We start from the raw sequence: 561,171 nt of genomic DNA, 5'->3' as shown, positions 1-561,171 counted from the left end.
CTGTCTATGACCAGTAAATTTCCGGAATGTTCTTCCAAGTGCCATGTGCCCCCTTTGTTCAATCCAGTGGAGCAGAAACCTCTCTCAGGCCTCCTTTCCTGGTAATGTCCTTAGCTGAGGCACAGCCTGGGGCTCCTCGGAAGGCAGCAGAAGTGCCTCTTGCCAGCCTCCAGGGGTGGCTGTGCCAGGCCCCTTCCCCACTCCCTGCATGAAAGACTAGGGCCTGCCGGGTCCCTGGGTCCATGAAGCTCCCATAGGTTTCTGTAAGTACAGGACTCCCATCCCAGCTCCAAAGTCTTGCTCTCCCCCACCAGCCTCAGAGTTCAGTCTCCTGGCCAGGGGTCTGAGGAGGGTGAGTCTGACTGGAGGTGTGGTGGGACAGTAGGTCCAGAGCATCTTGGTGGTAACCCAGCATGTGGCATGTATTCTGGGGCTGGGAGCTGTTGAAAGTCTGACCGTTGATGTTGGGCTCTCGATGGAAAGTATTTTAAAATGGGGGTCAAGAGCCAGTTATTGGCCTTGGGGAAGGGAGTCCAGGATTGGTTCCGTGGTGAGAGAGTCTTGGGCCTGGTCACAGGACGGAGGTCCTCTGCTCTTGGACAATATCTGCCTGCGTTTCTGACCAGGAGGTGTTTTCAGGGCCTGAGGCCTGGGCTTCTGCCTGGGATGTGCAAATGGCTGAGAAGGTAGAGAGCCTTCATCTCTCTCCACCTGGGGGACTTGGCCCTAACAAGAAGCCCTGGAGAGATAGGCGTCAGCTGCCTAGTGGCCAGAGTACTCTCTCCTTAAAGGCACCACATGGAAGAGCTTCAGCCCATTCCCTTTGCCTGCGGGCCCTCAGCTTGTTCTGGCCCCTGCAGCCTATGGGAGGCATACTTCCTGATGAATCACCTGGGAATCTGGGCCTCATACAAGTGCCCCCCCTCCCACCCCCACCCCATGTAGGGCTTAGTGGTCTCTTATAGGCTCTGCAGTACTTCCTGGAGCAGGGGCTGGTGAGCCAGTGGCTGGCGAGGGGAAGCTGTTGAGGGGCAGGGGGCAGGTGGAGAGCTGGCCACTGCAGTAAAGCATAGCCCCGTTTATCCAGATCTCAGAGCTGGAGGCTTTTCAGTGGAGTCCTCAGTTAAAACCTTTAAAATGCCACCCCGGTGGCAAGGAAAGAGGGTGAGGTTAGGGTCACTGGTCACCCCAAGTAAGGGGTACTTTAGCCGTTCCCTCGGAATGACCAGGTTTCCATAGAAGCCCCAGGAAGCTCACAGCCACAGAGAAGCATGAGGACTGATAGTGGGCAGTGAGTCCCCAGAGCCTGGGAGAGCTGCATGCTGGCGGTGCAGTTGCTGGGGAAAGACGTTTTCCTTGGGGAGGTCGGCTGGAGAGTCTCTCTCCTCAGTTGCTGCAAATGCCTTCCCTCAAACAGTGCCAGCACGGAGGCATCACCCTTCCTACTCGGCTGAGCCCCTCGCCTCAGAGGGGGTCCCTAGGTGAGCTTTTGAACTGGTCAGCCAGACACATCAGCTGGCTTGTATTTTTAGGAAAACTGAACCAATCCAAAAAGGGCACTTTGATTCCTCAAATATGAATGTTTGGGATGTGGCCCTCTGGTGGCCAGCAGCGATCATTAGCGTTAGAAAGCACAAAAGGCCCAAGAAGGATTTCAAGACTTCTTTGAAAACTAAATTCTGAAAGGAAAGAGCTCAGCAACAGTGGGGGTGAGGGAGGAAAAGGAGATGAATAGTGGGGGACCAGCCCAAGACTGAAGGGTCTCCAAGCACAGAGCCCTGAATGGAACAAGCCCACCAGGCTTCGGGGCCTGGCATTTTCAAGAGACACCACATGCCTCGTAGCTGGCCTGAAAGTTGGGCTAAAATCCTTCTTTCACCATCTGGTAATCATGTGACTGAGGGCAAGTCATTTGACTGCTACAAACTAGATTGCTCAGGTGTAAAGCAGGGATAGCAATTGTATTCCATCAGGCTAATGAGAAGATGAAGTTAATTTATAGAAATCACCTACCTATTGCCTGACAGTGTGGGCACTCAATAAAGGTTAATTTGGGCCACCCTGCTCCCAGCCTTGTTTAGGTGGGTCTCTAGGGCCATAGGTATGTCCTCTACCATTTTTCTTCTGCCCTTCACAACAGGTTTTTCTCATGGGTGCAGGGTGGAATCAATTACCCCCCACTCCAGGGATGGCTTTTTTTTTTTCAAGAGACAAAATCAGGTTAAAATTAGTAAGCCAAAAATTTGCTACTAGGGCATAGACCTTGGCATGTCAAGTTCAACTTGTGATTCCTGTTGATTCAGCGACCACTAAATGATGAATGCAGTTCAAGAAATGTTTGAGCATCTATCCTGTACCAGGTATTGTTCTAGGTGCTGGGGACACGGTGAAATGCATAGACATCCCTGCCCTCAAGGAGCTTACCTTTTACTGAGGTGAGACCAACAGCAAAAGGCCTCTTCCCATAAATATGGATCTCTTCCTCCCAGGCTAACTTGAGAGCTTTACTCAGCCATTCAGCACCTACCAGAGGCCTGGGGTGATTTTTGAGAGTTTCAGTCCCTGCTTTCGTGGTTGGGGGAAAAGAGAGAAGCAGGTGTGTGTGCACACAGACACCATACTAAAATAGGAAGCCTTAGAAAATGCCACAAGAAAGGGTCGCATAAAGAAGATCAGAGGCAGGATTTCCTGTGGCTGGGGGGATGCAGGAGCCACATGACCAGGATCCAGAACCACAGATATGGGGGATGGCGGCAGGGTGGGGGGGGGGGGGGTTGGCCATCCTGCCAGCCCAGAACGATACAATGAACTCCACTCCAGCTCCCGGCGGCCCCCACCGTCTCATGCAGCTGTTAATCTCTCCTATGACCTTGAAGCTGGGGAAACGGCAGGACTCAGGTGAGTTGAGGGGCCCTGGAGCCAGGATGGAGACCTGCCAGAGGTCTCAGACCTCACGTGCAACCCTTCTTGGCTGAGTAGAAACCTGATTGTAGGGCATCCACCTTGTCCACGAGGTGAGTACCTGGGGTTTGCACCTGGGGTATGCGGGCCATCGGGCAGACTGATGAGGGGTGGTCTGATCTGGGGGCACACATCTGTACAAGTCAGTAGCTGTAAAGCTGTCTGTTGGCCTTAGGCAGTGAATCCACTCAGAGGGCTGATGGCCTGCTTATGTATTCATGAGTCTACTCAGGAGAAAAAAGCTCTTTGAAATCTTTTTACAACATGAAAGATTATTTTTAAGAAACCCTAAATCAGCATTACCTTTATCAAGAAAAGCCATATTTTGTGCTGTGCACAGCCATAGCCAACACATCTTTCTCTAGCTTACAGCCCCAGCTCTGCCAGTCTCAGCCCTGGATACCTGGGGAGCTCTGACAAATACTGACTTCCAAGCCCTGAGTTTATGACTTAATTGGTCTGGGGAGGGACCTAGGCACTGACTGTTTTTTAAAGCTCGCCACGTGATTTTCATGTCCTGGGTTAAGAACAGAGTCAAGACCCTTGTTCTGACTGGAAGCAGGGCGTGAAGTTGGCCTCTGGGCCCCTCTGAATGTGGACTCCCCTTCCCCCAGTCCTCAACACAGGCTTTCAATAAATCATAGAGTGTCAGAGATGCACTAAGTAGGAAGATGAAAATTCTAACTGGTTAGGAAAAATATGTATCATACCTAAGGGCCTGTTGGGTCAGCTCGCCCATTGTGTACCCACCAAGGTCAAAGTCAATCATCTAGGATAGTTTTTGATGTTGATGGTTAATCAGTAAAAATGGCACCAGTGGAAGTGTATTATTGTATGGGTGGTGGGAGGGGACAGCAGTGTCCCATTTCCCGGGAAGTCACAAGTGAATGACCATCTGACAACTCTGGCTGAATCCCTGGGCCCTCACCAAGGGTGTTCTTTCCTAGTGTCCACCTGCCCCCAGCCTTCCCTTGTCTGCTCTTGGCAGGCACAGGCCTTGCTGGGCTTGTCCTGAGCCTCTCTAGGGCTCAGTGCTGCTGCTAACGAAGCTCACTGGGAGTGAGGACCCAGCTCCCACTCCACCTGCAGCCCCTCAGACTTCCTGCTGTGGGGCTCCATACTCTGGGGACCCAGCCCGAGGATCCCCATCTTCCATCCAGCCCCTCCCCACTTTAGCACAAATGCAGCCCAGATGGCAAGTGACATCTTGCAACTGAACCCTGGATGACCACTGGCAGAAGATCTTTTGGGATATATATTAAGGAGGTCAGTAGCTTGTTTCAACTATCTGGTAAAGGGGCAACCAAATGATGGGGGAGAGCCTCTCTCTGGGCTTCTGGGATCCTCTGAATGTTCGCTCTGTCAAAGCCTGAGTTGTGATGAATGCAAACTACCAAAGCCAACTCTCTTTGGGTTTCTGCCTTCTGATCCTGAGCAACTCTTCCCCCCAACTCCTCCTAATGCCCTAACTTGTTTGCTTGTTTGTTAATAACTTTTAGCACCTGCCCTTACCAAAAAGCAAAAAAGCATTGCCTTAAATAGTCAAGGATCAGTTGGTCCACCCACCTTCCCCCTCCCCCCACCCCCACCGCCACCTTTCTTTTCTGATAGCTAAAGAGCTGCGGGAGAGGTGGGGGTAGTGTGTACATAATTATTTTATATTTTATATATATATATTTGCAGGGCATTATTAATGTCCTCTGAAATGCTTCTTTCACAAGTTCCCTCTCTTGATCATCAAAACACTCATTGACTGAGAAGAATTATCCATTTGACAGATGATGAAACTAAGGCACACAGGCCTGAGGTCATGAGGTAGGTGGTGCAGAGCCAGGTCCAGGCCTCCTTTGACTCCTGTCCTTCCCACTCCCTCCCTGTATCCAGGGCTGGACCCAATTTGGGGGATGTGGCAGGGGGAGCAGTTCCATGATTCTAGGCCCCCTGGTCCCAGCTCTAGTATAAGGTCAGAGGCTCCTGAGCTCCGAAAGACACCATTAAAGAGCATTCTGATTAGAAATGCACCCGTGGAATTCGAAATCGAGCAGAATGACCATGTTTCTCCTCTATTGCTTTTAAGAAAGACAAAAACGTTTACAGGAAAGTTAGAAAAACTAAAGATATATGTAAAAGTGAAAGGCTAGGGGTAGGAGAAGCAATGGGTTTGGCTCCTTGGTCTCTTGGAGAGCACACAGATAGAGCCAGCAGGGTGAAGAGCCCATGACTACAGGACCAAATTTCTATTAGAATCACTGCTTCAGTTTGTGTTGATGCAGCAGGAATAAGCTCAGGCTGCTCTTGGGTTTTTTTGTTTTTGTTTTTGTTTTCTTTTTTATTCCTTATACAATTATTTTTATTTTCAGTGAATTTGGAGGCTGTGATTATTATTGGGTTGAAAATTTCTGAAATCATATTTTAAGTGGTCACTCTCTTATGAAATATGAAACTGACTGAAGTTTGCAGTCTGTAGGTGTTTTATAGAAAAGCTCAATTGGATTCCCTCTTGGAGTGTTGGTTTTGGTTTTTCGTTTTTTTTAATCTATTTTAGGTTTGTTTTGTTAATGCAGCCACTTATTTTTTTTAATTGGGGTATAGTTGCTTTACAACGTTGTGTTAATTTCTGTTGTACACTGAAGTGAATCAGCTATATGTATACATATATGCCCTCTTTTTTTTTGTATTTCCTTCCCATTTAGGTCACCACAGAGCATTAAGTAGAATTCCCTATGCTATACAGCAAGTTCTCATTAGTTATCTGTTTTATACACATTAGTGTATATATGTCAATGTCAATCTCCCAGTTCATCCCACCACCCCCAACCCCCCTTGGTGTCCATATGTTTGTTCTCTACCTCTGTGTCTCTATTTCTGCCTTGCAAACAGGTTCATCTGTACCATTTCTCTAGATTCCATATATATATGTTAATATACAAAATTTGTTTTTCTCTTTCTGACTTCACTCTGTGTGACAGTCTCTAGGTCCATCCATATCTCTACAAATGACCTAATTTTGTTCCTTTTTATGGCTGAGTAATATTCCATTGTATATATGTACCATATCTTCTTTATCCGTTCATCTGTCAATGGGCATTTAGGTTGCTTCCATGACCTGGCTATTGTAAATAGTGCTGCAACGAACATTGGGGTGCCTACGTCTTTCTGAATTATGGTTTTCTCAGGGTATATGCCCAATAGTGGGATTGCTGAATCATATGGTAATTCTATTTTTAGTTTTTTAAGGAACCTCCATACTGTTCTCCATACTGGCTGTATCAGTTTACATTCCCACCAACCGTACAAGGGGGTTTCCTTTTCTCCACACCCTTTCCAGTGTTTATTGTTCGTAGACTTTTTGATGATGGCCATTCTGACTGGTGTGAAGTGATACCTCATTGCAGTTTTGATTTGCATTTCTCTAATAATTATTGATGTTGAGCATCTTTTCCTGTGCCTCTTGGTCATCTGTATGTCTTCTTTGAAGAAATGTCTGTTTAGATCTTTTGCCCATTTTTTGATTGGATTGTTTGTTTTCTCGATATTGAGCTGCATGAACTGTTTGTATATTTTGGAGATTAATCCTTTGTCCATTGCTTTGTCTGCAAATATTTTCTCCCATTCTGAGGGTTGTCTTTTCGTCTTATTTATGGTTTCCTTTGCTGTACAAAAGCTTTTAAGTTTCATTAGGTCCCATTTGTTGTTTTGTTTTGTTTTGTTTTTCCCAACAAAAGTTCTCACATATTTACTACTAAGCCAAAGCACTAGTTGAGCAACACTGACAGCAGGAGAAGAAGCAATTTCATCTCTCTCAGAAAACACCTGTGGCTGTTCAGACAGCAGTCGTGTGGTCAAAATCTAAGTGATATGGTGAGGTGCAAGGCCTTGACACAGCATAAATGTGTGCCACTTCATATGTGAGGCTTCTTATAGACCCAGCTTGGTTCTTCTCCAATGTCTTCTCTTGAATTATACCTAATTTTATTACCAGTTTTCATTCAAATCCATTGGGGAATGGGATGATTCTGCTTTGGTTTCTTGGCCAGGAATCATTTGATCCTGAAAGTCTTGTAAGAAGACATGGCAGGAGCAAATTCAACTGCACATAGGATGGTGGACAAGAGAAAAGAGCTAGGTCCCATTTGTTTATTTTTGTTTTTATTTTCATCACTCTAGGAGGTAGGTTCAAGAAAGATCTTACCATTATTTATGTCAAAGAGTGTTCTTCCTATGTTTTCCTCTGAGAGTTTTATAGTGTCCGGTATTACATTTAGGTCTGTAATCCATTTTGAGTTTATTTTTGTGTATGGTGTTAGGGAGTGTTCTAATTTCATTCTTTTACATATAGCTGTCCAGTTTTCCCAGCACCTATTATTGAAGAGACTGTCTTTTCTCCATTGTGTATTCTTGCTTACTTTGTCATAGATTAGGTAACCATAGGTGTGTGGGTTTATATCTGGGCTTTCTATCCTATTCCATTGATCTATATTTCTGTTATTGTGCCATACCATACTGTCTTGATTACTGTAGCTCTGTAGTATAGTCTGAAGTCAGGGAGCCAGATTCCTCCAGCTCTGTTTTTCTTTCTCGAGATTGCTTTAGGTCACCCTTGTTTTGAAAACTTTTCCAAGCCTAGGTCGATGGTGATTTATTTTCTTTATGAGAAGAGGAAGTGGGGGGTGGAGAGGATGAAATCTCCCTCTTTTTATCAGATAGTAACTACTGATTATAATTCTACTTTTTGCCTTGGCTGCCAGGAAGCTCCAAGCTAACATATGACACTCTCATGCCTTAAATGATTGTTTATCTCTTTTGGCCTTTATTCTAACTGTGCTACTTCATATATCCCACTCCATCATTACCCCAGCCAGAGGAAGTCATCCCTTCTCTGAACCCATGTAGCATTTTATCCAGAGATTTATGCTTTTGTACCTTGGATTGTGGCTGTTGTGGCTGTTACCTCCTCTGATGAATTATATGCTACTTGAGGACAATGATCATGCCCTGTCCTCTGTGTATCCTCCAAAATAGCCAGACTGTGTCTAATACATTATTAATACCTACAATTACTAGTGGAATAAATGTTGGCTAAAAAGGCTTTTTTAAAAAAGTAAGTCTAACCATGAAGAAAAAGGAACCAGGAGTTGTTCCTTTAATAATGAAAATATCTTAATCATCAAGCATGTTTCCCTTTTGCTTTAGCTGCCAGTAGCTTCAAAATACTTCAGTGTTCAACTGCAATAATACTGTCCAGATAGAAGGACCAAGATTGCAATAGACACACTTATGTGGTTTTCAAGGCTCAAAAAAAATCCCAATTTTCTTGGTCCTGGTTGCTTAGAGGGGTCACAGTCAGCCTCTGGCTCCCCACACGTTTCCAGTGCCTGACACCTCAATTGCTGCTGTGCCCCCTTAACTGTGTACAGGGTTTTGTGTCTGCTCCCTATGTCCTCGCTACCATCAAGTCTGTGCGCCCCCCCATGGGCAGGGACCCAGCCTCCATCATTCACAGTCCTAGGCCTCTGCATGGTGCTGGCCCAGGACAGTCATCGGTCAGCAGGGGAGAATGTTTGCACAGGCTCATCATCACTGCCTCGAAGCCTCAGAGCCACATCCAGAGGAGGAAGCTCGCCAAGTTCTGGTATCGTTGCTGCAGCTGGTGTTGTGAATCAGGCCGACGAGCAGCGCATCCTCTTACCCGGCTATTTCACGACACCAGGGTTGCATCATACCCATCCTCTCCAGGCGAGCCTCGTGGGACCCGGGCAGATGTGGACGTGGGGATGGGGTGGGGATTGGTGGGGGGAGCAGTCTGTGTGTGGGAAATTTTTCTCTTTATCCTATTGAGTCTCAGTCTGACTGCTGCTCAGGATCACCTGGGACCTTTCTAAGAATACTAATGCCGGCCCCTCACCACCTTTCGGCCCCGGGCCCATAGGATCCCCAGTAGGGGCCACAGAGTCAGTATTTGTCAGAGACTCCAGTGAGATGGTCGAGTGTGTGTGCATTCAGAGGCTCAGAGCTGGGCAGTTGTCTATTTTTGCCCGACTGTCGCCATAGCCCCTCCCGGCCCTCCTTGGCCCTGCCCTTTATCCCTGGCACTGCCCACCACCCCACTGTGCCACCCACCATCTTTCCAGAAGCAGATGAGATCTGATTCCCCAGGACAAAGCCCAGCCTCCTACCCTGGCATTCAAGGCCCTTCTTGCCAGGTTTCCCTACTCAGCAATGACACCACATTTCCCCCATAGAGTCCTCCCTGTTCCCCTCTTCTCTCCAATCCCCGTCCTACACAAATCCATGTGCTGGTTCTATCAGCTCTGCTTTCAGAATAAATCTCGACTCACAACGCTTCTCATGACCCTGCCATCCACAGCTACTCCCCAGCCCGGCCGCCACCTTCATACACCCTTGGCGGCCCCGCTAGTCTTAGTTGGTCCTTGCCTCCCTTCCTCCAGTCTCCACACAATGGCCAAGATGACCTTTGAAAAATATAAATCTGACCATCACATAATAGAATATGTGACTTCTAACCCCAGCTTGTAAAGCCTGATGTCCCCCCTTCCACGTCTCAGACCCATCTCCTCAGTCCCTCAGGTCTATCCCGGCCTCTTCACCATCTTGAAACCCCAACCACTCTTCTACCCCAGGGCTTTTGCACATGCTCTTCTCTCTGTCTGGAACCCCTGTGCTCACACCTGCTCACTTATGGCTCCTTCTTATTGTTGGAGCTCAGCTCAAATTTTTCACTCTCAAAGAGGTCTAAATGCCCCTCCTTAAAAAAACAAACAAACAAAAAAACACAGCTGTTTTCTTCATAGCACTTATCACTAATGTTCTATAAAGATTGCTTGTTTTCTGCTTGTCTGTCTCTCCCACTAGAATGTGAGCTCCAGGAGGGCAGGGCCTTTTGTTTTCTTCCCTGTGGTACCTCCCTTGCCTAGCAGACGGTGTGGTATGCAGTAGGCACTCAATAAACATGTGTGACTGAAGAAACCATCGGACCCCTTTCAGCCTCATCTCCCACCATTTCTTCCCTCTTTCGCCCCCCACAGCACTGTGAGTTCCTGTCCCACCACCTGGTCCTTCCCACTGACCTCCCCCTTCCCGAGCCCCATGCCCAGAATCCCCTCCATCCTTGCCTATGTCTCCTCTCCCAGCTCCCCCTCCTCCAAGGCAGCCTCCCCCCTCTGCTAGCCAGTTGCCATGATCTCCTTGCTGGTTTGTCTGCCAAGCTAGACTGCGAGTTCCAGCCCTGGTGCATTAAGGCTTAAGTGCCTCTGTCCTCACCATTTCTGCACCCTGTGCCTGGGGTTTTCATTTCCAGGGATTTTCCTGACTCTGAGTCTTTCTGTTCCTTTATTGCCCCTATTTTCCCTCCTCTGAGAAACAGGAGAGGCCAGGGGCCCTAAGTCACCCAGCCAGGGGCTCTCGAGGGAGTGAGACCAGCACTGGTGTGGGTGTTTTTTCCATCTGGGGGGCCGAGGGGGGTGAGGGGGCTAAGGGAGCTGAGGCTCAGTGAGGTCAGGTGACTTGCTTAGAGCCCCGGAGAAACTGACAACTGAGGCAGGACCCTGACAGCCCTCGGAGACCAAATCCCAGGGCTTTGCTCAGTGTTCCTGCAACAGCCACTCCTGGGTCTCAGACCCGAAGGGCTCTGGGCAACCTGGCAGCCAAAGCCCTGGAAGGCAGGAGTCATGTGTGACCCACATGGTGCCCCCATCAAGACAGGTGCCTCTATGAGCATTTCTCAAAGGGGTGGACGTCCATTCAAGGGCAGGAAGCCTCTTTCTTGGGGGTCTGTGTTTTGGGACAAGGAGTTCAACAATCCCTTCAACTATCCTATTGATAAGACTTTTGAGGGGTCCTGCTTAAATCCCACCCCACCGCAGAGAGATGCAGGTGTAGGGGGTGCAGGAAAGCCTTCTGGAAGCAGCAAATTCTCCCCTCCAGGGCTGTGAGGGACCTTGGAGCTGACCCAGGCCTGGAAATTACAGAGGGGGGAGGAAGTGGCTTGTTCAAGGTCATCCAGCAAAGCTGTGGCCCCTCACTCTGCCGGGGCCCCAATGCTTCTGGAAACCAGCCCTGGCCCCTCCAGCCACTTCCTCTCCTGAGATCTTAATCAGGAATTTTCCACAGCTGCTCTGGGGACAGGGTGTGTAGGGACAGCGTAAGGGGGTGTTGGGCAGCTGTGATTTTCGCCAGTCAAGTGGCAGTTAAAGATCACGAGGGTGATAAGATCTGTCAGGTTTGCCCTGGGGCCCATGGGAGGGAGGGAGTAATTGGCAGATGGGGTGGGGGCTGACCACAGCTGGGGCCCTGGCCCTGGGGTCCTCACCTTGGAGCCTTCACCCCCCTGGCAGCGGGCGTGGGGGTTGGGAACACACTCCCACAGAAACCCCTCTGAGGAGGGGCAGGACATCCTGGGGAAGGAGTAGGCAAGTCAGGAGGTCATTACAAGGAGCCCCAAGAAGAGTCTTTTTTAAAAAATGAACACATAGTAAACATATAAACTTTGCAAAACAGTGCACAGCGATCATAAACTTTTGGGTTTGTCGTAGAGGACCTGTCGTCCTCAGCTCACCTCCGAGCTCGGCTGAGCTGGGAGGACCCCGAGGACCTACCCTTTGTCCTCACCCCCTGGAGTAGTTCTGTCCACGAAGAGTTTCTATGGCAGCCTCTCTTTGCCTCTTTGGTTCTGGGTTCCCTTTGTAATTCATTCAACAAGCTTTTAATGAGGACCTGCTCTGTGCTGTTCTGATTGCTTAGGAATATCTGTGAACAAGATGGGCCCAGGTCCCTGCCCTTGTGGGCTGATCTTCCAGCAAGTTGGATGAAATGTATGCCCCAGAAAAATGCACTTAGGTATGAAAACTTGTCTACAATTTGGTGGGGCTCCTGGACCCCCATTTAAGCACCCCCATCTTAGAGAGTGATTCCCTAACGCAGCTTGCTACCCTAACACATTCTGTTTCCTCCTATCCTGGGCCCCTCTGGACTGGGAGTGAGGGGGCAGCATAAGCCAGCCACACCCCCTGCAAGTTCTCAGTCCACCAGTGCTGACTCGCTGATGGAGTCCTGGAGCCCCAGGGGCTCTGAGCATCTCAGATCTGGTCTCTGGGGACCCATGTGAGCTCTGAGAGCCTGGCCCAGGACTGAGAGGCAGGGCAGGGAGGGAGAGAACGTGTGTCCCTCCGTGTCCCTCATGAGGAGGGCTGGAGCCTGAGCGTTAGCCAAGTTCAGAAGCCTGGGGCTGGTGGCGGCCCTGAGGCCTCTGTCCATCCCCTGCCTCCAGGGGAGCAGCTTGTCCTCCAAGACTCTGGTTGGGGGTCTGTCCCCTTCCTGGTTGTCCCCACCCTTCCAGGGGCATCTCTCCCATCGCCGCCCTCATCACACAGTGGGGCTGATCTCTTTCCAGGTCTGTTTCCCCCACTGGCTCTGCAGCCTTGTGAGCGTAGGCCCGTGCCCACCGTCTGTGTTTCTGTCTCCTGTCTCCACTCATGGCATGGTCGATGGACAATAAGGTTTGTTAGGTGAATGGCCGAAAGATCCAAAAACCCAGCAGGGATGACAAAGGGACAAGTGGTTTTCCTGTGAGCACTAGGCCACCCACCCCAGGAAGTATACTCTTGAGACAGAGGTGAGCCTGCACAGCACTCACCAGTAGAGCTCTTGGGGTCAGTAACTCTGGGGAGAAGAAAAGGAAGCAGGACAGAACAGATGGAGGAGTGGGCTGCTGTGTGGACAAAACCTCAGCTGACCCTGGGGACTTCTGGAGCTGGGGTGGCCCTTCAGAGCCAGGGGCAGGGCACCAGGCCTTTGCATCCCACACCTATCATTGGATGAGGGCTCCCTGGGGGAACTTGGCCATAGGCAAGCCCATTTCTATAGGGGCTGCCGCTGAGATCCCTCCAGCAGCTGGGGGATGTCCTTCTTTTCTGATGGCACATCATGTGTCCACCTCACTAACTCATCTCTCCAAACCCTGACCCACTTTCACCTCCTCCAACTGAAATTTCAGCCCCCACCCCTGCCATGGTTTGGTGCCTCTGCTGACTAGAGTGATGCTCTCACAGCCACTGTGTGTTCAAGGGGTGTCCTCAGGGCTGCTGGCAAACCTGGAGCCCGACCTGGCCCAATGCTGGGATGGGGCCTGGCCCCTTGCCTGCCGTGGGAGCTGGGTGCTCTGTCTGGGCTGCCCCAGGGTGGCGGGTTGGGGTGGGGGTCTGGTTCCTTGGGCTTCACACCCCTGTGGCCCTGTAAGCAGAGAAGCAGAGTGTGTGGGGTGAGTGTCCACTTGCCCTGTAGACCACTGGGCAGCCACAAGCCCCAGGGGCTCAATGGTCCCCTGGTGGCTGCAGATCACAATTGGTACCTGCTGAACTCTGGCTGGGGCTGCTGGTACATAAGGGCTTATACACACTGAGATATCCCTGGAGGACACACAAGACTGGAGTCAGAGGTCTGAGTGAGAGAGACTAACCTTATATATATATATATATATATATATATATATATATATATAACTAACCATATATATATATATGTGTGTGTGTGTGTATCTTTTTAAATGTCATACCATTCATCTAGTCAAACATAATAAATAAAAAATAAAACTAAATACTGTATACTGAAACTAGAGGGTTTTGAAGCTGCGTAGAGTGGGTCCTCAGGTCATCAGGCTGTCTCTGGGGTCCCTTGTAGAGTCCTTAAGGATCCTCTTGGTGAGTATGCCTTCCTAGGGTCCGGCTGCTGATACTCGCTGCCCCCAGACTCAGAAGAGTCTCTCTAGGACCCAGGGGCTGGGCGTGCCCCCTTCCCTGCCGAGCCAGCAACTGGCTCCCAGTCCAAGGCCAGGCTGCTATCTCTGCGATCAGATGGTGGGCAGGACAGCGGCAGGCACATGCTCTGCCTCCCACCCTGTCCAGGGACCTTGCTTACCAGCCATGGGCGGTTTGGGCCAACCTCCCCTCCTCCTCCCTGCTGTGGGCCCAGCCTATAAAGCCACCCCGCGTGTCCCCGCCGACCCTGGCCCCCTCCCCTGACACCCAGAGCCACAATGGCAGAGCTGCCAGTGCCGGAGACGCCCAGGGACCCTGCTCTGTGCAGTGGGCGCTTCACCATCAGCACGTTGCTGGGGGGCGATGAACCCCCCCCATCAACCGCCTATGACAGCAGCCACCCCAGCCACCTGACCCATGGCAGCACCTTCTACATGCGCACCTTTGGCTACAACACTATTGATGTGGTGCCCGCCTATGAGCACTATGCCAACAGCACCCTGCCCGGCGAGCCCCGAAAGGTCCGGCCCACGCTGGCTGACCTGCACTCCTTCCTCAAGGTAAACACCATCCCAGAGGAGTGGCCCTTCCTGCTGTGTGACCTTGACCAGTTACCTAACCTCTCTGAGCCCCGGCTTTGTCATCTGTGTCATGGAGACAAACAGGTGTCTTCTTTGTGGGTTGAGAGGCCCACATGAAATGCAGACATGGGAGCTGCATAGCTCTGGGCACATGTTGTCATGTTTATTGCCCAGTCATTGGCAACCCAGTCAGGCAATCTAGGGTTGCCCAGAGAGGTAATGAGCTCCTAGTTAGTGGAAGTATACAAACAGAGGTTGCACGCACCTAAAGGAGATGGGGAGAGGCGGGTAAGGAAGGTCTGCAGCAGAGAGAGGGCTTGCTTGGTTTGTCACCTGGGAGGCTGGACAGTGGAGGGTGAGGGGGTGGGGGAGCTGGATTGTCATGACCCCTGCCTGCCTGACCCTCGGTCTCTGGGCTCCCAGCAGGAAGGCAGCCACCTGCATGCCCTGGCCTTTGATAGCCGGCCCAGCCATGAGATGACGGATGGGCTGGTGGAGGACGAGGCAGGTACCAATGGTGAGAAGAACCCTGAGGAGCCCGTGCGCTTCGGCTGGGTCAAGGGGGTGATGGTGAGTGGGGCTTGAATAGGATGGTGAGGGATGGGGGTGGGGAGGCAGAGCTCCATTCAGGCTCAGCTCTGACTCTTGGGCTGTAGTGGTCAAGGCAGATCCAAGACCCAGCCTGGGTCTCAGTTTCCTCATCTGCATAATGACCTCAAATTTTCTCTGCTTTTTTTGCTTCCTGACCTCCATTTACCCTCCAGATTGAGATCTGGCCCTGGAGCAGATCTCCGTTTGGCTGCTCACTCATCATGTGACCTTGGACAAGTTACTTAACTTGTCTCTGCCTCACTTTCCTCATCTGTGAAATGATGAGCATTAAATGAATTAATAGATGTAAAGTGCTTGGCTGAATGCCTGCCTTGAAGTTATTGGGAGAAACTGTTTCCCCAAAGAACCACCAGAGGGCAGCACTAAACACAAATCCACAGCTCTTTTTTTTTTTTTTTCTCATTCTCTGTGATGGGAAGGGGAAGATTTGCTGTTTTAAGTCCAGAGATAGAAAACACTCTAATGAACTTGCCTTTGGAAGACATTATGGGACTTTACAGAGGAGGTCACATGAGATCTAGGAGAAAGCTTTAGTCCTGCTCTGGGAAGCAAGAGGCCTGGGTTCTGACCTTAACTCTGCCAACTGCCTGTTGGCTGTGTCTCTTTCTCCATCTAAATGGTCCACCCCCTCTAGCTCCAGAGGCCCGTCATCCAGAGTCTGGGTTTCCTCCCTCACTGTGGTGCCCAGAGCCTGGTGTGGGCGCCACGCCATTCAGTACCTCAGAGCACGTGAAGGGCCTTAGACATCTCCTGGGCCTAAAATTTTGAATCACTATGTTGTGCACCTGGAACTAATATAATATTGTAAATCAACTATACCTCAATTTTTTTAATTAAAAAAATTTAAAGACAAAAAGAAAAAAAGAGAAAAAGTAAAGAAACCAGAATCCCCTGGGCTTGTAAATGCCATGTCTCCTCCCCAAGACGTGGCCGGGGCCAAAGACAATACCAACCCCTTCCACGTGGGAATTCCAGCCTCAGCTGTGGTCTCTGGCTTTGCTTTAAATTTGGAAGCTGAAGTCACAGCAACCTGAGCCCTGATTTCTGCTTGTATGTGGGCATTGTCTCAGTTGGCATTTGCTGAGTTCTCCCTAAATGCCAGGCTCTGGGCCAACAGCTGGCCACTGGGCCGTGACTGGGGCTGGCCGACACAGGAGCCAGGGTTTGGAGTGGGGTGAGGAGGGATAAAGCTTGCTACCCACCCTCAGGCCTCAATGAAAGGAGGGCAGGAGAGGTCAGAGGGACAGGTGGGTCTCTGGGTACCCCTCCCCTGCCTGCCCTACAGAGCCAGAGGGGCATTGAAGTGGGCACCCACTGAAGTGGGTGAAGCAAAGAAAGAGCCCAGGTGTCCTGTAGGTGCCGATGCCATGCCATGACTGGGGACAGGGACTTATGTGCTTGGCCTTGGGGTACCCAGCCCAGGTGGCCTCTGACCCCCCTCTCCCCCCAGATCCGTTGTATGCTCAATATCTGGGGTGTGATCCTCTATCTGCGGCTCCCCTGGATTACCGGCCAGGCGGGCATTGGTGAGTGCTGCCTCTGGGGGGAGGGGGAAGGTGCGCCCGGGTCCTGGTCCTCCACGGGAGCAGTCTTGAACTTGGGTTACAGGGCCCCTGCAGTGACAGAGGTCAGGGCAGTGTGGCTGAGGAGCACTAGACGTGGAGTCGGCAGACCTGGGGGCCCTCCCTGGCTCAGTTTGCCCTCAGTAACTCACTAAACCTCTTGGAGCCCAATTTCTCCTGCAGAGCATCTTCGTTAGGAACTCGCACTGCGGACAGACCAGCTGCTAGCTCTATATCATGCTGTGTGACCTTGGACAGTTTTTAACCTCTGTGAACCTTGGTTTTCTCATCAGTAAAATGGGGACAATGACTCTCCCCACCTCACAGATCTATTGTGGGATTCCTCTGATGCACGTAAAACAGCACAGGGTTTCGCACCCAGAGGTGCTCATCAAGCGGTAACTATAACTTTATTTTTTATTATTAAAGGAGGATACCGCCCCTTCCATATGTCATGATCCTTTACATGCTGGCTTATCAGCTCCCTGACTATTCAGAATATACCAGGAGGTAGACAGAGGCCCATTTTTCAGATGAGAAAACTGAGGCCCAGGGAAGGAAAGTGACTTAAGTAAGATGGTGAATCAGTTGGCTGACTCAGGTTCCTCACGTGGCTCCCTCTGGGAGCTGCCCTGATGGAGCTTTGGGGCAGTCATCTCCCCACCTGCCCCACAGTCCTGACCTGGATCATCATCCTGCTGTCAGTCACGGTGACCTCCATCACGGGCCTCTCCATCTCCGCCATCTCCACCAACGGCAAGGTCAAGTCAGGTGGGCCCCACCCCACCCCCAACGTCCTCCTCGTGTGGGTCCCCGGGTCTTCGCCCCAGGAACGGGTCTCCGAACCACTCCCTACCCTCCACCCCACCCACACGGGGACACCCCAGGCTACTCCTTCTGGTTCCAGATGTAGGCTTTGGGCAGTCTCTCCACACCCACGGGATGGGCTTGGTTGTCTCCTGCACCATGGACCCCCTGGGTCCCATGCTCACCCCCTCCCAGCCTCAGCTTCTGTCTGCCCCAAGTCCACCCCAGCCAGCTGACTCCTCTGGTTTCATGGCTCCTGGCTCTGTCCCCAATAGGTGGCACCTACTTCCTCATCTCCCGGAGTCTTGGCCCAGAGCTAGGGGGCTCCATCGGCCTCATTTTTGCCTTTGCCAACGCTGTGGGTGTGGCCATGCACACCGTGGGCTTCGCAGAGACCGTGCGGGACTTGCTCCAGGTGAGGTGGGGGTTGGACCCCGGGCAGAGGGAGCCTGGGCAGCCTGTCGCATTCTCCTCCACACCATCTGGGCCGGGCCTTCCTACCCCTCTGCCCAGTTCTGCCATTAGGGACCAAGCCAGTCTGATTACTGTGGGTGACTATGATAATCTCTTCAAATAAAGACCATTCCCAGAAATCACCTTTAGGGCCAGATTGTCCAAGCCCATGCAGTAGCTGCTTTGGAGGACACGCTGGCAGGGAAGGGGCTTGAATTTGTGTTTTCCTATGAGAAGGCACCCATAAATGAGGTGAATCAAGGTGGAGGAGCCTGGAGGGGTGGGGTGTTCAGAGGGAGCACTCAGCCTGGCCTGTCCCCTCCCCCAGGAGTACAACGCGCCCATCGTGGACCCCACCAATGACATCCGCATCATCGGTGTGGTCACCGTCACCGTGCTGCTGGCCATCTCCCTGGCTGGCATGGAGTGGGAGTCCAAGGTGAGGACAGGATGTTGGGTGTGGTCAAGCGCAGAAGCAGGAGTCTCAGGACCTGGTCCCGGTCCTGGTTCTGCCTCTTGCGTGTGTCAGATGGGCTTTAAGTTCTGCTGCTCTGACAGAGACCCTAAGGAAGGGGGCCTTAAGCCAGAATCTTTCATTTCTCTCTCATGTAACAGTCCAGATGTGTGGCCTCTGGGGACCAGGTACCCAGGCTCCTTCCATCCTGTGGCCTCTCCATCCCTGGGGTGTGGCTCCCAGCCACCTGGCACACGATGGCCCCCACCTCCATGTCCACAGCCCAGTCAGCAGGAAGGAGAAAGAGGGTGGAAAAGAGAGAATCCCCTTTCCCGTTCCTTTTCCAGCCCAGCCTGGACGTTGCACATTCCTTCTGCTCACATCCCGTTGGCTGGAACGTGGTCCATGGCCACACCTCACTGCAAGGGGGGTGGGGAGATGTGGTCTTCATCTGAACCTGTCCCCAGCCCCAGATCAGAAGTTCAGCATGAAATAAGGGAAGAGATGTTGGACCACAGCTGGCAGGCTTGGCCAGCACAGCCCTGGCCCCTGCCACCTCTCTTCCCCTCGCTCTGACTTCTAGCTCCGCCATCTCCCACTGTTCCTTGAATGCACCAAGCTTATGCCCCATCATTTGGCTGCTCCCTTATCCTCCTCCTTTAGGACCCTTGAAGACACCTTCCCAGGCCACCTGCTACCATAGCCCCAACCCAGTTCCCATGACACCCCCTGTTCTTACTCTAGATTCATCTTCCTTATTTATCAGCAAGACAGGAGCCTTGCTATATCACCACCTCCTAGAATGGGTGTGGAATGAATGAATGAATGAATGAATGAGAGAGTAAGGCACCTGGGGCTCCCTGAACAGGTGGGACCAGACCATCTGACCTCCAGCCTCCTTTCCTCCCAGGCCCAGGTGCTCTTCTTCCTCGTCATCATGGTCTCTTTTGCCAACTACCTGGTAGGGACATTGATCCCCCCATCTGAGGACAAAGCCTCCAAAGGCTTCTTCAGCTACCGGGGTATGTGCAGGTTGGGGCCCCTGCCTTTGGCTCTGGGGATAGGGACGGTCTGCCCACCCATCTTGCCCATTATGTAGGCACTGGCGTTATCAAACCAAACTTGGGTCCGCTTGCCCATGCATGGTAAAGCCAATCTACTGACACCAGGCTGTGGTGAAGGAAAGTGCTGCGTTTACTGCAGGGCCAAGCAAGGAGTCCAGGGCAGCTAGTGCTTAAAAGACTGAACTCCCCAAAGGCTTTCAGAGAAAGGTTTATAAAGAGTGAGGGAGAGGGTTGCCGTGTATGTGATCAGCGTGTCGACATTCTTCTGATGGGTGGGTGGTGAGGTAATCGAGAGTCAACATCATCAACCTTCTGGTTCCAGCTGGTCTGGGGTCTACGTGCTTGTGGGCAGCAGGCAGTCAACGTCTCCCACCTGGTGGGGGTTTCAGTAGCTGCAAAAACAGCTGAAAGCATTTGGCCCAGAATATTACCTATAGCCCTTGAGGAGGAACTAAAAGTCTTTGACTTTGTTTAATGGCTAAAGTATTATTATTTTTGTCTTGCTTGACTGTTCTCCTTTCTTTCTGCATTGTCTCACTTCTCTGATTAAATTTATTCTTTGACTAAAGTTTATCTACAGACATAAGGCAGGCAGAAGACCTGGGCAGGGGTCAATTCTGGGAAGGCCTTATAGGGTCCTGCTCGGTTACACGGGAAGGCTGGCACCCCCAACTCCCACAGCCAGGAGCTGCCATGGGAGCCTGCCCAGCTGGACCCAGCGAAGGGGGCCAGGCCTTCCAGGAGGCTCTGACTCAGGCCTTGTTTTTGCAGCGGACATTTTTGTCCAGAACTTGGTACCTGACTGGCGGGGCATAGACGGCAGCTTCTTTGGGATGTTTTCCATCTTCTTCCCCTCGGCCACGGGCATCCTGGCAGGAGCCAACATCTCCGGGGACCTCAAGGTGAGCAGGACGCCCGTCCCTCCCGCTTCTTGGCTCTGTGCTACCAGGATGTCCCACTGGGCACTGAGCTGGGCCCTGAGACGCCAGGGCCAGAGCTTCTGAACTTCAGTCTAACTCAATTCAATCCGTGCCAGCCCAAATCCATCCCTTTCATCCCACTCCACTCTGAGGTTGTGATTGGCACCACTGCACTCTAGGCCTTGAGGGCCAGCCCAAAATGGGCTAGTCTCTCCCCTCGATCCTGGGACTCCCAGCCTAAGGAGAAGACTGACGCAGCTTGACCTTCCAAAACCAGACGGGGATCAAGCACATCCCCCGGGGCTCTCTGCCATCTTGGTGCGGGCCGGCTCCTTGGCTCGGCGTTGGAGGCCCCAGCCCCACGGGAACTGTTGCTGTTCCCGTGACCCCTGCCCCAGCCCCGTGGACCCACTGCTCTGCCCCTGTTGCCCTGTCCCTCCTCCACGCCTTTGCCTCTGCTGTGCTGTCTACCTGGAACTTGCTGTCCTCGTTTCTTTCCCTCACAGAGTTCTGTTCCTCCTGCAAATTCATGCCTCCATCCTTACGACCCTCCCAGCCCTTTTGTCAGAGTCTTGGTTCCCCTAGTATGGTGATGTCAGGTCACTTATGTCTCTGACCCCGCGCGTTTGGAGAACTGGGGCCTGCCTCTATGTTCCTATTCCCAGTTAAGTGTCTGACGCATCCTAGGTGCTTGGTGCCTGTTTGTTGAATAGATAGTGGTGGGATGTGGCAAATGGGAAGTGTTAGAGCAGAAGCACAAAGCGAATAAAGTGGGGGAGAAGTGCAGACTGAGGTGACAGGGGCTCCAGCCAAACTTCTGGCTGGAGGTGGGGCTGGAGCTGGGCCCTGAAAGACGAGAAAGCCAGTGGAGTCTTTGCCAGAGGGCAGTTATCAAAGGAGCTGGTACACAAGTGGGGATGGACAGTGGAGTATGGCTCTGCATTGGGAACCCTCACTGTCCACTTCCAGTCCTGCTCGAAAGGTGCTCCTTGATGCATTTTCTTAAATGAATTAAGAACTGTGCACTGGAGGCAATCTGGAATCTCAGTGTGGCTCTAGCGGGGCCTGGAAATCAGAGGGAGGCCGTGTTGGCCGGGTTCCTCTCCCTTCTCTGGGGAGCAGCCAGCAGGGGCCTGGTCTGCCTGTCCCGAGGTCTCTGCAGAGGTCAGGCTTGTGCTCAGATGGCCTGGTTCCCCTCCCAGCCCCATTATAGATCATCATAGCCGGAGATTTATCTAGATGCTTTATCAAGCTTCTTAGGTTACTGACTGGCCCAGTGTGCAGGTGTCAGGGCCAGGCAACTGTCTCGGGGCTGGGAGTGGGGTGGGGGTGCACCTTCTTCTGTCTTAAATGCCCTCAAGCCCTAAAGGGGCCCCTTTCTCCTGGATCTGGCCCCTTGCCCATCCCGGGGGGACAGTATGTCCTCAGTGAAGAGCAGCCTCCCATTCATGGGGACTTTATGCAAGTCCCTTAAAACCTCTCTGGGCCTCAGCTTCCCCAACTGTAAAATGGGACTCAAGCAGCCCCGGCTTCCCAGGGCAGGGAGTAAGGATTCAGCGTGCTAATTTACATAAAGTGCTTAGAACAGTGCCCAGCCCAGAGGAAGTGCTAAAGGCTGATTGTCAAGGTCGATGTCATTTTTACCATGTGGCCGGCATGGTGCCTCCTTCTTTAAAAATAGTATCTGGGGGGTAGCCGTAAACTTCTACGATCATCGCCCGCATGTTACAGAAGAGCAAACCAAGCTCAGAGAGGGTCAGGGCTTGCCCAGGGCCCCACACACAGGTGGCGGAGGAGCTGGAATGCAAGTTTCTAGAACAAAGAGGCCTCACTTCATCATTCAAACAATAGTTTTCGAGTGCCTGCTTTGATGCCAGTGTCTTGTGGATGTAGCAGTAAACAAAAGAGACACAAATCCCTGCCCTCATGGAGCTGACCTGCTAGTTAGAGAGACTATCAACAGATACATACGTAAAATGTGTAGTTTGCCTGATGGTGGTTGAGTGATGGGGAGAAAAATCAAGCAGAGAAGTGGGGAAGCGATCCCTGGGTCATGTGTGGAGGAGCACAGTGTGAATTTACACAAGGTGGCTGAGACTTCTGAGCAGGCGACGTGAGCAGAGACCTAAAGGGGTGATGACAAAGTTGTCGTTGTTACCATTAATCCTTCACTTTCCCCCAGCCCTTTCGTGCTTACAGAGCGGTCTCGTGACCACGATCTCATGTTGGTTTAATCTTCACAGCCACCCTGTGCTAAGGCCAAGAGAAGCATTATTAACTCAGTTTGCTGATAAGGGGATGGGCACTCAGAGACAAGGGACTTCCTAGTGCCTCCCTGGGGTCTGTGCCAGGCTGGTGTTGTCGCAGGGTGTGTCACGGCACAGTCCTCACCCCTAACCGCTCACATTTATGGCTGCTTGCTACGTGCCGGGCTACTTTCTCATTTCACAGATGGCTGGGGAGAGACACGGAGGCTCAGAGAGGTTAAGGGGTTTGTTCCAAGGCACACAGCCAGGAAGAAATAGGCACGATGTGGACCCAGGTGTGTCTGATTTGTGAGCTGAGCTCTGAGATTTCAGGCCAAGACGTGAGGGTGGGGTGGAAGCCTGGCGTATTCATTTCCCGTGGCTGCTGTAACCCGTTACCACAAACTTGGTGGCTAAAGGCAACGGAAATCTATTCTCACATAGTTCTAGAGACCGAAGGTCCTAACAAAGGTGCCGGTAGAGCCACGCTGTCTCTGAGGGCTCTAGGGAAGAATCCTTCCGTGCCTCTTCCAGCTTCAGTGGCTTCCAACAATCCTGGACGTTCCTTGCCTCTTCCAGCTTCAGTGGCTTCCAACAATCCTGGACGTTCCTTGCCTTATAGCTGTATCCCTACAGTCTCTGCCTCTGTCTTCCCTCGGCCTTCTTTCTTCTGTGTGTCTCTGTGTGTCCTCTTCTCTCCTATAAGGACACCAGTCATTGGATTTAGGGCCCATCTAATCCAGTATGACCTCGTCTTAACTAATTACCTTTGCGAAGATGCTATTTCCAAATAAGGTCATATTCTGAGGTTCTGTACAAACGTTGAGGGCTTCCTAGGTGGTGCAGTGGTTAAGAGTCCGCCTGCCAATGCAGAGGTCACGGGTTCAATCCTAGCTCCAGGAAGATCCCACATGCCGTGGAGAAACTAAGCCCGTGTGCCAAAAATTTAAAAAAAAAAAAAAAAAAAAAAAAAAGTATGTATAAACGTTGATTTTTGGAGGTGCTGTTCAACCACTAGTGGGTTGGGAGGTTGACCTGGTCTGTTGGCTTTGGGACCAGGGACTCTGTGTGCTTGACCTAGTCAGGCCATCCTGGTTCTCAGGGCAGGGCTGGCCTGGACCATGGCTGCAGGGTCCCCAGAACAGAGACCTAGGCAGCCCGGGGTGCTTCAGACCCTCCAGCCTCCCTCCAGCTCTGCACCCCTGCTCCCGCTTCTCTGTGACCTGCCCCGCCTTCCTGCCACCCCAGTGCCTTCAGAGCCGCCTCAATCAACCCCTCCACTGTGAAGCCTGCCGGGGTTCCTGGCAGTGTCTCCCCTGCCTTGTTCCCCAGTGCGCTGTGGTCCTCCCTATGGCAGGCACCGTGTGCCCTGTGTTGCCAGGATCCCCCCTGTACCTCCTCCATTTGGGCTGGGGCTCCTTAAGGGCAGGTTCAGGGCCTGGTCATCACAGAGTAACCATGGGTTCCAGCTCAGGCCTCCGAGTGTTTGAGGCAGAGAGCTGGACTATGGCCAGCTTTATTTTGACTTGCCCATGAAGCTGAAGAGTGTCATGGTCCCTCCAAGCTCTGTCACCTGTGATTCTTCCTGCCAGCTGAGCAGTGAGCAGAATGGCCCAGGGGAGGCTGGCAGGTTTATGAATTCCTGTGGCTGACGTGACCTTCCCCTCCAGGCTGGGGCCTGTGCCTGGACAGGAAACTTGATGTGAAAATCCCAGCCTGTGTTACTCCACCCAGGATCAGCACCCCCAACAGGGAGACCTGAGGCTGTGGACCTTGGCATGGTCAGGACTGAGCCGCCTGAGGCTCAGTGAGCTGGGCCCTCCTCACAGCTCCCTGGCCTCGGTTTCCCCACCAGCCACTTCTCAGGAAGCTATGTTTGAGGAAGTGTCTGAAAGAATGAAACACGTGATGTGGGCATGAAGGTCTGCTCTTACTGCCAGGAAAGCACGAGCAGAGTTCTTTCTCAAAAAGGAAGGAGAGAGTTGGGGGCTTGTCTATGTATTTATTGCTGTGGAACCAGACAAATCAATTGGTGCGCAGCAGTGATTACACACAGTGAGCCCAGCTGATGAGCCGGGCCCTGGTTTAGGAGCTCAACAAGGATTGGTTGTTTCACCGGCATCCCTGTGAGGCTGGAGGGGCCGAGGCGTGGGAGGACATGCATGCTGCCCAGTGAGCACCTGGAATTGGCCCCAGGAAGGCTGAGTCAGGAGCCCTCTGCCTTACCCTACCCTTCCCAGCCCCCAAAGCAAGCGTTGGCCAGGTGTCCTCGAGGACCAGGCCCAGGGCTGCTTGGGGTTCCTCTCTCTGCCTTGGGCTTCCAGGGCCCTGGATGTGGTCCTCAGCCGTCACCTTGGTTCTGTCCCGTTCTCCTCCGTGGGTCCTCAGTCTCGAGGTTCCTTCCTCTCAGCACCCCCTGGGAAGGGGGCTCTGAGGGGCCAAGGTCAGGGGTTGCTGCCCCACCCTCAGCCTGACAGGGGCAGGGTCTGGGAGGAGGCCCAGGGTTGCTGATGCCCTCTCTCCCTCCCTCCTCCAGGACCCTGCTGTAGCCATCCCCAAGGGAACGCTCATGGCCATTTTCTGGACCACCATCTCCTACCTGGCCATCTCAGCCACCATCGGTAAACCACCGGCCCAGACCACTGGAGGGGTCACAGGGTGCGGTTCAGCTCTCTGACAGGGAGGGCCGGGCCGGGAGGACATGGAAACCCTAGGAAGGGGAGCCTCGAACTTTATTTTGGGGGCATCTCGGTGGCAACCAGAACGTCTTTATAGTGGAGGGTAGTTTGTGGTGGCGAAGGGGGATCACCCCAGGCTCCTCTGGTCCCTTCAAACCTCAGGTTACAGATTCCAGGGTGTGAAAATCCTAAAGGAAAAATCATGCCCCAACTCTAGGAGTAATGATTAAAAACAATGATGAGGAGGAGGAGGAGAAAGGTGATTCTAGCAACTGACTTATTACCACGTGCTCGGCCCTTTACATTGCCTTATTACATTTAATCCAGGCACTATCATTTCTGCCATCTGACGGAGGAGAAAACAAGAGCTCAGAGAGGTTAAGTGACCTGCCCAAGGTCACACAGCCTGAGTGGTAGAAGTGGGCTTTGGACCCAGGCCTGGGCTGTTGCTGCTTGCCTCTCACTGAGATTCTCACACACGCTCTTGCTCCCAGTAGCCACCATGTGAGGTGAGCTCCTCACGGCTGACCAAGGGACATGGCCCAGGTCACAGCCACCCTCAGGGCCTGAGATCCAGGTCTCCACGTTAAGGAGGACACTGTGACCTTAGGTCACTTAAGCTCCCTGTGCCTCTGTAGAATGGCAATGACATTAAAAGTGATAGTAATACCTGCTTCCCAGGGGGGTGTTTAAGGTACTTGACACAGGGCCTGGCAGGCTGAACGTGCTCCTGCGTGATAGCGAAAATCGCCACCATCATCATCATTACAGAGTGACGGGGGAGCTGGCCCGTCGGCAGCATTTCACCCTCTGCGGAAGTGGCCGGCATTTTCAGGGTGGGAGCGGAGGCGAGCGGAGGGGACGGAGGCGCCCCACACCCTCCTTCCTCCTCAGGCTCCTGTGTGGTTCGAGATGCCTCTGGGGTCCTGAATGACACGGTGACCCCCGGCTCAGGCGCCTGCGACGGGCTGGCCTGTGGCTACGGCTGGAACTTTACGGAGTGCTCCCTGCAGCACAGCTGCCGCTACGGCCTCATCAACCACTATCAGGTACACGCGGCCCCGCCAGATGCAGAGAGGGCCAGGTGGAGGCTGGAACGGGCGGGGGTAGACCAGGTTTATGGGGCTGGCCCCAGGCTTGAGGAAAAGGGCTTCAGGTAGGGGCTCCAGGCCCAGTTCCTGCCCTGGTGGGCACTGGGTCCCCAGGGAGGGTTGAGACTCAGGTAGAAGCTTCCAGACCCAGCCCCTGCCTGCAGTGGGGACTGGGGGGCCCCAGGTGGGGGCTCTGGGCCCAGCCCTTCACCATGGGGGCCCAAAACCTGTGTCCCTGCAGACCATGAGCATGGTGTCGGGCTTCGCGCCCCTGATCACAGCCGGCATCTTCGGGGCCACCCTCTCCTCAGCCCTGGCCTGTCTTGTCTCTGCAGCCAAAGTCTTCCAGGTGAGGCTGCAGAAGGGGACGGAAGTGTCTAGGGGGCCAGGTGCAGGGGTCCCCAGGTGACTACCACAAAGGCCTGGAGGAGTCATGTGACCCAGTGTCTAGACTGAAGGAAAAGGAGTTGGTAAAGCAAACGCTTGTGGGAAGCAGCTTTGAAGAGCACCTGCCTTTCCCACCCCACACCCTCCCTGTGCACCCTGGCACCCTGTCTGCAGCCCACCCTCCCAGTCTCCCTCCGATGTGGTCAGCCCCTTTTGTGTTGCCTTTTCAGTCTTCTTGGGCAAGTGGGGAGGACAAGAGATCACTCCCCTTTCACAGAGACAGAAACCGTGACCCAGTTCAAGAAGTGCCCTGCTGAGGTTACAGAGAGAGCAAGTGGGGGATGGGGTCCAGGTGACCACAGGGGAGGGGATGGGGCAGGTCCTGACGGGGGGGTGAGCGCGTCGTCCTGTGCCCGCAGTGCCTGTGCCTGGACCAGCTGTACCCGCTCATCGGCTTCTTCGGCAAAGGCTATGGCAAGAACAATGAGCCGGTGCGTGGCTACCTGCTGGCCTACGCCATCGCTGTGGCCTTCATCATCATCGGTGAGTGGCCGCAGGGCACATAGGGCTGCCACCTCCCCTGGCCAGCCATGACGGCCACGGGGACAGCAGGCCCTACCTGCTTTCCCTGGCTCTGCTTTCCTGTGTCCTGGCAGGTGGGACCTCCTTCCCCAGGTCTGAACTAGCCCCCAGGACACACTGGGAGCACAGGACAAGCTGACTGATTCCTCCTCAGGAGCTGGTACAAACAGTTGGATCACTATCTCTGTAGGCGTAGAAACTAGACCAATCTCATTTCTCAGACCTTGAGCTGCTAGATCCCTTGGGCTCCAAGGTAGGGGATAGGAGAAAGATTTCAGTTAGTTAGTTAGATTGACTTTCTATCCTGGCTTTGCCATGTGCCAGTTGTGTGACCTTGGAAAAAAATCACTTTGCCGCCTAGAGCCTCAGTTTCCTCATCTGCAAAGTGGGAGGAATGATGCCTAGAGGGTGTATCACAAATGGGCAGGAAGAGACCATGTGTATACACACACACACACACACACACACACGCATTCATATACGCACACACTCGTGTTTGCACACTCCCCAGCACTTCTTGATTTACTTAGCCAATGAGGTGGAAATTTCTAGGAGAGAGGAGGCCCTACCAAGCAAGGGCAGTGCTCATGCCTTGGCATGATGACCCCTGGTCCCTGCTCCCTATGCAGGAATGGGGCCAGGGTCAGCTGCTGGTGAACCTCTCCAGGCTGGGAGGCACCTTCCAGCCGTAGCTGAATCCCTGTTACTTAAGCTGGCATCACCTACCCATGAGACATTCCCTCATGGTCTAGCCACTTCCATTCAAGGGAACATTTCCGGACAGTGGATACTCCTGGATCCTGCACCAGGTGAAGAGGCAGCAGGGCCACATCCAGGGGATGGAAACTCCTAATCAGGCCTGGCGTTCCCGGATGTTTCCTGCGCACCCTGCTGTGCCCCCCGGCCTCAGATCTGATGTCCTTCTATGTGGGTGGTTCTGACTGGGCCTCAGATGGGGGATCATGATCTCAGATGCTCTGGGACAGGGTTCTTGTGCTGATTCAATGGACTCGTGTACGGAAGGCCTGGCACGTAAGAGAGGCTTGTCTTGTTTTGGGATCTGCAGAAGCAGGCCCTGAGATAAGGATTCAAGTGCAAGAGTGTGTCTGGGGTGCCTCTTGTGAGACAGGGAAGGGCAGGAGCCAGTTCTTAGATGGGTTTCCATTGTGGGTGGAACAGTGATACAGTCTCAAGGTTCCAGATAATAGATGACATGTGTCTTGGGTTGCATTGTAAAATGTATTTCTTACTGTAATTTGTGGTCACAAAAAGAAGTGTGACAGCCACTGTCCTTGGTCACCCTGTGGCCTGACAGGATCTACCCTCACACTGCTCTCCATCCTCTTTAGAGCCGGCAGTTTACAGTTTACAGCACCAGACTTTGAGATTCACAAAATGATGGACCCATTTGACAGATGAGAAAGTTGAGACTCACAGAGCCTCAGTGGCCCAGCTGGACTCCCCTTACCCTGAGAGGGAGGGTGCCAGGGGCTCTGTGGTGGAGTTTCCCAGCAGTCTATCTCCTCTCTCCGTTGGGTCCCTGAAGCTGAGCTCAACACCATTGCCCCCATCATCTCCAACTTCTTCCTGTGCTCCTACGCCCTCATCAACTTCAGCTGCTTCCACGCTTCCATCACCAACTCGCCTGGTAAGCAAGGCCCTCACCCCTCATGGGAGGATGCACCTGGGGCTGGGGTATGGCGCGGGGAGTGGAAGGCACGGATACAGATGGGCAGACCAAGGTCACCTCTCAAATTGAAATCAATGAAAGGGACCATACGTATAATAATAATAATAACAACAATAACAGCTATCCTTTATCAAGCACTTACAACGTACACTATACGTGGATTCATACACTGTTTACAGTGTGCAGAGACTTTTCTAGTGCCTTCCTACGCCAGTTTTAAGGGAGTCAGGAGTCTGACTCCCCAGAGAGCAAACAGAATCACCAGTCAAGACAGGGTGGCTGCAGGTTGCACGTTGCCCAACTCCAGGGGGTGCCACTCAAATCTAGATGTCATAGATTTGTATGTTTATTATGAAAGTTTTCTGGCAGATGGCAGTCAAGAGTCTCAAAGAAGACTTTTTTAAATTAGCCCCAAATTGCCGATGGGCTGGTCCCCAGGCTGCCTTTTCCCTAGACCGTGGACCACAGCGCCTTGAAGCTGTGCCATGGAATGGCTGTCACTAGTGGCAGCCCTGGTATGGCCCGCAGGTGTGGGCCAGGCAGAATCACGTCCTTCCCCTCTATCTCAGCCCCTAGGCTCTGTGTGAGCCCCAGAAACCAGCACTGCCGTGACGTTGGCTGTCCTGTGGCCGTGTTTGGCTGGAGCTGGACACCTCCTCCTTGGTGTAGCCTGTTCACATGGTGGAATGCCAGCCCAGGCGGGTGTGTGGCCCCCTACCAGAGCCTCCAAGCCCAGCCCCAGGAGGCAGGGTGGGTGGGCAGGCACAGGCTGGGACCCTGGCCCTGGGCGCTGCGGGCATTGCCACCCAGGCCCTGCCCAGCTGTGCTGGCCCAGGAGGAGGCTTCAGAGGGCTGAGCGTACCCCTGCCCTGTGCCCCCTGCCCAGGGTGGAGACCCTCGTTCCGATACTACAGCAAGTGGGCGGCGCTCTTTGGGGCGATCATCTCCGTGGTCATCATGTTCCTTCTCACCTGGTGGGCGGCCCTCATTGCCATTGGCGTGGTCCTCTTCCTCCTGCTCTATGTGATCTACAAGAAGCCAGGTGTGCCACCCCAGGCTGCCCAGGGCATCAGGCGTCCCCTTCTCACCCTGAGGCCGCCACGCCATCCTGCCTGTCCGCTCAGCCAGCAGGCCTGCCTCAGGCTGTGTGCCCTCGAGGGGCCCCTCTGGCTCTGCAGCCTCGTCCCTCCCCACGGGTCGAGGAGCCCCCGGGAGTGTGCCCACTCAGAGCCCACACCTCTCCTTCTGGACCACCTCCCCTCCCCGGCTACCCTGACCCCCAGGACCTGGAATTGCCTGCCCAGGTCATCCTCCTGAGAGTGGCCAGCCTGCTGGTGTGCACACCAGACTGAGGCTGCCCAGCTGAAGGGCAGGCAGTTAAAGCTTGGCCGCATGGACTGGGGAGTCTACACACGCACAGGCAAGGATCCCAGGGCGACAGCAATCTGGGGGTGGGATACGGAACGCCAGGAAAGCTTAGAATTCTAAGCTTGAACCTGGCCTTCCAGGTCATTGTGAAAGTCTTTTGTCAAGGCAGGAGAATATTTGGAAGAGTCAACAGCTCAATGTATAACTGTTAAATGTGTAGCCATATTGTAAGTGCGAAGGTTAGGAACAGATCTACAGGCTGTCTACCTGCTCCCAGGGGTGCTTGGTTCTTCAAGAAGGTCAACATATGTATGTCTGGTTTCTCCTATGACTTCTAACCTTGCACACACCCCCCAGAGGTGAACTGGGGCTCCTCGGTACAGGCCGGCTCCTACAACCTGGCCCTGAGCTACTTGGTGGGTCTCAACGAGGTGGAGGACCACATCAAGAACTACCGGTGAGCACAGCCTCGGGCATGACCCTGCTCCAGGCCGAGACCTGTCACCTGACCAGCAGACCCGCGGTGGGCATGGCCCCTCTCAGAGAAGGAACAGGGTGGAGGCGCACCACCCAGCAGTCAGGAGGCCGGGGTTGACACTGCCCAGTGGGGACCAAGCAAGTCTAGTGACTTCTCTGTACCTAAGTTTCCGCAGCGGAATATGCTCTGGGCAATACAGTAGTCCCTCCCTGGTCCGTGACGGATTGGTTCCAGCCCCACCTCTCCCACCCCCACCCCCCAGACACCAATATCCTCAGATGCTGAAGTCCCTTATGTAAAAATCCTGGTACAGTTGGCCCTTGGTATCTGTGGTTCCACATCCACAGATTCAACAGCCACACTTTGATGAATCTGTGGATGCAGAACCCATGGATACAGAGGGCCACCTGCATTCATAAGGGTGCTCTGGTGTTGTGATTTATAAGACTGACTGTGATAAGCCTCTCCCGAGTACTCTTCGAAGCGGAGTCCCTTCCTTAGGAAAATTGTGCACCCAGGCCCGCCTTCCCCCCAGATCACAATATTAATAATCGGACTTATCTATGTTGCATTACTGTGCAAAGTGCCTTGCACAGCATCACGACAACTGTGAGGTATGTGAAGTTACAACCCCATTCACAGATGAGAACACTGAGGCCCAGAGAGGTTAAGGAACTGACCCCAGGTCACACAGCTGGTGAGTGGCCAACTTTGTCTGGCTCCAACTGAGTCTGCAGTGGCCCTTGACCATGGCCCTTGGCTGCCTCTCAACTCAGAGGCTGACTCACCCACCCAGTGACACAGTGATCTCATAAGTGATGGGTCTCCCCACTCCCAGTCTTTATTCTTTTCACACGATGCTGGGCAGGGCAGGAGCACCAGGTGGAGCAGCACGAGGGAGGTTTGCCCACGTGGAGCATCTGGTAGCCTGAGCAGGGAGTACAAGGGACACCCAGTATGGCGGCTACTGAGAAAAAGTTGCCCTGGGATCACAGATGGGAAGACCACAGGGTGGCTCCCCTGTCTAGGAGGGGAGTCCTGGGAGGTGGTGGGACTCCTGGGGTGCCCGTGTGTGGGCATCCAGACCCCTGGCTCTGTCCTGGTGGCTCACGCCCTCTCCGCTTCCCCTCCTCAGCCCCCAGTGCCTGGTGCTCACGGGGCCCCCCAGCTTCCGCCCGGCCCTGGTGGACTTTGTGGGCACCTTCACGCGGAGCCTCAGCCTGATGATCTGTGGCCATGTGCTCATCGTGAGTGCCCTGTGCAGGGGCCGTGGGGCTATACTCCTGGAGGAGCCTCTGGGCACCAGGTCCACCCTTGGGGCAGGGGTGGAGTGCGGGCCAGAGGCGGGGCTGTGGAACCCGGGGCAAGCTCTCTCCCCTTCACTGTCCCTCTCACTGGCTTCCCCTCCACCGCCCGGCCTCCCACCTGCTCCCTCCATCTTCCTTCCACCCCTCCCCCTCCCTCCTCCTTCTTTCCCTCCCCTAATGCCTTGAAGGAAAACCAGCAATGAGCCCAGGGATCAGCCTCCAGGGCAGGAGAGGGGTGGCGTCTCAGGCCACAGGGTGAAGGCGGCCCCTGATGTCACCTGCCCCCACCCCCCACAGGGACCCCGCAAACAGAGGATGCCTGAGCTCCGGCTCATCACCAGTGGGCACACCAAGTGGCTGAACAAGAGGAAGGTCAAGGCCTTCTACGCCGACGTCATTGCCGAGGACCTCCGCAGTGGCGTCCAGGTTCTCATGCAGGTGCGCGGGCCTGGGGCTCCTCCACGACTTATTATTTGGTGCGACAACGTGGAAGGCAGGACACCGCGAGGGACTAGTGGAGGCCCCCCCCCTTTTTTTTTTTTTTTTTTGGCACACGGGCTTAGTTGCTCCGTGGCATGTGGGATCTTCCTGGAGCAGGGATCGAACCTGTGTCCCCTGCATTAGCAGGCGGATTCTCAACCACTGTGCCACCTAGGAAGCCCTGGAAGCCCCTTTTGCTGCAACAGGAGCCCCACCTTTCTTGCCTCTGCAGATGTGCTGATTCAAGGCACTTTCTTGAAGTGCCCAAGACCCGGGGAAATTGACTTTGAGGCCTGTGGGAGCTGAGTGACACATTTTGTGTTCGGGTTTTTTTTTAAGATATAATTTACAGACAGCAAAGTGAAATAGTGTGTAGTTTGATAAATGCTTACATATGCAGACACTGCTCAGTGCTGTGAAACCACCACTCAGATCAAGTTCTAGAACATTCCACCAGGCAATTCATTTTACTGCTCTGTTTTCTCATTTCTAAAATGGGATGCATGAATAATGTGTGTTAATTCTGAGTCAACGTAGGGGAATACTTTTCATTCTTTCTCAAAATTTGAAAAAAAAGCTTATGAGGTCGCTTTTGAGATTATAAAGATATTTGGGGAATAGATAGAAGTGAGGGTTACACGATATTTTAAATGTACTAAATGCCACTGAACTATATACTTTTAAATGGTTGCTTTTATCTTATGTAAATTTCACCACAAATTTTTTTCTAATTTATTTATTTATCTATTTTTGGCTGTGTTGGGTCTTCGTTGCTGCTTGTGGGCTTTCTCTAGTTGCGGTAAGATGAGCAGGGGCTACTCATTGCGGTGGCTTCTCTTGTTGCGGAGCACTGGCTCTAGGCATGGGCTCAATAGTTGTGGTTCGAGGGCTCTAGAGCACAGGCTCTGTAGTTGTGGCGCACGGGCTCAGCTGCTCCATGGCATGTGGGATCTTCCCAGCCCTGGGATTGAACCTGTGTGCCCTGCATTGGCAGACGCATTCTTAACCACTGCGCCACCAGGGAAGTCCCTCAAAATTTTTTTTAAAAATTTTAAACGTAAAGAGAAAAGAAATATAAAAGATATATGGGTTAGGTGACCCAGGAATACTCCAAGCTTGACATCCAAATTCAAGTCCCTTGTTAAAAGAAATGATTTGCTAGAGAAGCAGGAGCTGGGATGATCCAGAACTAATGGGACAGTACAGCCATTGGCCCCAGCTTGGAGAGACCACAAGGGATAATTTGGCTATAGCTTCCTCTTTTTTGTGGGTGTGTCCAGGCGGACAGGACTCTGAACTGGGGGATGTATCTCCTGAGCCCCCACCACATGGTGGAGCGGGCAGCTGGGGCTGAGACAGAGCCCGACTCTAGTCACAGCACAGAGCCCTGTGGGGCCTGCAGCCTGATTCCTCACCTCATCTCCTCCCTGCTGGCAGGCTACAGGTCTCGGGAGGATGAAGCCCAACATTCTGGTGGTCGGGTTCAAGAAGAACTGGCAGTCAGCTCACCCGGCCACAGTGGAAGACTACATCGGCATCCTGCAGTGAGTGAGGGCATGGGGGAGACAGGGCTTGGGGTCTCTTGATTTGGGCCTTTGGAGTTTCCTGGGCCTTGGGAAGTAGAACGGAAACAATGGGTACTGTGAGAAGCTGAGTCTACTGGTTCAAAGCTGAGGAAGAAAAAGACAGACTGACCTATGAGTCACAGACACCGATACCGGCAGAAATAGGCAGGTAACACAGTGAAGTGGGTCAGGAATAGGCATTAGGGAGCAGTGGAGATTGTGGCAAACTAGAGAGAACAGCTGCTACTTGGCTGCAGCCAATTGTACCCAGGCAGAAATGTGGGCCCAGTGTTACTAGATCATCTAGTTTTTCAGAGAAGTTGAAAATGTGGGGTTTTAGGTGAAAATCTTGTGTCCACCTGGGAACTGCAGAAGACCTGCAGACGGCCAACTCTCAAGCTGTGAGGTGGTACCACTGAAACCAGGCCTCTCAGAAGGTGACAAACTTGGGAAATGGGACCAGGAGGACAAACTCCCTAGGCATTTCAGGGTTAACTACAAACCCTTTCTCCTTCAGCTCTTGTGCAAGGTCCAGAAAATTCCTGCCTGGGTTGCTTTTCTGCATTGATGTGGTACAGAGAGGCAGTGTGCAGGAGCATTTAAAGAACAGGAGGCTCAGTGTTAGGGACCTGGGCCCTGCTTCCAGGTCTGCTGGGAACCAGCTGTATGACTGAGCAGTGCATCTCACTGCCTCTAACAAAATTACAACAGGAGGCAGTGTATACCTGCTTGCCAGGAACCCCCAGCTTCAGCATGGCGAAACTCCAAATTGCTGGGGCCTAAAAGGCCCCTGTCCCAGGGATGTGTAATTAAAGGAGTCCAGAGAGGGCAATGCTAACCTATTAGATCAAGCCCTAGTGGTGGGCGCTTGGGCACTGTGTCAACCAGGCAGTAAATATGATTGTGGGGTAGGAGTCTTCTAGGCATTCATATAGACAACCTATTGCTGTCTTCATGAGTGAGGCCATTCCCATGTGTATGCCCATTCTCAGGGTTTCCAGCCTCAGCTAGTTAATTCTGATCCCAGCTGGCCACCTCCTTAGTGTGTGTCCTGGGGAAGTTACTCCCTAAAACTCAGGTTTTGCATCTGTCAGATGGGGATAGTAATTCCCATCCCCACCTCTGTTGGCAGCATTGAAGGGATAAGCCACATGTATCAGGAGGGCAGGGCCTGGCCCTAAGACTGACCTGACTTGGTTTTCCCCAGGTACAGGGTCTGTAGGATCCTTAGTGCCACAGATGGTAGAGCTAGAGGGGTCCTGGGGGCCTCTCCAGTCCTGCCTGCATGTTATACAGATGAGGAGACTAAGGCCCAGAGAGCCGTAAGGGTACGGGGGAGGCAGGGCCAGCTCTAGACACCTGGCCTCCTGGGGGCTGGGGGCGGGGGCCAAAGGGAGGCTGACCCCACCTCCTCTCTTTCCAGCGATGCTTTTGATTTCAACTATGGTGTGTGTGTCATGAGGATGCGCGAGGGGCTCAACATCTCAAAGGTGATGCAGACGCACAGTGAGTACACACCCCAACTTCTTGACACCCCTGTCAAAAACAGAACAGATTCCAGGAAGTTCATTTTTTTAAAGTGGTACAGGGAAAACGGGGGAAATTAGTAAGGAACAAAAGGTCGTGGACTCCTAGAAAGTCAGCTTTTGATGGAGAGCATCCGGTTTCTAAGTGGAGAAACTGAGGTCCAGAAAGGGGATGTGACCGCTTCACGGTCTTGCTTCCAGCTGGGGGCAGAACCGGGACTGGACCTCAGAGCTCCCCAAATCACAATGAGAGCTTTTGTAACCAAGGGGGATAAAGAGTCTCTAATTGCAAGAAAAAGGAAAATAGGGGCAAGAGAGGACCATGTAAAGACACCAGAGTATGAAAACACCCACAAGAAAGGCCATGAACTCTAGGCGTTTTGGTCTCCAGGACCACAGCTGGGGCTCTCAGTAGGGCCGTGTGTTCTGCTCACAGTCACACGTAAACAGGCAGATCTAAATTCGTCATTTTTAGAGGTGTGAAAGAAATAATGACGACAGACGGGGGTGGGGGAGGCAGTGCTGAGGGAACGGAGAGGTGTGGGGGCCGCAGGCAAGCCTGGGTCCTGTTCACCTGGGTCACCGAGGGCCGCGGGCATGCCTGGCCCCCAGCAGTGGTTCACTGAATATTTATGCAACCAGAATTTACAGAGCAGCAGCCACTCTCCTGACTGAGGCTGCCCTAGGAGTGCAGCAGGGCACAAAACAAAGTCTGCCCTTGGAGAGCCGACGTCCGAGGGGAAACGGGTGGACCCAGCACTCATTTCAGGCAGTGACAGGGTCCTGAGGTGTCCTGAGGAGCCCAACACGGGGCATGCAGGCAGAAGGAGCTCTCTGAGGAAGGGGCTTGTGCCTAGAAGGGATGGGCTGGGAAAAGAGGGCTCCCAGCTCAGGGACCATCCACCACCGCTGAGGCCTGATAGGAAGGAGCGTGGCCTGTCTGAGCAGCAGAAGGAAGCTGGGTGGGACCAGAGTGTGAAAGGCGGCAGAGGCCAGATCAGTGGGAGCTGAGGAGTCAGGACCTTCCCCCCAAGGAAGGGGGAGCCTGAAAGTACCCCAGGCAGGAGAGCCTGGGAACGAAGCTCCCCCTTTCTTTGCAGTTAACCCTGTGTTTGACCCAGCGGAGGACAGCAAGGAAGCCAGCGCCGGTGGAGCCAGGCTGTCTGTCTCCGGCACATGTCAGTCCCACCCAACTCAGAGGCTCAGGGTGCTCTCAGCCTGGGGGCAGCTAGTGATGGGCCACCAGGGAACTTGGTCAAAGGCAGGAGGTTTTTGCTTGTGATGGTGGCGCCTGAGACCCCTGGGATTGGGTAACAGGGAGTCGGCGGGGAGCGGGAACGGGGGCAGGATGAAGACGGCCAGCCGTGCTGCAGAATTCAGTGTCCAGGCATCGTGGCACGCCACCCAGGGGGCTCTGGGGCCCAAGTCCCCCCCCCACCACCCGAAGCCCCTCTGGCCATACTCTGACCAAGAGGGGCAGCGATGCTCTGAAAAATAGAGGAACCTGAAGTGCAGGAGCTGGGGATGTCCTGTGGGCATTTGTGAAGGGCCCAGAGGAGTTTTTAAGAGAATGGCCCCACGAAGTGCCAACCAGAATCCCAGGAGAGAGAAGCTGGGAGCAGGGGAGGGGCGCATCCCAGCCCTGCACATCTGGGGTCCCTGCTCCCGGAGTCCAGGCATCAGGAGGGCCTGTTGGCAGTGCACTGGGCCCGTTCCCCAGTGCACGCCCACAGCAGGGGCTTCCGGACACTGTGTGCACAGCCCGGGTGACAGCAAGTCCACCTCCCAGGGCAGCTTGTTCTGTTTTCATACAGACTCAGGTAGTTGCATGTGCTCTGCTCCCATGTGACCTGCCCCTCTGCCCCTGCAGTGGACCCTGAGGCCCTGGTGCGGGAGGAGCAGGCCAGTACCATCTTCCAGTCCGAGCAGGGCAAGAAGACCATCGACATCTACTGGCTATTCGACGATGGAGGTCAGTGCCCTCAGGACACCCGCTCTCCCCCGGCTGTCTCACCTCCATGACTTACTCTCTCTGCCTGCCCTTCCTGGCTGCTCTCAACAGGGCTTCTGGTGGCTTCTTCTTGGAGCCCAGCAAAGGAGAATAGGGGTCCCTTGGCCCACCACTGGGCTCGCAGGAGCCGGGCTGGGCCCCTTTCTTGGCTCTCTGCTTTTCAACTATAAAATGGGGAACTTATGGGAGCAGCTGAGGTCACCACAAGGTGGAACTTTCAGACGGGACAGGCCCTCGGGGTCACAGGCACATGACATAAATGGGAGAGGTGACCTGGTGCACAGGAAAGCTGTAGGAATATTCTTCACTTCCCAAAGAAAAAAACTCTCTCCCATTTTTCTTAAAACATATGATTCTCAGCTTTATTGTTCCCACCCTCTATTGAGTCCTAGATACAGAGAAAATGTTCTGTTCCAGTAAGATATACCCTATTATATATAGGATATGATAGATAGTATAGAATGAGCATGTACTATATGCTTGACACTAAGTGTTTGTCTGGGTTAACCCCAGGTAGGAATGATTATTAACTCCCTTTACAAATAGGGAAACTGAGGCACAGAGTGGTGAAGTCATTTGTGGATGACACAGTGATACATGACAGCGATCTCGCTTTCTGTGTGAAATCTCCTAATTATTAAATGCCAGCTCACTTATTTAAAAGCATCGTGCAGGCCAAATAAACCCCACAGAGCCCAGTGTTTCACCCTTGGTTTAGTCTGGAACACTCATTATAGAGGAGGGTACACTGAGGTCCAGGGAGGGGAAGGGATTTGCTGGTGGCAGAGTGGGGCGGGAACCCAAAGAGGGCTGTATCCCGAGAGTATTTTCCTCCTGACTCATGGGACCCTCTTTCCAGGCCTCACCCTCCTCATCCCCTATCTCCTTGGCCGCAAGAAGAGATGGAGTAAATGCAGGATCCGCGTGTTCGTAGGGGGCCAGATCAACAGGATGGACCAGGAGAGGAAGGCGTAAGTGGGGTGTCCCGTGTAGGCGGCATAGGACCAGCGTCATCCCAGCTCTACCCCAGCCTGTCCCCACCGCCCCTACGCCCTCCTCCACTGGCTCTGGGGCTTGCCTCTCTCAGGTCACAGTGGTGGTGAGGGAGCTCTGGGCAGGAGCAGGTTTCTTTCCATTTCAGAAGTGGTTTTGGTGTCCTGCCCCCTTTTAATAAGATGCACATACCCTAGTCCCAGCCATGATAGGGAGAGCTGTTAAATTTTAAACCCACAAATCTCAAGGAGATTTGTGTGGAGTGAAGGATGGAGAAGGCCCCTCCTCCTCAGAAATGAGGTGGAGCTTAGAATCTTTCAAGGCAATGTCCTCCCAACCTTGGGGTGCCACCTGTGGTGAGACCAGAGATGAGACTTCAGTGGCTGGGATAAAGGGCAGCAAATCCCACAGAATCTCTTGGTGAGAAGAAATTCTCACCTGCTCCAGCTTCTACTATGGAAGACGCTAGGAACAGTAGAAAAGAAGGATTTACTTCTCCAATCCTGTGGCTGAGTCTCTGTCTAAACGAGAGAGAGCAGGCCTGGCTGGAGCACTCAGCAGGCAATGGCATCGGCCAGAATTCAGTGACATTGGTTTACTGGTTTTACTCGTCACGTCTTTCTGGCAAGAGAGGCTGGTTTTCTGTTTAAATTGTGGTTTCACTTCCTTTCAAGATGTATCCAAGTAAGGATGTGAGTTGACTTAAGCTGAGAAGGAAGTAAATAGTAAGGCAGGTACACGGGTGTGGAGGCGGCAGGAGTCGGGCAGGTGGCACATGTGTGCCTTGATTTGGGCACTGCTTCTTTAGAGCAAGGTCAAGTGAGGTCGAAGGTCATAGGATGGAGGCCTGCTGGAGGGTGCAGACAGTCTGGGAAGGATGGGGTGGGTGGCTTGCCTCAAACTGTGCAGTTAATTAGCGAGAGAGAACACCCTGCCCAGGCTTTAGTGCCCGCCGTGATGTCCCAGGGTCAGGACCCCATGGCCTGTGCCACCTTAGTCCTATGCTAGGACCACATCCCCGTGACCCTTTCCGAGTCACACCCTGTGTGGGTTAAGGGCAACCGGCAATCCCATTTCATTGTCCTCACTCCCCCTTCCCTCCCCCCACCCGCACGCCCCTGTGTTGAGGGCCTTTCTCAGTGATGCAGAGGAGAGAGGAGAGCGTTGCCTGGGAAACGCAGCATCTGCTTCTCTGTGCTCTCCAAAAGGTAAACATACTGTGAAGACTGCTTTGCCCTCTCAGCCTCCTGTTCCAGCTCCAACTGAAAGCTGTGCTCAGAGGGTTTAGTTTAGTTCAAGGCCGCAGCACTGTGGGGTCACGGGATGTCTCGCAAGCAAAGGTTGTGAAATCTCCTCTGCTTCCCAGCTGACTCTTGACCGGGACACATCCTCTGCCTTCCTCGTGACCCCGGGTCAGGCCTGCGCTGCCTCCTGCCCAGACCCTGCCGAGGCCTGCCACCCCTGTGCTGCTCAGCAAGATGTTTGCCCACTCTCAAGTTCAGGGAGCAGCAGTGGCTTGACAGCTGCGCCCCAGCCTGGTCCTTCCAGCTTATCTGTTTCTTGTCCCCTGGCATGCTCCACACCATCCCAGGCAGCCCCTCACAGCTCCAGTCCATCCCCTGCACCCCCATATCTTTGCTTGTTTGAACCCCACCTCCTGGGGTGCTTGCTGCCTACCAACTCGTCCTGGGTCATCACCAACGCGGTGTCCTGCCCAGGGACTGTGATGCGATGGGAGGCTAAGAACAAGGCACATGTACTGTTTAGTAGACTCCTTGGGTGATTCCAATGCGGACACCCTCGTCCACCCTCTTTGGCCTATAACAGTCTTACCCACCCTTCACCATCCAGCCAGATCACCACCTCCTCTGTGAAGCCTTCCCTGACTGCTGCAAACCACAGTTGGTGTCTCCTTCCTGTGGATCCAAAGTCAGGGCCACCTGGCTTTCCACTCCTGGTTCTCTACTTAGCTCATGTGTGTTATCTGCTTCCTCAGCCACCCTGAGGAATTTCCTGCAGTTCACCTCCCATCCCTTAGACCCTTGCTTCTCAAAGCGTGGCCAGTGAACCAGCAGCCTCACATCACCTGGGAGCTTCTTAGAAATGCAGAATCCCAGGTCCCAACCCAGACGAGCTGGATCAGAATCTGCATTGGAACACAATCGCCAGCAAGTGCTCAGACGTTAAAATGTGAGGCACCCTAGTCCAGAGATGGCCCCCAGATACTTAGGGCAATTCCTTTCCCATGTCACTCATCATCTGACCAGCTTTATCAATATTCATTGTTTGTCCGCTGCCTTCCCAGGTTAGAAGGTCAACTCCCTGAGGGCAGGGTTTGTTTTGCTCACTGCTATATCCTCCGCAGGCGTTCAATAAAAACTCACTGAATGAATGAGTACATTAAAAAACTTTTTTTTCCATCTACCAGGATCATTTCTTTGCTGAGCAAGTTCCGACTGGGATTCCACGAAGTCCACGTCCTTCCCGACATCAACCAGAAGCCGAGGGCTGAGCAGTGAGTTTTCTGCATTGGGGGTTCCAGGCAGAAAGGTCGGCCCTTTCTGGTGAGCCAAGGGAAAGAGCATGGTCCTTCCTGCCCCCGCCAAGACTGGGCTCATAGAAAGAAAGAGGAAGGGTCAAGTTTGCAGCCATTAATTTTTTGTTTGTGTTTCTTCCCTCTTTCTGCTGGTCCTTTTCATATCAGAGCTTTGGTCTTTGCCAGAAACACACATGGCTGGAGGCTGATGAATGTCCGCATTCATGCTTTTCACAGATCAAGTGGTTTGTTACGGGTCAGATAATGGCTGTTCTCGAGCAGAGGCCAGTGTTTCACCTGCCAGGCACCCCCCACCCACCTCCCAGACCTGGGGGCGGAGGGAGTCTCTGGCTTCACACTTCACAAGCCCAGGCTGCTTGCTACTCATGAAAGGCTGATTTTACCTGCACTGGTTTTCCGGAAAGCAGTGGTTCTCAAACATCAGCATCACCTGGAGGGCTTGTGAAAACACAGCTTGGGGGGGTCCCACTCCCAAGATTCTGAGTCAGTAGGTCTGGGGTAAGGCCTGAGAATGTGCATTTATAACAAGCTCTCCAGTGCTGGTACAGGCGCCTCACTTTGAAAACTACTGTCGTAGACAATTCATGTAACATGCCGAACACAGTGCCCAGCCCAGAGTCGGTGTCAACAAGCGCTGAATTTGTGGCTTCTGCCTGCTTGTAGCTTCCGAGCCCTTTCTGCCTCTTGACCTTTCCCTGCAGTTCCAGCTCCGCTATAAACTGCCTCCTTCCTTCTCTAGGCATTGCTTAATTTAAGTGCCCAAAAAAGGGACTGTGACTGGCCCAGCTCATCCCTTCCTGCCAAGCTAAGGTAAAGGTCACTGGAAGGCCTGTTACCTTTGGTCCAGTTGGGCATGGCCAGGAGTGGCAGAATCATATGCCCTGAAATACACATCTGGAGGGCAGCTCCTTCAGCAGGGGCCACGGCAGAGACGTGTCCCCTCCGTGGGGCTGAGGGGTGCTGGAGCAAACAGAACGGAAGCTGCAAAGACCCTGAGGCAGAAGCATGGCAGCTGCAGCCCCTGATACTGTGTTAACACACTGGCACTTGGAGGGGAAAGATGTTGAAGGGTCTGGGCAACTGCTCCCCTGCCTGCCCATGCAGTGGCAAGTGGGTGGACTTTAAGGAAACTCCTGTGCGAATTTGTAGCAGGGCTCAATTGTGGAGCCAGAAGACATGATTTACTTCTCTAATTATTCAATTTTATATTCTTAAAAGAAGACATTTACAATAAGATTGCTTTATGTAAATCTGTCTACGTGAGGTTTTCTTCTCAATAAAGTAAGATCTGTCCTGACCTCTTTAGCGCTTGTTTACCTGGAGAGGGAAGGAAGTCAAGAAGAGAAGAAAGGAACTATTTAATAGTGATGGATATATTGACTCTCCCATTCTCTCAGGGCTGTGCTTAAGCTGCAGGGGCAGAGATGAGTCAATTGCAGCCCTGCCCTGCAGGGTTTACCCTGGCTTAGGTGCAGGGAGGATGTCAAGAGCCATCAGAATGCTGCAGAGAGGGGCCAGAAAACAAAGGAGAATAGGGTCGTCTGCTGGTGGAGGAGCAAAGCCTTGAGAAAGGCAGTGAGCAGAGAGGGGGAAGACCTTCCCCAGTGGAGAGGACAGCGTGAGCCACCATCCAGACCCCTCCAGCACATCTTATCTTTAAACCCCCTCTTTGCCCCTGCATCTGCCTCCACCTCCTGGACCATTTCTCTCCTCCCTTGCACAGCCAACCTTCTCCAAACTGATGCTACACTCTTAGTGGCCACTTCCTCCCCATCCCTCATTCTCCAGCTCACTCCAGTCTGGCTGCCCTCCCACTGCTCCACTGAAATCACTCTCACCAGCCTCGGCCATGACCTCCACACCACCAGATCTGCAGAGCCCACTGCTGTCCTCATCTTTCTCTGCCACTCAACTGCATCTGACACAGTGATCCTTCTTGAAACAATCCTTCTTTTGTCTTCCAAGACACCACCCTCTCCTGGTTCCCACCTACCTTTGTGGTCCTTCTTTTAGTTTCCTTTGCTGACTCTTCCTCCTTTACCTGACTTACACTTGTTGGCATCTCATTCTCCCCTGCACTCGCCTTGCTCCATCCACATGGGCTCCTTTGCTGCTCCTTAAAGAGCCCAAGCACGCTTCTGCCTCAGGGCCTTTGCACCTTCAGTTCTGTTTGTGCCAGCACCCCCTGCCCTGTGCATAGCTGGCTTCTTTGGAAGGACAGGCATCTGTGGGTCCAGGGAGGCCTTCCAGCCCAATTATTCCCCATCCTGGTACTCAGTTTGTGACTTCATAATACTTCCAATCTGTATTTATTCGCTTACCTGGCGCCCAGCAGACCATGAGCTTTGTGAGGATGGGGGATGTTGTCTGGATTGTTCACTGTTGTGTAACGCAGAGCCTGGCACAGAATAGTGCTCAGTAAATAGCTGGGGGATGGACAGGTGGGTGGAGGTGGCTCCCAGGTCGGTCTTCTCCTTGGATGACTTGTGGAAGTTCTGTTCAAAGTCGGACCCGACCGTCAATGCTGAATTCAACACGGAGGCTGCTTTGATGTAAACTGCAGCATCAGAATGGGTTTCAGCCTGAAATATGTGTCTCCGTGGCATCCACTCCATCTCCCTCGGAGGACCTGGTTTCCCTGGAAACGGGCATCTCACCCAGTCTCACTTGCTCTCTTTGTCCCCAGCACCAAGCGATTTGAGGACATGATTGCACCTTTCCGCCTGAATGATGGCTTCAAGGACGAGGCCACAGTCACCGAGATGAGGCGGGACTGCCCCTGGAAGATCTCGGATGAGGAGATTAACAAGAACAGAGTCAAGGTGCAGGAGAAAGAAGGGTCTGGCTGGGGTGGGGTGGGGGGCCAGTGCTCCCCTGTGCCTCGTCTGTCCTGGGCTTCCTTAACCTCCTCCCCTGACCCTCGATTCTACTCCCTCCGCCCCGCGCCTCTGAGGTGTCCTCAAGCCATACATGCCTGGGCTGACAGGTGACCCAGCAGTTAATCTCAGAGTCATCCTTGGTGTGGGAGCCTGGGCCCCTGCCCATTTTGAGTCACCCCCCCCCCCGCCCCCCCACCCCTCGGCCGTGGCAATGGACGACCCGGAGTGCTTCTCCCTCTCCGCCTCTGTTCCTCCATGCCTGCAGGAGGGGATTCATAAGGCAGGCGATGAAGGTCAAGGCAGAATTTGTCCTGTGTGCCAACAAATCTGGCCGACCTTCTCCCCTTAGCTGTAAACCCCGCCCACTTCCCAGGCAGCATCTTCAGGACTCTGATAAGGCCTAAAGGAGAGTGGTGGCTGCTGTGGTCGTTTTAAGGTGGGGTGGGCCGTTGGGGGCCTGGGGACCACAGTTCTGCTCCCTGTGTGCTCTCGGTCAGTGGTTCCCAGGGGTCGTGTAGCCCCTCAGAGGACATTTGATGACTTCTGGAGACATTTTTGGCTGTCACCACCAGGTGGGTGGGGCGGGATTGCTACTGTCACTTAAGCAGTAGAGGCCTGGAATGCTGCTAAACATCCTCCAACCCACAGGACAGGTCCCACAATGAAGAATGACCCCACCCAAAATGCAGAGTGTGTGAGATCTAGGTGAACTCGCGTCCCCTCAGCTTCCATTCTCTCAAATGGGGTGTCCGTCCACAATCAGACCCTGAGTGTCAATTGTTTCTCAACAATTTGGAGACAGGGCTTGGAGTGGGAGGGAGTTCCCCCCTCACAACCCGGCCCCACCCAGCTTTGGGGAATTCCCTGACCCAGCAGCCCTGAGGCCTCAGAGCCTCCCACAGCCGCCAGCTTCTTGGAAAATGCTGAGCAAAGCATCGTGTCCACAGAAGGCTCTTGCCTACTCTGTTACAGGGGAGGTGGAGTGACCCACCCCTGCTCCAAGTCTGCCTTATCAAGTGCGGGCCCTCGGCTTGGAGCTTTTGCATAGATTATCTCACTCAGGCCTCCCCAGATTCCCCGGGGGAGGGCACTAATATACCCATTTCACAGATGAAGACAGTGAAGCTCAGGGAGGTGAGGTGCCTACTCAGGCTTTCTGCCAGGAACTCTCAGGGCTGAGATTTGAACCCAGCTCTCCCTACCCCACGTGAGGTGCTCTCTCCCACCACGACTCCACTGGTCATGGTAATAAGGTCAGGAAGGAAACACCCAGGGGGACTTCTCCAGGAGGTGAGCTTGGTACTTAGTTACCTTCTTGGAGGCGGGAGAGTCTATGATAATTTAGGGGGAACAGTTCACACACCCAGTTTGAGATGTTCGAAGAGGCCCCTGGGCTTGGCCGGGACCGCTCATCGGATACGGGAAGTGACCACGTGGCTTTCCCTCGCCCAGTCCCTTCGGCAGGTGAGGCTGAATGAGATTCTGCTGGATTACTCCCGAGATGCCGCCCTGGTTGTCATGTAAGTAGCGCTATGCGGGAGGAGAAGCCTGTCACCAAGGCCAAGGGTGTCAGCTCTGAAGGGGTGGCCACTGGCTGAGGACCCAAGCTTTCCCCTGTGAGGATGCAGGGTCCCAAGCTCCCGAAAACACAGCCCAGATGGCTTCTCAGCACATGGCCGGGCCTGCGTCTGCCCTGTGTCCCCAGCCTGAGCGCCAGCTGGCAGTGGTCTTGGGTCCCCTGTGTCCCAGGTCTCACCAACTCCCCTCACCACCTCTTTCTCCTTATCTGTTGTTTTTTCTTGCCAAACTCAACAAAGGGGACCCAGCTCGTTCCAGAAGAAAATTGATTTCAAGTTGTTTGGGAATCACCCAGGCCTCTTTGGCCACCGGCCACCCCCAATGGGTGTTGGTGCCAGGTCTGGGCGGCAGAAGCAGAGCCCCGCCCCAGCCGCGGCTGTGCCGGGCGCCAGGCCTGTCAGACCCTTGGGCGTCCGTTGCTGCGGTTTGTGTCTGGTGAGGAGCTGCCTCACTCGGGTGGGGATTGGCTGAGGCCGAGTGAAAGATAAGGGGAAGGTGACAGTGGCATGGGGAGTCTCCAGGTGGCCTTGCTCTCTCTGAGGCCAGGAGGCAGAACAGGTCTGGGAGAGGCCCAGCCCAAGAGGGAATGCAGGTATTTGCCGAGAGGAGTCCCTGACATTTCCTGGGGCGAGCCTCCTGCAGGACAGCCAGGAATCCGGTGGAACCTGTTTGTTCAAACCATGGAGCACACAGTTTGCAGGCCCTGTGCACAATAGACATATGGGGCGCCTTGTTCAAAAGTGATTGAGAACATCAAGATGGTGACAGCAGAGCATGAAACCCAGCCTGGGACCCTTCTCAGCCGGGGGCTTTGTGGATGCACAGGTGGCTGCACGCGAGGATGGCTCTGTCTGAAGCCATGCTTCCTGGGCCTGTTAGGGAGATAAGTTTTTGTACAAATGAAGTGTTTCATGTTTCCTTTGATGTGGGGACTGTGGTATAAGGCAAGCAGGTTTATCTGTAAGCCTCTGGCTAGCATCTTGCAGGGAATGGTTCTAGAGCCAGGTTAGCCAGGCCGTGGACGGGGTCAGAGGGCCAGATGGCGGCACTGGCTTCATCCTGGGATGGCTCCCTGACCTTTCCTGGGTGTGGTACCTGGGGTGTGCCATCTGCGGGGCATGGGTGTGCCAAACCACCTCTTCCTGAGTGCCACCTCCAAGCAGGTTTGCATTTTGTCTCTGCCATTAGCCCACTGTGTGGCCTTGGGCGAGTAACCCTCCTTCTCTGAACCTCAGTTTCCCTGATTATAGAGAAGCGTTAAACTAAATTATTTCCAAGATTCTCTTTCACTCTAACATGCTACGATTCTAAGTTTATTTGCCACTAAGATGAGTCAGTCCCTCAAGCTATAAGATGAGGAATTTCATCCAAGGAGGTAACCACCTGGATGGGTGGTTACCCCTCCCACTGCCCCACCCCTGGACCTCATAGGGAAAACCAACCCCTCACCCACCAGCCTTTGTGGGACTGGCTGATACAAATAATCAGGAGCGCAGCCACCTTAGAAGAGAGGCCTGCACACAGCGTCCTGCCCCACAGCGGCAGCCACAGCTGTGGTCCGAAGGGGCCCCAGGGCTGGCAAGCCAGCTCCACTAGGAGGGCACAGCAGCTGCACTGCTCATCTCCAGCCCGGAGACATGCCCATAAAAAGTTCAGTCTGAGGGTCACCTTCATCAGAACCACCAGGGGACTATGGAAAATGGCAAATTCCTCAATTCCTTCCAGATCAGGGTCTGGGGTGGGGTCCAGGAGCCTGCATTTCCCAGAAATTCTAAGGATGGAAAAATCCTCCCAAGCCTCCGTGAAATGACAAAAATCGCATTTTCCAGCACATCAGAGAGCACACTTGGACTGTTTTCTAGAGCAGCTTTGCGAGAGAATTGGCCTGTTTGCTGTCTACTAATTAGTGGTTTATCCGATTAATGGCCCATGTTTGAGCTCAGTTTAACCTGCACAGCTGATAAACCAGCATTGTAACCGGCCAAACAAGTTTTGACCACCTTAACAACCTATTTCATAACCTTTGGGTCTAGATCCCTCTTTACTCTATAAAGACTACCTCCTCCAAGTCAAAGTAATAGTAATTAACATTGCATTTTATTGATTGAGCCTCTGTGACACTCAAGGCATTGGGCCTTATTAATTTTATTTTTTTATTTTTAAAAAATTATTTTGACGTATAGTTGATTTACAATGTTGTGTTAATTTCTGCTGTATAGCCAAGTGATTCAGTTATACATATATATACATTCTTTTTCATTTTCTTTTCCATTATGGTTTATCGCAGGATATTTTTTTTACAATTTTTTTTTTTTTTATGTGGACCATTTTTAAAGTCTTTATTGAATTTGTTACAATATGACTTCTGTTTTATGTTTTGGTTTTTTGGGTGTGAGGCATGTGGGATCTTAGCTCCCCGACCAGGGATTGAACCCGCACCCTCGGCACTGGAAGGTGAAGTCTTAACTGCAGACTGCCAGAGAAGTCCCTATCACGGGATATTGAATATAGTTCCCTGTGCTATACAGTAGGACCTTGTTGTTTATTCATTCTGTATATAAGTTTGCATCTGCTAATCCCAAACTCCCAACCCACATAGAATTTTCAAAACTCTATGAAGTGGTTTTGTTTTACCCCATCCCCACCTCGACACACACACACACTTAGGAGATGAGAAAACTGAGTCTCAGAGAAATTCAGCACCTGCCAGGATCTCACAGCTGCCATGTGGTGACTGGGTTTTGAAGCCCGAGACACTGGTTCTGAAGCACGGTTATCTTTCCACATCTAGGTTTGATCCAAGACTGCCTTTCTTTGTGGCTAAGAGATGCATTTCTAAACAAAGAGCTTCTTTGTTCTGGAGCAGCTTTATTTCTAAAGATTAGTAGCTTACAGTGCACACATCCTTTAAGCAGAAATGGAGCGTGTCATTGGCTGGCACTGGAGGAGAATGCCAAGGGGAGTCTCTCCCTCAGACGGGTGGACAGAAGGACAGGCTGTGCTCGGGGAGGGAACTTCACGCTGGGGCTTGAAAGGCCACAGCAGGAGCGATGGGGTTCCCCTACTCTGGATAACACAGCCACCAGTCTCCTCTTCGTCTTTGAAGTTTCTGAATTCAGTCCCTGAATATGATGTAGTAGTTCCTGGAGGGCATTTCCAGCCTTTAGCGTAACAGTTAAATCAGGAAAGTTTGGTTTCTATATTTCCACTTCCCTTTTCCCTGGAAAGGCACCAAACACAAACACAGTCCGCTAACTAAGGTGACACTGGCTTAATGGAATGCCCTTGTTTCCATCAGGTTCTCCAATCCTGGGGACCTTGCTTTTTAAGGGAGGATAGTGTTTGTCTCAAATGAAGCTTTGAGGATGGAATTTTAAATAAGGGACAGCTGTTTAGGGACCTCAGTTCACCTTCTCAGTGGAGGTGGGGGTTGTGGTGAGCAGGGGCCGCTGGGATGGAAAGATCCCAGGACCTCGGGTCAAGTCCCCGCTCTGCAGCTCACTGGCCGGGTCATCTCGAGCTAGGAAATAGTAGTAAGTGGTGACAATACTGCTGATGCTAGGAAGTGCTTACTCTGCGAGTGTTTGTGTGCAGCACCCTTCCTGGGCTGGGTTTTCACTAGTGCGCACAAGTGTCCAAGAAGGAGGCGTGTGTGTTCTCACTTTGGGGAAGAGAAAACTGAGGCCCAGGGCCAGTGAGCCATTTGTCAAAGCCACATGGCTGAGGAAGTGGCAAAGCCACGACTCCTACAGCTTCTCTGACCCCAGAGCCAGGCTCTGAGCCCAGCGTGGCACAGCATCCTCCTTTCTGCCTAGTTCTCTCAGCTTTTCTCCAGGGTGGCTTTGAGGTTCAGATGAAATAGCACCTGTGGATGTACTTTGGGAAAACAAAGTGCAGTCCCATGTAAAGTGCTGGTGCCCCAGCTTCATGTAATGCCAGCTGGGTCCATGTGATGCGTGAACATATCACTTTGTTGTGGCCACAGGTAGGTGTGTGGCTGGAGAGGCGAGGCTGGCATGATCCGAGTGGCCGGATGAGTGGGATAGAGCCTCACTATGTCAGACTGTGTTCTAGGCACAGGCAAAAAAGACAGACCCAGCCTGCCCGTGAGTGAACATACATTCTAGAGGAGGGGAGACAGACAACAAACAAATAAATAAAAATAGGATTTGAGAGTGTGAAGTGCTGTGAAGATAGTAAAACAGGGTGACATGATAAAGAGAGATGGGAAGATGGGATTAAAGAGGGTGATCAGAGAAGGACCTGCACTTGAGCCTGAGGGAATTGAAGGAGCCAACCAGGTGAAGACCAGGGGACACTGTCTTCTGGGTGGAAAGAACATCACATGCCAAGGCCCTGGGGCAGGAGCAAGCTTGCCTTTTTTTTCAGAAGTGGAAAGGAACCCTCAGTGGCTATAGGGTGTGAGTGAGGCTGCAGGTGGTGGCAGGTGAGGTTGTGGAGGCTGGTGAAGACCAGATCATGGGGGCCTTACAGGCTATGGCTTTATTTAGAAATGCTTTGTGGGAATTCCCTGGTAGCCCAGTGGTTAGGCCTCGGCACTTTCACTGCCAGGGCTCAGGTTTGATCCCTTGTCAGGGAACTAAGATTATGCAAGCCTCCTGACATGGCCAAAAAAAAAAGAAAAGAAATGCTTTGTGGCTGAAGGTACATTTCAGGTCATGCTTTCAAGGAGAGCAGCAGGTCATTGTTAGGGTGGCTGGGAAGAAAGAGGTCTGAAGGGGCCAATGAATAGAGATACGGTTCAGAAAGCAAACCAGGAACTGGGCCACGTGGGGAAGGCCCCTTGGTAATGTCCCATCTGCTGCTTCTTCCTGCCCCACAGCACCTTGCCCATAGGGAGGAAGGGGAAGTGCCCGAGCTCGCTCTACATGGCCTGGCTGGAGACGCTGTCCCAGGACCTCAGACCTCCGGTCATCCTGATCCGAGGAAACCAGGAAAATGTGCTCACCTTTTACTGCCAGTAACTCCGGGCTTGGCTGCGCCTGCCCAAAGCCAGGGTGCAGGGGAGGCCCACCTGTCCATGGGGGCGGGACGCACTCCTGTCACACTTTAAGTGGTAGCATTTGATGATCCGACGGAAGAAACTGATAGATTTCCAAACTTCGACTGGATCCCACTCCCATCGGACGCGTCCTCTGGGCTTTGTTTTTATGGGCTGGAGAGGTAGCAGACGGAGTTGTCCGGAAAACTCTCTGGTGGATCCATATTCCTTTTAAGTTTTCTTTTGCTCTTGATCACAACAAATGAAGATTTCAGTCTTTGATTTGTGTGCAAATTTGAGTCAGAGTGCTGAGTGTGAATCTTGGCAGTTTCTACAGAGCTTTCCTGGGAGCACCCCCTAAACACACCTCCCCCCTCCAATGTCAGGAGCGTGGGGACCCCACCTGCAGCCCTTACAGGGGGAGTGCAAGGCTCGTTGAGCCTCCGTAACAATGAAAATTTATTTAACCACCTCTCCCTTCCTTCACTTTCAATAATGTCTTCAGTGTTTTGGTTGGTTCTTTGGTAAACTGGGACTTTCAAACTTTTTCGGACTGCAACCCACAGTAAGAAATCTATTTTACGTTGAGACTAGGAACAAACACAGTGAAACTAAAGCGTCACAAAACAATCCTTATTCTCACTTCAGGTGATGCACTCTGGTGTTTTCTATTCTGATCCCTTTTCTCCTTTTAATGTTGGTTGCAATCCACTAAAATGAGTTTGGGACCCACTAATGGGTGCAGACTCATGATTTGAAGACCACAACTTAGACTTTCCTCTGTGCCCTGTGCTTTTCTACACAACAGGGAGCTCATCTAGTTTGGAGAAAGGCCATGGTGGGCATCACTGCCATTTCCCCAGCTCATCCCACAGGGAAGGAAAGAGAACCAACAAAACACCAGGAGGAAGGGTATGGAGGGTGGGCATGTCAGGAAAGAGCTTCAAAGGAGGGGCGCGGTTTAGGGAGTCTCATGGAAGAGTGTTGTATTTCAGGTTTGGCTGGGGATGGAGAATGGAGGTTTGGTTAGGGATGCAGGTTTGGTGGGTCAAGAAGCAGAGAGGTGGGTGTACAGATGGCAAGATTGGGCAAAGAATCAGAAACATCCAAACCTGGCCCGAGGCTGGGTGAAAGGACAGTGGGGAGGAACCACCAATAAGAGACGGAAACTGAGCAAGTAGCAGAGGGGGCTGTGGTGGGGGGAATGTAAGATGGGGGTCAGAGATGAGGGAGAACCTGCGGGAGACGAACCTTGCTCAGGTAAGGGTATTCAGGTTACTATGGATGGAACCCTCCCCCAACCCAGAGTGTTTGCACCACCACTTGGGATGCAGGAGCAGAATGTACATTAAGAGATGTCCAAGGTGGGTGGGTAAGGCTCTCTGAAAGGGCATTTCAGCTCAGACATACCCAAGCAGTATAAAGGCAAGTTGTTGGGGGATTCCACTGGCTGAGCCTTCTTCCAATAGCACTGGGGTGGCCAAGGAATGAGGCACCTTTGGGTCTGGTTGGCCCCCTCCAAGCACACTGGAGCACCCACTCAGTCACGAAGGCAAAAGTGTCTTTCTTGGGATTGGGACTCAAAGGACTTCAGTGTTTGTCCCACTGCAGAGACCAAGGTTCTGGGCTCTTGGTCAAGAGCCCAGACCAAGCCCCACTGTCCTATTACTGCATCAGGCTTTTGCTGAGAGAGACAGAACACCTGGCTGAGCTCCTGAAGGACAGAGCAGGGCTGCTTCTGAGCCGTTCAGTGGACCTGGACCAACTCCAACTCCAGATAAGGCAAAGCCTCCACCAGGAGTTAATGCATGCCTTTCTAGAGCCACATGGAAAACCATTTCCTGGCAAACAAGTGCTCCCTCTTCTGACCTCAGGGTGACCCTGATCTAAGAACAGAGAATGCTTTGCCTTCGGAAAAAAGAATTCACCACGTTGGAAACAAAATTTTGAACAATGATAATAGCTTTGTTTAAAAAAAAAAAAAATCCTTGTGTTAACAGTAAGGTGAAAAACAATGAAATGAATTAAAAAACACATTTACTCAGTCAACAGAATTTATTTGGTTTGGAACACACTGTTTTTCAACTCAGCTGAGTGTTTTGAAAAACTAACTGTATTGTGTTTTCAACCCTGGATTGAACTTTTCTCTGCGCTTCCCCTGGTCCTGTAGCTCGTATTGCCAGATGTCCACATGGACATTTACAAGAGCCACTTATTTTTCCCTTTGCTTCTCTTACATGTGCTTGCAGACACACCTGTTTTCTAAAAAGTCTCCCAGGATTTTGAATCTTACCTTAAAGTGAGAGGTGGAGAGACTGAGTGGAAGGAGCCACAGCATGGCCACCAAGGAACCTGGATTTGAGTTTCTGTCTTTCCCCAAAACTGGCTTGTGACCTCAGATATGCCCCCTTAACCTCTCTGAGCCTCAGTCTGTGAAATGAGAGAATTGGATCAAAGCAGGTGTCACCAGCCAGCTGGCCTGCTGCTGACTGTGGTTTGGCCCACGCGTGGTGGATCAAAGTTGTGGAAGTGTGGGGAGGTGTGGAGGAAAGAACACATTCTTCAGTCCCCCCTGCCTTTGGCCCACCACTTCCTGCTGCCCTACTGTGTGCTCAGGGGCTCTGAAGGCCCTCCAAGTCATTGTTGGGCATATTGTGCCCTGAGAGAGTATGAGATTTTGGTCCACAGTGTGTGTGTCTTTCTCTGCTTTTGGATGATAAGATGCTCCACATCAGTGAGTAGTCCACCCTTGCACTGTGCATGGAAAACCACAGACAGCTGGGTCATCAGAGCTGGGGCCCAGCCCCTGCCAGCAGCCACACTGGCCACAGCAGAAGGGACGCCTCACCTATCTCCTGCAGGATTCACTGCCCAAATAGCTCCTGATTTTCCCCTCGGCATTTCAGCCTCCAGATTTCACATCCTCTTTCAGTTCCTGCCCGGACTTGCCATGGCTTTGACGTAAGTCCAGCAGCACCCATTTTCCACCAGATAGGCTCTCTGAGCTCCACCTCCCAGGCAGAGAGCTGCGGGTCTCATTAGAGCATGGAGAGCCCCATTTGGGCTGAATTCCCTTTAACACACCTGCCTGGCCTCTCATGTGGCTGGGAGGGAGAGGTGGGTTTCACAGGGAGGAGAATAACTGGAATGTCCCAGAAGAACCACCTGGCTGGGAGGCCCCTAAGCACATGCAAAACAGCCAGGTTTCACTAGTAGCTGTGTATAGCTCAGGATATCAGAAAATAAATACTGCCTACTTCAAAAGCGTTCACAGAAACAGGGCCCAGGAAAGCCCAGCCACCGGCTTCATTGGTAACTGCCCACTTGAAGTGAGGGTCAACCTTATGACTGAAAGCACAAGCATGACATGAGTGCCCCTTCCTGAAAGGGAGCCACAACAAACTCAGCTTCTAAAAATACCACGTGGTAGAGCGTTAAGAAGAACCACTTGGCTGGGAGGCCGAAGAGCAGAATGTCAAACAGACAAAAGACAGTGGCAAGAAAGGACAAGTGGTTTTCACTCCAGCTCATAGGAGAGTTACAAAATAAAACACCCCAAGGATGCAAAAGAGGGAGCAAACACTAAGGTCAAGGGAATTCAGAAACTCTCTCTAGAGAAAATGGTATTTAAAATAGGTTTGACCAGTTGGTAGGATTCTACGGATAGAAATGGGGGCTGGGGTTGGGAGAAGGTAACCCAGGTGGCAGGATGGCTTTAGCGAGGACCAGAGTAAGGACAGCTTAGTAGGTGTGTTTGGAGAACAAGAAATAAACCAGTCTTCTGGTATATGAGAGGTGCATACCCAGGGAAAATAAAATTGAGAAGGTTGTAATGTGCAAGGCCCCCAGTGGAAGGCTGAGGAGCTCAGAACTGACTCAGAGGCACTGGGGAGCTACTGAAGGTAAAGGAGTGATCTGAGCCTGAGGAAGCTTGGCCAGACAGGAGATGGAAAAGGCTGGAGGAGAAAAGGCACCCAGAGAGGAGAATTGCAAAGGCAAGTCAGGAAGTCTCAACACTCTAAAAGTGGCGAGAAGCAGGGAAAAGAGGAGGAAGAAATAGTATCTTCCAGAACTGGAAATTGCCTGGATGTATGTGTGGGTGGAACAGGGCCCCATGAGTTGAGCCTGGGCAGCTGTAAGAATGAACAAACCATGTAACATGGAGGGCGAGGTAACAGGCTTTCTGCTGGAGGAAATGAGCAAGTAGGTGGGTTTAGTTGTGGACACTTTAAGTATGAAGACACCCCAGTTGTCAGAATTGTGGTCCCAGAGCTCAGGAAGAGCTCAGGGTGTCCGCTGTTAGCCTGACATTCTGAGAACAGAGACCATCAGTAGATTTGGGAGTCATACTCATGGACAGAAAATCAAAATCACAGCTTGGGTGAGATCACCAAGAAAGAAAGTACAGAGAATGGAGAGGGCCGCAAGCTGGACCTTGGGAAGGGCTACACTTGGGGGCAGGAAGAAGAAGAGGCAGCCAGCAAAGCAGCCAAGAAAACATCGGTGGGGGGGCAGGAGGAAAACCCAGATAACCACGGGCCTCAGAAGGCAGCAGAGAAGACATGGAAGAAGCACAGAATCGTCGACCCGCATGGCAGCCCATTGCAGAGGTGAAGCCGCTACTGACTTGCCATTCTGGGCATCACTGGGAGCCTTACCGAGAATAATCTGGTAAGGTGGTGGGTCAGGGACCAGAGATTGAGGAATAATTAGTGGAGGGGAAAGGAAAGCAGCAGACATGCATACAGACCTGTGCTTGAGAAACCCAGCAATGGACAGAAAAATAAGGAAAATAAGGGGAGAAAAAATAAGGCAGAAACTTGGAGGAGAAGCGGACTCCAAGGAAAGCATTTTGATTGTTCTCTCAGGGGGTGTATCAGTCAGGATAATGCTAGGCTCTGCTGCAGTAATAAATTACCCTCTAAATGTTAGTGGCTTACATGACAAAGTGATTTTTCTCTAACAGATATTCCTATGCTGGGTAAGCCCTCTTCTCCACCTCAAGACTCCGTGATCAAAACTATTCGCATCTTGGGAGGCTGCCACCTCAGCTAGTAGCTTCCAACTCACTGAGGAAGGGAAAAGAAAGCAGGAGGGTCACGCACTGGCTTCCAAATGCTTCAGCTCAGAAGTGACCTATTACTTCCACTCAAAGTCCATTAGTCAAATAAGGCACATGGCACCAGCTCCCTGCAAGAGTGCTGGGAAACTGGGGTGGGGGGGGGGGCGGGAGGGAGCACACATATGAGTATTCATCAAGTGGTCAGTGTCTCTCAATCAGTGTCTTTGTTACAGGTGGGAGTGAGAAAGGGAGATCTGTGTGTATTTATAGGTCTGAAGGGAAAGATTTAAGATGCAAGGATGAGAATAATTGATGAAGAGGTAGTAATGGATCAATAAAATGTGGGGGAAATTTTGGCAAGCAGCAGGAAAGACATAGCTGATGTCTGCTAGTCCAAGGGTGCAAAATTCTCAGGACACCTGCCCTTGTGCCTTTCTCTGCCAGGGCTCCTGAGCACCAGGTCAGAAAGCAAATGTGCAGAATGCAGAGGACATATTCACCAGTGATGGCACTGGCCAAGCAAGAAGGATGGAAGGCCAAGGCACGAGGAACTCGAGGAGAATGACCAAACATGAAAATGGCTGATCATGAGCTGCAAGGTGGTTGGAGACACTGGAATTGAGCTGTAAGTGTTGAGAAGATCTGAGGGGCTGGTAGCGGGAGGACAAAAAGGATGCTCAATGGAAGTGGGAGAGAGGGAGACAAAGAAGAATACAGGGTAGTTTGTAGTCAGTATGTGTGCATTTCAAAGTTTGAGATTCTGCAGGAGGTAAACATTTTTTTAGCAAAATCTAGGGTGTCTATCATTTGACTGTGAGCTCTATGAAGGTGGCAACTGGGATGAACCTTTTAGTTACCGGACGGCAGGCAGACCTGGAAGTCTCAGGGACAGGGAAGCTGGAGGGTATTCATGGCATGTTTACCAGCTGCATGGGGATATTTCCATATCTTAACTGCTTAACTGCTGAGATGGCTGAGTGAGTGCATATTGGCCCTGATGGTGACCTCGTCTGACTCATCCTTGCCACCCCCCTGCCCCCCACCAGTACCCAGCATGGGGCTTAGCACAGAGTAGGCACTCAGTAAATGTTTGTCAAATGAATGAATGAATGGTGAAGGAATGGGCAGTGGGAGCAGAGCAGAGATAAATGTAAGTAGAACTGAATTGGGACTGTGATCTGGAAGCTGGAATTATTAAGATGGGGAAGGGACAGGAAGGAAGCTTGTGACCTTGGAAGGGAGCCCTAGAGGTCAAGAGATTGTCCCTGCAGTCAGGTACACCTTCCGGTAAGAAGAGGCTGCGAAGGTGCACACCGTGGGGAGGGGGAGGGGGGGGAGACAGGGCTGCCTTCAGTGGGAGATGTTCAAGGGTTCTGTCTTGGAGAAAGGCAAGGTTGGTTAACATGAGGAGGTTTGGGGGATGAGGGCAAGGTATAGGGGGAGGGGGCCAGAGCCTGTTTACAAAGAACCAGACCCACAGGTGAAATCTTGCTGACCTGAGTGATCGATGTAGGCCTGGGGCGGGAAAAGCTGACCCGACCAGGGCAGAGATAAGAGGTTAGAGGAATAAGGGGAAATGTTCGTTCTGGGCTGGGAAAGCAAAAGCCCAGAGTTGAATGGCGGGGCTGAGTAAGGAAATTCATGGAGGAGAGTAACAAGTCCCACCATTTTAGCAAGAATATTGCTATATTGCTATAGCTATCTCTGTAGTCTTACGCATCTTTGCCCAAGTGATAGATGTAGTCTGAAACCAGTTTGGGGAAGCTGGGGCTTTTGCTAGAGAAAAAAGAAGCTAACACACAGTCAAAATTCTACTTAGAGTACAGAAAAGATTCTATATTTATGAAAAGGTACTATATAAAACTTAAGATGAATAATATGGGTTTTTTTCTTTTCTTTTTAAAGTAAAATACTGGACTACAATCAGAATATTTAGAAGAGGGCTGGACTGGTGGCTGTGATGGGAAACTGTGGGCTTCTGAGGTTTCCTGTGCCTCCGAGTTCAGCCGTGATCCTGACCGGGATGCAGGCCTTGGGCGGCAGGGTGGGGGGGTGGGGGTGGGGGGGCAGGGTGCAGGGCCCACCTGAGCGGTGTTTGCCCTGGAGCCAAACCTGAGCCGCCAGGAGAGCCATAAGCCTGGAGCTGGCTGCACCTGAGTCTAGAGAAGAGCCAAGCATGTGCTCTTTGGGGGAGATCATTGAATCAGGCAGACACCGCCCATTCAGATACCCCATCCTTTTTGGGGTAATCGGAAAGATTTTTGTCATCTGGTGGAGGTTATTTTACTTGGGCTCCTCCCTGCATTGGAGGAAGGGCTGTGAAATAGCATTCAACAGAACAGAGGGAACCAAGTAGGATTTTTTATTTTTTTCGATTGTATAATATAAAATTCACCTCCTAGTATCACTAGCACTATTTACAATAGCCAAGAGATGGAAGCAACCTAAATGTCCGTCAACAGAGGAATGGATAAAGAAGATGTGGTACATATATACAATGGAATGTTACTCAGCCATAAAAAAGAATGAAATAGTGCCATTTGTAGCAACATGGGTGGACCTAGAGATTATCATACTAAGTGACATAGGTCAGAAAGAGAAAGACAAATATCATGTGATATCACTTATACGTGGAATCAAAAAAGTGATAAAAATGAACTTATTTGCAAAACAGAAATAGACTCACAGACATTGAAAACAAGCTTACGGTTACCAAGTGAGAAAGAGTAGGGGATGGACAAATTAGGAATTTGGAATTAACAGATACATACTGTTGTATATAAAATAGATAAACAACAAGGGCCTACTGTATAGCATAGAGAACTATATTCAATACCTTATAATAACCTATAATGGAAAAGAATCTGAAAAAGAATATATATATATATGTATGTAGGTATAACTGAATCACTTTGCTCTATACCTGAAGCATTGTAAATCAACTATACTTCAATTAAAAAAATGAAATAAAATGAATTAATATCTACTCCAAATATATAAATATAACTCACCATGTTAACTATTTTAAAGTGTGTCATTCAGTGACCATCACCACTATCTAGCTCCAAAAAATTTCCATCATCCCTAAAGGAAATCATGGACCCATTAAGCAATCACACTGCATTAACCCCTGGCAACCACTAATCTGCTATATGTCTCTATGGATTTGCCTATTCTGGTTATTTCATATAAATAAAAACCATATAATATGTGGCCTTTTGTGTCTGCCTTCTTCCACCTAGTACAATGTTTCCAAGATTCATCCATGTTGTAGCAAGTATCAGTGCTTCATTCCTTTCCATGGCTGAATAATGTTCCATTGCATGGATAGACCACATTTTGTTTATCCATTTACCAGTTGATGGACATTTGAGTTATTTCTACCTTTTGGCTATTCTGTGGTGCCACTATGAATATTCATAGACAAGTTTTTGTTTAAATTCCTGATTTCAATTCCTTTGGATATAACTCTAGGAGTGGAGTTGCTGAGTTGTATGATAATTCCATTTAGCTTATCAAGTAAATGAACCCCAGGTACATTTTTGTTTTATTTTTTATTTTTTAAATTTTTATTTATTTTTATTTTTAAAATTTTTCCTTTGATGTGGACCATTTCCAAAGTCTCCATTGAATTTGCTACAGTGTTGCTTCCATTCTATGCCTTGGCCTTTTGGCCATGAGGCATGTGAGATCCTAGCTCTCCCACCAGGGATCAAAACCTGTACCCCCCCCGAATTGGAAGGCAAAGTCTCAACCAGGGAAGTCCTCGGGTACATTTTTCAACCTTGTAAGGGCTGGGTTTAGAAGTGCACAATGCAGTTAACTACCAGGCCCATTGTTTTCCCCAGTGGTTAGTCTTGACTAGCCACACCCCTCAGTGTCTTCTATTCAAGAGATATTTGGAATTCTCAAAGCTAAATCAGTTTTTATTCTCTTTGATTATAAAAATATATGAAGCATGCACTTTTAAGAGACAGGTGTCTGAAAGTAACAGGGAAGTGGGTGTCACACTTGAAGGCTGGGCATCCCAGTCCGATATACCTCCTTCCTCTATGGAACAAAAACACTTCCCAATCACTGGCCACATTGTTTGGGAGGATTTACTGTGGGGGCTACTTCTGGTGAGGAAAGAAAGCTGCTTCCAGCTTAGTGTGGGCATGGGTCGCCATGGATGCATTTCATGAGTACAGAACAGGATGTCCATTTCCTGGCCTAAAGAAGATGGCTCGTGTGTGTGGCCAAATTAGGATTTCAAAAATGACCATAAAAGGCAAGTTTTCTGGTTGGAGTTTGAATTATTTGGGGGAATCTCTAGAATCCAAGTAAAAACAAGGGATTCAAGAACAAAGTATAGAAGTTCAGCAGGGCCTAAGAAATAAAGCACTGTCAGTGACCTTTTGCCCACTCAGGTTCTGCAAAGACTTCTAGACCCTCACAGCCTGAGTACTAAATAAGACAGGTCTCAGCTCCTTCTTCCCTCTCCCCCCTCAGCTCCTTCTTCCCTCTCCCCTCTCAGCTCCTTCTTCCCTCTCCCCTCTCAGAATTTAAAGATGAATTAGTTCACAGCACAGACATAGCACCACAGAGATGCTTCTAACCATCACAGTCTTTTTTTTTTAATTTATTTTTATTTATTTATTGGCTGCATTGGGTCTTTGTTGCTGCATGGGCTTTCTCTAGTTGCAGTGAGTCCACTTTGTTGCGGTGCACATGCTTCTCATGGCAGTGGCTTCTCTTGTTGCAGAGCACAGGCTTCTAGGCGCTCAGGCTTCAGCAGTTGTGCCACATGGGCTCAGTAGTTGCAGCTTGTGGGCTCTAGAGCACAGGCTCAGTAGTTGTGGTGCACAGGCTTAGTTGCTCCGAGGCAAGTGGGATCCTCCTGGACCAGGGCTCGAACCTGTGTCCCCTGCATTGGCAGGAGGATTCTTAACCACTGTGCCACCAGGGAAATCCCTCCACAGTCTTTCATTTCCACATTTCCAAAAGTCTCACTTAAGGATATGGATTTTTGGAGACTTCCCTGACTGTCCAGGGGTTAGGACTCGGTGCTTTCACTGACAGGGACTCAGGTTTGATCCGTGGTCCAGGAACTAAAGATCCCACATGCCTAGTGGTGTGGCCAAAAAAAGGAAAAAAAAAAAAAAAAAAAAAAAGGAGTATGGATTTTCCTTGAGTTCACTATCTCTCTTTCCCTGATCCACTTGACATTCTGTTTTTGAGAGGCACAAAGGAATATTGTATGATTTCATTTACATGAACTTCTAGAGCAGGCACGACCAAACTGGAGTGACAGAAAGCAGACCAGTAATGTCTAGGACCCTAGGACCGGGGGCGGGGGTGGAGTGGGGGAGCAGGTGGACTGGAAAGGGGCACTAGGGAACTCTCTGAAATGATAGGAATGTATCTGGAATGATAGGAATTCACACAGGTGAATACACCTACCAAAACTCTTTGAACTGTACACTTAAGATCCATGTATTTTACTATGTGTAAATTATACCTTAGTACCAGTTAATTAAAAAATAAAAATTTCAGAGTTACTAGCTCTGTAGCCAAGTTACTTGAACTCCCCATGCCTCAGTTTCCCCAGCTGTGAGACAGCAATAGTAAAAGCATTCTACTTCATAAGGTTGCTATCAGGATTAAATGCAAGGTTCTTGAAGCTGTGTGTCTTGCACGTGGTAAGCACTCCCCCGTGTTAGCTATTAGCTCTATTCATCAACCCATCTTTGTTCCCAAGCCTCTTTCCCTCTGCTTTATTTCTGTGATGTCTTTTTTTTCTTTTTTTTAATGTTTCCTGTTTTGCTTTATCCTAGCACTGATCTATGCTGTCACTTGAATGAACCACTCAGGTCTCCTGACCCCAGTCCCTCCCCTTCAAACCCAGCCTTTTGTTTTGTTTTTTTGTTTGTTTGTTTTGTTTTGTTTTTGGCTGCATTGGGTCTTCATTGCAGTGCACAGGCTCTTATCATTGCAGTGGCTTCTCTTGTAGCAGAGCATGGGCTCTAGTCACATGGGCTTCAGTAGTTGCAGCATGTGGGCTCAGTAGTTGTGGCTCACAGGCTTAGTCGCTCCGAGGCCTGTGGGATCTTCCCAGACCAGGGCTTGAACACGTGTCCTCTGCATTGGCAGGCAGATTCTCAACCACTGCACCACCAGGGATGTCCAAACCCAGCTGTCTTGTGATGTGGATCCATACCAATTCTGATCATGGCCCTTCTACTACTCAAAAACCTTATTGCCCACAAAACAAAGCCAGCTCTCAAGGGTGAGCATGCAAAGTCTTCCCTGAACTGGTCCCAAGAATTCTTTCCAGTCTTACCTCTCACTGACATAATCTTTTTTTTGTTTTTAATTTTACTTTAATTAATTTATTTTTTTGGCTGCTCTGCACAGCATGCAGGATCTTAGTTCCCTGACCAGGGGTTGAACCCACATCCCCTGCACTGGGAGTGCGCAATCTTAACCACTGGACTGCTAGGGAAGTGCAGACATCATCATCATTATTATTTTAAAATAAACTCTGTCCTTACAGCCACAGTTGACCAGTGGTTTCCAAACCTGGCCCTTGAATCAGTACCAACTTAAATGTGTCAGGTCCTATTTGGTAGGCCTGACATGGGATCAGACACCCATCCTACTGTTTTTACAACAGTGAGTCAAACATTATCCATACTCTGGCTGTAGAATTTATTTTAATTAACTTTTAGAAAAGACAAATACATCACTTTCCAACATAATCTCCTTGCTTTTCAATACACTTTGTCCATCAGCAAGCTTTCATATTCCCTCATTAAAAAATGTTTTAGGCTGAGCTGTGAGCCATGAATGCACCACCATCTTCACTTCTTCATCAGAAGTGAATCTTCATCCTCATAGGGCTGCTTTCAGGGGACCAAACAAGTGAAAGTCTGATGGAGCAAGATCAGGACTATAGGGAGGATGCTTTAGCACCTCAGAACGAAGTAATCCACAACAGACTTAGGTTTGGAAAAGTTTGTGTGAGATGGGTACCAAAACAACTCACAGAAGAGCATAAACAGAAGCATTTGGATATCTGCAAACAAAGTTTCTTAAGGAGAATCATTACTGGTGATGAGACATGGATTCATCACTATGAGCCTGAGAGTAAACAGCAGAGTGTGGAATGGAAACATCCTCAATCGCCGAACAAGAAAAAGTTCAAAAGTCAACCATCAGCTGGAAAATTGATGCTTACAGTTTTCTGGGCTTCTCAAGGGCCAGTATTGGAACATTATCAGGAAAAACGTTCAACAATCAACAGTGCTTGTTACAGTGAGATGCTCACTGAGGAGCTGAAGCCTAAACTTGGGATTAAATGCAGAGGACTGCTATCCAAGGGCGTTGTGATCTTGCACGACAGTGCACGTCTGCACACTTCTGCCCACACTGTTGACACTCTGCAAAAACTTCAGCACAGCCCCTTCCACGTCAGTCTCTGCCACCCCATCCCCAGGCAATGACACATCTGTTCTCTGCCACCATAGATGCATTTTGCTTATTCCAGAGTTTTATATGAATGAAAGCATGTAATATGTATTCCTTTTGTGTGGTTCTTTCACTCAGCACGGTTTTGAGATTCATCCATGTTGCGACATGCAGTTCATTTCTTTTTATTACTGAGTAGTATTCCATTGTGTGGATGTACAGTAGTGTTTATCCAGTCTCCTGGTGATGGACACCTTAACTATTCCCAGTGTTTGATGCTATGAATAAAGCTGCCATCAACATTCTTGTGCAAGTCTTTAATTTCTTTTCAGTAAACCCCTATGAGTGTAATAGCTGGGTTGTAGGTTAGGTGTGTGTTTAATTTTGTGAAAACTGCCAGGGCTTATACAATTCTATACTCCTACCAGCCACGTATAAGTTCTGACTGCTCCATATATTTTTCAATACTTGGTATTGTAAGACTCTTCACTTTAAAAACAAGAGTTCCTCAGGTGATTCTGCTTCACAACCAGGCTCAGGAACCTGTAGACTGAACTTGTTTGCAGTTCCCTAAATATTAATGGCTAATATTAATTGAGCACTTGCTAAGTGTCTGGATCTTCCCCAAGGCCTTTAACAATGTTATATCATTTAAATATCACAACAACCCCATGAAATAGACACTATTATTCTTCTTATCTTACAGATGAGGACAATTAGGTACAGAGAGGTTGAGTAACTTGCCTAAAGTCACACAACCCATAAGTGACACAAGTTGGGTTCGAAACAGGCACTCTGGCTCTGGGCCCATCAGTTGAACCACTGAACAATACTTGCCCATACAAACTGTGTATACAGGTTCCCTATTGGGCTTACTCAGTAATTGCTGCCATTATTATTTTCATTCAAATCCCACTCATCCTTCAAAATTCAGCTCAAATTCCACCTCTTTCATCCAGTTTTCTCTCTCTCCCCCTCTCCTCCTGCCTCTGTGTAATCCCTCAATGTAATCATAAGTCCTTCAGGAATGTAAGAGACCTTTGGGTTATCTTTTTATTTCTATTTTTGCACTGTCTTATCATGCTCGTTATATTTGTAAGGTCACTGAGAACAGGGTCACTTCATGTTTATCTTTCTATTCCTGCATATTGACCTGAATTTAATGTTTTTATAAATATGGTTGGCCCTCTGTATCCACAGGTTCCACATCCACAGATTCAACCAACCACGGATGGAAAATTTTTTGAAGGAAAAAATTCCAGAAAGCTATAAAAAGGAAAACTTAAATTTGCCCCATTCTGGAAACTATTTACATAATATTTACATTGTATTTATAATTATTTACATAGCATTTACATTGTATTTAGTATTATAAGTAATCTAGAGATGATTTAAAGTAGATGGGAGAATGGGACTTCCCTGGCAGTCCAGTGGTTAAGACTCCATGCTTCTACTGCAAGGGATGCAGGTTCAATCCCTGGTCAGGGAACTAAGTTTCCATTGCATGCAGCGTGGCCAAAACACTAAAAAAAAGGAAAAAAAGTACATGGAGGGTGTTACATTGGTTATATGCAAATACTACACCATTTTATAGAAGGGATTTGAGCATTCAAGGATTTTTCTATTGGAAGAGGCGGGGGGAGTCCTGGATCCAATCCCCCACGCATACAAGGAAAAATTCTGTACTGTAGGCATAATCATAAAAGTCCGTTACAAGGAGCTGTCTCGTTGAGGGATAACTCAAGAGGGAATCACAGAAACTGGATTGCCTTTTCCCTTAACTTTCTTACTACTGAGTGAAAATGGATGTGCAGTTTTAAGGAGGCCTGATGCTTGTCTCTGCAGGCTATAGGAAACCATGTTATGTGGCATCCTTAATTACCCAATGAAGCTGTTATCTCCTTGCTGGCTGCCTTCTCTAAGGCCTGTGCTTGTTTTTTCTGGCCTGGCCCCCCTGCTCAGCTTCTAGCTAATTGGAAGACTACCAGATCTTAATCAGTCATCTTTTCCATCCTGATGTATGAAAAAGAGGACCAGGTATACAATCTGTGAGACCCAGTGAAAAATGAAAATGCAGGTCTTCTTGTTCAAAATTTATTAAGAATTTTCAGAAGAGCATTAAACCAAGAGTAGGGCCCCACAGATGCCACAGCCATGAAGCCAGCCTGGAAGAAAAGGGACTGAGCCCTTCTCAGCTGACAAAAACCAATCACAGAAAGCTAAGCATGGGGACAGTTATCTCCAAAGCCCTCCACCTCCCTTCTTAGTACAAAGACTGCTGAAAAGGAAACCATCCCTGTTCTGTGTTATATTAAGGCTGATTGTTATGGATTGAACTGTGTCCTCCAAAAAGATGAAGTCCTAAACCCCCAGTACCTGCCTATGTGACTGTATTTGGAAATGGGTCTTTGCAGATGATCAAGTTAAGATGAGGTCATTACAGGTAAAACCCTAATTCAATATGACTGATGTCCTTATAAAAGAAAAGGGGAAATTGGGACGCAGAGACAGACATGCATAGAGAAAATGATGTGAAGGCATGCACATAGGGGGATCACACTGTGACCACGAAGGCAGAGATGGGGCTGATGCAGCTACATACCAAGGAATGCCAAAGACTGCCAGCATGGAACAGCTTCTCCCTCATAGCCCTCAGAAGGAACCAAGCCTGCCTGACACCTTGATCTGGAAACTGAGCTGGCCCCTGTGGGGTTCCCAGGCATGGAGGCCTTTTTGTCCCCCATTTCTTACAGGCAAGACTCTAGCCTCCATGACCTTCCCTGAGTTGCAAAGGGGAGATCTGAACCGTTGCTAATCAAGAGAGGAGCAGCCACGAAACCACCTGAGGCAAGATTATAGGGACCAGAGAAGCTCATCAAGATTAGGAGACCAGGCCACTAGAGACCCTGCACACACCCTAATCTTGTCAGTAACCTACCCTTTTGAAACTTTGCAGAAGAAAGAAGAATGCAAGACTGTTACTGCCTTGATCCTTATTGAACACCTCTGACCACAAGCCCCGACTGTAAGACCTCTCCCTATTCCCTATGGCGGGGGGCACAGTTCTTGAGGTGCTAGCCTGCTGTGTTCCCTCTTTGCCTGGCAGAGAATAAAGCCTGCCTTTCTTTCTTCTCCAAAACTCTATCTCCGTATCTCATTTCGGCATTGGTGTACAGGGAGCCATTATTTTGGCATCAATCTCAGACTTGCAGCCTCTAGAGCTGTGAGACAATACATTTCTGTCCTTTAAGCCACCCAGTTTGTGGTACTACATGCACCAACCAGCCAGGCTCCTCCTATCATCCCCCTGCCCTTGCCAAGCTCCTGCCACCCCTGGCAAAACAGATGTCCCAACAGGATTGGAACAAAGATGGGGACAGCACAATGTCAGTTTTGGTTTTCAAGACTTTTTTTCCTACAGAGGGAAGGAATGCCTACATCAGTGAGGCCTTTGTGGTCACATTTTAGGAAAACTGAGAACCCTGCCTTCCGTGTCTCAGCCCCAATTTCAAGGAAGCACGTGTTAGTAGACTATAAAGTGAGGCCTTTTCCAAGCATCTCCCAGCTTACGCTGGACTGTGGCTTGCTTGCCACTCATTAGGATGATATCCTACACTTGGGGGTATAACGTTCAAGTCTGAGGTCACGGATGAAGAGGCAACATTGGCTCAGATTCCTGCATCCTCAACCCCAGGGAAGAATCTCCCTTCTTCCTAGCCCTTCTAATGTGCATCGGGGTGCCGTTCCAGGTGGGCTGGCAAAGGGAGTTCGCCTAGCGGTCCTTTGAGCTGAGGCCCGGATGGGGGTGGGGAGACTTCCCCTTGGGGGGGGGGGGGCGGGGGGGGGCCTGACGTCCCGGACCACCGGGGGAAGGGAAAGGCGAAGTAGGGCTGGGGTCAGAAGGGCGGGGGTGCTGCTTTGTGAGGAAACAATTTGCAGTGTCTGCCAAAGCCGGAGTCGGCCGGGTCGGCCCTCCCTAAAGCGCCTTGAGCCTTCAGCAATCCCCAAGTCAGGGAGCAAGCCAGTGTCCTCAGGACCCAGGCGCCCCGCGCGGGCTGCACGCACCCGAGGAAGGCCGCCGAAACCGCGCTGCCGGGCCGCAGCTGCGACTCTGGGTGACGCCAAGGCGGCGGGTTGCATCAGCAGGCGCTCCGATGCTCGGCCCGCCCTTCCGCCCACGGAGTCGGGCGCCGATTGGGCCACGTTGGGGCAGTGGGCTCCGCCTTAGCCAATGGGCGGCAGCCACAGAGGGTTCTGGCCGCAGAGTCAGGGCGCGGGCTGCCTATAAAAGGTGCCCGAGGCGGGGGCGCGCGCCCCAGGGACGGGAACGATTGTTGAGGAGAGTTACTGGCTGCTGGGGCGCTTCCTGCCTGGCATCTGGGCGCGCAGCCGAGCCCGCAGCGCCGCCGACATGGAGCCCGAGCCCGAACCCGAGCCTGTCACGCTCCTGGTGAAGAGCCCCAACCAGCGCCACCGCGACTTGGAGCTGAGCGGGGACCGCAGCTGGAGCGTGAGCCGCCTCAAGGCCCATCTGAGCCGCGTCTACCCCGAGCGCCCGGTGAGAGAGGCCCCCGACTCCCGCTGCCGGCGCCCCCTAAGCCCGGCTGTCATCCTTGCAGTCCTCCTCGCGTGCCCCGAGGGGTGCCACGTCCGCCTCCCCTTTCCCTGTGTCCTCTCCCTTCGCCGGCCTTCCACCGATGGCTGGTGCTCCCCGGCTGCCCTCTTCCAGGCCTGCGGGCTCCCCCTTCCTTCCCTACCGCCGTGGGCGCCCCTTGACGTGGCCCAGTGGCTGTCACTTCCTCGTTCTAGGCCGCCATCGCCCCGCCTCCCCGACGGGCCGCCTTCCCCCTGTCACTTTGCGTCCGAGGTCCCCAAACCCTTACGGCCCTCACACTCCTGCCACACCTCTTCAGACCCCTTTCCCGTCCCCTAGATCTGGCTTCCAGCCTTAGCCAAGCCGCTGAAAAAGCAGTTTGACCTTTAGTGAGTCGTTTCACCCTCCAAGCCTCAATTTCCCCAAAACGTCAGAGTGACTGGGTGTTCCTCGTTAGGATTGCATCCAGTGGATTGGAATAAGGACACATAAGTGCTGCGAAAGGAGTTTTCTGAATGTTGCCTCTCATTGCAGAGAGGAGGGGGCAGGGGCCAAGCCCCGGCCAGAAACGTGGTGAGCGCCCAGGCAGTGTGTACGGAAGGCCCCACACCCAGGAGGAAGACGTGGCTCTTCTCCTCCCGGTCCACCTTCTGCCCCGGGCCCCTCCCTGTGAGCTGGACTCCACAGCCTTTGCTTAGTCCCAGGGAGGAGCCTGGTGCGCTTTCTGGTAAAACGTGATTTAGAAGGAATATAGGTGGAAGGAATCTCCTGGAGTCTGGGTTTTAAGGCTTTGGTCCCTCAGTTACAGACTTCCTCGCTTTGTTTTGGTTGACATAGCTGTCGACATCACCCTTAGCGCCGCCCTCCCTCCCCACCACGTGATGGAGGCTCTGAGCTGGACCTTCCTGTATTTACTTTCTACGCTAATATTATGTAAGTGTCAGCAGTGTTCTTTACTGCCCACAACTGTAATTCTCCATCAAACAAGAAAGGGCATCAGGGCAGGACAAGATTGTGAAATTGTTCCTTCTTATCTGAAGCGTTGCTACGTGTGGTATAGCTCGTGGGTCGGGTTGTTTTTGTTCCATATTGTAAAGAACATGGAAGTGATTTTCCCTTCTGAGTCGTTCTTTTGAAATGTGCTTGTTTAATAAGCTTCCATTCCTTTAGCATTCGCCTTGGTGCTATTTGCAGTTTCACCATAGCAGCTTCCGAGAAACAGGTGGCAGTGCTGCTGTGAGAATGGGTATTAGGTATGCAAATTGACAAAGCAGGTGTAGCCTCTAGTTGCGTCATTTGGTAAAAGGCAGTGTTTTGGAGGAGAGCTTTCCATTAGGGCTTCCTTGAGTGAGGAACATCACTCCTATTAAGTCTGAGGACCCAAGTGGTAAATAAAAGGTCTCTCAGATCTGTAAATGTGTGTTTAAAAATTAAGGCTGGAGCACATTCGTCATTTGCTTTCTAATGAGAGAAGCCTTACTTTATAATAGTTGTTTGCTTAATATATATTTTTTCAAATCAGCCTTCTGGGTAAAGATGCAGAGTGTCAATCCAGGCCTTTAACAGGCCTCAAATCACAGGCACTTGTGGATTTCAAACCTTTTCTAGTGTGGAACTCTTCAACATAATGCAGGACCCCACCTATACAATAACATTTATAAATCCAGGTAGATAGCATTTACTATGAGCTTCAGTCCGTGAGAACGGTGGTGAACACAGCACCCAATATATTTCTTTAGTTTGTTATAGTTGTCCAGTGTCAAAAAAAAAAAAAAATCCGAATTTATGCAGATAGATACTGTTATTGTTTTGTTTGTTTAATCAGCTTGCTTTATAATCTTGGGCTACTTGGTAGGAGAAGCTTTATTCCAAATTTTTCATAATTGGTTATTCTGGCAAGAGTAGATTGAGAAGTTGGTGGTGAGCTCTGGTATACTGACTTTGGTATATATCATTTGAAGCTATTATTGAAGTCCAGTTTTTAAGGGAATTAAAAGTAGATTTTAAAAGCGAGATTTATATGAAAGTGTGTGGCACCACTGTGGTTTTAAAATCACCGGAATGGAGTAGAGGCTTTGGAATCTTTGCTTTTTAGCAGCAAGTGACCTTGGATGAGTGAATTTTAGACTTTCCCCCTTAAAATAGGCTTACTAAATATCTCACAGGGTTGTTGTGTAAAATGTTACCACACACTGTCTCCTCTATAGCTGCTTTTGTATGTTGGGAAAAGTCTCTTTGAGGCTTAATTTAGAATTGCTTCATGTTATCTTGGGCCAATGCTAGGTGGTTTTAGTGAAGGCTGACTTTGAAACTTTGAATTTTCTGAGACCAAACTAGGTTTTGAAGTTTGCTGCTGTAAGGCACCCCAAATTTGTGCTTTTTGCGGCAGAAAGCAATTTCCCTCGGAGTTAAGAAGTCAGGTAGCTTGCTGTAGGTTTAGTGGACTGCAGGTAGTTTGCCACACTAAATTTGTTTACATGTTAGAGATCAGTTTATTTATTTTTAAAAAATTTTTTGGCTGTGTTGGGTCTTCGTTGCTGCAAGTGGGGCTGCTATTGTGTTGAGCAGGGGCTACTCTTTGTTGCGGTACGCAGGCTTCTCATTGCGGTGGCTTCTCTTGTTGCAGAGCACGGGCTCTAGGCCCGCGGGCTCAGTAGTTGTGGCATGCGGGCCCTAGAGTGCTTGGGCTTCAGGAGTTGTGGTGCTCGAGCTCAGTAGTTGTGGCTCGCGGGCTCTAGAGCGCAGGCTCAGTAGCTGTGGTGCACGGGCTTAGGGGCTCTGGGGCATGTGGCATCTTCCGGACCAGGGATCAAACCTGTGTCCCCTGCATTGTCAGGCAGTTTCTTAACCACTGCGCCACCAGGGAAGTCCCATAGAGATCAGTTTAAAGTTAAGTACTTTATAAATAAAAGTTTTGTATATGGGGCCTTTGGATAAATGTTTTCCTGTGATATTGGGGGAAAAACCACACATTTAAATTATTCGTGTAAAATAGTTTCTTCTGTGTTTGGGAACTTGCAAGGGCTAAATGCTGACCTGTGCTGCTCTTTCTTTCCATAAGCGTCCAGAGGACCAGAGGTTAATTTATTCTGGAAAGCTGTTGTTGGATCACCAGTGTCTCAGGGACTTGCTTCCAAAGGTATCACTTAATATATTAACTTTTGAATGTTTTTAAGCACTAACCAGGTTGAATTCAGGTGCTAATGTACCTCCTTATTACTTTCAGCAGGAAAAACGGCATGTTATGCATCTGGTGTGCAGTGTGAAGAGTCCTTCAAAAATGCCAGAAGCCAATGCAAAGGTATATCAGCTTTTTCATGAGTATAGCAATTTGTGTCATTCAGACTCTCAAGGTCGAAATAAAGGAAGTTGGATAAGACTCTTAACCAAGCCTTTTTATCACATAATACTTTGTCTCTTTCCCCAGTGAGAATCAGGAATAAGAAACTTAACAGTACAAGTGAGAGTTCACTATAATAGTAGTAGACTATTCCATTAGTGCTGTAGTGGAGAGGTGGAGTTCTGCAGTCCGCTCTTTCCTGGGCCTATAGTGATTGTATATGCACATCACCAAACTAGCAAAGCAGTCATGAATTTAGCACATAATAAATTTCTTCTAAGGAGCCATTAACTTTTATAAAGAGTGAAAAAGTGACTATATTTCCTTTGAAAATTTTCATTGTGATTATTTGTTTGGATAGGAAAAGGCCACAGTCTTTATCAAGTGATCTCTAAAGACTTGCTTGTGTTAGATGATCAAAATCCTTCATTTTTCATTTCACAGTTAGTTCAAATATACACTATTAAGATTCTTATGTGATACACTCTAAATTTGCATTGCAACTATACATCCTGAAATATCTGAATATAGTGTAAGAAATGCTATATGTTGCTGGCTGGGTTGTATTTATAAATCTTATTGGTCAAATTTAATTTCTTGATTTAGTAAATTTAATACTGTAAGATGTATGGAGCATTAACAGGAAGCTTTCTCACCAATGATAACTTCATTGGAAGATTTTAGTGAAACTACAGCATAGCTACTCTAGGAAGAATTAAGAATCTTTTTTTAAGTACTCTGTCGATATTGTGTTAAATACATTTCAGATTGTTCTTTAACACTGCATCTGTTTGATTTTGTCAAGTTCAGAGGTCAGGGTGGGGAACACAAGCTATTCACAGCAAACGAATCCTTGAAGCTTGATTTCAGACAGTTGCATCAGGCCTTTTGTTCTCCTGTTCATGTCACACTTATTTAGGTTGCTGAATCCACAGAGCAGCCCGCTGGTCTTAATCAGGGACAGTCTCCTGGGGATTCCTCAAGCGACGGTTTAAGGCAAAGGGAGGTTGTTCGGAACCCTTCTCCCTCTGGATGGGAGAACATCCCAAGGTGGGTGTTGTAGTAAAGAAACAAAAGGACAAAAGCTTGCTTTATAAGGGCTTTACTTTAAAGACCTCTTCTGTATTTAACTTTTCTTAATACATAGCCTTTTAGGAACATCTAAGAAGTGGAAATGCACGTCATGAAAATCTGGGCGTTTCTCCTCCTACTTGGGTGTGTTTCACATTGCGCTGACTTCATGATAGGGAATTAGTGCTGCTGCAGAAAAACAGCTGTTGTAAGCACTGTGCAGCTGCTTTGCTGGGTGGCTTTGTGCTTTGCCTGTCGTAACCGGGGGTGACAAAAGGTGAAGGGGTTGTTTGAGAAATGCTGTGCCAAGGACTGTGGTGCTGGTGCTAGGAGAAAAAGAGCACTTAGAGTTTTTCTTTAGCTCAAAAGTCAGAAGCGACCAAATGCTGTGATGTTTGGATTTCACTGCTTTTGAAACACCTTATTATGAAAGATCCTATGGGAAAAAAACAGTTTACTAACTACAAGTTGAAACTCTGTTACTCCCCAAGTCCCCTGTCCACCGTTTCCTAGTAGTTTTTAACATCTAATTGTTGATAAAGTCACGTGTTTGAGGAATGAAGTGTTGTTTTTCTTAATGGGAATTTCAAATATACACGGAAGTAGAGGGAACTGTCTAACGAGTCTCCATATAACGATGGAGCTTTTGCCATACTTGCCTTATCTATTCCTGCTTCCCTTTTTTACCCAAAGTATTTAAAAGTAGTTCCCAGACATTGTCAGTTCACCCCTACATACTTCAGGGTATAACTCCTTAGTTACCTTGTGCATCTGCAGTGTCATCATCAGAGCTGACAAAAGCACTTTTTTATTTTCTCAGTACCATACACTGTATCTTTTTTAAATGATCAAAAACAGTACTGTACCAAGACTTATTTGTATTAGAACACAATTTTAGAAATACTGTGGGTATGGAATTTGGTTAAAATACTGTGAGCATATGAACTGGGTAATTGAATTCATTATTGGATAGAAACACTTAAAACTGCTTCCCTTTTTCTGGCTTTGATAATTGAGGCTCATGTCTGACTATGTGAATTTCATCATAATAAAACTTGTTCATTTCATCCAATAAGTATTTATTGAACAGCCAGTGCATATAACTGTTTAAGCATACGAGCTGACCAGCAGAAATGACCACAAAACAACTCCTGGTCTTCCTGCAGTCTATTAGTTTGAATTTTGTGAAGTGATGCCAAAGGAGTTCACTGTAGGGCTCACAGAGCCAAAGATGACTCCCACACGCGCCCTGCCCCAGGCTGTGTTGCATGATAGAAGCATGAGTTTGGTGTCAAATAAACAAGTCTCAAATCCAGCCCTGCTGCTTACAAGTTCAGGGACCTTGCGCGGATCCTTTCTTTCCTGAGCTGCACTAGGGCTCCCCTCTGCAAAATGGCGGGGGTGGAGAGCTCCCTCCCCACAAGGTAGTTGGGGATCCAGTGAGATAACAGCCCAGAGGCCTTACAGGGCACTCGTGATCCGTAAGCACGCGTGGGTGATGCCACACGTAGCTCTGCCCCCTCTCTAGTTCAGATCTAGGGGGGAGGGAGAAATGGGTATTGGGAGGAGGGGAGAATTTCCTGCAGAAAAGGCTTTGGGAGTGATGTGACTTTTTCAAGCTGCTGCCTAAAGGATGAATAGGGAGACTCAGCAAGTCTAAAGTAAGGGTGGGGATCCACTTAGACTGAAGAGGTCCAGCTGCTTTGTGCATCGTGGTGATGACATCAGGAGACCCCAGTGCTGGGCCAGGGCTCTTGTTCTCCCATGGGTTCAGACCAGGTGGGAGGGCTTTGTCTGTCCGTACTTTCTGTGATAGTATTACACAGGTGCATCACCTAGAAATCTACGTGCACTGTTATAAAGCTCAATGTTCTGTCTCTTTGTTTTGAACTCCTGATTGTAATTTAAACTTAGTTTTCATTTATTCCTACTAAACCAACTCAGAGCATTTTTTAAAAATCTTTCATAGGCCTGAAGCTGCCCAGCCGGCGTTCCAAGGCCTGGGTCCTGGTTTCTCAGGCTACACAACCTATGGGTGGCTGCAGCTGTCCTGGTTCCAGCAGATATACGCACGGCAGTACTACATGCAGTAGTAAGTCTTTCCCCACCATGCTGAGTGTGGCCAGAGCTCTCAGAAGTTGAGGGAACTCCCATCCCTGTTACCTGTAGAGTTAGGAATGGAGGGATGAGTATATTTTCATCAATTATCTGCAGAGTCCTGTTCTGTCTGGTTCTGTGGGTGGAATAAAGTATAAACGATAACTACTAATTTGTGCATTGATGCAGAAGTGCTTGTGTCTGACGCATAGTTTGATGACTTTATTTAGAATGTGTTATTTCCTTTTTTCCTTTTCAGTTTGTGGTATCTTTAACGTTTTATGAAAATTTTAATTTGCTACTGCACCCTACTTTTATGGTGGCCTTGATGTTTAATTCCAGATGAAATTTACCAAGTGGCTTCTCTTAGGAGTAGAAAAGGCATTTATGGATCTGACTGTTAGTAAAGAAGTTCTTCACTAAGTTAAAGAAAAATCATGTTTGTATCTGCCTACTTAATAGTAGAAGATCCCTGCATAAATGAGGTTGTGAGAACCAGCCTTCACAGTGCCTTGCTCTCAACAGTATTTGCCTCTGCCATTTTTATTTTAGCTTAGCGGCCACTGCTGCATCAGGGGCTTTTGTCCCCCCGCCAAGTGCACAAGAGATACCTGTGGTCTCTGCGCCTGCTGCAGCCCCTATCCACAACCAGTTTCCAGCTGAAAACCAGCCGGTCAATCAGAACGCTGCTCCTCAAGTGGTGGTCAATCCTGGGGCCAATCAGAATTTGAGGATGAACGCACAAGGGGGCCCTATTGTGGAAGAAGATGATGAGATAAACCGAGATTGGTTGGACTGGACCTATTCAGCAGCTACATTTTCCGTTTTTCTCAGCATCCTCTACTTCTACTCTTCCCTGAGCAGATTCCTCATGGTCATGGGAGCCACCGTTGTTATGTACCTGTAAGCAGATGATTTCGCATTCCTTTTTTCCTCTTTACTACAGATTACACTATATGGTGACTCAAGCCAAGTACAGATTTTCCTCTTTTTTGAGCAGCCTCAAGTCAATATGTAAGGAGGATGTATTTAAATAGTATGTCATTCTAACATTTTCGATGCAAACAATTGATGGCTTGGTTGTGTATTGCCAAAAACACAATTCCCGTGTTGATACGGAAACAACATTCTCTTCTTTTCCTCTAGTTAAGTTACCTTCCAGGCTCAGGAACCACAATAAAACAGCCATACTGAGACATGGAAAGGAAAATTGTATTTGTGTTAAACAAGAACATCTTTATCTTTTATCAGCTCATAGCTGCCCTCTAGGATAAAGGTCAGGCAGTGGCTGTAGCATAGCCCTGAAGGGCCAAGGAACCATCCCAGACCTGGCCTTTGGCTTCATCCATGGCTTAGAGCAGTGGTTCTCAACCTGGATAGTTTTGCATCTCCCTCTACCCCCGCCCCCAAGATGTTTGGCGGTGTTTGAAGATGTTTCTGATTGTCGCAGCGAGAGGGGGTGGTCCTACTGGCATCTAGTTTATAGCTGCTAAACATCCTACGGTGCACAGGACAGCCCCACAGTAAATAGCCAGCCCAGTATGTCAGCAGTACCAAAGTTCAGGAACCCTGGCCTAGAGTGATGTGTCCTTTTTTGTGGTGAAAACGGACAGAAGAAATTCTTCCTCTATCGAAAAATTGGATTTTTGTTTTAGTTTTTAAAAATCTTAAAAAAGAAATATTTAGAATAATGCATTAAATACTCATATCCAGTATTAATCATTGTTAATATTTTGCCATATTTGTTTCAAGACTTGGATTTAATTGAATTGTCCAGATACAACTTTTAGTTAATTCTTTAAATTCTGTAGTCTCTAGGATCATATATGTAGGTGACCAAATCCGGGTCTTATTAGTATATTATTACATGTGTTGTAGTCACGGAGGTATGGGTGTGTATTTCCCCTTTGCCCCTCTGTTTGGGTTTTCATGTATAAGGCTTAGTTCAGGTGGGGAAGTATTTATTGAGCACATACTGTGTGTCAGGTGCTGTGTAGGTTGCTGGGCACGTAATAGTGAGTACACCATCGTTTCCACGGTGACCGTCAGGAACCTGACAGGCCAGTGAGAAAGTCTAGGAGCTGGCGTGTGGAATGTCTCTGCAGATGGACCTGACTGCCAGCTTCTAAGCGGGGGCTGCTCTGATGAGAGGAGAGGAGCAAGGGGGACCTCTTTTCATCGAGAGGACCCTTAAATCCTTGAGTACACCTCACTCTGATGTTTGCTAAGATGGACTTTATGTGCTTCTTTTGAAGGCATCATGTCGGGTGGTTTCCGTTTCGACAGAGGCCGGTTCAGAACTTCCCGAACGATGGTCGTCCTCAGGAAGCTGCGAATCAAGACCCCAACAATAACTTCCAGGTACGGAGCTTGCACTGGAGCCGGCGGGCTTGGTGTGAAGCACCGGGCTCTTGAGTCCTTCATCTTTAGATATCTCGTGGTTTACCATTTTATTAGGCTAAATACTTCAAGATTTTTTCAGATTTATTCTTAGAATGGTAACTATTTTAAAAACATTCTGTCATAAAATCCATCAGGTATTTTTGTCATGTGGCAATTTGCATTTTGGCGTGTATAAATAGGGGATTTTTTACTTACTGTTTTCAGTGGTCATGCTCACTAACGGTGTGTTACACCATGGAAACTGTTCATGGAGGTTATTCTAATTACGGATTAGGAATATAAGCCTGTTTCACTTACAGAAGAGATTTTGTGGAAAATAACATACAATATAGAATTTTTAGGGACTTCCCTCGTGGTCCAGTGGCGACGACTCCGCACTCCCAATGCAGAGGGCCCTGGTTTGACCCCTGGTCAGGGAACTAGATCCTGCATGCATGCCGCAACTAAAGATCCTGCATGCCACAACTAAGACACGGCACAGCCAAATAAATAAATACTTAAAAAAAAAAGAGAGAAGAAGAAGAAGAAATAGAATTTTTACAAGGCAGTTTAATGCATAATCTTTAAGGATAGTCTTTTTAATATAAAGTGTCACCCTAGGGTCTGTTTTTAGAATCTTGTGTTTCCATTTTTGTTTTTTTTTTAACTCAGAACACTGCCAAAATAAAAATATCCACATTTAATGAAGTGGCTAACTTAATTACTAGTTTAATAATAGTTGAAGATCTAGTCACTTCATTTGTTCTGATACTTGCTGCCAGGAATATTGAAAACTGTGAGAAAGTTCCAGCACAGTTGTGCTGTGGAGGCCAGAGACGGAGCTCCGTCCAGCCTGGGACTCATACCCGGGGTCCTGCCTGCCTGGCTTGGCTTATGGGGCAAGAGGCCAGGGATTCACTCTGCCCTTTCCTGACATTATTGGGTGCTTGTCATGGTCCTAATTTTCTCATCGTGTTTTACTACCTACAGGAAGGCCTTGATCCTGAAGTTGAAGACCCCAGCCACCTCCCTCCAGACAGAGACGCGCTGGGCGATGAGCAGGCCAGCCCTTCGTTTGTGAGCACAGCCTGGCTCGTCTTCAAGACTTTCTTTGCCTCTCTTCTTCCGGAAGGCCCCCCAGCCATAGCAAACTGACAGGGTTTGCTCTCTGGCTGCTAGAGGCTTTGACAGGCGTGGACTGGATCATCTGACCCCAGCTAGATTCCCTCACCTGGACGTGGCAATGGCACAGGCTTAGTAAAAGAATCAACAAAGAGGATGATATGCTTATGTGATTAAGCAAAAGCAGAAAGTAAGACATGAAGCCCTGATACAACTTGATGAACAAAAAATGCCTAAGGCTTCTCATGTCTTTATTCTGAAGAGCTTTAATGTATATTGTTGTAGTTTAATATGCATTGTAAGTAGAAAGCATTAGTGTCGCATGTTTATGCCTGAGGAACTTTTCCAGATGTGTGTGTCTGCATGTGTGTTTGTACATAGATGTCATAGATGCAGAAACGGTTCTGCTGGTACGATTTGATTCCTGTTGGAATGTTTAAATTACACTAAGTGTACTACTTTATGTAATCAATGAAATTGCTAGACATGTTTTAGCAGGACTTTTCTAGGAAAGACTTATGTATAATTGCTTTTTTAAAATGCAGTGCTTTACTTTAAACCAAGAGGAGCTTTGCAGAGGTGAAAACCTTTGCTGGGTTTTCTGTTCAATAAAGTTTTACTATGAATGACCCTGGCAGAGCCTCCTGTCATCTTAGCAGTTTACTCCGTGTCCATCCTCGCTGGATGGCCAACAGTTGAGTTGCTGATTTTGGAGTAACCTGAATATTTTGCTTCTTTTTATAAAAGGACTGTTTGTTCTGGTGAAGAAGATACGGTAAGGCCACGAAAGTTTTAATTTACTAAGAGTATGTGTGTATTTGCCCCCATTTCCTGATTTAAACAGTACTGGCTTATGTTGTAACCCATCAGAGTTAAATTCCCCCGATTTAAAGTTAGTGGCATTAAGTGCGTTTCACCTGCTCACATGTCATGCTGAGCTTTCTTTTGGATACTTCCTTTAAGTATTATTTTTGAGACTAACCTGAAAAGCAAAGTGCTATATATTTTTCACGTGAGCGATGCTATAAGTAGAATGCTAAAGGCCTGGGAGCATTGTTTTGGGCAAAGTGTAATAAATCAACTTCTTGTGTCATGGTCGTGACCATTTAAATGAATCATCGTGACTGGAAACATCGTTAATATCAAATAAACATTCACTGAACAATTCATAGCCAGGTGCTGGGTAGGTCCAAAGCTGTTCTATGTATGGTTGTGCTTTAAAGAGCCACCTAAGATAATTCTGCAAGGAGTAAAATAGCATAGACTTTCAGATAACACCAGACCTCCAAAACAGAGGAATGCTCAGGAGGCCGTGATTATTGATGAGTTATGAAGGCAATATTTGCTTGAAGCAAGAAGTGACTTGGGACTGGAGGTCTTATGGTTTTACCAGTGAGGAAGTAGGTGATGGGAAGAGCCTGAGAAGTTGGAGAGAAGGGTCACAGCAGAAGCAAGAGGGCAGAGGTAAGACTCCCCTCCTGCCATGAAGGTGGATTCGCGATGTGCTTGGCCGTTCATGAAAGTGGCCAATAAGAGTTGATATGAAAGGCTTTTTTAAAGTCTTAGATGGAAAAGCCTAACGTTTTCCAGAGCAGGGGGCATCATTGTTTGGAAGAGGGGCCTGGAGCCCCAGGCGGCTGGTGGTGCCCAGCTCCTGCTTCTGAAGGAGTGGGGCCTCTCTCGCTGTGGTGTCCAGTTGCCACAATTAAACTCCAGATTCCGCGGGCCTAAAATAGTTCCAGGAAGGTGCTCCTGAGGACAGCTGACAAGTGTTCGTGTTGTCCCAAGCCCGACCAGGACGAGTGGGAACCTTCAGACAAGGGAGAAGCCTAAAGAGGGATGACAGATGGGAGACATGGCAGAAATAACAGTTTCCACATCAGTTACTAAACATAGCATAAGGATGTACTACATAGCACTGTTTTGTTTTTTTTTAGTTAATGTATTTATTATTTTGTCTGTGTTGGGTCTTTGTTGCTGCGCGTGGGCTTTCTGTAAGTTGTGGAGAGAGGGGTTACTCTTCATTGTGGTGCACAGGCTTCTCATTGTGGTGGCTTCTCTTGCTGCAGAGCACAGGCTCTAGGTGCACAGGCTTCAGTAATTGTGGCACATGGGCTCAACAGTTGTGGCTCGCGGGCTCTAGAGCTCAGGCTCACTAGTTGTGGTGCACAGGCTTAGTTGCTTTGCAGCATGTGGGATCTTCCCAGACCAGGGATTAAACCCAAGTCCCCTGCATTGGCAGGCGTATTCTTAACCACTGCGCCACCTGGGAAGTCCCCATACCACTGTCAATACTTAGGAAATTGTTGGTTTGGGTCTCTATTGTTAAGTAGCAATTAAAAAGCTAAAGACATAAACCAAAAAATTCCCAAATATTAGCTCAGGCCATAGTTGCTTTTTAAGTTTGCATTTCCCAAGGTGTGTTTTCCTGAATCGTAGTTCTATAGAAGAAACATTCCAGAAAATGAGCTCACGGGCAAGTAAATTTGGAAACCTCAGGTTGATTCCAGTTGGTGGGTTTCTCCCCTGCAGAATTCCTGGGGCCTTTAATGTGCTGATATGCTTTTGAAGGAGGGTGTGTGTGTGGTCTGCGGCCAGCTGCTCTGTTCTGTGAAACTGCCCATGACTGAACAGGGTGCCACGGTTGGGGAAATGCAGTTAAGTTACTATTCATCAACACCTTGTTTTGCATTCTAAGCCGCAAACAGGTGCTTGGTGAGAAGTGATGTTATACATCCGTCATGAACAGTGGAGAGAAATATTCTATATGGCCAGGGAGAGGTCAGAAGCCATGCGGATCTGCAGTCTGACTGGTAGGGAGAGGCGGCAGGTCATCTTTGTCAGAAGTGGTTCTTTTACCCATTTCTAAGCAAGTTAACCCTTTGTCTGAAGAAACTGTAGTGGCTTCCCCTGAGGTAGTTACCTTGAGAGACACTGCTGATTCTTCCTGGGACCTACACTCACCCCACCTCTCTTTGCTTCTAGGCCTGTAGCCAGACTCAGGTTCCAGCAGGCCTCAAGGAGTGAACAGCTTTTTGCTACAATACTGAAAGAACTGCATGATTTTTCCAATTTATACAGACAGATCTGGGGGCGGGGGGGTGGTGTGAATGGATATTAATAGGTGTGGGCTAGTGGGGGAAGCGACACCGAGTTGGATCCGGCAGAATTTATTAACATGGACACACTAAGCAGAGATTCTGCATTTATTGCTTCAGCTTGAAGAGTGAGGAAGGGCTCTGGTATGTTTCAGCTGAAACATAGGCTAAAAGGTGGCCTGCACTCAATGAAGTTGAAGTGCCAGAACTGCTTTAGAGAACTAAGGTGGAAGGTATTCAGAATCTTAGGGAGATTGGAATGTTAGAGTGGGTTTTTAAAAAAATATTTGTTTTGGCTGCGCTGGGTCTTAGTTGTGGCACGCGGGATCTTCGTTGCGGCATGTGGGATCCTTTAGCTGCAGCATGCGGACTTAGTCGTGGCATGCATGTGGGATCTAGTTCCCCAACAAGGGATCGAACCTGGGCCCCCAGCACTGGGAGCCCAGAGTCTTACCCACTGGATTTATCATGTGAGACTGGCTCACCCACCCTGGGAGGGTCCAGAGGACACACCTTTCACCACAACTGTGAGAAGTCAATTTGTGAGGAGAGCCCAGTGTCATTGCAGAGCTCTGTGGTCACTCTTCTCTGTAGGTCTGAAATTATAGTAGGAACCACAGTTACTGAACTAGGATCCTTAAATGCAATATGGATAATAGAATTCCAGAGTGGCAGGGGCCAAGGGGTAGAACTTAAATCACCAGAGACAAGGTGAAGTGGATACCGTTATGGTACTAGCAGAGTCTCAACAGAAATCAGAATTGTTGGACTTGCAGAAATCAGAACCTAGGGTGTTGGCCAGTTGATCATGGTATCCCTTGGAAAGAAATGGGCAGGCTAACTGAATTCTTACTTGATCTGTGTAAGCAGAAGTGGACAGAAGTCTCACTTGAATCACCCAAACAGAATTATAGCTGCTCCATCAGTTCCCAGACTTGAGACAATTTCCAGACCCAGAACCCCTTGAATAAAGGGGGGCAAGTCTCCTTGATGAAGGAAACTGCAACACTGAAAAAATTTATGCTGTTAATGTTTCTCCCAGCCTTCCCCTAAAGGAACCTGTAGCTTTTTATCAAGGTGTCTGTGCATCGGGGAAAAGGAAATAATCAGACTTTGGAGAGATGGCTGGACACAGGCTCTAAACTAATTCTAGGAGATCCAAAACATGACTGTGGTCCTCCAGTCAAGAGTAGAAACTTATGGAGGTCACGTCCATCTCACGGTGGGTCCAGTGGGTCCCTGAACCCACCCTGTGGTTATGTCCCCAGTTCTAGAATGTATAGTTGGAATAGATGTACAGGCACATCTTGTTTCACTGTGCTTCACTTTATTGTGCTTCACAGACACTGTGTGTTTTTCTTAAAATGGAAGGTTTGAGGCAACCCTGCATGAAGCAAGTCTATCGGGACATTTTTCCAGCAGCATTTGCTCACTTTGTGCCTCTGTCTCAGATTTTGGCGATTCTCTCAATATTTCAGATCCTCCACCAGCAAAAAGATGGTGATGCACTGAAGGCTCAGATGATGTTTAGCTTTCTCTAGAAATACAGTATTTCTAAATTAAGGTATGTACATTGTTTTATTAGACATCGTGTTATCCCACACTTAATAGACTATAGTATCGTGTAAACATAACCTTTACGGGCACTGGGAAACCAAAAACAGTTCCTATGACTCACTTTATTGCGATAGTCCCCGGATTGCCGTGGCCTGGAACCAAACCCGCAGCATCTCCGAGGTGTGCCTGTACTTGGCAATGGACAGAATCTCCATGCTGGTTCCCTCACCTGTGGAGTGAGGCCTATTATGGTGGGAAAATCCAATGGAAGTCACAAAAACTGCCTCTACCTAGGAAAATGGTAAATGAAAAGCAACACCACACCCCTGGAGGGACTGCAGAGATCCGCGCCACCGTCAAGGACTTGTGAGATGCAGGGTGGCGACCCCCACATCTCCATTCAACTCCTGTCTGGGCAGAAGCCAGATGGATCGTAGAGGACGACAGTGGATGATCACAGACTGCTCACTGGAGGTGGCGACTCTAACTGCAGCTGCTCTTCCAGATGTGGTTTCGTTACTCGAGCAAATTAACACATCCCCTGGTTCCTGGTTTGCAGCTACTGCTCTGGCAGGTGGTTTTTTCTCAATACCTGTGAGTAAAGACCATGAGAAGCAGTGTGCTTTCAGCTGGCCAGACCGACAATACACCTTCACTGTCCTGCCTTGGGTATCGACGCTCCAGCCCGATGTCGTTATGATTTGTTCTGCAGGGACCTTGACCACCTTTTCCTTCCACAAAATATCCCACGGGTTGAACACGGATAATATATGCGAATTCCATCTAGCAAGCAAGAAGTGGTAACTATAGGTATCTTGGTAAGACATTTGCATTGTCGATGGTGGGGAACAAATTTCACAAAAAGTCGGGCCTTCCACCTCAGTGAAATTTCTAGCGATGCACTGGTTGGGTGTGTGTCAAGATATCTGTCTTTTCAATGAAGGATAAGTTATTGCATCTGGCCCCTCCTACAGCCAAAAACCCAGGCACAACACCTAGTTGGCCTCTCTGGATTTTGGAGGCAACGTATTCCTCATCTAGGTGTGTCACTCTGGCCCATTTACCAAGTGACCTGAAAAGCTGCCTGTTTTGAGTGGGACCCAGAACAAGAGAAAGATTTGCACCAGATCCAGGCTGCTGTGTGGGCTGCTCCGCCACTAAGGCCATAAGATCCAGCAGATCTCTTGGTGCTTGAAGCGGCAGGGACAGGCAGGGGTGCTGTCCAGAGCTTGTGGCAGGTCCCTGCAGGTGAAACACGGTGGAGGCCCTTAGGATTTGGGGGCAAAGTCCTGCCATCCTCTGCAGATAATCCCTTTCCTTTTGAGTAACTACTGAGCCATTGGATTTACTTCTGCAAAGACTCAATTTCCAAATAATGTCACATCCCAAGATTCTGGATGGACATGAGCTTGGCAGGGACACAATTCAACCCACAACAGGGAGAAGTGCTTCCAGGAGACAACATTGAACTGGAAGCTCAGACAGCTACCCGGCCACTTTGGGCCCCTCATGCCTCTGAATCATCAGGCAAAGAAGGGAGTTATCCTACTGACTGGTGTGATCGATCCTGCCGTTCAAGAGGAAATCGGGCTGCTACTATACAGTGAAGATAAGGAAGATGTGTGGAATAAAGGAGACCCGGAGGCTGCCCTGCTTTGTCATTAAAGTCGGTGGAAAATTCAATTAAGGCAGGACTACTAATGGCCCTGACTCTTCAGGAATGAAGGTTTGGATCACCCCAGCAATCATGACCAGCTGAGGTGCTTGCTGAAGGCGTGGAATGGGTAGTGGAAGAAATAGTTATTAATACTAACTACATCTATGTGACTAGTTGCAGAAACGAGGCCTGTAGTTATCATGAACTATCATGTAATTATCATGTAATTCCTTATTTTGTTGGGCTGTGTTTGTATCTTCATACACAAACTTGTATATTATGTATAGATATGAAGTGCTTATAAAGTAAATATTTTTGTCTTCTTATCTCCTTATCATGTAGCATAAGATGAATCAATAATAGTTAACTTTACATCACAGAATTTTTCTTTTTTTTTCTTTTTTCTTTTTGGCCACGTGGCATGCAGGATCTTAGTTTCCTGACCAGGGATGGAACCAGTGCCCCCTGCATTGGAAGCACAAAGTCTTAACCACTGGACCACCAGGGAAGTCCCTACATCACATGATTTAAGTTACAGGATTTCATAGAGAGGAGTGACCATCGCCCAAGGACTTGCATCCTCTCCTGGGGAAAGGATCAGTGTGTTTTGGGTTATAGGCAGGATAGTTGCATCACATTCGATGGAAGCAAGCCTTTGTTATTGTCGTTTTTGGAGATTAAGTGTGGTTTAAGGACGTGTGCATGTTACCAAGTTGATAAAAGGTGAACGGGGCTACGCTTAGTCATTCAATGGAACACTAATCCTAGGTGTTGCTGAAAGGCTATTTTGCAGATGTGATTAACATCTACAATCGTTGACGTTAAGGAAAGGAGATTATCCTCTGCATCTGAGTTGGCCTCCTCCAACCAGCTGAAAAATCTGAAGAGACAAATTGAGGTTTCTGGAGGATGAAGCCGTTAAGCCCACAGGCTACAGCATGAGCTTCTTCTCAAGAGTTTCCAGGCTGCCCGCCTGCCCTGCAATTTCAGACTCGCCTAGCCAGCCTCTGCAATCATGTAAGCCCACTCCTTGAAAGACAGAAACAAGCAAATAATCTGTGGGTTGTGTTTCTCTGCTAGAACCCTGATAAATGGTCCCAGTTCTGGAGGTTGGGGGTCCTGCTCCTCAGCCTTGTGCACCATACTGACCAGTGGGGGTTCCTGCCAGGCAGACTGTGTCCTTTGTTCAGAATCGGGTGCCCCCTTGGCTCTGCTTGAGGCCAAATGCATACGGGGGTGGCTCCAGGGAAGGTATAAGGCTTTGCTCTGTGCCTTACAAAGAAGGTTTCTGGTTCTAGAAGTGGGCTGGGCAGGCTTGCGGGAAGAGGCGGCCTCAACTGGAAGCAAGTGATTAGGGAGGAAAGAGTGGGATGTAAATGGTGTGGGGAGCTGGGAGTGGGGTGAGGGTAGCTGCCTCTGACTTGGCACATCCCAGAGTGGCTTTGTCCACAGTGGCCTGGCAGCAGCCGAGTCAGACTCTCTGATCCCCGTTGTATTTACGCAGGAGCTTGCATTCCCTGCCACACGCTGGCTGAAGAGCACGCAGGCAGCCGCATGTCACAGGGTCAACACTCACAATTATGCACTCAGGACCTACCTGGTGCCAGGTGTTCCTGCCCTCCTGGAGCTTACATCCTGGCGGGATGACAGAGGCTAAAGAAGGCTAAAGTAGACATAAAACGACAAGTACTGGGGGGAAAAGACATAGAAAAGAGAATAATGGAATGGGGAACATTTTAGAGAGTGGTGGGTTTGGGGGAGGGCAGGTGGTTAGACTGTGGTTACGGAAGGCCTCTGAGGAGGTGACACCTGAATGATGAGCTGGAGCAAACCAAGCAAAGATCTGGGGAAGAGTCTTCCAAGTAGAAAGAGAGGCAAGTGCAAAGGTCCTGAGGTAGGAACAAGATCGGCATAGCCAGTGTCTTAGAAGGTGGCAGGTGGCTGAAGCTGAGTGAAGGGGGTGGAGGGTGAAGGGATCCAGAAGTGGGGGAACAGATCATACAGGGCCTTCTAGGCCATCATAAGGAATGTGGGATCTAGTCGAAGTGATATGGGATCCACTGGAGGAGTCATGAGGGAGGGAACAGTACGGTCTGACGGCTTATAGTTCTAGGAGCTGGAGTTTCACAGGAAGAGAAGGAGAAATGATTGACATACAAGGGGTAAAGGAGGGAGGACCACTCCACTGAGAGCCTGCGGGGAAAGCCACAAATCCAGGATCAGAGCAAGGTTATCAGAGCAAGGAGACGAGGGCATAGAGGAGAGTGTCAATGACAATAGAAGGCAGGTGGGAGGATTTGGGGTCAGGGAGGACTAGGGGATGGGTTGGCTGAGGGCTGCAGGGAGCCGTGGAGACTAAAAGTCCCCGTGTGAGCTGACTGGGAGATCCCGCCTACATCTAGGTGGTGCTGGAGGCAAACAGGGAGGTGTTTGCAGGGATGAGGCCAGAGAGGTCATCCCCAGGGAAGGGCAGAGGGTGCAAGGGCAGGAGAGCTGATTTGAGTCCTAGGGCCTCTCCACGCTGAGCCCCTGCTTCCTCATCCAACACATAGACCCCTGGGACGTGTAAAACTGCTCTGCCCACCACACAGGGGCCATGGGGCTCAAGATAACGCAGTGCTCTCCAAAGGTGGCAAACATGCCCTGGGATGGGTGTGCAGAACCAACCTAGAGGGTCTGTCCCTTATTTTAATAACGTGTTATTTTTCAATGTATTTTCCCACTTAAAGTGGGGATACGAAGTTCCCTTTTAAAATATATTTAAGTAAAAAAGCGAGTCAGTTTAAAAGGTTAAGAATAGTCTAAAGCATGTGCAGAGAAGGCAGAAATCATGGCAGTAGTTTTTGAATGATGGAGGTCAGGAAACACTAAAAGCTTTGTGAACATATAGCCCATGAAAATGTTTTTTAAAAAAAAGACACGCATCCCAGCGCGCGCGTTTGTCTGTATTTGGGTGGCTCCCGTGGGCGCAGGTGCACGTGTGGGCGCGTGCGTCTCACAGCAGTTGTAGCTGGGGCTGGTGTTATCAGCCTGCGTGTAGGGGGCTCGCATGCGTACGTGGGGTGTGCACGTGCGTGCACACATGCACACCAGGTTGTCTGCATGTGCACGTGGATGGCCTTATCTGGCCAGGTGTGTGGGTACAGGTGCAGCAGGTGAGCGCGCATCTAGAGTTACAGTCGCCTGCCCCTCCCCAGCCCTCAGCACTCCCCAGTGGCACTGGGTGGGGCTGGAAGCCTGGGGCCAGCAGGTCACCAGCCACCAGGGGGCAGCAGATGGCCACGTAGGGCCTTCTTCAGGCCGGATCCCCTCTGAGCTTGGCGTGCGAGGCCCTCTGAAGCCTCTGCCCTGTTCTCACTTCCCCTGATCGCCCCAGGCCTCTGCCAGATCAGCCAGTGTTCCCTGGCCGTGGCTTTCTGGAAGACCTGGGACTCAGAAAGTAGACCTGTGGTTGTAGGTGGCTTGGGACTCATGAGGTCCTGGGGGAAGCTACCCGGCTGGCCTGGGTCCCTGAGGTGCTGGCATCTGGAATTCTAGGGACAAAGCTGACGGGCCATTTCTGACTCTTGTGCAGCCTGGGCTCTTGGTCTCTCTCAGGGGTGCTCTGTAGCTGCCTGTCTCCCCTACTCTCAGCCCCAGGCCTGTTCAGAACACCACTAAACACTTGGGCTTGCCCCTCCAAGGCTCCCTGGTTGGCATCACAAGGGCAACTGGATTCTGGAGCCCTTTGGCTCTGTCCCTGCATCCAAGGCCACCACCAGCACCCCTAGGTCGGCCCAGAGGCAGCAGTGACTAACCAAAATGCTGGTTCCTCCTCACAGTCTTTCTGTCCACAAATACGTAGTGAGGTCCTACTGTGTGCTGGGCACTGCTGCAGAAACTCACCTTCTAGTGATGGGTGACTTCTTCCCTGCCAGCCTGAGGACCGAGGGCTCACTGGAGCAGAGTATATTAACACCCAGCAGCTTTCCTCCCAGCCTGGAGAAGGGGAGGGTGAGCCATGATGATAAGACAGGCCCCCCAGCAGCTGGCTGCACTAAAGGCCGGCGCGCCTCCCTCTCTGCTGTAGGCACAGCTGCGACTGCCAGTACCCTGGCCGGGGCACCTCGGTCCCTGCCCTCCACAGCTCCAGGAGTGGAACATGCACAGCAGGCAGGAGGACAACAGCCCATTCCTGGGAAATGGAGCCCGTTAGGGAGGCTCCCCTAGCCCCAGCCCGTGGATGGGGGTGTTGGGGCATCCTGGGCGGAACCCCTGCCCGCCATCCCCCACCCTGGTGAGGCCGGTGGGCACATGCCTGCTCATCACACCCTCGTGATGACTGTGGGTGTGTACTCCCAGGGGCTGTGTGCCCAGGGGAAATAGGACCACCACCAGCCCCCCACCCCACCCCCCGGGCTGGGCCCTGGGAGTCAGTGAGGCTCACCCTGCCCTGTGAGTGGGTGTATCACGTGGGACTGGGGAGGGACCTGCCCGAGAGCGCGGGCTGGGCAAGCCCTCCCTTTGGGGACAACATTCTGTCACTTCCTTGCAGCCCTGGCCCCCTGCCTGAGGACTCTGAGGAGGAGTCAGCTGTTTGGTCTCAGCTGCTACGGGGAATTCTTGGCTCCAGGTGCGAGTAAAACCCTCTATGTTATAGGTTTTTTAGAAATAACACATTCATGTGACCCAAAATTCAAAAGGCGTGGAATTCCCCCACCCCTTTCTCCCAGACACCCAGTTCCTCCCAGAGGCAGCCCATGTTTTCAGCATCTTGTAAACCTACCCAGGGGTACTTGGTGCCTATCAAACAAAAACCTATAAATGGGACTCTTTTTTTTTTTATTGGGGTATAATTGCTTTACAATGTCGTGTTAGTTTCTGCTGTACAATGAAGTGAATCAGCTATACGTGTATATATTGGATCCACTGCCATTATCTCCTTGGATGCAAAGGCAAATGGTCAACTTTTCCCCATTTTAAAAGTGAGGAAACAGGTTCAGAGAGAGCCAGTGACCAATCCACAGTGATACCGTGAGTAAGTTGGGCCAACTACACCCCATCCCTGACTCCCAGTGCATGCTCCTACCCCCTCCGCTTGGGGCTCAGGGACTTGTGAAAGCCCTGTGTACAGAACACGGGCCCTGAAGGTCCTGCCTCTAATATCCCTCAGCTGCATCATCTTGAGTAAGTTATTGCACCTCTCTAAGCTCAGACCCCTCGCCTACAAAGTGGAGATAATAGTTGATAATTCCTAATTAGTTTATCATGAGAACCAAATAAGATAAAGCATGTAAAGAGCTCAGCACAGCACCTGGCTTTTCTACTCCATTCAACACGCTTTTATTGTGGGCCTACTATGTGCCGAGCACCTACTATGTGAGGATCCGATGCAGCCATGATCCTGGCTCAGGGAGCTCACGGCCTGACAGGCCCATGATAAGAGCTCAGTGAACAGTGGACATTATTATTCAGCACATAGTCACCTCGCCTCCTGGTTCTGGGAAGTGGAGGCGAGACCACCATACCTGAGTCTCCACCTGAGTCTGTATCTCCCACTAGAATGCGGGACTGTGAGAGGAGGGGCCCGCATCTTGTTACCCACCCTCTGTGTCCCTGAATGGGGTCACATTTGTTGAGTAGGTGCTCAGTAAATATTTGTGGAATGAATGTACAGAGGGAAAAAGATTTGGTGGAGGAAAGCCCCTCACCCTCAACACACACATGCAAAGATTGCTCTAGGATGGGAGGACTATACCCATTTTATATTTTAAAAATTAATATGATTAGTATTTAAAAATTAGACTTCCCTGATGGCACAGTGGTTAATAATTTGCCTGCCAATGCAGGGGACACAGGTTTGAGCCCTGGTCCAGGAAGGTCCCACATGCTGCAGAACAGCTAAGCCTGTGCGCCCCAGAGCCCATGTGCCACAACTACTGAGCCTGCATGCTGCAACTACTGAAGTCTATGTGCTTAGTGCTCTACAACAAGAGATGCCACCACAATGAAAAGTCCGAGCACCGCAATGAAGAGAAGCTCCTGCTTGCTGCAATTAGAGAAAGCCAGTGCAAAGCAATGAAGACCCAAAGCAGCCAAAAATAAATAAAAATTGAAAATATATATATATTTAAAGATTGAATAGCACAAGAGCTCATCCCTGGTGAATGATGCTTTGTGTCCAGTGACTAGTACAAAGGAGAATTCAGAATGGGAGGGGATGCAAGGATGAGGCGCTCCAGGAAGTTGTCCCATAGAGGGTGGCCACGGAGACTGAGACCTTGGCACTTGGAGCCACGATCATTGTCAGCCTGGCTTCTGTTACCATCTTGGGACGTGGGGGTAAGTTCAGTGGGGCAGAACGCCATTCTCTCGGTGTGTCCCCAGGCCTCCTGCCCCGCCAGACCTAGTCATCCCAGACCTGCAGAGCTGCAACTGTGAGGCGTCAGGTGACTGCCAGCACCTCCCTCCATGTGTTCACCTGTCTGTAGAGCTCCTGGCAGTGGGGGAGGGGGGCACTGTGACTGGGTGTGCTGCCCGGGCCTGGGTATGGCAGGCATTCACTCAGAGTTGTTCCCTTCCTATCTCTCATTCCTCTGGAAGCCAAGGACGTGGGAACCCAGCTGGGAGGAGTGGTCCAGACACCCAGAGAACTCTGATTCCAGGCTACTGTAATAGCAAAGAGAACTTGAAGGGTGCCAGTATGGGGATGTGGGATGCACTCCAGGATACCCCCTGCCCCAGAGACAGGCTGTCAGTGATGGAGGGGGTTTGGGAGGCTCCAAAGAGGGCAGGTTAGTGGGGGTATAGAAAGAGCTCAGGGTGGGAAGGCCCTCTCGCTGACTGTTGTGTGGCTTCAAGCAGCTCACCTCCTGTCTCTGGCCTTGCACAGTTCAATAAGGGAGGCTGAATGCAGTGGTTTCTAAAACAGGACACCAAAATGTGAGACACGTACCTCTGGGCAGGGAAGGGGGGGATGCAAGATGATGCTGCGTGCTACACACATGCAGCATTAAGTACCCTGGTATTCCAAATTCAGTGGGGGAAAGGGGCAGTGCTAGGGTACTTGAAAACCCCTGAATCCATCTCCCCTTTTGAACTGTTTTAATTTACATGCAACAGGAAACCTCAAACTTAGGGTCATTGTCAAGCAAGAGTATCTAGCAAGAATTGAACGTCTTTATTGTCATTATATGTTGGCCTCTTTCTATTTATGGCAAGTGAGAGATAAAGGTTATTTTTACACACACTTAAGCAAAAAGAAAAAAAAGAATAAATTTTTTTTTAAAAAAGCATTAAGCGAGGGGCTTCCTAGGTGGCGCAGTGGTTAAGAATCCGCCTGCCAATGCAGAGGTCACGGGTTCGATCCCAGCTCCAGGAAGATTCCACATGCCACGGAGCAACTAAGCCCGTGTGCCAAAAAATAAAAATAAAATAAAATAAAAAAAAAAGCATTAAGCGATTATCCAGATACAGAGGAGATGGCAAACACAGTGCAGATGGTCGAGGGGGGACCAGCGGGAAGTGGGGATCCTGGTTCAATGCTCGGCTCTGCACTTGAGAGGAGGCAGGAAGGGCTGCCGCAGTCAGGCAACACCCTCTGCCCCGGAAGCGCCTCATGTCCCATGGGAGCTGTGCGGACATGAACTCCAGATGGGCCCACCCTTCGCTGCCCGAGAACCACGCTCGCTGCCACTCTCCTGCCCCAGCCTTGCTGGGCAGCGCCCGTGCCTGCCCCAAAGGCAATTTGTACCAGGCAGGCATCTTGTGCCAAGTTACCAAGCCTGCCCTTCTGGGGTGTAAGTACCACCGCCACTGCTCTGTGCATGCATCTGTCTGTCCACACATTTGTCTGTCCATCCAGGGCCCCTTTGGGGGGCATCCACTGAAGAGACTCCCTGGACACAAGCCAGCTGGGATGCAGGGGCTGCCACACTTTAGCCCAGAGAGAGGACAGCCCCGGGCTGAGCGGAGCAGTCCTCACTCTCTCCTGACCTCACTTCATGTCAAGTTCTTTGGTGAGAAGGTCCTGAGAGGCCGCAAACAGCCCGATGTGGGAGTTTGTGTTTGCCTGGGACCCAGGGTCGCTCTGCGGTTCGAGTTAAGGTTAGAGCAGAGCCACGTTGAGGGTGAAGGTTAGGAGGTCAGTGTGTATTTGGTGGTGGAGATCCTTCTATGACTGGAGTCAGGGATTAGCATGAGCCCAGGCTGGGGAGACTGTCACTCACTCACTGCTGTGTGACCTTGGTCAGCTCCCCTACCCTCTCTGGGCCCCAGCCTCTTGCTCAATACAATAAAGGCATAGGGAAGCTAAATGCAATGATCTCTAAAATGGAAATCTCAAAGTCTGAATCTCAGGACTACAGACTCAGTTTGTATTTGGGGTAGCGAGTGTCCCAGCACAGTCTGGGTGAGGCTGTGCTTGGTATGTGGCTGGGCTCAGGGGCTGCCTTTTGACTAGGGTCGTGGGGTTCCTGTGTGTTGGGATCCAGAGGCTAGGGTTTGACTGGATCTCTGCCCGAGGCCAGGGGTCAGATCTTTCTCTGTGTGCTCTGAGGGTAGCCATCTAACTTATGCCCCAGTGGGGCCCAGTCCAACCCCTCATCCCAAAGAGGCTGAGCCACAGCCAAGGCTGGGGGAGGGGGTGGGACCCTGGGCCTAGGCCTGCAGCCCCTCACCACTGCCCCCTCCTCTCGTGAGCCAGGGGACCACCAAGGGAATCCAGACAGCCCTCCAGTGAGCCAGCTGCCCAGATGTCAAGGGCAAAGGGCCATGATGATCCTTGGCCAAGACAAGTAAGGTCTGCACAAGTGAGTCAGGCCTGGGTTGTGAACAGTTAGGGATTGGTGAGGAGTAGCCTGAGACTTACCCCCAGCCCCCAGAGAGGAAGGGCAGCCAGGAGAACTCTGGCCTCGCCACCCGACTTGTTGCCAGGGGTAGAAGACTGGTACTGCACCACCCTGCCCCCACCATCCTTCTTCAACATACTCACCCCCTCCCCCAGGTGCCCCTGTGGGCATTTATTGGAATGTATCAATCGCTCCAACAGCCCCAGTAAGGTTTAGGCCTTAGCAGGGTGCTTTCTCTTCCCTACAGATGGGATCTTTTTGGGTAGAGGGAGGCAGGGTAGTGAGATCTCTTGGCAAAGTGAGTCTCCTGACTTTACTTGGGCTGACGGTGCCCTATGGACCAGGCACCTTTACAAACAATACCTCGTTTTACCTTCAGCACATCCCCCTTGCTGGCCCCTGCTCACTGACCAAGGAAACAGGAGCTCAGAGAGGCTAAGCAGCCTGGAGGTCACACAGCAAGGCTGGTGGCAGCAGGCTCAGTTCCAACCCAGGTCTGTCTGAGCACTAGGCTTGGCCCCTGGAGACAGCACATCTATCTACCTTCTGGGCCCCTCAGGCTGCATGGGAGCCTGGGTCCATGTCTATGAGTCTATCTGAGACCCCCAGGGGTGGGGAAGACACGGTTCAGGGGACTTGGCTTTGTCTTAAAACTAACCTCATCTTTCCCAACAGCCCCCAACCCGGCCCCCTCAAAACAAGCTCTATAAAGCAGGGCCTCTGATTTGCACAGGTAACCTGGTACTGGAGTCAGTGTAAACATTTTACTGCCACTAGGGGGGCTGGCAATGCTGAATGCCACTGTTACCTTTTATGAGGAAAACACCTGCCACCAGCAGCTGGAGTGGGGGTGTCCCAGGTCTGGGGAGGTTGTCCAACAGGGCTGGCCCTGCCCCTCACTCTCTGTGCAACCTTAGGCTTCAGTTTCCCTTCTGTAAAATGAGGGTAAAGCCATCCTAGACCTACATCAGAAGAGGTCAGGGATGGCAAAGTTTCCTGGAGAAGTTAAAAGAGATATTGCCCTGAATAAATCATCAACAAGTCAATAAGACCAGACCTCCATAAACTTCATTAATGTATAACTTATCCACAATAAACATGGGTGAAGCAGAGATTAAATGTGATTGACCATGATTGATATTAGGTGAAGCTAGACTCAGCTCCAGGAGGACAGGACAGGGCTTTGCCCACTGCATCCCGAGGCAGCACAGGATGACAAAAACATCCACTTGCCTCTTCCCAGGCCCCACAATGCCCTTCCTTATTTCACTTTACTCTCCCAGTGTCCAGGTCAGCCATCTGTCCATTGCCAGCAGCCAGGTAGAGTTGGTAGAGTTGGTGGAAAAATCCACCGATGTCTCCATTCAGAATGCGTCTGTGATCTCCAAGGGGACCCTGGGGCGCCTGGAGGTAAGCATTCCCACTCAGCTGACACGCCACTCCCTGGCACTCTCTGGGTTGAGGGCAGAATGAGGGTCCTGTGTCATGGCTTCCTGGCAGGTTGACGGTTGATCAGTCTGTCGACTTTGAAATTGACTCCTCTATTGACCCGCAGATCAGCTCCCAGCTGAATATGTGTCCTACTCCCTCTGGGGAGGCAGGGAGGCTGGACTTCAGGGATCGACCTTAGCAGAGAAGGAAGGCTATGCAGAGAGAGGATTCTGAGGCTGCCAACGATGGTTGAGCATGGGAAGTTTGCGGGCTGAGGGAGCCCAGAGCTGGCCTAGCTCCTGGCTGACTTGGGCAGCACGTGGGTACTGCCCGGTGGCCCAGGCTGCCTCCATGTGGTGTTGGGGGACACTGCAGCCTGTGATTGTGGCAGTGTGTGGACCGATGCCCCTGACTGCTACCTGTCTTTCCACAGGCTGCCCCTGCATCTCCAAGGGGTGTGTGCGTAAGTACGCTACCTCTGTGGCCCCTTTTCTACTTGTGCCCCATCCTGTCAGCATGAGCCCCAGGACTGTGGAAGGGTGGTGTGTCCACTGCCCCCCACAGGGTCAACCGCAGACAGAGCATGCCGTGTGCAGCCAAACCTGGGGATCAGTCTTTTCAGTGGGGTCATTACTTACCACTCTCCATCAATGCCCCCTTAAAGGCTGGGAAAAAGTAATCATTAACAGTTAATGAGAACTTGCTATGAGCTAAGCACTCTTCCAAGCCCTTTGCATGAATTATTAATTACATTCTCTTAACCCAACCCTGGAAGGTAGATTCTGTTATTATCCCCATTCTTATGTATGGGCAAACTAAGGCACAGAGAGCTTAGGAAGGAAAGAAAAACTCATCTCTGCTGGCATCCCAGGCATCGCACTAGTTCACAAGCTACAGTTGCTAGCCAAGCTAAGGAAGTCGCTGAGAACACACAGCTCTCCACTAGTGGGTAGGGGCAGGATTTGAATCCAGCAGCCTCCCTGACTCTGGAACCTGAATCCTGAGTACTCTACTCAGATCTTTGTCTTGGCCAACCCTCTGTCAGATTGCTGGGAGCAGCCCCGATTCAGGCGTCTCTCTGCCCGTGGAGCAGGTGGACACGTGTGTGAATCTGGGTTCAGGAATATCCATGTGTGTGAGTGTAACAGGTGTGAGCGTCACGGGCACTGGGGCCTCTTGAGGGACTCTGGGCTGGTTAACACTCAAGTCTGAGGCTCCTTCTGAGACTCAGTGTTCTCAGTTGTGAAATGGGGTTATGGATGGGTTATAGGAGGATCCTGAGGCTGGCAGAGCCCTGAGCAGTGCCTGGCACACAGTAGGTGCTCAATGGATACACAGTCAGCTCACTGCAGCACTTGCTCCCTTCAGGCCCAGGTGGACCAAGCAGCTGTTCATAGACTTCATCTCCTTCACCCTGAAGCTGGTCCTGCAGGGACAGGGGAGTGGGGCTTGCCTACCCCACCCACCTGACCACTCACCGTGGGGAGCAGTCCAGGCTTGTGTCCCAAGGTTGGGTCCACCTCCCCCTATCACCCTTCGCTGAGAAAGTGTCTCCCACTTCCCAATGTGGTCAGTCCCCTGTGCCTGCTCCCAGCACCGCCACCCCCACACAGCACTGCCCTTCCTCTCCTTTCCAGCCTGATGAGCCACCTGCCCTGTCCGCCCTAGATCTGCAAAGAGATGTGCATCATCTCAGCATCATAGCTGGCTTTGTCCAGACAAGGGCTGGTGAGCGCGCTTTGGTCTGCACACCTTGGAAGGCAGTGATGGGAGCCTGGAGGCCACCTTTGGTCACTGAGCAACCTTGGGTCAGTCATTGCCTCTGTCTGGGTTCGCTATGGTCAGGCTACAGCAAGTGGCTTCCCCTCGGGGCCGCAGCCCGACAGGCTGTGACCATGGGTAAGTCACGTAACCTCTGTGAACCTCAATTTTCTCATCTGTAGGATAGGGGTGATAATAGCCACTACCCCATACAGTGGTTGTGAGACTTGAGTGGGAAAAAATGTATGTCAAATGCTTAAGTCCGTGCTGCTACTTCATCGTAACTGCTCCCACATGGAGCCACTGTGGTTGGCTGGCAGAGGGGGCGGTGGCCAGGCTGAGGGATGTGCCTGGTTCTTTGGACCCTAGCACGTAGTAGGTACTCAGTGAACAGAGGCAATAAAGGACAGCGAAACCTCACTGGGTGGACGCACGGGGCCCCTGTGGGGGCCTTAGGTGGGGAGATCCCTGGTGGCACCAGGTCTGGGGTAGTGTGGAGGGCGGTGCAGGGGCTGGTGTGGGATGGAGTGAGCAGGAGTCTGTCTTCCTGAGTGCTAGATCCTCCCTCCCCCACTCCCATCACTGCCCAGACCTGGAATGGGAAGCTTGCCTGTCTCTCTGGGAACACCATGCCAGGGGCTGTGCCATCAGAGTTCATGTAGGCAAAGCTAATGCAAGGGTGAGGCTGGCGTCCCTGGACAGGCCCAAGCAACCACCAGAACTCAGACGGGGCTGGGGGCCTCACCAAGGACATGGCTCTTTTTCCTTTTTTTTAATAAATAAATAAATAAATTTTATTTATTTATTTATTTGCTGTGTTGGGTCTTCGTTGCTATACACGGGCTTTCTCTAATTGTGGCGAGCAGGGGCTACTCTTCCTTGTGCGCAGGCTTCTCATTACTGTGGCTTCTCTTGTTGCGGAGCTCGGGCTCTATGCACGTGGGCTTCGATAGTTACGACACATGGGCTCAATGGTTGTGGCTCACAGGCTCTAGAGTGCAGCCTCAATAGTTGTGGCGCACGGGCTTAATTGCTCCATGGCACATGGGATCTTCCTGGAGCAGGGATTGAATCCGTGTCCCCTGCATTGGCAGGTGATTCTTCACCACTGCGCCACCTAGGAAGTCCAAGGACATGGCTCTTGATGCAGTACCACCACACTCCCCTCACCACACTCCATCCCTCATGTTGGTTCTGCATCAGGAGTTGGAAACTACCTCGCGTGGACCAAGTTCGTCCTGCTGTCTGCTTTTGCAGATGAAGTTTTATTGGCATATGGCTACACCCACTCATGTAGGTACTCTTGCCTGGGACTGTTTTTGCCCTGCAGTAGCCAAGTGGAGTCGTTGCACAGAGACTGCATGGCTTGCAAAGGCTAAATTATTTACTTTGCTGCTCTTTGCTGATAAAGTTTGCTGATTCTTGGTCTGGACTATTGAACTCCATGATGTAGAAAGGAGCTGAGGGTGGGAGGTGGTTTCCAGGTTTCTCCTGGGAAAAGATTATGAGGAAAATTAGAGTAGCTCATGTTAGTGGGCGCTTACCCACTTTTACCAGATTGTTGCATTAAATATTCAAATAGCTCTGTGGTTGATGTTCTTGTTGGAGAGGAGGACACCGAGGATGCTGGGGGTGAGGCTTGGTCCCTGCCCATGGTCACCCAGCAGTAGAGGGCTGGGATTCCAGCCCACATCTCCAACTCAAAGTCCCACACTCTGAACCACTCTTGTAGAAGGGCTCCTGCATGGCAGGCCACCCAGACAGACAGAAGTTGAGACAAGGGAGAATGACAAAGTGCAGCCTGTGCACCCCAGGACCCGTTTCACAGACGGGAGCCCTGAAGCAGGAGTCTGGGGGCACCTGTGAGTATTGGGGAGGGGCGGGAGGAGCAGGTGAATCAGGGCAGGGCCCCCATCCTGAGGCTCCACCCAGTCTCTCCCGCCCGGCAGCCGACATCCCCTTGGATGGAGATATCGGGTGGACATTTCCCTGACCTAGGGTCAAACCACCCACCTAGGACCCCATCACGAGGTGGGAGTGGTGGGAGGGCAGCCTCCACATCCTCTCCAGCATTTATTTGTAGACTTTTTAAATGATGGCCATCCTGACTGTTGTGAGGTGGTACCTCGTAGTTTTGATTTGCATTTCTCTAATAATTAGTGATGTTGAGCAGATTTTCATGTGCCTATTGGCCATCTGTGTGTCTTCTTTGGAGAACTGTCTGTTTAGGTCTTTTCAGCTCAGAATCTTAAGCTTGCCCTTGACCTGCTTTTCTCCCTCATCACCACTATTGAGTCCTGTCCATTTTCTGTCCTCAGTATTTCTAGAGCCTGTCCACTTTTCTCTCTCTCCATCTCCACCTGGGCCAGGATACCATTATCACTTGTGGGGACCCATCTACAGCTTTCTGCATCCTGACGTCTCCTGAATCTGTTTCCCACAGTAGGCTCTAGAAACAAAGCAGATTGTTTACTTGTCTGTTTAAAACTCATCAAGAATAAGAGTCTTAGGATAAAAGAAAAATTCTCTGACATGGGCTCCAGGGTCATGCACTTCCTCGCCCCTGTTTACCTCTCAATCTAGTTGTTTTGGACTCAGCATAATCATTCAGTTTAAGGGATGGTGTCTTTCATCAGCTCTGGAAATTTCTCAGCCACTCTCTCTCCAATTATCATCTCTCCCTATTTTTTCTATTTTAACGTCTTGAATTTCCATTGGACATATGTTGGGCCTTCGCATCCCATTCTGTATCTTTTAGTTGCTCTGTCATAGTTTCCCTCTCTATCTCTATGCTAAATTCTGGATCATGTCTTCAATTATTTCTTTCAATTCACTCATTTTTTTATATAAATTTATTTATTTTATTGGCTGTGTTGGGTCTTTTTTGCTGTGCGTGGGCTTCCTTTTAGCTGCAGTGAGTGGGGGCTACTCTTTGTTGTGGTGCACGGGCTCCTCATTGCCGTGGCTTCTCGTTGAAGAGCACAGGCTCTAAGCACTTGGGCTTCAGTAGCTGCAGCACGTGGGCTCAATAGCTGTGGCTCATGGGCTCTAAAGCGCAGGCTCAATAGTTGTGGCACATGGGCTTAGTTGCTCTGAGGCATGTGAGACCTTCCCAGACCAGGGATAGAACCCATGTCCCCTGCATTGGCAGGCAGATTCTTAACCACTGCGCAACCTCGGAAGCCCCTCACTCATTCTTTTTATAGCTGTGTCTGATCTGTTTACTCAGTCACTGAGTTTTTCATTTCATTTTATTTTATTTATTTATTTATTTATTTATTTTGAGTTTTCATTCTTTTATTTTCTTACTTCCATTTGTTTGTTTTTAATGACACGTAATACATGAACATGTTTTTTTTAGTGTCTTTAAAAATGCAAACTAAGCAGAAATAAATAGAACAGAAATTTGAAGTGTCTTTTTATGTGCTTATCCTGTCACCTTGCCAGAAGTTCTTGATGCTGCCAATTTATTCCAGACTTATTCTATCCATATACAAATGAGTATTCATTTTAATATTAATAATTTTCATTTCTAGAAATTCTACTAAGTTTATTTTTAAAAATTGAAGTATAATTGACCTTCAACACTATGTTACCTCCAGGTGCACAACATGGCAATTCATTATTTCTATGAGTTACAAAATGACCACCACGATAAGTCTAATTACTGTCTATCACCAGAGTTATTACAATATTATTGGCTATATCCCCCATACTGTACATTTCATTCCTGTGACTCACTTATTTTGTAACAGGAAGTCTGTACCTCTTAGTCTTCCCCATCTGTTTTATTCATCCCCCCAGCCCCCTGCCCTCTGGCAACCACCTGTTTGTTTTCTGTATCTACAAGTCTATTTCTATTTTATGTTTGTTTTTTAGATTCCACAAATAAGTGAAATCATACAATATTTGTCCTTCTCTGTCTTACTTATTTCACTTAGCATAATACCCTCTAGGTCCATCCATGTTGACAAATGGTAAGATTTCATTATTTTTTATGGCTGAGTAATATTCCTTTGTGTATATATCATACCACATCTTCTTTATCCATTCAACTACTGATGGACACAGGTTGCCTCCATGTCTTGGCTATTGCATATAATGCTGCAGTGAACATGAAGGTACGTATCTTTTTGAATTAGTGTTTTCATTTTTGTTGGAAAAATACCCAGAGGTTGAATTAATGGATCATATGGTAGTTCTATTTTTAATTTTTGAGGAACTCCATACTGTTTTCAGTAGTGACAGCATCAATTTAAAATTCCCACCAGCAGTGCACGAGGGTTCCCTTTTCTCTGCATCCTCTTGAGTTTCTTTTCAAGTTTTCATTTTCAAATCTATGTGGTTTTTTTCCCCTGAGAATCCTATGATTTTATTATGGCTCAATTTCTTTAATCATTGAAAAATTAGTTCCTTTGTAGTTTCTTCTGTGTTCTATTATGTCAAAGCCGTGGGGTACTTATCCCCTTATTCGCTGTGTTTGCTAGCTCTCTCTTGGTTTCCTTCTGTAGCTTATAATATTTATTTTCTTAGAAGCTCACTTTTAGTGGAATTTGGTTTTTCTGTGGACAGACTCTGCTTCCTGAATCACTCACATTTCCTTAGAGAATAATTTTGCACTTATTCCTGCCAGGGACACCAAAGGTTATATTATTCATTCATTCCTGTCTTTGTAGGTCCATTCCTCAGTTCAAGAAGTCCTGCACCATGCTGGCAGTATAAGTACGTACATACTTCAGAGCTGCATGTGCATGGGCTCAGACACACCCTGGTGCTTCTTGTGGCTTCCTTCGGTGGGTAAAGTCATTTGGTCTCCTTTTCACTGAGAGGAGGTATTTCCATTCCCCACCCTGCCCCTCCATCTCTCTTCTCTCCCTCTGACGGTGTTAAAACCCTGTGCTAGCGTGGTCTGAACCCACATCCTGATGCCTCTCTCTCTGGGCCACCTTACTTACAGTTTTAGTTCTCATTTCCCTCTTCATCTTAGTATCTGGGATTGTCCCTTTCTTTTGTTTGAGCTCCACTGTGTTTTAAATTAAACCTTTTGTTGCAAGGTGCCTATTGGTTCAGTTTTTTGATGGGGACATGTCTCCCTGAGCCCAGCCCAACAGTCTGCAAATTGGAGGTCCTGCCCACCTGCCCGGAGCACCTCAGGCCACACTTCCCAGCCTCAGGCCACCTGCCCATTCCATGCATTGGCCATGTTCCGAGCACCACCCTCCACCCCCCCCCCACCTCCACAGGGCTTTTGCACATGCTGCGCACCCTGCCAGAAGGCACCCCCTCTTCCTTGCCTCATCAGATTACTCCTCCTCCTAAGGGAAGGCTTCCCTGCTCCCTAAATAGCTAGATAAGATTTGCTCTCCAGGGCTCTCGAACCACAGCCCGGTGCATCCCTCCTTTCAGATACTCCTCAGGTGCCATGTTACAGTTAGTTCTGGGATTACCTGATAAACGTAGCTCTGCGCTGTCCCGCCCCCACCTCCTTACCAGGGCTGAGGCATAGTCAGCATTTCACGAATCTTGTTACACAAAAGTAACGGCAGCATCTTTTGGAGGGTGACCATGTGCAGGTCCTTCTTCCAGCTCTTTATGTGGATTCTCCCATTGAATCTTTGCAACAGCCCTCGGAGGTACATACTATTATTATCCCCATTTAACAGATGAAGAAGGTGAGGCACATAAGGCCTTTCCATACCCTGAGAGGTCAGCAGGGCAAGGGATTACTTCACTATCACGCGGGTGAGAAAACCAAGAGCCAGAGAGGGCAAGAGTGATGCCCAGGTCACTGGCAAATTGTGATTGGGTGGCCTAGGCCCCAGCCATTGCCCCACCTGCTTCCTTTTTTTCTCAGCCGTGGGAACCCCAAGTCAGCTTCGTCCCTTCTGTCTCCAGAGTCAGTGGCCACAGCTGTTCCAGTGGGCCCCCATCCTAGCCATGGGACCCCTTCTGTGTCTCCCACTGCTTTCCCATAACTCCCGCGCCAGCCAGGCCCAGGTGACTATCTACGGCCTCAAGATGTCCAAGCTCTTCTGTCAGAACAAGGGTATCATGGTTCTTCCGTGATGGTGTAATTCCCCTCCCTACGCCCAGGCAGACAACTTGCCCAGGCAGGCAACATTTTGTGGCTTACACATCTTTTTTTTTTGGCTGCGCCAGCAGCATGTAAGATCTTAGTTTCCCAACCAGGGATCGAACCCTGGCCCCCTGCATCGGAAGAACAGAGTCTTAACCACTGGACCACCTGGGAAGTCCCAGGCTTGCACTTGAAGAGGTGAGGTGGGTACAGACAGAGGGAGGCAGGGAAGCAGGGAGGCCGGTAATTGGCAACCCCACCCACAGATGGACCCCTGAAACCTCCAAGTTCTTCTCACTGCTTCTGCTGCAACTGGTTGTTTCCAAAACATGGCTGCTGGAAACGGAGACACCAAGCTCTCTCTTCTCACAGCTTTTGAGGACTGGTTTTGATATGCATGCAAGAGGAGCTAGCCACTCCTCCCCACTCCAGGGGAGGTTGAAGATGAAGGTGAGATGTGCCAAACTTAAAACACAAAGCATTCTCCTGGAACATGGGTTTGCAATGATGAACAGGACAAGAAGTCACTGAGCACCTTTCCCTTGTATACACCAAGAGCAGACGCCTGCTCTGCATAAATAGTTTTGACCAAATAAAGAGCTAAATATCTGTGAGAATGCATATATTATGGCCATTTATTTTCTAGGTACCACAGTGTCATTTAATAAATAAATGTTGCCAAGAAAACAAAATTAAAAAATAAAACATGGCTGTCCTCCTGATCATCAAAATCATATGATACAAGTTATGAATGGGGTACACATGGGGGTTTTGACGGTTTTAATAATATCTTATTTCCTAAGCTGGGTGGTGGGACATGGGTGTTGGTAACACAGGTCCCCAAACCACTGTCCATCTCCGTTAGGGCCACATGACTTTCCAAATCCAGAATTGTGTGGATTTGAGGAGGTAGTACAGGTACGCACACCCTGGATATCTCACAGGACACCCCCAAGGGATCTGGGGTGGCACTCCACAATCAAGTCCATTGGTATTTCTCTGCATATAAATATTCACATGAAGCAAGATAGATACTATCAACAGCCTTCCAACCAAATGGCCAGGTTTGCTGACAAACTTAAGAAAAAAACTTGCTGTCTTCACAGCTTGTTTGATTTTATCATTGTAGGTAAGGAACTGATGATCAGTGCTACACCTAATGCCCCCTGCATATCTTCAGTATTTCTTCATACATGAAAACGACAGACAAAAGCAATGTAGGCACAGAGTGGAAGATAGAGAAAAGTATAAAGAAAAAAACCCACCACGATCATTCACATCCATGGCATATTTGTCATAACTAAGAGATTCATGTTGGTACATTGCTATTAATCAGGCTCCAGACTTTGTTTGAACTTCACCAGTTTTTCCACTGATGTGCTTTTTTTCTGTCCCAGGATCCAATGCAGGTTAGCACGTTGCATTTAGGTTTCGGGTTTTTTTTTAACCTTTTAAATTTTTGTATTATTTACTTTTATTTTTTTAATGTTGGAATCTAAAAAGTTCAGTCACAATCAGCTGTAGATTCCCCACCCCTGACCTTTCTCGGAGTCCCCTCTTGTTTCTGGCTCCTGAAGACTTCCCTTCTTGTCTTTGAGTCTGACTGTTATAGGAATCTGTTGACCAAGACTTCTGCATGCTGGAGTGCTTCCAGAAGGCAGTGTGACCTGGCTCTTAAGGGGCAGGGAGAGAGCTGAGGGAAGGTGTCCTGGCCGGGGGAGAGCAGTGAGAGGACCAGAGTCGGGGAGGAATCCCAGCGTGGCTGAGGGAGGGGTTGTTTGGGGGTAAAGGAGTTGCAGTTCAGGCCAGGAGTTAGGTTGAGATCATGTCAAGGAGACTTAAAGGCCAGAAGGAAGCAGTAGAAGCCACAGAAGGCTTTGCAGTGGGGTGTGGGAGGAGGTGACTTGGTCGGCACTGGTGAGGGATGGCTGGATTGGGGAGGCGTCAAACTGAGCTTCTGCTAAAATGGTAGAGAGTGGTGTGGCCCTCAAGGGTCAGCTGGACCCTCCCCTTCACTGTACTCCAGAAGCTGAGAACTAGGAGGACACTTGTTCAAGGTCACATGTCACATTCATATCAGAGTCAATAGTTTCTGTGCCCGCAGCATGTTTATGTACAATATCTGTTGAGTTCTTACTCTAGACCAGGCCCACATGGTTCCTGACTTTGTGAAGCTTATAGTCTAGTGGGCATGGGCAGAGATAGATAACTAACTAGCCAAACAAAAGACTACATAACCACTAATTGTGCCCAGAGCTATGAAGAAAAAAGAAATGAGTGGTTGGGTGCTTATACAACTCATAAACCCAAATCAAGAGGTTTGAAAGTTACCTAGGGCTGTGGGTCTCAAACTTTGGCCTGTATCAGAATCACCTGCAGGGGTTGTTAAAACACAGATTCCTGGGCTCATCCTCAGAGTTTCTGGTTGTTAAGCCTGTGGTGGAGCCTGCATTTCTAACAAGTTCTTTCCCGGATGGTGAAGCTAATGTTTCTGGTTGAGGGTCCACACTTGGTCCCTGGAGTGAAAAATGCAGCTAAATCCAACTGCTTCAGATGAAGTGTCACCTTGCTTTGTGGATGGTTTCATTTTGGAGGTGGAGGAAGTGAGCCATGTGAGAGAGTCCTGGTACGTGTTCAAACCAGGAAGAATCTGTTAGGAATGTGGATGCGTGAGACTGCAGGACAGGAAGTGCCACGTGATCCCCAAGCTGCAGGTCCTGGGGAACTCCCTTCCGTTTTTAGAAGATGGCTGCTTGGCTGAAGCCAAGAGTCCCCGGGGGCCACTGCTCTCCAAACCTCTCCCATTGCTCAGCATAGAGAGTCGAGGGTCCTGGGCTTGGGGGTTGCTCTCTGCTCTGAGGAGGGCTCCTGCTCGCAGTGAACCTGGTTTCTCTCCCCAGGATACCATCTGTTGGGCTGCAGCCTGCAGGCCTGCGAGCCTTGTAGTTGTCCAGCTTCAAGACCGAAGAAAAAACCGGGAGACAGCAACAGAGCCATCAGTGGCTTATTGGCCAGGGGATCTTAAGCAAAAGGAGCCACACCCCACCTGTTATAGCAGACAGGACATGGCAGTGGGGGAGAAGGAAGCTACCATTCATAGGGTAATTGACATCAGGTGGGCTCACCAGTTACCAGGGAAACCAGCAGCGGGGGCGTGTCCCCCATAGCCCCTCAGGTCAACAATCATCACGAGGCCAGGTGTTTCCCTTTAATAAACTAGCAGGTGGAGCCTTTCTGGCCTAAGGATTAGAACAAGCGCTAGCTGGCCTGGGGCAAACACGTTGGAGTGGGATGTTGGTGAAGTGGGGACTAGTCGAGCGTGGGATGCACAGAGAGCAAGAGAACTTCTTGAGTGGCCTGACCATACGCCATCACTACCATCCAGGCCTCCTACTCCAGGAAGGAGACCTTTTCAAGCCTCTTGGATTCCCAGTACGTCTGCAGAGAGTGGGTGAGTGGTTGACTCAGCAAATCCCTCCTTGGTCCTTCTGATGTCAGGCACAGGATATTGGCGGGGGTATATGGCTCCTTCCCTCCCGGACTTACGACCTGACTTCTGGCGGGGGAGAAGTCTTCTACCTAGAGTCTTTTTTTTTAATTAATTAATTAATTAACGGCTGCATTGGTTCTTTGTTGCTGCGCGCAGGCTTTCTCTAGTTGCAGAGAGCGGGGGCTACTCTTCATTGTGGTGCGTGGGCTTCTCATTGCAGTGGCTTCTCTTGTGGAGCACAGGCTCTAGGTGGGCAGGCTCAGTAGTTGTGGCACACAGGCTTAGTTGCTTTGCGGAATGTGGGATCTCCCTGGACCAGGGCTCAAACCCATGTCCCCTGCATTGGCAGGCGGGTTCTTAATGACTGTGCCACTGGGGAAGTCCCCTACCTAGAGTCTTAATTCAGAGGAAGAGGCACCATGAAGGATGGAGGGAGGGCATAGCCAGAGGAAGGGCCCGCCCTAGCAAAGGCCTGGTGGCTGGAATGGCAAATCTTATGAGAGCTCAAACGGGCTCTCTATGCAGGGCCCTAAGTATAGACAGAAGCACTTGGAGTAATTCCCAGTTTCTTTTCTGGGGGATGGGAGCACAATAGATGCCCAATTCTCATCTCTTTTTTATTTTTTTTAAGAATGTTTATTGAGATATAATTGACATACAATAAACTGTATATATTTAAAGTGTACAATTTGATATTTTTTTTCTTATCAGTAATGCATATATGGCAATCCTAATCTCCCAATTCATCCCACCTCAACCTCCCCTGCTTTTCCCACTTGGCGTCCATATGTTTGTTCTCTACATCTGTCTCTATTTCTGCCTTGCAAACCGGTTGATCTGTACCATTTTACTAGATTCTGCATATATGCGTTAATATACGATATTTGTTTTTCTCTTTCTGATTTGCTTCACTCTGTATGACAGTCTCTAGGTCCATCCATGTCTCTACAAATGTCCCAATTTTGTTCCTTTTTATGGCTGAGTAATACTCTATTGTATATATGTGCCACATCTTCTTTACCCATTCATCTGTTGATGGGCATTCAGGTGGCTTCCATGTCCTGGCTATTGTAAATAGTGCTGCAGTGAACAAAGCACATGTGTCTTTTCGAATGATGGTTTTTTCTGGGTATATGCCCATTAGTGGGATTGCTGGGTCATATTGTAATTCTATTTTTAGTTTTTTAAGGAACCTCCATACTGTTCTCCACAGTGGCTGTATCAATTTACATTCCCACCAACAATGCAAGAGGGTTCCCTTTTCTCCACACCCTCTCCAGCATTTACTGTTTGTAGATTTTCTAATGATGCCCATTCTAATCGTGAGGTGATACCTCACTGTAGTTTTGATTTGCATTTCTCTAATAATGAGTGATGTTGAGCAGCTTTTCTCATCTCTTTTTGGCTTCAGGATTAAACTGACTTTTTCCACACTGACCAGGGTAGGTGGTCCTGGGTAGACCTGGAGAAATAAGCCCCATAGTGGGACTTCCCAGGTGGTCCAGTGGTTGACTCCACGCTTCCATTGCAGGGGGGTTGAGTTCAATCCCTGGTGGGAGAACTAAGATCCAGCATGCCTTGCAGTGCGGCCAAAAAAAAAAAAAAAAAAAGCCCCATAGTACCTCATGTCTTAAAGCAGACAGAGGGCCCTAAAGGAAGTCAGGCAGCAGGACCTGATGATCCTTCCCTTACTCATGACCTCTCTGTCTGTGTGTCTGCTGGGGAGATGCTGACATTGCAGAAATGGGATCCTAGCGGTGTGGATCAAGGGGGTGGGGAGGGCAGAAAAGCCCTGGTCAGCTGGCCGCTCCCTGGGCCTTGGTTCCCTTCTGTGGATGCCCTCCCCAGGGCCTGGGAGGGACCACTCAGGAGAGGTACCATTTGGGGGGTTGGGGACAGGAAGAGAGGGTAGGTTGCGATGCAGTTTTCCATGGGCATGCGGATGAATGCCCTGCAGGCTGTGGGGCCGTCTGCCCCGAGGGTCACCTCTGTCCCCCAGGGAGCGCTCACAGTGGGCCTGTGACCTGAGGAGCCTCCCAGAACCTCCTGTGCACGTGATCGCCACACTGGGCGCCCCTGAGGTCATGTCTGGAGGAGGGTTTGGGGACACATGCCTGACAGGGAGGCTCTCATTCACCTTCTAGGCTCTTCTCAGGCAGAGCTTAAGTGCCCCGGACTCTCCAATCATCGAAGCTTAGGGGTCCTGGGTCCCCTTCCCTCAAGGCACCTCTCCCCGCAGGGGGCAATGCACACCCATGACTCAGCCAGAGCCTGGATCCCTGTTCCTGGTTCACTGGAGAATATTGTCGCTGCCACCCCACGGATGGCTCAACCCACCTTGAGGGCACAGTCTCCTAATGGCACCTGATGTGGCAGGAAGAGCTCTGGGCTGGTCCATGCCCAGACCCGAGCCTCAGTTTCCCCTCCTGTAAAATGAAAGTGCTCCCCAGATTCCCTTTCCATGCTGACCTTGTAGGATATTTGTTCACCTTGAGGTGACTCTAATGGTGGAATCTCAGGCACCACTGGGTGCGCAGGGGCTATTTTGTTTTTGTTTTTATTTTTTTTATTTTTGGCTGTGTTGGGTTTTTTTGCGTGCAGGCTTTCTCTAGTTGCGGGGAGCAGGGCCTACTCTGTTGCGGTGCAGGGGCTTTGCATTGCAGTAGCTTCTCCTCTTGCGCAGCACGGGCTCCAGGCACGCAGGCATCAGTAGTTGCAGCACTCAGGCTCAGTAGTTGTGGCTCGTGAGCTCTAGAGCACAGCCTCAGTAGTTGTGGCGCATGGGCTTAGTTGCTCCATGGCATGGGATCTTCCTGGACCAGGGCTCGAACCTGTGTCCCCTGCATTGCAGGCAGATTCTTAACCACTGTGCCACCAGGGAAGCCTGCAGGGGCTATTTTGGAGCATGCCCTGCCCAGAGCGTTCTGCTGCCTTCCCCACAGCATACATTGAGCGGGCCCACATCATGAAGGTACAGAGGGGGCCTGGCCCTTATTTTGACAGCCAGGAGAGATGGCCAGGAGGCAAGATCTGGGGTGGAGCTTGGCAGAGGGATGCCTCTTCAAGTTTGGGAAGATTTGAGGGGAAGGTACCATCTTCTGAGCCAGGTTCCTTCCTCCTCTGTCCCCTCTAAATCCTCTCTTGGGCTTATTTCTCTTCTTCCCTCGGTGTCCAAAGCAAGGGTCTGACCCACTAAGCTGACCAGGGGCACTCGCGGGGGCTGGCAGGCAGGGCCCCTGGCAGAAAAAGTCAAAGTGGTTGCACTAGTCCCTGAGTCCTGAGTCCAATGTGGAAATTCCAGGCCTTGGGATGTAAGCCTTCGGGGTAGTGACACCAGTTGGCAGACTCACTCTACCTGAGAGAACACCCCCAAGGGGATTGGGAAGCCCAGGCCCTCCAACTTGATGCCCCAAAGACAGTATCAGGATAACCTGGCAGCTCCGGGCAGCCCCTTCCCCCAAATGGAAACTTTTACCATCACAAGGGGCAGACAGAGAGCTTGCTTGGAGTCTTGACCCTTGTGGACCCAGCCCAGCTGGGACCCCAGAAGGCCCTAGGGCTCATTTCTGCTCCAGAAAGGTACAGCCCCTCAGCTTCCAGGGAGAGCATCTTCCCAGGTCTGCACAGGAGGCCACTTACACATCAGTGTGCTTAGCAGGAGACATGGAGTCCCAGAGCTTGCCAGAACAGCACCGACCTGCTGGACCCCTCTCCCAAGTCCTGGCCCTTCCATCCAAGTCCAGACACTCAGACCTAGGCCGACGTCAAAAGACTGGGAAAGTCCCCCAGGATGGGTGGGGGCATTTGCTGCTTCCTCTAGGGAAGAAACAAGGGCTGCCCAAAGCCAGGGCCTGTGGAAGCACATCCTGCCACCTGGGCTGCTGACCCAGGACACGGTAGGGCCCTGGTGTTCGGGACCAGCCATGGGCAATGGGGAATGCAGAGGGAAGGCTTGGCCTTCATACGGGTCCAAATCCCAGTATCCTATAATACTAATTTTGGGTCCCTCTGTGCCTCAGTTTCCTCATCTGTTAAATGGGATGATAATAATAGCTTCCACATAGGGTTCTGGTAAGGACTGGGTTAGCCTAGAGGGAGTATCACATGGAGGCCAAGAGCAGAGGCGCTGCATCTGCCCTGCCTGGGTCCAAATCCCAGCTCCTTCACTGCTAGCTGTGTAATCTCAACATGTTACCCTCTCTGTCTCTGCTTCCTCACCTGTAAAAATGGAGATAAAAGGACTGCCATGAGGATTAAGGGAGCAAACACAAGTACCTAGAGTATGTTCTAAGTGCCGATAAATGCCAACTGTTGGTTATACTCCATGGAGGTGGTACTTGGCACACAGAGGTGCCCAGGAAATGTGGGCTCCATCCTCTGGTCCCCCTGACTCTCACATCTTATGTTTCCTATCCAAAAATCCAAACACCCAAGATTCCCTTTGATCTCCCTCTAATAAAATATTATTGGCTTGTTCATACTTAAGTGTAAATGACTGATGGCCATTTAATTTATACCAGAGGAGCACGCACACCTTCAGCCAAAGGAATGATGTGCTGATGGTGGACTCTCAGGCCACAGGCCAGTCTGAGGGTAGGGGCCATTTGGGAAGGTAGCTCTCCCAGAGCCCTTCAGTGATAACCTTATCAGCAGGCCAGGTCCCTCCAAGGTAGAAAGGGTATTGGGTTCAAGACCCAGCTCTACTCCTGATTGCTGTGTGACTTGCAGCAACTCACTTGACCTATCTGAATCTCAGCTTCCTCATCTGCCTAATGGGATAACTTTCCTTCTGCCTTCCTCAGGGGGCTGTTTAAAATTAAATGCATCTGAAAATGCTCTGTATTTGTCTGTCTGGATTGTGGTTATTTGTGCACATGTCCGTCTGCTCTCCCCAGCCTGGACAGGAAGCAGGTGTCCAGTGAACATGGGCTGAAGTGCACATCCTGATCTGGGGACTTAATCCCGCCCACGCAGCCACAGCCCACATTCACATTCTCATCCATTCCCCACCATACCCCGCTGTGGCCTGGGGAAGCTGGGAATACCCCATTTAGCAGATGAGGAAACTGAGGCCTGGGGAAGTCAAGGCATCTGCCTGAGGCCGCACAGCTAGAAGCAGTGGAGCTGGGAATCACCCACAAGCACTTGACTGCAAAATCCATGCTGTTATGTGATTTCTGGATATCAGGGTTGGTGCTTCAAGGGGAGCCGTTTCCTTTCTCACGGGGATGTGGGACCAGCAGAAGGAGACAAAAATACAAGGGCACCATTGGCTTCAGGCACAGGCGGCAGCAGCCTGAACTTTGTCATTAGATTCTCATGCCCTCTCTGCGTGGAGAGATTATTATCATCCCACAGATGGCAAACTTCAGGCTCAGAGAAGTAAAGGCATTTGGCTGGTAAGTTGAAGAGCAGGGCTTGAACCCAGGGGTGTCTGACACTGATGGCTGTGCTTGTGACCATTACCTTGCAGTGCCCTCACCCCTACACCCACACACACCTGGGTTGGGAGGCAGGGGGACAGAAGATCCGGGAGTGAAAGCTGCTTCGCTGCAGGGATGTCATGGGGATGGTGGGCAGGGGAGTGCGGCAGGAATGATCTTCCTAGCAGGCAGACCTGTCCAAGGGATGGATGTAGCCTCTGCAGGGGGACAGGAGCTCCTGTCCTTGGAGGGAAGCAAAAAGCCAGGGAGGTAGCGGTAAACTTTGAAAGGGTAGTGGACTAGTGGCCATTCAGGACTGCTGCTGACCCCTTCCTGGGGGGAGGCTTCTCACCCAGTCCCCTTTGTCTCATCTCTTCCTCATCTCTGTCTATGTCCCTTGTGTGACTTGGGCAACTTCCTTCACGTCTTTCCTGAATTCGTAGATAGCGTTTAGCACCGTCCAAAGGGCCAAGGGCTGAGTAAGACCACCTATGGTTGTTATTCTTCTCTCCCTTCATCCTGGAGAGCACTGAAGAAAAGGAGGCTGGACCCCTGGATTCTGTCTCCTCCTTCCGCACAGCGAGCCTCTCCTTCCCATCCTGTTTCTCATCCCTCCTTAGTCTCCAGGGAGGCAGGGAGAGCTGAACTCAGCCCGAGGTCTACTGGCACGACTCGGGTGCGCCAACCCTCACCCCTCCGCCTCGGTTTCGCATCCACGAATGCGGCGAGCGCTCCCTTGGTGCCGTCTCTGGGTCCCTTCGGCACAGGCAGCTGGGCTCCGGGATGCGCGGGGCGTGCGCTCTGCCGCAGGGCGTGCGCTGCCTCCGCCCGTCCTGCGCCCGCGCTGGGGCACCAAGAACCCACGTGATTTCCCGGCAGCGGCAGCTGGCTGCCAGCACCGGCCGCCCGGCTGCTCTCCGCGCCTACTTTCAGTTTCTTGCGAAGCCCCGCGGAGCCGGGAGCGCAGCAGCAGGTGAGTGCCCTGCCCTTTGCAGGGCAGCGGGACCCGGTTGGGGCGAGCGGCGCAGGGAGGTTCAGGGTGCGGGTGCCGCGCGGAGCCGGGAGGAGGGGATGCCAGAACTCTGGAGTTGGACGTACCCGTGGTCGGGTGACTGGCCGGGCCGATGGTCGGCTAGCTGACCGGATGGATGGTCGGGCCGACGGACAGCTGGACTGGTGAAAGGGTGGGCAGGTTGGACGCGGGTGGCCGGGGCAGGACTCAGCCTGCCACCCGGCGGAGTTTGGGGGATGAGTTGCGAGCCGCAGAGGAAATCAAGTCAGGGTCACCCGGGTTGGGTTTCGCGACGCGGCTGCGTTCCCACCGCCTCCTGCTTCTCCTCACCTTCGCAGCGCTCCTGTCACCTCCTGGAGCTGCAACTTTTAATTGTCGTTTAAAGAATTCAGAAGCTCCGCGGCTCACTGCGCACAATTCAGACTTTTAAGAGTAAAGCTTTTTATGATGGACAGTTCCAAACATGTGCAAAAGCAGAAGGAATAGAATTAGGTTGAGCTGTACAAATATTTCAGTTTTGATGTAACTGAGCCCCATGCAACCGCCACTTAAACTTCAAGTCATCACCCCAGACCAGCCCAGTTTCGTCTATACCACACGTCAATTTGAAACAAATGACAAACAGACATAACAGCATCTCAACCGAAAATTTTCACAGTGTACTGAGAGATAAGGAGTTTTTAAAGAGACATAACCACAATACCATCAGTATAACTTTAAACATGTTATAACAGTAATTAATGTCAAATCTCCACAGGCTATTCCTGATGGACGTTTTAACCTCGTAAGTAATAGGTGAATACATGGATGCCATTTTGTTTACATGTTGTTTTGTTACTTGCTTTTTGTGTTTCCAAGTCGTTTTCAGCCATTTTCTCACCCAGGCGGCCAGGACCTGGAGTTTGCTGGGATGTCCATCTGGGGAGGTGCAGGGAGGTCCCCCCACCTTCAGCACCGTTTGCATCTATTTTATAAGTTGGGGTTCTTATGTTTCCTTTTTAAGAGGTTGGGGTTCTGCAGACTTAAAAAGCACTTTGAAAACCAGCACTTCCCAGCCTCCCAAAACTGGGGACGGCAGGAGGAAGGGTGCACCTGGGGCCAGTACCTGCAGCCTCATCCCTCCAACTTGCTTTTCTTTCTAAGAAGCAATAAGCTCAGAAAAGCACTAGGCTTGGTCTCCTACCCAAGAACAGAGGGGAGGTAAAGCTGGTGATTTCACGGTGCATGCAGCCTCCCCACCCAGCGTGCTTTCCTCAGAACATACTGATAGCACCTACTGGTCATCGATTATGCCCACCTGCCTCGCCTCCAAAGCACAGCACCAGCTTGACTGGCATCTAGCATGGGAGGCAGACAGACCAGGGCTCTCAGTACCTTGAATTTGCATGGTGACCACGGACTGTTTTCTCTCTCAGAACCTCAGGTTTTCATCTGTAAAATGTAGATGATAATATGTCCTTCAAACTGTGTTTCACGGGTTGGATGAGATGAGGTATGACACGTGCAGGGTCAACCTTAAGGTTACTGCACCAGCATGAGGAGTGATGGATCCTGGATAAGGCAGACAAGCAGAAGAGAAAGTTCTTCAGAAGAGTTTCACGCTATGCTTAGCTTTATTCCTCCACCAGATACAGAGGTGACTGGATGTTTGTAGGACCAAGTCAGCCTCCCTGCACCCCTGCATATACCCACCTCCCCTCTGAGAAAAATTCAGCCAAATTACTTAGTATGTCTTCCCCCATCGGTTATGGATCGAATTGTGTCCCTGAAAAAGATAGGTTGAAGTCCTAACCCCTCTACTTCAGAATGTGACTATATTTCGGAAAAAAAGGTCGTAGCAGATGTAATTAATTAAGATGAGGTCATAGTAGAATAAGTGGGCCCTTAATTCAGTATGACTGGTGTCCTTATAAGAGAGAAGGCCGGCACAGGAAAATAGAGACACATAGGGAGAAGACAGCCATGTGACACAGAGGCAAAAATTGGAAGGAGGCATCTACAAATTAAGGAAGTCCAAGAACTACCCGAAACCACTAGAAGCCAAAAGAGGCAACACAGGGACCACACTTAGAGGCTTCAGAGGGAGCGTGACCCTGCCCACACCTTGATCTCGGGCTTCTGGCCTCCAGAACTGGAAGAGTATAAGTTTCTGTCATTTTAACCTACCCAGATTTTGTGGTTCTTTGTAGCAAAGCTAGGAAACTAATTTGCTATCCCAGAATCTCTCCTCTGCTTTCCACACAGGGTCCAACTAAGGATTCAGAAAATTAAATGCAGGTGCAAATACTTTGTAAAAACCTTTTGAAGGCTTTCTAAGGATGTAAACTACTGGTTTTCTTTACTGGATCTATTTTTTGAGTGTTGGCTGGGAGCCCAAAGTCTGTCTTGGCTGAAACTCAGTCTGCAAGACAAACACAGATGATTTGAGAAGATGAAAAAAAGAAAGTCTGAAAAATTCATCAGTCTGACAGTGTAGGCTGTCTGGAGAAGGGAAGGCTTTTGATCCCTCAGGCCACCCTAAAGAGCATGTCTCTGCCATCCACTGCCCTTAAAACGAGGCGGAAGTGGTGAGGCAGGTAAGCACTTGGTTATGTGTGGGACTTTTTATTCATAAAGTAAGCATGATTGTGTTTCCTAGATCCTTGAGAGATGGGTGAAATTGTCATAAACCTCCATTACGCTCCTTTGGGAGGCCCTAAGTATTCTCAAGCTCTCTGTGGGTCTGGAAGGTGGAGATGAATGTTAGCTTAGTTCTTCAGGCCACCTCTGACCCCAGACTCTTCTTCTGCTCTGCAGTCATCCTCTGTCCCTAGTAGCCCAGGGCATGAAACCAGTAGGTTTCCTGGGGTGAAAAGACAGGCAGCCTGGGGAAACCTGAGTTCACTCGTTTACACTGCCTGTTCAATCCTGATTGTCTGTGATGGGACTCCTGCTGCACCCTGTGAATCACTCCAAAGTCTTCTGATGAATTCCTAGACACAGGAGTCTTTCCCGGAAAGGTTTTTAGCAGCACTTCTGGCTGGGATGCCTCTGACATTTGGCAAAATAGAACCTCAACAAATTTGAGGGAACACTGAGTTCACACTCAGATGACCTCTATTCTCAGTTTGGTTTTCTTCCTTCCAGTCTTTCCTATGTGTGTATATTCCTATTTTTTTTTTAATGGACTTATACATAAAAACCAAAATGGAGTTACACTTTTTAAACCAAATAACATGGAATTATATAGTAAAGGAAAACTAAATGCTATGATATCCTTTTTTAATTGTTTAGTTTTTAGTAGCTAGTACATTCACGTAGTTATATAAAACATATAAAAAGGTATGTAATGAAAGGGAACTCTCCCTCCCTCCCCAGTCTCCTGACCACCTGATAACCCTTCCTGAAAACAACCAATGTTATCAGGTTCTTGTGTCTCCTTCCAAAGATAGTCCAGGTGGACACATGGATGTATATATCTACATATATCCCCTTCTCACAAATGGTAGTTTACTGTATATAGTGGTTTCTATCTTGTTTTTTTTAATTTAATGTAATTTGGAAATCTTTCCATATCAAAACAAAACAAATCTACCTTTTTTCTTTTTCTTTTTAACAGCTACGTAGTATTTCAGTACATGAAATAACTATTGTTGGGCATTTAGGTTGTTTCCTATCTTCTGTTATTTCAATCAGTGATGTAATATACATCCTTGTTCAAGCATTGTTTTTCCCTACGTGAGAATAAGTCTTTAGGGAAAACATCCAGGAGTGTATTTGCAAGGTCAAGGGGAAAGTATGCAATTTGAACTTTCATAAATCTGGCAAATTACCCTTCTTAAGTGTTGTACTAATTTTCATTCCCACCAGCATGTGTGAGAAGGCCAGCTTCCCACCCCTCCCTAACCCATGTGTTATCAAACTTTCCATATTTGCAGATCTGGTAGATAAATAACATTTTCTTTTCTTTTTTTTCCATTTCTCTTATTATGAATGATTTTGGGCATCTTTTCAAATATTTAAGGGTTGATTGTAATTCCTTTTCCATAAACTGTTCCTATCCCTTGCCAACTTTTCCATTGGGTTGTTGGTCTTTTTCCTATTGAGCTGTAAAAGCACTTTACATATTAAGGAAATTGGCTCTTTGTAGTATGAGTATGCTGTCATCTTATGTGGCTACATAGTTGTCCAAAGAATGGTTAAACCGTAATCTTTGTTAAACATTTAGACTGGATCTTGTTTTCTCCTACTACATATGGACTGTTTTCTCTGTTTTATGTTAAAAAAAAAAAACGAGATGACATTTTCTTTCCATAGACCTTCCCAGAATTCCTCTTGGGGAAGGAAGTATTTCTGAAGAAATACCTTGATAGGATTGGGGTGAGTGGGGCCTGTGTGCAGAGAGGTCAGCAGGGACCAGAACGTGGGTGGGCGGGGGTGGGAGGGTGGGGGTGGGGCAGACTGGTTGCATAGAGCATGTGCGTGGGCTGGGAGTGCAATACTTGCTCCTGAAAAGAAGGAAGGAGGAGAGAGGAGAGAAGCAAGGATGAGGAGAAGGTGGAGAGAAGCTAGGCCACACAGGAAGAAGACCCCCAGAAACTTCTTGAGGGTAGGATGGCCAAAGGGCCTTTTCTCTTGGGAGATACTCCTACTTCATGCAAGGTGGGTACTGATAACACAGACTCTGGCGCGGGCTCCACTCTGCAATCGTAAACCCGCTCAGGGCACATCTGCTGAGTCTTTACATGCCAGGCCCTGCGCTAGGTACTGGGCTACCGCTGGCAACAGGACAGAGTCCCCACCCCAGGGAGCTGATGTGCCGATAGAAATAGCAGACAGTACACAAGTAGACAAAGACGTGCCGTAGATGTCAGGTAGTGGTGACTGCAGTGAGGGAAGACAAGGCAAGCGAAGGGACAGGCATGCTGCGGGCAGAGGGAGGGTTGTGTTTGGAACAGAGAGGCCAGGCATGACCTTTCCATAAGGGGCTCTTGGGACAGTTGAGGGGAGTGAGGCAGGGAACCATGAACCATGATGGTGCCTGGAGGATGAGGGAACCGGGCAGAGGGAAAAGGGAGGAGAGGGACCGAGGGAATGGAGGGAGGGAGGGGAGGCAGAAGGGGAGGAGGAGTTGTTTAAGCTCACAGTACTTCTCGTGAGTGAGTTTTTTGCCTGTAATTTAACGCCGGGCTGGACCTGGAGCAGGAGACCTGTGTCCGAGGAGCTCTGCCTGTGGGAGGCTGTAAGCTTCCCCAGGCCCGGGTATCTCAGGTGGCTGGGTGTCTGAGCCAGTTCATCTGTGTCAGGAAAGGTGAGGCTGCCCCCGCTGACATCCAGCCTTGTGCTGAACGTCCTGGGGACCAGAGCTCTGCTCATCAGCTGTGTTCCCAATGTGGCCTTCTAAAGGGATATATGGACTTTATTTTTATTTTTAAGTTTTTATTGTGTTAAAATACACAAAATGTACCATTTTAAAGTGTACCATTGAGTGCTTTTAAAGACATTCACATTGCTATGAATCTATCACCACCATCCATCCCCATAACTCTTTACATCTTTATAAAACTGAAATTCTATGCCCATTACCCAATCACTGCCCATTCTTCCCTCCCCCCAGCCCCTGGCAACCATCATGCTACTGTCTGTCTCTATGGATTTGACTACTCTAAGTGTCTCCTATAGGTGGAATCATACATTATTTGTTTTTTGGGAACTGGCTGATTTCACTTAGCTTAGACGTCCTCAAGGTTTATCTATATTGTAGCAGGTTGCCGAATTTCCTTCCTTTAAAGGCTGAATAATATTGCATTGTGTGTATCATCACATTTTGCCTACTCACTCACCCATTGATGGACACTTGGATTGCTTCCGTGTTTTACCTATGCTGCTATGTACACAAGTGTACAAATATCTCTTCAAGACCCTGCTTTTAATTCTCTTCAGTATATATCCAGGATCCAGAGTCACGGGGTAGTTCTATTTTTAATTTTTTGAAGCACCGCCAAACTGTTCTTGCCACAGCAGCTGTACCATTTTACATTCTACCAACAGTGCACAGGGGTTCCAATTTCTCCACATCCTCACCAGCGCTTTCTATTTTCTGTTGATGTTGCCATCCTAAATGGGTGTGAGGTGGTATCTCATTGTAGTTTTGATTAGTGATGTTGAACATCTCTTCATGTGCTTATTGGCCATTTGTATATTATTTTTGGAGGAAATGTCTGTTCAAGTCCTTTGCGTAGTTTTGAATTAGCTTGTTTTGTTGTGTTGAGTTTTAGGAGTTCTCTCTATATTCTAGATATTAATCCTTATTGGATATATGTTTTGCAAATATTTTTTTCCCATTCTGTGGGTTGCCTTTTTTACTCTGTGGGTAGGGTCTTTAAAAAAAATATTTATTATTTATTTGGCTGCGTTGGGTCTTAGTTGCGGCATGCAGGGTCTTTTGTTGCAGCATGAGGGCTTCTCTCTAGTTGTGGTGCATGGGCTCCAGAGTGCACAGGCTCCGTAGTTGGAACACGCAGGCTTCTCTCTAGCCTCAACTCGTGGACTTAGTTGCCCTGTGGCATGTGGGATTTTAGTTCCCTGACCAGGGATCAAACCTGCATCCCCTGCATTGGAAGGTGGATTCTTAACCACTGGACGACCAGGGGAGTCCCTGTGGGTAGGGTCTTTTGATGTATGATTTTTAAAATTTTCATGAAGTCTGATTTTTCTATTTTTTCTTTTGGTGTCTGTGCCTTTGGTGTCATCTCCAAGAAATCATTGCCAAACCCAGTGTCACAGCTTTCATCCTATGTTTGCTTCTAAGAGTTCTATAATTTTAGGTCTTACGTTTAGGGTCTTGATCCATTTTGAGTTAGTTTTTTTTTTTTAAGCTGTTTATTGGAATATAATTGCTTTACACTGTTGTACCAGTTTTTGCTGTACACCAAAGTGAATCAGCTGTATTTATAACATATATCCCCATATCCCCTCCCTCGCGTGACTCCATCCCACCCTCCCTATCCCAGCTCTCTAAGTCATCACCCATCATCAAGTTGATCTCCCTATGTTATGCAGCAGCTTCCCGCTAGCCATCTATTTTACATTTGGTAGTGTATATATGTCAGTGCTACTCTCTCACTTCGTCCCAGCTTCCCCTTCGCCCCCCGCCCCCACCCCCGTCCCCATGTCCTCAAGTCCATTCTCTACATCTGCATCTTTATTCTTGTCCTGTCACTGGGTTCATCAGTACCATATTTTTAGATTCCATATATATGAGTTAGCATACCGTGTTTGTTTTTCTCTTTCTGGCTTACTTTGCTCTGTATGACAGTCTCTAGGTCCATCCACCTCGTTACAAATAACTCAATTTCATTCCTTTTATGGCTGAGTAATATTCCATTGTATATACGTGCCACATCTTCTTTATCCATTCATCTGTTGATGGGCATTTAGGTTGCTTCCATGTCCTGGCTATTGTAAATAGTGCTTCAATGAACATTGGGGCACATGTTTCTTTTTGGATTATGGTTTTCTCTGGGTATGTGTCCAGTAGTGGGATTTGCTGGATCATATGGTAGTTCCGTTTTTAGTTTTTTAAGGAAACTCCATACTGTTTTCCATAGTGGCTGTACCAATTTACATTCCCACAAACAGTGCAGGAGGGTTCCCTTTTCTCCGCACCCTCTCCAGCTTTTATTGTTTCTAGATTTTTTGATGATGGCCATTCTGACCAGTGTGAGGTGATACCTCATTGTGGCTTTGACTTGCATTTCTCTAATGATTAGTGATGTTGAGCATCTTTTCATGCGTTTTTTAGCCATCAGCATGTCTTCTTTGGAGAAATGTCTATTTAGGTCTTCTGCCCATTTTTGGATTGGATTATTTGTTTTTTGTTTTTGTTTTTGGTATTAATGAGTTAGTTTTTATATATGGTGTTAGGGAAGGGTCCAACTTCATTCCTTTGAATGTTATACCCAGTTTTCCCAGCACCATTTGTTGAAAAGACTGCCCTTTCCCCATTGAATGGTCTTGGCACTGTTGTCAAAAATCATTTGACCATATATCTGACAGTTTATTTCTGGACTCTGTTCTGTTCCATTGGTCTGTATGTCTGCCTTTATGCCAATACCACACTTTTTTGATTACTGTAGCAAGTTTTGAAATCAGGAAATGTGAGTCCTCCACTTTTTTGGTTTTGGGGTTTTTTTAGGGTTGTTTAGACTATTTGGAGTCCCTTGAGATTCCATATGAATTTTAGGATTTTTTTTTTTTATCTCTGCAAAAAAGAGGTCATTGGGATTTTGATAAGGATTGCATTGAAGCTGTAGATCACTTTGGGTAATATTGACATTTTAACAACAGTAAGTCTTCCAATCCATGCACATGGGATGTGTTTCCATTTATGTATGTCTTTAATTTCTTTCAGCAGCATTTTATAGTTACATTGTACAAATCTTTCATCTCCTTGGTTGAGTTAACTTCTAGGTATTTTACTCTTTTTGATGCTATTATAAATGGAATTGTTTTGGTAATTTCCTTTTCAGATTGCTCGCCATTCATATTTAGAAACACAACTGATTTGTTTGTATTGACTTTGTATCCTGCTGCCTTGCTGAATTCATTTATTAGTTCCAACAGGTTTTTTTGTGGAGTCTTTAGGGTTTTCCAGATATAAGATCCTGTCATCTGCAAACAGATAATTTACTTCTTCCTTTCCAATTTGGATGCCTTTTATTTTGTTTGCTTGCCTTATTTATCTGGCTAGAGCTGCCAGTTCTGTGTTGAACAGAAATGGTGAAAGCAGGCATCCTTGCCTTGTTCCTCATCTTAGAGGAAAAGCTTTCAGTCTTTCACCATTGAGTATGATGTTTGCTGTGGGTTTTTCCTATATGACTTTTATTATGTGGAAGTAGTTTCCTTCTATTCCTAGTTTGTTGTATGTTTTTATCATAAAAGGATGTTTAACTTTGTCAAATGTTTTTCTGCGTCAAATGAAGTTATTGGGTGTTTTTTTCTCCTTCATTTTGTTGACGTGGCATTTTACACTGATCAATTTTCATATGTTGAACCATCCTTGCATTCCAGGAGTAAATCTCACTTGGTCATGGTGTATAATCTTTTTAATTTGATTTGCTGAATTTGGCTTGCTAGTATTTTGTTGGGGATATTTGTATCATTGTTCATAAGGGATATTAGTCTCTAGTTTTTCTTTCCTTGTAGTTTCTATGTCTGGCTTTGGTGTCAGGGTAGTGCTGGCCTCCTAGAGTGAGTTAGGAAGTGTTCCCCCTCTTCAATTTTTGGGAAAAGTTTGAGAAGGATTGGTATTAGTTCTTTTTTAAATTTTTGGTAGAATTCACCAGTGAAGCCATCAGGTCTGGGACTATTCTTTGTTGGGAGATATCCCCTTACTAGTTATAGGTTGATTCAGATTTTCTACTTTGTGATTTAATGTTGGAAGGTTTTCTGTTCCTAGCAATTTGTCCATTTCATCTAGGTTATCCAATTTGTTGATATACAGTTGTTCATAGTATTCTCTTATAATTCTTTTTATTTCTGTAGAATTGGTAGTGATGTCCCCACTTTCTGATTTTAGTAATTTGAGTCTTCTTTTTTTCTTAGTCCAAAAAGCTTGTCAATTTTGTTGATGTTTTTGAAGAAGCAACTTTTGTGTTTCATTGATTTTCTCTATTATTTTTCTATTCTCCTTTTCCTTTATCTATCTTTAACTGTTATTATTTCCTTTCTTCTGCTAGCTTTGGGTTTAATTTGCCTTGCTTTTCTAGTTCCTTAAGTTGCAAATTTAGGTTGTTGATTTGAGATCTTTCTTGGTTTTTATTTTTATTTTTATTTTTTTCCAGCTCTTTATTGGAGTATAATTGCTTTACACTGTTGTGCCAGTTTCTGCTGTACAACAAAGTGAATCAGCTGTATTTATACATATATCCCCATATCCCCTCCCTCTTGAGCCTCCTTCCCACCCTCCCCTCTAGGTCATCACCAATCAAGTTGATCTCCCAGTATTATGCAGCAGCTTCCCACTAGCTATCTATTTTCCATTTGGTAGTGTATATATGTTAATGCTACTCTCTCACTTTGTCCTAGCTTTCTCTCCCCTCCCACCCCCATGTCCTCAAGTCCATTCTCTAGTCTGCATCTTTATTCTTGCCCAGCCATCTTGTTTTTTAATGTAAACATTTATAGGTGTAAAATTTCACCTTAGCACTGCTTTTGCTGTGTCCCATGAATTTTGGTATGTTGTGTTTTTGTTTTCATTCATCTCTAAGCATTTTCTAATTTCTGTTATGATTTCTTCTTTGATCCATTAGTTCTTAAATCCATTAGTGGGCTGTTTTATTTCCACGCTTTTGTGAATTTTCCAATTTTCTTTATGCTATTGATTTCTAACACCACTGTGGTCAGAGACTATACTTTTTATGATATCTATCTTTTAAAATCTATTGAGACTTAGTTTGTGTCCTTACATATGATCTCTCCTGGGAAATATCCCATGTGCAATTGAGAATGTGTATTCTGTTGTTAGGTGGAGTATTCTGTATGTATCTGTCAGATCTTATTGATTTATTGTATTGTTTAAGTACTCTATTTCCTCACTTCTAATTGATTATTCTATCCATTATTGTGAGTGGGTATTAAAGTCTGCAACTCTTATTGTAAACTGCCTATTTCTCCCTTCAATTCTATCAGTTTTTGCCTTGTATATTTTGGTGATCTGTCATTAGGTATGTGAATGTTTATAACTGGTATATCTTCTTGCTGTATTTAACCTTTCATTAACATATAAAATCCTTTTTTGTCTCTTGTAACTTTTTTTTTTATTTAAAGTCTACTTTATCTTATATTAGTACAACCACTCTTGCTCTCCTTTGGTTACTATTTTCATGGAATATCTTTTTCCATCCCTTTACTTTCAATCTGTTTTTGTCCTTGAATCTCAAGTGAATCTCTCGTAGATAGCATATAGTTAGATCATGTGTTTTAATCCATTCAGCCAGTCTCTGTCTTTTGATTAGAGAATTTAACCCACTTACATTTAGGTTGTTACTGATTAGGAAGGACTTATTTCTGTCATTTTGCTACTTGTTTTTTATATGCCCTGTAGCTTTTTGGTCCCTAATTTTTTGCATTCCTCTCTTCTTTTGTGTTTAGTTAACTTTTTGTAATGAAATATCTAAATTTTCTTAATTTTCTTTTGTGTATATTCTATAGCTATTTTCTTTGTGGTTAACATGGGGATTACATTTAGCATCCTAAAGTTATGACACTAATTTGAATATAGCATCTTAATTTCAATAACATATAAAAACTCTGCTACATTACAGCTCCATCACCACTGCTTTCTGTTGATGTCACAAAATTACATGTTTATACCTTATGTGCCCCCAGATATAAAATAATAATTTTTAAGAAATGCATTAGTCTCCCAGTTTGTGTAGAAAACAAGATTTGGAATTACAAACCAAAATTATAGTAATATATATTAGCCTTTACACTAATAATTGTTTTTCTTTACATGTAATAGTCCCTTAAATCCTGTAGAAAACAAAAAGCACAGTTACAAACTATTGTTACAATAATACTAGCTTTTATAATTGTCCATGTACTTACCTTGATTGATATCTTTATTTTTCCATATGTCTTTGAGGTACTGTCTAGTGTCCTTTCATTTCACCCTGCAGGGCTCCCTTGAGCGTTTCTTGCTGGGCACATCTAGTGGTCATGAACTCCCTCGGCTTTTGTTTATCTGGGGATGTCTTGATTTCTCCCTTACTTTTGAAGGATAGTTTTGCCAGATATAAGATTCTTGGTTGACAGGTTTTTTCTTTTAGCCCTTTGAATGTATGGGCCTACTGTCCTTACACATCTAAAGTTTCTAAGGAGAAATTTGTAGATAATCTTATTGAGGAACCCTTGTATTTGGTGATTCACTTCTCTCTTCCTGCTTTCAAAACTCATGCTTTGTCTTTGCTTTTTGAAAATCTGCTTATAATGTATCTTGGTGTGGGTCTCTTTCAGTTAATTTTACTTGGAATTTATTGAGCTGCTTCTTCTTTTTTTAAGGAGTTCTGGGAGAGATGGATATCCACCCACACTGGAATTAAGTTGAACTCTTTTTTATTTTTATTTACTATATATATAATTTATTTATTTCTTTATTTATTTATTTTAGCTGCATCAGGTCTTCATTGCTGCACATGGGCTTTCTCTAGTTGTGGTGAGTGGAGGCTACTCTTCATTGCAGTGCGCGGGCTTCTCAGTGCGGTGGCTTCTCTTGTTGCAGAGCATGGGCTCTAGGTCCGTGGGCTTCAGTAATTGCAGCTCATGGACTTAGTTGTTCCTCAGCACGTGGGATCATCCCAGATCAGGGATTGAACCTGTGTCCCCTGCTTTGGCAGGCAGATTCTTAACCACTGTGCCACCAGGGAAGTCCCTCATTGAGCTTCTGGAATGTTTATATTCAGCTCTTTCATCAAATTGGTAAGTTTTCAGCCATTATTTCTTCAGTTTTTCTCTCTGTCCCTTTCTCTCTCTTCTTCTGCGGCTCCCATAATGCATATGGTGGTCCACTTAATCACGTCTCACACATCCATTAAGTTCTACTCACTTTTCTTCAGTCTTTTTCTGTTTCTCAGCCTCAGTAATTTCCTTTGTCCCATCTTGAAGCTCCCTGATTCTTTATTCTGCCTCCTCAAATCTGCCTTTGAATCTCTTTATGAATTTTTCATTTTAGGTATTGCATTTTTTTCAACTCCAGAATCTCTTTTTGGTTTCTTTTTTAGGTTTTGTGTGTCTTTATTGATGTTTCTGTTTTGTTCACACATCATTTTTTGGACTTTCTTAGGTTCTCTGGGCATCTTTAAGGCAGTTGTTTTAAAGTCTTTGTCTAATATATCTGTCCTTAAATTTTTTTCAGAGACAGTCTTTTTTTTTGTTTTTTTTAAATTGGGGTATAAAGTTGTTTTACAATATTGTGTTAGTTTCTACTGTATAGCAAGGTGAAGTAGAGTTCCCTGGTGCTTCCTACTCTGCCATCTTCCCTGAATCCTCACTTGAACCATTATTTTCAAAATGTTTGAGACCATGTTGCTAAATTTCTCTTCTAGAAGACTGTGTGGATATAGAGGCTTCAGGCAGCTAGAAAATTGCCTGATCCCCCAACATCCATCTCCTGTGGGGAGGGATGGAGCTTGTACCATCACTAAACCCCAAACCCCCATCAACCCTTGCCTGGGTGGTTCCTTCTGCCCCTCGTGCTAGATGGAGGGAGGACTCAAACCACAGGGAGCTGGTACTCTGAGGCACTCAGATCTTGTCACAGCATCTTGTTTGAAGAGAGAAATAGCTTGCTCTTTTATGTGTCCCATAGTAGTCTTTTCCCTAAGTTCTTGAAGGTGTCTTGTGCATTTCCCAGCCTAATGAATTCTCTTCTTGAAATGGACAGGTCAAGGTTTGCCTCAGTAGAGACTTACGCAGTAGAGTCAGCAAGATGATGTTAGGAGGTGCATGGACAAAGCGTTCGTTGAATTATAAAGTGAGAGCAGCTGTCCTCTTTTCACTTCTCTTTAATCTTTCCTGTTTAGTCAAGGAGAAAGTCTCACTAGGCTGTTGATGTCTGTAATGCCTCTCACGCTCCTGATCACCATTTCTACAATGGGAGGCCAGGCCTCAGGCCAGAGCCTGGGAGGCAGCAACGCCCAGTCCCAGTTCAGTGGGCATCATTTTGGTTTTGTTTCCCTTGGGTTTCTTTTGGGGGTTACCTTCCATGCAAGGAAATGATACTTTAGAAAGTCAAGTTCAAAGCGAAATGGTTTCTAGAAAATTTTTAAAGAAGCAATACTCTGATTCTCAGATAAGGCAAAAATGTCCTGCAACATGGGTAAAAAATTTTGGAAATTGTACTCCTATCCCTCAAAGGGTAAGACTGTGGGAAAGTTCACGTTATATATTTTATTTATTTATTTATTTATTTATTTATTTATTTATTTATTTATTTGGCTGCATCAGGTCTTAGTTGCCACATGCGGGATCTTTGTTGCGGCATTCAGGATCCTTCATTGTGGCACGGGCTCTTCACTGTAGCATGTGGGCTTCTCTCTAGTTGTGATGCATGGGCTCCAGAGCACATGGGCTCTGTTGTTTGCAGCATGTAGGCTCTCTAACTGAGGCACCTGGGCTCAGTAGTTGTGACTTAGTTGCCCTGTGGCTTGTGGGATCCTAGCTTCCTGGCCAGGGATTTAACCCATGTCCCACGTGTTGCAGGACGGATTCTTTACCACTGAACCACCAGGGAAGTCCCACGTTATGTATTTCTGCAATGTTTAGAACTTTTCACATGAGTGCAGATTATATTTTATAGCAGAAAAATAATCAAGAGCTATGGAAATGATCATTTCGTTTGGAAAGAAGATCATGGGTTGAAGGCAGTATGGTGCTTCAGTTAGGAAAGCACCAATGGGTTCAGCAGAGATTTTTTTTTTTTTTTTAGAACTTTTACTGAGATACAGTTAACAGACAATAAACAGAGTATATTTAGAGTGTACAATTTGGTATCCCAATCTCCCAATTCCTTGCCCCCCAACCCTCCCCGCTTTCCCCACTTGGTGTCCATATGTTCGTTTTCTATATCTGTGTCTCTATTTCTGCCTTGCATTTCCCCTTTCATAGTTGTTAGCATTTGCCTTAGGTATTGAGGTGCTCCTATATTGGGTGCATGTATATTTATAATTGTTATCCCTTCTTCTTGGATTGATCCCTTGATCTTTCTGTACTGTCCTTTCTTGTCTCTTGTAACATTTTTTATTTTAAAGTCTATTTTATCTGAGTATTGCTACTCCAGATTTCTTTTGATTTTCATTTGCATGGAATATCTTTTCCATCCCCTTACTTTCAGTCTGTATGTGTCCCTAGGTCTGAAGTGGGTATCTTGTAGACCGCACATATATGGGTCTTGTTCCTGTATCCATTCAGCCAGTCTGTGTCTTTTGGTTGGTGCATTTAGTCCATTTACATTCAAGGTAATTATCGATATGTATGTTCCTATTACCATTTTCTTAATTGCTTTGTTTATGTTTTTGTAGGTCCTTTTCTTCTCTTATGTTTCCCACTTAGAGACGTTCCTTTAGCATTTGTTGTAGGGCTGGTTTGGTGGTGCTGAATTCTCTTAGCTGTTGGTTGTCTGTAAAGCTTTTGATTTCTCTGTCGAATCTGAATGAGATCCTTGCTGGGTAGAGTATTCTTGGTTGTAGGTTCTTCCCTTTCATCACTTGAAATATATATCATGCCACTCCCTTCTGGCTTGCAGAGTTTCTGTTGAGAAATCAGCTGTTAACCTGATGGGAGTTCCCTTGTATGTTACTTGTGGTTTTTCCCTTGTTGCTTTTAATAACTTTTCTCTGTCTTTAATTTTTGTCAGTTTGACTACTATATGTCTTGGTGTGTTTCTCCTTGGGTTTATCCTGCCTGGGACTCTCTGCGCTTCCTGGACTTGGGTAGCTATTTCCTTTCCCATGTTAGGGATGTTTTCAACTATAATCTCTTCCAATATTTTCTCAGGTCCTTTCTCTCTCTCTTCTCCTTCTGGGACCCCTATAATGTGAATATTGGTGCATTTCACATTGTCCCAGAGGTCTCTTAGGCTGTCTTCAGTTCTTTTCATTCTTTTTTCTTTATTCTTTTCTGCATCAGTGATGATCACCATTCTGTCTTCCAGGTCACTTATTCGCCCTTCTGCTTCAGTTAATCTGCTATTGGTTCCTTCTAGTGTATTTTTCATTTCAGTTATTGTGTTGCATATCTCTGTTTGTTTGCTCTTTAATTCTTCTAGGTCTTTGGTAAACTTTTCAATATTTGCATCCAGTCTTTTTTCAAAGTCCTGGATCACCTTCACCATCATTATTCTGAATTCTTTTTCTGTAAGGGTGCCTATCTCCTCTTCATTTAGTTGTTTTTCTGGGGCTTTATCCTGTCCCTTCATCTGGTACAAAGTCCTCTGCTTTTTCATTTTCTCTCTCTTTCTGTGGCTGTGGTTTTCAGTTTCACAAGATGAAATACTGCTGATACAGCTTGATACTGCTGTCTGCCCTCTTGCGGAGGAAGCTGTCTAGGAGGCTCATGCGTGCTTCCTGATGGGAGGGACTGATGGTGGGTAGGGCTGGGTGGGCAGAGCTCAGTAAGACTTTAATCTGATTTGGTGGGTTGAGCTCAGTAAAACTTTAATGTGCTTGTCTGCCAATGGGTGGGGCTGTGTTCACACCTTGTTGGTTGTTTGGCCTGAGCAAACAACTGGAGCCTACAGGCTCTTTGGTGGGGCTAATGGCAGACTCTGGGAGGGCTCACGCCAATGAGCACTTCCCAGAACCCCTGCCGCCAGTGCTCCTGTCTCCTCGGTGAGCCACAGCTGCCCCCCACCTCTGCAGGCACCCTCCAACACAAGCAGGCAGGTCTGGTTCAGTCTCCTATGGGGTCACTGCTCCTTCCCCCTGGATCCTGGTGAGCACACTGTTTTGTGTGCCCTCCAAGAGTGGAGTCTCTGTTTCCCTCAGTCCTGTGGAGGTCCTGCAATCAAATCCCGCTGGCTTTCAGAGTCTGATTCTCTGGGGATTCCTCCTCCCGCTGCTGGACTCCCAGGTTGGGAAGCCTGACATGGGGCTCAGAACCCTCACTTTAGTGGGTGGACTTCTGCAGTGTAACTGTTCTCCAGTTTGTGAGTCACCCACCCAGCATTTATGGGATTTGATTTTAACGCGATTGTGCCCCTCCTACCATCTCATTGCAGCTTCTCCTTTGTCTCTGGATGTGGGGTGTCTTTTTTGGTGAGTTCTAGTGCCTTTCTGTCGATGATTGTTCAGCAGTTAGTTGTAATTCCCTCAGCAGAGATCTTAAATCCACTCTTTGCTTCTTGACTTCCCAGAGTCCATTTCTTCATCTGTAAAATGAAGGCAGTATCTGCCTTGAAAGGTAGGATTGAGGAGCCACTGAGGAAATGCAGGTGGAACGCTATAGCATGATGCCCAACCTGTGCTGAGAACCCAGTATATGAGGTTAGCATCAACCTGGATCAGCTGCCGGTGGGCATGTCCCCTCATTGTGCTGTAATCTTTATGTGAACTATTGTCTCCCATCCTCAGAATGACCCTGTGAAGTAGATAAAAAATCATCACCTCACTTGCAGATGAGGAACTTGTGGTACAGAGAGGACAGGAAACTTGCCCTAGGTTGCGCAGCACAGCATTTGAAATCAGGATTCACACCCAAGACTCCTGACCCCAAACGTTCTTCTGTCAGCTCCACAGATCCCTCTGAGATGGGCTGGTATGAACCCTGCTTGACATACAAGTGAGCCATGACCCAGAGAGGGCAGGGACTTGTCTGGTGTCACCCGGCAAGTCGGTTTGGGGCAAAGGGGCTCAGAACCGAGGCTCCAACCAACCAATCGCCTAACCCCCAGCCCCAGCCCCAAACCTCTCTTCTGCCCATGTTTTGTGTGCCTGGGCACTGTCGGCTGGCATGGGAGGACGTGGGTCAGCTGATCCATCCCAGAAGCAGAATTGCTCTTCTAACTTCAAAGAGTCCAGCTTTCTGGTCACTGATCTTCTGTCTTCTTTCACTTTCAAAAAACTGTATTCAGTTTAAACCATACAGGTAATACATGACTAGATTCGCTTTGCAAAATCTGAACACCTTCTACATCAAGTTGAAATCTCCATTACTCACTGCTTCCTGCCCCAGGTCTGTCCTCTCCCAGCTTGAGTTAACCAGTTTAGTATGTTGCCTTCTAGAACTTTATCTAAGCCTCCTCATTAAAAAAACAAACAAGGGAGCTCCCTTGTGGTCCCGTGGTTAGGACTCTGCACTCTCAGTGACATCAGGGAACTAAGATCCCACAAGCCACACTGCACGGCCAAAAAAAAGAAACGCAAACAAAACAAAACGAATCAAAAACATAAAAAACCAGTAACAAAAAATCCCCAAAACACTTATAGTGGGCTCACTAACTGCAAAGTCCTGTTTTAAGCGCTTTACATCTATTAACTCATTCACAGCCCTGTGAGGTAGGTACTGTTATTATCCTTGTTTTATACACGAGACCATGGAGGCCCAGAGAGGCTCTACAACTTGCCTGACGCCACACAGCCTGGCTCCAAAATCCATGTTCTTCACCTCTGAGTTATAAAAACATGTTATTATAGACCTGAAGGAAGACATATAATATTGGTGTTTTGTTTTATATGTATTCTTCAGACAAATGCTGTCATACTGTGCATATCATTACACGTGTGTCTTGTTTATTCAATAATACATGTGGAGGATCCAGCCGTGTCAGAGGCCTTCATGCCCATATCCCAGAGATGTGGTCACACCAGGCTTTATGGAGATATGAGTTGTTTCAGCACAGCTGTGGGATTTCCTTATCCAACATGCTCTGCATGTTCCGGGCCGTGTGGCTCTGCCTGTGGCTTTCTGCAGTTTGATTATGGAGTCAAAGGGTGGACACACTTTAAGGTTTAGAAATCACTGCCAATTTGCCTTTGAAAGTGGGCAGACCAGGCTATGAATTTGAACCTCAGACTCTAACTTCTCTCCTGCACATCCTGAGCCTTCTTTGTCCCCCCTAAACTCCCAAACCAACGCAGGATTCCTCCGGGATCCTCACTGGCCGCGTGGTTGGAGAAGAAGGGGGATTTCCAGATCTCAGCTTCATTTTCACTTTGGTGCGGGCGTGAGAGGAGTTGGCAGAGCCACAACGCTGGGGCCCAAGGCACCAAGGAACAGGCTAGAGGAGCGTTCGTTGTCGGCAGACACCCTCGCGGGCTCATCTAAATATGGCCGCCTCGGTGGCCTTCCTGCCCCCAGCCTCCCAGGAGGCAGGAATCACTCTGCTCTGGTTTGCTGGGGAAGTGAGGCGCCGGGTACACAGGAACAAGGAGCCACTCTCCCCAATGGGCATGGAGAGCTGGGTGGCAGCGTGGTCTGCAACAGTAGTTCCCAAGTTCACCTGGGCTGCTTCCACAAGCGCGGATGTCTGTGTTCTGCCCTCAGAGATTGTGCTGTGATGGATTAGGGGTGTGGCCCATCGGAATTTTTCAAACCCCGGAGGATTCCAACCTGCAGACAAGTTTGGGGCCCGCTGGCCTGGCAGATCCAGGGAGAGGCCTCTGGAGGCCCAGGACTGTGGTGGGCAGGAACCTTCTCACGGAGGCCTCACTGGCCACTTCCTGCGGGTGCTGGGCCCCAACTGCCAGGGCAGAGTGAGGGAGGCAAGGCCACTACCTGGCCACCTGCTGTGCGAGCCAGGCCAGGGCTGACTGTGGACACCCTGGTTTCAGAGTGGGGTGCATCCAGAAACCCTAGGGGGTCTTTTGGTGGAGACTCTGAGCCTTTTGAGCAGAAAGGTGGCTGGGATGAAGGAGGTGGTTTCGGTTCTAGAGATGGGGGCTGGGACCCAGATTCCTGGTTTCCAGTAATTAGAAGAGAGAGATCTTGTTGGATTTGGAACAGGGACCTCCCAGGCCCAGGCCTGAGGCTGAGAGTGCAAGCTTGTGCCACTCCAACAAGGGCTTTGAGGCAAGAAGACATTTGTTCAACTCCTAGCTCTGTGGTCCCCTCACTGCTGGCAGCCTCAGTTTCTGCTTTGGTACAGCGACCACGCATTTTAAGTCCTGCAGGACCCTGTCATCGTGAGGGACAATAAAGATGATGGTTTTCAAAGGAACAGTCATCCCCCGTCATCACCCCCCCATGGAAATGTGCTGTGTCAAGGACCCCTCTTGCCTGCTATGCCAGCTTTTGTGGGTGAGGGAGGAAGTGGCTGCTGACCTCTCCCTGAAGATACCCCCATGGGGCCCCATGAAAAGAGGGTGATTCCTGGGGTGGGGCTGCATCGGCCTCCCAGAAAGAGCCCACTAGGTCAGTCTGGTCCTACGTATGCTTCTTATCTGCTGTGAGTGTCAGCAAGGCCTTCCCCTCTCTGGACCTCTGCTTCCCCATCTATAAAATTGGCCTGGCATGGACCCCACCACCAGGATTCTTCCAGCTCTGTTCCCCTTTGTATCTGGGCTCAGGCATCCTCTGAAGCCTGGAACTGTGATAGGCCACCCTTGGGGGAAGGAGAGGCCCTGAGTTCCTGGTCATCAGCCCTGTAGGGCTTGGTGTAGAGGATTCGGGAGGGCTTGAGGGCCTCTGTGGACTCTGGTCCCCCCTGGGGTCCCCAAGCCCGACCTGTCCACTCGGTCCTGAGAAACCAACTTCAGCAGCACTTTCCTTTCTCGCTTTTGGAGATGTTTTGGTCCAACTGTCTCGAGTGGCTGTCATGGCTGGGGGTGCTGACCCCACCGACCGTATCCTTTCTGATCCTGAGCTTAGCATTCTCAGCCTGGTTATTTCTGTCCCTCTCTTCCTGCTGCCTGGCCTCAGTCGCCCGCTTCTGTCCTGTTTTCTCCCAGCCGGGCCCAGGAGCTGGGGCAGAACCCCAGGATCTGCTAATGCCTTGAGGGGACGGGGCTTCGGCCCCCCACAGACCCTGGTCCTTGGCCTGACCCCCCCCCCCCACAACCCAGGCAGCCCCGGGAACAGGGACAGCAGGTGGTGTCCCCCTTGTAGAGATGAGGAAACAGATCGTGACAAGTTGACGGAGGGTGGGTGCTGCCAGCACCTGTTACTCCTGAGCCCCAGCCCCAAGGGGTTCCCTCTGCATCCGAGCAGGAAGAGGGGAAGAAGAAGCAAAAGAACAGTAGCCAGACGTGTGTGACTCAAACCATATCCTCTCCTCCCTCCCTGCCTTCCTTCCTTCTACCCTGTGCTGCGGGCTGGGGCGACAGAGGAAACAACAACAACAACGCTGGTAATAATAGCTAATGTGCCAGATGCCACGTCAGGGGTTCTGCCTACCTCGTCTCCCAATGACCTTGCCAGGTAGCTGTTATCACCCCCAAGGCTGACCCTGCTGGTGCTCCCTCTCACCCATCTACTGGACCCCGCCCTCACAGGCCAGCCCCCCACCCCCCGTCCCCATCCACGGTGGGTGTAGGCCCGCTAGCACCGGTACCCTGCCCTGAAGGATCGCCCTTAACTGATAGCCGTGCCCCTCCTCCACCCCGTGGGCATGGCCCATAGCCAGTGATGGCGGATGTGACAGATGTGGGCAGGGGAACAGCCCAGCCCGCTTGCCTCTTGGCAGGACAAGCTCTGGAGTGTGGTTCACATCCCGGAGCTCTCCCGTGGTTAGGCTAAAGCTGGACTGTTTCTGAAACCGCATCTTTGCTTAACTTCTTTCCCCACCCCGTCCTGGTTTCCTTTCCACCTTAAGAAATAACTTCGACAGATGCCCCTGTCTTGAGCTCCGGCCTGATCTAGAACATCCCCATTTTACCTATGAGGACACTAGGAACCAAGCCGTGGAGTAACCAGACCAAAGCCACACAGCTGGTAACTAGTAGAGACTCAAATCCAGGGCCCCGGTGCTAAAGCCTTTGCCCTTATCCGGAATCAGGCATCTCCACCCGCCCCGCCCTGGAGGTGTTCCCAGCTGCTGAAGGAAGGGCGGGCCAAGAGGAAATGACGGTGCAGAGTGAGAAGACCTGCTGTGGAGGAGAAAGGACAGATTGCTAAGGAGGGAAGCCCAGTGGTGGGGGCACGACTCGGTCCGGTAAGGCAGCCAGGAAGACTTCCCTGAGAAGGGAGCAAGAGTCGATGGGAGACTTCCCTGGTGGTGCAGTGGTTAAGAATCTGCCTGCCTATGCAGGGGACATGGGTTCGATCCCTGGCCCAGAAAGATCCCACATGCCTTGTGAGCAGCTAAGCCCATGCGCCACAGCTACTAAAGCCTGCTTGCTTAGAGCATGGGCTCTGCAATAAGAGAAGCCACCACAATGAGAAGCCTGTGCACCACAATGAAGAGCAGCCCCCGCTCTCTGCAACTAGAGAAAGCCCGTGTGCAGCAACGAAGACCCAACACAGCCAATAAATAAATAAATTTATTAAAAAAAGAAAAAAAAGTCGACGGGAGCTGGGTCCAGAAGGAGAAGGAGGAGTTTGCAAGATGGGAAAAAAGGGAAGGGCGTTGGAGGCAGTGCAGGGCATGTGTGCAAGGCAGGGAGCTGTGGAAAAGGATGGTGGAGCAGGTATGGGAGGACCACTTCCGTGGGAGCGTGGTCACATGGAGGGCAGCAGGGGTGGTGTGAGAGGGCCTGGAGGTGGCCAGGACCCAGACGGTGAAGAACCATTTGTTTAGTCATCCTTTGAGCCTCTCTCGGGCACCTGATGGGGACCTGCTCTGTGGAAGTCATACTGACGTGGTGCCACTTCGTCCTGCAGTGGTGGGAAACCATAAGAGGTTTAGACAGAAATGAGGCCAGACCAGAGCTGCGTTTTAGAGACAGCTCTGGCCAGAGGAGTGTGTGCTGGCGTGTATGCTCGTGTGCATGCGTGTGGACGTGTGCGTGCATGTGGACTGGAGGTGGGGGGGTCTCCAGGAGCAGGGAGTGGCAAGGGCAAAGGCCCTGGGACTGGGGCAAAGGAACTGGCTGTGTTTCCTCCCCTCCCTCCCCTAACCCCCACAGGAGTGGCCCTCCCCGGAGAGCAGGAGAGATTCCCCAAGAGCACAGAGAGGAGGACTGCGGAAGGGGCTGTCTGTATAAAACTGAAGCCAGGCTGGAGTGATCCTCCCATGCCCACCCCTCAGTGAGACCAGCACCCCGATGAGGCCCCCCTGCCCTTTCCCCTCTTGCTGTCCGGACCTGGAGAGGCAGGAGCACCCGACCGCAAACGCAGATGCCTGCATTCCCTTGGGGGGCCGACTGTTTCTGACTGTGTGATGCTGTGCGTTTCACTGCGTCTCGCTGAGCCCCATGTTTGATCACCCTGTCACAAGAATGTACTGGTGATTTTTAGAGGTAACACTTTTTTTAGTCAGAAATCCCTGTGCTAAAATGCAAACACGAAGGCTTGAGAGTTTCTTGAGGTTTATTTTCTTTGTTTTACTAGCAGCACTCTGCTATCCTGCTTTCTGTAGAACAGTAATAAAATGTTATCCATTTGGGTAACATGAACCCATAAATTTAACATCATTTAAAAATTTTTATTTACATTTAAGAACTGCTAACCGTGCCTGGAGAAATTGATAGAAGCACGATGACTAAGAATGTCTCTCTCACTCTTTGATAGCTACCCCAAACCACATAAATATGAACATAGGAGATTTGAATGACAACCAGTATAGGTGAGGTAAAAGACATATTCGATTTTTTAAAAATCTTGTTTAGATAATACGTGCATATAACATAAAATTCTAAAAGTTCCCCTCCCTGGGGACAATTACTATTGTGAGTTTCTTCCAGAAATATTCTTGTATTTAGAAGCATACACATTTATTTTTGTCCTTTATACAAATGCAGCACAGGTACCCTATTCTGCCCTTGACCTTTATTTAAAATGTGATATGTCATCTTCCATATCATTCCACATAGTTCTGCCTCTTTCTTTTTAATGGCTGCATACGATTTCATTGCATGGATGTGCCATAATTTTTTTTTTTTTTTTTTTTTGGCTGTGTGGCTTGCGGGATCTTAGTTCCCGGACCAGGGATTGAACCTGTGCCTTTGGCAGTGAAAGCGTGGAGTCCTAACCACTGGACCGCCAGGGAAGTCCCAGGACCTTGTTGTTTATCTGTTCTTCTAGTACTTCATGGCTTAACTTTTTACATTTAAATTTTGACTCCAGCTAGACTTTATTTTGGTATAATTTGTGAGACAGAAATGTATCTTTATTGAAAAAAAGTATCTTTTAAATGTTCAAGGAATATTTTTAAATTTCTCATATACCAAGCCAAAAAGGGAAATTGCTACATATTCCCCAAAGCAGAAATTATATAGGATCTATTCTTTGTACAGTACAGTAAAGTAAAAAATTAATGAAAAAGATTTTTAAAAGAACTCACCCCTCTATTAAATGACTCAGTGCCAAATTATAATCTACTAGTAATCCAATATAAGTTTGCTATAAACAATATCAATTTATGGAAATTGGCCTGAAGTGTTCTCTTTTATTATCCTTTAAAAGGGAAAAACTCAAAATGGCCTAAGCCATACAGCTCAGACGTTTAAAGTATAACAAACAGTCTCAGTAAATCAGCAGAAAGAAATAAGAATCTAAAAACAAAAATTATAAAACTAGAGAAGGGAAAATTCTACAGAATTGATGAAAGAAAACAAAAGTTTGTTTTTAAACATGAGAGATACCGAGATACCAACGGGTGGCAAATTCAATAAGGAGAAAAAGATAAAGTAAAAGAAACTAAATTAAGGGCAGAAATGTGACATTTAAAAGTACAAAAGGGAATTCCCTGGCAATCCAGGGGTTAGGACTCAGCGCTCTCACTGCCCGAGGGCTGGGTTCAGTCCCTGGTTGGGGAACTAAAATCCTGCAAACTGCGCAGTGCAGCCAAAAAAAAAAAGGTACAAGAAAAATATTATATACAACTGTGTGCTGCCTACTAAGTTTGAACATTCTGGATGAACTAAGCACATTTCTCAAAAAAGCCCATAAATTGACAAAAGTTAATCTAAGAATAAGTGGAAAACAACCACATGATGAGGGAAATGTTAAAGTTATCACATCTGATTTTTTTTTTAAACTGTTCAAACCACTTGATAATGTTAAGAACTTTGGCTTTTCCTCAGGGTGAGATAGGAAGGGGCAAAGGTATGTGGGCCGCGTTTTAACTTGACCATCTAACTCTCTGTGGAGGATGTTGTGGGGGAGCCTCCTGGCGCAGGATTCCAGGTGAGAGATGGTGGTGCCAGGTCTAGGTAGCAGTGGAGGCAGTAAGATTCTGTAATACGCTTGGAAAAATTAAGCCATCTTTGGCCTGAGCTTGAGGAAGCTTGAGGCCACCCTTATCTGAAATGGGGAAGGTGGGAGGGGATGGGAGGGGGCTGTTTGGGAGGGGAGATGAGGAGCTCAGTCTTGGATCTGGAATTTTTTTTTTTTTTTTGGCATGCGACATCTTAGTTCCCCAACCAAGGATCGAACTTGTGCCCCCTGCAGTGGAAGCCCAGAGTCATAACCACTGGACCACCAGGGAAGTCCCTAGAAGTTTTTAAATGTAGAGGAGGCGTCCAAGAGGAGTAGCTGTGAGAATTCAAATAGATAAAGCCTATAGGCACTTGCCTGGCATTTAGCACATATTCATTACATTATCTGTTCAACTTTTTCAACCACCTTCCCCGTGAAATTGTAGTTTTGTCTCTGTAACACACACAAAAATGTTAAACGAAAAGTAGAATAAAGTATTTCCTCGATATGTATGAATTACTTTTTAAGTTGAGTTTTCAGTCTCTGTCATACTTAATACAGGTATTTATCCTCACTTATGCCTTCCTAATTCTGTTTTCATTTTAGCATTTCACATTATGCAGGGAACTTCCATTCATGTGGGCATCACTGATAGTTTCTTGTGCTTACACATCATCGTGAATTTCTCTTCTTCACACACTGGGGAAATGTCTATTCTAGTTTTTAATGTGAACGTTTTATGACTTTGAAAAAAACTGAAATGCACCTGTTGAGAAGTTTAAATGGTACAAAGTGGTCCAAAAGAGTATGGTCGTCCCTCTGTATCCCTATCCTCAGATGCCCTAGTCCCTTAGATATAAAATGGCGCAGTACAGTCGGCCCTCCGCACCCTCAGGTTCCACATTTGCAGATTCAAATCTGCAGATGCAGAACCCGCAGATACAGAGAGCGAACTGTACAGTGTAAAGGGCTCTCCTTTGCCTGCGTCCCCCAGGTCCCCTCCCCAGACACAATCCTGTCACCAGTTTCTTGTGTAACCCTAGAATTTGTCTCTATGTATGCAAACACACACAGCACATTTAAAACATACAGCTGCCATAGCTTTTAAAAGTTGAATTCACTTCCTAGTATACTTTGGAGCTTTTTTCCGCTTAGCAAACTTTTGCTGTTCATCCATGTTGCAGTGTATATTGTTACTTTGTTCCTTTTTATTGCTAAATAACATTCTATTGTATAGATATACCATATTTTGCTTATTCATTTGTGACTTTTTGAACATTTGGACTGTTTTCACTTTTTGGCTATTAGGGATGATAAACATTTGTGTACATGTATATTTTCATTTCTCTTGGGTATAAACCTAGGAGTAGAAAATTGCTGGGTTAAAACTCTGTTCAACATTTTAAGAAATCGGCAAACTTTTTCAAAGTGGCCGCACCATTTTGCATTCCCACCAGCAGTGGATAAGGGTTCCTGTTTTTCCGTATCCTCATTGGCACTTGCATTGTCTTCTCTTTCATTATAGACAGTCGATAGGGGTGTGCAGTGGTATCAGGTTGTGGTTTTAGTTTGCCCATACAGAAAATTTTAATTTAGTTACTTAGTTAAAAAATAATTCTTAAAAACAAAAGGAAATTCCCTGGTGGTCCAGTGGTTAGGACTCCTCGCTGTCACTGCCGAGGGCCTAGGTTCAATCCCTGGTCAGGGGAACTGAGATCCCACAAGCCGCATGGCACGGCACAGCTAATAATAATAATAATAATTCTTTCCATTTAAAACACTTGTATTACTTTGTTTTAATACTATGTATTTTTCCATATTTTTTCCCTCAATACCATTGATTAAATAGTGAGTTTTAAGTGAGTGTGAAGCTAATTTGAACTCTATTTCATTCCTTAGGTCAGTTTGTTTTGTTTTTAATCTGGTACTATCAACTTTTAATGACCGTTAACTTTATAAAATGCTGTTGTTTGGAAGCCTCTCCATTATTGCCTGCCTCTCCCAATAGATAGTCTTTGATATAATTGCCTTCATTTTTTTCTTTTTATCTAATTCTAATTCTAAGTGTTTATTATGAATAGTTAAGACATACAAACCCTTGTCATATCTACCATTTTTTTTTTGTCTAAATGACTGTTATTATAATTTGACCAATTTCTTGGAAATGTCCTACTGTAATGTATTTAAGGCATTGCCTTAAATATGCCTATTAACTTAGAGGGCTTTTCTCTTTCACTTTCTGTAATCACAAGCAGGCTTGTCTTAGTCTGTTATAGCAGTTCTGGCTGTTATAAAAGAGTACCATAGACTGGGTGGCTTACACAACACACATTTATTTCTCACAGTTCTGGAGGCTCGTAAGTCCAAGGTCAAGGTACCAACAGATTCGGTGTCCAGTGGGGACCCTCTTCCTGATTTGCAGGTGGCTGCCGCCTCCTTTTATCCTCCTCACATGGCAGTGAGAGAGAGAGAGAGGAGGCTCATCTCTCCTGCCTTTCCTTGTAAGGGCACTAAACCCATCATGACGGCTCCATCCTCATGACCTAATTACCTCCCAAATGTTGCATCTCCAAATACCATTACACTGCAGATTTAAGCTTCATCACATAAACCTGGGGGGAACACAACATTCAGTCCCTAGTAAGGCTTTATCTCCATATCTTCATGCTTCTCTCCATTTCTTCTGTTAGAATTTGACAGTTTTCTTTAAAAAACAAACAAAGAAACAAACAAACAAAAACATATTATTACTCTAGTACCTCTTCAACAGGCCATGTATTTTTTTTTCCTTATTTCTAACTATAGTACTTATCTTGGTTATATTAGAATGTGCTCTAAGTACAGTTGATGTACAATGTTGGGTTAATTTCTGCTATACAGCAAAGTGATTCAAATATATATTTATCTATGTATATATCTTTTTCATGTTCTTTTCCATTGTGGTTTATTATAGGATATTGAATATAGTTCCCTGTGCTATACGGTAGGACCTTGTTTGTTTATCCGCTCTATACATAATAGCCTGCATCTGATAATCCCAAACTCCCCCACCGCCTTCCCCACCCTTGGCAACCACAAGTCTGTTCTCTGTGAGTCTGTTTCATAGAAAAGTTCATTTGTGTCATATTTTAGATTCCACATATAAGTGATATCACATGGTGTTTGTCTTTTTCTTTCTGACCTACTTTTCTTAGTATGATAATCTCTAATTCTATTCACACTGCTGGAAATGGCACCATTTCATTCTTTTTTATGGCTGAGTAGTATTCCATATGGTTGTATGAGCTGTTTGTATATTTTAGAAATTTAGCGGTTTGTATATTTTTTGTGTGTGTATATATGTATATATATATATATACACACACGCACACCACATCTTCTTCATTCATCTGTCGTGGACATTTAGGTTGTTTCCGTGTCTTGGCTATTGCAAATAGTACTGCAATGAACATAGGGGTGCATGTATCTTTTCAAATTATAATTTTGTCTGGGTATATGCCAGGGAGTGGGGTTGCTGGATCATATGGCAACTCTATTTTTAGTTTTTTGAGGAACCTCCATACTGTTTTCCATAGTGGCTGTACCAGTTTACAACAGTGTAGAAGGATTCCCTTTTCTCCACACCCTCTCCAGCATTTATTTGTAGACTTTTTCATGATGGCCATGCTGACCAATGTGAGGTGGTACCTCATTGTAGTTTTGATTTGCATTTCTCTAATAATTAGTGATGTTGAGCATCTTTTCATGTGCCTATTGGCCATCTGTGTGTCTTCTTTGGAGAAATGTCTATTTAGGTCTTCTGCCCATTTTTTGATTGGCTTGTTTGTTTTTTGTTGTTGTTGGGTTGTATGAGCTGTTTGTATGTTTTGGAAATTAAGCCTTTGTGCATTGCATTATTTGCAAATATTTTCTCCTAGTCCGTAGGTTGTCTTTTTGTTTTGTTTATGGTTTCTTTTGCTGTGCAAAAGCTTGTAAGTTTGATTAGGTCTCATTTGCTTATTTTTGCTTTTATTTCCATTGCCTTGGGAGACTGACCTAAGAAAATATTGGTACGATATATGTCAGAGAATATTTTGCCTATGTTCTCTTCTAGGAGTTTTATGGTGTCATGTCTTTTTTTTAAAGTTTTTTTTTTTTTTAATGTGGACCATTTTTAAAGTCTTTATTGAATTTGTTACAATATTGCTTCTGTGTTGTTTCTTTTTCAATGTTTTGGTTTTTTGGCAGCGAGATATGTGGGATCTTATCTCCTCTACCAGAGATTGAACCCGCACCCCCTGTGTTGCAAGGTGAAATTTTAACCACAGGACCGCCATAGAAGTCCCATATGGTGTCATGTCTTATTTTTAAGTCTTTAAGCCATTTTGACTTTATTGTGTGTATGGGGTGAGGGTGTGTTTTAACTTCATTGATTCACATGCAGCTGTCCAACTTTTCCAGCACCACTTGCTGAAGAGGCTTTTTTTTCCCCATTGTATATTCTTGCCTCCTTTGTCAAAGATTAATTGACCCTAGGTGTGTAAGTTTATTTCTGGGCTCTCCATAGAACGTGCCTTCTTGATGTGGATTAATCTGAAGTCTGGAACTTTGTTGTTACATTCCTCATACTTTGTAGATAATCAGTGCACACTCTGATCTTTTGTCTTTCTTCCGTTCTTCCTCCAGTGTACTTTTTAGCCATCTTTTCTCTTGTCTGTTCCATATTGTTAGACAAGATCTCTAAAGCTGTGTTACGTAGGCATTTGTGCCAGAGTGTCATGTTATTTTATTTTTTATTGAGATGTAGTTGATATTATATGTTACAGATGTACAGCATAGTGAGTCACAATTTTTAAAGGTTATACTCCATTTATAGTTATTATAAAATATCAGAGCATCATTTTATTGTCCTCTTGGTGAGACAGTGATCAATGCCTCTGGGTTTTCTCATTAAGAAAGATGTTTTCTCTCTATTATTTAAAAACTTCTTTATGGTGTGTTAAGAGAGACGCCTGCACATTCTAACCTCTTTGGAGTTTTATTAGGAAAGGAAGCTGACTTCTGTGGTAAGGATTATTGCATTTTCAGCCAATGAATTAGCTGTAATAATTCTGCTGAGTTTGAGGGGCATGCGGTGACGTCACAAGTCACTGTAGGGGGAATATTCAAGTTGGAGGAGGAAGGGGGCATCCTTTGGGCCAGATGTGGCAAGAGGTGACACAGGGGAGGGTTGGGCTGTGCACAGTCCAGGGACAAAAACAGTCTTGGTTGGGGAAAAACGAGATCTGCACATGGAGATGAGGAGACTTTCTGGGTCGATGTCCTTAGCGGTGTCAGGGGTAAGGGTCAGCTCCTTCTTTACAGAATTCCTCTTGGAACTAGGAATAATGATGGAAAGAGCACCCTGTCTTCTCTCTCTTAGGGGCCTTCCTATGGAAAGAACTTGAAAATCCATCTCAGGGACTTGGCTCAGAAACCCATGAGACCCTCTCTGTGGACATCCTAGAACATCTGCAATGAACCAGGGAGCCAGGTAAGTGATCATTCCCCTTCACCTCCTCTCTTTCCCTCCCATCCACTCCTTCGTCCCCTGCCTTACTACTGCCTAGACTGCTCCCTTCCCAGATTGACTTTCCTGGACTGTCCCCAATATAGCAGTTACCCTTAGTCACCCTTCAGCATGAGAGTGAAAATCATTAGACACAGAATATCAGCAAGAGCCTGTGACAGCTTCTACCCATTTCATGGATGGTGTGACCAAGGCCCAGATAGGGAAGAGATTTGCACATATTAAGAGTGTATCAATTAATGGGCTTCCCTGGTGGTGCAGTGGTTAAGAATCCGCCTGCTAACGCAGGGGACGTGGGTTCGAGCCCTGGTCCGGGAAGATCCCACATGCTGCGGAGCAACTAAGCCCGTGCACTAAGTTGTGGCCTGTGCTCTAGAGCACACAAGCCACAACTACTGAGCCCACAAGCTGCAACTACTGAACTTAGAGCTGCAACATGCACTTAGAGGCCGTGCTCCACAACGAGAGAAGCTACCACAGTAAGAAGCCTGAGCACTGCAGTGAAGAGTAGCCCCTGCTCTCTGTAACTACAGAAGACCCATGCACAGCAACGAAGACCCAATGTAGCCAATAAATTAGGTAAACAAACAAACAAACAAATAAATAAAAGAGAGTGTATCAGTTAAGATAGGCTAGTGTATGCTACAGTAACAACCAACCTCCAAAGTCCCTGTGGCTTATGACAACAAACGTTATTTCCTGCTCCCAGTTCTTGTCTAATATGAATTGACTGGGACCTCTAGTCCACGTTATCCTCTTTCCTGGACCCAGGCTAAAGGAGCAGCCAAGATCTGGAATACGTCTGGCCTCTGTGGTAGAAGAGAAGAGAGAACAAGGTGAATCACACATTGGCTCTTAAAACTTCTGCACAGGGACTCCCTTAGTGGTCCAGTGGTTAAGAATCCGCCTTCCAATGCAGGGGATGTGGTTTCAATTCCTGGTCGGGAAACTAAGATCCCACATACCATGGGACAACTAAGCCCCTGTGCCACAACTACTGAGCCCACCCACCGCAACTAGAGAGAAGCCCGAGTACCACAGTGAAGATCCCGCATACCACAACTAAGACCCGATGCAGCTAATTAATTAATCAATTAATTAAAAAAAGAAAACTTCTGCACATACATGACACGGGTCATTCTTTAGCCTATTTCATTGGCCAAAGCAAGTTTCGTGGCCATGCCCAGTTTCAAAGAGGCAGGGAGATGCAATCCCACCAAAGGCCTAGAAAGAGGAGAAAGTGAGTATCTGTGAACAGCCCTACTGCCTGTCACAGAGAATTCAGTACAGAGCTGGGACAGGGACGCCAGTCTCCTAACTCCGGGGCTCAAGATCTTTTTACTATAATCCTCTGTCTCCAAGGCTATTTCCCACAGACTTTCATAATGGCCAATAATGATATAATGTGCTTTTGCTTCCAGGGATGGTAATTTTTAAAGAGCGTAATGTCTCACCCCAAGGGAATAGAGCACGAATGGTGGAAACAAAGGCATCACGTTAGACTGGCTAGAGGAGAAATTTGGGTTTGAAGGACTTCCCCAGGAATTATACCGTCTGGGCACTCCTCGCTTCCGCCTGGCACCTTGCTTCCCTGGATGATTTCTTTATGGGCCGCATGGACTTTGGACACTATAGCCCAGAAAAGAAGCTGTGCCCTAGGCCATGCTCACATCCTTGTGCCAAGATCACACAAAGGCCAGGCATTAGCCTTTGTCTGGTGCCACCTAGGGCTCCCAAGCCTTGGAGATTTACTGGCCTGAGAGGTAAGAAATCTCAGTTCTGAGCCTGGCTCTGCCATGGACTTGTATGATGACCTTGGGCTTAGGTCTTTCCATCTGTTCAGTGGGGGTGGTGACCCCTGCCCTCGCTGCAGATGTGAGCCTGTTTCATGAATTCTAAAGCTCTGTGCCTGAGCAAGGAGTTGTTGATATTAGTTCAGTTGGGGAAGGGGCACAAGAGGGAGCTGAGGACATGTGCCCAGTAGGCCTCTGCTGGGCGTCAAGGGAGGAGCTGGAGTCTGAAACCCAGGACACATGGTCTGCGCCCCAGCCTCTGGGAGTGGGTAAGGCTGGCCCCTGAGTGGGCCTCCTGCCTTTTCCAGAGTTAGAAGTGGAGTCTCTGGAGTTGTGAGGATTAGATGAGACTCATAAAGCCTGTAAAACAGTGCCTAACACACCGTAAGTGCTTTCTGAGTATTTGCCACTATTATTAAGGAAGTAGTGCCAAAAAGTACTCTTGGACATATTATAGCATATTCCACTCTATGATGGATAACTAATTAGTTAATCTCCAACTGTTGCATATTTAGGTTGCTTCCAATTTTTAACTATTAAAAATAATCTTGCAGTGCACAGCTTTGTAGCTAAAAATTCTGTATACATCTGTGATGGTTTCCTAAGGCTAGCGTGTTAGAAATGGAATTGCTGATTCAAAGGGCCTACAGACTTTTTAGGCTTTCACTATCTAAGTGCCCCTTGCCTTGTATTAGTACTCCTACCAGCAGATTGTTTGAGAGTCCCCTTCTAAAAAAGGAAAAAATTGCTTAGAGAGAAGAGAGGGTCTTTATTAGCTGGGATTGTATTTCATTGTGAATAGCAGAAAGGCCTAAGCAACAGTGGCTTAAACAGAATAGAAATGTATTTCCTTGTCATGTAATAGAAATTCAAAGTCAGAGAATCCAAGGCAGGAAAGCTTTACCCTCCATCTTCCTCAGTACTGGCTTCTACCTCATAATCCAGTATGGCTGCCCCAGTTTCAGTCATCACATCAGCATTCCAGGCAACAGGAAGAAGCAAAGAATGATATGCAACATTTCCACCTACATCTCACTGGCCAAAATTTAATAACATGGATATATCTAACTGCAAGGGAGGCTGAGAAATACAGTCTATTCCAGATGACCAGGGACTATTTCAGGGGCTCTAGTACCAAGGAAGAAGAACAGATTTGGGGCAACAACTAGTTGTCTTTGCCATGAGCTTTGCTCAGACAGAGAGCAGCACAAATGAGTCCATGGAAACCGGAGTGAATAAAGTATCGTCCGGGCACTACCCACAGCAGATGAACTAGACCATTCCAGAGCCAGGACATAGGCACAGATTATTTTTGCAAAGGATGCAGAAGAAGGAGGTTAATTTCTGGGACCAAGCTCTGGGCAATGGCATTGAGACTCCACGGAGAGGCCACTTCTCTATCTTCTGTGTCTGTCTCCTCTTTCCCTCAGATGTGGGGGGTGGTTTTTGACTGCCCTTCTTGGCTTCCCCCCAGCTGACTTGTCCCCCTGCTCACCTGTCCCCGCGCTCACCTGCCTACGTGATCCCCACAGGGCTGGCTCCTCATGGACCCCGTTAGCTTAGAGCTGGGCACCGAGAACTTGTGCAGATGGCTCGTGAGCCTGCTCAGCAAAGAACCAGAATGGCTGAGCGCCAAGGTCAAGTTCTTCCTCCCCAACACGGAGCTGGGCTCTGGGAACCAGGCCCCAGACACCACACAGAGGATCCTCTTGCAACTCAGCAAACTGCACACCCAGGGTCAGGCCACCTGGCAGGCGTTCATCCACTGTGTGTGCATGGAGCTGGACGTGCCGCTGCACCTGGAAGTGCTGCTGCTGAGCACTTGGGGCCATGGAGACGGTAAGAGTGGCCGTGAGAGGTACAGTGCCACCAGCCAGCCCTGGGGCATGGGGACCCAGAGAGGCCCAGGCGAGGCCAGGACCTGTCCGGCTCAGAGGTCGCGTAGCCAAGCCAGGAACAAAATTCCATGTTTCTGCGTACCTCCCAGAGCAAACGCCCTAATGCCACCAAATCTTCCGGGGACCTGGGGGACTCCTCCTTCCACCTTGCACCACCCCAGTTGCCCAGAAAGGCAGGATGCACAGAGAGAAAGGACCAGGTGACTTCTTCCTGCCAGGAAATTCCAAATAACCCATAATGATCAAGAGGTTTCTTTTTGCAATGCAGTCAGAAACAGTCAGAGGGAGAGCCCTCTGATTGCCACTTCTGGGCAGGCTGCTTGAACTCTGTTCTGTCCAGTGAACATTTCTTGGGCTCTTTCTGTTTACACAGCACTGTGGGGAAGAACAGAACACTGAGGGGTGGTGGTGTTCTTGGAGAGAAAGTGAGAACTCACTCAAGAACTCTGCAAGGCAGGCGGGAGTTGCTCAGCGTACACACACATGGTACACACGTGTGTGCATGTACACAAGTGTGCAGAAACACATGGGCCTGCACACGCATGACTGTATGTGCACAAACCTTTAGATATACACACATTTCTGCTCCCAACTGCCTTCAAGTCTCACCACCAGCTGTGCCCTCCACGGATCACTGATTTCTCCCTTGCTGGGAACCCACCCTGAGGGATGAGCCCTGAGCCAGACATGCGGCCAGAGCTGGTCCCAGGGCATCCTGGCACATCCCCATAGCATATTATCTCCTTCCCTCTCCCAGACTTCCCCAGTCGGCTGGAAGTTGGCGAGGAAAGCCCACCAGGCTCTCAGCTCCACCCTGGTAAGGCCTGGGATTGGGGAGTGGGGGTGGGGGGTGGAGGGTGAGGGTGGGAGGGAGCATGCGAAGTCCTCACCTCAAACCCAGAGCTGGCTGATGGGGGCTGGTCACAGCCGCTCCCTGTAGACCAGCCTCCTCATCCTTGGACCCATTTGTAGACTTCCTATGCCCCTCATCATGGCTCCCAGCCTCACCTGGCCTGTCATGATACGTATGTGTTCCCAGGGGTCTAACCTGGAGCCTCCTGGGAGAGTCAGAAGTTATCGGCCCTTGACCACTGCCAGAATCCCCTGTCTGGTTTCACTAGGGGAAGCCCGTTCTCACTTCCCTGTCCCCAAGCCTCAGAGCCTCATGCTTCAGCCCCACAGACTCAGGACCCTCACCATTCAGACACCTGCAGGGCTGACATTGACCTACAGACTGCCCTCCACACCCAGGGAGCCTCTGCCTGATTTTCTGATGGAGTGCAGAGAGGTCAGCGATCAAATGATCCACCTCCCTGATTCATGGCCCACACTCTATTCAGAACCAACCTACCTTCCTTCCTCCCTCCCTCCCTTCCCTTTTCTTTCTTTCTTCCTTCCTTTCTTTCTTCCTTCCTTCCTTCCTTTCTTTCTTTCTTTCTTTCTTTCTTCCTTCCTTCCTTCCTTCCTTCCTTTCTTTCTTCTTTTTCTCTTCCTTTCTTTCCCTCTCTTTTTCTTTCTCTTCCTCCCTCCCTCCTTTCTTTCTCTTTCTTTCCTTTCCTTTCTTTTTCTTTCTTTCTTTCTTTCTTTCTCTTTCTTTTTCTTTCTTTCTTTCTTTCTTTTTCTTTCTTTCTTTCTTTCTTTCTTTCTTTCTCTCTCTCTCTCTCTCTCTCTCTCTCTCTCTCTCTTTCTCTTTCTTTCTTTCCCTCTCTCTCTCTCTCTCTTTCTTTCTTTCTTTCTACCTGTGGTAAATTACATAGCATCAGATTTACCATCTTAACCATTTTTAAGTGTACAGTTCAGTGTATTAAATACACTTACATTGTTGTGCAACCGTCACCACCATCTGTCTCCATAATTCCTTTCATCTTGTAAAACTGAAACCCTACCTGTTAAACAATAACTCCCCAATCATCCCTCCCTCAGCCCCTGGTAACCGTCATTTACTTTCTGTCTCTATGACTAACTACTCTAAGTACGTTGTGTAAGGGGAAATCAACCAATATTTGTCCTTTTTGACTGGCTTATTTCACTTAACATAATGTCCTCAAGGTTCATCCATGTTGTAGCATGTGTCAAAATTTCTTCCTTTTTAAGGCTAATATTCCAGTGTATGTATAAATCACATTTTCCTTATCCATTCCTTATGTGGACTCTTGGGTTGTTTCCCATTTTAGCTGCTCTGAGTAATGCTGCTGTGAACATGTGTAAACAAATATCTCTTCAAGGCCCTGCTTCAATTCTTTTGAGTATGTATCCAGGACCCAGGGTCATATGGCAACTCTAGTTTTAATTTTTTGAGATAACTCCACAGTGTTTTCCACAGAAGCTGCACCATTTTACATTCCTACCAATAGTGCACAAGGACTCCAATTTCTCCACATCCTCACCCAAAATAGTTCCCATCCTAATGGGTGTAAGATGGTATCGTACTGTAGTTTGTTTTTTAAAATTGATTTTATTAATTAAATTAATTAATTAATTAATTTAATTGGCTGCATTGGGTCTTCATTGCCGCGCATGGGCTTTCTCTAATTATGGTGAGCAGGGGGTGGGGGCTTCTCTTGTTGAGGAGCACAGGCTCTAGGTTCACAGGCTCAATAGTGTGGCTCACGGGCTCTAGAGCACAGGCTCAGTAGTTGTGGCACCTGGGCTTAGCTGCTCCACAGCATGTGGGATCTTCCCAGACCAGGGATCGAACCCATGTCCCCTGCATTGGCAGGCAGACTCTTAACACTGCACCACCAGGGAAGTCCCTCTATTTATTCTTTTGATGTCTGTGCCTTTGGTGTCATCTCCAAGAAATCATTGCCAAAACCAGTGTCACAGCTTTCATCTTATGTTTGCTTCTGAGAGTTTTATTGTTTTAGGTCTTACATGTAGGTCATTGATCCATTTTGAGTTAGTTTTTGTATATGGTGTTAGGTAAGTGTCCAACTTTATTCTTTTGCGTGTGGATATCCAGTTTTCCCAGCACCATTTGTTCAAAAGACTGTTCTTTCCCTCGTTGAATGGTCTTGGCACCCTTGTCAAAAATCACTTGACCATATATGTGAGGGTTTATTTCTGGGCTGTCTGTTCTATTCCGTTGCTCTTTATGTCTGTCTCTATGCCAATACCACACTGTTTCTGATTACTGTAGTTTTGTAAGTTTTGAAATCAGGAAGTGTGAATCCTCCAGTTTTGTTCTTTTTCAGAATTGTTTTGACGATTTGGGGTCCCTGGAGATTCCACATGAATTTTAGAATGGGCTTTTCTATTTCTGCAAAAAAAAAAAAAAAAAAGGCATTGGGATTGCAGTGGGGGTTGCGTTGAATCTATAGATCACTTTGGATAATATTGAAATTTTCAGCATTAGTACGTCTTTCAATCCATGAACGTGTGTTTCATTTATTTATATCTTCTTTCATTTCTTTCAGCAACATTCTGTAGTTTTTATTGTGCAGATCTTTCACCTCCTTGGTTAAAATTAATTCCTAAGTATTTTATTCTTTTTGAAACTATTGTAAATGGAATTGTTTTGGTAATTTTCTTTTCAGATTATTCATTGTTCATGTATAGAAATGTAACCGACTTTTGTGTGTTGACTTTATATCCAGCTCCTTTGCTGAATTCATTTATTCTAACAGCTTTTTTTGTGGTTGTCTTCAGGGTTTTCTACATATAAAATCCTATCATCTGCAAACAGAGATCATTTTACTTCTCTTTTCCACTTTAGATGCCTTTTATTTCTTTTTCTGGCCTAATTGATCTGGCTAGAACTGCCAGTTCTGTGTTGAATAGAAATGGTGAATGCAGGCATCCTTGCCTTGTTCCTGATCTTAGAGAAAAAGCTTTTAGTCTTTCAACATTGAGTATGATGTTTGCTGTGGTTCCAGAAACTTTATTTCTATAGAAGTATTGGCTTTTTACTTATAGCTGTGCACGGCAATAACATCAACAGACTGTAACAGAAAACATCCATCCTGTAATCCTAGCTTCCCAACACATCAAAACCATTTGATACATGGTCCTTCTGTCCCTTATTACTGAGATGACATAATTGTCACCTGGCTGTGACCAGGTCTGGTTGATGTTTAGCTAGTGAGTTCCTTATTAGTAGAAGACTTGTTAAAATATTGAAATACAAGGGAATTCCCTAACGTTTCAGCAGTTAGGACTCCGTGCTCTCACTGCTAAGGGCCCAGGTTCAATCCCTGGCTGGGGAACGAAGATCCTGCACACCACACGGTGCAGCCAAAAAAAAAAAAAAAAATATATATATATATATATATATATATATATATATGTATATACACACACACACATACACATATATACATATATATGAGTTATTTAGAACTATATATTTAGAGCTATATATTTAACTCTCTGTATGTAGAGTATATAGAGTATATATATATATGTATATATATATATACTCATACACTGATTCCAGCCCCTCTCCGGGACCCCTGGGTTTCCCTGCAAACCAGCAACTAAAAATTTAACACCTGGCAGGGCAAGGGGTCTGCTCCAGGGGCCATTCTGATTGATCACTAGTGCCTGGCTGTAGGAGTGTCCTGCTTTACATCTTAAAATTCTTCCGTAGTCCTCTTTCTTTCTTCCTCCTCTCCTTTCTGTCTCCCCTTCCTTCTTGTTCTCATTCTTCCTTTCCCAACCTCTTCAGAAAGGTATTAAAGCGACTCTTGAAAATCCATGCAACCAGATAAGACCTCATGAAACTAGTAAGAGAAGTGAGGAAATGTGGAAGATGTGAAATAAGGCAGATAAAACACACCGACACAGGTGGGAGGGCACAGGTTTGACCAAACCTGGTGGAAGCTCTACTTTTCCAACCAGTAGTGCCCATGACAGAGCTGGGTCCTTTCCAGGCCATTTAGTGCTTAAGGCTGTTGGCTGTGGGCCCTGTGCCTTGTGTTCTGGGCTGGGAGATCCCCAGGCCCAGAGCCTCCAGCCCACTCACTTGGGCCTGGGACCACTCTGCAAACAGAAGCTGATATCGATGCAGCCTTTGCCTGCATATCCTGAGTGTGGATGTACTTGTCTGGCTACTGCCTGTCTGTGGAATGGAGCTCCCTGAAGGTGCTGGATACCTCCTCATCCCAGACCCCCAATCCTCACCCCTTACTCCTTCCTTCATTCTTTCCAGGCCTCAAGCGGCCTCATCAGAGCTGTGGGTCCTCACCTCGCCCAAAGCAGTGCAGGAAGCAGCAGCAAGGTGGGTACCAAGGTGGGGAGGGACCCAAACATTGGGTTGGATTGCCTTGGGGCAAGGACACAGATCCTGGACTCTGTCCCCTGATGACAGGCTTCCGTCGGAGGCCCCCTGACTCTTGTCTTCCAAGCTCCCAGGAGGGAAGGAGAGGAGGTCCTGGGTGGGCAGAGGAGAGGGCAGCATCTGGCAAGGAAGCACCTCACCCAGTGGGCCACAGCAGGGCTTCTCCAGAGATGGCTCAGCCGAAGGAGCTCAAAGCATCCCAGCAGGTCGTAGCTTCATCATACAGGCTTTTCCAGGGATACTCCCACGTCCTCAGGGTTGAGGGAGCTCCAGAGATGTGACCAGCATGACTCAGAACTGGGCTCTCATTGGCCAGTTTAAGGCTGAGCTGGTTACCAAGGCAGTAGCCTTGGGGGCCCCTGGGGAGATATGGGGGCTGCTGAGGACCAGTCAGGCCAGGATAGAAACGTCTCTCATTCTCCACCAGTTGCCCCACCACCTGGGAAACCCAACCCCACTGGGCATAACCAGAGAATTCACAGCTGGTTGGAGGATTCACATCTGTATAAAATAGGACACTATGTCAGCTGCCTCACCCCCAGCGGGGGTCTCCACTGTCCCCAGCAGTGGCCCTGGGCCCTCCCCTGGGCCCCCCAAGATCTCCCAAATGACCCAGCAATTAAAGTCAACACCCAGCACTGCAGGTATTGACTATTGACCGGCTTTCACAGCTCTGATTGGTCAGTGCCTGGGCCCACAGGATGTTAGTGCTCATTCCGGGCATCACAGAACTGGAATGTTGAGGAGGGGTGGGGGGCCTCAGGCAGGTTACTCCGTTATCACAGAAAAGGTTGTTCCAATAAGATACTGCAGAGGACGTGCCCCCTTTCCTCTCCCCCATCTTATTGAAAACTTTATACCACTTACGTTGTTGCGAAACAAATAGAACTGTGGTCCACGCATTCTCATTCATACTTTCCTATGCGAATGGCTGCCAGATCCTGTGCTTCTGTAGAACCAATTAATTCTAGGAATTTGGGTGGCACAAGAGTACACAGGTGCCCTCGTGCCACCCCCCGCCCCCATACACACATAGCCGAGGGTACAGGCTCCAAACAACCTGATACTGGGATGAGGGGAGCCGGGGGCAGGGAGGCCTCCCGCCCTCATGCAGTCTCCCTGTCCCCTGCAGAGTTGGCCAGCAGGTACCTGCAGCTGCTGAGGACTTCCGCCCAGCAGCGCTATGTGGACAGGACTCCTGGGCCGGGGCAGCCACTCGCCTTCCACCAAGCCTACGTCCCTCCAATCTTGCAGTGGAGCCGGGCCTCGGCGCCCTTCGACAGTCAGGAGGGGGTCATTACAGGGGACCCCAAGGCAGAAGATGGTGCCGATGTGAACATTCGGGACCTCTTCAATACCAAGGCCAACAAGGGCCCAAGAGTGACGGTGCTTCTGGGGAAGGCGGGCATGGGCAAGACCACGCTGGCCCACCGGCTCTGCCAGAAGTGGGCTGATGGTCAGCTGGACCACTTCCAGGCCCTGTTCTTTTTCGAATTCCGCCAACTCAACCTGATCACGAGTTTCTTGACGCTGCCCCAGCTCCTTTTTGATCTGTACCTGAGGCCCGAGGCCAGCCCGGAGGCTGTCTTCCAGTACCTGGAGGAGAATGCTAATGGAATCCTGCTGATCTTTGATGGGCTGGACGAGGTCCTGTACCCCTGCTCCAGCAAGGAGACTGAAAGTCCTGAGGACCCAGCATCAGCCCTCACCCTCTTCTCCCGCCTCTGCCATGGGACCCTTCTGCCTGGCTGCTGGGTAATGACCACCTCCCGTCCAGGGAAGCTGCCCGCCTGCTTGCCCACCGAGGCGGCCACGGTCCACATGTGGGGCTTTGATGGACCACGGGTGGAGGAGTATGTGAACCGCTTCTTCAGCGACCAACCGTCCCAGCAGGCGGCCCTAGCAGAGTTGCGGGCAGACAGACATCTCTGGAGCATGTGCGCGGTGCCCGCTCTGTGCCGAGTCGCCTGCCTCTGCCTCCACCGTCTGCTCCCAGGCAGCTCTCCGGGCCAGTCTGCGGCCCTCCTGCCCACCATGACTCAGAACTACATGCAAATGGTGCTTACCCTCAGCCCCCGAGGGTTCCGGCCCGCCGAGTCTCTGCTGGGTCTCGGGGAGGTGGCCCTGAGGGGCCTGGAGACAGGGAAGGTCATCTTCTCTTCAGGAGACATCCCTCCACCCACGATGGCCTTCGGGGCAGCCCTCGGCCTGCTGACCTCCTTCTGTGTGTGCACGGGACCTGGGCACCAGGAGACAGGCTATGCCTTCACCCATCTCAGCCTGCAGGAGTTTTTGGCTGCTCTGCACCTGATGGCCAGCCCCCAGGTGGACAAAGATGCACTCACCCAACGTGTCACCCTCACTTCGCGCTGGGTGCAGCGGACCAAAGCTAGACTGGGCCTCTCAGACCACCTTCCCACCTTTCTGGCCGGCCTGGCATCCCGTGCCTGCCGCCCCTCCCTCTGCCTCCTGGCCCAGCGGGATGAGGCGTGGGTGGGTGCCAAGCAGGCAGCAGTTGTGCAGGCACTGAGGAAGCTGGCCACCCGCAGGCTCACGGGACCAAAGGTCGTGGAGCTGTGTCACTGTGTGTGTGAGACGCAGGAGCCTGAGCTGGCCGGCTTCACGGCCCACAGCCTCCCCCATCAACTGCCCTTCCACAACTTCCTGCTGACCTACGCCGACCTGGCTGCCCTGACCAACGTCCTAGGGCACAGGGATGCCCCCATCCACCTGGATTTTGAGGGCTGCCCCCTGGAGCCCCGCTGCCCTGAGGCCCTGGCAGGCTGTGGGCAGGTCGAGAATCTCAGGTGGGAATAAAGACAGGGGAGCCCTGGGGAGGACCTGGGGACATCCCTGGGAGAGAACTGGACTTTTCGGAGAGTGGAGGCCAGCCAGTCTGGCAGACCCCTGCTGAGGGAGATTGAGGAGGAATCTTGAATATCAGAACAGATGGGCCCCTCCTTACTGCCCCCTAGCCTGTGACACAGTGGGGAAGCTCCGTGCCTCGCCAGGAACTCTGGGGTCCAGTTAGAGCTCCTCTAGTCATGGTTTCTGGAATCAGCCTTTCCCTCTCTTTCTCTCACGCCCGGGCTGGAATATCTGATCCAGGCTGTGCTGCTAGAGCTTCTTTGCTTTGGACAGGTTATTTAACCTCTCAGTCTGAGTTTCTTTATCCCTAAAATGAATCAGTAATAATACCTAGTTCACAGGGTTGTTGTGAGAATGGGATGAAATAATGCATGAAAAACACGTCTTAGCGCAGTTCCTGGCACATAGTAAAGGCTCAGTGTGTGCAGTAGCTAGAGAAAAGTTTAGGCTGCAATAACAAAGACTCCCTCCCCCGCAAATACAGAGGATTAAATAACTTAGTGTGTGTGTGTGTGTGTGTGTGTGTGTGTGTGTGTGTATGTGTGTGTGTGTGTTTGTTTCACTCTCATGGAAGACTCAGAGGGAAGTGGTCCAGGTCAGTGGGATGGCTCCAGTCCACATGGTCATGCAGGGACCCAGGGCCCTTCCGTGGTTGCCCCATCATCTCCTTGGGCATCATGATCTGCATGGTCAAAGCTGGGTCACAGACACATCTGTGCTCTGGCTTGGGGGAAAGTAAAGAGAGAACATGGGTTAGACATGCCCAATGTGTTAAAGCTCAGGCCTGGAAATAGGGCACATCCTCTCCACTCACATTCCAGTGGTGACAACATAGTCGGAGTCGTGTGGTCACACTGAGCTGCAGAGGAGGCTTAGAAACACCACCTCCGGCTGGGAAACCATGTGTCCCAGTTATAGATACAGTGGAGAATGGGTTTTGGTGGACAATTAGCAGCATCTGCCATGGTATGTATTTATTGCTACTATAACAATTACAACGACGACGACTACTAGATTGCCATTTCTGGATTCAATTCCATTTCTCAGAGGAGGGGGTGGATGATGACCTCTAAGCCTTGCCCACCGTTAATCTTCTGCCACTTTGCCTCTTCCTGTGGCAGCTTTAAGAGCAGGAAGTGTGGGGATGCCTTTGCTGAAGCTCTCTCCAGGAGCTTGCCAACAATGGGGAGCCTGAAGAAGCTGGGGTGAGTCAGGGCTTGAAACCAAGATGGATCCTCAGCCGGGGATGCTTGGAACTCTCCTCCCTCCCCTTGACCCTACGCAGGGCAGATTCCTGGCTCACCCCCTTTCTCCTCCCACCATCTTTGCTTACCCTGTAGGTTAGCAGGAAGTAAGATCACTGCTCGAGGCATCACCCACCTGGTGCAGGCTTTGCCCCTCTGTCCACAGCTGGAAGAGGTCAGGTGAGTGATCTCCAGGAGGGCTCGCTGGCTGAGGGGAGGATTCACTGCCAAGGTCCCAGGGCCCCTCTTGGGCCTGGACTGGGTCCTGTATATTCCATAAGGGTCTGGCCACTACTTTTTCTGTGAGACCCAGAGAGGGGAGGCATCAGTCCAAGAACTGGGTGGGACTGGATCCAAAAACAAGGCTAGAGAAATGCTAATATTTTGGGACATCTTGAAGGAGCTTGAGTTTTGAGGGTCCCTCCCCTCTTTCTGTGACCCTGAGAGAAGGGATGGCATTGTGTAGGCAGGTTCCACACACATACCTTCATATTCATGCACATCTGTGCACACACACTTGTACTTGCCTGCTCACTTAAGTATATGCCCCACGTACATACGCATGTGCAGCCCACACATGCCTGCACACTTAGATCCACATACACGTCTCAGCACATACGAATATACTCCTGCCCTAGGTCTGTGATGAGTGGCCTGAGAAGGGTGGGGCCAAGGACCCTCCTCAGCAGCTCCCTGGCAGGACCACTACCTAATATGGCACCTTTATGAGATTTAGAAAAGACACTCTTCCATCCAGGCAGATGCAGCCCGGCACTAGGGTGCACAGCTCTTTGAGTGGAGCATGAGCTGGGCCAGAGCTCTGCTCTGTCCCCTGTGCTGGGTGTCTTTGTTCATGATCCCTCTGGGTGATGGGGGAAAAGATTAAGGTCACTCTCAATAATTAAGAAAGAAAAGCAAGCGTCAACAAGTTCACTATTTCTGATCCTTTGTCCTGACCGAGTGATTACACACAGAGGCATCCTTATACACTTCAGCGCTTTTGTCCCTTTAGCCAGGAACCCAGGCAGGGCTGTTTGTGGACCCCCTTTGACAGGTGGGGAATGTGAGGTCAGAAAGGAAAGTGCTTGTCTTAGGGCTCTGGGTGAATCAGGGCCAGAGATGAGGCTGGAAGCAGCTCCTCCTGCATCCCGGTCTGCTCATCACCTGTGAGCCAAGAGGCCCTGCTGAACTCAGGCTTCAGGCACGTCCCAGACAGAAGCCAGAGAGCAGGGTACTGGATCCCCTCATCCCACCTCATGAGGCCTTCACAGTCCACACCTGGATCCCTTGGGCCACCAGGCAGAAACTCACGCAGAGGGACTGAACAGGGACAGAAGTGAGGCCATCAGAGGGCCTTTCCTCCTAGCTGGGCCTGCTGGATACCATGAACTTCTTGTGTCTTCTGCATGAGGATGGCCATGCCTGCCACCTGCCAACTGGAGGTCCCAAGTCTCCCAACCCCAGGGCTGAGGGACTGGGCCTCGTTCTCCCTGCAGCTTTCAGGACAACCATCTCAAGGACTGGGAGGCGCTGAACATTGTGGAGGTACTCCCTCACCTGCCACAGCTCAAGAAACTTGAGTAAGCAGTCTTTCCACCACCCCTGCCTGTGTCACCTCCCCATCTCCCTTGGAGAGCAGAGAGTCTGGGATTGATGGGATGGGGGATTCACTCCTGACATCTTTGCCACAATTATGCAGCCTGAGCCTCAGCAGTGTCTCCGTGTCAACCCTACTCTCCTTGACAAAGGTGGCTGTCACGTGCCCTACCGTCAGGATGCTGAAAGTCAGGTGAGCAGAAGGCGTGGGATCCTGGCCTTCAGGGTCTTGAGAGAAGGGGGGAGAAAGTGGGGATGGGAAAAGGAGGAGGCCGCTGGTCTAAAAGACCTACGTGTGCATGCATAAGTCTGTTTTACTCACATCGGTATCTCCAGAGCCTAGCTCAGGCCTGGCACCTCATAGTCAACAAATGGTTAATGAATGGAAAGGTAAATGGATAGATGGATGGATGGGTGGGTGGGTGGGTGGGTGGATGGATGGATGGGTGGTTGAATGGATGAGAGAATGAATCAACAAATTTAGGAACAATAGAGTGGAAGGAATCCTGAGGTGTGTGTCGCTCTCCATGGTGCTGAACTAGCCAGTTTGGACCACGGGGTAGATGATGTGTCATGCCGCTTAATCCTAAAACACTGTGGCTCCTATTAAAAAAAAAAAAAAAAAAAACTCTGAGCATCCCTAATTTTCATTATTTCTCTATCAAAAAAATGTTTTTTTCTGACTTTTTAAAACACTCAGGATTCTTCTAGCAACGACGTAGTTACAATTTTACATGTCTGAGTTTGAGCGCTTTTGCCAGTTCTGTTATTTCTGTGTTAATTACAAAATCAGTTTTTTCTGGATGTTTGGGGCAGCACGGGATACACAGGTAAGGGGTGGTGTACTGGTTTCACGGCTCATTGTCTGACCCTGCAGGGAGGCGGACCTCATCTTCCTTCTCTCTCCACACACAGAGATGGCTGCAGAGCTACAAAGGTAAGAAGCTAGGGATGGGGTGGGTTTGGGCTTCTTCTGAGAAGCAGTCTGGGCATAGGTAGTTGTGGGGGAAAGTGGCAAAAAGAGCTTAGGAAGGGATGGAATGCAGGGTTTTTTCTTGCTACTGCTCCCCTGAGAAATGACTTACTTGTCAGAGTTGGCCAAGGACTTAGCTTCCTCTAGCGTCTCTGGACCACATCCAGCTCCTGTGATGATCGGGCACCCTCAGAGGTCTCAGAGTGAATCAGACCCTTAGGGCATGAAGATGCTGTGACACTGGTATTACTATGCAGGGAAAACTCTTCCGGTTAAAAAAGGAGGAAGGCAATTATGGTACGAACATCTTAGACTTGTTCTGAGAATTAAGGGAATTAACACATTTAAAGTGCTTAGAATATAACCATTATTTTATAATAATTTTAAATGGAGTATGATCTATAAAAATACTGAACTGCAGTGTGTATACCTGCAACTAATATTATATTGTAAGTCAACTACTCTTCAATAAAAAATGATGCTCAAAAAAAAAAATAAAGTGTTTAGAACACTGCTGGCATCCAGTTACCATTCAGATGCTGGCTGTTGCAGCCAAGCATGGATTCCAGCTTGGCCAGTCCTGGTTGGGCAGAAATAGGGAAGTTGCCTTCCCATTAAAGAACTTTCTGTGTTTCCCTCATACTGCTCTCTGTGAGACTCAGAGACAGATGAAGTTGTATGTCCTCATGCAAATCCTTTTCCTGCTGTGAGCCTCAATTTCCTCACCTGTACAAAGATCTGGGAGGACAAGTGTCTTTTTATTTTTTTTTTATTGTTTTAATTTTTTTTGGCCGCACTGCTTGCCATGCGGGATCTTAGTTCCCTGACCAGAGATTGAAGCCATGTCCCCTGCAGTGGAAGCATGGAGTCTTAACCACTGGACTGCCAGGGAAGTCCTTGGACCAATGTATTTTTACCCTCTGACTGTGTGGAGCTATGATGTCCAATATGGTAGCTACTAGCCCGTTTGGCTATTTAATTTCATGTTAATTAAAATTAAGTAAAATGAACATTTCAGTTCATCAGCCACTTTAGCCACATTTCAAGTGCTCAATGGCCATGGGTGGCTAGTGGTTCCCATGGTGGATGGCACAGGTAGACACCCTGTCCATCATCGCAGAAAGTCCTTTTGGACAGCGCTGATCTAGAAGTCTATGAAAACCCATGATGTTCCAGCTTCCCTGCAGACTCCAGGCCTCCCCTGGCCCAGTTGGAGAGAACACCTGGAGGTGCTGTGGTTTCCCACAGCCTGCACCCACATACAGTCCATGATCCCGGGCTTCCGAACCACAGATGGTACATCTACAAATGGAGACTGTGGCATCTTAGACAGTAGCAGCTTCTTTTTACTAAGCTTGAATTTTGTGCCTACTCTGGGCACGTGACCATGCGTCATCTCATTTAATCTTTTAATCACTCTACTTGTTGGATGTTGTCATCCCATTTTAGGAAAGAGAAAATAGGGGCTCAGATGCATGAAGTGACTTGCTATACATGGCAGAGCCAGAAGTTGAATAAAGGTCCCAATTGACCTCAAACCTTTGTTCCTGCTGCTTTGCTCCATAGCATCTTTAGTACCTGCAAGCAATCATCTTTGTTACTTGTTCACTGTGGGTCATGCTATAGGGTCTTCAGTTCCTAGAAACCAAGGGAAGAGGTTTGGTCCATCAGGCCCTGGACTCCTGAGCCCAGGCCAATGTTGGATTTGTTCTTGCCAGAGACTCAGACCTACAGGGAAATGCCAACCAGAGCAAAGAGACTCAGAGGAGAAGCCTGGCACTCAGGTACCTCAGTGGGATCCATTACCTTGAAGGGAGGGATATGATATGAGGGGAGGCATGGCAGGGGCAGGGAGGATAAAGGGAAGAGCAGATGTGGGGCAGGGAGAGGACGTGAGTAACCCACCCTGGCTTGAACAAGGAGCATTTGTCATAACAGCATCAACAATAGCTGTAATTTAACAGGCCCTTGCTTTGTGCTTGGCACTGTAGTATTTTATATCCATTACCTCATTATAATTCTTTTGAAAACCCTGCAAAGTACACATTATTAGTCCCATTTGATAGAGGAGAAAACTGAGTCTCAGGTTAGGTGTCTTGTCCAAGGTCACCCAGCTACTGAAAAACAGGGCCAAGATTAGACCTAGGTCTGCTGGCCTCCTGGCTCCGCCAGCTCCTGGCAGTCTCACTCAGAGCTACAGGAGGCATAGTGTAGCTTCTGACCTTGAGCCTCTCTGCACCTCCCTCCACCACAGCCTCCAGAAGTGTCAGCTCAGGGCCCATGATGTGGAGGTGCTCATAGCCCAGCTCCGGGATGGTCCGTACCTGGATGAAGTGGAGTGAGTATCATGGGAAGCGCCGGGACAGGAGATGGAAGGGGAGGGCAGGGCAGCGTAGGAAAGTCCTCAGCTTTAGGTGGATGGTGTGGGGAAGGGCATGCCGCTTCGTTAAGAATTGAGGGGCATCAGATCATCGTAACAGCTCCCATTATTTAGCACCTGTCCTGTACCAGGTGCTTTTACTTACATCCTCTCATTTAATCTTTATAGCTCTATGATGTAAGTACTGTTCCTGTGTGTATTTTATAGTGGAGGAAATTAAGCCACAGAAAGGTCAATTAGCTCAGGCTCACAAAGCTAGGAAGAGTCTAGGCCAGGGTTCAGGCTCAGACAGTCTGGTTCCTGGCCTCTTCCTCATCCTCATCGAGATCTGCAAAGCAGAAACCTCATCACATGTAGGTCTTACCTCCCAAATCACAGCCCTCAGGGTCCCCTCACCCTGTTTCCCTCCCAGGGTAGCATGAGATGACCTTCTCTTTTTGGGTGGAGAAATTCCCATGATGTCCAGCTCCTGAGCCTTTGAGAGTGGGGCTTGGGGATTAGTGGAGGTCCTGTCATATCACCAGGAAGAGACCTCTGCCAGGATCATCCCAGCAAATCAAATGGGCCTGAAGGTGGGGTAATGGGATGCCATCATGTATTTTGAGTGGCCCTACCCTACGGTGAGATGGACAGGGTGAGGGCTGCCTTGATGACCAAAGCTTGATCCTTGACCTTGTTCAGTTGGGAGAACCAAGACAGGATTAAAGGTGGTTTTTACCAAACTCACATACTTCCATGCACCTTGCCACCACCAAGCCTGTCCCTCCCCCAGTGTTCTCACCTGTAGATGGGCCCCATCACCCTCCTGGTTACACAGACCAGACACCTCTCAGCTCCCTTGCCCTCCTGCTATAGCCAATCCATCCTGAGTCAACCAACCCCCTATATAGTTCTCCGAACTGTTCTCTTGCAGACTTCCCTGGCAGTCCAGTGGTTAAGATTTTGCAGTTCCACTGGAGGGGGCACAGGTTCGATCCCTGGTCAGGGAACTAACACCCCACATGGTCTGGGACTAAGATCCTACATGCTGTGTGGCACTGCCAGCAAAAAAAAAAAAAAAAGTTATCTTTTCTCCATCCTCTTCATCCACCTCCTTAGGCCAGACCACTCTCGTCTTTCACTTGGAAACCTCCTGACTGGGTTCCCTGCTTCCATCCTGGCCACCTCTACCTGGCAGTGAGCTGCCTTTTACTGCGGCCTGCCCCCTTTCCCACTGCTCAGGATAAGTCCAAATCCTACAATCCTGTGTGATCCAGAACCCTGCCGCCAACCCCACAAACCCCATCTGACCCCACCCTCCCACTTAATCTTTAATCGAGACACACTGGCTCTTTGTCAGGTCCTCTAATGTGCTATGCCACAGGGTCCCTGACTGTGCTGTTCCTACTGCCAAGGAATACCCTTCCCCATCTCTCTCGCCCCCCTTACCTATGGAACTCCTCGTTTTTACAGAAAGTAGCTCAAACATCAGGGAAGCCTTTTCCTGGTCCCCAGACTGGATCAGATTTCCCTATAAGCATGACATTCATCACAGGAAGTAATTACATAGGTGGCAGCATAAAGACACAGTTGAGGATGGGGCCTTGAAGTCAGGCTGCCTGAGTTCAGATCCCAGGTCCAACTTTGAGCACATGTTTTAACCACTCTGTACTTCAGTTTACTCATCAGTAAAATGAGGATAACAATAATGCCTCCTTCATAGGGTTGTTATGAGAATTGAATATCCAGTAATTGTAAAAGCATCTAGGACAGTGCCAGGCATATAGTATTCGGTCTTTCAATGTTCATTATAACTGAGTCTCGTTCGTTGGAGTGATGCTTTGACTGTGTGAATGCTGAGGGTTGAGGGGCAGCACAGGACATCAGACCCCTCTGTCTCAGCCTCTCAGGGAACCAGCTGGAAGATGAAGGCTGTCAACTGATGGCCGAGGCTGCTCCCCAGCTGCACATCACCAGGAAGCTGGAGTGAGTTGCCCACGCCACTGTTGGGTGCCAGGGGGGCCCAGGAGAGCCCCAGCTGATCCCTGCCACGCCTGGTCCCCATGCCCACAGTCACCAGAAATAGTGCTGCTCCAACAACCAGCCCTGCTTTCTCCCAGCTCCAGCGTGGTTGGAGTGGTGTCACCCTGCCTTGCCTCTGCCTCTGACATGAGCCACTTCACTCTAGTTATTAAAACCCCGTGTACATGTAGAACGTGTTCACTGTACATCAGTAGCTTGTACTCCAATTTGTCCTGACAGCAGCCCTGGGATGGGCAGCATTGCACTGGGGCAGCTTCAGGGTATTGGGTGGATGGGTGCTGGGGTGTTGGGTTGGGATGTTGGAGTGGGAAGTGGTATGGTAGGGTGGGGATATGGTTTTGGGGTGAAGGGGTGGGTTGTTGGGGGTGGTGGGATGGAAAGAAAGGGCAGTAGGCAGTTGGGTGTGCTGTGGTGCTGCATGGGATGGGGTAGGGGTGCTGTTTGGGCGGGATATGTTGGGGGTCTTAGCATCGAGTGTGAGTTGGGGTGGGGGAGTGTTGAGGTTAACAGTGGTTTGGATTCTTGGCTTTGGATTTAGATCCTGGCTCTGTCACTCAGTAGCTTTGTGACCCTGGGAAAGTAACTTAATATCTCTTGGCCTCAGTTTCCCCATTGGTAAAATGGGATTTAAGTGGTAGTTATTTTTCAGGCCAGAAAACTGAGGATCAGAGAAGCAAAAACAGCGCGTCAGCTCTTACTGCTCCAGCTGGAGAGCTTTATTCTCTGTGTGGGGCAGGAGGTCATATGCCTCACGGCTCAGCCTTTGAGACCCCCCTGGTTAAGGACCCAGGACGTTCCAAGAGTGACAGCCAGCCAGCTGCTGAGCCAGGAGGAGGGGGCCGGAGCTGTCTGGGGCTGGGGACTCCAGCCGCCTGCTGATGGCTGTCTCCCTCCTCCTCTCCGCAGCCTCAGTGACAACGGGCTTTCTGTGTCTGGGGTGTACTCTGTGCTGAGAGCAGTGAGCACGTGCCGGACCCTGGCAGAGCTACACATCAGGTAGGAACTCCCAGTGGACCACCATCACCCACTCCCACTCCAGCGTGGAGCTCTTGGGCTCTCTGGGCATTCGCTCTAAGTCCTTGGAATTCTTTCCAGCCCCAGGCCTTTGGGACCTGTAAGTACCCCCCGCTCCAGGCCCCTTTACAGCCAGACACCTGTTCCCAGCTGCTCGGGTGTTGGCCGCTCACAGCTTATACCTCCTCTGGAGAAATGCCATGGGCTGATAAGAGCTAGTGATGCCTGGGAGAGATCACCCCACCTCATCCTCCCAAACAGAAGTGGCCAGTGACAGAGGTAGAGGTATAGCTCTCCAGCCCCCTTGCCTCAGGTGGGACAAACTTTTAGTGCTATTCATGTTGCTGAGTCCAAAGGAGACGAGGTATTGAGGCAAGGTATTTCCGACTTTATTTGGAGAGCCAGCAGATGGAGAAGATGGCAGACTAATATCTCAAAATAACCATCTCATTGGGGTTTGGATGCCAGTTTCTTTTATAGAACAGAGAGGGGGAAGAGATGAAGAAGTAAAGTACAAAGGCCATAAGTTTTGCAAATGTCCCCTGGAATGGCCAGCCTTGAGGAGGGGATGTGTTAGTTTCTTCTTTCTTGCAGCCCTCCACAGGAGGACAGGGTCAGGATGCTTCCCTGAACAAAGGCACTTTGGTTTAACATTCAGATAGAGGGGCAGGGTTCCCCGAGGTAGGCCATTATATATAGACAGTATCCTTTTAGTGAACAAAAGCAGCAGAAAGCAAAGGTTAAAGTAAAAAAAAAAAAAACAGATCCAACCTGTAGTCGGCTTTGGCTCTCCCCTGTTTCATTCACGCTCCCTGTGGGATCAGGCCGAGGACCTGCCCTGTTCTGCTTTCCTCCCTCCCTTACTGGTTTCTCCTGAGATGATGCCCTCAGTACATCATGTACACAGTGACCAAGAGACTCCGCTTCTGAGGGAACCTGATCTAAGACAGGGCCCAACCTTATTTCTGTAAGTCTCCGTATTCAGTCTGGGTAACTGAGAACAGATACTAATTAATGTCAACACAGTCCCCACCCATAGGGGCTCTCAGCTGAGTCGGATGGTCCCTGCTTTAAATACCCCTCAAAGGAGGAACAAGGGACCAGATCCACCCACAAGGTGGTATCAGGGGCCTTAGTTCGCTGTATATAATGATTCGGTAAAGGCCCCTAGAGTGTTCCAAGTGACACTCTGTTTACTTCTAGGAATTTATAATGAAGAAATCACCGTGATTGTGCAAACACTTTGACCTGCGTGGATATTCACCTCAGTATTGGTTCTAATAGGAAAAAAAATGAAAATAACTTGAATTTTTAACAATAGGATATTAGTGATATTAGTTAAATAAACTGAGTTGCCTCCAGAGAGAAGAACTGATGAAACTATGATACAGCTGCAGCTTTAGCCTGGAGGGGTGACTCTGACATATGAAGTAAACAAAAAAATTTTAACTCATCAGGGGGAATTCCCTGGCAGTCCAGGGCTGACGACTCGGTGCTTTCACTGCCGTGACCTGGGTTCAATTCCTGGTCGGGAAGCTAAGATCCCACGAGCCACGTGGTCTAGCCAAAAAGAAAAAAAAATTAATTCATTGTTTTTGTAATGAAGCGTTTCAGTCAAACTGAAAGGTAGGGAGAATGGTGTAATGAACACCCCAGCACCCACCAATAATTCTCAACATCATGTAACCCTTGCAGCATCTGTCCTTTGAAATATTAATTTTTAAAAGGGAATCTGTAAATTTAATCCCATTTGGTAAGAAAGAAAAAGAAAGAATATTAACTGCATTAAGAAAACAAAGGACTTGACCCACCTACTCCACATGTTATCATCAGTGGTCATTGATATGTGAAGAGACTGGGGCTGATTTTTCTTTATTTTCTTCTTCTTTCACTGTATTTTCTACCTTCTCCAGAGAGTAGTGTAACTTGCGTAATGGGAAATATATGAGTAACATTCAGTTGGAAAGGCGTGGTTAGGCATGCTCAGGACTCAGTGCCCTTCCCGACCTGGCAGTGGCCTCCCCACGCAGGGGTGGGTACCCCCAGGCGAGGGTGCTCCTGGCACCGGAGCAACAGGAAGGAGGGGGAGGGGTTTCACCCTGCGGCAAACAGAGAGAATGCAGAAGTGAAGTTTCCTTTCAAAGACATACCAGGAAATGAGGGCTGATACCTTTGTGAAATGTCTGCAGTAGAAACACTTCAGGCCCCCAGGAAGCTCAGAAAACATCAGGGCAAAGTCAGGGGAGGTGCTTCAGCTAGAGGGAGGGGGATGGCACCTTTGACAGCCCTGGAGGCCGGGCTAGACATATGACACAGCAGCGCCTGGGACCCCCACAAGCCTCCTGCCTCCTCCCTCCCCTCTTCTCTCTGCAGCCTGCTGCACAAAACTGTGGTCCTCACGTTTGCCCCAGAGCCGGAGGAACAGGAGGGCATCCAGAAAAGGTAGGGCCCTGACACCATCCTGGCTCAGTGCTCGGCCACGACCATCCCCTCCTTGACCTCCACAGCTGGACAGTGTAACTCAACGGCTGGGGGACCTTGACAGATTCACGAAGGTGCAGGAAACCAGCAGGCTTGGCTGGGGATGTAGCCGTAAAGGAGAGGCTCAAAGGACAAACTGCCTCCCCATTTCCCAAATGGTACCTGAAGAGAGCCCTGGGATACCAGATGCAGACGGCGGACGGGGGCAGGGATGGAGTAGCCAGAGAGCTACACGTGGGAGAATGAGGCCCTTCAGCCTAAACCCAGAGGACCGCCTGGCCTGTAGCTCTGATTTTGGTCAGAACTTCTGGCTCCCTTTGGCACAAGGACCCTTTAGAGGGTGTTTGCCTCCTGCAGCGTTCCTTCCTGGATTGCCCCAGCCCAGCACGTGGGCAGAGACTCAGCATTTTGGTCCTCAGTGCTCACCTACAATCTGTTCTGTAGGGTCTGAGCTTTTGAAGGCTTGCTTGCAGCGGAGGCTGACAGCTTTGAAGGCACGGATGGTGATGAAATTAACGACACTAAGGAGCCAAGGTTAATTGAGTACTTACTATGCACCAAGCAGCAAACTGAGGCAATTCACTTATGTTCTCCCAGTACCAGGCCAAGTGATTTGTCCCAGGTCACACAGCCAGGAAGCCGAGAAGCCCAACTGGAACCAAGACCTGACTGTGCGCAGGCCTCATATAGGGATTGAATGGTGGGGAGTGAGGCTGAGGATGGAGTGTGAGACAGTGGATGAGGTGTTTGCTCAGCGTGGCCTTGGTGTGTGTCCCTCCAGGGCTGCGTTTCCCGACAGCCTTACGTTCCAGATGCCCTCTGAGCCGCCTCTGCTCCCCCCAAGGATCAGGTACTGTGATGGCCTGTGGGCCCCGAGCGTGGTTCCAGCCCCTCCCTTCCTGGGCACAGAGCCTGTCCCCAGGTCCCCAGCACCAAGTGCTCCCCAGAGGACACGACCTGTTGTCATGGCCTGGTTTTCCTGCCTCCCACCTCCCCTGCCCAGCCTACGCCAGATGGGGCTCACCAGGCAGCCCCTCAGTCACCTTCCCTGCCCAGGGTCCCCACCCCCCTCAGCTCCCCCGACCTCCAGTAGCTGAGGGGTTGTGGGAACTCTGGCCAGAGAGAATGGGGAGCACGCAGCCCCTTCTTTTCTGATCCTGGGGCCTAGGCTCAGCCCCTGCAAGGCTCCCATCACCATTCTTCCAGCCTTCTCTCTGATTCTGTGTCCATCTTAATCCCTCTCCCTGTCTGTCCTCCTCTGCACTCACTCTCTCTCAATCTCTGTCACTGTCTCCTTCCCTCCCTCTCTTATCTCTGTCTCTCTCCATCCTGGTCTGCCTCTCTCTGGGTCTGTGACGCTCTCTGGCTCTTCTCTGCCTGTGTGACATCTTATGTGTGCTGCGTCATTCCCTCTTTGTCTGCCTGGGCGCCCGATACATCCTAGTCCCCTTTCTGCAAGCCTCTCTGCCTGTGTGTCTGGGGGTGGTGGCGGGCTGCTCTTGCCTCTGTTGAGCGGGGCAGGCGCTGCAGGGCTGTGATTCTACCCTCCTCAGGCTGATGCACTGTGCTCTGCAAGCCCAGCACCTAGAGCAGCTCTGCAAAGCCCTGGAAGGAAGTTGCTGCCTCGGTCATCTTGAGTGAGTGGCTGCTGGAAGGAAGGCGGGTGGGTGGCACCCATCAGTTCGTGGTTACTGTGTTGCGTTTCATTTTGTTTTTTAAGATTTAGATCATCTGTTCTTTCCCTGCTGCAATTAGGATCCTTTTAGAGAAGCTGGTGAAAGTTGTGACTCTTCCCCCGACAATACAGGTTCCCCCATATTTGACACTCTCTGAAGCCCAACCCTGATCCCTCAGGGATCACAAACCTGAGGATAAGAACCCTGGGGGAGGGACCTCCCTGGCGGTCCAGTGGTTAAGACTCCACGCTTCCAGTGCAGGGGGCGTGGGTTCAATCCCTGGTGGGGAAACTAAGATCCCACATCCACATGCTGCGCAGCCAAAAACTTGTAAGAAAAGGAAAGTAAGAAAGAACCCTGGGGGAGACCCCAGCTGACCCAGTGCCACGTGCTGAGACCCAGCCTGGCAGCCCAGGACCCTACCCCAGTTTCAGGAGAATCTGAGGGGCTGAGGGATTGGAGTGGAGAGGCGAGCTCCTGCCGTCTCCACCCCCACCCTCCACTGACCTGTCCTCTCCCCTTGCTCCTCTCAGCTTATCAGGCAATGCCCTGGGGGACAAAGGTGTGGCCCTGCTGGCTCAGCTGCTCCCAGGGCTGGGCACTCTGCGGTCCTTGAAGTGAGTAGCCCTCTGGGCAAAGCCTCTGAGGTGTGATCTCTTCTGGATGAGGGGATGTGTGTGGGAAGGGGGGATGGTAATGAAGGGGTGGGGGGGTGGGTATTCTGTGTCCCATCTCAGTCCCCCCGGGGTTATCGGAAAGATTACATTAGACGATGCACGTCAACCACCCGGTCCAGCCCCTGACACGTGGCAACTGCTCAGGACGGGGTAGTTTCTGCTGTGATTCTCACTAAAATAGACACTGGGCTCTGTGTGGCTCAGCGATCCAGCTTCTGAGTTAAGGTTTCATTTCCACACCTGTCTCCTTGTCTGTGCACAGGCTCTCTGGGAGGCCCGTGCAGGCATGGCTGGGAAGTATTACCTGATTAACATAACAGCTGGCAGCCATTCTGGCTCTGGGGGGCAGGGAGGAGCTGTTTGACGGGGGCCCTGGCCAGGTAGGACAGGAGGGTTTGGACTAGAGAAGATACCCATGCAGGGTTGCTGGGGAGACTTGAGAGCCCTGAGCACCCGGCAGAGAGTGGGGAGATGTTCACTATGGGAGTGACGCCTGCAAGGAGGCCAGGAACTCCCCAGACTTTGCCAGCAGCCAACCAGAGTTTCTAGGCCCTTAAAGTTCCCTGTGTTCCTGCTCACATGCCCCCTCCTCCTCCCTGGCTCTTCTGGGCCCAAGGGAGAGACTCCCTGGCCGTAAGAACTTGGTCCCAGGCCCTAGGTTCCAAGCGTCCCTGGACAAGTTACAAGACCTTCTCTGAGCCTCTGGTTTGCAGCCAGTTAGCACACAAACTCTGGAGGGGGTGGCTCTGGTTTGTCTGCAAGCAGGGCTGTGACCTGTGGGCACTGCCTGCTCAGGCTGCCTTTCACTGGGAAGCTAGGACCAGAGGCTCTGTTCCCCTTCAGAGCCTGCAGGAGGTGGGGAGGAAGGCCTCACGGTTGCAGGCAAATTTATGCAAATTTTATGCAAATCGGAGCTTTCTAGCAAATCCCCCTGTGACCTGCTCCAATAGTGAGTGCCTGGTAGCATCCCCTCTTGTAAGGGTCTGCGCTCAGCTGCCAGTGTCCAGAGCCTGAGGAGTGTGATGTTAAGTGGCAAATAAAAACCACCAAGACAGACTGACAGACCACGAAAGAGAAAGCTCTGTGCCAGCTCCTTGAAGAAGAGGCCCCACATTTTCACGTTGCGCTGGGCACTGCCCCTCCTCCAGCAGGTGGAGAAACTGAGGCACAAGTCTGGCTCAAAAGCACACCCGAGATTCATCAGGGACGGAGGGAAACACTGAGTGCTAATCTCAGCTCTATCACCAACGTGTCTCATCATCTCGGGCAAGACCTTGCTGCACTCTGGGCCTCTGTTTCCCCCTCTGCACAGTGGGGAGTTGGCGGAGGCGCTCTGACCATCCAGGGTTCAGTGTGTTCCATCGTCTGGAACAGGGAGGGACAGCCCCCCCCGCCCTGCGTTCTGACCACAAAGAGGGTGTTTTTGAGTCCTGAGTGACCTCCAGTCAGCGCCATTCCTCTGATTCTCCAGCCTCAGTGAGAACGGTTTGTCCCCGGATGCTGTGTTCAGTTTGACCCCGTGCTTCTCTACTGTACAGTGGCTTCTGCACTTGGACTTCAGGTGAGCGTGCCCCTGGGGCCCCACCCTGCCCCTCATCTGTCTCATTCATGATATAGCACCCTCAGGGCCCTGATGTGATACCAGGTCCAGTGAACATGTGATGCATGTCTGTGTAATGAATGGAGAGACAAATGAGTGAACTATAGCTCCAAGGATGCTCAAATTTCTCCACATTCACCGTGGGACACAACCCATTGACTCTCCCGTACTTACACTCTGGATTGTCCTGGGAGACTTTTAAGGACACTGGAGGCTCCCTGGTGGGAGCTTGAGTTCTCAGAGACCCGCCTGAATTGTGGGGTCTCTGGAGCTGATGAGAGTGTAGAAGGGAAGGCAGCCCTGGGCCAGGCAAAGCAGATCTTCCATGGTTTCAGGTGAAGTCCGCGCATTCCTCCCCGCCCCCTTCCAAGAGTGAGTGGCACGGTAGCAGACAGACCATGTTCAAATCCAGGCTCACCAACTTACCTGCTGTGGGGCTTTGAGCAGGTCCCTGTGTCTCTTGATACCTCAGTTGCCTCATCTGTGCAGTGGGGGGTGTCCTATGTGCTGAGAAAACAGGCCACCATCTAGGTCTTCCTTGACCCAGCCTGTCTGGTCTCTTGCCGCTGCCTGGGAAGGGGGCCCTTGGCCCTTTCTCAGGCTGCCACCTCCTCTCTGCCTGCAGCTCTGAGAGTCAACGCATCATCCTGAGAGGTGACAGAAGAGACAGGTAAGGAAGGAAAGCGCTGAGGGTTGAGGGGGCACCCCCCCCCCGGTGCCCATTTCCTATAGGTGCCACCCCACCCCCAGACCCATGCCCATCACTGTTAGCTGTAAAGTAACTCACCCATGCCGGGCAGGCTGGAATTAATCACTTCTGTAAACCCCTCCCTGTATAAATTTGCAGTAATCAGCTGCCTTAAATCTTTTGTAAGAAGGTGTGCACATGGGAGCAAGAGAGGGGACGCTACAGCAGAGCAGGTGTTAGGAGATCGCTGCTGTGGGGGAGAGTAGAGGGGAGCAGCTGTTTCTGCCTCCAGAGACCTTTGCACAACTTAGCAGACTCCCCACTTCATATGAATCACTGCCCTTTCACACGCTGAGTATCACATTTGAGAAGCCAAGAACCGTTGGTACTGAGAAAGTTTCCACATCTTTGCGGTAAACAAGTTCATTTTCCGCAGATGTTCCTGGCTGCCCCCTAGTGGAGCCTGGCACCCTGGTCTCACCTTGGCAAAAACACAAGCGCGCTTCAAGTGGGGCCCTTTAATGGGCAGAGCGCATTTCCAGCTCATGTGTAAGAGAAAAACATTGCCATCGCAGGTGGGCTGCCTGAAGCCAGGGTGGTCTTGCTTGCCAAGCTAGGGTCTCCATTTCCAAGGACCCTCTAGGTTCTTGAAGCTCAAAGAATCGAGGCACAGAGAAGCGAAAGTCATGTGAATGCTACCGACAGCAGTGCTCAGAGTGGGGAGGGCTCTGTCCTAGCTCCCCCCCCCCGACCTGGTCAGGTGCCGCCCACCTGGACAGGTGTAAGCTGCTGGTGTCCTCACTCTGGCTTTCCTTCCCTGGGCCTCAGTTGCTCCCATCCGTACAGGAAGAGGCTTGACTGTCCCGAGGGCCCCTTCCGGCCCTGACTAGTGAGACTCGTCTTCCGGGGTGGATGCTTTGATCCTTCCTCTCAAGATGATTTCCCCACTTCCAGGGATCTTTTGGCTGCTGGATCTTTGCCAGAGTTCCAAGCTGGAGCCCAGTTCTTGGGGTTCGGCCGGCGCCACACCTCCAGGAGCTTCTGGTACTGTGTTACCCACTTCTTGTTTGGGGGTAACCATCGTGGGGTGAGGAAGTGGAGAGCCTGGGGGTGAGGGCTGGGGGCTGGGAGAGGGGGAAAGAGAGCTTGAGAGAAGGGGGAAGGAGGAGGGGCGAGTATGAGGGCTGGCCACAGGGTTGCTGGCCCCAGCATTCCCCGTAGAGAGGATTCCACATCGTTTTCTCTGAAAACTTCCCACCTCTGGCGTGAGGCCGTGAGACCCTGGGCTCCTCCCCTCTCTGGGGCTTGATTTCCTCACCTGACAAGAGAGACACCTCAGCTGGGACCTGAAGAGGGTTATGGGGGGGCGGGGGCAGTATCGCAGGCAGGTGGGACAGCTGGTCCAGAGGCCTGGGGGAGTGAAGGCTTGGCTCTTGGAAAGCATTTCCATGTGGCTGGAGCTTATACAGGGAGACTGGAGGTGAGTGAAGACATGGGAAAGGCGTTTCGCTTTTAGCCTAAGGATAATGGGGAGCCACGGAGGGTTTCAGCATAGGAGATGCTGGTCAGATTTGTATTTGTTAAAGATAAGATGCTGGAAGGGTGGAGGGTTGCAGGGAAGCAAGTGGGGGAGCCCAGGTGGTGTTCAGGTGGCCCAAGCGAATGACAGTGGTGGCCTGTAGGCGGGGTCAGTGGGGAGGACTTGGGGTTGGACCAGCACAGCTGGGCACTCAGGGGGCCTTGACTGTCACTGTCAGAGTGGGGGGACTGGGGGCTGTAAGGGGTGGGGAGTGTGCCCTGTACAGGGAGGAGCTGGCAGCCTGCAGGTTGGCGAGGCGTGTCGTTGGGAGAAGGGGAGAGCCCTTGGGGCTGGACAGGGGCCCTGATACCTCCCTGACCCCCTCGCCCTGCCTGCTGCCCCTTTTCAGCCTCAAGGAATGTCACCTGGAGCCCCTGAGCCTCTCCCGCCTGTGTGACACTCTGGAGAAGTGCCCGGGGCCTCTGGAAGTCAAGTGAGTATGGAGGACACAGCCCCAGAGGCACAATGTGGGCCCCTGCCCAGTGACCTGGGGTGGGGGTGTCCTAGTTAGAGGCCAGGTGAGTCCTTCCTGGTCCCTTCCTGCCGGACCCCATAGCCCTACCCCATGGGAGTTCACTGACCCATTGGTGGAAGGCTCGTTTCCTCCCAGTGGCCTCAGCTCCAGGCACCTCACCCCTCCTGCTGAGAGAGGCTGTGCCAGGCCCGAGGCTTCATCTCCCCATCAGCTCAACTCAGGGCACCTGGGAGCCCCAGTCCCCTCCGCCCCGGGAGCCCCACCCTGGCCCCCACCCAGGCCTGCCTGCACGGCTGGAGCCTGTCACGCTGAAGGCCCTTCCTCAGGGCATCCCCCACCCCAGGTTACCAGCTCACCCCAGAACACCTGGGTCTGTGACCAGAGACAGACCGGGCTTAGAATCAGGAGTCCTGGTTCAGCCACTAACAAGCTGGGTGACTTCGGGCAAATGGCTTTAACCCCGTGGGCCTCGGCTTTGTGATCTGCAAAGTGGTGGGGCAGACTTTTCCTTCCGTCATCATTGTTGTAATTTTATTGCAATAATTACCTTAAAATAAAGAAACCCAAGACAAGCCTGCCCCACCTAAATAACCCCTTCCCTCATCAACTCATTTGTCCTGGTGGCCTTCTCCATTTGCATGTACAGTTTTTTCCTGTTCAAAGTCACAGGCCAGCTGCATTTTGCAGTTTCACTTTGCATCGCCCCATGTGTTTTTCCATTTTGCTACAGTGTTTTGTTTTTTTTTTTTTTCTTGCTTTCTGGCTTCTGTCTTGAATGCCTTTCTGGCCCTTGCAACAAGCTCATTATCCATGTTGACACCTGGGGTGTGTCCATCCACGCCTTTCTCCATGTTCAAACACATATGGACACAGAGGAAGGGGGTTTTGATGTTGTTAACAGATACAGGATCTCAACAAGCTCTGCAATGAGCTTTTGTCTCATAACAGAACATTGTGGTTTTCCTGGAATATAAAGGTGTGTGAAACCAATGAATTTTCAAATAAACCATTTATTTTAGAATAGTTGAAGGCTTGCTTTTCAGAAAAGTTGCAAAGAGAGTTCCCTTACACTTGCCCTTGGGTGTTAATATCACCCATCACCACCTTACATGATGTGTACATTTCAGCATTCCATGTGGGATGTTGTAATGGGTAAAAGTTCTGTTTCTATAAAACAAACAAACAAAAAACAGTGTGTAAACCCCACATTGACCCAACCAGGGGCCATAGCATTGTGTGTATTTGGGGTCCAGTGGAAAGCCACTGTGTGTGTGGTCAGACCACCCACAGGGAGGTGTTTGTGGACAGACCACCCCTCAATGAAGGGCCCTGTCCTGCCTGTGCTCAGAGCCCCAGGCCCAGTCCCAGGACAAGGGGTAGGGCTGAGCCTGCAGCCTGGCCCGACAGAGGCTCCTCGCTTCCAGCTCCAGAACCACAGGCAGCCCCTCCCACTGTTCCCCCCAGGTGAAACTGGGTCCCCCTCCCGCCAGACAGTAATGCCGTGGAGGTGGGCCGGACTCCTGGCAGCCCCAGTGAGGGGAAAGGGCAGCCTGCAGGGGACAAAGGAACAGGGGGAGAGAGAGGAAGGGGCAGCAAAGGGGGAGAAAGCAGAAGGAAAATACAGTCCAAACGCCTCTAGGGGTCAGGAAGTGGCTCCAGACTCTCAGGGAGGGCTGCGTGTAAACCCCAGGGCACTTAGAGACTCTGGTTGACCCAACCGTCCAGCCAGAGCAGAGACCAAAGGGTGGGCATCAGGAGCTTCTCCTAAGCGGGCTGGCTTCTGATGGATTTTCTAGACCAGTGATCGCTGGTTGGTCTGGTTTTGATGGGCAGTCAGGGACCCGAGCTACCCTGCACTTCTCCCTTGCTGACCTGTTACGTGCCTGAATCGCTACTATTATGTTCACTACTTTGGGTTAAGGCAGCGTTCTCTTCTTAACAGGTGTGTTCTGCAGGGTACCAGTCTTCATGGCCCTCAAAATGCTAAGCCTGCTAGTCCATGTCTTTTGGGGGAGAAATGTCTACGACAGCCCCTTAGAAATTCAGTGCTTAAAGGCTCTCAGAAGTCCTGCAGCAGAGAAGACTAATGTCTTAACCCAGCATTTTCCAAGCATATATGGCCTTCCTTTTCCTCTAGCCTCGATGATAACTAAAGGACCCAGAGTTCAGAGGAGGTGTTTTGGACAATCCTGGCTTAGGACCCATCTAGCTTTTCCCAAGATTTCCCCACCTCATTCAGATGCTTTGTTTCACAGGTTGTCCTGCGAGGTCCTGAGTGACCAGAGCCTGGAGACCCTATTGCACCATCTACCCCGGCTCCCACAGCTAAGGCTGCTGCAGTAAGACTGGTTTCCCCGTTTCCCTGTGCAAGGCTGAGGCTCTTGCATTGCAAAGCCATCCCCTTCTGCCCCCTCCCTCCTTCTCTTGGGCTGTTGCATCATTTTACCTGGCATAACTGGGAGCTCAAGTCTGCTTCCAGCTCTTCCCTGATACCTTATCAACCTTGGGGGGAGTTACTTGATCCCCTCTAAGCCTCAGTTTCCTTATCTGACAAATTGGACTAATATTCTTCAACCCTTCCCCCAGGGTTGAGATTCAAACAATACAGTTGCTCTAAAAGCACCTTGCAGAATAGAAGGCCTGTGACAAATGGGCCATCATACCTCTTCCTACCCACAGAAAGGTCACCTACTCGTATAAAAAGACTTTACAGTTGTAGGTCATGTATATATCACACACCAGTTTTTAAAGGTCACCATCTAATTCTGAAACAGGGGAATTTAAGCAGCATCCCCCAAAGTATTTAAAACTCTTATTTCTAATTTCAGCTCAGACTGGTTAGAATTTAAAAAGGATTTACTTTAAATATTTTTCTAGCAGGGGCAAAAGCAGCTATGGCTGAGATGGAAAAATACAACAGAAAATTACATCATACCATTAAGAACAGCAACATAGGTACTCCTGCCAAGGATCTCCGGGACGCCTGAGATGGCTCACGTTACATCCAGGATCTCACTTATCCCTGAGTCCTATCTGGGAGGGAGGGAGGAGGCTTGTGACTTTCCAGAGGTGGGCAAGTGTGGTGGAGCCCATGTCAAACTACAGAACCCACTATGGTCCCACTGTACCAGGAAAGGGTGGATGAGGAAGTGTTCCTTTGGACACAGAAATTGCGGGTTAAAATGAACAGGTAGGAAACCTCAGACCAGAGAGGGACTTCTCTATGCCCAAGTCACACAGCATCAGCCCCTGACTCCTCATCTGTCTTTGGAATGAGGTGGCCAGCCTGACCCTCACCAGTGCTTAAGCTTTGTATTATTCAGTCCATACTGTTTGTGCACTGCTGTGGCCCAGGCACTGCTTGGGGTGCTGGAGACAGAGCCGAGGGGGAAAAAGAAGACCAGGTCTTTGTCTTCTTGGAGCTTACACTGTAGTAGAGGGAGCTGGCCAATAAGGAAAATGAAAGCAAATAAGATGAATTCAGACAGTGATAAAGTATTTTTCTAGGGAATGTGGTAAAGAGTGATTGTGGAGGTGATTTAGACAATGGTGAGTGTGATCAAGGAACCCCTCTGAGGAGGGACACTGGGTGCGACCTGAAGGAGGGGAGGGAGCCAGCCTTGTGAAAAGCAGGGAGCAACCTTCCAAGGAGATGGAACAGCATGTGTGAGACCCTGAGGCAGGATTGAACTTGGTGGGCTCAAGGAACAGGCAGAAGGCCAATGTGGCCGGAGCACAGTGGCCGGCAGAGTTGTAGGAGAGAAGATAGAGAAGTGAACCTGGGCCAGGTCACACAGGGTCTGGTAGCTGTGGGGAAGAGTTTGGGATTTTGCCTAAGAAACTTGAAGGGCAGAGGAACGATTTGTGTTTTTAAAAGCTTAGTCTGGCTGCTGGGTAGAGAAGGGGTCTAGCGACAAGCGTGGAAGTAAGAGCGGGGAGGAGGTTGTATAGCCAGGGTAAGAGATAATGGGGGCTGGGAATTGGTGGGGGGAGGGGGAAGTAGGTGGATTCAGGGTGGATCTCGGGGGTATAACTAACAAGACAAGCTGATGGAGGCTTTATGGAGCGAAGGAAATGGAGAGAACAAGGATGCCTCCAAGAGCAGGAAGGAAGCATCTCAGTTTCTCTGTGGCAGTGCTTCACAGCTGGAGGGTGATTTTGCCCCTTGGGACATTCAGCAATGGAGGTATTTTTGTTGTGATGATGGCAGACGGGGCGAGAGGTCGTGCTACTACTGGCATCTAGTGAGTAGAGGTCTGGGATGCTGCTAATCTTCCTATAGGACAGCCCCCAATACCAAAGAATTATCTCTGTAATGCTGAGCTCAAGAAACTCTAAGGACCTAAAGCTTCCCACTCCTTGTCAGCAAGGACTCACCTGTTAGTGCTTGGGATAGAAACAATGTAATAATAGCAACAAGCATGGGTATGGTGCTAGGGAGTGCACAAGCTCCATATGATTCAGTTCTCAGGAAGGTATACCATAAGTAGTCCTGTTTTTCAGATAAGGCAGCTGAGGCTCAGAGAGGTTAAGTGACTTGTCCAAGGACACACAGCCAATAAGCAGGACTAGGGCTCAAACCTAAGTCTGCTTGACCCCGAGCTCCTATTTTTCCTTCTTGAGTCCCTGCCTCCTTTCTTTCTTTCTTTTTTTTAAAATTTAATTTAGAATGTAATAAACTCCTACAGTATTTCTTTTTTTTGGCCATGCCACACAGCTTGCAGGATCTTAGTTCCCCAACCAGGGATCGAACCCAAGCCCTTGGCAGTGGAAGCGTGGAGTCCTAAGCACTGGACCGCCAGGGAAGTCCTTGCTTCCTTCCTTATTGCCTGGCTGACCCACCAGCCCCCCATCCTTTTCCTTTGCCTCCAGCCTGTCAAGGTCCAGGTTTTTTGCCCACTGATCTTGCTTGACTCCAACTTGCTCACATAGGGCCCCACCCCTTTCCTTCTCAGGCTGAGCCAAACAGGACTGTCCCCGAGGAGCCCCTTCCTGCTGGCCGATGTCTTCAGCCTGTGCCCTCGGGTTCAGAAAGTGGATCTCAGGTGGGCAGTGCCCTGGGACAACCGGAACTAGTCTGAGAGGGTGGTACCTGGAGTCTGTTGCATGTGAGGGGCTAGGATGGAGGCAGTGGGACCCAAGTCAGAGACTCAGCTGTTGGAGGAGGGAGGCCTGCCCCCTGGGGGCATCCTGAGGCCTTGCCAAGGGCGACTGACCCAGGTTCTGTCTGCTCCAGGTCCCTGCATCATGCGACCCTGCACTTCATGTCTAGTGAGGAGCAGGAAGGCAGGTGCTGTGGGTAAGTCCCCTGGAACGGTGCCCCCGCAGCCAGCGGAGATTGGGGATGAGCAGACTTGCCTCCTGAATGACCAGAGCAGAGGACAGACTGAGAGGGCCAGGATCTGTCAACGTGCAAACACCTGGGACTAGCCAGGGCCAAGAGGGTCTTCCACAGCAGACTGGATTGGAACTCAGGGGCCTGGTCCAAGGCAAAGGACTCCACAACCTGCCCCCCAGGCTTTAAATCTGAACCCTACAAGGGCCTGGCACCTTGGGCACATTCCTTAACCTCTCCCATCCTCAGCTTCCACAGCTGGAGAAGGGAGATGCCCATATTGCAGGCCATTGGCAAAGATGAAACAAGGCAAAATGTAAAGCACAAGAGGCACTCCCAGATACAAGTGTCCCCCAGCTCCCCACTGCTGACTCTTGGACCAGTGCTCTGTGGTTGCATTGGTGAGAGGGGAGCAGGCATGGCACAGGATAATGGGGCCAGGGGACAATCTCTGAATACAGAGATGACATTTCTGGTAGCTATTTGATGCCACTGGCTCCCTGAGCAACCCTGGACCAGATCCTTCTCCTCTCTGCACCTCAGCCTCCTCAGCTGTGAAATAACACTAAATAAAGAGCTGATATTTGTTGAGCATCTGCAGGGCACCATTCTAAGAGCTTCGCGCAGATTACATCCTATCAGCCTCACAGCTATGGTCATGCAGCCGGAAGGGGTGCAGCTGGGACTTGAATTCAGGCAGTCCTATGGCGCTCCTGGCTCAGGGGCGGGCAAACTTTTTCTGTAAAGGGTTAGATTGTAAATATTTTGGATTTCCCAGGCCATAGGGTCTCTGTAACAGCTATTCAACCCTGCCATTTTAGCTTGAAAGCAGCACAGACAATATGTAAATGAAGGCGTGTGTCTGTGTGCTGGTAAAACTGGGGTTATGGGCACTGAGACTTGAATTTCATGTAATGTTTACATGTCATGAAATGTTACTCTTCTTTTGATTTCTTTTCTGTTTGAAAATGGAAAGACCATTCTTAGCATGCAGGTCCCATAAAACAGGCAGCCTTGGGCTGTCGTTTTTCCAGTTCCTGTCCTAACCCAATACTATCGTGACTTCTAGAATACCTTCATAGTTTCCAAGTCTGTGATTTCCAAAATGTAGGACATAGACCAGGATGGGTTGATTTTTAGGAGCTTGGGCTGATGGTAGAGTACTTCAGCGTCAATTCTCTGTCTGATTAAGGCCGAGAGGAAGCCTCAGTTGGGTGTTAGCGTGTCTGTAACACCTCTTAACATTTTTAAGCTCCCTTTTAAATAAAGGGAGAGCTCTCAGTAGGTGCCAGTATCTGGCTTGAATTTAATGATGATATTTGGTTCTCATTTCCTGTATCCTTATGCTTATGGTCTGTTTGGGGCAGGCAACGCCAGTTTTCCACTGGAGTGAGTGATACAGGGTTTCCTGTTCCGATACATGCATTAACTAAGAAGGATGAGCTGATTTTTAAAAAAGAAGTAAACAATAGTGTAATAGGGAATTTAGGACTATGGAAAAAAAATCATAAAGGAGAGTAACTGATAAAAATTTGAGATATCGGTTTTAGGTACTTTCTCATTTTAAGATTTTGTTTTTAAGTTGTTGGCTGGCCATAAGCTGTTCATTTACCTTGTTGTGTAATCTCAGCGTAGACCTCTCAAAGACAGACTTGCTATGACTTTTGATTCCAGCATCAATAACCCTCTAGAGGAGCAGACATCACCCTTAGCCTCCTCCCCTCCACCCCCATGTCTGTTATTAAAGTGACCCCAAGGGCAGGAGTTCACCTTGAATCAAAGTCAACCTGGAGAGCCTTGTTCCTAGAGCTTTTAATTCATCAGGTCTGGGTCACGTTCCCAGAATGTGCCTCTCACCAAGCTCCCAAGGGATGCTGGTGGGACTGGTCGGGGACCACACTTTGAGAACCACCTCCCCAGAGGGAGACTGTAAGTGGGATCCACTGTGGGTGGAGGTGGGAATGGTGGGAGCTGGATGTTTCCAGAGAATCCAAGCTAGAGTGAGGCCCCACTGAAACTCAGAGACCACCCCCAGGACTAGCCAGGGCAGAGAGGGTCTGAGTGGCCCCACCCCCAGTTTGTGCCCCTTCCTGCAGCAGGTTCACAGGCTGCCGCCTTAGCCAGGAGCACGTGGAGCCGCTGTGCTGGTTGCTGAGCAAGTGTAAAGACCTCAGCCAGCTGGAGTAAGTCGGGGAGGAGGAGGAGGGAGAGGAGCCCGGGAACATGTGCCTGGGTGGCACCCAGGAGGGTGTACGTGTGTGCATGTGTGCGCTCAGCACCTCTCAGGACCAGCTAACAGGGCATGGGATGCCTGGGACTCAGTCACATCCACACAGTTTCTCTGTCCCCATTTTATCCCTCCCACCCCTCATTGCTACCGCGGTGGAGCTCGTTCAGGGTGTGCCCTTGATCTAATTTGGGGATCCCTTCGCAAAAGGCCACAGGAGCCCCTTGGCCTCATGTTGATCAAGGCATTGGCGCTCTGCTGGCTGGTGGGACCTGAATGGAAGGATCTGTTGGTTTGCCTGGCAGGTGCTTAAGAGCAACGAATGCCTCAGCCTGCGGAGGACCCTGGAGCCAGCTAGGATGGGGATTTGTGGGCTCACGTATTGATGAGAAGTGGTATCTGTGTGGCCAGTCTTGGGTGCACAAACAGTGCAGGCCCACGTGGGTAGGGGAAAAAAAGCTAATACCTATTGAGCACTTTCTCCACTGCCTTAAGTGCTTTACATATTCTTTTAATCCTTCCAGCAACACTAAGTACCATTGTCCCCATTTTATAGATGAGAGAACTGAGATGCAGAGCGTTTAAGAACCTGCCCTAAGTTACACAACTAGTACAATGCAGAGTCTGTGGTCAAAACTGTTAGGAGTCCAGCTTAGGACAAGCAGGATATGAAGAGAGCTGTCTACCCAAAAAACAGAATTTAAATCCCTGTTGTGATGTGGCCAAGGAGAGAAATGTGACTGATGAAAATCATGTATTTTAAAGAAAGATGAATAAGCAGGATGTCTTTAAGTCTTTCTGGTTTTTTCATTATAGAGGGAGCTTTTTCTTATTTTAAAGATTACTTTATTAAGTGGCTTCCTGAGACAAACTAGTTTTTCATTTGTAAAGTTTCTCAGGAGAAGATGAAATAAACAAGCCTTAGAAGTGTTATAATCAGGGGCAAAATGAGTTCACAGATGCAAAACAAAAACCAGATATTCCCAGGCACGTTGATTATATTGTTCCTGAAACTGTAGCTAAAACCATAGGATGCTACAATGGAGGGAAATAAGAAAGTCTTCAAGTGCAATTTCCAATATCGCATTCCCAAATTAAAAGAAGAAATGTGCTGGGTAAATGCATCCTCCAAATATCTTTCTTTTTCCTGAATTTACTCTTGTTCAAAAATTATGACTCCCAAAAAAAAAAAAACATTATGACTCCCAACAGAGGCAGGCCAAGTGCATAGTAAAGCTAATCGAATGTTCTCTAACTCCTGAAAGCCTGCTGGAGGCACATGGGTCCTGCGAGTGGTCCCCAGACGTGGAAGGGGAAGATGAGGACCGGTTAACTGTGGTGCTGGTGAGGGGGATGGTGGTGATAATTCTAGTGGTGATGGAGACGGTGATGCTGAGTAGTAGTGATGGCATGGTGCTGGTGACGATAGCGGTGCTGTTGGAACAGAAGCAGTGCGGAGCGATGGAGGTGATGGTGGAGGTGATAATGACAGTGCTGGGTGGGTAGAGCAACAGTGATGGTAACTGAAGAGAAGGCATTTCTGAGCACCAACAACGTCTTCATGCCTCTTGCAGCCTCTCAGCAAACCTGCTGTGTGATGCCGGGCTCAGGTGCCTCCTGGAGTGTCTCCCTCAGGTGCCCATCTCTGGTTCACTTGAGTAAGTGACGAGCAGCCTCAAGGACAGCAAGGAGGAAGACTCCCCAGGGCCAAGAACATTAGTGGGCTTCTTTTGAGGCATCCCTAGAAAACTGCAGAGGACAAGAGCTGGGGAGGGGAACGGAGTGATTCTTACCTTGACCTCTGCCTACCTTGGGTCCTTTCTTCCTTCCCTCATTGCCCACTATGGGCAGAGCTCCGTCAGACACCCAGGAGAGCTTGTGACTAAAGCTTAGTGACCCAGGGAGCAACAGTTCATCCCTAATGAGCTGCAGGATCTCAGTTGTCCTGGCTCTTGGTCCAGCCTATCCCTGAAGTTCCTCTGACCAAATCTATAGGACGTGGATTTGGAGAAGTTGCCACAGCAGGGAGGGTCCCTAGGAAGTCATACTCACTCAGTCTCCCCAGCGACCTGGGAGACTGGTGGCCAGAGCCAGGATACAACCTGTTGCTAGGCAACTGAGCTTTGTGCTGTGGGCATCCCTGACCCCCATGGAGCTGGAGCTGCCAGCCTGACCTCATCATCACCCGGTCTCAGACCACAGGGGCAGCAGGCGCAGTGGGGGCAGCTCTCAAAGACTTGGAGCCTGGTGCCTAACCTGCCGTGCAGGGATAGTCCCCCTCTGGTCTCTCTCTGGACCTCAGTGTCTCCACCTGGAGAATGGACACTTGGATAGTGAGGACACTACTCCAGGAGGTGACAGCTGGGAGGGAGGAGACGAGGTGGGGCTGGGCTGGTGCTGCCCCCCACCCCCCATCCTGAACCTCTCTTCTCTTCTAGTCTAAGTCACAACAGTATCTCTCAGGAGGGTGTCCTGTGCCTGGTGGAGACTCTCCCCTCCTGCCCACGTGTCCGGGAGGCCTCAGTGAAGTAAGGAGACGCTGGTGCCACTTGCTGGTGGTGGGGAAGCAGGACTTGCATGCTCAGTGGCCATCCATCTGTGTGACCTGGGACATCCTCTGCCCCTCTCTGAGTCTCGGGGTTCACTGAACATGGGATCACTGTTTCCACCCTCTGAGGCCCATGTGCCACAGGGCCCAGGGAAGCCGCAGGGTGGGAAACACCAGGTTTAGCATCCTCGAAGAATGAGATGGGGGTCTCCTCTGGTTGGCAAGGGTCTCTCCCGTGACTTCCACCCTCCCTTGCCCCTGGGGGCCCAGCCCCCTTGCCTCCCATGCCCCCTGGCATCTGGGTCCTGAGGATGCTGGCGAAGCTGGGCCTTTGGCTCTCACACACCCCTCTCTCGGCAGCCTGGGCTCCAAGCAGACCTTCTGGATTCACTTCTCCCGACAGGAGGAGGCTAGGAAGACACTAAGGTAATTCCAGGTCTGGGCCGACCCTGTGGCGGTTTCTGTGCCTCCTTCCTCTCTGAGTCCTCTCCTCCTTCACACACGCTGCTTCAAGCTACTGCCTGGATTTGCCTCCCCCATGTCTGCCCCCAATCTCCCTACACCACCATCCCCGGGGCTGGGCCCCTTAGCCAAGTCCTAACTATACGTCTGGAGGCTTCTGAGTTAAGAGGTCAGACTCCAGAGCCACTTGGGATAAAATCTTAGCTCTACCACCTCCAAGTGGTGTGACCTTGGACAAGGGACTTAACCTCTCTGTGTTTCAGTTCCTCGTCTATAAAATGGGAGTAACAGTGAGACCCACCCTCTAGGGTTATCGTGAGGATGAAATGAGTAAATATGTATAAAGTGCCTGGAAAGCACCTGGCCATTTCAGTGACTCCACTGCTCTAAGCCCTTCAGTGGCTCCCAGCTGCCCTCGGGATAAAGTTCAAGTTCCTTAGCCTGGTCTCCTCCCTCAGAGTCTGATCTGGCTGTCACCGCCTATCGTGTTCTTCCTCACTCCCCCACCCCACCCACACCCCACCCTCACACCAAACAGACACACACCGCATCTCACACACCACACACACACACACACACACACACACACACACACACACACACACACACACACACACACACACACACACACCAACCCCCACACACCACACACACAGCACATGTGAGCACAGATTCAGCCACAAGGGATCTGGGTTCCCCAGCATCCACTACCTGATGAATCTTTCCTGCTTCTGGGCACTCGGCCTGACGTTCTCTTCCGCACCTTTTCTGAGATCAAATTCTCCTTATCCTTTAAGACCCAGCTCAAATGTCAGCCCCTCCTGGGCGCCTCCCATGGCCCCTGTCCTGTGATGGGGAGCGGCCCCGAGGTACTGTGCTGGGCCCTCTTCTCAGCCTGCCTGTGAGACCGCGTCCCGGGGCCTGTCTGCCGGCCACACGGGGCCGGGCCCTGGGAGGGCAGGGCCACAGGGAGAATCCCAGTCCCTCCTGCCCCCCAGGGAGCCTGGACTAGGGTGATACTGGAGGCTAGGGAAGTGGTTACGGCTTTGGGGTCTGGAGTCAGGCTGACTTGGATTGAAACCTGAATCTGTCCCTACTTCTTACCAGCTGTGTGTCCTTGGTTGGTCAGTTTCTCCGCCTGTAGGTGATGCTGTTGGGGTTGAGTGAGAAATGGCACGTGAGGCAGGCGCACCTGCTTGCTCACAGGGTGCAGGCAGAGGCTGGCACAGGGCCTGCCTTACGTCAGGGCTCAGTAAGTGATGGACCTCTAGCACTTTCCTGGGAGGTGGTCTCTCCGAAGAGAAGAGAAGCTCCCAGAGCAGGGTTTGCATCTTTGGCCTTTTCTCAGGCCCTGGTCCAGGCCTTTGTGCTCCGTGGGGGCTCTCCCATGGGTCCCGGGGGAGGCTGGCAGGCAGCAGGATAGCAGTCCCGACAGACCTTGACCAAGCTCTGCCCCTCGCCCTCTGCCCTCAGGCTAAGCGAGTGCAGCTTCGGGCCAGAGCACGTGCCCAGACTGGCCACCGGCCTGAGCCAGGCCCTGCAGCTGACGGAGCTCACGTGAGTGACCAGGCCTAGCCCGGGGCGGCAGCTGAGGGGTGGAGGCTCCCTGCCAGAGCCTCCCTGGTAACTGACCTCTGTCCGCAGGCTGACCCAGTGCTTCCTGGGCCCGGAGCAGCTGACGCTCCTCTTGGGTTTGCTAAAGTGGCCGACGGGGCTTTTCACACTCAGGTACCGCCTGCCTGTGATCCGGGGAGGGGGCTGTGGCGGGAATGGGGGCAGAAGTGGGCTCTGAAGTATGGGTCTCCCCAAGGTCATGGTCTTAGCAATTTCCTGCATCCAGAACCCTGCCACCTGGATGCAGAACCACCCTACCCATTAGTCCCAGAAACCCCCTCAGGCGCAGAGAAGCTGCCTTTCCCAAGGTGGGGCCTATATTTGGGGATTTCAGAAAAAGAGGAAACCTCAAAGGACACCCAGCTGAGGTCAAAAATAACATGTAACAAATATCATGTGTGTATTTTCACTGTGATCATTTTAAAACTGTCAGAAAAACAGAGAAGATTCCAAAAAGTAGAAAAACAATTTTGAAACCATTTTGACACTTGTTCATGTTTTTCCATGTTTGCTTCATATTTTTATTTTTTAGCTGATGTGTCTTAAAGTAAGTTATAGATCTCGGAAAATATCACTCCGAAATATTTCACAAGTCTTTAAAAAATAAGGACATTTTCTACATAATCACAGTTGAATTAGGACACCTACAAAAATCGGTAGCAATTCCTTAATGTCAGGTATTACCCAGTCCAATCTAAAAGTTCCCACTGTCCCCAGATGGGACAGCTGGCTCTTTGGATCCAGGATCCGGTCAACGTCCACGTTTGCATGGAGTGGTGACAGCTTTTCAGACTCTTTAAGTGACCTGTGGACAAAACAAGTCCCCTGTGCTATATAGGCCATCCCACTTCCTGGCTTTGTCTGGTGCTTCCTTGTGATGTCATTGAGTTTGTTCCTCTAACCCCTGAGTTTCCGGGAACTGGAAAGGCTCCATGAGATTCGGTTACATATTTTTGTGTCTAAAAATACCTACTTCATGGCCAGTGCTGTGCACGTCTCAACTCAGCCCGTGATGAGGCACATAAAGTCTGGTTGTTCCCCAGGGTGACATTTTTTTAAATTGGGGTAGAACACACATAATATAAAATTTACCATCTTAACCATCTTTAAGTGTACCGTTCAGTAGTGTTAAGTACATGCACATTGTTGTGTAACTGAAACTTTTCACGCAAAACTGAAACTCAGTACCCATGAACCAGCCCCCTCTCCCATTTCCCCTTTCCCCCAGCCCCTGGCACCCACCTCTCTCCTCTCCGTTTCTGCGGATCGGACTCCTCTAGGTACCTCATACAAGTGGAATCCTGCAGTATTTGTCTTTTTGTGACAGGCTTATTTCACTTGGCATAATATCCTCAGGGTCCATCCTTGTTGTACCACATTATAGAATTTCCTTCCTACTTAAGGCTGCGTATTCCACTGTGTATATACACGTTTTCTTTAGCCATTCATCCGTCAGTGGACATTTGGGTTGCTTCCACCTGTAGGCTGTTGTGAATAGTGCTGCCCTGAACATAGGTGTACACATACATCTCTTTGTATCTCTGCTTTCAGTTCTTTGGGGTATATACCCCAAATCACTGGATCACCCCCAAATAACATTTTAAAATAAAACTTGTCTTACTCTAAACATAGTATGTATTCCTTGTAGAAATCTGTGGAAAACCCAGAAGAAAACAGTACTTTGGAAAAAAAATAACTTTAGAAGCAGCACTGTTTTAGGTCCTGTCATACAGAGTGAAGTGAGTCAGAAAAACAAATATTGTATATTAACACATATATGCGGAATATAGAAAAATGGTACAAATCAACCAGTTTGCAAGGTAGAAATAGAGACACAGATGTAGAGAACAAACACATGGACAGCACGTGGGGAAAGCGGGGGAGGGGCGGGGGGGTGTTGGGGTGGGATGAATTGGGAGGTTGGGATTGCTATATATACATTACTAATAAGAAAAAAAAATACCAAGTTGTACACTCTTAAATATATGCAGTTTATTGTATGTTAACTGTATCTCAGTAAAAGTTCTTTAAAAAAAAAGCAGCACTGTTTTAAAAAACTCTTTTTTCTACTTCTAAATTAAAGCATACAGGGACTTCCCTGGTGATCCAGTGGTTTAGTCTTTGCCTTCCAATGCAGGGGGTGCAGATTCGATCCCTGGTCTGGGAGCTAAGATCCCACATGCCTCGGGGCCAAAAAAACCAAAACATAAAACCGAAGCAATATTGTAATAAATTCAATAAAGACTTTAAAAATAGCCCACATCAAAAAAAAATCTTTAAATTAATGCATCCACATTATAGAAATTTCAGAAAATATTGAAAACTAAAGAAGAAATAAAATAAAAACCATTCAGGAGAATTCTACAATTGAAACAATCACCATTAACATTTAATATATTTTTCTCCTAGCTCTGTCTCCCTCTTCCTCACCATGTGTGTTTTTCCCTTTCCATATATACTTTTCCTTTTTGTAAATACAAAGTTGGGATCATGTTTTATATACAGTTATATTTCCTTATCTTTGCAATGTGACATTATGTAGACCTTTTCTTAAACCTAAAAATATTGTTTAAAAAAATAACATTTTCTCTTTGGATGGTTGCAATAACTGTTGGAACAAGGATAATGTTAATTTTCTGCTTTATGCTGATGCCTAATTTTAAATTTTATTGTTTTAAAATCAGCAAACACCAAAAAGCTTCTGGGCCCCCTTGGCACTTTCCTCCCCACCCCCACTAACCCTGGGGGGCCTTTGTCTGTGTCCACGTCTGTGACAGGGTGGAGGAGCCATGGGTAGCCAAAGCCGGGGTGCTCACGCTGCTAGAGGTCTGTGCCCAAGCTTCAGGCAACGTCACTGAGATAAGGTAAGTCAAGTTCTTCATCTTTTCATGACCATTGGGACCATCCCTCATCTAGACATTGGGCTCTTACCCTTTGGGGTAATAGCTGCATCCCTAGTGATTCCTTCAGTCCCCAAGATGGCAGGAGCTCCTAGGGCATATGTGAGGGGCTACACGTACTTGTTGGGACTTGTCCAGTGGTTAAGCTGCAGTACCAGAGAGAGAAAGGCAGCCCCAGATTCAAGATAAAGGGCTGTTAGATCCCAGACAGACACTGCTGGGAGACTGGAAGTGGCCCTTGTGACAGTAACACACACCATGTTTCCATGACCAAAGGTGCCAGAATCCCATGGACTAACTAAGAGGAGAGGCGCTGGTGTCCCCCTGACCTATGCCCAGATCCCCACTGGGTCTGGGAGTGCAGTCAGCTGAGCAGCCCCAGTCCCAGCACAGCTTATGTGAGAAAGCTGCCGTGGGCCTCATGCGGGCTACCCCTTCCCTCCTCAGCATCTCCGAGACCCAGCAGCAGCTCTGTATCCAACTGGAATTTCCCCATCAGGAGAACCCAGAAGCCGTGGCCCTCAGGTGGGACCCAGTACCTGGGGCCCCAAGAAGGAGGCTGGTGATGGAGGGAGGGGGAGAGGGGGGCACTGCTGCTTCTGACCCATAATTCTCATGCCCCTGCTCAGAGTCCTTTGTTGCCCAAAGTCTCTACATGGCCTTTGAGATCTGGCCCAACCTGCCTCTTCATGCTGTCCATCCCCACCCCAAACCCCAGTCTTAGCTCTACCTAAGCTGTCAGTACCTTGCTCCCTTTCCTTTGCACAGGCTGTGCCCTGCCCAGAATATTCTCTCCTCCCTTTCCTTCTTCATCCTTCTTCACCAGGCTAACTTGACCCCATGCTTCAGGATGCCACCATTTCAGGGAGGCCCCTCTAAACCCCCAGACTTAGTCAAGTCCTCCTGTCATCCATTCTTACAGATGCCTTGGATTCACAGCTCCTCCAATCCACATAGCATATTTTTGGAAATTAAAATCTGACCTCTTTTGGGTGAATGCAGCCCTGCAAGTATACATTGTGAGGAATAGACCATACCTGGATCTCAGCCCCAATTTACCTCCTTGTCTGGGTCTCCTTGTGCAGTGAACGACCTGCACAGCCATGCCAGGTGCCCCATCTGGACCTTTCCTTCATAGTGCTTCCCATGATTGATTGTGGGACTTTATTTAATTAGTATTTATTTACCACCATAAGATACGCTCCTTGCAGGCAGGGACTGAGTCCCCAAAACTGACCCAAGTGTTTAGAAACTGCTGCCTCCCTCTCCACCTCCAGGCTGGCTCACTGTGACCTTGGGACCCACCACAGCCTTCTTGCCAGACAGCTGATGGAGACATGTGAGCGGCTGCGGCAGCTCAGGTCAGCACCCCCAAACACTGTCTGGAGCCCTGAGCTCTCTGGTTGACCCCAGTGCCCGCTCCAGGCCATAGGGGAGAGACTGGCCAGCGCAGGACGGAGATGAGCAGTGCCTGGGGCTGTGCTAGCCGCCGCATTCTTGCTTCCCTCTTCAGGAGAGAATCACACCTGGCCAGCTGCGGAGAGCCCCAGGGTGGCAGAGGGTCGCCCTGCCCCACTGGGAGCTCTTGGGTGGGCCTTCCCCCTCTTGGCCTCCCCTTCTCTATGTGATGTTTGATCCCTGAGGTGTGTCCAGCCTGAAATCCTCTGGAATATGCTTGGGCCTTTTCAGCTTGTCCCAGGTGAACCTCTGCGAAGCCAGCGCTCTGCTGCTGCAAAGCCTCCTGGTGTCCCTCTCCGAGCTGAAGAACTTCCGGTATGCAGACAAGAGTTTCACTCAGGACCACCCCACCCCCCACCCTGTACAGCTCGGCCCTGCCCCCACACTTCCTGTTCTCCCCAACCCTGGACTCACATGAGCTCTGTGTCCACATCCCGTGGGCTGGGACCACATGTGGCCCTGGAGATGATGCCAGGGTGCATGGTCCTCGACACAGCCACGTAGTGAGAAAGTGATTCCCTTTTCAATGCTCTTTCTTTTTCTTTCTTATTTGGAAATAATTGCAAACTAATAGAAGAGTTGCAAGAAAACTGAGAAGAAACTCCATATGCCATTTTCCCAAATTCACCCTTTGTCATTATTTTTTCACATTTGCTCTTTTCTTCCCTCCCTCCTTCCTCACCCCTCCCCTCCCTTCTCCCTGCCCCTTTCTTTTTCTGAACCATTTGAAAGTGAGTTGCATAATCACACCCCTTTACCCCTTAATATTTCAGCAAATTTCCTCAGAACAAGAACATTCCTCTAACCCAGTAAAAGTGTGAAATTCAGGCAATTTAACACTGATACCCTACTATTATCTAAACTATAGTTTATATTCAGTTTTGCCAACTGTCCCAATAATCTTTATTGCAACTTTTTTTTCCAGTCCTGGATTCCATCTAGGATCACACACTGTGTTTAGTTGTCATCTCTCTTTAGTCTCCTTCAATTTGGAATGTCTTCAGCCCTCCTTAGTGGTTCATGATATTGTCATGACACTTACACGCCAGTTGTTTTGTAGAATGCCCTTCTGCTTGGGTCTGTCTGCTGTTTCCTCATGCTTAGATTAAGGTTCGGCACTTGGTGCAAGAATATCACAGAGGTGCTACTGTGTTCTTCTCAGTGTGTCACATCCGGAGGCACATGATGCCTATTTGCCCCCTTATTGGTGATGTTACCTGTGATCACCTGCTTAAGGTGGTGTCTGCCAGGTTTCTTCACTTGCAAAGCTACTATTTTTTGCTTTGTAATTAACTGGTTAACTCTTAGGAAGATACTTCAAGAGGATGTAAATATCCTGTTCTTAAACTTTCACCCTCAAATTTTAGCATCCGTTGATAATGCTTGCCTGAATCAAAAACCAAGTATGATGGTTGCAAAATGGAGCTTTTCTAACTTTCGGTTCTCTTTTTAATTCAATTGATTGCATCAGGGAGGAGGTCTCCTTTTGGTGCCACTATATCTTTAACACCCTCTCCAATACTTACTACATTTTTTGTTTAAATAAAGATGCAGAGCTCCTAAATGACAGTAATTAGCTAGACTTTACAGTGATGCCTGGTTATGGCAGACATTGTGAAGTTGCTGCCTGAATGATTGTGGTTTAAAGAAATGTTCAGCTAGTCTGTGTTCCTGCCTCTAAGCTATGTCTTGACTTAAAGATTCCCTGATGGGAGAGATTTATGAAGGGAAGGAAGGTCCTCTCCCACTGCCCTCAGGAACCACCCCCCACCCCACCTCCTAGCCCTCTGCCACCAGCATTCAGAGCTCCCAAGACCCAGAGCTCCTACCTAACCTGCTGCCCTTTGACTCCCACCAGGCTGACCTCCAGCTGTGTGAGCTCCAATGGGCTAGCCCACCTGACATCTGGTCTGAGCCATTGTCACCACCTGGAGGAGCTGGAGTAAGCCGCAGGTGGAAGGGTTCGGGAAGGGTTGGCCCAGCTGAAGGCAAGGGGTGGAGAGGACGGTTGGGCCTTTGGTTAAGTGGGTGGCGGGACTTCAGAATATCGCTTTTCTCCCTGATGAAGCCCAGCAACTCTGGGTATGGCTTGCGGATGGCTGAGCGCTGGGTTCTTGGTCCCGACTTTATCACCCACTCAGAGTGACCTTGGGTGAATAACTGTGCCTCTCTAGACGTGGGCAGCCCCATTGTAAAATGGGGCTCATCGTCCTCCTCTGCCTAGAATGGCTCTGGGTGTTGGGTACAGAGAGAGCTGAGGGACAGAAGGGATCATTGCACGTGTATGTGTGTGTGTGTGTACGTATCCCTTTCCCTGACTCCCTCTGACGCAGCCCTCATCCCCGGCATCCTTTCTCAGCTGGGTCAGCTGTGACTGCGATGCCCTTCTCTTCAGGGACCCCAGAGCCTGACCGTTGGGGCCAGGAATGTCCCTGTGGAGCCCAGATAGGAACTGAGGTCTCAGATCTGCAGACCCAGAGCCAGCCTCCTGGGGGGACTGAGGGGGTGAGGGGGACAGCCGAGACAGCTCGGCTCCAGGGGCTGGGCAGGCTTGTCTAACCCTCACCTCACGCTTGGTCCCCTCCAGCTTGTCTAACAATCAGCTTGGCGAGGAGGGCACCAAGGTGTTGATGGGGGTCCTTGAGGGCAAGTGCTGGCTGAAGAGGCTTGAGTAAGTGTCGGTGGTTCATGGGGGTGGGAGCGGGGGAGTTGGGAGCCCGCCTGAGAACCTTTGCATCTCTTGTGAACACAACTGGCAATCTCCCGGTTGGACCCAGGTGAGCTGAATGCCCTCCCTTTTACTTCCTTACCTGGCTCTGAGTGTTATCAAAATGCTTGATCATAAGAAAGAGAATACTCAGTCAAAGCAACCCAACCCAGAAATGTATTAACTCAGTGTCACAGAAAATGACAAGATAACTGACTTCAGGCTTGATTGGATCCAGATTCTATATTTGTTCCCCCTCCTCCCTCCCTGTCTCCCTCTCCACCTTCCCCCCCCCCCCCCACCCAACCCCGATCTCTTGACTTCATCCTCAGGCAGGCTGTTCCTGTGGCTGCAGGCTCACTTTCCACCAGTTAAGTGGAAAAGGAGCACCTTTTTCCCTGTACCTACAACACAAGTCCCTAGAATGAGTCTCACTGGACTAACCCAGGTCACACGCCCACCCCTAAACCAATCACTGTGGCTCTAAGCATATGGTAATCTGGCCAGACCTGGGTCATATGCCCACGGAATTATCTGGACTGAGCCAGGGGTGGTATTTCAGAGGACTATTAACACAAGCAAGGGAAACAAACTCTGGGCAGAAAAAAACAAAACAAAACAAAAAAACACAGATGACCACTGCCATTTGCCTACAATCATTTTCTTAGTAACTGGCAACATTTACTCTCACTTATAATTTGGGGTCACCAAATTCTTAGAAACCCTGGAAACAGCCCCAGTCTAAAGGACAGGTCCCCATCCTGCACAGACGTGACAGTATCAAGACGGTACACTTGACCAGGCATGTTCTGCATTTAATCTCGAAGTTTTTCTGATGACCAAAAATACACACTGGTTACAAAAAGTTCCATCATCGTAGAAATATGTAACAAAGAACATGAAATCCCCTGGCAAAGCCACCCCCTCCGAAAATTTCTACAAATGAGCAGTTTGTGAGTTTTCCTCCAGATTTTTTTGACACATTCTTGAATGGTTTGAAAGCAGCCCTCTGACTTTTTGCCCCTTAACCATGAGTGAAATTCTCCCACTTTGTCCCTTCTTGCTCATCCTGGCAGGGGTCAGGGGTGGCATTAGGAAGATCTTTGACCAGAGGGCCCACCTGTCTTCCTGCTGAGATGTTTCCTTGGCCTCCCCCCATGTGCTGCTCAGCCTCTCTTTCTTCTGGAAGCTTTTATTGGGGGGGGGGGGCGGTGTTGGAGGCCCAGTGAGGTCATTCATTGGCTCATTTATGCATTTAACATATATGTGTGTTCACCTGGGCCAGAGCCAGGAGCTGGGGTACTTCAGAGAACGGGGCACGCGGGATCTCAGTTCCCCGACCAGGGATCGAACCCGTGCCCCCTGCATTGGGAGCACAGTCTTAACACTGGACCACCAGGGAAGTTGCAATGATTCCTTTCTGTCTGAAGGAAAGGGATGGATCTTTACCCCCCAGAGGTCTCTTCCAGTTTCAGATCCGTCGTTTCTGAGTGCCTCCTCTCCAACAAGCAGCTCCCCTCACATCCAGCCAGCTTCTCACACCTGGCCCTCTGGGTGAAATGGTTAGGGGCGTGGGCGTTGGTTAGCAGGCACACCGCTTGGTTTCGACTCCTGGCAGGGTGACCAACTGTCCCAGTTTACCTGGAACAAAAGTCCCGCATCCTGGAAAACCCCTCGGTTCTAGGCAAGCCAGGGCAGTTGTCACCTCTTGGTACCACCTCTTAGTCTGTGAGCTTAGGCAAGGTACTTAACCTCTCTGTGCTTTTTTCCTCATCTTAACTCTGGGGATGATAGCTGGACCTACTTCTCAGCGGTCATGAGGATTAAATGAGATCACGTGCGTGAAGCACTTAGAACAGAGCCTAGCACAGAGTTCGCCCTCGACAAGTATTGGCTGCTGTTATTGTTATCATTAATAGTATTGTTCTCTCCTGCCCAGGGTGGGGGCCTTAAGGACCATGATCCATGGATAACACATGGTTGGGCCCGGGAACGGGAACCCTATAGCCTTGGGTTCTGTTCCTGATGCTGCCATTTTCTGTGTGTGGCCTCTGGGCCTCAGTGTTCCTCATCTGTAAAATGGGGGTGATTGTGTATCATATCATCTCAAAATGGCCCTTAGTATGTGCTTGATATGTGGTCGCTATGATTCCTGATCAGTTGTCTGAGTCCAGTGTGATTGATTCAGAACACAGAACTGCTGCCTGAATGACCGAAATAATTTGTACAGACAAATGGCATTTGGATTTCCCAGTGCAGTTTTGTTTGTACAGTTTTGGGGTTTTGTTTTTACACTGTGTGGATATACGTGGCTGTCTTGGAGATCGCTGGGCAGTGCTGAGCACTCGAGGTCTGCATCAGGGATCCAAGCCCAGCAATGCCAAGTCCTCCTGTGGCCTTCTCTCCTCCAGCCTCAGCCACCTCCCGCTGGGTGGCTCCACCCTGGCCGCACTCACTCAAGGACTAAGCCACATGACCCTCCTGCAGAGCCTCCAGTGAGTAACCAAGTGGCCCCATGGGAATGAGTGGGAGGACCTACTTCCCAGCTCTGCTGGGACCACCCGTTCAGGGAAACCCTGGGGCACCTCCTTGAGGACCCTCTGTGGCTCCTGTCCTTGGGACAGTCCTGTACCCTGCCAAGTTGGTGTCACAGCTCTTGCCTTTCATTGCCACCAGCTTCCTCCAAGCTATAAAAGTGACCTGAAGGGACTGAGCCCAAGTCCTAAGATGACCCTTCATGTGCACAAATTCATCCTCTGTACTTGTTCATGTTTCTGATTCACGGTTGTGGGCTGCCTCGATTCTGTATTTCAGGCTCTCAGGTCATGGCGGTTCTGGGGGCTGCAGACCACGCTGAGTAGCGATGGTCTAGCCTCAGAGCTGATGACCTTGATATTCTGCCCTTGTGCCCCTGGCCACTTTGATAAACAAATAGCACATGTTCTTTTCATGTGATTTTTCAAAATATGAAATATTGTGATTCTAAACAAATCCAAGAAACGACACAGAGGATTATTTTGTTTTTATCCAAGTCCCCACCCCACCCCCACCCCCAGCAGGGTAGAGCGTGTAGGAAATGAGCTTAGAGAGCTTGGGGGACTAGGTCATTTCACCCCAAATTAATTTACCTAAAGGCAGCTCCCTAAAAATTAATTTGCAAAACAAAAGACAACAAAACATACAACCCTCAGACTAATACCTGTGTATCAACTGTTTTGTTTCTTTTGGTTCCATGCCCCGCCCCCCAGCTCACAGAGGCAGGGTGTGGTCAAGTTCAGAAAAGACCATAAATAGACTGGGTTTAAGGAAAAGCCCACTATTTGTATAGATTAGAACAGGATAAGTTGTGAGAGACGTGAAATTGACATTCAGCCAGGCTGGCCTGAAGATCCCTGACACAGGGGCTGAGGCAAACCCTGGCCAAACTAAAAAAATGTGGCCACTGCTCCAGGCCAGTGGCTCTGGGCTTTCATCTCCACCTTGCCTGTAAGTCCCTGGGAGTCTTTGGCCCATCACGGCTCCGCCCTGGGCCTCTGATTTCTCACCTGGACATTGGGTACAGTCTGCCCACCTTGCCCACCCCCGCTCCCCTGAAAGTTTTGTGACCAACCTATGAGTTCCTGGATGTGTAAAGACTTTTGCAAACTGTAGAGTTCTTAGCACAGCACTTGCAAATGCCTTTACTCCTGACTAAGGCTTCTTGGCCCCGCTTCTCCAGCCTAAGCAGGAGCAATATCGGTGACATCGGCTGCTGCCACCTTTCGAAGGTTCTCAGAGCTGCCACCAGCTTGGAGGAGCTAAGGTGAGTTTCCTGTCCCTCCCCTAGACCCAAGACAACTTTGGCAGGGGAAGATGACAGAAGCAAGAGGCTCCTTGAGGACACTCTTCACTTCTTAGTCTTGTCACCTTCCCCTACTTCTAGGCTGTATAACCCCAGACCCAGAACCTTGGGAAACCCAAAGATAGGATGTGAGAGTGTTGATTGCCGCAAGAGGGATTTAGGTCAGACACCAGGGAGAACATCCTAAACAGAAGACGAGAGATTGGAGTCCTCACCCAACGTAGGGGGAGGGGACCTTATCACGGTGGCTGAGGCCTTTCTCTAGACTTCAGCCTCCTCTTCTGGGATGAGGGCACGGACAAGATGAGCTGGGTGGCCGGCTGACGGTTCTGGTTCTCCTGCTGTTCTCCTCCCAAGCTTGAGCCACAACCATATTGGAGACACCGGTGCCCAGAACTTAGCGGCTGTCCTGCCGGCGCTGCCTGAGCTCAAGAAGATAGAGTGAGTGGCCAGCCCTCCCAACAGGGCCCCTTCAGCAGCCACGCCATGGTCTGGGGAGACTCTGGCTTCCCCCGCCCCAACCTCAGTATCCAGGCAGTGGGGCTGGTTACCTCCTGGCACTGCTGATTTGGGGACCTTGAGCCAGCCCAGCCCCTGCTCCTCTCTGGGCCTCTCTGCCCCATCAGGCTGGGACGCTGTGTGGCAGGGATGTCTCTTAGGGCCCCAGAAGATGGGGTGGGGGGATGGGGGTGGGACGGGAGGGTCAAGAGTCTGACATCTGCCCCTCCTCAGCCTCTCAGCAAATGGCATCGGCCCGACAGGGGGAGCGCGGTTGGCAGAGTCTCTCACGCTTTGCAGTCACCTAGAGGAGCTGATGTGAGTGTCTGTCCGGGTGGGCTGCCCCCTGCCCTCTGTGTCCCCGCAGCCCACCTGCGCCTTGGGCCCCCCCAGTGGGCACAAGGCAGGGGTCTGGAGCAGGCCAACCTGGTGCTCAGTTTCACCCCCTCTCCTCTTCCAGGCTTGGCTGCAACGCCCTGGGAGACCCCACAGCCCTGGGGCTTGCCAAGGGGCTGCCCCGGCACCTGAGGGTCCTGCAGTGAGTGGCCCCCTGCCCGTGGTGTGCCGGGTTAGCAGGAGGGGTTCCCCCGGGAGCACTAGGGGATCAAGGCCCCCCTCGGCTGAGCAGCCCCGCCTTAGGGGAAACCGTGGCGTGTTCTGGGGCTCGCGGGTCCCCCCCACACCCCCACTCCTCCCCTGCCTCTGGAGTCTGGGGCAGGGAAATCAGGAGACCCAGCCTCGTCCTGGATCTGCCACCAGCCCCTTGTGGGCCCTTGGCCAAGCCCCTGCCCCTTCCGAGTCTCAGTTTCCCCATCTTTAAAAGAAGTACAACAATCCCAGCTCGGCGCACCCTGTGAGCCACTCTCCAAGGGGCTGAATGGGGAAGTGTCGGCAAAGGGCTATGCAGGAGAAAAGCTCCCTCAGCACTGCCGCAGCACTTTACAGTTTATGTCCACGGTCTCATCTGAGCCCCGTGCGGCTGGGATTTCTACTTGCTCCATTTTCCAGGCAAGGGAACTAAAGCCAGGAGACGTGTGGAAAGCTTACCCTATTAATACATGAAGGAGCCAGGACTTGAACTTGGGATCTCAGACCCCAAAGCCAGGGCCCTTGATACCCACTCAGGGCCTGTGTGGGTGGGGACGGGGGTCGGGATGGCAGTTACCCAGAGACTGTCTAAGGCCTGGCTGTGCAGCCTGAGACAAGGATGAGGGTGGGGGGATCTAGCCCCCCAATCCCCATATCTGGTCCCCCAGGCTTCCCTCACCCCCTCCCTTTCCCCAGCCTGCCATCCAGCCATCTGGGCCCAGAGGGGGCGCTGAGCCTGGGCCAGGCCCTGGATGGATGCCCACACATGGAAGAGATCAGGTGAGTGGGGGCCATGGAGCCTGGGCAGGGGGCCAGGCTGGGGAGGGTCTGGGGCTTCCTCTCATGGGTGTCCCCCCTGCCCTGCAGCTTGGCAGAGAACAGCCTGGCCGGAGGGGTCCCACATTTCCGTCAGGAGCTCCTACTGCTCCGGCAGATTGAGTAAGTAGCCTCCTCTGACTACCCGGGGAGCTGGGTGCAATAGGGGGCAGCCCTTCTCTGCCTGAGCCTGACACCTGGGAAGGCTTTTGAAGTGACAGAGGCCTCAGGTATGGGGGTCAGGTAGGACAAAAAAAGGTGGGAGCACTTTCCTAAGACTCCTAGCCTGCCTCAGACGCTGGCCACTCTGCTCCCTCCTGCTCTGATTGCAGGGAGGGGAGAGGGGAAGACTAGGCTGAGGGTGCCCCCAACTCAGACACCTCCATCCCATTCCCCTTCTCCGTCTCCAGCCTGGTGTCGTGTGAGATTGACAACCAGACAGCCAAGCCCCTCGCCGCCAGCTTCGTGCTCTGCCCGGCCCTGGAAAAAATCATGTGAGCACTTGGGAGAGCCCTGAACTGGGAAAAGCGGGCACCTGGGGGCCTGGTTCCTTCCTCCCTGGGGAGGGGGTCTTTCCATCTTATACGGGAAAGGTCATTCTTGCTCACACCTCCTCTTGAGGAAGTTTTAACTCTTGAGCTGCAAGTATTGTTGGTCCAAGCCTCTCCTGCCTGTTTCCCCACCTGTGGGGAGAGCAGAGGGGAGGTGGACCAGACGGAGACCGACTTGATGGTCAGGACTGTTGCCCCAGCTGTCCCTTTGGGAGGTGTCTGGATAGAGCACCTCACACGGTTTATGGAGCCTTGATTTTACCAACCACCTGTTGGTAAGTGAAGAATGGCTGAAACCAGCAGTCCTCCCAACCTGCCCACTGGCCACACCCACCTCTCTCTTGGCAATCAGAGGTGCCCAGACACTGGGGCCTGGCAGACAATGGGGATTTCCTTAAGTACAAGACCCAAGTGAGCATAAGATTTTAGGTTTGCATCCTAAAGATTTTCGTTCTCATTAGCTTACGCCAGAGGGAAAGTCTCAGGTCTGTGCTAACTCACCTAACACTGGTGATTCTCCCTTTCAGCCAGCAGGGGGCAGACCACAGGATCAGCACCTTAGGGAGGACACAGGTTCCAGCTAGAAGTTAATACCATTGCTGGCACTGTGTTTATCCTTGTAACTACCTTCTATTTAGGGTCTTTAACACAAGTTTCTCGTTGATAGTAGTAATAAGTGTTTCCTAAGATTAGTTTCTTAAAGTGAAAAAAAAAAGAGGAGATGGAGGACTGATTTAAAGAAATATGTGAAACAAATAATAATATAGCCGGTGCGTGGATGTGGCAAAGTCAGGATGGAGACATGTGCACGGTGGAAGTTTGGATCATGACATTGTTTCCACAGACCACATGTGCTGAGCTCTCAGGACAGACAGCTCCTAAGCTGCCTGGGTTCTGAGGGATGACCAGCTCAGGAATGGCACTGAGGGGTAGGAGGGAGCCTCTGGTGCCTTGTAAAGTCTTCAGGGAGGGCACGCAGGACCCCATGGCATCCCCCATCCCCGGGGCCCCCAGCCCTCCCCACCTGCCACCTTGTCTCTACCCTCACTGCTCTCTTGACACTGACCTCGGGACCCCTACCCTGCAGGCTGTCCTGGAATCTGCTTGGGGACGAGGCAGCTGCTGAGCTGGCCCGGGTCCTGCCGCGGATGGGCCGGCTGAAGAGAGTGGAGTATGAGGGGCACATCTGGGGAAGCCAGAAGGGGTCAGGGAGGGCCAAAGGGGGACCTGTGTCCTGGGGACAGCCAAGAGGCCACTGGGTCAGGCCCCTGCCTCCCAGGAAGCCCTCCTGGACTTGCTCACTCCTGTCCACTCCAATCCCCTGTCAAGCGTAGCTCTCCCTGGGTCCCAGTCTTCAGTGGTCCCGCTGCGCTGTTGCATGTTGAGTTCTCTAAGCAGATGTGTGGGGAGCCTGTGTCCCCCCGCCTTGGCCTGGGGGAGGGACAAAGGGGAAGGCTCCCCCCTTCCCGCGCCCCGGCTGCCTCTTCCCCATCTCATGTCAGTCTCTTTCCCCTTCCTCTGCCGTCCATCGGGAAGCCTGGAGAAGAATCGGATCACAGCTTATGGAGCCTGGCTCCTGGCTGAAGGGCTGGCACAGGGGTCTGGCATCCAAGTCATTCGGTAACAGGGCTTGCAGGGGCAGGGGTGGTGTGGGGTGGGGTGAGCACACCAACCTCTGCAATGCAGAGGCACTTCCTGTAGGAGGAGGCAGGACCTGGACTGGAGATCATCAGAGGAGACTTGGACCACACCATCAGGAATTTGGCAGCAAGCAGACCTGGATCAAATCCCAGCTCTGCCAGTTGCCAATTGTGTAACTTTGCATCAGTAACTCAACCTCTCTGAACCTCAATTTCCTCATTTGTAAAATGGAGATAGTGATAGTATCTACCTCAAAGAGGAGCTCTGCAGAGTAAATGATTATATAAAGCACTGAGTGCAATAGCAGGCACATAGCAAGCACTTAAAAATGATAGCTATAATCAGGGCCACCACATACAGTTGTATAGGCTGTGCACTGCACCTGGGCATTGCATCTAAGGGACACCATTCACATACTAGATGTGTTAGGTTTCTAGTAGTAGTGAAGTGTCTTGCTCTATAAAACTCAATGTATTATGACAATTTCAGATGATGGAAGTAAAGTGTATTAAAGAAGGGGAGCTTTTTCCTTATTTGTACAATGTGTTATATGAGCATGGCCCTGGGGAAGAAGCTAGCTCCTGGGGAAGAACACTGAGTGGAGGGGAATTCCCTGGCAGTCCAGTGGTTAAGACTGTGCACTTCCACTGCAGGGGGCACAGATTCGATCCCTGGTCAGGGAACTAAGATCTCACATGCCACATGGCACAGCCAAAAAAAAAAAAAAAGATTGAGTAGAAGTAGTCAGGGTGGGTGTGGAGGATACCGTGTCCCTAAAGTAGACATGCTGGCCTGATACCTGCTCCTGCCTGCCAGGTAACACTGGAAACAGCTCTTCTCCTTTGGGGCTTTGGTTTCCCCATCTGTAGTTAGGACAGAGGGCAGAGATGAGACGATGTGTGAGCAGCTCCCGATGCTGAGTGTCTATCTCTGTGCCCCGCAGCCTCTGGAATAACCCCATCCCCCCGGACATGGCCCAGCGTCTGCAGAGCCAGGAGCCCAGGCTGGACTTTGCTTTCTTTGACAACCAGCCACATGTCCCTCGGGGTACTTGACAGCTTCCTCAAGACCCTTCGAATCCAGCCGAGTGATGCCAACTTCCACCCACAAGGACAGAAGACTCAGGAAAAGAGCCTCAGCTGGCTGATGCCCCACAAGGGAGAGAGACACGTTTTTCCTGCAACAGTGTTCAGGGAGGACTTTTGGTGATGAAGAGCCTAGCATGGCCAATAGACTACCTTACATCCTATGGGACATGCATGATTAGTCGGGGACACGCAGCACAGTGAGCATGTCATGGTGTGATGCGTGGCACGGAAGGGCACATGTGACAGCATTCCATGTGACATGGCATGAAGCCTGCAGTGTGGCCTGTGGGTTAATGTCATGGGTCCTAGCACTACATGTGATTGGTGATCCATACAGAAGACATGACAGATGTCCGTGTCATGCCATGTGGCTGACCAGATGCCCTCAGCCTGGTCTAATATCTAATTTATTACTTTTTTAAACCAAATATGTATTTATAAATTACATTTCCAGAGCAGCTAAGCCAAAAATGTCTTCCTCCCAGAAATGGATGGAGAGAGTGTCCAAGCACTGGTCAGCCCAGTAGCCACAGGGTCAGGGCCCTAGGCCAAGCCAGGGATTTAGCCATGAGGCTTCCAGACGTGTATCCTCCTGCCTCAAGCCGCAGCTTTCCCATCTGTGAACTGGATCACACCCCCTCCCTTAGTTTCCAAGGACTTTGGGTCCAGGTACAAGTAGAGTCAACCTGACCTTGGACGGGCTGAGTCTATCCTGTGTAAGGGACAAAACTAGGCCTAAGGGAGCAGGGGATGGGACTGCTAAAATAGTCAGGTAAGGGCACTGGATCCAGCCACTACCTCAGCAGAATCTGAGTGAGTTCCCAGGGGCTGCATATGTTACAGAAAGTTCTCATTACTTCCAAGAGGGCCCAAGGGTGGCCCTGCTACACTGTAAGCCAAGTTTGACCAATAAATGTGGGTGATCTTCCAGCCTCTAGCCTGAGTCTGATGTGTCCCACCATCTCACCAAAGTCAGAAATGGTTCACCCCCTTCCCTGGGGACTGGAGAGCAGGGAGACCACAGAGAGGGGTGCTGAAAGGAGCACTGGCCTGGGAGTAAGGAGGCGTGGTGTCAAGTCCAGACTCCGTCATGCTCATGTGATCATAGGTAAGTCACCTCCTCTTTCCAGAGCTCACCTGCACCGTGAGGGTATTGTAGAAGCTCATAGTGTGAGAAACAGTCTTTGTTGGCTTGCATTATATTTACACTCTTTTCTGATTTGTCAGTATTTTAAATGGGGAACTTTCACGCCAGATTCAGATTTTCAGCTTCTCTTAGGTGCTAGTCCAGCATTCCTACTCAAGAGTAATCTGCTGGAGACGTGTGACTGCGTCCTTTAGAGGTGACACACATCCCACAGTTTGCCACAGTCCCCACCACTCCCCAGTGTACCCCCCTCACTATTGCTGCTTACCTTGTCCTTGTGAGAGAACTCCTGGCGAAAGGGTTTCCACAGGCAGGTGGAACATTAAGAACATGGTTTTGGAAGTCAGATGGGCATGGAATGGAATGTGACTTGACCCTTTGCTGCCTGTCTTCAAGGCCAGGAATTGTTTCTGTACATGTTAGTAACACCCCCTGGCCCCCAGGACCTTTGGAGGGGTCAGGGAAGCAAATTATGCAAAGTCCCTAGTATGTAGAAGTAGATACAGGTTACATGCTCATTGTCTTCCCCTTTTAGGACTGAATGTCATATGAAGTGGAGGGGTGCTTGAAATGGCAGAAGAACAGCACCCCTTCTCCATCACCTACCTGTGGGTTGAACAAGTTGATACCGGGGAGCCTTCCTCCAGAGCTGCACTCCGTTGTGAAAGGTGGAGCAGGGAGGGTGCAGTTACTATTAAGTACCACTGGAGGGCAGGCTGGCCCACTGGCAAGTCCTGAGAGAACACCACTGTACCCAGAATGAAGTTAGGAGGTGATGCTAGAGGCTGTTCCCACCCAGCCTGGGAACCTGGGATGTCCCAGCTGACTTGTGGTTCACCTGGATGGCTCGGCCCTGATCTCTGCCACCCTCCATGTTGTCCTCGGTCCCCCGCCAAGCGTGAGGAGAAAGTCCTCCGGCCAAGTGCCAAGCACCCACGCAGGACACTTTTATTGGGCCAGTATCAGGGCACACCTGGCATCAAGTGGGGCCATCAGCCTGGTCATGGGGGAGGGGATGGGCAGGTAGAGGATCCAAGAAGTTTACCTGGAAACCTTGAGCCCCAATTCAGTCTTTCCCTTCTGGGAAATGACGCCAAGGCCATCAGGGGGCACCTTCACACCGAGGGAGCTTGTACAGCCTCCTCCCCTCACCTAAGACTGGAGTATGAATTTCTCAAAGGCTGAGGAGCCCTTGACCGGGGAGGTCACAGCCGAGGAAGGAACAGAGCACTGACCCGAAGCTCCAGGCCAGGTGAACCGCACACCAAGCAGAGCCCAGAGCTCAGAGACACTCTTCATTTGCTGCTTATGTGTTCTCCTTTTCCCTTCTTCTTTCCCCTTTAGCTCTGCCCAAGTTCTAAACTCCAAAACACTTGCAGCAGCTGCCCTGAAATAAACCACAGTACTGTCAGCACCGCAGAGTGGCCTGGGCCCACATCAGGTGCAGTCACCATGTTCATTACGTTAAGAAACTTCCTCTCCTGCCACCTACTTGTTTGGAGGCCTGGACTATTTTTCTACCCCATGCTGATGAGGTCCAGTCCTCCCCTGCCCCTTTCCACCCCAAAGGAAGCTCAGTTTAAACAGATATATGAAAACAGATAAAATTCAAAGAAAAGTAAGGCTCTGGGCCAGTAAGCAGTGTAATCGAAACAGGGGTCCCCGTTTCTGCGCGTGAGTCTTCTAAGAAGGTCAGCAGGCTGGGATGTAACTGCAAGGCTGGGATCAGCTCATTTTGCTACTTTGTCCCGTGGCCTCCATCCTATGGTCTTACAGATTGAACATCCACGTTTCTGATAGGAGTCACAGAATCTCCCTTCCTGCCCCGCTCAGGTCTCATAGTCTCCCAAATTGCCCCCTTTGTCCTTCCCCTAAACATACACATGTCTGAAATCCACTGTCCGGGCCAGTACCTCTCAACTAAAAAATCACAGTCACAGACACTGTAACGTGCATTGAATCATCTGTGGATCTCATGAATTTGCAAATTCTGATTCAGAAGGTCTGGGGCAGGGCCTGAGATTCTGCCTTTCTAAGAAGCCCCCAAATAATGCTGCTGCTGCTGGCCCACACTGAACTGAGTGAAACTGCAGGTGGGTGAGTGGATCTCAATCCTGACTGCGCATTAGAATCACCCGGGGAGCATTTTAAACGGCCTTTCTAAGCATAGAGTAAGATTTAGAAGGCTGCGCAGGTGATTCTGACGTGCAGCCAGCGTTGGGGACCCACTGGTCTGGAGAATGCTGCCCCCCGGGGAGGCGAGGTAAGCCTTTGCACCTACATTCCTTATTTTGTCCTGGTAGATCCTGGTGACCCTTCTTTCCCGAATGAGGACACGGAGACCCAGAGATCTTTCCTGACTTGCCCAAAGGCAAGCTAGTAAGTATATAGTGAGTGAAAGCTAGTAAGTGGTAGCACCAGGAATCAGACCTGGGTCTTCACGACCTTTTTAACCTTTTTTTTTTTTCTTTCCAGTTTTATTAAGATAGAACTGACATACAACACGGTATGAGTTTGGGGTGTATGACATGATGACTTGATTTACATATTTTGTGAAATGATTACCATGATAAGTTTATTAACATCCATCATCTCCTATAGATACAAATAAAAGAAAAAGAAGTTTTTCCTTGAGATGAGAACTCTCAGGATCTACTCTCTTCACTGTCAAATTTTGTGACTCTTAATCCCACAGGGTGCTGCCCCAGTTTCCTCATCTGTGTAGTGAGGGCATAAGCAAAATGAGTCAAAGTACAAGGGCCCACTTTCTCCAGCTGCAAAGATGACCTTATGCTTCATCTCTCCACTCCCTCAGGTGGGGGATTCAGACCTGAATCCTCTGTCGCCTACCTTGCCTGGTTATATATACTGTAGGGCTTCACCCCTTGGAACCTCCTCTAGACCCATAGCCACAATCTCGGTAACAACGTCCTCCATTTTACAGATGAGGCCCAGAGAGGAACAAGACTTGCCCAAGGTCACGCAGCAAGTATTTAGTGGAGCTCAGGTTCCAACTCTGGAGCGCTAAGGGAGGGAGGACGTTGGGGTGTTCCTGGGTGGGAACTTAACTGGTCTGTAGGTCTGTGTGTTCCTCAAAGGGAAGGGCCCCCAGGGAAGGTGGGAGGGCCATGTGACTTTCCTGGCCTTGCCTCTGCCTCCCAGCTCCACCCTTGCGTGGCCAAGGCCAGGCCTGAAGGTGGTGGCCCTAGCCAGAGCTGTATATGCCATCTGGACACCTCCAGAGCTCCCTGGAAAAGACCTTGTGGTGGCTGGCTTGGTAAAGATCCTCCCAGGACTGGGCCCAAGGACAGCTGGTCTTCCAACCCACCAGCCACCCCAGTGCAGCACCCCACCCCCAACGAGTGTGTCTCAAAACCCCCAGAGCTGGAGTCCTCCCTCCCCTTTGGTCCTTGGAATCCACACCTTGTTGCTCATCCCACACAAGCCTGGCTGCCCAGAAACCAGCCTTTGCCCTGAGGAGGAGGTGACTAAAGAGGAACTTTCACCAGAGAATAAAGGCCACTTGGGGTCCCCAGGTTGAGTCCCCTAGGCTGTGCCCGTAGTCCCCACCTCTGCACACACAGGCACACTACAGTTGCAAGACCAGAGCTGATGGAAATGCCTGGGGCTGACCAGAGGGCCTGGGGAGGTGGGGGGAGGCCTGGGCGTGCTGACCCTGGAAGGGGATATTCCTGCGTGAGAGTGACCACAACCCTGGATCTTAAAAGTAGCAATAACAACATGCTAGCCCTGGTGTCTAGGCATGCCTGGTACCAGGCTAGACACCAGATTTTAAGTCTTTTCCTCCATTTTACGGAGGAGGAAACTTGAGGCCCAGAGGATTCCGTGATCTCACCCAGGCAGTAACTGGAAATGCTGGGATTCAAACCCGGGGCCATGACCCTATGCCTGAGATGTAGGAGCACAGTGAGCCACACCCACCTCTCTCCATGAGATCCCTGAGGGGCTGTCTCCATCACTGATGTGTGGGCTGATGGTATTTTCCAAAGATGGCCACCATAGCATCTCCCCTCCCACATGCTCTTCCTACAACATGAGGAAGACAGTCCTCTCACCTAGGGGCAGGGTCTATGGAGTGAGCCAGGGATTATAGCAGAAGTGACACTATATGAATTCCAAAGCCGAGCCCAATAAAAGATAATAAGGCGTCCACCTGGTTCCCTTGGGATACTCACTCTAGGAACCCAGCTGCCATGCTGCAGGGAAGCCCAGGCTACATGGAATGGTCACAGGTAGGTGTTCCAGCTGAGGTCCCAGCTGACGGCCAGCATCAATTGCCAGACAAATGTGTGTGAAAGCCTTCTAGATCAGTCCACGCCCTGTCATGATCTGACTGCAACTGATTGAGAAATCCTAAGCAAGAACTGCCCTAGTTGAATCCAGAGGACCCCCAGAGCCGTAAGAGATGATAAAGCTTGGGGTGATTAGAGATGTAGCATAGATCACAGGACACCCTCCATCTTCTCCCTGTTCGCATACACCTGAGGCCAGCCAGGGCCTGCTACACAGGTGGTGCTACTTCAAGTCACTTTAATTCCCAAGCCACACGTGCATGTGCGCACACCACTCCTAATATCAGCCTATTTAGGGAAACTGAGGCCTCCCAATTGTGCACAGAGGCATCTCTGTCAGGGCAAGGAAAGACTTCAACATTTTGTAGCAACAGCCTTGTGTGTGGATCAAAGACAGACTGCAGAATCAACCCATGATGGACACTTGGCCTTAAACAACTGACCTCTGGGCTCTCCTGATCCCTGACATTTTTTTTAAAAAAAGCTTTATTGAGATGTAATTCACATACTAGAAAATTCACCTCCTTAAAGTATACAAGTCACTGGTTTTGAGTATATCTACAGTTGTGTAACTATCACTATAATTTTAGAACATTTTGTTTTTATTTTTTATTTATTTATATTTATTGGCTGTGTTGGGTCTTCATTGTCGCATGTGGGCTTTCTGTAGTTGCGGAGAGTGGGGGCTACTCTTCGTTGCAGTGCACAGGCGTCTTATTGTGGTGGCTTCTCTAGCTGTAGAGCACGGGCTCTAGGCGTGCGGGCTTCAGTAGTTGTAGCACATGGGTCAGTAGTTCTGGCTCTCAGGCTCTAGAGCGCAGGCTTAGTAGTTGTGGTGCATGGGCTTAGTTGCTCCATGGCATGTGGGATCTTCCTGGACCAGGGCTCAAACCCATGTCCCCTGCATTGACGGGCGGATTCTTAACCACTGCACCACCAGGGAAGTCCCCTAGAACATTTTAAATCATTGCTGTGTGGATAGACCACATTTTGTTTATCATTCATCAGTTGATGGACCTTTGAGTTGTTTCCACTTTTTGGTTATTCTGAATCATGTTGCAATGAACATTAATGAACAAGTTTTTTGTATGGTTGTATGTTTTCATCTCCCTTCCCTAGGAGCGGAATTGCTGTGACCCCCAGCTTTGTACTCTGTCCCCTTGGCCAGAGATCCAGTATCTTTTTCCCCCTCAGCAGGCCCCACTACCTCATCCTTCAGGTGTCGGAGGGGAAGCCTTGCTGACTCCTGTGGCTGAGCTGGGTCTTCTGAACAACCCTGCCTCAAACCTTTGCACTTTTCATACAGTAATATGACTGCCTGGGCTATGGTCTTGCCCCTGAGAGGTGAGTAGCTTGAGGGGAGGGACTCCCTGCTTGGGTTCACCACTATCCATCCCAGAGCCTGGCTCTCCTGCTCTGGAGCGAGGAGAGGAGAGGGATTCTGGGGCCCAGATCAATCAGGAAAGGCTTCCTGGAGGAAGAGGGGCTGCAGCTGGGTCTAAGAACACCTTTAGATTGGATTGCTTCACAGCTGGGCTTAGGGCTTTGAGGACTTTAGGTGGAAGGAAGATGAGAGTTTGGAGAAAAGAAGGATGGATAGGGGACAGGCAGGCAGAGAACAAAGCTCAGAGCCCTGGGGCTGTTTAACAGCCGCCCTCTAAGGCTGCAAAATGCCTGTGACTCAGACGTGGAGGGAGGTTCACAGGCTGCAGCGTGAGTCTCCCAGTTAACCCCCACCTGCCTGGAATGGAAAACCCACAACCCAAGTGCTCCGTATTAACTCCCAGATGCCCAGTCCGTGAGCCCCGGGGCCAAGAGCTTTGGACGTGGGCTCGAGATCGCTGAGACAGCTCTGTCCCCCACTGTCTGGTTAAATGAGGCTCCTCTGTCTGAGGCACTGGACTGGGGAGAGGGGCGGGGGAGCCGGCACATAAATACTGCCGAGTGGCCTGCAGCACGAGCACCCAGCGACAGACGAATTTCTTAAGAATTGGTGCCTGAATTGGTGCCTCTTCTAAGGAAGAGGCCACTGCCGCCGGAGGGGGGACTCGGCGCTAGGGTCTCAAGGACCCGCGTAGACACCCTCCCGCTGGCAAGCCCCAGGCACTGTTCGAGCTGTCTTTACGTTATCGTCTCTGTCAGAGAGATACGTGTGTGTCATCTTCCCAGTCCCTGGCGGTAACAAGAAAACGCCGAGCTCTTTTACTACTTGGGGTGGGGGGAGGAAAAAAAAAAGAAAACACAGCGGTCCTAGTGCTGCCCAATACAGCGCAGAACCAAACCCCATGGTGCATCCCCCGAGGGCGCAGCGTTGAGACCAACAGCCCTTGGGGTCGAGGCTGCAAGCGGCGCCCCAGGGCCGAGCCCACCCCTCGGATCCCGCGTCCGCTGCCCTGAGCGCACAGAGAAGGCAACTCGGAGGTGCCCGCGGCTCGGCCGAGGCCGGCCTGGGGCGAGCGCGAACCAGCGGCGTTCCGATCCGCGGAGTCCCAGCCTGGAACGTTCGGACCCTCGAATCCCGGCCTGGAACGTTCGGACCCTCGGATCCCGGCCTCAAACATTCGGCGCCCAGGGACGCTGAGAGCCCGGAGCGCCAGGGCGCGCCAGCCGCGGGCTCGGAGCCGCGGGCGGGACGGCGCTCCCGCTCGGCCCGTGGGAGCGCTCGCCCCTCCAGGAAGCGCCCGCCTCGCCGCCCACTTCCCGCCCCACGCCCGCCCCTCCTCGGCCGAGGGAGGAGCCCGAGCAGCCGCCGCTGCCGCCGCCGCCGCCGCCCTCCCGGCCCGGGAGGAGGAGGAGAAGGAGGACCGGACCTCGAGCGGCTGCGAGCGCACGCGAGCTGGCCGTGGCCGTGGGGGCAGCGCCCTGAGCCCGTCCCGCGCCCGGGGGCCCGGCCGAGCGGCGGAGCGCGCGGGGATGCCCTGGTGGCCCGGAGCGCGGGGAGCTGCAGCCGCGCGGTGAGGGGAGCGGGACCCGCGGTGAGTGGGGGCCCCGGCGGGCAAAGGGGGCGGGCGGGGCGCCCTGGCGCGAGGGCTCAAGTTCGGCCTCGGGGCTCGGCTTCTGGCGCCGGCTGCGGCTTGGAAGCAAGCTGGGTTCCGCCTCGGGGGATTGCGGAGCCCCCAGCCCCCGCCAACCCGCGCGCACCCGGACTCCGGCGTTTGGGTGACTCAGCTCCGACCCGGCCACGCGGGGGCGCTCCGGCTTCGCCCCGACCGCGGGGGTAACGGAGGGCAGGGTGCGGGAGGATGGGGGCGCCCTCGGGGCTCCGGGCCCCGCGGCTGAGGGACCCTCCTGCCTCCCCCGAGGAGCCTGGGGGTGTCAGGAAGGTGGGGTCCCGCCACCATCACAGCTGCGGAAGTCTTGAGGAGGGGCTGGCTCCAGGCAGGCGCCGGGCCTCCCCTCGCCCCCTTGCCCCGCTCCCACCCTCCTGCCCCAGAGACCTGCTAGGGGGTCATCTCCCTGCCCTGCCGGGGAATGGGGAGCAGAGAGAGGGAGTGCAACTGGGCAGCTTCCCAGAAGTCAGAGTGTGTTTGCAAACTAGTTTTTTTCCGCAAAAGCTGTCTGGCACCTGTGTGTTTGGGGAGGGGGGCGGGGAGGAGGGAGCATGGAGAAAGAGAGAGCAAGGCCCTTTCTTCCTTCCTGTTCCCGTTCCCCCCGTAGCGCCGCTTCTCTGAGAAATAGAGGGTTCTTACTTTCCTCTTCCCATTCCATCCCCCAGCCTTGTTGGACAAGCCCCTTTGGGGAAGGGGCTCCATCAGAGGGGCTGTGATTTGCCCAAGGTCACGGGTGGCACTGGAACCCAGGGCTCTGGTGGCCAGTTGGAAGTTCTTACTGTCTGGGACTCCTCCGGCCCAGACAGTATGTGCTGGGGGAAGTGACAGGGGCAAAGGATCTGGGAGAATTATCTGAGTGACCCTTTGTTTGTCTGCCCTTAGTTTTTGCTTCCCTAGAGGTGTGGGCTGTCACTGAGGGATGGGGGGCTTTCTCTGTTTCTTGGGGCACCCCCAGCTTCAGTGATTGCGGAGAGGAGCCAAGTTGTAACCTTCGACAGCAGCAGCCTGTCTGTGGCCAGCCCTAATAGGGAGCTTGGGACACCTGGGTCTAAACACCTATGCAGCGGTGGGCCCCTGGCCTAGACCTTCCTCCCCTCTGAGCCTCCAGGTCCTCATCTGTGAAATGGGCTATTGGTCCAGGGCCTGTGCATATGGAGCTGGGTGCAAACGAAAAGGAGTGGTTTTATTGCAGTCCCTCTGGCATGGAGCCCAGTGAGTGCTGGGACTGCCCCAAGCATGTGACATAGCTGGCCAGGGTGGGAGGGGTCACCCAGGCAGTTTTTTCCATGGAAAGAACTATGGGCTGAGAATGTGGACCTTTGGGTTCCCCTGGCGCTCTGCCATTGTCCTGTTTGTGTGCCTGTCACTCCTAGGGCTTACAGGCTTTTCCATTGGTAAAATGTAGCAAAATATGACACAATCCAGTTCACAGGGCTGTCTGGAGACTAGAACCTGGGGCAGGGGACAGGGGTTCTGCAAAGTTGGGTGCACAGGTGGTCATGGGACCTTCTTGGCCTCGAGAATTAAAAACCCAGGGACATAAGAAGAGGGTCGGGGATAGAGCCTCAGTTTCTGTACCTGTAAAGTAGTGAGAGCAATGCTCTGGACACCTTTATAATCTTTCAGGGTAATCGTGTAGTTCTTTAAAGGTAGTTGTGAGGATTAAATTAGACCACAAAGGGCTTGTGCACCAGCACTGTGACTGGTACATGATGAGTGCTCAGTTAATGTTAACCATTGTTATCATTATTCATGGGAATATTAGTAAGCCTGATGTGGATTACGGATTTAGGTTTCCTTCTGAGAGTTTCTTAGGCCAGCTCACTCCTCCCTCTCCCGCATCCTTCCTGGAAAGAGGAGCCTCAGAATCCAACTGTTGGACTTCTGGGCTGTTCCAGGGGCAGGGTCCTGAGCAGGAAGGTGTCACTAGGCTGAAGAGAGCACCATGGTGGGTGGTAGATCCGGTGGGGTGGTCCTGTTTCCCCCACCTTGGGCTGGCCTCACAGGGCTCTAAGGAGTGATGGAAAACAGACGAGCATTCTCTAGGAATTCCCTTAGGAGCAAGGTCGCCAGGCAAGGTCCCCTACTGAGAAACCCTCAGCCAGGGCCGGGGTCCCATCTGCCTGATGCTCTCCCCTCCTCTAACCCTTGTGGGGGCTGCTGAGTCAGGGCAGTCACTGCAGGAATCCAGCCCCTTCCAGCTGGGAGAACATGACCTCAGAGAGGGGGCAGGATTCCCTCCCTTCCTGCCCGGCCCCCTGCAGGACACAGGGTGGGCTCCTTGGGAGCAGGGAGGCCAGGTCACCCTAGGATCTTGGCAGGCAGCAACTGGAGAAGATGATCATGTCCCACCTGCACTGTCCAGAAAGCAGGTATGGAGTCCCAAGGGAATTTATGGCCTCCTGAGATCCTACAGGGCCTGAGGAATGAGCAGGGATTCCCAGCCAGGTTTCCTCTCCCTTCATTGGGCCACCTGGCCTCTGCTCCGTGGTGGGGTCCAGAGAGCTGTGCTGGCCCATGTCCTGGAGCATTTCTTCACCAGCCCTGTCCACGTGTGCCTTTAGAGCCTGAGATGAAAGTAGACGAGATGCTGATCCCTCGCTCGCTATCACATCACCTTGCTTAATTTTTCTTGAGGTGTTAGCCACTCTCTCCCATCATTTGATTCATTCATATGTGTGTCAGCTTGTTCTCTGCCCTCCGCCCCAGAGGGTCAGCTCCAGGAATGGCAAGGGCATCCCATGTCCGTCTTGTTCAGGGCGCTTTCCCTGCACTTACAGGCGCTCAGTCAATGTTGGGAAGATGAATGGCTGAGTCCGCCCCTCCTTGTAGCCTCATGTTGAATGAATGGGTCTGTGACGTTGGGTGATGGAGCCTAGAAGAATCATGAGCTCGCCCTTTGGGGTCTCTGGAAGGATCTCTGTCTCACCGTGCTGAGTGCTGGGGGACTGTCAGAGGGCAGTGGACTCACCGATGGAGGAGGGACAAGTGCTGGCCTGGGGGAGGGGAAAATCGTGAATCTGGGAGAAGGTGGGATTTGACCCACACTGAAGGCCTGGGGTCTGGGGGAGGTGGGCATGGTGGCTGCTGACCTGCCACTGCCTGCAGACCCAGGGGTCTGGGGTGTGCTGGGGAGAGTTACCCATCCCCCAGGTGACCTGGGTTGAGCCTCTTAACCTCTCTGACCTCAGTTTCTTTATTTAGAAACTGGGGAACTTTAGACAGAGCTGTTTCCTTTTTTTTTTTTTTTTTAAGTATTTATTTTTTGCCTGTGTTGGATCTTCGTTGCTACATGCCGGGTTTCTCTAGTTGTGGCAAGCGGGGGATACTCTTGCGGTGTGTGGGCTTTCTCATTGCAGTGGCTTCTTGTTGTGGAGCACGGGCTCTAGGCACACGGGCTTCAGTAGCTGCAGCATGTGGGCTAGTAGTTGTGGCACACGGGCCCTAGGGCACCTGGGCTTGGTAGTTGTGACGCGTGGGCTCTAGAGAGCAGGCTCAGTAATTGTGGTGCTCGGGCTTAGTTGCTCCATGGCATGTGGGATCTTCCTGGACCAGAGCTCAAACCCCGTGTCCCCTGCATTGGCAGGCAGATTCTTAACCACTGTGCCACCAGGGAAGTCCTGTTCCCTTCTTTTCTTCATGTGCTTCTTAAGGCAGCTATGAAAGGGCTCATAAACCAAAGAGGGCTTTGCCCAGATGGTGTGATTCCTCTTCCACCTGTGGCTTTGGGTCCCTGCTTTCCAGAAAGGCTTCCCTCACCATGCAGCCATTTATTCGTCACTCAACAAATATTTTTTGTGTTTTGTTTTTTTTTAATAGCATGATATATCAAGGGTTTATTTACTGTTTTAGGTAGAGCCACTGATTTGTTTATTCATAGACTTTAAAAATTTTTATTTTATATTAGAGTATAGTTGATTTACAGTGTTGTGTTAGTTTCAGGTGTGTGGCAAAATGATTCAGTTATACATACACATGTAGCCATTCTATTTCAGATTCTTTTCTCATATAGATTATTACAGTATATTGAGTAGCGTTCCCTGCGCTATACAGTAGGTCCTTGTGGATTATCTATTTTGTATATAATAGTGTGTATATGTTAATCCCAGACTCCTAATTTATCCCTCCCCCTACCTTTCCCCTTTGGTAACCATAAGTTTGTTTTCAAAGTCTGTTTCTGTTTTGTAAATAAGTGAGTCTGTTTCTGTTTTGTAAATAAGTTCATTTGTATCATTTTTTTATATTCCACATGTAAGTGATATTATATACTTGTCTTTCTCTGTCTGATTTACTTCACTTAGTATGATAATCTCTAGATCCATCCGTGTTGCTGCAAATGGCATTATTTCATTCTTTTTTATGGCTTAGTAGTATTCCATTGTATATATGTACCGTGTCTTTATCCATTCCTCTGTTGATGGACATTTAGGTTGTGTGCATGTCTTGGCTATTGTAAATAGTGCTGCAGTGAACACTGGGGTGCATGTATCTTTTCAAAGTATGGTTTTCTCCGGATATATGCCCAGGAGTGGGATTGCTGGATCATGTGATAGCTCTATTTGTAGTTTTTTAAGGAGCCTCCATGCTGTTCTCCATAGTGGCTGTACCAATTTATTATACATTCCCACCAACAGTGCAGGAGGGTTCCCTTTACTCCACACCCTCTCCAGCATTTGTTATTTGTAGACTTTTTGATGATGGCTATTCTGACTGGTGTGAGGTGATAACTTGTAGTTTTGATTTGCATTTCTCTAATAATTAGTGATGTTGAGCATCTTTTCATGTGCCTCTTGGCCATCTGTATGTCTTCTTTGAAGAAATGTCTATTTAGATCTTCTGTCCACTTTTTGATTGAGTTGTTTGTTTCTTTGATATTGAGCGGCATGAGCTGTTTGTATATTTTGGAAATTAATCCCTTGTCAGTAGCATTGTTTGCAAATATTTTCTCTCTTTCTGTGCATGGTCTTTTTTTGTTTATGGTTTCCTTTGCTGTGCAAAAGCTTTTAAGTTTAATTAGGTCCCATTTGTTTATTTTTGTTTTTATTTTTATTACTCTAGAAGGAGGATCCAAAAAAGGTATTGATGTGATTTATGTCAAAGAGTATTATGCCTCTTTTCCTCTAAGAGTTTTATAGTATCTGGCCTTACATTTAGGTCTTTAATCCATTTTGAGTTTATTTTTGCATATGATGTTAGAGAATATTCTAATTTCATCCTTTTACATGTAGCTCTCCCGTTTTCCTAGCACCACTTATTGAAGAGACTGTCTTTTCTCCATTGTATATTCTTGCCTCCTTTGTCATAGATTAATTGTCCATAGCTGCATGGGTTTATTTCCGGGCTTTCCGTCCTGTTCTATTGATCTATGAATCTCTTTGTGCCAGTAACATACTGTTTTTTAAAATATTTATTTATTTATTGGGCTGTGCCAGGTCTTAGTGGTGGCACGCAGGATGATTTAGTTGCAGCATGCTTGATCTTTAGTTGCGGCATGTGGGATCTTTTTAGATGCACCATGTGGGATCTTCTGGTTGTGGCATACGAACTCTTAGTTGCGGCATGCGAACTCTTAGCTGTGACATATGGGATCTAGTTCCCTGACCAGGGATCGATCCTGGGCCCCCTGTGTTGGGAACACGGAGTCTTAGCCACTGGACCACCAGGGAAGTCCCAGCAATATACTGATTTGATTACTGTAGCTTTATGGCATAAGTCTGAAGTCAGGGAGACTGATTCCTCCAGCTCCATTTTTCTTTCTCAGGATTGCTTTGGCTATTCGGGGTCTTTTGTGTTTCCATAGAAATTTAAAGATTTTTTTGTTCTAGATCTGCAAAAAAATGCCATTGGTAATTTGATAGGGATTATATTGAAGCTGTAGATTACCTTGGGAAGTATAGTCATTTTGTCAATATTGATTCTTCCAATCCAAGAACATGGTATATCTTTTCATCTGTTTGTATCATCTTCACTTTCTTTCATCAGCGTCTTATGGTTTTCAGAGTACAGGTTTTTTATCTCTTTAGGTAGGTTTATTCCTAGGTATTTTATTCTTTGATGCGATGGTAAATGGGATTGTTTTCTTAATTTTTCTTTCTGATCTTTCATTGTTAGTGTATAGAAATGCAACAGATTTCTGTGTATTAATTTTGTATCCTGCAACGTTACTGAATTCATTGATGAGCGCTAATGGTTTTCTCATAGCTTCTTTAGGATTTTCTATGTATAGTATCACATCATCTGCAAACAGTGACAGTTTTACTTCTTTTCCAATTTGGATTACTTTTCTCTCTTTTTCTTCTCTGATTGCTGTGGCTAGGACTTCCAAAACTGTGTTGAATAAAAGTGGCGAGAGTGGAATCCCTGTCTTGTTCCTGATCTTAGAGGAAATGCTTTCAGCTTTTCATCATTGAGAATGATGTTAGCAATGGGTTTGTCATATATGGCCTTTCTTACGTTGAAGTATATTCTTCCTGTGCCCACTTTCTGGAGAGTTTTTTTTAATCATCATAAATGGGTGTTGAATTTTGTCAAAAGTTTTTTCTTTTGAGATGATCGTATGGTTTTTATTCTTTAGTTTGTTAATGTGGTGTATCACACATTGATTTGTGGATATTGAAAAATCCTTGCATCCCTGGGATAAATCCCACTTGATCATGGTGTATGATCCTTTTAATGTGTTGTTGGATTTGGTTTGCTAGTATTTTGTTGAGGATTTTTGTGTCTATGTTCATCAGTGATGTTGGTCTGTTATCTTTCTTTCTTTCTTTTTTTTTTTTTTGTATCTTTGTCTGGTTTTGGTATCAGGGTGATGGCGGCCTGATAGAATGAGTTTGGGACTATTCCTTCCTCTGTGATTTTTTGGAATACTTTCAGAAGAATAGGCCTTAACTCTTCTCTAAATGTTTGATAGAATTTTCCTATGAAGCCATCTGGCCCTGGACTTTTGTTTGTTGGGAGTTTTTAAGTCACAAGTTCAATTTAAATATTTGTGATTGGTCTGTTCATATTTTCTATTTCTTCCAGATTCAGTTTTGGGAGATTGTACCCTTCTAAAAATTTGTCCATTTCTTCTAGGTTGTCCATTTTATTGGCATATGGTTGCTTGTAGTAGTCTCTCATGATCCTTTGTATTTCTGTGGTGTCCATTGTAACTTCTTCTTTTTCATTTCTAATCTTATTGATTTGCGTCTTCTCCCTTTTTTTCTTAATGGGTCTGGCTAAAGGTTTATCAATTTTGTTTATCTTTTCAAAGAACCAGCTTTTAGTTTCATTGATCTTTTCTATTATTTTCTTCATCTCTAGTTCATTTATTTCTGCTCTGATCTTTGTGATTTCTTCCCTTCTGCTCACTTCAGGTTTTGTTTGTTCTTCTTTCTCTAGTTGCTCTGGGTATAAGGTTAGGTTGTTTATTTGGGATTTTTCTTGTTTTTTGAGGTAAGATTGTATTGCTATAAACTTCACTCTTAGACCTGCTTTTGCTGCATCCCATAGATTTTGGATCATTGTGTTTTTTTGTTTGTTTGTTGGATTGTTGTGTTTTTGTTTTCATTTGTCTCTAGCTATTTTTGTTTTAATTTCCTCTTTGATTTCTGTAGTGATCCATTGGTTGTTTAGTAGCATATTGTTCAGCCTCCATGTGTTTGTGTTTTTTACAGTTTTTCTTATAGTTGATTTTTTAAAAAATATTATTTATTTATTTGGCTGCATCAGGTGTTATTTGCAGCATGTGGGTTCTTTGTTGCAACATGCAAGATCTTTTGTTGCAGCAAGCAGGCTCTTCATTGCAGCTCATGGGCTTCTCTCTAGCTGTGGTATGTGGGCTCTGGAGCGCACAGGCTCAGCAGTTGCAGTATGTGGGCTTAGTTGCCCTGCAGCATGGGGTACCTTAGTTTCCTGACCAGGGATTGAACCTGCTTCCCCTGCATTGAAAGGTGGATTTTTAACCACTGGACCACCAGGGAAATCCCTTATAGTTGATTTCTAATCTCATAGCGTTGCGGTCAGAAAAGATGCTTGATATGATTTCAGTATTTTTTTAATTTATTGAGGCTTGCCTTATGGCCCACCATGTGATCTGTCCTGGAAAATGTTCCGTGTGCACTTGAGAATAATGTGTATTCTGCTGCTTTTGCATGGAATGCTCTATAAATATCAATTAAGTCCATATGGTCTAATGTATCATTTAAGGCCTGTGTTTCCTTATTGATTTTCTGTGTGGATGATCCGTCCATTGGTGTAAGTGGGGTGTTAAAGTCCCCACTATTATTGTGTTACTGTTGATGTCTCCTTTTATGGCTGTTAGCATTTGCCTTATATATTGAGGTGCTTCTGTGTGAATGCATATATATTTACCATTGTTATATCTTCTTCTTGGATTGATCCCATGATCATTACATAGTGTCCTTCTTTGTCTCTTGTAACAGTCTTTATTTTGAAGGCTATTTTGTCTGGTATGAGTATTGCTACTCCAGCTTTCTTTTGACTTTCATCTGCATGGGATACCTTTCTCCATCCCCTCATTTTCGGGCTGTATGTGTCCCTAGATCTGAAGTGGGTCTCTTGTAAACAGCATATATATGGGTCTTGTTTTTTTATCCCTTCAGCCAGTCTGTGTCTTTTGATTGGAGCATTTAATTCATTTACATTTAAGGCAATTGCTGATATGTGTGTTCTTATTGCCATTTTGTTAATTGTTTTGGGATTGTTTTTATAGGTCTTTTTTTGTCTCTTGTTCTCTTCTCTTGTGATTTGATGACTGTCTTTAGTAATTGGATTTCTTTTTCTTTTTTGTATGTATAACTACTGTAGATTTTGGTCTGCAGTTACCATGAGGTTTTGATATAGCAGTCTGTGTATATATATATATATATATATATATACACAAGATTGTTTTAAGTTGCTGGCCTCTTAATTTCAAATGCATGTCCAGTATTCTCCATTTGTACTCTCTTATCATGATTGCTGGTTTTGATATCATATTTGTGTGTAGATGATTTCCTACCTTTACTGTATGTTTATATTTATCAGTGAGCTTTCCCATTCGTAATTTTCTTATTGCTAGTTGTGGGCTTTTTTTTTCCTACCTAGCATTGTTGTAAAGCTGGTTTGGTGGTGCTGAAATCTCTTAGCTTTTGCTTGTCTCTAAAGCTTTTGATTTCTCCATCAAATCTGAACAAGAGCCTTGCTGAGTAGAGCCTTGCTTGGTTGTAGGTTTTTCCCTTTTATCTCTTTAAATATATCATGCCACTCAGTTCCAGCTTGTGGAGTTTCTGCTGAAAAATCAGCTGATAACCTTATGGGGATTCCTTTGTATGTTATTTGTTGCTTTTCCCGTGTTGCTTTTAATATTTTCTCTTTGTCTTTAATTTTTGTCAATTTGATAAATATATGTCTTGGTGTTTTCCTCCTTGCTTTTATCCTGTATGGTACTCTCTGCACTTCCTGGACTTGGGTGACTGTTTCCTTTCCCACGTTAGGGAAGTTTTCAGCTATTATCTCTTCAGATATTTTCTCAAGCTCTTTCTCTCCCTCTTTTCCTTCTGGGACCCCAATAACACAAATGTTGGTGTATTTAATGTCCCAGAGGTCTCTGAAACTGTCTTCTTTTCATTCTTTTTCTCTTCATTCTGTTCCGTGGCAGTGATTTCCACCATTGTGTCTTCCAGCTCACTTATCTGTTCTTCTGCCTCATTTATTCTGCTATTGATTCCTGCTAGTGTATTTTTCATTTCATTTATCGTATTGTTCATCTCTGTTTGTTCTTTAAATTTTATAGCTCTTTGTTTAACATTTCTTATATATTCTTGGTCTGTTCCTCCATTCTTTTTCCGAGTTCTTGGATCATCTTTACTGTCATGACTCTGAATTCTTTTTCAGGTAGATTGCCTATCTCCACTTCACTTAGTTGTTCATCTGGGGGTTCTATCTTGTGCCTTCATCTGGAACGTATTCCTCTGCCATCTCATTTTATCTAACTTCCTATGTTTGCAGTCCCACAGGCTGCAGGATCATGGTTCCTCTTGCTTCTTGTGTCTGTCCCCATCTTGTTGTGGCTTCTTTGTCTTTGGAAGTAGGACATCTTTTGGTAGGTTCCAGTCCTTTTTTGTCAATGGTTGTTCAGCAGTTAGTTGTGATTTTGGTGTTTTCGTGAGAGGAGGTGAGCTCAGATCCTTCTACTCTGCCATCTTCTCTGGGCAGGCTCCTCAGCAAATGCTTTTGGAACAGCTCCTTGGTGCCAAGGACTGTGCTGAGCCTCTGCTGGGGTGCAGCTACAGAGCTCTGAATAGAGTTGGGGGGACAGAGGGAGGCAAGCAAATGACAATGAGACAGGAAAACTTCAGATGGTGGAAAATGCGTAAGAAGAATGAAGCAGAGTAAAGTGATTGAGTTGGCGGGGGCGCACATCAGGGAGACTTCTGGAGGAGGAGGTGTGACATTTAGGTTGAGATGTTAATCTCTGCCATGACATCCACGGCTGTATCCTAGCCTACCTGGTTCCCAGCAGGTGCTCTGTGGATATTTTTGAATGAATGAAGGAGGGAGGCGTGCCCAGGCAGAAGAAGCAGCACATGCAAAGACCCTGAGGTGGGAACATGCTCAGTGTATTACAAGAGCCTGTTCTCTCCACCACACAGTTCTCTGTCTCTTTCAGTGGCTCTTGTGTCTTGTCAGGAGCTAGGGGCACCTGGCCTGCCTGCTGTGCCCTGGCTCTCCCCTCCCCGTGACACAGGAGAGTGAATGCTCAGCTCCCAGCAGATGATGCTATCGAACCTCTCCCTCCTTGGGGACCCCAACAATCTTTCCAAGTCCAAGTCACATCCCCAAGGGCTATGCTGGGCTGTGTAAGAGCACAGTGGACCCAGTCTCATTTCAGACTCTGGCTTGCCACCAACTGGCTGAGTGACCTTGGGCAGTGTATTCGTTTCCCAGGGCTGCTGTAACGAAGCACCACAAACTGGGTGGCTTCAAACTACAGCAATGTATCCCCTCACTGTTCTGTTGCTCGAAGTCCAAATTCAAGGTGTTGGCAGGGCCATGCTCCCTCTGAAGGTTCTAAGGGAGAGTGCCTTTTTGCCTCTTCCAGCTCCTGGTAGCTGCAGGCATTCCTTGCCTTGTGGTGACATCACTCCAGTCTCTTGCCTCCTTCTCATGGCTGCCTTCCCTCTGTGTCTTAATATTGTCCTCCCATAGGGACATCAGTCATGTGGGAGTAAGGGCCCACCATACTCCAGTATGTCCTCATCTTAACTCTTTACATCTGCAGCTACCCTGTTTCCAAATAAGATCACATTCTGAGGTCCTTGGGGGTTAGGATTTCAACACGTCTTTCAGGGGACACAGGCCAATCTCTAATAGGCAGGTTACATAAACTCTTTGTGCCTCAGTTCTCTGATCTGTGAAATGGGGTGGTAATAATAGGGCCCTTCTGCTGGGGTTGCACAGCAGCCTAAATGGAAAGGTGGAAACCTCAGGACAGCGCCAGGCACACAGGAAGCACTTGGTCAATGCTGTTATTTCCATCTCCTCAGTGAAGATTTCCTGGGAGCTAGGACCGGGAGCTGAGGAGCAGATGGCGATGTCCTTGACCAGAAGGACTTGCTAAGGAGGGCCTGGGGCTGGGTTGTGGGCCTCTTGCCTGGGATGCGGAGGCTCAGAGAGGCCCATCCCTACGGTCTGGATGAGAAGGGGCGGGTGGGTGCCTCTTCAGTGTGGCGGGGTGAAAGCTATTGACAAGAGGTGGGGAGCTCCTTCTGCAGAGGGATGTGAGCAGAGGGCGGCTGGACACTGTAGGAGCCCACGAGGGGAGTCAGGCACTGAGTGAGCCCTGATGAACTTGCAGGCCCAATCAGCCTGGAGATTCTGGGCAGGAGCTTGGGGCTAGAAGCCCAGAGCAGCCGAGCAAAAAATCCTTCCCCCTGGAAGGAGCCTGAACCCTGACAGGCAGGGAAACTGAGGGACTTGTGGGGAGTCCACGGAGAGAGCTGGGAGCCCCTGTCTCCTAGTCTTCCCATGCTAGGCCCCTGGGTGGCTGTGGGTGCCAGAGGGTAGGACCCCAGTCCCGGAGGCTGCCCCACAGTCCCCTTTGAATGAAGCTAGGTTGGAATGCCTTTGGCCCCTGGTCATTGTCACCATGCCCTGCACCCTCCATTAGCTTAGTCCCCCCACTCTGAGCCTGGCCAGACCCACCCTGAGGTCCCCAAAGTACTTTCTGCATCCCAGAGTCCATCCACGCCCGTGCCCTGTAGCACTTGCTGGGAGGCGAGAGGGCAGGGCATCACCAGCCCCACTTTGCCGATGAAGGAGCTGAGATCTAGAGGGAGGGGGTAGCAGAAGCGGGCAGAACCCAGTGCCTGGACTCCTTGGGGGTCAGGGTGGACGCTGCCTCTCAGCCTGCTGGGCCGGCCCCTGGGGTGGTAGGCTGGGGAGACCCCGGGATCAAGCCCTTCGGAACAAGGCTCCGCTGAACCATGGTCCTGGGGATCCTGGAGGAGGCCCCCTTCCCCGGAGTCCAGACTTTGGTGATTTGGTGGGGGCCACAGAGAATAGCCTCCCTCTGGGTGTGGTCTGGCCAAAGCTGGGGGCCTCGGGGGAGTCGGGGGCGGGCATCAGGTCTGACCCCTGCAGCAGCCTCCTCCCCGTGCTGTCTGCATCTATATTTATCCCCATAATGGCCTGGATGGCTGTTGGGAGTGCAGTGTCTTCAGAGCTCAGCAGCCTTAGCTAAGGTGGAGAAGTGATGTGTGTCAAGATGCTGTCCCCTCCCCCCTCCCCTTGAGGAGAGCAAGGGGGGCTCTCTGGGGGCTGCATACCACCTGGCAGGAGCCAGTGCAGCAGTGGGTGTGCAGGGAGGGCCCCAGGGAGTGTGAGCAGCTTGGGGCTGGACCTCTCTCCCCCGCCCCCCTTCAGAGAACCAGGGCTGTAGGACATTGTGGTGGTGGGGCTATGGCTGGAAGATGGGACCAGATAAACTCTAAAGCCTTTCAGCTCAGAGATTCAGAGAAGTCCTGATTTCTGAAATCCCAGAATTCCTGAATCCTGGGATTCTGTGAATCCGTAGTCCCAGGCTTCCACAGTCCCAAGATGCCACGGATCGTCTTCCCTTCACCCTCACTCTTCCTTACTTTCAGCAAACGTTTGTTGAGCTCCCATTCTATGTCTCTGCACCGGGGAACAGCAGAGATGAAAGTAAGATCTGGCCCCATCTTTTAGCTCAAGTGAGGATGACATTTCCTAAGCCGGTGGTTACAATATGGTGACAATGGAAGTGCTTCCCCCTCCAGGGCCAGGGGCTCTGGGGGCACTTTGTAGAGCAGTCACCAAGTTGTGTTTTTTTTTTTTCTTTTTAACATTTTGTTGAAGTATAATATACAAAATAGAGCAGACTTCCTGTGTGTACAACTCAATGACTGTTCACAAACCAAAAATATCCCTGCTAGCAGCCCCCAGACTGAGAGACAAACATGACCATCCCCAAAGCCCCCGGTAGCCTCTTCCGGTTACTCACACCCTCCCCCACTATCTTGTAACCCCTCCTCCAACAGCATAGATTTGTTTTGCCTGTGTTTCATTTCATATAAATGAGATCATACAGGATGACATGCTCCTTGTGTCTGGCTTCCTCCGCTCAATATGTTCATAAGACCTGTACATATCGGTGCTGTCCTTGTGCGTCCTTCGTGCTCACGGCAGTGTAGTCCATTGCGTGCACGTTCACCATTCCTTTATCCCTTTTCCTGATGATAGGCACTTGGGGGACTCCTGACCTGCAGCTATGACGAACAGTGCTGCTCTAAAAGTTCTCGGGTGTGACTTTTGGTGAACACATTGCGTGCTTCTGCTGGGCACTGCTGTGTCATCATAAGGGATGTGTTTACTTAGCTTTGTAGATGCTGCCAAACATTTCTCCAAAGCAGCTGTACCAATCTACACTCCCCTTGGTAACATGTGAGAGTTCCAGTTGTTCCACATCCTCACCAACACTTGGTATTGCCAACTTTTTAAATTTTATCCTGGAAGTGGGGGTAGGAGGGCAGAGTGGTAGTGATTTCATTTGGTTGTGCTGAGCTAAGTTTGAAGAATGACAGAGCTAAGTGAAGAAGAGGGAAGGGCATTCCAGGCAGTGGAACAGCATGTGCAAAATTACAGAGGCATGAAAAAGTATTGTTGGAACTCTGTGTAGTGAACAGCAGAGCTGGAGCCAGAAATGTGTCGAGGCAGGGGGGGGAGGGGGGGCGGGGGGAGGCTATGAGGGTGTTTGGACGTTGTCCTGAGAAGAGCAGGGAGTCCCGGAGAGGATTTTCTCATCTTGAGCTAGCACCTACAGTGTGTCAGGCATTTTGTAATTTCCATTTGGATAAGAAAACTAAACCAAGACTCAGAAAGACCAAATGACGTGTCAAGAGTCGTATGAGCAGAGGCTCTGGAATCCAAATCCTTCCAAGCCTCAGTTTGCTCTTCTAGAGAATGGGAGTGGTGATAACTCCTCACTCAAGGATGTTGTAAAGCTATAGAAGTTGAAGTCCATAACACGGTGGGCGCAGGGCCTGGGTCAGGCGTTATTATTACTCTTATTCTATATCATGTCTCCGTCAGCACACCCACACCACCCCCTCTCTTCCCTGCCAGCTGACAGGGTAGAGCGGGCTCTACTAGCTGCCACGATTAGGAAGGGCTAGCCGAGAACTCCAGCCTCAGTGCCCTGTTTTCCTGCCCCATGGCAGGTCTCCTAGGACCTGTAGGTTGCTATGATAGTTAATCTCCCCCCCCCAAAATGTTTATTTATTTACTTATTTATTTGGTTGCACTGGCTCTTGTGGCAGGCAGGCAGGCTCCTTAGTTGCGGTACGTGGGCTCCTTAGTTGTGGCATGCAAACTCGTAGTTTTGGCATGCACGTGGGATGTACTTCCCTGACCAGGGATTGAATCCAGGTCCCCTGCACTGGGAATGCGGAGTCTTAACCACTGTGCCACCAGGGAAGTCCCTATGATGGTTAATCTTGTGTGTCAACTTGACTAGGCTATGTTCAGTTAAACACCAGTCTGATGTTGCTGTGTAGGTATTTTTTAGATGTGATTAACATTTAAATCAGTAGACCATTATGTGGGTGGGCTACAGCCAATCAATCAAAAGCCTTGAAATCAAAGACTAAGGTTTCTCCTGGAAGAAGGAATTCAGCCTCAAGACTGCAACAAAGAAACCTTGCCTAGTTCCCAGCCTGCCTGGCCTGCCCTGTGGATTTCGGACTCAAGACTGCAATATCAACCCTAACCCAAATTTCCAGCCTTCCCATCTTGTCCTGCAGATTTCAGACTTGTCTGCCCCAACGAGCGCACAAGCCAGTTCCTTAAAAGAAATCCCTCTTTGTGTATGTAGATATCCTGTTGGTTCTGTTTTCTCTGGGGAACTCTAATGCAGGTGCCATTTGTCTTCCTGAACCTTCTCACCTGGGAAATGGGGTGAAGGAGGCAACTTAGATCTGGATGCGTTCAAGGCACATTCCGACCCTGAAAGCTCAGTAAACGCAGCCATCAAGGCCAGTAGGGACCAGGCGTCTGGTTAGCGAAGGGTTCCAGTTACCAGAGTGTCACCATCTAAGACCAGAGGCTGCCATCTCAGAGATCTGCCGAGACCGCGAGGGAACTCAGCGTGTGAAGCTGGCTGGGCTTGTATGGGGACCAAGTATGACATCTGCCTAATTATGCCAAGAGCGGGCTAAACCAGAGCCATCCCTGGGGTGTGGTCAGCCATTGGGGGGCCATGCAGCAACCTCCCAGCGAGCAGCCTGGTGTCCACAGTGTGGTCGCAGGTGGGCTGCCTCAGCAACGCTTGGAAGCTTGTTAGAAATGCAGACGCTCGGGTCCCTCCCCAGGCCTGCTGCATGGGAATCTGCATTTTAACAGGATGCTCTAGCTACCCACCCCTCTGGGATGTGTGTGTCACCAGGAGGGCTTGTTAGAACACAAGGGCCACTCTGGGGACTCTGACTGAAGGGGTCTGTTTGGGTTCAGGAACCTGCATTTCTAACAAGCCCCCAGGAGATGCTGAGGAGGCCCACCTGGGAGCCACGCTTGGAGCAGAGAGCGCGAGGCCACCCCGGATCCTCTGCTGTCAGCGACGAGAGCCCCCTGAGCAGGATTCGCTGCGCGAGGAAGACCCAGGAGCCCGCAGGGTCCTGGAGGCCACGGCCCGGGAGAATAGCACCTTGAAGGGCGTGTGGATGTGGGATCTGGGTCTCTTATCCCCTCCTGGCCCATCCATCTGCCAGCTTGGTCTCCCTTGGCATCTCTGAGCCGTGTCTTCCAGCTGAGAGAGGGGGCCTAGAACCATATTTTTGACCAGTTTTGACTCCTGGTCCCCTTTACACACCCCCATAAACTTCACACATTTCTCCCCCTGCGCCCAGCCATCAAGAATCGCTGATAACAGCACACGCTGCACAGTGTCATTCTAAGTGCTTTACCTCACTTAAACCTCCACATCCCTACCTGACGAAAGCACTATTATTGTTCCTGTTTTTTAATAGAAGGGGAACAGAGACCAGAGAGGTTAAGTAACTTGCCTGAGATCACACAGCAGGTTAATGACAGAACCAGAGTCAAACCCAGCAGTCTGAGTCCAGAGTCTATGCTCTTACCCTCAGCACAGTACTGACCAGAGGGCCATACCTCTGTCCTCATAACTGCCACCGACGCCTGGAGAGTGTTACCTCCTGCAGTTGGCACTGATAACAGAATTTCATTTTCAGATATCAGGTTCAGCATGCTTTTCAGAGGGCACACGATGCCCCCCAGTTCTGACAGACCGTCCCATTGTTGCACGTGCCCCTGGAGTGGGGGCTGCTCCCTCCCTGGGCACCTCGGCCCTGCCCTGCCCCTCCCATCCCCCTCTTCCCCATCTGGGTCTCCACCTCAGCCAGTGCCTCCTCTGCCCGCTACCATCCCTCTCCCTGTGCCTGCCTCTCTTGGAGTCTTCTGTCCCTGCCCATGTTTGAATTGGGGCCACCTCGGTGTCTCTTCCCCACAGTGGGTGGGGTGCACAGCCCGGCTCCTGAGTCCTGAGCTGCTGGGGCCAGTGGTGGGCGGGAAAGATGGAGTCAGGTGGCCCTCGCTCTTAGCCTCAGCGCCATCCTTCCTTGGCTTAGACGCACCACTGCCCTTTCTTGGGCCTTGGTTTCCCCCTGTGTGAAGTGGGACATGAACTCTCTAGTGCTGGCCTTTTGGAACAGTTATGAGGGTCCTGGAATTGAGAAAGGGGCTTTGTGATCTCTCAAGTGATGTGTGCAGTGGGGAGGTGGTTGTGATTCCTCTGGGGTTGTGGATTAAAGAGCCTGCCTGGGGGAGGGGACTCCCTTCCTCAGTCATTTGGCGCACATTTATGCATATTTATTCAGAATTCATCAGCAGTGTAGGTGCTGCTCTAGGTGCTGGGGAAACGGTGATCCCTCCCTTGTGGCAAGTACATTCTAGAGGGGCAGACAGACAGTGCACAAGGCAAATCGACAAATTAGTAAAATGGTCATACATTGCATTGCTCTGTGAAGGAAACGGTGTGGGGCTGAGGTTATATTAGCTTGGGTGACCAGGGAAGGCCTCTGAAGAGGTGATATGAAGCTGACAACTAAGACCTGTCATATGAAGAAAAGCATTTCTGGCAGGGGGAAGAGCAAATGCAAAGGCCCTGAGGCAGGAGAGAGGTTGGCATAGTTGCAGAGCAGGAGCCCAGTGCAGCTGGGGCACAGGGAGCGAGGGAGTGTGGCATGAGGTGGGGTCAGGTCAGGCCCTGTTGGCCTGGGGAGAATTTAGATCTGTGACCAGAAAGGGCAGCTACTGGGAGATTTTCAGGTAGAGCTTTGGAAGCATCTGATTTGTATGTTTAAAGACTTTCTCTGGCTCTGGTGTGGAAAAGAGAGAGTCTGGGGTCTGGGGTCGCTCAGGGAGATCTGACATGGGCCAGGGAGGTGCAAGTGGGGAGATGGGGACGAGGCTGGACGCATCTTCATGGTGGACCCGACAGCTATAGTAGGACATGGGAGGGAAGGAAAGAGAGAGGTCAAGGATAATGGGTTCCTAGGTTTCTGGCGAAAACTGGAATATTCTAGACCTGTGGCTGAGCACCAGAGTCTCCGAATCCTGTTCTTCTGCTTTAAGGGTAAGATGTCTTAGGAGCCCAGGCCAGTGGACCCTGTGGGAGCTTAAGCCTCAAACTTGTTCACTGTGGTAGCCTGAAAGTGCTCAAGGAATGTTTGCTGAGTGAATGAATGGGAATTCCCAAGCGCTGCCCGCTCTTTGCCTCAGTTAACCCATCTGTAAAAGGGACTGCTAGTTTTGTATCCCCGGCTTCCAATTCCTTCCCCTGGGCTCTGGCCACCCAGAAGGCCTGTGTCCCTCTGGGCCAGGAGTCAGGACCATCCATGAGCAGGCCCCGGCTCTCCAGGCCCCCTCTCCAGCCCGAAACCTCAAATTACCTGTGGGGCGGAGCTGTCTCAGAGAGTGTTTCCATCGTGCCCAGATGCGCATGGCAGGCCCAGCCCTCCCTTAATGACACCTTGCCGGCCTGCCCTCTTGCTGGAGTAGGAGGGGAGGGGGCCTGGCCCAGCCTAAGCTGTGGTTTCTTTTTCCATTGCGTCAGGCCTCAGGGTCCAGCCTGCCTGCCCGCTGCTGGCTGGGACAGAGGGACCCATTCTGACCCCTGCCTGCCCCAACTCCAGACATCATGTGCTCCCCGTTTCGGGGATCCAGAAGCTTCCAACCAGAGGGTGAGTTGGGGATGGGGGACCTGCCCCTTGCTGGGGGAGAAGTGCCCCTTCCCTGCCCACCCATCGCTCACTCTCTCTGTGGCCTGTGAGCTGATCCAGGTGGGGCCTGCAGTGGGCTCTGAGGAGCCGTGCCCAGCCTGACCCTCCTCTGGGACCTGGCCCTCCTGGCCACGCCCTCAGCCAGGCTGGAGCCAGTGAGGGGCAGGAGGCCAGTGTAGTAACCTAGGCAAGTGATGATGGTGGCTCAGACCAAGAGGAGGGCGGGGGAGAAGTGGCCCCAGAGTGTTCCTACGAGTGCTTGCCTTTGTTAGTCTGCGGGCATGTGTGTACGTGTGTATCAGTGTGTACATGCACAAGGACGTGTGTGAGCCTGGGTGTGTGTACCTGACACCCCTCAGGATGAAAACAGAGGTCTCTGACTTGGCAGCATGGTGGAGGGGGTGGGATGTGGCCCAAATGGCTTCTAGCTTGTCATGAAGGGGCCCTGTGAGGTGGAGAGGAGGTGGTGAGCTGGAATCCACCCCATTAGTGATGATGGGAGAGGCAGGGGTGCAGAAGGGTAATCCCAGAGGAACTGGTGACCTTGCGCGCTCTGGGGTCCTCTTAGCCTCGGGCTCCCTTTGGCCTGGCTGACTCCCCAGATGCCCCCACCTAGGTTCTGGGTCCCCACCATGCCCAGCAGCCCCCCTGCCCTGGCCAGAAGGCCATATGTTGGCCTGGGAGTCTGGAGAGCTGGCTCACACCCTGCCCCTGCTGTTTCCCGACTGTCACATTGGACAGGTGACTTCTGCTCTGGGCCTCAGTTTCCTTACGTGCAAAATGGGGGTGACTGTTGTGCTGCCCCCCAGGTAGTTGTAAGCATAAACAGGTGTTCTCTCAGCCTCCGTGGGGACGCGTCCAGCCCCCAAACACTTACCCACAAAGGCCAGTTTCCGACTCCTTGACTAGTATCTTATCCCTTGATTGTCAAGTGGGTAACTGGCCCTGCACTGCCCCGGAGGAGAGAGGTGAGAGGAGGCCAGTCCTTCTGGGAGCACGACCCTACCTGGCTGTGCTAACAGCACTGACTACAAGCTGCGCATGTCACCCGCACGATGTCACTAATTCTTGTTCTCTCTGGTGGGGCAGATCCTAACACCTCATTTCCCAGAAGAGGACACTGAGGCTCGTTCATTCACTCTAGAGTGTTTACTGAGTGTCTACTAAGTCCCAAGAACTGTGCCAGGGCTGGGATCCTGCGGTAAGAAGACTGCCCAGCCTCAGCCCTCTCGGAGCTCACGTTCCAGCTGGCTGGGAGCGTGGGGAGGGCAGCCAGGTCCTGCAGGCTGGAGGCTCCCAGAGGGAGCTGGGGCTTTATTCTGAGAGTGATGGAAGTCTTGGAGGGTTTTAAGCAGAGAGGTGACATGATCTGATTTGTGTTTTTAAAAGCTCACTCCAGCCCCTGTGGGGAGAAAGGGCGGTAACCCTAAGAAGAGGCAGCAGGGAGGCCGGCGAGGAAGGCGGCTGTCATCCAAGCGGGAGGGACCAAGCCACAGTGGCCGTGCTGGGCCCGCTCCCCCTCCCTCTGACCCCAGCCCGCTCCCTGCACGCCAGCCTCTCGCTGGGCACACGGAGCCCCAGTCTGCAGGAGGCCTGGGCGAGTGTGGGGCCTGCAGCCAGAGGCCCTTCTTCTGTTCCAGACACAGTGCCCTGGGCACGCCTGGCAGGGAGAGGATCTGGACAGTGACGAAGCCAGTGCTCAGCCCCCTCCCTGCCACTATCTGTCCCTAGAACCTCATTATAATCACACGAGCCCAGAGCATCAGGAGAGCACTGCGATTTGCCTGCAGGATTTATTCTTGTCATGTAAAAATTAGTTTCCATCAGAGGGGCTGGAGAGCTGCATTCCCTCTCACGGCGTGCAGCTGGGTGGCCATGCCAAGTGGGGGAGGGTGAGCAAAGCCTCGACCCAGCAAGGAGAACAGGGGGTATGGGTGTCCAAAATGGACATCTTGCCAGGTGGCTGATGCCGGGAGGCAGGTCTGGGTTAACTTCAGATGTGCCAGTGGAAATAAGATCTGACCACACCTTGTAGGAGTATGTCATGATGTCTGGAGAGCACATGAGGAAACTGAGGCACAGGGAGCCAGTGGGCTTGTAAGGGGCACATTATGGGGAAGGACCCAGAGCTCCCCTCCACCCCTTAAGATGCGTTCCTCCACACTTGGAGGAAAACAAAACTGCCTAAAATAAACAAATTTTTTTTTTAATTTGGCTGTGTTGCGTCTTAGTTGCGGCACGCAGGATCTTTTGTTGCGGCACGTGGGCTCTTTGTTGCAGCACCCAGGCTTCTCTCTAGTTGTGGTGCGCAGGCTCAGTAGTTGCCATGTGTGGGCTTAGTTGCCCTGTGGCATGTGGGATCTTAGTTCCCTGACCAGGGATTGAACCCACATCCCCTGCATTGGAGGGTGGCTTCTGAAGCACTGGACCACCAGGGAAGTCCCCAAATAAGCAAATATTAATTAGCCTTAACAGTGGAGGGAATATAGAAGGCCCAGTGCCTGGAATTTTGGGAAGTCATGTACAAGTGAAAGGGTGAATTCAATGTTGAGGATAAGGACCGACTCAGGCAAATCTGAGTGATAGGCAGGGTTTGTCCATTCACTGATTTATACGCTTATCTTTTTTTTGTTTGTTTGTTTTGTTTTGTTTTGTTTTTGGCACACGGGCTTAATTGCTCCGCGGCATGTGGGATCTTCCTGGAGCTGGGATTGAACCCGTGACCTCTGCATTGGCAGGCGGATTCTTAACCACTGCGCCACCTAGGAAGCCCCTTATCTTTTTTTTTTATCCAACAAATATATACTGAGTACCTCCTGTGCACCAGTCACTGTGCTTAGGCTGGTGATACAAGATGAACAAGACAGATAAAGAACACAGTCACATTTTGGATAAGTGACCAGAAGGTAGCTTCCTAGTGGCCAAAGCAGTGAGGGAAACCTGAGCAATTACAAGCTCCACTGTAGCCACAAGATGCCGCCGATATGTCAGTTGCTCAGGAGAAGCCCAGGTTTTCCTGGCAAAATGAATGGGATGCCTGTGTCCGCTGTGATTTGTTGTTCGTCTGACAGGGGCAAGTTGGACCTGTGTGTATCTCACAGGTAAAGATGGACCAAAGCAGAAAGTAGCTTCAGAGACAAACACACACCTACCAGAGACTCCTTTTTCATGCATTTCCTGCATTCTTTCTACAAGCTTTTGCCCATGTTATCCCCACCCCACCCCAACCACACTCCTCTTCTTCCATCTCTACCCACATCTTTTTTTTTTTAAAGAGAACTTTATCTGTTATTTTTTGGCTGTGTTGGATCTTTATTGCTGTGCGCGGGATTTCTCTAGTTGGGGCAAGCTGGGGCTACTCTTCATTGTGGTGCGCGGGCTTCTCAGTGCGGTGGCTTCTCTTGTTGCGGAGCATGGGCTCTAGGCACACAGGCTTCAGTAGCTGTGGCATGTGGGCCCAATAGTTGTGGCTCGCGGGCTCTAGAATGCAGGCTCAGTAGTTGTGGTGCACGGGCTTAGTTGCTCCGTGGCATGGGGGATCTTCCTAGAGCAGGGATCAAACCTGTGAGCCCTGCATTGGCAGGCGGATTCCTAACCACTGCGCCACCAGGGACGTCCCTCTCCCCACACCTTGAGGGTCAGGTGGTGACACCTCCCCAGCGTGGAATGGGGTTAGCAGATGTCTGTCCCCTCTCTGACCCCCACTGTTGTCCCCCTAGACTGCGAGGAACTGCTGCCGCCACTGCCAGCCCCCATGGCCTACCTACTGGGTGGGGGTGCCCCCGCATCAGGGGCAGCCCTCGTGGGCTCCCAGTACTGCGTGTGCAAGGTGGAGCTGTCGGTGAGTGGCCAGAACCTGCTAGACCGGGACGTCACCTCCAAGTCCGACCCCTTCTGTGTCCTCTTCACAGAGCACGATGGCAGGTGGATGGAGGTGAGGCCCCTCTGTGTGCGGCTGCCGTGGGTGGAGGGTGGCTCAGTCACTGGGGAGGGGCTCCCACTGGATCCCAGGGACCTGGAGTCAGGCCCTTGGATGTACGTGCAGTCTGGGCCAGGGATTGCTTAGCAAATTGTTATTCTGAAAATTAAATTTTATTCAAAAATGTTTATAATATTACTTAAAATAATTATATTTGTGTTTAGTATTATTCATAGATTTATCTTTATATAATTGTATATTTAGTGTTTTATAATATTTTAACTTACGATAATTTATAGTTAAAACCTTAGAGTTTTGCAAAATAATTTGCTTGCATTTTTAAAATAACGTTCCCCCCTTATTTGTAAATGAGCACAGTCAGCAAGGAGCAAACAGAGGAATAGGGGACTCAGGTTTTGGTCCCAGAGCTGGACCAAGACCCAGCACTGTCACTCCTTGCTGTGTGGCCTTGGGAAAGTGACTGTCCCTCTCTGAGCCTGTCTCCTCATCTGTGAAATGAGGATTTTTTTTTTCCTTGACTACCTTGGAGAGTCCCAGAGCTGGGGATGTTGATGGTGGGGATTTCTGAGCTGGAGGACTTTGGCCTGAAGGCTGGGGAAAGATGCAGCTTAAGGAAGGATATTGAGAAATCCAAACTGTTAAGACTTTCAGGGTTAAAAAATGGCTTGTTTCCTATTCCAAAAGGGATCTATATTCATTGTAGTAAATTTAGAAAATCCAGGTAGACCTAGAGAAGAAAACTGAAATGGTTGGGAACCTGCCTGTCAGGGAGAACCAGCTGTTAACAGTTTGGTATCCAGCCTTCCAGATAGTTTTACATGCATGTAAATTTTCCAAACTGTGTTTCTATTTTCCATAGTTATTTAATGAGGCCACGGTGGGCATCCCACAGAACATACTGTGGTTTACAAAGAGTTTCCACAGATGTTGGCTCCTTCTTATGACACCAAGGAAATGGGCTGGGATTTTTGACCCATTTTACAGAGGGGAACCAGAGAGGGGAGGGGCTTACTTGTCTCACAGCACATTGGTGGCACAGCCAGCAGTGGGAGGTGGGCACGCAGTCAGCGGAGGACTGCTGGGGGAAGCCCCAGGTCTGAGGCCAGCATGTCCAGAGTCCCCTCTGCCAGGTCTCCAGAAGGCCCCGCCCCTCAGGGAGTGATGTCCTCCCCCACTGCACCCACCCCCACTCATGGCACACCCCACCCCACCCCCTCCACACACACACACAATCACTCTCCCACCCAGGCCAGACACCCTGGCTAAAAATAGCCCAGGGCCAAGACCTCTTCTGTCCCTGCTGTTCTCCAGCCCTCGGAAATGGAACGGGTGGGAGGAAAAATCAACACAGCCCAGGCCCCAAAATAGACTGTCACCCAGACTCTGTGGTTTGGGGCCTCAGTGCAGAGAGGCCAGGAAGTGGGGTTCCTGTCCCAGTCCCCCCAGTGACCCACAGTGCAAGCCCCTGTCCTTCCCCAGGCCTCGGTTTCCACAGTAGGAGGGGTGTAGGGCCGCCCAGTTCCCAGTTTTGACATTCCAGGGTTGACGAAGGTAAACACACCTGCCTCCGGGGAGATGGGGAGCCCCTGACCTCACCTCCTCCTAAGTACCCCTCCTCCTCTGTTTCTTCTCTCAGCTTCCATGTAAAATGTGGTTTGAAGAAAGGGTTCTCCCCAAATAAAAAGTATGAAAGCCACAGACAGTCAATCCTTTCCTTTTACAGAATTGGAAACTGAGGTCCAGATGGGAAAAGGGACTCCCTCTGTCACTTAACCTAGGTAGGGACAGGGTCCAAGCTCTTAGCCTGGAACCTGGGTGTGGAGCTAGGGCCATTGTGTTAAAAGTGTGAATGCTTCAGTCAGGACTGGGTTCAAATCTTGGCCCTTCCCTCTGTAGCTGTTCAACCTTGGGTGAGTCACTTAACCTCTCTGTGCTTCAGTGTCCTCATCCATGAGCTGGGAGTAATGAGTGCTTCAGCCACCCAGGGAACTGGCCATGAGTGCCTGGCACAGAGATGGGTGTTCAGCAATTAAGCACCATGATATCCTGTAGCCCAAGAAGGGTTGAACCAGCTACCCAACTCTGACTCCTGTTTCCCTGCCCCTCTGCCAGTACGACAGGACAGAAACTGCAGTCAACAACCTCAACCCTGCCTTCTCCAAGAAGTTTGTCCTCAACTACCACTTTGAGGAGGTGCAGAAGCTCAAGTTTGCCCTGTTCGACCAGGACAAGTCCAGCATGCAGCTTGAGGAGCATGATTTCCTGGGCCAGTTCTCCTGCAGCCTGGGCATGGTGAGCCGGGCCCCTCCAGGGGGGCAGAGGCAGTGCAGTCCCCCTCAAGTCACCTGGCTCCCAAGGATGGGGCAGCCCACTGGAAAGTCTCCTGCTGCCTGCTTTCCCTGGTCCCACTTTCCCTCCTGGCTCCCGAGGTGGCATCACAAATGCAGACAGCCTTGGGGGCCAACAGGTACAAAAAGGGGGAAGTAGCCAGATGGGGCTGGGGCCAGCCTGAAGTGCTCCCATCGGAAGACACTGCACACAGTGTCACACAGGAGTGGGGGCCCCCTGTGGCCAGAGCTTCTGAGTGATAGAAGTAAATAAGCAAGTGTGGTCTTCACGTCCTGGGGTGGGAGCATCGGACCAGCAACCAGGACACCCATGATAGTCCCACTTCGTGGCTGGCTCACTGTGTGACCTTGGGCAACTTCCTTTCCCTCTCTGGGCCACACTTCCCCCTCCAGCGTCACTTGTTAGTGAGCTTATGGAGGTTGCAGGGCTAAGAGCTCCTGACACAAGTTCTGATCATTGTTAATGGCTATGTGCCCTAGGGCAAGCCCCACACCCTTCTGAGCCTCAGTTTCCCCATATTTTATTTGGGGATAGTGGTGACCCCTCTGCCCAGCCTATAAAGATGGTGGGTGACTAAAGTGGAAAAGGCTTTGAGAGGTTCTAGTGGAGACTGAAATGCCCTGGGCCTTTGAGGATATTCAGTGAAAAAAACAAGGGCCCAGCAGTTGCTTAAGAAGTGAGGTGAGTCCCTCAGGGTCCCCAACCATGTGTCTACACCCTCAAAGGGTAATGGAGGAGAGAGCTTAAGGACTAGTGGGCAGGGGCAAGAACTGACAAGGGGTGGGGAAACTTACACGGGGCCTGACACCAGCCGGAAGCCCGGCCACCCCTGGCCTGGAGGGAGGGGCAGGGCAGGAAGTGATGTTGCCAGGGTCCCGGGAGAGCTGTGGCCACCGTGGAGAGGCCTCTGGTCTGCAGCTGAGGCCAACGATGAACAACAAAGCTTCCACCAAGGCTCAGCCCAGCCCTTCTCCCCTCCTGCTCTCCTAGCTCCTGCTGGCACCCCCATTGGCTGAACCCCCACAAGCTAGAAGACAGGGAAGCAGAGTGATGCAGTCCACAGTAGCACAGAGAAGGTGGAGAAGGGCAGAGAGCAGACCCAGGGAGAAAAACTAGCACAGGGACCCTAGGAACATGCTCACATCGGCACAAAGAAGCACAGGCATTTCCCCTAAGAAACAGAGAACGGTTGTGGCACATGGAGGGTGCGGGAGTGGGGTGTACAGAGACGGGTGGGAGGGAGACTTTACAACGTGTTCCACTCATCCTCTCTATATTGTATTGATCCTTGAACGCTGTGTGAATGTATTCACTATTCAAACCAGTGAAAATACACAGGAGTCAGGGTTTGATCCTCTCCGTCAGGGATCACACCCCGAGAGAGGTGGGGTCTCTGGATGACTCTGAGGGAGGCAGTTAGGGGGCAGACCTCCCTTCAGCGGGCTCCAGAATGTGAGCCTTGCAAGAGCCTTTTCCTGGGGGCATCCAGGTCTGTGGAATCGACTGCTGGGATTCCATCCCAGCTGTGGGACCTTGGGCAAGTGTCTTGACCTCTCCGGGCCTCAGTCTCCTCAGCTGCCCAGCGGGGTTAGCAGTGGTTGCTGTCTGCCTCCCATGGCGGGGATCACGCAGCGGGAGGTTTAGCCAGCGCCGGGCATGGAGCATCGCGCTTTGAGCAGTGCCTGTTGAGGATTTTTCCTCCCTAGGTCTTCTCTCAGCCCTCAGTGAGCGCCTCTCTCTCCTCTCTCCCTCCAGATCGTCTCCAGCAAGAAGATCACCCGGCCTCTGCTGCTGATGAATGACAAGCCTGCGGGGAAGGGCTTGATTACGGTACCAGCCCCACTCCCGGCTCTCCGCGGCGCCCCCTCCATGCTGCCCACTGCCCTCCCCCATCAATGGGCCGCTTCACTGGCAGATAATCACCAGCTTTGTTTGGAGTAAAAAGGCCCAACTTACAACTTAGCAACAGGTCTCTTAGCAACGGGCTCCTGGCTCCACATATGATGCGTTGGGGCTGCCAAGCTGCGGGGTGGGAGGGACTGCCAGGGGCCCCCACGGCGGCTCCCCAGGCAGGGGCACTGCTACTCCTCCCTGGAGGCCTCCAGAGCCCTCCCTGCATCCCCTCCCGGCACTGGCCCGTGCCTGTCCTCCCTTGGGGGTCTAGTCAGGCGTTTCAGGAGCGCCTTGCCCATCGGAGCTCTGCTTGCGGCTGCAATGCGCAAAGATGCCTCTGATGCGCAGTGATCGCCGCGATGCGCAGTGATTCTTGCGATGCGCAGGCCTTTTGAGCGGATGAGCTCTTCCGCCATTAGACTCGGAAGGCAGGGAAAGCTGGTTTTACAGACGAGGGAACTCAAGCCCAGAGAGGAAGTGCCCTGGGGTGGTTCAGCTAGTGAGGTTCTCTCCTAGGTTGTCCCCCTTCAGAGCCTGTGTGAGGCCAGGGGAACTGGCGGAGCTGGAGGGAGGAGGGCTGTACCTGTGTGTGTTCACGCAGCATTACTCCCCTGCTCTGGAAACTTCGTGGCTCCCCACGGCCTGTGGAGTCACACATTCCGGGCTGGGAAGGACCCAGCAGTCTCAGCTGTGTTTCACCCCCTTCATGTCCATGGCCTGAGTTCAAGGCAAACTGAATCCTTAGCATACCTTGCGCTTACCACTGTTCCTGCCACCTGGAATGTCCCTTTCCAGCCTTCCCCAACTTCTTGGGGTTCAAAACCTCCCCATCCAAATGCCTCCACATGCCAGCTGCTCTCCACGTGGGAGCCAGGCCAAAAGGACCCCACCCAGAGCATTTCCCGCAGTTCTCCTCCAAACCTGGCTTCCCCTCCTCTTGTGAAGTGAGGGCAGTAATGGAGTCTACCCTACAGGGTTGTTGAGCAAGTCTCAGCTGGAGGGGAGGAAGGGGAGAAGGGTCCTCCAGCCTGGCCTCTGTCTGTGGTTCTCAGGGTCAAATAGCTTGTTAGTTGAGGCCATCTAGAGGTGTGGGAAGAGAGGAGGTCCTAGCCAAGAGAGTACCCAGCCCACTTGGGTTAATGGCAGCCTCGAGGTCACCCAGCTGGTGCATCACTGGCTGGCCAGGGGCAGAGGGCCATGGCTGGTGTGGAAGGCATGGAGGATGGATGAGCGGCGTGAGCTGATGAGACAGCAGAGGGAGCTCAGCTGGTCCCTGCCCTGCCCTGGGCTTCAGTTTCCCTGGCTGCACAGTGTAGTTGTTAGAATTTCCGATGCCTTGGTGTTTTGAGGTGGTTGCCTGTGCTCTCTGGGTCTGCAGGAGGGCTGCCCCTGTCAGGCTGTTCCCTGGCCCAGAACCTCTCCCCAGGGCTCGAGACCACCGCTGTGTCTGATCCCTGCTTCATCTCCTCACACACCTCATGGCCCCTCTCTTGAGCCACATTGGGGTCACATTCTGATTCCTCGCATCCAGATGAGCTATTACCCCCATTTCCTGGAAGATGAAAACAGGTTTTAGGAAGACAAGAGACTTGTCCCAGGTCATCTGGAGCTATCCTTCCCCTCCACACCCTTCCTAACCCTGGAGAAGTGACTCCTGGGGCAACCTACGTCCATCCTGCCTGAATGGAGGCTGGAGGGAATCTCAGGAACAGGCCCTGACCCCCGACGTTCCTCTGCCTTATAGATTGCTGCCCAGGAGCTGTCAGACAACCGGGTCATCACGCTGAGCCTGGCGGGCAGGAAGCTGGACAAGAAGGTGAGGCAGGCAGGGGAAGGGGTTCTCCATCAAGAAGCAGCACCCCTCCCCCAGCCCTGGGGTTGTGTGGCCTGGGACTTCTGGCCACCACCTTCATTGCCCCTCCAGGGGCAAGTCCATAGTACATGGTCCTACTGGTCACCCCAAATTAGGACTGCTTTGCCAGGTAGTGAGTTTCCTATCACTTAGATATAGTTAAGACATGGCTGGAAACCCACTCATTGGGGCTCCCCATCTCAGTGTAAATGCTGGGTCCTTACAATGACCTACAGGACCCCACCTGATGTGTCCACAGCCCCCTGACTCCCTGACCTCACCCCTTCCACACTCCCAGCCTTCATTCTGTTTTAGCCAAATCAGCCTCTTCATTGTCCTAGGATTAAAGGCACCCTCCTGCCTCAGGACCTTTGCACTTGCTGTCCCCTCTGCTTGGGATGTTCTTTGACCTGAATTTTCTCTCCCTTCCCTCACCCTCATCAGGCCTTTGCTCAGATGTCACCTCCTAGTGAGGCCTTTCCTGAAATTGCAATCATCCCTGATTTCCCACCACCTCCTCCTTTACCTGTCTCCTTAACACTAATTGCCGCCTAATGTATATTATTTACTCATTTATTTTATGTCTCCCCCTCTTAAATACAGCCTCTTTAGAGTCCACATTTTCTTAAGTAAATGGAGTTTTAAAGGACTCTTCTGCTAGGATAGTTTCAGTTTTTCAGAACGCCACTAAAATAAATTAAAACCCCATCCTGCTGGGTGCCTTCCCCCTGTCCTGGGAACAATCTCCCTCTTGATGTGTTGCCCCACCTAAGATGCTGGAATTGTAACTTCTGCAGGCTCCAGGTCTCAGGGTCTCTGAGCACAAGCTCTGGTAACCCCAGGATGGGGTGGTTTCTGCTGGGGATGCTGGTTGGTCCCAGCTGCAACTGCCCTGGGCCTCTGCTGAGCCCTGCAGAGGTTGAGGGGAGGGGGCCAGGCTGGCCCTGCCCACAGCTCCCACTCCTGATGCTGGGTAGGGGAGGCAGCTGGGCCACGCCTCCACCCCATCTGAATCTGTTAGAGTTATGCCTTCCTCACCCACATCCTTCTGCTTTCTCCAGGACCTCTTTGGGAAGTCAGACCCATTTCTCGAGTTCTATAAACCAGGAGATGATGGGAAGTGGATGCTGGTTCACAGGACTGAGGTGGGTGTGGGGGGCTCCAGGGGTCTCTGAGCCAGTGGGTCTGCAGTCCGGCCACCCCCAACAGCTCAGGATGGGGCTAAGCAATCACAGTCCTGCGGTGCACAGAAAAACCCATGATGGCCCCTAAAGGACTCATTCCCTCCCCATCACAGGGATGCTCACTTCCATCCCCAGAAGTGTGGCTGTGGCTCTCTCCACCTTGCCACTTCCTGTCCCATTGGGCTGGCCTGACCCCAGAGCACTGCCACCCCTGGGCCTGAGCTCACCCTTGCCCCTCACTGTCCTGCAGGTGATCAAGTACACGCTGGACCCCGTGTGGAAGCCATTCACTGTGCCATTGGTGTCCCTGTGTGATGGAGACATGGAGAAGCCCATCCAGGTGAGGGGGGCTACAGGAACCCTGCTACCCACCCTGCCAGCTCCAGCCTCTCAGTTACCTGAGGCTTTCTGGGGGGTGCCTCAACAAAGCTCCTTATTAAGATGGAAAAAATAACCAGTGTGGGGGAGGGGCAGGAGACCTGAGTCCTTGTCCCGGGTCTGCCTGACCCTCTGAGTGTTCTGGGCAGGGCCCTCATCTCTGTGAACCCCTTGTTTAAAATGGAAACAGAGTGACTGTCCTGTTCCTCCCGGAGGGCTGTGTGCTGCTAGCTAGGATGATGAATGCACAATCACCTTGGAAACAACCAGGTGTTGTTGCTGTGGCAAAGACGACGATTGCTAGTCTCTAAAAGCCCTCCGTCCTCGAGGGCCGTGTCTGAGAGCAGATGAGGTGGGCAAGGCCCCGAGACCATGTAGGGATCCCCAGACAGGGTACCGAGAAACTTGGGTTCTAGTTCTGGGTCTGCTATTGCCACTGTGAGACTTTGGGCAAAGTGCTTCCCACTCAGGGCCTCAGTTTACCCATCAGTACAATGGGTATGATAATTCCTGCCTTCCTTCTAGGAGTGTCATGGCAGCTAAGGTAGAGAGCATATCAAGCTGGGACTTTTTGTGCCCATCTTAGGAAAAAAATACCAGTCAAGGGAGGACTCCAGACCATGGCCCATGAGGCCAGGTGGGCCACAACCGAAGATAGATTAGCAGCTGGTTGAGGTGTGCGGCTTCCTGCACCAGAGGGAATGGCCTCCAATACTAGAGTAGGCACCCTTTCTCCTTTTCCCATCAATCCTGGAAGGCTTCCTGCAGGATGCAGTTTAGGAGCTACTGGCATCATCCCAAGCCAGCTAGTCAGATCTGGGGGGAGAGGGAGGTACCACCCCCCATTGCTCAGGGAGCTGGTGAGTGCCTCCTGCAGGCAGCTCTGGGGTGACCTCACTGGACCCACTCCAGGTTATGTGCTACGACTATGACAATGACGGGGGCCACGACTTCATTGGTGAATTCCAGACCTCAGTGTCACAGATGTGCGAGGCTCATGACGGCATCCCGGTAAGATGTGCACATGTGCGTGACCCCAAGACCTCAGCAGGGGATGGGGAAGGGGCACCTGTTTTTGAATCAGACAGACTGGGGCTCAGATCCCACCTTGCTGCCTTATGACCTTGAGCAAGATATTTAATCTCTCTGAGCCTCAGTTTCCCCATCCGTCAAGTGGAGGCAGAAGAGTAGAGTGGGAATGAAATGAGATTATACAGGTAAAGCGCCTAGTGCATAGTGAGCACTCGGGAACTGTCCCTTTAACTCCAAGAAGCCAGGCCCTGGGCGACAGTTCTGGGCACACGAGTGGACATGACGTGGATGAATTGTCTGGGGACGGAGGGCAGATGCACATCTTACCTTGGGCAGATAAAGCTTGGCATGAGCCCAAGGTGGCAGGAACCATTTCTGGGAAGGCTTCCTGGAGGAGGCATGCTGCCCCTTGATCAGCGCTGTGGAGTAGATTCTGCGGTCCAGGGGAGGGTCAGTCCCTGCAGAAGCCCCAAGCTGAGCTTCTCTTTCTCCTCCCATGTTGCCCAGCGGGAGTTTGAGTGTATCAACCCCAAGAAGCAAAAGAAGAAGAAGAGCTATAAAAACTCGGGCATCATTATCCTGCGTTCCTGCAAGGTGAGCCAGCGTGGGTGGGCAGGGGGCAGGAGGGGCCAGGTTTGGGGTCACACAGAGATGCATCGCTGCTGAAGAGACAGAGCATTCAGTATGGAGCCAGCAAGGCCTGGGTTCAAATCCCAGTTCTGCCACGTCCTGGTTCTGTGACCTTCTGAGCTTAAGCTCTTTGGGCCTCATCTCCTCATCTGTAGATAAAGCATGTAAAGTGTGAGTTTCGTATCACATTCCTGTGCGGGAGTCAAGGAGGGCATGAGATGACCTTGCAGGGTCTCCCCGCTGGAGGCTCACTGCAGGGCGTTGCTGCTTCCCAGGCTTGCCCAGTGCATGCTCAGCATCAGAGCAGGAGAGGATGTCAGGCTGGGGCGCCCTGTCCTCTGGCAGTGACATCAGTGACGGCTCAGGTTCCTGGCCCGTGGCGTAACTAGGGCCACTGAGGCCCCGAAAGACAGTGACATTCGCACCGGCAGTGGCCAGGCTGAGCTTAGGGGCTGGGCCCCCCTGGGTATCTGGGGGCCATGTATCTGCTGGAGTCAGGCAGGATGTTAAGGAAGGCAGCCCAGGGCAGGGCAGCGAGAACCCTGGACGCTGGGCCTGAAGGTTCCGATTCCTGGCACTCTCTGCCAGCTGGCCAACCCCAGGCCTCAGTTTCCTTGTCTGGAGACTAGTATTTATGTGAGCATTCAGTGAGGTCAGAACGCAGCAGTGCCCTGTGACAGTTAAGCTGGCAGGTTTCAGCAGCTTGATTTGGGGTCCTTGTTTCTGAAACTCGTGTCACTCACATCCCCCATTCATTTTTGGCACCTGCCTTACTATTTGTATTCAGCCCCTCCTCCCATTTTGGTGTCTTTTTTACTTAAATACACTTATTTTGAAAGGAACTCTTCTAACGCCACCAGAATTGGAAGGCCAATATCATTTGCCAAAAGGAGGCCAAGACCATCCAAACAAACAATGTTTTAGCAGCTTCATTAATTTACAGCAGAAGGCCTTGAGCCAGAGGCCTGGCCTCTCTCTGTTCAAAGTTGAGGTTGGTAAGGGCTAGAGAGGGTTAAGGATCAAATGGCAACAAACTGAGACTTTCTCTGTCACGTAATTGGTAGGTATGATTGACACTGGGCCCTGGGACACTGCCTGGATTCATCGTGAGTGTGTTTGTGTGTGTGTATGTATGTGTATCCGTCCCACCTATTTGGAACTGCTGCTCTGAGTGCTTTGTTATACAGGGACTTGGGTTTTGTTGTAATCAGATCAGGTCCATCTGCCTTTTTCAGCCTCCTTGACCCGTCAGCGCACAGAGCAACAACTCCCCAAAGGTCATTTGTGAAGAGTGTGGCCAAGTGAGGGCCAGCCCTCAGGTACAGGGCGGAGGCCCACTCACCCCTCTGATTCCTTCCAGATAAACCGGGACTACTCATTCCTGGACTACATCCTGGGAGGCTGCCAGCTCATGTTTACCGTAAGGCACTCTTCCACCCCACCCCATCCCACCCCAGTGAGGATCCTCCCTAAGGGCTTGGGCCATGACTGCAGCAGGAGGCACTTGGGATAAACTTCAGGAAGGACTTCCCCAGGGCAAAGGGGTGTGTCTGGCCCAGAGGAGAGGGTATAGGTGGATAGGCCTGAGTCAGGGCTTAGCTCCAGGTCAGGGCCTGGCTGCCCAGCCCTCAGTGTCGCTGGCTACAACTTCCTCAGAAGGAGAGAAAGCCAGAGTCGTCCCCACCTTCCCTTCCTGCCTCATCTGCTGCGCCTTCCTCCTTGCTCACTCGGCTCTGTCCACAGTGATCATCACTGTCCCCCAACACGCTAAGCTCTGCTCTGTCGCAGGGCTGTTCCCGCTGCTGGAATGCTCTTTCCCAGAACCTTCTTTCGGCCACTGCCCTGCCATCCTGCAGGCTGTGACACAGAGGTCACCTCTTCAGCTCACCTCCCCCAGTGCCTCCTGTTCCTCTTTGTCACTTCTGTTTTATTCTCTTCAGGGCGCTTGCCACTCTGAAACTTTCTTAAGCATTTTTCACTTGTCCCCATCCCACTAGCGACTAGGGACTGTGTCCTGAGTGCGGGGCCCGTTTTGTTTCCCCTCCACCCTCAGTGTATCACTCAGTGCCTGGCACATAGCAGGTGCTCAGTATATACTTGCTGGAAGAATGAACTGTCACTCTGGCAGTGGCCTGGAGTGTATGCCCCATAGACTTGTCCCATTCCTCACCTGAAGGGAAGCCTCAGGCCAGGGGAGAACCTGCTGGGGTCCCATGCTCTGCCCACCTCCCACCTAGCCCTGCTGCTCTCCATCACTGCCTCTAGATCCCACGGGCCTGGAAGTCATCTGCAGGACTATAAGGAGACAGGGGATTGGCCTTGTTGACCTGTAACCCCACTGGTCACCACAGCCGCCTCCCCTGCAGAGAGGCCAGGTCCTGCTATTCCTCCTGCGTGCATGTGTTCACTTAGCAGATGATAGCAAGCACCTCCTGTGCGCCAGACTCCAGGCTGTGCCCCTGCAGGGGTCCCTCACTGATCCTGACTGAGTCCTCGGGTGGCCACCTTGTGCCCTGGGTCCCTCTCCTAACCCTCCCCGGCTGGGCAGCCTTGCCCACTCCTCCCTGCTGCTGGATATCCCCCGGGGCTGAGAGAGCAGGTGGGACCCAGCACCCTGCCTACCTGCCAGCACCAGCTCCCTGTGGGGCACCTGCCTGGGGGTCTGTGCCCAGCCCTGGGCCTGGCTCCGGGGCCATGTGTCTTAACTGCAGTGAGCATCCAGTCTGACTGGGAGGGCGGGCACTGCCCTACCAGGCAGCCCCAGGTCCTGGTGCCCCTTGGTGGTCTGAGGGACAATAGGGAGATGGCTTGGTGTGTGTGTGGGGGGGGGGGGGCGAGGAGGTGTCTGGGAAGGCTTCAGTGGGGCAGTGGCATCTGAATTGGGCCTGCAAATTGGAGGAGAATTAGATAGGGAGACAAGATGGCCTGGCTCTTCTGGTAGAGGGAACCTCATGAAAAAGGCCTGGAAATGGGAGCAGATGAGTTGGGGCAGTGAAGGGGAAAGGAATTTGGGGCTGTAAGTTGGCTTTGTATTACATCTGGGCAATAGACTTTATGCTTGGGCAATAGGGAGCCATAGACGGCATTAGAGCCAGAGGAGTAATATAGTGAGTTTCCAGGCTTCAGGTCATCTTATGGAAGGGTGGCTTGGGGCTGGGAGATGAGTGGGCTTCCCATGTCCCATCAGCCTCTCTGTTCCCTGGAGGTGAGATAGGGAGCTGGAGTCTCTGGCCACACTGGGTGGCCTTTTCCCCCACTCTGCAGGTTGGGATAGACTTCACAGCCTCCAATGGAAATCCCCTCGACCCTTCCTCTTTGCACTATATCAACCCCATGGGCACCAACGAATATTTGTCAGCCATCTGGGCTGTTGGGCAGATCATTCAGGACTATGACAGGTAAGCTTGGGGAGGGACTCTGACAGTCAGCTTGGGCTCCGTCTATCCTGGGAAGCTCAGCTTGTCCAAACTAGAAGGGACCCAGAGATCATCAGACCTAGGAATGAGTAGCACAGGACACGCATGCAGTTATACCTGTGGCAGACATTGCTAATCACCTGCTGATCTCTGACTTACCAAGCCCAGATCCATACTGAGATCCTTCACCACAACAGTGCACCAAGTAGCCAGTAAGAAAACGGGTCAGGATAGAAAATGAAACTTGTTTGCTATTGCTGCAAGCTCCACTGTACAGCTTGGGGGTAGACAGGCCTAGAGTGTGGATAGAGAATTTATCCAAAGTCACACAGAGCAAGGAACTTGAACCCAGACATTTGGCTCCCTGCACCCGCCACCTAATGGCCCAACAGTCTCACTCCTGTTGAGAATTTCAGAGGAGCAGCCAGCATGTGTAAGTCCTTTCCCCATGACCACGCTTCCTAGAGATCTTTGGGTGGGGAGGACAGTGGAGGGTCAGTAAAGGAAAGCTGTGCAGAGGGTGTGGCCACCAACAGGAGGGGCCAGATGCAAAGTCGAGAGGGCCTTGGAGGATCCAGAAGTCACTTGAGGGTTGTGGTGTCATTGTTGGGACCTCCAGGTCAGAGTGTGGAATGATCAGGAGGCCAACACATGGGGAGCAGGGGAGAAAGGAGCAGGTCCCACAGATTTGGTAGGAACAAGAGCAGGCTTGGGAATCCTGTATGCACTTGGTCACCTTGAGAGAAGCAGCCTGAGGACCAGCTTCTGACTCTCAGGGGGCTCGGGGGCTCAGGGCCTAAGGGGTGGCTGTGACCCCAAGTCACATTAAGAGAGGTATAGCATGCAGAGCAAGGGAGGTGGAAGTCCTGCATGGTCGGGTGGGAGAGCCTGCTGTTGCTACTTCAGAGACACTTGTATCCAGCTGCCCACTCAGCCCCTTCGCTGAGCCTTCTCGTGGGCATTCAGACGTAACTGGACACCTGTCCCACACCTGCCCCTCTCCCCCCTTCCCCATCTCAGGGAGAGGCACTACCACTCACTGAAAACCCTTCACTTCCTTTCTTTCCCTCATCTCCCCCACCATTCCTTCAGGAAATCCTTTCAAAATATGCTTGAATCCAACCTCTTTTCGCACCCCCACTGCTACTGGCCTGTTTGAGCCACTATCACCTCCTGCCCAGAGCAATTCAGTAGCCTCCTCACTGGTCTCCCTGCTTCTGCCCTAGTCCCTGACAGTTTGTCCTCCAACACAGCAGCCAGAGGATTCTTCAATAAATACAGGTTGAATGAATGAACAAATGAGATATGGTGCCTGCCCTCAGGAGGACGATAGGGAAGAAGTCACTGGGATTCCAAGAGACCCGTTTACTTGTGAGGCAGGAGCTATGGGAGCACCAAAGAGAGAGGCATCCTGGAGTCTTAGGGAAACCCACAGAGAGAAGGGGCCATTCGAAGTGGGTCTTAGAGGATGAGTAGGAGTTTGCCACAGGGAACAGATTGGGGAGAGGTATTTCAAGAAGGAGTGTAAAAGGATTGAAAATGGAGTGTGAAGATACCCTGTGTGTTTGGGGAACAGTGAGTAGCCAGTGGCCAGGGCTGGGGGAGTGGGGAACGAAGGAGGGCAGGTAGAAGGTGAGACTAGGCTCTAGGGCTTGATGAAGCCAGTGTTCTCATTTTAGGAGAATTTTTCCCAGCCATAAAAGGGAGATCAAGAGACAGCTAATACACTTCACTTGCATCACAACTGTGGTTTAGTGGTTGCCAAGGTCCCAGTTTGAGAAGGATCTAGAAGCTGTACTCAGGCCCATTGGTTAGAAGTGCTGTGGTCAATTAGCAATGTCTGCCATAGGTGTAGATGGGGGTCAAGCCTCTTATTCACCAGATACCCAGAAGTGGGTTTGGGCCCAATAGATCATTTAAACAGAGCTTTTTCTAGAGGTGGTGAGCTTTTTCTTTTTGTCTGTGGGGGTGTGCAAGGCAGAGTGGGCCCAGCCCTGGGTAGGGGGTTGGGAGGGTGAGCGTGGATAGATGAGGCCCCTGTATGGTTGTCTCACAGTATTTTTTTCTCCTTTCTCTGATTAGTGATAAGATGTTTCCAGCTCTGGGCTTTGGGGCACAGTTACCCCCAGACTGGAAGGTAAGTAAAGCCAGACTGTTTCCTTTTGGCTGAGATGGAACCGGTTTGTGTGTATGGCCTCTCTGGGATCTGCTTTGGAAAGGTTGGGCTGCGGCTCAGCTGCCCTGCTTTCTCTGTGTTTATCCCAAACCCACACTCATTTCTCAGCCTGAACGTCACTCAGGCAGTGGGGCTAGAACAAGGAATAAGTTATGATATCTGCCCCCTGGTTCCCCAGTCAGGTGGGGAAGATGCCAGATTTAGCAAATAAAAATATAGGATACCCAGTTAAGTCTGACTTTCAGATAAACAAGTTGTTTAAGTATGTCCTAAATATTGCTTGGGACATACTTACACTAAACAATTATCCATTATTTATCTGAAATTCAGATTTAACCAGGCATCCTGTATTCTGTCTGTCAGCCCTGAAGTCAGGTGGCGTTATCAGTGCTGAGATGGGGCAGCAGTCCCTAGAGGAGGGCCCCAGCCTGGCCTGGGGGTATCAGGAAGCTTCCTGGAGGAGGTAAGGTCTAAGTCAAGAGGGGAAGGGAGAGTAGGAGTTTGCAGAGTTACTTGAGGTGACGTGGCAGGTGGAGTGTTCAGGGCAGAGAGAACAGCCTGTGCAAAGTCTGGGAGGCAGAGGGGGCAGGGTGAGTTGGAGGAACTAAAAGAAGGTGGGTGTGATGAACGCTCCCTGAAAGATGGGCAGGATGGAGAGATATGTGGCTGGAGAGGTGGGGAGCCAGCTCTGCAGCCAGCAATGGGTGGGTCTACACAGGGTGTTATTGGCATTTTTGAAGGCCCACTCTGGCTGCTGAGTGGGGACTGGCTGGGGTGATGGTGGGCAGGATGGAGAGAAGGGGCAATGTCCATTACAGGTAAAAAAACAGAAGCTCAATGACTTGTCTAAGGTCATGTTCAAAACAGGGAGCCTGAATTCCAACCGGCAGGTGGACTCTCATGTCTGTTCTCAGAATGTGCTACCTTTCCGGTGAGAAGCCTGGGGGTGTGGGCATAGAGGTCTCTTAAATCGATATATATGTCTCAGCCAGTGGCCCCTCTTGTCTGACCTCCTGTACCACATGCTGTTTCCAGAGTGATCATTCCCCTCCTGTCCTCTCCGGGGAGGGCAATTTTCACCTAGAATTTCAGGGAGTGGATCTATGGCCTGCTGGCCATCATATGGCTGGGGACAGGATCCTGTGGGACCAAAGCTGGGTGCCTGGGCAGAGACGGTGATGCCACTGGGGGGAGGGCAGGCTGGTGTGGCCAGGCAGGCCCAGCACCAGCTCGTTGCTAGGACACGAGCTGGCTTTCAAAGAACTCTGGCTGAATGAGATGTTTTCTTGTGCAAAAGCCTCCTTGAAAATGTCACAGGGCAACTCTGGGGAGGCGGGGGCTTGGCCAGGCTGGAGTGCCCAGTGGTGCCAGGAGGGATGCTGGAACGAGGCTTGGAAAGGACAGATGCTCTATCCCACCCTCCCCTGCCACATGAACCTTCTTTTGTTCATTCCCACCTTGAGGCCTTTGCACATGGTCTTCCCTGGCCTCTTGCCCCCTTTTACTGACTTCCCATGCTGCTTCTTAGCCGAGAGATCATTTCCTGTAGGAGGACTTCGTTGAGCACGTTCACATGGGCCCCTCCTCCCTGCCCCGGCACTGTCCTCGAGTACTTTGTGGTCACTCTGTATGTGTTGATTTGTTTATTGTCTCAGGGAGGGCACTTGGTTTCCTTCTTGCTGTATCTGGCTCCAGGCACACACTGGTGTGTAGTATGTGATTGTTGACAGTAACTTCGGGGCCCAGTGGCCTGAGCAGACAGAGGTATTGGTTCTCTGACTGTGGGAAGCTGGAAGGGGCTAGAAGGAGCGTGCGACTCGGCTGCCTGCCCTCAGGACTTCAGTTCCTCCCTAGGCCTGGTCCAGGTGAGCCCCAAGAGGGACCCCTGTCCTGGGTAGTGGCTGAGGGACTCAGGAAGCATTGGCCTTTTAAAATGAGCCAGAGATAGTCAGATGGAGAGAGGGATCACCTGAAGGACAGGCCTGCACAAAAGTCTGGGGTGAAGAGCACAGTTTGACTCTCCCCACTTTTCAGATGGGAAAACTGAGGCTCAGAGAGAATGGTCACTCTGAGATCCCTTCAACTCCCTCTGTGCCCCCATCCACTGCCCTGCCAGGACCAGAGGGAACAGCCTCTTAAGTAACTCAAGACCATGGAGTGAACAGGCCCACTGATGGTCAGAAAGCAGCAGGGAGTCCCAGGACAAAGACCTATGGCTGGCCAGTCCCCAGGGGCCCTAATCGGCTTGGGCTGGCCTCCAGGAGGCTTGTCGTGTTTGCCAGCATTTCTCGGGCAAACCAGGGCAGCAAGTATGGGAGGGGGCTGGGCTGCTGCAGGCAGCATGAATTCTTGTCCCCTGCATCTGTTCCTGGCTCAACTGTGGCTCACTTGTGTGACCTGGGCATTCCTTGGCCCCCTCTGAACCTCAATTTTTCCAGCTGTGAAATGGAGCTGCTGGGTGGAGTAGGTGACCTGAGAGGCCTCCAGGGTAGATAGGTGACCTCCCAGAGCCCCACCCACTTGACCACCAGGCCCCACTCTCCCCTAAATAAAGAAAAGAATGGGGAATGAAGAATTTGGGTGGCCAAGAAAACAATATTAATCCATCCCTATCAGGAGGGGGCTTTGCCCCCTTGATCTCTAAAATCTCCTAAAATCTGATTTTGTAGGAAGTTGTTGGCCCAAGGGAGGCCTGTTTCCCTGGCAACCATTTTCCTCTCTCAGCCCCCCTCTTAATCTCTGTAGCGGCTCATGAAGTTTCCATGGCAACAAGGACCTCCAGCCCCCACACCTGGAGCCCAGGCTGGGGACAGGGTGAAGAGGGCCCCTGGGCAGGGACAGGGCCCAAGAAGGGCATCAAGGGAATGGCTCCATGCCAAACACTTAGGGCTGAGGGAGCGAAGAACAGAAAAGCTCCTTCTCCTGAACAGCCAGGGGTCTTCCCCTCAGGCCACCAGGCACAGGGCAGTGCTGTGGTGAATTCCCCTGCAAAGTCCCTCCCATCTTGGCCCAGGAGGGCTCCCCAAGGTCAGCGGTCCAACCCCTTTACCAGGCTTGCGGGGCCTGAGCCTGAGGTGTATTCTGCTGTGTGGCCTTGGCACCTGGCTTCCCCTCTCTGGGCCTCAGTTTAATGTAAAATGTGGATGTTGGACTTGGTAGCGTCTGTCTGTTTGTGCTCCTCCAGCAGCTGAGGGTGGGGGGGGTCCCTTCCCCCTGGCCACCTCTTCACCTTCCTATTTAAACTCCTCAGGAGAGGAGCACCTTCTCGGGTGAGTGGGTTTATGGATTGTGAGCTCAGGAGGCAGCCTGACTTCGGTTCTAGTCCCAGCTCTCCCCTGCAGGAAATGTAAGACCATGGGGACATTCTGGTCCATTCTGTCTTGGTTTTACACCTGAAAAGGGGAGTAATACCAGGCCTTTCTCTGGTGGATTGTTGAGGAAGGAGTGAGGTGATGCCAGCACAGTGCTGGACATGGGCCGTGGTCCACAGTTCACAGGGAAGGGGCTGAGTGGGGATTTTGACTGTGAGGCAGCAGGGGAGGGAGGTCCCCCCATCTGAGCTCTGGCCTCTCCTGAGGCCCTGGGTTCTGCAGCCACTGCAAGTCTTACCCACAGGCCTGGATGGGGTCTAGTGATTGGTTCCTCTGTGGGCCAGCGGCATCTGAGTGCAGGGGCAGCCTTTGATGATCCCCCCCAGGCTAGGCGCTGGGTCTGCAGGAACTGGGACCGGCCTCTCTATTCCCTGCCCTTCTGGCCCCATTATGCTTCCTGATCCCCTAGTCCAGCTCTGAGTGGGTTGTCAGCTAAGCCCATTTGGCTCACTGGCATAAGGCGGGCTCCCTTCCAAGCACTCATGCTTATTATTAGTAAGATGGGGCAAAGTCCTCAAGGCCTAAAGAAGTGGAACTCTAGTTATAGCCCCACCACAGTGAAGGAGAGCTCCAACTGCTTCCTGAACCCGCCACCCTCAGACACATCTCTGCCCTACTCAGGGACTCTTATTGTGGGATGAGGAGACATAGACAGTCCTGACCCCCCAGAAGAGATTGGGGTGGTATAGGAGGGTCTCAGTTTCTTCCATTTATAAAATGGGGGTGGTTGGGCCTCTCTGTGTGTCAGACCCAACAGTTGGGGTGAAAGAAGATGTAGGGGTATCAATAGCCTTGACCTGGGGTCAGGGCGGCAAAGAGCCAGTTTCCCTCAGAGGGAGCCTTGCCTGGCAGCAGGCGGGCCAGTGCCCAGATTTAGGCCAGGAGGCTTCCAGCTCATCATTTTCTCTGCATTTCAGGTCTCCCACGAGTTTGCCATCAACTTCAACCCCACCAACCCCTTCTGCTCCGGTGAGTGTCAAACCCATCTGCATCTGTGCTAGTTTTACACCAGGCCTGGCTGTCTCCCTGAGCAGAGGGAGGGGAAGAGTACAGGTTTCTGTCCTTTTTTCTCCCCTCCCCCTCACACTTGCTCAGGATGGCAAATGGGGAGAAGCTGAAATTTGGAGTCAGGTGGCCCTGGATTCAAGGCCAGCTACTGCCCTTTCCTGGCTGTGTGACCTTGGAGAGATCACTGCACCCCACTGGGCCTTTGCCTCCTCACCTGCCCCAGGGAGGTGTGATATCTGGGGAGCTCACCTCACTGGGTGGTCAGTTGAGAATTAAAGGAAGTGTTGACAAGAAGCCTTGTGTAGACCAGGAGGAGGTAAGAGCAGCAAATTACACAACTGCCTCTCACCTCCCTCCCTCCCACCCTCACTGGGAGGGCCCAGTCTTGTCCTGCCCCACCCTCTCTCCCCACCTTCCCCAGGGAGCCTTGGCACCTAAAGATTGAGCATGGCCTGGGCAGGGGTGCTGGGCAAGAGGGAGGGACAGGCAGCAGATATGGTGTCTCTGCTCTCCCTGCCCCAGGCCTAAGGGGATTTCTGAGCCTCCCAGAGTCAGTTAAGAAACAGTGAAAGAGAAAGGGCTCCAGGTAGGTGTGGAAGAGGGTGGTCCCTGACCCCATGAGTGCTTTCAGCCTAGGACTTGCCTTAGATTTAGCATCTACCTTCCCTGGGGATCCCTGAAGCTGGGTCAGGTTTATACTTGGAAGGGAAATGCATCAAGTCACCATGTTGGGGACGATGCTGTGACTCAGAAGCCATGGGCCTCTGTTGGCTGAAAGCATGGCCCTGTTCTCCTGCTGGAGTCTGTCTGGTTTAGAGCAGGTCTAAAGAGACATTCTATCCAAGTTCAGATTGGTTGACCTCCTCTCTGGCCAGAGGCCTTCTGGACAGGACGGCAGGGTGGGGGGTTATCCTTAGGCTTGTAATGGCAGCTGTTTACAGAACACCTACTGTCTGCAGAGCTACGCAAGCATCTCAGTCCCCCCAGCAACACTGAGGAGCCACAGCATATCCAGAATGGACCTCCAGGTGGCTCCCTGTGACTCCAAAGTGTCACTGCAGGTTCTGCCCACCCCTTCTCTGGGAGGAGCCTGCTGGACCCCCTCCTGCCAGCTTCCCAAGAGTGCAGGTTACCAGTCCCCTTGACAGACAAGGAAACAGGCTTAGAAATATTAAATAACTTGCCCCAGGTCCCACTGCTAAGAAGTGGTAAAGGCAGGACTGGAACTCAGGTCAGACACACATTCAGGGCTCTTTACTTCATAGCACTCTGGCCCTGCCCTCTGGGAGTTTCCAGTACCACAGGGCCCAGACTGGCCACGGCAGGGGCATTGGGAGTGGTCAGCAATGGGGATGAGAGTGGGTGCGGGGTCAGGAAGGACCTGGCTGATTCAGAGTCTTCTCTCCGAGGCAGGCGTGGATGGCATCGCCCAGGCATATTCAGCTTGCCTGCCCCACATCCGCTTCTACGGTCCCACAAATTTCTCTCCTATTGTCAACCATGTGGCCCGGTTTGCAGCCCAAGCCACGCAGCAGCAGACAGCCACGGTGAGTAAGTGACCACTGGCATGCACGTGCAGGATAGGGCTGGCACAGGCTGGGCCCTCCCTGCCAGACGGAGGTCTGTCCTTCCTACCCCACCCACCCGTGGGGCTGGCTGGTGAGCTGGATGTTCTGCCTCTTCCTGTTGTAAAATTCTAGGTGAGTCCTGGTCTCTGTACCTTAGTTTACCTGTAGGGATGGTCAGGGGGTTGGAGTAAGTTCAACTTGCCTGGTTCAGGCTTCCTGGAGCACAAACTCCAGGACAGACAGCAATTCCGTTCGTTCGTGCTTAGTAGGCAACAGGGCTGTTATTAATGGGAAGTGCCTCCCAGGGCAGAGGGAAGCTGTGGTGCCTGCAGCCCTCAGGCTGACCCTCTGGGCCACCTAATTCCAATTAGAGCAGCTCCCACCTCATGCTGAAGGCTTTGGAACCGTTTGGCCTAGGTCCGGTGCTCAGTGATGAGGCTCAAGCCTGGCCTGAGGCTGCCAGGGCTGCTGTGTGGCATCTGGAATATACAGCAACTGGCCATCCTGGGCATCTGCACCCCAGGTCCTCTCCGTGCCCTGCCCCCAGCTCCAGGCCCAATGCCAGTGTTGGGGTCACCAAGGGTCGCCTTGCCCACCTCCCCTGCCATCCACCAGTGCCTGCAGCGTGAGTTGGGGGGTCTTCTCTCCCTGCCCCAGGGCGACTGCCACAAGTATGCTGAGCTGAGGCTGGGAATCCAGCACCTGGCACTGGGGTGGTGGAACCTGAGGGAACCGTGACCGAGGTGTGGGTCCAATTCCCACCTAACCAGGCGCCTGAGCCACCGCCCCTGCCCCCCTCTCCAGGCTTCCTCCTCCTCTGGAAGGAAAGGGTTGCTGCACAAGTGCTGAAGTCCTATCCTGACTACCCTTTTCACTTTGCCCGCTTCCCCGTCGCCGCGGCCACTGTCCTCTCTCACTGGACACCACAGCCGCCCGCACCCCTCTTGCCCCTCCCATCCATGCTGCTTTCACTGCACCCATCAGACCCTGCCCACCTTGGCCTCTCCTAGCCCCCAACCCCACATGCCTTCCTTTACTTGTGACCGTTCCACCCCCGACCTTGCTCCTGTCCCTCAAAGCCACCGAGCTCGTCTCCCAACAGATCCTTTGTTCTGCCGTCTCCTCTGCTTGGAAGTTCTTTTCCTCTCTGCCTGGCTGGCTCTGTCCCATCCCTCAGTGTCCCCTCAAATGCCACCTCCCTGAAGCCTATGTCCTGCCTCTTCTGTTTATTCCCGTCTTGACTCTGATGGCAACATCTTCTTCACATACTCCACGTTTCTCTGTCTGCTGTGTCTCCCTGGTTGGACTCTCAGCCCCATGGGGCTGGACTGCATCTCTGTGTTGTCCATCACCTATACTTGGCGGCCTATGCTGTGGCAGATGCTCGTGTTCTGGGAATGGATGGATTTAAGTCAGCCCCTATCGTGTGCTGTGCACCGTGTGAGGAGCTGGGAGAAGGTGACTCAGCCAGGGCCTCTCTCAGAGGGAAAGGGACTTGGTCCCATTGGGACTGCCCAGAGGAGGAAGGCACCTGCTCCATCACTGAGGAGGCAGAGGTTGGCTTCCCGAAGATGGAGGCAAAGAGAAGCCGAGGTTATGAGAAAGAGAAGAGCACAGCAGGGGCCAGCCTGGGGAGGGCAGGGCAGCAGCAGTGGTCTGGTTGGGAGGCAGAGAGAGTCTGTGGGAAAGGGGGTCCTGGGGTCAGCCTGCCAGGGTTTGAATCCAGCCCCTGCCCTTTCCTCACTGTGTGACCTCATCTGTACCACAGGAATACTAATAGGACCTACCTTGAGGAGATGTGTTAGGATTGAATGTGATAACACAACACCTGGCACCCAAAGAGACCTGAAGATGAGAAAGGACAGGTGGGAAGACCCCCCCCCCACCCAGGGAGAGGGAATGGCAGATGCCAGGCATGGACAGGAGGGAAGTCAGTGCGCAGTCGGTTCAAAGGAAGGTGGTCCTGGTCGTTTCTCCTTCAGGGACCGTGACTTGCTCTAGTCCTGGCCTTGGTGGTGGCAGCGAAGGGCCTGAGACAAGTCCCTTCCTGCTGTGAGCCTATTTCCTTTATGAAATGGGACAAGTAAACCCGCCTGAATGAGACAGAAACTGGGGAGGACCTGGGAGTGGCTTTTTAAATTCCTGGGGTGCTGGACTAGAATTGGATGCGGAGGGCAGAGCGAGGGGCAGCCCCTCAGCTTGCACACCACTTGGATGCCTGCTACCAGCCAGGCCATTGCCTCGCCCAGTCTTTTATCCGCCTGAACCAGCTTTGAAAGGGATGGAAGAAAGGCCTGCATTCTTGTTGAAGGGAAAAAAAATGGGGCGGAGCAGGAATGAAGCCCAGTATTCCTCTTGGGCTCTTTCCCCTGCCAAGTGCGGAACAGGACTGCGCAGGAGATGAGGCTCTGGGGAGAAGGGGCCTGTGCCTGCTGCATCCTAGGTCTGGAGGGGCTTGGGCCCTGGGGACCGGCAGGAAGGTATCTTTGTGTTCTGGGGAACAACTGCTGAGGGCCCTCCAGAGGGGAACAACTTGGCCCTTTCTCTGAACAAGTTTTAATCCTAACCAGTCCTAATCCTTGTAACACCCCAGCCACTGTTGTGACCAGGTCCTCCCAACCTAAGAGGCGGCCTTCCCCTGGCTCCCTTGCCCAGGGAAAGCACTGTCACCCACCCCAGCTGTGTGACCTTGGGCCAGCATCTCTGGGCTGCAGGAGGTGAGCCAGGGGGTCTCTATTGGCCCCTCCTACTCTGAGGTCCAAAAAGATACAGATACTTCTCTACCTCCTGCCTTTACTCCGTCCGTCTCACGGAGCACTGCAGGTAAGGATGCCTGATGGTTCAGCCTCACGATCTGGAGACCCGTTGACCTGGTTCAAACCCCAGCTCCCCCACTTCCTGACTCTGTGACCCAGAGCGGGTTGCTTAAGCTCTCTGAACTTCAGTTTTTTTTACCTGTACAATGGGGATGATGGAACAGTCCCTGCCTCATAGAAGCACTGCAAGGATTCAGCCAGATTGGCATCCAAATTGCTCAGCACAGCAACAGGCACCTAGTAAATGTGGGCAGGTGAATCTTCTGAGGATGCCTCTTGGGCCAGCACTTAGTGATGTTGAGCCCATGTGCGCCTAAGGCAAAATGAAATGATGTGTGCATTACCTGGCGCTTGTATACAGCTGCTTTTTGGGAAACACTTGGTGTAGCTTCATCCCCCGTCCCTGACACACGAGCATGCGTGCACACCCATGCACAGGAAGTCAAGAGCAGGTGGTGGAAGCATCTCTAGGCAGGCCCGCACTCTCCCGCTCATTCATGCAGCTTGTCTCTACAGAGTATGTTTCTGTGCGGCACTGAGGAGACCAGGATGCACAAGCCATGGCCTCTGCCCTTCCAGGGCCTGTGGTCTAGTGGGGAGCCAGGCCAGGAACAGCAGCTGTGATACCAGCCAATTAAACCTGTGATGACAGAAGTATGAGATTGTAAAGGTGGCATCTAACCCAGACAGAGAGCTCAGGACAAGCTTCCTGGAAAAGTGATGTCCAAGCTGAGACTTGGAGACTTAAGAGTTACTCTCATAAAGGGTGTGTGTGTGCATGTGTGGAGCATCCCGGGAAGAGGGACTAGCATAGGCAAAGGCTCGGAGGCATACCTGAAGGAAGGAGTGTGATGTGGGTGGTGGATAAGGTTGAAAAGGTAGGCCAGCTCCCACAGATGCCTTTGAAGCCAGTGAAGGATATTCTCTAGAGGGCAGTGGGGAGTCACTGAAGAGGTTTGGGTGGGACCAGGGGACTCCTATTGTGAGGCCTCATCCTTCCCTCTGCTCTGACCCATATGACCTGGGCCTTCCCATCCATCCATGGCCCATTGCTGGTTGGCTGTCTAGGCAATGGGTATCCAAGTAGAGGGGGAACTGGGAAGCACCCTGGGAATTTCTCTCCACTCCCCAGGGCCCTCAGCAGCCAACTTCTCAGAAGTAAGCTAGGAATGAGTGCAGCTTCCCCAGACTCTGCCTGGAACTGTGTGGTCAAGTCAGTTTCTTATAAATCAAATCACATGTTAAATGTGTTAGGGAAAGTGGCTATTTACAGTCCTTAGAAGCCTGAAGAACCTCTTGGGTAAGGGCAAGAGAGACTCCGTCCTTGAAACGTGTCAGGAAGTTGGGATTTGGGTTTGACCTGGCAGCAGTTGGCTGTGTTTATGGAGCACGCACAGGGTGCCAGGCCCCCGAGGTGCAGAAGGCATGAGGGGAGGGGCTGCCCTGAGGAGCTCTTAGGGTGTAGGGGGAGAGGAGTGTCCAGAGAAGCCTGTCCCAAGGCATTGTCGCTGGCAGTGGAAGCAGAGCTCAGGGGAGGCTTCACATCCACTTGGGATGGAGGAGTAAACATTCAGAGAGGTCTTGGAGCTGTGGCTGGGGAGCATATGCCAGGCAGAAGGAATTAAACCAGGAAAGGCATGGAGGTGGGAAAGCTTGGGGTAGGGCAGACCAGGACTACCCATGGGGACAGCAGAGGCCCTTCCCACCTCCTCCTGCCTGATTCCACCCTGAGGTTGCAGTAGATGTTAGAGGCTCCTGGAAAACCTCATTTTTGCCTGGGAAGGGCATGAAGCCTAGGACTTGTCAGCGGCACTTCTAATGCCAAGGCTGGCCCAGGCTGCTCCCCCGCAGGCCCAGCTGCACAGAAGCCGCGGCCAGGAACATAGTGTGGGCGCTGTGGCTGGCTGGCTGGCACACAGGAGTGAGGGTTAACGTCCAAAGCCTCTGGGCCCTGCTCTAGGCTGCTATCCTGGACATTCAGGCCTCCTGACACTGGGGTGCTGGGTGAGAGGGTGCAGAAAGCTTCTCCCTGTCAGGCCCCATTATTGGGTAGACAGCTACTGGCCACTGATGCTACTGTGGAAAGAGCCCCAACTTTAAGGTTGGACTTGAATCTTGACTGTGCCATTCCTGGCTGTGAGTCCTTGAGCAAGTCACTGAACCTCTCTCAGCCTGTCTCCCCACCTCCAAAAGAAGAATCCCAGCACGAGGATGACACGGAGCATGTGTGGTCACCATCACCGTGACTCACCTTTTCAGTTGGTGCCTACACTTCTGCAGGAATCCAGGCTGTAGGGAGGAAGGCTCCAAGGCTGTGAGGGAGGCCCCGGCCTGCATGCTCCAAGTCTCCTAATGTAGCTACGTGGCTGTTGGAAAGGGGAGAGCCAAGAGGGCCATGTGGGGAGGAGGGTGGGAGACAGACAGCCATCTGAGCTGGAGGGGGCTTGGAGACCAGTTCCACCCGCTAAGTGGTGAGGCCTGTCACCCAAGGCCAAGTAGTCTTTTTTGTCCTCATTGCTAGGCCTCTCAGTGCCTTCTCTCCTGCCAGCTTAGGTGCCCCAGAAATACTGCCCGGGACTATTTTTGGTGGGATGAAAGTGAGGTTAGAGGGCCACTCAGGGAAGGGGTGCTGGCTAGGACGATGGTGGGCTGTGAGGGGACAAGGGTCTGGATGAGCTTACGAGGTGCCCCCCCCAACCCCAGGAATGGGGACTAGCAGCAGCAGCCCTCCACTCAGGAATTCAGGCTGCCATCTCCATAGCAACAGGTATCCATCCCCAGCCAAGCCATCGGTCTCTTAAAAGCACAGTGCGGGAGGAGTTGGCCTACTGCTGTTGGGGGTTAGGATGGTGGCATTCGTACCTCCACACGTCATTCCTTCCTTCCACGGTTGTGCTTGGGGGACAGGCAGGAGAGCAAGGCATCCTAGATGGCTGAACTTGTGGTCTCTGAACATTTCCCAGGGAGTAAACAGCTTTGCTGGCCGAGAAGGTAGCCAAATGCTGACTTGGGGGCTAGCTTGGTTCTGCCCTGTTTATCTCCATGACCTTGACTAGTCTGGGTCCTCATTTCATCTCCTGAGAATCAGAAGGGTCAGATGAGAAGGCAGAAGCCCCAGACAGAAAACATTAGGGCCACAAGGGCTTTTCTGTTCATCTTATGGATGGGGAAAACTGAGTTCCCCCAAAGGGGCCACAGGGTGCTAAGCACAGAGCCAAGTTGAAACTGAGGTCTCAGGCAGCTGGGGATGCAGGGGCTTCTGCCCCTAGATCATCCAGTGAGCTTTCCTGTACTTCATTTACTCACCCCCCACCTCCACCGTCTATGCTATGGCCACTTATCACCTACATGAATTATTCAGTATTTTTTTTCACTTAATTTTATAAAGAAACTATAACCCACCGAAAGAGTAAAGTTAGTTATCACTTGCCATAGATAGAGAGTAACAATAAAAATAAATACAACAGGACTTCCTAGGTGGCGCAGTGATAAAGAATGCGCCTGACAATGCAGGGGACATGGGTTCGAGCCCTGCCCTGGGAAGATTCCACATGCCGCGGAGCAACTAAGCCCATATGCCACAACTATTTAGCCTGTGCTCTAGAGCCTGTGAGCCACAACTACTGAGCCCATGTGCTGCAACTATTGAAGCCCACATGCCTAGGGCCCATGCTCCACAACAAGAGAAGCCACTACAATGAGGAGCCTGCGCACCACAATGAAGAGTAGCCCCCGCTCTCAGCAACTAGAGAAAGCCCGTGTGCAGCAACGAAGACCCAACTCGGCCAATAAATAAAATAAATTTATAAAAAATAATAAATAAATAAATACAACAGGCTGCATAGTGGTATCAGAGTCTACCTAGAGACTGCTGTCCCTGGAGCTCTGAGCCGCCTGCCTTCTCTCTGTTAATAAAGAAGGTTAGCAAGTGGGACGTACTAGTACCAAACGGAGACTTCCTCCTGGGTGCAGTTTGTAGAATTCAAAGAGCACTGCAAAACCAATACCCTCCCCACTGTGACTGATGCTGTGTCTGGGGTGTGCCCCCAGATCTGCTTGTTGCCAGCAGAGTCCCACAGTCCCAGAAGCACTGACCTAGATGACCTGCTTAGCTTCTGCAAGGGGCTCTGAGGCCGGCCGTGCTGATGGGGAATGAGCAGGGTCACAGGTGTTCACGTGAAGGTGGAGCAGAGAAGGGGAGGCTGGTTCCAGAGTTCACAAGCCAGAACACATCTTCTCAGCAGCCATGGGCCTCACTTCACCACAAATGCAGCTGTCGGTTACTGAGCTGCTGCCATGTGGCTAGCGTGGTCTCTTTGAGAGGTGCAGGAACTCCCACTTTGCAGATGAAGACACTGAGACACAGCGAGTTGAGTCAATTGCCCAGAGTCCCAGGGTGTAGCCAGTCAGAGCCAGGCCTGGAATCCAGGGCTCTCAGACTCCTGAGCTGGGGAGTCTGACATTACACAGAGCAGGAGGAAGAGAGCACTTTGTGCTTCCGGCTGTGAGAGAGGAGTGGCCTGCAGGACCCGAGCACCAGGAGAGGTGGTTGCCTAGGGAGGTGGCTGGGATTTGGCAACAGCTCAGGGAGAAGAGCTGCCTTCCAGGCGTCAGAGGGTTTGGGGAGGTTGGGAAAGGCGGGAAGGGAAGGGATGCCAGGGGCCGTGGGCTGTGCTGAGTGCCTGTTGACCCTCTCCTGCAGCAATACTTTATCCTCCTTATCCTCACGGATGGCGTCATCAGCGACATGGAGGAGACGAGGCATGCAGTGGTGCAGGCTTCCAAGCTGCCCATGTCCATCATCATCGTGGGTGTGGGTAACGCCGACTTCGCTGCCATGGAGTTCCTGGACGGGGACAGCCGCACGCTGCGCTCCCACACAGGGGAGGAGGCAGCCCGTGATATTGTGCAGTTCGTGCCCTTTCGAGAATTCCGCAATGTGAGTGTGCTCCCGGGCTGGGGAGGAGGCAGTTACAGGACGCCAACAACCATCGTTAATAATCCAGGATGAAGGCGCAGGGATTGTCTGCCCAATCCTAGGCTCCTCTACCCTCAGCTCTGTTGACTACGTACTTCCTGAGGGCCTACTAAACACCTGGCACCATGCAAGGCCCTGCCCCCAGGTGAGGCCACATGACAGCTGTGTGAGCACTTGCTTCAGCAAGCTGACAGAACTCAGGGTAGTGGTGCCAGGCCAGACAGGGGCTCCAGGACCTGCCCTCTAACCCTGAACCAGAAATCTATGTGGGGCAAAGCATTCCAGGAAAAAGAGATGAGAGGAAGGCCCAGAGGCACCAGGGCTCTTCCTGGGAATCATATCTTGCAGCCTCCTCGCTTCAGCTGGAAAACAAAGCTCATCGTAGGATGGCCTTCTCTCCCCGCGAGCCTCTCTAGGAGGAACCAGCGGCCTCCCTTGCTCCTGGAAGAGGCTGTGGTCCTATCTGCAGGTGACCCAGATGTGCTCACAAGGAGGCTCACATTAGCTTCCTGGCTGCTGCCCCTGCAGCTGGGCCCACGAGCAGCCCCAGAGGGAGCAGTCTCTCAGATGCCACCCTGTACAGCCAGCCTCATTTGACCGGAGGCACACTGTGTAGCCTTGGGCAAGTCCCTGACCTCTCTTCCTGGCCTCAGCTGCCTCCGCCATAAGGGCCTTGGGGTGCTGTGGCTCAGGTCCTGCGAGCCAGTCCCAGAAAGAACTGGCCACTCTGATGTGTAACCACTAGTGCTCACATCTCTGCCCATTCCCCTCTGGGTTTGCCTGAGCTGGTTCAGTTCCTTCCTCTGGAGCGTGAGTGTCCTGGGGACAAATGCTGGACACTGGCCACCCAGGCACTGCATGGACACTGACCGAGCTCCTGGTGTGCCTGGCATGTGGCTGGGTGCTGGACAGTGGATCAGACAGTCACAGCCCTTTAATACCAGCCAAGAAGGTGCTCAGGAAATGTTTGCCAGATGAGTAGGCGGTGCAGCTTGCCTCCACCATCTCTTTCCCCCAAAAGCCTCCCACAGACAAATTCATCCTGAAATGTTACTCCCGGGCACCTCGAGTGCTCAGGTAAGAGTTACACTTAATGTGAAGAAAAGCACTGCTAAGGGTGGGATTTCAGGCCTGGGCTGGGCTGAGGGACGCTAGTTTTAAACAGCTCTGGCCCTCTGTTTGGGTTTTCTCCTCCAGGGACACCTACCAGCTGCCTGGGCACGGTGCCCCTCACCACTTCATCCAGCAATCCTTTCTCTCTCCCCTCTCCACCCTACCCCCTGCAGGCAGCAAAAGAGACCTTGGCCAAAGCTGTGCTGGCGGAGCTGCCCCAACAAGTTGTTCAGTATTTCAAGCATAAAAACCTGCCCCCCACCAACTCGGAGCCCTCCTGAGTGCCAGCCCGTGCCCCGCAGCAGCATGCCGGCTGGGCCTCCCGCCCTCCCCAGGAACATGCACGCTCACCCTGCTTCCTTGTGGGTGGCCTTTTTTTTTTTTTTAGACTGATCCACATTTTTATTTTTTATTACAACCGGACCTCCACCCCCAACTTCCTCCAGCCCAGCTGGGCTTCCTTTGTTGGAGTCGACTGATGCTTCCAGGCCAAACTGGCTTCCTGGCTTCCTCTCCTCCTCTCCCCACCCTTGCCACTCTTAAGTATTGAATGTACTTTGTATAATTTTAGTGGAATTATTGTTATTAAAGAGAATAAAATTTTTACAGTCATAACTGGCTTTTTCCAAGTAACTAACTGCAGACTCAATGGAACGTGTCCCAGGTGCATACTGTGTGGTAGCCTACCTACACCGAATTCCAGCTGTTTTTTTTTTTAATACTGTGACTGTGTTCTATTTGTTATACTCAGGGTGGTAAGGAGTTTTAGATGTCCATGTGTCCGCTCCTTCCTCAGATGGGACCTGATGGGCTCACTGATCTGGGAAAGGAAAGCGCAGAACTTGGCACATCGTACAAGCTCAGTAAATACCTGTGGAGGGATGGAATGCACAAGCCCTCACCAGCAATCGCAGGCCTTCTGGGAGAAGCTTACAGCAGAGTCCATGCTGGCCCAGTCAACAGACATGGTGCCCCACCCTTCTTCCTCTTGGTCCACACTCTGTCCTATGTACCCTACCCCACCACACGACAGCAGTTGGTGCCACCCATTTGCTCCTCCTTTAGGTCTCCCAGGCACTGGAGTACACCCTGTGGTTTGCAGCATGTGAAAGCCTCTCTGGCCTCAGGATGCTAAACAGGGCTGCTTCTGTCCTGGCTGCAGCAGCCATTGGTTCCTATTGCATGCCCCACCCTGGGCTTGGGCCCAACCTCATGAAACCACCCAGGCGACGCATCTGTGAAATCCCAGCCATCCTGCCTGTTCCCTCTTCTCCACATAACATCCTTCTCTTTTGTCCACCTCCTCCTTGAAATTCCAGTCAGCCCCTTTGCCACAGGCTTACGTGCAACCAACAACTAACATGATTAAGCACTAGGTTTCCAGTTCTCTATTAAGCACATTACAGGCATAACCTTGATGAACCTTTCCACCAGCCCCTGCCTATGACCATCTCAGAGATGAGGAAACAAGCAGAGAGGCTAGGGACTTCCCTCGTGGTCCAGTGGTTAAGAATCTGCCTTCCAATGCAGGGGACGCAGGTTCGATCCTGGTGGGGGAACTAAGATCCCACATGCTGCAGGACAACTCAGCCTGTGTGCTCTGGCGCCCACGCGCCACAACTAGAGAGAAGCCTACATGCAACAACGAAAGATTCCACATGCCATAATGAAGAACCCGCGTGCCGCAACTAAGACCCAACGCAGCCAAATAAATATTTAAAGAACATAACAAACAAAAAACCAAGCAGAGAGCCTAATCGAATCTGTTAAAGGCAGAGCCAGAACTTAGCTCCAGATCTGGCCAACTCCAAAGAGCCCACACCTATTCCACTGCATTGAATGTCTTCCTGTGACTCTACAAGGCAGTCTTCTGCTCAAGCTGCTAATGAGTTTCTCCTTCCTCATCCTGACCTACTCTCCTGGGTCAGCAATTCTTACTAGTGGCCTGCTAGACCTGGCTGGTGCGCCAGGCAGGTGCCTACCTCCGGGTGCTTGGCAAGCTCAGGAGCTGATGTTTACCTGGCGGAAGCAAGCAAGGGACATCTGTATCCTAGGCTCGTGATGCCTCTTCTGATTCCGTGGCCTCCAAAAGTTGGCTGAAATATCCTCCAGGGACACTTCCACTTCTCCTGAGAGGACTGCAGGACTGCAGGGAGCAGGGATTTCCTCAAGGACCTTTGGGAAATCACAGCACAGCATCCCGGGGCCAGCTTGGCACTGTGGGTAGAATCCCAGGACCAGTGCATCCGGCTCCCCTAGTTCACATCCAGCCCTTGCTCAGGCCAGCTGCAAGACTGCGTGTTGGTAGAAATAACACCACACGACTGCTTACTTTACCCTCCTGTTTGGTAGCTGAAGTGAGTCTAGCTGGATGTCACATCCAGGGAAGTTTGTACCCAACTCAGTCTGGAAAATCTGTCAAGTTCTGATTGACCAGAGGCCTCTATAGTGGAACAGCCTTCTCTTCCCAGCCCCACTTCCCCTCCTGAGCCCTCAGGGGATGGGTGTATTGGGGCAACACCTTCTGATGCAGGCCTCTCCTTTACATCTCCCCATGGGGATAATTTACCAGACTGGTGAAGCTATGGAGACTGACATCTACTGGGCCAGGTTGAGGTAGAGTCCCTGCCTTGCATCAGGGCCCATCATAAATGCTCAAACTCCTATGGACCACCTACCTCAGTGCGGTGCCGGCGGCCCCCACTTCACAGCTGCATAGGAGCAGACCCAGCCATCTTTTTCTTCCCCCTTCTCTGCCCGAGGTTGGGTGGATCAGTCAAGTAAGCCCTCTACTGCCAGCTGGTTTGAGTTCACCAGGGAAAGGAATGTACTGAAATCCTGACCAGGAAAATCACCACTTAAAAAACAAACCGAAATAAGTAAGTCCTGGGGATGTTATGTACAGCATGGTGACTACAGTTAATAATACCAGATTGTATATCTGAAAGTTGCTAAGAGAGTAGATCTCAAAAACTTTCATCACAAGAGAAAGATGTTTTGGTAACTGTGTGGTGATGGATCATTTCACAATATATAATTATGTTGTACACCTGAAACTAATGTTATACAATGAACTGTATTTCAATAAAAACAAACAAACCAAGCCTTGGTGCTACTATTTGGTTCTTGCATATGGACAACAGGATGAAAAGTGAACTTGGAAATCTGATTAAAAGACTCTTTCACCCTTGAATCACTTCCACTGAGGCCTGGGCACTGGCAATTGTTTTAAAGTTTCATTGAAACCACAGAAAATCAGACAAAGGCTCAAATTAAAATTCTGGTTCTGATACCTACCTGTGTGACCTTGGACAAGTCACTGAACCACTGTAAATTTCAGTTACCTCTATAAAATGTAGAGTATGGCTGTTTCACAGGAATTTTTTTCATGATGAAAGACACTACAGTCTGCAAACATCCCAAACAGTGCCTGGCCCGTCTATAGCAGGCCCTCAGTAAATGCTGGCCGATGAACAAATCGACATAACAGATAATGATGTGTATGACAATTTCTAAAACAGTGAGGGAGATGCCCAGCCGATGGCCTAAAGCTCACAGCAGAGGGTGTCTCTGGGCTGTGCTGCCCATCACTCCGTGAAGCTCTGAAGCTGGGTCCCATTCACCTATTAGTGCTGTGATGCTCCCTCTTTCCCGAAACCATTGCTGCAGCAGGTAAGGGAGCAAAACGCCAGCCCCTTGCCAGCGTCACTAAGGCATAAATGGGCGACTGGCTTCTTGTGTTCAACACTATGAAAGTGTTGCCAAGATCTAGCCTCCCACCAAGCAGAACCTGCCTTCCATACTGTTATGTGTAAGTGGGCTGCGCACGCCGAGAAGTCAAGAAATATCCAAGTCCAAGTGATGGTACACTGCCACTGAACTCTCTCTCCTTTTTGTTTTTCTGGAGGGGCTTAAGACGACAGCTGAGCCATATACCCACGGCTAGGACACCCGAGCCAAGGAACTGGGTGTGCCTGAGCAATTAACATTTAGCTAAGAGGGAAGCACACAGCAGAAGCAGGTGGTTGGAGCTCTGACGACCAGATCTGACCTGTCATCATGTCACTGTTCTAGCTGCAACTGAAGAATGCCAGTAGGATGGATAAACCTGCCATAAACCACCACTAACAGAAGCCCTAGACACGCTACCCACAAACGGGGAAGGCCAAGGGTAACAGTACAAATGAGGATAGCTACCATTTACCGAGCACCAAATACCACACCAAGCGTCTAATCTAGATCATCTTTCAGCCTCACCAGGAAGTTGGTGTCCTTATTCCTATCTACTGAGGAGAAAACTGAGGCCCAGAGAGGTTAAGGACTTTGCCCAAATGACCCAGCTAGTCAATGTCTAGCTCCAAACTCACAGCTACTGTGATGTATCTACAGAAGGTGGAACTGAGTTGAGATTCCTGAGAGGTAGCCAGAGGGAAGAACTCACGAGGCGGAGAGTGAAAGAAATGAGGATGCAAGGGACTAGCCTAAGCCACTAATAGTTAGGGGCTCGACCTTCAGTCTAGAATGGTCCTGCAAAAGTCTAGAATGCCCTCCCAACTCTGGGTTTGAGAAGCCATCTTTCTCTCTTCCTGGGTCTGGGCCCAGGGAAGGCAAACATAAACAGGCTGCCAGCCAGCCCTGTAGGTCCAGTCACATTGGCCTCCCTGCTTTTTATAGATAGAAAAACGGATGCTTTTCATTTCATGCTTCCTTCCTCCCCACCCAGGTGAGTGACAGGGCTAAAGGTAGACGCTAGCAGGAAGTGCTTGAGAGAGAGGCCATGGTGTGACACAAGCTAGATAATCCAGACAGAGCTGGCAACAGGATTCCTGAGAGACAAGCTTTCTCCCTCACATAGTTCAAAGTTGTAAGAAGACTACCACTCAGGACAACACAGATTTTAAGCCACCCCAAACCTTGTTTTTATCACTTATTACCTAGTTATAAAATCCTAATTATCTATTAAGGCAGGAGAGCTGCATTTTGTGATTTAAAGCAGTGTCTCCTTCCATCCCTGGTTTTCCTATTCTTCTTGGGTTTGAAACACACAGTCTACACCAGATGTTTTCCAAGGTGACCTCCTCCACTGGGCAGACCAGACCCTGCTTTGCTATTCATGGTTTCTACAGAACCTGTGCCTCAGCTCCATGACTCTCCACTAACAAGTATGCTGAAAGATGAAATGATCACCAGTGATTCTTAACTTCTCCTGAGACAGAGAGCAGAAATCTCAGTCTGATGAGTCTCAACCTCCTCTACACAATCTAACTGTTACAGTAGATGGGAAGGGAGCTGGGGGCACAAGATTCAGTATAGGAAAAGCAACAACCTGTTCTCTGACAGGTTTATTAGCTTTCAAATTAATGTAAGTTTTTAATCCCTGCAACCCTTTGTAAATTTCACCCAACGTGGACAGAGGCCACAAGGTACAGTGATGGCCTCTTAAAAGTCAAACCAGGGACTCCCCTGGCAGTCCAGTGGTTAAGACTCCGCGCTCCCACTGCAGGGAGCACAGTTTCAATCCCTGGTTGGGGAACTAAAATTCTGCATGCTGTGAGATGCGCCCCCCAACCCCGCTCCCACCCCCAAAAGTCAAACCACATAAAGATGATGACTTTGGTTCCTCGGTCTGCCCCCTGAAATGATCTGAGGTTGCTCTGGGTACAGGCTGTAATAACAACAGCACAATCACAGGAACAACGAAGGAGAGGAGCAGAAGGTGCCTACTCAGTTTTACCTCAACGTCTTGTTTGTAAGGATGGAGCTGACGTGCCTGTACTGACAGTCAGGAACAATTAGCACAGAGTAGCTCTGAAAAGGAAAAAGAATTCACAAGGCATCGGTTATGGGTAAAGGGAAGTCACCATCTGCCAGCGGGCACCAGTGTCACTGCTTTGGGAGGGAAAAGGCGTGGGTTGGAGGAGATCCAGGGGCCTCTCTGCCCACGTTAAAACTGAGTAGCTTCTCTGCCTGCCAGCATCACAGTGTCAACACATTCTGTGTGTGTCTCTCTCCGTCTCACACCCAAGGAAGTAGAAACAATTGACGTAGGAACCCAGGGGAAGAAAGGGCTCACTCTTCTGAAGCAGGGGAGCCTACACATTTCTGTTCTTATTGTTTAAAGCCCATGGCCTACCTCTGTCCTCAAGGCCTCCATACCTTGTCTCCCCCTGTCCTTCCTTGCCTCCCTTTAGGAGACAGAGGTGGAACAGCACCTCTGGGTTGTGGCTGCTCTGTGTGCAAAGGGAAGAGCAGGAGGGGCAGCAGATCAAAGCAGTGGAAAGCATGAGGGCAGCACTTTTAGGCTAGAAACAGCTTCCAGAGTTACAAGCCACAACTATAAATGTATCCAACAGAGAGGGGCCTCCACAGATTACAGCTAGAATATGCAGGTGGGTCCCACTGGCTTGCAATATCAGAATTCCAGGAGCTGCCAGGAATAAGTCATCTTGGCCACACACCTACCAACACTTCTGATTTCTGGCTATGACAAAATAAGCCCTATGCTTCTCTAAGGTTGAGAGTCTGAAATGGAATTAGATGGAGGGAGAAGGAATAGCCGAGAGTAAGGAAAAACTTCACAATGAATGATGAGTATTAAGTGACACCCCCTGTGGACATAGTTTAGAATCTTTACTTAAACACACAACATCAAAAGTTGGTTACTTCTGTGCACCATTCCATCACCTGGGCCATTCTCTCCCCCCGCACACTCCACAACACAGTATAATCAAACAACACCTTCATCTAGAATAGAATGTTTAAATGATACCTGTTCAATAACTGTCCTTGCTTCTTTGTGATGTTGAGAAAGGAAAAAAAAAGAAACAGAAAACAAGAAAGCAACAGAACCCAAACCCTTTGCAAACCGCTAGGTACCTATCTTCCCAGGGCATTTTCAGTGGAATTTCTGCTGGGCCCTGACCTCTGCCCTACTACATCAGTGAGGGCAGAGGCCGCAGGACAGGTTTGGGCATCTGTACTGGAATAGAAAGAGAAACCAAACACAAGTTGGGCCACAAGTGGATTCTGGCACATTTTTAGATGAGGTTAAAAATGTCATGGTGTGCACAGGGAGCAAGCAAAGGAGTTTTCTGTGGGAGGTAATGCCTGTAGGCAGAATAAACTGTCCGGTCTACTCTTGGGGAGGAGCTCCCTGCGGTAAGAACAGAGGAGCTAGGGGGCCTCAAGGAAGGTGTTGGTTCGGAAGATGGAGGAGACAATCTTGCCGGTGGCGTTGATGGTGCCTTCGCTGTCTGAGCTTGACTCAGAGTCGCTGCTCCCGGAATAGGCACCCAAACCTGGGAGGATGCCGATACAGACGGCAGCAGAGGGGCAGTGGATGGAGGGACCACTCAGGGATGTGCTTCCAAGAGATACACAGGACGGGGCTTCTGCAAAAAAGAAGGTAGGACTGTTACTTCATCACCCTTTTCCAAAGTTGATGGTGTGCTTTCCATGTGTCGAGGGCATTATGTCGGAAGCCTCAAAAGAGCCCTATGCAGTCGACACTATCGTCATCCTCATCTTAAAGGTGCGCTCCTTGTTTACAATTGAGACAACTGAAGCTGCAGCAGAGAATGTTTTAAGACCATGCAGAATATCAACAAGTAGGGACTTCCCTGGTGGCTCAGTGGTTAAGAATCCGCCTGCCAATGCAGGGGACATGGGTTTGATCCCTGGTCTTCGAAGATCACACATGCCACGGAACAACTAAGCCCATGCGCCACAACTTCTGAGTCTACGCACCACAAATACTGCGCCTACACACAACTACTGCAGCCTGCGCAACACAATGAAGAGTAGCCCCTGCTCACCTCAACTAGAGAATGCCTGCGTGCAGCAATGAAGACTGCAGCCAATAAATACATAAATAAATACATAAATAAGTTAATTAATTAAAAAAAAGATTTAAAGGATATCAACAAGTAGTTGGGGCTCTTTCACTCCAGGAAACCCACAGTCACAGCAGCACCTCCGTGACAGAAAGCCTCAACCTAGAAAACACATGACTTGAAGGTTAGAGGAAAAGTTAAGGACTTCCCTCCACCCCTCTTCTTCCCTGTTTCCAGCCTCATTTAATCACTACAACCTGTTATGTAGGGATTCCCCATTTTGCTGATGAGGGAGGTCCAAAGACCCAGCTAAGGTTAAATGCCATTTAGAGTAGAAAACATTAAATTAAATCTGAATCAAAAGATACTGTATTAAAATAATCCCAGAGCTCACTGCAGAGTAAGGGTTGGAGTTCAAACACTTTGTCTGAGGCTGACAAGCATATTACCTTCTAGCGTTTTGCCTTAACAAACCCCCAACATCTCCTGTAAATGTGAAAAGGATACATGGTTCCAAATATATGAAATCAGGAGTAAGTAAAAAATACTACTGAGAAGCAGAGAGATCTCAAACAGCCAGTACACATAGTTCATTGGCTTATACAGGAAGTACTTACAAGGGGAAAGGAAGCTGCTAAAGATAAGTAATGTGAAAAAATGGACATGTAGAAAAGTGACATGAGAGCTCACGATGATTGCAGAGGGGGTGGTAACAAGGCTACAAGAAAACAGAGGCAAATATTTACAATAAGTATCACAAAGGCTAATTTCTTTACGATAGAAAGAGTTCTTCCAAAACCAACAACCAACCAACAACTGAATAGAAAAGTAGACAGAGGACGCGAACAGTTCACAGAAAAAGAAACAAATGACTTTTAAACACAGGAGAATAAACAATATATAAGGAGAAATAGGCATCTATGTATATTGCTAGGGGAATGTAGGATAACTTGGCTATGCCCTTCACACTTAAAGGATGTTCATGCAGCACTACTGACAGCAGAAACCAAAAGGTTCATTAATAGAGGACCAGTGTAATGGACTAGTATTCAGCCATTAAGAAGAGTAAAGCATCTCTCTGTGTACTGGTACTGAGTGATCTCTAAGATAACCATGTGCTAAATGAAAGAGACAAGAGTAAGTACAAGTTATAATGGGGCGGGGGGGGGGGGGGGCATGTCCATAGATACACATGATAACGTATGAAAAAATACATTACAAACTGGTAACAGTGGCTGCTCTGGGGAGAGCAAGTGAGTAGTTGAGGACCAGGGGAGACTTAACTTTTCACTCCACACTCTTTTGTCCCTTTTCAATTTGCTATTATGTACATATATCTATCTATTCAGACAATTTTTAAGGAAACCAAACACGAAAATTCAAAGAGTATCCTAAGCCACTTAATTAGGAAGCAACAGCCCCTTATATCTCTGTAATCCCTGTATTATAGGCAGGAAGGTTGTTGAAGACTGACAGGCCTAATGGCTATCTTCTCCTTACCCAGATTCTCCTCAGACTGTTAGTCTCTGGAGGGCAAGGACTCCTTCTCTATCCCATCCTCTGGGCATAGAGCAAAGGGCCTGGCACAGAGCAGGCCAACATTCACAATGTGTGAGAATGCAGGAAAATGCATTACAAGTTTCACTGCAAATGGCCAAATGTTGGGGATGGGAGTGTGGGTAGGGGGAATGTGAAAATTTGAGACATAATATCAAATTGTATAACATTCATTACTTGAACATTCATTGTATTATTATGTTCACATACACAATGATGCTTGCAGTATTCTGTGAGAAGAATTTGGTTGTTTAAAAAAAAACCAAAAAACCCCACAATATCATAAGGGTATGAATCAGGGACTTTCCTGGTGCCGTGGGGGTTAACAATCCATCTGCCAATGCAGGGGACATGGGTTCGATCCCTGGTCCAGGAAGATCCCACATGCTGTGGAGCAATTAAGCCCATGCACCACAACTACTGAGCCTATGAGCCACAACTACTGAAGCCTGAGAGCCTAGAACCTGTGCTTTGCAACAAAAGCCACCACAATGAGTAGCCCCCGCTCACCGCAACTAGAGAAAGCCCATGCACAGCAACAAATACTTAACGCAGCCCATAAATAAACAAATAAATTTATTTTTAAAAAAGGTATGAATCAGTTATTTAGAAAAGTAATTTATGTGAAGTTATTCAGTGAGATGTGTCATTTTATCAAGTATTTCAAGGGTGAATTGAATTTTAGGGTCTATCTTAGAAAAGAGGGATCAAGTTCAGAGTACCTGTGGAGGTCTAGAGCTGGCCTAAGGAAAGGATGGAAGCCAGCCACAGAAATGTAACCAATAGGAATCTGGACCATGGTGGCAATAGCGGAGTTTAAGTAAAAGGACCAAATCTCCCAATTATCTAGAAAGTTTCAAGAAAGAAAAGAGATTGCAACTCTAACAAATTTCATTCCAAAAGCAGTTAACTGCCCACAGAGAACAAAATGGTGCCCTCTGATCTCACCCATTTGGTGAAGTTTCCTGCCAACTTCTGCATTTGCAGGACCACGTCGTCATACAAAATTAACACTGAAAATTACTAACGGAGAATGTTCTTGGGATTCAGACAGATGCGTGACTTGAAAGTAGATGGAACTGACTTGTGCATTCACTGGCTCTGCTCAAAGCGTAAGCCAGAGTCTTCAGTGGGGGAAGCCTGAAACTCCATAAGGACCACAGAGCTACCTTCTGGGTGACTAAAGGGGCAAAGCCTTCTACTGCCGAGTTCAAGACTCTAAAGGAAGCTTCAGGGGCCTCCTCGTGGGGCCTCAGCTCCTAGCAAAAGAGGATATTTCTTGTCCAGTTTCTGCTGTAAGAATGAAGGGGTCGGAAGAAGGGATTCAGGATGACAAAAAAAGATGGCTCTTAAATACAAGTATCTGCCTGAGAGAGTTTAAAGAAGCCACACAAGTTTTTGTTTCCATTCATTGATGCAGATAGTTCCTACCAGGGCATAAGCACCAGATACAGCGCTACTGGGTAACTAGTGGAAATACATTTCAGATTTCTATGAAGTTTTATATACCTGTGTGTGTGTGTGCACACGCGTGTGTACACGCACAGTATATGCTTATCCTATTTAAGCAGCCAGCCATAGTTTAGCAAGTTTCTTATATGTATCTGACTCAATAATTCTACTTCTTAGTATTCAACCTGACATATTTTGAATGTGAAAAATGATACATGTACAGGGTTACTTAATGAAACATAATAGAGAAAGAATGGAACCAACCTAAATGTTCATCAATAAAAAACAAAATAAATATACTATGGTACGACCATACGATGGATTACTACACAGCCTTAAAGAGGAATGAAGAAGCTCTTTATGCACAGGTATGCTATGATTCCCAAGGTAACTAAGCAATGAACAGAAAAGTACGTTAATTAAAGTAATGATACTCATGATAGGAAATGCAAAAAACACACAAAGCAACCCTGCCCCAAAATCAATTTGAATTGACCAAGCTCTAGACCTAATTACCATTTTATAGAAAACACAGGGTATAACGGAATACCACGGGGATGCAATTAGCAAAATCTAGTGTGGGAAACTCCACAGGACAGGGACCCAATTTCTTCACAAGCAAACTACAAAGGAAACTAAATTAAGAAAGAGGAAGAACTCATAGGTTAAATGAGACTTAAAAGACATATTAGCCTTCTGTTAAGATGCCATAAGATGGGACTTCCCTGGTGGTGCAGTGGTTAAGAATCCGCCTGCCAATGCAGGGGCCACAGGTTCAATCACTGGTCCAGGAAGATCCCACATGCCACAGAGCAACTAAGCCTGTGTGCCACAACTACTGAGCCTGTGTGCTGCAACTACTGAAGCCCACATACCTAGAACCCATGCTCTCTGTAACAAGAGAAGCCACTGCAATGAGAAGGCCGCGCATCACAATGAAGAGTAGCCCCTGCTGGCCACAACTAGAGAAAGCCTGTGCACAGCAACAAAGACTCAACACAGCCCTCCCACCCCACCCCCCCGGCAAAAAAAAAAAAAAAAAAGATGCCATAAGATGGCAATATTGCTAAATTGATCTACAGATTCAAGCAATCCCTATTAAAATCCTGATTGCCTTTTTTGTAGAAAGTGACAAGTTGATCCCAAAATTCATACAGAAATACAAGGGATCTCAACTAGCCAAAACGATCTTGAAAAAGAACAAACTTGGAAGACAGACACTTTCTGGTTTCAAAACTTACTACAAAGCTAGAGTGATCAAAACTGCGTGGCATAAGGTAATAGCATAAGGACAGACATATAAATCAATGGAAAAGAAAAGAGAGTCCAGAAACAAACTGCACATACTGTTCAACTGATTTTCAACAAGTGTCATGACAATTCAGTGGTGGAAAGAACAGTCCTTTCAACAAATTTTTGAGTCAAAAAAATTAACACAAAATGGGTCAAAGATCAAATGTAAAAGCTAAAACTATAAAACTCCTTGAAAAAAATGTAAGTGTAAAAATCTTCATGACCATGAATTGGGCAATAGTTTCTTAGATATGACACCTAAAGTACAAGCAACCAAAGAAAAAGTAAATTAATGTCATCAAGATTCAAAACTTTTGTGCTCCAAAAAACACTATCAAGAAAGTGAAAATATAAGAGAGACAATATTTGTAAATCACCTGACAAGTGTCTAGCATCCAGAACACATAAAGAACTCTTACAACTCAACAATAAAAAGACAAATAACCCAATTTTAAAATAGGCTCTGGATGTGAGTAAATATTTCTCTAAAGATGATAAACAAATGGCCATTTAGTACACGATGCCAACATCATTAGTCATAAATGATAATAAAGTATCACTTCACACCATGGGATGGATATAATAAGAAAGACAATAACAAGTGCTGATAAGGATGTGAAGAAACCAGAACCTCCATACTCTGCTGGTAGAATATAAAAATGCTGCAGCTACTGTGCAAGACAATTTGGAAGTTCCTCAAAAAGTTAAACACAGATTTACCATATGACCCAGGAATTCCACTCTTAGGTATATACCCAAGAGAACTGAAAACAGTTGTTCACACTTGGACATGAATGTTCATAGCAGCATGGTTCATAATAGCCCAAACGTGGAAAAAACCCAAGTGTTCATCAACTGATGAGTGGACAAAAACGTGGCACATCATATAATGGGATATTATTCAGCTGTAAAAAGTACTGACACACGCCACAACATGAACTATGAAAACATTATGTTAAGTGAAAAGAAGCTGGACACAAAAAGCCATATACAGCATGATTTCATTTATATAAAATGTCCAGAAAAGACAAATCCATAGAGACAGAAAGTAGACTGGTGGATGCTAGTGGCTGGGGAGAGGGACAAATAGAGAATAACTACTAATGGGCATAGGGCTTCTTTTTAGGGTGATGAAAATGTTCTGGAATTAGATAGTGGTGATAAATACACATTCTTCTGAACATTAAAAACCAATGAACTGTATCCTTTAAAACGGTGAATCTTACAGTATGTGAATTATATCTCGATCATTTTTTAAAAGCCATATAAGCCAAAAACAATGTCTAATCCTTCCTTGAATACTGATTTTTAAGAAACCAACTGTTGGGGCTTCCCTGGTGGCGCAGTGGTTAAGAATCTGCCTGCCAATGCAGGGGACATGGGTTCTATCCCTGGTCCAGGAAGATCCCACATGCCGTGGAGCAACTAAGCCCATGTGCCACAACTACTGAGCCTGCGCCCTACAGCCTGCGAGCCACAACTATTGAGTCCACGTGCCACAACTACTGAAGCCCACAAGCCTAGAGCCCGTGCTCTGCAACAAGAGAAGCCACTGCAATGAGAAGCCCGCACACCACAACAAACAGTAGCCCCTGTGCTCACCGCAACTAGAGAAAGCCTGTGCACAGCAATGAAGACCCAATGCAGCCGATAGATAAATATTTTTAAAAAACAACCAACTGTTGGATCAGAATCAAAATGGCAGAGTAGTAGGATATGGAACTCACCTCTTTCCACAAATATTTCAAGAATACATTTACAAATGTGAGAACAATTCTCACAGAACACCTACTGAACACTAGCAGAAGACCTCAAACACCTGAAAGGACAAGAAAGATCTCCATGTAACCAGGTAAGACGAAAGGGATAAAAAAAAAAGAGGAAGCGGGATGGGTCCTGTACCCCTGGGAAAGGGCTGAAGGAGAGTAGAGGTCCCCTGGGAAGTCCCCTCACCAGAAGGGAGACCAGCTGGGACAAAAAAGAAGCTTCAGAGGCTCAGAGGAGAGCACGACAACCAGTCAGTGGCAGGCACGACAGCAAGAGACCTACACAGACTGTCTGTGCCACCACCCTGCGATGCATGTATGCTGGTATGGGTAGGGGGCTGGGTGCTCGAACGTGGGATTTAGAGAACAGACCCGGGGAGAGGGCTGCTGTTGGCTGCATGGAGACAGCCTGAAGGGGCTGGAGTGTGGGGCACAGCAACTGAGAGCATTCACAGAAGAACCCCAGGCTGCCACAGAAGTGAAGCACCACTGTTAAGTGGTGTGCAAAAGGGAGGCATGGGGCTGCCACTGCAGCCTCTTTCTCCATCTGCCAGTTCTTGCCTCCTTGGTCTCCAGCAGAGGCTCCCGCCCAGGCAAGCTTGCACACCCCAGTTGCTCTGGCCCCCTCCTGCCCGGACACTGCCTTAGCAGCCCTGGGAACAGACACCAGTGGGTTGCCCATGCACAGAGGTGGGGCTGAAATCACAGCTGAGGCCCAGGGGCCGTGCAACTTAGGAAGCAGAGCTGAAATCTCTCCCCATGGCTGCGCGAACCGCACATTTACACCTCCACTGCCGGCACTGTAAATTCAGTGCCTGCAGAACATCTGAATGGACAAGTGGTGCCCCCACAGCTGGGACAGGTCTGGCCTTAGCAGCTGTGGGCACTGTGGGCATGTACACATGGGGGCTGGGCTGGGCCAGGGTCTGAGGCTGCCTCCACAGCTCCCACCGTGGGTCCAGGTACGTAACTACTGCAGTCCTGGGACATGATTTCAGTTGATCTGCACTGGTGGCCTTGTGAAAACAAAGCCTGAGAGACACTAGGGCCAACTGCCGGCATACTCACAACTGAGGTGGGGCTGAGGGCAGTGCCAAGAACAGTGTACTTTGTAAGCCCACACAATGGTGAAAGGCGACACAACAGAGCACACTCACAGGTGAAGAGCTCCAGCAGAGGAATACTCAGTGGCTCCTTTCCCAGTGGGAACATGCCAATCCCACCTACCTTGCACCACAGATCAGAAATGCAGATCAGAAACACAGCTCAGAAACAAAGCTGGGGGCTTCTACTCCAACAACCAGGGAAAAGACCTTGTCCTGGACAGGGCAGTGACAACCACAGAGCAAAGAAGAGGCCCCGCTCAATATCCAGTGCAGGCTCTATCAGCACAACATCAGTCACACCTCCTATCAAGGGGATAATGGCCAGCATATACTGAGGAAAGAGGTGGCAGGCATCCATACTAAAAACAGCCCTCGCACCAAAAAATATTAAACCCACACAGGCTACACAGGGATGTTCCCACATAAAAACAGCCCTCCAAGACCATAGCAGATAATTGTTTTTCCTAAATTCACAGAGCAAGAGCAATAAAAGTGAAATGAAGAAGCAGAGGAACCACTCCCAATTAAAAGATCAAGAGAGTTCCCCTGAAAGAACAAACAATGAAACCGACCTCTTCGGTCTAATAGACACCAAGTTGAAAAAGGAGGTAATGAAAATACTGAAGGAATTAAGAAAGGCTATCAACAGAAAAGTAGATTACTGTAAAAAGGAACTAGAAACTGTAAGGAGGGGCCAAGAAAAATTAGACAATTCATTTGAAAGACGAAAGTGAAACTAAAGGCTACGAATAGCAGAATGAATAATACAGGATGAATAAGCGGTCTATAAAATAGAATAATAGAAATCACCCAATTAGAACAGCAAACAGAAACCCAAATTTAAAAAAATGAAAGCAATGTAAGAGACCTATGGCATAATATAAAGCATGCCAATCTACACATAATAGGGATCCCATAAGGAAAAGAAAGAGGGGATTGAAAATGTATTTGAAGGACTTCCCTCGTGGCACAGTGGTTAAGAATCCACATGCCAATGCAGCCGACACAGATTCGATCCCTGCTCTGGAAAGATCTCACATGCTGTGGAGCAACCAAGCCTGAAAGCCACAACTGCTGAGCCTACGCACCTAGAGCCCGTGCTCCACAACAAGAGAAGACACCTGTCACAATGAGAAGCCCTCGCACTACAATGAAGAGTAGCCTGCACTTGCCACTAGAGAAAAAGCCTGTGTGCAGCAATGAAGACCCAACACAGCCAATAAATAAATAAATAAACTTTAGAAAAAAAGAAAGAAAATGTATTTGAGGAAATCATGGCTGAAAACACCCCAAACATAAAGAAGGAAATAGACACCCAGGTATAGGAAGCACAGAGGGTCCCAAACAAGATAAACCCAAGCAGACCTACATGAAGACATATTATAATAAAAATGGCAAAAGCTGGAGGATTCTAAAGGCTGCAAGAGAAAAACAAAAAATTAATTACAAGGGAACACCCATAAGGTATCAATTGATTTCTCTACAGAAACACTGCAGGCCAGAAGGGAGTGGCAAGATATAGTCAAAGTCCTGAAAGGGGAAAACCCGCAACCTAGGATACTCCTGCCAGCAAGATTATCATTTAGAATAGAGAGAGAGAGAAAGAATTTCTCAGACAAGTGAAAGCAAAAAGAATACAGCAATACTAAACCCATCCTAAAGGAAATATTGAAAGGTCTTCTCTAAATAGAAAATAGATTTTCTCTATAGGAAAGAGAAAATCACAACTGGAAAGTAAATCACTTAAAATAAGACAACACACAAATTAAAAAAAAAAAAATCAAAACCTTGCTGTGAAAACGATGACAACCACAATGCACAGCAAAAGGGTGGCCAGGAAGCTGCCAGAGGGCATGGCCACGCCATCAAGTGTGTGTGTGTGTGGGGGGGGGGGGGGGGGGGGCGGGGCAAGCAAATGTAGGGGGTTTTCCTAGAATGTTTCTGAGCCTACAAGACTACCAGTTGAAAGCAAGCAGATATAGGAAGGGGTTAACATACTTGAAAACCAGGGCAACCACAAACCTTCAACATACAATAGGACCTCCCTGGTGGCGCAGTGGTTAAGAATCCACCCACCAATGCAGGGGACACAGGTTCAATCCCTGGTCTGGGAAGATCCCACATGCTGCAGAACTAAGCCCATGCACCACAACTACTGAGACTGCGTGCTGCAACTACTAAAGCTAGAGCCCATGCTCTGAAACAAGAGAAGCCTGCGCACAATGAGGAGTAGCCCCCACTCTCTGCAACTAGAGAAAGCACACACACAGCAACAAAGACCCAATGCAGCCAATAAATAAATTAATTAAGTTAAAAAACAAAAACATATATGCACCCAATATAGGAGCACCCAAATACATAAAACAAATACTAACAGACGTAAAGGGAGAAACTGAAAGGAATACAATAATAGTAGGAGACTTTAACACCCCACTCACATCAATGGACAGGTCTTCAAGACAGAAAATCAATAAGGTAACGAGACCCTAAATGATACAACAGAACAGTTAGCCTTAGTTGATATCTTCAGGACATTACATCCAAAAAAAGCAGAATACACATTCTTTTCAAGTGTGCATGGAACATTCTCTAGGACTGACCACATACTTGGGCCCAAAACAAACCTAAACAAATTTAGGACTATAGAAATTACTTCGAGCATATTTGCTGACCACAGCAGCATGAAACTAAAAATCAAACACAGAAAAATAAATGAGAAAAAAAGAATTACGTCGAGACTAAACAACATGCTACTAAAAAACAATGGATCAACAATGAACTGAAAGAAGAAATTAAAAAATACCCTGAGGCAAATGACAATGAGAACACAACCATAAAAAATCCACAGGAGGGCTTCGCTGGTGGCATGGTTAAGAATCCACCTGCCAATGCAGGGTACATGGGTTCAAGCCCTGGTCCGGGAAAATCCCACATGCCATGGAACAACTAAGTCTGTGAGCCACAACTACAGAGCCTGCACTCTAGAGCCCATGAGCCATAACTATTGAACCCATGTGCCACAACTACTAAAGCCCACCCAGAGCCTGTGCTCCGCAACAAGAGAAGCCACAGCACTGAGAGGCCTGCATACCACAACAAAGAGTAGCTGCTGCTCTCTGCAACTAGAGAAAGCGAGCACAGCAATGAAGAGCCAATGCAGCCAAAAAAATAAATTAAATTTTAAAAAAAACCAATAGAAAAAAATCAATAAAACCCACAGCTAGTTCTTTGAAAGGGTAAACAAAATTGACATATCTCTGGCCAGGCTCAACAAGAAAAAAAAGAGAGAAGACCCAAATAAACAAAATAAGAAATGAAAGGAAAAATCACAAAAGACACCATAGAAATACAAAAAACCATAAGAAAATACTATGAACAATTATATGCCAACAAATTTGACAACCTCAAAGAAATGGACTACTTTCTAGAAACATACCACCAAAACTGAATCAAGAAGAAATAGATAACTTGAACAGACCAATCACTAGAAATGATACAGAATCTGTAACAAAAAAAACTCCATACAAACAAAAGTCCAGGACCAGATAGCTTCAGTGGGGAATTCTACCAAACATACAAAGAAGAACTTATACTGATCCTTCTCAAAATTCCAAAAGACTGAAGAGGAAGGAACACTCCTGAAGACATTCCATGAAGCCACCATCACCCTGCTACCAAAACCAGACAAAGACACTACCAAAAAAGAAAATTACAAGTTAATATATTTGATGAATATAGACACAAAAATTCTCTACAAAATATTAGCAAACCAAATCCAAAAACAGAAAAAAAGGTCATACACCATGACCAAGTTGGATTCATCCCAGGGTCACAAGCATGGTTCAACATAATCAAATCAATCAATGTGATACACCACATCAACAAAAGGATAAAAACCACATGATCATCTCAATAAATGCAGAAAAAGTATTTGATAAAATTCAACATCCATTCATAAAGAAAACCCTTATGAAAGTGGGTTATAGAGGGAACATACCATAACATAATAAAAGCTATTTATGACAAACCCACAGCCAACATAATGCTCAATGGTGAAAAGCTGAAAGCCTTTCCACTAAAATCTGAAACAAGACAAGAATGCCCACTCTCACCACTTCTCTTCAATATGGTATTGGAAGTCCTGGCCACTGCAATCAGACAAGAAAAAGAAATAAAAGGTATTCAAGGGAATTCTCTGGCAATCCAGTGGTTAGGACTCAGTGCTTTCACTGCCAGGGGCTGGGGTTCAATCCCTGGTCGTGGAACTAAGATCCACAAGCTGTGTGGTAGGAGGGAAGAATTGGGAGTTTGGGATTAGCAGAAGCAAACTATTATATATAGGATGGATAAACAACAAGGTTCTATTGTATAGTACAGGGAACTATATTCAATATCCTGTGACCAACCATAACGGAAAAGAATATGAACAAAATATATATATGTATAACTGAGTCACTGCTGTACAGAAGAAATTAACACAATATTGTAAATCAACTATACTTCAACACAATTAAAAAAACAGTTAAGTGATTACAATGCTGCATTTGAATAAAAAAACTGTCAAGAAAAAAAATGTATGGGAAAACTGAGGAAAATGAATACTAATTTGATATTTGATAACACTTAGAATTATTGTTATTTCAGGTGTGATAATAGCATTGCAATTATGTTAAAAAAACAAAAAATAAGGATTTTTTTAGGGATACATACAGAAGAATTAGAGATGAAACAATTTGATGTCTGAGATTTGCCTCAAAATACCACCGTTGGGAGGTTTAAATGAGATAAAATTGGACAGGTCATTCTCTGGTGGTCCAGTGGTTAGGACTCAGCACCTTTCACTGGCATCCCCTGAGTTCAATTCCTGGTCAGGGAACTAAGATTCAGCAAGCCATGCAGTGCCACCAAAAAATCATCATCATCATCATAATAATAAAATTACAAATAAAACTTTAAGAAAAAAAGAAAGAAGTTTGGACATGTGTTAAAAATTATTGAAGATACATGATGGGGTTCATTATACTATTATCTCAATATTTGAATATGTTTTAAGTTATCTGTAATAAAACACTTAAAAAAAGAGTATACTTGCAATTGCTTATACATACAAAGAATAGCTCTGGATACACATATAACCAGATATATATATATATACATTAAAAATGTATAATACTGAACTTCCTAGATGGCGCAGTGGTAAAGAATCCACCTGCCAATGCAGGGGACACGGGTTCAAGCCCTGCCTTGGGAAGATTCCACATGCCACGGAGCAACTAAGGCCATGCACCACAACTACTGAGCCTGTGCTCTAGAGCCCGTGAGCCAGAGCCCGTGAGCCACAACTACTGAGCCCATGTGCCGCAACTATTGAAGCCCACGCGCCTAGGGCCTGTGCTCCACAACAAGAGAAGCCACTACAATGAGGAGCCTGCGCACCACAATGAAGAGTAACCCCCGCTCTCAGCAACTAGAGAAAGCCCATGTGCAGCAACAAAGACCCAACGCAGCCAATAAATAAATTAAATAAATAAATTTTATTTTTAAAAAATGTATAATACTACTTCTCTCTGGGAAGGAGAACTGGATGGAAGAGGACATATAGGTAGAAGGGAGGCTCTTCACTGAACATTCTTTTCAAAAGTAAATTCTAGGGGCTTTCCTGGTGGGGCAGTGGTTAAGTATCTGCCTGCCAATGCAGGGGACATGGGTTTGAGCCCTGGTCCAGGAAGATCCCACATGTCTTGGAGCAACTAAGCCTGTGCCACAACTACTGAGCCCACATGCCACAACTACTGAAGCCCTTGCGCCTAGAGCTTGTGCTCCACAGCAAGAGAAGCCACTGCAATGAGAAACCTGTGCACCACACAAAGAGTAGCCCTCGCTAACCACAACTAGGGAAAGCCCACGCAGAGCAATGAAGACCCAACGGAGCCAAAAATAAAAAAAACTTTTTTTAAAAAAAGTAAATTCTAGAGCAGAAAGGTATCAGCAACAGCCCACCATTACTGGAGTTCAGTGGATATATATTTTAAAATATCCATTATTTTTTTAAAAGAAAAAATATATTTTAAAATATCCATTAATTTTTTTTTGAAAGAGAAATACATGTAAGCCCTGTTTTATCGATGACCCTTTGAGTTGAGCTCAGAGTCTCAATTCCACAGGGAGTCAGGAGTAGAAGAACTAAAAACACTCTTGAATTTCTTATTCCTGATTCAGTCCTGAGTAACATTCACTTTCACTTATAACTTTGTGCCACTTAACACAGTAACAGATTTGATCGCATGAAAGAAACCACCAAAGAAAGTATACTCCTGGAAACTGTATTTATGGTTCAATCCAATCCAACCAAGAGCAGGAGCCAGGCATTCCACCTCTCACTGGTAGCCAGCCAGGTGAAATGAAGAAACTTGACATTTAAGGGAAACAGAGAAAAACCCTTTGTGAGTAGAGGTGATATGACCAGGGATCTGGCTTTGTAAGCACTCCTGGGAGAACCCAATTGTCATTTATCAGTTCCACTGGTTTCTAACTTTGCAGGACAGCTGACATATTCCTAGGTTTAGATCCTGCATGATCTAAAATGGTTCAGTAAGTTAAGTTCAGGTAGGTTTGCTCAGAGATGCACGATTCCTCCACAGACACAATGCATTCCACCCAGCCTTTCACCACGGCTCACGTGCATGATGAGGAAAGAGCCAAATGAAAACTGCCACCCACCTTGGTTCTTGTCATCTGCGTCAGGGTCCGATTTCAGTCTTTTCACACTGTTGCCACTCTCCGAGCTGTAACAAAAAAACATGGTGATGTGAGCTAGGTCCAATCTTGGGGATCAAAGCTTTGGGAATCAGGAGGTCCAATAACCATTTATAGGGGTCTTAGGCAGCCTCAAGAAGCCTAGATGATCTGAAATGAAGTCTTCATTTCAGGCTCTTGATCTCCTTCCAGTTACATTACTGTTATAAAGACAATTTAAACCTCTGACCAATTCAAGGGGTGAAGCATGACACCTTCAAGCATCACTTAAATGTCAGATTCTTTGTTGTCATCATTCATCTTGGTTAGAACCACAGACAGATTTCCAGAATATCTGGACATGTTTATAAATGACAAAAATTTAGTTATGTTATTCAAGATTGAAGGAAATATCTTTATTGACATGCTAGAGATTATGAAAGTCATCCAAAAGACCTTCACTAAAAGAATTTCTAAAGAATGTACTTCTCTCACCATGCAGCTAGAAGGCACAATGCTCTTCAGCTCCATCATTACCACTAATAATAAGTAATGTTTGTAAATTCGTACCTAATAAACAATTTAGGACAGTCAAAGAAGGGAAAAAAAAAAAAAAAAAAAGAATGCACTTCAAATAGGAAGGAAATGGTCCCAGAAGGAAGGCCTTAATCCCAAAAGGAAGGGATGGTGAACAAAGAAACTGGCAAATACAAATCTAAACAAACACTGTCTATTTAAAAAAACAACATCTAATTTGTGGTGTTGAACATGACCATACTAAAGTCCTGGACAGCATGTAAGAAAGGAAGAAGGTGATTGTAGCTAGAAGTTCTAAGGTCCATGGATAATTTTGTAAGGAAGTAAGATAGCTGTTTACTTTAGGTTTTGCTAAGTATTCCTGATAAATTGAAAGGTAAGCCACCAAAAGAACAGAAACAGAATACATAAATCCAAATTAGTAGAAACAAAAAAAAAAAATGAATAAAAGATTTTAAAATCAATTTTTATAAAAAAGATATAAGGAAAAAAAATTTAAGTAAAAAGAAAAATAACATTAAGATAGTAGAAACTGGGGAGTTCCCTGGTTGCCTAGTGGTTAGGATTCCAGGCCTTCACTGCTGTGGCGTGGGTTTAATCCCTGGTCAGGGGACTGAGATTTCACAAGATGCATGGCACAACCCAAAAATTAATTAATTAACTTAAAAGATAGTAGAAACTGTTTTAAAAAATCCTAGTAAGTCCAAACCTACCTATAAAGAAATTTTAACAGACTAAATTCTAAATCAGCTATTTATAAGACACAACTGAAAACTTAACAGAAGCAAAACAAACAACTTAAGACCTAGAAAGACTGAAAGAAAAGGAATGGAAAAAGAGTTACAACAAGAAATACTAACCCAAAGAAAGCTGGGGTACCTACATTAATATTAAGAAAATAGACTTTGGGACTTCCCTGGTGGTCCAGTGGTTAAGACTCTGCACTTCCAACGCAGGGGGAGCGGGTTTGGTCCCTGGTTGGGGAACTAAGATGCCACATGCTGTGGGGCATGGCCAAAAAAAAAAAAAAAGACTTTAAGACCAAAAGTATTACAAAGGCTAATGAAGGTTAGTTTACAGTGAAACAAAGTTTAATTTGCTACAAAGAAATAACAATCCTGAACATCTATGCTTCTAATTAAAGAGCTTAAAAATATACCATGTTCAATAGACTCTGAAGAAAAATAAAGAAATCATTACTATAGTGGGAGATTTCAAAATACTCCCTCAAGTACTGACAAAACAAGCAGACAAATAAGTAAAGAAACAGAAGATCTGAACAATACAATCAACAAGTGTGTTTTGCTGTACCTACATAGAACCCAGAATAAATAATTACAAAACATAGATTCCCCTCAACTTGGAACACTCACAAAAATTAACCTCAGAAATAGGTCACAAAGCAAGTCTAGAGCAATTTCAAAAGAATCAGTACATATAAACCACAATGTAACTAAGGTAGAAATTGATAACAAAAGATAAAGATTATATTTCATAGACTCTAAGACATCACTGATTATAAGATATTAAAATGTTGCGGGGGAAGGTTCATCTTAGAACCAATGAAACATGGTTAAGTTACCTCAATATATTTGGAAATTTTTAAAAATGTTTCTAATTCATGAATCAAGAAAAATATCATAATGGATACCTAAAAATACTTAGTTGAAAATACAAAATTGTATATAATGAAAGCTGGGGGAAAACTATAGCTTTAGATGCCTCTAACTGAAAAGAAGAGCTGAAAGTTAATTAGCTTGGTATCTGAGAGTTGTTTATAACAGAAATAATAAAAGTATAAGCTTGACGAAACTAAAGAATATTCCAAAGAAAGAAGGTAGAAGATATTAAAGAACAAAAATTAACGAAGTAGAAAAAATAAGAAGTAAAGCCAAAAGATCTTTGGAAAGACTAATAAAACAGAGACTACCCTCTCATGAAAATAGTCAAAATAAGAATAAAACTAAAACTCATCAATATTTGGGATGAAGAGGACAATTACAGATAGAAAAGCAATTAGAAAAATGAGAAATATTGACAATTTAGCTAATGCATTTGAAAAAAGACAAAATGAACAAATTCCCAGAAAATATAACTAAATATAACTGACTCAAAAAGCCATGGAGAAACGTAGAGAGTCCTATAATCACAATTAAAAAAAGGGGGACTAAAGTGATTTTACAGAGTTCTACCAAACTTTCACAAAAGAACACTACTATCTTATACAAACTCCTCCAGAAAACAGAAAAAGAAAGAACACTCTCTAAGTCACTCTATGAAGCTAGGTTTAATCTTCACATCAAAATCAGATAAAGTGGGGGGAAAAAAGTGCAGGCCAGTCTCAATCGTGATCACAGATGCAACAACCTATACAAAACATTAGCAAACCAAATCCAGCAGAGTTTAAAAAAAAAAAAAGAAAATACATCACTATAAGTTGGGTTTATCACCAGGAATGCAACATTAGAAAAATCTTTATTTTTTTCACTGTAACAGTAAAACTGTAAAAACTAAAATTTATTTTATTAATTCAAAAACAGAAAAAAATTGACAAAATTTAACAAAACATGCCTACAAAAAACCTCTTATGAAACTAGGAACAGAACTTCCTTAACCTGCTAAAGGATATCTGAAAAATCAAGAACAAATACTATTCTTAGTGGTGAAAAGTTATGGGCATTCTGTTTAAAATTAGAGATAAAACAAGGATATGCACAGTAATTGTCTCTTTCTAACTTTTTACTGGTGGTCCCAGCCAGCACAGTAAGATAAGAAAAAGGAACTAAAAGGTATAAGGAAGAGAATAAAACTATCATTATTCACAGATGGTGACTCTCTACATAGAAATTTCAAAGAATCCACTGATAAATTATTAAAGTTACTAAGAGTTATTATTAAGTTAATAACAGTTGGGTGGCTGGATACAAATATCCCAAAATCAATTGCACTTTTATATACCAGCAACAAAAAAAATATAAAATACCTAGGAATAAATCTAACAAAAGACACGTACAGCCTTTTTGAAGAAAACAACAAAACTCTAAGACTTTATTGAATGACCTTAACTAAAGGAAACAAATAAATGTAGATAGATGCCATGGATAGAGAAAGACTCAAATCCATAAACATCTGTTCTCTTCCTAAATTTATCAAGCAATTTAATAACACTCCAATAAAAATCCCAATAGGGATTATTAAAGAACTTAAACTAAATCTAAAATTTATAAGGAAGAATGAAGTGGCCAAGAAGAGACAAGACATCCCTGAGAAGAACGTAAGGGGACTTGCTCTACCAGCCATCAAGATGTGTTATAAAGCAACAATAATTACACAGAGTGACACTGTTCCAAAAGATCCTAGGAACAGAAAAAAGAATCCCCAAACAAACCCATATATGGATGGAAACTTGCTATTAAGACAGAGGTGACACTGAAGATCACTAAGGAAAGGCAGATTTAACAAATGTTGCTAGAAAATTGGCTTTTCATTTGAAGAAAAAAATTGAAATGTGATCCCTACCTCATATCTTTCGCAAAAATCAACTCCAGATAGATTGACAGACTAACATGTGAAAGACAAAATTCCAAAACTTTTATATAAGAAAGCTATTATTACAACCTCAGGGTAGAAAGAATTTCTTGAACAAAATATAAAAGGCTCTAACCATAAAAAGAGAATATTGATGTATTTGACCACTTTAAAACTGACCACCTTCAAAAGGTACAAACTTCCATAAAAAATAAGTAATTCCTGAGGATGTAATGTGTACATCATGGTGACTATAGTTAATGATGACATATTGTATATTTGAAAGTTACTAAGAGAGTAGATCTTAGAAGTTCTCAATCACAAGAAAAAAAATGTGTAACTGTGGTGATGGATGTCAACTAGACTTACTGTGGGGATCATTTCACAGCATATACATATATATCATTATATATAGCACTGAATCATTATGTTGCACACTTGAAACCAATATAATGTCAATTATATATCAATTTTTAAAAATTGACAACCTTAAAATTAAATATATTTGACCACTTTAAAATTAAAGTAAAAAGATAAGCTATAAACTGGAGAGGAAAAAAAATATCAGGACTATGTTTAAAAAAAAACCCAATGAATCCATAAGAAAAATACAAATAATCCAGTAGAAAAATGGCAATATAAATGAATAGACCTTTCGCACAACAGGACACACGAATGGCAAAACAACATATGAAATGTCAACTACACCTGTTAACAGGGGAATGCAAATTAAGACCATAAGGAGATATTATTTTATAAATCATTTTACTGCTGTATCTGTGCTGTCTAGTAGGGCAGCAACAAGCCACATACAGCTATTTAACACTTAAAATGTGACTAAGTGTTAGGATTTTAAATTTCATTGAGTTTTAATTAATTTAGATAGCCACAGGTGGCCGAGGGCTATCACACTGGACATACAGCTCTAGAGAAACAAATGCACATATGTAACAAAGCATGTCCTTCACCTATCAGCACCATCTGTCATAATTCAAACACTCATTCACAGGAGAATGAACAAATTTTGGTACCTCAAATAATGCACTATTATACAGCATGAAAGTGAATGAATTACAGCTGTACATACACATACACAAAACTGTATCAATCACAGAAACAATTTGATCGAAAAAACCAAGTTCACAAAAGATGGTGTGTATATATAATGAAATCATTTTTTATAAAGTTCCAAAACAAGCAAGCTATTATACTGTTTCTGGATACCTATATAGGCAGCAAACGAACAAATAAACCTGAAACTACTAAGAGTAAAGAAAGGCCAAAGAATGATAAACTAGATTTAGGAACATGGTATGAGGATGGCAAGGCAGGGAGAATGGGGAGGAGCAGAGAGGCAGACTCAATATTGTTGATAATGCTCTAGGTCTTAAGCTGAGTGACAGGTTCATGGGTGCTTGTTTTATTACTATGCTTTATACACACATCAGGCACCAGACTTTCACCAAGCATTAGAACCACCCACGGAACTTTAAAACTTAGACTCCCAGACCTCACTACTTACTGAGCTAGAATTAGTGTGAGGCGAGCCACAGTATTAACAAACTCCCAAGTGAATCTAATAAACCCAAGGCTGGGTAGATTAGGAACTCCTGCCCCAGGAGACTAATTTATCACCTTGCTACACAAAACAACAATAAAGGATGTTCTAATAAAAGGTGCTCTAAGAACTAGGAGAGATACAACACCCATTCTGCTAGAAGCAAGACACTACTGAGAGGTCACTAACTGACCACCTAGAGAGCTCTTTCTTGGTACAGCCCAGTACAACAGACCCAGGTCCAAACCATCAAAGACACTGGACCAGGCAAGAAAGCTTATGTGAAAACTTGAAAGGAATAATTCATGGCTTGGGTAACTGGCCCTTTTCAGGCCACTGATACTCCTCCCCTTTGCTGCTATACTATGATGACTTTTTTACATATAAACAATGTTCCTAGCAATATTCCTAGGAACATCAGCAGAGGGTGTGCCAAATCACAAAAGTGCATCAAGGCACTCCCTTCAAAACATGTGGCTGGTCGCCAATATACCAAATTGATTTTCCTAACAGACTGCACTTAAGCTTAACACCATCTTGCCCATAGTAGGGTTGGTCAAATTGAAATGACCAGATTTAACCACTTTGGTGCCATTTCAGGATTTGAAAAGGGAGGAGCAAACATAACAAAGAATTTAACGAAACCTCTAGGCAGTGCTGCCACCCCACATCGAACAAGCTGAGCCCCAGTTAGGTGTGTAACCCTGTCACAGCTGCCACGTTCTTACAGGCCACAGTGCCTTTGCCTCAGCTCTTCTCCCTACCTGGGGTGTTCTGCTCTCCCCGTCTGTCTGTCAAAGCCCTAGTCGTCTTACCTAAGCAACCTCTTCTTTCTAATGCCTTTACTTCCCCAACATGAGCATGTATATCCACCTCCAGGCAGTTATTCCTCCTCCCTGCTTTCATCACACCCTATACAAATCCTTCCATAGAACTTGCTACCTTGTTTGCCTAGAAACACAGATGCTCAAATATGTTACTTTGTGACCTCGGACAAAGGTTCTCAACCTTTGAGATTCTCAGTCTCTTCATCTGATAATAACAGCTTGAACTTCATAGACTTGTTGAGAGGAATAAAAGAGATCATGCATGGAAAGTACTTAACACAGTGCCTAGCACATGGCAGGCATCCAATGAAGAGTAGCTATTATGTTGAATGAACAGAGAGACAAGGGTCAAAGGCTACAGAAGACACCATATCTGGTAGGGGAGAGACAGGTAAGGCCACCAAAGGAACTTCACCAAGACCTGCGCTTAGGTAACCTTTTGTTCTGGCTACCACTACCCTGGCATTTCATAGCACATGGTCAGAAGGGGATTAAAGTTGTGTGAATGCAGGCTGACCTCTTATGCTTCACAGCTCCTGCCAACAGCTTTGCCTGGGAGAACTTGTTCTTGGTTTCTATGGGTTTCACAGCCACTTTCTTCTCCACTTCCTTCTTGTTTTCTGGAGAAATTCCAACCTTGTTGAGATTACTGTGAGTTACAGGTTAAGGGTCAAACTAAGCAAAAAGAAGACCTATAGCAGGACAATGATAAACCAAGAGACGGAAGGCAGATATAACAGGGGAGAGCTTCAGCTCTGCCATGGAATGTTCAGCCTACTTATTTTAAAAATGCCCTCCCCTCTTTATCCTGCCAGTCAAATCCAGCTGATTTAAAAAGAAATGAAGGTGACTAGAAGGAAGATGGCAAATCAAGCCCAAAATAATACAGAGAAGCAAACTTTTCCCCTTTGATCCTCAATGAATATATGAGGATGGCCAGAAAACCATCTATTACCAAAGACATGGCCAATATCATGCTTGCTGGGGAAAACAAAGATCTTGAAGAATGCAACAGGAAAAAAAAAAAAAAAGTAGCTTCCCTGAAAACATAAAAATATTTGCTTTTTTCCCTCTAAGGGTAAAATCAAATTTTGCAGTGTCCTATGACTGTAAGTGGCATTCAGTTTTAGACCTCACGAAGACTAACTCCTACTCTGCTGTTGCAAGACAGCAGTAGAATCATCTTAAGCCTCATTAAAAAACAGAGACCCTCCCCTGTCCCAAACCTACTGAAGGAGGACCTCCAGAGGCCCAGGAACCATTTTTAAACACTCTCTCAAGGTGATTTTAATGAGAAACCCCTGTGCATATATAACACAACACAAGGACTGAAAAATTGTTTTAAAAGCATAAAACAACCAGTTCACTCATAACATACTTTTTCATGCTTGATGTCAATCTGTGGCTCTCAAGGTTTGTCAATTTCTTTTGTTCTCTCCACCAAACCCTCCCCTCCTTCCCTTTCATGCTCTCTCACAACATATTAGTCAACAGATAAGTATTGGAACATGGTGCAATTTCTTACTTAAGATGCAATAGTGCCTTGCTGGAACAACAGTGACACCTAGTGCCCAAGATATCTAAGAAGTACATATTGATATTATCAGCCCAAGAGGGTAAGAGTGGGGGTATATGGTGTAAGCTATTCTTGCATCTTTGAACAATAGAGAATCTGGGTACCAGAAACTTGGAAATTCTAATTCTGATCACTCTTCAGGTGCTAACTCGATTCTTATGCGCACCAGTTATCTTAAATATTTGTAACATTCAGTAGGGATTATGCATCACGCTCAGTACTACTCAGTTTCATCAATTTAATGTTTTTAAGGTAATCATGGAAACTGACAATATGTTAATACTAAGTGTTCATTTTTTTAGAATAAAAATGCAAGAAACAGAAATTTTATCTCTCTAGTACAGAATACCGAAACCCATGAGCATGCTGTAATTTTTACATACAATCCCATCATTAAAAGACAGAAACGCTCAAAGAAAATTCTTAATATGAAATATTGAAAAATAAGACAAAAATGGAAAAATAATAATGAAACCACATATTTATAATACCAAGACGAAGACAAAAACCAGCACTTAACTTTTTATTCTTTTGAAGTGAAGAAAAGCCTTCAACCTCTTCTTTTTTGGCGGGCAGGAAGGGAGGTGGTAATAGTATTTCTGATCCACATCCAAAGCATAAGCCCTTTTATCCCCTTAAGTCCCTCTCCCCTTAAAATGCTTTAAATATACAAACACATCTGAAAAATCTCAAGGAATGCATTAGATGAAGCATTTTTAAAAAACCACATCGTTTTTAAACACACATTAATAAATACTGTTCTAACCTGAGGGAAACAAGAGTTGTTTATACTGGCACAAACCACAGCTTATTTGTATTCACAAGAATCACATTATAAAATGTATCATCTTATAACAACCAAGCAAAGCCAAGAACCAGCTTTAGAGCTTCAATAAACAAATGTCTAATCGTTCAATTCCTATCTCAACATGTCTCTGGCTACACGCATGCTTGGGATTAGCACATTATACATCAGTGGGTTGGAAAGCTTGCTTTGCTTCAGTTTTTCTAGAGTCAGCACTTTCCAAGTTTCCAATAAAAGCCAATACCCCTGGAGCCTATTCAATGTTGTGCTGTAATGTTATCAGGACAGAAAAGTTTCTTTTGCCTCACGGCTGCCCTGTTCATTCCTCCCTTTGAAGTGAAAACCGAAAAGCCTCACACTCCTATCACACCAACAATAGTCTCCAGAATGCTGCTCTGGGAGACGCTGTCTTATTTGCTTGCCTGCCAAATTAACCACATAAAACAAGACATAATTCAAGTGGGAGTGTAATTAATGTATTTTTCCTTAGAAGATAAAGCTGGGTGCCTGAAACAACGCAAAACTTATATCTGCCCATCTCTGCAAACATCAACGCATAATATCATCCTGGGGTCACCATGGAAGAGAGTGGGGGAGGGAAGCTTCAGAAGAATCAACCTCAGTCCTACAGTTGGGATGGAGGTGTGACTTTCCATCAACTCCATCTTAGTGTTACACCAGAATTCCACTAGGAGTACTGGGACTGGAAGCCGGGTCTTTCTCTACCAGTTGAGAGCAGGTTTTTCGGCACCACGCTGCTACCTTTTCTGGATCACCGTCAGTCACCTTGTCTTAAACCAAATCCCTGGGAATCTGTCCACATTTTCTCCTACATAACTCCTTAATGGAAAATACTACACACTCTGCAAAGAATATCAACTAGCATATATACACAGTCACATCATCAATCTCAGAGGTAAAGCCTGTTCAACCACACTAGTGAGGTTATTCAACATACAAGCATGAAATACTCAAATAAGCTTTCTCACAAGAGGAAAAAGCTAAGGTGGCCTTTTCAACCCCTCCTATGAGTCATTCATTAATTTATTCACATACATGCTGAGAACCTACTATATGCCAAGCACTGGAGAAATCAGTGGTGATCAAATCCTTGTTCTTATGGAGTTTACTTTATATTCCAGCAGTAAAGAAGCAAACAAACCAGTAAGCATATAAATTAAGATTTACAGGTAGTGACACAGACTATTTTAAAAATGACATTATAGGGACTTCCCTGGTGGCGCAGCGATTGAGAATCCTCCTGCCAATGCAGGGGACACAGGTTCAACCCATGATCTGGGAAGATCCCACATGCTGCGGAGCAACTAAGCCCCGTATGCCACAACTACTGAGCCTGTGCTCTAGAATCTGTGAACCACAATTACTGAGCCCACACACTGAAAGTACTGAAGCCCGTGTGCCTAGAGCTCATGCTCCACAACAAGAGAAGCCACCGCAATGAGAAGCCCCCGCAATGAGAAGCCCGCGCACCGTAACAAAGAGTAGCCCCTGCTCACCACAACTAGAGACAGCCCATGTGCAGCAACAAAGACCCAACGCAGTCACAAATTAATTAATTAATTAAAAAAAAGACATTATACTCAGTGATGGGGGTGGGCAACTTTAGATGGGGTGCTTAGGGAAGGTCTTAACGAGGAACAGAGCTGAGACCCAAGTGTCATGAAATGCCAGCCTTGCAAAACCTGAGGCCAAGCATTCCAGGTTGAGGAAACAGCAAGTACAAATGCCTTGAAATGGAATCACAGGGCTCAGTATGAGGAACATAAAAAAGGCCAGCAGGCTGGAGTACAGTAAACAGGAGGAAGAGCAGTTCAAGATATAACAGGGAGGTAGACTGGCCTAAATCATGCAGAGCCTTGTAGGACCTGGTTAAGAATGCAGACTTAAGACTAAATGCAACAGGAAACCACCAGTGTTTCAAACAGGAAAGTGATATGATCCCATGCATTTTTTCAAAAGTTCCCTGGACTACTGTCTAGAGAATGAATTGTGGGGGAGGAGAGCAGAAGCAGAGACAGTTAGATGGACACAGTAGTCCAGAGAAGGTCTACGGTGACTGCAGTGGCAGTAGAAAAATCAAGAACTGCAAGATCTGGAGTACACTTTGGAGGCAGTTTTTGGTCCAGGCACCTGGGGGTATAGGAGTACCACTACCGCGATTGGGAAGACCAGAAAAAGAAGAGACTGGGGGGAGTAAGGGAGAGAGGTGGTATGATGAGCGTGGGGGTAGTGAGGCATGGAACTGAGAATTCTGATTCAGCCAAGTTACATTTGGGATGCCTGTTAAGACATTCAAGTGGATGCCAAAAAGGCAATAGTGAGCCAAAGCAAAGTTCTCTTGGATGCTTTCTCTAGCCCATGGGGACAGGAGGGGCTGAATCTGTAGGGAAGGTCTTACTACGGACACAGGAGGGTTGCTAAACACTTCCTTTTAAAACATAGAAGCCAGTTTCTCCCCTGGATGAGGTTCACTGCATCACCCATCTGTTTCAGAGTCTAATCCCACAAGGCAATAATACCCTGGTACTGACTATTAGGATTTAGGCCTTTAGTTAATCCTAAAGGATCTGGACTTCTGATTGCGACGGACTCTTGCACGCAACATAACTGTTCATATCACTGCCAGTTATTCAGAGTCATAGGAACATCAGTGTGGAAAGGGAACTTAAGAGATCACCAGGCAGAAGGCCCTCATTCTACTTCTGAAGAAACTAAAACGCATAGATGTTGATGAGAAACTGACACCTTATAGATTCCTCGCAAAGTACAAAGGATATTCTGTATTCCTTCAGTTCTTTAAGTTCTTCTTCTCTTCGCTGCTTTTCTATTAGTTCCTGCTGCCGAGAAACCTCATCAAGGAAGTTGGTCTCATCTTCATCTAAGCCTCTTACCATGTTTTCTGAGGAAATAATTAAACAAGGAACACTTAGCAGGCTAAAGGAAAAATACAGTCAAATAAGATTTTTCCTTGTCCTATTTTTTAATAAATAGCAGATCCTTCAGGGGATTAGAACAAAGAAATTGTAAACACTGAAGCTTTTAGATAGATAACGGCATAAAATCAAGGCATCTCTCCCATTACTAGATATTAGCATAGAATTAAAATGGGTATCTTGAGTTCTAAACAAAAATGTTCAATGTGGTCTAGATGGTAGAAAGTTGTCTCTTTTCCACCAAATGAGCATCTAGAAGCTAGATAATCAAGACATTTCGTGGCTGGTTAGAAACAGTGTTGCACGGGGCAAACGTACACCAAAAAGGCCCTGCAGAGTCCCCTGGACACTGTGTTTTCTGAAGCTTACTGAATTTGAACTGTTCTTCATACTCCTGCTGCTTCCTGTCTTTCTGTTCCTGTAGCCTTTCATATAGAGACCGAGGGTCATAAACCTCCTCTGGGCATTCTGAAAGAAAGTAAGGGGGGAAAATACATGCTTTAGAATCCTTTCATATTATTTTGGAATCACAAAGGATTTTAAAGATAAAGTCAAGTCTCTGCATGATCTGAGCGCAAAGATAACACAAAAATAGTACAAAGTCCACAGCTTCCCTTTGGGCCTCAGAGAGGGGCCAGCAGTTCTCAAAGCCAACTATCAATGTTAATAGGGCTCATGGCCTGAGACAGTTAACTGGATGAGGAATCCACCCAAACCCGGCATGGCAGCAGCATTCTCAGCTGTTCAGATCCTGGATCCACCTGAACAGATGGAACAGACCAGCGGAATCTCCTGGAAGACTGTGATAGAGTGGGAAGGGCAAGGATGTGAGGATCCTGGTTCTGCTCCCAGCTGTGCAGGCGTTACATAGGTCCCTTGAACGTCAGACCTCCACTCTCAAGTGAAGGCATTAATAACCCACTTTGCAGGGTGGTGAGGATTAAAGATCTATAAGCCTATATACCTTCTGGATCTTCAGGTTTTCGAACTTTCTCCCATTCTTCTTGCCTCCTTTTGCGCCGTTCATCTAGTTCTGCCTCAGACACAAACCTCTTTTTGATAACAAGGTTACCATCATCCCCTCCATCCATAATGGAACAATCAGTCTACAAAAAAACAAACAAAACGTTTCAAATGGAACAGCAATTACAATTCTGAAGAGAAACAAGAAGATTGAGCTCTGTCTCCCCCAGCAACAGACTACCTCAAAACTCCTTTCAACCTTGAATTGAGAAATCCTCAAGCAGTTTAATTTATAGGTCATTGATGAAAGCACATGATTACATTTTCCTAATGTATCAAGTAGTTTTATCAACATCTATGTTATCTACAAAGTCAGCAAGAAGACTTGGAATAATTCTCATGATATGCCACAGCAAATCTTACGTTCCAGGTTTTTCTCTGTCCCTCTCATCTAGACAAATTGGCCTCCTGGGCACCCTGACATTGTTCCTTCTCAAAATTCCTGTTTCAGGGATATTACACCACCTTGATTTACCTGTTTTTATTTCCAAGTAGATTCTGAAAGGAGAAAACTCAGATATACAAGGAGCCTTAGAGATGAGTCTAGTCTGTTCAGCAGGGAAGGGATATGCCTAGAGGCACACAGACCATGAGTGGAGAAACTGAGACTAGAAGATCTCACTTTCAGGTTCAGATCTCCCCACTTCAGGTTCCATGTCCTCTGCACTCTACTAACCTGATTCCTCCTTCATCTCTTTCTGACCTCCCTCCTTGTAAACTCCACATTTGCCCTACTTACGATTCTATCCTCCATCCTTTTCTTTTCTCACTCCCACAATGACCTCAACCACTTTACACGTATCTTGATAGAGAAGATTGCCAAATCCCAAATTTATATGCTTTTACCCGAACCTCCCTTCAGGAAGGAGGGGAGAAGGAAATAAAGATAGAGGTGTGTGTATTACTGCTTTCAAACTAAATCTTTCTGCTTTTCTTTGCTGGCTTCTTTCCTTTTGAAGAACTGTGGAATTAACTCTCTACTTATGTACTAACAAGGAAGCACATATTCTGCACTACCGGCACATCAACTCAATGTCCATCCTAGATGACCCCTAATAACAAAAAAATAAGTCTCTACTGCTCACACAAAAACGAAGTAGCGACCATTTACCAAGCTCTTACCATGTGCTAAATACTTTTTTAAATTTTTTATTTTATATTGAAGTATGGTTGATAAACAGTGTTGTGTTAGTTTCAGGTGTACAGCAGAATGATTCAGTTAATACATATACATGTACCTATTCTTCTCATTTATACTCCGGTTGACCCTAAATACTCTCTCTTTACAGATGAAGAGATGAAGGCCCAGAGAAGTTAGGTCACTAGTCTAAGGAGATAAAGGTGGTGAATGGTGGAGCTGAGCATCAAATTCAGGCCTGAGAGCAAAAATTCATACTCTTATCCACTTCACCAATACCCCTCCCCAGAAACCAGGGATCCTCCTTGAGAAGGACATGTCAATTTCAGCTTTCTTCCTACATCAAATTTCAGTGCTGAGAATGTTCATGAAACATTTTTCTCTAGTAAAGACGAAAATGGAAATAGAAAATAAATCCAAACATGCAGAACAAAAGAACAGTCTCCGCCATCTTACTGTTGAAGTTTAGTTCGATGTAATAACAATGAGAAAAATTTTAAATTTACTAGAAAGGAAACCAAATCAATTGAGAGAAGGTGTTGCTCCCACCTAAAGCCCATAACCCGGACACTTCTGACTTAGCATTACTCAATGTCTCCAGCCAGAGGCCTATTACAGAAACAGAATTGTTCTGTCTCTGTGACCATGCCAAAAATTCCTCAAGTTCTGCAGAGAGACCTCTTATGGAACAAGAGCCAACATTTTCTTAAATGTCTCTGGCAGAGAAAATGTCAACTATGTAGAACTCTAATGGATGGGAGAGACATACTGGACCCTCAACGCCCCCTTTCTTAGCTGTAGCTCTCCTTTCTCACCCTATATTGGCTATCTGGTTTCTTCCTCTTACCCTTATTTCCTGGTAAATAATTCAGAATGCAATGGGTCCTTATAGCCCACCTCAAACGATTCTCCATCTGTCAACATAATTCACCACCATCCATACCCAGGAGATTTTCATCCAACCCCTACTTTAAAACTGTACTCCCTTTCAGGCAGCTGACTCTCTGAGCAGATCTGACTGGTAGGATAGTTCTTCCTTAAACTGAACTGATATCTGTCTCTCTATAAATTGCACACACAGGTTCAATCCACTGGGACTACACAAAATGAGCCAAATCCCTTTTCTAACATGACAATGCTTCAGTTGTTTGAAGACAACTCCCATTTTTCTCATTTGTTGTTTTTCTAGGTCAAACACTCCTAGTTCCTGTAATCTTATAAGAGAAAAAAGTGTCTCAAAGCAGTGAACTTAACAAACTGCATATGATTTAAACCTGGGAAATAAATTTTAGGATATGGTTATGCAACTGGTATGCCATCTCGTTACACTTAAAAAATGAAAATATGTTAATACTGAAAGAACTCTTCCAATATGCCAAACTAAAAACCTAGAATCTTACGTGTCCATCTAAATAAGAATTCAGAGACTCTTAAGATTTATTCTTATAATACAAATTAAGGAAGTAAAACCATTTATTTAATTTTCATAGCCTATTGAGTTTTTGGAAAAAGAAGAACTTACCTTCATTTAACTTTAACAAAGATCCCTGAAATTCAAGGGACAAAGCCCTTAGGATACACGTAAACAGGGGTTTGAATTTGAATCTGAAACTCTAGAGAAATAAGAATCTTCCCAACATTTATCAATTACTTTCGGGAAAAGACAAGTCTATGGGATTCCAAGACACTGTTAACTCTCCTTTTCATCAATTTTTTTCTCAGAAGTGTTAGAATTCAACTTCTACCCAAAGAGTTTAGTCTGTGCCGTTTCCCCATCTTGCACACGTAAGGACGAGACCAAGAATCACTGTTAACCGCTGGTTAATGAAAATGAAAACAATGCAGAAGCACATTTTTTAAAAAAAGGAAATTTAAAGGCAATGGATTTAAAATTTGACAGAGAAACTTTACTTCTTTCCATGGGTTTCCAGAGAAAACAGTCACACAATCAAAACTAGTGAACACCTGTAAAAATCTGTTCTTTAAAGCTAATATAATCCTGACATTTCCTCATTCCCAAAATAAAACGAGATGGCTGCATCTAATTATAATAAATTTCTGTGAGTTTAAAAGGGCCAAGCTTAATGACAGACTGCTTTATCCATTTCTTTTTTCCAATTTGCACATCTTCCATAGGTCCTCATTCCCTGGCACTTCAACTATTATTGTTCCCTTCTTGCTGCCAGTGCCACCAGTGGCCCTCTGGTTAATTAATTTCTATAGTAGGAGAGGTCAAAGGACAGAAAATGTTTATGAACAACTGAGTATTCTGGATAATATTCAGAATACTTCTTCTACAGGTCTTTTCAGAATTCCAAACTTCACTGTCAATAAATATTGCCAATAAGTCAGCTTAACTTCACCTTTCACTACAACCTAATCTAATTCAATCAATATACAACAAATACGTTCTGTTGCAGTCTGCTTACAAGAGGGAGTACAGGTAATGATGAAGACTACAGACTCTGAGACCAAGAGACCTCGGTTCTGTCACTTATAAGTTGTATGATCCTGGGCAAGTCACTTAACTTCTCTGAGCCTTAGTGTCCTAATCCACAGACTGCACTCACCAATGGGGATTAAAATAGTACTGCACATCATAAAGCTTTCGTAAGGATAAACAAGAAAATTCATGTAAAACACTTAGCACAGTATTTGGCGCCTGCTTAAAAATGCTTTGGGGGACTTTCTAAGTGGCGCAGTGGTTAAGAATCCACCTACCAACGCAGGGCACATGGGTTCAAGCCCTGCTGCGGGGAAAATCCCATATGCTGTGGCGCAACTAAGCCCACGCACCACAACTACTGAAGCCCACTCGCCTAGGGCCCGTGCTCCATAAGAGGAGCCCGTGCACCACAATGAAGAATAGCTCCCACTCGCCACAACTAGAGAAAGCCCATGTGCAGCAACAAAGACCCAACGCAGTCAATAACCAAACAAAATAAATAAATAAATTTATTTTAAAAAATTGCTTTGAAAGTAGTTTACCGTTACTACAAAGTGCTATGCTAAGCTCTAGTTATGGGAGTGAGGGAAATACAGTCTGTGCTCAAGGAGTAGAGGAGAAATAAATCAGTGACACAAACAATCATGACGTGAAGTGGGAAAGAGACCACATCAAACTGAGAGAAATTAGGAAAAACGTACATGTATACTTATTTGGTAATTCTGTATTTCCCCTTTACTGTGGTTCTCTCTCTTACTGTTTTATTATTAATTCGATTTAAATAAACTCAAAATTGTGCAGAATGCTGAACTCTGTGTCCAGCACTGTGCCAAATTCTATGGGGTGCCTAAAGAAAATAAACTTTAAGAGTTAGTACTCTTGCACTAGTTAGTACTGGATAATAGTGTATGTGATGTATTACCAAAGTGAACAGTACAGGTGAGAGGCAGTAATGAAGAGCATAAATATGGATCAATCCAATTTCCCAGGCTGAAAACCTGACTCCTTTTTCCTTATTCCCTTACATCTCACCACTCACCAAGTTCTGTTGTTTCTACCTCATAATGATCTCTTTCTGATTCATCCTCTCTTTAAGAGAAGAGTCCTTTCCTTTCTAATTTCTTCTTTTCAGGGCCTCATCTTGCATAAGCTGCAAGAACATTCCATTAGTCTCCCTATTTCTCCTCCGGCCCCCATTCCAGCTATTTATAACTCTACTATAGAACTTATCCATTGTGTTTTATCATTTATGATTATTCCAACAGCTCTTTGTATCTGCAGTGCTTATTAGCACAGGCTGGTATATATTAAATATATAAGAAATACTGGGCTTCCCTGGTGGCACAGCGGTTAAGAATCTGCCTGCCAATGCAGGGGACACAGGTTCAATCCCTGGTCCAGGAAGATCCCACATGCCACAGAGCAACTAAGCCCGTGTACCACAACTACTGAGCCTGCGCTCTGGAGCCCACGTGCCATGACTACTGAAGCCCTCGTGCCTAGAGCCTATGCTCCACAATGAGGGAGGTCACAGCAGTGAGAAGCCCGCTGTCCACAAGTAGAGAAAGCCTATGAGCGCAGCAACGAAGAACCAACACAGCCAAATAGAAGAAAGAAAGAAAGACATTAAATAAACCAACCATGGAAAAGATTTGAAGAATTTGAGCAGGGAGGAATGTACTCATGTGAATATTCTGAGATACTGTTCAACTATAAATTATAGAAAATGGTAGTCATTAAACAAGTATTCACTGAAGTGTCTTTGTCCCATAGGGAATTCTATTCAAACATTATACAACTTATGCAATAGGAAACACAGGACCTAAGATTACATCACGTTACTATATTAGATAACTGACTATATTAGATAACTGACGTCTTCTTCAAGAATAACTCTTAAAAAAAAAAACCCTTGCTACTTTCCTTTAATTTCAACTGACTAAAAAAATGCTCTCTTACACTAAGCAATAAATATTTCCCACACAAAGCATTTTTCTCTGAAGAGTCCAACATTCACTGACTGTTAATTCTGCAACAGAAAGGTCATAAGTACCTGCAACTTATTTACCTTCTTCTGGAAGAAGATAGAGAAATGAGAAATTAAAGTGTGTATTTCTTTTTTTTTTATTGGAATATAATTACTTTACACTCTTGCACCAGTTTTTGAGGTACACCAAAGTCAAGCAGCTGTATTTATACACATATCCCCATATTCATTCCCTCCCTCCCTCCAACTCCCCCCAACCCTCCCCGACCCTGCCCTCTAAGGCATCGTCCATCATCGAGTTGATCTCCCTTTGTTAAAAGTGTGTATTTCTAATTCCTACAGCGTATCTAAATTTTCACAAGTCTCTTCTTTTCCTCTTGTTTGCTAGGATAATTTAAAACAAAACAAAACACAAACAAAACCCCAAGGGTCTGGGATCTAATTATAAAAATTCATTTAGGAAAGAAGAGGATTTACATTGAGAGTGTTTATTTAGTCCTTACTGTGTTTAATTTTAGAAAGAATAAATGCTGTCAACTTTCCTTTACTCACATAGCTTTTTTTCATGGTGACTCAAGTTTAACTATGAAACTAAACATTAAATTACTTTTAAAAGGATTATTTAAGTTCTTCAAATAGGGAATTCATGGAAAACCAAAACCATACCAAAATCACTTTGTCCCAACTTAAAAGTTTCAAACTGACGCAAATATAAAACAGTTTCCAAATTTGCTTGACAGCCAAAGAAACAAAGTTCTTATATTTCAAGCTGAAGTAAATGTTAAACACTGCACTGCTGTGTTTGTACTGGAGACTGTAGTATTTAATTTCCAGGTTGGTGGGAAAAAATGGACTCATACACAGCACACTACACCAGTTTTAAAAAACAAAACTTACACTGCTGCTCCCAAAATAATTGCCAATTGCCATTGCTGACCTGAAAATTATTCCATTTAGCTCGTGCAATGATACAAGTTAATGAGATCTGGTTTCTTATGGAACTGAATTTTGTGATGGCGGACTACTTAAGTGTTTATGTCATTGGCCACTATACCCTCTTAATTTCTAACATTAGACACACTGTACATGTAAAAATACACTGGGAGGATCACATCTTTGTGTTACAGTGTTCTGAGGCCTCCCTTTGGGGAGCAAAAACAATAGGCCAATCCACTTTCTTTCTGTCAGTAAATATACTTAAGTAATGCTCTTCCAACATTTTTATCCTGATGTTCAAGTCACATGGGATTTCAAAATGCAGGACAGCAACTAAGAGGAATTTGCCATCTGGCAAGCTCAAAAATATTCCAAATAAAGACTGCTTTCTGGCCAGAAGGCACTTGTACCAAGCTACAGTAATTTAGATCAAGCCAACTTTCCTAAATTATAAAACTTCAGGGAATGACAACTACTAACAGAGAACACTCTGTTAGCACTTATTACTAGACAAAGTAATCCTCAGTCACTCTTCTAACACTGAGGATTATTTACCTACAAAGGATACTAAAGGAGAGTAAAAAAGGGGACTAAAAAAATCTAAAAATGAGGGCACAGCATAAGCAATGTAATTTATATTTAGAATGTTTACTGTGAGGAGCAATGTGAAGTAACCTTCTGGTTGTCTAGGCATCTAAAAAACACATGCAATTAAAAGTTTAAAAAAAAACCTAAATATACATTTATCTTTCCATAGCACAAGAACAGAGTCTCATCATATGTGCATTTACCTTGAATTCATCTTTAACCACTGGAAGAAAAAAAGAGAGAACTAACTTAAATATTGGTTCCCTTAGCTGATTCTCAGCTCCCCAATTCACGTGTGCTTCCCAGAGCATAAATACTTCCCTCACTATGTATGATTCTAATATTATATTTTTTACACATTGTGATTCCTAAATGCAAACCAACTCAAAGGAAGAAAAACAGCATCTGTTTCGAAGCTGGAGGAAAATCTGGCCATGGTGGAATTTTGCTGCACTGGTATACCTACATCCAACATGGTGCCTCTCTAAAAGACCTTTGAGGATAGATTTGATTACACACTATTTTTCCATCTAGGCTGACCTTGGAACTTAACCCACACTAAATCATACTCCCTCCCACCCCCACCCTCCAGGCTTTATGTATCTTCTAAGAGCAAATTAAAAAAAAAAAAAAGGCATTACATTACACCAAACATACAAGGCCCACTAACTCATTCAGTTATATTTTTGAAGTAAATCTTTACAGGGAACCTATTATGTGCAAGGCAAAGTGCTAGATACTAAACTGGCACTACTTTTTAGCAAGTGAGGAATTTGCATTCAATAAAAGAGAGAAGCTTGGTACATGAGCAATTTAAGGAAATGTAGAATGAGGTTAAATACTGTAACAGAAGTTTAGCACTAAGGAGTTCAGAGAAGGAAGACTAGAAAAAAGCACCAGGGAAGCTTAATTTTGATAGCAGCTATGACACTGCACAGGTGAAAAGTGGTGGAAGTTTTAGATATATTAAAAAAAAAATCTTTAACTCAAGGTTGCCTGACATGACAAATTTCACATTCTAAAATCAAAATCAAAGGGGGCTTTCATTCCCAGAAATAGTGGGCTACATAATTGAGACCAATCCCCTACCTCTATGATAACTAAAACCGGAAGAAATGTTTCAAAGCATTCTTAAACAAATAGAAAAGCTAACAAGATAGTAAAGAATTTGGCCAAAAATCCAAGACAAGGTGAAAACCAGAAATTAAGCCCAATATTCACACTGATTTTCATCCCGAGGATTTCTCTGGTCTTGAAAGCTGCTGTTTTGGTGCCCTTGCAAAGCAAAAGTCAAAATCAGAGAGCCTACACAGGGTGTGTGGAATCTGATAACCACCTCTTTCTCCATCTTAATCTGGTACCCCAAAGAACTACACCATCAAGGTGAAGGTGAACTGGTAAGAAAAAAAGCAGGAATAATGGGCCACAGAAACGGACCCAAAGGAAATTCACACAGTGGAATTAACACATATAAATTACAAAACAACTATGCTTACCATGTTTAAAGAAATAAAAACCAACCCTCAAAATTAATAGCGGACAATAAGAAACTAAGACAGTGGCATGGCACATTTGAAAAAAAAAATAGAACGCCAGTAACTAAAAGATGCAATAACTGAATTTAAGATTGCAACTGGTGTTTAGTAACAGATTAGAAACAATTTATGAGATAATTAATAAAGAAGAAATTATCCAGGATAGAGTATAGAAAAATAAAAAGAAAGTAAAAAAAAAAGAGTAAGAGGCATAAAGAAGAGAGTGAAAAGGTCTATGTTAAATCAGTAAAGAAGTAAGATAAATAATGGGGCAGAAGCAATACATGAATATAAAACGGCTAAGAATTTTAAAGAACTAATGAAAGACACCAATCCACAAATTCAAGTGTAATAAATACCAAACAAACTGAACAGAAACAAATCCATAGTAGCATACATCATAATGAAAATGCAGAAAACCAAACACAAAGACAAAATAATCTGTAAAACACATCCTACAGTAAAAAGTGAAACAGATCATAATTGAGAAGACAAAGCATGTTCAAAAGGTGATCAATAGTGAGCACACTGCAAGTGCTTAATTTAGCTGCCACGAAGACATAATTACACTATAATTGAGCCTACGGCTGAACCATGCACTTAAACTACTTCATTTACCAGTTACGTGGTTTTCAATCTCTGACGCAGCAGCTTGATTCTAACCAAAACAGCAAGGTTGTATAGAAGGTAAAGGGGAAGACTGCTACCCAGGTAAATGGTATTGTCATAATTCTTCCTTTCTTACACCACGAAGAATTTCCCCATGGGCGGGTAAAGGAAACAAGACCTCAGGTGAGAAAGATAATTGGGCAGCCTACGCTTTCAGACCCTTACAAATTGTTAATCTCAAGCTCTATTTGAAAGGCTGTAAAAGCTGCCTTTTTTCTCAGCTCAATTCCCTGTATCAAAAAGGAGCCTACACACGAATTCCCACTTTATAGGGTCCTTGTTAACACAGCAATAAGGCAAACAGCTGAATTATCAATAAATCTTACCCAACAGCTCGTACACAAGAGGCCATTGGGAATTCTGACCACCAGACCCACACTTGCCTTCCTGCGTCCCACTCAAGACTTGAGTCCGACTATCTGGGGCGGGGTCCGAGAATTTGCATTTTAAAAGCGCCGCAGAAGCTCTTGTTTTCTACTAGTTTAAGAACCAGTGCTGTGAACGAACAGGTCTCCCCCTTTCTCGCCATGAGCCCTGACATTTACCTGGGCCAGCAACTCTCAGACAAGACGCTTCAACCCTTGGTCTTAGTTTGCTAAGTTTTCTGCAAAACGAGAACACCTAATTGTTTTCTATTGGAAGAAACTGCACTGAGCACAGCGATTGGTACATGGTACATAATAAAGGCTTCCCATCCTACACTAATTCTGTGACTCAAATCATTTTCAACCAGGCACCCCCACATCTCCTGAGTAGCCTGGAGCCGTTCCAAGACCTCTGGGAGAGAGCCCGCTCCTCACTTGCAGCCTGGGTGGCCGCACCTGGCAGAAGAGATAGAGGGGAGCCGACAAGAGGCCCAAAGTTCCAGGACCGCTTGAAAAGGTCGGCATCCTCCTCCACAGGACCTGGAGGCATTCCGGCGGGCTCCCTTGACTTCCCTCAGGCTGGGCCCCGCAAGCCCCCGTCCCCGGTGACTCAGAACACTGGGCGAGAGCGCAGACTGGAGGGCACGCCTGGCCCTAAACCTCACGTCGGACGCAGCCCCCCACCTCCTGAGCCAGGAAGCTGAAGCCCAGCTCTCGCTGTCTGGCCAGGGCCCAGGCCGCGCTCACCTACCAGCGTGCGGGAGGCGAGACCCCCTCACTTCCGCGGCGCCCACCCCAAACCGCCACCGCGAAGGCCGCTCGCTCGTAAGAAAAAAGAAAATGAAAGAAAGTAAAAACAGAAAGAAAGCAAGAAAATAGCCTCTGCTTTTGTATTTCTTTCGACCCTTTACGGTTTCCCTTTTCCTCACCGCCACAACGAAGCTCCGCCCCGCTTCCGGCGACGCAACCCAATCCGCACCTCTCTTCCTCCCCAGGAGATAGATGGAAATCCGCTGCCTGGAAAGATAGCGGGAGAGACTTGATTGGGCCAGCCACCCTACAGCAAGGGGACTGGCCAGTTCCCCCCAGGGGGGCGGGCCGAGCCGTGATGTCACGTGATACCGGCCCTGAAAGATGATTGGCTGTCATAAAGAGGGCTGGCCACCGAAGAAGGGGCGTTTCCTAGGGGACTGAGGGAGGGCTGGGGCGGTACGAAGCGGGGGTGGGCCCAGCACGTAATGGCAGCGCCGTGGCCTCGCGTCCATCTTTACCGCTCTCTCGGACCTGTCACAAAGGAGTCGCGCCGCCGCCGCCGCTGCCCCCTCCCTCGGGTGGGCCCGGGAGCTGGAGAAAGTCAGTGCCGCAGCGCAGCCGCGCTGCTCCGGGAAGCCCCTGGGGACGCAGAGCGGGGGGAGTCCCAGGGCTGGGGACGTCCGTGAGAGAGGGGAACAGCCGCCCGAGACTGCGGTGGGGAAGCCGGACTGGGGCCGGGGGAAGGTTCCGAGAAGGGGCCTGGGAGCGGGTGGCGTTGGGCAGAGCCCAGGAAACAGCCCGGAGGTTCTCCAGCGAGGCCCGTGCTGACGGCACCCGGAGAGGTTCCTGGAAGAGGGCGTTCCCCCTTCAGGGGGGTCTTGACCGAGGAGGCTGTTGGGGGTCGCCCTTCTGAGGAGGCCGCGGCTTAAGGGGCCCAGGTGAGAGGCAGGTAGCTCCTGGGAGGCTCCTGATATTTGGGGGTGCTCCTCAGGGGTGCCTTAGAGTGGAAGAGGTAGATGGGAGGACGCTTGGGAAGGGTTTCCTTTTGTGGAGTTCGAGGTTTAGGTGGTACGAGTGGGAGATAGACCATTGCCGGGGAGACTTACACGTGCCTTGGGGGTCAAGAGACGTCTCAGAGAGAGAAGCTAGGAGTTGGGAGCCAGAGCGAGGCAGATTCTCCTACCTCGGAGGCCTGATGTGAAAAGATGGGTACGGGCCTGGGGAGAGGGGATTCGTTGCGCGGTTCCGGGATGAAGAGAGCCCCATCCATAGGAAAGCCCGGGTGGGGAATAGTGAGAGGGAAGCGGGAATGGCAAGGGTTTTCCTCTCAAACACAGGATTCAGCCGCTTCTGGGCACAGTGCAGGTGGAGTGGGGGAAGCCCGTCCCACCAACACTCCCTGTGTGGCTCCAGATCAGGCTTTTGTTCTACCTGCTACCTCAGTTTCTCTGTCTTTGGGGATGTGGATCGAGACAGAAATGGTCCACAGAGACTCTGCAGTTCTGCCCTGTATAGCTGTCTGAATGAGGTTGCTCCCCCTGGAGTGTTGTACTTTGAACTTCTAAAGGTTAGAAGTGGCTATTTAATTGACTGAATAGAGTCCCGGGGTTGTCCAGGCCCCTTGCCTACCATCTCCTCCTCCTTAACCTCCTTGGGTCTCTTCTGTAAGATAACACAGTGTGTGAAAGTACTTTACAGACTACAAGCTGTGTGAAAGTGAAGTATTGTGATTCTACCATCAGAGGGGTTGCTGTTGAGGAATGAAAGTGAAGGCACTTTCTAAACTGTAAGGCAGTATGTAGATGTAAGGGATTAGCATTAATACAGTTGTTGATCACCTATGGAGTGCTGGGAGCCTTGTTGTACTGAAAGCTTCAAGGTTTACAGCTTTTTAGGTCATACTATCTAAACCCATGATTTCAACCCCTGCTTAAATGGGGGTGGAGGGATTTCCAGTTTTGCTCCCAGAGTTTTAATTTACTTTGAACTTCTGATGGTACTGGCAGCAGATAGCACTATGATATAATCTTTTCCTTCAGGAATTCTTTTTTCTGACAGCTGAAATTTTCCTCCAGGTAATTTGATCTCAATATTGTAAACTACCTCCCCTTTTTCCATGTAAATGTATTTGTGGCCTTTGGATGTCTACAGGATGTCATGTTTCCTCCCCCAGTTGTGATTTTATAAATGAGAACTCTTTTTTTTCCATGAATATTTTGCTTTCCTGTAGAAGCCCCAACTGTAGATTATGAGGTGCATTAGCAATTGCTTTTAAATTTCTCTTCCACAATGGCTCTTTCTACTTTTCACCATATATAGTTTGCATTTCCTGGGATGACATCCTGCTTTGTAGCTCCCTCTGTGAGGTTATAAGTACTTGTGGCCATGTATGACGTTTTCCTAATTTTTGGTTAGTTGCATTTGTTAGAACTGGTTTAACAAATATTGAGTAATTTGTGATTTTTGAAGGGTTTTTTTTGTTTTGTTTTGTTTTGTTTTAAACAAAAAGCCGACTTGAATTTCCTGTTTTTCTAATCTCATGTTCCATGAGTCTTTTTTTGAAAAAAATCACTGTGGTAATTTTGTGAGCTTTCTGGTTCCCAGGATACATATTGTCCGGGCCTACTACTTAATGTCTGTGTCCTGCTTTTGCTGTTTTCACAAACCCTTCATTATTTCTGTACTCTGTGATTATTTTTACATTATTGATTATAGGAAGTGGAGCTTTTCTGCTTTGTCAGCAAAATAATTTTTCACTTAGTAAATTGGCCAAGAATCAAGGCCAATCAAATCAATCAAAATGCTAATAAAAACTTAGCATTTTGTGTCGTAATATACTATTCTGTGTGAATGGGGAAAACAACTCTGAAGTATGTTTTGACAAGAGAATAACAACAAAAAATCATTGTGTGTTCCTAAAGTGAATTTATTACAGTCTATTTCAACTCATGAGCTTAATTCAGTCTATCAAGAATTGCCTATGCTTTTCCTAATAATGAAGTAATTTGTTATAATGAAATGAGAAGTCACTTTGCATTCTTTAAAATACAATTCTCTTGGATAATCTACTACCTATATAGTTTGAGAAATTATTAGGAATTCTTAAAGAGGGTAATCACTATTACACTACTTTAAATTGGAGATCTGTTTTGTGGTGGGATTCTTGTAAAGTAGGATGTGACAGTCATAGGGTTGCAAAAGTAAGTGAAAAGTCACGAGGCATCACAGACAGGAACTACAGTAGAACCAGTAATCTATTTCAAAAGAGTTGGGGTGGGGGGTGGGTAGTAAACTATCTATTTAACTTCTCTTCAAATATTTGGGCATTTTCAAGGCATTTACCATTGAATTTGGATAGTTTTTTCCTGGTATGCAAATTAGAAAATTGAAAAACACAGTAGTTATGAAGTAGTGACTGCCATAATTTGGGCCGCAACCTTAGGAGGAGACTTTCACAACTTTTAGGAATGCAAAAGAGTGAATATGTTCCCTCTTTTATCTGTTCAGTAGGTCAGCTTTTGAAATCGTTTTCTTGCCAACCTTTATGATTAGAAAAAAAGTACGGTATTTGTTATATTTTATTCCCGGTGTCCATTCCAAAAGGGAATGCTTGCTGGTTCAATATGTAAAAGCATGTTTAACTGTAGATAACTATGATGTATACAAGGCTAAATGAGGTAAAGTTATCTTATAAATAGTGATGAGCTCTTAGAGAATATTCCCCTTTCTCCCTCTCTAAGCTTTTGAAAACTAAGAATGCATTTGAGACAGCAAAGGATTGATGCACTCCTTAAGTTTAAGGAATGAACCCTGCATGTAGCTTTCTTACTGCTTGAAATTATAATTTCCAAGCATAATTTCATGGGTCTTATACACATAAAGCAGATGGTTTTGAAATACCTTACTCGGCAGGTTTATTATTACCTCAGTTTAATGTTTCAGTGTTAATTTTTTTTTCGTACCCCTTCTACCTCCTGAAGAATTGTTTCCTCCTCTGTGCTCCTTTAATGCAGTGATTCTCAGAGTATGGCTCCTACCCCGCCCTCCTTGTTGAAAGCGTAGCTGCTTTTTTTCAATTCTTATTGCTTCATAGTTGTTCATACTTACCTATGCCTAAAGGCTACTTGTTGATAACCTGCCAAGTGAATTATTAAGGATTACTGAAACATGATATTCATAAGCCAAAAATAACACAACATTAGAGCTTACAGTTGTCTCTAATACCTTTTTCTCCCAGAAAGTACTGTCGTGGGAAACTTGGCACCAGTGTCATATGCAGAATGGGGATTCCTGCAGTATTCAGGAAGGGTGCTTATTTGGGATGCATCATCAGTATTGTCTCAAGTTGATCTTGGTCTTTCATTGTGCTTCCTCTTTCTCATCAGAGTTACTGTTAGCTTCGTCTTTGTCAATAGAATTATGGACTTTCAGTTAACCTTTCACTGTGTGGTCAGGGATATTTGTACCAATAATATTTTGGCTTATCATTTAAGACATGAGTGTGTTGCAGTACAAATATAAATCCCTCATTCCCCCTTGCTGATGCTGATATATATAGTCACCTAAAAACTTGCTCCTACAGAGTCACTTGAATGTTACTAAATTCCTTTTCCACTGGAAAAATGGTGGAGTGAGAGGCCTTCTCTGAGCAAACCTGACACTATATGCCCAGGCTACTATGGCAGGTGCTATATTATGGGTTGGGTACTCTGTTGTCTGCCGCTGTCCTTCATGCCTTTAAGCAGAGCATGAGGGACCCTTTTTCATCTTTGCTCTATGCCTGGCATATAAGCATTGGATTCATATTTATTCAGTGATGTTGTCTCAGCTTTTCAAAGAGATAAATACTTTTTTACAGATTTTAGAATAAACTCACTTAAAATACTTATTGAATACCTGTTAGGTTCTGGTAGGTATACAGTTGAGTGTGCACTTGAGTGTTTTCAGACACCGTTTTAAGTAGATCTCATTAAGGAAAGTGTTGCTATTCATGCTGTTTACACATTTTGTTTGCTTTTCGTAATAACAAAGAGTTTTCTGTAACAGGAAAATCTTTCAGATTTGTGAATCATGTATGTGTTTGAATGACACATCCATATTATTTCCTGTTATTCGGTCTCCTGGAGGTGAAAATCCCAAATAGCATGGAGTATTACATTTGTTTTTCTCCTCTGTATGGCAGCCATCATTAGCACTTACCTCAGTTCTTCCTTAGCATTTCCTTTTTGGGTCCAAGGCAAATTTTTCAAGCTTTGATTCCAGGCAGCAGGGATTATTCATTTCTCCTTTTTTTTTTTTTTCCCCCTCTTTTTTACTGTTATTTGCTTCTGGAAATCCCTTACTCTGTCCTAGCCCTAAATACTCCTCCTCTAACTGTTCAACCAGAAAAATTATATACTTTTCCCTCAAAGATGTACATTCTTAAACCAACATCAGTGCATAAAAGAAGTATCAGAATCATTCAGTGCTTTTCCCAGACAATTCGAAGGTTACAATCCAGGGGATAAGAATCCCTATGTGACTTAAACCTCAAGTGCTCAGTGCCACTGCAGACAGATAGTTTTGGACACCTGAGTGACAGGTAAAAATATCTTATCCGAGCTGCGTTTCCTTTTAGGGGAAAAGTGAAGTTCCAACCAAATATTTCACAATCTTTCCCTTCCCTTTCCCCTGAACATCAGATACCTTAGAGTCTAGAGACAAAAAATGCTCTTGTTAAAATGTCTTTAGGTGGTTTCTGTTTCAAATGGCAAGTGTACTTTGATATACAATACACCTTTCTTATCTACTTATTGTGCTACCAAATAGTCTTGTTGACCTCCAAGTTTTCCCTGTTTAAACACAAGAAAATTGTGGTCTTTGGGGTGTCCTGCAGGATATCTTAAAAGCAAATATGTTTCTGGGTAAGTTTCCCTGTCTTGATAGGGTTTGAGCTATACAGGTATATGCACTAGACAAAGTTCAGCACATACATGCTTAAGACTTGGAAATTTTGTTGTATGTAAATGTAACCTCAAAACATATTGAAGTCCAGTTAGTGATGTGCATGCTGTATATTTTAGGGCTAAGCATACTGATGCCTTTGAAATGCATCAGGGAAAAAAAATAGGTGGATTGATGATGGGTAGAGATGTGATAAAAACAAGTATAGTAAAATGTAAATGGTAGAATCCAGGTGGTGAGTATTAATTCACTGTAAAATTCAGCTTTGCTGTATGTTTGAAATTTTTCATAATAAAATGTTGGAGGGGCATAGTAAACATTACACTAGAAGCTATCACTTGTAATGCATTCACTGTCTTAGGGGAAAAAATTCAGAACATTTTCTAAGGAGAGAAAATCATTAAAATTTCCAATGTATTATATATTGTTATTGTTCATGCTTTATAATTTAGCCTTGGGGCTGTGGATAGGAAAAAAGTGCTGCATCCACTATTTTGGAACAATGAGGTAAAGATAACAGCAATAGTAATTTTATGCCCAAAGTTTGGTTTTTCTTCCTATGGTCACTCATTTAACCAGCCTCTCCTTTCTTGGCAGCACAATCCCAAAGTCTTATTTTCAAAGAAAAGAAAGTATTCTTAAAGTCACTGAGCTGTATTATGATTGAATGCAAGCAAATATTTGAAGAGATGAATCATTGATTCCTGGACCATTAGTTAGAGAGGGTTAGACCAGTTGGCAGATGTCTCTGTGGTGAGCTGTTTATGATGGTAGAGGTCTCTGTTTTGAGTACCAGACCTCACTGCTTTAACACTAAACTTACTGAGAGGCCAAGTTTGATTTTTTTCCCCTCTCAGAGAAGCTTTAAAACATATACAATGTAAAATTAATAAATCATAAATGATAAAGAAATGGAAAGAATAGTCTATTTTTTTCAAAAGGGGAGGATAAAAATAAATAATACTACACTTCAGAGAAATAGATTTGCAAAGAAAAATGTTTGATTGTAATTATGCCCTTTTAACAAAATGGTTATGAACAGTGTAATGATTTAAAAAGCATTACCGTTTAGATGGTAAGAAAAGTATTTTTACTAAGCAGTGGCACCCAATGCCATCACTATCATGAAATCAGTTGATGATTGCCACAGCTGCAGATCTGGTAGTTGTATATATTTAAATTATGTGACTAGTTTTTTTTGGTTTCAGAACTGACTTGACCATCTAATGCTAAGTAGTCTTCAAAGTTAAGGTGAAGTATATAGGTATTACAAATGTGTTGCCTTTACACAATCTCTAGTCTTATTCATTTTCCATTCTATTCAGTCTGTCAGCCTTTGGATAACATTGCCCGTAAGCAGGGTACCGTGTAGGTCCAGTATGATGCTTCATAGGATGGATGTGGTGGGAAATATAGGCAGCTGTTTTATTCATTGTGTTGGTATGTACTGTACATAATCACTAATGGAAGTAACTATTGTTTTTTATCTTATTTTTATTGGCTGCTTTGGGTCTTTGTTGCTGTGTGTGGGCTTTCTCTAGTTGCAGCGAGCAGGGGCTTCTCATTGTGGCAGCTTCTCTTGTTGCAGAGCACAGGCTCCAGGCACATGGGCTTCAGTAGTTGTGGCATGTGGGCTCAGTAGTTGTGGCACACGGCCTTAGTTGCTCCGCAGTATGTGGGATCTTCCCAGACCAGGGATCGAACCTGTGTCCCCTGCATTGGCAGGCAGATTCTTAACCACTGTGCCACCAGGAAAGTCCCTGTAACTGTATTCTAATGGTTATTTTGGCTGACCTCTCCAAAAGACTGTGTTCAAAGATAGTCTCAGTTCATTTTTCTGGAAAAGGAGATTAACTTTTTAGACCCCAGAAGAATCACCCTTTAGTGTTTCACTTTGTCCCTTCATTCAGTCAGGAGGTCCTGCTTACAGTGCCAGTTTCTGTGTTACGCTCTATAGCACAGTGATTTCCAGACCTGGCCACCATCGGAATCATCCGGGGAGCTTTTAAGAAAACACCTGCTGGGCTACATTCTAGAAATTCAGATGCTGGCTATTTGGAGTAGAACCAGGAATTTGTATTTTAAGAAGTACCTAAGTGATTCTAATGCCCATCACCTTGGGGGTTGATTATTAAGCTACTATCTTTTCCAAGGTTCTTTGTCTAAAAGTATAGATAAGTAGGAATTATTTCAGTACAGTGTAGATGAGTTCTGTAAAAGATAAGGTTGTTAGTTATCGTAGTGCTCTTAGTTAAGACAGATCTTATTCCAGAGCCCCCACCTGGAATTTAGTTACTTCTGATCAGCTATGTGCTCATTTTATAATAACATCTTGCATTTTGAGATCCAGTGTAAGTGTTGGGTACTGTGCCATGTGTTTTACACATATTATTTCATTTAATCCTCACAGAACTACTATGAGGTGTAAGCACTATTACTATCTCCATGTTTTAAAGTCTGTCAGTAGTTAGGGTAATTAGAATGCATAGCTGTTAATATTGCAGGGCTGGGACCTGTGCCCAAACTGTCTGACTGCAAAGCCAGTGCCCTGTACTGTAGGTGGCCTCTGGCATCCTGTACAAGATCTGTAGACTGAATGTTATTGTCTTAAAACAATGGTCCTTAGAAAGTGGGCCACATAATGCTTTTTGGAATGAGATAAAACAAAACTGTCTAAAGTGTAATTGTTTAGCTTCATCACCCAGTCTTTTGCCTGAAGTATTCACAATTTAGTCTCTAAGAAGTGTCATGAGTGACCACCATTTCCAGATGAAAACCTATACATTTTTTAGGGCTGAGTAAATCTGAAAGATCATACAGTTTGTTCACTTATTTGTCCTGCTTTTGGTGGTAACCCTCAAGAGCACTCTGTGTGCTCATTTCAGAAAAATTTAAAGATAACAGGAGCTTCTGGGTTGGTGAACATGTGGAGATGCAGGGAGAGTGGTCTGCCTGGAGAGAGTATGGAAGCTTCACACCCCTTCCCCATGCCTTGCTCTTTGTATCTCTTCTTTTGGCTGTTGATTGGTATCCTTTAATAACCCTTTTATAATAAGCCAGTAATCTAGTAAGTAAAATGTTTCTCTGAGTTAAAAAAAAAAAAAAAAAAGATAACAGCTGTTGTTTTTTCCTTATATGTTTCATAGTCTTTCCTTTGAAATGCCTCATGGCTTCTCCCACCTAATTAACTTCTTTACACCTGGGTCTTTACAGCTAGCCCTTAAAAAAGAAAGTCTTTGGTTTTAAAATATTGAAAATATTTGTATTTTTTAACTCCATTTCCTTCTCTAACAAATTTTGTAGTTGACATCATTTTCTAGGTCATTTAAGGAAAATGACTCTTTTGGAAGAAGTTGACCTGAATTATACTTGAGTTCAATTTGGAAATAGGAAAAAAACAAAAAACAAAAAAACCCCACCACATTTGATTCTTCACACCTCCAAATTAGTCAGCTTTTAAGAAATACCTGTATTATTGGATATCTTCCACTTGCTTTGAAATATGCTAAATGGAAATCTGCATGGATTTAATTATTCTACATTCAGTTTAAATAAGCCTTAGCAAAAATAATTCATATAGAATGAAGTTTAAGAATTTGAGATCCACCAAATTTCTTTCTTTCCCTCTCTCTTTCTTTCTTATATACTTATTTTTAAATTTAAAAATTTCATTCAGTTGGAATTTGCAAATATGGCTTGTGATAGGAATCTCATTCCTCCTACATGGGTAGTTAATTGTATCCTCACGGATCATGTATGTATCATGACTCACACTTTTCCACTGGTTTTTCAATGTCTACAAACTTTTTTTTAACCCACTGCTTTCCTTACAATCACTCCCAACATTGTTTCTTGTTAATTGTTCTAAATAGCTCACAAGTGTTAGCATTAAACTGTAACTTTATAGGATCCCCTCTTCTCTCCCCTTCAAGGCTTTATTTTCTGAGACTTAATCTCACCTTGACATTCTCAAATCATTGCCGATTATTTTAGTATCTGATTAGTCTCCCTTCCTCAGGTATGCCTTTCCCAATTTAATGTGCCAGGTTGGATTAAATCTACTGTTTGCATGTCGTGTCCATCCCAACTTCCATACTGATTGCATGGGAAGGCTCTGGAGCTTTAGAGAAGCCAGTGGAATTCCATGCTGCTCTGGTAACTTGGAGTGAGAGCGCATCTCCCCAGGAGATGGAGAATTCATTACCAAATAGAGTTCCTTTGTATCAAATCCTGGACCACTCCCTTCTGCCATCCTCAAAGTATTAGCTAGCTTAGCCACAAACTTTTCTAGCATACTGGTTAAGAAACTATGATAATCCAGAGTATGGATTTCTGTACATCCTTAAACAGAATGAGGTTATTTTATATATACTGGTATAGAAAGATGTATTGTTAAGGGGGAAAAAGCAAATCATAGAAAATATGATTTCCTAATTGTTTTTTTTTAGAGCCAATTTGTAAGTACATAATAATAGGTGTGGAACAGATTGATGAAGCTTTTAGCAGGGGTTACCTCTGGGAAGGAGATGGGCTATGAAGAAGGCCTTTCAGAAAGGAGAAGACCTTTACAGCATTTAGATCTTAAAACGAATGTGTATTCATTTTTTATTTTTATGTTTTTTGGTTTTTTATTTGTTTGGCCACATTGCAGCATGTGGGATCTTAGTTCCCCTACCAGGGATAGAACTTGTGCCCCCTGCAGTGGGAAATGCAGAGCCCTAACCACTGGACCACCAGCGAATTCCCTCTCACTTTTTATTTTTAAAAATCGATGTTGTAGAGCAACTGTACTCTAATAAAAATTAATTTTAAAAAATCAATGGATGAAAAAATTTTAATCTAATAATTTAAGATTTCAAGGAAGTGCTGCAGTGGCATATTAGCTAGGCTACTGCCCAGTGGCAAACCTGCCAGAAACCTTGGATTCTTTACCTCTTCTCATCCAAATTTTTCCAGCTGTGCCTTCTCCATGAACTTTCTTGTGAGAAGGGCCAAAGCATCACTTTTTAAATGTTGCTTTTTGGTCCTGCTCAGAAACCAGGATGATTTATAAGATCAATAGAAATTTATACCAAGGACCCTTTCAAAGAGTTACTTCTGATTTCTGTCTCCTTTGAAGCATTGGAATCTCTTGGTTATCTACCCTCTGGAGGGAATTATATACCCGGGTCCCTGCAGTGATGGGAATGGTATGGTATTACTTCCACTCTTTGCTGGTTTAAAATGTATTCTTTCTTTCCTTCTTCCTTCCTTCCTTTCTTCCTTCCTTCCTTTCTCTCTAGTTTATTTTTGGCCTCAGTGCACCGCTTGGGGGATCTCAGTTTCCTGACCAGGTATTGAACCTGGACCGGGGATTGAACCCAGGCCACAGCAGTGAATGTGCCAAATCCTAACCACCAGACCATCAGGGAACTCCCACTGTGTTCTCTTTTAAAAGGTTATTTTCAGCTGAATCCTTGCATCATGTTCCTACCTATACTTCATCACATCCTTAAAGTACAATCTCCAAATTTTGAAGACAGCCTGACTCTTTTGGGAGAACCAAGAACATCTGTGGTTACTTGGCTCAGCCATTGCTGTCTTGGTAGTCTGGAGGGAGGTGATGTCTGTCCATTGCCTCTCCTCTCTTTACCTCCCTCCCTGCCCCCCCCCCCCATCGCTCCTCCTCTCTACATATTAGATTAGATTGAATATTATACACATATGAAGAATTTTTATCTACGTCTGTTTTTCTCCTTGCATTTTTCCCCTATGAGCAGTAGTTAAACTGGGCAAATATTTAAAAGAATTTGCTACAAATCTGCCCAAAATAACAGAAATAAGTTTTCTCTTGCTTCTAATCCCACTAAATTATTTTATTTATGTCTATGCCTGAGCCAGTGCTTAAGATATGAGGTTTTTTAATTAAAAAAAAATGTTTATCTAGTTGGATCTGCCAGGTCTTAGTTGCGGCTTGCAGGCTCCTTAGATGTGGTATTCGAACTCTTAGTTGAGGCATGCATGTGGGATCTATTCCCTGACCAGGGATTAAACCTGGGCCACCTGCATTAGGACCATGGAGTCTTATCCACTGCACCACCAGGGAAGTCCCAAGATATGAGGCTTTACTTGTAAATATCTGAATGTTGAGTAGAGACTACACACCAGTCTCTAATCCTCATGTGTCCGTTAGTGTCCTTGTGGGTCCTAGTCTTCAGGTCTCAACATGATTTTTTACTTTCTGCTACTAGCCCCGTGTTAGTCTCCTGCTTCCAAATCTTTACTTCTTTTTACACCTAATCAGATTTCCTCAGCTTAATGAAGAGATGGCTCTATCATTAGGCTTTTTTTTTTTTTTTTGCCCCCCCCCTAGGCTTTTTTATTATTGTTATTATTATAAACATGCTGTGTGGGATGAGAATGGCCATCCACAAATTCCTGGAGGATGGAGACTGTGCCTTGTTCATCTTTATTCTCCCAGCCTGGTTCCTGGTACAAGGTGCTTAGTATTTTCAAAGATCCTTGGTGCATCCCTATTCTTAACTTTGTAGCAGATGTGCAACAAACTTATCATTGTGAAAATGTAACCTCTGATATATATTTACCTTCCAAACAGTCTTGCTTACATAACAGAAAAACTTTGTAACTACTTGTATGATTTCTGTAAATTTTCAAGAGGCCTGGGGAAATCTTGGGTAATTTAAACAGAATACTCTATCCTTTTATTATCCTTGTTATCAAGTGTATGTTATCACACTTGCTATCACATTGGTATCATAACTTTTTTGCTGTTCTTCTTTTAAACTTTTTGTTTTATATTGGAGTATAGCCAGTTAACAATGTTGTGATAGTTTCAGGTGCACAGCAAAGCAACTCAGCCATACATATACATGTATCCATCCTCCCCCATGTATCATAACTTTAACAACAAACATCTGTAATTAGATATTTTATTTAAAACATTGTTTTCTCATATACTTAAATTAAGAAGAGAATTTTTTTAATCCACAAAAGGAGCCTTTAAAATAATTGCATATATTTTTCTAACGTATTTCAGTATAGATAGAAGTGTGCATATATTTTTTAAAAAATCTGTGGTAACTCTTGTGATTTACAAGGATATGGTTTAGCAATCAACTTTATACTATAATGGTAGAAAGGAATCACTGGTTGTTAATTCTTATATAAAGACGCCTCTTTGCATCAGAAACCTGTAAAAAATAACCAAAGATGATTCTTCATTATAATCCTAATATCTATCAAATCAAACTAGGAAAGTTTGAGTAATTGAGTAGCCAAGAATCATTGATTCATTTTCCTTTTCTTTTTTTCTTTTAGAACTGCCACTGGATGACCAGGATTCCCTGTAATTGATAATGTTGGAGATCACCTCTGCAACTTTCTTCAGCATTCAGTTGTTAAAAACGAATAGGATGCAAGTTCCTCAGCTCCAGATTATGAAAACAGTACTTGGAAAACTGAAAACTATCTAAATGATTATCTTTGGTTGGGCCGTGTTCTTAGCGAGCAGAAGCCTTGGCCAGGGTCTGCTGTTGACTCTTGAGGAGCACATAGCCCGCTTCCTGGGGACTAGAGGTGCCACTTCTACCATGGGTAATTCCTGTATCTGCCGAGATGACAGTGGAGCAGAAGACAGCGTTGACACCCAGCAGCAGCAGGCCGATAACAGTGCAGTACCCTCTGCGGACACGAGGAGCCAACCCCGGGACCCTGTTCGGCCACCAAGAAGGGGCCGAGGACCTCATGAGCCAAGGAGAAAGAAACAAAATGTAGACGGGCTAGTGCTGGACACACTGGCAGTCATACGGACTCTTGTAGATAAGTAAGTATCTGGCTCACGGTCACCTCCTATCTAATGAAAAGCCTTCTGCCAGGAACCGTAACTTTTGGATGCCTTCAGTTCATTAAGATATATTCACCAAGCCTCGTTGCTCATAGGGCAAGGGGAGAATATTTTATTTCTCCTCTTATGGCAGAGTAAATTATAAAGTTTGATGCTTTTATTTGCTGACATCTATTCCAGTCTGGAAAAGTCTAAACATTTCTGTAGCAGAAAACATTACTTAAAGCTATGATCTTTATTAGGGAATGTAGTAAATATGGAGTGAGTTTGTGTTGAAGCTACAAGAGGAAACTGTTTCATGAAGATGCACTCTTGCTTGACTATCTACTCCACTGATCAGAGATTCAAGATGAGTTGTTTTATACTGCACACAACTTTGGCCAGCAATGAGAGGACATAGGTCAAGGAGAGTTTTCATCCTCCTCCCTCTTTTACATCCCTTAGTTGGCCCTCTGAGATCACTTGAGAAGCTTGTAAATTGAAAGAAACTGCAGGACACACCTGTACCTGTTTTGTTTTCCACCCTGCTTTGTCCAAATACGAAATCCCAGATTGAATAACAGTGAAATTAAAGGGCATGGTTCAAGTTGAAAAAAAATGTTTAACTTAACCATATAGCACAGTAGTTAGGAAAAGGTTTTAGAACCATGGTGGACAAAGGTTCAAATTCTGGCCCAGCCCCTTAACTAGCTACATGACACTGAGTAAATTACTTCTTTAAGCCTCAGACTCCTCATCTATAAAAGGAGGATAATACCTTTCTTACAAGGATTATCATGAGAAAATATATATAAAGTATCTATTATGTGCCTTGCGCATAACAGTTGCTCAACAGAGGAGAGTATTTCTTTTAAAGTTCTATCTGGGTTCTTTTTACTTCACAGTCTGCTAGTATTATATATTTAAGTATCTAAATATTTGATAATCACATTTATAAAAACACAGTTTTGTTTACTTCCTGAAAAATTATAGTAAGCAAGGTATACCTGTGCCTATTAATCTGATGTATTTTTTTTCTCATAGAAATAAATTTATTTTGTATACTTTTCTATCTGCTATAGAGCACGCTGGGGAAAGGTAGTTCTTAAAAATATTCTCCATAACCAATTCAGAAAGCCCTTCCCAAGTTTACTAAAACCTGTCTTTGAAGTACTCGTAGTTCTGGTGTCTGAATTAATTTAATGTAATCTTAGTATGTTTGTAGGAAATATCTGTTGAATATAAATCTGTGCCATTTACATCCCTTAAATTCAAGCAAGGATCTAGAAGCTGTTATATAAAGTTTCTTCATGGTGACATTTAAAACGTGCTGTGAAATTGTAATGAAAAGTTGTCCTTCCCAAATAAGGAAGTAAACCACAGCAGTGTTATTTAAGCCCATTGGAAAAACAGGTACAGAATAGACTTTGCTATATTTTTTAAAAGGGTGATTAAGAGAGTGTGGGGGCAGAACAGGAGCTTTATTTTTAAGCTTCAGGAAAATAGTACAAATTATAAGTGAACTTGTTGATAAAGCACATAATCCACTTATGTGAGGCAAGTAGTGTACACTTGAATAATAGGGTAAATTTTACCTTAAACCTGTTTGTACTGAATTATAGTTAAAGCTCTTCTGAGAATGGAAAAATTAGGCAGATGTAGAGCAAGTATGGAGGGACAGGTTGGAGGACAGAATGGCAAAATGGGGTTCAGACAGTTCGTAAACATAGTTCTATAGCTTATTTTTTTTCGAAACTGCTAAAGAGAAGGATTTCTTAACCTGCAAAGTTTATATGGCTATTAAAACTAAACATAGAAGACAGGACAGATGGGCTTAGTAAGAATATATGTAAAAGAGTGTATGCAGATATCACAGTTATAAAATGATCTATATTTATTGTTTTCCTCTCTCTAATTGTTACTTAGGAGTGGATTGCCTTGATTTGAGAGGATAGTACAGTTCCTGATGGCATAGTGAGAGAGTTGCTATAGGAAATACACTTGAAATATAGTTATCGTAAAATCATTTTGAAGTTTGATTTTTTGCTGGGGTTTTTTTTGGTTTTGTTTTGTTTTGTTTTTTGTCAGTAACTTTATCCTCAGATGCTAATGGTATTAATGTTAGTTATTCTCATGACTTTGGAATTTTAATTTGCAGGCTCCTTTTGATGGAAGTTTTTTTTCCCCACTGTGTGTTCGTGTGTGTGTGTGTGTGTGTGTGTGTGTGTGTGTGTTCTCTCTGTCTTTTTCTCCCTTTCTCTCTGTCACCTTTGTTGTCTCCATCTGGGTCCCAGGGACCTTCAGTCTCTACAACTGAACCTAAAAGTGGGGGTTCTGAGTTCCCATCCCACTGTAGGAAGTCCTGCTGCATGGCTTTCCCTGCCTTTTTGTGTCACTGGAGACTTGCAGCTTTATACTGGTTGCAGGTCAGGTTATCGTTCAGAGCTTTTCAACTCCTTTCACTGAGAAGGGAGCCCTGTTCCTGCTTTATTTGGTGAGTCTGCTCACCTTGCACAGGTGGGGTTTTGGTCCCCATTACCTGCCTTGCAGGCATAAAGCTTCTGGCAAGCTCTGTCTAGTTCCTGACCCAGAGCCCAGTAGTCTTATGGCTTTAGCTTTTGCCTCCCACCAGAAGTTTCTGCTCTATTTCTGTTCCACAAAGAATTTTATCTTGTTTTATTTATTTATTTATTTTATTGGCTGTGTTGGGTCTTTGTTGCTGTGCGTGGGCTTTCTTTAGTTGCGGTGAGTGGGGGCTACTCTTCGTTGTGGTGCGCGGGCTCCTCATTGCCATGGCTTCTCTTGTTGCAGAGCACGGGCTCCAGGCACGTGGGCTTCAGTAGTTGCAGCACATGGCCTCAATAGTTGTGGCTCATGGGCTTAGTTGCTCCACGGCATGTGGGATCTTCCTGGAGTAGGGATCGAACCCGTGTCCCCTGCATTGGCTGGCGGATTCTTAACCACTGTGCCACCAGGGAAGCCCTTGTTCTTTTTGAGTGTAGAGAGGTGTGTGTCCTTTAAGTGTATCTGTGCAGAATTCAGGTGCTCATATTTCTTAATGGTCACTAACCTTGTCATATTTTTATTAGTTTGCTCTTCTTCCCCAATCCCATTGCCCTCTTTACCACCCATCTCCAAATATCAGTGGGTAACCCATTCTACTGAATTTAAGGTATGTTCTTCCAATCTGCCTGACATATGTTTGTTAATGTCTGTATAGGAGGTTTATATATATTGTTTTGTGTATGATTTTAAAATTTTACATAACAGTGAAGTCTCTTCGGTTTTAACTTCTCTCAACATTATGTTTGAGGCCTATGTTGCTGTATATAAATCTACAACTGCTTCTGACTGCTACAGAGTATTCCTTTGTATGCTCAAAAGTACTATATTTTGTTATCCTATAATCTGGTGACAGTCACTTAAGTTACTACTTCTATATTTTTGTTCCTGCGCATAGCTTGACAGCAAATAGCCTCCTGTGCACCTGTGTAGTAATTTCTCTAGCATTGTTGAGTATCTGCATATTTAATTTCATTATTGCCAGGTTGCCCCAGAGCAATGTTTTTATCAGTTAGTTACATCATTTAAAACAGTTCTTTTATTTTTTATTTTATTTTATTTTTTTTTGGCACACGGGCTTAGTTGCTCCGCGGCATGTGGGATCTTCCTGGAGCAGGGATTGAACTCATGTCCTCTGCATTGGCAGGCGGATTCCCAACCACTGCGCCACCTAGGAAACCCCAAAAGAGTTCTTTTAAATAAGAATTTTCCTTTGTTATGAAAAGGCATAGGATGTGTGAAACACTGGTACCTGATGAGTACCTGAAATGAACTTGGTAATTCCCATATTGCAGGGTTATTCTGAAGATTAAATGATTGAAGACAATAGTTTTGGGGGGTTTTTTGTTTGTTTCGTTTTTTGTTTGTTTTTGTTTTTGCTTTCACAGTGAAACAGACACAATATATAAACAAATAAGTGGTGAATGTATTCCTTAAATAATTAGATTATCATTGTTTGATGGGAAATATTTCATTCATTATTCAAGTTCCCCTAAAGCACCTCTTTGGATTCCTGAGATCACAGTTTGAAAATTCACTGGATAAAGGGGAAAATGCCATTTTAGAGCTGTGACTAGAAGATTAAATAGCTTCTTAATTAAATTTGGTTTTTTTCTTCTAACGCCATTTTATAAAGTTTAAGCATATAGTGATATTTACCAGAAGAACACTTAAAAATGAAGGTGTTCATAGGCCCTTGCTTCTATAAGACCTCATTTGGGTTTGTCATCTCCCTTCCTGGCAATTCTTTGAGGTACATATGAGGAAGATGATGTTGGCTTCCCTGGCTTGTCTCTGTTGGCACTGGGCCACTGTAGGTAAAGCTGAGAGTGGGCTTTCGGCTCAAGTATTAGTCCTGTGCTTTGACTTCAGGTTACGTGGTGGTCCTTTCATGTGCCCTTGTGCCCATTTTATTTGTGGGCCATCACGGACAGTGACCTTGGAAATGAGCACATGTGGTGTGTGTTTGTCCTTGTAGATTGTAGCTCTGGTTGTCTCCTTCATCTCTTTCTCTACATCACTCATGATCATTTCTTTCTCTTTCTACCCCCACACTTCCAATTTGAACTGTTATGTGAAATTGTCATTTCTTATTTCTTCAAGTTTGATGTCTTGAATATTTTTTTTCAGTGATCAGGAACCTCCCTATTCCATGATTACACTGCACGAAATGGCAGAAACAGGTATTTTTAAAGTTTTTTTTAAAATACTTCCTAATTAATTAATGATCATGAAGAATTTAGCCATTTTTTTTAAATAAAAGACTTCAAAACTACTTAATACACATGATGAAGAAAAAATCCCTTAGTCTATGGAAATTTTCCTTTATAAGGGCAGTAATTAATAAGCACTGTATTGTATCCTGAGTATATGCTGCATCTTTCAGTAATGGTTTTATCTCACTGAAATTATTAAAATAAAATTATTTTTGGCATTGACAGATCTTTGACTATAACTCTTCTAGAATGAGGAGGATAATTTTTTTGTCCCTCCGTTTCCTAAATGTCATTTTGAAAATAGAGCCAACTGTTGCAGATACTTAATCTTTTCAGTTAAATCCTATGTCATAAATAAGATGCTGAAAACTATGTTAATCATAATTTGAGAATCCAGGACCATAGCTTGAATTTTCTTCAATTGAATATACCCCAATATCACCAGACTCCTATAAGTTAGGATTCTTTGTCTCTATCGTGATGACTAGCAATCGATGACCATGTCCATGCCAAATACTAGCTGCTTAAAAGCTATATAGGATGTTTCTGTTTTCCAAGAGTGTTTCTATTTTAACGTGAAGTCATCTTGTGTTATAGGTTATATAATTTCACATTTTTTAAATAGTGGCTCCATCATGTAATCTTCTTGATTTGTTCTTAGATGAAGGATGGCTGGACGTTGTCCAGTCTTTAATTAGAGTTATTCCATTGGAAGATCCACTGGGACCAGCTGTTATAACATTATTACTAGATGAATGTCCATTGCCCACTAAAGTAAGTTAATACTTATCTTTTATGAAACTAACATCTATGCTTAAACACAGGATGAATGACCACAAAGAACATTTGATGCAATGCATTTTGTCGTCATATATTTTGGATCTGTTTTATTTAATATTAATTTCATTATGTAAAGTTGTTTTTTTATTACTAAATTGCTATATCCTCTTTCTGTCAATAGCTTACTCTAAAACTTTAGTTTAAAATTTTAAAAATGTTAAAAATGGAAGCATTTATATCTGAAAGGGCAATCTTTGAAACTGGAAGAGGATGTTCAGTTGCTGCATTTCTTATCTCTCTCCAGACAATTTCCTCATAACAAAAGTTTTTTAAACATTTTCTGTTAAGAGAAAAAACTATCATACAAAAGCACTTTTGAGTCTTAAACATATTAAATATTGGTATAACTTTGATTATCCCTTATGTAGAACAATCTAACTATCATTGCCTTATTCCATGTGATCTATGGGATTCTTTTTTAAAAATTTTAGATTCTGCCATCTTTCATTTGTTTAAGCCTCAGACATTTGGGCCTAACGTGAAAAAACATGGACAGAGGGAAAAGTCTTTGGCCTTGTCACTGATGAATTGACCTTTGCCTAGACTTATAGGTTTCTGTTATAATTTGCTTTAAAAGTTCTGGTGATATTTGTTCTTGATTGATAAAAAAAAAATTTGTAAGTAACTTTTTACTTCAATATCACTAGGCCCTATTGTTATCAATCATATTGGCACTTGGGTGGATTTAGCCTGTTTAATGACTCAAAGGAGTACATAGCATTTATTTGGCACAATTGGTACATGTTGAATGAAATGGAAACTAGCAATTCATGTAAGAAAACTTTCAGGTTGATCCAATAATATTTCCCATCAATAAAGGTATCCTGTGAGTATACTATATCATTTTTGTATGGTCACTCTGAGTTAACACGTGGTTATTGCTTTTGTGTCAAAGAATTACCTTGGGGAAAAAAACCTAAGTAGTATATTTATCAGATCCACTTGTACATTTTCGTTTTTAGGATGCACTCCAGAAATTGACTGAAATTCTCAACTTAAACGGAGAAGTAGCTTGCCAGGACTCGGGTCATCCTGCCAAACACAGGAACACATCTGCAGTCCTAGGCTGCTTGGCTGAGAAACTAGCAGGTAACTCTGGGAAGCTCCACCAAGGAAGATCTTAAGTTGTTTGACATTAAGGGGAAGATGGCACTGCAGGTCTTTGATCAAACCTGCCTTACTAGAAGGAAGTGTCTCTAAAAAGATAAAATTGAGGAACAGGGTCTAACTGGAAAAAAATTACTCAAGGCCACAATGGTAAATGCAAACTAATTTAGCTTTGAGGAGTTTCAGAGGGAAATTTAAAAGAAAAAGTTTTCCTTATTTGTTTTAAAATTGAAAATAAGAGGGACTTCCCTGGTGGCGCAGTGGTTAATAATCCACCTGCCAACGCAGGGGACATGGGTTCAATCCCTGGTCTGGGAAGATCCCACACGCCGCGGAGCAGCTAAGCCCGTGCTCCACAACGGAAGGGAACACTGCAATCAGAAGCCCACACACTGCAACGAAGAGCAGCCCCCGCTCAGTGCAACTAAAGAAAGCCCACGAGTAGCAACAAAGACCAAACGCAGCCAATAAATAAATAAATAAATAAATAAAAAAGAGAGAGAGAGAGAGAAGGCTAAGCTCATATGATAAAGATTGTAATATACATGTACACACACACTTTATAAAGTTTAGCTAGACAGTAGAGACATGCTAGGTAGGGGAAGAAGAAAAGGAACTGTAAATTGGAGCAATTGCTGAGAAGACAAGCAGATATTTTATTTGTTTGTGAATGTTGCCCATTTTAGGAAAGTTAACATCAAAGTATAGGTGAATAGCCCAGCTCGTTGTATGATTTATGGTGGAAAAAACAATGGATTAGAAATCAGAACACATGGGTGTTGATTCAGCCTCTGCTGTGTGCTCCCAGAGTGCCCTGGAGTTAAGTCACTTCAGGAGTAAGTCTGTGGGCTCAGTTGTTCAACTGCGAAATGGGATAGTACTATTCCCCACCTCAAGCAGGAGACTTGAATAAGATAATGGGCATGAGAGTACTTTGTGAAAGACTTCTACAATTTTATTGGTATTAGTTACAAATACAAAATAATATGACACAGTTAATTATATCCAGTGTTTGTTGTATTCGTCTAGGTCCTGCAAGTATAGGTTTACTTAGCCCAGGAATACTGGAATATTTGCTACAGTGTCTGGTAAGTGAGACATCAAAGCTAGTTATTCTTAGTCATCTAGAATTATGCATTTTTCTAAAATTGCGTGCTTAGCCACTGGCACAGAGGATGGAATCAGCTATAAATTTTCTTTGCAGGTGTTTCCTGAGTGTTTATCTATTCCCTTGTATGTTTAAAAAAAAAAAAGTACGGGCACGATAGGAATTTATTGCAAGCAAAACAGCTGAGTTGGTCTGGTTTTAAATTTAGTCATAAGATAGGTGCTATGATTGGCTTTTTTGTGTGGGTCCTTAGAGTCTGCCAAATGGTAGTAGGAACCACCACAGTGGAAACAAAATTACATGGCTTCCAAGCCAGGAAACTGTGAGGTCAGATTCCCAGTGTATATAAATCTCTGTTCCTCCATCCCTGCCCCCTCCTTACTGCTCTTAAAACTATTGTCATTGAGTATTTGATATAGCATCTGTGAGGCTTTGTGGTTTGCCGAGGCTGTGCTCTCAGATCTCTCACACTGCTTGACTGCAGTCTTCACTGGTCTGTATTTTTTTTAAAGTTATTTTTGCAGGCCTACTGCACTGGCCTTTTTCAAAATCTGAAAGACCCTATTTTTCAGGACCTACGTGATATGTACTTAAAACACTTAACACTATGCTGTACAAGCACTGTAGGGATATAAAAGTAGTCTAACAGTCCTTTGCCCTCAAGAAGTTTCTGGGTTAGGTGAGGGAACAAAACTACTCAGACAAGATAGTTAGCCTCCATTTTATGGCAGGATGTGATTAAGGGCAAAATTGCTTCTTTCAGACTAAGAGCCAAGAGTTCTGAGAAGATGACTGGGAGGTGGCAGATATGGGTGGTAGGGACTGGGAGACACGGGAGACAGACTTCCTGATGAAGGTGGGACCTCAGCTGGTCACACCATAGGGTTAGGATTTGATTGTGCACACAGGAGGAAAAAAATGGGTTTTTTGGCTAAGGACACATAACCAGCAGAAGCCTAGGGCCAGAAATGGCCATGTTCCCAGCATATTACAGAGAATTGTCTGATCAGAAGACAGTGTTCAGAGACAGGGGGACATTGACTGAGTAGCCAGGTGGGGATGGCTCAGGGCCTAAAAATCCAGACAGATGGATTGAGGACGGATATGGCAAGAAGCAGGGTGCTAAACAGGCTTTGCAACAGGGAAGGATGATGGGTATATGAGCTCTGCAGAACCCAGTTGGGCACCAGAAAAGTGACTGGAAATCATCTGTTGTTCTAGAGCTCTTCTGCAGGATCCTAACATAGCTGTGGGAAAAGATGGCTATGAAAAGATATGATGTGAAGCAGATAGACCTTTCTTCAAGTGTGAGCACACGTGACATGAACTTAAATGTAACTGAAAGAGCTCACTTGTTGCTCTTTCCCACCTACCATCACCATTTGTAGAATTCTTTTCAGAGAACAGATTGAAAATGAAGCCATGAATTGTTAATTTCATTATTTATAATTTTAGAACTTGGTAGTGATGAATGGTTCCTTTTAGGGTTCTGAATAAAAAGTCATTTTTAGCTACACTTCTAAGCTTCTGTTTGGCTTGCTTAAATGAATGTAAGAATCAGCATGATTTTATTTAACAAGGCTTTAATATAAATGTTACTAAGTAAGATAACAGTGCATTTAATAAGATGTTTTTGAAATTTCCATATCTAAACGAACCCAGTAACTTCAAGAAAGTAATACAAGATTTTGAGAGACTTTATCTTGGTTTATTATCGACAGTGTTAGCAAATGGATAATCGAGTCGAATGAGTAAAACTTTTCTGACTGCTTCAAAAAGAAAATCTAGCATACATTGGGTAAGAAGAGGAAATTGATAACTTGTTATCTCTGCAGAGCAATGATATATATATATTTTTCATCTTTTGTTGTTTTTCAGAAATTACAGTCCCACCCCACAGTCATGCTTTTTGCACTTATCGCACTGGAAAAGTTTGCACAGACAAGTAGGTATAGTGACTTCTTGCGTTAATGATCTATATTGCTTGTTAAAAATCTTATTTTTCTTAATTACTGGATGAGCTGACACTTTTGAACGCCATCAAACATGCATACATTCTGGGGAATTCCCTGGTAGCCTACTGGTTAGAATTCCTGGCTTTCACTGCTTTGGCCCTGGGTTCAATCCCTGTTGGGGAACTAAGATCCCACAAGATGCATGGCACAGCCAAATAAATAAATAAACAAACATGCATACATTCTGATTTGTCTGGATAAACATCTCAAAGCCAGTAAGATGTAACAGTGGCAAAGGCAAGAGTTTTCTCACCTGAAGAATCAAAACTTGGTGACCATGATTACCCACTTTTTATAGCTAAAAATTTAGTGATGATATTACTACTTTCTAGAAAATAGAGCTCTTGGGCTTTGTCATTATTATTATAGTGTCCAGATTCTCTAATTGTCTCTCCTCACTCCTTCCCTCCATTAATCTGCCCAGCAAACCATCCTCCTCTTTCACAGTTAATTTAAGGTTTATGTCTTCCCAAACAGGTGAAAATAAATTGACTATATCTGATTCCAGTATTAGTGACCGGCTTGTCACCTTAGAGTCCTGGACTGATGACCCTGATTATCTGAAACGTCAAGTTGGTTTCTGTGCCCAGTGGAGCTTAGACAATCTCTGTAAGTAGGAGTTGTCCTTTATTAAAATGCCTGTTTTCATTTCCAAGTCCACTTCTTAAATAGGATCTCCGGTCTTTATTTTGTGACAGTGTGAGTTTTTCCATATAAGCTCTTCTGCTGGTAGTTTGGCTATATTCTAGCAGTAAAGTATCCTGGGGACTCTTCAGACAATTAGATGGAATGCTTCTAATTGCAGCTTTCTCCCGTTCAAAAACTTTTACTGGTCCCCTGTTTCCTGCTACATCCGGGCCATTAATCAGATGCCACTGTCTAATCAACTCTTTCCAACACCAGCTCTTCTCACTGTCCTACAAGCAGTTCCCAATCATTCCTACCCCTGGGCCTGTTCCCCTCACTTGGAATTCCCTCTCTTTACTTTACTCTCTGTCCGAACTTTACTCTTCAGATCTCAAGACATGTCTTACCTATACCATGAGAGTTGCTCCCAACTTTTCTTTTTCTCCTCCAAGGGCTGCAAAAACTAAAACTATACCACTGCTCTGTCCCCACTCCCCCTCCATAGGTAGCACAGTTGGACATGTGACCCTCCCCCCTCACCCCACCCCCAGCTTCTGCTGCAGCATTGTGGGGAGTTGCTCAGTGCACAGCCTACGTAGTGCCAGTTAAAGAATAATTCTGAAGATTTGGATTTTGCTGCATTCAAAATAATGACTATAGGGAACAAAAATATATACCTAGCAGTGCTGCCTTTACCAGCATTTGCTTCATGAATCTTCATATGGCAGTGTGGCAGCAAAGCTAAGGTTATAAGTCTACCAGTTCTACCATTTATGAGCACCTCCACTTCTTAACTAGAATGGCAGCTAGCAATGACAATGGCTTTTTCCCCCCATAGCCTGCCTTAGAAATGTGCCCACTTTTTCTTTTGCAGTTTTAAAAGAAGGTAGGCAGCTGACCTATGAGAAAGTGGACTTGAATAGCATCAAGGCCATGCTGAACAGTAACGATGTCAGCGAGTACCTGAAGATTTCGCCTCATGGCTTGGAGGTAAAGCTTCCATAGATGAACCGTTCTGGGGAGAAAATCTTGTTCTCATTTTCATGTCCTGGTTCTGAACAAAAGCAATCCTTGCAAAATAGATGGAAATTTACTACATACTCAAAGAGTGGTTAGAGGTAGAAGTGGTGGGAGAGGGAGTATTTGGGATGTTATTTACTCTTTCATATCTCGCATGGTCCTATACGTACAGTAAGCACTGTAATGTATATTGACTGGTTTAAGTATGTCTGATTTTAATCTCTGCCATTTTATGCAGTTAAAGGTACAAAGACTAGTGTTTCTAAAAAGGCCCTTCCTCTTTTAAAATCCCTACATAACCAATTGTATTCAGTCTTGAGCTTCACTTTTTCCCTGTATGTTGATGTTGCTGATTTGGGGGGTGAAGGTTAATGAAAGAGCCTCTTATATACAGAAAGGTGCCATTAGGCACTAGACATGTTAAGATTAAAGAGCCGTTTGAAGAATGGCTGCAAACAGCTCTTTGATCTTACATCTTGCCAAATGCTTTATGTAGTTTTCTGCTTTAGATTATTTTTAGGTACTCCGTATTACACTCTTCAATATCCTTCTCTCCCTCATCTCCCTCCCTAACAAGTACAGGTTAAGGCAATGGTTATGCATTTGTAAAAGATTGTACTGTAAGAGCAAAGGTCTGTAAGTACTCAAAAATAAAGCCAGCAGACCTCACTAATTCTTACTTTGAGGTCTTCCAATCTTTTCAGTCTGGATCTCCCTGGAAATTAAACTATAGAGTGTCCTTCCTTTAGTTTTGTACTTTTTGTCACTGAGAATGTACCGAGAAGGAGACAGTAGTCCACCAGGAGCTTTAATGAGGAAGAACAGATTCCACTTTCTGAGCAATCACTTATCTCTGGTGGTCTTCAGGCATTGATGGTGGACTGCCATGCTCTTTGATTTTGCCAGGCTCGCTGTGATGCCTCTTCTTTTGAAAGTGTGCGCTGCACCTTTTGTGTGGATGCTGGGGTGTGGTACTATGAAGTAACAGTGGTCACTTCTGGTGTCATGCAGATCGGCTGGGCCACACGAGACAGCAAATTTCTCAATCATGTGAGTACCTTGGAGACCTGTGCAGATGGGGGCAGCAGCAGTTTTTTTGGCGAGTTGGGGGAGGATACTCATTTTTCAGATAGGTTTGCACAATAATTGTTCCTTGGCTGAACCACATGGTGCCAAATCCCTAACTGATTCAGAAATTGGGAAACACAGGTAAATTGCCCCTTAGCTGTTTTTTTTTCCCTTGAGTTTTAAGTTCATGTTAATATTCCACCCTGAGGTTGGATGTGTTCTTTTTGTTTGTAGGCTCGACTCTGGCCCCAGCCACATCTTTGGCTCAGTTTTTATATTAGGACCAGTGATGGTTGTTACCTTGCATTTAAGTTTTAGGAATTCTATTCCTTTCGTAAAATACTAAATGTTGGCTTAACTCCTCTTACTTTGCTTTTACCTTGTAGTGAGTAGGCACATTTGTTTTCAATATTTAGTATTTAACTTTTGTTATAGAAAGCTGTAGTGTATAAGGGAAGATTAAATCCACTAGAGGAAGCAGAATTGGGCTATTTCTACCTGGGTGTGAGAGGTTGGGGTTCTTCCCTTTTCTACAGATGTTAATTTCTTGCTACTTTATTACCTTCTAATGCCCAACCCAATTGGCTTTCTTCTCATAGTCATAGTATAAGCTGTTTGGGATTAATCCAGTTTTGATCAAGAATATTTTGTGGACATACGATTTTTACCCTTTGAGCTGGGGAAATTCCCTTAGATTTTTTTGTTGTTGTTGTTAATCTAAATAATAGCCTCCCATCCCATATGTAAGGTCCTGAGATGGGTTTTAGAAGTAATCCAACAAAATCAAACTAAACTTGCCTCCCATAGGATAGTTTCTAAAGTGCCCTTTCAGCAAGGCTGTACAGCATCTTGGACTTGTTCATGGCATTTTACTAAACTCCTTGCTGGAAAGAGACAAATTGGAGGAAGAGGGCCCATGGAGAGGTCAGGTCTGGATTTTTGTCCAGGCTGGAAAACTGGACCCCAGTCTGCCATTGCTTTTGCTAGGAACCTTCCCTGATGCAAGGCCTCCTAGTCTACCAGGCGTTAATTAAAACCTGGAAGAATAGGGCTTTTTTGTAACACCATGTAGTCAAAAATAAGTGGGTCTGGAGAACAATGCCATTAGTCTTTTAGTGCCCAACTTGGGCACTGATTTAAAGAAGACAGTATTAATTAGCCTATCTGATAGACTGCCCCAAATGATGTCCTCAAGTTGAAATTTTTAGGACTTAAAAAAAAAATCTTAATTTCCAGAGCACCTTCATTTTAGAGCCTATCATCTGATTCCCACAACAGTTCTTACTGTCAGTTTCCATTTCACAGATGAGAAAACTGAGACTAAGACTGGGACATAAAGAAACTAGAACTAGAATTCAGTCCCCTTCCTATTCTATAGTAGTTGTGTTCTTTGCATTTGAAAATGGGAAGAATCTCAGAGAATTAGCTAGTCTCCTCATTTGGAAGTAAAAATTTGTTCCTGGGGACTTCCTGGGTGGTGCAGTGGGTAAGAATCTGCCTGCCAATGTAGGGGACATGGGTTCTAGCCCTGCCCCAGGAAGATCCACATGCCGCAGTGTAACTAAGCCCATGTGCCACAACTATTGAGCCTGTGATCTAGAGCTCGTGAGCCACAGCTATTGAGCCCATGTGCCACAACTACTGAAGCCCACGCGCCTAGAGCCTGTGCTCTGCAACAAGAAAGGCCACCGCAATGATAAGCCCACGCACCACAACGAGGAGTAGCCCCCACTCGCCGCAACGAGAGAAAGCCCGTGTGCAGCAACGAAGACCCAACACAGCTAATAAAATAAATAAATAAATTTATTAAAAAAAAAAAATTTGTTCCAGAACTAGAAGAAATGTGGATTCTTCACAGGAGAAAGCTTTGATAGAAAGTGTGTCTCTCCTAATTTGGCAGCCCGCTACAGGTCTGAGTGTAGTATATTTGAGACTGAGTGTTGCAGATTTTTTTTTTTAATCGCCAGTGAAGCTGGCATTTTATCATTTTATCTGGTGGATGAAACTAATTTCTGCCATATAGTTGCAAAAATTTTTGCTTCTCATATTAAGAGGCGTAAAGTACTATTTTTCTACCCTCCAGATTGCTAGATAGACTTAATTTCTTTCTTTAAAAAACAAAACATTTTTCCCTGATTCAAGTACTGGTTGGTTAGAAATTGCTGAAGTCTGATACATCTTTCCCCAAGTGGAGGATTTCAATGACGTTACCATACTTACAACTTTGCTTCACATGGACATTGTTCTGGTGATTCTGATGTTTTTGCCTATACAGACAGGGTGTGGATTTATGGAATAAGTCATTCCTAGGATACACCCAGTCTCTAAAAATTTGAAGTCCATTCATAGTGCCTCTTATTTTGACGCTTACCACTTAGGCTTCAGTTTTGAAAAGGTGGTCAAAGTGATGGGCTTGGAGATAGATCATTAATCTGAGAAGCTAAAAGATAATTCTTGTTCAGGTCACCTACAGAATAGTTATCTTGTATATCTTTATGGGGGTTTGGGAGGAGCAAGTCTTCAAGGGTGCATTTTGATTTATGTAAAATATCTTTTGCCTTTTCATGAGCATCTTCCATGTGACAGGGCTTTCACATACTCATCTCTAATCTTTTTGAGAGTTTGGGAAGGTATTATTCTCCCATTTAAAGATGAGAATGAAGGTCAAAGAAATTAATTTAGAAACTTGCCCAAAGTCACCTAGCCTCCAACTGCTGGTGAAGAATTCAAACCCTGGTCAAGGCAGCCCATGCTCCTTTCCCTATTGAAGCCTCTTGCCGTGGAGAAAATGACTCTGCTATCTTAAACAGAAAAAGAATGATTTGCAAGCCTATAGGGAGCTCCCAGACTAGTGAGGGGTTTAGCAACCAGACAGGCTCCAAGGCATCGTGAGAGGCCAAGAGACAGGAAGTTACAACAGCCAGTGTTTTAGGGGCCAGGATGCCAACACTGTTGCCCCAAAAGTCCTAACCATTCCTCCACGTGGGGTCACAGACACTAGGTGTCTAATGGGAGGGTCCAGTTGGCCAAGGTCATATCTTATCCCTCCATCTCCAGAGCAGGAGGCAGGACACTGTATCTTCATCACATTCCCCATAGCAGGAAGTGGTTGGAATGCCAGACAGCAGAAGAAAGGATGGTATCCACCACATAGGGAAAGAGTTGGTATATTCCCTAAATGACAAACTGTGGATAAACACTTTTGTTTGTTTTTAATAAAGTTTCCATTACTAAAATATACATGACCAGAAACAGGCAGATCAAAATAATCACCCCAGGTACCAAGCTAGCTACCCTGTTCTCTCATTTATCTGCCTCAGCTGATGGAGACCATAGTTAGTCCTGCTGGGAATGTTTTCACGTTGAAAGAGAGTGTAGTACATCTGGATTGCTCTTTGATATGTGAGCTCAAAGTGGTTTTTAAAATGTATCTCTGCATAGCAGTGGCAACTACTTCTGTAGAAGCTGATCTGTGATTAAGATTGTTAGAGTTCCCCCTTTGTCCCCAAATGCCACTCTATTGTGAAATTCATCTAGGCATGGAAGACATTGCATGGTAAAGTCTGCTCTTAACCAATTCTTGGTGCCTAGAAATCTTCTAGGAATTTCCTCCAAGTGTTCTGTGGAGGACTTCGTAGGACATTAGAAGGGAAAGATAGAAAAGAATTGATTGCCTTTTGCCTATTCCCCAATACCCACAAAATAAAAAATAAGTTTTTTACTTGCTTGTTCAGGCTTTGAAAGGGATAGCAAGGTGTTCTTTCTGATAGACTGGTGAGTATCTTCTCGGCCTTACACAGAGAACTTATGCAAGTTCATTTAACTCTAATAGTGCATTCAGAACACTAATTCAGAAACCTCACTTTGGAGAACACTCATCTGAATTCAGTGTGTTGTGGTCCAAAAAGTCAAGAGTATGCTGGAGCCCTTTTTCCAATCTGTCTCCTCTACCTCATTATCGCATAGAATAAGCAAACCATCACCAGGATCTGAGATCTTACTTGGATTTGGCCCACATTTTCTGTGCCTTTGTCCACTAGAATCTTTCACCATTGAATCTTTTTTTTTTTTTTTAAGCCCTTTATTGGACTATAATTGCTTTACACTGTTGTGCCAGTTTTCACCACTGAATCTTAAAGATAGCAGTTGTCTGGTCTGCATGTTTCCTCTGTTTGTTCTATTTTTTTTTATAAGTGCTCAAAATAATTTCTTAAGATCCCACCCACCCTTTCATGTTAACAATAAAATAACTATGAAATAATTTAAAGGCAGTAAGTAATAAAAGAAGCTGCCAAGGACTTGTGTGATCTTCAGATATCTCAGAATACCTATTAGCTGATTACCCACTATAACCTTTCTGTTGTCTCCAGTTTGGGAATCTCTGAGCATGTGGGTGTTTTGAAGTATACTACATGCAAGAAAGGTGTTTGCCCACACCAGCCTTGGAATCAGAAAATTCCAAGGTCCAAACTTGACTTTTTTAGTATTGTGTCCTTGGACAAACTGGTTGACCTCTCTGAGCCTTTATTTCCTCTTAAAATAGAATATAAAGCCACCAGCCTCAAGGTGGTTTGTGAGAATTAAATGAACTAACAGATGTGAAACTTGGGAAATATTTGTTGGTGAAGTTACACTGTATTCTGACTCTACCTCAGAATTTCGTATCTTCCAAGAACTGTAGGGTCTCTCCCTTTATCCAGAAAGCTTAGAATTCCAGCCACCAGGTTCATGGTTATAAAACACACACTCTCTTTGCCCAGAACACAGCAGGCAGACCCTTGCTAATCTTCTGGGCCCTGTCCCCCCAGGAAGGCTACGGCATTGGGGACGACGAATACTCCTGTGCGTATGATGGCTGCCGGCAGCTGATTTGGTACAACGCCAGAAGTAAGCCTCACGTACACCCCTGCTGGAAAGAAGGTATTCATTCCTCTCCATCATGAATTTATTAACTAGATTAAGACATCTGGCTGTGATGAGGCATTTATTATGTTAGGCTTTAAAATGTTTTAATGGAAAAAGATTAAATGTGAAAAGGGATACTAGCATTTGTATCCCCTGCCATGGATGTGAACAGTGCTCTCCTGATATTCACCTCTGATGAAGCCTTTCCTTTAGTAAAACATTTCAGACTATAAAATTCTTAATTTAGTGGGAAAATGATCATCCTAAGATTAATATGAATTCCAGTTTCCTCGCTGGGTATATGTCTTAAAGCAGCCTTGGAGATATTGAGGATAAGAGTATTTTCAGAGAATCGGCCGTGTTCAGTGGACACACTCTGGCCCCCTCTAGGGCAGCTTTTAAGGATGGTTTGAGCACTCTTGGCCTCAAACACTTCTGCCCAGCCTCAATTCTCCATACATCAGGCTCAGGATGCTGCAGAGGCACAGGCTACCAGGACTCTCAATCAAGGCTCTAGCATTTTAGCAAGAATATATCTTATCAACAGCATGATCTTTTTGCCCCATTCAATTTTTTTCCCCAACCGCTTTGCAATATCCAAGGCCCAAGACCCATGAAAACATTTATTGGTGAGAGATTCAAACAGCATAGTTAGAGTCACACAGTGATTTGTTAAACACTTAGACCAAAGGATTTAAGGCGAGTGAGTCTTTTTATCCCCAACTAAATAACAGTGAAAACAGGGTTTCCCTGCCTTGGCACCATTGCACCAGAGGGTGGTGTTCTCAAGGGGCCTCCTAGTGCCCCGCCTTGTTCTGAAGACATAGAGTCATGTGGTAGGGGATGGAACCTCTGGAAAAATTTTACTCCCAGCATTGGCGCTAGATAGGCTATATAGCCCAGCTTCTTCTCCAAACTGTCCTCTCTCTGTTTCCTGCCCCAATCAGTATTATAGATGTAAATTGAATTTTCAGACATGCTAAGAGAGCAGGAATTTGACCCTTGCTGTGAGGGGACAGCTTCCCTTAATTAACTAATAGTGTAGAAAGGAAAAAACCTGAAAAGCACACGTAAGCCCTCGTTTTAAGGGCTTGCAGGTTAAAGGAACATAACACTTCTTCATTAACAAAGCATAAGATAGGGGCACTGTCTGCAAAGACTGTCTTATTTGTTTTTTAAATAATTTTTTAGAAGATTACTTAAGTTTATTATAAAATTTGGAAAATAGGGGTAAAAAGCAAAATGAAACATGGATGGACCTAGGACTGTCATACTGAGCGAAGTCAGAGAAATCCCTTGTAATTCCTCCAGCCAGATTTTTTTTTTTTTTTTTAGCAACGTCCACTATCTTTTCATTTTCTCTGTTTTTTTTTTTTTTTAATTTTATTTATTTATTTATTATTTTTGGGGGGGCAGATATTTTTTAAAAAACAATTTGGGATATATATTTATATATATATATATATTTACCTTTAAAAATTTTTTTTTAAATTTTTATTGGAGTATAGTTGGTTTACAATGTTGTATTAGTTTCAGATGTACAGCAAATGAATCAGTTATACAGATACATATATCCATTCATTTTTAGATTCTTTTCCCATATAGGCTATTACAGAGTATTGAGTAGAACTCCCTGTGCTATACAGTGGGTCCTTATTAGTTATCTCTTTTATATATCGTATGTTTCAATCCCAATCTCCCAATTTGTCCCTCCCCTTCCTTACCCCCGGTAACCAAAGTTTGTTTTCTACATCTGTAATTGTTTCTGTTTATACCCTTATTTTAGACTGTACATATAAGCAATAGCATATGATATTTGTCTTTGTCTGACTTACTTCACTCAGTATGACAATCTCTAGGTCCATCCATGTTGCTGCAAATGGCATTATTTCATTCTTTTTTGTGGCTAAGTAATATTCCACTGTACAAGGGTGAGTCAAAAATTATCCGCACTCTGACTGTAGAATTTACAGAAATTTTAATACAACCAGAGTGTGGTTAATTTTCCACTCACTCTTGTATATATGTATCACGTCTTTTTTATCCATTCCTTCGTTGGTGGACATTTAGGTTGTTTCTATGTCCTGATTATTGTGAACAGAGCTGCAGTGAACACTGGGGTCCATGTGTCTTCTCAAGTTACGGTGTTCTCTGGGTATGTGCCCAGGAGTGGGATTGCTGGATCATATGGTAGCTCTATTTTTAGTTTTTTTGAGCAACCTCCGTACGTTCTTCATAGTGGCTGTGCCAATTTACATTCCCACCAACAGTGTTGGAGGGTTCCCTTTTCTCCACACCCTCTCCAGCATTTATTGTTTGTGGATTTTTTGATGATGGCCATTCTGACCTGTGTGAGGTGATAGCTCATTGTAGTTTTGATTTGCATTTCTCTAATAATTAGTGACGTTGAGCATCTTTTCATGTACTTTTTAGCCATCTGTATGTCTTCTTTGGATCTTCCACCCATTTTTTAAATTGTTTTGTTTTTTTGATATTGAGCTGCATGAGCTGTTCCTATATTTTGAAGATTAATCCCTTGTCAGTTGCTTCGCTTGCAAATATTTTCTCCCATTCTGAGAGTTGTCTTTTTGTTTTGTTTATGGTTTCCTCTGCTGTGCAAAAGCTTTTAAGTTTAATTAGGTCCCATTTGTTTGTTTCATTTTCATTACTGTAGGAGGTGAATCAAAAAAGATCTTGCTGTGATTTATGTGAAAAAGTGTTCTGCCTGTGTTTTCCTCTAAGAGTTTTATAGTATCTGGCCTCACATTTAGGTCTTTAATCCATTTCGAGTTTATTTTTGTATATGGTATATATTTTTTGTTGCTACAAACTTACTATGCCTTGAACAGCTTTCCAGGTTATTAAATAACATAGTTTTTAATGGCTATTCAATATTGTATAATATGTTAATCAATGTCTCAAGGTTGGAAAGTTACATTTTTGCCTTTTAAAATTATTATTATAAAAAAATTATAAACTATTCTGGATTTTCTCAGGATAAATCCTTAGAAGTGAATCTTCTCTGGCAAGAAGGATACAGAATTTCAAGACTTTTGCTGTATATGCTAGATTTTCCTCCATTGCCATTATGTCTATTTTTCTTATCATCACTATAATTTCATGTGTTTATCTTTGATAATTTAGAAACCAAAAACCTTATGAGTGAATAAAAACATGTTGGGGCAGTTGTTGTCCCAGACAGTTTTGGTTTTGTTTTTTGTTTTGTTTGTTTTGTTTTGGCCGAGCTTCGCAGCTTGCGGGATCTTAGTTCCCCGACAAGGGATTGAACCCTCGCCCTTGCCAGTGAAAGCACAGAGTCCTAACCACTGGACTGCTGGGGAATTCCCTCTTAGAGAGTTTTAACTCTCACCAAAGAGACAAAGAAGTTCATGATTTTGATCTTACCATATTTTACTGATCCCCAAATGCACATTTCCCCCACATTTTCACATCTTTGAAATTGGGATGCATCTTACAGTTGATGATGGCTTTTCATAGATTAATTGGCAGCATTTTCCTGTTACTGGTACATCCAAATATTGATGTAAAGGGGTCAGATCAGTTGCAGAAGAAGCAAGAAAGATGAATATGTTGAGTACAGGGCTACAAATACAGGCTTAATGCAGTGACATTAAAACCCTTGAAACAGCAGAGTCTTCATATCCTAACAGTGTTTCACTCTATCCTCTAGGAGACACAGTAGGATTTCTGTTAGACTTGAATGAAAAGCAAATGATCTTCTTTTTAAATGGCAACCAGCTGCCTCCTGAGAAGCAAGTCTTTTCATCTACTGTGTAAGTACCTTCTCTCAGTCAAGAATTTGAGTGCAATATACTTTTCTCCGGGAAAAAAAAAAATGTAGTCAGCTGTGATGAGAAATCACTGTATTTCAGGTAATTGGGGACCCATTTGATCATACGTAAAACTATCCCAGAGTTTGATATAGGAAGATAAGACTATGATGTTCTCTGATACACAGTCCTGTCTAGGTTAGTAAAAAATGTCACCCTTCTTTCTGCTAGGGTATGGCTTGTTCTGACTTTCCAAACACCACTTTGTGTTTGAGCTTTACTTTGTTTTTATGAATTCTCTTGACCTCTATTCATTTTTATTCATAGATCTGGATTTTTTGCTGCAGCTAGTTTCATGTCATATCAACAATGTGAGTTCAATTTTGGAGCAAAACCGTTCAAATATCCACCATCTATGAAATTTAGCACTTTTAATGACTACGCGTTCCTAACAGCTGAAGAGAAAATCATTTTGCCAAGGTAAGGAGTCTGCAGTCAAGGAGACCACACTGGCCATGGCATAGCCAGTGTTGGGCCGTCGTGCCCTTAAAAGTATCTGTAACATAACGTTGTAATCCTAGCTCCTGTTCTGGCTCAAAAAGCAGGCCTGTAACAAGCCATTCTGGGCTGTACTTCACCTGGGACTCAGTGTCCCAAGGCTTGAGCGTGGCTCAGCAGTTTCCAGATGAACTAGAAAATGTCACCTAGGGACGACAGCCCTGCCCACAGCAGCAGAGCCTCCATAATATCCCAAGAACAGAAGGGCCACTTATATCCCAGTTCAGAGATCTGAGGCTCATTCCTAGAACTTCCCTTCACCTTGTCTTGGTGTCTGACAGGGATCTGAACTTTCAGTTCCTCTTGGTGAAAGTGTGAAGTAACACCTCCCTCATCTGTCACACTCCAGCACTTTTTTATGTAGCCTGTCTTCTTGGATGCGGCCCAAAAACAAGTCTGCCTTCTCACAGACACCCTGAAAGGTATAACCGATCCATCTAAGAGTTCCCCTGGAGGCTGGCCTTAGTTAAAGCCGCTTCAGCATTTAGTTAACCACCCCTGAAGAATTAAACTTTCCAAAAGTCAGACGGCAATAGCAACCAACTGTCGGAAAGTCTTCTTTTATGGGCAGCTTCTGCGTACTCTCTTGGTACCACATCAATTTGGCACCCAAAGTACAGCCTGCTGTGAATAAGAACAGCAGAGTTACAAGCTGGGGCAGTCCTGTGCTGCACTAGACTTTGTTTTCTGTGACAGAGACACCAGGCTAGGAGTTGTCAGAGACTAAATAGCCTCCTTAATGCCAAGGGGTCCTTTTTTACTCATAGAAATAGTGTTCTTTTCTGACTTCAGGGTAGGAGATCATGGCCCTGTTTCTACCTGGCATTTTGTAAATTGTTCTGTATTGTAAATACTCTATCTCTACCTCTTCTTCCATTCATTCTTTTTTTTTCTTCTTAAACTTTTTATTATGGAAAACTTCAAATACACACAAAAGAAAAAAAGAGTAGCACAATAAAGCACCATATACCCACCTGTCAGCTACGAAAGTCATCCACTCATGGCCACCTGCTTCTCCTACAGTTTCCCCTCATCTCTGTTAATAGGTCCATTGTCATTCCAGTTTCCCTGGCCGTAGTGTATCCTTGTCAAGGCAGAGTATGACTTTCTGCCATTTCCACAACAGACCCTTAGCAAATCCTGTGGGCTGTGCCTTCAGAATATATCCCAAATCCAACTACTTCTTGTCCATCTCACTGCTACCACCATGGTTGAAGCCTCCAATTTCCCACCTGTTTTGTTCTTGCCCTGCCCTCAAACTAGTCTCTCTGTTCCTGCCTTAACCCCCTTCAGACTATCCATCACAGCCTCCAGAATCAATTTGTTACCACATAAATCAGATCATGCACTTCTTGCTCAAAAGACTCTAGTGACTTCCTATTTCACTTAAGGTAAGAGTTTAAATCCTAGCAGACTCTATATAAGATTTGTCACCTCGTCTCTATTACTTCTCTGACCCCCTACCCTCTCCCATACGCTCCTGCTACTTCAGCCATCCTGGCCTCCTTGCTGCTCCTGAAACATACCAGGTCTACTATTGTAGCCCTGGGCCCTTTACACTAGGATGTTCTGCTATCACAAATCTTCCTGCTACTAGGATGTTCTGATGTGTGTTTTCCAGTGCCAGCGAGCAGTTAACTCGATTCTGACATTGTCTACCTGGAGATAGAGTCAGATCCCACTGGTGAAGGACTCAGTCCTGCAAGACTGCCCTTCTCGCCCACTCCCATGCCAGTCGCAAGTCCAGGTTATGACCAACTGGCTGTAAATTGGAGGCTCCCGTGACCTTTTCTTTGGCTATGATTAATTTGCTAGAGCTATCACCACAGAACTCAGGAAAGCTTTACTTCTTACTAGATTACCAGTTTATTATAAAAGGATATAACTCAGGAGCAAGCTATCCATGTGTGCAACCCTCCCTGCCTCTCACTTGTTCACCAGCCCTGAGGCGCTTTGAACCTTGTCCTTTTGGGTTTGAATGGAGGCTTCATTACATAGGCCTGGTTCATGAAATCATTGGCCTTTGGAAATTGAATTCAGTCTCCAGCCCCCTTCCCAGCAGGGAGGTGGGACAGGGGAGGGAGGAAGGAACGGAAAGTTCCAACCTTCTAATCACCTGGTTGCTTCCCAGTCCCATTCTTAGGGACCTAAAGGGGCTTTCTAAAAGCTACCTCATTAACGTAACAAAAGACCTTTCTAGGTGTCTTAACTTGGGGAACAGCAAGGGTTTTAGGAATCTGTGCCAGGAATACAGACGTAAACCAAATATATTTTTTATCATAAATCACGGTTTCTCTCCAAGATGCCCACAAGGCTCACTCTCTCACTCCCTTCATGTCGTCACTTAAATGTCATCTTAGTGAGACCTTCCCTAGCTGCCGTAGTTAAAATTATAACTCCCTGCCTCTTACATACATACTTCTTATTCTTCTCCCTGCTGTATTTTTCTTCACACTGCTCATTAACCTTTAAACTTCTGAATATCTTACTTTTTTAAAATCTGATTTTTCCCCCCACTGGAGTGTAAACTCTCTGAAAGCAGAGATATTTTTTTTAGTCGTCTCTTTGCTGCTGAATCTCCAAAGCTTGGAACAGTGCCTGGCACGTAGTAAGGCCTTATGTGAACCGAATGAATGTTTCCTGTTTCTCTTGCCCATCCGTCAGGGCTGTACCTTCAGCAGAGCAGTTCTGGCTGTCTGCTTTTCCATTCCAAGCTGAGTGAAAGTATGTTGTGAGGATTGTAACCTGAGGTGTCTGCACCTCCAGGGTGACTGTGATGGGCTATCACAAACACCTTGAAAATTGTGTGTGTGCATTTTTCTTGGGAAATGCTCTATGCGTTTCCTCAGACTCTTAGAGGTGTGTGACTTAAAAGGTTAAAATTTGCTGGTAAAATAAAAAGAGCACTGGACTTAGAACCAAAAGATTTAAATTTGATTCCTGAATCTATCAACTGTGTGCGACCTGTGCAAATCATTTGCTTGTCTGTGACCTCATGCGAATCATTTCCTGCCCTTTTCTTTGTAAAATGGGAATGACCACGCCTCCTTCATTCTCTGTTTTCGAAAGTCATCGTAAGATTGAAATGAAATGTCTCGTGTGAAAACTTTACTGAACAAAGCTTAGGGAATCCATGGTAGACTCACACGTACAAAGCATTTTCAAGGCGTTTTGTATGCATCACTGCTAACAGGCCCCATTTCTTTGTTAACAAAATGAGTTTCAAACTGTGTTTTCTTACTCAGGCACAGGCGTCTTGCTCTGTTGAAGCAAGTCAGCATCCGGGAAAACTGCTGCTCACTGTGTTGCGACGAGGTAGCAGACACACAATTGAAGCCATGTGGGCACAGGTAAGAGGGTTTGTTTGGTTATTTCCTCTTTTGTATATTACATCAGACAAAGTTTCATCCTGTTCTTGAATTGCTTTTAAAGTGTTACCAGTTCCATAGCTGTTCATCAAGGTTTATGATATCCAAAGTGGGCTGAATGAGGAATTAGAGTTTGCCAAGTAGTACATGGCTGTCTTCCAGAAAGTACCTGAAAAATAGAAGCGGCTTGATATGGAAGGCCTATGTTTTTGTTTTACTTTGTTTACTGAATACTATATTTTTAACACAGTTTTCATTCACAAAATGTAAAAGGTTTAATACTAATTATGAGCCTCTTGGGAAATGCCTTTTGGTTTTAGAGTCTTCTCATTTACTTATTATTTACCCTCCTAAGCATTGAGAAGGCAGCACCTCCCTGCCATCTAACCAAATTCCAGTTGTATGAGATAAGGGCAGCCTGGATCCTATAGAACAGAGTATCTAAACATCAGCAAGAGCAGGAAGTAGGACAGTCCCTAAAAAGGCCATCCCAACTAAGCTTAGAACAGGGAAGAGTTGAGCAGTGTGCTGGCCTTGGCCCGGCCCAGGCGTGTGTGCTGACTGTATATGAGCAATACCTATGCTGATGTTCCAGGCCAGTTCCCTATAATTCATCACATCCCAAACCCTGCCTTGCTCTTATTCTTGACATTGCTTTAGCTAGCAGGTCATCTAGGGGTCCAGAGCCTGGAGTGATGGGCCCCAGTTTGTCTCCCCCAGGTCTGAGTCAGCCTGAGCCCCTGACTCTGCCTCTGTTTATTTGCCATCTTATGAAATGGGTTGTTATCTAATCGGCTGGTAAGGGACGTACAGGCAGTGAGGTTATCTCATTTCACCACTAGCTATACCAGTCTCTCTTCTGAAAGAAAGGCATGGTGACTCCAGCTGTGATTATTCCTCTGTATCAATTCTGTAGCCCAGAACTCCTCAGGATCTAGGCTTATTCATCTTTGAGCTCTCTGGCCCTTCTTGGTGGTTTTGCACACAATAAAGGCTCATGAAAGAGGGCTGAAATCGAAAAACTTAGAACCAGGTATCTTAAATATGACCGCAGTCTCCATACTAGATATATCCAAAACAGAATTGGAAGAGGAAATTAAAAGAATTATAAGAAAATTTAGCTCCACTTTCAGCAACAACAGCAATTTTAAAAAGGTAGAGGTTAAGAAAGGAAATCTGGCTAAACTGAATGACATGAGCCAACCCCTAGAAGAGACTGAAATCTAAGCATTCCTGTTAACCATAGAAAAAACTGAGATGCTTATCAATGCTTTCCCCACTAGAAGCACTAAGTCCAGATGGTTTCACAGTGAATTCTTTCAAACTTTTAGGGAATAGATAGATTCTATTTAAACTTCTCCAGACCACAGAGAAAATAGGAAACCCACAAGATTCTTTTTACAAAGCTTGCATGATAATTATATGAAAAGCTGATAAAGCACACAAAAAAGAAAACTTATGAATATAAACTTAAAAATCCTAAATGAATTATTAGCAAATAGGACCCAGCAATACAACTAGGGAGGCTTATTTCAGGAATGCAAGGTTAGTACAATATAGGAAATCAATTAATATAATTTCTCAAATAAGCCAGGGGACAGTGGAGCAGAGAATTAACACTTTGTCCAAAAATGCTGAAAAAGTATTTGTTAAAATTCAATGTCCGTCCCAAATGGATAAATACTACAAAACAGAAAGGGATATAGTGAATAAAACAGTATAAAATAAGAATGGATGGGGACTTCCCTGGTGGCACAGTAGTTAAGAATCCACCTGCCAATGCAGGGAACACAGATTCGATCCCTGGTCCGGGAAGATCCCACGTGCCACCAAACAACTAAGCCCGTGCACCACAACTACTGAGCCTGAGCTCTAGAGCTCTCAAGCCACAACTACTGCACCCGTGTGCTGCAACTACTGAAGCCTGTGTACCTAGAGCCCATGCTCCGCAACAAGAGAAGCCACCACAATGGGAAGCCCGCACACCGCAGTGAAGAGTAGCCCCTGCTCACTACAACTAAAGCCCACATGCAACAATGAAGACCCAACACAGCCAATAAAAAAAATAATTAATTTAAAAGAATGGATGGATGGATACTTCCTTAATACTATAAAAGACATAGATATCTCAGCTAAATGCTACCATCTTTTTTTTTTATATATTATTTAGTTTTTTTGGCTGCTCTAGGTCTTCATTGCAGCACTCAGGATCTTTGTTGCAGCATGCAGGCTTCTTAGTTGTGGCCTGCATGTGAGATCTAGTTCCCCAACCAGGGATTGAACCCAGGCCCCCTGCATTGGAAGCATGGAGTCTTACCCACTGGACCACCAGGAAAGTCCCTGGCATTTTTTTTTTCTTTCTTTCTTTATTTTATTGTCTGTGTTGGGTCTTTTTTTTTTTGCTGTGCGCGGGCTTTCTTTAGTTGCGGTGAGTGGAGGCTACTCTTCATTGTGGTGTGCGGGCTCCTCATTGCCGTGGCTTCTTTTGTTGCAGAGCATGGGCTTCAGTAGTTGCAGCACATGGGCTCAACAGTTCTGGCTCATGGCTGTAAAGCACAGGCTCAATAGTTGTGGCACACGGGCTTGGTTGCTCCGCGGCATGTGGGATCTTCCTGGAGCAGGGATCGAACCCATGTCTCCTGCATTGGCGGGTGGATTCTTAACCACTGCAACACCTAGGAAGCCCCCTAGCATCTTGTTAATGATGATACACTGGAAGCATTCCAAGAGATGCTGGGGACAAGAAAAGGACGCCTGCTGTCAGCACTGTGACTTTCATTGTATAAGCTAAGACAGACAAGAAAGAGAAGAGGGATTAAAACGACAGATTACATACCTGGGTACCAGGAGAATTGACTAACAACCTATTAGAATCAGTGTGACAACTGAATAAGCTAGTTGATTACAAACTAACTTAAAATAATAGCTTTCTATGTATAAATAGCAACTGATTAGCATATATAATTGAAGATCCCTTTTACAATAGCCAAAAAAAGCTTAAGAATACATTCCAAGAAATATATGGTGCCTATCTGAAGAAACTTTTTTTTTTTTGCTCTTTATTGGACTATATGAAGAAACTTTTAAACTACCAAGGAATGTAGAGAATAACTGGATCTGGTCTTGGATAGGAAGACCTCTTAGTATTGTAAAAGTGACAGTTTTCCCTAAACTCTAAGTTTAATTTGGTCTGTATAAAAAGGACAACATGGGTTTTTGTTCCCCCTGGAAATAGAAATGCTAACTTAAAATTTTATGATAGTAAGGCAAGAAAATTCTGAAAAAGAAGAGTTATGGAGAGGTCCAGCCCTACCTACCACATCTGAAAATATATTAAAATAAATGTTAAATTTGCAACAACATGGATGGACCTGGAAGGTATTATGCTTAGTGAAATAAGTCAGACAAAGACAAATACTAAAAAAAAAAGAAAAAACAAATACTGTATGTTATCACTTGTGTGTGGAATCTAAAAAAATAAAACGAATGAATGTAACAAAACAGAAACAGACTTACAGATATAGAGAACAAACTAGCAGTTACCAGTGCAGAGAGGGCAGGGCCTAGATGGAGGCAGGGGATTAAGAGGTATGAACTACAATGTATGAAATAAATAAGCTACAAGGATATATTGTCCAGCACAGGGACTATAGCCAGTATCTTATAAATAACTTTAATTGGAGTATAATTTATTACAAATTTTAATCACTATGTTGTATACCTGAAACTAATATTATAAATCAACTATACCTAAAAAAAAGACAGGTTAATAATTTTGTCCCAGTATATGAAAAGAATGACACAACAATGGAACAGAAGCCCAGAAATAGAACTAATTGGAAGGAAAATTTTAACATATAATAAGGGCATCATGTCAAATCTGTGGTGAAAGATGGACTATTCGGCAAATGATATTGGGATAGACGGCTAGCTATCTGGGAAAAAATAGCATTGTATCTCTACCTCCATATACATATCTGTATGTATAGGTTATATACAGACTTTCTGGAAGAATGTACGTGAACTTTTAACTCATTCCTCAGAAGAAGATTGAGGATCAGAAATGGAAGAGAGACTTGCTATTTATATGTTTATGTTTCAGCTACATGCAATTGTTACCCTTTCCGTTAACATGCTGGTTAGCATTTTCAGTTGAGTCAGCCAATTGTCAGTTTGACCTTTGGAAGCACTGACCTAACTGGCATTTATGTCTTTCTCCTCAGTGACCTGTGCATGGATTGTGCCTTGCAACTGGAGACCTGCCCATTGTGTCGTAAAGAAATAGTGTCTAGAGTCAGACAGATTTCTCATATTTCATGACACACGTGAAGAGGCACCATGGACTTATTTCTACTCAATTCCAGCCAATGTTGAAAAGAAAAAGAAAAAAATCTCTAATCAGTTGTACGCACATTGAAACTTATAGCCATGGCCAGATTTTATGCTAAAAAACAATAGTTTGTCAAAGACAAAATTCTCCTAAAATCTAACCCAACTTGCCAGCCCCGAGAAATTCCTTTTAAGGCCAAGGAAAGCTGAATGGCTAACAGCTAGGCCTGTGGTACTTCCATGAAAAACAATAGGAGACAATGCCCTCCTGAGTGTTGAAACCACACCAGATTTCTCCAGGTTGGGTACATTTGATTGTTTAACACAGGATGTTTTGTCTCATATTCTAAAGTTTTTATTTTGGGCAAAAGTCATTATGGAGAAGTAAATGGCAGCGTCTCTGGGTTAAGCATAACTTCGCGTTGGTCAGAGAGCCAGCAGTGTGTTAAGCACCGATATTGCACTGCAAGACTTGAAGCTATAAAACTAGAAACACACAGGTCAATACTACAAGCAACGTGGAGGGCCTGAAAGAAGGTGCACAGACTGTAGAAAAAAACCCAAATTTTTGATATTTCAGTGATTCCAAAGAACATTCTAGTTTTTTTTAACTGCAGAAAATTGGTGGTATTTTCACATTCATGGTGTTTTTATCCAATTTTAGTACCCACATTTTGTGAGGAAAAAATGTTTTAACAATGCAGGAGAAATTCTTAAATTAATTGCAATGTTAGATGGGAGAAAATTTGGTATTTAGGGTATTTTTAAGGTACCATCAAATCAGGTCTTTTTGGTTTTTGTTTAAAACAATTTTTTTAAATCAGTATTGTTTTTGGAAGTAATATACTTTGAAACTCTTGAACTAATAGTCTCAAAAACTCTTAGAGGACAGTCTGAGAGCACGTATTCCTATTGTTTAAAATGAATACATGTTTTTGAATAGTAAATTCAATCATGGATTGTTGACTATGTCTTCATCAAAAGTGTTATTCCCTCTCAGGGTCTCTGGTGAAGACCTTCAAGAGTTTGGTTTTTTCTCCCAGAAAATTGGAAGGTAGAATTGTAAATTCATAGAACTTATTTTATAATGGTGTACCTCAGCAGCTGCCTTTCAATTTATGCCAAGTCCTTACTGAGTTTATACTTGAATAGTAAATATGTCTTCTGAGTTTTACAGTGTCTTAAATTCAATACACATTTTTTTCTTCCTTTCTCACCCTTTCTTGTTTGTAGTTCATTAAACTGTCCTATTACAGAGCTGATTTCCTTCCTGGCCGTACTTGTTGGGGTGCTGGATTTTTTCCATGTCGTTAGTCTTCCGTAAACTCAAAAATATACATATATATATATGTGTATGTTCTCTTCTTTAGCTTGTGGTGAATACAGTAATTTGCATTGAAGAAATAAAACATTTGTTGCCTTTTTTGACTAAGATTTCACAACTTTCATTGGTGCCTGCTGCTAAGGTTCTAAGATATTATACTCTCAGGTTTATACTTTCCAGGGTAGGACAGAATCAAGTATTAGAATTAAGAAACAAGGGGGAAAAAAAAGAAGCAAAGTTAATCACTTACTCATCCAGCGAACCTTTATTGTACACCTAATTTGTTCTGGGTACTGCATCTATGTGGCATACAAAACAGATCTGTTGGTGGAGGTGACGTCTGGTAGTGGGGAGAAAACTATATTTTTCCTTATTGTAATAAATTGTTGGTGCCCTGAAAGAAAATAGGGAGCTTTGGGAAAGAACGAGGGGAACCTAATTTAGATGAGGGGAAGGGGAGAAACCTCACTGAAGGAGTAACATTAGTAAAAACTTAAAGGAGGAAGTAGGATCTAGGGGTATAGCCAGGCAGAGAGACGGAGGACAAGCTTCTAGGACTGGGTAGCTAGGTGAACACATTATAGGCAAAGGCAGTAGGCCCCAGGATCAGATGGAAGACCCCTGAAAACTAGTTAAGATAGGAATTGAGTGGGTAGAAAAGCCTGCTCCAAGGTTGGGGAAGTCAGGGAACTGCTCATGAAGGCTGTGTTCAGGATTTTGTATTTTATCCTAAGTGCAATAGAAAGCAAAGAGGTTTAAGCATGGAAGTGCCTTGATAAATAATTTTAAAAGATGGCTCTGGCTTCTATTTGGAGAATGAAATTGGAGTGGAGTTGGAAGGGGGGGCGGGTGCCGCAGGATAGAGGACAAACAAAAACTGGAAATAATATGACCAGTAGGGAGACTTTGAAGTAGTCCAGCAGAGAGTGAAAGTGGTCTGTAAATTCAGTGGAGAGAGAGAAAAGTAGATGGAAAAATAGGTAATTTGTAGTAATCAAAGGAATGCAAGAACCTATTAGCTTTCCAGAAATCTACCCTTGAACTTTGTTCGTAAGATGTTCTACTTTTCCAATTCATTTAAACCATAAAACAAGAGGATTTCAATGTAAAGTTGATTAAATCACTGAGGGTGGAAGCATAGTAAACAGTCGATCTATCTGTATCCTGCACTGCATTTAAGTGTTTTAAGGGAAATTGAAAGATAGGTTTTTACCGCTGATATATTGTACCAGAGAGGAAAGGATAAAAAATTAATGAATCATTGGGGAAATGCCCCCCGGGGCTCTAGCCAAAAAGATTTTTTTTTTTAAGAATGCTGTGTTTTTTGAATGATATTGATAGAGCAGGATAAAGTGCCATTTGCAGAATGCCAGGGAATAATGATTCAATCACAGAACCAAAACTATTTCATTAGCAGAAAATGACTTTTCCATGAATTTCAACCATCTTGATTATATATCCAAGAAAACTAAGATCAGCAGTTTCCAGGATCGTCCATTTTCTTGCTATCTAGTCACATAAAACAATTCTTAATGCTAATTCAAAATAAATGAAGAAATTATTAATGGAAAATATTTACTATATACAAGTAAATTTTCTATTTTTCTGCAAAAAGTCCACCATTCTGTTTTCAGCAGAAAAACATCATATTCTGATTTCCAGGAGTATTGTTTGACAACTCAGGGATTGGGACCACACATAGCATGGTAATTAGGCTCTTAGGTGTGGGATGGACTCAGGTTCCAACCCCACTGTGCCACTTATCATCAACATGCAAGTACTTAACTTCTAAGCCTTCGTTTCCTAATGTGTATAGTGGAGATAATACTTTATAGAGTTTTTGGTTTTTTTCTCATAGGGTTTCAAGTATTTTAAAAGGAGACGATGTGCTTTTAAATGTGTAGCACAGCATCTGACACATGCCTGAGTAAGTGGGTACCTATTAGTCTTTATTCCCATTTGTTCTTAGAGCCAGAAGTGGACTAAAGAGGGCTACAGATTTTTTGACATTCCTCCCATCTATAAATGAAGTTTATGCCCCCTCCCCTTAAGTCTGGGTGGGCTCTATGTTTGCTTGGCCAATTGAATTCAGTGGAAGTGATACTGAGCTAGTTTCTGATCCCAGGCCATGGAGTGACTGGCAGCTTCCACTTCGCGTCTCTTGAAATATTTGCTCTTGGACCTAGCTGCCATGGTGTAAGAAAACCGAAGCGTCCATGGGAAGACCTATATGGAGAGGAACTGACACCGCCCTCCACCCCCCAGGTCCTCTATTCAACATCCACAACTGAGCTGCCCCAGCCAATACTAACTTGCCAGCCACACAAGTAAGCTTCTTGGAAGAGGCTCTCTAGCCCCACTCCAGCTGCCCCAACTGATGCCAAGTGGAAGAGACTAGCTGTCCCTACCAAGTCCTGTCCAAAATAATTGGGTTTTTTTAGCCAGTAAGTTTTAGGGTGGCTTGTTAACAGCATTAGATAACCAGAAGAGATGAAGTCAAATTTCCTCTGCTAGATCCCATATATGTATTAGTAGTAGAATGTGTGGGCAAATTCATTTAGTCCAGCAGAAGTAAGTGTGATTTATAGAGAAAGCAGGTCATGAGAAAATTTGCTTTGATCTGTGTGACCAGTGTTTGACTTAAACAGAACTCTGTCCAGTTAGTCAGCAAACCTTTCTGGATGCCTGCCTTCTACTTGGTGCTAAGCGGAGGTAGTACCTCTAAGAATTGATCTCACCCTGGATACAACTGTGTCATGGTAACCATTTTTAGTTCCACATCCCACTGGTATCTATTTTATGTTCATGCAAAGATGTCTGTCCATTCAGGCTGGCCATCTGACCCACAGGTAAAACCTAAGCCATTTCTAAAATTCCTCTAAACATGTACCACACATTTGGCCAAAAGATAAAAAATGCAACCAAAGAGATAATGTCTAGTGATCCAATCAAGAGAAAACAGGTCTAGGGTATCCTTTTGCAAAATTTGGCAGTTTTGGAGGGGACTTTTCCTGGAGCAAAGTCACTTGATTGCATGGCTCAAAATGGTTCTGTCAACTTTTATCTTGCTTAATTACCCAAGAAACCAGTTAACTGCCCAATAATCTTTCTCATGTGAATATTATGTTGCAGTGGGGCTTTCCTTCCACAAGAGGGAGTAACTGTCTCGCAAATCAGAGGTCTGCATTATCTGGCTCAAAAACTAAGGGACTGGCTCTCAAGGGATTTTCAATTTACAGTGCTCTTAAAACCCACTTTATACAACTTAATCTTCTTAAATCTCGTAATTCATCCGCAAGTTGCAAGTGAGGAAATCGAGGTTGTCTCTGGGCTTCGATTCCTTCCTTTCAAAATGTGGACGACGTCAGATTTCATCGCCCCACAGACCGAGCACGCAGCAGTGAGCCCCTGATCCGCTCACTGAGGCCCACCTTCCCTTCGGGACCCTCCGTCCCTTTCTCTCACTTCCTCTCCCTATCTTTGCCCCGCCCCTGACGTTGGGCAACGCATGCCTGTGATTGGCTGCTGGGCGGCGGATGTCGCGGTGGCCATGGTGACGGGAGGCGGGGCGCGCGGTAACGGACGCCAGGACCCCGCGGCGGCGGCGGCGGCGGCGGCGGCGGCGGCGGCGGCGGCGGCGGCGGCGGCGGCGGCGGCGGCGGCGGCGGCGGCGGCGGCGGCGGCGGCGGCGGCGATCTTCGTGAGGCCTGGCCGGGCTTGGAGGCGTGGCCGCAGCCGGGAAGTCTGCAGCCGGAGTGTCGCGCTCAGGCGCTACCCGGCCGGGCCGTGAGCCGACGGCGGCCTCGGCAGCGAGGCCTCCCGGATGCCGGTTGGGGCTCTGCTCCGCAGAGCAGAGGCTGCGCCAGGGCCGCGGGCCGGGTAGAAGGCCGGCGGGCCAGCTTCCCGCCGCGCGGTGGATGCGGCGGCGGCGGCGGCGATGGACGCCCTAGAGGAAGAGAGCTTCGCGCTGTCCATGTGAGTGACGCCGCCCGACCCCGGGAGGTTGAAGGCCGGGGCTGCCGGCGCTTGGCCTTGGCCTGGGCCTCCGCCCTGCGAGAACCAGTGTCCTCGGTGGGGGTGGGAGACCAATGAAACCTCGCCCCAGTTCCCGCGGTTGATTCTGCTGCTGCGGCGACAGCGGGGCTCAGGCCCGGAGGACAGGAGTGCAGCGCGGTGTCATGCGGTGATACACGCCACTATCACAATCCCCCATCTCCCCCCACCCCCCCCCCCCGCCTCCAATCCTTAGTTGTCAGCAAAACCTGGCGAGGCCCCACCAGGGGTCAGAGGACCCTCCACCACCACCACCCACAAGGGACTCTAATTGCTCCACTCTCCCGGCCAGTGTCTTCACGGCCAGTGTCTTCACCGCACCATATTTACGCCCCGCCCCCCCAAACAGATTGGTGTGGGGTGACAGCGAAGATGCGGTGAGTAGAACCCGAAGGGAATAAATGCGAGGAGCCGAAAGATGTCCGATGTGAGCCTTTGCACCTTTCGTTTGTCCCTTTTGTAACTCCTTGTGTCGTATCAGGTTTTCTGAAAGTGGAGCCATTACATTCAACTTTGATGTCACAGATGTGTCAAATGTGTTTTCTTCTGTGTGGAATTGCTGGATTAGACAATAATCATTCTTAATTGTTGAAGCTGGGCGATGGGAAGTTCATTTGAAAATGTCCATAGTTTGAAAAAAAGGAATTATCTGAAACAGTACCTAATCCAGGCCTGTTTTTCAGCTCTTCCGCCTCTGATGCAGAATTTGATGCTGTGGTTGGATATTTAGAGGACATTATCATGGGTAAGCTTCCTTGCCTGTGCTCTTTTAGTTTTTAATCCCTTGCTGTTAAAGACGTTGAAGTCCATTTGGAGAGTTAATTTTTAAAAAGAGAGAAAACATCAAGATGCATATAATGTTTAATGCAGCATACTGTAATACAAAGTAAACCTTACTGTGATTTGCTTTAGAGGCATACAGCCCCTACTCCTTAAAATAACTAATAACCATAGATTCAGTTCCCGGAAGGGACTTATTCAGGTAATGGAGCACCTTGATGTTATGGGCTTCTTGGCAAAACTTAAGAAAATACTAACCTACTTTATTTCAGAGAGTAAGAGCAATTTTTAGTCGTGAGTTTTCATATTTTTATGACATAAAGCAGTGTTATACCATAACCACAGCACACATGTCCACAAGGAACAAGGTGTCATACTTCAGCTGGTTCCATATTTTCCTGGGTTCTGAGTTCTGATTTGTGGATTCATTTTGGCATCCATAAGTCCTGCTAAGTAATAAGCAGTAACAGGCACCAACCACTTGAGACAAATAAGTGGGAGAGAAAAACATGAGAAAATCTTGTATGTTGACTTCAAGTTTTCTGAGAATTAGGAAAAGAACACTGTCGTTTGGGTGTTTCTAGCTGTATTTCTTAGTCTTGTTTAGTGAAAAATCACCAAATTTTTGTACCTTCAAGTCCTGTAAAGGTTCATGCCCTTAACTCCTAAATACAGATGTTTCACCATTAAGATCCCATGTGGATCTGAGGATTTCTGGGGAATGCTGAGGAATACTTGCCTTTGGCCTCTATGAGTACCCTATGTGCTGTGGGAAAATGAGCTTTCTGTAAGCGCAGGGTTTTTATTCCAAAGTCTTGGTCATTTGTGAAGCTTTCTTTTTATTTTTAGAAATGATATTCTATTTGGTTGTTAAAATTCCCTAAACCCTAATAAGTGTTTGCTATGAGCCATCTCTATACATGAATTCTCATCTAAATTCCACCTAGCAATCTTATAAGACAGGTACTCATTTTCCAGTTGGGGCTTAGTAATGTGCCCACTTACACCATTGTAAGTGGCTGAGGTGGGATTTGAACCCAGGTAGTTTAGCCTCTGTCAGAGCCCATCCATTTAATCACTACACTGTTTCCACCACTGCTGCTGAAATTATATAGAGAGAACCGTTTGTGGAGTTCCCAAGCCACCCTATATGGCTGTGTTTAAAATGGACTAGAGGATGGTGGTGGTGGTTGCACAACAGTGTGAAGGCTCTTAATGCCACCAAACTACGCTTTTTAGCTTTCCCTCTCTTAGAGACCGGCCATTGATAAAGCCGTTCTACTGACATTTAATTCCTGCCTGTTTAGAAACCTGAATGGTTTTTAGTCTTCATTAAAAAGAATACATTTTTCCTATTGTGGTTCAGATGATGAGTTCCAGTTATTACAGAGGAATTTCATGGACAAGTACTACCAGGAGTTTGAAGATACAGAAGAGAATAAGCTCACCTACACACCTATTTTTAACGAATATGTAAGTGAATTCCTATTTCTCTTACTTGAGATTAGGATTTCTTTAAATTACAAATTTAGGATCAGATGATGTTGAAATCTGCTCAACTTTTAAAATCTGCCACCAGCACCCTGCCAGGAAGTTTAATTAGAATCTGGTTTAGTCTTCATCTCCTGTTGTTTCCCTCTGCACAGTTCTTGGGGCTGTTTTCCAGATATTTAATGATTTTGTCTTCTATTTTAAATCATGTTTGGCTTTCCCATAATCCTGCTTTCAGTTACAGTATGTGGGTTCACCATTCCTTGCACTTACATACTTCTGGCTTTCACACTATGTTTTCCTACTACATAATCCAGTCAGGTATGCATGACTGTTAGATAAAAGTGAAAACCAAGACCAAGATCACTAACTAGTTGGTGGCAAAACCAAGACTAGAACCCAGGAACCTCGACTCTTGACCCCTTGGGTCTTTGCACTGTGCCGAAGCCTTGTGCAGCCTCCTGTTACAATCTCATCTGTCTGAGGAGAGGTTTGAAGCTCCAGGACTTTCTTCCCTTAACACAGAAGCGTGGCAGAGTCAATGAAGGTTTCTTAAGCCAAGCCTGAGCTTTTAAGGAAGCTGTGATTACCTGCAACTGTATGGTTTTTCATATGTTCTTTCCACAGAGATTCCATCTACCCAGGCAGAAAAGCCTCCACTTACTTCACTCTTCACTTCCTGCCATGGAAGTGGGAGCCCTTCTGCTCCCTATCCCTAGTTACCTTGGAGTATTCCTCTTGTTACATTGTCATTACCTGCAAATGGCTCTCCCACAGGTGGGCGAGTGCACAGGAGGCTTGCTCACTGAGCACAGGCGCTGAGTTTGGATTCTCTTTGGTGCCCCCAGTGCTTGGTGGGGAGCCAGGCACACAGAATAGGCTCTTAGGAAATGTTTTCAAAGGGCTGGAGGACAGGCTTTCTGAAAAGAAGTTTTGTTTTCCTAAAGTACAGTCTGACCAAGATCCTTTCCACTGTTACAGATTTCTCTGGTAGAAAAGTATATAGAAGAACAGCTGTTGGAGCGGATTCCTGGATTTAACATGGCGGCTTTCACTACAGCTTTACAGTGAGTTGAGCTTGACTCTGCTTTTTTACCTTTTTTTACCCTCCTCCTCAACTCCGAAAAAAGACCCTCCCTCTTTTTTTCCCCAGTGCTTGAACATCAAGTTTTAGAGCACTTGGTGGTTAGGTCCTGGGTGGGAGGCCCTCCAAACCTTTGAAGGAGACAGTCTGTGTCATCATTCCTTGATGAAGCCGCCACCCTTTTCGTTCGCAGGCACCATAAAGATGAAGTGGCTGGGGACATTTTCGACATGCTGCTCACCTTTACGGATTTTCTGGCTTTTAAAGAAATGTTTCTGGACTATCGAGCAGTAAGTCCCTCCTGTCTGTTTAGCCACAGTGAACTGCTTAGAAAGTTCCAAGTAGACCTGTTGAGCACAAACCACCCCCTGTGCTCCTCCAGGACTGGTCACTATCAGCCCAGCAGTGAGTGACGTGTCAGCAGAGTGAGCTGCTGTCCTCTGCTGGCATCTTACAAGGAATTACATTCTCATGGTTTTGGTGAAACACGTCCCAGGCCTCTTATAGGATCACTAAATAATCAAAAGGACAAAGCCAAAAAGCAGGTTTGATTGCCTTGCTTTTCTTGTAATGCAGGTTCTTAATAGGAAAAAGAGAAATGTTTTTTGGTGAAGAGGTGTTTTTTGTGTGTTTTGGCCATGCCTCGTACCAGGTGGGATCTTAGTTCCCCAACCAGGGGACCAGGGATCGAACCTAAGCCCTCTGTAGTGGAAGCAAGGAGTCTTAACCCCTGGACCACCAGGGAAGTGCCCGAGAGGTGTGTTTTTTAAGAGTGACCAGCACTGAATAAAAATGTAAAATCCCTCCCTCTTCCTCTGTGCTCCCTGGTTGCCCACCCTCCCGCCCTGAACACCTCCTTCCCCATTCTGAGCTAGAAAGGACTTTTTTCTGTCTCTTGCCTCGTAAAGTTATTCTCTTCTCGTGTAGGAAAAAGAAGGCCGGGGACTGGACTTAAGCAGCGGTTTAGTGGTGACTTCATTGTGCAAATCATCTTCTATGCCAGCTTCCCAGAACAATCTGCGGCCCTAGGTCCCACCTCCAGGTAATGGAATCTTCCTAGACATCACCAGCCCAATAGACTGGGAGAGGCTTTGGCTAATGATGTCAGAAGAATACATCTTGGAAAGACTGACTTGATTCTGCAACTCTTCATTAATGTTAAGTATTGATGGGTCAGAAGAAAATCACCTGACCTTCCTGGGACACATTCTTGTCTTCAATAACCCCAGTACTCCTCCCCAAGTAGACACCTCAGGAGCTTCTGAGTCTGGCTTTTGCAGCAAGCCCAAGTCCAGCATTCCACCTGGGGGGCACTTCCCTAGCATACGTGTTGGTGTGCCCTTGTTGGAAGAACCCACCGTCACCAACTCTCTTGGCCCAGCAGGCCTTGCATGTCCCACCAGGCATTTTATGCACTCACAGCTCTTTATATGGCTCAGTTTCAGTCCTGCAGCCTCAGTGGGGTTTTTGACTGGGAGTATTTATCTAGGGTTTAACTCATGCTAGCTGCCCATCTAAAGATTTCTGAAAATCCTCTCATCACAGCTAGTCTTGGCTATAGGAATCAGCTTAGATCTCCTTTACCTAAAACGTACTTGTGAAAATCAGTTCCTAGTCTTACACGTGCAGTCCTTGTTAGCACTGTCTTCTGAGGTAGTCCCACTGTTTCTATAACACTCGTTTACATGTTTTTGAAAACATATTTTTATAGACAAACACTCAGGCTAACTTAGTGGATATAATCTTGGAACTTCCATGATTACCCACTTCAAGATCAAAGTATTATATGCTGTGTGCTTTTTAGCTGTTAGTGCTAGGAAAGCAAAAATGCTTTCTATGTTGGTGTTCCTGTTTTACTGGGCACCAATGAATGTATGCTGGAAGTAGTCTAAAAGGTATCCTTTTCTTAGAGCATGTTAGTATTTATGCAGGTTTGCTTAAAACCCTTTCTGTGTAAATTAGCTCCTTAGGTTTTCTGTTGGGGTAGGGGCTCTGCCCTTCCTTCTTGCTGTCAAAATAATCCTACCGTGATAGTATTGCACTGGTCTAGCTCAGTAGGAGATAGCAAACAGCTTTACTGGTCATCTGTCTGCTTGGATTTAGTACATTGGTTTAGTACAATGTTTGATAGAACATTACTGACCAGAAAACATGGATGTCACATCTCTAGAAAGAAAAACCATAGTCGTTCAGTTCCCAGTGTGTACCTGGTTTTGTTTTTCGTTTTTATTTTTCAAGTAAAAATAAGAATCTCTACTGACTTTTCACTTGGCTCTTCTGGTTTTAAAGGATGAACAGGCTATGTGTTTTTCTGTACTGACGTGGCACTTATTAAATACTTTTGTACCATGAGTAAAATTTGAGGTGTTTTGCAAAAACCATCATTCTAAACGAGTCGTCCCTTCCTTACTATTGCTGCTGCCATCAGGTGATCAGTGCTTTGGTCTTTCAAGCCAAAGGCTTGTTAAAACATGGTCTCTCCTGGCCTTGCTCACCCTTCTTGCTCTTTTTATAAACGGGCCTGCCCGTCGCAGCCCAGGCACCTTGGAAGCACTTGATGAAGACCTCGCTGGTCAGTCTGGCCGAGAAAAGGCAGGTGGACAGATCCAAAGATGAAATTATGAAAAGTGAACAAGAAAGGCAAATGGTTCTTTTTCATTCTTTTTCACTCAGAAAAAAGCAGGCAAAGCCTATTTTAGCTTCATAATAGAAAATAGCCTTTCTGATTTTTTTAAAAACAAACTAGAGCTCTCTCTGTCCACGCAGGAACTTATATCATCCTGTGCCACCTTCAGTGGGGCTCAGGAGTGGCCAGGATGAGAAAGCCTGACATTCTCCTCCTATTGCTTAGGCCTCCTCAGCCATGGGAAGCGCTGTTCACCCAGGCTGCAGGGGCTGAGCACTGGGGGCGGACACTGGCCTCATCCAAAAGGTAGCTGTTTGACAAAGCACGTTAACATCTCCACCAAAATAGGCTGTGTTTTAGGGGGTTAGAAACCTGGTAAGACTTGCCAAGGATTTTGTTTCTTCTTAAGCCTCAAAAGAAAATGGGCTGGTCTTCCTTAAAACTCTCTTCTTATGGCTTAATCCTGGAATAACTATAATTTATTCAAACTCTGAGACACTGGAGCGTAAAAGGGAATGCCGTTAATAGTCACACCAGGACAACAGGCGCAAACTAGGCCTGTCCAGGACCAACTGGGACATGGGTATCTGACCTAGTCCACCTCCACGCTCCTCCCCCGCTCCCCCCCCCCCCCCCATGGAGTAGCTCATCCACAACTGTTTGAATCTAGTTACTTTGTTGGGGTGGGGGGTGGGTGCACTGTGCAGGCTGCAGGATCTTCGTTGCCAGGGATTGAACCCAGGCCCCCTGCATTGGGAGCATGGAGTCTTAACCACTGGACAGCCAGGGAAATCCCTACGTTGTATTTGTTCCCAGTTTTTTAAGACAGGGCCAAGGGGTGCCCAGAGATGCCTGTGGCTTATTATTCAGAGCATGTTGTGCTGTGGTAGGAAAATAAGCTCAGGAGGACTCCCCTTCCCTGCTGCACCCCCCGCCCCCCATCTGCAGCAGTTCTGTGCATCAAGCACTTGGATTATCTGATCTCTGAACTTCACGCATTATCAAGGGAGGTGACATTATGGCAGTCTTAAGTTCATCAAGATGACTAAATGATTAACTGTTAAACGGAGACCCTTTTGAGCATAAAAGAAGGTGCTGTTAAATTCATGCCATGACAAGAAGCATAAATGGGACTGTCCCAGCAAAGCAGGCAGGAAGTTGGTCATCCTACCTCAGGTCAAAGTGGCTGGTGGTGCTGAGTGACTCCAGAACAGGAACTGCCTTTAAATAGGCATTTGAAATCTTTGTACGGTTGTCCCTTGGTATGCGCGGGGGTCTGGTTCCAGAACCGCTGTGGATACCAAAACGCACAGATGCTCAAGTCCCTTACATAAAATGGCGGTACAGGGAATACAGCTGACCCTACATACCAACCGACTGGTTTGAATCCTCAGATGTGAAACCCACGGAAATGGAGGTCTGACTTTACTGACTTAAGCTGTAGCTTCCTGGAGTTTATAAGCATCTATAACCATGATTCCCCAGCATTTTTTCCAAATAAGTTCTTCATGTTTATTTTTGTAAAAAAACAAAACAACAAAGTCACCACCAAGCACAGGACAGCTCACCAGCAAGGCCTTGCTTTCCCTCCCTCCCGTCCTCATGTCCCAGGTGCCTAATTAACAGTGTCAGGGAGGCAGTCAGCATTGATGTTAGCTTTTCCCAAAGGGAAAATTACAAACAAGGGCTTGGGAGAGGGAGGGAAACCTGGATAAGTTTTTCATCATTGAGAAGTCACTTAAAACTGATTTGTTTTAAATAATCGGTATGTCTGAAGTGCAGGAAAGGAAGACCATGCTGTCAGAATCATAACCCTCTTTCTCCATGTTTCCCTACAAATGACATGTTGGCTTGGGGGAGGGTCAGGCCAGAACTGTGTTTTAAGGAATCAGAACAATTTCATGAGTTTGCTCAGCTTCCCAGAGCAAAAACTAAGATAAATACCTGCTGCTTGTTACACTTATTCTATGATGGGTCAGGGACTGCGGGTCTGGAGTCATTGTTAGTGTATTTAGTGCCAGTGAGAAGGCTGGGTTCCAGCCTTGGACACCGAAGTCCTAAAGACAAAGCAGAAAGAGTCCCATACCCCCCACCACCTTCTGCTGAATGTGGAGGATGGAGAGGAGGTCTTGGCTGTCGGCCTCTCTCCAGCCCGTGTGCCTCTCAGAGGAAGGATCCTGATCCTTGGGAGTGTCAGGTGAGCCCAAGGAGTCCGATGAGCGGAGAGGAGCAAGTGTAGTCCCTTCCGGGCTGACTCCGTGGGGGCTCAGGCTTCGGGCCTGCGGGGCGACCTGCACAGGGACCGGGCTGCAGCCTTCAGCCCCAAGGTGGCCCATGGCACAGGTGGTTTAGGCATAGCCGCCAGCCATCTGACTGGTGGCTGCATTGCTGCCCACTCCTCGCCAGGCCTGGAAGCTGAAGAAAGCGCTCACTCCGTAGGCAATCATCACTAAACAGGAAAAGAACTGAGAGAGAAGACAGCACAGGTGAGTCTGCAGCATGGCACGCGGGGCTGGCGCTGTGACAGTGACACAAGCACCAGGAAGGCAGGCACAGACCGTGAAACCTGGGGCCCCTCAGTGAACCAGAATGAGCCGCTCTGGAGCCACACCAAGTCCTACTTAACCGTACACCCACTCACCAACTGTGGGGGCCGATGGGCACCAGGTTCTGGGGTACCAACTTTATGTCCTAGTGGAGGAAGCCATTAACCGCACAGGCAAGGTGTATCAGGCTGAGAGGGTTAACTGGACAGTGTGCTAAGAGTCGCCAAGGGGTAGGAGCTGCTTTATAGACACATTGCAGGGATTTAGTTTTCAAAAGGCAATGTTCAACAGCTACCCTAGGAATTTTCTGGAATCAGTTCATACATACCCCTACACTAGCACCTGTGGCTACGTTCAGTGCCTCCATGTCTCCATCCTGGTGACTAGTTCACAGATTTCAAAACCATCCTCACCAGGAAGAATGAGGAAACCCAAGTCCTGGTCTAACTCCCGCCCTACCCAGGACCCAGTCTTAGGCGTGTCCCTTCACCTGTCTTAGCCTCCGTTTCCTGGTCTGTCGAAAGGACTGGCAGCCCCTGTCCCCCTCCCCACTGAGGGAGTGGAAGGACGCTGTGAGAAAGTGCCCGCAGAGGCTCATGGGGGAAGCGTGCCGGGTGTGGAGGGGGTTCTGATACTTCACTGGCTCCCCAGCATGGAGCCTGAGTTTGAACCGTGGGAGAGCCTGAGAATCTCCCAAATGGATTAAACTAAAAGGTTTTTCGCCTGTGCCTTTCTCAAGGCAGGAGGATAGAGAGCTTTTAACAGGCTCTCCAAGCAGACACGTGACCCTAAATCAGTGTGGCACCGCTGGTTCACAGCAAAGTTAACCCAGTCTTCCTTTGCCACCCAAGTATTTCCCAAGCACTCTGGTTCCTCAGGGTTTTGCTGTTGATTATGGAAAACTGTGAATCCACTGAGAGGAGGCTGATTCAGCACGTGGCAGGTGCCTGGCCTGGGACCAGGGAGTAGTGGGCGTCCAGGGGCACAGACCTTGCTTTGGCCCGTCTCCTCTGCGACCGCCGAGGGTGCCCCAGGGAACCATACTCACAGAGGCAGCTGCGTGCTGGTTATACTGCCGGGATGTCAGCTCAACCGAAGCAGAACAGCTGATGAAGGCTGTGACGTACAGGACGGTGGCGCCAACGTTAAATATCAGTAACTGGGGATAGGTGGGGGAGAGAACAGGCTTAAGACGTGAGACTCTTCCAGTAACTGTGGAACCTCCTGGCTCCCTCTGGCACATCCCTTTAAGTGGCCAGCATAGGGGTGGGGCTCGAGGATGGGGATGGAGACACGTGGATCTTTCCCACTAAAAGGACCTCGAGAGACAGTGGTCTGCACAGGGTCAGCCTGGAGGCCATGGAAGCAGGGGACATAAACATACCAAAGGCTGAGAGATGCAGGTGGGGGGGGGAGGGGGGAGGGGAGGTGTGTGTGGGGGGGGGGGGTGTGGGTGTGGGTGTGGGTGTGAAGTGATCTGGCTGCGACAGCAACTGTTCCACAAAGCAGAACCCACTCCTGGATGGCAAGAGACCAAATGAAGCCTGTCTCTGAGTGCACCAGCTGAAGAACTCTGGGCCTGCTCCGCTCCTCCACGTTGGCTCCCAGCCAAGCCCCGCCCTCCCTGTCACCCCTGAGGGCTTGGCTCTGAGGCTGGCCCTGGGGGCGCAGGGGGTGCCTCACAACCCTCTCTCTGCCCCCAGTGGGAAGGGAAGAACTTATGTCTGCCTCCTGGCCGCATCCTAGGCTCTAGGCACCATGTCAGACGCCAGGGTGAGGACGGCTAAGCCAGGCGGGCAAGGAAGGGCCCTGGGCTGACAACCAGGCCCAGCTCCCACTTCCCCAATGCTTGGCCCCTGGAGCCAGTTGACACTCTTAGCAGTGGCCCTCGGGCATGTTTGGTTCATCCCATAGATTTTTTTTCAAAAATTACCACCATTCTAAAATTAGATTGCGTATGAAAACTTAAGATTTCATATAAAACTTTCAATATTAAAATATCAAGATTTGGCACCTGCATTCCCACTAACGACAGCTGGAGCTGAGTAGAGGCGGCTTCCTATGGACAGACAGGTGCGGGTTCTCCAGAGCCCCTCCTGACCGATTTCACTCACGCCTCTCACCTGTTCCCTGAAGGGGGTTTGTGGCCCCCATCCCAGAAAAGCCCAACTTGGCAACCCTAATTCAGCCTCCTCTGGGAGCGTGAGACTGCCATGCCATCATGGCTGGGAGAGGCGCCTCCTTCCATCAGCAGCTGTGGCTGGAGCCCCGAATCTGTGCTAAGAAACACCGAGGCCCCTGCATCTCTGGAGATATCTTTCTTCAAGGCTCCTAGGACACGGGGCAAAGGCTGGACTCTGGCCAGGAAGTGAGGCCACCCCTTCCTCACCCCAGGATCTTCCCTCCAAGCCCAGTGCCCGCCACAAACACCACCTGGCTCCTGCCAGTGATGTCGAGATCTAACAAACCCAGTCTGTCTTGAGGATGACTCACGTTTCCTCAGCTTCAAAAGTCATTGAATTGCAAACAATGCTGCCCAGTCCCAGCCTTGCTTGTCTTACAATCATGTGCCTCTCTCGCCTCTCTGCTCACTGAAAGCCTCAGACCCCAGCTGCAGGGGTTTTCCGGGTCGGAGAAAAAAGCCCCAGCAGCTTTCTCTGTGTCTGGCCAGGGTACTTCCTATGGACACTCTCAGCTCTGTGTCCTAAGGAGGCTGGCCTGAGCAAAGCTGGGACACCACCCTCTGGCAGGCTGCAGGGGGCCTCGCCCTGCAGGCAGTGGGGGGTGGGGGGTTGGATACCGACGGACGGGGATGGCACGCCGTGCCCACAGGCAGCCCATCCTGCACACACCCGGCCCGGCCTCAGTGATTCCTGGCAGCTCAGCCCAGCCTCCAGGCCCAGAGCTGTCAGACTGGGCCCGGCCAGAGTGTGACCGAACCCACAGATTCAAATCCCAGCTGCCCCCTAAAAGGAAAAAGACTTTCAGGATCTCAAATGGCCTCCTGTCTCTCCATTCAACAGCCCCTCACTTCAGCTCCCTTCATCGGAGGTCAGGCCTGAGGCCTCCTGGATTCACAGCTCTCAGTGCTCAGAAAAGCTGGACACCCGAACCATCAATCCTCTCTCCCCCACCCAGATCTACAGGCCAGTGAGGACTTCAGCCAATCCCCACTAGCCACTTCTCATTTAGGGAAGGTCACATTGTCACAGCTACGCCCAGAGGCAGAGGGGTCAGCCCGGAACCATCCCCAGGCTTCCTACCCAGACTCACCACCAGCGGCCAAGGCACCATGTACAGCTTCACGTGCAGCTGAAACAGGTAGAGGATGAAGAAGACGATTGTCACCAGCCAGAGGAAGACAGCAACGAACATCACCCAGCCGTAGGCCGGGTACAGGTGGTACGGGGTGTTGGCGATCAGGGCCCACACCAGCAGCCCCAGCACCTGCAGGGGGCGAGACGGGGCCAGAGTCTCCCAGAGCCCCCAGCACTCGGGCTGCAGGCCGCAGACCAGACGCTTCCTGGCCTTTGCCATGGGCCACCCCCTGCAGGACACATTTCTCATTTGCCCAAGAAATATTTATTTGGCTCCTACTGCATACCACTATATACCAAGCCCTTGCCTGGTAACTTACACCTCTTTCAGATCTCAGCTGAAATGTTACATGCTCCAGGGCACCTCCCCTGCTCCTCCAGTCTGGGATCCAGAACCCTCTTCTGCTCACATGGCCCCCCAGGCACCCACCACCCAAGACTGTAATTCTGTTTCCTTCCCCAGCCTGGAAGCCACAGCAGCAGTGCCACCCCCCTCACTGGCTCCAGCATGAGGCCCCTGCAGCCCTGGAGAGGGTGGTATCCCAGGCTTGCCAAGTTCCCCAAGGGCAGGACAATGACTGTCCCATTCATAGGTGCATCCCTGCACCCAGTACAGGAGCCGAGCTCGGCCAAGGGCTTAGTAAAAGCTGCCGAAAAAAAGATGAAGTCACCAGCACATCCCAGAGGGAGGGACACAATCACAGAGTCCCAGAGCTACAGTGACCTCTGCCTGGCGCCCCACCAAGCCCCTTCCACCCCACCTTCTCCGACTCTCCTAACTGCCTCTCAATATGCATGTCACCAACTCCTCCTTACAGCTGAAATTGGGCCTCAAGAGAAGCAAAAGGACCCATCACACCATTCTGACGTGGCAAGGCGGGTCCCAACACCCCTGTAGTGTGTGCAGCAGCTAACAGCATGGCCTCTGGAGCCGGCTGCCTGGTTTAAAACCCACCCCCCTTACCAGCTGTGTGACACTGGGTAAGCTCACAACCACTCTGTGCTCTGGTCACATCACCTGTCGCATGAGTATAAAGAGCATACCTACCTCATAGGGTCAGGACCCACAGGGTTCATGTACATAAAGGAAGTATTCCCAGCCGGGGACGCTGTGCCGCAGGGAATTCTACACAGTTAGGTTGGCTGACCAGCCTCGGGGGGCCTCCTAGGGAACTTGACCGGTTGTACCTCCCCTGAGCCTCTCCTGCCCCTTTCCTGCTGGCTGAGACCCTGTAGGCTGGGACATCCTCCTTCTCCACAAGGGCATTCATTCTCTGGAATCCCCTGGCCAGCAGCAGCAGGCCTCGGGAGGGAGGATCTACCGTGCGGCTGTGGAGAGAGCCTCCTTTGCTGATGAAGACACACAGAGCTGTCACTCTTCTTCCCCTGGACAGCATCCAAGCCTGTGACACCAAGGCTCCCAGTCACCTTGCCACTGTCCCCAGGATGAGCCAACAGGCAGTCGGGTCACAGGGAAGTGGCCGAGGAGCGAAATCCACCTCTGGCTGCTGGTCTCGGGGATGAAAAGTCCCCGGCACAAGCTCCTAGACCAGACACAAGAGAGCTGTCACTCACCCCACAGTAGACAGAGCGGACGCCTGCCAGGCATCCCACCGAAGCATCCCCGCCAAGGACCAGAAGGGAAGTTTCTGTGTCGATCCCCCTACATGTGTGGGGTCAGGGCAGGAATGACCCTAGCTGAGGCCGGGAGTCCCGCAGCCCCTGTGACAACTTTTGTTTCTTCCCACCGCCCGGAAGTGAGATGTGGAGCCTGGGCCTGGAAGTCATGAGCTGGGCTTTCATCCTGCCTGGGCTGTGGGACACGAGGCAAGTGCCTTCCCCCTCCGCGCTGCTCACCAGGGCAACTCTAGTCCACCTGCTAGAACGCAGGCCCCTGAGGAATCCTGTTCTGGCCATCGCTGCATCTCCAGTGCCCGGCAGTGCCTAGCACATAGACCTGCTCAATAAATACATGCTCAGGGTCTAACCTGCCTCAGTTTCCTTATCCAGGAAATAGAGGTCAGACACCCACCCCACACAGGTGCTGTGTGTTAAGAGGACACAGGTGTGAATCGGTGGATGTGCTCCTGGCGGTGCCTCCCTCCATCCGGGTGGGGGGGAGTGGAAGACTTGGGAAAGCAACCACTCCCCCTTTTCTCCAGATTTTTGTACCCGCTCCTCCTCCCCTTCTGGGGGGTGAGTCCCCAGGGAGGCCCACCCCACACTGCACCCCGCCAGCCTCCGCTGCCCCCTCCTCTAGCCTCTGGCACTCTCCTCTAGCCACCACCAACAGGCTGGGTGGCCCATGGGACCCAGTTTGCAGGTGAGGAAGGTGGGACAGGTAGCAGGGCCTTGCAGGCAGTCACACCGCTGGGGGCAGAGCCCTTACCCACAAGGACCCAGAGTCGGGCTGTCTCAGCGCAGCCCTCCAACTATTTTCCACCCATCCTTGGGACACCCTGCCTGAAATGGACACGTCAGTGGGGCCAAGAGCCCCCAGAGCTGGGGGAGGTCACTGTTCCAAAGGAGAACAGACACTCCCGAAGCAGCAGCACGACGCAGGACCCTCCCAGGGGAGGACTGCGCATGTCGGGGGCAGACAATTTATCTCCTCGCTTAAAGCAGGGTCCTTACGGGCCTGCCAGCCTGTTGCCCGGTTCCGACTATCTGAAAGGAAGTTAGAAAGTGCAGTGAAATGAAAAATCAAGGAAGAATCGATCTGGGTTTATGTTAATGTACATTTATCAACTGTTGATACTTTACTAATGGGCTTAGTCACAACAAGCACACAATGCCCTCCAGCTCTGTGCCAGGCCTCAGGGAAGGTAAGCACCTTCCCTTTCATTTCATTGACTTCCCCATAACCCTCTCATTAGTTAGCATTATTTACTGTCCTCATTTTCCAAACAAGAGCTCAGAGGAAAATGTGCCCATGGTCGTCTATGGTCACCCTGTGGGTGAAGGGCAGGGCAGGATTTGAACCCAGATCTGTCGTTCTCTGAAACCTGGGATACTGAGAGTTACTTAGTGACGTATAAAAATGAGGACACTTTGCTGGCTCCCGGGGTGAGGGCCAGCAGGCATCCAGGCTCTCTGGTCTCTGCCTCGCCCTCCTGCCCAGCCCCGATTTCCAGATCATCAAGCACAGCCCCTGGGAGACAAAGCTGCTGGATAAGCAGTGGGAATTTCTGGTGATCCTTCTGGCCTTGCTGCCCTGGCCCTGTGCCCAGGGAGCTGCCTCGGTTTCTGCCCTTGAAGAAGGAAGGTCCATTCCTCTATCTGAACCAGACGGACTGGTTTTTCCCATCCCCTCACCCCCAGCCCCAAGAATCTGCAGGGAGCACCCCAGTCCAGGACAGGGCACCTCCTGACACATGCTGACCCTCTGCTGGCCTGGGTGGTCCTGCGTGGGGAGCTGGGCCCAGGCCTCAACACCAGAAGCTGCAAGGACTGCTGGACCCCTCCCTCCTGCTGTGGACCCACAGTCTAGCTGGAGGAGGCCGGAGGACTTGTCTTATAGTCCAGTACAGAACAGTAAACCTCACTGTGCAGAGGAAGGGGGACAGCGACTGGATGCGGAGGGCGGAAAGCAAGGCAGGACTCTGCCACCTGCATGCAGGGCTTCTCCCAGGCCCTCTTGCAATTCTAACACCCTCTGAGCATAGGCCTCACCGCGTGCATCCCTCTGGGTTCCCTCATTCAGCAAGTATCTGTTGAGCACCTCCCGCTGTGTGAGCCAAACCGTGAAAAGCCCTGCTTTCCTGCAGCTCCTACTCTAAAGGTGGGGCGGGGGGAGGCAGATGAAAACCCAATACATGAGGGAAACACAGGATATGTGCTATGGGGAAAGATCCAGCTGAGAAGGGTAAGAAGGCCAAGAAAGATCTCACTGGGACATGTGGGCATAGGAGAGGCAAGGGAGCGAGCCGTGTGAGGAAGAGCAGAACTCTGTGCCTTTACCTCTGAGGGTCCCTGTCTCTTGCCTACATGTTCATCTGTCCCCATGTCTCTCTGTGGGGATCTACACATACATCTGTGTGTCTTGCTCTTAAAGACAGACACACACACATACCCATACATACACACATACACAGAACCAAACCTCATCCTCTTGGTCCTTCCAAACTCTCTGAAGCCCCTGCAATGCCTCCTCAGGCACGCACTGCAGATAAACAGAGAACTGACTGGAAATCTTGAAGGAAAAAAACCCCTTTCTTCCTGAAAACCTGAAGATTTCAGATTAGGGATTTTCTCTTTAAACGACGGCTGTCAAAAAGGTCACATTCACATGCCCCAGGACCTTTGCACCTCCAGAGAAAAAAGTTTTGTCAACAACTGGATAACAGAGATATTTTTGTTAAAAGCACCTTGCAGGGCCAGAGAGGAGAGGGATTAGTCACAAATGCCTGACCAAGAGGTATCCCTCTTATAAGAACTCCAATCCAGTGACTGGAGTTCTCATAAGAGGGAAACCGGACAAAGAGACACACAGAACACCGTGTGAAGATGGAGGCAGAGATTACAGGAATGTGTCTTCAAGCCAAGGAACACACAGGCTTGCCGGCAACCACCAGAAGCTAGGAGAGAGGCATGGAACAGACTCTCCTTCAGAGCCTCCAGAAGTAACTGACCTTGCCAACACCTTGATTCTGGATTTCTAATACTGTGAGACAATAAATTCCTGGGGTTTTTTTGCCTCACTGTGCAGCATATGGAACCTTAGTTCCCCGATCAGGGATTGAACCCGTGCCCCCTGCAGTGGAAGTGCAGAGTCTTAACCACTAGACCACCAGGGAAATCCCTCTGTTGTTTTTTAAGCGACCTAGCTTGTGGCATTTTGTTATGGCAGCTGTAGGAAACGAATACATCTTTATTAGCTACTCTTTGAGTCTACGAAAGGCTGTTATGATCTGATTTAACTGGGGGATGCTGGCATCAACTCTGATGGAAAGTTGGTCTATTAACTCCCTGGGTTCAAGCTCTGGCCCTGCCACCTTACTAGTTGTGTGACCTCGGGCAAGTTGCTGAACCTCTGTGACTCAGTGTCCTTATCTTTGAAATGTGCCTACCTCACAGGGTAGATGTAAATGAAGTAATATATGTAAGGTACTTAGACCAATGCCCAACGAAGGCTTAACACTCTACATGCTCTAATGTTATTATCACTCTGAGAGATTAGAACGTGGGTTGTTCCAATCCATTCTCTGTGCCCGGTTTCCTGGGGTAGTAATAGTGTGCAGTTCCTAGGGGTGTGAGGGCTTGGGGAGATAATGAATGCATCTAATAAGTACCAGGCACAGTTCTTGGCAGATAAGGGCCCTCAGCCAGTGTGGCCCCACCCATCTTTCAGATAAGGCAGCTGGGCTTATGCAAAGGCAGGGTGATGCGGAAGTGGTAGCCCAGCCCCACCCTGGGATACCTCTTGCAGCTATACTCCCTCCACTCCTCACAGGTCCCTGGGCAGAACCCTTCACACCTTTAGACCTCAGTCTTCCCCTCTGTACAATGGGAGCAGGGAGGTCTGCTCAGTGTTCTCCAAGGCTGCCCACAGTCTGAGGCCTGACTCTCCTCAACAAAGGCCTCCTCCGGGGGGCCCACAGCCTTCCTTCCCTTGTACTTACTGGAGGGACTCCACAAACCCCACGAGCACTCGGCTAACTCCTCTCCCGCCCAAAGATGGTTACCCCGACTCTCCTTTTAATCCTCTCCACTTCCTGGGCTGAGTTAGACCCTTGTAGATTTGCTGTGTGACCTTAGGAGAGGCACCTAACCTTTCTGGTTTGTTTCTTCATCCAACATGTGAGGGGGTTGGACAAGTACACCTATCCTGGTCCCCTCATAGGTGTGTCATGCAGGTAAAATACTGTAAAGGAAAAGTGAAAAGTTGTCGAGATTGTGAGTGGCTAGGAAGGCTGTTACACAGCCAGGAGCTTAGAGGGAGAAAACCCCACAGTTGGGGGGGTGGCACGCGGGGGACAACACCTCAGTGCCTGGAGGCTGACACCAGGGTTTCAAACTCAGCAGCCGCCGAAGCACACAAGTCACAGGAACGACCAAGGTGGGCCAGGCGAGGTCTGCGGAGCTGAGAGCGGCCTCCTGGTATCTGGAGGAACACAGGCCTGAAGTAGCCAGAGCTGATTTTTTTCTGGCCGCACCATGCGGCATGCCAGATCTTAGTTCCCCAACCAGGGATCACATCCGTGCCCCTGTATTGGGAGCGTGGAGTCTTCCGCACCGGATCGCCAGGGAGGTCCCAAGAACTGATTTTTCAAGAGACATTAGAAATCTGAATTTCTACGTGAAGTCTTCAGCTTTTTAAACCTTGGCAATGAAACCAAATGTTTTGGAAATACTTTGAGGGCAGGGCCCAGGACTGCCCTCGGGACTCCTTTCTGCTCACTGCACCACCCAGAAAATGGAGGTCCAGGGAACCACGTGAACCCTTCCCAGGGTTCCCCCTCGCAGGGGCACATCTGGGCAGCTGAGGACACTCAGAACTTGGCCTGACCACACTCAGCCTCCACCCCCGCCCTGGCTCTTCTCCCTACAGTGAAAGGGACTTTATGGGGACAAAAAGCCACCCATTGTGCCACAGGAGACAAAGGCACAGGGGACAGAGGCTCCAGGCGCCTGGGTGGCCACAACAAATCCACATACCACCTCCTCCCTGAGCAGAGGGGGCGGGCTCAAGGGAAAGGCTCCTTGGAATTCCCGCTCTGTACACTCTGAGCCTTCAAGAATCCTGGGGCATCACACCCCAGCTCTACAGGAGGTGTGAGGGCAGATTCGGAACCCAGCCTGAGCCAACGGACCGGGTCTGGGGTGGTATGTAAGTCAGCCAAGCCTCCTTTTTGGTACCTGAAAAGCAGGCACGTGAGTTACCAAATCGAGTCATTGAACAAACCCTCCCGAGGGCCCAATCTCTGCCAGGTGCTGTTATACAGGCCCTGGAAGTCCGGGGGTCTTCCTGGCAGCCAGTGTCCCCACCCACGAGCACACAGTTCCCAGCCTGGGCTGTCAAGGAGGAGGAGGAGGATGGGAACACAGACTTGGGGCCCGGTTCACCTTCAGGGCTTTCCAAACGCAGCTTTTATCACATTCCTGAGTCCTGAGTCCCGAGTCTCGGAACTAGAGATGAAAGAGACATCTGCACACACACCCCCATGGCCCCACTGCCCCCAGAGCCCCCTAAAGATAACCTCTAGCCCCTGTGTGCAGCCTGCATGTCAAGGAGCCCACTGCTACCACTCTTCATTTGGGGTCTCTCTCAGGGTTCTAGAAAAATCTTCCCAACATGAAAATCAAGCTGCCTCCTGCCTACCCCCTTGCCGTTTCCCATTCTGCACTCTGGGGCCAGGGACTAAGCAGGTCCCCTCTACAGACACCCCAGGTGTGTGGAGGCAGGTGGGGGGCCCCCTGAGGCATCCCCAAGGCTTTCCCTGGCTCCCAGAGCCAGCAGCAGCACTCCCCCTCGGTGAGGTACCAGAAATTTAGACCTAACCTGCCTACCTCCTCACCCTCCTCCCCTTCCTCCCTTGGGGGGTCTCCTGGTCCTCCCCAGAAAGCCAAGCTGTGCCTCCCCAGCACCAAGACACTTACAGCCACACATAGGTTTCCCAGGAAGGCCTGAGTCCCCTTGGAAGCCAGGTCAAGTCCAACCCCAGGTCCCCACCAGTACTTCACTCCCAGGAAGCCCAACTCATTCAAGTAAAGCACTTGGCCTATTTCACAGATGAGGAAACCAAGTCTCTTGGAAGAGACAGACCTGGCCCAAGGTCATGCACAGTAAGGGTAGGGCCAGTTCTGTGACCCAGTAGAGAGAGACCCCCAGAGGAGGACAGAACTCCAAACCACAGGAGGCAGGGACACGCTCTAGAGACTAATATGTTTAGAGGGAGCATCACTGCCTGGAGGTGGGAGCAGAGAAGGGGAGGGGACGTCCTTGACCCCTGGGCAGGGGGAATGACGCAAGTTTATGTTCTCAGCACCCTGAGGCAGGTCCCCGTCCTGCCACCCGCCCTCCAGAGAGAGCTGGCTGCTGGCCTCATATAAAATTCACTAGCCTCGGAAGGCCTGGCCTCTCCCCCTATTGGAGAACTGGGGGGATGGGAGACCTGAAGTGAGGGTCTTCCTTATTCCCTGGACTTCCTTCCTCAGACACCGCTCTAGCCCTGACTCTGTCACTCATGTCTGTGGTGACCTTGAGCAAGCCCGGCCCCATCTAGACTTCGAGGACGGACAAGTGACCCCATCTAGCTAATCTCGTACAGGCTGGCAAGTCATCTGCTATCTGACCTCCCTGCTCCTAACTGAAGCTCAAACATCCCAGAACAGCCCCAGGTCCGTTCCCTAGCAGCTGGGCCCTGCCTGACCTTCAGCCCTCGCCTTCCTGCTCTCACCTCTCCATGAGACCCTGGGGTGCTACCCTGCCCTCCCACCCCTTGGGCAAACAGGAGCGGCCAACTCAGCCCAACAGCAAAGGACCAGTTAATATCCAGGACTGGGCTCACTGGACTGCCAAGGAAAACAGGTGCTCCCCCAACACTAGGGTTCCAAATCGCCATGGGGACCAGGACAGGACCCCCTGCAGCTCCCTCAGACCATCAGCCCTCACTGATTCCACCACAAACAACTCACCAGCTGACAAGGAGTAAAGGACACCTGGCCCTGATACTCCAACAGAAACCGCAGCCATCCACGGCAGGTGGACAGCTCCTCAGCCTTTACCTTTTTTCACTTACAGATGGTTAAGAAAAGGCCACCCGGCCAGTAACACTGAACTCAAAGCCATTGCTTGCTGCTGTGCAATCCTGGGACAGTGCTTCTCCTCTCTGGGCCTGAGGGGGCCTTCAAGTGCCACCTTTACAGCTTTTGCTGCACCGGTAAATGACCTGTCCTATTTGTTTTTTAAGAACTTTTATTGAGATAAAATTGACATACAATAAAGTGCATATATTTAAAGTGTACAATTTGATTTTTTTTCTTATTAGTAATGTAGACCTGTCCTATTTTTTTTACTCACTATTTTCTATTTACTCACATTTATTTGCAAGATTTTTTTAAGTTACTTTGTTTTTTACAATACATAATATATATGACACGATAGGTAACAAAATGGTGGGGTATTTTTCTTTAAAGATTGTTTTTTATGTAAGCCATTTTTAAAATCTTTATTGGATTTGTTACAATATTGCTTCCATTTTATGTTTTGGTTTTTTAGCCCTGAGGCATGTGGGATCTTAGATCTTAGCTTCCCGATCAGGGATCCAACCTGCACCCCCTGCATTGGAAGGCAAAGTCTCAGCCACTGGATCGCCAGGGAAGTCCCACAACATGGTGTTTTTAGCATGTTTCCCTCCCCCCCTGACACTCAGTTTCTTTCCAGGGGGCAACCAAGAGTGATTTCTCAAGTGTCTACTATCTACACACACAGGCATGCACGTGCATACACTTCAGATAGGCTATATATATAGCCTGTGTGTATTTCTCCCAGACAAATGACAGTATTCTACACACACAGGTTTTCTCCTTACGTTTTCCACTTAACCATACAGCCTGGAGATTGTCCATCGTAACATACAGAGCTGCCTTATTGTTTTCACTGAGCGGTAAGATGTTATCTTTCTACTAACTGTATGGTATGCCACTGCACAAATGTATCATAATTTATTTAACTAGTCCTCATTGATGAATGTGGATTTATCACACAAATAAGAATTTTAAAAAGAAACTTTTAAATCACTAAAAAGTAGAGAACTTGCATTATCTACCACGATGGAAGCTAACTATAAAATTAAATACAACAAAAATGTAACAATCTTAATACATCTTAGACAGATACAGTTGTCTTCCCAGGATCCAGAGCTCTAGATTTAAAGAAAAAAAAAAAAAGTGTTGGGAAGGCACTGAAGACACTTTAGCACCCAAATGAGGCTGTCTCCTCTAGTAGTCTTTCAGGAGTGTGACTGATTGTAGGTGATGTGATACTTCCCAAGTTCCACGCAGGAGAATTTCTTTATTACCTCTAAGTGGGAAAGCCCTAACTCTGACTCAGTTCCCAGAAGCCAGAAAGAAAAAGGAAAAAGAAAGAAAACAAGAAATTTGGCAACATAAAAATAAAAGTCTGTTTGGCCAAAAACAAAACAAAACAAACAAGCAAACAAAAACAAAAAATACCATGAGCAAAGTCAAAAAAGGAACTAGGAAAAAAATAGTTGCACATCATCTAGCACTCCTAGCAATTGACAGGACAAACAACTTAGTAGAATGTAGAAAGAATACAAACATACAAGGAAATGCAAATGGCTCTTAAACATATTTTAAAAAGTGAGGTTGTTTGGGATGTCTCTCGGCGCAGCAGTTATGTTTTCAAGCCCCCAGTGTAGGGGGCCTGGGTTTGATCCCTGGTAAGGGAACGAGTGCCCACATGCATGCTGCAACTAAGAGTTTGCATGCCACAATTAAGGAGCCCAAGAGCCACAACTAAGGAGCCAGCCTGCTGCAACTAAGCAGCCAGCGCAACCAAATAAGTATTAAAAAAAAAAAAGTGAGGTTTTTTAACCTCACTCAATAAGAAAAATGCACAACAATGCTACCCTGACCTGCCACTTTGCCTGGGGCACACATTCTGATGCTGATTCTTAGCCGGTGAGGCTGTGGGGAACAGGCACTCTACCACCTTATGGAGGGCATCTGACAATCTCTACCAAAATCACTAACACACATACCCTAAGCCAGCGGTCCTCCTCCTGGAAATGTACCACACAGATGCGCTCAGTGGCTTGGGCGAGATCATTCCCTGTAAGGAAGGGTGGAACAGCAAGAGTGGAAACCCAAGTGCCTGTCAGCAAAGGGACAGGCCACACAACTCACACCACAGCTGCAGGCTGGACTGCAAGAGAAGCCATCACACTTCCGGCACTGAGACGAAAAGCATCTCTGTGACACAGTTGTAAGTGAAAAAGGAAAAGTGCAGAAGGATGTGGCTAGACTATAGCCCCTGCGGTAAAGTGGGGTGAGCTGGGGATCTATAGCCACATATGCAGATATCTCCTTAAAGAACGCCTAAGATGGTACACGGGAACCAGAGAAGAGCGGGCATGGGGGAGGTCAACTTTAGCCAAAAGGGACAGAGAGTTTTCACTGTGCTCTTTCCCACTCTACATTATTCTAGACTGTTCTAAATATATTACCTCTTAAAGAAGTTAAGGAAACAAAGGATTAAAAAAAGAAAGATACATGTAACTCTGTGTGCAATGATATAGAACATCCCTAGGTGTATTGCCAAGGGGGGAAAAGCATGGCAGGGCACAGGCAGTGGGCCTATCTATGTTTTGATAAGGGTTGTATATAGAAATAACACGTTGACTCACTGGAATGCCACACCCGTGATGCCTTGGGCGAGGGCTGGGGATGGGGGTAGGGGGAGTGACCCAACAGGGATGAGAGACTACATCTTCACTGATAGTCCTTTGGACTGCTGGAACGTTTGTACTGTATCTCTGTATGATGTGTTCAAAGAATAAAAACATTTTTAAAAACTGGGCCCATGAATCGAGAAATGGCTAAATGAGCTACAACCCTACCAGTGACACTCTGGGACAGCCCAAAACAGTTAAGGAGGAGGGAGACAGCTCTGTATAACATGAAAAGAAGCAGGTGCCCTGGGTGTGAGAAGAGCAACCAAACAAAGGATACAGAATAAAACCGTCAATGTTTTTTTAAAATACACAGGAAAAAGAATTAGAAACACCCCAGCACAGCAGTTCCCTTGGGGAGAGGGGTAGGGGATCCAAGAATAACTTTAGCCTTATCTGTAATAGGTTTTCACTTTTTAAGGACAATGTGTCCATATACTGTTATATAATTATACATTGATTCCAAACACTGGACATCCTCCTAACCACAATACATGGGGCGTGTAGGTGGAGCTAACAATACAGGCTTTGGTGTGCTCCCCGCAGTGGTGCAGGAGGAAGGTGGGCAGCGAGCAGGGCCAGGAATGCTGCCCTAAGGCGACAACCCACGAAACTCAGTGCTAAGGAAAACCCTGCGAGTCCCCAGCACTGTGATCCCAATATGGCCAACCTCTGCTCAAACCTCGCAGAGGCCAACAACCTCGGCTAGCCAGCCTAAAGAGTTGACTTTCAGCCCCTGCCCTGCCCCCAACCTGGAGAGGGGCTGCCATGCCTCGTGGGGCTGGAGACCGAACCAGGATTACCATTAGGAAGAACTTTCTCATGCTCCCAGATGCACAAGGATGGAGCAGGTAGCCTTTAGAGGGACTGAGCTCCCTGTCCCTAGAAGCATGCAAGCTCACGTTGAGGACACACAGAGGGACGTTTGGGAGCAAGTGTAAGATACTTAAGATTCAGGACTTGCCTGGTGGTGCAGTGCTTAAGAATCCGCCTGCCAATGCAGGGGACATGGGTTTGATCCCTGATCTGGGAATATCCCACATGCTGCGGAGCAACTAAGCCCGTGCGCCACAACTACTGAGCCTGCGCTCTAGAGCCCACGTGCTGTAACTACTGAACCCCGCATGCCTAGAGCCCATGCTCTGCAACAAGAGAAGCCACAATGAGAAGCCAGCGCACCACAACAAAGAGTAGGTCCGCTTGCCACAACCAGAGAAAGCCTGTGCATAGCAATGAAGACCCAACACAGCCAATAAATAAATAAATTTTAAAAATCAACAAAAAAAAGATCCCTAGGATTCTATGATCCTGTGAATCGTAACTGCTCTTCGTTCTAACATACACTGCGTTAAGCCCTCTGCAGGCATCAGCTTCTACACTCCTCACAATCCCAGCATCACCATTTCACAGACAAGGAAACTGAGACTCAGGGATATAAAGGAACTTGCCCAAGATCACAGAGCCAGGATCTGAACTCAAGGCTCTCTGCTCCCACCAATACTCTCACTACCACCCACGGATCACTGTCATCAAGGGACAGGTAAGGCTTCTGATCTGTTTATTCCCCTGCCAACTGGGAATCATGTGACCACCCCAATCCCAGGAGGTAGGACAGAAGAAGGGACAGAAGGTGCCAAACACAAATGGCCCTACTGCCAAAGGCCATTCATATGGCTTCTATGTCCCGAGCCTCAAGGATGCCTTCTGACGGCTGGACCTGTATACAAGGTATTCCAAGGTTTATCTGCTCTGCGCCTCCTTCTTACTACCCCTTGCATGTAACTAAACCCTTCAGAGTCCATTTCTGTCAGGAAGCCTTCCCTAGTGACCCTGGCCCCTGATGAATTCCCTTTCCTGAATTTCTTCCCCTTCCCCTCCAAAGCACTCCACCTCCGACACACACACACAAAAAAAGCCAGGCTTTGGATTCTCAGATCTGAGTGCAAATCCCAGCTTGACCACTCTACCACGCTATCCCGTGTGCCCTGGTACAAGTTCCTCAACCTCTCTGAGCCTGTTTCCTCATCAGTAAACCCAGGTAGATCACTTCTCTCCCCAGGGCTTGGGGAAGATTTAAAAAATAAGAAAGATATGTGCACTTAATGGCATTTACTTTATACTTACTCTATAAAGGCTCTGGGATCAGCCAAGTTAACCACACCTTCCACAAAGTTCCTCCATCCTCTGGCCACACAAAGATTTGCAGTATCAAAGCTTCCAGGTTTTTAATGACCAAGAACTGTGTCTAGACCAAACTTGCCTGCTTCCTTTTTTTAGATGCTACATGCACAAATTCATGTTTCCCTTTTTGCCTAAGCTGCTAGGAAACTCAACAAAGAATCAATTGCCTTAAACTTGTGATAGATTCCAGATCTCCTTTTAGCTCCCTTTAAGTCAATCTGTACCCAACCTACACACACATCAACTTTTAAAAATGCTTTTTGGGACTTCCCTGGTGGTGCAGTGGTTAAGAATCTGCCTGCCAATGTAGCAGACACGGGTTAGATCCCTAGGCCAGGTAGATCCCACATGCCACAGAGCAACTAAGCCCGTGTACTACAACTACTGAGTATGAGCTCTAGAGCCTGAGAGCCACAACTACTGAAGCCCGTGTGCCTAGAGCCCGTGCTCCACAACAAGAGAAGCCACCTCACTGAGAAACCCACTCACCGCAATGAAGAATAGCCCCTGCTCACAACTAGAGAAAGCCTGTATGCAGCAACAAAGACCCAACGCAGCCAAAAATAAAATTAAATAAATAAATAAATAAATCTTTTTAAAAAATATATTACTTTAACTCATCTGTCATATGTGACTTGATGTCATATTCCATCTCATGTTCTTTCTGGAGCTAGATGGGGTGGGGGGAGTGATAAATCAGTGAATACTGAGGTTAGTTCTTTAGGACAGACTTAGTACTAAACAAAGAATACATTTCCTTCCAAAGAAGCTGGGACCTTTCTACCCAGCCCCACCCTCCCTCCTACTCCCACATCCAGAACTCTTCACCAGATCCCAGGAAACAAAAGGGTCTGATGGAGAATTAGCTTTGACCTTCCCATGTACTGCCTCCTCCAGGAAGCCTTCCCTGATCCCTCCACAGGAAGTTCATCCTCTGAGCATCTCCTATGCAGACCAAGAGCTTCTGGAGAGCAGGCACTGGGCCTGGGATCTCCATCACTCCCTCAACAGCACCACATCCAGTGCCCGGTAGGAGCCCAGCTGAGTGTGGTAACAGAGTATGGATCAGAAAAGTCAGGCCACTCAGGGCTTAGATCCCAGCTCTACCACTCTGTGAGCTCTTGGGCAGAGAACTCACCCCTGAGCCTCGGTTTCCTCACTTGTAAAGTGGAGGAGAATAAGAGAATATGAAGCTCTTGGCAAAGGGCCTGGAGCCTAGTTTGCACCTGAGTGATGGGAGGTATGACAACTTCCCAGCAGACTGGTGCCTGTTGAGTGGAACCCCCCTTGTCTTAGACCCAGTGGAACTGTCCGTTGCCAGAGAAACAGTTCTGGAAGCAGCTTCTCCCACAAGCTAATCGGTGAAGGCACTAAAAGGTGCAGGTCTTCAGAACTCTGATGGGAGACCCTGGTTCCCCCCTCCTCCAGGCTCCAAAAGCACCGCAGGGAGGGCAAAGGAAGTCATCCTACTCACATTCAGTCCCTGGGAGTCTAAGTGCCAAGCTCCACCACAGCTCTGTGGGCCAGTCCTACATTCAATGGACACCTCAGTGTCTACATTTGTGCGATGGGACCCAGATGCTCAGGGCTGGGCTGCTGAGTCCACAGGGACCCCCAAATCAGAGACACCAGCCTCCTCCAGAGGAAGCTACCCCAGTCCTTGCAGGCACAGCAGGGCCCCCCTCTAGTTCCCCTTATTCCAAGCTTCATTGTTCAAATGCAAAAGGGGCCTATGCTCAGGTCCTGTCTACCAGAGCTAAAGGGGGGGAGAGAGGGAGACACCACGCTGCCTCACCGTCCTCAGCCCAGCAGGGATCCCTCTGCTGTTTCAAACCTCCTAAGGCTGCGAAGAGAACAGGGTCACCACTTCTCACAGAGGTATTCAAGCCCTCAGCTTCTGGCCACCCAGAAACAAATGCTTCAACTCCAGTGTAGGGGAGTAAAATTTGCCACCCTAAAATTCATCTCTTTGGCATATTAATTGTAAGCTGCTTATCTTCTAAGAAACAGCAGACATGGGAAAAACTGAAAACTAAGGTTTCTTACCCTCTTGTAAGAAACATTTACATTTGTAAGGAAAATCTCCATCTGTAAGGGTGTCTCCCTCACGGTACCAAGAGATTGACCAAATCTCTAGAAAGGTATCATTGGTGAAAGCACTGCAGCACAACTGTTTACTGTGCTTTTTCTGGTCACCTCCCATAACTGGCTCCCCAACCTCAACATCCTCTTTTGTCTTTGGCTGAAAATGGTATTTAAGGGGAGGGTTTTGGCCATCTTGAGAGTTTCTCCATTTTTCTGGGTCTTTTCCATGTGTACATTTTATTAAACTTTGAGTTTCTCCTGTGAATCTCTCTCATGTCAATTTAACTGAGAACAGCCAGAAGAACTAGATGGGTTGAGGAAAATTTCTTCCTCCCCTACACTGGCTAAACCAACCTGCTGGCTACTCTCTCCACTTGCCTTCCATTTCCCCAGCCCTGGCTAAACCAACCTGCTGGCTACTCTCTCCACTTGCCTTCCATTTCCCCAGCCCCAAGCCTTGCCTCCCACGGTGGCCCACCCTTTGAACACCCTTTCCGTACCTCTGCCTCTGATTTCAGCGAAGTCCCTGTTCAAAAGCCACCTGTGCTGCATGCGCCTTCCTGGACTCAGAGCTGATCACCCTTCTCTTCTGCCCTTTCACACCCCTGGGACTGGGACGCCCTTCCTGCTTGGCTGCTGTGCCCTTCACAGCAGGCCAGGCGCCTAGCACTCAGCACTGCTCCAGACGGCTTCTTCCTACCTGCGGATTTAAATCAGTCCCCAGTCGGGACCTCTCCCCCTTCCCCTCCCTTTCCCTCCGCAGAGAATCTGCCAGACGGCTCAGAGAGAAGAGTTAAAAATGTAGATTTCTGGGCTGTGGTGCCTGAGATTCCAATCGCGCATTTTTTTCTGGGGTGGGGACCAAGATCTACACGTTAAACAAGCCCCTCCGAGAGAGTTTGAGGCTGAGGTGGGGGAGGGGGCCCACAGGAAGAGATGTGAGGAATTCTGAAAGAGAGATAGCACTGGCCCAGGAGGAAGCGTGCTCATTTGGGGTCAGGAGGGAGGTTTGGTCTCGATCCCTGCCTTCTGTCCTAAACCTGGCAGCCTTGCTAGGACCCAGCAGTGGGACAGCAGGAGGTGCCCTAATGGTAAATAGATTTTGGTCCACCTCCAATTCCCCCCTAGTCCTCTGAAAACGCACCAAGCCCTTCCCACAGGGCAGCCATCCAGTTTCCTGACTCGCACCAGAGGGTACTATAGGGAGAAAAATAACACCCCGTAACATCTGCTGTGTGGGGAGAGGGGTGTTCCCGTCGATCCGCCTCGGCTGAGGTCTACAAAGGGTATTGGATACAGAGGAGTCCTGCCTCTGGCTTCCCACAAATCCCTCTCCCAGCGTTGGGCGCGGTCTCTCGGTCCCAAGGAGCCAGTCAAACCCGCTGGAAACCGGCAGGTTACCCAGTGGAAGCGAGAACGGTCGGGCACCCGCGCGGCAGCCCATAGGGCCCTGCCGAAGGGTCTGTGTTGGACCAGACGTGCCCATTCGATTAGACGAGGAGTACTTTGGGGTGCAGCCACGCGGAGCCGCTGGGAGCTAGGCAGAGGGTCAGCTGAGACTGGACTTTGCCTCAGACTGGGTGCTCGAGGGCTGAGGGCATAGTCCTGGCAAAGGGAGAGCCAGAGACAGAGAGAAGCAGAGAGTCGCGCGCAGTGATTGTGGGTTTTGTGAGCGCTTCCGTGGGTGACCTCTTGGTGACCACCTGGGATGGGGCACTGGAGTGGGCGCTCTGATATTGGCGCACCTTGCCGTGTGCTCGAAGAGACGACAACCAGGACGTCTCGGGGTAAGAGGGTTCCAGAGTGATGTCGGGGGCGTCCGTCCTAGAGGCGCCCCCGAGGAAGGCACGGCGCATCGGGGCGCGTGACCGTGGGTTGCGGGTGTGCGGGGAGGAAAAAAAAAAAGGCAGCTCCTGAGCCCCCGACCCCTCCAGACCCGGCCGGGACCCCTCCCACCCCACCCGGCCCCTAGCCCCAGGCCCCACCCGCGTGCTCACCAACTGCAACAGCATGAGCGCACCGAGGCCGGAGCGCACGAAGCCCAGGTCTGGGCGCAGCGCCGAGACAGCGGCGCCGCCTCCCTGCGCGGGGCTGCTGGTCCGCGTGCTCACTTTAGACGGGAACTCGGCCATGGCGGCTCCGCTCGCCTCCCGAGGTTGCTCTGGCCGCCGTCGCCGTCGCCGCCCCTCCCGCGGCGGGTGCCGGCTTCTGCGCGGCTCCTCCCCGGGCTCTCCCGTTTGCGCTGTGGCTCCCGGCGCTACGCGCGGTGTCTGGGCGGGGAGCCTGGAGCCGCCAGGTGCAGCCGGGATCCCGGCCCCGCCCTCTCCATGAGACCCGCCCCTTTAACCCATTGCACACCGGCGGCCGGTCCAGCCTGGAGTCACACGAAGTCGCCACTTGTTTACAGACGCCGAAACGGAGGCCGCGGTCAGTGAGATGGCGCCACCAGAACCAGCACGTTTCTCTCCCCGCGAAAGCCGCCTGCTGGCAATTTCCCCCCGCGTTTGCGGCGGTTTTGACTTCTCCTCCGCGCCCTTCTCGCCCTTTAGCTTCCGAGCCTCGGGATGAACTGGCGGCCGCTTACTGAGCGGGTCACCACTGGCTTCCTCCCGGATCCCTCTCTTGCGCCTTGTTCCCTTGGTCGAGGCCCTGCACCTCTCCGAAGTCTTCCCGTAAAGCGGGATCGGCATCCCTGTGCAGAGACTCCCAAGGAGTCCCTGGACCGAGCATCCAGGAGGCGAGGGTCTGGGTAAATTGTGGGTGTGCGTGGAAGTGGGAGGTCCTTTTATGACTCAGTTGAGGTGGTTTTCTCTTCTGAACTGATTGAGCGGTAACTTAGAAGATCGCCGAGCCTCAGTTTCCTCGTCCGTTAATATAGGGATATGAATGGACCTCACTTCACAGAGCCATTGTGCGAAATAAAGGAAATACCGCCCGGAAAGCTCCTGCCACGACACCACGGGTGGGGGTATCAGAAGATAGGAGATGATGTTGGAGTTACAGTTTCATTGTTCCATTTGCACCCTGAAACTAACTCTCTCTCTCTGAAACTCTCTCTCTCTCTCTCTCTCCCTCACACACACACACACACACACACACACACACACACACACACCCTCCCCTCAGGCCATAGAGACCTGCACAGCTAATTGATTCATTTATTCATCTACCAATGATTGCTGAGACCTTACTATATGTCAGACCCCATCCCAGGCCATGTGAATACAGCAAGCAAAACACACGAGGCCTTCTTGCTTTCTACTGGGGGTGACAAGTAATAACCTGGAGAGAAAAAAATAACTTCAGATGGTGACAAATGCTGTAACTAGAATAAAACAGGGAATTCCCTTGTGGTCCAGTGGTTAAGACTCAGCGCTTTCACTGCAGGGGTCCGCTTCTATCCCTGTTGGGGGAAATAAGATGTCACATGGTGCAGCCAAAAGATAAATAAGTAGATAAATAAGTAAGTAAATAATTCAGAGGAGTGTGACAGAGATGACCAGGAGGCAACTTTTAGGCAGAGTGGTCAAAGATGACCTCTCAGAGAAGGTGAGGTTTGATATTTACTCCACTGCATGTTCAACCCCCACCTCCACCCCAATGCACATGATACCCTCTTTTCCACACCCCAGGAACAGCAGGTACTCAGGGAATGTCGAGTGCTTTTTGGTACCTGCAAAATCATTACCCAGAGCCCAGACTCTCTGCAGACTGAGCCCAAGTGCAGAACACAGCTGTTGGGTAAATCCTTAATTTTACGATGACACAGAAAACAGTGAGATGATTGTTTCTGAGGCAGATTCTAAAACAGAAGAGTATTTTTGTTTGGGTTTTGGTTTGGATTTTGTGTTTTTAATCCCACTTTCATTCCTTTCAAATGGCGGCGAGCAAGACTCAATCAGTCTATTGTTTTTCCCTTCGACCTTTTCTTCCAAACCAGCTTCACTCGCCCCCAGGCAGAAACAGTGGGAAGGAACCTGTCCCCAGGCTGGAACCTGACCCTCACCCAGAGCCCCCACTGTCACCAAGGAAGCCCTGGGTTCTTGGGATAGGGTGGGGGGACAGAGAGCCTGCTGGGGATGAGGAGGAGATGATCTGTCTTCTCCCAGGGCTAGTCCCCTCTCCTCGCGTCTGAGCAGGCCATCTCCACACAGATCACCTGCAGCACCTGTCTTGTCTCAGTTCTCCTTAATTCTATGAAGGCTCCCTGCTCTGGCCAAGCCTCTACAGCGTGCTGGGCTTGCTGTCCCTTGGGGTGGGGATGCAGCATACTGGAGAGGCCATGCGGATTCCAGCACTGAGTAGATGTTTAGTGCGCACTTGGGTGCACCAGCCACTGGGGACAGTGCTGTGAGCCATCGAAGCAGAGATCCCACCCTCAAGGAATCCAATGGGGAGACAGTCTCTAGATACACAAACCCACAGATAAATAGATAATTACGGACTGTGATGATATTACTACAAGAAAAAGCAAGATGCCATGGGAAAGAATAATTGAGATTTGGGGGTGTCGTTTAGATTGCTGGGTCAGGGAAAGTGTAAACATTTAAGCAGAGACTGAAGGATGCCTAAGAATCAGACAGGAAAAGAGCATTCCAAGCTGAGAAAACTGCCATACATGCAAAGGCCCAGAGGCAGGAAAGACTTTGGAGTCTTTGAGGAGGGACATAAAGTTATAAATGAAGGGATTGGGAAGAGATGAAGTTCAAGAGGAAGCCAGGGGACTTCCCTGGTGGCGCAGTGGTTAAGAAGCCACCTGCCAATGCAGGGGACACGGGCTCGATCCCTGCTCCAGGAAGATTCCACATGCCTCGGAGCAACTAAGCCCGAGCGAGCGCCACAACTACAGAGCCTGTGCTCTAGAGCCCTCGAGCCACAACTGTTGAGCCATGTGCCACAACTGCTGAAGCCCATGCACCTAGAGTCCATGCTCCGCAACAAGAAAAGCCACTGCAATGAGAAGCCCATGCACCACAACGAAGAGTGGCCCCCACTCACCACAACTAGAGAAAAGCCCACGTGCAGCAACAAAGACCCAACACAGCCAATAAATAAATAAACAAATATTTAAAAAATAAATAAATAAGAGGAAGCCAGGGGCCAGGTCACCTGGGTCTTAATCCCTTAGTAAGAGAGTGTTATGGCCATGCCTTGCAGCATGTGGGATCTTAGTTCCCCAATTAGGGATCGAACCCATGCCCCTTACAGTGGACTGAGTCCTAACCACTGGACCACTAGAGAATTCCTGGATTTTATTTTCAAAAAACAGACCTTTAGAGGGCAGTTACACTATTTGATTTCCAGTTTTTAAAAATTCACAGGAAGGTTCCTCTGGGGGTCATCCAACAATTTCCAGGAGACAATTTCAAGAGGTTGCTGATTATAATCAACAAATATTGAATGAACACTTTTCCAACTGACCCTGTGCTTGGTGCTGTGGGGCAGTTAGTTTCGGTTTCTTTATTTTTTTTTTAATAAATTTATTTATTTTTATTTTTGGCTGTGTTGGGTCTTCGTTGCTGCGAGCGGGCTTTCCCTAGTTGCAGCGAGTAGGGGCTACCCTTCATTGCGGTGAGCGGGCTTCTCATTGCAGTTGTTTCTCTTGTTTCGGAGTACCAGCTCTAGGTATGCGGGCTTCAGTAGTTGTGGCACATGGGCTCAATAGTTATGGCTCTAGGGCTTTAGAGTGCAGGCTCAGCATTTTGTGGCACACAGATTTAGATGATCCAAGGCGTGTGGGGTCTTCCCAGACCAGGGCTCGAACCAGTGTCCCCTGCATTGGCAGGTGGATTCTTAACTACTGCGCCACCAGGGAAGCCTGGTTTCTTTATTTTTAATTGCACAATTAATTCATTAATTTATTTCACTGCACATCACACACACATCTCCAAACCTGCACCCTCACCTTTGGTTAATCACCAAGAAGAGTTTGGAGTATCCCACCAGATCTTTTCTTTCTTCTTTTTTATTTCACTACCATATAATATGTGGAAATATAGACTTGCTTTGTGTGTAACTTTTAAACATTTTTACCAAAAAAATGGGATTGTGCTGTATACATTGAAACTTGATTTTTTTCACTTACTGTGTCTTGGAAATTTCTCCATGACAGTACATGAAGACTGACCTAATTCTTTTTACATGTCATATAATATTTGACAGAATGGCTATTACATTATCCCTTCCCTTATTGGTAGACAAGTAAGTGGTTTCCAATAGTTTCCCATTACAAGTAATATTGAAACAAGAGGGAAGGGGGCAGGGCACAACCTTTAAAAGAATGACATAACCATTGAGGATAGGACAGAAACTGGTTAGAACTGATTAGTCCCAAGATGGCAGAAGATTCGACTTCCAGTAGACCCTGACCCTCATCATACATTCATTGTAATGCATTAGCATACGCTGAATGACACACCCACAGGCACCAGGACAATTCCGAGGCTAACCATAAAAAGCCGAAAAGTGGGTGGTGGCCCAAATCCTGGAAATCTCCGTCCCTTCTCCAAAATAGCTGGAATAACCCTCCCACTTGTTGGCCTATGAAATTACCCGGCACATAAAAACTAACCATCTCATATTTTGGAGCCACTCTCACCTTTTGAGACGGACCACATTCTGTCTATGGAACGTGCATCTCTAAATGAATCCACTTCTTACCTATCACTTTGCCTCTTGCTGAATTCCTCCTGTGCTGACACACCAAGAACCTGAGCTTCGTTAAGTCCTGAAACCAGGTTTGTGATCTCAGTTAAAAGACAGTGGGTTTGAGTCCCAGCCTGTGAGTTCAAGTCCCAATCTGAGTTTTGACTGGGTTCGAGTCCCATCTAAGTTGCGCGGTTTCAATATTATATAAGCCCCCTTATTTACGCATCTTTCCACGCATGTGTCCAGTCTTCAAAGCGGAACCACTGGGACTTCCTAGGTGGCGCAGTGATTAAGAATCCACCTGCCAGTGCAGGGGGACACGGGTTCAAGCCCTGCTCTGGGAAGATTCGACATGTCACGGAGCAACTAAGCCCGTGCTCCGCAACTGCTGAGCCTGTGCTTTAGAGCCCATGAGCCACAATCTATAGAGCTCCCCATGTGCCAACAACTATTGAAGCCCACGCGCCTAGAGCCCGTGCTCTGCAACGAGAAGCTACAATGAAGAGCCCGCGCACCACAATGAAGAGTAGCACCCACTCTCAGCAACTAGAGAAAGCCAGTGTGCAGCAACAAAAACCCAACGCAGCCAATAAATAAATTAAATAAGTGAATTAAAAAAAAAAGCAGAACCACTGGATTGAGGGTATTTGCATGTTTTTTGTTTGTTTGTTTTTGTTTTTTAAATAGACTGCCAAATTGCTCCAAAAGACCCTATTAGTTGACACCCGTTAATAGTAAGCTAGCTTAGGGACTTCCTTGGTGGTCCGGCAGTTAAGACTCTGGGCTCCCAATGTAGGCGGCCCGGGTTTGCTCCCTGGTCAGGGAACTAGATCTCACATGCATGCCAAACTGCCCAAAGAGTAAGTGAGCTTAGCTACTTGCCTGACCCGTGGTTACTGTGTCGTGAGCTTTAAAAAAAAAAAAGTCTCATTGTTTGCAATTGTATTTCCTAATACTTAGTAGGAATGAGTATTGACCATTCATATTTCCTTTCCTGTGAATTTCAGGTTTGAATCATTTGCCTTTGTGTAGTGAAGAATTGAAATTTGCCCAAAGAAGTGGTGTGGCCATTTTTCCTCAGCTTCTGAGGATAATCTCTAGACCCTTGGAATGTCATGCCTGATAGAAATGTCTTTGTTTAGGGTGGCGTCTGGCCACACCAGATAGTCTAACAGTGTGGTTTAGGGTGGAGGCACTGGCCATCAGCTCAGGTAGTTCCACCTGCAGGAGTTGGAAACTGATATCAGCAGTGTAGGCAGTCAACCGTGGCTAGGTGATGAAATGCCAGTAAAGGCTCTGGCCACCCAGGCGGTGGGTGAGTTTACCTGTTTGGCAGTACTCCCTGTGTACTGTCACACATCAGTGCTGGGTAAGTAATGCATGGAGTCTATGACTCCCTGGGGAGAGGACAATGGATGTTCCACTTTTGGAACTTCAAAGTCATCCTTTTAAAAAGTATACAGGGACTTCCCTGGTGTACAGTGGCTAAGACTCTGTGTTCCTAAAACAGGGGGCCCGGGTTCAAACCCTTGTCAGAGAACTAGATTCCGAATGCCGCAACTAAGGCCCAGTGCAGCCAAATAAATAAATATTTATAAAAATGAAATAAAAAGTATACGATTCAGTGGTTTTAGTATATTCGCTATAATGAACAATCACCACCATCTAATTCCAGAACATTTCCATCACCCCATGTCTGATTTTAATCTGTGTTCTTTATCTGTAACAAACTGTAACTGTGAGTATAACAGCTTGCAGTACATATTCTGTGAAGCCTTCTAGCTAATGAATTATTGAAGCTGAGAGTGGTTTTGGGGACCCCTTGAACCCTGCAGTTGCATCAGAAGTGACAGCAGTCTTGTGGAGTACTGTGCTCCCTCCAACACAGCAGCCCATTTTATGTTTTTTTCCCCTTTCTTAATTTTAGGAGCTCCTTTTGTATTTCGGATGCCCCCTCCCCGTTGTCACTTTTGTATGTTGCTATTGTTTTCTCCTACTTTGTTTCTCCCACTCTGTGGCATTTTGATAAATGTGTACAATCATGTAACCACCACCAAAATGAAAACATAGAACATTACGATCGCCCCAAAAATCCCTTTGTGACCTCTACCCTGGCTCCAGGCAACTGCGGATCTGCTTTCTGTCGTTGTTTTGCCTTCTCCAGAATGTCACATAGAGTCTCACATGATACAGTTGTGGCTGAACAATGCCTCCCCTACCAAGCTGTTCCATCCTAATCCCTGGAACCTGTGAATGTTACCTCTTACGGCAATAGGGATTTTGCAGATGTGATTAAAGATTTTGAGATGAGGAGATTATCCTGGATTATTTGAGTGGGCCCTAAGTGTAATTACAGATGTCCTTACAAGAGGGAGGCAGAGGGAAATTTGATGACAGTAGAGGAGACAGTAATGTGAGCACGGAAATTGACAGGATGCAGTCAGGAGCCAAGGAATGCCAGTAGCCTTTAAAAGTGGAAGAGGCAAGGAAAATATTCTCCCTAGAGCATCCAGAAGCATCCAGCCTCATTTTAGACTTCAGATCTACAATAGCATAAATGTGTTGTTTTTAGACCACTGAATTTATTTATCTACCTATCTTTATATTTATTTATTTATTTACTGTATTGGGTCTTTGTTGCTGCACACGGGCTTTCTCTAGTTGCGGTGAGCAGGGGGCCTATTCTTCATTGTGGTGCACGGGCTTCTCACTGCGGTGGCTTCTCTTGTTGCAGAGCACAGGCTCTAGGCACATGGGCTTCAGTAGTTGCGGTGGCACGAGGGCTCAATAGTTGTGGTGCTGGGCTTCCTAGGTGGCTCAGTGGTTAAGAATCCGCCTGTCAATGCAGAGGTCATGGGTTCGATCCCAGCTCCAGGAAGATCCCACATGCTGCGGAGCATCTAAGCCCGTGTGCCAAAAAAAAAAAAGAAAGAAAAAAATAGTTGTGGTGCATGGGCTTAGTTGCTCTGTGGCATGTGGGATCTGCCTGGGGCAGGGACCAAACCCGTGTCCCCTGCATTGGCAGATGAATTCTTAACCACTGTGCCACGTAGGAGGTCCTAGGCCACTGAATTTGTGATAATTTGTCGCAGCAGCAAGAGGAAACTAATACAGTAATCTTTTGTGAAAATTCTTTTATGTGACATAAAGCTGTTGAAATTCATCTGATGAAATAAAATGCATATTTCATGGCAAGACAAGAAAAATTTAAAGGTAAAATGTTTCTTCATATGTTTCTCCTCCCTCCCTTTTCGTGTGTACTGTGCATCTGCATTAACCAGACCTGTATAGGAGATAACATTCCTTCTTAATCTTGTAAGGGTCACAATGACCCACTACTTGCTTTGTATGTGCAGATCTGGATTATGTAAACTGTCAATACGTCATGTGATGTATAACCCTTTGTCTCAAAAAAGTGTATAACTGTGCTTTGACCTCTAACATGTGGAACAGTCAGTCTTTAGAGCTTTTGGAAAGGCTGTCTCCCCGGTTATAATCCCCAGATTGGCTTGGATGAAGTTTTCTATTTCTTTCTTAGATTGACTATTAATTAATTTTCATTGACATATCTATGTTGTTGAGTGTATAGGTAGATTATTTCTTTTTATTGAGGAATGTATTCCATTGTACAGATATACTACAATTTCTTTGTTCTTTCACTAGTTGATGAACATTTGAGTTCTTTCCAGTTTGGACAGCTATGAATAAAACTACTGTGAACATTCAGATGCAGGGTTTGTTGTTTTTTTTTTTTTGGCATGCAGTTTTTTGTGTTTTTTTCTTTTATTTATTTCATTGGCTGCGTTGGGTCTTCGTTGCTGCACACGGGCTTTCTCTAGTTGTGGCGAGCAGGGGCTACTCTTCATTGCAATGCGCAGGCTTCTCATTGTAGTGGCTTCTCTTGTTGTGGAGCATGGGCTCTAGGGGCATGGGCTTCAATAGTTGTGGCACACAGGCTCAATAGTTGTGGCGCACAGGCTCACCAGTAGTGGCGCATGGGCTTAGTTGCTCCACGGCATGTGGAATCTTCCCAGAACAGGGCTCGAACCTGTGTCCCCTGCATTGGCAGGCGGACTCTTAAACACTGTGCCACCTAGGAAGTCCGGCATGCAGTTTTTTTGTGTGAACATATGTTTTTATTTCTCTTGGGTAAGTACCTAGCAGTAGAATTGCTGGATCATGTGGTATGTGTATCATTAACTTTATAAGACATTGCAAAACTGTTTTCCAAAGTAGCTGCCCCATTTTTCCAAAGAGGGAGTTCGCCAATTGGTTTTACTCATTTGTAAAGGGCAGTGACTTACCCAGGGTCACCCACTGAATTAGAGGCAACGGCAGAACTAGCATCTACCTCTTCTCATCCCCTGCAATCACCCTGAGAGAGGCAATCCTGCCTGAGTATCCCCCAACCAATTTCTAGCCACACCATCTGCGACTGCCTCTTCTTATCCTCTCTTCCATCATCCAGCCCCAGCAGGAGGCGGAAGCCAGAGCAGCTTTCAGTCCATTGCCATCTCCAGCCCAACAGAATATACCAAACAGAGGTGGGAGAGGCTTGGGGAATGGGGGTCATTGACAAGAATCCCCTTTAGGATCTGAGGGCAGTACATCCCCCTGGAAAAGATCTTTGTGTGGGATATGAGGTGATTTTTGATGGCCCAGGGGCAGTCATCAAATACTTCAAATGCTTCCTTAGGAGTATTTTGTTTTTAACTTCACTTTCATTCTGATTATGCCAAGGAGAAAGCCTTCTTTGGTGCTAATATGTCTTTAACATCTAATTTTGTTAATCTCCCACCTTTTTTTTTTTTTTTTTTTTTGGTCATACTGTGCAGCTTGCAGGATCTTAGTTCTGTGACCAGGGATCAATTGTTCTTAACCACTGGACCACCAGGGAAGTCCTCATAAGTTTCTTTTAAAAACAAATTTATTTCAGTTAAAATGAGTCCATTTAAAGGAAATATTTAATTTTCAAAAAGTGTGTAAAATCCCTCACATAGTCAAATGATTTTTGACAAAGTTGTCAAGACCATTCACTGGAGGAAAGACAGTCTTAGCAAACGGTGTTGGGAAAACTAGATATCCACATACAGAAAATGAAATTGGACCCTTGCTTTTACTACATATGAAAATTAATTCAAAATGGATCAAAGACCTAAATATAAGACCCAGAACTATAAAACTCATAGAAGAAAACACAGGGAAAAACTTCATGATGTAGGGTTTGGCAATGATTTCTAGGATTTGACACCAAAAGCACAGGCAACAAAAGTGAAAACAGATAAATTGGATTACATCAAAATGAAAACTTTCTGCATCAAAGGACACAAATAGAGTGAAAAGGCAACCTATGGAAAGGGAGAAAATATTTGTCAGTCATATATCTGAAAGAGGCTAACTTCCAAAACATATAAAGAACCCCTACAACTCAATAAAAATAACAACAAACCTGATTTTAAAAACGAGCGAAGGATTTGAAGAGACATTTCTCCAAAGAAGATATACAGATGGCCAGCAAGCATACAAAAAGATGCTCAACACCACTAATCATTAAGGAAATGCAAACCAAAACCACAGTGAGATATCACCCCACATTTATAAGGATGGCTGCTATTAGAAAACAAAACAAGGACTTCGCTGGTGGTCCAGCGGTAAAGAATCTGCCTTCCGAAGCAGGGGACGTCAGTTTGATCCCTGGATGGGAAACTAAGATCCCACATCCCACAGGGCAGCTAAGTCCACATGCCACAACTAGAGAGATGTCTGTGCGCTGCAACTAAGACCCTACCTAAGACCCGAGGCTGCCAAATCCACCACAGAAAGAGAAAGTGGAATGTTGGTTGCCAGGACTTCAGGAAGAGAGGAATGGGGAGTTATGGTTTGAAGATGAAAAAATCCTGGAGATGGAATATGGTGATGATTGCATAAGAACAAATGCCATAGACTGTACACTTACAAATGGTAAATTTTGTTATATGTATCTTATCACAAAGAAAAAATATTTAAAGTGTACAGGGTATTCCCTAGTGGTCCAGTGGTTAGAATTGCCAAGGGCCCAGATTCGATCCCTGGTCAGGGAGCTAAGATCCCACATGCTGTGCAGCCAAAAATAAAAAATAAAAAATAATTTTTTTAAATTAGTTAATTAAAAAATTTTCTTAAAATGCACAGTGATATGTAGATAGGGGAAAATAGGGTAATAAATGCCTGAAGTTTGGGAAAGAGTGATCTCCTCCAATGCCCTCCTGTCACCACCGGAATGTCTGTCCATCTCAGAGAAAGACAGGAATTAGCTCAAGATGCACATGAGCGATGTGACCTCTTGTCACTCACCGTGCATCCCCCTGGGGGTGCATCCAAGGAACAGGTTGGAACTGGGTGTGCATGAAGATCACAGGGCAACAGCTTTGGGGGGCCTCTATTACTTCTAGGCGAACTCCAGTCTATGCAATGCCGCCAGGCCTGAACCTCCTGGGGTAGGAGAAGATGTGAGGCCCTCCAGGATGGAGGTGCCATCTGAACAGAGCCTTGAAAAGAGCCATTTGGGAAGGGGGTGTTCTAGGTGGATGTACGAGAGCGAAGGGTGGGCAGCAGGATGCAGAGTGGTGTGGGCTGATGGCCTTTGTGAGCAAGTCTCTGTGTTGAGAGATGCAGCTGAGTATGGACAGAGCGGGTGGGATGCTGGCACGAGCCTGCCAACCTCTGGGCCAGTTACTGATTTGCCCAGAATGAGGCAAAGGTCAGACACACAGTTTGGTCATTTTCCCTGCCTGGCCCCTTCAGCCCATGAGGATTGGAACAGAGGTAGTTTGGGATGGGAGGTCAGCGCTCCAGAGAGAGGACATTAGGATTAACTATTTGTTCAGGGATCCACAGCTCCTGTTCCTGAGAGAGGCAGCCAGACCAGGGCTCAGGTGGACTGACTCCATCCTGTCCAGGGGCCAGCTGCATGAGGAGGTCTGGAGTGGCATTTCCAGGACTTCCTGCCCCCTGGCCCTCCCTATCCTGTTGTCAAATCCATTCATTACTCAATGTGTACTCAGTTAGCTCTTTCTTCACATTTTTGTGTCTTAGGCCCTAGGAATTCAGGGGCAAATAAGACTCTTGCAATCTCTGCCCTCTTGAAGAGCTCAGTTTGGGGAGCAGGAAGACACCTAGAGAGGCCGTTCCAATTCCAGTGCTTTGAGGGGCCAGCCTGGGAGCCAAAATACCTAGTCAAAGGAATGAAGAATCAGGGAAGGCTTCCTGGAGGAGGTGACATAGGCAAAGCAACTAGGAGATGAAGGAACTCTCTTAGTCTCCTCAGCCTCCCTTCCAATGGCACAAGATCCAGCTCTAGTCATGAGGACATCAACACTGTCCCTCCCCCTACTCTGGCCTGGGGCCCTGCTCTGGGAGCTGCCTCCATCCTCCATCCTCCCTTGGCCCTTCCCACTCATGCCCACAGTTCCAGGACTCTTCCTGAAACCTCTTCTCCAGGACACAAAGCTTCATCATTTCCATCACCAGCCCACCCCACCCCAGATTTTCCTTTTTCTCCTCCTTTGCCCAACAGGAAATTGGCACGTCCTAATTATATATGATGTTCTGTAGATGCTGTAGTTAATTACCCATCTGTAGATGGGCCATCCTTCTATTCTCCCCCTGAATGTTGAGAACACATTTTGTTAAAGGATACATTAAAGGAAAAAAAAAAGGATACATTTTTAAAGTAAAGTGCAAAAGAAAATTGTGAGGACTTCCCTGGTAGCCCAGTGGTTAAGAATCCGCCTGCCAATACGGGGTGCATGGGTTCAATCCCTCTGGTCTGGGAAGATCCCACATGCCATGGAGCAATTAAGCTTGTGTGCCACAACTACTGATCCTGCACTCTAGAGCCCGCGAGCCACGACTACTGAAGCCTTCCTGCCTAGAGCCCGTGCTCTGCAACATGAGAAGCCACCGCGATGAGAAGCCCGAGCACTGCAACCAAGAGTAGCCCCCATTCACCACAACTAGAGAAAGCCCTTGCGCAGCAACAAAGATCCAACACAGCCAAAAATAAATAAATAAATAAATAAATTAATTAATTAATTAATTTAAAAAATTATGCAGTGGAAATAGTATGGCAGTTCCTCAAAGAAATAAAAATAGAATTACCATATGATCCAGCAATTCCACTTTTGGGTATACTATATGCAAGAGAATTGAAAGCAGGATCTCAAAGAGATATTTGTACACCATGCTCATAGCAGCAGTATTCACAATAGTTAAAACATGGAAGCAACCCAAGTGTTTATTGATGGGTGAATGTATAAGCAAAATGTAGTATATCTATACAATGAAATATTACTCAGCCTTAAAAAGGAAGGAAATTCTGACACATGCTACAACATGGATAAACCTTGAAGACATCCTAAATGAAATAGGCCAGTCACAAAAGGACAAATATTGTGATTCCACTTACATGAGGTACCTAATCAAATTAATAGACAGGGAATTCCCTGGTGGTCCAGGGGTTAGGACTCTTTTTTTACTTCCAAGGGCACAGGTTCAATCCCTGGTCAGGAAAATAAGATCCTGCAAGCAGCACAGTGTGTCCAAAAGAAAAAAAAAAAAAAAAAGACGGAAAGTAGATGGTGGCTACCAGGCTGGGGGAAGAGGGAATGGAGAGTTATTGTTTTATGGGTATAGAGTCTCGGTTTTGCAAGATGAAAAGAGTACTGGAGATGGGTGGTGGTGATGTTTGTACAATATAAGTGTAGTTAATACCAGTTGAACTGTATAGTACATACACATATATGCATATAAATGTGCACATCTCTCACAATCAGGAATGCTGGAGTGAATTTGCTAACAGATGCAAAACTGACCTCTACCAAAGATGGAGTCAATTTCATTTTACCAGACAAGATTTGTTTGTATACTTATGACCTGAATCTTAAACACTTTAAAATAATATATCTTATTTAAGTCAATATATTAAAAATGTTATAATTTAAACATGTAGTCAATATAAACATTATCATTGAGATATTTTGCATTATTTTTTCATGCTAAGATTGCAACACATCTCAAGTGCTCTGTAGCTACATGTGGTTAGTGGCTTCTGTATTAGATGGCACAGCTGTAGACAACACCTAATATTCCTTTGAAAGAACATCCAGGAATCTTTCTGCCTTTTTCAGTCTTCTCCAATTTTTCCTGACAGTTTTTTTTTTTTAATGTTACTTTTTATTTTTTTATTTATTTTATTTTATTTTATTTTTTGGGGGGTACACCAAGTTCAATCATCTGTTTTTATACACATATCCCCGTATTCCCTCCCTTCCTTGACTCCCCCCGCCTCGAGTCCCCCCCACCCTCCCCGCCCCAGTCCTCTAAGGCATCTTCCATCCTCGAGTTGGACTCCCTTTGTTATACAACAACTTCCCACTGACTATCTATTTTACAGTTGGTAGTATATATATGTCTGTGCTACTCTCTCGCTTCGTCTCAGTTTCCCCTTCACCCCCCGCCCCCTCCCATACCTTGAGTTCTCCCTGACAGTTTTTTAATTAAAAAAGAATGACCCAAATAATCTATGTTCATTTTACAAATATCAAATGCAGGTAACCGATGAGAAAAAAATCACAGTAAATGTCACCACCCAGAGATAATCACAGATCTGGATGTTTTTATGGCCTCTGAGACTTTTAATAGACACATTTTGTTATATATATTTTTTAAATATATAATTTTATATACAATATAAATGTATAAACAATGTAGCTATATATTTTAAAGTTTATATACTTTGTTAATAAACTATGAAATCGTATTGAGTTTTAAATTTTTCAGAATAGTTTCAGATTTACAGAATTATTGTAAAGAGTACAGAGAGTTCATTTACACCCCATACCCACTTTCCTCTATTATTAACATCTTGCACTAGTAGTGTTACTGAACCAGACTTGGCTCTGCTCACCTATGTGGGATAAAGCCAATCTACTGACACTGGGTTGTGGTGAAAGAAAGGCAGCATTTATTGCAGGCACCAAGTAAGGAGTGCAGGGCAGCTAAGACTCAAAAAGCCTGAACTCCCTGGTAGGTTTCAGCAAGGAATTTTTAAAGGCAAAGTGAGGGCAGGGCGTCCCAGGTTATGCAATCAGCTCGTGCACAATTCTCTGATTGGTTCATGGTGAGGGTGGTGTCACAGGGGTTAACAGTATCAATCCTTAGGTGCTGGTAGGTCTGGGGGCTACATGCACATGCTCATCAAGTAGTTAATTTCTTCCATTTGGTGGTGGTTTTAGCATCAGTAAACCAACTCAGGAGATGTGCACCAGATACTATTATCTATGTATTGGATTGGCCAAAAAGTTCACTCGGAAAAACCCAAAGAAACTTTTGGGCCAAAACAATACTTCAGAGAAGAGCTAAAGCAGAGGATGTGGGGGAGGGCTCTGTCCTGAGAAGGCCCCTTAGGGTCCTGCTCAGTTATAGTATGGTATATTTATCAGAATTAATGAGCATTGTTATTAAAGTCTATACTTCATTCAGATTTTTTCCTTTTTCCCCCAATGTCCTTTCACGGTTCCAGGATCCTATCCAGGATACCGGATTATATTTACTAGTGATGTCTTTTCTGAGGCTTAGCTGTGACAGTTTCTCAGGCTTTCCTTGTTTTTGATGACCTTGCTAGTTTTGAGGAGCACTGCTCAGGTATTTTGTAGAATGCTCTTAAACTGGAATTTGTCTCATGTTTCATGATTAGGTTTGGAGTAATGTGTTTTGGGGAGGAAGTCTACAGAGGCAGAGTGCCATTCAAGGACACATCAAATCAATCTAACAAACTATCAATCTGACTTATTGCTGTTGATGTTGACCTTGATCACCTGGTGAAATCATATTTATTTTTGACTAGATAATATGTGCACATGATACAAAAATTTAAACATACAAGTTAAAAAGTCTTCCTCGTACCCTGCCTCTTTCCCACTCAAACACACACAGTCTACCTCACCAGTGATAATTACCTCCAGTTCCTGGGCCCTGTGAATATATTACTTTACATGGTTAAAAGGGATTTTGCAGATATGGCTAAACTAAGGATTTTGAAACAGGGGAGGTTATTCTGGATTATCAGGATGGGCCCCGTGTAATCACAAGGATCTTTATAATGAAACCCAGTTCCCCTAAAACCAAGTTTGTCTGCCAAGTACAACACCTGTTCCCTTCAAGACTGAGGAGTACAAAGAAAAGGGGGAATTGAAACGGTGCAGGACCTCGCCGGGCCCTCCCAAGTCCTTTCTGTGCCCCCCATTTCTTGTTTGCAGGAAAAAGTTTTCAGCCTCCAAGACCTTCTCTGAGTTCCAAAGGGCAGATTCAAACAGCTAGTAATTAGAGTGAGGGAATGCAGAAAGAAACCATAGTGTAGCCATGCGGGCTGCTCCTGGCTCCTCCTGGGCGGATGTAAGTAACAACCTGACACACATCTCTGAGTTCTTCTACAGGAACCAAGGCCCCGCTCCGCCCTGCCCCGCCCAGCCCAGGTGGAGGACGGTACCTTCCGGCGCAGTACAAACAGGTGGGCCCCACACTGGTTGGAACCAGAAGGCTGATGATTGAGATTCTTAGAACACCACCCTGTTACCTCAACCAATCAGAGGAAGGTTACATACCCTTCAGCCCGCCCCCACAAATTTGTCCATAAAACTTTCTTCCCTGAAACCCATAGGAGAGTCCTGGCCTTCTGAGCACAAGCCACCCGTTGTCCTTGCGTGGCGCTTGCAACAAATCTTTCTCTGCTCCAAACTCTGACGTTCAGGTGTGTTTGGCCTCCCTGTGCTTTGGGCACACAAGCTTGAGTTAGGTGACAGTAAGAGGTTAGACAGGAGGGTCAGAGTCAGAGAAGGCGTCTTGAAGACAGAAGCAGAAGGTGTGGTGATGTGGGGGTATGAGCCAAGGAATGTGGGTGGTCTTTAGAAGCTGGAAAAGGAAAGGAAATGGGTCTCTCCTAGAGACACCAGAAGGAACACAGTTCTGACCTCTAGAACTATGAGATAATAAATGATGTGGTTTTAAGCCACTAAGGTAGTAGTAATTTGTTACAGCAGCGATAAGAAAGTAATAGAAGAACTGCTGAATGCCTTCACCAGTTTTTTCTGCCAGTGACTGTCCAGCCTCATCTTGAATGCTTCCAGTGATGGGGATACCACTATCCACACAGGCACACTGTTTTCTTTCCAGCAGGTTCTTTTTTCTGTGGAAATCTTCCTCTGTAGTATCTACCCACCAATTGCATGCCCACCTGAAGCCCCAGTTCTCGGAGCAAGGATCAGCTGACACAATCGAAATCCCTTGTACACGTCAGGCTTTTGTAGACCTAAATTGTCTCTTCTCCAAGTTTAACATCCTCCAGCTTTTCCCTTGTTCAGTTTACTAAAAAGGTATAGAAGCCAACTTTCTCTCGATGAGGCTTCAGCAAAACACTTGTGGAATGGGATCCCATCGCCCGTGGCTTGCCATCCATGGAGGAGCCCATGGCAAAGTCCACAACTGAGCACACCCCCCTCCAAAAAGAAGCGTCTAGACCCCGTCCTCACTGCCCCCAGGGGCTCAACAATAGTCTAGACTCTTTCGATAGTATTGGTCATTAAAAATAATGTCATAACTTTAGGTTCCAAGCGTTGGCAAGTGACTAGAATTTAATAATATAGTATTTATTTTTATAGTTATTTTCTATCATGGCAAGAAAAACTAATTTTCCGTTTCTGTTCAGGCTAGAGTTTCCATTTAAAACATGTAAGTAGTAAAAAGACTGAACCAGTTTAGGAATAACGTAAATCTTGGCAACGCGGGTGGTTATTGATTGTGGATGACGAGGGGCCGTGTGTTTGGATTTAGACCTCAAAAATATTCAGGTAGCGCTCAAGCCGCATCGCACCACAGAGTGCACTAAATAGGACCCCACAGAAACAAATGTACGGAGTCAGGATGGCCGAGCGGTCTAAGGCGCTGCGTTCAGGTCGCAGTCTCCCCTGGAGGCGTGGGTTCGAATCCCACTTCTGACAGCACTCTCTTTTCTCATCAATAGTCTAAGGGAGAGTGTCTTTGCGGCTTCAAATCGGGACTTTTTTACATTCCAAAGTCAAATAAATATCATTAGCAGAAAACACCTTTTTAAGAAGAAAATACTTATTTTGTAAAGCGATTTATAGTATTACCTATTTGACGTGCTGCTGCGTGAAGAGCAAAAAAAAACCCGGAAAAACTTACGGCTTGTCAGAAGTGGGATTCGAACCCACGCCTCCAGGGGAGACTGCGACCTGAACGCAGCGCCTTAGACCGCTCGGCCATCCTGACTACCGCTGAGGCAGCCTCTAAGCAATCCCCTTCCAAAGGACTCTAGCGTGCGCATGCGTGGCCAATAGCTGACGCTCCTGTTTTGTTCGCGTCCCGGCGTTGGGGCGGAGCTAGATACAGCCTTTTGCTCGAAGGGGAGGAGCGAGATGGGATGAGAAGCGGCAGAGCGAGGCGCCTGGGCAGCGGCAGAGGGCGCGCGCCGTGTGCTGGAGACTCTGAAAGGCGGAGAGCGAGAGCATTGTTTCTTCCATTCGTGTGCATTCGTGCCGCCGACAGGCATTTATTCTGCATTCATACATTTACCATTCACATCGGCTTTGATTCTTGCATATCTGTAAGTACGGTTGCATGTCTGCATATAAGCCCTCTTGCCTGTTCGACACGAAGCAGTCGAGTCCGCACACTCGCCCTGGCTTATAGATCTCTGCTGGCGCCCGAGCCCGGTGGAGCCCGCATATCGCAAGGTCTCCTGGCACGCGTGCCGCGTTCTCCTTCGTAACAGTCGTCAAAACTGCTAGTTCACATTTGTATGTGTGTTTAACTCGTTTACTCAGTTTCCGGGTCACACCGAGTCCTGCAGCAGCGCAGCCGCATCCACCTTTTTCCTGACAGTGCTCCTAGTTGCCAAATCTCGCTCGGCAAACAAACAGTAGGTGTGCGGGGGATGTACGTGGGTTAATCCGCCTCTCGCCCCCTCCTTCCCCGCATTCGGTCATTTCCTGACGCAAGTCTACACCCTAGGCCTCCGCAGCTCCTGCCGCCCCCTCCTTCCCTAACCCCAGACTTACGCACGCACTGGCTCTGCCCAGGGACCAGAAGAGCTCAGGTGATGAGGGTGCCTTTCTCCACGGGATTTCGTGAGGCATGTATACAAAACAGTTTCTGCCCTTAAGACACATTCAAGCCTGGGGTGAAGGGAGAAAGATAAGAAATAGGTGAAAGGTAAAAAAAAAAAAAAAGTTAAGGTGCCGCTGAGTGCAAGAGAGAGGAAACTTGCAGGAGACTTTGAAATAGGCCAAGAAAGATAACTGAGTGTCCTGTCTGGGGCACCAGCCCTGGCTGTCTGAGTCCCAAGGGCCTGCACCTTTCATTGCTTCTACAAAGGATTCTTATTCATGGAAGTGCAAGTGGATTTTGTTGGAGTGGAATGCAATTAATTAATGCCCTGTGGATACTGACCATTTTTACATCTGTATTATAAATCCATTTCATCACTTGTGATTGCCAATATACGTGTGTCCTTTGAGTCAGTGATAACATCTTACTGGTTTCCCCATAAGTTAGAGTTAAATGAAATCTTTGACATGTTCATTTCAGAAGTATGTGAGAATCATGATTTTACCTTAAAAAGTATCTTTTAACAGTGATCAGGAGTGACTAGGGGCTCTCATAGGAAGGGTGGTCAGGGAGGGCCACTCTCAGAGGAGGTGCCGGTGAGTTCCAAAGGGTGAGACAAACACAGTCAAAGCCGGGAGTGGCAGTGTTCCAGGTGGGAGGCATAGCCAGTGCAAAAGTCCTGAGGCAGGGAGGGGTGTGGTCTGTTGGAGGGGCAGCAAGGGCAGTGGGGCAAGGGTATGAGTCGGAGGAGGCTGAAGTCCACATCACACATGGCTGCGATGCCAGGAAGAGGAGTTTGGCTTTTCTTTTCTGTGTGTTGGAGTCACTGGAGTGTTTAAAGCAGGGGAGTGACATGATTCAGTTGGCGTTTCAGAGTGACCCCTTTGGCTACTGTACGGAGATAGGATGTGAGAGGCAAGAGAAGAATCGAGAGTCGAGGGAGAAGGCTACGGACAGGAGGATGAGAGATGATGGTGGCTGGACCAGGGAAGGGGAGACTGCAAAAGGTGCTCGAGTTCAAGATTCAAGATGTGTTTTGGAGGTATAACGAACAAGCCCTGCTGGCTGGCTGGTGTGTGTGTGTGCGCGTGCGCACACGTGCGAATGTGGAGAGAGGGGATGCAGGGATGTAACAGAAAGTCACCAAGATCAAAGAGGTTGTCAGATGCTCACAGCTTCCCTTTGAGGCCAGTGCTTCGGGCAGGAGCTCCTAGCTCCCTACTCCTGCCGCATTTTGCAGACTAGGGAGCTCAGGCTCACACAGGCTGAGTGATTTGCCAACGTCCTTTTTGGCACAGAAGCCCTGTGCTCTCCACCTCTGGAACCCTCCCCTCAAGCCTTACACCCCCAACCTGTCTATGTGTGCATCATTTTAGAGCTGAGAAAACAGTGGCCAGCCCAGAGCTGGAGCCCAAGCCAGCCCTGCTCTGCCTGCTCCCCTCCTGGCCTGGCTTGGAGAAAGTGCTCATTTGGTGGGGGTCAGTGCTGGGGCCCCACTCAACCCTACCTCCTGGGTTTGGGTGGATGGTCAGCTGACACCTTTCCGGTGCCAGATTTGTGACATGGAGGAAGCCATTTCAGGACGTCATTCCAGCCCCAGGCCCCCAAGACCCCAAATGGGAAAGGGCCACTATTCCTGTTTATCCCATCACCCCTTTATCAGCAGCCTAGACACCAATAATGGATCCTCAAGGGACAGACCTCACTCATTTTCCACTCTGGGCATTTGTCCGGGTTGGGAGAGGAAAGTCCCCCTGAGATCAGCCTGGAAAGTCTACCAGCAACTGGGGAAGTCCCAGCATGGCTATGCTCATTTCTAATAGGGACAGATGAAGTCAGTCCCCGCGTGGGGACCTGGTGCTCAGCCAGCCCAGGGGCCTGAAAAAGGGAATCTTAGCATCCCTGTGACCTTGGCACACATACCCACCTCTGCCTGCGAAAAGAGTGGCAGGAAGCTGAGTTTTAGTGAATGTCTCCTTTACATCCACTATTTCACTTAATGTTCATAATATCACCACAACACGCAGTATCATTACCCCTGTTTACAGATGAGGAAACGGGGCTCAGAGAGGCCAAGTAACTTACCCAGAGTGACACAGATGATAAGCGGAGCCTGATTTTTCTGGCTTAATACTTCTTGAGAACTATTCTGAGCCTAGAACTACTCTGAGCCTAGAACTGTGATAGGTACTTTATTTACATTGTTTGTTTTCAAAAACCAAAACCAAAACCATGAGGGCTTGCCAACTAAGTTGACAGGCTGGATTTGAAGACTATTTTTAGACCTGTTTTCATTATTGGAGGAGACCTAAAGAAAGGTTAGGCTTTTCCCAGCAAGTCAGTCCAAGTGGCAAGGCCAGGATTTTGTGCCTCAGACTTTGCGTTCCTTGGCCAAGGTTCAGGGACGGAACCCATCAGGCGCCAGCAGTGAATCCCTGCCAAGGCCTAGTTTGGGCATCTTGGCCCACTGAGTGGGGAGCTCAGGGGTGAAGTGGATGAAGCAGGTGTGGATCTCTGATGGGGGGGGATAGGAACTGCTTGGTCCCTCTGGAGCCAGAGCCAAAGACCCCAGGTTCCCCCTTGAAGTGGAGAGTTGGGCAACCCAGTTCCCCACGTGGACAGTGGTGACCAGAGCAGACCAAAGACCAGGAGCTCACTTCCAAGTTCTGTAGACTGCGTATCATGCCCCCAAAGCCATTGATCGCCCTAGAAAGGGAACCCCAGGAATGGGGGAGACTCCGTAGCATACCACTCTGATAAGCACAGGGTGTAGAGCCAATTTTTAAAAAAATTTTTATTATAAGTTTATTTTATATTTTAATTTATTGGCTGTATTGGGGCTTCATTACTGTGTGTGGGCTTTCTCTTGTTGCGGCGAGAGGGGGCTACTCTTTGTTGTGGTGTACAGGCTTCTCATTGTGGTGGCTTCTCTCTTGTTGTGGAGCATGGGCTCTAGGCACGCAGGCTTCAGTAGTTGTGGCACGTGGGCTCATTCGTTGTGGCTCGCAGGCTCTAGAGCGCAGGCTCAGTAGTTGTGGCACACAGGCTTAGTTGCTCCATGGCATGTGGGATCTTCCTGGACCAGGGATCGAACCTGTGTCCCCTGCATCGGCAGGCAGATTCTTAACCACTGTGCTACTAGGGAAGCCCTATAGGGACAATTTTAACTTGAGGCAGCATGGCTGAGCGTGTCAGCGTGTGGATTCTGGAACCACCTAAGTTTAAATCCTGCTTCTGCTAGTTCTGTGACTATGGGGAGTTGTTTAGCCTCTCTGTTCCTCTGCTTCTCAGTTTCCCAATCTGTAAAATGGATTTAGGAATAGTATCTGCCTCAAAGGTTTGTATAGACTGAAGAGTTCATGCATGCTCCACATTTAGAGTTCCTGGAATAGAATAAATGCTTTAAGTGTTAGCCCAGAAAAATAAAGCGATGTACCATTTCTTTCCTCCCACCCAGGAACTGCCCAGGTATTAGTGTTTAATAGCACAACTGCCCAAGGTCCAAGATATGAAGTTACCACGTTCAGGAAACTTGGGGTGTGGTGGGAGGAAACCACTATAGAAACTAACTCCATAGTATGTGGTAAAATTTGAACACTTTCGAATATAAAACCTGTCTCCACCTAGTAGTTGCAAAAAGCCATTCATCTCCTCTTGGCTTGTAAAAAGGTTGTTCCAGATTCCAGTGCAGATGAGCAATCTTTAACTCTTCTGTGTGGCAGGGTTCTTGTTTTCACCATCCAGCTCTTCCACCCCAGCCTCTGTCATAAGGTCTGTGATATTTTTCTCCAGGTCAACAGTGCGACTGCTCATGTCATCAGTTCTTCCGATGATCTGGTCGGACACGGTCTGAAATTTACCTTGCATCTGCTGCAGGAGTGTCTGCACCACCAGGGTGAGATCCTGCACCGTCTGGGGCTTGGTCTCGGCCATCTCCCCGGTTCCCAGCTGGGCGGTGCTGTCTCAGACCATCACCTACACTTCCCTTTGTCCCCAGTGTACCATTTCTTGCACCTGGTGAACATTGCGGAGCAAGTTCCCACCTGTCAAACTGCCTTTGCAGAAGTATTGTCTACAGGGCCATGCCTACAACCACAGGCTCCTGACTGCCCCCTCTGAGCCAGCCTTGCTCACCTCTCCGACCTCGCTCACCTCTCCAACCTCATCTCCCACCTCCAGCTCCCAGACCCCATCTTTCTGTTCCTCCAATACACAAAGCATGGTCCTCCTCAGGGCCTTCACACTTTCTGTTTCCTCCATGCAGAGCCGTCTTCCCCCAGCTCATGCAGGGCTGGCTCCTTTCATCGTTCCTGTGTCAGCAGCTGGGTTAAAATGGCTCCCCCACCCCACCTCCCACTCACTTTCAACCTGGCCTCCTTCTGACAGATGCAAAGTCACTGTGCTTATTTGCTGGGTTATTTGCTGATCACATTTCTCTCCCACTAGGCTCTGTGCTCTTGTGAAGGCAGGGACCTTGGTCATCTTGTTCACCAGGTATTCCCAGCAGGTAGTACAGTACCTGTCACATAGCAGGAACTTGATACGTAAGTACTGCATGAGTGGATGAACGGACAAATGGACAGACGGACGGACGGACGGACCGGTCAGGTCCGTTTCCTGGGCTCTTTAAGTCAGCTTTCTGTCTCTCTCAGGTGGAGCTCAGGAAGCCTCCTCAGGTGAGGCTGTTTATGACCTATTGCCTTCCCCTGAGCCTTCAGCGCTGACTCATAGGCCCAGCTGTCTGCACTTACACATCAATTCCTTTCATCCATCGGGGGCTCAGGGACCTCCAGACCGTCCCACAGGCCCCATCTGCTCTGCTGCTTTTGCCTAAAAGGTTTTTGTGTTCTGCTTAAGTCTCCACCAGCCCAGGGCTTTCTCTCAGGGTGTGCTGAGGGTTCAGTGCAGGGGTGAAGGGGGATGTGGTGTCTGAGGTCTAGGGACCGGATATTCCTCTGGTTCCTTCCCTGTGACCATAGCCCCATCGACAGAGTGAACTACTGCGGTACCAATTGGTAAACAGGGCTGCCCCGAGTCCCCACCCCGACCCTGATCCCTACCCACTCCCGATTCCAGCAGTCCACCAACCTCCCGGCTGGCTCCAGCACAAAAGCTGTCACCCGTCTTCATGGGCAGGTGCCAGACAAGTCATTAAAGATTTGAAACGTTTCCGCAGGACTACATGATGGCTTCCCTGTTTGACCTCATATTCCACTACTCTTTGGGAGCCCCTTTTGATTCAATCCGACCCCTACTCTGGCCGCCTCCCACTCCCACCACTCACCCCTCCCCCTCCCTTTCCCCACCTCCGTCTTCTGGTACCAGCCCCCTGATTTTCCATTGGGAAACAACCCCTCCCCGCTCTTGGTCCACGCAGGTTGTGTGAAGCAGACTCTATGCTCCTACCGTGTGTGTGGCGGGCGGGGGGATGCACTTGTAACTCAGGTCTGACCAGTCAGTCAGTTCCATTCACCTAGCTACACAGTGATTGTTTCAGAAGGAGCACATGATTCCAGTTGGTCCAATGGGAGTCTGGCCAGAGGGAACTCTTGGAGAAGAGAACCTGGCTGTGGGGGTCAGGTGGCTGAGCTGGTAGAGGAAAGTCTGAGGCTGGTGGTGGCTGTCGTTGCTGTGCTCTCAAGAGCTTGCTTGAGAAGAGCTGGAAAACACAGAAAATCAGAACTCTGCTTATATCGATATTATTGGAACACTTGGATCTAGTTGTGCCTGACACCATCCACCCCTTGTCTTTTCAGTTTCATGAGCCAATGCCCTTTTCCACTTAAGCCAGTTTAATGTGAACTGCTGTCACCTGTAACCCAGAGACTAATATGGCCTAGATCTGTGCTGGCTAACACAGGTAGTCAGGAGCTGGCTATTGAATGTTTGAAATGTGGCACTGAATTGAGACAGATCATAAGTGTTATACACAAACTAGATTTCAAAGAAAGTATGAAAATAAATATGTAAACTACAATTGACCCTTAAACTGAAGAGGAAAAATTAGAAGTTTGCACTCAGCTAGAAATAACTTCATGCTTGCTCTGCTTCTGTAAAATCTGCTTGCTGTGCCGAGATAAGAACAAGGTGACCTAGCAATCAACTGTAACCTTAAGATGTTCTGATAAGTATGGAATGTTCTGCTCTTGCTCCTGCAAGTTTCTGTTTGGAATCCCCCTGTGCGTACCCCATAGCAACTCCTGCGCTCTGTAACTGCCTGTAATCTATAGTAACCAGGTAACCAATCAACCAATGCTAACTGTAACCATGTGCACTGACCCCTGTAAAAGTAAAGCTCACCCTGAGCTTGGGGCCCAGAACTTTGGAGCGTTAGCTCGTCTGGGGCCGCCGGCTTAATAAACCTGAGTTCTCCAGGAACCCTCCGAGTGTGGTGCTTGGTTTCTCAACAGACCGATTTGATTTCCGCAACATTTCTGGAGGCCGCAGCAAGATTCCAACCACGCCGGCCCCTTGAGCCGCTGGACCGGTGGCTCGGCCAAGATGAACTAGGAGGCGTGCCACCTGATGGTATTCCGGGTTCTCTTTCGGACTGGTGCTCTGACTCTCCGGACGGCCGGGCCCCGACCGGACTTATTGGAGGGATGGAACCAACTCACCAGGAACAGTCACAGGATCAGGTAAGGCCCCTGAACCCAGTCAGGTTGGAAGAGGAGGAAGAGGAGCTTGATCACCACCTACGGTCTTCAGTAAGGACGGAAGAGGAGCTTGATCATCTCCTGCGGTCTTCAGTAAGAAGACCACCAGGTAGGGACCTTCCCAGAGTGGGGAGGCACCCACCAGTTAGGGACCTTCCCAGAGCAGGGAGGCATTATAATAATTTCTGTTCTAAATGTGTGTGTGAGTGAGCGCCCTGGTTCATCCTCCTTCCAGGGCGATTGTGTGGCTCCACGGCCTTTGTGGCTATGGAGCCCGAGTGGGCCCTAACCTGCGGTTCCGTGGTGACCTCATATGGCTCAGGGCAGTATCTGTCTCTGGGGGACCCAGTCCCTCTCTATGAGTCAGATTCAAGTGGGACTCTATGCCACCTGCCAAAGCTAAGAGGCACCTAAGCTCCCCACGTGGACACGGCCAGGTGGGGACCTGAGTGGTCTCCTCTTCGGACGGGACACCCATCCTTATTTGTCTTTGTGTCATCGACACGGGGGAATTGGTTACTGATTTGATTTAAAAATTGTGTATGTCCAAGTGGCCCTTTTGCCCTAGGACCCTAAACAAAGTCATCTTAGGAGGAGCTTGCTTGTACCTTAGAGAGGTAAATGTCTTATCTGGTCATCTAAGGAACACTTATCTCTGCTATCTTTTTAAATGCAGATTAAAAAAAAAAAAAGACAAAGTAATTTAAAACTTGACTTTCAAGGATAAATAGAAATCCTAAGTGTCTTTTCTGTAAATAGTAAAAGGGTTTAGCCATCTGGATAGGTCACCTCGATTTGTTCCATCTGCTAGAAGCCCATTTGAACCCATCCCCTTGTGACTGATGGCATTTATGTTGTACCTGACTCAGTACTGAAATTTTAAAATGAAAATTATGAGGCCTCTGTGTTTGTATGTGTGTTCGTATGTATCTATATGTTCGTTGTAGGTGTATGGTATTGCCAAAAGAATTCATAAAAGGGCTCTAATTGGCTTAAAAAATTATTAAGCGCTTATAAATACTCAGAAATAAAAAAAATAATCTGGCCAGAAAGAATTTCAGGTTCATGACATCTGGAAAATTCGGTACTCAGCTGATATCTGGTATTGAAGATGGCTTAAGCTTGTTGGTTTGATTAATATAGACATGTTTTAGAGTCATCAACATTAAGTATAATTTTTATATAAATATTTATTGTGCCTAGGTGTAATATAAGCTAAATAAAGTCTTGTTATATCTGTTACAAATTTGTCAGCAAGGAAAGTAACTTGATGTGAAGAAACTTCTAAAGAAAGAAAATGTAAATGAGATAAGAGCTTTTAGATAAACTCTGTCAAGAAGAATTATGCTTTAAGAATATCTACCTAAAATAGTCTCTCCAGATCCTGGTAACTTGAAATTCTGGAGTTGCCCTGAATTAAGTGATAAAAGCTTATTGACTAGGTAACCATTCCCAAATAAAATAAGATAGTGAAACATTAATTACTGAACATTGGCTTCCTTTTACAGAGAGACAAAAGGATATTTAGGATTATTGATGAATATGCTTGGTGCCTCATTCTGTAAAGAAAGCAAATGTTTTTAGAAAATGTCACTGGTATTTATGTTCACCAATCTACGGAATACTAACATAAAGGACAGTTCATGGTTGCTCAAGAAAAGCAGGATGTGTGTTTTTAAGAAGGCATGAGAAATGAAATTACATTTTATTAAGGGAAAAGAAAGTAGGTCTGACTTACAGGTGGCTGTTTCTGAATGGGAAATAAAGTAATGATAAAGAAAGTGATAAGAAGGTTTGTGGAAAGTGGACCCTGAGAAAAGAGTTTTATTTTTTTTATTTTATTTTTTTTAATTAATCTCACTATTTTTATTGTTCTGCCTGTACCTTAACTACGGCATAACAGATCTGCTAATTCAGAAGCATGTAGAGCCAGTAACGCCAGTGTTATCTGCAGGTCATCTGACATACTTTTTACACGTGAAAGCATTTTCTCGTATTCTACTCTTTGCTCTGAAAACTTGGGCTTTGAATGGCCAGGGAGAACACATTTTGTCTCATCATTCAAGAATATTTGGGGATGTGTGTGCAGCAGTGTATTCGGGACGGAACGCAGGCAAGAGGGATCCAACGCAGAGTCCAGCTTCTCCGGAAGGGCCCTTGGTGGTTCATCCTCAGAAATCCCCATTTCTGACCGCATGGTAGTCTTGACCCCCAAGGCGCTCCTCTCTGGCTCCGTCCTCTGTGGCTGTCAGTGGCCCTGGGCCCTCCTCCCCGCCAGTCCCTCCCCCGAGTTTCCCCGACGCCACAGGACACCCCAGCAAAACGCTCTCCTGTGGGAGCAACGAGCAGACCCGCAGTCCCGCTCTGAGCAGCCGCTGAAGCTGAATTTCTCCATATTGAGTCTTGCAAATATGGAAGCACTTTGTTGCCATCGTGAAGCAAGAGACTGACCTCACTCAGATCATTTTTCATTTCCAGGGATAACTCCTCGTTTTGTGAATTTCCATGTGCATCACCCGCAGGCTTGTTCACCCTGGAGGTGACAGCTGGTGGGCAAGGGCTCTCCTCCCGCTTTCTCTCACACAACAGTTCTAAGCACAACAGTCCGTCCCAGTCGTTGCCCGCTCCCTTCTCTTCCGCGAGGCGGGTGCTGAGACGCCCGCCGCCGTCCCTCATGCTGTGTGCCCTCACACCCTGAGCCCCAGGACACGCCTGTCAGTTCGCAGAAGGCCTTCAGTGGATCTCATTATGAACCATTGGAATATCTTCTTTGGAGAAATGTTTATTCAGGTCCTTTACCAATTTTTGGATTGGGTTTTTTGTTGTTGAGTTGTAAGAGTTCTTTACATATTTTGGACGTTAATCCTCATCAGATACATGGTTTGCAAATACAGGTGACCCTTGAACATGTCAGGGGCTAGCGACATCGACCTTCTGCACGGTCGAAAATCCAAGTACAACTTTACAGTCAGCCTTTCCTATACGTGGTTCCTCCGTGTCTGCGATTCCACATCTTCATGATGTCATCTTCTCCAGCTGTCCTTTTTCAGGCCTTCTCTTTTAATAGTTACAGGTGACCTGGGGCTAAGATATTTGATTCCACAGGCAACGTAACTGCAGGCGGACGTTGAGCATCGTGGAAGCCACGATGTAGAGGTAGGGGAAGTTGATGCGCAACCGCCAGGCCAGATCGAAGAAGATGAGCAGCGTGTGGGTCAGCCCCTTGCAGAAGACCCCATAGGAGCGGGCGGCGGCCGAGCGCGACAGCCGGACAGCCAGGCCCGACAGAGCCGCCGCCATATAGACCGGCGCCCACCACCCGCCCGCGCACCGCCCGGCGCTCGGAAGCCCGCCCGCCCGCCCTCCTGGCGCCGCGATGCCCCCAGGCCTCCGCCCCGGCCGCTGGCCCTGCGCTGAGGGAGCGAAGGAGGTGGTGGCGGGCGGGCCCCCGGGCGGGCCGCCGGATGGGCCGCTGGATTGACTAAGTTTAGATAAATTTAGTTGAGTAAATTAATTTTAAAAGTAAGCTGGTGCAAAATGTGAATTTGGCTTTTCTCTCTGTTAAGAGGACAAGTTTTCTTAAAATGTTGAACTGCCCTTTGATAACAGATTTTAAGTTTTCTTACCTTTTAAATGATCTGTTCTCGTTACTTTGGCTAAGTGAATAACTATTGTTTCACAGTGACCTGTAAGCCTATCTGACTGAGTGTTCTAAACCCTTTTAGGTATTTTTGACAAAACCCTAAAACAAATTTTGATAAAGTCCTTTTGACCTCTAACTAACTTTGGGATGCTTCAGAGGGCCCCTGAAATATCCCAAAGAGAGATATAAATGAGGTTCATTTGATACATTAAGTTACATGGGAAGTGTTGTCAAACAAATAATAAATCGTAGATTTTAGTGCATGGTAATTGTTACTAATATAGATATTCTAGAAATTATATGGAGTTCCTAAAATTCTGATATGCCATGGTAAAATGTTATCAGTCATAACTCTAGTTATTATCTTAAAATGTTGTATGTCACAACAATAACCAAATTGATTGACCTTGCAATCAGATTTTAAACATGCCTTCTTAAGCTTTTTGTCTTAAGATGATTCTGGTTTTATTCTGATGCCTTTGCAAAAATGCTTCCCCTTCAAGAAGATTTATAAAAAGGGCTTTTGGATAAATACAGGTTTCTGACTTTCAGACCATAATGCTGAACAGGATAAAAAAAAAATTAAAAAATCCTAATAAAAAAATCTGATGGTTTCATAAGCTGTTAACAAAAAGATGTTACACGTGACTGAGTAAACTGGTGAATATGGCTATAAATTTTATGGTTTCTATCTAAAAAAATTACTGGTTTAAATCTATGTTTTCCAGGTGTAAGGAAAACCTTCCCTTCAAACTAATTATGATTTACAATAATTTGATAAATTATACATTTGTAAAAAGGATTGAAACATTTATCTTTTCTCTCTATCTGTTCCCTCCAGACATTGGAAACTCTTAGGTTCCCAGCAGCTTTATCAGATAAATTAGGATTTTCTATATCTCACTAACAGGTATAGAAAACTCAAGGTATTTTGGGAACCTTGAAAAGGGAGGAATTCACCTACATCTGTTAGGTAAAAATCTGTGATAAGCCCAAGCCCTTGGCATGGCTTTCCTACCCCTGAGAGATCTTTTAAAAAAGTCCGGTCTGAGACTCCTTATAAAAGTTTCAACAAAGGAAAAAGCCTATATGATCAATTATAGTTACATAAATTATCAGACCAAGTTTCTTTTGAGACCAGACTTATTTTACAAACAAATTAGTCTTAATTTGGTTATATTGGGTAAAAATGAGAGTAATTTTAGAGAGAAAAAGATTATGTTTCAATGACTATTAAGAGCCAGTTTCGCTGATGGAGGTCTGTGTTTACTAAGATTCACTCCCTGGATAATTCCTTGCTGTTATGCTATAGTAATGTAAATTCCAACCGAGTTTTTAAAAGGACACTCTAAGTTTGTTTCTGAAGCTTATCTCAGTAATCTGTCTTTGGATGAAAACCAGATGCCCCACAACCTGCAACCAGGGGATTTTAGATACTATAAAGGACATAATTTAAAGGACAATCTCCAACCTAGATGGAAGGACACTTATCAGAGGAGAAAACTACACTCACACCAGGACGAGAAGAAGACGACCTCAGAAGTAGACCGCTAGCCCAAGATGCTGGACCTGACTCGTATGAGCATTTATAATGTTTTCTTGACTTCTTAGACCTTTACATATAAACCAAATGTTTTTCTATCATGGGCACAATGCTGTGCTAATTTTAAAAATCAGTCCAATAGTTGGGTTGCGGCCAATGACCTATGACTAGTACTTTTGGGTTGCCTTGGTGGATTTCTCCCCTCCAAGGCTCTAACTGGATGGCCCTTAGGAAATTTACTCTAAGAAAAAAAAAGAAATTATAGTCCTGTTCGGGGATCCCCTCGTCGGGCCAATTAATAATACCTGCTCAGATTTCTGCTTTGAGCGACCCATTCCGAAGTCTTGACCTCTTCAAAAACTGGTTTGGCGTGGGAAGCTCTTGGCTTAAGTATTTACTTGTAATTCTATTGACGCTACTAGCTATATGATTTGTATTTTGCCTCCTTTTCAAGATTATTGCTTCTCGTATTACCAAATGTGTGACTGAACCGCCAACAAAAATAACGATGACTAGGCTACTTGAAGCAGTTAATCAAATATATAGTTCTGTATGTGACCAATGATTGTAATAATGTAACTCTGAATATGGGAAGATGCAACAAGAGGGAATTTTTCCTGGACCATAACAGATTAAGAATACTGGTGGCCCAGAGAGCTTTGGCTTTTGTTTAAAAGACCTAGCCCAATACTGGCACATTGAGTGGTCTATCAGTGAAATCTTCATCAGACCTAGGAAAGAGCCTTCCTAGCACCGTGGGACGAAATGGTCATAAAATGCCTCCCAAAACATGGTCAAATTTATGACCATGAGGGGGCCCTGTCAACTGTAAATTAGAACTTGCCCTCTGCCTGTACAAGGACTAAATCACTCTGTGCTGCGGCAGCTACTGACCTTCCACATCCCCTGAAGGGAATTCAGCGTGGAGACCAGAAATGAGACACTCTGTGCTTTGGAGGATGGGCGGAACAGGTCTGTAGATTGTTAGATGTTTTCAGGAACTGATTTTATGAGCCCAACCCTTGCATCTCCTCACATCTAGAAAAGCACTAAATCCCTACATGGTGACGTCTGCGTCTCATGACTAGCAGAAACCCCCTACAGGAAAAAAAAAAAAAGTATGTATATATATATATACACACATATATATATTTGATTATATGTACTCCTCCTTTTTCCTACTTCCCTTAGCCCAAGGTAAATCATTAGGGGTCCCAGTTTATGAAGACAGAGGCCCCCCCAGGAAACGCAGGTCTCTACAGATTGAAAACTGGAAAGATGATGAGTGGCCTCCTGAACGCATAATCCAATATGATGGGCCAGCCACTTGGGCAGAAGATGGGTCCTGGGGCGACCGAACCCCAATTTACATGCTTAACAGAATTATTCGGCTCAAGGCGGTAATTAAAATCATTACTTAATGAAACGGCCAAGGCTCTTAAGTTATTGGCAAAACAACAAACCAAGATGTATAATGCTGTTTATCAGAATCGCCTGGCCCTAGATTACTTACTGGGAAGTTCAATCTCAGTAACTGTTGTCTACAGATAGATGACAAGGGCAAGGTTATGAAAAAAAAAAAAACCAAGATGACTAAAATAGCTCATGTCCCAGTCCAGACTTGGAAGGGGTGGAATCCCGGAGAGCTATTTGGGGGGTGGTTCTCTTACTTAGGAGGATTCAAAACTCTTGTGAAAATAGTTCTACTCCTCCTTGGGACCTGCCTCCTCTTACCTTGCCTCTTGCCATTATTCATGAGGATAATTTCCAGCCTAGCTGAAGCCACCTCAGGTAGGTGGGCCACCGCACACCTCCTAGCCCTGAGAGGTTACCAGCCTCTGAGCCTAGAAGATCGAAAGGTTGATGCCTTATAAGATTTAAGGGGCATCAAGAGGGGGGAATAAAGAGGGAAAATTAGAAGTTTGCACTCAGCTAGAAATAACTTCACGCTTGCTCTGCTTCTGTAAAATCTGCTTGCTGCACCGAGATAAGAACAAGATGACCTAGCAATCAACTGTAACCTTAAGATGTTCTGGTAAGTATGGAATGTTCTGCTCTTGCTCCTGTAAGTTTCTGTTTGGAAACCCCCTGCACGTAACCCATAGCAGCTCCCATGCTCTGTAACTGACCGTAACCTATAGTAACCAGGTAACCAATCAACCAACCATGTGCACTGACCCCTATAAAAGTAAAGCTCACCCTGAGCTCAAGGCTCAGAACTTTAGAGCATTAGCTCATCTGGGACCGCTGGCTTAATAAACCTGAGTTCTCCAACCCTCTGAGTGTGGTGCTTGGTTTCTCGACAGACCGATTCGATTTCCGCAACCAAACAATAAGGGTTCGAGCCGTGGGCGTCCACTTATGTGGATTTTTTCAACAGTAACTACTGTAGTACTATATAATCTGCAGCTGGCAGAATCCATCCATGGAAGCAGAACCGCAGGTAGGGAGGAACCTCGGGTGCAGAGGGCAGGCTATAAGTTATACTCAGATTTTTGACCCTGAGGAGGGTCAGCACATCTCACCTTCCTGTCTTTCAAGGGTCAACTCTAGTTTATTATTAACTTTTAATATTGATATGTTAAAGTGGTAATACTTTGGCTATGTTGTGTTAAAACGTTATTAAAATGAATGTCATCTGTTTCTATTTACTTTTGAAGTGTTGCTATAGAAAATTTTAATTGTGAACGTGGCTTGTGTTATGTTTCTATTGGAAAGTACTGGCATCGATGACTCACCTGTAAAATATCAGTAAGCCAGAGATCAGAGCCCACCCAAATAATGATGCAGCTCCACTGGAGAAGAACTCCAAAGATAACAAGGAGAAGAAGGCTTCCTGAAGAAGATGGGCACGAAAGGATAGGTCAGCTTTGCAGGGGTTGAGAGGAAAGGGAGGGCATTCCTGGTCGGAGGCGCCGCGTACGCAAGGGCCTGAGTGTGGAACTAACAGGAGAGAGGTCGGAGGAGAAACAAGGGTGGAATAGAGGAGCCTTGAGGGTTAAGATGGCTGTCAGGGGACTTCCCTGGTGGTCCAGTGGTTAAGACTACCTGCGGCCAATGCAGGGGGTGTGGGTTCAATCTGTGGTCAGGGAACTAAGATCCCACATGCCAGGCAGTGTGGCCAAAAGATTTAAAAAAAAAAGATGGGCTGTCAATTTTGCCCATCGAAGTGGGGCTTCCAAGGAAGGAGAGAAGGGCCCTGATTCTAGGGTGGGACAGGAACCAGCATCTGTGTGCCTTTCCCACCGGCACAGAGCCACTTGGAGTTTTAGCGTTTCCTTTGGAAATTATCCTCAAATAGCTCTCTGATCTTTTGATATGCCTAATGCTTTGTGTTTTCTTTAGGCCTGTTTCCTGCAGTCCCCTTCTGTGGCTGCTGGCATCCAGCTCCTAGAAAACGTACCCACGTTTGATTGCTTGGACCTCAAAAGAGGATATGCCAGCAGGGGCCTGGACAGGTGACAGATGGACTCACTGAGTCCCAGTAAGGCATCACGGAGTAGTACGAAATCAGGGTGCTCTGTCCCCCAGCCAGAGACGTCCTGGGGGAGCCATGTCCCCCCAGTTCATTGCTTTTGCAATGCGAAAGAGAAAAAACCATGAAAATTACTTTTCATTCTAAAAAAAAAAAAAAAGCTCTACCGGCATCTCCTTTGTTCTCTACAGGTTTCCACAGATTATATAGAGCAAGTGTCTTGGTTTATCAAACTCCACACAAAAAAATGAGACAGAGGAACTTCCCTGGTGGGACAGTGGTTAAGAATCTGCCTGCCAATTCAGGGGACGCGGGTTTGATCCCTGGTCCAGGAAGATCCCATCTGCCATGGAGCAGCTAAACCCGTGCACCACAACTACTGAAGCCTGCATGTATAATTTAAGTTTACAGGCAACATCCCTTTAGTGGAAGACAAAGGTTCTTCCCTATTACTATTGGAGGAAAGTCAGGCAAGGGGTTAGGAAACATTCCACAAATAGGAGCAACCGGAGAAGACTGAGGTCACCAGGGTTGGAGTGAGGGTTAGGGCTGGGCTTCCACCTAGGGTTGGGGTTTTTCATCTCCCGGCCGAGGCCCCCTTCAAGATATCTGTGCATATAAACCTCAGGAGGTGGGAGCAGTGAACCTCGAGTTTCTTCATCAAAATTCCATAAGGCACCAGGGCTGGGAGGGGAGACCTGGCGCCTTAGCGTCCTGCTGCCTTAGAATCTTGGCCAGGAGGGGAAGGGCGTGGAGGTAGGGGGCCCAGCTGCGGCTGGGGACAGGTGGCATCTGCTGGCACAATATCTGGTCTAGAAGACAGCAGCTGGAATTCGATCGGGCAGAGTGGGCAGAACCTCTGTGGATAGCTTGGCTGGGAGGGGGGATGTGGCCCCTCTGAGGGGTAGGCTCTGACAGAGGGGATGCGGGGAGCTGGTGGGGATGGGCCATGTCCCAGTGTCTGTGGGTGTGTAGAAGTGTGTGTCTCTGGGAGTGAGGACGTGTGTGTGTCTGAAGTGTATTTATACACATTGCAGGTGTGTGATTAAGTGTGTGAGTGTGTATGTTGGTTTAGAGATGGATGTGTGTCTAGGGGGGTGAGGGCACCCCACTGGGCCAGTGTGTGTATGTGTATGGGGGGCGTTTTTGTGTGGCTGAGTTTGTCCTGTGTGTGTGTTGTGTGTGAATGTGTTTTGTGTGTACGTGCAGGATAAGGGATGGGGCAAAGAAGCCCTATAAACTCGGGACAGAGCCACTCAGAGCTTACACCGTGGGAGACTTGGGGACATTTGTAGACTTGAGGGCAGGAGAGTCAAGTTCAAATCCCAAGTTTGCCGCGTTTCAGCTGTGTCCTCAATAGTCTCTCCTTCTTTCCAAGCCTCAGTTTCCTCATCTATAGAATGGGCATCATTACCCTCACTGCCTCCCAGGGGACGTACAGACCACGCTGGGAGAATGCCAAGAAACCTGGCTGGTAACTCAGTTACCTCTGGGGAGAGGAAATGAGAAAAGAGTTTGCATTCTCTGTGCTCTTGGAATTTCTTACCATGAGCATGTATGATTTTTACGGTGGAGGTGTTAGGAAAAGGCATCTGTACCCTGGAAACCTCTACCAGTTTCCAGGGTCTGGCTGAGGAGATGCTTGCAGTTCTGCTGACAGATGACCAAGGTGGACACGGCGAGGTGTGAGTCTATTTGCTAGGGTCAGATCCTCAGGCCAGGCAGGCTCTGGGTGGTCGTCCTCTCCCCAGGAGCCAGCTAGGGATGTCACTGCCTAACTTGGAGAGGACAGGAATGCTGCTTCCAGGAAGCCTCCTGGCTTGCATTCTTGGCCAGGAAGAATCAGACCCAGCCCGGTGCCCAGAGAAACAGGACAAAACCACCTGCAGAAACAGACTGAAGGGTTACCAGACTGAAGGGTTAAATTAAATGGAAACTTGCCTTTCACAATGCTTATTTTCTTTTCCTTCCTATTATTTGTATTTTTTTAGGTCTGCCTCCTCCCCACAATGAATCACAAAAAGCTATTATCAAAGGTTATCTCTGGGAAGGGGAAGAGAAGGATTTCGCTTTTCTTTTTTATAACTTTCAAAGTCAGGTTTGAATTTTGGAACCGTATCCTTTCTTCTTCTTTGCGTTCCTGCCTCTTGCTCCCGCTGGGATCAGGAAGTCTCTGGCCAGAGAGCCTGCCCGTTGGGGATTTTCTTCTTAGAACCTCAGTGTATGAAAAGGAAAGAGCAACTGCAGTCACTGTTATATAATTTAAAAAAAATACCCAAATGCTGGCTTCCAAAACTTAAAAATTTTTTTATATCATATATGTAAAAACATTTTAACAGGCAGGACATTTACATAATTTGACTTTCAAAAGGTACAAAAGAAAAAGCAGTGAAACACTTTCCTCTCATCCCTGACCCCAGTTTCCTTCCGCAGCCCTCCCGGACATGTTCGCAGTTACAAGTGGGTACATACAGGTATTTTCCCCGCTTCCCCTCCTAATGCTGTAGTTCCCTCTATACTCCCCTCCAGTTCCTCCCCACAACCCTCCTCATTTAACAATGTATCTTGGTGGTTGTTTGCAAGAGTACTCGAATGCCTATAGAATCTGGTCATTTTACAGAAGGGGAAACGGAGGCCCTGAGAGGTCTAGAACCCTGTCTTGCCTCAGAGTCTGGGGAGCATTCCTCAAGTTGGAGGGTGAAATCGGCGGGGATGAACTGTCTGCACTGAGATATTATTTTAAACAAATTCACTGAGTGCTTAGGCCAAGATTTATTTGTTTGTTTTGAGAGCCCTGGGTTTTCAGAAGGAAGAGAGGAAATCAGAGCTTCCCAAGTACACACTAGAAAACAGCACACACACACCTCCGGGGGGGGTCCTCTGTGAGCCAGTGCCTGCCCTGTCACAGATCACTGCCTCCCAGCCCAAACTGGGGCCAAATAGGTTCTGCCACAATAGCTGTGTAGCATTGGATAGGTCACCTTCCCTCTCTGGGCCTCCTGGCTCATCTTTCCCAAGGAGCTCCTCTTTACGCCTCACCAGCTGGAATTTGTTGCTGCCTCTCTGGGTTCCCACAACACGTGATTTACAACCATCCTTCCCCGGTCCCCACCACTTCCTCCTTTCACTCTTAAATAACCTTTAATTAATTGAGCACTTACAATGTTCCGGGTCTGTGCCAAGCAGTCTTCATGCATTGAAGTTTTAAAACAAGACTGAGAGGAAGGAAGAAACTGGACACATTTTACATATTTTACTGATAAGGAAACTGGGGCATAGAGAGGTCAACGAAGTACCCTGTGTCACACAGCTAGTTAGCATTGGAGACAGAAATCATGCCAGGCCAGCTCTGCCAGTCGCAGAGTCCCTAATGTGAGCTACCACCCCCTTGGATGTTGATACTGTAAGCCTAGATAGCTTCATATCAACCCCCAGACAAAGAGGCTGGGCCCAGAGAGGAAAAGCAGATTGCCAGATTCACACAGCCGTTGGGGCACAGCAGAAAAGGGAACATTTCCTTCAGTCTTTTAGATGTTTATCATGTACCAGGCGCTGCCGGGGCCGGGGGAGGTGACTAGAACAGCTCCCAAGTTGCTCACAGATTTTCTCATCCCTATGGTGGTCTAAGCTAGGCGTTGAGCCGCAGCTACGTGCCAGGCACTATGTGGCTTACACACATTTTCTTCACAGCAACGACCCATGAGGAAATGCACTTGACCCATTTTACAGATGGGGATACTGAGGCTCAGAGAGGTGAAGGTGTGGCCGCCCTGGGGCTGGAACTCTGGCCCAACCCCAGCCTGTCGCCCTAACCCTCCCACTGCTCTGCCTCCCAGGCTTGGGAATGCACGGCACTGTGAATGAATGGGGGAGGGTGTTTTATGATACTTAATAACAGTGATTATTGTCAACAGGGTGTTGTAACTGGATGACCATCCTCCTCGGGCCTGGGCCGGAGGAGTGCGGGTTTGGGTAGAGGGGTCTGGACATTCCCTGGCCCTTCATCACTCAAGAGAAAGCAGCCGAGCTCCATCCCCAGGCAGGAAGGTGACTCAGACTTTCCTCTGGAACAAGTCCAGCTTGAGATCTCCGAACCTTGCGCTGGCCCAACCAGCAGCTCTCGGTCCCTCTCCCAGAGAGTGTGGAGAAAATTTCCCCAGGTGATTTCTCTGGCAGGGAGAGATGGGGCTTTCAGCAGCTGAGAAACAAAGAAAAATCTCACTCCTGGGAACTTTGGAGACCAGAGAAGGACAGTGATTTATCCAAAGTCTCACAGAAAGTCAGAGGCGGAGGCCAGCCCTATCTGGGACATTGAACAGCTCTTGGAGAGGTCTGTTGTGTGTGAGGCTGGCAACATCAAGATGGACAAAGCCCAGGGCCTGCTTGGAAATGTTCATGGCTCAGCGGGGAGTGACGTGATGACTGGACAAAGACCGTGTGGCATGTCCACCCCATAGTGGAAGGAAGTGGCAGCCTGGTGGCCTGGAGGAGGATGCTGTGCAATTCTGCCTAGTGGGGGAGGGGAGAGGAGAAGGACCATATCAGGGAAAGCACTGGGGTGGGCATGGAAGGGTACGTTTTACCAGGTGGAGGAGGGAAGAAGCATTCCAGAAGGAGGGAACAGCGGGACCAAGCAGCTCATGAGGTGGGATCTTGCCACCTCTCACAGGGACTGTGAGAGACAGTTGAATATATGCGTCGAAGGCCTAGGTTTTGGAATCAAACTACGTAGGTTTGAATCCTGGCTCTGTCACTTCCAGGTGTGGACCTTGGCCGGCATCCTAACCTCTTGGTACCTGTTTCCTTCTCTGTAAAATGGGGGAAACAACAGTACTCACCTCAGAGGGTTTTTGTGAGGGGTAAATACATTAATCCACGTCAAAGAGAGCGAGGCGCATATTATCAGCTTCTGTTATTAAGACTGCAGTTGGGTTCAGGGAGAATTTCAGTGTGGTAGGCCCATGCTCTCTCCTCTGCTCTTGGCTCCATCTTGCTCTGTAGGGGTCCAAGAAACCTTCTCCTCACTTCACCCAGTATTCAAGATCCCTGATGGGTGGCCTGGAGAGGGGGAGACTCTGGGAACAGGCCTCGCGGAGCTTTCGGAAAGTCCCAACTGTAGACTGGGATCCAACTGCAGGGGTTAGGACATGAGCGAGGAGGGAATTCTCTGGGAACGTGGGAGTAAGGGGGGGGGGTGCTCCGGATGGAGCAGAGAGACACCCCCCCCCCATGCAGAGGCCCTCTTGCCTAAGGGCTCCGGAAAACTCTTACGGGACTGGTTCGCTACAGAGGGAGGTCACAGATTTACGGCCATTTGTAAACACAGAAAGAATTTGCCTGGGCCTCCCAGGCAGGGACATGGAATGTCCAGAAACAACTGGGTTGCAGAAGCGCAGGAGAGGGCAGAGCAGCGCTGGGGCGGCCTTGAGCGGCTCAGCCCCCTCCTCTGGTCTGGGGCAGGCGGGAGGCTTCCAAAGTCACCAGCCCACCTTGAGCAGCCTGGGGTTATGGAGCCCGAAGAGGCAGCCGTCTTCCCAAGATGACTCAAGGGTCAATGGAAGGGCCCCACCTGAGCCAGTGTCTGTTTTTGTTTTTGTTTTAATAAATGTATTTCTGTATTGTCTGTATTGGGTCTTCCATGCTGCACACAGGCTTTCTCTAGTCGCGGTGAGCAGGATGGGGCTGGGGGGCTACTCTTCATGGTGGTGTTGGGGCTCCTCATTGCAGTGGTTTCTCTTGTTGCGAAGCACGGGCTCTGGGCTTCAGTCGTTGCGGCACACGGGTTCAATAGTTGTGGTCTTCCAGGAGCAGGGCTCAACCCTGTGTCCCCTGCATTGGCAGGTGGATTCTTAACCACGGAGCCACCAGGGAAGTCCCCTGAGCCAGTGTCTTTGAGGAGCAGCACATGCTCATGACTTCTGGGTGGGGGTGTGTCTTAGGGACACATAGGAAACAGGACTCGAGGACGTGGGACGGTCTCTAAGGATCCCTTGGGGGTCCTCCCCTGCCTGGAACAAGAGCTCCTGCTTCCTGTGTCAGGCGCTCTGCCATCTCTGTGATTCAGCTCCTCTCTGGGTCTCTGCATCTTCTCCTGTGGCTGCTCAGTCTCCCTAAGTCAGCAGTGGCGCCCTGTCCTCACATCCCTCACTGAGCATGGCCCCGGCTCCCTACTTTCCCGCAGAAGGGCTTGGCTTCTGTGCCCCTCTCTTCTGCACGTTAGAAGCACAGTGGGGTTTGGGGACAGGGCCGACACCCCCACGCCCTCTGAGAGGGGTGCTTTCCCAACAACCGTCTTTTCAACTGAGTCGTGATTTAACATCTGAGTTATTTATTATAAGATAAATAAATACCAAATTTGTTTTTGAATCAGTATACATGTTATCTTAGTCAGCTGGGCTGCCATTACAAATTAACGTGAACCAGGTGGCTTACCGACAACAGAAATTTATTTCTTACAGTTTCAGAGGCTGAACGTGCAAGATCACAGGGCTAGCATGGTCAGGTTCTGGTGAGGACCCTCTTCTGGGCTGTAGACTGCTGACTTCTCATTGTGTCCTCACAGGGTGGAAAGAGGGAGTGAACTCGATTTCAGGCTTCTTCTTTTAAGGACACGCATCCCATTCATGAGGGCTCCACCCTCAGGACCTAAGTACCTCCCTAAAGCCCCGCCTCAGCATCACATTGGGGATTAGATTTCAGCATATGCATTTTGGGGGGACACAAACATTCAGTCCGTAACACACGTGCGTGGTATAACTAAAAAATAAACCTCTCTGCCTGTCTGCTGACCCCCAGTCACCCTTCCCAGAGGTAACTATTCCTGTCCATTGCTTCAACAATAATTTTTATGTTGATTTGTGATTTGAGAGTTTCTGGGATGCTGATGAAAAGTCCCAAGAGAAAGTACCAGGAAAGCAGGACCATGAAAGGCCCAGAAAACATAGTTAGAGGGAAGAGTCTTTTCTCTGGGCCACCTTCCCTTCTAAACAAAGACAAAGCCCCCATTCCTACATCCCATTTGGGCCTGTCTTCCTGGAGTGAGAATTTGGCTGTGATTCTGCTCTGTGGGTTTTATTCTTTTTTATTTTTTATTTTATTTTTTTTACTCTGTGGGTTTTAAAATCTGATAAGAGAATTGATTCCTCCATTTCAGAGCATGCCTGGGGCAGGTCTGGGGTGGCTACGGTTGGCTCTAGATTTAACCCCTTGTCACATCAGTTGCTGCATTAGTGATAGGTTACCAGTTTTTAGTATATCTTTCCAGAAAGATCCAAAGATTCTAAGCATATATTGGGTTGGCCAAAAGGTTCATTTGTTTAGCGGAAATGTTGTTCAATGAAGTTCTTCATGAAAATGAAATATATGTGTCTTTTATTTTTACTTAAAATTGAACAAACTTTTTTTAAAATAAATTTATTTATTTATTTGTTTATTGGCTGCATTGGGTCTTTGTTGCTGCATGCAGCCTTTCTCTGGTTGCGGTGAGCTGGGACTACACTTTGGTGCAGTGTGCAGGCTTCTCTTGTTGCAGAGCATGAGCTCTAGGCGCGTGGGCTCCATAGTTGTGGCATGCAGGCTCAGTAGTTGTAGCACACAGGCTTAGTTGCTCCATGGCATGTGGGATCTTCCCGGAGCAGGGATCAATCCTGTGTCACCTGAATTGGCAGGCAGATTCTTAACCACTATGCCACCAGGGAAGCCAAAACCAAATGAGCTTTTTGACCAACCCAATATGTACATATAGCTCCAGGTCCCCTTTTTTCTGTAAATATGATAGTATACTGGACAAGTGATTTACAGCATTCTCACCACTTCTCTTTAATATTATACTAGAGTGGTAGCCAGTGCAATAAGTCAAGAAATAAAAGGCGTAAGAATTAGGGGGAAAAAAAAGCTATCATTACTCATGACATGATTGGGTACAGAGAACTTTCCAAAAGAATCTACAGACAAGCTATTGGACTTGATAAGTGAATTTAGCATGGTTTCTGCATCTAAGGTTAATTCAAAGATTAATTATATTTCTATAAACAAGCAACATACAAATAGATACTTAAATTTAAAGATGAGACAATTAAAAATTTTATTGGAAAATTTAAAATGTTATACAGTACCATAAATAATTTAAAACGTAGAAATAAATCTAATAAAAGTTGGATAAGACCTCTACATTGAAAACTGCAAAATATTTTTGAAAAAAGTTTAAAGAAAAGCTAAAGTAATGGTGGACTATACCATGACCATAGATTGAAAGACTCAGGATTATAAAGAGTCTACTTCTCATTTCTTCAAGTTGATCTACAGATTTAAGGCAATTCCAGTAAAAAAAAATCCCAGGGTCTTTTTGCATATATATATATATAGAATCTCTTTATTATTGAAAGAAAGGTACGTTTGAAATATTTAAGAATGCGGTGTCATCACTGAGTATAACTTCCTCTCAGTGAAAGAACACTCTGCCTAAAATTTCTTTCATGTAGTGTATAACAAACATCTATATATCTAATGCAGGAAGAAGCCTTTACATGCAGATGAAAAGGAAGATACATTTTTTTTCCTGTTTGAAAGCTAGGTTTTCCCCAGCTTTAATATAGCCTTAGAAACATAGTACTACAGGTCTGTTATACAATTCATTGCATGCACGACTCATTGAGTATAGCTTCCTTTCACTGAGAGAACACTGTGCCTAAAATTTCTTTCATGTAGCTTGTAAGAAACACCTATATAAATCTAATGTGGGAACAGGTCTTTACATGGAGATATAAAGGAAGATACACCCTCTTCCTGTTTGAAAACTAGGCTTTTTGCAGCTTCAAGTTAGCCTTGGAAACAATAGTGCTACGGGCTTATACAATCACTACATGCGTGACTCACTGAGCATTAAAAAAAAAAGAATAGTGTGTCATGATGTCTACACTTTACTTGCAAATTATCATGTTTTTGTCTTTTCTTTTTTAATGTTATTGTAAAAATGTTTTCCTGTAATCGTTTGAGACATTTTCTTCTCTAAATGTTTGATAATAAGCTTCTTTTTTAAAATTTAAAAAATTATTGAGGTATAATTGACGTATAACATTATATTTCGGGTAGAACATAGTGATTCAATATTTCAATATCTGTATATATTGTGAAATGGTCACCGTGATAAATCTAGTTAACATCTGTCACCATGCATAGTTAGAATTATTTGGTGTGTGTGATGAGAACTTTTAAGATTGACTCTCTTAGCAGCTTTCAAATATGCAATACAGTGTTATTAACTGTAGTCATCATGCTGTACATTGGACCCCCATGACTTATGTATTTTTTTTTTAATTTTTAAAAACATTATTTATTTATTTAGATTTTGGGGCTGAGTTTTGGGTCTTCGTTGCTGCGTGAGGACATTCTCTAGTTGTGATGAGTGGGGCTACTCTTCGTTGTGGAGCATGGGCTAGATCTAGGTTCATGGGCTTCAGTAGTTGCAGCACACGGGCTCAGTGGTTATGGCTCGCAGGCTCTAGAGTGCAGGCTCAAGCTCCGTGGCATATGGGATCTTCCGGCCCAGGGATCAAACCCACGTCCCCTGCATTGGCAGGCAGATTCTTAACCACCACGCCACCACGCCGCCAGGGAAGTCCCTGACTTATTTTATAACTGGAAGTTATACCTTTTGACTCCCTTTACCCATTTTGCCCACCCCTGCCCCCCACCTTTGGCAATCAGTTCTCTGTATTCATAAACTTGTTTTTTATTTTTAATTTCACATGTAAGTGACATTAAACAGTATTTATCTTTCTCTGTCTGACTTATTTCACTTAGCATGAGGCCCTCAAGGCAAGACTTCATTCTTCACCATGAGGTATTTTTGTTTTTGGCTGCAAGGCATGTGGGATCTTAGTTCCCCCACCAGGGATCGAACCGTGCCCCCTGAAGTGGAAGTGTGGAGTCTTAACCGCTAGATCACCAGGGAGGTTCCTGTAGTGTGGTTTGAAACCAAGGATCGTAATGCCTTCAGCTTTGCTTTTCTTTCTCAAGGTTGTTTTGGCTATTTGAAGTCTTTTGTAGTCCCATACAAATATTAGGATTGTTTGTTCCCAGGATAGTTTTTATTACATGCAGATTCTAAAATTTCTTTGGAGAGGCAGAAGACTGAGAATGGTCAAAGCAATCTTGAGGAAGGAAAGCATAGTTGAACAACTAGCCCATCAAGATTCAAGACTTACTATAAAGCTACTGTGCTTAAAAAACAAAACAAAACAAACAAAAAATCCAAACGTTGTATCAATCATCCAAATGAGAAAAAAAGGAATATTGACCCCATATGTCAAACTATACATATAAAATCACTTTCAGATTGATTGTTGATCTAAATATGAGAGGTAAAACAAGAAATAGTTTAGAAGAAAACAAGAAAATATCTTCATGACCTAGATGTAGAAGATCTCAATTGGGGAAATCAAAAAATGCTAACCATAAGAAAAAAATTGTTAAATTAGACGACATTGAAGCAAAAATTTATGTTTATCAAAAAAAAATTTTGTCTTTATCAAAAGACACTGTTAAGAAAGTGAAAAGTCAAGTCAGAGAGTAGTGTTTTAAAAAACCCTCTTATCCAGAACATATAAGGAACCCCCACAAAAATCAGTAAGAAAATGACAGACTACCTAGGGAGGGAAAAGGGCAAAAATACTTGAACCAGCATTTCACAAAGAGAATTTCCAAATGGCCCAAGAAAGAAAACAAGACAAATTTGAACTGGTGTTGAATTTCATCTATCATCAGGGGCATGACATGCAAATTAAAACCATCATGAGTGATTACTACATACTCATCAGAATGGCTAAAAAGAAAATGACAGACAGTGCCCAGTGTCAGCAAGAATGTAAAGCAACCAGAAATTTCATCGCTGCTGATGGGGATGTAAATTGGTGTAAGACCTGGGAAAATTCTGTGGCAGTATTTACTAAAGCAGAATTTATGCATTCCCTAGGATCCAGAAATTCTACTCTTACACATGTACCTAAGAGAAATGTTTACTTATAGCCACCAAATGACATACACAAGAATGTCCGTAGCAGCAGTATTTATAATAGCTCCAAACTGGAAACTACCCAAATGTTTATTAACCGTAGCATGAATAAATAAATTATACATTCTTTTTGTACGCTCTACTTTTAAGTGTACAATTCAATAGTTTTGAGTAGAAGTACAAAGTTGTGCAACCATCGCCACAATTACATTTTAGAAGATTCCATTACCCCGAAAAGATCCCTCATGCTTATTTTCTGTGACTCCCCTTTCCCCATCCCCACCCCAAGTCAACTACTAAATCTAATTACTGTCTCTATAGACAAGTCTTTCCTGGACATCTCACATACAGGGAAAGGGTAAATGTGGCTCTTTATGCCTGATTGCTTCCACTTAGCATAGTGTTCTTGAGATTCATCCATGTTTTAACATGTATTGGTACTTCATTCCTTTTTATGGCTGAGTAGTATTCCATTGTACGTGTATAATACATTTTGTTTGTTCATTCATCTATCAGTGGACACTTGGGTTGTTTCCACTTTTTGGCTATTATGAATAATACTGCTGTGAATATTCATATTTAAGTCTTTGTGTGGACATATGTTTTCCTTTCTCTTGGGTAAATCTTCCTAGGAGTGAGTTGCTGGATCATATATAAAATTTATATTTAACTTCTTAAGAAACTGCCAAACTTCTTAAGAAACTGCCAAACTATTTCCTAAACTGAATGTACCTTTTTACATTTCCCCTGATTTATTGAGGGCTCTAGTTTCACCCTGGCTAACACCTGTTATTATCTGTCTTTTTTTTTTCCATTCTAGTCATTCTTGTGGTATGAAATCGTATCTCATTGTGGTTGACATTTCTCTAATGACTAACAATGTTGAACATCTTATCATATGCTTATTGGATGTTCATATAGCTTCTTTGGTGAAATGTCTATTCAGTTACTTTGCCTATTTTTATTTTTTTATTTTTTATTTTTTTAAAATTTATTTATTGGCTGCATTGGGTCTTTGTTGCTCCACGTGGGCTTTCTCTAGTCGTGGAGAGCGGGGGCTACTCTTCATTGTGGTTCCCGGGCTTCTCATGGGCTTCTTATTGTGGTGACTTCTCTTGTTTCAAAGCATGGGATCTAGGTTCACAGGCTTCAGTAGTTGTGCCACCTGGGCTCAGTAGTTGTGGCCTGCAGGCTCTAGAGCACAGGCTCAGTAGTTGTGGCTCTCAGGCTTAGTTGCTCCATGGCATGTGGGATCTTCCTGGATCGAACCTCTGTCCCCTGCATTGGCAGGCTCATTCTTAACCACTGCCCTACAAAGGAAGTCCCTACTCTGCCTTTTTTTAAATTGGATTACTTGTCGTGTTCTTGAGTCGTGTTCTATAAAGTGTTCTTTGTATTTTGGATACACATCTTTAAGCAGATAGATAATTTGCAAATATTTTCTTCTAGTGATTAGATTTTCTTAATGGTGACTCATACAGTTTTACATTTTGATGAAATTCAATTTATCAGTTTAAAATTTTATGGATAGCACTTTTGCTGTCGTATCTAAGAAACTGTTGCTGACCCTTTGGAGGGGAGCCCCAACAAGGGTCCTCCTGTCCCATGTTGCTTGCGCCAATAGAACAAGACTAAATTTGGTTTAGAAGCAAAGTTTTATTCTCTGATCAAGTCAAAGAATGGACAGGAGTGGACTTCCCTGGTGGCACAGTGGTTAAGAATCCACCTGCCAATACAGGGGACACAGGTTCAATCCTTGGTCCCGGAAGATCCCACATGCCGCGGAGCAGCTAGGCCCATGCACCACAACTACTGAGCCTGTGCTCTAGAGCTTGTGTGAACCCAAGTGCCATAACTACTGAAGCCCACACGCCTAGAGCTTGTGCTCCACAATAAAAGAAGCCACTGCACTGAGAAGCCTGTGCACAGCAATGAAGAGTAGTCCCCACCACAACTAGAGAAAGCCCCTGCCCAGCAAAGAAGATGCAACGCAGCCAATTAATTAATTAATTAAGTTAAAAAATTGCTCATTAAAAAAAAAAAAGAATGGACAGGCGCAAGCTTTGGCTCTAGAGTACACGCTCCCCCCTCCCAAAAGGCCACTGGTCAAAAGGCCACCGGTCCTGGCTGCTTTACAGGATTCTTGTCAAGTGGGAAGGGGGCGGGTTGTTGCGGATTTGGCGCAGGCGCGTTCCTCACGCTCCAGATTGCAGTGCCAGATTCGGGATCTCTGCATACGCCTCCCCCCCCCACCATCTGGAATTGAGGTGTCGTACCCAGCACTTTTCCACATGGTCCTGCCAAGTTGGGGTGTTGGGCGCAGCAGTTCTGTGGTAGAAACTCTAATTCGTCGTGTTAGGTGCAAGGACCCCCACAGGCAAGTGAAACTAGACTAAGCACAAAAGAAATTAGACTTTAGCTTATCACCTGGATTCCATCTTATTTTTCCCTGGGCTTTGTTGGTGACAAAGCTCTTGCCTAACCCAAGGTCACAAAGATTTTGTCCTACAAGTTTTATAGTTTTAACTCTACATTTAGGTCTCTGATGCATTTTGAGTTAAATTTTGTGAATGTTGTGATGTTGCAGGGTGAGGCGGGGCTCCAACTTCATGCTTTTTGGTGTAGGTAATTGGTTGTCTCTTGGCTCCTTGGCTGCAAATCCATTGACTGTAAACGTAGGGGTTTATTTCTGGGCTGTCACTTCTGTGTTGATTCGTATGTCTATCCTTAGTCAGTCCCACACTCTATTACTGTAGTTTATAGTAAGTTTTGAATTTGGGAGGTTATGTCTTCTAACTTTGTTATTCTTTTTCAAGATTGTTTTTGTTATTCTAGGCCCTTTGCCTTTTAATACAATAGTCAAACTCGGTGCAAAAGAAAAAAACTTGCTTGGATTTTGATAAGGATTGAATTGGGTCTACTGATTAAATAGAAGAGAATTTCCTCTAGGTAATGAGGCTTCCAATCCACAGACATAGAATGTCTCTCTATTTATTTAGATTTCTATTACTCTCAGCAAAGACATAATTTTCGCTTTTCAAATCTTGCACCATGTTTGTTAAATTTATTCCAAAGTATTTTATTCTTTTGGTACTGCTGTGAGTGGAATTGTTCATTTTTGGATTTTTCATAAGTGTATAGAAATACAGGTGATTTTTGTATGTTGATCTTCTCTGCAATCAACTGTACTACTATTGTTTCTACTAGGGTGTATGGTTTTGTTTGTTTATTTTTGTAGTCCCCTTAGAATTTTCTGTACATAAGATCATGACATCTGCAAACAGGGATAATTTACTTCTGCCCTTTCGGTTTGGATGCCTCTTATTTCTCTTTGTTGCTTAATTTCCTGGCTAGAACCTCCAATAAAATATTGACTTAAAGTGACTAGAGTAGAAATCCTTGTCTCGTTCTGAACCTCAGGGGGAAAGCATTCAGTTTTTCAACATTAAGTATGTGTTAGCTGTGGGTTTTTCATAGATGCCCTTTATCAGCTTGAGGAAGTTCCCTTCCATTTTTATTTTGTTGAGTATTTTTTTATCATCAAAGGGTGTGGGATTTTGTCAAATTCTTTTTCTGGGTCTATTGAGATGATCACGTGGTTTTTGCCCTTTATTCTCTTAATACGGTGTATTGCATTGATTGTTTTTTGTATGTTAAACTAACCATGTATTCCTGAGATAAATTCCACTTGGTCATAGTTAATCCTTTTTATATTTTGCTGGATTTTGGTTTGCTAATCTTTTTTAAGAATTTTTGCATTTAGATTCATAAGGGATGTTGGTTTTCTTAGTCTTTTTGTTTTTTGTTTTTTCCTTAGTTTTCTTTTTTGTGATCTTTTTCTAGCTTTGGCATCAAAGTAATATTGGCCTCACAGTGTTACTGACCCAGGTATTTCGACTCTTCAATCAATACAGATTGATAAGAGGCTAGAGGAGAAAATCAGGCAAGGCTTTATTGGGCCCGGCTGCAGCAGGAGGGAGTGAAACCAAGAAACAGGTGCCCTTGCTTGCTCTCTGAGGAGGGTGGGGCTGATTCCTTAAATGGGGTGAGGGTAGGGGGTGGATGGGTGGGCCAGGCCAGAGGGATGGCTTGGGTGGGCTACCCACTCCCTTGGTGGTGCTGTGTGCAAGGATCGCACACAGTACCCTGCTTTTGCTCTTGGCACCTCAGAAATGGCAGTTGATTGTTGGGCTTTTTGTATCTTACTCATAATTTGCCCCACCTGTACATGCATGCAGTTATTTTTAGTTCCTTATAGTTTCTTTGCATTCTGTTGCTCAAGGAGACATTTGTCCAGGTGTAAGCACTGCAGTGAAGGGTCCCAGGTGCCAGGTCCCAAGTCCCAGCCTATCTCAATAGAATAAGCTGGGGAGTATCTCCTCCTAATTTTGGAAGAGTTTGAGAAGGATTGGTGTTAATTCTTTCTTAAATGTTTGTCAGAATTCACCGGTGAAGCTATCTGGGCTTGGCCTCTTCTTTGTGGGAAAATTTTGATTACTAATCCAATCTTTTGGCTTGTTGTGTATCTATTCAGACTTTCTATTTCTTTCTTAGTCAGTTTTGGTAGTTTGTGTCTTTCTAGGAATTTGTCCATTTCCTCTAGGGTATTTAATTTGTTGTCATACAATTGTTCATAGTATTTTCTGGGTAGTAATATATCCTGTTTCATTCATGATTTTGTTAGTTTGTGTCTTCTCTTTTTTCCTTGGTCAGTCTAGCTAAATGTTTGCCAGTTTTGTTAATATTTTCAAAAGAACCAACCTTTGGTTTCATTGATTTTCTCTGTTGTTTTTCTATTTCCACTTCAATCTATGTTATTTCATTCCTGCAGCTTATTTTGGATTTAGTTTGCTCCTTTTTAAAATCAGTTTCTCATGATGGACATTCAGGTTATTGACTTGAGATCGTTCTCCTTTTTAAATTTAGGCATTTATAGCTGTAAGTTTCCCTCTGTGCAGTTTTAGCTGTAGCCGCTAAGTTTTGATGTTTTGTGCTTTTGTTTTTATTCAACCCAAAGTAGTTTCTAATTTCCTCTGTGATTTCTTTTTTACTCACTGGTTGTTTAGGAATTTGTTGTTTAATTTGCATATATTTCTGAATTTCCAAAAGTTCCTTCTGTGATTTTATTTAATTGTGGTTGGAAGACATACTTTGGATCATTTCAACCTGTAAAATTTATTAAGGCTTGTTTTATGGATTAGCACATGATGTATCCTGAAGAATGTCCTCTGTACACTTGAAAAGAATGTTTATTCTGCTGTTGTTGGGAAGATTGTTCTGTAGATGTCTATAAGTTCCGGTTGTTTTATAGTGCTGTTCAAGTCTTCTCTATTCTTAATGATCTTCTACCTATTTATATTAATTATTGAAAATGGGGCATTGCAGTCTCTATTATTGTTGTATTATCCCTTGGATTCTGTCAATTTTTGATTCATTATTTTGGAGCACTGTTAGGTGAATATGTTTATAATGATTGTCTTCCTGGTTGATTGATACTATTATCACTATAAAATATCCTTATTTGACTTTAGTGACAAATTTTGTCTTAAAGTCTATTTCACCTGATATTTATATAGATAGATATCCTAATTCTCTTTTGCATTTATCTATTTGCATGATATGTCTTTTTCATCCTTTTACTTTCAACCTATGTGTAACTTTGGCTCACAAGCATGTCTCTTGTAGACATGATATAGTGGGATCATGTTTTTAAAAATGCATTCTTCAAACTCTGCTTTTAATTGAAGAACTTAATCCATTTGCATTCAGTGTAATTACTGAAAAGGTAGTAGTTGTGTCTGTCATTTTTCTATTTGTTTTTTATATGTTAATATTATGTCCTTTTTTGTTTATCTGTTTCTCCATCATTGCCTTCTTTTGTGTCAAATAGCTATTTACTAGATTTATTCCCCCCATTGTTTCTTTTACTATATTTTAAAATATATTTCTATTTCTTAGTATTTCTCCCAGGGAGTACAATTAACATCTTAATTTAGAAGAATCTAATTTGCATTAATATCAATGTAATTTCAGTAACACATGAAACCTTTGCTTCAGTCCCTCCCCTCTCCTTTGTGTTATTTTTTTCAAATAAATTACATCTTTATGTATTTTATTTTGTTTTATTTATTTTTGGCTGCATTGGGTCTTTGTTGCTGCACGTGGGCTTTTCTCTAGTTGTGGCGAGTGGGGGCAACTCTTTATTGTGGTGCATGGGCTTCTCATTGCGGTAGCTTCCCTCATTGTGGAGCTGGGGATCTAGGCATAGGGGCTTCAGTAGTTGTGGCTTATGGGCTCTAGAGTGCAGGCTCAATAGTTGTGGTGCACAGGCTTAGTTGCTCCACAGCCTGTGGGATGTTCCCAGACCAGGGATTGAACTCGTGTCCCCTTTCTTGGCAGGCGGATTCTTAGCCACTGCACTACCAGGGAAGTCCCTTTATGCATTTTAAATCCATCAACCCAGTTTGACAATTATTGCTTCATGCAGTTGTTTCCTAAATCAGATGGGAGAAGAGGAGTTATAAACAAAAAAAATTTATACTTTCTTTTATATTTCTCTGTGTAGTTACCTTTACTGGTGCTCTTTATTTCTTTTCTGGATTTGACTTACTGTCTCATGTCCTTTTATTTCAGTTTGAAGGATTCACTTCAGTATTTCTTGTAAGGCATGACAAATTCACTGTTTTTGTTTGTATAGGAATGCTTTTATTTCTAATTTGTTTTTGAAGAATAGCTTTGCTGATAGGGAATTCTTGGTTGACAGTCTTTTTCTTTCAGTACTTTGAATGTGTTATCCTCCTGCCTTCTGGCATCCATGGTTTCTGATGAGAAGTCAGCTGTTAATCTTAGAGGATCATTCATAGAAGATGAATTGTTTTTCTCTTGCTACTCTCAAGATTCCTTCTTTGTCTTTCTACAGTTTTACCGTGATGTGTCTAGTTGTGACTCTCTCCCCTCCTTTGTGCTATAATTGTCATATATATGTCTATATGTGTTATAAACCTAACAGTATAGTGTTATAATTATTTCTTTATATAGTCTTATGTCTTTAAAAGAAGTTAGGAGAAGAAAAGAGAAAATATATATTTATAATGGTTTTAAATTAACTTACATATTTATGATTTCTGGTAGTCTTCATTTTTTCCTGTGGATTCAGGGTAACATCTAGTGTACTTCCTTATACCAATGTAACTCACCTGCCCCCTTCATGCTATTACTGTTACATATATTATGTCTTTGTGTGTCGTAAGCCAACAGTACACTTTTATCATGATTGTTTTATGTAATTGTCTTTTAAATCAGTTAAGAGAAGAAAAGAAAACCTATATGGTATTTTATGATGATCTATTTTACTACCTTTACCAGTGATCTTTATTTTTTTGTGTGTGAACTCAGGTGACCATCTGATATCACTTCCTTTCATCCTGAAGGATTTCCTTTAGAATGTCTTGTAAGGCACGTCTACTAGCAGCAAATTCTTTGTATTTGTTTACCTGAGAATGTCTTTATTTCACCTTTATTTTTAGGATAATTTTGTTGAATGAGGATTTCTCAGGTGACAGTTTCAGCACTTTGAATATGTCATCCCACTGCCTTCTGGTTCCATTTAAAAAATTGTCATAAGAAATGCATAACACAAAATTCACTATTTTAACTATGTCTAAGTGTACATTTCAGATTCACATTGTTGTATAACCAATCTCCAGAAGTTTTTCATCTTGCAGAACTGAAATGCTCTATTCGTTAAACATTAATACTCCATTCTCTTTCCCCCAGCCCCTAGCAAACACCATTTTTGTCTCTATCAATTTGACTATTCTAGCTAACTTATATAAATGGAATCATACAGTATTTGTCTTTTTGTGACTGACTTGTTTCACTTAGTATAAGGTCTTCAAAATTCATCCATGTTATAATAGCACAGGTCAGAAGTTCATTCCTTTTTAAGGCTAAAAATGTTCCATTTTATATATACACCACATTTTGTTTATCCATTCTTCTGTCGCTAGACACTTGGGTTGTTTCCACCTCTTGATTATTGTACAGCTATGAACATGGTGCGCTGATATCTCTTTGAAATCCTCCTCACAATTCTTTCGGGTATGTACCCAGAAGTGAAACTTCTGGACCACACTGTAATTCTATTTTTAATTTTTTGAGGAACCACCATGCTGTTTTGGAGGTCAGCTGCAGCATTTTTACATTCCTACTAGCAATGCACAGGGTTTCAGTTTCTCCATATCCTTGTTATTTTCTGGGGTATTTCGGGTTATTTGTTTGTTTTAATACTAGCCATTCTAATGGGTGTGAGGTGATGCCTCATTGTGGTCTTGGTTTGCATTCCCCGAATGATTAGTGGTGTTGAGTATCTTTTCATATGCTTGTTGGCCATTTGTATGTCTTCTTTAGAGAAAAGCCTATTCAAGTCCTTTGCCCATTTATAATAAGGTTATTTTTTTTGTTATTGATTTGTAGGAGTTCCTTATATATTCAGGGTATTAAACCCTATCAGATATATGATTTGCAAATATCCTCTCCCATTCCATAGGTTGCCTTTTAACTCTATTGATTCTGTCCTTTTATCCACAGAAGTTTTAAATTTTGATGTAATCCAGTTTATTTATCTTCACTTTTGTTGCCTGTGCTTTTGGTGCCACATCCAGGAAATCTTTTCCAAATCCAATGTTGTGAGCTTTCGTCCTATGTTTGCGTCTAAGAGTTTTATATTTTTAGGTCTTACTTTTAAGGTTTTGACCCATTTTGAGTTACTTTCCATATCTGGTGTAATGTAATGGTCCAACTTCATTCTTTTGCATGTGAATATCCAGTTTTCTCAACATTGTTGAAGAGACTGTCCTTTCTCCCATTGAATGGTTTTGGCATGCTTGTTTGAAAGTTATTTGACCATGAAAGAGATGGTTTATTTCTAAGTTCTCTATTTTATTCCATTGGTCTACCTGTCTGTCTTAACGCCAAAACCACATTGTTTTGTGTTTTGATTACTATAACTTTGTGATAAATTTTGAAACCAAGAAGTGTGAGACTTCCACATTTATTCTTTTCCAAGATGGTTTTGATTATTCAGGATCCTTTGTTATTCCATGTAGATTTTGGAAGAGATTTTTCTATTTCTGAAAAAGAAAGCATTGGAATTTTGGTAAGGATTGTATTAAATCTGTAGGTTTTTTTGGCAGTGTTGACATCTTTACAATATTAATTCATCCAATCAATGAACATGGGATATCTTTCCATTTATTTGTCTCTTGTTTAATTTCTTTCAGCAATGTTTTGTAGTTTTCATTGCTTAAGTCTTTTGCCTCCTTGGTTAAGTTTACTACTAAGTATTTTATTCTTTTTGATTCTGTTATAAATGAAATTGCTTTCTTAATTTCCTTTTCAGATCATTCATTGTCAGTATATAGAAACACAGTTGGTTTTTGTGTATTGATTTTGTATCCTGCAACTTTGCTGAAATCGTTAGTAGTGTTTTTGTGTGTGGAATCGTTAGGATTTTCTATATATAAGACCATGTTGTCTGTGAACAGAGATAATTTTACTTCTTTCTACTTTGGAAACCTTTTATTTTTTTTCTTGTCTAATTGCTCTGGGTAGGACTTCCAGTACTATGTTGAATAGAAGTGGTGAAAGCACTTTAATTATTATGTGTTGAGGTGTGGATCTCTTTGCATCTATCCTACTTCAGTTCATTGAACTTCTAGGATGTGTAGATTAATGTTTTCTTCAAGCCTGGGGAGATATGAGTTATTTTTTCTTCAAACATGTTGTCTGACCCTTTCTCTCTTTCCTCTCCTTCTGAGATGCTCATTGAACATATGTTGCTACTATTGATGGTGTCCCACAAGTTTCTGAAACTCTGTTCATTTTACTTCATTTTTTCTTGCATTATTAAGATTGGGTAACATATTGATGTATTCTTAAGTTCACTGATTCTTTATACTGCCAGGTCAATTTTGATTTTGAACCCCCCTAATGAAATTGTCATTTTAATTGTTACACTTTTCAGATCCTGCTAGTTCTTCTTCTTTTTAAAAACAAAAATTTCTTTGTCTTCATTATTATTTTCTATTTGATATCTTTGTCACTATACTTTCCTTTAATTCTTTAAACATGGTCTCTTTTAGTTCTTTGAATATGTTTATAATAGCTGCTTTGAAGACTTTGTCTTCTAATTCTAACATCTGGATCCTCCCCACCCCCCCCAAGACAGTTTCTATTGACTGTTTTGTTTCTTATGTATGTGTCACATATTTTGCTTGTTTCTTTGCCTGTCTTATAATTTTTTGTTGATAGCTAGCCATTTTAGATCATATATTGCAGCAACACTGGATTGTGTTACCACTTTCCCACCACTGGGGCTGTTTGTTGTTGGTGGTTTTTTAAGTTTGTTTCTTTTTTTGGTGACTTCTCTGGACTAATTCTATAGATTTTGTTTCCTCCACAGCATGTGGCTGCTGCTGTCTCTGTTCACTTATTTTTAATTCTTGTTTTTTATTTTTAAACCTGGTACTAGGGATTGCCTCTGGGTCAGCATTCCTTGATGGTTATCCAATGGTTGGTCAGAAGTTGTGCTTAAACATCTTGAGCCAGTAAGGCTTCTACCCTTTGCTGAATGATCTGTTTGTGTTTTGGGGTTGCATCTAGTTTACAAGTCTACTCCAGATTTTAATTCCTGTGTTTTCAAGGCCAAATATTAAGCTCATACTGAGTAATTCACTAGAACCTTCTTCAATATCTTCTGAGATTTGTGCAGCCTTGCACATGCACATAGCCTGCCAGACTGTCAGAGATAAGTAGAATCTTACTGAGGAGAACTTTGGCTGTCTCATTTCCCAGACCTCCCAGTTAAATTTCTGGCTGGTTTGTTGGTCTATTGCTTTTCCAAGCCAGTATTGAGACCTCAGACTAGCTTTGATATTTGCCTCTCTGATTGTGTGGCACTGAGATAACTATTGTTTTTGATAATGCCTCTGAGCATGGAATTTTGTGCATTCTGATCCAATAAAGTCACCCCTTTCCCACCACTTTGATAGACCTTCTATACTGTGAAGCTGGGGGGAGGAGAAATATGGATGTAGGCTCAGGCGGAACACCATAGACTCAAACTCTTCTTACTAGGGTTCGTAGATTTTCTTGAGTAAATATTTCTCAATTTCTTGTATGTTGTATTAGTTTTTTATGGTTTAAATGTCAAATTATCACAAATTTAGTGGCTTAAAATTATAAAAATGTATTATCTTACACTTCTATGGGTCGGAGATATAAAATGGACCTCATTGAAATCAAGGTGTCAACAGGGCTGCCTTCCTTCTGGAGGCCCTAGAGGGGAATCCATTTCTTTGCCTTTTCCAGCTTCGAGAGGCTGCCTGCATTTCGTGGTTCGTGGTCCTCTTCCATCTTCAAAGCCAGTCAAGTCTTTCTTACACTGCCTCCCTCTTCTTCATTTAGGGAACCATTGCAATTACACTGGGTCTTCTCAGATAACTCAGGATTATCTCCTTATCTATGGTCAGGTGATTAACAAGCTTAATTCCATCTGTAGTCTTAATTCCCCCTTGCCATGTAACAACATATTCAGAGGTTCCAGGGATTAGGACATGAACATCTTGAGGAGGCCATTATTCTGCCTACCACATATGATTTTGATAAATTTCCAGTTTTCAAATGGTTGCTTTTGGCCATTTTGCACAGTTTTATCATTGTCGTTTTTGGGTGAGCCTTTTCAGAGGCTCTCTGAAAGTCCCACCTCTGTATGATAAATTCTGACAGTGGAATGCTATAAAGGAATGAGAATGAATGAGCTGAAAAAAGGCAACAACATGGCTGAATCTCATAAACACAGTTTTGAATGAAAGAACTCAGACACAAAATAATGATTTCTACATAATTCAAATAGAAAAACTGGTCTAGATATTAGGAGTCAGAATGGTGGCTTCCCTTGAGGGGGTAGTGATTGGAAGATGTCATGAGGGGGCTTCCAGGTGCGTATAATCTTCTGATTTATTTTTTACTTTTTGTTTTGAAGTAATTTCAAACTTATAGCAATCTTGCAAATATAGTATGAAGAATTCCTGTATTCCCATCACCCTGATTGTTGGTTAACATTTGTCACTTATTTTTAAAAAATCATTCTCCCTTTTCAGACAACGGGTACAGACCCATGCAGCAGATACAGCATCCCTGTGGCAGTGACTCCCTAAAGCTCAGAATGAAAGAATGCAAAGGGAGGGTCCCTTTCCTTCATGGTTCCTCCTGGAGGATCCTTTCCTCAAATAGGCAGCTATTGACCACGGGAGCAATATTAATCTAGGTCATCCTCCTACCTGAAGGCTTCTGGGGATTCCAGATGCCCTTAGTTCCCCTGTCTACTTCTCTGTAGTCTTCCCTCTTTGAATAGACCACCAGGCATCAGGGAAAACAGATCACAAGAAAATGAGGGTTAGGAGACACTATGGAAAGAACCTTGGGCTTGGGCATGTACTTTCATGGGTTTTCTTCACTCCTCCTTCCACACCATTCCTCACCCTTTTCTGCTTCCTTCTTCTGATGTCATCTCCTCTCACAGTTTAAGCCACCACCTCTTATCTGTGGACTGTGAATTGGGGTTTCCCTAGGTCAGGCGTGTCACCTATCCAGCTCAGACTTTCCCCATCTGTGAAATGAGCAAAGGCCATTCATGCCCTTTCAACGCCAAAGGGCTGTTGTAAGGATCATTTGGAGCAGAGAACGAGCAATTCTTTGATTCCCCAACAACACGGTAGTGGCAAGTGTTACTAATTCACATTTCACAGAATCGGAGCCTGAGCCTAGAGCACGATGCTTGGTAAGCAAGCACTTGCTGCCAGTTGGAAGTGGAGCCATGCCTGTGTCGCAGTCTTAGGGTATAGCCACACTAGCCACACTCTACACACTTTAAGGTACTTCTTGTTTCTATGGAACACTGAAAAACCAAACTGGAAACCCAGAAAACATATCAAATGGCAGAATTGTTTGCTTTTCTCAGGGATTTATTCCCAGAAAAAAGCAAATGTGGTATTACAATGGGACTTCCTCTCTGAATCCAGGCTACAGCAAGCTATTCATTTAGGATAAGGTGCTGGAGGATGAATCATCTTCTTATTGCCTGTTCACTGGAAGCCCTTGGAGGACTTCCATTATTTGCAAAGACTGGCTGGCTCTTCATCAAGCCTGTTTCCTTTTCTTCTTGGGCAGTCAGCTAGATAGTTTCTCAGCCTTCCTTGCGGTTAAGTAAGGCCATGTATCTGAATTCTGGTCAATGGAATGTGAGCAGAGCTGTTGCCCCCCAAATTCCAGGCCTAGACCATAAAAGCCTCCCATGTTCATGCCCTGCTCTATTTCCCCCTCCTTGGCTTCCTGCAGATGAGCACAGTAATCTGTTAACAACAGTAGAGCCACAGATGGAAGAAGCCTGGGTCCCTGAATCATCACTTGGAGAAGAGCTGCCCATTAATCAGAAACACCTATTTTGTTTTTTGTTTGTTTCTTTGTTTTTTGTCTTTAAAATTAAAAATATATATTTATTTATTCATTTGGCTGCATCGGGTCTTAGTCGCAGCGCATAGGATCTTTGTTGCGGCATGCAGGGTCTTTTGTTGCGGCATGCAGGGTCTTTTGTTGTGGCATGCAGGATCTTTTGTTGCAGAGCGCGGGCTTCTCTCCAGCTGTGTGCCCCGTGGCATGTGGGATCTTATGACCAGGGATCAAACCAGCATCTCCTGCATTAGAAGGTGGATTCTTAACCACTGGATCACCAGGGAAGTCCCAGGAACACCTATTTTGGACTTTACATGGTGGGAAGTCAACTTTTATCATGTCTGGGCCATTATGTAATTTGGGGTTTGTTTGTTTTTTTTATTATTATTTTATTTTATTTTTTTTGGGGGTACACCAGGTTCAATCAACTGTTTTTATACACATATCCCCATATTCCCTCCCTTCCTTGACGCCCCCCCCCTCGATTCCCCCCCACCCTCCCTGCCCCAGTCCTCTAAGGCATCTTCCATCCTCGAGTTGGACTCCCTTTGTTATACAACAACTTCCCACTGACTATTTTACAGTTGGTAGTATATATATGTCTGTGCTACTCTCCCGCTTCTTCTCAGTTTCCCCTTCACCCCCCGCCCCCTCCCATACCTCGAGTTCTCCAGTCCATTCCCTGTATCTGCTTCCCTGTTCTTGTCACTGAGTTCATCAGTACCATTTTTAGATTCCGTATATGTGAGTTAGCATACATGGGGTTTGTTTGTTACGGCATCTAGTGTTCCATTATCTCATACATGTTAGTTTACCTAATTCCAACAGTTTTTTTTAACCACAGAACACATTTTCTATCCTTCATGTGTTTAATAATTTCTCCATCCCACATAATCCAAAAATATTTTCTTATGCCTCTGTCAGTACCTTTGAAATACAACGTGCTCCAGAGTTTCATCTCCTCCTCCCCTCTCTGAAGTGGATCGTCCTCTCATGAATCTGCCATCACAGGGAATTCCAAAAGGATCTTTAGAATCAGCATGAGAGTGGAGAGACTAGGACCAGGGGAATTGGAGGCAGCAAGTATAGACTATTCTTTTGAGTTTTACTATAAAGGTGCAGTATTTGGAGGTGGATGTGGGGTCAAGACACTATTTTCTTAAGATGGAAGAAATAACGATATGTTGCATGCAGATGAGAATGATACAGTAGAGAGGGGGAAATTGATGATGCAGGAAAGAATGGGAGAATTGAGGAGTAATGTCCTTGAGTAGGAGAGGGGATTAGTCAGGAGCAAGGAAGATGCATGTCCGTGTGTAGATGCAGTAGTTACAGGTGGGTGTGCTCTTTTGATAACGTCTCTTTTCTCAGGGAAATAGGAATCAGAGTCATCAGTTGAGAATGAGGGTCAAGAAGGGGTCAAAGGTTTGAGTGGAGAGAGGAAAGAATGAAATAGTGTAGGAGAATGGGAAAGTGAACAAGCCAGGGAAATGTAGCCGCACTTTGGGGCAGCATGGAAGGGTCACAAGAGATTAGTGTTCTTGAATTTTCAGTTAGCATGACTGGATACTCCTCTCCAGCCATGTTCAGCTGCACTGGTGCAGGCGCAGTGAGTGAAGAGTTGGGTTTCCACTGGGTCATGGATTTGTCAGGAGGTAGCAAGAATGGGAGTTGATGTTATCTGGGCAAGAGAGTTGAGGGTTTAGGTAAATGATGCTTGTAATGAAAGACCAAGGAAGTTGAGTTGAACAAGGAGAGAAGCAAGAACCTGAGTGGGGAGCAAAGGGCAAGGAAAAGGGACAGGATCAGTCTGGGTGCAGTGGAAGGACAGTTGGAATTGGATACTCAAGATGCTGAGCTGGGCTGAGAGCTGATGCTAGTTGGAGAGTGGGGTGTGTGAAACTGAGATTATGCAACTGCAGTTACTGGTAATTATATGGTCAAGATGTGACCTTGGGAGTGAGAGGCTGAGGTGGGTGGAGGGTAAGCTTATTGGGGCAAAGAAGGTCATGGAATTGTCAGGCTGGTTGTTGAAATCACCATGACTGTGATAGAAGCGTGCTAGAGGGAATGACTGAGCTGGGAGCTAAAATTATCAATGAGGAAGGAGGAGGGACTAGGTGGTCTACATGGCTGTGACAAGGGGTGGGTAGTGGGTAGAGAGTCTGGTGACATGCATGTCAAAGAATCTGGGGGTTTTAGGGAGAAGAGAGGAAGAATGGCTGGCTTGGAAGTAGCTATGAAAAGCAAAGAGGATGTCTATCCTATCCCAGTCCTGTGATATGATGGTCCTCAGGGAAAGAGCAGTGACTGCTAAGAAGGCTGCAGGGGAAGCAGAGTCCTCAGGGGAGAACTCAGCTTAGAGCACAAAAGTGAGCAAAAAGATGAAGAGAACAGGAAGACACAGGCAAGGATGTCCATTCATTACAGAACTCTCAGTAGTAGTCAACATCTGGAAACAACCTAAATGTCCAATGCCAGGGGAATGGATAAATAAACAATAGATTCGTTCAAAATAGAACTATTGCATTTTCACAACAGTGAAAATGAATGTACTAGATCCACATGGATCAATATGGAAAAACAGCTTACAAACATAAACTTGAATGAAATCAGCATGTTGTAATATGTTACATTCAGTATGATGCTACTTACATAAAATATTAAGACCCACAAAACAATACTATAATACATTATAGGGCTATAAAAGGATAATAGCATCAAAGAAAGGACCCCCAGCAGCATCCGAGTGATGGTTTTGTGGTTACCCACGGAGACAGAGGGAGGAGAAATGGGTGGCGGTAGGAGTAAGTTAGCTTTGGTTGTATCTAAACTATTTTATTTCTTAATGGAAAAAAAAACAAAAAACAAGATGAACCAAAACACAGCAAATATCAACTACTGTTAAATCTAGGTTGTGGGTTCTTAGATTTATTTTAATTTTCTGTATATTTGAAAGATTTCATTTGAAAATTAGAAAAAAAAAAGAACCTGAGAGTATTATTATAAAGTATGGTAATCAAAACAGTGTAGTACTGGCACAAGGATGGACATACAGATCGGTGGATTAGAATTGAGAGTCCAGAAATGACATCATACGTTTAGGGGCAATTCATTTTCAACAAGGGTGCCAAGACAATTCAATGGGGAAAGAAGAGTCTTTTCAGTAAGTAATGCTGGGACTGGATAGCCACATGAAAAAGAATGAAGTTGGACCCCTACCTCACATCAGATACAAAAATTACCCCCAAATGAACCAAAGATGGAAATGTAAAAGCTAAAACTATAAAACACTTAGAAGAAAACATAAGGATAAGCCTTCACGCCCTTGGATTAGGCGATGGTTTCTTAGGTAGGACACCTAGGGCATAAGTAACCAAAGAAAAAATAAATTGATGTCATCAAAATTTAAAACTTTTGTGCTCCCAAGGACACTATCAGTAAAGTGAAAAGACAAGCCAAAGAATGGGAGAAAATAAGGATCTAATATCAGGGTACATAAAAAACTGTTACAACTCAGCAACAAAAATATAAGCAACCCAGTTTAAAAACGGGCAAAGGATATGAATAGATATTTTTCTGAAGAAGGTATATAAATGGCCAATATGCACATGATAAGATGCTCAACATCATTAGTCATTAAGAAAATGTGAATCAAAACCACAATGACACACTACTTCACACCCACCAGGATGGCTGTAACCAAAAGGGCAGACAATAACAAGAGTTGACAAGAAAACTGAAAAATGGGAACCCTCATACATTGCTGGTGGGAAGGTAAAGTGGTAGATCCTCCTTGGAAATAGTCTGGCAGGGCCTCAAAAAGTTAAACATTACCATAGAATTACCATATGACCCAGAAATTCTATTCCTACTTATATACTCAAAAGACTTGAAAACATAAGTTCATACAAAAATCTGTATACAAATGTTTATAGCAGCATTACTGACAATAGCCAAAAAACTAGAACAACTCAAATGGCCATCAGTGGATAAATGGATAAGCAGAATATGATATATCCATTAGGAAATATTGTTCAGTCATATAGAAAGAATGAAGTACTGATACATGTCACAGCATGGAGGAACCTTGAAAACTTACTTAGGTTTACTGAAAGAAAGACACAAAATGCTACCTATTGCATGATTCCATTTATACAAAGTGTCCACAAAAGACAAACTCATAGAGACAGAAAGTAGACTGGTGGTTGTCAGGGTTTGGGGAAAGGGGAAAATGGGGAGTGATTGCTAATGGATACTGTGTATCTTTTTGAGGTGATAAAAATGTTTTGGAATTAGCGGAAATGGATACACATCTTGTGAACATGTTAGAAACCACTGAATTACATATATCCTTTAAAAGGGTGAATTTCATAATATGTGAATTATATCTCAGTTGAAAAACAAAACCAAGGTCTTCCCTGGTGGTCCAGTGGTGAAGACTCCGCAATTCTACTGAAGGGGGCGCTGGTTGGATCCTTGTCGGGGAACTAAGATCCCCTGTGCAGCGCAGCCAGAAAAACAAAACCAAACCAAAAAACCTAGGATCAAATCCAGGGTGGCGCCAGCAGATGACGTCCATTCTCTGAGCCTTGGTTCCTCATTGGAGGGGACTTATGGTAACCCAGGCTGCACCACCTGAAATGGACTCTCAGTGCATCTAGCTGACCCCATCTAACAGGGCTTGATTACTCTCACTGGTGCCTCTGTTTCTAGTCTGATCATGGCTGCAACAATGAGTGGTTAAGGTGCACCTGGACTCTGGCATTCAGGCCCCACCCCTCGCTGGCTGTGGAATCTAAGTCTCAGTTTCCTTATCTGAGAAATCAGGATAATGAGGATGGTCCCTTCTAAGTGTTGCCATGGGGAGATGATGAGATAGTTGGTGTAAAACACAGGACAGTAAATCTGGCACTCTGGCACTCAGTAAGTACCAGTGGGCTGCTGTCGTCTTTTCTTCTCGTTCTCTTTCTCCTCCTTCTTCTCCTTCTTCTCCACCCCACCCCCTTCTTCTTTTTCCTCCTCCTCCTCCTCCTCCTTCCTTCCCTTATTACTGTAGTGGTTGCCATTGTGGCCAATTAATCCCAAAGTCTTTTACTTCTTCCTCTCCACCCCTCTCTCTCCATCCCAGAATTTCCCTCTTGCCTCACAGTCCACTTGTCTGGCCCAAGTGGTGGTCTGGACTCAGCTGCCTCTTGGCCAGGCTCTTGACCAATTCTCTTTGCTCACAAAGGCCCAGGCTTATCAGTCTGGCACCCCAGGTCCTCAGATAAACGTGCTTATCCTTCCTTCCATTTGTGGGGCAAACTGGGGTGCTGATCTCCTCCCTGCCAAGTAGAAGGATGGCAGGATGTCCCCCAGAAAACTTTGGCTCCTAGCTGCTCAGAAATGAGGAGCCTGGAGTGGTCCTCACAGCCCCACGTGGAGCCCTCTCCTGGGCCCCCCCTGCCTCTGCTGAAAAGAGGAAGCTCTGGGGCAGCTGTTTAGGGTAGGGACTTTCTCTTTGCCTCTCAGTGGAAGCAAAAGCCCAGACTCTACTTCTAGGAATTTATCCCACCAGATGCATTCCCCCTTGTGAGCATGCTCAGGAAAGGTTATTTTGGCATTTTTTAGTAAATGCAAAAGACTGGAAAAACCCAAGTCGTCCATCTGTAAGGGGACCAGCTATATGAAGATCTGTACAGTGAAAAAGCAGACAGCCCCTGAGAAGAACGAGGCCCATCTACATCACTAATAGGGACTTTTCCAAGATGCATTTTAGGTGAAAGAAGCAAGGTACACAACAGTATTTTTGTATTTTTATATGCTGCCCTCCTTCCCACCCTTCCTCCCTTCCTTATTCCTTCCTTCCTCCCGCCTCTTTCAAAGGAAGGCCTTGCATAGACTTTGGATATGTGCTTGCATAGACTGTTTCTGAAGGACAAATAAGAAATCATTAAGCTTGTTTGCTCCTGAGAAGGGGAAATGAACTGTGGTGGGGAGGTCAGAGGTGAGGAAATTACTTTTCAGTCACTGCCTTTTTTTTCCACTGCATGAATTTAAAATTTTATCTTTTTGAATTGGTCAATCGTGCATATGGAAGAAAATTTCAAATCATTCAAAAGGGTATTTGGTGGAAAGTAAGTCTCCTCCTCTGAGCAGCTGCCCCCATCCGCTATCCCGTTTCCCTCCTTAGGGGGAGCTAATGTGATGAACTCTTTGTATATTTTTCCAGATATAAGCTATGCATTTGTGTAAATACACATTTACATGTAATTATGTATATTTCTATAGAGATAATATATACTTAACACAGGCTTTACCATTTAAATCTTTTTAAAGTGTACAGTTGAGTGGCATTAAGTACATTCACACTGTTGTGCGACCATCACCACCATCCATCTCCAGAATTTTTTCATCTTCCCAAAGTGAAACTCCCCCATCAATAACTCCCCATTCCTTCCTCCCCCAGCCCCTGGCAACCAGAGTCCTACTTTTTGTCCCTATGAATTTGACTACCTCTAGGTACCTCATAGATACCTTTAGGAATCATACCGTATTTGTCTTTTTGTAACTGGCTTATTTTACTTAGCATAATGTCCCCAAGTTTCATCCATGTTGTAGCATATGTCACAATTTCCTTCCTTTTTAAGGTGAATAATATTCCTCTGTGTGTGTGTGTGTGTATACACCACATTTTGTTTTTCCATTCATCCATCAGTGGACATTTGGGTTGTTTCCACCTTTACGTATTTTTTAATAAACAAAAATTAATTTAAACAAAAGAAGAAGGAAGTTCGGGGAAAAGAGGATTTGATCTGGGAGATTCTCCTGCATTGGCAGCCTTGTAGAAGGACAGAAGGGTAGGGCAGCATTAATCTCTCAGCAAGAGGAGGGAAAACATCCCCTTCATTGGTAACTGCCGGTGATTCCCCGCCTTCAGCCTTCAGCCCCGAGAGAAACTCCCCTTTCCTTTCTTTGAAAGCTGGGCCCCTGAGCCCTGCCTGGGAACTCAGGGCTCCTTGAACGCAGTACCTGTCTCTTCTCCTGCACCAGGGAGGCCAAGGGCCCTGGGGGAGCAAAGGCTGGCTGGCCGCACGTGTGGCTCACCCTCTTTCCAAGCCCTAGGGAAGTGGGGTGCTGGGTCACAGAGGCTGAGCCAGCAGGAAAGGCTTGGGGGCCTAACCAGTCCCTGGGGATGCAGGTGATCTCCCGGGGGGAGCCCCTGAGCCCACCCCCTGGAGGGGCCTCTGTGACAGCCCCGTGTAAGGAAACCCCGGGTTCAGATGAACAGCCATCAGACCAGTTCTGTGCCTCTCACTCACAGTCCTCCAGTGACAGCTCGTTTTTCACAAGATGACTTCCTCATTTAAAAAATATTTCTTCTTTTCTCCCCATGTTTTTGTCATGAAACATATAAAATGTTCAGGAAAGTTGTTAGAGCAGTTCCCTTGTACCCACCCCCTCACCGCAACATTGTTGACATCTTGCCATGTTTCCTTTGTCTCTCGCTTTCTCTCTCTGGGATGTCATATACGTGTACACATACATACACGTACATGCGCACAACCCATTCGCACAGATATACACACATGTGCACACACCACACATGTGCACGCACATGTATACAACACACATGCATGTGTACACATACATGCATATATGTACATATGTGCACACACATATACACACATGTATCTCTCTATATACACACAGCTATATGTGCTCACATACATGGGCATGCATGTGCACGCGTGCGCGCGCACACACACACACACACACACACACACATATTGCCCCTGAACCTGAACACTTTGAAAGTAGGGTCATGATGAACTTCACCCCTAAATACTTCAGGTACATCTCTTAAGAAAAGGACATCCTCCTACACACCTTTAGAGCCTTTATCATACCTAAGAAAATCAACAAGAAAGCCCTAATATCATCTAACATTTACATTTCCTCGTTTGTCCCCAAAAGGTCTTTTGTTCAAAATTAGATTCCATCAAAGTCGACATATTGTACATATTTGGCTGCTACGTCTCTTACATCTCTTTTCATCTTCAATGTCCCTGATCCACTTTAAAAAAAAAAAAAGCACACTGGCTATGTGTCGATCCGCAGACAGTCGTCTTGGAGGAGGCCCGGAAGGCCCCACCTTCTGGAGTCGGCCGCTTCCTCGTGGGACCGTTCATCTTCCTCTAGCCCCTGCACTTCTTGTACACTGGAAGTTAGGACTAGAGGCTTGACTAGGTTCTGGAGAACACTTTTTTTTTCTTTCAAAACGATTTTTTAGAGCAGTTTTAGGTTCACAGTAAAATTGAGAGGAAGGTACAGAGATTTCCCAGACACTTCCTGCCCCCACACAGGCATGGCCTCCCTCGCTGCCAACGTCCCCCTCCTGAGCCTGCATTTGTGACAGCTGATGAACCTACTTTGACCCGTCACGATCACCCACAGCCCAGAGCTTATACTATGGCTTAGTCTCTTTTGGTGTTGTGTAGTCTGTGGGTTTGGACAAAAATATAATGATCTGTATGCATCATTATGGTATTATACAGAGTATTTTCACCGCCCTAAAATCCTCTGTGCTCTGCCTACTCATTGTTTCTTCCCTAACCCCCGGTAACCACTGATCTTTTTACTGCCTCCATGGTTTTGCCTTTTCTGAAAGGTCATATAGTTGGAGTCATACAGTAGACTTTGCAAATTGGCTTCTCTCACTTAGTGATATGCATTTAAGTTTCCTCCATGTCTTTTCATAGTTTGTTAGCTCTTTTCTTTTCAGCAGTGAATAATAATTCCATCATCTGAAGGTACCACATTTTATCCATTCACCTACTGAAGGGCATCTTGGTTGCTCCTAAGTTTTGGCAATTATGAGTAAAGCTGCTATAATAGAGGCTTTTGTGGGGACATACGTTTTCAACTCCTTTGGGTGAAAACCAAGGATTGTGATCATTGGACCAGACAGTAAAACATGCTTAGTTTTGTAAGAAACCTCTAAACTGTCTTCCAAAGTGGCTGTACCATTTTACATCCCACCAGCAATGAATGGGACTTCGTGTTGCTCTGCCATTCTCATTGGTGTGTGGTGGGATCTCCTTGTTGTTTTAATCTGCATATACCTGATGACGTATGATGTGGAACCTCTTTTCTATATGCTCTTGTTTTCTTCTTCTTCTTCTTCTTATTTTTAAATTTATTTTCTGGCTGCTTTGGGTCTTCACTGCTGTGCACGGGCTTCCTCTAGTTGCAGCGAGCGGGGGCTACTCTTTGTTCCGGTGCGTGGGCTTCTCATTGCAGTGGCTTCTCTTGTTGCAGAGCACAGGCTCTAAGCGTGTGGGCTTCAGTAGTTGCAGCACTTGGGCTCAGTAGTCGTGGCTCATGGGCTCTAAAGCACAGGCTCAATAGTTGTGGCGCATGGGCTTAGTTACTCCGCGGCATGTGGGATCTTCCCGGACCAGGGCTCCAACCCGTGTCCCCTGCATTGGCAGGCGGATTCTTAACCTCTGCACCACCAGGGAACTCCTGTGTTTTCTTATTATTTTTAACTGATAATATATACATAATGTAAAATTTACCATTTTAATCATTTTTACAGTGGCATTAAATGCAGCCATGTTGTTGTGCAACCATCATCACCACCCATCTCCAGAACTTTTCTGTCTTCCCAAACCGAAACTCTGTATCCATTAAAAACGAACTCCCCATTGCCTCCACCCTCCTGCCCCTGGTAACCACCGTTCTAGTTTCTGTCTCTATGAATCCGACTCCTCTAGGGACCCCATAGAATTGTGATCGTGCAGTATTTGTCCTTCGGTGACTGGCTTTGGGTAACACCTTTTGACAAGAGGTCTTCCAAGGTGATGCTGTGCACCTCCAATGCACATCTATGGGGAGGCTCGTAGGAGTCGCAGCTGAACAGGCCCTACAAGAGCCCACCTGCCCGCCTCTCCCGCCTGGCTGCCCCTGCTCCCCCACCCACTCTGCCCCAGCTGCTCAGGCCTCTCACCTTTCGCGCTTGCCCTTTCCTCCCTGGCAGGTTTCTTAGCATCTTCTGAATTTCAGCTTGCATGTCAACCCTCATAGAGTTCTCTTCTGACTATCCAAACCTGCTTCCCCATAGTCACTGTCTATTTTTCTCTGTTTCATTTTCTTCACGGCACTCACCACAGCCTGATATTACCTTGTTTGGTACTTCTTTTTTCCTGCTTATTGTCTGTCTCCAAGGTAAACATGAGAGCAGGGACCTGTTCACCATTGTGTCCCCAGATCCTGGCCGTGTACCTGGCACGTGGCAGGCGTTTGTATTAGTCTCCCCTCGCTGCTGTAACAAATGACTTGGTCGTTTAAAACAACACACATGTATTATCTGATAGTTCAGGAGGTCAGAAGTCCTAAATCAGTCTCAGTGGAGTAAAACTGAGATTTCGGCTAAGGCTGTGTTCCTTCTGGAAGCTCTAGGGGACGATCTGTTTCCTTGCCTTTCCCACCTTCTCAAGGCTGTCTGCATTCCTGGGTGCAGAGAGTCACATCACTTGGACTTCGGCTTCCGTCATCCCATCTCCTGTCTGAGTCTGACCCACTCACTGGCTCCTCTTATAATGACCTTGTGATTGATTGGGTCCATCCAGATAATCCAGCAAGTCTCTCTGTTTCATTTTTGTTTTTTGTTTTTTTTAATATTTATTTATTTATTTAGGCTGCGCCAGGTGTTAGTTGCGGCACACGGGATCTTGATTGCGGCATGCATGTGGGATCTAGCTCCCCGACCAGGGATCAAACCTGGGCCTGCCTCATAGGGAGCTCGTAGTCTTACCCACTGGGCCACCAGGGAAGTCCCAAGGGGCTCTCTTTTTTAAGGGTCCTAACTTAAACACACCTGCAAAGTCCTTTCTACCATATAAGGTCACATATTCACAAGTTGACGTATGGACATTTTGTGGGAAGGTTCATTATTCTTTCTACTGAGGGCTTAATAAATATTTGTTGAATTAATGAATACATGAGTGGATGGATCCCTTTATAAACGGGGTGTTGAGTCCTGAACTCCAGGATGGCTCACCTACTTACTGGCAAATCCCCTCTTCCTCTGAGCCTGGGTTTCTTCCTCCATTAGATGTGTTCTGAGCACCGACCACGTACCCCACTCTTGGTAGACCCTGGAATGCCAAGACAAATAAATACAGACCCTGCCTTCCAAGAGCTTGGAGTCTGGCTTCTGGGAGGAGACTGGGAAAGAGAAAACCTGACGTAGTCTATTCAAGTCCATGTTCTAGGTCACCTCAGAGAATTTTGGAATCCTGAGGGGGTGTGCTTACCTAGAGGCTGACATTTCAAATAGCTCTCGATGCATGAGTAGGAGTTTATGCGGTAGAGAAGTGGAAAGGACATTGACGGCCAAGGACAGGCCACAGACCTCTTTGAGGAACTATGATGAGTGTGATGTGATTCCTCAAGGAAAGCAGACCAGTTGGTGGGGGGTCATGTCTGGAATGGAGGCCTCGAAGGTCACAATCCGCAGCAGGGTCTCAGGGGGCCACAGCAGGGTTTTAAAGCAGGAGAGAGGCATGTGTCGCTTTGAATCAGGGCTACTCACTCTGGTCGCTACAGTGTGGAGAGGGGAATGAGGGGCCAGCTTCCGAGCCTGAGGTGGAAGTGGCCTGGACTGGGCAGGGACAATGGGGATGGAGATAAGGGGACAGATCCGAGAGAGATTTAGGGTGGGTAAGGAAGAGTGTGGAGACAGCTGAGAAGGCAGAACAGGCAAGATGGAAATGTGTGAAAGCTGTTTACAGCTGTTGAGTGGACCATGAACTGGCCCAGGTTAAGACTTTGTGAGAAGCCCTAGAGGACACTGACGATGGGGCAGAGAAACTAATCCAATGGGTTCATGGTCTTCTCCCTTTGAAGACATACCAATGAGAAAGGTCACTGAGGGTACACGATGGACCTCAGTTCCAGGTGAGGGTTTGGGGCTGTTTGGCTCCTGTCCATATTCTCCCTTGATTTACAAACAGCCACTGGGGTAAATAGGTAGGACAGTAAAACCATCTCCCCCACTTCTAGATGGAAAAATTCAGTCTCAGAGACATCCAGCGACATGGCCAAGGCCATACAGCCAGCAGACCCCAGGGAGCAGAGGCCTCCAGGAGGCCCAGCTCAAGGGGGATTTTGCAAGTCTCTTGGGACCCAGGGGGGAGGTCAGGGTGGGGGTCCCCTTTGAGCGGTTCCTAGCCACAGAGAATTTCCTCCTCTTTGAAGGAAGCGGGAGTTCTTCTTTCATAATGCGAATGTCAGAGATTCTGGGCTCACCGGTGACTAAGAGTGTCTGAGGCTTGTGGGTGTAGCAAGCATTTAAATACCAGACCTTCCTGTCCTTTGGTGATGGTAGACCCCTGAGCTGAGACACACAGGAGAAAAGTATGGCCAGCCTGCGGACCCCACTCCTGGCTGCCCTCATCCTGCTTGCTATGATACTTCAAGCAACAGAGGCAGGTGAGTTTGGAAAGAGGGAGGGCTCTCTGCAGAAGTTGTCAGATGCTGGGGTATCTTCCTCATGTGGTGGAAAGAGCACTGAACTCAGAGCAGAAGACACTAATCTGCCACTGGCTTTTGGACGAGTCCCATTGCTTCCTTGGACCTCAGTTTACATATGAAGGCTTGGAGTCTAAGATCTGTCTCAGCTGGCTTGGGGGTTGTGGTGGGCATGGCCCACCAGAGAACTCAGGGGTAGAGCCCTGGGTTGTGGAGAAGGAGCCACGGAAGGAGGCCAGCTGGGGGGAGTAAAGGCAGGAGCAGGGGTAAGGCATAGTCCCTTGGAAAACTGGTCCTGCCCGCTCACCACCCCATCTTTCTCCAGAACCTGCCCTCAACACTGGGTTCCTGACTTCTCTTTGCATCCCAGTGTACACTCTTCTGCCCTGTGTTGGGTAGGGGAATGAGCGCTGGACTGGGAGTCAGGCAGCTAGGAACAGTAGCTGCTCAGGTGTTGGGGTTCCTGAGCACCTTCCCGCATTAGAGGCCTCATAGAGTTGGTACTATTCTTACCCCCTGGGTTCGAGGAAGAAAGTAGGTCTCAGAGGTGTTAAGTGACTCAGGACAGAGTGAGACTGGAAGCCGGGCTCACATGACCGGACTCTGCCTGGCGCTTGTCCTCACTCTCCGGAGTCAGGCTGTGTGACCTGGGCAGGTCCTCCCCTATCTCTGGACCTCAGCCTCACCATTTGCACCATGAGTGGATTAGAGTAGATCTGAGCTGCGGGGAAATTCTCCAATTACCTGGGGAGTTCTTCAAAACACCCATCTGATTCAGCAGGGCCGGGACTAGGCACTGAGCTTTTCTGACAAGCTCCTAGGTGATGCTGATGGTACTGGTCCGCAGGCCTTAGCTTGAATAGCAAGGTTCTAAGGCTCCTTCCTGTTCAGAGTCTCTGGGTCCCATCTAGAGCTTAGGGCATTGTTGACGCTTGACCATTCTGAATCCCTCTCCCGCGAGCTGACCAACGCAGAGTGTAGACTTTGGGCACTTAGTGGCTTCTCAAAGGCCCCAGAATCCTCTGGACACCAATCTCCCACATGAGAACAGAAAAGCTGGGTCAGAGGTTAGGGCCAAGGGAGACCAGCCTGTGGCTCCTCTGAGCACCCCTCTCCCCCAGGTCCCTACGGTGCCAACGTGGAGGACAGCGTCTGCTGCCGGGACTACATCCGTCACCCTCTGCCCCTGCGTTTGGTGAAATATTACTACTGGACTTCGGACTCCTGCCGGAGGCCTGGCGTGGTGTGAGTAGAAAGCTGGGGAGGCAAGACCTTGGAGAGCTTGATGGGAGTGGCCCGGGGGTGGGTGGGGGTGTGTGTGCAGGTGCACGTGGGTGGGGTGGGACCAGGGATGGAGGAATGCAGCTGGGCATCCGAATGTCAGCTGGGAGCACTTGGCTGAACTAGATGGCTCGGCTAAGGTGTACCAAGAAAAATAATGTTATCATTCAACAGATGTTATCAGGCACCTCCTATGTGCCAGGCGGCATGCCAGGTTCTCAGGTTTCTGTTCTATTGCTGGCAAGGCAAGATAGGTAGTGCAGAGCTGTTGTAGAGTGGAGGGTTCAGAGTTCAGGCAGTATGCCTGGTTCCGCTGAGTCAGCGAAGATGCTCCCATCAGAAGCATCTTGGGTCCCCAGTGCCCTGGGGGTTAATCATCTGAGGCAGCCTCTTCTTACCAGGAGCATATTAAGAGCTGACACTAAGTGCTTCCTCCGGGCAGGGCACTGTTCTTTTTTTTCTTCTATATTTTTAAGATTTATTTTATTATTTATATATTTGTTGGCTATGTTGGGTCTTCGTTGCTGTGCATGGGTTTTCTGTAGTTGCGGAGAGCAGGGGCTGCTCTTCATTACAGTGCATGGGCTTCTTATTGTGGTGGCTTCTCTTGTTGCGGAGCACGGGCTCTAGGTGCGCGGGCTTCAGTAATTGCAGCGCTTGGGCTCCGTTGTGGCTCACGGACTCTAGAGCACAGGCTCAGCTGTGGTGCACGGGCTTAGCTGCTCCGAGGTACGTGGGATCTTCCTGGAGCAGGGATCAAACCCGTCTCCCTTGCATTGGCAGGCGGATTTTTAACCACTGAGCCACGAGGGAAGCCCCAGGCACTGTTCTGAGCATGTCTATTTCTCACATTGATTCTACAAGAAAGTGTTATTATTTCCATTTTACAGATAGAGAAACAGGCTCAGGGTGGGGTGAGGGCGAAGTGACTTGCTCAAGGTTCCCCAGGCTGGAACCAGGACTCCTGGGTCCTTGTTTAGGGCTTTCTCTGAAGGTTCTTGTTCTCCCTTGCTGCTTGCCCTCAGCTCCTTCGCTTCCTTTCCCTTGGCCTGGAGCCTGCGGCTGCCCCTGCCCCAGCCCCTGGCTGGGTGGCTGGGCCTGTCCTTTCTGGGGCAGCCCCTCCGGCCACTGCTCTGGCTCTTCAGAGCCTGCCTGCCAGACCACACGCTAGGGGGTGTTTGAGCCTGGGGACACACGACCCCCTTTGGGGCTCTGTCATCATCTCATCTTCGTCCTTCTCACTCATCTTCCATCCCCCACGGGAGTCTGTGGGTAAAATACAAGGAGGCTGGAGCAGGAAGCCCTGCGTCAGTTCTTGTCACTTCAATACTGGGCCTCAGTTTCCCCATCAGTATAAAAGGAGTGATCACTTTCATTTATTTTTATTTATCAAACCTGTAGAGAGTGCTTGTTAAGTGCTAGGCACTGTTATAAACACTTAATAAATATTAACTCTTTTAATCCTCCGAACAACCCTATGTAATAGGTAGTGTTACAATCCCCTTTTCACAGGTGAATGAATGGGCACAGTGGGTTATGGGGCCTCTCGAGCACCACAGGGCACAACAGTAGCAAGTGGGAGGTGTGCTGCTCAGTGCCTGGCATATGACAGATGCTCCATAAGAGACGGTACACACGCGATTATTGGATCTTGAGCCGGAAGGGATTCTAGACAGGATGCGGCTCAGTGAACGAGAAGATCGAAGCTCAGGGAGGGGCTGAGCCTTGTCCCGTGTCACAGAGTAGCCAGGGCAGGCTGTCCTCGTGGGCAAGATCAACACTGATTTGCTGCCTTCTTTGTTCCTTCTGTTCATTGTCGTCTGGGTGTGTGTGTGCGCGTTTGCACAGATCAGGGGTGTTTGTCCCGGCTCTAGCAAAAGTGGAAGCCTTAGCCCACAACTGCCGTGTGCTCTTGGGCTGTTGTTCACCTCTGCTCTCTGCACTCAGGTCTCTCAGAGGGGCCTGGATGGGGACGCTCTCTGAGGGACTGCCCCAAGAGTCCAGTTCACAGCGAGAATGATGAGTCAGGTCTTACCAGCTCCAGCACTTGTTAAAAGTTCAGGGCAGCTCCTGGCACAATTATAGAGCACCTACTGTCTGCTGTGCACTGTTCTGAGCACTCCAGTTTATATTAATGCATCAAAGCTTCATCAGATTCCTACGAAGTTGGACCACAATTATCGTGCCCATTTTACGGATGTGGAAACTGAGCCTCGGAGAAGTTAAGGGACTTGCTAACAAGTGGCACAGCTAGAATTTCGATCCAGATAAGCTGGTTCCAAAGTTCATGCTTTTGGCTACTACCTAACACTCTTTCCCAAGGCGATGTCAGCAATGACTATGAGACTCTTGGGCGTTCAATTTCTGGCCTGACCTGGCCCTCACGGCTAGGGCTGAAGGTATGGGAAGTCCTTGCTGCTGATCTCCCCACCTCCTTCTTAAGACATGTGTTTGCATACAACAGGTTCTGCGGAGGGCCCTGGCATCCTTGCTGCAAGCTAATGAGGACTCCTTGTCTCCCTGGTGTCTCTACCTTCTAGGTTGCTAACTGTGAAGGATCGAGAGATCTGTGCTGACCCCAGACTGCCCTGGGTGAAGAAAGTTCTCCAGAGGCTGGACCAATGAGGCAGGGCAGGGCCTGTCCTGCCCTGATGCCCGTGGCCTTGGCTCCTCCAGGAAGGCTCACGGAGCCTCACCTCCCTGCTGCTACAGCCGCTTCCTGACACAAGCCTGTGCCAACAACTCTCTCAGCAGTCTCTGATCTCCATCTGTGCAGCTGTCACCCTCAGTCAAGCCTCCAACTGTCATTCTCATCCCTCCCTCCTACCCTTCCAACCCATCCCCTGCCCTACCAAAGCCAGGGGGTCCACAGTCCTGGTCAGTCACTCCTCTGCTCAAAATCCTTGCATGGCTCCCTATTGCCCTAGGCTGAGGTCAGAGCTCCTGAGCCTGGCACCCCTGCCCTTATCCTTTGTCTCCAGCTCTTTTCCTGGGCTGCTCCTGACACCTGGAATGTCTCCTCATCAGCAGTACATGTCCAACCCCACCAGCTCTCCAGGGCATCACTCAACCTAAGCAGCTAGTAATTGAGATTCATTTTTTTGACTTCCCTCGGCCCTCTGCTCCCTTTTAACAGTCCTGATCACAGTCTGCCCAGAACTCTAGGGACTTGGGAGCTTGTCCTCCTGCCCCACCAGCTGGACCAATATCCACACCTGAGTTACTTTCATCTCCCAGCCTCCAGCACAGAGCACAGGGCCTGGCTCAGAATCAGGGCTCAATAAGAGGCTGCAGACTGAATCAATAAAAGTAATGTCTCTCTCCCACCTCCCAAAGGCTCTCATACATCAATGTAGAGACTCAAGGTTATCTAGAGAAGGGCTGGCAGGGTCCATTATGAAGCCCCAAATTTGCCCAGATTCACCTTTCTTCCTCATTTTACTTCTTTAACCTTTTTGCTTCCCTTGGGTTTTTTACTGTTCCCACAACCTCCAACATCCAGGCCTGACCTCTTCAGAGTCCCCCAATTCCTCTTCTTCCTTTCCTAAATAGCTGATCAAATTCATGCTATGGTGTGAATGACTACCCTTGGCTTGGTGTTACAAGCTGTAGTTATATTTGTATAAGAAAAGAGAGCAAATGCTTAAAAGGCCAAATGGATGACTAGAAGAATTTTAGGAAATGTGTGGGAGAGGGACAAGGGGGCGCTTTCCTGTTCCTTGGAGTGAATGTGTGGGGTGTAGTTAAGTGAAAGAACCTTGGATGGAGGTTGTTCTCGGGTGGCTGGGGCCAGGCTAAGGACTGGGATTTAGCACTTATCTGCACCTCCTTAGGGACGGCAGTTTCCCCGGGTATCTGTGCTTGTTCCTTTCTGAGGGGTCCTGGTACAGTATGGCAGGGTGGTTGTTGCTGAGTGACCCTGAGGAGACCATCTAACCTCTCTAAGCCTCACCTGAGAATGAAAATACCTACCTTAGGGGATTGATGTGGGGCTCAGGTCCAAGCCACAGAGGATGCGGCTTTGCCGGCCATAAAACTCAGTGTCTTCCAGGGCTTGTGTCTCCTCCTGGAGCCCAAGGTCACTTGCCCACTACCGGCACCGGAAGTGTTCACCTGCCCACTGCCCACGCACAGGGCCTTCAAGTGTTCTGGGATCCACCTGCACTCCTGTCCTGCCCTCACCCTTGCCCATCCAGATGTCTGGAAAATAAATCCTCTACAACAAATCCTCTGCTTTGTTCATTGGCATGCGCTGTTCCTGTGAGGTAGGGCAGTGGGGAAAGCTCTTGACATTGATATGTGAGCTGGCTGGCCCAAGGTCACCCTGTGAGAAAGTGGGGAGTCCCACCTAGACATGAGGACCTGGGAAGTAGCTGAGCAGGTGCCAGCAGGGAACCCCAGACGTTTGTCCATCCTGGGACCACTTGTCCGGAGGAGTTGATGAAATCATTCATTCAGTCCTCAAGTCTAGATCTTTGAGCATTCATTCATTTATTCAATAACCCAACCTCAACCTCCCCGCTTCAAGGGTGGACACAGAGACAGAGGAGAGTGTATTAGTCAGGACATGCTACTTCTTGCAAAAAACAACCCCCCAAACCTCTGTGGCTCAACTCCAGAGAGGTTGTTTTCTTCTCACACGAAGTCTGATCTGGCATTCCTAGTCTGTGGGTGACCTTCTACCAATGTGGTTATTCAACGACCCAGGCTGCTTCCCTGTCATGGCCCCACTCTCCTTCAGGACCAGGTCTCCTCTCCATCATCCAGCAGATGGGAAAAGCGAATGCAGGCTTGTGGGAGGGCTTTATGAGCTGGGCCAAGACGAGGGGCTCATCACTTCTGCCCACATGCCATTGGCGGAACCCAATCACGTGACCACCCTGACGGCAAGGGATGCTGGAAGTACAGCCAAGCTGTGTGCCCAGGAGGAAGAGGCAGTGCATTTGGAGAGTACCTAGTTCATTTTGTGCTGAACTTCCCTGGGCCCTCAAATGGGCCTGCTTCCCTGGAGTTCCTGGACACAGCTCACTCTGCCAAAACAACAACAAAAAAGGACTCCCCTGCCCTTGGTTCATCTTCATTACTTCCTTGGTATACATACCGTTCCATGGACATCTTGGCACAAGTGGCTTTTGCTGTCTTTCAGGTCTGGCTCTCACAGTGGGACTTCCAGGGTTGAAGCTCCAGACACCCAGAACATTGTTTGGGAGGCACGCAGAAGCATCGTGAAGGGCACGGGACACGGATGCAGACGGACATCAGAACTCTCACTGGCCGCGTGTCTGGAATGAGTTACTTGGTCCCTCTGAGGCTTAATTTCTCCCTCTGTGAACAGGGAGCAGTAAAAGTACATGGTGCATGTGGTCGTGAGAATCTGATGAGAAGTTACAGACAGCCCAATAACAAAATGGCTAAGAGCTGGATGGACAGTTCTCCAAAGAAGATATTCAACTGGCTAACAGGCACATTGTAGGGAAGCAATATGTGCCACCCCAGAATGTGTCTTTTGGCATAAGGATTAATTTAGGCTGATTATTTTTAAGAAACAGAAGGCATGGGACGTTTTCCTTGTTACTTCCCATTTAACTGCCTGAAAGAATTTAGATAAAGGACCAGTCACAGGACTAGAACCGTCACCAGAGGAATCTGTAAAGAACATGGGGCTAAGTGTGGTGGGGGAAACTCAGCAGCGTCTAGAGATCAGGGTCCACTCTGTGTCCCATTGTCTCTGCAGGACCCAGCAAACAGGTATTTACCAAACATTTGCTTTTCTGTCTCCCTGTGGATTGTCTTCCTCCCCTTTGAAGTCCCAAACCACTGCCCCCAACATCCTCTTGTCTTTAGCTGAAAATGGTATTTAACATGAAGGCTTCAGCCATTTTGGCAAGTTACTCTGTTTTCCTGAGCCTCTCCTGAGTATACAAGCTATTAAACTTTTGTTTGATTTTCTCCTGTTAATCTGTCTCATGTCAATTTAATTCTTAGACCAGCCTGAAGAACCTAGAAGGGTAGAGGAAAATTTCTTCCTCCCCAACAAGATAAAAAGATGCTTCATATCACTAATCATTAGGGAAATGCAAATCAAAAACACAATGAGATACCACTTCATACTCATTAAGATGGCTATTATAAACAAACAAACAACAAGGTCGGGGGCGGTATAGGGAAACTGGAACCCTTGTGCATTGGTTGTGGGAATGTAAAATGGTACAGTCGCTGTAGAAAGCAATGTGGCTATTTCTCAAAAAATTAAACATAGAGCTACCATATCCAGAAACCCCACTTCTGGGCATACGCACAAAAGAATTGAAAGCGGGGACGGGAATAGATATTTGTACACCCGTATTCATTGCAGCATTTTCTGAAATAGCCAGAAGGTGGAAACAACCCAAGTGTCCATCGACGGATGAATGCATAAGCAAAACGCAGTCTATCCATACAATGGAATATGATTCCACCTTAAAGGAAGGAAATTTTGACACCTGCTACAACATCATGAACTTTGAAGACATCATGGTAAGTGGAATAAACCAGACACAAAAAGACAAATACTGTATAATTCCTAGAGGAGTCAAACTCATAGAAACAGAAAGCAGGATGGTGGTTTCCAGGAGCTGGGGATAGGAGGATATGGAAGTTATTGTTTCACGGCTCAGAGTTCGGTTTTGCCAGGTGAGAAAGTTCTGGAGATGGGTCGTGGTGATGGTTGCAGAGCAATGTGCATGTACTTGATACCACTGAACTGAACACTCAGAAATGGTTAAAATGTTAATTTTTACGTGATATCTATTTTACCACAATAAAAAACAGGGTGTGGACAGGCATGTGCACAGAGAGAGGAAATGCCCAGTGCATGTGGGGAGCCTTCCTTACGGGTCAGAAAAGATGAGCTGGACAGGACTGGCTGGGGCAGGGAAGGCTGTCCCCAAAGGGCCCTGGAGATGACCACCTCACTGGCCACCACATTCCCCCTACCATCCTGGGGCCCCACAGGAGTGCGCTGGGCTCCCCACCCTGATCCCATGTTGTTTCTGTTTTGCTCCAATGCTGGGGGAGTCTCTGATGTTCCACAAGAACGGCGCAGGCTCCCTTCTCTCTGGGGCACCCACGCAGGGCCCCAGCCATCTGTGGGCCTGCAGAGGTGTGGGTGGGAGTACCATCCCACTGACCCTGAGAAAACCCACTTTCCTGCTGCCCAGTGCTGCTCCCGTTATACCTCAGCTCAGAAGATTCCCAGCTCCCCTTTGCCCCTGAACAGCGTCCTCTTTCCTCACTCCTGCTTCAAAGTGTCCAGCTGCAGCCTCCCTGCCTACTCCTTCCTCAGAGCCAGTGGCATTGGACCATTCTCCAACGCCAGCATAGGTCCCGTGCTTTCCACCTTGGTTAAGTTTTCCCTCACCTGGAATGGTCGGTCCAAATCCTGCCTGTCTGCATATTGCAAGTTACTTGTGAATCACAAAGGGAATCACGCTTCTGCAGTGGAGAGATCTAGCGGTTGGCCACAAATCCATCAAGAACAGTGGAATAACCTGTCCGTCGTGGTGGATGTGATTGGGGTACAAAGTATTACTCATAATGGATTGTAGCCAAGATCTAACCAGGCGTGTAGATCTAACTTCCAGTTTACAGGAAATGCACAGGGTAAAGGAACAAATTAGATGACATCACAAGGAAATAATTCAACAAGTTAAGAATGAGAACAATGTGTGATACAATGGTCTTGACTCTTCAGAAAGTCAATGTCATGAAAAATGTCAAGGACACCTATCATAGAATAAATAGAAATAACTGAAAGCAGTGCATGAACCTAGATTGGACTCTGGTTCAATGGATAGATAGATAGATGATAGATAGTAGATAGATAGATGATAATAGATAGATAGATAGATAGATAGATAGATGATAGATAGATGACAGATAGATAGATAGATGGTAGATAGATAGATAGATGATATAGATAGATAGATAGGTAGATAGGTAGATAGATAATAGATAGAAAGGAAGAGAGAGAAAGAGGAAAAGAAGGAAAAGAAACTTAAAATACATTTTTGGGGTAATTGGAGAAATTTGAATATTAACTAAATATTACAAGATGTATAGAAATCATTGTTAGTTTTGTTAGGTGGGATAATAGTGGTCTATTTCTATGAGAGAGTGTCTTTATGCAATGGAGGTACATGATGAACAATTTAGGGGCAAAGTGTCAGGCCTCCACGGTTTACTTTGAGATGGTTTAGCAAAAAAAAAAAGAAGAAGAAGAAGAAAGAGGATGAAGGAAATACGGAAAAATGCTGATCACTGAATCTTGGTAGTAGAGATAGGAAAGCTCTCTGTTTCTTTCCTTATTTATCATTTACAAATTTTTCAAAAAGATCATGTGAAAAAAACCCAGCAAAATTCTGCCCATCTTCTGATTGAAATAGCATCTCTCATTCCTGCCTTCCTTGATTCCCAGACAGGAACTAAGTTTTCTCTCCCTCCCTAAGACCCATAGCCTTCGAATCTCTGGTAGGACTTGCATCTTCTCCCTCCCACTGAGCTGGGGCTCCTTGGGGCAAAGACTTTGGCTTATTTGCCCAGGCCCCACCAATCCTGCCCCACCACAGTGCCCAGCACACAATCAGGGCTGAATAACAAACATCAATGGTTCCTGTGTACCAGCCACTGTGAAAGGCCTCAGTTTTATGAACTCCCCCAGGGAGTGATTTGGTGAGGTGGCTATTAGCATCCCATTTTCCAGAAGGGGAAGCTGAGGTTCAGAGAGGTTAAGTCACTTGCCCAAGGTGATACCCCTCATAAGTGGTGGAGTCATGTTTCTCTCCAGGTCCCACCAACCTAAAAGCCTGGCTCCTGTGTCTGAATTGAATCTAAACTCAGTTCTTAACACCCTGATGAGATAGGTGGGGTGACCATTCCAATTTCATGGGAGGAAAAGCTGGGCCAGTAGAAGATCGGGGATGTTCCCAAGGGCTAAACAAAGAAAAGCAGTGTATGTCTGTGTTTTGGCACCTGTTCCGTGCCAGGCTCTGAATCGGCACCTTAAGGGCACAAACTCAACTCTCACAGCAGCCCTCGCAGTGGGGGTGGAGGGAGGGGGTGTCATCTGGTGGTCAAGGAGCTCGGACTCCAGAGCCAGCTGGCTGGGGCAAATCCAGGCTCCCCCACTTCCTGGCTTGTGATCCTCAGAAAATTCCTTAACGTCTGCGTGCCTCAGTTTCCCCATCCATAAAGTGGACCACAATAATGGGATTTTGCTTACACCTGGGTGTCGGTTGTCATGATTTCCTGAATTGGTTACACAAAGCACTTAAAACAGTGCCTCAGAGTAAGTGTGAACTCAGAGAGGCAGAGAAGCCGCCCAAGATCACACAGAGATAGTGCCGGAGCCAGAATCACCTGATCCCAAAGCCCTGGCTTTCCAAATCCTCTTTGGAGCACAGTCCGGGGCCAAGGGAACAAGGGTCTCTACCCCCAAATGCTTGGCCCAACCCGGCTCTCGTCCTTTATGAAGTGTGGGGCTTCCCAGGACCTGCCTCTTGCCTCTCCCCTCTTCCCTCTTCCCTATCCCCTCCCCCACTTGTCCCCTCCCCCCCTCTTCCTCCTCCTCTTCCTTCTGCCTCTTTTCTTGGTCTGCTCGTACTTGGGCAGAACAGAAAGAGCCTCGGACTTCAGTTTGTATCACTTCTTGTCCCTCTCTGGACCTCAGTTTCCCCAGCTATATACCGAGGGATGTGAGGCTAACTAGCTTTGTATCTGCGTGGGCTGGGACAGATTCTCTGAGCCTGAGTGGACATTGGCCAGTGCCGGGGCACTCCTCCCTGTCAAGGAGGGTCCAGCCTCCTAGCTCCACACCCTAGGCAGCTCTGGGTGAGAGAGACGTGCCCTGGCCTTGGGAGCTAAGACCCCTCTGCCCAGCCCAGCCTAAACCGACTGGCCCCATAGCCTGCAGCAGTGGCTCACAGACAGACTGGTTTTGCTCTGGCTGGCAGCCCAGAGTCGCCTAGATGGGAGTGGGTTCACAGTTAACTCCTGTCCCAGACTGAGCTAGGCTCCTGCTAGACTCTTCTAGAGTCTTGGGCATTATTGCCACTGCCTGCAGGGAAGACAGCCATAAAAGCAGCCCTTCATACCAGCTGCACTTATACCAGTGCTGCACCCATCCATACCAGCAAGTGCTTCTACCAGTTTGGTGGGAGCTGATGGCAACCGTGCCTGGTCCTCTTGTCACCAGCTCTAACAGAGAGAGAACCTAGAAAGGCAGAGCTGCAAAGCTCCCTCCGTGCATGAGCCCAGCTCCCTCCTCGTACAGATGGAGAATGGAGGCCCCGTGAGGGGCAGGACTTTTTCAAGGCACAACCGAGAGGCCTCGAGTTACCAGGGGTGAGGCTGGCAGCCATGTTGTTCCCGTGGGCTCACAGGGAGGCCAGGGCTCACGATGAGGTAGGGGGACTGGAGGCGGGGAGGCCAGGGCTCTTTTCTGTGTCCTGAACTGCCCATGCCCTGCTCACGCCTACTGTTCTCTGTGGCAGCAGGAGGTGGGTTCTCCGCTCTGATGCTGTCTCTGCACTGGCATGATTGTGCCCCCTCGGTGGGCTTCAGTTTCCCCATTGTCGCTATGAAATTGGGCTGGGTCCTTCTTTGAGCAGGCGTCTGCTGCACTGAGCTCTTTTGCCAGGCTCCATGCTGGCCTCGGGGGATACTCCGATGAACGAAGTCCCCCAGGTGCTGGGGCTTTAGAAGATGAGGGTTGGAGGTCCTTCCTGGCACGGGACAGCTACCTCCCAGACCACAGGAGACGTTGTCAGACCCAGGCTGGTGGAGCCCTGAGTCCCCCTGGCTTGCCCGGAGTCAGCACTCTCTCGTCCCCTGTCCTTGTGTTTACTGCCCACTCAGGAGCTAGGGCAGCAGCTTAGACCATGGGGCGTGTGCCAGCTCCCAGTAGGAAGGTGGCCCCAGCAGATGGGAGGAGAGGAGGCCCTTTGAACCCCAGCAGGCCTCATCTAGCCTCCTAGGCAGGTCCCCGTATGAGGAGCCAGCCCAGGACCCCCCGCCATGAGCCCTCCCCCAGAGTCAGGGAGCCCGCTCAGTTTCCTGGCAACATCCAAAGGAATCCAGTCGCTGCACACGCTCCCTACCCCTCCCCCCCCACCGCCTGCCTGCCGCCTGTGGGGCTGGAGGCGGAGGCAGAGGCGGCGGAGCCCCATTATAAATCGCAGCAGAGCGCAGGCAGCCAGGGGACGGCACCGGCTCCGACGACGACCAGGGCCCCTGCCGCCCGCCCCGGCCCCCGGCCCGGCCCCTGCCTGCCCTCGGCCATGGCTCTCCCACCTCTCGCGTGGCTGCTCCGCGCGGCTGCCGTTTACCACCTCCTTCTGTTACTGGCCGGTGAGTGGGGTGGACTCAGGCACGAGCGCGCTGGGGGAGCCCCCGGCGCCACCTCTGCCCCTCTGGCCTGCCATCGGGGCCCCCAGACCCTGCCCCTGTAAGGCTGAGATCTGTGGCAGCCTCTTCCTGATGGATATGCTGGCGGGGGCTGGGTGCCTGCCTCCCTGGTGGCGGTCCCAGACGCAGGGCTGCCCCTCCGGCCGGGAAGATTTACTGTCTCCAGAGATGGTCCCTTCCCGGCCCAGTGAGCAAAGTGGTGACCGCGTGTCAGCGCGGAGGGGTGGTGTGGGCAGCACGAGATGCCAGGTACAGGGGCGCCAGGAGGGCGGGGGTTGTGGGAAGCTTGAGGAGGCTATCCGTGGGCTCTGGGATGGGAGTCCTGGCCGACTGTGGGCTGGTCTCCCTGCCCAGGGTTAATATGTAACCCTCAGCCCTGACTCCTGAGTCTCAGCTTGGCCCTAGGCCAAGCCACAGTCAGGACTTTCTCCTGCTCTGATTTCAAGGCCTCCCCAGGAGTAGGGGCCCAGGACCAGTAGAGGTCAAGGTCATTGCAGCTCCTGAGTTGGGCTCATCACTGTCGCTGTGGTCTGTAGCCCCCAATCCCTCTGCCTGTGTCTCCCCCGTGATATTGTCTTCCTCTCCAAGCATAGCTTAGAAGTTGTTTGCGCCTCCAGTCCCTTGCTTTCTGGAGCCTGGGACCTGCTAGGGCATGATGTACCCATCCCACCCGACCTGAGTAAGATGGAGGCCCAAAGAGGTTTACAAACTGGCCTGAGGAAGCACAGCCAGCAAGTAGGGCAGGAGAGGGTAAGACTGGGGGCAGGAGAGACTGTGGGTGTGTGTTCATCACCTCTGTGCATCTCATTGCTTTCAAGAACCATCTGAGTCAGCCCCATCCTCAGGGGATACCCGGACCATCGGGCTGTTTGGGGCTCAGAGAAGGGGGGAGGCTGCCTTAGGGCACACAGCCAGTCTGGGAAAATGAGAGCCAGTCTCCAGCTTCCAGGACACCTCCATGGAAAAAACTGTCCCCCGAGTCCCTCTGTGTAGGAAAAACTCGCCAGTGGGGCAGAGAGCAGGCAGGTGGGGTGGTCTAGGCCAAGTGCCATTGGTCTTCCTGCTTCCTGGGCTTGAACACTGAGCCTCGAGGTGTTTGGGGATAGTGAGTACTGGAAGATGAGGAGTCAGGTGGAGGTTGCTTTGCCACAGCCGTTACTCTGGGTGGGGGGGGGTCTTTCCTTCTTTGGTGCCAGCTGCTGCACCTTTAAATATAGCTGCTGCACCTTTAAATATAGCTATTGCCTCCGTGTGATGAGGCTCCAGTGCGTATGAGGACACTTTGGAAGTGGGAGGAGGAGGATTACTTATACTAAGCTGGGGGTGGGGGTCTTCTATGTTAAGATGGAGAGGGGACCCTGGGGGGACTCTGGATGCTCTATCCAACAGCCCAAGGCTTCAAAATCATAGGTTCCTGCCCTAATCTTGGTCACTCATTTTGCTGGGAGATACTCACATTATTTCAACCTTTTTGAGCCTCAGCGTCTCCTCCTTTAAGACTGGGCACCTGGCCAGGCTCATCTTGGAAGTCCTTAGCCACGCTGACATTTGTGGCTCTGAGAGCCCCCCTGGAGGCCCTGCAGGACTAGAGAGTGGTCCACAAGCCAGAGAGGCCCCGGGTAGGGGGAGGGGGAAGGGCTGGGGTCTTCGTGGCTACTGCCCCGGCTGGAGCAGGGTGGCTGCGTCAGTTCCCAAATGTGGGTTTGCGGGGCTGTGTCCGCCAGGAGGCTCCTCTGCTTTATATAACAAACCTGCAGATACAAGTCAGAGCCGTGAATTGTTCTCCCCAAGCACTGACGCATTCACTCCCACTCAAGCTCTGACAAGAAAGAGAAAAAAAAATCCGAATTAAGCTGCTGTCGTCTGCCCCCCTGATTAGCAGTGGGGGTGGGTGGGGAAGGCAGGGGAGGATAAATCCAGAGTGTCAGATCCAGGCCTAAGTCGAATTTAAGTTAAAATTCTCTATTTCTCCTTTGGTTAGGATTTTGTATGTCTTCCTTGTGTGGGTGTCTCTAGGGCAGTGGTCCTCAGTGCAGCATTTGGCCCCCAAGGAGATATTTGGCAATCTCTGGACACATTTTTGGTTGTTACATTTTGGTTGAGAGATGCTCAAACAGCTAGTACATTGAGGCCAGAGATGATGCCAAACGTCCTGCAGTACACAGGACAGCCTCCACAACAAAGGACTACGTGGTCCAAAATGTCAGTGGTGTTTGCTGTTGAGAAAACCCTACTCTAAGGGTCCAGGTATTTTAAAAACTTTATTCTCACAACCATCCTATGAAGCAGGTATTATCATGTCCATTTGACAGGTAGGAGAATGGAGTCTCAGAGAACCTAAGTGACTCGTCCAGGACACCCAAAGACCCAGAGACCCAGAACATTCCTGTCTTTTCCTGTCTGTCTGGAGTCCAAATGGTCCTTGAGGTCCAGCCTAATGTATACCTCCTCCAAGAAACCGCCCTGCTCACTTGCAGTTGAAAGTGATCTCTCCCTCATGTAAACCCTGGCATATCTGGGGTCTGTTTTGGAACATGGTGTTTTTACCTGGCGTTTAAGGCCGCCTAGAACAGTGGATGTCTAAGGGCTGGGAGGAAAACCAGATCTGCCACTAAGCAGTTGTGTGGCCTTGGGCAAGTCATTAAACTTCTCTGATTCTCAGCTTCTGCATCTTTAAAATCGGGATAAAAATAACCCCTTTGCAGGAATTAATGAGAGCAGATGTGTGCGCACTGAGCAGAGGGTCCAATACACAGTAAGTGCTCTACTACGAAAAGCTCTGATATTTTGTGGTTACGTCTTAGCTGTCCATCAGACTGGGAGACTTCCAAAGGCAGAGCTGGGCCTCGTTCATCCCTCTGCTCCTCACAGGGCCCTGCAAGTGGCAGGTCAGTATTTGTTGGTTGACTGAGTAAACATGGCGATCTGATAGTGTTGAGGTACTCACTCCAAGTTCAGCACCAGCACCTTTGGGAGAAGGAGTTCCAGTTTAAGGATGAGAGGGCCTGGGCCTTTGTAGATACTCAAAAGTAATTCAAACAAGTGCTGGATAAATTAGGAAATGGGTGAATGGCTGGCTGGCTGAGGGATGTGTGAGTGGGCTGGTGAGAGATGGAGGGGTGGGTAGATGAAGGGAGTGGAGGATGCGTAGGGGATGGACAGGTTGTAGATGGATGAGTAGGGCACGGGCAGTTTGATGGACCAGGTGAGCAGGGATGGGTGGGAGGTAGACAGGTGGGTGACAGGGAACGGATAGAGGATTGACAAGAAGGGGCAGATAAATGGATGGATGGATAGATGGATAGGGAGGTGGGTGGAGGGATAAGTAGATTGAGACATTATTTCATCCAATGAATATTTATAGCCACCTTATGCTTGATGCTGGGAAACACTGTGACACCAAGACATACAAGGTCACTGTCATCCTGACACTCATATGGCAGGTAATAGATGACTGGCTGGTGGAGACATTGTCTCCAGTTACAGAAAAGAAAACCTCAGTTCTGAGAAAAAAAGCCCCCTCAGTTAGTTACACAAGCTTCCCAGGCAGAACCAAGAACAGAGCCTGGCCAAGGCCATCTGAATGGTACTTGAGAACCACGGCAGAGGGTGGAGACTTTGGGACAGGCTGCCTTTGTGGCTCTTTAAGCCCTGGAGGTGGGCAGTGGAAATGGAGGCAGAAGAGCAAACTGACCTTCCCTGGCTTATCCCTCCTGCCCCGTGGGGAGCCTCCCCCTGGGTCCAGGTCATCCAGGGACACCATTTTTCTGGGGATTCCCCCGGAAGTCACCTGGCACACCAGTTCAGGGGGCGGCACCTGGCTCTACTCAACAGGACCTGGGGAGGCTGCAGCTGAGTCATTCCGAGGTCCCGCTCTGGGAGAAGGAGGGTGATCGGGCGACTTTCACATCCTGGTTCCTCAGAAAGGGGGCCAGTGACTCAGGGACCCGCTGCAGGGAGCTCCCCTGACCACCTCGAGAGCTACTGGCCCTAATGGCCCAGACCCACCCTGAAAGCCCTGAACCCCTCTTCCCACAAGTCAGGGCAGGCTGAGGCAAGGGGAGTGATGGGAAAAGCGGCAGCAGATTCTAGAAGGTGTGTGTGCCCTGTATTTGGGAAGGCAGAGCGTGTTTGGTTTGCATGTCCACATACACTAAGTATTTGTACATGAGCTATGTGTGTTTTGGTGGAGCCTGGGGGTCACCTGGGGCCTCCCCAGCTCTGCAGAACTAAATAAGTTTGTTCTCTCAGCTCCGCTGCCCTGAAAGTTCTGGCCTCTAGATTTTTGCAAAACCCTCCGGGGTCATGCTTCGGCTGCATATGACCTTGACCCAGATTTGAAACTTAAGCTCTTCCTCATTTTTTGCCTACCCTTCTCGAGTTTACACCAGGCAGAGTAAATTTTGCTGGAGATTTTAGGGGAAGGTGGAAATGCAGTGCAAACCACTTTGAATGTTTATATACGAGGCTGAGTCAAAAATCATCCGTACTCTGGTTGTACTAAAACTTCTATTGGCCGCACAGCCAGAGTGTGGATAGTTTTTGACTCACCCTTGTAAAATATCTGGGTTCTCAACTGTCTGTCGAGTCACCGTCCCTCTGTCCTGGGGTTTCTGTCTGGCTCCACGTGGGACCCAGCCATCTGCAGGCCTCCCGCCCATCCCACTCTGCTCCCACACCACACACAACCCCATCTCCATTCCTCCTCCTCCTCCTCCTCCTCCTCCCACTCCCCCAGCTTGCCCTGGGGATCCAAATGGCCCATCAGTTCCTCTAAGCAACTGTTTCCAGACTCATCTTGGCTCTTAATGGCAGAACAAAGGCTCAGCTACTCAGCACACTCCTTAGAAAGTGGTTGTACTTATAGATTTAAAACTTTTTATTATCTTCTATGTCTGCCTGGTTGCATGTATGCCTTTATGTGCTTTTTCGGTGGGGAGTGTACATGCGTGTCATCGCGTGTGTTGCTGTAGTGTATGTGTGTATGTGTCATAAGGTATACACGTGGGATGTGGATGGAAGAGGTCTGCATGTGTCCCGGAGGTTGTGGAAATCCGTAAATATGGATCAGGCCGAGAGGGAGGGATGGGCTATGGTTGGGAGGAGAGATAATTGAGCAGGTGACTTACTGGAGTACAGAGCGCGCTGGGGGCAGGGCAGCGTCCTGGCCCCAGAAGGTCCGGGACCCAGGCCTGGCAGGTGAGCCTGTTCCCTCACTTGCTGGCTATGTAACCTCAGGCAGACCCTGGTCAGTCTCACACTCTTCCCCCTGGCGAATCAACTACAGCAGCTTAATTTTTAAAATTAAACATGATGTGCCAGGCAGCGAGAGCTTTATAGGTAAGAATTCATTTCCATCAATCCTTACAATAACCATATGAGGCAGATTCTGTTGCTGTCCCTATTTTACAGGCGGGGAAGCTTAGGCATAGAGAGGTTTGGCAGGGGACGGGGAGCTGAGGTCAGGGGTGTGGGGCATCCGTTCTGGCTGGGGGGGCTGCGGCTGGGGCAAGCTGGCGGGGGGTTGAGAAACCAGATGCCCTCGGACAGTCCTGCTGACTGGGGGCCTCTGTGGGCTCAGGACAGCAACATGGTGTGAAGAAGTGTAACATCACATGCAGCAGAATGACCACGAAGATCCCCTTGCATCTTCTAGTTCACTACCAACGAAATCAAGAATCATGCAACAAGCAGGCCATCATGTAGGTACTGCCCTCTCGGCTTCTGCCTTCCTTTCAGGCCCCCGGGGGTGGTCCTGGCCTCTGCTAATCCGTGTCCACATCCTGTCACCCCAACCTGGGCTCCTGGCCAAGGGCCTCAGCAAATGCTCCCCTTGCTCCTGACCTGCTGGCCTCCTTGCCAACCGTGATATCTGTGCCATAGGGCAAGGGTGAGCCGTGGCTTCCTGAACGGCCGTGGCCTGGAGAAACCACCCAGGGTGATAATTCCTTCTGGGCCAAAGGGTGTTTTAAGCAGCACTCGAACCTGCTGGATTTCATGGGGGATGAAAACTCGGTGCTCTGGAAGGGCAGGCGCCAGACGCCAACAGACCTGGTGCAAATCCTGGCTTCACCACTTACGGACTGGGTGACCCTGGTCACGTTGCCTATCCTCTGCGCTTTAGTTTCGTTATATGTAAAATGGGTAGTTTGGGGAGGATGAATGGAGATGAAACTAAAGTGCTTGGCAGGGTGCCCAGAAGCTGCTGACAATAGGAGAGGCCAAGGTTATTATCTGCACTGGACAGATGAGGAAATAGAATCCCTCTGAGACTTTGGGAAGGGGTCCAGCCAAGCCAGCTTTTCCTCCGGCTGTTGGGCCCCCTCGCCAGATTGACTGCTTGCTCCTCTGGGGTCCCTTTTGGGTACTGCCCAGCCGCCCAGCCCTGAGGCCTTTCCCCTGGGCTCACCTTCGTTCCTAAAGCCTCAGCCAGACTCAGCCAGACCCTGTGTCCTGACGACAGGAAATGGCCAGCGGACCTTCGAAGTAGGGGCTCAGCTGAAGGAAGTTGTACTTCCTCCCATTGATTGTTTCTAACAGGAGCAAGTGTGCTACTGCCTGGCCTCTCTGCTCACCTGTCAAGACTTGCTTCCCCCAGACGCCCCCACATATTTGCTTCTATTTTCTAGGCGAAGGGGAAGTGGGACATTCCAGAGAGGCGATGACGGCACTGGGGCGGCACTGCGCCTGTGGGGCGTACTGGGTCATGCTTGCTCTCTGGACCTCTCTGGCTTCCTAGCATACCGGAGCCAGGCACATTTAAGTGACCTCTCTGAGCCTCGGTTTTCTCATCTGTAAAATGGGGATGCACGTGGTAGCCATCTTGCAGGATGGGTGTGAAGTTTAGCCAGGCAACGTGCCTAGCCCAGGCTGTGCATGGAGCAAGTGTCCCCGCCAGCTCTGAGCCGTGGTCTCTGCAGTAAACCAGCCACATGCAGCTTCAGAGGAAGCTCAAGATTTGGATGGCACTCAGGGTCCCAGCAGGGCCACCATCTACAGGGTTGTAGCCCCCTAGGGGCCCTTTCAACCTGAGGATACACACTCGGAGAGGAGCGTAGAGGTCCAGAGGGCAGCATCCAGCTGAGGGAGAGGAGGAAGAGGACGTTATGTCACTGAGTCCTTTCTGGAGTGAGGAGGCCCCGCCACCAAACTTGCCAGTCTTCTACATGGTGGCAGAGAACACCGAGGACCCCTCTTCCCAATCAGAAAACTCACAGCCCAGAGCCCTCACCTTCAGGTTAATGACATTATTATTAACAGTATTATCATTTTGCTGGTCTCCTCCTCTGAACCAGGTGCTTTACATCATTTTCATTTGTTACAATAACACAGAAGTAGGGTGATCAACTTGTTTCAGTTTGCTGGAATTTTCACTAAGAGACCCACATCCTGAGAATCCCCTCGGTCTCCGTTTTTCTGGGACGGTTGGTCACCCTGCGGAAGGTAGGGCTCTCTTTCCAGTTCTCAAGTGACCATACGCTGAGCTGCCCCAGCTAAGAGGCTCACAGCTCATAGCTAGGAAGTGGTGGGGGCAGGATTTCCAGCCAGGTCTGCTCACCTGCAGAGCACATGCGCGATACCCTGACTCCACATGGCATCTGGGCATCACTAGGTCCCTTGTTTTCCTTCCCTGCAGCTTAAAGACCAAGAGGCAAAAATTATTCTGTGCTGACCCGCAGGAGCAGTGGGTCCAGGACGCCATGAATCACCTAGACAGCAAGGCTCGGAATGGCGGCACATTCCAGAAGCAGGTCGGCGGGGGTGCCCCTACGACCACCCCAGCCACCAGGGGGATGGCCGGGTCTGCAGTCTCAGAGACCACATTCCCAAGGGAAAACAGTAGCCAGGAGGCACAGGGGGCCTTCTGGACTTCCACAAAGCTGCCGCCAGAAGTGGCTGCTTCCAGGGGGACCAGGTCCCCCTGCACTTCAAAGGCTCCGGACGGAGGGCCCGAGAGAACTGAGCTTTTCGACACGGCTGCCGTCACCACCGCCACGTCTTGGCAGAGTTCTACTGCCTACCGACCTGGGGCAGGCCTCGGGTCTGAGGGGAAAGCCTCTGAGGCCCCCTCCACCCAGGCCCCCTCCACCCAGACCCCCTCCACCCAGACCCTCCCCACCCAGACCCCCTCCACCCAGACCCTCCCCACCCAGGCCCCCTCCACCCAGACCCTCCCCACCCAGGCCCCCTCCACCCAGGCCCCCTCCACCCAGGCCCCCACTATTTCGTACGCAGTCTCAGAGGACAACGTTGGGCCTGAAGACCAACCTGTGTGGACCAAGGGACAGGACCCCACGGCAGAGAACTCTCTAGGGGCCAAAGAAACGAGTCCCACTGCAGCTCACACGGACGCTTTCAGGGGGCCCGGCAGCGTGTCTGATGTCTCTGTGGTCCGCGTATCCTCCGAAGAAGCCCCCATCACGGATGCACTGGCCTCGGGCAGCTGGTCCCCCAAGGCTGAGGAGTCCATTCACGCCACTGTGGACCCCCAGAGGCTCGGTGTCCTCGTCACTCCCATCCCCGACTCCCAGGCAGCCACCCGGAGGCAGGCGGTGGGGCTGTTGGCCTTCCTCGGTCTCCTCTTCTGCCTGGGGGTGGCCATGTTCGCCTACCAGAGCCTTCAGGGCTGCTCGGGCAAGATGGGGGAGGACATGGTGGAAGGGCTTCGCTGTGTGCCCCGGAGCTGCAGCAGCAACTCGTACGTCCTGGTGCCAGTGTGAGCTGCCCACCTGCCTGCATCCAGTTGTTCGCCTCCGCTGCCTGGGGCCCCCCATCCTCACCCTCACCCTCACCCAAGGGCCTGGCCGAAGCTGGCATGATTGGAGAAAGGAGGCGGGATCCTCCGGGTGGGGCTGTTCTCACTTCCTGGAGGCCACCCTTGACCATGTGTGACCTATGTGGACAGAGGGCGTGGCCTCCACAACTCACTCCCATGTCCCCAGTCAGAAAACTCCCCTCTGCTATTGGCTGGTTAGGGCATCCCTTAGATACCGTGCCAGGCCCAGTGAACAATTATTTACAGAACGCCCAGCCCCTCTGACCCATAACCCCCTGCGGGTACCGCGGTCATCCCATCTCACAAACGAGCCTCTGGCCAGGCCCCTCCTGCCCACGCCCTCAGACCTCATCGTGTCTCCTGGTCCCACTGCGGTTGCCAGTCACCCCCGCTGCCTGCGGTGCTAGTTCCCCTGCCCCCTGTACAGACCCCATACCCCAGCCGGGGACCTGTCTTTTCTTGCATGAGGCCAGTGTGGTGTTTCCTGGGACGGCTCCCAGTGAAGGATCTGCCCTCGGTAGGCATCATGAGACTGGGACATGAAGTTATCCGGTGGCTTTGATTCCTGCCCTCCACCCTTCCCCGTCTGTGCTGTGAAGGAACACCAACTATGCGTGTGCAGGTTGGGGGTCTCGTCCCAGGCCCACCAGCAATCCATCAAGGCATTCGTACCTCTGATTTCCCATCTGTGAAAGGGAGGAGGGATGGCAGATACGTGGCAATAACCTGTACCCCTGGCAGGCATCGCTAATTGATCCAGAGACCCCTTTCTGCAGACTGGGTGCAGCCTGTCAACCTTCACCAGCAGAGACGGTCTCTACCAATCGATGAGACAGGCATGTCCGTGGACGCTGTGGTCTGGGGGTCCTGGCCTGCTGGAGAGAGTCAGCACTGTGGGCCCTCTGGGTGGGGTTAGGCTGGGGTAGTTGAGGGGCAGAGACCAACTTCGAAGCCCCCCACCCCCCGCCCCTGCCGGCCTTGAGACAGCCCACCAAGTGCCAAGTGACAGGCTGAAGGAGGAAGGGAGGCCTGCAGGCTCCGAGAGATGAGCTGGGGAGCAGCTGCGGGCTGTAGCCACGCTCCTTTGCTCCTTCGTTAGGGACCCAGGTCCAGCACTTTCTCTTTCTTTCTTGCGGCCTGGGTTCCTCTCCCAGCTCTCACTCCCCAAAAGCACTGTTCTCTGTACTCTGAGATCTTCTCGCCGCGCCTTCACCTCCACTGCAGGCATGGCCAGGAATTTCCATGACGTTTTCTGTGAGATCAGAATCCACCATGGAAACCTGAGGTTCCCGTGTTTATTTCTGAAGGGGACTCTGTCCTGTGGGGAGGGACCGGCAGGGGAGGGGAAGCTGTGGGCATGAAGTCAGAGGTTCTCTTTTCGGCACTGAAGACGGAGCAGGCCTGGATGGAGCTGAAGGCTCAATGGGCTGGCCAGCGCCCCATGGTCAGAGCTGGACCTGCCAGTCTCACCCATCAGGGTCCCTGGTGGCAGCTCCCACCTCCCTCTGATTGTCTCTGAAGGTGTTCTCTGCCCCCCACCAGAGAGCCTCCCGTGGGCTGGGCTTCCCCCAGGTTCAGGTGACATGCTCTTTTGTAGACTGAGAGGAAGCACACAGGGCTCCAGTCCACAGAGAGAAGGAAGCTGTGTTCCCCTGCCCGCCTGGCTCTCCTGCGCTCCCCGCAGGGCTTGGCACAGGATGTTTGGGCCCAGCTCAGGTTGGGGGCACCTGACAGCTCAGAGAGGAGGACAGCAGGTCTGAATGCACTTTTTTGGGCTCCTTTTGTCTGGGAGCCTTCAGGGGGTGGGGCACGCAAGAAGGGGCTCCCCTCTGTGAGAAAGCAGCTGAGGACAGTGGGTTCCCCCTTCCACGGACTTTGTGAACTCCCCCGAGCAGAACAGGGTCAAAGACAATTTGGGAAGGACTCTGAAAGGAGTTGGTTGATCCTTTTGCTTTTCCAACCCCATCACCAATGTCTGTGCCATTTTGTATTTTACTAATAAAATTGAAAAGTCTTGTGAGTCAAATAAAGTTGCTTTTCCTAGGGTGTGCCCAGCAACCACAGCCTCTGGGAAGCTGGAACAAAGGGGGGACCAACACCCTCTGGGAAAGCGGGCCTTCCCTGGTGGTCCAGTGGTTAAGCCTCCGCACTTCCACTGCAGGGGCCACAGGCCCATCCCTGGTCCGGGAACGAAGGTCCCATATACTGCGCTGCGGAAAAACCAACCAACTAACCAACCAACCAAAGAAACAAACAAAAAACCAAAAGGCTCTCTGGGGAACACTGGAGACCCCTGGGGCAGAGGGGCAGGAACTTTATAGTGAGCAGGAGAAGGGGCACTGAGAATGGGAGTGAGGAGGGCTGAGCCTCTGGCTTGGCTCTGCTCTGCCCAGGTGTGTGACATTGGGCCATGTGTAAAATCAGGTGTGAGACTTCTAGTGGCTCCCATCCCTGGCAGGCATCAGAATCCCTTATGAAGTGACACCTGCCCCCATGCCTACTAAACCACCATCTTGGGGGCCTTGGTATCACCATGAGTGATCTAGAGACCCACGGGAAGAAACTGGGCCATATTTTCCTCTTTACTGCCTTGACTCATTGCTGGTCCAGATAAAGATGGAAGAGGGATTAATCCTCAAGGGACTTGGGTGCTCGTAGATATGGCCCAAGTACGAACCTCCGGTGCCCGAGGTGGCATCATAAAAAAGCTGCCCTGTACAGTTGTGTAGATTGGAAACTGTACAAGGTACCAGAGGCCGAGTCCAGCTTATTATTCTACAGTATTTCATGTCCCCCCCAGGATGGTGGTGGGCAGGGCCTGAGCAGGGGCTGCCCCTTGAGAGGGGGCAGGCCAGGGTGAGAGCCCCCAGCTCTCCACCATCCCTTCCACCTCTTGGTGCTCTGGACTCTGTGGCTATGCCAGTTCCCATTTGCCATCACCCTTCTCTTGTTTTTCTTGTACTAAGGATATTTTTCTCTGAGCCCAAGTCTTCAGCAAAAGTAGGGCAAGGAAAGACAGCATATGATGGACACATAATTTTTCATACATGTGGCTTTCCTCATTTTACTACATGCCAAGCCCCACAGACACTTGCGTTTGAAGTGTTTGCAAGAATCTGAGATTGCTGCCTCTGGGCCAGCAGCAAATTCTTTTTTTTTTTTTTTTTTTTTGGCTGCACCACAGCATGTGGGATTCCCCCAACCAGGGATCAAACCCATGCCCCCTACGTGCGGAAGCGCAGAGTCTTAACCACAGGACAGCCAAGGAAGACCCCACAGATTCTAGCACTGCCCTTAGCAGCATGTACTAGTTCTCCTGCTCCACCCCAAGTCCAGCCCCTCCTGCTTTTGCCCATTCCCAACCCCCGGGAAGGAGCTGGAGGCAAAGTCACAGGCCCCCAACCTCTCCCCGGAACACCACCCTTTCAGCACCATGGAACCCCAATGGAGGCTTTGAAATGAAAATAATTGTCCCTGTCTTTTCATCACATTCTCAGATACAGTTAAATGCTTCATGTTCCAGAAGAGGATGGAGAGTGGGAGAAACTTTTATTCTCCTTCAGTCCAGAGCAACTCCCTAGAGATCCTGGGGTGTTTGTGTTTTATTTTCTCTTTCAGTTACAGAGCTAAACTCTGGCTGAAGCAATTCCCCACAGTTAATGCAGAGTCCGACGGAGACTTGGGGGCCTCTGAAATCTTTGATAGAGGCATCAGGGCTCTGAGACATAATAATAATAATTGTAATAATAATAATGATGAGTAAGGCTTTCAAAGCATATGTGACTTGTCCGAGATCACACAGCTCACAAGCAGCAGAGCTAGAATGTGACCTGAAGTCTTCCTCCAGGACTTGAATCTTAATCACTGTTTCTGAAGGTGTGAGCCACAGATTGTCAAAAGTGCAGACTCCCGAGCCCCACTTCCGCTCTGCTGAATTCAGACTCCAGGGGTGGGAGACCAGGGACTCTGCACCTTCAAGCTCTTGCCCCTCCCCCCCCCTTCCTCTCCTCTCTTTCCCTTCCCCTCTGCCGTGACTTCCTAATTCGGGATTTAACACCAGCCCAGCCCACCCGGGGCCCCCAGGCTTGCAGGGTCCTTTGGGCGGTAGCTGCATGCACTCTTCTCACCCTCTGCCCTTTGCTGTTAAATCCCCTTTCCCTCTCCCGTGTCCTCTGTACATTCCCCAAAAGGGTGAGGCCAGGCAGAAAAACACAGAAATGAATGGCTGGAAATTTCCAGCACGAGGCTAAATAATAGGCGCCTGGGAGCCACAATATATGTGTGTGTGTGTGTGCGTACACGTGCCCTGCTGCTCCTGTGTAAGTAAGTGCTCAGGAGGCCACTCGTGCCCCATTTACTTCTTCTCAGTCATGTGCTTTCCTGGATAAATAATGTTTTGGTTGCTGGGATTAAAGAAAAGATCTAGTGCTAGGCTGGCTTTTCCCAGATGAGCACAAACTTCAGCGGCCAGACTCGTGCAGGATCTCATTAATCTCGCCGAATCGGCTGCTGGTGGTGGTGCCTCTGAACCTAGGATAATTCCAAAGCAGGGCATGCTTTGCAAGAGATGCCCCTCTCTTACTGTCAAGGGATCTTGGAGGTAGATCAAGATCCCAGAGGACAGAATAGAATTATTTATAATGAGCATCTTGTTTTTTAGCCATACAGGAGTGGAATGTAACGTGGTGATCTTTGGCTGTGTGACATTAGGTAAGTTGCGTAACCTTTCTGGGTTTTGGTTTTCTCCTCGGTAGAGTTGGAATAATAACAACTCTCCTTGTCGGGGAGGATGTCATAAGACAATCCTTGCTACACACTTAGAAAAATGACATGCTCATAGGGAGCTCTTGATAAATTAGAATCTATGATCATGCGATAGATGTTTCCAAAGGGTTTGAAACATCCTATTTCTATTTACTTCTGTTATTGGTTACCCAAACAAAACTATGGAATTATAGAATATGTATAAAGAAAAGCAGTCTTCTTGATTTTCAGTAAAGTAAGATGAAGACATGCTATAGTGTCAGCAAGCAGATAAAAATAATTTGTAATTTGCATAAATTTTTCCTTAAGCTAATAGATGCTATCCTAGTTGGTGTAAGTTTTTTCCTCTAAATTGCTCTTGAACTTGGCAAGGTCAAAACTCACAAATCCCAGCTAATTAGAACCGGACTAGCAAGATGTCTGAATCTTAGATTTGGACAGAAAGGGAAGTTAGTTTCAACATCAGTCTCTCTGAGTATTTCTGACTTACTGCCCCTAGGCATTCAAGAGGGCTGTTCTTCTTGCTCCCTAGGGGTTGAAGAGATGTCTCACGACCAGTTCTGAACTGGCAGGGGGAGTAAAGTTTGTCAAACCAGATTCAAGCATTTAATTATATTATTGATGAGAGACCCTTCAGAACCTTTAGTTCCTCAGGTCCAGAACTTGGCAATATTCCAAAAGATGACTGGTCCATTACCCTGGGTCCCAGAGAGAGGATGACTCAGAACCTCCAGCCACAGAAAGAACCCCAGCAAATCTATGTGGAAGAAACAAAGCTTTGTGGTTTTAAACCACTGGGAGTTTGAGGCTATTTGTCATTGCAACATAACGTAGCCTAGGCTGATTGATGCAGCAATCAGGAAGAAGAAATATATTACTTGGACTAAGTAGCAATGACTTGTCAGTAACGTACATGATGCTGTTGAAAGATTTGAACCATTCCCTTAACTGGGGTAAACAAGCTTTCCGTTATCAAGCTCATGCCTCTTCACTTGCTCTCTTTGCAGACTGGATGAAGTTCATCCTTAGCCCACCAGCTGTTAATGAATTATCTGGAATTCTCACTGAGTGGAGCTGGAAAGTAGAGGGTTTTGTATTTGCTCTGAGATGTACTGATGCTTGGGAGTTCTGACTCAGATATGCTGGTGATCACTGCAGCAGACAAGGAGGTAAGTAGGGAGAAGAATATTAAAATGATTGAGCACCAGCCGTTTGCCAGATGATCTAGATTAACCGGTCTTTCATGTACCTCCTAAGCCCAGAAGCCCATCCTGCATAACTTAGGCCTGTTGGCACAGAAATCGAGCATAGTTCTAGAGACCGACAAGTGCATGTTCTGTGTCTTTGTTTTCTTAGAGGATTGTAACTGGCCCGCTGGCTCCAGCCTCATTTCCCCTGATGCTGGTCCCCCCAGTCTCGCTTCCCTCCCCCACATCACCTTTGGCACACATTTTTTGTTTTTTTTACATCCTCAAGTCAATCTTTTCTCTCACACCTCTGAGCCATTGCACTGGCTGTTCTCTCTTCCTGGAATAACCTCCCCCTTCACTCTTGCCCTGGCCAACTTCTACTCGTCCTTTGGCCTCAGCTTAGATGTCACTTCCTCCAGGAGGCCTTCCCTGACTTAGCTTAATGAAGGTTCCCTGCCATGGATACTCACCTCACCTGCACCCATTATAACCCTCACATGATCCGGCTTGTTTCACGGAGATTCCATAAGATCTTTGAGATCAGGCACATGTGTGTCTTGTTCCCTTTGTGCTTCAGTGACCACCACAGGTCCTGGGAGGAGAGACAGAGGGGAAGAGCCAGGGCCCACAGCCATCTGTGTCCACTGGCACTCTCTCACCTGGTGCCTGTGCCACACCCCTTTCTGATTTATCCAAAGCCCGCCTACCCACATGGGGAGGTGCATTTCAAGGCATTCCTGGTAAAAATATTTAATTGCCTCAAAGGGATGTCAGAGACTGAAAGTGGCCTTCTGTGAAGATGTGTCCAAGTCACCCCAGAAGCCCTCCAACCCTCCACCGTCATATCCTGGTCAAGAAATTCCTTCTCAGACCCAGCAAGGACCCCTTGGAAGCCTGGGCTGGGTTAGGCTCTGACTGTCACCCAAATCCACAGAGGGGTGAGCAGGTAGAGGGGGAATCTAGCAGCCCTGGGTTCTCAGGAGTCTCAGCATGCGAGCTTCTGCCTGCCTGGACATTTTTCCTGGGTCTTCCCTTCTCCTCCCCGCCCCTGGTTCTCACTGTACCTTTGCAGCCTGTTTCCTCATTTTTATATATCACCGTGACTGCCAGCAGCCTGATGGAGTTGAAGTCCCATCTGCACGAGCACTGAGATGCCTGGTACGTAGCCCTGGGTCCTCTTTTCAGGGTATCAGGAGCAGAAGCAGTGGGGCCCCTGGGCGGGATGGGGAGCAGGGGAAGGAGGAGGAGTCATTCATTTATTGACAGAGACACCGGTGAATAAGACACTGGCCTCCTCCTCAGGAGGTTCACTGTTCCTGTCACACACCACTGTGAGCCTTCAAATGAATTTTCTCATTTAATCCCTTCCTCAGCTTTCAGATGAGGTCCTACTAATGGGAGCCCCATTTTCTAGATGGAAGTGCTGAGGCACGGACTGATTAAGGGAACTTACCTTGATGAAGCCAGCAGGCAGTCCAACGGCAGGGACCCCACTCTTCTTTTTGTAAATTGTGGTGTGGTTATTGTAGGGTGCAGCATACCATGTAAAAAAAAAAAGAAATACATTGGTACCTGTCAACACACGTAACTCTCAGGTTCGACACTGCGAGATGTGAAAGTACAGATACAATATGACAATATTAATATGAAGCCTAACAACATGCCTAAACAGTGCTATGTATTGTTCAGGGACATACACATGTTAGTAACATAGGAAGACATGCATGGGACTGATGGATGCCCAATTCGGTTTTCTCTAATGCACAGGGGGATGGATTAGGAGAGGCGCGTGGGGCCTCCGTGAGCAGAATAGTGACTCTTACCTGGCAGTGGGTACGTGGGTGTGGTTAACGGTGTTGGTTCCCCACCGAGAGCCCCACTCCCTTCAGCTGCTTTCGCCTCTAACTCTCACTTTAGAGCCCCCGCAGGGCCAGGCAGACGCTCACTGGAGGAGTGTGCCTGGCGTCACACCTTCTCTGGGCTTCTCTCCCTTCCCTGCCCTCCTTCCCGGGAGCCACCCCATCTCCCCTGGGAGCAGACCCTTAACGAGCCCAGGCTCAGACATTGGAGGGAGGCCATCACCCTGCTACCCAGCCTATACCCCATGGGGAGGGCAGGGAGGAAGAGGAGCTGGCTGGGGGAGGAGAGGTCAGACAGACTGAGAAAGGAGTAGATGGGGAGTAGATGGGACAGATGCCCAGCTCCTTAAGGACATCTATACACTCGGTGTGATCGCAATAAAAATACCAAATTATTTTTGGAGTTAGAGTAGATGGTTTTAGTTTCATCTGAAAGAAGCCATGAGTCTGGAGAGTTGAAGGGGTGGAGGCAGGGCAGGAAGGAGGGGGATGCTGAGGTAAGTGGGGTTGAAAGCCCTGCCTGGGTAGGACAAGCCACACCCCGCCGGCCAGGCCCGGAGAGCTGCTGAGGCGCCTGCTTCTCTCTGGAAAGGGAACAGGGCCTTTTCTCTGGGGGCTTATCCTTCCCAGGCCTGGCCCCTGCTTAGAAATGGCTGCAGCCCCTCTGCACCCCTAGCCCCCAGTGGGGGAGCCATGATCCATGTAGGACAGTGCCACATGTCAAATGGCCCAACGCTGCTGCCCTTGTCCCTGTTGGCTTGTCTGCAGTGGCTGAGATTGGAGAGGAATGCGGGGAAACCCCTTGTCTTTCAAAGAGGCCGGAAGCACACAGCTCCTTAGAAAGGGTGCCATGTTCTCCTTCCAGGATGCTGGGCTCTGAACGCTGACCCTGGTGCTGAACAAACGTTCCTTGGGCACACGAGGGTCAGACTGGATAGGAAGGACCCCCCAGGCAGGCTGCAGCAGACTTCTTTTCCTGATGAAAGGTCTGTCGTTGCTCCCTGAGGGCTAAGTGTCCTGAGCCAGTCCCTCGGCAGCACAGCCTGGAATTGTCCCAGTGCCATCAGGAAACCAAAGATCTGCCTGTGAAATAACTTGGAAACTGGGACAAATGCTCCCCAGAAAGAGCGAGTTGGACTCTAGCAGTGAACAAAAAGAACTGTTTTACAGGGCTGGAGAGGGAGCCCAAATGAAGTGCTGAAGCCCAGGCACGAGAGAGACTGAGACAAGTTCATCATGGGTAAGAGTCAGACTCCATGAGAAGTGCTTCTGTACTCTGCCCCCGGAACAATGCCAGCCATTATCCATCCTCTCACTGAATTCTACCAGTACGTATGGTGGGCCCACCACGTGCCAGGGGATGTGCTTCATTGAAAGGCCCTTGTCCTGTGGAACTTACATTCCAGTGGGCATGGGGGTAGGGGGACACAGGTGGGAGACAGGGGACCAACAGCAGGCAGGGTAAGTCAGTAAATGGTATTGTGTGTTTGAGGGTGGTACGTATTGCAGCAAAAAGAAAAAGAAAAAATAGAGCAGAGGAAGAGGTGGGAGTGGGTTGCGATTTTAAACAGCGTGGACCTCACTGAAAAGTGACATTTAAATAAAATTTGAAGGAGGTGAAGGAATGAGTCATGCAGGTATCCAGGGAAAGAACATGCCAGAGTTAGCAGGGGAGGGAGGGGTGCAGAGCACGCAGGGCCTTGTAGCCGCTGTGGGGCCCTTGGTTTTTCCTCTAAGTGTGATGGAAAGCCATGGAGATGCTCTCACTGCCCACTGAGTGTCCTCACTCAGAGGACACTCACATCCCCCACGGCAGCTGTGCTGACAGTAGATTCTAGGGAGTGAGAATGGAGGTGGCGAGACGGCCAGGAAGCAGTGTAGGAATCCAGGGGAGAGATGATGGGCTCTGGGCGGATACCGAAGGCAGAGCTGGGCGATCTCCAGACAGACTTGAAGGGGGGAGGTGCGAGAAAGAGGCGTCAAGGATGGCGCCCAGATTTCTGGCTCAAGTAACTGGACGGAAGGGGCTGTCAAAGAACAGAGGAGCAGGTGTGGGGGTGAATGGGAATGGGGAATTCAGCTTTGTACTCGGTGGCTTGAGATGCCTTTTTTGACACATTGAGTAGGCAACTGATATACAAGTCTGGAGTTGGCGTGGGGAATACGGGAGTCATTGGCACATACATGATATTTAAAGGCAGGAACACATACTATTTGCCAGATATAGGCGCTAAGGCAGTTGATGTGAACTCAGACCTCCTAATGCAGTTACTATTACTGTTTTCATTTTACAGATGTGGCAACTAGACTCAGAGAGAAGTGACTTGCTTGACGTCCCCCAACTTGCTGATGGCAGAGCTGAATTTAAACCTAGCCCCTCAGCTCCACAGTGCCCCCCTTGCTTTATCTTTTATGGCATACCACAGATGAGAAACGAGTAGAATGTGGTTTGGTGGGGGGGTCATCCCAAAAAGGAGAGGACAGGAACCGCAAACCCAGGCACAGAGTAAAAGTTGAACCCTGGGGAACTGTGAGAAGAGACTGAATAGGGAAGGGTGGACCAGATTGACCGTAGGGCTTAGAGACTGGCCTGAGGAGTTTCCTGTGGAGGCAGAAGGAAGCAGGGAGCCATTTTTGGTTCTTGAGGATGGGCAGTATGTAGTCAGAGCAGCCCTTGGGAAAGACCCATCAGAAACAGGCATGCAGGTGGGTGGCGTCTGGAGGACCAGAGGGGAGGAAATAAGATTGGAGATTGTTGACTCTGTCTGGGTGTGAAGGATTCGCGTTGAACCAGTGGGAATGAGGAGGAAGTGAGAAAGCTGAGCGTTGCCAGACAGCATCGCTGAGCCGAGTCTGTGCCTGATGCAGTGTGGGGGCTGGAGGCGAGGAATGAGTCAGGGGCAAAGTTTCAGACCAGTGAGGCAGATGGGGAGGTAGGGAATGATGCCGGTTTGAGCAGAAAAAAGAGAAGTCGGTTGAGAGGGAACTTGGTCCTGTCTTTCTGGTTCTTGAGGCTGGGTGAACCATGACAGCTTTCTGCCTCTCTGGAGCCCACAGTCCAGTGTGGGAGACAGACGGACACAGAGCTGGCTAGATTGCAAGGCAGAGAGAGCTAAGGCATCTGATAATGCAGGCCAGAGGAGGCCAGAGGATGGGGTGCGGTTCAGGGGTGTGCATTTGATCCGTCACTGGTAGAAGCTGGAGACAGAGAGTTAGGACAGAGATTAGGAAGCAAATCTCTATCCCCAGCCTCTACCAGATCAGATCAAAGGCCTGAGTGGAGACATCCAGGAGGGAGAAAGGGTTGCTTGAGGTGAAAACACACCCTAGGACAGAGCCCCAGGGATGCTTCTGCCACGTGCTAACTCTATGCCCTTGGACCAGTTTCTTAACCACTGTGGTTGGCCCCCAGTTTCCTCATCTGTAAAATGTAGATAATAATAGTTCTTACCACCTAGAGCTGTTCTGAGGACCAAGTAAACTAATAAACGTAACTGCTAAGAAACTCAGCCAGTTGGTGGTGAGAGCTCAGGGACTTTAGTGAGGAGAGGAGCCCACGAAAAGCTCAGGCAGGAACCGTGTCCCAAATCCCATGGGGAGGAATGTCAAGAAGGGAAATGGGTTCTTAGTGATGACAAGGAGACTCATCAAGCCAGCTGGAGACTGAGAACTTTATATACATCATCTCAGTTCATTTTCCCAGCAATGTCAGGAGGGAGAGTCTACCAACATGCCCATTTTACAGATGGGGACAGTGAGGGTCGCACAACCAGCAACAGATAGATGAGGGGCTGGGACCCAGGACTGTAGATAATGCTTCCAGAGCATCTGCTGGTAACCACTGCCCCACACTGCCCTCTGTGAGGGGATGGGAAGTTCAGAGAGTGGAGGAAGGGGGGTTGAGAGGCCCAGAGAGAGCTGCTTCCCCAGAGTGTCAGCACCAGAAGCCACATTCTAAGAATTAAATCACCCGTGGGCTGAGAGGAAATTGGTAGTGGGAGATGTAGACCACACATCGGAGAATTTTGGTCATGAATAAAAGGGGAACTAGGAGGACAGTGTGCTGGGGGTTAGGAGAGAGGGGAGTTGGGGTCAAGGAGACATTTTATGGAAGCATATAAAGGGTATCACGTCGTCAGCAGAGGGAAAGTGGACTGTGGGGTGGGAGAGTGTGAGGAGTCAGGAGGTGGGAGTGTAATGGAGGGAAGAAGGCCCTTCCAGGATGAAGAAGGAGTGAAAGCAAAGCCACAGCTGAAGAAATTTAGGGTTGGCAGGAGGCAGGAAATGGCCACAACCCACAAGGAAGCTGTGAACTAGATGGAAAAAGAGTCAAAGAGTGCCTTGGTTGGGTTCTTCCACCTCATCTGTGACAGGAGGATTCAGGTGTATCTCATGAGCTGGTGGGACACACTGGATCAAAAATCACTTGCTCTGGGATGAGGGAGCCCCTGGGATAGAATGTAAGCTGGGCCCAAGCTGTAGCTCAGAAATGTGTAAGTGTCCATCCATCCACACATCCATGCATCCATCCATTCATCCATCCACGCATCCATCCATCCATCCATCCATCCATTCATCCACACATCCATGCATCCATCCATTCATCCATCCATCCATCCATCCATCTGTCCACACATCCATCCATCCACGCATCCATCTATCCATACATACATCCATGCATCCATCCATCCATCCACACATCCATGCATGCATGCATGCATGCATCCATCCATCCATCCATCCACGCATCCATGCATCCATGCATCCATCCATGCATGCATCCATCCATTCAACCATGAATCCAACCACCCACCTCTTCATCCATTCAATAAACATATTTTATGGAGTGCCTACTGGGTGCCAAGTCCTGGAGGTACAAGTTGAAAGATGGACGAGATCCTGTTTTCAAGGAGTTTGTAGCAATAAACCAGCCATCACAATACAATGGAAAGAGAACATAATGGGGAAGTCAGTGACCTATGAGGACACAGAGGAAAGTTGGGGCTGAAGGAGGGAAGTGAGAGTTTAAGCTGTGACCCGAGGGAGGGTAGGAATGAAAGGGAGTAGGGTGTTGGGAGAAGAGAGAGGGATCTAGATGGGAAGCAGGGGAACAGCTTGTACAAAGGCTTGTGTAATATCGGTGAGAACCTGGCATTTTCAAGGAAATGAAAAAAATTCATGTGGCTGGAACAAAGTGATGTGGTGGGTGGCAGGGCTGGGGGCAGAAGTTGAGGCTGAGAAGTCAGTGGAAATCTGTACCTCATCCTAAGGGTAATGGTGGGGGGGGGTGGCATTAAAGGATTTTGTGAGGGGAGAGCCTTGCTGAGATTTGTGTTTGGGGACGATCACTGGGCTTTGGAGAGGATGGACTGGAGGGCAAGCCTGGGAGCTGGGAGATGAGTGTGGGGCTGTGGTCCAGCAGAGAGATGGAGGGGTGGCCATGTGGATGGTGATAAGGAGACAGATTCAAGTCATGTCATGGGGGCCACCTCAGTTGGGGGAGGGGAGGAAGACCCCAGGGCAGGGATGACTCTTGTATTTCTGACCTGAGGAATCAAGCAGACCCGCAACCTGTCAGGAACAACTGACTCATCAGTGAGCACGTCAGGCCTTCAGGACAGGGGAGTGGGACATATCTTGGGATGGAGATAACTTTGGGGACCTGCACACCTCAGCCCCCATGAGGAGGGCAGGATGATCTAGCTTCAGCTGCCAGAGGATGGGGCTGAGTAGTTAAAATCCTATATCTCCTGCAAGAGACCGTGGGCAACATTGCACCTCCTGGAGCCTCGGCTGACACCGGGCGTGACCCACGGTGACACTTTTGTCACCCCAGTGACAACTGTCATGTGCAATTTGAAGATGATAAAGAGCTTCCACACCCCAGCAACCCAATCCCTGCTCTGTGGCTTGGGGCTAAGTTGGGGGCGGGATGACAGTAGCATCTCTGGTTCCCATCCAGCCCCTGGTAGAGCTAGGGGTGGGGCAGGAACCCTCCCTCTCTTCCTTTTAGGTGAAGGACCCAGAATCAGGCTGGTCTGGCTCCTTCAGGCTACGTCTGGGGTGGGGGTGTTGATTCCCTCCAGCTGGTTTTACCCCAAGGGACTCCCTGCGGCAGCAGTGTCGGACTGGAGCAGGACGGGTGGCAGGTGAATAGGCGGAGTGTCTGGCTGGCTTGAGTCAGAGGTGTTGAGACAGGGAGTCAGCATCACCTCTTCCTCCGACTCAGATTCAATTCCCCTTTGATGCGGTTCTGTCCCTAACAGATGTGCCTCTGGCCCACCTCCCTTCCTCCAGCTGGAGCACCCCCTCCCCTGCAGCCCCTCTCTGCCTCTCTTGCTGCCGGCTTCTCCAGGGAGCATTCCTGATTCCCCTGACAGACCTTCGAGTCCCACGGTCTGCAAAGCACCATAAAGTCCATTTGAGACCCTTATCATAGGCTCAGACTCCAGGACACTCATCTGGAAGGTCCCTTGGAGTTTGTTTCACAGCTGGGAGAACCAAAGAGAAATAAGTGGGTTAATCCCTGGCGAGGAAACCACCTTAAAAATGTCCCTGGTCTCCTCCGCCTCCCAAGTTAGGCTGAGAGATGCACTTGGCCCTCCAGGACGTCTCTCCTGGTTCCTGCTCCGTGTCACCAACTTGACTTTCCATGCTGTACTCACTCAGTCAAGCCTCCTTGAGAGCCCGCTGTGTGGTAGGCACTGTACTTGGCACTGGGGACACACACGGTGGTAAACAAAGCAGACATGCTCCTGTCCCCACAGAGTTTACTGTCGTGGTGTCACATCCAGGCATTTTCCCCACCGGAGTTCCATGCTGTTTCCCTCATTTAGCTCTGCATCTTTGCTCAGTGCTCCCCTCATGTGAAAGGCTGCCCCCCCGCCTTGACCCAGCCCAGCTCACTGACTGCAGCCTCCTTTTGGCCTCCAGGGTGGCCAGAAGCAACCTCTCCCCTCTCCAGGCCCCCTCAGCCCTTTATTTTACCTGCATGTTCCCCTGCGGGGCCAGGCCTGGTTTACTCCATCCTCACCTCCTGCGAACTCCCCCAAGAGCGGGGGCAGCCACTGGCCTCTGCCTGCCCCACAGCCCATGGCACAGTGCTGGGCACACGGCACAGGCTCCCTGGCACGTTTGCTGCTCTCTTCCCCACCCCCAGCTAGGCAGGCTGCAGCAGCCCAGAGCTAGACCCTCTGCTCTTGTAACCTGTTCCCTAGAAGGGACGGGGAACTTGGGTTCTTCCAGAAAAAAGTCCTGAGTCTGTAGCAAAACAAGGGGGCCTTGAAACCGTCTCAGGGAGTTTCCCCCGCAGTGGGGGCTGGGATGGCCTCACTGTTAATAAAGCTGCTAATCATTGTGACAGTTCCCCATCACCCAGCAGAGCGGAGCATTCGGTGGCCCCGGTGGGAGGTGGAGCGGCCACAGGACGGTGGGCAGAAGCCACCAGACAGGGGGCATGGGGAGCAGAGAGGGTCCAGAGACTTCCACCCAGGAGGGGCTGCATTGGCAGACATGCCCCTCTGCCTCTTCCTAGGACCCAGGCCCTCCCCAAGCACCTCTGGACCTTTGTGTTTCCTCTGGGCTCAAGGCTCAGTTTCTAGGCCAGCGCTTTCCCTCCTCAACCAGGGTAGGTGAGGACACCAACACCCCTTCCCCATCTGGGCCTGGTCTCCTCTGACTCAGCAGGATGGGGGTTGCTGGGCACTCCTCTGTGGGGGGTGCAGATTGCCCCCTTATTTGCAGGAAGCTGGCGCCAAAGATGTGCACAGACAGGAAGAGCCCACTCCCCTCCCTTCTGCTCCACTGCATGTGCTAATGGAAGCCTGCCCCAGGGATAGGAGGAACAGGCAGTGGGACAGGCGGAGGTCAGAGAACCCTCCTGGGCTGTGGCTTGAGGCATGGGTGGGGTTAGGTGTCTCTGGCAGGTGATATGACCCCAAGAGAAGCAGAGAAATTCTCATGTGCGGTCCAGTAAGGGAGGACCCCATCTTTCTCAGACCTACAATCTTGGTGGGGCCTCCTGAGTCTCTCTACAGGTAATGAAACTGAGGCCCAGAGAGGGTTTGTGAGTTTCCTGAGGTCACACAACAAGGCCATGACAGAGAATCCTTCCCACAGTGTGGTTCTGTCATGGACAGGAGGATCCCCCCAACAAGGAACTGAAGCAGCCCGGCCTTCCAAGGTGGCCCTAGAGGAGGAGGAAGGGCACCTGACTCCTCCTATGATCTAGTCCAGTGTCATGGTTTCCTCCCACAGGTGAACCATGAGGGCTGATGAAGGTATAGTCTGAGCTCTGCTCCTGGTAGAGTTGGGCTTCAACAAACAATGCCTTATTTTAAACTACCCTACAAAGCTGCAGTAATCAAAACAGTATGGTACTGCACAAAAACTGACATATATATCAATAGAACAGAATAGAAAGCCCAGAAATAAACCCAAACTTATATGGGCAATTAATCTATGACAAAGGAGGTAAGAACATACAATGAGGAAAAGACAGCCTCTTCAATAAATGGTGTTGGGAAAACTGAATAACTACATGCCAAAAATCAAACTGGACTACTTTCTCACACCATATACAAAAATAAGCTCAAAATGGATTAAAGACTTAAATGTAAGACCTAAACCCGTAAAACTCCTAGACGAGAACAAAGGTAGTTCAACACACTCTGATGTTGGCCTCAGTAGTATTTTTTTTGGATCTGTCTCCTCAGGCAAGGGAAACAAAATCAAAAGGAAACAATGGGACTACATCAAAATCCCTTCCTGGCACAGCAAAGGGAACTATCAACAAAACAAATAGGCAGCCTACTGAATGGGAGATTATATATACAAATGATATATCTGATAAGGGGTTAACACCCAAAATATACAAAGTGCTTATACAACTCAATATTAAAAAAAAAAACAAAACAAAAAACAAAAAAACCCAACCTGGTTAAAAATTGGGCAGAGGAACTGAATAGACATTTTTCCAAAGGAGACATACAAATGGTCAATCGGCACATGAAAAAGATGCTTAACATCACTAATCATCAGGGAAATACAAATCAAAACCACAATGAGATATCACCTCACACCTCAGAATGGTTATTATAAACAACAAGTAACAAGTGTTGGTGAGGATGTGGAGAAAAGGGAACCCTTGTGCACTGTTAGTCGGATTGTAAGTTGGTGCAGCCACTACGAAAAACATTATGGAGGTTCTTCAAAAAATTAAAAATAGAACTACCATGGAATCCAACAATTCTACTCCTGGGTATTTACGCAAAGAAAACAAAAACACTAATTTGAAAAGATATATGCACCCGTATGTTTATTGCAGCATTATTCATAACAGCCAATATATGGAAGCAACCTAAATACCCATCAATAGATGAATGGATAAAGATGTGGCGTATATATACAATGGAATATTACTCAGCCATAAAAATGAATGGAATCGTGCCATTTGCAACAACACGGATGGACCTAGAGGGTATTATACCAAGTGAAGTAAGTCAGACAGTGAAAGACGAATACCGTATGATTTCACTCAGATGTGGAATCTGGAAAATAAATGAACGAACGTAATAAAACAGAAACAGACTCAAAGACACAGAGAACAAACAGGTGGCTGCTAGAGGGAAGCAGGGGCAAGGGGATGAGTGAAATAGGTGGGGGAGATTAAGAGATACAAACTTCCATTCTGCAAAATAAATGAGTCACCGGCATGGAGAATATAGTCAATAATATTGTAATAGCTTTGTATGGTGACAGATGGTAACTAGATTTATCATGGATTTTACTTATTATTTATTTATTTATTTTTAATTTTTCAAACCATCACCCATAATCCCACTGTACAGGAAAGATTTTAAAGGTTAGCACAATTCCTTCCAGTCTTTTTTCCTACACATTTTTTAAGAATTGCATAATGACTTTTATCTTCCTTCTTCTTGTCTTTGCTTCCTTCAGCATTTATTGGTAGTTTCACTATTGTATAGACTTGCAAGGGACATGGGCATCTGGAGCTTAGTGTAAAGAAATCATAAAACATGATCCATTAGTCTTTATCTTCCACCTCCTCAGCTGTGTTGATGTTCTCCAGGCTTGTAACGGTGGTGATTTTATGATGTAGAGAAATACTGAATCGCTATGTCGTACTCTTGGAACTCACAGAGTGTTACAGATCAATTATACTTCAATTAGAAACAAAAACAAAACAAAATGAAAAAACCAGCACCTGCTGTTGTTTTCATCACTGGTAATGAAATGGTAATAATGGCTCAGTGATTAACACAGAGCTGACTGTGAATGGGTCAAATGCACCTGATACCCTGTTGCAGGCTTTGGGTGGGTGTCATTCTGAGCTGCCTCTGTTGGCTCAGGGACATGGTGGAGCCAGGCCTAGATCCCATGTATCAGAATCAAAGTCCAGGGTGGCCCTGGTGAGATGCAGCCTGTGGAGGGGGGCATGGGACTCTCCTTCTAGCTAAAGGACTCCCATAACTCAGCCCAGGGGGAAGCCCTGAGCAGACCATTGGCCATTTTCTCTGGTGGCCAGGAGACCAACCCGATGCAGGGACGCTGTGGCCCAAAGTGTTCATGGAAAGTCTGCTCAGGGCCTGGCTGGGGCTGGACCCTGACCATGTGTCCAGTGCAGACTTGGCTCTTCTAGGAGCCAGAGGCCTCCTCCCGCACAGATCCTTCCCTTCCGTTCTGCATCCTAGAGTGAGATACCACATTTGGGGGAACTTGGCTTCCCAATCTCTACAGATTGGGACTACATGGTAATTCAAACCTGTTGGGCTCTGGCCTTCTGTGGTCCAGGGTCCAGCTTGGGGAAGGACTGACAACAAAGGTTGTCTGGGCCTCAGGCCTTTCTCAGAGTGAGACGGAGCTCTCCCTGCAGAGAGACGTCGTGTACCCATGCAGCCTGCTGACCACCGGAGGAGGACTTCCCGGCAACCTGAAGTTCCTCCAGGCCCAGGTAAAGCAGCCCCTCTTGGCCCCTGCCTGGCTGTCCCCGGGCCCAGCGCACTGTGTGTGAAGGAGGCTTGCCAGCCTCAGAGAAGGGATGCACACAGCTTAGGATGGAGGCTTTTCAGCTCTGCTAATTGAGGAACCAAGAAATGTCCCCTGTGAAAGGAGAAGTATGACATGGCCTCCGGACATACATACCCCACCTCTGTCCCCAGCTGAGTGCCCATTCTCTGGAAAGCCGCAAACATTCCAAGACTGGACTTCTGCTGAATCACCTCAAATTCTTCGAACTCCACAGGTCTAGGGAAGGATGTGGGGGGAGGGGACAGGAGGCGGGACAAGATCCCCAAAGAGGTTAAATAGGTCACCTCCACACTTGGTGCTCATCCTTGTCTCCCCTGAGCAGAGGGACCCACACACAGAGACCTTCTCCCGGGCTCCTGGCACCATGACCTCCCTGAAGATGCTGCTTCTGATCGCCCTCCTCCTGGGGGCTTCCCTGCAGGACACCCATGCAGGTGAGAGCAGAGGAGAGGCAGCAGGATGAAGGGACACTGGGCAAGGAGAGGTGGGAGCACTGGGACTACAGCAGCTGCACACACACATTATTCCTACAACCCATTTATTCCTACAAAGATGTGAGAGGCCAGCAGCAACAGGATTTCGAGAGAGGCATTCAAAGGAAAATGATGAAAAAGAGGAGGAGGAAGAGGAGGAGGATGAGGAGGAGAATGAGGATGAGGAGAGGGATGAGGCTGAGGATGGGGATGAGGACCAGGATGAGGATGGGGATGAGGATGAGGATGGGGATGGGGATGAGGATGGGGATGAGGATGGGGATGGGGATGCCCCAGGACTTGGGGCTTGGCTTCTGAGGAACAAAGTACTTGCACATCTCACACTGCAAATGTTCTGAGGCAGTGACTGTGGTTGTATTTTGACAGTGGAAAAGGAACAATTCTCACAAGTATTTGTCAGAGTCTGTTTTATTAATGGGTTTTATATACAATGAGAGGATCGGCATAAAGGCAGGAGAACTGGTTCTCAGGGCAGGTGAAAAAGGAGATTTTTTTATAGTCAGTTGGGAAAGGAAGGCTGAGATTAGATGAAAGGAAGGCTGATTGCTACTTTAGAAACAAAGCTGATTCGCACCCTACGTGGTGACACGGTGACACAGCTGCAGTCTTCCGAGTTATCGTACCGGAAGTGACCTTAATCGTTGGCTGCGTGTTCACTCACTTCTGTAAAACGCTGGGCCTTGTCAGGTCCTTGTTAGTTAAACCAAGTGCCAACCCTGAGGTGGTCAAAGGACAATCACAGGCTTCTTAGAAAACACTCTGTTGTGCCTTAATTGAAGTCACAGATCACCAGTTTGCCTGTTTGCAAGTGTTGGATATTTTTTCTTGTGCAAAGATGAGGACACTGAGCCCCGGGAAAGTGTGTTCACATCTCGGGCCTCCACTTTCTCATATGTAGAATGGGGTAGTGACAGCACCTGTCTCCAGGTGTGCTTGAGGCCTAAAGGAGCGGCTGCAGCAAAAGCTCAACCCAGAGCCTGGCCCAGAGTCAACGTTTGGTGATTTGGGGCTGGTTTGAGTGTGAGTACACACAGATGCACGCACATGCACACCCACATATATGCACACACTCCCCAAACACAGAGAAACACACGCACACACACACACACAGATCTCACACACACAAATGTGCACTCACAGACACACTCACAGACACGTACACAAACCCTCCCAAACTCACATAGACATGTGCACCGACAGACAGACACACAAACACAATGGGTCCCCCAAAGCACACACAGGACCTCATGGACACAAACATGCAAACACTGACACATTCAGACTCCCATAGAGACACGTGCAGACCCCTACATACTCCCCACACAGAAACACAGAGACCCCCCCACACATAAGACCCCTCCCAACCACACACACACACACACACACACACACACGCAGAAATGCACACACACACGGATCCACCCCGATACCACACACACACACGCACACACAGGCACACACCCCAACACATATGCAGACACACACACATACGCACACACAGACTCCCCTCCAGGCAGACACACACACACACACACACACACAGAAATGCACACACACATGGATCCACCCCGATACCACACACACACATGCACACACAGGCACACACCCCAACACATACACAGACACACACACACATATGCACACACAGACTCCCCTCCAGGCAGATACACACACACACACACACACACACACACACACACGTGCGCGCGCGCAGACCCTCCAGACCCTCCTCCACAGCCACCGCCTTGCACACACCCTCCCGTGCAGACACGCGCAGACACCTCTGCTCCTGCTTTGCTTTCCCCGCAGCTCGAGGAGCCAATGTGGGCCGGGAGTGCTGCCTGGAGTACTTCAAAGGAGCCATTCCTCTCAAGAAGCTGGTGAGGTGGTACCGGACCTCTGGGGAGTGTCCCAGGGACGCCATCGTGTAAGTCTGCCCTCCCCCACCTCTGCCCCCCATGCTGCGCCTGCCCTGGGAACTAACTGTGGGCAAGGAGGACCCTGGACCTCCCAGAAGGGCCGCTGGGGAGAGGAGAGGACAGGAGAGGAGCGAGCAGGGCCTTCATCCCCTGACCCCCTGGTCCTGCTCCTCAGGGCAGCTCCCGCACCCCGCACGGCGAGCCCCCAGAGAGCCCCAGGCTGTGAGGTCTAAGCCCGTCATTGATTTATGGGGAAACTGAGGCCCGGAGAGAGATGGGACAGCCCCACGCACATGGGCAGCCCACGGGGTCACTTCCCAGGCCTGGGCCTGAGCCCCAGGCCCTGGACCCCTCCCGCGCACCCCTCGTTCCCCAGCCTAGGTGAGTGCGGGCTGTCTGAGGTGGGGGTTAGGGCCATGCAGCCCTGGCTCCCTGGGAGGCCCAGGCCTGGCAGGGACCCTGCGAGGGTCAGGAATCACTGACGACAGAGCCTGGTGTCCCAGAGCTGCCACTGATGCCCTGGTGACTTCGGGCAAGTTCCTGCCCATCTTGGGGCCTCCAGGTCCTGGTCAGTGCAGGCAGAGGCTGGTCCCGGGGCTCTGGAAGGCCTTCCTGCCCTGACACACCCCCACGGTTTTCTCCCTCTGGGTAGGTTGGTGACTCTCCACGGCAAATCCATCTGTTCAGACCCCAAGGACATGCGGGTGAAGAAGGCAGTCAAGTATTTGCAAGCCACCATGAAGCCACGTGACCCGGTCGTCCAGAAGTCCTGACTTCTCCCTGGACCACTTGGACACTTCCCGCCTCCATGTTCACTACCCCAACCCCAAGCTCCCTGGGTCCAATGGAGGCCTTACAAGGATAAAGTAGCCCCTTGTCCCCTTTTCTGATTAAAGTTTTTCTCCCCCATTGTGGGTCAGTGTTCTGTCCCCTCTGGCCTGTCGCTCTGGAAAGGCCCTCAGAGAACATCTAGTCTCGCCCTGTCCAGGTCGGAGAGGGAAACTGAGGCTTCGCGTGCAGACCACCTTAATGAGAGGAGGTCCTGGGAGAGAGGCCGTGGGCAGGAGTGGGGCCGAGGGGGGTCTGTGGGACAAACGGGGCAGGGGTGACAAGAGGCCAGAAGGTCCTTCCCTCTGCTGCACGCAGGCAGGAAGGGGACCTGGGAAGGGCTGTCTGGGTCCTCTCCCATCTTATCTGCCCCTGGAATTCTCCTAGGCCTGCCCCCTTGTCTTCTGTGACCCCCTCAGCTGACGCGGAGCTGAGGACACACGTCCCCTTAAGTATTTGATCCAATTCCACAAATGTTTCCAGAATTCTTCTGCAGGCGGGGGTTCAGTCAAGTGCTGGGGAGCTCCCTGGCCCAGGGGCTCCTGCAGCCCCTTCCCCATCTCACCCACTTCTCGGCCCCCTACCACACGCTGCAGCGCAGCCAGCCCCAGAGGATCTTTGCAAGCCGGGCTGCACTTGCGCCCAGCTCCCTCTCCCAGCTCCAACTTCAGGCCAGCTCCCAGGGCAGGAGCCGCTCCACCTCATCCTGAGCCTCACCCCTGCGCCCGCTCATCCCCACTGCCCCCAGCCCTCATCTCCCGCCTCAGTTAGGCTGCTCCCCACACGTGGTCCCGTGGTTCCTGCTGACCTGAAGTGTGAGGCCCACCCCACCAGGTGACTTCCCACCCAGCCTCAGCCCGAGCCAGCCTGCAGAAATCTGTCCCTGAGAACAGCTGCCACCATCCCCCCACCCACTGTCCCTCTAGCTCTTAGGGACTCTAAGGGCAGCCTGTGGGGGTCGTTCTCCTGTTGACTCCTGTGTGGGTCTGTAGTCCTGACTCCTCCATTAGGTTGGGAGCTCAGTGAGTCTCCCTGGGGACCCCACAGTCCATGTGCTCAGAAGAATGGGGACCAGGACCCAACCCTAGACCCCTCTGTCCAGGCCCAGCTCAGGACTAGAGCCATGGGGTGGAGGGCAGTGGGAGGGGGGAGTTAGGGTCTTCGGATTCTAGCTCTGTCTCACTCTCCTGGCCACCTGTGGGCTGTGGCTTCTCTCTCTGCGATGAAGTCGGGGAACAGGAACAATGGGTCCTTCTCTCCTGGGGTTCTGTGACCCGTGTTGTTTTGCGGGGCTGCAATTGGGAGTTATCATCAAGCAAAGCTTATGCCTTCTGCTGCCCCTCTGTGGCCAGTTGTCTTATTGCAGGGCAGTTGTCAGAGCCAAGCCCACTTTCCAAGAGGGGTAGGAACAAAAGAGCAACAGTAATAATAATAATAATAAGGCTGATGAAGGTGATGAACTGTCTTCTCTGTGTCCCCCAGGTCACCTCAACCACAGGTGGGCTCTTTCCCTGCCCTGGTCCCAAGGAGTATCCCTTGATCCTTGGATCCAGAGTTCTTGGGGTGGACTTAGCTCTTTGTGGAAAAATGTCATCTGGATCCATGGGGTGAGCGGTGAAGAAAAGATGATCTCAAAATAGGGGGAGGCAAGGAGGAGCCCCTGGGACAGCAAAAGAGAGCAGGGGCTGGGACCAGACCCCCGCCCTGCTAGAAAGACACTCAGAGAACATGCATATTACCCAGTGCATTGCAAACTTTCCTTAAAAGAATCAAAACGTGTTTTCTCTAGTGAAATATTCCTCAGAGGCCCATATTGTAAACTCGGATGAGTGGAGGACTATGAAGAGATGAGGCGTTACCCAGGGAGGGGGTCTTGAGAGTGACCGAGCAGAGGGGTGGCTTAAAGGTCTCTCAGTGGGGGAGGGGTGGAGCCAGGACTGGCAACAAGATGCAGTATTGGGAATCCAAGTGTTTACTAGCAGGGTCAGCGTGCAAGGCGGGTGGCACAAGATGAAGGAGATGGGACCAGCCATCGTGTTCCCCTGGGGGGAAGCCACTTTAAGGAATCGTGACTGGGAGACTCCCTATGACAAGGCAAGTAGAGAGGTAGGAAGAAAGAGGATGCGGCAGGGACCAGAGAACAAAGAACAGTGGGGAGGGGCGCTGGCCTCTCATTGTTCCTTCCACCTGGAAGATGCTTCCCTTCCTCCCGTCTGAAATCCAGTCCCCCTTCAGAGTTCAGCTCACACACTGCCTCCCTCAGGAAGCCCTCCCTGGTCTCCTTGGTTGCAGTTGGTGCCGCACTCTGTGTCCTCCGCCAGCTCCCTGCTCTCACCTCAGCTGTACCACACTGTCCCCTGTAAATACAGTTACTTGCATGTTTGACTCACTGATGAGGTCCTTGGGGCAGGTATTTGGGTCAGGCAACTCCATACTTTCTGACTCGTTTATAAGGAGGGGAAAGTGTTTTGTGCATAGTGGACATTTGACATATATATATTTTCATTAACAAGCCCCCAGGCAAATCCTATGAGGGGCACGTCAAGAAGGAGAAACTCCCAGGGGAGCGGTGCCCTGATAACAACTGGACTTCAAGCCTGGCATTGAAGTGGAATTTTGACGCTGATTGATGTCTCTGACCACCAGGGTCCTGGCCTCAGTGCTGTCCCCAGGGCCTGCGGTCACCCACATCCAACTGTAGCAGCTCAAGGCCTTGGGCCAGGGTGTCTGAGGCTGGCCAGCCCTTCTCCTAAGGGAGCAGAGGCAAGGAAACCACCAGTGACACTTAGCAAGTTGAGGAGGAAGAAGGAAACCACTGCTGGGAATTGGAGGGCCACAAATCCAAGTGCATCGTGGGCAGTGCTGAGAGCACTGCTCCAGGGGTGTTCTCACCATGTTTTCTTAGATTATTTGTCTGTCTGGCATCCATTCCTCACAAGTTACACCACCCCTGTGATCCAGCTTTTGAAGGCATGCAAAAATCACATTGCAAACTCTCCAACCAATCCTGAATCCCCAAACCACCTCCTTTATATAACTCACTCCCCAAACTACTGTTTCCCCAAATCACCCAGGGCCAGGTACCAGACAATGAGGGACAGCGCCCATGCCCCAAAGGCCCCAGAGTAACTCCCACAGGCCAGTCCTTAATTGTTGCCCCTGCCCTGCCTTACTTTTTCCATGGAAACCCAATAAGCGTTGGGGCCTTGGCTTTCCCCTCGCTTCTCTTCCTGCCCTGCTCTCCTGGGAAATGTAAGTAATAAATTTTTTTTTAATGGCGTTGAGTCATCTACATACATTTAAATCCTGCGGATACATTTTTTTAATTTATTTATTTATTTATATTGAAATTTAGTTGATTTACAATGTTGAGTTAATTCCTGTTATACAGCAAAGTGACATATATATATATATATATATATATATATATATATATATATATACACATTCTTTTTTATATTATTTTCCATTATGGTTTATCTCAGGACATTGAATATAGTTCCCTGTGCTGTACACAAGGACCTTGTTGTCCATCCATTCTATACGTAATAGTTTGCATCTACTAACCCCAAACTTGCAATCCATCCCTCCCCCATGCCCCCTTCCCCTTGGCAACCACAAGTCTGTCCTCTATGTCTGTTTCTGCTTTGTAGATAGGTTCATTTTTGTCATACTTTAGATTCCACACATAAGTGATATTGTATGGTTTTTGTCTTTTTCTGACCTACTTCACTTGGTAGGATAATCTCTAGTTCCATGCATGTTGCTGCAAATGGCATTATTTCATTCTTTTTTATGGCTAAGAAGTATTCCATTGTGTATATGTACCACACCTTTATCCATTCATCTGTTGATGGACATTAGGTTGTTTCCATGTCTTGGCTATTGTAAATAGTGCTGCTATGAACATGGGGTGCATGTATCTTTTTGAATTATAGTTTTGTCCAGATATATGCCCAGGAGTAGGATTGCTAGATCATATGGTCATTCTATTTTCAATTTTCTGAGGAGCCTCCACACTGCTTTCCATAGTGGTTGCACCATGGGTACATTTTAACAGAGTGAGGTCAGAGACCTGTTCCATCTCTCCTTTGCCACTGGCCAGCGGTGGGCTCTTGACACGATCGCTTCACCTTCCTGGGCCTTTTTCTCCATGGAATGATGAAATCGAACCCTTCTCTAACCTGTTTTAGGCTGTAGCCAGTCAAGAGAATGGGGCTTAGTCTGCTGTGGCCCTACCTCTCACATCACCCTCAGGGGAGCAGTCTTCAAAAGCCTGCAGTTTCCCCATCATTGAATTGCCATGACCCCTTCTCCAAAACCACCATGCACACCACAAGGATGAGACCCTCAGATAAGCAAAGACACCAGGGCCTCGTTGAGAAGTGAGCCTTAAGAGGACTCGTTCAGCACATGGACACATATAGCAGCGCTAGTCACCAAAGACAAAGGTGGAAACAGCCCAAGTGTGCATCACTGAATGGATGGATGAATAGTTATATCCACACAGCAGAATAGTATTCTGCCATAGAAGAGAGTGAAGTACGGTACTTGCTACAATGTGGGTGAACTTTGAACACATGCTGAGAGAAGCCAGACACAGAAGGTCACTTATTGTGTGATTTCATTTACATGAAATGCCCAGAAGAGGTAAATCCATAGAGACAGAATGAAGATGAGTGGTCACCAGAGGCAGGGGCACAGGCAGACTGCTGAAAGGGTGTGCGGTTTCCTTTCGGGGGTGATGAAAATGTTTGGAACTAGACAGAATCAGTGGTCGCACAACATGCCACTAAACTATTCGCTTTAAAACGAATGGAGGGTGTGTGTTTGATCCCTGGTTGGAGAACTAAGGTCCTACACGCCACGCCACATGGCGCGGCCAAAAAAAAAAGGTTAATTTTATGTTACGCAAATTTCACTTAAAAAAAAAGGGATACGTTTCATACAAGCTCTTTTGTGCAGAGTAACAGTATAGAAGCAGGCACAGGTGTGGTATGTGACCTCAGCATGGAGAACACCTCTGAGGAGGGCAGGAAGGGGAAAGGGAAGACACAGCTGTGACAGTTAGTGTATTAGAGTAATCTGAATCAAAATATGGCAAGCCTTGTTGTCTGTTGTATTACATCTGTAGTTCTCTGTATCTGAAATCTGTCATAATATAAAAGAAAAAGCATTTAGTTAATTGTAAAAAAGAGAGAGAGAGAAAAGAGGGAAGGGAGGGAGGGGCTTCTGAGCACTTCTGAGCCCCGCTGAGTCTAAATGCACCTTCCGGATCATCACAGGACTTTGCAGAGGTAAAGGCCTCGTGCGGGATGGTGGTGACCAGACCACAGGCTGACCACCTGGAAGTGACAACAGGAGGTGAGGTCTGAGGCCACGAAGGGTAGAGTGGGGTGTTCAGTTCCCGCTGTGCAGTGAGAGGGGTGAAGAGCTGCCTGCAGAGCCACACTGCCCCTACCCGGCAAGTCTGTCGCTGCAGGATAGCCGGGAAGCACAGACTGAGGGAGTGAGGAGGATAACACAAAGCAGCACAGACCAGAAACTTTTCTGGACTCACGGGAAAGTTTGTGCTCATTTACAGAGCGTATCACATAGTTTTCACGGTAAGGGACCCTAAGCATTAGCAAGGCCCCCTTGCGATGCTCAGCCCTCTGTGTGCACAGGTTCTGGGACTACCAATGCTTCCAACAAAACTGTTACGTTTACCGTTGAACATTCTGTACCGTTTTTTTGCATCAATCTATGGACCAGCTCTTGCTTTATTTCTGGAGAAGGTCTTGAATTGCATCTTTAAGTAATTCCTTCTGATTCTTTATTGGTGTTTCTTCGACCTTCTGTGCCTAATCATTTTCCCATTCCTTTTTTTTTTAGTATTTATTTTATTTACTTATTTATTTTATTTATTTTTGGCTGCGTTGGGTCTCAGTTATGGCACACGGGACCTTTTTGTTGCCATGCGGGGGCTTCTCTCTAGTTGTGGCGTGCGGGTTTTCTCTTCTCTAGTTGTGGCAAGCAGGCTCCAGGGTGCCTGAGCTCTGTAGTTGTGGTGCACAGATTCCAGAGCACGTGGGCTCTGTAGTTTGCGGCACATGGGCTCTCTAATTGAGACGCGCAAGCTCAGTAGTTGTGTCATGCAGGCTTAGTTGCCCTGCAGTATGTGGGATTTTAGTTCTCTGACCAGGGATCAAACCCGCATCCCCTACATTGGAAGGTGGACCCTTTACCACTGGACCACCAGGGAAGTCCCCCATTGATTCTTTTTTTAATTACTTAATTAATTGATTAATTTATTGGCTGCCTTGAGTCTTCAGTACTGTGAGTGGGCTTTCCCTAGTTGCGGCAAGCAGGGGCTACTCTTTGTTGCGGTGCGTGGGCTTCTCATTGCGGTGGCTTCTCTTGTTGTGGGCGTCAGGCTCTGCACAGGCTCTAGTCACGTGGGCTTCAGTAGTTGTGGCATGTGGGCTCCGTAGTTGTGGCTCCTGGGCTCCAGAGCACAGGCTCAGTAGTTGTGGTGCATGGGCCTAGCTGCTCCACGGCACGTGGGATCCTCCTGGACCAGGGCTCCAACCCGTGTCCCCTGCATTGGCAGGCGGATTCCCAGCCTCTGTGCCACCAGGGACGCCCCCGCCCCCCCACATTGATTCTTTTTCCCTTATTATTTCCAATTCATTTGGTTGGTTCTTTTATTCCTGTCCCTGGTTTTGGCCTTGTCCATTCTCCTGGTGCTATTGCCAATACTGACTTCATACCTGGGATGTTATTGTTTTTCACCTCTTGCCTCAGCTCTGCCGAGTTCACGTTTCCAGCACAGCTCTCTCCCTCCCTGCTTCCTTAAGCTCTTGTATCTCTTCGTTATATTTTATACATTTGTGTAATTTGTGGTAAAAATTTGGGTCACAGACAATATCTATCTGCTCAGTGGCAACATTCTCTGTTGCTGCTGCTGCTGTTTTTGTTATTATTATCATTTGTGTTGGTTCCAGTTTTATCATTTTGAATGAGATGTTAACTGGGCCAAATATTTCCTGGAGGTTCATGTCAGGGAGGCATGGGATTTTGTTCCAGGCTAATGGGCATTTTCCTTTAGACCCAGAGTTTTATGTGTGGGTTTTCCTAGGTTTTTAAAAATGAAATTTCTTATCAATACAAAATATATAATGTCTATGTAAGGTAGACAAACCAAAAAAAAAATAAACACCTGTATACTCCCATCCAGCTTACTGCATAGAACCTTCCTGTTGCTCTGAAGTCCCCTTTCCCCCTCCCTGTCATCATCCTCCCATAGGCCTCCAGAGACATCTATGTTCCTGAATTTAGTGTTTTTCGCCTTGATTTTGTTTCACTTGTGACGTGTGTATATAAGTAACACATATGCATGTATGTATATATCCCTCACAATACATTGATGCATGTTGTATGTTTTTAAACTCTTGAGCTACATGTAAAGGTAACACATCTCATATACATGCTCTTCTGTGACCTTTGTGGCTCCACGTTCTGTGAGATTCTTCCACACTGATGTGCACAGACAGCTACGACTCATCATTTTTTCCCACGTGATGACCAACTCCTTCACCCATCCTGCTGTTAATGGCCACTTGGATTATTTCCAGGTTCTTGCTATTACACATAGTGCTGCTTTAAACCTTTTTTAGCTTGTCTTCTGTGCACGTGCGGAAGGGTTTCTCCAGGGTAGTGGCTCTCAACCTTGGAGAATGCTGATAGCCTGCAGCCACATTTTGAAAGATTAACTTAATTGGTCTTTGGAAAGGAGGCATCCCAGGCACTGGTGTTTTTGTTGTGTTTTTGGGAGGGGGAGCTATCCAGGTGATTTTAATATTGGCCAGCGTTGAAACTGACACTCTAGAGGGTAATTGTCCAAACCAATCCCAGCAGCCCTGTGGAAGAGTTCCCACCTGGCCGCCCCCTCATCAATACTAGCACCACGTGTAGCTTCCCCTCCCCCCGCACAAGCAGCAGGGGGCTGTAGGATGATCACAAAGCAGAGCCTGTGATCTCCTGCCCCGGAGTGCTGCCCCGGGTGCTCTGTGGGATGCTCCTTTCAGCCCTGCTGCTGTCTGCGCACGTGGACCCCTGGACAACACCGCCCCCTCCTTGGTTTTGCAACTCAAGAGCTGCCCTCAGCTCAGAGCAGGTTTGTGTTCTCACTTGTTCTCCTTCACTTCCTCCCACTCCCCAGCTCCAAAGCCCCCGATTTTGGTCCCCTTCCAACCCCTTGTGGTTCCACTGCGGCTGTGCCCTAAACCCAAGGAAGGTGTGGTTTGCTCGGCTGCGCACTCCACTTGGTGCTTTGGAGTGACTGCAGAGAAAAGGGGATGTCCCAACTGTTTGCTGTCGGGTTTTGGAAATGACCTTAGAGAGTTTACAAAAAAAAAAAATTACGATTTCCCAGCCCCACTCAGGCCCACTGACCTGCGCCTTTAAATGTCGTGAGGGGACTGGTGGCGGCAGGTCACTCTGGGTCTCACCCAGCGTCCCCAAATGTAAATTGAGGTTGTTTTCAGTGACAGCTGAGATGGTTTTTGGCTCCAAAACCTCGCCTCAGAGCTGCACTCTTCCAAAGTCAGCAGGTGTGAGGACCAGTGTCCTTCCTGCGGTCTCATTGCACTGAGTGGCAGCTGGGCACCAAGGTCACGTGTGTGCTGCTGGCCGGCCAGGCTGCTCCGCAGCATGCTGGCCCTGACTCTGAGCTGGCCGGCGCCCTCGGAGCCCCCATATGGAGCAACCCAACAGCTGCCAGCCTGGGACACTTCACTGCCAGGTGCAGCAGACAGGAGGTAGCGTCACCCACGTGTGGCCTCACCCGGGGCTCTGCTAAACCCAGCCCGGGAAGCTCTTTGGCTTAGGATCTCCTGTCCACAACCTGCAGGTGGAGATTTTCCTCCTTTCCCTTGGCAACTGCAGTGGGAACCACTAACAGCATCCCATCTGGTGGCTTGACTGGATAAGTATCTATTAACATTAAGCCTAATTGGGGGCTGAAATGGTCTCTTCTAGCTGCGTAAAAAACCACCCCAAATCTAGTGGCTTAACATCACACAGTTATCGTCTCAGATTCTGTGGGTGGCAAGTCCAGGTGCAGCAAGGCTAGGCCCCCCGTGTTGGGTCCCACCAGCTGCGTCTCATCCAGAACTCGGGTCCTCTTCTGAGTTCATGTGGTTGTTGAGTTCAGATTTCCATTCTTGTGCTATTGCAGGACCAAGGGCCTGTTTTCTCTTTGACGATCAGTGGGGTCTGCTCCTGGGTCCCAGAGGTTGCTTGCAGTTCCTTGCCTGTGGACGTCTCACAACGCGGCAACTCAAGGCCAGCAAGAGAAACTTGTCCCCCAGTTCTTATAAAGGATCGATTGACTAGGTCATGCCCACTCAGGATAGTCTCCCTTTTAAGAGGCTGAAGGTCCATGAGGGATTTTTTTCCCCTAATTATTATTATTTTTATTGAAGTATAGTTGCTATACAACATTATATGTTACAGGTGTACAATATAGTGATTCATAATTTTCAGGTTATACTCCATTTATAGTTATTATAAAATATTGGCTATACTCCTCATGCTGTACCATATATCCTTGTAGCTTATTTTATACCTAATAGTTTGTACCTCTTACTCCCCTACTCCTATGTTGCTCCCCTGCAACTGATAACCACTAGTTTGTTCTCTATATCTGTCTGCCTCTTTTTTGCTATATTCACTAGTTTGTTGTATTTTTTAGATTCCACATACAAGTGATATCAGCATTTGTGTTTATTTCACTTAGCATAATGCCCTCCAAGTCCATCCATGTTGCTGCAAATGACAAAATTTCATTATTTTATGGCTTAGTATTCCATTGTATATATACACCACATCTTCTCTATCATTCCTCTGTTGATAGACACTTAGGTTGCTTCCATTTCTTAGCAATTGTAAATAGTGCTGCTATGAACACTGGGGTGCATGTATCTTTTTTTAATAAGTTTATTATTTATTGGCTGCGTTGGGTCTTCACTGCTGTGTGAGGGCTTTCTCTAGTGGAGGAGGAGGGGGCTACTCTTTGTTGCAGTGAACAGGCTTCTTATTGCAGTGGCTTCTCTTGTTGCGGAGCATGGGCTCTAGGCGTGCAGGCTTCAGTAGTTGTGGCATATGGGCTCAATAGTTCTGGCTCGTGGGCTCAACAGTTGTGGCTCGCAGCCTCCGCAGCTGTGGCACACGGGCTTAGTTACTCCCCAGCCTGTGGGATCTTCCCGGACCAGGGCTCGAACATGTATCCCCTGCATTGGCAGGCGGATTAACTACTGCGCCACCACGCAAGCCCGCATGTATCTCTCTGAATTAGTGTTTTGGGGCCTTTTGGATATACACCCAGGAGCAGAATTGCTGGGTCATATGGTAATTATACTGTTAGTTTATTTCCACAGTGTTTTCCGCAGTGGTTGCACCAGTTTACATTCCTTCCAACAGTGTACGAGGATTCTGTGAGGGAGTTTTAACTACATCTGCAAAACCCTTCACATCTGCCACACAATATAACCTAATCACAGCAGCAATGTCCCGTTATACTCACAGGTCCTGCTCAAACTCAAGGACAGGGGATTACATGAAAGTGTGGGGCACTGAAGGATCATCTTAGAACTCAGCCTACCACAGGGGCTTCAGAGTCAAGTCACACCCATAACTAAAACCCACCAGCAGGGACCAGGATAAGCAAAAGCAAACTTAGAGAATGAAGTCAAGTTTCAAGGACAAATACCAATGAACACTTTTGTTTATTGTTAAAATAGAAAAACCCAGGTCTCTTAAATCCACACAATCTCTCTCACTATTGGCAAAATCAATTCCAAGTCTGTGCAGGTGGGAACAAGAAGAACAAAGGGTCTCCTGCTCAGAGGTTTATTGTTGGGTCAGACTTCTGTCCGGCTTCTCTCTAAATGCTCACCAACCTGGACTCTTCTAAAGTAGACGGAGAGAGGCCCTGATCTATAACTGTAGGACTGGCCATATATGGTGTGATTCAATCTCTCCAAAAAAGAGTTTTGTGGTTCCAGGTGAGCTTGAATGGCTGTGTCAGACATCTGACACACTGGCACAACACATACACACACACACATACACAGACATATCCCCTCCTCACAGCAAATATGCATTAATATATAAGTTTAATACCTGGAGATTAACAGAAATGACAATAGGACACAGATGTAACACAGTAAAACAGGGATGAGGGGTAGAAGTGGAGAGGGCAGAGGGACACTGGATATGATCACAGCGACTAATGAGTGACTCCCTTGGTGCTCTGAGGTCATGAGACATTTGCCTCATGTCATCAAGAGCTGCATGGTGAGTAAACCACCAACTCTGGAAGGTAAGCCGCGGCACTACTGTGGAGCTCAGAATGGGGGAAGGCCCCTCTGTCACAGTGTTAATACTCAAGGGTGGCGGGCTGGGAGAGTGTTATAGTCAGCATTTTGACCTGAGAGAGGGGTCTATTTGGGATGCACTCTGTTTGCCTAACACTGGGTGAAGGTGGTCCCCACTCAGGGTAACAGGACTCTGGGGTGCCCTGGTCTTGATCTGTAGCAGCACTCCACACCACTGCACCCCAGCCAGCTCCACTCTGTCCACTGAGCACCCTTCCCGCAACGGACCTGAGCCAGCGTGAGCCAATCCAGAGGAGGTGGGAGGAACCACGTGGTGGGACGTGAGGGGGCAGGAGCTGGCGGAGGAGCAGGTGTGTCCTAGGCCAGGCCCTCCTCTAGACATCATTGAGGTTGCTGTCGCTCAGGAGCACCTTCTCCCCAGGTTTGAAGGCTGGCATCCCAAGGTAGGGGCAGCTGGCACAGCGGAAAGCATCGCCCAGGTAACACTGTTGAGAGAAGAGACCATCATACAGGGAAGCCGAGTGTCAACTCTCCCAGAGATACAGGCCAGAAGAAAGGGACCCCTAATTTCATGATATGGCCACAGCAGTCTGAAGAGAACGACTGGGTTCATTTGTAGGTCCAATTGGGATCCAAACACTAAGAGTTTTTAAGATCTCTGATTTCATGAAAAACAAAGGTCTAGAGAAGTTCCTTGGGTGGACATACTTCCACATTCTCAGCAGTCAAAATAGCCGCGCTCAGCAAATGGCTGAGTAGCATCAGGCCCAGCGTGAAGCAGAAAGAAAGGGGCCAAAAATAAGAAATGACAAGCACCTCCCCTACAGGGAGGAGCATGCTACCCACTCTCAGGAGGTGAGTTCCTCTTCCCCATTACTACCTAGAGACACGTTCTTGCATGTTCACCTATTATTATAATACTTGGGCAGTAAATTCCATAGAGCTGGAGCTGGTCTGTGTTGAGTTCAGGCCTTTGTGAATACTGAGCAATCATCCAGATACTCACATTTCCACAAGCTGACTTGGGCTGGGAGCTTATTTGGTCCCTCAATTTCTCTTTTTCCAGTTCTTCTGCGAGGCCACAGGTGCTGGGGGGAAAGTTAGCAGCTGATGAGTGAGATCTGCCACCATTCAGAAACTCCAAATCCCTGACACACCTTTTCCCTGGGAGCCTTCACAGATATGGAGTATTGACCTTTCCCGGCCTAGTCCGGTTTGGGCTCCACAACTAAATAATGTATTGTTTGGAGATTCACATGTAGACGGTAAACTATCGAAAAAGCCAGGAAACATGAGCACAAACTCGTGAGAATGGCAGCCTCTTGTGAGGAGCAGGAGGGAGACGCAGCTGCAGAAGCGCGCAGAGGCGACTTCTAAGGTACACGCCTTGTTCCCGATTCTTAACCTGGGTGATCAGTACGTGGATGTTCATCTTATTGTTCTTTAAAAGGTACTTGTTGAGTATACTCTTCTATACGTCTGATACATTGTACAATAAAACATGTTTTAGTAACTGTAAAGTACAGCAATACTTTGAGAATCAGAAGCCGCTGGAAGTAGTATGGCAGCCTCTTCCCACCCCAAGGCTTACCAATTCTTGCAGGCCTTCCTCTTTTTCCCTTCCCCACAGGAAGCAACCCGCAAGGAAGCTGGGTCTGGCTTCTTCAAATCTTCTGGATCCAGCAGTTCATCTGAGTCAATGAGATCCTGGAGAGTGTTTGAAGCCATTAATGACACACTCATGGTCTCCGCTAATGAACAGCTGACGTGGTCACAGGCCACAGCAGCAGTTCACCCATCTGTGTAAGAAGGCATCCACCATCCTACCTGGGCTTGATCATCACGCACAAGCTGACCACACAGTGAGTAAACTCTCTGCACAGAAGCTGTGTTAGGTTGTGAGGGGCCTGGGAACTCACTTACGATGTGTAGAGAGTATGTGTGTGTGGAGGGCAGGGACGGAGGCAGCAGGAGGAACAAAGAGAGAAGTGTTGTACCTATTTGAACATATAAAGGGCTATTGTGTGTGAAAAGGGAATGAAATGTTTTCTATATAATTCCAGAGGAAAAGGCAGATAAGGGTATCTACACTCATGTAATTCATTGATAAACATGTGGACAATTAATCTGTAAGCTCTAAGAGGGCACAAACCATCACCTGTTTTGCTTACCATTCCAACTTCAATAATTGTAGAAATGAAGAACTTTATTATAGAAAGCACTGATGTGAGATGGAAAAGTATTACTTTTAAGACAGTGAGCACTCGGTGACTTGCCCAGATGAAGGAGCCAAAAAATATTTTATCTGACAAACTCTTTTGAGATTTACATATGCCCACAAGGGTCTTTAATATATCACATGAAGTGAGAACAAGAAACTCTGTGGGGGAAAGATGTCGAAAAAGAAATTTAAAATGCCACTAATGTGGAGCTTCCTTCTGAGTCAAAAATGCCAGTGACAGGCACGGCCACAAGGCTGAGCTTTAAATGCTTTCACACCCACAAATCCAGAGAGGCTACTCCAAACAACGACCATTCCTACTCAAAGTGGGGCCTAAAAGAAAGCAATCAGGTGACCACAGTGCCAACTCACCACACTCTCATCCTCCATATCATTGGCCGAGAGGGTCCAGAGCTTGGCAGCTGCAGGGTCCACAGCAGGCTTCCCTGAGTCCAACCAATAAAAGAAAGCGAGCTCCAGAAAAGCAGCTGGAAACAAACTCCAAGCACATGTAAGTACTTTCTACTGAGGCTGTGTAGGGAACACACTGGACTGGGAGTCAAAAGACTTGGGTTCGAGGCCCAGCTCCACCACTTCATAAAGGCATGACTGGGACCCATCACTTTACGGTAATAAAAGCCATCATTTGTTAAGCACTTGCTTTGTGCCAGATACTACATTACACATGTTACATGCATTACCTAATTCAGTCCCGCTCACCACGTTATGAGGGAAGTGCTTGTCATCCTAATTTTATAAATGAGGAAACAGGTTTAGATACTGAGGCCAGTAACACTCAGCCACAAATACAGACACAGTCTACCTAACGCTTTTAACTTCCACTCCATATTGCTTTCTTCCGCTTCTCTTAGTTCCCATCCCTAGAACATGGGGCTAGTAGTATTCCCTATAGCCGCCGCAGCAGATGTCAGGATTCAACGAGAAAGTGTGTCAGAAAGCACCATACATAGCAAAGCTTTGGTCTCATGTAGACGTCAGGCGGCAGCGTAACAACAAATTAGTGGCAGATCACACCTCCTGATTCTCTGTCCGGGCCTGAAAGAGCTGAGACCTGCGGTTGAGTGTGTGTGTTCGGGGGGCGGGGGGGTTATGAATGGGCCCTGGGGGGGTAAGTGCACCCCCCAGTGATCACAGTCACAACTGGATGCTCAGACCTCCCACAGGGCAGGTCATCTAAGCTGCTCCTACCCATTCAGGAACTGTGACTCCAAAGGTTAGGATGCCAAAGGATTTCTTGAAGATTTAGGCTAGATGGTCAAAACAGAGCAGTGGGAATGTACCTGTAAATTTTTGCATACCTCATAGCTGGGACAATTTTTCTCAACTCAGGCATTAGAAAATAGTGATAGGAAGGGTGAGAATGGTGGCAAAGGGTGGGGTGCAATCTTCTGAGCAGAAGAGAGATTTTTATGTGTCTTAAGATCCTCAAAGAAAAGCTGACTTCAGTGGCACAGAGAAAAGGACACATGGGAAGAGGAACAGCACACTCTTATCTGCCATGACCACCACTGTGAGATCTTCTGAGGGTAAATGTCATAATTCTGGGGTCTGGAAAGACTTCAATAGCTAATGAAGCTATGGGACTCAGGCCTCTAGAATCTGAAGGCCTCTGTGTCCCTTGGTGCAGAAGAAGGGGCTGGACTAGGTAATACCTATGCGTCATTTCAGTTTTGGATCCGAATATGCCCAGGACAATAGTACATTAAGCATTCCTCCATTTGGAAATGAGGGAAATTAAAGGAAGGGACTGATCCTCTAAAGATATCACCGCCTCATTCAGATCTCTGGCTCGGTTTCTAATAGGGCCTTCCAGGCCCACTCAGACAGAACAATGTCTCTAGGCCAGTCTCACCGGAAGACTTCTTGGCAGTAGAAAGCTTAAGTTGACTAGAAGAACCCACTTCAAAGTTGGGCTTTCTGCCTGTGATCTGCACAGAGAGCAGGCTGTCACTGTTGTAACCCAGGTGTTCATGGACAGACTGAATCTCCTTGGGGCTCAAGGACTCGCGCTGCAGCTGGAATTCAAGACATCAGAGGATTAGGCCACATTCCTTCTACAGTATGGTGTACCATGTCCCCCTCACAGGTGTCAAATGCTCATGTCTGTCGTAAGTACACGACAGTGGGAGATCACAGACATCACCTCATGCCTCACGTTCAGTTTCTTAGCAGTCAGGATCCTAGAGTGTACCTTCCGTCTACATGTTTACACTGAGCCTGCCCCTTGGAGGGTTTTAAAGTATTTATCAAATATCTGTCTATTAGGTACAAGGCACTGTGCTAGGCACTGTGGGGGTTATGATTATGATTACTGAGATGAATCGGACACATGGAGTAGGCTGTGGAATAGGATCAAAGCCTGTAGTGGGGAAGCACGCCCACAACAAAGATGCTAGAAATGAAATACGCAGTAGAGAAAGAGAACCACAGGGGGAGGGAAATGCTTTCTATCTTCCTTGGGAAGAAGCAGCAGACAGTAAAGGTAGGAAAAAGGTGGGGGTGCCACCTCTATGTCCAACAATTATAGAATGGCTACATAAATCACAGTCCATCTGTAGCACTGAATGTTGCTTCATCATTAATAAGAAAGTGGGGCAATACACTGAGATGGATAAATGTCGAGGACATCTAAGGGTGGGGAAAAGAGCTAGTGACTGAACAATGTATACACACGACCTTATTTACATTAAAAACCATGTACACACACACACACACACACACAAAACACACCTGTAACTACATAAAAAGAAGTCTGAACAGCCACACCAAGAAATGTATTGGTGGCTTCCTCTGGGGAGGAAAGTGTAAGCAATGCCTGGGATGTCACTTATATTCTTCAGTCCTAATTGAATTTTTATGAACAATCCATATTTTAGAATAAAAAACGGAGGAACTTTGAAAAGAAAAATAGGAAAGGGCAGGCATAAAGAAACTGAGGTCCTGGGTCATGTACAGATCAGTGGTATAACAGCTATCGTGGTATAACATTTACCTCTCACACAAAATTTCAGCATTGGGGAAGAATGTGGAACCATAAATCTCTCTATTTAATGGTAATATTTCTATTAAATTGTCAGAAACACACCTCCCCCTCTAACCTATTCTAGCCTCCCACCAAAGAGCTGAGGAAAACACGGGTGACTACCTTTCACTTGGGCCTAAGATTTGTGTCCACTAAGAAATGTGTTGCTCTCTCCCTGCCTCAGCGGTTACCACTAGTACCAAGACCAGAATATGCCCCAACCCATATGGGCCCAAGCTGAGTCTCTTCAAAGGAGATTAATTTCAGAGGTTTCGTCCTTGGAGGCAACAGGTATCTCACATGCAAAGCCCTTCTCAACTTGTTTCCTAGTCTAAGCGACACTGATCACCTCACCTTCAGGGCTGTTATTTCTCCCAGATTCTCTCTGTATCATCTGACAAAGAGATACTGTGTTTAGTCACCCAAGAGCTTAAATTCCCAGCAAAGAAGGTCATCTACAAACATACCTCTTTAACTTCCACAAGACCAGAAAGAGTCAGGGCTGAACACAACTTAGATGCCGTCTTCACTTTGCTATTGTTAACTGCTAAGAGGAAAACCCCAATTAATAGCTTTATAGGTCAAAGCAGGAAAAATAATAAAGGCTCTATCCTATTCAGGTCAGCAGGCATTAAAACAATAATAACCTATTCTGTTCAATGTATATATTTTTTAGCGATAGTATTTTAATTGGACAAATCCTTTTGGTTGTTCAAAGTGCTCTTACCAATGCTCTTAAGCGTTATATAATAATTCCATTATTATTGTTTTTTATCGCTCTCTGCTTCTCGGAAACACCTAACCTTACAGGAGCTGTTGGATAATGACTGAGAAAGAGGTTTAGAAACTGTAAAGTATACAAGTATCTCTGTATAGTTCTGACAGGCACTGTGTTTAGTCACCCAGGGTTTACATCCCAGCAAAGAAGGCTCTATCTGCTATTAAAATAAACATAAAATAAGCTTATATTTTCACATAAACACCTTTATACATTTCAAAATACTTTCATTTCTATTCTCTTATTTGATGAGATAAGTCCTCCCATTTTGAGACAAAGTCTAGTTAAAAACGCTAAAAATCTAGAATGACTCTGACAGCTTTACTACTAAGCAAAAAAAGAGGTTTTTATTTCTTGGATTCTATCTTTCGTTTCACGTGAATCAGTACTTACCTCACCACACTCAGACTTCCAGTCACTACTTGTTAACTTTTTAGTTTGAAATAACTATGAATGCACAGGAAGTTGAAAAAAAAAAGGTCAGGGAGGTCTCGAGGACCCTTCACCCCATCCCTCCATGGTAATACCTTACACAACTATCATATAACATGAAGACTGGGAAACTGTCACTGATAATCCAGAGAGTTTATCCAGATCTCACCAGTTTTACAAATACTTGTTAGTGTGTGTAGCCCTCATCACCACACATTTCAAGAATGTTATATGAACAGAATCATACAGCATACAAGCTTCTGAGGTTGGATTTCCTTCACTCAGCATGATTCCGCTGAGATGCACCCAAGTTGTTGCATGTGGCAATAGTCTGTTCCTTCTTTACTGCTGCATAGTCTTCCATGGTGTGGATGTACCCGTTTAACCATTTACCTGTTGAAGGATCCACCCATTTTCAGATGAGCAGTTTCCTTCTATTTTACTACCTAATGGGTCAAAGATCACAATTATTCAGATGTGTGGTTCAGAGTTTTACAATAATTTATCCCTAAGGATAAGGTTTAGTATAGGAATATTGATCTCCAAATGATACCTCCTACTCAGAGAGATGTAGTAAACATACCTAAAGATTCAACCCTGTTAAACTCTAGTCTTTCAAGTGAAGATTTCCTTACCTACAGCTGTCTCTACTGGCTCTTTCAGAAATAGACATCCACCAGGCCGAAGGATCCGGGCCATCTCAGCCAAAACCTCAGCACTGTGCAGAGTGGTGCTTCCAGGAATGATACCCGATAAAATAATGTCAAAGCTAGATTCTTTGTGGGCAGCTGAAAAGAAGGAAGACTCTAATCAGCAATGACCTGGGCGCCAGAAGCCACCTCCCAATCCCTCCCAAGCACCCACAAAGGCTACATGCATGGCCCTGTAGAATAACACCTACCTGTTCAGCAAATGCTGTTATACCACCATTACTAGCTAGAGGGGCAAGGACGCTGCTGCCCTGCTCTCCCTCAGACTTACTAACTTCGTCTCCTTTTATATGCTCAGGGGAAAAAGCAGAAAAGGAAGGTGGATGAAAACCAAGTTAAAAAAAATGTGGAATATCTAATAAGAAATAAGAACTTATACAAATCATCAACTATACTCCTAAGTCCACTGTATCTCAGCTGAAAAAACTACTATCATGTGCCACCCCAAACAAAAACTAAGCTATCAAGGAATGACAAAATGCAGCACTCTTGTCAAAACTGCCCTCCTTGTAAGACAACCTGGGTAGGTACTTACACTGCAAAAGCTGGTTGATGTTTTCCACAGACACTCGGCCCTCATCTCCAGTTAAGGCTTGAAGCTTATCCACCAGATCTTTCAGAGCCTCCACCAGGGATGAGTTATCCCAGACCACTGCCACAAACTGGCCAGCTGAGATCCCAAAATCTGCCATTCCTGCAGTGCTGCAGACCTAAAAACTATGGGCCAAAGGAGAGTCAAGAGTGAGCAGAGACAAAAATGCAATTCAATCCATAGCATACCACCAAATATGATTAGAATTGCAACCTAACTGTGACCTCCCACCAGGGAATGCTGACCACAATAGAAAACCTCACTATAGATTACCAGAATGTGAATAAATAAACCTATTATCCTAAAGTTTCATAACCCCAACATTCCCAAATATGGCAGGTGGCTTCCTTGGTGAAAATCCTGACTAAGCAGGAGGATCAAGTAAGGAGGTTGAAGGCACAAAGATTATTTCCTCTTTGATATGAGACAACTCAGCTTGAATAGAATATAAAACACATAGGACATTAATTAGGCAGAAGTATGACTCAGCAAGGGAGGCGAATAAACTGGCTGACATAATCCAACCACAAGCTTAGTGTTCTTTTTAAAATGAGGACAACATATGTAAATTTAGCAAATTGAATAATGAAATTTTCCCATTCATCAAGATATGAAAATTCAATTCTACTGACTCTGTAGTCATCAATAGTATCTACTATACCTTTCTTTAACAATTAATATTACTCTTCAAAGCATTTTACATACATTAACTCAATTGAACCTCAGTACAACCTTAAACTAGGCATTACTCCCATTTTACAGTGAGGAAACAGGCTGTTGACTTTGCCCAGGTCACACAACTAGTAAGTGTTGTGTGGTTAAACTAAGAACTGGGATTTGAATCCAAGTCTGTTTGACTATAAAACCCATGCTTTTAACCTATGGAAATTTCTTCCAGCCGGGGTCAACTTTCTCTCTGACTTGATACTCAGGCGGGTATAGAATGTTCTCCCGATGCAATCAGGTCAAGAGATAGCAGTCTACTCAGTTCCCCATTTCTTTCTTAAACATTAATGACTCCAAGCTTGGCCCTGGCTTCAGACAGCTCCACCAAATGACATAGAGAAGCTGTGGGAGAGGGGTCACGCATAGATTGGTCTTAAGCCAAACATTTCTGTCTTCCGCAGAGGTGGCCAACCCAGTGACAATTATGCCGCCACAAACACTCCAGGACCGAATTTAGGCCAGGCCCATACACTGTTCCTTCTATAAAAATGGTTCCCTTCAAATGACTTGCTCCTCAGCCTACAAAACATACCTAGGTTTAGCCAGTCATGCTTAAATACTATAGTACTTTGATTTTGCCACTCATTTGCTACAAGGAGTTATTAAGGCTTTTATTTTCTAGAGAAAAATCAAAACAACTCAGTCTTCTGGATTCAGGTGCTCCGTAATCTGGCTCCACCCATATCTCCTGCCTCCCCAAGATGAATCCTTCCTTGTTGTATGAAAAATCTTGGCATTTTTCACTTTATCCTGCCTTTTATCTGGTGGAATGCCATCTTTATTATCTGCCTTCCTTGTGGAATGCCATCTCTATTATCCTGATCGGGCTGCAAGCTGCAGTAAGAAGATGCCAAGTGTTAATCAGACAAACAGGATTCCTCAGTCACTAAATTGTGGTTTTTAAATCCTTAAAAAGCACAAAATCAAGAACTGAAACTTTAAACTTTCAATTGTAACATGACGTTGAGGAAGAACTCTTACAAGTATTTCAAGTGAACAACTTGGGATCAATCTTACATATAAGAAGTGGCTGGGGAGACTAAGAATATGGATTGCTGGGCATTAAGTTATAAGAAATAAATGACATGCTTCTAGAATGATGCTGGAACAGGTTCTCCCTTGGGACTATAGAAAGAGATGACAGGTTCCCGTCCCACTACTACAATCTTGAACTGTATTCACAGAAAAATCCTCATGGAAGAACTGAGGGGCCAAAGGCTACTCATTAGCTAGAGAAACACAAAAAGCCAGATGTCTAGACCTTTTCAGCAACCTTAATGGAGGCACAGTTTTATAGAGCATAGGTTTCGAATACAGATGAACTGGGGTTCTGTCTGTTACTAGATCTTCTATTTATTAGCTGCATGATCATGGATCAGTGATTAGCCTCTCTCTTTTCTCATTAAAGTAGGGAGAATAATCTTATATTTTGCAAGGCTGCTGCAAGAAATAAATGAGAAGATAAAAATATGCAAAGTACTCAGCAGGACCTGGCACATGGAGCTCAATAAAATAATGTTCTAAGAGAACTCTGAGCCTCCACTTCTCTGTGGCCAGTTTATCTGCCTTTGCTTCAAACAGTCCTATAAAATCTTGCTCTTTCTCCTCAGCCATAAGCTGCTGGGAGGACACCCCAGGGAGAAATGTGAAGCCTTTTTTCATTGTTAAAATTACACAATATAAGAGCTGCACTTTATGACATCTTATACAGTACTCCAGTGGGATTGCGACCGTAAATTAGAAGAATGGAAAGTGCTTTGTGTCCCATATCCCCCCAAACTAATCTTCTATGGCAACAGGGAGCTCATAAAATACATTTATTAAACATTAACCCACAAAAAACAAGACACAGCCACCACTTTCAGTCAGCATTTTTCCGAATAAAATGGGACACAATGTTCTTTTAAATATCTAAAAGCCAAAGTGTGATACTATTCATCATGACTTTTACGTTGTTGTCAATGTCCTTTCTAAAAAAAACAAGGAAAAAATGTCTGCCACCTAAGTCAACACACTTAGAAGTGTGACTCAGAGCCCAGTTTCATAAATAAAAAGAGGTGGAATGGAAGTCATTGTCACATCACTGGACTTGTTTGCTAAGCATCTCTCCGACTCTGACTGCCCCACACACATGCCCATGGCCGTTCTAAAATGTCATGGACAGGCAATGCAAGCAGATGTCTGAGAACAACTTCTGGAGATGCACTTGTTTATTTTTAAGGCACCCAGTAAACATCAAATCTTGAGGCATTTGGCTCCTTTTAAGGATGAAGAGGGCCAAAAGAGAAAAGACTGAAGTTTGGGTATCAGTTCAAACCAAGGATCAAATCCTTTTAAGTCAAATGCATAAAAAATTCTGAGAATACTGACAGTTATCAGAAAGAAAAAATTTAATTCAAATGAAGTGACTGGCGCGCACATGCGCGCACGTGCACACACACACACCCACACACACACAGAAAAAAAAGGTGACAATCTGCAAGGAAAAGGTAAACTCAAAAGAAAAGAAATGGAAGACTGTGCCTCCGGGTAATTAGGTGTGTGTCAAACTTAAGGCTTTCAGAAAGGATATCCAAGTGCTAGATTTTCCACAGGAAAGTTTCATTTGAAGATGAGTGGACAGAACTCAGAAAACAAAACCTCATGGGGAGATCAGTAGTGCTTTGCCGAAATCCAGAAATACGGATCTGAAATTTTAACATTTGGGGAGTAGTTCTGGCTGAGAGGGCGGCCTCCCTGACACCCACACATAGGGGAGAGTAAGAGGTTCTGAAAAGACCAGAGTTGATAAGGAGTGTGTAAAGACACAAAGACAAGCACCTGACTGCACAGAGTTTACAGGATGGCATGCTTAGCTCTTGCCTTCGGTTGCCCCTAATCCCCAAACCATTTACTTCTTCTGGTGGTAGATTTCCCAGTGAGGCGCTCCGTATTTACATTTCTGTTCAGTGACTAATCCATGACCTCCCTGAGTCACGTACAGCTTGGCGCTCAGTGTCAGAATAAATGCCACCAGCCTTTCCCAAACTTGCAGATCATCCAAATCACCCCGGGGCACTTGTTAAAATAAGATTCCAGTGCTACATCCAGATGTACTGAATCGACTGTCCAGGAGAAAGACCTCGGTATCCGATTTATTAACAAGTATCCTGATGGCTTTTCCAATCTGTCAAGTTTGGGAATACTCAATTATATCAACTCAACACCTCGGAGGTTCAGGGAAGTCAAAGGTTCAAAATTACAATCTGGGGGTCCAGGTACCCCCCCCCCCCAAAGACGGAAACTTCAGCTTCCCTGATGTTTGCGAAGAGGGACTGAGACTCAAGGTCACAACAGCTGGCTACTAGCAGAAGCACGTCTCAGACTCCGGTCCCCGGGGCCTCAGGCCAGGTCCGGCAGCGCGGGAGATAAGGCAGCCCGGGAAGGGCAGAAGCCACCACGCCAGGAGCCCGGGGCCAGGCGGGGAGGGCCCGGCCCCTCACACCGGCTTCCCCCGGGCGAAAGCCTGCTGTGGTCCTCAGGGAGGTGGCCACGGCCACGTTTCCGCCGAAGCACCGGGCTGGGAATGGGAAATGAGAGGATGTGGGGCAGAGGGTGGGCCGTAAGGGGGCCGTTGGGGAAGGTCGGGCTCTCAGACCACAGAGAGAGCGCTCACCTGCCGCCCGGGGCTCGCTCCAGGCTTCTTCACATCAACCGGCTCGGCACCTCGCGCCTCTCGCGAGAGAAGGAGGCTCCCTCTGCGCGGGGAGGGCGGAAGCGGCCACGCCGCGCACTGCGTGCTGTCCGTCGCGTCGCCGTAGGCGGCGTGCCCGCTTCCAAGATGGCGGCGTCGGCGGCGGTGTCTGGCGCGATCGGCCGGGTGGGCTGGAGGCTCCTGCAGCTGCGGTGCCTGCCCGGTGAGCGGGCGGCGGAGCCCGGGAGCGGGGAAGGGAGGGGAGGAGAGGGGGCGCGAAGCCGACCTGGGCTGGGTGAGGGGAGGAAGAAGCCTCGTGGAGGCTCGAGAGCAAGGTGAGGTGAAGGACATAGCGGCTCGCGCCGGAGCGTCGGGCTGGAAGTGGCCGCCTGGCTGACTTCTGACTCCATTCTCGACCTGTGAGGAGCACGAGCATCAGGGAAGGGCCTGTCATTCCCATGTCATGGAGTTGACGGAGCCCGAGAGAGGGCTGTGGCTGCTCAAGGTCACACAGCTCGTCGGTTGCAGACTGGCACACGTACCCAGTCTCTTAAGTCAGTTGTCAAGTCCCTGGGCCCTGATCGCGGGAAACAGCCACACAGAGCTCCTGGTCTGCTTTTTCCTAGGTCAGTCATTTCCCCACCACTTCAGAAATTCTTCAGTATCCTCGTACCACCTTTGCCACCATATAATCAGTATTTTTATTTATACATCTGATTTCATACAAATGCAGACGTTTACTTAAAAGAGGAAACTTTATATCACTACCATAAATGGAAAACCAATGTCACCTTCCATAAATAGAATGTATGCATTAACATATTAACATAGTATATAACTAATGAAATAATATTCACCTGTATTTCACCTAAAATCTCGTGGACTGCGGTGGTTCTGCAGTATTGCTTTGGGACCTCTCAGATCCTTTTCAAAGTTTATGAATATTTGCTCTGTTTTTTCATGTACGTATAGTAAAATAATGGATATTTTCACACATACGTGCTGTTTCTTTTAAAAATCATTTTTTCCTGAGTTGGTCCATAGGTTTTTTTTTAATGAATGCTGTTTTGTTGTTTTTATACAAAACTCCAGCAACTAAATCTGTTCAGTAGAAGTAATACCTATACCCAGAAAATCTACTCCTAGGTATTTACTCAACAGAAATGAAAGCATATGTCCACAAAAAGTTTTCAACAATTATATTCATAGCACCTTTATTTATAATAGCCAACGCTGAAGCAGCCCAGGTGTTCAGCAGAATAATGTTTCTTAGTGGAATACTCCTCAGCAGTAAAAAGTAACCTTTTAACTGATTTTCACGGAACTATGAATCAATCTAAAAAATATTCTAAGCCAAAAGTCTTACACATACACACGGCAAGACACACAGTATGATTCTATTTAGGTGAAATTCTAGGACAGGCAAGACTAGAATGAAAAATTCAGAACTGTGGGTGGGGAATAATTGGGAAGGAATAGGAGGTAACTTTATGCGCTGATGTTAATCTCTAGATAAGGGCTCAAGTTATGCAGGTGTATACATTTGTCACAACTCACAGTTGGTCCATTTAAGATTTGTGCATTTCATTGAATATAAATATCACCTCAATAAAAGAACAGTAAATATTTGATAAATATTGAACTTTAGTTAATGTGTATGCTAAAATATTTAGAGATAAAGAATACTGAAGTCTGCAACAAATGAATCAAAAAATAAGATGGATTGGGGAATTCCCTGGTGGTCCAGTGGTTAGGACTCGGCACTTTCATTGCCGAGGCCCAGATTCAATCCCTGGTTGGGGAGCTAAGATCCTGCAAGCCTGTGGGCTGCCAAAGAAAATGAACAAGATGGATTGATGTATGAAGAGTGTGATGGGTAGATACATAGAACTTAAGTAGTGGATTTACAGGTGTTCATGCCACAATTCTTTCCACTTGCCTGTATGTTTGAATTTTTTCTTTTAATAGTAAAATGCTGGGAAAGAAAAGGAAATGAGCCTTTGCTTAGGAAACACAATACTATGCTTTTCAAAAGCCCTTTCCTAAAGTAAATGGGGTGTTGCAATATTGCAGAGGAGAAAACAGAGATACCACATAAACACTAGGGAGTCAGTACTCAGACCTAGTTTCTGGTCCAGCGCTCTTGAGGTGGTATATAGGTATGTAATGATTCCAAGTCAGTTTCATTTTTTGTTTGGGCCTCACAACACTCCCACTGAGTAAGTAGAGATTATTTCTCTTTAATTTGTGTATTTTAAAATCATGCTCATTGGGATGAAATGGTTTACCCATTAACACACAGTTAACAAATGATGGAAACATGCCTAGATGACAGGTCTTCTGTTTCCTGGTTCATGCTTTTGTCACCATATCATGTTGAAAGGTTCCCAGTTTACCCAAGATTTTTGTCTGGGATCCAACACTTGGTTCTGGTTTTTCCTCTGCTTTTCTCCTTCCCCATCCCTTGTACCACTCTGCATCTCTAAGGGTCTCCTCTGGTGTCCCTGACTGACCAATTCAGTTTCTGTTTCAGTGTCTCGCTGCCAGCCAGCCCTGGTGCCACGTGCCTTCCATGCTTCAGCTATGCAGCTGAGGTCTTCAGATCAGCAGAAGCAGCAACCTCCCCGCTCTTTTTCTCAGCAGCATTCTGAGACACAGGGCGCAGAAGAACCCAAGCAAGAGTCTTCTCGTTCATCTCCCAGGTAGGCACTAGAACCCCAGTCCACCCATTTCTGGGCACTTTGAGTGCTTGGGTGAATCTGTGCTTCTCCTTCCTCTTTCCTCTCTATTCCCTTCACACCTTTCGTCATTTTCAACATTATCTTTGAAAGGAACCCATTGTTTGTTTTATGAAAATGGTGCCTATACATTCTAAAACATTCTAAACAATACAAAAATAAAACAAAAAATTACTAGAAATCACAAACCCAGAAATAACTCTGCTAACATTTTTGTGAATATCCTTTCTCTAACATATTTCATATGTAACCCTATGTATATTTTTTATTTTTTTATAAATTTATTTATTTATATTGGCTGTGTTGGGTCTTCGTTGCTGCACATGGGCTTTCTCTCGGTGCGGTGAGCGGGGGCTACTCTTTGTTGTGGTTTTTCATTGCGGAGCACGGGCTCTAGGCACGTGGGCTTCCGTAGCTGCAGCACATGGGCTCAGTAGTTGTGGCTCACAGGCTCTAGAGTGCAGCCTCAATAGTTGTGGCGCACGGGCTTAGTTGCTCTGTGGCATGTGGGATCTTCCTGGACCAGGGATCGAACCCGTGTCGCCTGCGTTGGCAGGCAGATTCTTAACCACTGTGCCACCTAGGAAGTCCAACCCTATGTATATTATAAATGATTAATTACACTGTACGCTATATGTGCTGTTCCAGAACCTGTTTTTTCACTCAACAGTACTTTGTAATGTCATTTCATGGTCTATATTATTTTAATGGTTGCATAGTATTCCAGCAATAGCAGTACCAAAATTTATTTGACCTTTTATTGATGGATATTTAGATTTCCTTCACTGGTATGAAAAATAATGTGAAAGTGGGTGATTCTCTCAGCAGTGGGAGCACTGAGTCAAAGGATATGCACATTTTACATTTTGTTACGTATGTGGGGCCAAATTGCCCTCCAGAAAGGAAATAATAATTTATATCTCATTAGATATTTTGTCTTTACTTAGTTCTGCTACTGAGAAGTTCCTCTAGCTCTGAAATTAAAGTGTTCCCAGTCCTTTTTCTGGTCTCCCGATGAAAGTAGTTTTCACTTCAATTCAACAAATGTTGTTTGAGGATCTACCTTGTGCCAGGCCCTGTGAATAATGTCACTTTTGTCCCTGTCCTCATGGAATTACAGTTTGGTGCAAATCCGGATGCACAGTGTGGTAAGGCTATTAACTGGGAAACCAGGGTGCTGTGAGAACACGTACCTTCCTTTCACGTGACCTCCTTGCTCACTGGTTTCTTTCTCTCAGTGCCTCTATGGGAAGGATGATATGATTTTTACTCTGCTGGCGTTCAAACCCTGATACTGACACATAAGTAAGTGTCCTCCCAACCCGTGCTGAGAGGAGGCACAGAGCCTGTGGTTTCTGGCCAGGCACACTTTGCACGCCCAGCAGCAGGCGCTGAGATGAGGTGTGCTGGGCTCTGCCCCCATGTCTCTCTTGGATTTGGGTCTCAGGTACACAGACCAGGGCGGTGAGGAGGAGGAGGACTATGAGAGTGAGGAGCAGCTACAGCACCGCATCCTGACGGCAGCCCTGGAGTTTGTGCCGGCCCATGGGTGGACGGCAGAGGCGATTGCAGAAGGAGCCAAGGTGTGTATGGGTGGGGCGGGGCAGCCTGACCAAGATCAGCCAGGAGGGAGTCCCACCGGCCAGAGCAGGTGGCCTCACACTTTCTTCCAGCCCAGCCCAGAGCCTCAGAGCTCCTCACTGCTACAAGATTTTCTGGTTTTGTTTGTTTATTTTTCCCCAATAGGGTAGAAATGGCTTTATTTTTTTAACTATTTTTTAATATAAAAAGAACATACCATGGAGTTGGTTCTTGGGAGGTAGGTTCTAAACGCAGCTCTTAGGCAAGAATTGCCTATCATCAAAACTGCTGTGTTTCATTGACTCTAAGATGCCATTGATTGTAAGAAGCACCATTATTTTATGCATTGCTAAGAAAGAAAAAACGCTGTCTATTAAACTATGGTACGTCAATTGTCCGATTCACACTGACGATTTAAAATAAATAAAAACATGTGCATCTTAGAATTGATGGAAGGTGGTGTTTGAAAACTCCTAAAAAGGCACCACCTTGGAGACCAGTGCACCTCATTTTTCTAAGTGAGTCTGATTATCAGTGTTTCTCCTGCTGTGGAACAGCCTGCTACTTTAGATTAAGCCACAGGCTAATGTTTAGGCCTGTTGTGCAGAATCATCAAGCAAAGCACGTACCACCCCGTGAGAGGCCTGTGAGGATGGAGACAGATGGAAATACAGATTCGCATCCCCCATCCCAAGCACATGGCATATCTGCTTGGGAAATGGGACAGTGCACAACTTTGCTGCTTTATTTACATTTAACTATTATTGTCTTCTCTCACTCTTCCAAGAGCACACATGTAACAGAAGTTACGTAAGTGAGATGTGTATACTGTGTGACTCCGCTATGTGCTCATTGTGAAGGCCTTGAACAATACAAACAGATATACGAAAAGAACGTAGACGTCGTCTGTGATAACAAAGGTCAACATTTCGATCTTTCAAATAAAAAAAAAAGCCCTTCATTTACTAATCATTCATTCTTTAAAAATTTATTGAACAGAGAGTGTGCTAGGTCCTAGGGACACGGTGGTCAAGATGGGCAAAGTTCTGCCCTTGTTGAGCTTCCAGTCTGGCGACATTAACCAAATATATACAACTATGGATGTATATTTATAAAATGTGGTAAGAGCTGTCAGGAGAAGGTGCTATTGTGACATGCAGTGGAGGGACCGAATCTAATTTGGGGTGGGGTGAGAACGTGGTGAGGAACGGCTTTTGAGCTGAGAGCTGGGGAATGAGAACACTTTACCTGGTTTGGTGGGGGCTGGGGACAGACAAGTCCAGACAGAGAAACAGCATGTGCAGAGTGGAAAGAAGCCTGCACATGAGAGGAACCGAGAAAACCATCACGATGAGAGTCAAAGAAGAGGTCTGAGCTGAGTGAGGCTGGGGAAGGGTCAGTTGAGGCCACATCAGGCAAGGTCCAAAGGTCATGTTGAAGAGTTAGGCTTTGTTTTATTCTAAGAATAATTGGAGCTACAGGATTAAATTTGACATTTCAAAACCATCCTTTTGGCTGCTGGGTGAAAGAAGGATTGGCGTCAGAGAGAGTCGCTGGGGGCTGCTGCCAGTCATCCAGGAGAGACGAGGGCTTTCTGACCTAGAGCAGTGGCGGTGAGCATGTAGACAAGCGGTAGATTTGGTGATAGAATGATGTAGGAGGGAGTGACAGAGTGCCACCAGAGCTGCCTGCTGGTTTGTACGTGTGGGTATGTGGTGGTGCCGTTTTCTGAGATTAAGGCCACCGAAGAGGAAGGTTTGAGGAAGGTTCAGTGGTACAGTCTTGAGCTTTGTTGAGGATGAGGGGTCTTTGGGTCAGCCAACGGGAGACCTCAAGCATACAGGCCTGAAACTGAAGGAGCTGCCTGGACTGGAGTGTATGTTCAGGCGTAATCAACATGTACGTGGTCATCAAATCATGGAAGTGAGTGAGATTGTCTGGGGTGGTGTCAGTGTGCTTAGAGTGTCATGTGAAAAGAGAGAGGAGTCTAGGTCCTCAGGGACCGCCAGCGTTTACGGGTGGGGTGGCAGAGAAGACTGAGGTAGAGGAGCCTGGCTCTGGAGGCCGAGCAGGGGAATGTGTGTGGATGAAGCAACTAGACATTGGTCACTGCCGCAGCAGCAGCAGCCACTTGACGGGAGAACAGGTCAGAAATAAAGGGGGTGGGTTGAGGAGTGAGTAGAAGATAAGGAAGTGGAGAGGCGCTGGGCTGCGAGGGGTAGAAGAGAGCCAGCACACCAGGGGAAGTGGGTTGGAAGTGTGAGCGTGTTTGACCACTGGCGCATGGGCACAGAAACATGGATGACGGTGAAGGTACAAGAGAAAGTGGCAAAATAAAGAATGTGAGGTTCCTTGAAGGGAAGGATTATGAAATCTGGAAAATAGGTGGAAAGACTGGCCTTTGACATATTGGGACAAAGTTGGAGAAGACACCTGCAGGCTTAGTTTCTAGAAGAACCTTTAAGGAGTTCCCAGGGAATGGCTTCTGTTTTCTCTGAGACGTAGGTGTGGTGGTCTACTGATCCTGAAGTTAGGAAAGAGTGGGAGGAGACAGAGATTCGGAGGTAGCAGAGGAGGTTTGAGAGAATCATTACAGAAAGGTGTGGAACCAGTAGAGGACAGGAATGTAACAGGGTTATTTGGGAAAATCTGCTTCTACTGACTATTCTATGACCAAGTGGCTTTTTTTTCCAGTCTGCATATCTCCATTCATATAGCTACGTAATACCTATTGTATTTACTTGAACTCAATTAATGAACCTTTGGGTTGTTTCCATTTTTTTAATATTATAAACCTATTTGTACGACATAATTTAAGTACATTTCTGATTGGTTTCATTAGGACAGATTCTGAGACGTGGTGTTGGTCTTTCAGGGAGTGTATCAAATAGAGGAAATCACACCAGTTACTCAAATACAGAGAATTTAACACAAAGAATTGTGAACTAATGTGAAGTTGGTAGCCAGGTAACTGAAAAGATAAAAAGACTACTAAGGTATCGTAGAGGTAGCACCTGCAGGGAGTAGCTCTCATCCCCAGGGCTAAGGGAACATAGGAAAGAGTTGGAATTATTACAACTAGAAGCTTGAAGGAGAGTCCCTGTGGAGGTGAAACTCAGACCTCTCAGGAGGAGGTGCTACTCAGCTGGCGCTGGTGTCCCTAAGCTCGGAGGAAGGGTCCCTTGGGGCTGGCACTTGACCTCTGGGGGTTGGAGAAATGGTGGAGCGGTTGGGAGGGCAGGGAGAGGATGGTGGATTGATGAAGCTAGTTCTGCAAGTGTTGAGAATACTGCAAACTGGGTTGGCTGCTGCCACTGGACAGAACTGCTGCCGCGGTGAAGGAGGGTGCAGCTCACACCACAAGCAGACAAGAAGTGAACCGGGAGGAGCCAGGCCCGTCCTCCTCCTCCAGCCTTGAGTCTCCCTCTAGAGACCCTATGGGCAGAGCTAACAGGGAGCCAGAAGTGCGGCTTGCAGAGCCCCAGCCCCTCTATCACAAAGCTGAGGATGGAAGGGCAGCTTTGGAGCTGAGAGACAATAGCTCAACAACTGGCCCAGGGAGTGTGTATATGTTCGAGGTTCCTGTTACATACCTATTAAAGGCAGTGTAGCCTGGTGGTTAAGCGCTTTCAGCCTCGATTCCTGTACCGTGTGGATGGTGGTAATACCTGGCTGCTGGCCTCGCTGTGGGGCAGCAGCAAGGTCAGGTCGTGTATGTAGTGTGCTCAGCCGGGCGCCAGGCACACAGTGAGCACGCAGTCACCCTTAGTATTGACACTGCTGCATCTCTCATGTTGAGCTGAAGATTGCCAGACTGCCGTCCAAACAGGCTGTGTACATCCACCAAAAGAGAGGCACTTTCCCAACAGTAGGAATTTAGAGTTAATGGGTTTTTTGGCTCCTTTTCTGCCCTCTGTCCCTGCTGCCATCAGGGTTCTGCTCCAGCAGCTCAGCAGTGATTCCTGTATGTCAGCAATAGTAAAGGATCTCTGTTAACTCCTTGACAACTCATTAAGAAAAGTTTGTGAGGCTTTTTTTTTTTTAAACAACTGAGAGACCTACTATCCAAGAGATTTAGGTTAAATAAGTTGGTGAGGAAGAGAGTTATGAACGCCCTTCCCGAGCCCGTTTTTATAATAGTTATAACTCTAGGTTACAAGTGTCAGAACTTGAACTCAACTGGCTCAAGCAAGAAAGGGAGTGTGTGTCTCATTTAATAACAGAAACGTCTGGAAGTAGCCCTGGTTCAGCATTCTTAGATTGTGCTGCTGGGAACTGTCTCTGTGGCGTATATGCTTTGCTTTCCTCTCTGTGAGCTGTTTTCTCAGTGGGGGCTTCCCATGCAGGGCTAAAAATGGCTCAGCAGCCCCAGAGGAAAGAGAGCACTTCTTTCCCATCGGTACTAGCAAAAGCCCGGAGGCGGCCTCGTAGGGCTGGGTTGGGTCACATGCATACCCCTGAACTAGTCGCTGTGAACTCCACTTATCCAGGCCTGAATCCCCTGCTTTGCATCACACCCAGGGGCTTCATGGAGTGTAGAGGGACTGGTGGTCAGCTTCTCCCAGATCACATGGACCAAGAATGAGGAGTCGGGGTGTCCCACTGAAAATCAAGCTGCTGTTACTAGAAGAAGAGGCACTAGTGATGAGCAGACAGCTGATGACCAGTCCCCCTGCCTGCCACTTTCCTGTTTCCCCTCTCCCCCTTTGTAGTCTCTGGGTCTCTCCAGTGCGGCCGCCAGCATGTTTGGGAATGACGGCAGTGAGCTGATACTGCATTTTGTGACCCAGTGCAACGCTCGGCTCACCCGTGTGCTGGAAGAGGAGCAGAAGCTGGTACAGCTGGGCCAGGCGGAGTAAGTCCCATGGCATCATTGCTCGGGGTGGCAGCTAAGGCTTGAAGGACTTAGGCCCCACCGGCTGTCCCCAGGAGGCCAATTTAAGCAGAGCCAAGAGAGTAGCACTGAGCAGCCCTGCTGCTCTAATGGGACTGAAACGCAGCTACCTGTCTCATCAGGAGCTGGTGGGACCCTCCCCACTAGGGCTGAGTAAACAGTGTAGCACCAAGCCCATACCTTTGATCCAGAGACACTGTTTTCTTTTCCCTCTTCCAGGAAGAAGAAGACAGACCAGTTCCTGAGGGACGCTGTGGAAACCAGACTGAGAATGCTGATCCCATACATTCAACATTGGCCTCGGGTACAGAGTCCATATCCGGGCCCCAGGACGTAATGTCTTCACGTTTATGATCCTCAGCACCTTCGCTTAGAGGGTCTGGCACACTGTTCCGAAGTTAGCTCATTAATCTCCACACACCCGGGGACACGCAGTGCACCTGGCAGAGCTAGGTTTCAGATTCGGGAGAGCTGAAGAGAGGACCTCTGAGCCATCTGTGTCTCAGTTCCTGGAAATGTGGGTGGCGTCCTAGATCACGTCCTGGGTGGGGTCCTGGTGGCCTGAATGTGCCACCAGGTCTTCAGTGAGGAGGAATCCATGAAGGAGATGAGAAGAGTCAGAAGATTTTACTGGCCATCCTCATTAACACACCTGTCATGTTCTAGATCTCAGGGGACTGGGACTTCTTTTCAGTATGTCAGTGTGATGCTTAGAGAATTGGAGTATTCATCTCAAGGGCTTCCCCCGCAGCCCCCTTTTCTAAAGCTCCTTTTTTTTCCTGTTTCAAAGTGTGTCTCAGTGTGGGCCATTCTCTCAGTTAAGAAAGTCAAAGCACGTCAGAACTGAGAGGAGCCACAGATCACCTAGGGTCCTCTGCTCAGCTGGGAGATGGTTGAGAACATAATTGCAGGTGTGGGCCGACTGTGAGGGAGTACAGTCCAGAGTCAAGTCCCGTCCCCTGCGTGTGCTCCCCACGCCTGATTTCCAGACCTGCAGCTTAACTCATTCCACCTCGAAGTTAAAGCAGCACAAGTACTTGTATTAGGCCCTGGCTGCCTCCTTATTCAGCATGGTTCCTTCTGGGCTAGTTTGAGAAAACTCCAGACAATCCAGGATGGCTCTGACCAACTGCCACAGGCCACAGCCAGTGGACTTTAGCGTTAGCAAAGTCACAGGCCCTTGCACTGTCAGGAGTTGGTGTCTGCTAACGGAGGTGTCTCTGGGTTGTGCCGTGCTTATATTGAAGGATTTGGGGTTTCAGGTAACAGAAATCAATTTGAGTTAAGGAAAAAAAAACCTGGAAGGAGTTAATTGTGAGGCTGCAGTGGGGCATCAAGGGCAGGAATGCTGCTGGGCTCCGGGAGTAGCCTAGAAACCACCCCCAGAGTCCCCAACTATCCCTGCTGCTTTCTCCTTGTGACAGAATGGGGGGCCCTCCCCCATCCTTGCTCTCAGTGCTTAAAGACACCAGGCTAGACCTGGCTGTCTGCGTTCCCAAGTCCACATGCTAGGGATTGAGGATCTGATTGGGCCAGCTGAGGGTAGGCTCCCGTTAGCTGTAGTTGGGAGTGTTAGTTGCCAGGAACTCACATGAGAGGTTGGAGATGGTGAATCTCAGCATGAGGGCTGGGTAGGCCCCCCTATGTACCTCCACAGAGAGGGGAGGCGCCAGCCACCAAAGTGCTGTTGTTAGCGGTGTGCGGTACCCCTTCCTCTGTCGTCTCTCCTCAGGCCCTCAGCATCCTCCTGCTCCCTCACAACATCCCGCCCAGCCTGAGCCTGCTCACCAGCATGGTGGATGACATGTGGCATTACGCTGGGGACCAGTCCACTGATGTGAGTGCTTTCTGCAGGCCCACTGGATACCGGGAAGGCTTGGGTTGACCACTTCCTTATGAAGTTTGTGAAATTTATTTGATAACAAATCCCTTTGGGGGGATTACAGTGTCATTCTCATCTTTGAAAGGAGATGATAAGGTATGAGGAGGGTCCCTCAACAGGCCACAGTGGAATTTAGGTCTTCTTCATTCAGGGTCCAGTGCTGTAGCCATGAATCATTGGTATTCTTCCCCCCAAGACTGGTGACATGGCATCAGAGGGCCTTGTGGTTGGGCTGCCATTTTATAATCATTTCCCCCTCAGTCTCCTAAGATTTAGATTCTGTAGCAGACTTTCTCAGTGTGTATCTTTTATGAGACTGATTAAAAGAAGAAAGAAAAAAAAAAGGAATGTCATGGATACACCCGTTGCTTTAAAAAGAAACTCCCTCCCTGCAGCCCATCTTGGCCTGCTTTGCTAAGAGATCAATAAGCCTTTAAACAGGCACCAGGAAAGAATCTGACTTGTTAATGCTATCATATTCCTGGTAGGAAATTAAAAAATTATATTTATACCTTCATGAAAGAGATTAATATGTGATGGTACTCTGTGGAATCCAGGATGGGAGGCAAAGAGATGCTCCCACCACAGTTCTAACAAAGTGCTTTAATAAACTTCCATCGTGTGGGAATATACCACCCACAGTGATGATAGGAAAATGAAATTAGAAGCTAAGAAATCAGAGGGATAAAACACGAAGCAGCTGAGCTAGTGCTGTGAAGAGTGGTTGGACAGGACAGAAGTTGCTGAAGGACTTGAACTCTAAGCTCTTCCCAGGTGTTCCCGTCTGTCCGTGATGCTGTCTCAGCGTTCACTTCACTGATGAACGCACCAAGGTTTGGTCATAACTGCCTGAACACAGAGCGTCCCTGGAACTTAGATGTCCCGAGACTTAGGCTTTTCACTCGCATTTCCAAAGCCAAGTGGATGTAGCAAAATCACGCGGGGTGCTTATTAAACATCCAGATCCTGGCACTTAATTCAGACTCCCTGACTCTCAACTCTAAGAGGTTGCGTCCAGGAGCTTGCGTTTTTAACCTCCCAGGTGATCCTAACACCCAGCCTGGTTTGGGAACAGCAGTCTTTGTTCAGAGGGCCGTGTGTATCTGTGAGGGAAAGAAAAAATCAGGAAGGAGCCCAGGAGTGCCAGTGGCTTTGGGTAGGAACTACCCAGACTTCCCCCAACCTGCAGCAATAGTGGTGACCCACCTCCCTGATGGGTTTCTTGGCAGTTTAACTGGTACACCCGCCGAGCAGTGTTGGCTGGTGTCTACAACACGACAGAGCTGGTGATGATGCAGGACTCCTCCCCAGACTTCGAGGACACTTGGCGCTTCCTGGAAAACCGAATTAATGATGCAATGAACATGGGCCACACTGCCAAGCAGGTAGCTGGGGGCTAGGCATTTGGGAAGCCTCCTCACTAGGCACACCGTCCTCGGGCCACACTGGTCACCTCTCTGTTCTCCTGCTCCCCTTTGAGCTCAGCTGACGGTCCCCAGGGCCTTCCCAGGAAGCCTGACTGGTTCTTCCTCATCCCAGCCCTTCCCTAAGAGCCACACTTAGCCTTTTTGTGATTGTGTTGTCCATAGCCTCTTCCTCCAGTACACAGGGCCCTCTTGACTCTACCTGTCGGGGCTAACAGGCCTACTGATTTGTCCTACCTGTCTCACCTTTGAGCTAGTGGTGGGGGCCTGAGAGAACCTGACTCTGACTCCTTCTAGGTAAAGTCCACTGGAGAGGCACTGGTGCAGGGACTCATGGGCGCAGCGGTGACGGTGAGTACTGCCCAACTTATGCCTGCCCATCCAGCTCCAGCCCTCCCTGTGATTCTTATGTGTGTCACTGACCCCAGTAGTTTTGTAGCCTTTAACTGGAAGGCTAATCATAAGACTGACAGTAGTTCAGTCCCAATCTCTAGATCCCAAATATTCCGCCTCTGTTGTATACTGGCATCAGGAAACAGCACTATCTCCTGGGACCCTGGTATGTCAGATTTCTGCATCACAGGCACGTATGCTGCCTTGGAAGTCCCAGTCTTTCCCATTGGAGTCCTAGGGGCAGGGCAAGGTCTCATCCCTCTCTGTTTCCATCCCTTTGTCAGCTCAAGAATTTGACAGGTCTAAACCAGCGCCGGTGAGCAAGAAGGGGCGTAAGCTAGAGTGCCCAGAAGAAGACCTGAGGATATATTTAAAGGGCTTTGAAATGTATGAGGTGCCATCCATGGAACAGGGTGTTAATGAGAAAACATGAAAGGACTCCACCACACTACCAAAGCCACCTGGAAACCACAGGGCACTGGATGATACAGTGGTAGCCCAGGGTTGGGCCACTTCTTCAGTTCCTAACACCAGGCCAGGCCTCCTGATGCCTTTCTGCATTGCAGCTACGTGTTTGAAAAATGCAGCGCTCAATCAAGCACTTGAGCCACGGAAACCCAGCACGTCCCTGTCGTGGTCTCTCGGGCATCTTGATCATGTCTCAACCTGCCTAGAAATGCTCTCTGGGGCTCCCAAGTCAGAGTCAGGGTCTTAAGCCACCCCAGCTGGCAGCTCATCCACAGCAGAGCACAGGCCTGTGCGCCCAGAGGGTTCCATACTGCCCTTTCATTCTCTGGTGTCCTGAGATGCTGCACCTGAAAACTCCCTCAGCAAGCTGCCTCACCTGAGCCAGGTGCCTGCTGGACAGTGGTGCTCAGCCTGGCCAGAGGTGTGATCCCAGGCCCCATGTCGAGTCACACCAGCACGCATTGCAGGATTATTAGTGAACTTAGAGTCTGTAAAAATTACAATAAATATGTTTGAAGCAATTTCCTGTTGTGTAGGTAGTTTCCATACAGACCATGCCAGGTATCCAAGACCCCAGAGGAAGATAGTGTTGTGCAAAGGCTTGAAACTAGCAGCCAGGGAACCTGAGTTCTGGTTCTGTTACTGCCTGATATTACAGGGCAGTTATGACAGCTCTGCATCTGTGGGCCCAAGCTTCCCATCAGTAAAATGTGGGTGATGGGGCCTTTCCCCTCACCATTAGCTTCTTTGACTCCTGTGTGTCACTAACTATTTCGGTGACATAGTCTTTAGCTATACTAATTCTCTCAGCTTCTACACTGGCAGGGCTCCCTTTTTCAGTCTGGTTAATTCTGTTTTAATCTGCTCAGGCTGCTGTGACGAAATAGCTCACAGTTCTAGGAGCTGGAAGTCCAAGATCAAGGTGCCAGCCAACTTGGTTCTTAGTAACAAACAGCTTTCTTCCTGAATTACAGATGACCACCTACATTCTCATGTGGCAGAGGGAGCGAGAGCAAGCTCTGGTGTCTCTCTCCCTGTTCTTATAAGGGCACTAATCTCATCATGAGAGTCCTACCCTCATGACCTCACAAAGACCGCCATTTCCAAATATCCTCACATTGGGGGTTAGGGCTTCAATATTTTGGTACACACAGCATCTGTCTTCTGCTTTGCTGTTTCCTACCCAAGTAGACTGAATGATGGGGAGAGTAACAAGCTAGTAGGAATTTCCAGTCTCACGCACCTTCCTCTGGGCTCATTCTGCACCTCTCTAATTCTTTTACCTCGACATCCTGTCAAGTTCCCTGCAGTAGCTATTCCAAATTTCATTCCATTCTCTTCTTTATCCTTTATAGCATCTGTCTCACACTCAGCAGACAACTTTAAGTCTTAATTTACTGAGATGACAGGCTGTGGAGCAAGGGTGCCCTCAGTGCTCTTCCCCTCTGTCTCAGGAGAAGGTGTCACTCCTTGCTAAGGCAAACTCCTCCTTATCTTCTCTGATTACTCATCTTCTGTCCCCTAAATGTTGTCCCCTGCCAAGTTCTATCTTAGAGCTTCTTCCATGTATAAGCTGTTGCCACCTGGGAATTTCCTGGTGGTCCAGTGGTTAGGACTCTGCATTTCCACTGCAGGGGGCATGGGTTCAATCCCTGGTCGGGGAACTAAAATCTCACAAGCCACGCAGCGAGGCCAAAAAAAAAAAAAAGCTGCCGCCACCTTTTTGAGGCCCATTCAGACCTCTCTCTAGGCTGTTTAGGGGACTTTGGTAATTCTTTATTGAGCATTCAACCTATGAGACTATGAGACTCTTACTGCCAGGCACTGGAGATGCAGAGATGAAGAACTCATACCTACCCACTGCAGCTACATAGAACTGTAGACAGTATCAATACACTAAAGAGCATTGTATCTTCCTGCAGTTTCAGAAGTGCATGATCCAGACTTGGGGGTGGAAGGGAAAGGGCATAAACCTATCATTTAAGTATACTTTGCTAAAGTGTACAGTCATCCCTCAGTATCCGTGGGGATTGGTTCTGGGACATCGGCCCCCACCCCCCCACCCCCTGCCACCAAAATCTTCGGATGCTCTAGTCCCTTCCATGAAATGGTGTAGTATTTGCATATAACCTGCACACGCCCTCCCATATAATTTAAATTGTCTCTAGATTACTTATAATACCTATACAATGTTTAATACTATGTAAATAGTTGCTGGGCATGCAGCAAATATAAGTTTTGCTTTTTGAAGCTTTGTGGAATTTTTTTTTTTTTTGATCTTCAGTTGGTTGAATACACGGATTCAAAACCCTTGGATATGGAGGACCGACTGTACTTTTATTCTTCCATAAATGTACACACTTCATTCTTTTAAAAAACGTTATAGTGTTCCTATGTTTGTATATTTAACCAGTTCTCTGTCAATGGGCAAGTAGTTTTATCTTTTGCTACAGACTGCTGCGATAAACGTTCCTATACTTGTATCTTTGCTTACAACTGCAAACACTTCCGCAGTATGAATTCCTAGAAGTGTTGCTGTTGTGAAGAGCGTGTGCACGTTTTGCCAAATCGCCCTCAAAACTGTTGAACCTGGGGCCGGTTTGGGGAGGGGCGGGGCGGGGGCGGGGCGGAGGGAGGAGCTGTTAGAAAACGTCAGGCCTCCGAGCAGCAGGTGGCGCTGTGAGCGCCTCTCCGCCGAAGCGGCGAGGCCGCGCTGACCAACTTTCGGTGGTGGCGTGGGCTTTGGCGCAAGCGCAAGCGCAGGCGCAGCAGAGCTGGCGCCGGAGGCCGGGCGAGCGGTTTGGCGCGATGCCGTACGCCAACCAGCCCACCGTGAGGATCACGGAGCTCACCGACGAGAATGTCAAGTTCATCATCGAGAATACGGACCTGGCGTAAGGCTGCTGAGGGAAGAGGCTGGCGGCTCTGGAGAGCCGGGGTCCCCAGCCCAGGAGGGGCGTGGGTCGTGTCTTTCCAGAACTGGCTCCCGCGGCAGGGCTTTCGCTTTGGGAACCGTGGGGCGCGGGGCTGGCCTGTTGAGGCTGCGGTGCCCACACGCCGCTTTGTTTTCATCCTTCAGGGTGGCAAATTCTATCCGGAGGGTCTTCATCGCGGAGGTGCCCATAATAGGTAGGTAAGCGACCCCTGCCTCGTTGCCAGGGCCACCAGCACTTCCCCCCATCCCCCACCTCCCCTTACCTTGGCTCTCCTGCCTTAAGTCTTGGTTAGGGCCAGGGATGGGGTTGCTGAGACAACAGTAGTGCTGGAGACTTGATCGGGACCATGTGCCCTTGGCCCAGGGCCACACTGGCCACCGCCCTGGCTCCCATGAGTTATTTATCCGTAGTTCTACTCTTCGACGTGCGTTGGTGAAGAGCACGGGTTCAGGAGTCTGCGGACTTGGGTTCCAATACTGTTTTCACTTACTATCTCTGTGAAACTTGGGCAAGTTATTAAACCGTGCCCTGCAGTTTCCTGACATTCACACACTAACAGTAGTTATCAGGGTGATGTCAAGGATTAAGTGGGGGTAATCTCTGTCCCTTGTGTTTAATGAGTGTCCAGTACCCGTAGTTGGGTTAACTACGTTTAGCGAGTTTATAAGCTCCAGGCAGTGGTGATAGGCACTGGGAATGCAAAGCTGTAAAGTACAGGGTTCTTGCCCTCACAGGGCTCACAGTGAAGTTGCAGGGGAAAGATGAATCCATCGACAATGCAAATGCAAGACAGATTTGGATCAGTTAAGGAGAAGCGTAGCTACAGTCCCGTTGGCACTTAGAGGAGGGAGGATGTGTTTTTGCTTTGGTTCCAGCTAGTCCACACTGAGTGTTCTACACATTTACGGATATACTACAGATATTTTTGAGTGTTAGCTCAGAGAGTTTGGGTTAAGAAAAAGAAATGTAAGTCATAGCTGTTGCATCAAGCATGCAAACTCCTAAGGAAATAAGCAGGCCAAATGATTGTAAACGAGAACATTGTAGTTTTCCCGTGGTTACCACCCCCAGAGGCTTTTTCAGTTCAGAGCTTGTAGTGCTGGTCCTCTTTCTCTGCCTAATCACTCCATGTTTCGGGGCCTTAGTTTCATCACGAGTAAAATGAGGGCGTTGTGCTTTAGGATGCAGCCCTGACATTCAAAATGCCATTTTCCCCACATCATATTGAGCACCTGCTACATTTCAGGCCCCAGCTAGGAATACAGAAGCTAAGACATCTGAAGACCCTGCCCCAAGGAATTCTTGAAACTGGAGGTGGAGACAAGACACACAAAAATATAACACAAGGCAGAATATGACAGGTGTCTTAAGAGAAGTCTGGACAGAGTTCTGGGAGGGAGGAGCTAACAGGGAGAGAGTGTTCATCTCTGTATTGTGGAGGGCAAACAAGGCTGGGTTTATAGGAGGTTCAGGATTTGAAGCTGCACGGGAGAGGGTAAGGGCATGGCAGCTGGGGGAAGGAGGCAGAGACAGAAGCTTGGCTTATGGTCCTTATTTGGCTTGTCTTGAGAAAACAATAGGAAGTATAGGACAAAGCAGGTTGGGGTTTGGTCGTGTCTAGTCCTCTTCTGACTTCCATTCCTAGTGTCCACACCCCTCATTGGGCAGGTGGGCTCCAGGGCCATTTGATTTCTGAATTTAATTGTTTATATGCAGATGTTTATGAATGAATGGGTAAATGTGTGTTTAACTCAAGTGTGTGTGACAGTACAGTTCTTACCCTCCTACTAGCTCTTTGCTGGTAGGGATTGGGTTGTATACTTAGTATGCCTTACTCATTACAGGAATTCTGTAAGCATTAGCTGGTTGAGTGATAATAAATAAATGGGGTAATCTGGTCATTATATTATAAAATGAGATGTGCACCATAAGTCTGTGTTACTTCTGTGAGGTTTGTCTAACCTTCAAGTGCCCAAATAGTTTGTGTTCTTGGATTTGGTGTTGGCTTGAAGAGCACATTTAAGTGCCTCCCACAGAAATACTCAGCTCAGAGAAACATGTTCCCACTCCCGTGGTTCTCTAAGTCAGTGTTTTTTGGGTGGTACAGGGAACTCCCTGCATCAGATCCCCCTGAGCAGGGCAGAGGGTATGGTGAGTGTGGTTCTTGTTAAAACGCAGCTTCCTGGGCCCCACTCCAGAGCTATGGAGTCAGTCTCTGGCAGCCACAATTTAGTAAGCATCAGATGAGTTTTAAATCTGGAGATTTAAAACTGCTCTTAAGTCTTTAGGTGAATTTGGCAGCTAAACTGTATGTCTGCTTTTCTGCTTCCTTCATTTTTTAGCAATTGACTGGGTTCAGATTGATGCCAATTCCTCCGTCCTTCACGACGAGTTCATTGCTCACAGGCTTGGTGAGTGCTGGGTTTGGAGAGTTAAAGGGAGGGAGCTGTGCCGGTGTCAGAGGAAGAAGCCTCCTCGCTCCCAGGGGGACTTCTGGCTTCTCCTTTGGCTTGGCCCCTTGGCCTTCTTTAATGTGCTTTTCTGTGTCTTCCAGGATTAATCCCGCTCACTAGTGATGACATTGTGGACAAGCTGCAGTACTCCCGGGTATGCTGTGTGATTGGGTGGAAGGTCAGGGGTGGGGGGAGGCAGGGAACTTTAGTTCTCTAAGGGATTTGTCCTGACATCTTGCTTTCAGCTTTTGGAAAGACAATGTGGAGATGTTGTATAGACCCCAAGGCTCTGATGGAGCCTCAGATTGATTACGCTCAAGGGGCATCAGGGAGTCTCATTAGCCAGCCAGATAAGAGGGGGCATACACCTGGATGCCCATTTATACCAAATGGGTGGAGCTGTTCCTCTTCAGCATCTGATCTGTTCAGACTCTGCTTTCCAGAGCATCTCTTCCCAGGGACAGGGCCTAGGAGGATAAAGGGAGTCAACAGAAGGTTAGAGGTGAGGACAAGGAGCAGAGGGAGTGAGCACTGTCCTACAGAGCAGCATCTGAGGGACTGGGGTACTGGCTTCTGCCAGCTTTATGCCTCACCTCGTGGGTTCTGCTAGTTAAACATGGCTCCCTTCCTCTAGGGCCATGTTTGCGCTTCCATGATACGTTAATGGACTTAGAACTAGGGAGAGTGTAGGACAGGATTAGGTTATCTGAATCCTTCACCAGAGCTGCATTAGGTAACAGCGTGAGACTGTTCCTTCTTGATGACTTTGGGTGATCCTGAATCGACCCATTTTCTAATATTCTGAAGGGCTCATCATTTTTGTGGTGGCTAATTTGATATAGTTTGTAAATTTATATGTTTTTATTTTTTTATTTTATTTTATTTTTTTGAGGTACACCAAGAATATATGTTTTTAAAAAGAAACATTCAAGCACACAGCAAAGCATTGAGCTAATATAACAAATGGGGATGCTCCCATCAAACCACTTGTCATGTTTTAACGTTTCGCCATTTTTGCTTCACGTCTCTAGAGTCTGTTTTTAAGACATAAAACATCACATATATTGGTAGGACAGTTGTACAACCAATTGAAGTTAGTTAGTCAATACCTTATATAAAGTTAGTCAGTATCTTATGTAAAGATATGCATTCCCCATGACCTAACAGTACCTTCCATTAAATCCATCAAATTTTTTTCTAGTATTGCATTTATTGAATGAAGGTGGTATGGATTTTTTTGCTCCCCCTTTTTTTTTTTTCCTGAAAATCTACAGAAAAGTTAAAAATAGAATAAATCCTCTTTTTTTTTTTTTGGTGGCTCGCGGGCTCTAGAGCTCAGTAGTTGTGGTGCACGGGCTTAGTTGCTCTGTGGCATGTGGGATCTTCCCGGCCCATAGATCAAACCTGTGTCCCCTGCATTGGCAGGCGGATTCTTAACCACTGCACCACCTAGGAAGTCCCAATCCTCATTCTTTTTTTCACCTATATTTCCAGTTGTTGGTGTTTTGCTATATTTGCTTTATGTTTTATATAGATGCTGTGATTTTTGCTGAACCATCTGAAAGAACTTTGCAGAAATCAAGACATTTCTCCCCTAACTACATCAGCATGCATGTCCTAAAAATAAGGGTATCTTCCTACGTAGCCACACTGTTATCATACCTAAGACCATTAGTGCTGATTTGTACTGTGTATATATAATCTGTATTCAGATTTTCCTAGTTATCCTCAAAATGTCCTTGTTCTTGTTTGGGGGTCTGCGATTCATGCATTGCATTTGGTGTTAAACTGCTTCAGTCTCTTGAGCTCCTGAACCTCTCTCTTTTCATTATACTTTTTTTTTTTTGAGATTGAGTACCTTTTCATATTTTTGTTTTCTATTACATTTTGGTTTTTAAATTTCATATTTTTTTAAATTATTTATTTTATTATTATTATTACTTTTGGGGGAGGGGCTGAGTTGGGTTTTCGTTGCTGCATGCAGGCTTTCTCTAGTTGGTGCTACTCTTCATTGTGGTGCACAGGCTTCTCATTGCGGTGGCTTCTCTTGTGGAGCACAGGCTTTAGGCACGCGGGTTTCAGTAGTTGCACCACGTGGGCTCAGTAGTTGTGGTTTGTGGGTTGTGGAGCACAGGCTCAGTAGTTGTGGTGCATGGGCTTAGTTGCTCCATGGCATGTGGGATCTTCCCAGACCAGGGCTTGAACCTGTGTCCCATGCATTGGCAGGTGAATTCTTAACCACTGTGTCACCAGGGATGTCCCTAATTTCATGTTTCTAAGAGTGATTCAGTCTCAAGGACTAGGTTGCCTTCCCATCTTATCTGTATGTGATTGCAGACTGTCCAGCGTGGCCCCTAGTTCTTCCTCATCGTCTTGAAACATCGAAAGTAGGTTGGATTTTCCTCACTGGGGCGATAGGGAGAACAGTTTGCTTGATTACATTCTAGTAACTCTTCTTGCCTGAAGTTAAACAGCAGCAGCTAGTCTCTAACATGGGAATTTTTCAAGAATCAGTTTAAAGAGTGGCAGACTTGAGAATTATTGAAGCTGAGTGATGCTTACATGGTGGCAGCCTGTTACACTCTTTAGAAAAGTTCAGTAGTCTGGAACTTAAAAGGTACTATTTTCCATTGTTTCTGGATTATTTTATTTTAAGTGGTAATTACACTCCCAGGCTAGTCCACTTAGCTCATGGGATGCTGAACTATGCAATAGGAAAGCCTTCTCTCTCTTACCGCCTTGGTTCTCTGAGGAAGAGCACTCTGTGGGCAGGGTGAGATGTTAGTGCATCTCCTGGTTGTGGCCTGACCACAAGGGATGGGAAGGACACGTGGATGCCTGCGTATAGGTTGTCTCTGAGCTGGGATGTGCCTGCCCTTGAGCAGCCCGAGACTGGTGCGCAGATGGACACAGCCCTCAAGAGCCTGGAGGCTGTGATCCACCCTTTCCCAGATGAAGAACCTTAAGGAACAGGGTATTAGAAGTGGGAAGCCAAGCCAGGATTCGCTGTCTCTCCACAGACTCACTCCTGCCTCTCTTCCCGCCTCAGGACTGCACATGTGAAGAGTTCTGCCCTGAGTGCTCGGTGGAGTTCACCCTCGACGTGCGGTGCAACGAAGACCAGACGCGTCACGTCACATCGCGAGACCTCATCTCCAACAGCCCCCGGGTCATTCCGGTCAGGAACGTCCTCCCTGCCTGGGACCTTTGCTCTTCTCCTGGCTCCAAGTGGGCCAGATTGGGGTGGATTCCTATAAGATGCTGACTTTCCTGTGTTACCCCCTGCCTTAACCTGAGCCTGATGCTTAGAAGTGCTAATAATTCTGGACTCTTGCCGAGGTGGGCAAAAGCATTGGTGCTGTGGGCTCTATGTTCCCTAAGGACCCTTTTAAAGACCATGGTACTGTTTTGACTGAGGAGGTTGTCACAAAGCTATGAGGCCAGTCACCAGCACATATTGGGTCCTAGTCAGCACTTCTACCACCTCCTTCTCAGGCATCCTTTCCCCGGCTCGGCAGGTTGTGGTCTGGAGGTGCTGGAAGGTGGGTGCCAGAAGAGGTGCAGGGGGAGATGAGCAGCAGCTAATGAGTGCCTCTGTTTGGGCTCCTTGCAGGTGACATCCCGGAACCGAGATAACGACCCCAATGACTACGTGGAGCAGGATGGTAAGGGGCCCGAGAGGCAGAGACCAGACCCAGCTGCCCGTGCTGCCTGCTCTTCCAGTGGCACTGCAGGCCAGCCGTGGAGAGCTGCGCCTCTGCCGGCCCTCGACTGACTCTCACCTCTCCCCACAGACATTCTCATCGTCAAGCTGAGAAAGGGCCAGGAGCTGAGACTTCGAGCCTACGCCAAAAAGGGCTTTGGCAAGGAACACGCCAAGTGGAACCCGACGGCAGGGGTGGCTTTTGAGTATGATCCCGACAATGCCCTGCGGCACACAGTGTACCCCAAGCCGGAGGAGTGGTGCGTTCCTGCTGGGAGTGAAGGCAGGGCCAGGCAGGGTGGGTGGGTGTGGAAATGGCTCCTAGTGACCAAGATGGGGCAGCCTCACTATGAGACGTGGATGCCCTAAAAGCGGCGGTAGCAACCCTGTGCTGATCTGTGTTTGATCTCAGGCCAAAGAGTGAGTACTCAGAGCTGGACGAGGATGAGTCGCAGGCCCCCTACGACCCCAACGGCAAGCCAGAGAGGTAAGACCCTGGTCTGGCACTTGAGGGTAACGTGTGTGAGAACGTACAGTTCTGGTGCAGCCTCCGAGTTATGCAGACCCTTTCCTGCCCGCCCCAGTTCTCAGCTGAGGAGGGACTGGTAACTGCTGGACCCACGGTGCGTGCACATCCAGGCAGATTATCAGCCCCCTTTTGGTCACTGGGAGACGGGGGGCCCTCCAGTTATCCAGACTGTTTCTATTCTGATTTTTCAGCCCCCAAAGAAAGATCAACCTAGGATCAAACCTAGGGCCCAAAACTGACCAAAGCCTTCAAGTGACAAACATGAAAATGCTGGAGCAGGTGACACTGCTTACTTACCTTTCCCTTTCCCCTCAGTGGAGTACATCCATATACAAGTGTTTTGAGATTTCACAGTATCTTTTTGAGGTAGCTATGGCCTCCTTGAGGTTCTGCAGCGTGTACTGGGACCACTGTAAGAGGTTGGATAGAGGTCACCCTGGGGTAAGGTCAAGTTCGTGGGGAGAAAGGCATCAGGACCCAAAAGGGAGGGAGGAAGGCCCATGGCCAAAGCTCGGGCTGGCTTGCCTGCCTCGTGGAGGGCTCTCACCAGACTCTTGCTTCTCAGGTTTTACTACAATGTGGAGTCCTGTGGCTCTCTGCGCCCTGAAACCATTGTCCTCTCAGCCCTCTCCGGATTAAAGAAGAAGCTGAGTGATTTACAGACCCAGTTAAGCCACGAGATCCAGAGTGATGTCCTGACCATAAACTAGCTGCAGCTCACCTGTTTCAGCAGGACAGCAGCTGAATTTCAGGTTTCTTCTGAGACTTAAAATTTTGGCTCCTGGGTACTGGACAGCTGTTGCTCAAGCTTCTTGGCAAGTCTTCAGTACCAATTAGAAAGGTAGCAGTGGGGAAGGGTAGGTCCAGCCCAGCCTTGCTCAGTCGTAGATTACCAGGGCCACCACTGCTGTTGAAGGCAGGATGGTTTTCTCCTGGATGCTCAGCGTCCCTGGCCCTGCCTGCTGACTGGCAGTAGTGTTCCCCAGAGCATCCCTTCTACCCTGTCTCCCAGTGTGCCTCTAGGGGGCACAGTGTTCCCTGTTGAGAACCACTAAGCTGGACTCTATATTCTATCTGGTCATTTCAGCTCATTACTTCAGATCCTTTCTGTTCACAAGTTGGAATATTCACCCTTGTACCTTAGGCTTCTGTGTTAGGATTAAGTCTAGAATCCTCATTCAGGCTGCCTGCAAGCCCTTCCAGCCCCTGCCCCAGCCGGCGTATCGGTACTTCACTCAAATTCCCAAGTGTCCCTAATTTGAGAACCCTTTGAGAGGAGCGTTAGGCCCAGGCTGTCCCCCTCTTTCCACCAGTAAACCTTGTATTTTGTTTTCAGCCCATGAGTTTTGAACTTCACCAGCAATGGCCAGATTATTTAATTTGTGGGGGAGGGCAAGGGCTTAATGAAGGTCTGGTCTTGACCCCTTAGCCCTGTAGGTAGGAAGCAGTTACTTAGGCAGCCTGGCAGGAGAAGCCTGGAGAAAACCGGAGATCTCGTACAGAAAGGAAGGGTTATTTATTAACAGTAGTTGTCTTTTGAAAGTTTTTATTTTTGGCAATAAAGAGCACAACGTACGTAATCTCCTTCATGCGTCATCGTGCCACTAACTGAGCCAGCCAGCTCTGCTTCCCTCTCCATGGCCTTTGGGCTCCCTTCTTCAGGCTAGCTTATTCCTCCGGGCAGTCATGGCCTGGGTCAGGTTCAGGGCTGAGCCAGCTGTGGCCGCCTCCCCGGCTCCGGGGCTCTGTCGGAGGAGCCTCTTGCTTTACCATCCTCCTGCCATGACTTGAATACTGGTTATTTACAAGGTCTGTTCCCACAAATCAGAACCCTAAAATATTAAAAACAAAAAACCCAACACACACGCAACCAAAGATTTGATGTGAGTAGAAAGATAGCCCTTCTGCACGGTAGTCAATAAATACCAGCACTAGAAAATCAATTGCTTTAATTGCATTTTAGCAGGGAACCTCAGCACCATGTGGGGAGGAGGAAACGGGGAGGTCTTGGTTTCTGAGTGCTTTTGGCTGGCCGCAGGGAGGCCACACGGGGCACAGCGGCGCCCTCTGTGGGAGCACAGTCCACCCTGGTCAGTGAGAGGGGGCAGCGGCGTGCTCCCCCCCCCCCCCCCCCCCCCAGCAGTCCTCCTGCGTGGCCAGCCTGGCCCTGGGGCAGGAAAGTGCTTGGGACTGGCCGTCCTCCCCGGGCTGAGGTAACCAGCACCCCACCCCTGGGGCGTCTTCTCAGCCTACTAAGCAGGAAGGAGCCTGGGCAGAAACCATTTTAAAACCAGATTTTCACCTGAGGTGTCAACCAGATGTCACCTCTGCTTAAAACTCCAAGTGCAAGGCTACCAAGCGGCACAGTGTAAGTTCAGATCCTTCCTGTGCCACTCGAGGCCCAGAGGGACTGAGGAGCCACCTACTGTCTCCCCCTGAGCCGCTTGGGACAAGCCAGCAGCCAGAGCAGCAGCGGGGAGTGTGGACTGTCTCCCTCCTCTAGCCCTGGCAGCTCAGGTCCTGGCAGCAGGAGGCCTGGTACCTTGGGGGACAGGGAAACCACTGCCCTCACATTCAAATACAGCCTTGACTATGGCCTGGTTATGGGATTAAAACGTGTATGTGGTAGCAGGGAGGGACGGGGGAGTCTTATTAATATAGAATACGTCATAAGCCATATATATTAAAATCATCAACAGTATATAGTCCCGTGGTAGCTCCAGCCCCTCACACATGCTCAGGTGGCATGGCCAGCCCTTTGCCTTGGTCCAGTCTCACCCTTGGGGGCGAAGAAGGGAAAGCTTGCTCCCTTTCTCCAGGCTTTTGGCCCACGGCCCCTCCAGGCCGTCCACGATACGCTGCAGGCAGCCCCAGCAGTCATCTGTGCACGCCTGCTCTGCCGTCACTGGGAAGGGGCCTTGGCCTCACTGCTGTCCCCCTGGCTGGGCTTTGGCTTTAGCAGGATGAATCTGTTGAGGAGGTCCGTTTCTGAGCTGGCCTGGGCTGCCCCGTACCCCTCACCTGTGGACACAGAGGCAGGCTGAGGACTTGGGCCCAGGACAGAAGACTCCTGCCCAGCGTGCTTTGTCCTCAGCAGCCTCCTGGCCAGTGCGGGTGGGGCGCAGCAGTGACTCACCTGCATAGCTGGAGGCCTCGGCAATGTTCTGGGAACCTGTGATGTGGTGCCAGTAGGCACTGCGGGGCAGCATGGTGGTGGGCGTGCAGGGGTATGAGTAATGTTCCGTGCCCTTGTTGAGCAGCTGTGGAGCACAGAAGGGTCAGGGGCTAAGCGCAGAGCAGCCGCCCAAGACCCTGCCTGCTTCTACCGTGCACACTAGCCGGAAACAGCTGGCACTTCCGGCCCTCGGCCTGCCTGTGCGCCAGCCTCCCCCTGCCCTGGACTGAGACACACGCTGCCTCACCCTCACATTCTTCTCCATTTCCAGCAGGACCCTCTTGTGCTGCTCGGCGATGGCCAGGGTGGCACTGTGGACCCGCTGGTAGATCTGCTCCCCCTCCTGCGTCTGGAAGGTGTAGAGCCCTTCCCCGGCGTCACACATCCTGGGGACACACGTAGCACAGAGAGCAGGGTGGTGGGGATGCCCCCATGTGTGCCCATGCACAGTCAGGCGCTCGTTGGGGAACAGGCCAGGCTGTCATCTGAGGGCCTGACCTCCCAGCTCAAACATGCTGAACATTTTCTATGTGCCAGGTGGTGGTCTAAATGCTTTACGAGAATTAATCCATTCTGTTTTCTCCACCACCCCACTCTGGTCTGTGTGCTATTACAGTTCCCTCATTATTATAATTTTTCTCAAACCGTTTTACAGATGAGGAAGCTGAGGCATTCAGAAGGTGAGTAACAACCAAAGTTACACAGAATTTTATATAGAATTTGAGTCTCCGCAGGGTGCTCCAGAGTTGAAGCCATAGCCAGTCCTTACCATAACCAACCTATGAGGTTAGGCACTTTTATTATCCCCTATTTGACAGAGGAGGAAACAGACTCAGGTCCACAATCACAGAGTTAGTCAGTGTGAGTGCCAGCATCTGATTTGAGCCTGAGCAGTTTGACTTGGTAAACAGCTTCACTTGACCTATGTGCTGTGAGCCTCAATTTCTTTATCTGTAAAATGGGAATATTATGTTTCCTTTCAGCATGCTATGCTGATAAATAGCTTAAGCTTCCAGCACAGTGCCTGACATAAGTGAAAGGCAGCCACCATCGTGACCGTGGTTGGACGGTGGGGAGGCAAGTGGGTCCTACCTGCCAGCCTCGAAGGTAAAGCGTGTGGCGTCCCGGCCATAGCGGCGCAGTGAGCAGAGGGGCCACGAGACGAGCTTCACGCGGGGGTTGTGTGTGTCCCAGAGGTAGATGTTCTCGTGGGTGATCTGCAGCTTGCACTCGCCGTACACATCCAGGTTGGGGCAGGGCAGCAGGAAGACGTTGAAGCGATCTGGGTGGGAGCAGACGAGCGGGCCTGGAGCTTTCTGGGGGGAGGTCTTGCCCTGCCCCCCCACCCCCGCCCCGTGCCACCGCCAGGCCTCACCTGTCTGCTCACACTGCACTCCTGGGGCCAGGAGGTCTGGCTCTCCCAGACTGATGTCGTTGAGCCTCGACCCCAGACACTCCACAGAGAGTGTCTTGTACCACTCCTCTGCCTCCAGCTCTGGAGAAAACGGTACCTCGTCATGCTGCCAGCTCAAGGTCCCGCAGCAGCCTACCCCATCTGCTTCAGCCAGGGTCATCCCACCACGCAGGGCAGAGAGGGCAAGGCCAGTGGATTCTGCGTGCCTGCCCCACCTCACCCTGGGGGCTGCTCCCTCAAAGGCACCTTCCACCCCTCCACAGCATACCCAGCAAGGCGAGCCTTGCTCTGCCTCCTACCAGCTGGACCTTTTCCGGCCCATAGCCTGCAGCCCCATCCCCTCACCTGAGTCGCAGGTGAAGGTACGTGCTGAGTCGTCGGTGAATATGATGGCCACTGCCTGCCTCTTGGTCTCCTTGGGGAGCCGTGTGACACACTTGACATTGCTGATCTCTGTCACCTGCATCAGCATCCACAAGGGACTCAGCCAGGTTGAAGCACCTCCCTCTACGTTCCCCCACAGTTCTGCCACCCCCACGAGGGTCCTCTTGGCCCTCGGGCCTCTGAGCAAATCATCACTGCTTACAGGCTGGGGGAGCTAGGGCCCAGGCCCCCTAACCTTGGGGCAGCCGCGGAGGCACACTGACTTCTCATCTGGATACTTCTCCAGCCGCTGGGGCCCCTTGCTGGAGGATTTCCGGAACACCAGCCAGCATCTCCGGTAGATCTGTGGGGGCAAAGTGGCAGGGGGATCAGACCCTGGGACCACTCCCAATGCAGCCCAAGTGACCCTGCAGTTACCCCCGCCTACCACAGGGGGCAGTGCCACCCAGCCTTCCAGGGAGCTCAGGCCCAGGGGAAGACCCAGGGCAGCAGCATGACACCCCGCCCTGGGGAAGAGGCCCCTCCCCAGACCGAAAAGGCAGTCATCTCTTGGCCGGCTCTGAAAGGCTGGTCCGTGAAGGGTGCTCCTGAGTTACTGTTTACTATGAGCTCAGCTCCGGGTTTAAATAAGTAGCCAACGTGTATTGAGTGCTTCCTATTTGTACTTTTTGTTATAAGCACTCTTTACATCTAATCTCAGGGTCACTCTTGAGGTCAATTCTATTATCTCCACTTTATAGACAGGGAATCTGAGGCACCCAAAAGTTGAGTAACAGCTAATGAATGGTAGAGCTGGTATTTAAAACAGGCTGCCTAGAGCCAGGGCCGTACTGGGAGCCCGCGGTGCTAAGGTTCTGCCCAGGGCCCCCGGAGCACCCGCCATGACACAGGCAGTGTCGTGAAGACAGGCGTGAGGCCCTTGCCTGCTCCCAGGCTGCACATCACCGCGGCCCTCGTTCTTAGAGCCAGGGGAGGGCTCTTGATGTGGGGAACACCCCCTCTTGTCTCTAGGACCTTTCACTCACCCTCTCCTTTCATTCTCTGATCAACCCTGGAGTGTAGGGAACCAGGGTTAGTTCCCTGTTGCAGCCGGGAAACCAGAGGCTCTCAGAGCAGAGCCAAGAACCTGGGGTTACCCAGAGCATGGTGGCTGCCCCGGCAAGGTTCCCTCCTTGTCCCAACCACTGCCCATGACCCTGTGCCTAAATCCACCTACATTCTCTACAGCTTCACAGGCTCCATCCGAGGGGCAAGGAGCCAGGATGCGGGGAGCGAACCACTCTCCGAGGCTACAGAGGCAAACTGGCTTGTCAGAACCCCCCTCAAGGGGTGGCCCCAGCCCCCTGCCCGGGCTGCTGACTCTCCCTCCGTGGCCCCCTCCCTGCCACCGCAGGCTCTTTTCCAGCCCAGAGTCTGCTGGGATGTACCTACTCTCTCAGCAAGCACTCCAGGAGCCAGGCAGAGCCATTCCCCAGGAATCTGGTGCTCCTCTCACTGGCAAACAGTGGGGAGACTGAGGGGCCCAGAGCAGCGGACGTGAAGGGGCCTCTGGGCCACAGGCTCAAGCCCCTCCCCTTCCCTGCCCTGCTATGTGGGCACCAGGTCCTTGGCAGGCAGGGTCCCAGGGTGCGGTGGGCCCAGGCGGTCCCCATCCCAAGAAGCTACTCACAACCAGGCTATTTCTGGTTGCTGAGACTCTAGGAGACGTGTGTGTCCCTGCCCCTGTGACCCTGGCTCAGCCCCTGGCCTATCCACCTAAACCCCAGCAGGCCTCAGCTCTCAGCTGGGGAGCTCCTTTAGGGCACAGACTATTTTATTCTCAGAATCCTCACATCCCAGTAGCCTCGTTAACAGAGCTCTGCTGAACAAGTGAATGATCACAAGAAGGAACCGTGAATGAATGGGTGGGTGAATGAATGCATGGACGCTGGCGACCCAGATGTGCCCTGCCAGGCCGGGCTCCGTGCAGCCGGCAGCAGCAGGCCAGGAGTCCTGGGGGCCCGAGCACTCTGGTTGCCTGGTTACAGGATACACACATACACAGAGCACACACACACACACACAGAGCACGCACACACACAGCCCCAGGGAGCCACTGCACTCAAGAGCCCTCCTTCCCCACTTCTCACAGGTCTTTGATCAGCGCTTCAGAAACACTCTGCCACAGCTCTGCCTTGGGAGGAAAGCCCTGGCAGGTAGGAGGGTCTGCTCCTGATCTCTTCCAGCCCTTCCCCCCTCACCTCTGTGAGCTGAGACAAGAATGGCTGCCCCGGGACAAGAACGGCTAGGTGGCCACAGCCTCTTACAGCAGGTCTGCAGGGGGATGCCAAGTTCCCTGAGTGGGGGTGACTCCAGGCTGGGCCTGGCCACGCCCCAGCTCCTCAACCCTCCCCGACTGTGCCCACTGTGGGTTCCCAGGCCTCCACCTGGAACAGGCCTGGTTCTGAGCCCAAGTGGCCACCCCAAGTGGCTTGCCTTCCTGGGAAGCTCTGCTCTGGACAGGATGTCAGCCCAGCTGGCCCCTGGGGACCTGGTAGGTCTGGGCCCTTAGGACCAAGAATTAGAAATGAGGAGCCACACTAGAAGCTGGGCCCCCACCCCCTTGCTTCCCCAGCGCAGCCTTAGCTCTTCTCCTTGTTCTGTGCTCCAAGTGGGCTCCATCCTTCTCTCGGGGCCACCAGCCACCAGGGCCCGTGTTCAGATACAATCCAAATCCAGGTAAGACCCCAAACATGCCCACCAGCTAAGCGGCTGCCCCCTGCCTGGACAGAAGAGCCCCCCACAGGGGCCCCGGGAGTGGGGGCCACAGGAGGGGAAGGAGAGGCAAGAACCACCCTGCTCCAAGGCCAGTCCTGCTCTGTCTGGTACCCAGGCAGGGAACCCGGGTATCAGAGCCCTGCTCCACCCCCACCCAACTCAGCGGAGCCAGGAAGCCTTGAGCACCGGGATCCCACCTCCACTCCCACCAAGGCCATGGGGGAGGGGAGGAAAGGAAGGGCAGGGGACCCAGGTACGAGACTTGGGCCACCTCAGTCACCAGGGTTTCCTTCCTGCCGGGGAGACTCCTCACTGGAGGAGGGAGGAGGGTCGGGATACAGGCAGCTCTTGAGACAACCTTATCAAGATTATTAAGTTGGTCCCTGGGGCCCCTGTTCATGCCTTTTGGGAGGGTTTCGCCAGTAGCGGGTGGAGAGGGTGCACACCCCACAGAGGTGTGTCTGAGGCCTCATCTCCGCAGGCCCTCCAAGCCCCCAGCCACCTCAACACCTGGGAGGAAAGCAGCCTGTCCCAGGGCCACAGGCCATCCTGCCCAGGTTCTCATTCATGAACCACAAAAACGCCAGCTTCTGCACCCCTCACACCACTGCCCTCCCCCAGCAACCAACCACTCTCCTTAAATACTTCTTTAACCATAAAAGCAAAAACCCAAGATAAATAAATACATGCCCGTACACAGAAAGCAATGGGAAGCAGGGAGACAAGGTACTTGAAAGAAAAGAGGCCAGGAGAGGGGCGGGGGAGACGAGGAGGTGATGGCAAGGGGAAGTGAGAAGCTGGTCTCAGCTCAGACAGCCCGGCATTTCCAGCCGCTGCCCTGACGACACCTTCAACAATAGCAGGGGAGCCGCCTGCCCACAGGCTGCCACCGCTGGCCCAGCCGCTGGGATGCCAGCCAGCCAGCCGGCCAGCCGGGCTGGGGCGGGGGCTGCAGCAGGCAGAGCCGGGCCCAGGCACATGCTAGGCAGCCCGCTGGCCAGAAGCCTCGAGACCAGCAATGCACGATGCCGGGCCACAGGCGGGCCGCCGCGCACCCCGACACACCAGGCACCGGACCAAGCCCCTCGGCAGGGCCCCTTGCAGGTGGCTCACCCCGAGCTTCCTGCTCTTCATCTTCACGTAGCCTTGCTTGACGATGTCATTGAAATTGGTCGCCATGGTTTCTCCACCGTCTTTGAGGCTCCGGCCGAGGCGAGGGGAGGGATGCCCAGGTGGCCTCGGTTTCCCGGCTCCTCCGATCACCTGTTCGAGATACTCCGTCGGGGCTGCCACGCGGGGCGCTCCTCACCTCGCCCGCCTCAGCATTGTTCTAGCGGCTCCTTCACCCAGCGCCTGCTGGAAATAAAAATGACAGGGAGATTAGACAGTGACATCTTTCTCTTCCCCTGGCTGTCTTGCTCTTTTTTCCTTCCTCTTCCCACACTCCTCCCTCCCTCCCTCAGCCCGCCCTTCTTCCTTCCCTTCCCTCCCCACCCCAGGACGACAGAACCATTCAGGAAAACCGAGGTGGAGGCAGCTGCAAGGAAAATGGTCCAGCCCAGTCCCCTCCCTCACGGCTGGGGCTGGCGCTTAACCCCTTCCTGGGAGGACTTGCTCTGCCTCCTGCTGTGGAGGTGGGGGCAGAGGAAAGGAGGTGGCCCCCGGAGGTGCTGTCGGGCCCTATCTCCTGTTACAACTTAGGGGTAGACTGAGAGCAAGCCCCCCTCCCGTGCACAGGAGCCTCCACGCGGAAAAGCCTTCCTAGAGATGGGACTCCTGGGAGATGGCACAGATTCTGGGACCCACACTCTCCGAGGTTAGACAGTTTGCCTTGTCTCAGCAGACCCCCAAGTCCTCTGGCCCACCCTGTTCTATACCTGTTTCTCCCCAGCTCCAGGCAAGAGGCTGAGAATCAATCGTCACCTCAAGCCCACTTGGGCCCTGCTCTCAGCCCCTGGAACTCTTCAGCAGCTCGCCTGGGTGCTGCTTCCTGGGTGGGAGGGCAGAGTCCAGTGGGGCGGGCCTCCAGATAAGCCTGAGGAATGTGCTGGGCAGGCTGGAGGTGGCCACTGTGGAAGCAGTCGCCTCGCCCTGGCGCTGGGAAGGTTGGGCTGGCCTGTGAGAGCACTGGGTCTGGCCAGGACTTGCGGTGCCCCATGTCCTGAGTGTGGGCAGGAGTTAATTACATGGAGAACTAGCAATCACCTGGGCTTGGGGCAGAGGACACAGCTGGACCACGCTGAGAGGCACCAAGGGAAAGTCAATATGCAGTGGGGAAAGGGGCGCCACTGAGGGCTCTCGGAACTGGGTAGATCAGCAGATAACGAAGACAGACTTGGGGCGGGGGCAGCTGTCTCAGTGATGACCTAGGCCAACATCCATTTTACACCATCTTACAGCTGGGGAAAAGAAAGCTGCCCAGAGAGGATCAGCAGCATGGCCAAGGTCACACAGCGAGCCCAGGGTTCAGGCAGGGACAAATGAGTTCCAGGGTGGGCGATGGAGGCAGGCCGGAGGGTGGAACGCCCTGCGCCTGGCCCCGGCTGCATGCCACCACCTAAGCCTCCTCTGCCACCCAGGCTCAGGGGCAGGGCTGTGCCAGCAACGCGGCCCCCGTGTCTCCAGGATCACTGCGTGGGAATGGAGCGGTATTTCTGGGGTCAGCTGGGCATCTGTGCTGCCAGGACAGGGCCCTGGGGCAGGCATGCTGCTGGAGCTGCCAGCAGCTTGGCGCTGATTAATCTTGTGGAGGCCTGTCTATTGAGTCCCTAACAAGGAACAGATGTGACTACCCCAGTGTGTACATGCACACAGGCAGAGGGACACAGTGCCCCCCATGCCCCTTGTACCCCGACAGCCTCTTCAGCACCCCTCAGTGGCCTCCCTGCCCCCCCACTCCCTCTCTCAGCTCCCTGGGGGCCATCATCCTTCCACACCCAAGTGGTCTGCTTTTCTCCTACAAGGTCTAGTATGGGGTCCCCTCCCTGGCACTGGACCCCAACAGCCTTGTCAACCTGGGCGCAGGCACTCAGAAATTAGTTAAGTTTTCCCAGCTCTGTTTCCACTGCCTGGGGCTGCCTTGTCTCCACAGCAAGGACCAGTTCTGTAAAAGCCCCCTTAAGATGACAGTTAGCTGGCCACTGGCTGAGGGTGGAAGGCTGCTTTCAGAACATACCTACTAACAAACATGGGGGCCCTGGCTTCATCCAAGGCGGCCCAGGATGTGGCCCAGCCAGGAATACGAATCTGACTGGCAGGTAGTCCTGCACAAGCCGCTTAACTTCTCAGCACCTCGATTTCCCCATCAGTTAGAAAAAAAAACAAAAAAAGGAGGATAAATATGCCTATTTTAAAGGAGAAATGAATCCATGAGGCACCTACCTGCCCACGTTGGACCCAGAGCTTCTGCCTTGAAAACCCCAAAGGCTGTTTTTACTTCGAGAGCTGCTGCCTAGCCAAGGGCTGTGAGATCACCCTAACCCAGCCTTCCACTGCCCAGCGCAGGCCTGCTCCTTCCTGGCTCCACCAGTTACCTTCCCAGCAGCATCCCATGAGTGACTACAGTCACCAGGCTTTCAGGAGCACCCCGGCCATGTCTGTCCACAGTCCCACACCCCACCCCATGCCCTAGAAATAAACCCACAGAAACAAACCACCAGGAAGAGCAACTTTCCAGGGGAAGCCTGGACGGCAAAGGGCCTGGCAGCTCACGCTGGCCTGGAGTCACAGGTGGTGCTGACCTTACTCAGTCCCTAAGGAATATGCAAGAGCAAGGCCCAGGATGGGGCCCAAAGTGGTACAGCAAAGGGGAGCTGGGGAGGCAGGGAGAGAGGGGGATGGGCCAACAGGTAGACTCACAAATTTGATGGGTAATGGGGTCACGGTGAGAGGGGGCACCCAGAAACAACCCATCTCCCAAAAGGACTGCAGCATATTAAGCACGAGAGGTGGCCGCCAGGCTGAGCCTGTACAGACCCAAAGGAGGCATCAAGCAATGGAGGGCAGCTGAGCTCAGCAGGCCAGGACCCGGGAAGGCAGCCCCTGCCCTGCTGCACCTGGGGCCACCTTCCTCATCACTCCTGAACCACCACCAGCTCTGCCCCTCACGAGCCTGCAGCAGGGAAAAGTGCCCCGCTCGCTGGAGAGGACCTGTGGTCTCAGGTCTGTAAGGTCAGCTCCGAGCCCTCAAGAGAGGCTAAGCAGGGAGCCCAGCAGCCCCCTCAACACTGCGGTGGGGAGCAAGGGTGCCCGTCCCTCCTCCCAGCCTGCCATCAACGTGGCTGCTCAACCAGAGAGAGTACCTGCCCTGGACCAGGCCACCACTGGCTCCTCCAGAGAGAGCCAGGCTCGGAAATGCCCCCCAGAGAGGGAAGGGCAGGTGTCCTGTGCGGAGGGGGCAGGAGACTCCCTGGTGCCCAGCAGAGGCGTGGGGAGGGGCCCCCTGCCCACCTGCCCCAGGGGGCAACCATCTACGCACACCCTCCCTGCACCTGGATTCTGCCTACAGGCTTTGGCTCCAGAACCAATGCTACTTGCTGCTGTTGGCAACCAATGACTGAGCAGGAGCGGCTGCCTGCCTGGCTGGGCCTCCCCACCCCATGACAGATCGGATCTTATCAGGGCTTCAGGGACAGCCCTACCTGGACACCGTCTCACTGACGGTGCGCTGTCTCTGCCCCCTGGCAAAGATCCTATCGGCGGGATCCTCTCCAGCTTGAGGGACATTTCCCATCACCTGTCTGGTCCTCTCTACCCGCTGTGATGGTTATCAGGGGCCACGAGGAGGTCCTCCCTTCCCCGGAAGGCCCCACCCCTGACCTCCACCCAGGCAAATCCCCACAAACAACCATCACCTGAAATACCCACCTGAAGGTGGGTGGCAAAGGCAAGTGCAAAATGAACTAGGCAGAGAAGCCTGGCGGGAGGAGAGGCCATCAGAACAGCCACGGTCTCCTGGACCCTCTAGTCAGGAAGGTGGTGCTACATCTCTACACCACTGCCTGCCAATCTCTCTCTGGGTCCCTTGCCCACCCTTCCAGCCTCATCTACCCCATGCTGGCCTTCTTTCCATTCTTCAACATGCCTAACTTGTGCCCATGCAGGATCACTGCACTCGCTGTTCCCTGCCTACAACACTGTTCCCTCAGGTGTCCAAGGTTCATTCTACTGCATCATTTAGGTCTCAGCTCAAAGACCATCACCTTAGAGAGGCCTTCCCTGACCACGCTGGCCAAAGGAGCCTCCCAGTCAGCCTCTATCACAATGCCCAGTTTCACTGTCCCCACATACCACTATAGGCTTTGCCTCTTCATCTGCTGATTTGCTACTCTGTCTCCTACAACACCCTAGAATGTCAGCTCCCTGATGGCTAGGGCACGTCTGTCTAGCTAACAACTCCATCCTAACACCTTAGTTAGAATGGTGCCTAGTGCAGAGTAGGTGCTCAGTATCTGGAGGCTGAAAACACAGTTATCTCCAGCATTTGTCCTCCTCATCCTTTCTCTCACCACCGCCAATATCCACCTGGTCAGAGTCAGCTCAGCTTCCATAGGTGTGTGAGCAGCCGTGGGTTCCCATCTCCCAGGGCCCCAGGCCCACAGTTTGGTTCAAAGCTGGCCTGGGGTGGGGGTGGGGGGGAGACAGCACTGCTGACACCGTGTCCAGGCCTGGCCAGGTGGCTCCACCTTGGCCCTGGTTGTTGGGTGAGGTCATATGCAGCTCTGCTGCCCTGCCTGGGAGGGAAGAGCTAGAAGTAGCCAGTGCCCAGGCTCTGAGGGGCAGGCAACTGGGCGGGAGGGGGCACAACTCCTGAGACCCAGGTGGGGGCCAGGAAAGGCCTGCACTGGAGCCACATCCCCAAAGGGGCAAGAAAGGAATCTGTACTAAATAAGCCCAGCCTCCAACCGCTGCTGTGAATCCTGCCAGGCCCGTCACTGCCCTTGACTCTCAGACCCCTACGCCTGAAACCCTCCATCCAAGTCTCCTGGCAACTGCCACGCACCCATGGCTTGGGACAGGGAGACTGCACAGAGGCCCTGCTCTGCCACATCACTCAGGTGCCCAGCCTCCGCTCATGCAGTGACAGAAAGCATTTAACAGGAAGCAGGGCTTTGGGTGTCCTGAGGGAGAAAGTGGACAGGACCCCAGCACCAGGGAGAAAAGAATCAAGGAAAGGAGGCAGCTGGCTATGAGTTTAAGCTGTAGGGTAGGAACCATGTACAGGTGGGGTGGGCAGTGGGAGAAAGTGTTGGAATTTCGGGATTGGGGTGGGGGGTTGCTGAGAGAGCAGGAGGCCATGGGAGCAGGAAGGGTGGGAGGAGGATGGGGGCTGTGACGCGCTGGGTCATGCCCCTTCGGGATGGCAGGGCCAGGGAGTACAGGGGCCTGGGCTCCTCCGATGAGTAGGTGTGGGGTAGGCGTGAGGTCAGGCACCGACACGGGCTCCCCTGGAGAGGAGAGCTGGGGGTAGGTGGAGCTCAAGGGGATGTTTCAGGGGCCGGGGCTGGCTTCTGGAGGTGGGCCCCTGAGGCTCCCCACAGGGTAGGAAGGTCCCACGGGCTTGGAGGGTTCTCAGGCTGGAGTCGCCGAGGGTCTCGAGGGCTCCGGCGCGGCCTAAGGCCCCCTCCCCGCCTCGCGCCCCCCTAGTTACCTGGGCGCCGCGGCCCCTAGAGGGGGCGCTGGCTCGGCGGGCGGCGGGCCAGGCTCATGCCCGCGTCACAGCGCGGCCGGCGGGGGCGGCGGGGCGGCGGCGGCGCCGGGCTCCGGGCGGGGACGGCGAGGGAGGCGCGGCCACCCAGCTCAGCTCCGGCTGGGACTCGGCGGCGCTGCCCCGCCGCCCGGCCGCCCAGCTCCTGCCGCTCCGCCCCGCCCCTCCGGCACGGCCCCCCCACGGCGGCCCGCCCCCGCCGTATTCCTCCGAGCCGAGGGACACACGCTTCCGCCCAGGCGTCCCTACTCTCCCCGCTCCCCGCCCTCCACCCCCTCCCCATCCCCAGCTCGCCTCCGCGGCCCCTTCAGGTCGCCCTCGGTACCCCCGGCTCAGCCTCGCGGTCCCTCCCTGGGC

The 561,171-nt window shown here is 48.0% G+C and overlaps 17 protein-coding genes, 1 long non-coding RNA gene, 2 other non-coding genes and 1 pseudogene across 39 annotated transcripts; 12 read left to right on the top strand and 9 right to left on the bottom strand.

The window, feature by feature from the left end:
- Positions 1 to 6,879: 6,879 nt before the first annotated feature.
- Positions 6,880 to 7,034, bottom strand: LOC130839177 (60S ribosomal protein L39-like; annotated as a pseudogene).
- A 6,977-nt stretch (positions 7,035 to 14,011) lies between these two features.
- Positions 14,012 to 52,364, top strand: SLC12A3 (solute carrier family 12 member 3). 4 transcript variants are annotated; one of them, XM_057713092.1, is made up of 26 exons: positions 14,012 to 14,293; positions 14,741 to 14,884; positions 16,377 to 16,452; positions 17,164 to 17,259; positions 17,571 to 17,710; positions 18,077 to 18,187; positions 19,113 to 19,224; positions 20,038 to 20,168; positions 24,969 to 25,053; positions 26,005 to 26,159; positions 26,443 to 26,550; positions 27,008 to 27,131; positions 28,717 to 28,818; positions 29,747 to 29,902; positions 30,586 to 30,685; positions 31,842 to 31,953; positions 32,311 to 32,451; positions 33,931 to 34,037; positions 35,482 to 35,564; positions 36,685 to 36,732; positions 37,455 to 37,556; positions 38,455 to 38,566; positions 41,017 to 41,103; positions 43,832 to 43,967; positions 45,477 to 45,544; positions 50,446 to 52,364. In XM_057713092.1, the coding sequence occupies exons 1-26, from the start codon at positions 14,012 to 14,014 to the stop codon at positions 50,585 to 50,587; spliced, it is 3,060 nt and encodes a 1,019-aa protein (XP_057569075.1). In that variant the 3' UTR covers positions 50,588 to 52,364. The 4 variants fall into 4 exon arrangements, with proteins under 4 accessions (XP_057569075.1, XP_057569073.1, XP_057569074.1 ...); XM_057713090.1 differs by having other exon boundaries at positions 36,685 to 36,762; XM_057713091.1 differs by having other exon boundaries at positions 14,738 to 14,884.
- Positions 52,365 to 67,147: 14,783 nt separating this feature from the next.
- HERPUD1 (homocysteine inducible ER protein with ubiquitin like domain 1) lies at positions 67,148 to 77,858 on the top strand. Its single transcript, XM_057712618.1, has 8 exons — positions 67,148 to 67,673; positions 70,771 to 70,848; positions 70,936 to 71,010; positions 71,969 to 72,099; positions 74,090 to 74,212; positions 74,770 to 75,120; positions 76,473 to 76,578; positions 77,590 to 77,858. The coding sequence occupies exons 1-8, from the start codon at positions 67,527 to 67,529 to the stop codon at positions 77,752 to 77,754; spliced, it is 1,176 nt and encodes a 391-aa protein (XP_057568601.1). The 5' UTR covers positions 67,148 to 67,526; the 3' UTR covers positions 77,755 to 77,858.
- A 55,678-nt stretch (positions 77,859 to 133,536) lies between these two features.
- On the top strand, positions 133,537 to 201,816 carry NLRC5 (NLR family CARD domain containing 5). The gene is made up of 50 exons (XM_057712168.1): positions 133,537 to 133,682; positions 142,230 to 142,340; positions 143,798 to 144,139; positions 145,702 to 146,008; positions 146,825 to 146,884; positions 151,217 to 151,285; positions 152,478 to 154,152; positions 155,335 to 155,418; positions 155,554 to 155,637; positions 156,954 to 157,037; positions 157,157 to 157,246; positions 157,931 to 157,990; positions 159,745 to 159,810; positions 160,281 to 160,364; positions 162,288 to 162,371; positions 163,335 to 163,424; positions 165,816 to 165,884; positions 166,705 to 166,773; positions 167,477 to 167,560; positions 168,133 to 168,216; positions 169,748 to 169,837; positions 170,502 to 170,546; positions 171,519 to 171,608; positions 172,493 to 172,576; positions 174,874 to 174,957; positions 177,574 to 177,663; positions 177,855 to 177,917; positions 180,050 to 180,136; positions 181,755 to 181,838; positions 182,619 to 182,708; positions 183,089 to 183,154; positions 184,664 to 184,747; positions 184,835 to 184,918; positions 187,582 to 187,668; positions 188,152 to 188,229; positions 188,982 to 189,065; positions 189,394 to 189,477; positions 191,021 to 191,104; positions 191,750 to 191,833; positions 194,281 to 194,364; positions 195,588 to 195,671; positions 196,068 to 196,151; positions 196,443 to 196,526; positions 196,669 to 196,746; positions 197,493 to 197,576; positions 197,664 to 197,735; positions 198,023 to 198,106; positions 199,251 to 199,334; positions 199,700 to 199,783; positions 200,748 to 201,816. Exons 4-50 carry the CDS (start codon positions 145,714 to 145,716, stop codon positions 200,857 to 200,859), a joined length of 5,607 nt encoding a protein of 1,868 aa, XP_057568151.1. The 5' UTR covers positions 133,537 to 133,682; positions 142,230 to 142,340; positions 143,798 to 144,139; positions 145,702 to 145,713; the 3' UTR covers positions 200,860 to 201,816.
- Positions 201,817 to 209,124: 7,308 nt separating this feature from the next.
- On the top strand, positions 209,125 to 262,672 carry CPNE2 (copine 2). 4 transcript variants are annotated; one of them, XR_009049660.1, is made up of 16 exons: positions 209,125 to 209,327; positions 231,916 to 232,130; positions 234,249 to 234,428; positions 236,241 to 236,315; positions 238,123 to 238,194; positions 239,292 to 239,375; positions 239,665 to 239,754; positions 240,705 to 240,803; positions 241,332 to 241,418; positions 242,815 to 242,874; positions 244,719 to 244,852; positions 246,953 to 247,007; positions 251,335 to 251,386; positions 252,839 to 252,972; positions 254,762 to 254,858; positions 260,512 to 260,524. XR_009049660.1 is itself a non-coding variant. In XM_057711399.1 (16 exons), the coding sequence occupies exons 2-16, from the start codon at positions 231,951 to 231,953 to the stop codon at positions 262,179 to 262,181; spliced, it is 1,647 nt and encodes a 548-aa protein (XP_057567382.1). In that variant the 5' UTR covers positions 209,125 to 209,327; positions 231,916 to 231,950; the 3' UTR covers positions 262,182 to 262,514. The 4 variants fall into 4 exon arrangements, 3 of the variants coding, with proteins under 3 accessions (XP_057567382.1, XP_057567383.1, XP_057567381.1); XM_057711399.1 differs by lacking the exon at positions 254,762 to 254,858 and adding an exon at positions 262,074 to 262,514 and having other exon boundaries at positions 260,512 to 260,748; XM_057711400.1 differs by lacking the exons at positions 240,705 to 240,803; positions 254,762 to 254,858 and adding an exon at positions 262,074 to 262,514 and having other exon boundaries at positions 260,512 to 260,748.
- On the bottom strand, positions 237,406 to 267,433 carry LOC130838390 (uncharacterized). 3 transcript variants are annotated; one of them, XR_009049661.1, is made up of 5 exons: positions 263,920 to 267,433; positions 258,672 to 258,886; positions 258,061 to 258,175; positions 256,154 to 256,449; positions 237,406 to 241,603 (listed from the first exon to the last, which is right to left on the bottom strand). It is a non-coding gene; the product is annotated as an uncharacterized LOC130838390 (long non-coding RNA). The 3 variants fall into 3 exon arrangements; XR_009049662.1 differs by lacking the exon at positions 237,406 to 241,603 and adding an exon at positions 255,958 to 256,046; XR_009049663.1 differs by lacking the exon at positions 258,672 to 258,886.
- Positions 267,434 to 268,511: 1,078 nt separating this feature from the next.
- PSME3IP1 (proteasome activator subunit 3 interacting protein 1) lies at positions 268,512 to 307,161 on the bottom strand. Of its 4 annotated transcripts, none has more exons than XM_057713552.1 (7): positions 307,043 to 307,161; positions 296,391 to 296,532; positions 295,796 to 295,894; positions 295,271 to 295,392; positions 290,609 to 290,742; positions 283,627 to 283,691; positions 268,512 to 269,291 (listed from the first exon to the last, which is right to left on the bottom strand). In XM_057713552.1, exons 2-7 carry the CDS (start codon positions 296,515 to 296,517, stop codon positions 269,074 to 269,076), a joined length of 765 nt encoding a protein of 254 aa, XP_057569535.1. In that variant the 5' UTR covers positions 296,518 to 296,532; positions 307,043 to 307,161; the 3' UTR covers positions 268,512 to 269,073. The 4 variants fall into 4 exon arrangements, with proteins under 4 accessions (XP_057569535.1, XP_057569536.1, XP_057569534.1 ...); XM_057713553.1 differs by lacking the exon at positions 307,043 to 307,161 and adding an exon at positions 306,861 to 307,036; XM_057713551.1 differs by lacking the exon at positions 307,043 to 307,161 and adding an exon at positions 306,865 to 307,036.
- A 170-nt stretch (positions 307,162 to 307,331) lies between these two features.
- RSPRY1 (ring finger and SPRY domain containing 1) lies at positions 307,332 to 351,575 on the top strand. 3 transcript variants are annotated; one of them, XM_057712860.1, is made up of 16 exons: positions 307,332 to 307,804; positions 308,906 to 308,941; positions 320,127 to 320,631; positions 325,324 to 325,376; positions 326,071 to 326,183; positions 327,212 to 327,338; positions 328,386 to 328,444; positions 330,343 to 330,409; positions 330,957 to 331,088; positions 331,981 to 332,096; positions 333,033 to 333,176; positions 338,003 to 338,114; positions 341,791 to 341,893; positions 342,218 to 342,370; positions 345,694 to 345,798; positions 350,040 to 351,575. In XM_057712860.1, exons 3-16 carry the CDS (start codon positions 320,282 to 320,284, stop codon positions 350,134 to 350,136), a joined length of 1,731 nt encoding a protein of 576 aa, XP_057568843.1. In that variant the 5' UTR covers positions 307,332 to 307,804; positions 308,906 to 308,941; positions 320,127 to 320,281; the 3' UTR covers positions 350,137 to 351,575. The 3 variants fall into 3 exon arrangements, with proteins under 3 accessions (XP_057568843.1, XP_057568841.1, XP_057568842.1); XM_057712858.1 differs by lacking the exon at positions 308,906 to 308,941 and having other exon boundaries at positions 307,332 to 307,466; XM_057712859.1 differs by lacking the exon at positions 308,906 to 308,941.
- Positions 351,576 to 355,118: 3,543 nt separating this feature from the next.
- On the top strand, positions 355,119 to 360,009 carry ARL2BP (ADP ribosylation factor like GTPase 2 binding protein). The gene is made up of 6 exons (XM_057713523.1): positions 355,119 to 355,444; positions 356,206 to 356,267; positions 357,669 to 357,775; positions 358,775 to 358,860; positions 359,071 to 359,167; positions 359,805 to 360,009. The coding sequence occupies exons 1-6, from the start codon at positions 355,407 to 355,409 to the stop codon at positions 359,904 to 359,906; spliced, it is 492 nt and encodes a 163-aa protein (XP_057569506.1). The 5' UTR covers positions 355,119 to 355,406; the 3' UTR covers positions 359,907 to 360,009.
- A 2,992-nt stretch (positions 360,010 to 363,001) lies between these two features.
- PLLP (plasmolipin) lies at positions 363,002 to 385,310 on the bottom strand. The gene is made up of 4 exons (XM_057713463.1): positions 385,047 to 385,310; positions 367,323 to 367,496; positions 365,098 to 365,208; positions 363,002 to 363,968 (listed from the first exon to the last, which is right to left on the bottom strand). The coding sequence occupies exons 1-4, from the start codon at positions 385,179 to 385,181 to the stop codon at positions 363,852 to 363,854; spliced, it is 537 nt and encodes a 178-aa protein (XP_057569446.1). The 5' UTR covers positions 385,182 to 385,310; the 3' UTR covers positions 363,002 to 363,851.
- A 17,338-nt stretch (positions 385,311 to 402,648) lies between these two features.
- On the top strand, positions 402,649 to 402,731 carry TRNAL-CAG (transfer RNA leucine (anticodon CAG)). The gene has a single exon. It is a non-coding gene; the product is annotated as a tRNA-Leu (tRNA).
- A 209-nt stretch (positions 402,732 to 402,940) lies between these two features.
- Positions 402,941 to 403,023, bottom strand: TRNAL-CAG (transfer RNA leucine (anticodon CAG)). The gene has a single exon. It is a non-coding gene; the product is annotated as a tRNA-Leu (tRNA).
- A 4,539-nt stretch (positions 403,024 to 407,562) lies between these two features.
- On the bottom strand, positions 407,563 to 407,793 carry LOC130839182 (heat shock factor-binding protein 1-like). Its single transcript, XM_057713118.1, has one exon. The coding sequence runs from the start codon at positions 407,791 to 407,793 to the stop codon at positions 407,563 to 407,565; it is 231 nt and encodes a 76-aa protein (XP_057569101.1).
- Positions 407,794 to 413,600: 5,807 nt separating this feature from the next.
- On the bottom strand, positions 413,601 to 413,816 carry LOC130838057 (small integral membrane protein 10-like protein 2A). Its single transcript, XM_057710833.1, has one exon. The coding sequence runs from the start codon at positions 413,814 to 413,816 to the stop codon at positions 413,601 to 413,603; it is 216 nt and encodes a 71-aa protein (XP_057566816.1).
- Positions 413,817 to 434,121: 20,305 nt separating this feature from the next.
- On the top strand, positions 434,122 to 461,717 carry CCL22 (C-C motif chemokine ligand 22). Its single transcript, XM_057712809.1, has 4 exons — positions 434,122 to 434,184; positions 456,077 to 456,180; positions 457,341 to 457,464; positions 460,041 to 461,717. Exons 2-4 carry the CDS (start codon positions 456,108 to 456,110, stop codon positions 460,123 to 460,125), a joined length of 282 nt encoding a protein of 93 aa, XP_057568792.1. The 5' UTR covers positions 434,122 to 434,184; positions 456,077 to 456,107; the 3' UTR covers positions 460,126 to 461,717.
- Positions 461,718 to 468,689: 6,972 nt separating this feature from the next.
- On the top strand, positions 468,690 to 479,766 carry CX3CL1 (C-X3-C motif chemokine ligand 1). Of its 3 annotated transcripts, XM_057713265.1 has the most exons (4): positions 468,705 to 468,885; positions 471,747 to 471,830; positions 474,524 to 474,644; positions 476,579 to 479,766. In XM_057713265.1, the coding sequence occupies exons 1-4, from the start codon at positions 468,816 to 468,818 to the stop codon at positions 477,660 to 477,662; spliced, it is 1,359 nt and encodes a 452-aa protein (XP_057569248.1). In that variant the 5' UTR covers positions 468,705 to 468,815; the 3' UTR covers positions 477,663 to 479,766. The 3 variants fall into 3 exon arrangements, with proteins under 3 accessions (XP_057569250.1, XP_057569248.1, XP_057569249.1); XM_057713267.1 differs by lacking the exon at positions 471,747 to 471,830 and having other exon boundaries at positions 468,690 to 468,885; positions 476,579 to 479,764; XM_057713266.1 differs by lacking the exons at positions 471,747 to 471,830; positions 474,524 to 474,644 and having other exon boundaries at positions 468,756 to 468,885; positions 476,579 to 479,763.
- Positions 479,767 to 482,072: 2,306 nt separating this feature from the next.
- On the top strand, positions 482,073 to 499,896 carry CCL17 (C-C motif chemokine ligand 17). The gene is made up of 7 exons (XM_057712281.1): positions 482,073 to 482,428; positions 483,490 to 483,651; positions 484,783 to 484,830; positions 496,426 to 496,503; positions 496,903 to 497,014; positions 498,884 to 499,001; positions 499,646 to 499,896. Exons 2-7 carry the CDS (start codon positions 483,598 to 483,600, stop codon positions 499,764 to 499,766), a joined length of 531 nt encoding a protein of 176 aa, XP_057568264.1. The 5' UTR covers positions 482,073 to 482,428; positions 483,490 to 483,597; the 3' UTR covers positions 499,767 to 499,896.
- Positions 499,897 to 510,963: 11,067 nt separating this feature from the next.
- CIAPIN1 (cytokine induced apoptosis inhibitor 1) lies at positions 510,964 to 523,476 on the bottom strand. 2 transcript variants are annotated; one of them, XM_057711754.1, is made up of 9 exons: positions 523,360 to 523,476; positions 518,922 to 519,103; positions 518,312 to 518,464; positions 516,934 to 517,013; positions 515,297 to 515,459; positions 513,796 to 513,869; positions 512,794 to 512,909; positions 512,209 to 512,290; positions 510,964 to 511,687 (listed from the first exon to the last, which is right to left on the bottom strand). In XM_057711754.1, exons 2-9 carry the CDS (start codon positions 519,076 to 519,078, stop codon positions 511,577 to 511,579), a joined length of 936 nt encoding a protein of 311 aa, XP_057567737.1. In that variant the 5' UTR covers positions 519,079 to 519,103; positions 523,360 to 523,476; the 3' UTR covers positions 510,964 to 511,576. The 2 variants fall into 2 exon arrangements, with proteins under 2 accessions (XP_057567737.1, XP_057567738.1); XM_057711755.1 differs by having other exon boundaries at positions 516,934 to 517,010.
- Positions 523,477 to 523,492: 16 nt separating this feature from the next.
- COQ9 (coenzyme Q9) lies at positions 523,493 to 537,278 on the top strand. Of its 2 annotated transcripts, none has more exons than XM_057711753.1 (9): positions 523,493 to 523,600; positions 525,911 to 526,079; positions 527,563 to 527,698; positions 532,409 to 532,551; positions 532,810 to 532,894; positions 534,323 to 534,427; positions 535,702 to 535,857; positions 536,194 to 536,247; positions 536,574 to 537,278. In XM_057711753.1, exons 1-9 carry the CDS (start codon positions 523,525 to 523,527, stop codon positions 536,607 to 536,609), a joined length of 960 nt encoding a protein of 319 aa, XP_057567736.1. In that variant the 5' UTR covers positions 523,493 to 523,524; the 3' UTR covers positions 536,610 to 537,278. The 2 variants fall into 2 exon arrangements, with proteins under 2 accessions (XP_057567736.1, XP_057567735.1); XM_057711752.1 differs by lacking the exon at positions 523,493 to 523,600 and adding an exon at positions 523,667 to 524,003.
- A 2,244-nt stretch (positions 537,279 to 539,522) lies between these two features.
- POLR2C (RNA polymerase II subunit C) lies at positions 539,523 to 547,953 on the top strand. Of its 2 annotated transcripts, XM_057712747.1 has the most exons (10): positions 539,523 to 539,651; positions 539,837 to 539,886; positions 542,036 to 542,104; positions 542,248 to 542,300; positions 545,196 to 545,324; positions 545,760 to 545,811; positions 545,941 to 546,109; positions 546,262 to 546,336; positions 546,570 to 546,657; positions 546,944 to 547,953. In XM_057712747.1, the coding sequence occupies exons 1-10, from the start codon at positions 539,566 to 539,568 to the stop codon at positions 546,983 to 546,985; spliced, it is 813 nt and encodes a 270-aa protein (XP_057568730.1). In that variant the 5' UTR covers positions 539,523 to 539,565; the 3' UTR covers positions 546,986 to 547,953. The 2 variants fall into 2 exon arrangements, with proteins under 2 accessions (XP_057568730.1, XP_057568729.1); XM_057712746.1 differs by lacking the exon at positions 546,570 to 546,657.
- Positions 547,954 to 548,310: 357 nt separating this feature from the next.
- On the bottom strand, positions 548,311 to 560,939 carry DOK4 (docking protein 4). Of its 2 annotated transcripts, none has more exons than XM_057712743.1 (9): positions 560,758 to 560,939; positions 555,222 to 555,464; positions 551,587 to 551,694; positions 551,313 to 551,427; positions 550,929 to 551,048; positions 550,646 to 550,835; positions 549,801 to 549,939; positions 549,515 to 549,638; positions 548,311 to 549,399 (listed from the first exon to the last, which is right to left on the bottom strand). In XM_057712743.1, exons 2-9 carry the CDS (start codon positions 555,285 to 555,287, stop codon positions 549,281 to 549,283), a joined length of 981 nt encoding a protein of 326 aa, XP_057568726.1. In that variant the 5' UTR covers positions 555,288 to 555,464; positions 560,758 to 560,939; the 3' UTR covers positions 548,311 to 549,280. The 2 variants fall into 2 exon arrangements, with proteins under 2 accessions (XP_057568726.1, XP_057568727.1); XM_057712744.1 differs by having other exon boundaries at positions 548,311 to 549,347.
- Positions 560,940 to 561,171: the final 232 nt, after the last annotated feature.

Source organism: Hippopotamus amphibius, chromosome 16, assembly GCF_030028045.1.
Source record: "Hippopotamus amphibius kiboko isolate mHipAmp2 chromosome 16, mHipAmp2.hap2, whole genome shotgun sequence".
Classification (NCBI taxonomy): domain Eukaryota; kingdom Metazoa; phylum Chordata; class Mammalia; order Artiodactyla; family Hippopotamidae; genus Hippopotamus; species Hippopotamus amphibius.
The sequence above is the reverse complement of the archived record's forward strand: the minus strand, read 5'-3'. Positions and strand labels throughout refer to the sequence as shown.

Excerpts from the sequence above, each read along its gene's own strand:
- RSPRY1 (XM_057712858.1), top strand. The coding sequence starts at position 320,282 with ATGATTATCTTTGGTTGGGCCGTGTTCTTAGCGAGCAGAAGCCTTGGC. Across the intron at positions 330,410-330,956 it reads GGAAAAGTTTGCACAGACAA|GTGAAAATAAATTGACTATA; the intron begins GTAGGTATAGTG and ends CTTCCCAAACAG. Across the intron at positions 331,089-331,980 it reads GTGGAGCTTAGACAATCTCT|TTTTAAAAGAAGGTAGGCAG; the intron begins GTAAGTAGGAGT and ends TTTCTTTTGCAG.
- NLRC5 (XM_057712168.1), top strand. The coding sequence starts at position 145,714 with ATGGACCCCGTTAGCTTAGAGCTGGGCACCGAGAACTTGTGCAGATGG. Across the intron at positions 167,561-168,132 it reads TGCTGCCTCGGTCATCTTGA|CTTATCAGGCAATGCCCTGG; the intron begins GTGAGTGGCTGC and ends TGCTCCTCTCAG. Across the intron at positions 189,478-191,020 it reads TCCGAGCTGAAGAACTTCCG|GCTGACCTCCAGCTGTGTGA; the intron begins GTATGCAGACAA and ends GACTCCCACCAG.
- CX3CL1 (XM_057713265.1), top strand. The coding sequence starts at position 468,816 with ATGGCTCTCCCACCTCTCGCGTGGCTGCTCCGCGCGGCTGCCGTTTAC. Across the intron at positions 471,831-474,523 it reads CAGGGCCCTGCAAGTGGCAG|GACAGCAACATGGTGTGAAG; the intron begins GTCAGTATTTGT and ends CTGTGGGCTCAG. Across the intron at positions 474,645-476,578 it reads TGCAACAAGCAGGCCATCAT|CTTAAAGACCAAGAGGCAAA; the intron begins GTAGGTACTGCC and ends CCTTCCCTGCAG.
- HERPUD1 (XM_057712618.1), top strand. The coding sequence starts at position 67,527 with ATGGAGCCCGAGCCCGAACCCGAGCCTGTCACGCTCCTGGTGAAGAGC. Across the intron at positions 71,011-71,968 it reads TGCCAGAAGCCAATGCAAAG|GTTGCTGAATCCACAGAGCA; the intron begins GTATATCAGCTT and ends ACACTTATTTAG. Across the intron at positions 74,213-74,769 it reads CGGCAGTACTACATGCAGTA|CTTAGCGGCCACTGCTGCAT; the intron begins GTAAGTCTTTCC and ends TTTTTATTTTAG.
- CCL17 (XM_057712281.1), top strand. The coding sequence starts at position 483,598 with ATGCTTGGGAGTTCTGACTCAGATATGCTGGTGATCACTGCAGCAGAC. Across the intron at positions 483,652-484,782 it reads TCACTGCAGCAGACAAGGAG|CAGCCTGATGGAGTTGAAGT; the intron begins GTAAGTAGGGAG and ends CGTGACTGCCAG. Across the intron at positions 484,831-496,425 it reads CACGAGCACTGAGATGCCTG|AGAGACGTCGTGTACCCATG; the intron begins GTACGTAGCCCT and ends CTCTCCCTGCAG.
- POLR2C (XM_057712746.1), top strand. The coding sequence starts at position 539,566 with ATGCCGTACGCCAACCAGCCCACCGTGAGGATCACGGAGCTCACCGAC. Across the intron at positions 542,105-542,247 it reads GTTCATTGCTCACAGGCTTG|GATTAATCCCGCTCACTAGT; the intron begins GTGAGTGCTGGG and ends TGTGTCTTCCAG. Across the intron at positions 545,325-545,759 it reads ACAGCCCCCGGGTCATTCCG|GTGACATCCCGGAACCGAGA; the intron begins GTCAGGAACGTC and ends GGCTCCTTGCAG.
- COQ9 (XM_057711752.1), top strand. The coding sequence starts at position 523,841 with ATGGAGTTGACGGAGCCCGAGAGAGGGCTGTGGCTGCTCAAGGTCACA. Across the intron at positions 524,004-525,910 it reads CCTGGTCTGCTTTTTCCTAG|TGTCTCGCTGCCAGCCAGCC; the intron begins GTCAGTCATTTC and ends TTTCTGTTTCAG. Across the intron at positions 535,858-536,193 it reads TGGGCCACACTGCCAAGCAG|GTAAAGTCCACTGGAGAGGC; the intron begins GTAGCTGGGGGC and ends GACTCCTTCTAG.
- CCL22 (XM_057712809.1), top strand. The coding sequence starts at position 456,108 with ATGGCCAGCCTGCGGACCCCACTCCTGGCTGCCCTCATCCTGCTTGCT. Across the intron at positions 456,181-457,340 it reads ACTTCAAGCAACAGAGGCAG|GTCCCTACGGTGCCAACGTG; the intron begins GTGAGTTTGGAA and ends CCTCTCCCCCAG. Across the intron at positions 457,465-460,040 it reads TGCCGGAGGCCTGGCGTGGT|GTTGCTAACTGTGAAGGATC; the intron begins GTGAGTAGAAAG and ends TCTACCTTCTAG.
- ARL2BP (XM_057713523.1), top strand. The coding sequence starts at position 355,407 with ATGGACGCCCTAGAGGAAGAGAGCTTCGCGCTGTCCAT. Across the intron at positions 356,268-357,668 it reads TTTAGAGGACATTATCATGG|ATGATGAGTTCCAGTTATTA; the intron begins GTAAGCTTCCTT and ends ATTGTGGTTCAG. Across the intron at positions 358,861-359,070 it reads GCTTTCACTACAGCTTTACA|GCACCATAAAGATGAAGTGG; the intron begins GTGAGTTGAGCT and ends TTTCGTTCGCAG.
- PLLP (XM_057713463.1), bottom strand. The coding sequence starts at position 385,181 with ATGGCCGAGTTCCCGTCTAAAGTGAGCACGCGGACCAGCAGCCCCGCG. Across the intron at positions 367,497-385,046 it reads CGCTCATGCTGTTGCAGTTG|GTGCTGGGGCTGCTGGTGTG; the intron begins GTGAGCACGCGG and ends CGCCCCCTGCAG. Across the intron at positions 365,209-367,322 it reads TGGTGCCTTGGCCGCTGGTG|TTACTGATATTTAACGTTGG; the intron begins GTGAGTCTGGGT and ends ACCTATCCCCAG.
- PSME3IP1 (XM_057713552.1), bottom strand. The coding sequence starts at position 296,517 with ATGGATGGAGGGGATGATGGTAACCTTGTTATCAAAAAGAGGTTTGTG. Across the intron at positions 290,743-295,270 it reads AAGAACTGAAGGAATACAGA|AGTAATCTCAACAAGGTTGG; the intron begins ATATCCTTTGTA and ends CCTGTAACTCAC. Across the intron at positions 269,292-283,626 it reads CGCAGATGACAAGAACCAAG|AAGCCCCGTCCTGTGTATCT; the intron begins GTGGGTGGCAGT and ends TCTTTTTTGCAG.
- DOK4 (XM_057712743.1), bottom strand. The coding sequence starts at position 555,287 with ATGGCGACCAATTTCAATGACATCGTCAAGCAAGGCTACGTGAAGATG. Across the intron at positions 551,695-555,221 it reads TGAAGAGCAGGAAGCTCGGG|ATCTACCGGAGATGCTGGCT; the intron begins GTGAGCCACCTG and ends TTGCCCCCACAG. Across the intron at positions 549,940-550,645 it reads TTTACCTTCGAGGCTGGCAG|GATGTGTGACGCCGGGGAAG; the intron begins GTAGGACCCACT and ends GTGTGTCCCCAG.
- CPNE2 (XM_057711398.1), top strand. The coding sequence starts at position 231,951 with ATGGCCTACCTACTGGGTGGGGGTGCCCCCGCATCAGGGGCAGCCCTC. Across the intron at positions 236,316-238,122 it reads CGGGGAAGGGCTTGATTACG|ATTGCTGCCCAGGAGCTGTC; the intron begins GTACCAGCCCCA and ends TCTGCCTTATAG. Across the intron at positions 252,973-260,511 it reads CGCAGCAGCAGACAGCCACG|CAATACTTTATCCTCCTTAT; the intron begins GTGAGTAAGTGA and ends CCTCTCCTGCAG.
- CIAPIN1 (XM_057711754.1), bottom strand. The coding sequence starts at position 519,078 with ATGGCAGATTTTGGGATCTCAGCTGGCCAGTTTGTGGCAGTGGTCTGG. Across the intron at positions 513,870-515,296 it reads TACTGCCAAGAAGTCTTCCG|GGAAGCCTGCTGTGGACCCT; the intron begins GTGAGACTGGCC and ends GGTTGGACTCAG. Across the intron at positions 512,291-512,793 it reads AGGAAGGCCTGCAAGAATTG|CACCTGTGGCCTCGCAGAAG; the intron begins GTAAGCCTTGGG and ends CTTTCCCCCCAG.
- SLC12A3 (XM_057713089.1), top strand. The coding sequence starts at position 14,012 with ATGGCAGAGCTGCCAGTGCCGGAGACGCCCAGGGACCCTGCTCTGTGC. Across the intron at positions 20,169-24,968 it reads ACATCTCCGGGGACCTCAAG|GACCCTGCTGTAGCCATCCC; the intron begins GTGAGCAGGACG and ends TCCCTCCTCCAG. Across the intron at positions 35,565-36,684 it reads AAAGGTGATGCAGACGCACA|TTAACCCTGTGTTTGACCCA; the intron begins GTGAGTACACAC and ends CTTTCTTTGCAG.
- LOC130839182 (XM_057713118.1), bottom strand. The coding sequence starts at position 407,793 with ATGGCCGAGACCAAGCCCCAGACGGTGCAGGATCTCACCCTGGTGGTG.
- LOC130838057 (XM_057710833.1), bottom strand. The coding sequence starts at position 413,816 with ATGGCGGCGGCTCTGTCGGGCCTGGCTGTCCGGCTGTCGCGCTCGGCC.